The sequence below is a fragment of the Cheilinus undulatus genome, linkage group 7 (genome assembly GCF_018320785.1).
Source record: "Cheilinus undulatus linkage group 7, ASM1832078v1, whole genome shotgun sequence".
NCBI lineage: Eukaryota > Metazoa > Chordata > Actinopteri > Labriformes > Labridae > Cheilinus > Cheilinus undulatus.
The window spans coordinates 40,474,607-41,051,322 of NC_054871.1; the positions used below are offsets into that span (position 1 = coordinate 40,474,607).

Sequence of the window (576,716 nt, forward strand, 5' to 3'; positions counted from 1 at the left end):
AATTTTTCTAAAGAAATATGTTGCATTGTGTTTCAATATATGATGTGACGTTACTGAATAATATGCCATGTTACATTAGGTTACATCATGTTGAATCATTGTAATGTAATTATGTGCGGTTGCCGCACATCCTGATTACATATATCAGGGCAGTCTATTTGATATCATATTACTTTGAGTCATTTCCTATTAAGTCATGTAATGCTATATTATGTTGTGTTATGTTACATTATGTAATTTTTTTTCTTTATGTTATGTAATGTTATGTCGTGTCACCTTACGTATTGTGAAGTCGGGTGTCGGGTGTTGGCACATGTTAGACTGTGTGCATTGTGTCATATTCTGTTATGTCCTGCCACATAATCCCATGATATGTTATGCCATGTTATGCCATGTTAGGTTTCCTTATGCCATGTTATATTATGTTGCGTTACGTTATGTTACGTTATGTTACGTTATGCCATGTTACATTATTCTATGTCACGTTATGCCATGTCACGTTATGCCAGGTCATGTTATGCCATGTTATGCCACGTTACACCATGCCATGTTACATTATGCCACGTTACGTTATGCCACATTACATTACGCCATGTTATGTTATGACACATTACGTTATGTCACATTACATTATGCCATGTTACATTATTCCATGTTACGTGAAGTCATGTTGTTATGCCATGTTATGTTGTGCCATTTTACGTTAAGTCATGTCAAGTTATGCCATGCTACTTTATGCCATGTTACATTAAGTCATATTTCATGAAGTCATGTTTCATTAAGTTATGTTATGTTTTCATGCTTTTATGTATCGCTACATTGTGTCATGCTACCTAATGTATTTTTATATTGTCATGCCACCTAATTTACTGTTATGCAATGTTATTCAATGTCATTTTATGGTAGGTTTTGCCACGCTACTGTATGGCATGCCACATTATGCTTGTTATGTTAAGCCATTTTATGATAACCATTCAACATTATATCATGTTATGTAAAGCCATCTTACATTATGTTACATTGTCATGATACATATAGTGTTGTTACACTGTTTCATGTAACATTATGTCATGTCTAGTTATGTCATGTTAAGTTATGTCATGTCTAGTTATGTCATAGTACCTTGTTTTACTTTATGTTATGCCATGGGGCATTATGTTATGTTACATTATGCCATGTTACCTTATTTCATGTTGTTATGCCATGTTATCCTCACATGTAATGTATTGTTACAGTGTGTCATGCTACATAATGTATTGTTTTATTGTGTCATATTACATTATTTCACGTTACATTATGCCATATTATGTTATGCCATGTTGCGTTAATTCATGTTACATTATTTCATAACAAGTAATGTACCGTTTCATTTTGACATGCTTTATAATGTATTGTTACATGGTGTCATGTTATATTGTCATGTTACATTTCATCATGTGACATTATGTCATGTTTTATCACATCATGTTTTATCACTCTAAGTTATATCATGTTATGGTGTTGCATTTAATGTTTTATGATGTTATGTTATTTCATGTTCGGTTATTTCATGTTGGGATATTTTCAATTTATATTATATCCTGTTATGTTATATCATGCTAGGATGAATCAGGTTAGGTTTGTCAAGGTAAGCTGTGTCATGTTACATTTTGTCATGTTATCTTATGTATTGTTACATTGTGTAGTGTTATGTCATAGTACATTTAGTCATGTTATCTTATGTATTGTTACATTGTGCAGTGTTAAGTTATTTCATGTTACATTTTGTCATGTTATCTTATGTATTGTTACATTGTGCAGTGTTAAGTTTTTTCATGTTACATTTTGTCATGTTATCTTATGTATTGTTACATTGTGCAGTGTTAAGTTTTTTCATGTTACATTTTGTCATGTTATCTTATGTATTGTTACATTGTGCAGTGTTAAGTTTTTTCATGTTACATTTTGTCATGTTATCTTATGTATTGTTACATTATGTAGAGTTAAGTTATGTCATGTTACATTTTGTCATGTTATCTGATGTATTGTTATATTGTGTCTTGTTACATTTCATGTTAGGTCATGTCATATTATTTTTGTGTCACTTCACATCACTTAGTCTCATCATGTCACATAATTAGGGCCCGAGCACCGACCTCGGAGCGAGGCCCCTATTGTATCTGTAGCCATTCTTCATTATTATTATCCTGAGTGCAAAATCGCTAATTTGGGGGCCTTAACATGCTCAAAATCTCACCAAACTTCACCCAAAATTGTCCCCCAGGGGAAATAACAACCTTTTGGTGGAACCGTCCAAATCCATCCAGCAGTCACCACCGGGCGGGGCCAAAAGTGATATAGGGCCATGGGTAACACCTACATGCACCAAAATTTGTACACATATGTATCATGATGAGACGGACAAAAAATTACATTATGACCATCCTCTAAAATGTACAGGAAATGTACTACAAACCATTTTCCGTCAAATTTTGGCATTTTCAGAAAACTGCACATTTTGCATTTGAACGAACTCGTGCTAGGGATTTCAACTGATGGACTCCAGAATTTTTTAGCATAAACTAGACCCCCTGGAGATGAAAAGTTATCAAAAGCTTGAGTTTTCACCGGGGGGGGGGGCATAATAGGGGCCTGATTTTGCCCTATTTTTTATGTGTTTTTTACAATAAAATTTTACACAAAAAGGCCTTATAGCTTTTTAGTGTTTATGTCAATCATCACCAAACTTCACATGGATAATCACACATTGGTCCTGAATACAACCATGTATCAATATTAGCACTTTGCCACAGCACCCCCTTCTGCCAGGTGAACATTTATACCCTTAATTTTTTTATGTGTGATTTATGGGTTGGCACAAAAAATTCACCTAAAATACACCATTGATCCTAGGATTATGATTGTTGCTGTGCATGTGGATCATCATCAGAGCTACAAAAGAGCAATTTGGACCCATGCCAAAATCCCAGAAGGTAGTCCACCTGCTCCGCCCAAAATTCAATATACCTCAATTTTTTTGGACAATTATACACTGAAAACTTATCATTCTATGGCCTTCAGTGTGTTATGGCAACATATCAGTATCACACTGAACACGCCCACATGAAAACGGCTCATCCTGGTGCCCTCCTCTGCCAACAGGAAGTGATGCAAATGGGTCATTTCTGCATTTTTCTTACTGTGTTGAACCTTTAATGCTCTGATTTACACATAAAGTCCTCAATATCTCTCCCTACATTGACATGTTTAATTAACAGACACCCCAGTGGCCATGTCGGCCATTTTGATCCTTCGCTGTTGGACAGGAAATGGGTCATTTCTGTGTTAATAGTACTGTTTTTTAACATATTATGCTCTTATTTTGACCTGAATTCCTCAATATCTGTCCTAATATTGACATCACTCATTAACAGATGCCCAAGTGGCCATGATGGCCATCTTGATCCTTCGCCATCTGACAGGAAGTGGGTGTAACTCTCAAATGACACATCCGATTGCCTTCAAATTTCACATGTATGATCAGGGTCTACCTCTCTACAAATTCCAAGGTTTATTTCTTGGATTTGCTGTATCGCCCCCTATTGGATGATGCCATTAGCACCTCCATTAGTCCTCCACCTCCGACTTATCTCCTGGACTCCAGACTGTTATTTCCTGAAACTAGACAAGATGGAGATCTCAGCTTGTGCTCTGCAGGAGACACCCAAGTGGCCATGGGGGCCATTTTGATCCCCATTTCATCTGACAGGAAGTGTGTGTAACTCTTATATGAAACATCAGATTGCCTTCAAATTTCACATGAATGATCAGGGTCTGTCTCTCTACAAATTCCAAGGTTAATTTCAGGTTTAGCCATAGCGCCACCTACTTTAAGATGCAATTACACTTCAAATATAACATTTCCAATCTTTTTTCAATTTTACATGATAAATACTCCATCCCTCATCACTCCAACATATTGACATCAGACATCCAAGCGACCATGTCGACCATTTTGATCCTTCGCCATCTGACAGGAAGTGGGTGTAACTCTGATATGAAACATCAGATTGCCTTCAAATTTCACATGTATGATCTGGGTCTGTCTCTCTACAAATTCCAAGGTTAATTTCAGGTTTAGCTGTAGCGCCCCCTACTGTAAGATGCAGTTACCCTTCAAATATAACATTTCCAATCTTTTTTCAATTTTACATGATAAATAGTCCTTCCCTCATCACCTCTACATATAAACATCCACCTCTGACTTAATGCCATCTACTGTTGAGGGGGCAGTACTACCTCATAAACAAAGTGCACCGTGCTGATTTTTTTTAACGTAATGATGCTCAGAGGACGATCACCCTGGTCTCCTTGCCGTGCAGCAGCACACTGCAGGGGTTTGCATACACCCCACTGTTGCCACACACTGGCGGTTGCGTGATGCCCCAACCTGCGTCGGGGTGCGAGGGCCCTTCAGTGCTGCTTGCAGCCCTAGTTTCATATTATAACACATAACGTCACGTCATGTCAAATTATGATATAATTTTTTCATGTTTCATCATGCCAGGCTATGTCAATCACATCACATCACAATATGTCACGCTACCTCACTAAAAGAAGATTTACAAAACAATAAAATCTTGCATTTATGATTTTGCTTCTCCTTCTCAATGATGGACACAGATAGATTTTTAAATATGCAGTTTAATGTCCTGTAAGTTTAAAACAGCTCATTTTCTATCAATTAACTGAGAATGCAGTTCACCAAAAGATCTGCACCAAAGACACTCTGACATGTCAGACTGGTATCACACAGATGTAAATATTACCATTAACAATGATTCAAATCCATTTGGCTGTCAGGGCTCTCAGGGACACATGAACACAATTGAACTATGGTTAATGTTATCAGTGACAGCTTTGATTTTCCCACTCTGGATGGTCAATATGTCTGCTGTGAAACCAGCCCATCAGTAGTAAGTACTCTGGCTGTACACTGTGAATGAATTAGGACACAGTTGTTACTGTGCTGCTGGATTCAATGTGAATGGGCCTTTTAACTATACATTGTATTTCAAATGTTAATATACCTTTTCTGGGTTATGACGGTAGAAAATGACTGCAGTAGCTAGTCCATCCGTGGTGACCTTTGTGTTTCTGTGCATGTATTTTCTTGCCGGCTAACAATAAATCCAGAATTATTGTTTTACTGTTAAAATATTTTGTTATCAGTATCTACTTTAAATCAAAATAGCCTAAATCTCAGATTATAATAAGCAAATGAGTCACATCTTGAGGGTAAAGTGGAAACACCGGAAAGCGTCAACTCTGTCACAGTTCCACAAGACAAACAGAGCATGACGTTGTATGATAACACAGCAGCATGTCACACACTGTGTATGCATTTCACTTTAAAATACTGCATACGGTAATTCACACCTCATCGGATGAGTGATCTATCTTTGCTGAGCTGCTTCCTTTTTTACCAGCACCCTGAAATTTCAAAGCTCTTTGTTCATTTATCATGTTTTCTCAGCAGGATAAATTTAAAAAGTCAACGTTTCTTAATACAAAAAGAAACCTGGTTTATTAAGATGTATGATACAAGTACAAAGAGAGAAAATGCAAAACAAAAGGCACCTTTTCTGAATGAAATTTGTCACCTTTTACTGCATTAAATGGCATTTATTATGGTTCAAAGTGTGGTTTATCATTTCAAGGACACTGATCTATACAGTCTGAAAACAATGGGGCCTGTGAGCGGCCTAAAGTACTTGACACACAGCAATTTTAGCATGTTTTGCTGTCTTGACAGTGCACAATCCAGCCATCAACTCTGACACAATGCAAAGAAGTTTTATAAAGTGGCTTGATTTTACATGGGTGTGTTTAAGGTTGGCATGCATCAAAACAATCAAGCATCAGCTCCCATTCCCTTAAAGATCTGATATGTGTCTGCTGGCTGGCACTACAGTTTTTTAACTGCTGATTTTAGTTTATAATCTCTGACAGGCTGAACTCTGAACATTGTATAATGTAAATGGAGGATGGAGGATTTTGTATGTCACTCAAGCATTCACAGTATTAGAAACAACCAAAAAGATGCTGTGAAATTTCCACATAAGGAACCAAAGTGTTACTTCTCTCATTATCAAAATTTAAAGAACGGCACTATTAATTAATACTCACTTAAGCACCACCTTGATGTTAAAGTCTAGAAACCAGCCACAACACTCACATCCTCATCATGCATGCTGTAACCAACCTTGTCATTAGATGCTCAATGCAATAAGGCCAGTTTGCATGGGAAGGGGTGTTTTTTTCTACCCAAATAACTGCATAATGTCTCAGCGTCTCTGCGTGCCTGTACATATTGCCAGTGATTCACCTACAGCACAATAGGGATAGCAGTAAAGAAGTGCCTTTTGGCCTATTTACAAAGTTTGAGAGAGTGCAACTTTATTGTGTAGCTTTAACAAAATTTCACACTGTTTGCGTGCACAGAGCCAGACACAGAGTGCTTATTTTAATCAGGGATCTGGAGGGAGCAGGTGTATCATCACCTCTGCTTGTGCCAAATACATTTCCTTATGGGTGTGTTTCAACAAAGTTGTTTTCCAGCTCTGCCACTTTCTTTCTCAGTTATATAAAAAAAGCTAGACTCATGTGCCCGCTGTGTGTTTAAGAGAAAAAGCGTCTCCTCTTTGGCATTGTGGTGCTGGTATCACAAATTACTCAGTCCTGCAGACCTCTTAGCATCATAGCTGGAATCAAGAGTCTTGAGGAGTCTTGTACTGAGCTAAGAGACTAGGTGGGCCTCTTTAGCACATAAAAAATACAAACATGCTTTTAATTGAAACGATGATTGACTGAATAAACCCTGTGAGGCAAACGACCAAGTGATGATGTGCCATCCAAGAGTGAGCCTGTGCTATGAAACTGCTCTTAAATTTGAGCTACAGTAAGCAGCTCCAATTTGAGTGCCAGATTCCTTTCCTCTGTCCTTTGTCTTTATTTAAACCACATTTAAAAAGCCAAACTATTACCAAATGAAGAGCTGTTTGAGAGCCAAACAACTAGCTTCAGAGAGCTGAGCCAAATAATCTGGATCTCTTAAATGATGAATTTTCCATAACAAAAAGAGAGACCGGCGGGTTATCAGCTGAAGAAACACAGGCAAAACTGTACTTAACCAGACAGCTTTTTGTATAGGGACCGTACACGACAGGCTGGTCCAGGCTTCAGATCGGGGCTTTGTTTTTGTAACTATATGAATTCCGAATTGTCATGCTCTGCATTGATTGTATTTCTTGTTTTTTTTTTCTGTATTTTTTCCTTTTTTGTTCATCTGAGCAATAAAATAAATGAAATAAAAAACAAATTAAAGGTAAATTGAAATTATGAGACAAAAAGTTACAATTATGAGAAGAGTCCAAATAAAGATTTTTTCCTTATAATTAACTTGTCCAAAATATGTGATGTACTGTCAGAATTTCGACTCGTCTCATAATTTTGACTTTCTTTCATGTAGTTTTGACTATTTTTCTCTTAATTTTGACTTTTGTTATCTCATAAAAGATTTTTATCTCATAATGACTTACTCATATTTCACAATTAATACTTACCTCATATTTGACTTTTCATCTTATACTTTTGACTTTTAGCTTAACTTAACTTTTAACTTGACTTTCTTTTCATCATTTTGCTTTTTTTTCCTGATTTCAGCTTTCAATTTCATCATTTTGACTTTTATCTCATACTAAACTCTATTCCTTACTTACTAATACAAGATAATTTGACTTTTATTTCATAATGTTGCAATGCATCGATTAATCGATATTTTTACCCACTCCTAGCAGTACTAGGCTTCAATAAAATTCTGAGATTTACAAAAATGTAAACTGATTGACAGCCCTAATATTTATATTTCGAATGGGGGTTTATCCTGTAGTTTCCTGGCCTGTGACCTGAAACATGCTCAAAATATTTTCTTCGCTCCCTATGATTGCTTGGAGCTAAATGGAGAGGATCCTCCTATCAGTCTTTGCATGGGGCCTCCAAATAACTAACTCCGCCCCTGCATGTAGCCTCTGGTATAGGGAATTTTAAGACTCTTTCTTTCATTTAATTTGTTTTCTTGACCTCGCAGTATACTGTAGAGCATTTCTGTTATGCATTAATCAGTGATTTGCTCCTCAGTGGATGACAAGCCTTGCATTGTGGTGTGATAACTGCATGTCTATTAATTTGAACAGGACACTTTATATGAAAAACAGGAAATATAATTCGTGATAGTACGCCTAATAAAGAAATGAATTAACAATCTTGTTCTCAGTGAAAGGGTCATAGGGTTTACATTGAAAAATAAAAAACTTCCTCCATATATTTTCTCCAGCTTTTTCTCCTTGCCCCATACATTATTGTGTCATATCTAAACATTTCCTCGGTGAGTATTTGGGTGCGGGCTGTTGTGGCTGGGTGACACCGCTGGCCTGCTGCCTTACATGGGCAAACCTCTGAACTCACTCAGACGGCTGGAATTTCACAGCGTGACGTCACTGCCTACAACTCTCCCAGAATTTGGATCAAGAAGTTTCACTTTTTTGGTTGGGATATCGACCTCTGGTTATATTTCCTAGAAAGCGAGGTAAGCGAAACTATCGAGTTCTCTTCTGTCGCTTTAACCTCTCTGTGACTATCGGCTGTTTGAATTGCAGAAGTTAAAGTAGGGATGATTTTCTCAGCGGTGGAGCAGCTCGTCTTCAATTTGTTCGGCCTTGTTGGGCTATAATATGATTTTTACTGTAGCTCAGACCGAGTTCACTATGAGGGCGTGGACTACGCGATAGCCGTGGCTGGCACTAATGTTACATGAGGATACTAACAAAGCTAACTTGTCGCTATCCGGAGCTGAGCTTGGCTCAGTCATGCGTTGAAAATATGAGACATTGTGAACAAGTTTTGCCAAGAGGGACTCTGGGCGTCTCTGCTGTTTCTGTTTTTAGCCGAGTGGTCTGCTGCTGAGCAATGCGGAAGACAGCCTGTCACCGAGAAACATGAGAGCCCCCATCTGCACAGAAATATGTCGCTGCATGTCATTTTAGCATACAAATAAACCCCCGTTCACCGAAGTGTCCCGTTACAGGAGTAACTGCTAGCTTAGAGCATGTTTGCTAGGTGTAAAGTAGCCGTGAAAAGTTGAAACGTTAGCTTCATAACATAATAAGACTGGCTTGTTAACGATAGTGAAGATCCACCACGGCGTTTAACTAGTTTCAAATCCACCTTTGGCTGTTAAATTAGAGAAAAGTATGATTTTAAGTGTGTTAAAGTACATTCAAAGCAAATTTAAGAGCTAATGCAAAGTATTGCAACACTCTATGCCTTCTCTATGGGCTAACATTAAAGCAGAGGCCCTAAAGTGTACTTTTACCCCAACTTAAGATTAAAGGATAAAGCAGGAAACCCTCACTGCTTTGATATGTGACAGAAAAATGCACAGCCAAGCCCCACCCAAGAGTTACACCAAACCTAGATCAGAAAGTCAAGGAATTTGTGTTTGGTATATTACTTCTTTGTTGTAACAATGCTTCTGGGTAATATATCATTGGAAAATAAGCCTATTTATTTTCCTGTTAAATGGTGACATATTTGTTAGGAACATGCATTTGTGGGATGAGCAGCAGAGCTGAGTATGTGGGTTACATCAATCAGGTGTCAGGTGTTCTATGCTAATGCCATACAGCTTATTCTGCCATTCACTCTTGTTTGGGATTGTGTGATTAATTCACTGGACAAACAGGAGCCTCAGTCGTGTGTTTGAAGACCCGTACACAGCCACAACAGCCTCCTCATGCTGGACACCAGCCTGGTCACACACTGCTGTGGGAACGCACCCCATTATTGATCTAGCACAGTGGTTCTTGGCCTTTTCAGCCCAGGACCCCAAAATATTAAGGTGCAAGAGACCAGGGACCCCCATGGTACCTGAAGGTGGTTGAACACAGCCATGCACAATCTAGAACAGTCATGTGCAGACAAGGCCGTCCATTAGGGGGGTAAAGGGAGAGCTTTAACCTGAAAAATAACCCCTGTTACCAAAGAAGCAAGTATATTTTTTATTCATTTGTGTGTCAGATACCCTTCTTAAAAATGGTTTCAAATCCCTTTTGTTAGAAACAAAATAAAATGGTTTGAAATGGCTAGAATAGGTTAATAACAGGAAAAAAATGGTGGAAAAGGTGGTAAAATTGGATTTTAAAAGTGGCAGAAATTGGTTACATGTGGCAAAAATGTGATAACATTTGCAAAAACTAAGCAAAAAGTGGACAAAATTGGCATAGATAGTGGTAAGCGGAATTATGAAGTGGCTAAAATGACTTTAAATTAGCATAAATGAGTGGAAAATTTGATGAAATGGGATGGAAAATTGATAAAAACAGGCATAAAGGGTTAACTGAGACAGAAAATTGGGCAGACATTGGTAGAAATGGGTTACACAAGCAAAAATGAGCATATAAACTAGTGAAATGTGGTTGAAATGGGCATAAAATGTGGTAAAAAATTGGTTAATAGAGGCAATAATGGGTCAACAGAGACAACAATAGGTGTTATTGGTTTAGAAGTGGCAAAAACAGAAAGAAAAAAGTGTTGGTAAGGGTTTGAAACGGGAAAAGTCAGTCAACAGTCAAACATAGGGATGGTAGTGTGATGGTCTGGGGGCTGCTTTGCCGCTTCAGGACAAATATGCAGAAAAAAAGAAATCAGGAAGGGGAGAAACACTTTCACAGCAACGTACATCAATGCTGTGAGCAATCGAATGCTAAAAGTACAAGCAAAAGAGCTGAGAAGATGTCAGTGCGACAAAAAGCATATAATGCAGTGTCATTATGTGATAACACCGGTCATGTTCCGGCTGATAAACGCCATCATCCGGTTCCTTCTTGCTTTCTGTGAATTTTCCCTGGGCTCACTCTGAATACACCCCAAAATAGCACTTGTGGCCTAGCAGGAAAAAGTCTGGATAAAGTTTGAGTGAAAAAATTATGTGTTTTCTTCACACATGCTGCTCATCCCAAAGAGCTTGGGAAATTCCAGGAGTTTTGTGCATTTGTGGACAGGGATTTATCACCCAAAGGTGATGATTTCCAAGGAGCACCCTATCTCCAAGTTGCCCTTTACTGTCCTGAAGCATGATTGTCCCCCTTCCTCAGTCTCCTGCTGGCAGGCACTCACATTGCTCCAATTCCAACCAGGCCTGAGCGCTGATCCATCATCATGTTGTTATACTGCACATGCAGTTGGGCAGCTCCCCAACACTGCCATTGTTAGGGAAATGAGATTAGTTGCAATATTGATTATTTAGGCTACATGTTGTGCACCAGTGCCTATGTGCATGCATGGACAACCGTACCGTGCTGAAGCACACCTCTTTCACCTGTGCTGGGGCTAAGGAAGTGCACAGCATGGCACAGAACATTGACATCAGTCAAACAGCGCTCGGACAAAGTATGGATTGCAGAGACTCATCCAGGCCCACCCACAGATTTGTCTGGGCCCCTGACAAACCCAGAGAATGGGCCGTCCCTGTGATTTATTGATGATATCAATGTATTTGTGTTGGATCAGTAGCTTTGGCGCTAGCTTCCTGGCTAACAATTCCTTCATTTTGGAGCTGAAAAGTGTGTCAAACTCTATTGTTAGGTTCTGATGTTAAAATTATGTATGGTACTACTTTAACCTCTTAAAACAATTTTTTTCCAGCCCATTTTTGCCACTTTATTGGCCTCTATTCATCATTTTTACACACTTTTTTACCAAATGTGGCTCTTTTTTCCAGTTTTTGCCCCATTTTACCCCTTTTCATCACTTTTCACATCCATTATTGCCATTTTTCACCCCCTTTTCTGCAGGTTTTGCCACTTTTGACCCATTTTTTTTTGCCTCAGTGGACTATTTTTTTGACACTGTCTTCCATTTCTTGCCTGTTAATCCTTTTCTTCACTTGTGAACATTTCTTGAAAATTTCAGCCAAACCTTTTTCACCAATTTTTCTGCCCATTTTGTGTATTAACCCATTTTCTGACATTTTCCGCCTTCTGTTGCCTCTGTTATCCTATTTTGCCATAATTAACCCCTTTTATGCCAATTTTTGCTGAGTTTAACCACATTTCACTCTTTGTTATGCTCATTTTGCCACTTGTAGCCCCTCTCCACCAGTTTTTCTTACAATTTTCAAGCCATTTTTGAGATTTTCCACCTACTTTCTGTTTCTGTTAACCCATTTTTGCCGCATTTCACCCATTTTTATTCTGATTAACAGTTTGAAGAAAGCCAAATACTATGGTATACATAGATAAATTAATGATTTGTTGCTTTGATAAGAGGTTGTTATTTCAGGTAAAGAAAAACTTATGACAGCTTATCTTTACAATGGATCATGATTTTGCTGACCTCCAGGGTGCCCCTGAAAGCTCTCCCCTTTATCCCCCATTATGGGTGGCCTTGGTCCCATCCACCATGGAATAAGTAAGTTAATAAATGGTGATATTTATCGATGAAAATTGAACCTTTACCCATGCTATACATATTACACCATTAAATACTGCCAGTGTGAAAAATTAGTGAGACTTCTTCTCTAAAAGACAGAATTCAAACTTTGACTTGTGTTGGGTGTCAAATCAATAACAGCTTCCTCCCCTGAGAGTGCTGCCATCAAACTGAATACATCTGCGTCGCTGCGACACATTTTTCACAACATTAAACGGAAATGTCTTTAAAATCTCTGCTTAAAAAGAACTCATTTGACAGCGTTGATGATGTTAAAGTTAAAAGATGAGTGCCTCTGCTGCCTTTGAGCTCAGACCCCCCGGTAGGCTCAGTAGTCGTGTTATTCCACTGTTTGTGTTTCTTGGCGTATATTTTAATGAGGATGTCCCTCTCTGAAAAGGACAGCAGCAATTTCACAAATTCAAAGTGTGCAGTTTAAAAGTACAGCCTGATGTCAAGACGGTTTGCTTTCAAAAAGTGTCACCTGAGTAAGGTTGAACACAACTAAGAGCTAGTGTGCATCGTTATAATCAAAGCAGGTATTGAGTAGTAGTATCACTTAAGATTTACTAAGCATCCTGTGTTGCCAAAGCAAAAATATCTGGCAAACTTTAAGCTCATATGGAGGTAGAATCTGTAGCGATTCCTCTACCTATCTGGATTAGGAAATATTCCATCTGGACAAAGGTTAAAAAAAAATATTTAACTATGGTTAAATCTTATTTCCTAATGCAAGTAAAATACAAGATTGGGCGGATATTTTTAACTACATTTGCTACAATGGCACCAGAGCAACAAAAATGATTAACAGATATATACATAGAAATAGTTGTATTGAATGTTTCCATTAATTTACATTTTGACAAAAGCTGACTGAACTTAAAAAAGTCCACCTGTCATTTTTTTAGATATCCTGTTTTAAAGTTGCATAATTTATGGTAATATTGAAGTCAGGGTGAGTGTGATATCCAAGTTGCAGACACTAAATGGCCTTGTGCATTTAGTAAAATTTAAATGTTTTCAATGCCTCCAAATCTTTTTAAAATGTCACGTTATAATCATTTTTACTATTTTTATGCTTTAAATAAAAGTTGTGAAGCAACATTGAATAGGGATGTACCAGTACCACATTTTTACAGACCAAGTACAAGGACTTACATTCAGGTACTCACTGATTCTGAACACAAATATGGATACTTAATAAAACCATAACTGTTCTTTGAATTATTTCGAAAGTTCCTTTTCTCTTCTTCACAATTAAACAGAGCTTATAGTTTTCATTCTCTACTTTTGTCATCCTCGTTTATAGGGATGCAGCGTCTCACAGAAGTCTTGGTTTGGTTCATGCTTCGGTATTTAGGTCGCAGTTTGCTACTAGTTCAGTTCATTGGTAAACATGAAACAAGTCCCCCATTTAGTTATAGGCCCAAGTCTAGGTTTCCCTCATTTATTACTCTTAAACTTGACAGTCATGTAGCTAACACTTTAATCCTTTTAGTATGAGAATTACCTGTGACAGTTCATACAACCTGTGGTGTATGAACCATGAAAAAGAAAGAAAAACATAAAATATGAGAAATTAAAAGGAACATAATATGGATGATCTAATTTCTTCTTCAAATTCTGAAATTAATGAAATGTATGATGAAAATGAAGTTTGTGTATTTCAGAGCCTTTGTAAGGTATCATATTGAGGATTTATTTGGTGTGCCGGGACGCTGTCACATAGCTGTTATGAAACCGCACATTAAAGACTATACACAGATCTGCAGAGGTAGAGTACACTGGCTACAGTGTGTTTTACTTGTGCAAAATCATCACTCGTGTTTGTCAGTGAGAGATCGCAGAGTAGCTCATGTAAACAAAGGATGGTTTTATTAAAGAGTCTTCGCAGAGATCCTAAATACACACTTGCAGCCGCTGTTCTCTACTTCTGCATATCCAAATATGGCATCTAAAATCAGTTAGCATTGATGAAGTTCTTGAACCTCTCTGCTTTTACATCCAGAGGCTTTTTAAAACAGAAGTTGGCAAGAGGAGGAAAAGCCAGTGGATATCTGGATGGATTTTCTTCTATGTGTGTTTTGTTTTGTCTGCTTCTTCTTTGCTGGTTGCTTAAAAGAAGTTAGCATTACTGTCACCTCTGTTGGCGGGTAAATACTGACATCTGTGCTTGCCATTCTTCTCCATTCAGACAATGAGTACAAGTACAAACGTTTAAAAAAAGGCAGCACATCTCAAAATCCTAGTTATTCAGGACAAAACTCCAACATTTCACAAGTTTATTTGGCTCAAATCACACATGATGATGTGCGGCTTCTATATTCGTCTGTTTTTAAGAAACTGCTTTCAGTCATTACATACCATTTAGCAAAACAACAAAAGTTTTGATGTAATGAGCATTTGTCAGAAACACAGTATTTACCAGTGCTAGTCTGTGATGTCTACTCTATGAATACTACTATTAGCTTATTAACTCATTGAGTACCATTGAAGTATACTTAAAGGGCTGGCACTCAATGAGTTAAGCCAGATGGATTTGTTTCACACATCATCTGGTAAAGCTTCAATACTGAGAGACTGGAAAAGGGCAGAGGACAGGGTTGCCAGGTCCGTGGTTTTACTGTGGAATTGGGCTACTTTTAACGTACTTCTGCGGGTAGATTTTATTGTCTGTGGGTTGAGCAGACCCATTTTTTATGTCTTGTCAGTGGCGCAAAAAGTGGGTATGCGCTATATGCGGCGCATAGGAGCGCCAAAGTGATGGGGGTAAAATTATTTCGAGTCAGCATTTTCTGTATTTAACAGCTGTTTGTGCATGTGTAAACGATATGATCAATAACAGAGGCACTTCTCTGATTAGGCGCCCCTCCGCTCCTTCACCCCCCCCCCCCCACACACACACACACACACACCCACACCCACACACACACACTATAGGCGCTCCAGTGCGCTCCCTCGAGCACGCGGGTGCTTTCATTTGTATCGTGGCTCTAATAAGGCTTACTTTTCAAAAAAAATTCTCCCAAAATCCTCCATAAAGGTGAAAACTGTCAGCAGCAGCCTGAAGACTGCAACAAGTCATATCAATAAATCTAAGTCCACACAAAGAAGACAGACTTTAACTGCCAAATTCAAATGAAAACTTGGTTATTAATTCTGTCGGGTGCGCCCAGGACAGAGGAATGTGTGTAAAAGAGCGCAGAGGACATCCGCTGATGGCACGTCTCTTCAGTAAGTCCATAATAGCTTCATAAAGGTGTGCTGTGTTGTGTTGAAGCTTCTAATGCCCTCGTTTTAACACAGTTCTTCAGTCATTTCCTGCTGATGCTCTCCCATACTCATATTTTATGATGACTTTTGTGATGTGCATCATCATCAAAGAGCCAAACACACCGGATCACATCTTAAAATAATGTAAAATTAAGTAAAACTTGTCCAAACGTGGGTGGTTTATTTGATCTTGAACGTACTAATGATAAATACTGTCAAAAGGACAGAAACAGAAAAAGGAAAGCAACAAACTGGCAGAACGATTTGTGAGGGGGAGCTGCAGGTGTGAGGCAGGGCCGGTTTAAGCCATTTGGAGGCCCAGGGCAAAGAAAAAACATGGGGACCCTCCCCCTTTAGCTAAAAGTGTCAAAAATTAGAGGAAAAAAATAGAAAGCATCCCTTTAAGTTAACAGAGTCACAGAACAACAGTAAATGTCCAAATATAAATAAATAAATTGCGCCCCTGTGTCTTGTGTATGAGTATTTAATATCTGTAGCAGAGAAACTACTCTATTTGCACTCAAGTACAACTAAAACAACCTGCAGAGAGGCAGGAAAACATGGAACATGGCACACAGACATACACGCCACCCACAGAAAAGCAGAATGTCTGCGGGCACTCAAGCAATATATGCAGTATGGTAGAGGTTTCACTGTATTATTTTGAATTTCAGCATTGGGCTTGTTTTTGGGCTAGTTTTCATCGGCCATTGGGCTGGTTTTGTCACACAGACCTGGCAACCCTGGCAGAGGATTTGAAGAGAACTTGGAGTGTGATTGGATGAATGTTCTGTATGTCACATCTCTAAGGGCCAATCAGAGCAACAAAACACGTGACGTTACTGCTATCGAGCTGCGCATGAGCAGCTACCAATGAATAACGCGAAACATGGTGACTATAGACATGTCAGTACACGACTTTTGTCGTTTTTGAAAAGAAAACAACTCACTGCTGTTCTTTGTTCTTCTTTTAGCAAAGGAATGTTGTCAAGTTCTGATAAAACTGGCGCTCTAGCAGCATCCACGGTAAGCTCTTCTTCCATAAGTGCACCAGCCTGTTGCTGCTGCTTATTTACATCACGACTCTGCCGCGCCTGAAAGCACTGCCCCTCGTCGCTGATTGGTCCTGTCACGTTTGGTCCTGTCTAACCGGGCCCAAACGTTTCAGAACGGAGCTTAACAAGATGGATTTGCCAGTGAGAAACAAGAAAATGGGCGTATCCATCTGCTATGCACGATTATAAAATAACATTATTCATGAAAAATATGTGGTGAGCGGTTAACGACATCTAATATGGAAAATCTAAGTAAACTTAATATCATGGATTAAGGTACCTTTATCAGTGGCTAATGTTTTTAACCCAAAACTCTCTGCTGCTGTCACAATCAGCAGGCAACACCAGTTACTACTGTAGTTATGGGGGCACGCCAAGATAACAGCACCTACAAATCCCAGGACTGTACATTAAAAAGTCTTGTTAACAGTAAAATTGTTCTTGTTGTAAGTAAGTTAGACTATTGCAATTAGTTTAATGCAAATACTCATGGAGAAACAATGCTATAATGAGATTTATTGTGTCACCCTACTCTGTTCCATAACTGGATAAGAAGATGAAGGCACATCTTGTTGAACTGGTTTAAACTATTTCAACTTGCAACAGAGAGAATACTTTCATAGTAAGATGTCAGGATGGGTTGTGTAAGACTTTCAAAGATTATGCAGCATTTGCATATTGCACCACTGGATCCTTATCTCTGCGACTTGAATCATATAGTAGTACATGAGAGACACAGACTGTGGCAACAAATGCTCAAAGGAAATGTGTACATTATCTCCATCTCTCAAATACATTGATGCTTTATCTCTCCATTGACAGGGAAACAGCATTTAAGGTGCTCAGGACAGATCCAAAATCTCCTTAAAGCATTAGAAAGAGATTTTATCATCTTAAATGTATGTTCTTTTTCATATATAGAAGGAAGAAGGATGTGGCGTTATCATGTAAGAGGAAAACAACAAAATAGTTCATTTTGACAGATAGTCACAAAAACATGCATGACACAACATCCAGAGTATATCATGGACCTGTCAGTGCCTGCCTGCTCCGTGCTGACATGTATTAAGCTTTGCTGCTCAGGGATCCCGTTGTCTGTCTTGTGCATTGAAGAACAGTTTATTACTCTTTACAGTACCAGGATAATTCTGACATAATTATCCATTAGGAGGAGTGTACGAGTGACTGAAATATATAAAGTTGGTTCAGGGTCTTGACTTTAGAGCCTGACTTGATGCAAGTTTGTGTCCTCACACTTCTTTCTTTATTTTTGTGCTGTGTTACTCTCAATATCAACTATTCATGCAGCTTGTCCCTTTCCACTAGCCACTGAGAAGCTGTTAAAGAAAACATGGAAATAAAAACTTGTATAGTCTTATGCAATTTGTTTGCATGTTTATTGCACCAGTATGCTCTATGTGTTTCTTTTAAAAGGCTTTTGCTGTTGCGTCAGAAAAAAAAAGAAACTACCATCTACTATCTTCAAGCTCCATAGAAGAACTTGGGGTTTTTAAATAATGAGAGAGGAAGCATATGCACATCTTCTCCAAATTCTGCAGAGCGGGTGCTGGGAAAACAAAATGTAATAGAGATAAGTGTTGTCTCGCAGAGTATTCTTCAGTCTGAAGTTTTCATTGTCCAGAAGACTCTTCTACTGGAGCTTGTGTGAATGAATATGCAGATGGGATTTTTTCAGCAACTAAGTGATTGGTACAAAGGATGCAGGATATTGGATTGTTGCCAATATCTGGTATGTCAATATTTCCAAACTCATTTTAGCCAATACTAATACACTGCCTGGCCAAAAAAAAGTCGCCACCTGGATTTAACTATGCAAATAGGTACGAGCCTCCTATTGGATAATTACTGCATGGGCGATTATCTTTCAGCTGGCAACAAGTTATTTAACCCCACCTGATGCAATGAGTAACTTCTCATTTCTTAAACAACCATGTCGAAAGACACATCCTGTGGTTGTGGAAAAGATGTTAGTCTGTTTAAGAAGGGTCAAATCATTGGCATGCATCAATCAGAGAAAACATCTAAAACATCTAAGGAGATTGCAGAAACTGCTAAAATTGGGTTAAGAACTGTCCAACGCATTATTAAAAACTGGGAGGATAGTGGGGAACCGTCTTCCAGGAAGAAATGTAGTTGGAAAACAATCCTGAATGATCGTGATTGGCAATCACTTAAACGTTTGGCCAAATCAAATCGAAGAAAAACAACAGTAGAACTCAGGGGTATGTTTAATAGAAAGTAAGAGCATTTCCACACGCACAATGCGAAGGGAACTCAAGGAATTGGGATTGAACAGCTGTGTAGCCTTAAGAAATTTGAGCCGGCTTACTGGGCTTCTCTGAGAAGTCGGAAATGAATCAAGCATAACATTCAAGCACTAAAACTCATTTTTCTCTTCAGGACTGCAAGTAAATAACTATAATTTGACATATTAATCAAGAAATATTAATGTGCTTTACTATTTTTTCAGTTCTTTTGTAAATCAGTAAATTTGAAAATTCATGGATAACAATATATTTTAGCATTAAAATATCATTTTGGTTAAAGAGCTTCGACATATTGGTGTATTAACCATTGCAAAAACATAAAAAATGACTTTGGTAATTACCAATGCTGTTAATTTAGGGCAGCTGTGGCATAAACCTTACTTTGGATGGTGGTCTAATACATTTGTTAAGCACTGTATATTGATTTCAACAAAAATATATTTGAGTCACAAAACTTGTTTCAAATTAATCAAGTATCATTCACTGGGGAAATGCTGTCTGTTGTGTTATTTATTTGTACCAGTTTTATTGAACATCACAGGTTGAGGCAGGTGAGAAGGAAAAAGTCAAAGTTAAAACTAGGATTTATGAGAGTCCTCTCAAGGTTAATCTCTTTACCAAACGACTAAGGCATGGAAAAATATGCATGAGTTAATGTATCATGCTGGTGTGATCCAATGAAACCAATGTGAGTAATACAGAGATCTCTCTGTTTCTCAATTCCAGCAGATTTCAACAGAGTGAAGGGCTATACTTCAACAGTCTTCCAGATATCCATCACATCTAGAGAGGAGGAAAGGTAAGAGGACTTCAGTTTTTTGTGTCTGTGCTTCATTACAATTACCAGGCTTGGTTTTCTCCAGTGTTGCTTGGTGATGTTGTTCAAACATGATCTTTTAGAAAGAATTTTCCATTGATTTGTTGTTTCTGTAACATCTGTGCCAACTTCTCAAAGCTGGTGTAGTGTTACATCTGTGTTACACAGGTCAGAAGACAAAGCTGGGCCCACTATGCTGACAAAGTTTTATCAGACCTTTTGTAGCTCCAGGGGTCTCAAAATGTCTCGTAGAATGCCTCATATGGTTTCACTGCAGTCAACATTGGTTTTGGTTTAATAAAGGAGGAAGTGAACGCTGTAGCCCACTCTGCATCTCTGCTTATGGCGAGCAACTTAAGGCTACCATAGCAGCTACTAGCGTTACATAAAAAACCTTGATGACCTGCCAGTCATTGATTTGCATTGTGGGTAATGTAAACGTTATTTTTGAATGTTTTAGCCCTCTGAGTCAGGATGAGGAAAATATCTATATAACAGAGCATTTTTATGTTATATTTTGTGATGCTACTTTAGATGTTTTCATTAGTTCCTTTTGTTTTGTGATTAAACTTGTGAGAACTAGTTAGCAGTGTCAGTGTAATCCACTTTTAGCTCCTTTCTCTGCGGCATAACAAAGAAAATTTTCACACAAAATAATCAGACATCTGGTTACAGTGACATTTCGTTCATGTATTTACTCTCACTTACCCCTATATCTGACTCTTGCAGTGCAAAAAGCCAGTGCCAGTGCAAAATTATAATTTAGTTGAGTATGCGTCTCTTCAAGCTTTCCTGTATGGAATCAGACCTGATGAAATTACCAAGAAATTTTAACACGTTATGTCATCATGGAAAGTCTTGTTTGTTTACATCAAGTAATTTTTTCTTATTTATCACAGTACATTCAGATTCTCACAACATTTTAATGTGAAATAATTTTGATAAATCCCGTAGGCCTATTTTAGAGTATTGCGATGTATTGAATAGCCTATGTGTTATGGCATGAATCTCCGTAGTATTGCCAGCACAGAGCTGTTATTGTGAGTCTGTTGTGGGGTTCTTTCTCAGGGCCAAATTCTTTGTTGGACTGTTTATTCTGCGTACTTAGATAGCCTTTAATTCAATTTCAGCCTCAATTTAATGTCCTGAACTGACTCTTCTAAAGGACATAACCCCTCAATTCTCCATCAGGAGTGTGCTAGTCTTAGCAGTAGGGTCACTGCTATTAAACTTCATTATACACCTTTATCTTCTAGGTTCCCTTGCAGCTTGTGCAACTACACAATCATCAAGCTTTGTTTTGGGTGCTAACACTTTATTTCTTCTATTGTAGTTTATTTTTATTTTCCAATTTGTCATTAAAGGAAAGGGACACAATCATTTTAAAGTGGGGGTATTATACTTTTCCGATTTTTAAAACATAAATATAAAGTCACAATGTTAGGTGTCCATACTCCACGTATGCAAATTTTCAAATGAGATACAAACAAGATAGACATATGCGTGTAAACTGATGAAAACAGTTCTTTGGAAATCTTGCTGAGATTCTCCTGAGACGAGATTTCGATGGACCAAACTGATGAGGTCATCACAATAGGATCTCCTGACTGGTATGTGGTTCGTCTATGCTGCCGGCAAAGGAGAACAGACCGCCCCCACAAAGCCTTTTAGCCATTAGCCACTAAGCAACAGAGTAATTAAACACTTACCAAATAGATACGTCCTGCTCTATCCTTCGCTGCTGCTGCTCCCACCCCAAAAACTATCAGGATCAGACTCTGAGTCTAACACGTACGGGCGTATATCAAAATTTGCCATATTTTACTCATTTGGACTGGTTCATTCACAACTACTAGCGTAACAACATTAGCCACATTGGAGGGGCGGGCACACAACATTGAGTCCTGCCGCCGGCCAGCCTCCGGAAAATCGGCCAATTGGAGGAAAGCAGGTCCATGGAGCCAGGGGAGTTAAAGAGACAGCAGCAAAAATGAAGCGTTTCAGACGGAGGTTGAAATAAGGGTTTTTCAGGACGCCAGTGTGAGAAACATGAGGAGTTTTTTGAGCTGTAAACCATGTAATGCTACTGCGTGGGTGTTGGAGAGATGGTGTAAAGCCTTGAAAAAGGCACAATACCCCCACTTTAACATCCTCTACTTTGTGCATGCGTATAATATTTTACATTATAGCAAGAATAAAGTTCCATCATTCACACAGTGGTCTGAGGATGTCTGAACGGTGAACCTTAAGATTACAGGATCATGGTCTATTTCTCATAGCGTGTTCACTTTTAATTTTTGCACATTTTTGTTTGTGAATTAATCCACCATAAAATATGACCTTTTAAGACCATCCACTGACATGGAGAACACATTTTAAGGGATAAAGCTGCTTCTGTGACCTGTTGAATCCTATATGATGATGAACTTTGACCTATTTAGTCTCAGTTAATGTCTGTGGCAATAAGGTGTTTCTATTTAATTGGTGTCAATTTATTATCAATATGTCTTACAAAATTATTTGGTATGCTGACACTTTTTGAAAAATACACTGCAATCAAGACATCAGTCGCCGAGTTTTAAATAATTTATAATTAAATGTATGACGTGCGCTCGCCGAAGAACGAGAGAGAGAGAGAGAGAGAGAGAGAGAGGAAAAGCCCCAAAACAGGACTTGAATCGTGATGCCTGACGGTGTTCTGTGAAACCGTCGGGTCAATCAGAGAAGTTTATGAAATGCCCTGAAGTCTGCAGACACAAACGGAGCACTGTCTCACTTCAGCGAGTCATACAGGCAAGTCCAACTCGGGGAAATAATAACGTATAATTATGCAACATTACGACACATGAAGCAAATACTCTGAACTATTTCTTGAGTAAACCACTGTGCGGAGTGACACAATACAGCAGCCATGTCTGGAGTGTAGTTCCGGCTTTGCATTTAGCTTTAAAACTTCTCCGTCTCGTAATGTTCCATGATTATTTCATAGTGTGGTGAATGTACAGGTCACAACTTGTCCACGAGAGCGTTTTGGAGTTGTTGGATTGTGTACTTGATGAGTTTGATGAGGGAAAGCCGGAATACCATCTGCTTACATTGAGTTGGCACAGCAGGTCTGAACTCAGCAGTGCTGATCTAGAAACTTACTAAGAATATAGGAATTATGGCAATGAGCCAATTTGCCAAAATGTTGAAGTATCCCTTTAACAAATTTGTTCCAAGTTCTTGTAAAAAATAAATCCTTGTATGTATTTAAAAGCCACTGACAAGTCCAGAATTATTTGAATATCTGAAAATGAGATGTTTGTCTAGATTTGTCAGGTGAATGAGGCCTAAAGTAAGTGTTCAGGGGTATTTCTGACTAGAAATAAGATGGACTGATGTCTGAGTTTTTGCAGGTGTAGCTATTTGTTGTTTTAGCAAGTGCTTCTCCTTATCATCACATTAATGAAGTCGAAGAATAGCAGATCAGTGCTGGTCTGAACCGGTCTTGATGGAAAATCTGAGACAGAGACAATACCGAGTAAAAATGCTCTCGAGTCCGAGACAAGACCAAGACATTCAAAATCTAGAATTGAGACCAGCCTCAAGACCAAGACCATACTAGTGTACCATAATACTAATGCTTAGCATACATGTCGGGCTAGGCTTCCTCTTACCCTGAGATTGTAGGATCCACAGTGAGTCTTAAAACCTAACTTTTGGGAAAAACAGGATGGGCTGAGTAACTCATGGCTCTACAGAGAAAAGAGATTGGAAGGTCACAAAGTGAGATGAATATCGGCAAAGAAAATCTAGGTGACTTTGCAGATGCTTGATCAGAATTACTGGTATGTTGTGACAGCTAGGGATGCACTGATCCACTTTTTTTCAGTTCCGATCCGATTCCGATAAATATGTGCTGATACTGATACTGATTCCGATATATATATAAACTAATTACCTATCATTTTTTTATGAACACGTGCTTGAAATCCCTGTCTATAATGCTCTTTTGAACTGTAACGGACCTCCCGCAACTAGAGACTGCTGTAGCTTCAGTTAATGGCCACAGCCTTCCTCTCCGACCCTTCACCCGATGTCAACAATCAGTAGCTTGTTGGTGGCTAATGTCTAACGGCAGTTAGTGACAGTTTTCCAAAGGAGTAAATGGAAATAAAGTGGTATGTGGGCTGTCGAGGGTTGGGCTCATGTATGACTACTCATCCGAAGTGAAAAGAGGCGAAATATCAAAGCACGGTATTAATCTGCAAAGAGGAATGAAGGCGCTAGCGGCACCGCCGTTATCAGGCTAACGTCACACCCACTCTTCTTTGTGTTCTCTCATCTTCAGACTTGTTTTGACTATTCTAAATATAGATTTACGTTTAATCTACTAGGTAATTATACCGCTAAGAACATCCTAATACTAGCTCAGTTACAGACTGTCTCGTGTTAGACTGCGGTGCGTTCATGGTCTACCGCAAACTGTAGGATGGATTTGGATCTGTCACTTGGATCAGCGCCGTCAGTCAGATATCCGATCTATTAAGTACGTCCATATCGGACCCAATACCGATATTGGATTGGATCAGTCCCATCCCTAGTGACAGCTAGTCAGGTTAGTGTTTCTGAAATTGAAGTGTTGTCATTGAAATTCTCAAAGTTATTAAAGATATGGAGTTAGATATCTGAGTCTTATGTTAAGGTTTTACAAGGGTTTCAGTGGGTCTCAGTCTCAGGTTATTTTCAGGTTTTGCATGGGGCTGCAGCATAGCCCGGTTACCCTATGACCATCAGAACTCACCACCAGATTCTGAACTTGAGGAATCTAGGAAAGAACACAAAGTATTTAAATGTCAATACATTGAATATCTATGAACATGAGTTTGAGCCCGCTGAAGACTGTGACCCTTTGGGATTTGTAATGAAGTGCTCTCAAGCCAAATTGCTCTCCAGCATAATTCCCGTCCACGCAGGGTGGGGTAATGTTCTCTTAAAGTCTCTTAATATGCTCATGATCTCTTCTGACCTCTGCCACTCATGAGGAGTAATCAGACTTTAATTATACCTTCTTAATCACTTGAGGACAATCTGTAAGACAGCCTCTCACGATAAACCGGCTGTCTTTACCTTTAAATTAAGGGACAATCTTTATCAAAGGTAAACCAATAGTAAATGGTTTAATTTTACCTGCTTTTTTGTTAAAATGTGTGTTAAATTTTAAGCTGATTGTTCTTCTCTTTGGCTATTAAAACCAGAGCTTCCAGTGCAGGCCTGCAGTGTTACCCATCTTAGGTCAGACTGAACCCAAAGCAGTTGTGAAAAGTCCTCTGCAACCATCATTATTATTATTCCCAGTGAAAGGTATGCACCACAGAGCTGGCTGCGTGGAGAGACTCAGGCTCTCAGAGTTTGGCATTCCAAGTTAAAAAGCAAACCAAACTGATATTGCCCCTCAATACTGGCTTCATATTTTCTCCATATTTGGGAATGTTTACCTCCTCATGATGGTTGACAGAGGTTGGAAGAGGGGATGTGAGTCATTTCAGCTGCATAAGGCTTTCTTAGGGTGAGAGTAGTCTTCTAAAAGACAGCCATTAAGTGAAGCTAGCAGTTTTCTGTGCTTTAATGATCTAAAGAGGAATTGTGAGTGTCATTCTGCAGAAAAAGGTTTGTTTTTTAATTCTGCTTTGATGAGAGCATGTGGTTCTACAGCGGGAGCGAGCTTCTCTTATTGTTACATAATAATATGATGGGGCAAATGAATACTAGATTGTTTGCTTTTTAATTTATAATTTTACAAAGATTGTACGTGATGAGGGAATGTATGTCATTGTACGTATGTCCATGTCTGCACAATCTCCTGCAGCATCTCTGACATTATAGAAAAGGAGAAGCTGTTGTTGAATGTTTGCCAGGTTTCTGGATATTTAGAAAAGTTTTTTATAAGTTTGGAAAAGTTTGGACACTCTTGACTGCGGTTGGAGTAAATTTATATGCAGCTGTCTATCTGTGATATGATCAGGCTTGAGATGAGACGAAAAGTGAAGAAGTTTGCAATGAGTGACCAAAGTACAAAGATAAATGCAAGTGTGGTTGGTGATTTGTCTGTGTGTGTGCATGTGTAAAACTCAGTTTGTTGAGAAATTTCTAGTTTTTGTTGGACTGATCTACAATTCAACAGGTCTTCCCTTCAGGCTTTTATGTCAGACTTCAAACATGAACCTGCTGCTGTCTTGTATTATCAAAGGGAAGAAGATCTTGATTTTACTGAGTTTTAAGGGCAGCTGCTGCTGATGTTAGTGATTGTCTGATTACCTTTGTCTGTAAATGAAGCGATGGCTATAACAGTGTTCAACATCAGAATGTAGCACACCACTGTGGACACGCAAAGCATCTTTCTTTTTACTTCAGACTTCAGACTTTAGGCTTTATACAGGTCTTTTATGTTTTCTGTCTGCAAAATGGGAGCCAATAAACCTGAGTGCATGGAAAAAATAATTAGACACTTAGAACTAATGTAGCTTAAAAAGAAGAAAGTGTGAATATTTGGGAAGTGATATAAAGTTTTCCAGTTTAAAAAAGCAGCCAAGTGAGACTAAGATTATGATTTAAATGATAGCCTAATAGATCTCTATCCATGTGTAGACTAAGAATATGTTTAACATTTCAATCATGATGCAAATAAGGCCTGAAATTAATACATTAATAAAATCAAGTTTCAGTCAGGAACGCTCTTGTCATACATTTAACCATTTTATTGAAAAATGTTTTTATACAGTTTTACCTGGTGGAGAAGGCTCTGCTCAAAGATTCTCCCTGGGTTAGTCAAGCAGCATGCCTTGATTTTGCAGGGACTCAATAGCTAGAAACCCCATATGGATAGATACTTTTATGACAACACGCATTGGATAAAATAAAATAAGTTCAAAAGCAATGAATCCATAGTAGCAGGAATCTGAATGAGGGTGCGGCAAGCTTTATGCTATAAAGGAGGAAGCTGGGGTGGAGGAGGTTAAGCTTTGCCAGCAGCAGCGTGGTGCATCAGCATTAATGAAGGCAGGGATTAGTGAGAAGTGTGTCATATTTAAATACACCGCTGTGCTGAGAAGAAGAAGTGTGATTGGCTGTGGGAGTTGGGGGTCAATAATTAGGATCAGCTGGCTGTCAGGCTAGCGTGGCTGGGCGTATGATGACTGTCTTGCATGAGCTAACACCAGGCTTCATTTCTCACTTTCCAGGGGCTTCTTTATCTCAGTTCAATCCCCAGCCCATGCAGTCATACGCCAGTGTGTCAAGGCCCCTAATCTCAGTTTGCTTCTGTTGTTGTGCCAGAGGCATGTGTATTATGGGGTTAACCAATTATTGGCCTGGCCGATATTTGGCATTTAGCCAGTTATCAGTAGCAGCATTTTATTTTGCCGATAATCAGCTAAGATCAATTAGGTGTGCTACTTTGGCTCCAAGATGTGGCTTGCCTCTGTTTTTGTTTTCACTTTCCATAGTCTTACCAAATGTCCTGCGTATAACATCACCTGATTGGCTAGATGTCACATGAGTACCTGCCAATCAACCGTCTAGCTTGGGTGACACTGACACAATGAGTGTATTGAATCACTGCCTGTTTTCCTGCTGCTACTGTGTTGCTCTTGACCATTTCTCATGCTGAGAAAGAGCTACGGCTAAATTGTTTATTTTGTCTTCCATTTTTTTTAACATTCAGTTTTACTTTTGCCACATTAAGTACATTTTGTACATCATAACAAATGCACTGTTTATCAGTTCCAAATATTGGCTAACGGTCTCATGAATTACTAATAATTGGTATCAGCCCTGGAAAAACAAAACAATATTGGTTGAACTTTAGTGTGAATTTGTATGAATGGAATTATTTGATACTGATAGCCACTCTACATAGCAGCCTTCACCATCAGGGTATGAATGTGGATTGAATGGGTGTGAATGGCACCTGAGTTAAAGCACTTTTAGTAGTCAGACGACTAAAAAAGAGCTATACAAGTTCAAGTCTGTTTACCATTTACCCCATTTACCATAGGCCACTGTAACAAGCAGCAGCTGGACACTTAACATAGTGTCTCTTACTTTCTCAGTGATGAAAATTATACACCACTTTGCCTTTAAATGTCTCTTTTCACTTTGAAAGAATCAGACAACTCAAACCTTGTCATGTCAAGCGTTTCACTTCTTTACAGTTCCCTTTAGCTATTTTCTACTTTGCTATCCACAGCAAGTTCTTTTTTTCCTTGGTTTTAAAATGTTTGATCTACCAGAACTTCCTTGTTTTCTTTAAAAATAAAAGCAGGGACAGCACACAGACAGGACAAATAACAAAGAAAAAGCACAAAAAAGAACCAGCAGTTCCTGAGAAAGTCTAATCTTTAACCTTTTTTGGTCACAGATAAAGCAACGTAACTTAAACTCCTTAAAAGTGGAAGTGCTGTCACATTAATTCGATCTTAGGGAGTCATTTTGTACATACACTCCTGCATATTTCTTGATGCATAATAGTTTTACAGTGTATTAACATGAACTTAGAAGCTGTCTCCTAAATCTAAGCCATGGTTTCCGACCACACTGGTGCACTGCAACACTCATTTCAATAGTAAATCTGGAATTTAGCATCATAAATTACATGTGACTTTATTTGAGTCAAATACTCAATTAAATCTGTGTTTTGAAACAAAGTGATGGAAATTTAAATGTGATTTTTTTTTGCGTAAACTATTTAAATTCGGCATTTGGTTGCAATTAACATTAACAACAGCCCTGTTGTTTTATTTTATTATTAAACTTTTATTAGGTCAGGCTATTTTGCTTAAGATCAGAGAGTTTTGTAGAAATGGTTGTCAGTGTCACCACTCAACTAAAGATTTCTGGTTCACACACACACTCAGCAATGGATGTAAAGGAAATGCTTTTTTAAAATTAATCAACTAAACTATAAATGTAAGAAAGGTCAATTAAAGATTTACAATTGCATGTAAATTTAATGAGGAAATTTGTTTTTGTTTTGAATTAAAGCACAAACCTCAACTGATGTCAGAATAAGTTTACTTAAATCTTAAGACAGCCACAAACGTCCTTTTTCAATTAAAAACATATTTTTTACAAAATGTTTCAACAGTTAGTGAGCTGCTGAAGCTTTGGGAACACACATCTGCTGGGCAGAAACAAAGAGACAGTCATTTGGGGATGCATTGGATGCTGCCATGGAATCTGTGTCTGTGTGGCGAGAGACTAGAAGGTGTAGAGCAGTCCACCTACCTCTGCAGTGTAATCCATCGATATGCTGACTGCAAGGCTGAGATCAACCACAGACTTAGTCTTGCGCACAGAGCAGTGGGTTCTGTGAGCAAGACAGTGTTGCATTCCCAGTTTCTGATCATGTGGACAAAAGTCAGGGTCTTTCGTTCCCTGGTCTTTCTGGTCTGGCTATACCCTTGTGAGGCCTGGACGTTGACTCATGTCCTGAGGCGCCAAAGACTCATTTGTGACAATTTGTCTTTGGCGCATGTATCTTTTGCTCAGGAGAGCAGGGATGGGAAGGGTCGGCTGTCTGATACAGGAGCTCCTACGGGCACCTAGTGTGCTTTCCCAGACCTGATCTAGCTCATTGCATACTAGGTGCCCTGGACCCAGTGGGCCGGTCCAGACACTGGGAGCGAATGCGTGCATTGTGAAGGGGGCAGCTGGGAGGATAACTTGAGAGATGGGGCAGGGGCCTGGTGCAGGCCTGGAGGATGTCCATCAAGAGGCCAGAGCAGTACAGGAAGTGGTGAACCAGCATATACCCCCACACCTGACCTGATCTAGTGAGTTGCTAGCATGATCTCGATATTTACCTTAAAAGCAAATGATTTCAATTCAAACAGCAAGTGACTGGATGCTTGGTCATAAACATGATTATCAGAGGAGTAATCACCTTTGCACCTTGCTCTCTACTTTGCACCTGATGACTCTTGTGCCTCATACATCCTGTATAGCAGCGCCTACAGTAAAGATTGTTTGAACAAAGCTCCTGGAGTGCTTTTATGGCGTGATTGTTTGTTAAGGAGTGATTAAAGTGAGCCATGCATGAACACATTTTGCTACACACTGTCTAAGACATCGATTATATATTTTAAGGTTTTAACATCCAAGATGAATATAAAGTTTTTCAGTTCTTGATCACTGTTGATCACTACCAGCTTTATTTAAACTCCCAGCTTTGTTGTTTTGTATAGCTGCCCAACAAACAGACTATCAGTAAGAGTGTTTTGAGAGTACTTTCCTGGTTTAACTTGCATTCAATGACACTGATTATTGGTTACATCAGTCACTTAATCTGGTCTCATTCTACTTTGCAGTTCTTAATTTCAAGATGTTGGCATCCTCAGATTGGGAGAGATTGTATGTTTTCAGGACAAGAAGTCCAAATGAATCTTGTCAACAAATTAAGGCCTGATTAACAAGAGCAATTACAGCGAGGATCTCACTGAGCTGAGGAGAATCAAGCTAAAGTGGAGGAGATTATCTCTCTTATTAAGGAGAATCACTTTAAGGGTTTGATTACTTTCTGTTTTTGTGTTTAACTCCTGATTACTCTGCAACAGGATGCTTATAAACAGCTGGTGTGAGTTTAAGGGTTCGATTTGAACACAGAGACTCTGAAAATGTGCAGCGCATGGAAAATGCTGCTTAAACTGTGTCAACATTGATGGAACAAAATTTTTTGAGTGTTTACAAGATTTTGCAGGTTGATTTCTATTTAGATGCAGAAGTAATATTTTGGATTTATATTGGACTTAATGTGATTTCTGCTGAGCAGCATATTTGGTTTTGTATTATTTCAGTGTGAGCTCAGTTTCTCTAAAATTTGGGATTTTCCATTAAAACCCTCTGAGCCCTGTGCTATTTTTTGTAACCATTGTGACTTGCCTGGACTTGTGGTCTTAAAAAGCCAGTCAAACATCAACTAGGGGCGGACTGGGACAACAGTTCAGGCCAGGAATTTGATACCATCCCAGGCCACCACTACCCGATTAACGCGAAACACCAAGAGTGAGTTAGGTTGGGCGCCTACTGATGTAAGGGTGTAAAATAATAAAACAAAGGCTCTGCATGTGCCCACACACAGCTTTTTCTTTCTTTTCCCTACAAAATAAATGTTTCTGTTGTGTTGCAGTAACCCGGCCACAGTAGCCTGTGAACTTCTGCGAAATAAAGTTGCAGCGAAACTGACTAACGTCCCACCATCTGCGTAATGAGGGAACTTACAGTGGAACTATGGGTGCGGGAGGAGGGGGGCAGGGGCGCAACTTGGTGTGTGTCTGCCTTCACTCTGCAGTAGAGAGCCTCAGAAAAAGAGAGGATGGAGTGTGTTTGTGCCCTACGTTGCTGCTCAATCTGTGTGAGCTTCATTGAGGCAGATACCCTGAGCCGCATGATGGATTGTTTATTAAAAAAATCATGTGGACCCAATCCGAACCTTTGGTCCCGACTCCCGGCAATCGCTGAGCAGGCCAGTTTGGCGCCCAGGCCACCGGGAAATGTCACGGTGCTCTCAATGGCCAGTCCATCACTGACATCAACCCTGTGGTTTACATTCAAGCTCTAAACCTCCTGTTTTCAGGACAACCTGGACTTTGAGAGTATGTGTGCTGCAGTAATGTCACTCAAATTTTAAAAATGTTATGGGACTATAAAGACAAAAGAAAAACCAAAACAGAAACAAAACAAAGATTTTTATGTGTTATATACAGTGAACAGTATTGACTAAGACTTATTGTTTGCACAAACGCGTTCTCCCATCTCTTGTGGACCAAAAAGTTAAAAAATAATCATTCTGTGACAAAAAGTCTTCAAAAATATTCACATTTTTACAAAAAATCCCTTGTGCTTGTTGGAATTTGCTTGATTTAAGTCATTTTTTTAAATCAGTTCCTGTCTGCAGTGACACAGAGGGACACATCACAGCCTTACTGTGTCTTTTTCTCTCTATTATGAGCCATTCAAGCGCTCTCCTCCAGTTTCAAAGTGTTTACACATGCCCTGTATGGCAAAGCATGACGTGATGATGAAATAGTCTGCCATTGGTTGTCATGGCCCCTCACGATGCATTGTGGGAAATTGATATTGTGGCTAAGGCTAAAGCTAGAGGTAGGAATGGTCAAAATGGATTATAAAGTGGATAAAAAAATGTTTAATATTGGAGTTTGTGATGTGAATTTAATCTTTAAAGACTCTGGAAAGTCAATCAAGGTCCAGGTTTGCTAGAAAATACTGTAAGAGCTACGAGGGTGTGGATTAGAACAACATGACCGAGGGTTTTCAGAGGAAAAAATTAAGTGTGTAAGTGCCATTGTATCAAAGAATACTGAGATAGACTACCTGGCTTCTTGTAAGCCGATGGCTGGTGTGTGAACGTGTGCTGCAAAGCTGAATGTTTGAAAGAGCCGCAGCCTGCTGCTGAAGTTACATAGTGCTGAAAGCAGATAACTGGGGCACTCTGTTGTAACTGGATGGACTCAACACTTCCTACTAAGAGTTACCGTCTGTCAGATCATCTTTAAAACCACCATTTTAAGTTGGAAATATACAGTACTCAACAAATTTATTAGATAACCACTTAAAGTAAGGTTTATGCCACAGCTGCCCTAAATTAACAGCATTGGTAATTACCAAAATCATTTTTTATGTTTCTGCAATAGTTAATACACCAATATGTAGAAGCTCTTTAACTGAAATGATATTTTTAACACTAAAATATAATTATTATTGTTATCCATGAATTTTCAAATTTGCTGATTTAAGAAAAAACTGAAAAAATAGTAAAGCACTTTATTATTTCTTGATTAATATGTCAAATTATAGTTATTTATTTGCATTCCTGAACAGAAAAATGAGTTTTAGTGCTTGAATGTTATGCTTGATTCATTTCTGACTTCTCAGAGAAGCCCAGTGAGCCAGCTCAAATTTGGTTAGAAAAAGGTGAATTCAGTTTGAAATCCCTCATTCCTGTTCAAAATGGTAAAACGTGGAGAGCTCACTGAAAATGAAGGAGTTCGCATTAAAGCCCTTCATGATGCTGGATGGTTTGAGACAAATATGACAGGTGGTCTAATAAATTTGTTAAGCACTGTACATATTGTGTTCTTTTCATATTGAACCTGCTCAGTTTGGCTCAGATGATCAGTTTTAGTGAAACTTTAAGGTCTTTGACTATATATAAAGGCTTCTGTAAGGAGTTTTAACCTGCTTGTGAAACAGTCTGAAATGAATACTTGTGTCTCTCTGAGCTACCAGAACAAACAAGCACGTCAGCAACAAGAACATCATTTCTTATTTTAAATGCTTGTGGGTAAATGTCAGACAGAGTGAGTTACAGCATGCTGCAAAAAAAGCCTTTGTCGACATTTACACAAAAAAAAATGTACAGTGAGTGATACAGTTCTACCTTTATTACCTGTTCTACCTTTGGCTGATTCCCTTACTTTAATGGTGATTTTGCCTACATGCTGGTTGACAGCATTGAATAGATATGACCTCGGTGAAGGAAGCTCCCTTTGCCTGCATTTATTGTTTCCTTTTCCTATACAAAGAAATCAACTACACAGGTGTTATGATGCCAAGACTGTAAATTTCAGTTAAATATGGACTGGGTGTCCCAAAACATTGGATAAATATGCCTCTAGTAGATTATTGGTTCTTTCTAACAACAAACATGATTTCTTTAGTCATGTTATGTGTCATATTTGTGTTAAAAAGTAAATCAGACAGCTCCAAAACATTGGCAACAGCCACGTAGGATGACCATTTTTTGGTTTTCAGCAACTTTTTTTTTTTTTTTTTTTTTCATTTCTTGCATGTTCTTTGTTTTTCCCAAGTGATGAAGTAAATCTACTTTAAAGTGCATGGATATCAGAGGATGTGGGACTTTTGAGAGGCATGAACATGTGCTAAGAGGCCAAAAGTATAAATGTATGCTTTCTGACTCCAGTGATCAGAAACAGCTCACATTACCAGAATAATTGCTCTGTGTCATCCTTTTAAACTCTTTGGTGATGAATGCAATTCTGACTCCCCTCCTCTGTTGCACTTTGTTTGGTAAATGATTGTTCATCTACACTTTCGTGACCAGTAAACATCAGTAATCTTTAACATTGTTCTAATGACAGTGGAGTGATTGTGTGCCAGAAGTGACATTTTACTCTGTGCCCCTATCATTTAGGATCAGATGCCACTAACTGATTAATCTGAGATTAGGCAGGAGCTGGAGGCTAATGGGACACTTTAGTCAAAGTGACTGATACACTTGCTTGGCATGCAGCGACAGATGCCAGCCTCTAAAGACACTCAAATTACTGAAGCATGTTGTCGGCAAAACACAGAGCCATTAATGATGTGCCAAAACACATAAACAGACAGCGCATAATTCAGATTAGAATGACAACAAGATGGATGTCAGAGGACGGAGTTTGTGTTACAACTTCAAATATGGGTTTACTCTTTGGGGACAACAAGTTACAAAGCAATAAAAGATGATGTATTTATCACAATCACTGGAAATTTAAGAGGCTTCCTCTAATAACGTTTAATCATTTAGATCAATTTTCCTTCTTGCACTAATGGTTTATATCTGATTCACCCTGAGGTATTGAACGTCCTTTGTTAGTGTAACATTCTATTTATGTAAATAAATTGTATTATTGTAAATTTTTAAACTTAGTTCTGTGGCTACTTGAGAAATGAGTGCAGTGGGTGATTTTCATGTTGTGTTCTGGCCACCTCTAGACAGGGCACAACAATCAGACTTGTTTTTGCTTTTTTTTTTGTTTGTTTGTTTGTTTGTTTGTTTTTTTTACTCAAAAACTTTAAATAATGGCAGCAAATCTCTTAAATATAAGGCATTTTCTTTGGTCATGAAAACTAATGAATAAAAATAAATACCAAAATATAATTAAAAATAGCATTGGTGTAACTGTACTAACTGTTATGAAGATGTTGCTGTGTGATGAGCACTTGTTTATAATGGATGTCTGAAGAGTGTGTGTCCTTTTCCAGCAGCACTGCGTGGGTGTGAAGATGCTGTAAAAGTGATGACAGAACTCCTGTTAATGATGTTATCAAACAGCAAACCTGTAATAAGGACTCGCACTCATTTATACTCACAAGCCACGGTGACATACATGGCACCGCTTTATGGTTGACTCTAGAGTAGGGGTGTAGATCACTTGTTTCATAACGATATGCAATTTAATTGCATGAAATGTAGTTTTTAAATTGAGCGCCCCTGGTTGCCTTTAAACTAGAAACATAAAAATGGACGTTTGTGCTAAAACATTTTGATTTTATAACAGCAAACAGTTTAAATACCAGTGTTTTTGTTTCTTTAGGTACTCCGACCATTTCAAAGCACCACTATGTGCTTTTACCTCTATATGTGTCTTTTTTTGCAGGCAATGATTTTAGCAATGCTGTAGGAAAATGTCTGCCAACATTGATCCTTTTTGGAGTTGCCAGTTTGAAAAATTGGACTTTTCCTCATAAAACAGGTGTAATATACTCATTTTCTGGTCTGTTGTTATCAACTTTAAACCTGAACTAGCTAATATCCCAGCTACAGTCATCTGCAGGCTTCTGTTTCACAATACAAATTCACAAAGGAAAATATTTTGTGTTTTTGTTGTATTACTCAATACCAGTAGCAGCTACAGTGAGTCACACAGTCTGGAAGAAACTTTAGAGTGTTACTGTTCTTAAGCCACCTTGTTTGCACCTGTGCTCCAAATGGTTCAAACACAGCATTCAGTTTAATCGGGTTATTCCTGGTTAGGCCTTTTTGACTAATGCTCCCCAGAATCCTCAGGGGCTTCTTAAAGCCTTTTTTACTGGTTTGTAAAAACAGAGAATTTTTATTCTGGATTTGTTCACACCCTTCATCATAAAGCACTGCCTTTTTACCAATTCTGTGAGTTTCAAGAAGCTTTCCAGTCCCTCGTTGGTTCATTAGATAAAAATGTTTATGATTTTATTTCGACTAAAACTATGGGGAAAAAAAGCTGCCAGAATTAGCTCTGCAGTGAAACAGGCTTGACATTGTTGCTCAATCTAAAAATAGATAATATTTATGGACTATCTGTATCTGTTTAAAAGCACATGAAATATTACTTCACCAGTCTGATGATAGTTTTGGATTTTATTCTCATATTTATGATGACTTAGGGTTGTATTTATGGGAATATGTCTGATAAATTTTGGGAAGAATTAACGGTATTAATAAAAAATGGATACCTCACAGTCCTTAAAAATTCCAATTAAAACATATTTATATTCAACAGTGAAAAGTTGAATATAAATATATAAATACATGAAAAAACATATTTTTATGTTTGTTTTATTTTCCTATTTAATGAAGTTTTCATCCTGTGCTCCTTTATATCAGTACAATTGCTTCTTTATTGTTAAACTAATTAATGTGTTTTTGGATGACATGTCATAGTTGAAGATATTAGGATGTTAAATCAGAGCTTGATTAAGTAATAGCTCTTTTTATAATCTTATGTCACTCCAGCTGTGAGTCACTGGCGTCAGCAGCAGTAATGATCCACCATCCCTCTTTGAAAGAGCCACACTAACAGAGCAGCTCTTCTCAGACTTCTGGCACACTGTACGTGTGCATACTTCATGAGGCTCATTGGCAGGATTAATTGCTAACAGGTCTCCTGTGGTCCAGGAGCAATTACCTACTGACCCAGATCACTGTGCTGGCTCGAAGTCTGACTTCTGATGGAGACACACCCGGGACTGAGTCTTCACATCACCCCACACTCTCCCCTCCATCCACCCTAACATCCAGGAACTCTATCATTTTGTAAGAATGATGGGTTATTTAATAATGACGAGGTAACTTTGCTCCGTGTGAGTTATGTTCAGCATTTGAAGAAATTCAGTGTCATTCTGGTTTTACCTCCTGAGTTGGGGTTGATCTTTGTGATGCTCTCTTTGCAGGAGTTCATGTAGTTATTATCTTTAGAGAACGTAATTTTTCTTTAAAGATGCACCGTTGTGAAAGTTAGGATAAAATGAAATCACAATTTAGTCGATCGCTGGTACCAGTTTTTTTTTTCATTACTTCTTTTAGTGCAAGACTCCCAACAAAGCCATTATTTTCTCCTGTGTTTGACCATGAAAACAAATCAGAGCTTGTATAACAGGTGATGTCTCTTCTTTGACTCAGCAGTTAGCAGAACCAGATGCTTGAGAAGTCTGGAGATTACAGACAAAACTAGACCCACAGACATGGTAGACAATGTGTGACCTCTTCACTGATAGTGATTCCCAAAGTGGGGGACACGACACACTCAAGGGGGGGTAAATGAGATGCTGTCCAAAACTCTAACAAAAACTTCAAATTATTTTAAACATAGAATGTTTTTAAGGCTGTTGTGATCTTTTGCGTTGTTGTGTTGGGAAAGTCCCAGTGAAAAGTCCTGTCTCTGGTGCTGCTATTTTGGAGGTTCCAGGCTGAAAAATTTGGGAACTTGTGCTCTATGACGCACTACGTGGTAGTAGTAGGCCTTAAACCGGTATCAATACCATCATGGGTAAAATTTCTGCAAAGGAATGGATTTTGGCAACATCGTCATCAGCAGTTTAAAAGCATGAATTATTCCATAGTGGACATCAGAGCCCCATCATCACCTGTTCCACCAGGTAACAGGCCAAACATCACCTGTTTGTCCCAATGTAATTAACGTGACGCACAGCAATGAGGTAAATGTGTGATCTTTCAATTCAATTCAATTTATGTAATTTATTGAAGGATAGCCCCTTGAGATGCAGCATCTTGTTTTCAAGGGGGTCCGAACACAGAAACATAGAACAATACAAACCACAATACATGACAAACACAATCAAACAAAAACTGGCAAATACAGACAGCTCTCCCACTTCCCCAGCCCCTCCACCCCATCCCCAGCTCCCAGATACATACATACGTATACACACATGTACATACATGTACATACATACAGATATACACTGTTCATATATCTTCCTCTCCAAGTTGAATGTGTGTAATAACAGCGACATACAGCAAGGCTGCTTGCACTGATGAGCGTCTCTGTCAGTCTGTTTGGGGTTTAACACAACCTGTGAGCTGCAATGGATCAACACAGTTTGACTTTAGCCTAGCACTGTAGTGATTAGGGTTGTCCCGATCAGCATTTTTGGCCTCCGATCCCGATCCAGTTTTTTAATATTTAATATCTACCAAGTCCTGATCCGATACTCATAATTACCTAGATTAGAGTTTCAGTTGTTACTACTAGATATCTCAAACGTATTCCATTTAACTCCGTAAAGCCAATATTGTTGTAATAAAACAGAAAATCACATTTCTGCTCAGAATGGTGTAATAGCTCTGTTTCACTTTTATTATCTGTCAAAAAATAAATTTACATATTCACTAAGTGCAGTGTTTAGTATTCAGTCAGACAATCAAAATCCACAAGTGGTCAGCTGAATGACCTGAGCAGTCAAAAGTGAACTCATATAACCTCAGTTTCACTAGAGTCAATAGTTACAATAACATATGAATTCAATAAATGAATTTTAAATATTATAATTCCACTTAAAAGTTAACTTGGCTCTATTAGTCACAACAAAAAACTGAACTCAAAAATGAATTAAAAACATCCTAACTCCGCTTTAAAGTGGTGTAAACAGTTTAACTTAAATAGGATCAAAAACATATGAATCATACAGATTCAAAAGAACAATCCTTATCAAAATGTAGCAGCTTGAGCTGAGACATGAACCAAAACATTAACAGTATAATAAAACTAGGGGTGCACCGATTGCAATTTTCTGGCCAATCACCGGTTCTGATTTTGGCCCATACCGATTTTTTTTTATAACTGACAGCATACACTTTCAATGTTCCAATCTTATTTTATTGAATAACATTGAACAATACCCGTGAAACAATACAAACTTGTTGTTTTAACTGCACATGAGGTAGTTCTCTCAAATATAAATGAAAAGTTTAAAACATTGCTGTCCAAACTACTAAATTATATCAGTTCCTTTAGTCTTTCATTTTTCACATTTTAGTAGGTAGAGGCATATGAAACCGATCTTATCCACCAATCTTATTTACAAGGATCGGCCGATTGCCAACCTCCTAAAATTAAGGAAATCGGCGCCAATACCGATTTTGGCCGATCAATCGGTGCACCCCTAAATAAAACCCAAATATCAAATACAAGCACTCTTTTTATTTCAGTGCAATTACTAAAGTGTAACTAGATCTGCTACACTACTTCCCCTCCATCACTTTTATTTCTTTACCCTCTGTTACTTTGAAATGAAACTGGCCTACATGTGACACTGTGCGCTTTAACTCGAAGGTGGAGGACTCAATCCAGTGTGCAGTGAGACTCAGCAGTGACATGGGGCAAACATCTGAGCTCCAAATGTCTGTAGTGAAGCTACACGGCAGTGAAGTTGCTTTTTAAATTCTCTAGTATGCTGTAGCGTACTTTGTTGTACAGCTTCGGTAAAGCAGTGTCAGTAATGTAATGTTGAGACGGCAGGGCATAGCATGGGTCTAAAAGCGCAAGAAGACGCTAAAAGCCCAAATTCTCCACCACAGAGATGGGCTGGTTGTCCAGCGCGATGAATTTGACCACTTCTTCTGTTATCTTTTTTGCTTTGTCGCTCTCTTAAAGGTATTTGTCTTTCCTCTTAAAGTCCAGCGGTTGTTGCTTCAGTGAAGCCGACTGTTGCTCTTGTAAAGTCAACATATTCCACCGCATGTTTTGATTGGAGATGACGGATCAAATTTGTAGAGTTAATCGCAGCTCTGCTGCTACCACCTGGTGAAACGGTCGTGTTACAGATGCTGCAAGTGGCCGGTGGACTGTTTTCGCTCTCACGTTTTAAGCATTTCCACACCCCTGACATTTTAACACATGAAAGATAATGCTACTGCAGCTTTGTTGTGTTACTGCCGTGTTTATGGCCTGTCATTAATTGTGCTCCATTTACGGCAACTTACGTGAATGATTGGCTGGGCTGATCAGATCAAATTGCCGATCACTGATCAATTAAAAATGCTTAGTATCGGTTCCGATCCGATACATGTGATCAGGATTGGGACATATGCATAAATGCTTTATCTACTTTAATGTTGTAATACCCCAATATAATACTGTTTGTGCAAAGGGCAAAATGAATAAATAAGTACAGTGATTTGAGGCCATACTTCTCAGCCCGACTTTACAGAATCAAACAGATTGATTTTCAGGGCCGCTAGATTGAACTTTAATTGCACCTGGCGTGACATTGAGATATTTCTGTTCCTGTCTCCAAAGTTACTAGTTAGAATATAAAAAGATGGTAACACACTGAAAAGGATGCTTTACTGGAAGTTTCTTCACAGCCTGCTTCCCCAAAAGCTAAGAAATTTTGCTTTAATGTTCCGTGTGATGATTTATTCTTTGTCCAACTGACCATTAACACTGGAAAATGGTTAATATAAGAGCTATTTTCTACCAACTTTTTGGTAGCACATAACCATCCTTGACATTCTTTTCAGAATTCATGACATTATGTCAAGACAGCCCAAAACATAGAGCGGGTTCACCGATGTCTTTTGGTTCTTTGACTCTTGGCTCCTCCATTGCCTTAAATTTCTCGGGCAAGATGTGAGACCTCAAACTGCTCTCACAGGCTGTGCCTTTGGCTGAAGTTTATGTGTAAATGAGTGTTATGATATATCAAGAATAGCAGAGTGGTTTCCTGTATTGATGCTTCTGTGGATGTCTACGTGAAAGGGATGAATAGGATGTAAGGTAAAGCAATGTAAGTGATCAGAAGTTCATTTAAAGTAGAAAGTGTTGAGTTGACATTTGCTGTTGAATAGCCTTCATCACCTCATGACTTCTCTCTCCTTCATCATTTTGTCTGTGTTGCTCATACTGATTGAATTTAATTGGATTGATATGAGGCTATAGAGACAGTCAAACAAATTTTAAAAGCCAAGGTTTAATAAATATAGATGCTTCTGTAAAGAGCACTAATACTGTAAGAATCCAAGCATTGTTAATACAAGTCTAAAGAGGTGCAGAGGACTTCTACACACTGTTGGGTTGTCACAGCATGAAGAGTAAAGCCTCTTTGTGTTTTGCATTTACTATCATTGTTCTCGTGTTATATCTGAATACATTAGAGGTTAAAGGTTGTGATTTGGCTTTAAGTGACTTGCCCCAGAATCTGCTTCATTAAAGGATTATCCAATTGTACAGGATGTGGCGTGCGCTGTGGATCATGTATAGTGCAGCCACTCTAAGCACAGACGCTGCATGTAATCTATACATTGCCTGCTTGTTATTTGAGCTCCCATCATGCTTTTTTAGGTTGCAGACTGGGTAAAAGGGACCTTACGTGTCAGGTTTGAGGTCACTTGTGTTAATATCAGACAGATTCAGTACATTAAAGTGCTGCTAATCTCTTAAATCCTTCCACTCGCCAAACTTTCATTTGTTAGAGGGGCACAAAATTAGTAGGAAGCAATCAAAACAAGCTCTGGATTTGTTTTGCCATCTTTTAGGGATTGCATTTGTTTTAATGCATTTGCTAAATGCTCTTTTAGTAAATACTATAAGCATTGAGAAGCATGCTCCGGGCATTTTTCTTTCACTTATGTAACTCTATCTTCATCAAACACACATATTAAGTTGTGGTTTTGTTACATGCTATTATGAGACAATAATATTCATTTACAGTAACATTTTCTGCTATAAAAAGGGCAGATGATTGCTTTTGCTCATAAAAACTTTGAGTGAGGTGTATGATTTCTAACAAATTATCTTTGTTTTCAAGTCCATCAGGAGATAAAAATCACACAATGATTTCTCAGATCTTTCTGCTGCTGCTTTCCTGGGTTTCTTTAAAAATTAAGTCCTTGCTTTGGTTGTCAGTGTTTTTTTAGAATATTGAGGGACATTTATTTAAAATAAACCTAACATGACCCAAATTAAACATGAAGCTTTTTTTTTTACACTTGACACGTTAATTTAAAGTCTATCTTATAATTTATGAAGAATTTCTTATTACCACAAAAGAAGAGAAATCACTCAGTCTATTAGGGCTGGACGATATGGCCTAAAATTTATACTGTGATATATTTTTGCCATACTGCAATACACGATATATATCGCAAGATCTTGAAATGTCCTCTGAGAAGCTGTATAATTCAGCCCTAAGTGACACCAGTTTGGTGATTAAAATAGACTGTTATGTTGGATTTTTCTTTTAAAATGTATGCAGAAGGAGTAAAATTTAGCACACTGTTTTATTTTGAAAAAGATTTCATTCAAGCTTCTACTGATAAATAAGAAAGATACATGTCGTGAAACATTCTGACTTTTATAGGGCATGAAAACTTCTGAAATGTTTTCTGTGTTATGTTTACTGTTGCTGATGATAAAATGATTATTTTCCTCATTAAGGGTGCAGCAAACCTGCACTAAACTCACCAATCCTGCATGCAGCCGAAGGACAAACCCCTGCAGTCTAGTCCACCATTCAGGCTCACAGCTTTAATTACATTAGTCTGTTATCTGTGCTGATGTACGCTGGACCAGTTTCTGACAAGTTCATGACATGAGAACGTCTTCAGACCTTATTCAAGAAACTCTCCTGTGTGATCATGGGGGAAAAAAGCTGGTTTGGAGGCACAGACTTTTTAACTCTTCATTGTCGGTGTTTTGAACTGTTAGGCTGAGATAAGTCTCCGTTGTTGTGGAGAAGTGAAACACATTTGTCCGCTGCTTGGCCGTTTTCTGTCTGACATGTACGGCTCAAACAGGGAGTTTTCAGCAAAATGTTCACACCCAAGCAAATCACATATTCTGGGTGGAGTGTCTTTATGAGATGTTTAAATCCTGGCCTTTCAACGACACTGGGGTCATGTCTTTACCGATGTGTTGTGTTACTGATGCCGTTATCTCGGCATCATCTTGCAGCATATTTTAATGATTACCACGTTTAGTTTGACCTCTTCCTGTCTAAATCTGAACCACTGCCAGGTGACAGATCCAGCGCTGTTTCTTGTTGTCAAACTCTGAACGCTGCTAACTCACCGCCAACTCACCGTGCCGCTCTGTTTACTTCCTTTACGCCCCTGCTTTTCCTCTGCTGATGTAAAAATGGGCATGCACGGAGGAGTGCTTCCTGGATGGGCGGGGTAGTGAGCGCTCTGCTGGAAGAGAGATACGTTCAGGGACAATGGGAGAAGCAAAACTTCAGCAAGAAATGCACGCTGACAGCTCAAAACTGCTACATAATTTATACCTAATGTTGTAATCATCAAGATTAAAACAAAAAGTCTTTAAATATTTCAGGAAAAACAAACAAAAATGAGGGAAGTAGGATTTTTATAAACTTTAAAAAATAACACTTAAATATTTAGATGTTCTGTAGAGCACAACATCTTTGTTGCAAAAAAACATTTAAACTGGTATTTTGACACATTTCAGGTTAAAGAAATATTGCAGCCGCTGCAATTTGAAAATTGCATTAGGCCATGTTGTGATTTCATCTAAATCCTGAATAATTGCCCAGCCCATATATTAAAGAAGATAGGCACGGGATGAACCTGAGGCTCAATGACCTTGACCTTTGACCTCAAACACCTGATTATTTCCCTGTGAGTCAGCATGGACATTTGTGCAAATTTCCCACTACAATTTTTAAAAATATTCGTTCACAAACAATAGATGAACATGAGGCCTGATGACTGTGACTTTTGAACTTTGACCTCCAAACTCTAATTTGTTCTTCCTTGAGTTGGACTGGACATTGCTGGGAAGTTTAACAAATATCTCTGTAAGTCTTTTGTGCATCTTGCGCCTGTAACCAAGTTATGAACATGAGGCCCAATTACCTTGACCTCTAACAACCCCCCCACCCCCCAAAAAGAAGAAGAAAAAAATAAACAAAAGAAAATCATTCCAGCTTTTCCTTGTGTCTGTCAGGACATTTGTGCTAAAAAAAACAAAACAAAAAAAACTCAAAGCCTTTTTGAGATATTCCATTCACAAACAAGGGATGTACACGCAGCCTGATGATCTTGACCTTTGACGTATGCCCTTTCATCCTTGGGTTAGAGTGGACATCGGTGAGAAATTTAAAGAAAATCCCTCAAAGAATTTGAAAAGACAAAAATGTATGCCTGAGCATAAAAAGACACCAACCATGTCATTCTGATGCCACAACCTTATGTGCACAGTGAGGCTATTTTATCTATACTACAGCAACTTTCATCTTGTGCCCATTTTAATGCCGACCACACAGTTCCACAATCTGAGCTGGACTACTTTTCTATTGTTGGATGTGACCTTACACAGCTGCACTCAATTAACCACGCTCCTCCTGCAGACAGGGCATGTATTTACATCAGATTAAATGTGTTAAATAGGTTTTTCATAAAGATCTGCTGTCAAACCGCAGACCCTCTGAAACGTTCAGGTCTATTTCTCTGACGGTCAAATAAAATGAGCCCATTTCTTTCAATGCCAAACCCATTATGATAACTTAGGTTAAATAATTTCCAGCCTTTAAGAGCAGGAGAAAAACACACAATGAGCTAAATACTCTAATTATCAAAGCCATTTAACATTCAGATGGAGTCATTTGCTATCAAACACAAGAGATCATCCAAGTACATTAGACCATTAAAACATTTCTAAAGACCCACAATCTGTCAAAGAAATGTAATTTAGGCCCTGAAAAGGTCTTTATTTGCAGGTTATGATGGACGGCTTCAGAGAGACTAAAAACAAGTGAACATGCGTCATGCTCTTTTTTTCTAATGCTCATCTTCGTCTTCTTGCACTTGGACCCAGTGCCCCTCAGCTCTGTGGGTCCATTTCCTCTGTGGACACATGCTTTCTAAGTGCTCCTACAATGGACGCCTTGATTGGGCCTTAATGTTTACAACCTGAAAAGGCAGTCCAGAGGAATGAAAAATACATATCCCTGAAAACACCTTGGCCTTTTACCTGAGCTTTATGGTGTATTTATAACCACTTCTTTACAGTGCGGCAGCAAAGTGAAAGGCATGTTGGAATTAAATTAGAGCATGTTACCTTTTTCTGAACCAGGTACATTACAGAAGCACCAAGCTTACAGGAATGTGCCTGAGGGCAGACTAGAGTGCAGGAAATACCCTTGATAGGAAGCATGTGGCTCATTTGATTTATACCTGACCTGCAAACCATTCATGAGAGCTTCACCTGGACCGGGAGCTCTCAGAGGATGAAGGCAGAAGAGTGGCGGGAAAGACCCTGCATGAATGTTTGATTCATGTAAGTTAAACATCAAAAGAAAGGGGCATTTTCATTGTAAAAATATTAATGATAATGTTCAGAACAAGAAGCACTTGACCCAGATAGCATCTATAAAATTAGAGTTTGGCCCATGAAGCAAAGAGCAGATATTTTAAAAAATGTAATTTGGGGACGTCACGGCAGTTGTGCTCACATCATCATGGTAAAAACAAAAAGCAGAAGCAAATCGAGATAAAGATGGAGAAAAGCAGTATTTCTCACCCTCTCAGGATGTTCCCAGGCATCTATTTCCCCATTTAGCTAACTGCTCATTTAAACTGTGTTTAAATGACTAATCTAAAGAGGAGAAAATACTTCCTGACAGGGTTACTGTGTCAGCGGTTCTGCTGTGAGCCTGGCACACACTGTAGAGCGTGGCTAACATTAGCAGCTAGCTCTGCCAGCTTTTGTTCTTCTTTTGCAGATTAATATCGTGCTTTGATAAGTGGCCTCTTTCCACTTTGGTTGAGTAGTTAAACGTGAGTTCAACCCTCGACAGCCTACATATCACCTTATTTCAATTTTCTACTTAAACTGTCACACCGCGCTGTTCCTACATGCTAACTGCTAAGCTTCTCATATTTACATCGAGAGAGCTCTGACAGGAAGGCAGCAGTCATTAACTCATCAACCCTTTCTATCCATCCATGCATGTTCTTCCGCTTATCCAGGGTAAGGTCACAGTGGCAGCAGGCTAAACAAGTCAGCCTAGACAACCCTAGCCCCAGTAATGTTTTCCAGTTCCTCCTGAGGGATTCCAAGGTGCTCACAGACCAGATGGGATATATAATCCCTCCAGCAAGTTCTGGGTCTGCCCTGGGGTCTCCTCCCAGTTGGTCCTACCTGGAACACTTACACAGGTCAGTTGAGGTGGCCTGGGCATCCTGATCAGAACCACCTCAACTGGCTCCCCTAACCCTAACCCTTTCGATGCGAAGGAGCAGCGGCTCTACTTCAAGATCCCTCCAGATGTTGACGCTCTCTGACCGGTCTTTATGGCTGTTCCAGCTCAGCTAACTCTTCATCACAACGGCGCAGCGCCTGCAGAACTGCTGATGCTGCACCAATCCACTTGTCAATGTCACAGTCCGTTCTACCCTTGCTTACAACCTTTTCTAACAGCATTCAAAGGTCCTGTGACAAAAGTGCTGGGACGTAACTCAGCGTCTGCCTTAGACGTCTAATGGTGTAGTGACAGCAGCAGTGTCACCTGCAGCTCGAGTAAGAAGACTCACAGACTCCCCTGCACAGACCTCATTTCTCTGACTTCTGATGATGATATCAGGCAGACTTTGATGCACAACTGCCATGGAAATGAGATAACCCGTAATTTTGGCTAAAGCAGTTGCATGATGTGCACCAGGTCTTGCTTTGTGACTATTGCGCATGTGCACACAGCCATTGTGATAGACATATTTTAATTAGCCCCACTTCTAACACAATGAAAATGAGTTGCACTAGCCCAGCCTTAGTTCACCATCAGTATACAAAGAGAGGGAAGTGATGAAAGGGTTCTGGATGAAAAAGAAAGTATACAAAGTTTTAAAACCACCAGGATGTTAGTTATTGCAGTCTGATTTTTTTTATTAGAATCTGCAGCCGCAGTAGCATATGTGACCTAAAAGGTTCTTGGTGACTGATTGCTATAGTAAGAAATTCTTCTCAGACTCATTTTTTATTCAGATTGGAGTACAAAGATATTACTAACATGTTAAGGTTTTATGAAACAGGTTGGTACAATATCACAACTGCATACCAAGTAAGTTTTGGGTTTTGCTAGCAAATACTCACAGTGGTTTTAAAAAGGGCTTTTTATTTAATTATGGTGGTTCTGTGGCTGCAGAAAGTCCTAAAGAAAACTTCTTTGCTATTTGTGAAATAAATAGGGTTGCCGAAAATAATATTTTGGCTCAGTGTATCAACCTGGGGTGCATAAAGTTATGAATAAAATATCCAGACTGCATGGCGATGTTGCACACTTCTAGTAGAGGGAAAGAAAAGCAAAAAGGAAGTGAGGCATATTTTTCCTTTACACTTAATAATCTTTGTTACTTTGTTACTTTTTCAGTTAACTTTGTTTGGGTAGATTGCAGAAGAGTTCTTGTGTACACAGCTGAAGTTTGGCCTTGGTGGTGGGACTCACTGGAGGAGGCTGATGAGAGTTTAACTGGAGAATGGACTTCTTTATCTGGTTTCAATCTTGGGTGAAAAACAAATCTTAAAAGTAACAGATGAGCTGAGAAAGTATTTGGATAGCATTCACCCATACCTGCACCAGATAAAAACGTAGCTGTCCACATCTTTCAGTCAAAGTCAGATATGGGCTCATTCGGCCTACACCTTGACACTGATGATGACTATACAGATGCTCTTAACTGACTTCAAACACTGATCAAATAATGATTTCTTTAGATTAATTTTATATGATCAGATAATCTGTACATCTATTATACCGTCACATAGTGTACTAACTGAACTAAAAGTTGGTTTGATATGCTTTGTTTCCCTTACATTTATGTTTTCATCAACCGTTCAAGTTTATTAACAGCTGCAGAAATATAATCACCAATGATTGATGTGATGATGGCACGATCAACCATTGAGAGCTCATAACAAAGAGAGTGAATGAGCTGTAATGTTAATGTGAAAACAGTGAACAACACAAAGCCACCAATAGCCCAACAGATGCAAAGACTCAAACAAGTCTAAACAATCTACACCCAGTACCCCATAAAGAAAAGACATGAAAATTAGAAAATGTAAATATCTCAATGACTGATTTAGCCGTTGCTGAAGGGCAGCTAACTAGGACTTTAGTGTTTCTTGGGACCATGATTCCTCATCAAGCCGAGCGTGGCAACTGAGCCTGCCTCTCACCCATATCCTCACCAGAGACACAGGTGATGATGTCAAACTCAGTCAATCATGTGGTAGTTCAATATAGCATGACATAAATTTTTTTACTTTCATCAATTATATTTACAAACCAAACATAATGCTTATATTATTAATTTATGAAGATTATCTTTTACAAAACAAAACTCCAAAAACCCACTGAGACATCCCATAGGCTCACTGCAGAGGGAACCCATGATGCTAACCTCTGGGTTTTGCCTATCATGCCATCACTGCACCAGTGTTAATTTTGACAGCTAGACTGCTTTAGTCTGGTTTTGTTGATTAAAAATTTTGGTCTACTTTTAGTCCATATAAAGTCCTCACATTTTAGTCCAAACTTTAAGTCCAAGCATTTATTCTCTTTCCTAAATCTGGTAACAAAACATAGTTGTGTGTTTTATGCACCCTGTGAAATCTGGAGTCCTTGCTTTCTACAGCTGAAAGGCAGAAGAGCCTCTCAGAGCCCAAAACTAAATTACATTTCAGTTTTGTTTCCGACATCTTGACGATAACTAAACTTAGTTTTAGTCAGTAATAAGCAGCAAGAAAACAGACGAGCAGCATCTGTCTGCATCTATTATGGCCTGCCTCTGCATCGATGCAAAATCATCCACATCCACATCACGATGCATCCTGGGAAGTACTTTTTTAACACCACTACTCTCCACTGATCGGTTCTTATGGCAGAGTGGCTAGACGGAAGTCTCTCAGTGCAAAACACATGAAAGCCTGCTTGGAGTTTGCAAAATCTCTACATGAAAGCCATGCACGCCTCTTAAAATGATTAGAAGGGTGCATCAAAATTCACCTCGAAATTATCTGCATTTTCTTGCCATTTATTCATGTCGTCCTTGATGTGCATAGGCTTTAAGATCAAGACTAGAATAAAAAATAGCTGTCAAAATGAACACTGTTAAATGTTAGTATTGGCAGAAAATTTAATCTCTGCCAATACTAATATTTAACTTTTTTTAGCTAAACCTGCCAACACTGATATGCTGATAATGCTGTGCATCCTAAAGAAAAGCAAAACTTCTTTTGACTTAAGTCTTTTTCATTTATGTGTTTTCATTTAAATAGATAAGAAAACTGATTAAGGTCATAAACCAGGTTAAGTTTGGAAAAAAAGGCAGATTTTATTTGAAGGCCATATTACACAGCCCAACAGCAGGCCTTGATTTGGCTTTTTATATCCTGAAATTTATTTATATATTTATTTATTTTTTGGAGTTTTTAAGTGAGTGTGACTAAAATTATGAGTAAAAGTGGTTATTTTTTGCCCAGAGGCACTTAAATTTGGACTTTTGCTGTGCCTTTACATTTTATTTATTAATTGTAGGGCAAAGTGCACATTAATGAACATGGACATCTAAATTTGCCAGATTGCAGCCACTTGGGTGATATTTTTTAAAACATGGTAAAATGCAAACTCTCCATTCTGTTTCTGAGAAAGTAAAAATGTACATATTGTTACCTTTATTTTAAAGGGTAACAGGTTTATTGAGTGATTTTTTTTGGGCCAATGAAAAAACTCTATTGTAGATAGTATGAGAGCCTGGTTATGAACCATTTCTTCATGGTATCTTGTCCACGGCATCCCTTCTCTCTGTGCCCATTTTCACGGCTGCTCGCTGTTGTTGGGAAAGAGCGCTTCAGTTTCAACTCAGAACACTACTTCAAGCTATAGTTGTTCCTTAACATTAGCACAGCGCAAAGAAACTAACGTGAAGTTTAGAAAACACTCAGTTGTCAGTTGCATGTTCTCAAAACATTTTTTTTATACTTGGGGAAAAAAAAAGTGTGCAGGAGGCCTGGATAACAATCCCAAACCAGCGCCCACCAGTAATTATGATGTGGGTACAAAGGGAATTTTGCCATTCTAGAGGGAGAAGGGGAGTGTAGGTGTATTAATTCCTATTCCTTCCTGCTTCCTCGACTTGGAAGTTCAGATTTAGAAAAATAGACCCCCCCTCCCTCAAAAGAAAAGAAAAAACAACTGTCACATTGACTGACGCCGATCGTATGGAGCATCTGTGTTCCCACCTCTGTTCCCCATAGTATAAGCCACACAGAGCCAATGTGCGAAACTGACAATGTCAATTTATCAGAACAAAAGAATTCCTCAGCAAGAGGAATACACATCTTTGGGCCCTGGAGACAAAAAATCATTCCACCCCCACCCTTACCTGTATCTAAACAGAATGTAGGACATTCACAACACCAGAAATAGAAAATTCACTCACAATTATCATTTTTGAATGTATCCCCTGCAGTCAAAAGTTAGGATTTCACTTTAAGAGTTAGAGCTGCACTTTAATGCCAACTTTATGAAAGTAAACAATCGAATAAGAAAGACGAACTGAACAACCAAACAGCTGCCTCTGCAGCCAGGATCGGACAATTATAGTCAGATCCGCTCCTAAATGATTGCACCTTTTTAAAGCCAATTTCTCATTTCTGGTGCTCTAATTTTCAGGCTGTTTAATAATTTTCTTTCTCTTTTCAGGTGTCAGAGATCCTGAAGTCCCCGCCATCACGTAGAGTTCATATTTGGGTAAGTGCTCGACCTAAATTTCCCTTCTTTCACGGCATTCAGACACTGTATAATCACAGATAGAGCGACCTCCATAAACACCGCTTCACTTTCTGCCTGTGTGACTTTATACGTTTCATTTTATTTGCTTAATTTGATCTATTTTTTTTTGTTTATATGGTGCAAAATCACACAACATATTTGGCTTACATGGCTTTACAGCCTGTCTGGCTTTGTTTTAGACTCACTCCTTGAAACACATTTAATTCTTTCTTCCTTCTAATAATAGATATTTTTATTGAAAGCATTGACCATTTTTGCTATATTTCTAACATCACCCATACAATATAGTCTAGATTGTTGAAAAAACACCAGATGTTTTGAACAACATTGAATTTCTTTATTCAACTTCTTGCTTTAATTATCTGTGTCTCAGAAAATAAAAAAAACAGTCTTAAATTAAGGAAAATCCACCGAATACTGCGCTAAAACAGTCAGAGTTCACACACACTTTACGAGGGTGTAAAGCCTCAGTACAGTCAGACTATGTTGGCGGTGAGCAGGATTAAAAAGCTTGACAAAAGGATGTCCTATTTATTTAAACTAAACGTACCTGCATCTGACAAAACTAGCTCTGTAAATGTCTTGTTTGTGTAAATACTAACAAGTTTAAGAATATTAAACTTCAATATTTTATAATATTTTAATATTAATACTTTTATACATTGCTTTAAGCTTTCCATAAAATATAAAAGCCTCTTTATTTTGCATAATTTAATCAAATACTTTTAGTAATTTTTGCATCTAGATTTTGGCAGGGAGACAGATTTCTATTTTAATCTGTTGTTTATTTAATATATACCACACATGTAAAGCTAGTTGTCATGTAATCGTGAATCAATTTCCTTAGTAAGTCATTGACATCTCTGTTTTAGCATCCATGTTTTTTAAGATTCCTCTGCCTGCATCACAGAAAATTTCCATAGTGCAGTAACCTGCACTGATCATGTACAGTACACATCCTCATGATTCATGATTGAATTACACTGTTAAACCTGATCAGGAGAAAAACAAAATAACACATGAATTAAGCAACACCCACGCTCTTTTCAGGCAGATTTCTGCAGCTCCACAGAAATGAGGCTCCCTCCACCATAATGAACTTAAGGCCATGGGCCTAGCTGCTAAATCTGATGAGTAATGAGTAATAATTTTGATCATATGTGTGGAGAATTGTTTCAAATACAAGTATACCTCAAGAAAAAATAGCTTTTTATGGCATAACCCAAAAATCATCATGCATGTCATGCAGATATTGCAATACCAACAGGGGCGTCATGCAAGCATAAAGTCTGGTGGGCTAATTAGAGCAGGGGTCATCAACAGCGTTTGTACAAGGCCCAGATTTCGTCTTGCGCTTTGTGGGTTAAACTTTCAGATTAACTAAAGTAAAATGAATATTTTGCTCCAATTACCAATTTATTGTATTTGTATTGAAACATTTTAGCTGCATTTTTCTAGGACTGCCATGTTGGCCATCACTAGGTTTGATCTGCTGCATCGTATTTGATGAAAAAAACAAAAAAAAAAGAAAGAAAGAAAGAAAGAAACATGTTTTTCATTTGATTCTCAGGTGGGAAAATCACACTCTCCAAGAGTATGGAGTGAAGTTGACACAGAAAACTGTAGATTTAATCAGGACTAGACTGATATGTGCATGTTGATTAGCATCATATTTACTTACAATAACTGACTGGTGGATTTCTGCAGAAAACAGCTGTATAAACTTAAAGACAAAAGATACCCTGAAAACCGCAACATCTTTTTTTACCTTCTGAATTAATTATCTTTTGGGGGCCAGATGGGAGCTTAGGAGGGCCTGATATATACAAATTGGATTTGTTTTCAAACAGCAGTAAACACACAGCGATTCAGATGTGGTGTATTATTGTCACAGTAGCTATATGTGCAGATAATAGCTCCAAAAATTAATTAGCACCATTAGGAGATAATGATATTTGAGACAATTTTCCTGGCCAAGGTATCGGCTGTACATATCGGAAGAATATACTAAGAATATACAAATGAGTTTTGCAGTGTAAATCAGAATTCACAAACCTATCTCAGTTGTTTTTTGGAGTTTGGTTTGACTACAAAAAAAAATCAACTTTCTAATGTAATTGATTTTATACATAGATTTTTTTTCAAAAGTCTGGATTCAGCAAAATGAAAATCTATATTTTCTCTGCTGCAGTTGGGTCTGGAGCGGCTAATCTTGAGAACTGTGAGAATTCCCGATGAGTCGGGCTGATTTTAAGGCCAGGAGGGCTGATGTACGGTGGCAGGAGTGTTCATTGTTTGAGTTGCGTTTCCTGTCTCTGTCTCTTTCTCTCTCTTTCTCTTGCTTAGTCAGGCGGGGATGGCTGTCCACGTCTGTCTGACTGGAAACACTACCATTACACTGGTGTGTTCTTTGTCACTGGTTAATCCCTCCGACCCAAGACGGTCAGATAAACCGAGAGAAAGATGAATAATCACTAAAGCAAAGTTGGTGAAAAGGTTAGACTAGAAAGCTTTAGAAGCTTATGAAGCCTGATACGCATATGTATTTTGTTATTTCAAGCTCACAGCTCAATGCACCAGGTGGAGATGACACAGGTAATGCAGCAGAGCCAGATGCACGACACGAAACATACAACCACTGTCCAAGTCTATAGTCGATAGAACAACATATACAGATAAGCTCTTTGCAAGTAGTGGCTCTGTTTGAATAAGAACAAAGTGTCAAACATCACCTCTGCAGCAGCAGCAGCCCCAAGAAACAGCTTGCTTCTGACTGAGTGAGGAAGAGCAGTTGAGAGAGGGCAGGTAGGATTCAGTCAATGTTACTGTGACAAAGAGTACGGTATAGACATGTTCAAACAAAATGTGCTCAGAAATAAACCCTAATTAATCAGGAATATGTAAATAAAAATTACTTGACTTACAAATGACTGGAAGTATTTATTTTTTGGTTTTATGGTGGAAGACTTTTAAAACTAAAAAGACTTGTGGCATAGTAGGTCATTACAATGGAATAGTCAGAATCCTGAAATAAAAACGTAGGTTTTTATTCTTCTTTTGATAGTGGAAGCTGGCTTTCACTGACTAAAGAAACAAATCTTAAATTTTTAACTTGATTTTTGTGGCAGTAATAGTGCCAGGCCCCAGTATTGAACCCGGTAGATTTATTGCCTCTTAGTAACACACAAGGCAACACTGTCCTACAGCGTGTGAACAACTGAACATGATAAAAATGGTTCAAGAATGTCTGAACCTGCATGCGGTAAGATCTTTACTTTACTCTTTACTCCAGTAAAAGTACAGTTACTTTGCTTAAAATTTACTGAAGTAAAAGTAAAAGTACGGACCAATAAATCTACTTTGGTAAAAGTATTTGATTTAAAGTTGACATAAAATACTAAGTACTGAGTAGCGACTGAGGAGTTGTATCATAAAATTTGATCTTTCCTTTTTGGCAAGAACAACCTCTACACACACCTCTATAATAAACTAAAATATACAGCAGAATTGACAGTTTCAGTGAAACTCATAGAGTTACATTTAACACGTTAAAAGTGTCTGTTTTGGTCGACATTACATGTGGTTAAACTATTCGTTTGAGAGGGTTAAATGTTTTACAGTGTGAAAGCGCTGCAGTAACTCTTGAAAATCTGTGGCAAGGTGAACCTCCTCTGGCAGGAACAAAGTAGAAAGTCAACCCCGTAGCAAAGCAATTCATACTGAAGAAGAATATGCACCATTTGTCCTTTAGAAGCACCTGAAGTCACAGGCAAGAATCCTAACTCAGTGGATAACGTCTCTCATGGTGCAGAGGTGTGAAGTTTTGGATTGTGATTCTCTACGTTCAGTCAACAGAGATGGAAAAAGTTTAAGACTTTGGATAAGTGAAAGTACTGATTTCAAAATGTACCAAAAACAAGTCCAAGTCCCCCCCCCCATAAAAAAAAACTAGTCAATAACAGTAATTCGAGTATAAATAATTAGTCACTAATAAATATTATAATGAATATTCCTAATTCCTTGTTATATATCTTCAGTTAAAGGGTCATGAACTGAACTGGTGTGAGCCATGAAACTCCAGGGCTGAAAATGAGTCCCACTCTGGCCCTGGCTGCTGTAACACCAAAAGTCAAGCTGCTTCCAGAAACTCTAATTTAGTGTTGGTTATGGCGCTCTCTGTAAACAAAATGATGCATCTTATTTTGTTACCAAAGTTCTCAGACTGAAAGAAAAACATCCTTCTGATGTCGGTAGTCAGTCACAACACTCGCTCTGTTTCATAGAAATCATTAACACATTTTTGGCTCAACTGCATGAAATTTTCATGTGAGGCTGATCAAGTGGAAAAGATGACAAGGAATTAAATACAAATAGAGAAATAATAGTCTGTTGATGGTGTTGATAGCTTATATAGAGACATCATCATTAGTTTTGGTCTGTTTCTAAAGCCAATCAAAACGTCTGTTTGATAAAACCTATAAACTGTGAAAGTAAGAGTAAAGAAATCTCAATACAGGAGAGACTTGGTGTTCTTTAAACACACAAACAGTAAGAGAATAAATGTGATCATTCACTGTCTGCCTTTGTGTTGTATTTACTGTCATCTGCTTCTGATATATGGAAGAAAAATCAAACAAGTCTCTAACAACCTTGTAATTTCAAAACAAAACTATGCTTGTAGACTTTCTTGCTGCATATTACAGAAGCCTTTTTATACATTAGTTCAGCCCTCAGTGAGTCTTTGTTTTTATCACCAGATTAGCTCACTCTTTGCCGGCTTTATTTCTGATAAGCTGCTGAGAACTCCCTTAACAACCACATCAAAATAATGTTTGCATGTCCCGATAACACTAATGGTCCTTGCTTTAATTGATTTCAGATAAAAGTTCATCAGTGCTGCAGTCAGGCTTGTGTCTTTAATTCTAATGGAGAAGAAAAAAGAGAGCTTTTTTTAAATGTTGTCATTTGTTACAACACTAACTCCTCTCACTTTTGAGTTTTTATCATTACATTTAAGTAGCTTTCCTTTGATTTAACACATAGAGAAATAAATTAATAGTATGCTGTGTAAACTGAGTGCACACAGAAATTAGGGAGCTCTGAGGTGTCTGTGTTTAGCAAAGCGTGCACCGTGCCTGAATACCAAACTTTGATATATTTTTGAAACAGATGGGAAGGTGCTCATAAGGGAACCTGAGCTCTTCTTCACTGAATATGAAAATGTTGAACAGGTGGTCAGAGAAGCTTTCTTCCTGCTCCGGCCTTCATTAACACTTTTATTCTTCTAGTAATAATTATAAGTTATGTGTGCCCGCTGAGATATGAAGCAGACGAAAAGCAGCTTCATTCTTAAAGGTAACAACTGGAAAACTGTGGAATTTCCTGATTTTCCACCCAGAACCAGATACACAGCCTCACAGTAGAAGTGCTTTAGATCTGATAGGTCTAAAATCAGGATTTTTTTAGTGCACATGTGCAAGGATTTAGTCTATACAGGTGCATTAAAAAAAACAAAATATGAAAAAGTAAATTTTTCCTGTGATTTAATTCAAGAAGTGAAACTTCCATGTATTTTAGATTCATGTCATACAAAGTGAAACATTTGAAGACTTTTTTAACAGCTCACAAAAATCAAATATCCACCATCTTAGAATATTGGAATATCACAAAAACATCAGTCCACAAAAGGATTTATAATACAGAATTACTGACCTGAAATTATGAACCTTAGTGCACACAGTACTTTGTTAGAGCTCCTTTTGCACAAATTACTGCATCTTTGCAACATGGTATGAAGGCAATCAGTGTGTGGCACTGCTGGGATGGTATGAAGCTCAGGTTGCGCTGATAGCAGCCTTCAGTTCGTCTGTATGTTGACTCTGGTGTCTCTCATCTTCCTCTTTCTATGGGGTTCAGATCAGACCAGTTGGCTGGCCAATCAAAGACAGTAACACCAGCGTCAGCAAACCAGTTTCTGATAGTTTTGGCTTCACTCTGGGCAGGTGCCAAGCCCTGCTTGAAAGATAATTAGTGTCTCCATAAAATTTCTCAGCAGATGGAAACATGAAGGTCTGTAAAATCTCCAGGTAGATGGCTGACAGCAATGATGCTGGACTATAAAGCACAGTGGACCAATGTCCACTGAACCATCACTGACTGTGAGAACCCAAAACACTGGATTCCAAGCACCCTGGAGTCTATGCCTCTCTGATCTTCCTCCAGACTCCTTGATTTCCAAATGAAATGTTGAATTTAGTTTCATCTGAAAACAGCTCTCTGCACCACAGAGCAACAGTCCAGTTCTTCTTCTCCTTAGCCCATTGTCTGTGGTTCAGGTTTGGCTTGACACCAAAAGCACAATGCTTGTAGCCTTTTTCCTGGTCACGTCTGTGTGTGGTGGTTCTTGATCCACGGACTCCAGCCTCGGTCCACTCCTTATGAAGTTCCCCTAAGTTCTCGAATCTGCTTTATTTGACAATCCTCTGAAGGTTGAGCTCATCCCTGTTGCTTGCCCACATTGTTTTTTTACCACGCTTCTCTCTTCCTGTCAACTTTCCATGAATCTGCTGCAGCCTGCCCTTTCAGCAGTGACCCTCTGGGGCATACCCTCCTAGTGGAGGGTGACAGTGATTGTCCTCTGGACAGCTGTGAGTCAGCAGTCTTCCCCATGATTGCAGTTGTGTGTGCTAAAATAGAGTAAGAAATTTGACTTTTACACAATATTCAAATATTTTGAGATTGTGGATTTTTGATGTATGTGAGTTTCAAGCTGTAATCATCAAGATTAAAACAAAAAGGTCTTGAAATATTTCACTTTGTGTGAAATTTATCTACAATATATGGCTGTTTCACTTCTTAAATTAAATTACTGGAGAAAAATAACTTTTACATAATATCCCAGTTTTTGAGATGCACCCATATAAATGAATTTAGAAACAAACACTCACTGATCACTCTATAAGGGACACCATATTGATTGCACATTTATGCAGATATCTAATATATATTTAAATATATAATTCAAATGTATTTTGCATGTACAGTAAAGGTATTTTGATTTTAATCCCACAAAAAGAAGAAAAGATCACCCCTACAGTTGGAAAAAGGAAACCGAACATCCGAGGTAATCTCATCCAAACCTTATTTAAAATAAGGCCACAAGATTAAAGCAGTCTCTCAATGAAAGATGGACATTAAAGGGTTAAATCAGTGATGAACATATCCAGCAATTTGTGCCCGTCTTGAATAGATGCCCTCATTTCTCAATATTGATGTTCTTTAAAAGAGCCCCTGGTGTTGTTTTCTTTTACTTCCTGTTGTGTTGGAGTAAACCGCCATGGAAGCTGCTGACTTATGTTGTCAGGAAGAATATGTGTCACGGTCATCTGTGATGGTAAAATCTCTTTGTCTTTTTTTACAATCAAAGAGTTCTGTGATCTTTCAAGGCTTTCTGAAATCTTTCTCCTTGGCTTTTTCTCAATGGAAGCACCGCAGTGTTTTAAAGAGTGACTTTAATGTTATGGGAAGTAGAGTATTGAGTAGGTTTATTAAAATGTTATTATGACATATCTGTCCATTGAAGGCCAACAGATATTTTCACAAAATTATACCATCACAATGCAGAGCTCAGGGGCTTTGTAACAAATTCAATTTAAACTTTATGACGGACGCAAGGTCCAGATTTAAACCAGATATTAAGATTTCACAGAAAGAGCGGTGATGTAGCTCAATATTTCTTCATTTAAAGCAAAATCATTTATCAACAGGCACCGGGCAAAATCATGTTAAAGAGGATGCAAAAAACAATCATCAGGAATCATTACAAAGGTTTCCCTCTTTAAAGATGAGACAGATTTTAGCAGGTACACGAGAATGACTCCACTGGCGTTTGTATTTTTACTGAACAGGATTGGGTGGTGTTCATTTTTTATTAACATCAAACCTTCCCTGGGTGTTTAAAAACCCCATTGTACAGGCACTATTGGTGTGCACACAGAAGCACTGCAAGCAGAGCACAAGCCTCTGCAGGCGCTTCATTCATTCTTTTCACAAAATGCTTCAGCTCAAAGTAGCCCAACGTTTGTAAGGCGATGTTTACCAGAGCGCTGGAGTGTTTTTAGACTTGCAGCATTTCCCTCGCTTCCTCTTAGAGGTGAAATGAGAAAAAAATATTCAAAACTGTTATCAGAGGATCTTGGAATGTGAAGTAATGTTTTGACTGCTTTATAACAGATAACCAATATTTATTTTTGCATTGTGCATCAATGGTGAGCTCCGTCCAGTTGTGAGTTAGCTCTACAGGAAGCTTATAAAGTTACAGACTACTTTAAAATAACCAACAAGCACTGATTAACTTTATCTATCTTATCACATTAAAGGGATGAGTTTAAACTATTTTAAAACGTTTTAATAGTTTGAATAGTGCCTTGTTGCTTTTGCAACACATAGCTGATATGGTTATTTAGCAACATTATCATTTCTCATCACTAATCTACCCCAGAAAGAAGAATTAAAATCTTTTTATCTGATATTCCCGTGGATCACATTACAATCAGCAGTGGCTTTGGAGAGGGCCAGAGCACTGCACCAGCGCCGTGCTGTGCCTTGGTGCACAAGCATATATATAGGCGCTGGTTTACAGCATATGTTCACATGTGTGGTTTGCCACATTGGCCCAACACCACTAACAGAAGTTCAGTCATCACTTTTCAGGCATCTTCACACACAGGCAGTTGTGCTGCTAAACTTACATACTAAAGGAATTTATTACAAATATGGGCTCATTACAGAGCGCCATCTTCAAGTTGGTAATTAAAGCAATATCATTGTTATTTTTAATACCCTGATCTACAGTTTTACCATATTTCCAGTTCTTAATGTGTCCAGTGATTCAGGATTACAAATACAGCATCATCACTTCCCCAGGTGTCCATTCACCATAGCTTCTTTAAATAGGAAAATACAAACATTTTAGACGTTTTGAAGTTAAGATTACATCATGTATCCCTATGTCGTTTAAGGCTGATATTAAAGTGCTCAACGAAAATGTAGTGAAATGAAATTTAAAATTCAATGCTATTGTCTTTCTAGTCTAAGTGATAAAATAAATCATTAAGCTGTCTCTCTTCAGTGGTCTCAATAAAGGTAAAAAGCTCAAAAAATAACCTTTAAAGTGGCCGTCTTGGTTACTGCTGCAAACTACTCACAAAGCCTTCTGGGACTGCCTGTAGTATTAATCATGAAGGTCACTTTTAACAGCTTTTCTCCATCATTATGAGATACACTGATGAAACCAAAACATGCCAGTCTTTAGCACTGTAGAGCTTCCTTGCTCTGCCTTTAAAGGGATACTTCAACATTTTGGCAAATTTGCCCATTGCTATAATCCCTATAGTCCTAGTAATAGGTTCGTTACCTTCAGTTATCGATGCAAGCTATTTTTAGATTGGCAGGGCTGAGATGCCAGCTACTCTGCCAATGTTACGGAGACATATGGTATTTCCAGCTTTCCCTCATCAAACTCATCAAATACACAATCTAACAACTCCAAAACGCTAAAGGTAGCAAACCTATTACTAAGACTATAGAGATTATGGCGATAGGCGAATTTGCCAAAATGTTGAAGTATCCCTTTAAAGATGTAACACAGACTGAAATCTCTTACGGCTATTATTGCTACTATCATGAAGTACCTTATACAACCTAGCTTCAAAGATACTGGAGTATCCTTTTAACACAGCTGGATGCAAACCTCTATGCTGTAACACGTACTGTAAATGCAACCTCTAATTAGTGAGCTAAATAAACAACTCAAGCATGCAGGCACATATTTTGTGGTGAATCCATAGAAAATCCTTCATGTTTGAGTTGTGACTCAGATCCATATGGATTCATCTAAACAGTGATGACACTGAGATTCAAACACATTTTTTTTAGTTCAGCAGCAGAACAACACCCCACGCTCTGACGCTTTTTTCCATTTCTCAGTCAGCACTAAATTGAAGCAGGGACGTGGACTGATGCAGACCACCTCGCATGCTCGGGCCACAGCGATGCTGCACACAAACTTGCCAAAGATGCTTCTTGGTTTCTGAGACTGTTTGTTTAGATTCCTGGCTCACAGTCACTCTGTTTGGGCCAGGTTCTTGAAGCACACATCAAATCGACGGATGAGTAGCGAGGGGCGGCTGCCAGCTGAATTTCAAGAACAGTTTAGCTTCACTGTAGAATTTAAAAGGCTTAACTCTTTGTTGGGAGAGCTATAGATGTTTTAACGGCTTTCCTTGATGCATTTTATATAGATTAAAAATCCTTCCCTGGTTACTGAACTCTTAGGAACATCATATAAAGCCCCATTTTCTTTTTTTTTCAGGAAATCTTCTAGTGTCTTTTATTCAGAAACCATACATTTATTCCTACCTCATACCTGAACACAGCTCAGAAGGTAAACATCTTTTTGAGTCAAAGATATTTCTCTGATTCAGTTATCTTCACAGTTTCTTCTAAGCTTTTCCAACCTGATAATCTGAACAGCATTTTTTTAGACAGTTTAAAGACTAAAAGTTTAATTATTGTGGATACTTCTTTATATTTATGTTATTTTATTTTGCTTGCATTGAAACATGCTGCCTGAAATTCTCTATTTGGCTTCTTTCACAGGGAAAAAGTGCATTTATGTTAAGCTAGTTTTTGACTACTGCACTATCTGGTGTTGTGTCTCCTGGATTCATATATAAATGTCTAGATGTCAATAAGTTTGTCATAGGGATGTAAATCAGTTTCATCAGGATACAATACTATTCCGATTCTTTGGACGATGTGATATTATACAACAATACAATTTTAATGAGGCTAATGTTTTTTTTAATTGCTTAAAATTAAGGGCCCATTTGTGTTACATTTTTGTGTTTAAATATGTTGACCTTAAAATAGCAAATATCTTGAGTAACTAGGAACACTTTTTAATTCCGTCCATGTTTTTTCTGATTTCTCCAGGGCAATGTGTACCTTTTGTAAAATGCTCATAACCATGATTGAGTGTTTTGACCTCTTTATTTCCTACTGTAAAATGATCTTGACCACATTTACACATGTGGACTTAAATAATTCTTTCTGCTTAATATCGGCACTTTACTATGTTTATGTAACATAGTTCATGTATAGTTTTGAAAGGCATCATTAGGTTTTGATGAGACTAAATCTGTGACACATGATGTTGCAGTAAACAGTTTACATTACTTTAATTAACTGCAATCATGATTTTAATAAGTGGAGGAGTTAGGACAAAGTTTTAATGAATGATCTCTCTTGTTATTAGCGACCTCATAAAAAGTGCACGAGAGGACACAAGATCACAGGAGACCCACGAGCTCATGTGGGAATACCATCTAAACAACAGATTAATCTGGCCTTTCTTGGGTTGACATGTCATTTAATTTGATACTGTTAATTCATTTTTTTTCTTTTTTTGTTTCTGGCGTGGTTGAGTACATTAGGAAAATTTATGTTTTCCACAGACCTTATCACTGATCCTGTGTGTGATTTTCATGGACAGGATCTCAAGGTGCAGCTGGGGGGAGGAGGGTTTCCTGTTTGGGGACCTCAGAATTCCTTTGCTTTTTGCAGATGATGTGGCTCTGTTGGCTTCCTCAGCTGTGGACCTCCAGCAGGCACTGGGACGGTTTGCAGCTGAATGCAAAGCAGTTGGGATGAGTGCCAGCACCTCCAAGTCTGGAAAACGGTGGATTGCTCCTAGTGGGTGGGGAATGAGTCTCTGCCTTAGGTGAGGGAGTTCAGGTATCTTGGGGTCTTGTTCATGAGTGAGGGTAAAAAGGAGCGTGAGGTTGACAGGCGGATTGGTGCAGTGTCAACAGTACTGCAGGTGTTGTGCCAGACTGTTGTGGAGAAAAGGTGAGGTCGTTCGGGGATCTGATCAGGATGCCTCCTTGGCGCCTCCCTTTGGAGGTCTTTTGGGCACATCCGGTGGGAAGGAGACCTTTGGGAAGACCCAAAATGCACCGGAGGGATTATATATCCTGTCTGGTCTGGGAACGCCCCAGGATCCCCCAGAAGGAGTTGGAAAGTGTGAGGAGAGAGATGTCTGGGCTGACTTGCTCAGATCCGGCACTAGAAGAAGATGAATTGATGGATGGATGTTTGCTACATGGATGTGTCGTTTCATTAAAAGTTATGTCGTTTTCCAAGTGTTTAACTTTTCTTTGTCAATGCTGCTTTAGTCGCTCTGTGACCTGCTGACCTCCTCATGACCTGTTGGTCATGCAAAATGATGAGATGTTACATGAGTGATGTAGTTGATGTAGTGCGTTGTGTTGTATTGTGTTGACTGGATCCTTTGTATCTTTTTCCGGCTGTTTGGATTGATCTGCTCTCCATTGATTGATGCATTTTGGCGGTCTGAATATAGACCTGGCGTGTATCTCCAGCAGAGCGGAGCGGCGCTTCTGGGACATGCCAGAGACAGACCAGAGCGTGTGCAGCTGAACTGCTCAGGTTCAAAAGATTGAAAAGAGAGGGAGTGATGGGGAGTGAGTTTGTAGAAATTGGAGGTAAGCCTGGACAAAGAAGTTCAGATAAAGGGTTTTGTTTTTGATGCAAGCAGCTACCAAGGGCCAAAAATTGCTGGAAAAGTCCTGTACACTGTATAAATTGCACAGATATGTTGGTTGTTAAACATCCTTGAAGTTTTTCACCAAATTTGACTTTGCTGTCTGTCACTCAGATTTTGATTTTTAAAAAATGATTGATTTGATGTTGTTTTAATGTTTTTGTGCTTGATACCATCAATCATGAAAATAACAGTAATTGAATCCTTTAAAAACACATTATAAATAATATTAATCAAACATTTTGACAACCCGGGCATCAAAAACTTCTACTTTGCATGTCCAGCATTTCTTTCTGTGAGCTCCATGCTGTCTTCTTCTGTGACTCTGAAACTATAGCATTACTGGTTAAAAAAATCTGCCCATGTGATGTAATATGAAAAGACAAAGTGAAGCTCTTTATTTTCTGCCATGTAGGACAATGAGCAGGCAAGCTACCAGTGGCTGAAGCACCATATGTCCTGTTCCTCTTCAACTTCTGATGATATGGAAATCTTTTTTTTGGGGGGGGTGAAGTGTTTACATTCACTGCATGCTTTGAACGACGATGAGATAGAAACATAAAGGAGCTCTTTTGGTGACTTAAGTCAGCCCAAAAATTTCCCTCATCCCTAATTTCATCATGTCTTTTGTGTATCAGTATATAGCAAATTTTTGCCAGCACTAACTTAACCATCTACTTACACAAATTTTAAAGCAACACCACTCAGGTAAATATTAAATCACCATTTTTTTTTAATAGAGCATTGTTCTTTTCTTTGTCAGTTGAACAAACTGCAAATTGTTTGGCTCATGGAAAAAAAATCCACAAAAGTGAAAATGAAAAAAAAAAAAATTACTAAATATTTTTTGGGAATAAATCTGATTTTTTTTTTTAATATCTTTGTCATCATGATCATGCATAGCTGCTAAATGATTCCTGCATATGGGGGATTCATCACTCATTTCCTTCAATAAAGATGCTGAATGCATACTTGTCATCCACTAGTAGTATGGCTGTTTCATGAAAACAAAAATGCATTGTTTGTTCAGTTTTGTTATCACAAAGATAGCTCTGTCAGGTTGTATGAGGATCAGTGTGAATTAACCCTTATCAAATCCAGCCTCAGATTCTCTATTTGATTGAGGCCTGTGCCAGGCCCATGCCCCATTTCTCCAGGTATCCCCCCAGCTGCCCCCTCCATGAAGCAAGCTGTCAGAGGTGCCTTGACCAGGCCATTGGGTTCTAGACACCTAGTATCCGGTGAGCTGGATCAGACCCTGGAAAGCATGCCAGGTAAAAGTGCAGCTGCTATTCCCATATCAAGGAGGGGACTCCTCCCATCTTTGCTCTCCACAGCAAGCCGGTATTCGATGCACAGTTTTGCCAACGATGCCCTAAGTTGTGCCAAAGAAAAGTTGTCACAAAGGAATTCAGTCAGTGCCTCTGGCCATCAGTGCTGATCCTGAGGATGACCTGATCTCTGCAGATTTGTGGCATATTCCTTCCACATCTTTTGGCCAAATTGTAGAAAGAATCACTAAAACATTCACCATGCACAACAAAACTTGTCAACAAAAGAAGCAAAACACAGCATGTGGCAGTTATTGTTTAATCTCCATTGTCTTCTATCATGATCATAAGAAGCCAAAATTGTATCAGAAAATAACACTTTTTGAACTGACCAGCACTAATATGCAGGTCTAATCTTTTCCCAGTTGTCTGCAGTTAATTTCTAACTTACTTTAAGCCATAGTGTGAATTTAGTCTAAGGACTGTCATACTAGCAGTGTAGATATTTGAAATGCAAACACTATGAGCATGAATCTGTTGAAGTGAATCAATGCTGCTACTCTGTAGTGGGAGGGGCCACATGCCTTAACAATGGAAAATAATGGTGTATTGAACCAGCATATGATAGAGTGATTGTTCCCTTTGTTCTCAGCTCTGCAGATATGTTTGAAGCTCTATCAAGCTGCATGTTTACACACCGAGGATGGACGCCTGCTCTTCAACAATAACTATAGCCCTCAATGAGATGGCATTCAGTGGAGCTGCAATCACTTTCAGCACGGAAAGTGAAGAACACAAAACAAGTAAATAAGTTGTGCTTAAGATGAGGAGATTAAGACTCCCTCAGAGTGATTAAGAGAGCTGACATAGATACCCCGGCTGGATTCTTAGCTGGACCAGTGAGCGGTGTTAGGATTTAAGCAACAGGGACACACAAACAGCAACAGCCATCAGTCAATTAAGTTTAAAGCCTTCCAAAAACAACTAGTTTAACTTTGCTTTTCAATTAATCCTCTCTGGGTGTCACCGAGGGTCGGAGCGCTGCCGAGTGAGCAGTGAAGTAACAGATTAAATAAGAGTCCAAACAAGCAGGCACAGAGGACTGAGGGTCAAAGCATTTAACCCAGCCCACTGATGCTGCACAGATGCTTGTGGATAGGCAGGATTTCAGCACTTTGTTTTTCCTCCAGGAGCTCCACAAAGATCTGATTTATTTGAACAAGTGATCCATGGATAAATCATGGAAAAACAAACCTTGTCCAATTTTAAGATTTACACAATCGCCTACATTTTTCTCTTCCACAAAGGACTTTTATAAAAATGTTCTTACAAAAAAACACACATCTGCGGTGTGGTGTGTTTTTAAGAAGCTGAAATCCTTATCTGCACAGGGATGGAGGATCTAAATCGTCAAATCACTTTGTTTACCGAACAAATGAAACAAATCTCACTTACTTTTTCAGGTTTTTAACAACAAGGAGGAAGTGATCTGCCTGTTATTTTGGTATTTAACTTAATGCTTTAACAAAAATAGGGAATGTTTTCACATTTTGGTTGAACATGTGATGTTTGTGATCACCCTGCACCTACATTACAGTAAATATACACAGGTTGTAGCACATAATGTGCAAAATTAAAGGTGAACTCAGCAAATTTGTACTTGGTTCCCATTTTTGCATTTTTAGGTAGTATTTCCCACTCTTCAACAACACTTGGAAGGGCCACCTAGGTGTATTTGCTGACCCTTTTTTTTTTTCTTTCACCTTACATGAACGAAACAGAGCTCTCCACTTGTATGTCCCCCTGTAAATGCGTTTAAAGGCTGACATCTCATGTCAACAAATTAGGTCCTTGCACTGTTGTTTTAAGTTTATTATTATTCTTTTTTTGCAGTTGCTTGTAGTGATTTTCCTTAAAATATGCAACCTCATCAAACTCCACACAAGCAGCCCTCCTGCAATAATTACAGAATATAATGTGAAGCATTTTAAAGTTCAGTGATGCTTTTGAGCATCTTAATACAGAGTACTGCTGATGAATGCCTTTAAAAGAACAATGACACGATGAAATAAATCTACAAAAATAAGCAGGTGGGATGGCTCCCCTCCATAATCATTATTACCCAAGTATAGTATAATTTTGTGTATGAGACACAGCTAGGGGTCAAAAGGACTATCACTTACAAGAAGTTTTTGATCTGCACAGTAGATTACCTTCGCCGGTAGCCACCGAGTGGACTGTGGTGGCTGCAGCTTAATCTTTCATTGTAAATACCCCCCATTGAAAGTGCTTGTTTTTCCCACTGACATGTCTTTAACCACATTACAGAAAGGATAAGTTCTGTAACCATATTAAGCAGCAGCTCCATTGTCTTAATCAAAGCCAGAAGACCACTGACAAAACATTCAGTATGTTTACACGCAGGCAGCAGTGGTTTTAGAGATTTTGAGGCCCCAGGCAACAGCCAACACTGGATCAGGAGCTTCATGGAATGGGTTTCCATGGCTGAGCAGCTGCATGCAAGCCACACATCACCAAGTCGCCAAGCGTTGGATGGAGTGGCGTACAGCACACTGACACTGGACTGTGGAGAGGTGGAAATGTGTGTTGTGGAGACAAATCACACTTCTCTGTTTGGCAGTCAGATGGGCGAGGCAGGGTTTGATGGATGCCGGGAGAATGTTACCTGTCTTACTGGTAACTGTGGCGTTTTGTGGGGGAGGGATAATGGTATGGGGCTGTTTTTCAGAATTTGGGCTAGACCCCTTGTCTCCAATAAAGGTCAGTTTTATTGCTGCAGCATACCAAGACATTTTGGACAATGCTATGCTTCCGACTTTATGGCAGAAGTTTGGGGAAGGGCCTGTTCTATTCCAACATGACTGAGCCCCTGTGTTCAAAGCAAGGACTATAAAGACATGGTTTGACGTGTTTGGTGTTCATGAACTTGACCTGCCCACACAGAGCCCTGACCTCAACCCAATCAAGCACCTTTGGGATAAACTGGAACAGAGATTGTTAGCCAGGCCATATCATCTAACATCAGTGCCTAACCTCATAAATGCTCTACAGACTGAATGGGCACAAATTCCCACAGAAACACTCCAAAATCTGGTGGAAAGCCTTCCAAGAAGAGTGGAGGCTGTTATAGCTGCAAAAAGGAGGCCAGCTCCATATTAAAGTACATTTATTCAAAAACAATGTCATTACAGCCCCTGTTGGTGTAATAATCAGGCAGCTGAAGACTTTTGTTCATATAGTGTACAATACATACATATAAGCCAGCCCTAATTTATGGCTGTGATCACCTAATCTGACTCACTGATCATAATACCAGGCAAAAAGATTATACAGACTGACACTGCTATTAGACAGTGTCACTTCCTCTGCTCTGTGTCTGCTTGTAGAACATAAATGTAATTTTCACATCTCTATTAGCTGCGAAAATATTGACTTCCATATTCTGAACTATTTTTAATGTAGCCCAGAAATCTGGATGATCAACTTCTAATCAGCCTTAAAGCTCCTGAAACTCTGCTCTTTTGAACAGAAGTCTTGTAGTGAGCTTTAGCAGCGGTATTGTGAGAGTTAAAGAGAGCATGAGGAAACCCCGGCTCAGTGTGACATGATGAAGCTGTGGACCTAAAGCTCCTCATTGTTATGTATCTGTGGTCCTGCACCTCAGCTCCACAGAAAACATGAAGGAAACCGCTCAGTGGCTGCCAACCCACCGGCCTTTTCTCTGATCCTCAGAAAAGAGAGGACAATTGAAGCCATACCTTTAAGTCAAGAAAAGGGGTAAAGCAGCATGGCTTTTTGTCTGCCTCTTTCATCGGGGCCAAACCAAATGATTCGCACACAATTGTGATGTGAAATCTGTGTCTGCTGCAATTGCTTAAATGGTAGCTCAAGTGTTTAAAAAAGCTGAGATGAAATTGTGATGAGCTTACTCTCATTCATGTCTTTATATCCAGCGCTGAGCTAAGGGGATTCCTGAGCAAAGTCATCTGTATTCTGTAAACAAAGTGTTATTGATGACTTGATTCTATGTGGCTTTGCCAGTGAGCGAGCCGGGGAAGGGATTACGTCCCCGAGCCAAAACCCGATACAAGTTTGAATAAGGGGATAGAAGTGCCGTGCTCAATGAAGCAGAGAGGATAAGCTGTGTTCAACATTAAATAACAGCTCAATACCTGCAAAATGAAAAGGGTTGGAAATCTCAAACTCCCTTAAAGTGGGACAGAAATATGGAAGTTTTTTTCAGGAGATGCTACAAAGTGCAGCAGTTTCTCTTGATGTTTGTGTTGATAACAGCTCACAGAAGGTCAGTTATTGAGGGAGGGTTTTTTTGCAGACCTTCGACGAGCTTTAATTTACTGAAAGATGAAACCGCTGAGTGAGACTGTAGAGGTGTAGCTGCAGCAGCATACGGCCGTGACTGTGAGGAATCCAGAAATCTGCTAATCCACCATCCATATAGTACAGGGATTAAACATTCAGTGACTACTTCTGATTGTACGTGTTGCTTTCCATTCATCTGTGCAGATCCGTTCCAGGCAGTCAGTGCTTAATGTTGTATCTGGACAGCGAGTGTTTTGCAAAAGAAACATCTCATTTCACCACTATGGAGTATTCTTTCTCTGAGCTCTATGATTTTATGTGTGTACATGTTTTTCAGCATTTAAACAGTAAAGCTCTCCTCAGATAACCTGTATAGACTTTAGATGACAGTCTTATTTTAGTCTAATGGTGGGAATCTTTCAATATGTCACCATTTGATTCCAGTTTGAAGTCATAGTTTAATGCAGGGGGGTCAAACTCAAGGCCCAGGGGCCAGATCTGGCCTGGGGAATGATTATACACGGCCCGCAAGATCATATCATATTTCTGTTATAACCAGCCTACCAGTATGAGATCTGCAGATTTACTCCAGTATGAAAATGTAAACTTAACGTGGATTATTGAAAATATCCTTAAGCAGTAAAAATCCAAAAAAGTAAAAAGTAAGAAAATTTGATAAGTCAGAATTTTGCATCTCAAAATTATGACTCAAACTTATGATTTTTGGTTTTTATTTCAAACTTTGACTTTTTCAACTTATAATTTGGACTTTATATGTTATATTTTTATCTTTTAGTTTTACAATTTTTGATTTTAAGTCATATATTTACCTTTTCAACTCATTATTTTGGCTTTTTAATCCCGTATTTTGTCCTTTTAAACTCATGATTTCAAATTTTTCTCATATTTTGACATTTTAAATCTGGAATTTTGACTTTTTATATCATATTTTGACCTTTTAGATGCATAATTTTAAATTAAAGTCATATTTTAACTTTTTAATTAATATTTTGGAACTTTTACCCATATTTTCACAATTTCAACCTCTAACTTTGGCTTTTTAATCCCATAGTTTGACCTGTCAGACTCAAAATTTTAAATTCTATGTCATATTTGACTTTTAATCTTATGATTTAAAATATTATCTAATATTTTGACATTCCAAACTTAAATTTCAACTTTCTACTCATATATTTGCTCTTTAAAAGCATTGTTTTTCTGTTTTTAATATAGTGTTCTGACCTTTAGAACTAAAAAATTGTACTTTTTGTGTCAGATTTTGAGCTTTTAAACTTATCACTTTTACTTTTTTGAATTTCTAAATGATTTATCAGGTGTGTTGTTTTTTTTTTTTTGTTTTTTGTTTTTTCATATTTTATAAATGGTGAAAATAAGGTTGACAGTTTGTGGTTAGTGTTGACCCTAGTAGGCTCTCAGGTTAGACCGAAATCCAGAATCTGGCCCCTGCTGTGATTGAGTTTGACACCCCTGGTTTAATGCAACTCATGAATAAATCAGAAATTTCAGAGTAAATGTAAAAAATATGTAAAACCAATGACTTTTTCATTAAACTTTTTCTCCAAATCTTTCACCTTGCTGCCTCTCTCTTTATCACTGCCTCAGTGATTCCTATTTGCAGATGTGAAGAGTTTTCAGCATGTTTTTATATCTATGTATTATCAATATAAATATATTACATTTACTGCAAAGTGATACGTCTGACTGTTGCTCAGTCTTTTAAATCACACACTCAGAGGCTGAGGTTCTGTCATTTAAGGTAGGGATGTTCCTATTAGGGGTCGACCGATAATCAGTGTGGCCGATTATCTAACCAATATGATTAATTAATTAAAAAGTCTGCTACTTTGGCTCTGCTGCGTCTGTTTCTTCCCCCTTTGGCTCAGCTCTGCCTCATGCTGTCTCATTTTATGTCCCGCCCATAAGACGATCTGATAGGCTAATGCAGGACTATTCAATTATGAATTCAACCAGGCCAGAAATGTAGCTGGGCCAGACATGTTCAGCACCCAGTAAGCAGCTGGAAATGTCAAATTTCGAGCCAATGCTGATCAATTTGATGAAAATTATGCACTTATTGTTCATAGTCTCCCTTTTGAATTTGGCAACATGAGAAAAGCACATCAAAAAGTACATAAAAACACAACAACAGAGCTGCATTTGAACATAACCTGAGGTAATAGAAATGGGTTTTTTTTTCACTTGAATAAAAATAAAATACAATCAAAAAATACAAAGAAATTCTGTAAATAATAATTTTGGTCACATCTTACCCAGGCATATCTTAAAGTGCATAAAAACTAAATTTGCACATTTGTAGCTACAGTTGGAAAGGACATGTTTCCCTTACAGCTCCATAGAAAGTACAGGCAGTACATTAATGTGTTGGACACAATCATACATTACAAGGCTAATAGCTAGCACTGACTAATGAGCCAGGACCAGGACTTGACTCTCTGTTGTTGACCTTCACTATCTATTTCAGAACTTTAATATTTTCCAAATGATGAAATATTGATTTTTAGCTATCTTTTATTAAGTGATTCATTCATTTTACATGTATGATATAACATTATAGCACTGTGGAGTCTGTTCATGTGACTCTTTTTCCCTAAAAAATAAAGATGGCAGCACATTTGAGCCTTTCGGGGCTTTCTATTATAACATTAGCTTTAATTATTCACAAATAAGCTCAGGCAGCTTTTACCTCAGACTCTTTTAAAGAAAAAAAGAAAAAAAAATAAAGCGAGTAAAAGTACTTCGAAGGCTTTTAGATGTGAGATAATAAAAGTGACATCAATTCTCTGTCACTTCTTCTACTAAGTCAGATAAAGTGTGACCTTAAAAGTTTGATGCACCCAAATCAGGAAGTTTCTTTATTCTTTGAAGTTCTATATTTCAAATATTTCCGTTCTCAACGGGAATCTGTCTTTTTCTGAGCCACTTCCTTTTTGGTGAAAGCGTTTGCTTATTTCAGTTGTATTCCAGCAATGAGATGAAAAATGCACTGTAATGTATCTTAAAGGAATACCAGCTTCAAATGTCTTATTTCCTTTTTAAATGAATTTTCTACCTCACAACAACCACTGGTCATGAATTTTCAACCATTTTTTGATATGTATCACTCATTAGTCCCTAATGTATGCTTGGTGCAGCAAGAGCATCTTGGTCCACAGTGCAGGCTACTTCCCCCAATTTTCTACCAGATGCATTTGTCATTTTTACACCCAGCCATGGGTAGCAGATGGACCCTCAGACTCAGAAGTCTGAGGGTTTTGGCTCATTGTGGTCCTTATCAGACTTAGATGCTCAACAGCCTGCCTTCTTTGCTGCTTAATATCAGTTCATCTCCTGATACATTCAAACTGAATTTTTAATTGAGGGCTGGAAGACTGACTCCCAGCTCTCCTCTGTGCACACCCCCTTCACTGGACACCACAGAAAAGCAAAAACTCTCAAGCACTGAAGATTTGGATTGATATTAATTTGTATAAACAACTGTATGCCACTGACAACATGGCCCACAGATATTAGCACAAACAGTCCAGTTCTGTATGCATCCAAAAGAGAGTAGTAGAAAAAATGAGTAAATAAATTAGGGCTGCAGCAATCAATTATTTTTGTAATTGAGTGCTCTATCGATTCTTCTGCCGATTAATCGGGTACTCTAATAAGAAATATTGCTTTTTTTTAATCAGTCACTTTTGCTTTTTTCAAGAGAATTAGTACTAGACAAATGAGAAAATAAGCTGGGCCCCTTAAATGAACTACTTCTATATTAAAAATGGTATTAACAGATTCTCTAAAGGAAATGTATTTTACAAAGTGCGATAAAGTTCTGATGGCGACATTCCATAAAGTCACAAGAGAAGGAAGTTAAATAATTACATTAGATTGTGCCTTTTTTGGGGTTTAGAGCTCCTCCCCCAGGAAACTCTTGGTTCCAACACTCTATTTCTTCTATTTTAGTATATTTTTATTCTCCAATTTGTCATTGAAGTAAAGAGACACTTATCATTTAACATTCTCTACTCTGCATGAATGTAATGTTTTACATTATAGCAAGAATAAAGCTCCATCATTCACACAGTGGTCTGATGATGTCTGAAAGCTGAACCTTTAGATTACAGGAATATGGTCTACTTTTTAAAGGGTGTTCACTTTTAAGTTTTGCACATTTTTATTTGTGAGTTCATCCACCATAAAATCTGACCTTTTAAGACCTGGACATGGAGAACACATTTTTAGGGATAAAGCTGCTTCTGTGGTCTGTTGAATCCTGACTGTATGATGATGAACTGTTTAGTCTCAGTCACTGTCTGTGGCAATAGTGTGTTTCTATTTAACTGATGTCAAGTCATTATCAATACAAGTCTTCAATATCAATATAACTCTAAATGATTCAGGAAGCTGGAACTTTTTGTCATATGGTATTACTTGCGATTAATTGATTACAAAGCCTATAACTAGTTAGTTTTCTTTATCAACTGAAAGCACTAATACAAATCAAATTCAAAGAGAATGGGGGACCTCTGATAATGATGGAGGAGAATCCAATCTGACTTGTCTTTTCATAGGTACATTTTCTAGGTCTATAGCTGCTGTCTAAAGTGGGACAGGATTCCTTTATGGTGTTTTGATTTTTTCCTGGTGATGTCGCCTCGAAAAAATGAAATATGACGGACATGGAGCCATTCAAAAACATACTACAGAGGAAGACAAAAGTCAGATAACAGCAATGAATTTTAGTGAGAAATGCTCTGAAACTGAGGTGATGAGTGCTGCAAGTCCTAAAAGTGCCAGGCCTGAATGAAATTACACTTTTCCCCTCAAGTGTTTTGTAGATTGATTGATTGATTAAATTTTATTATTGTGTCATGCATAAACAATATGCCTAGCCCTTTTAAATGGGCTTACAAGACACCATTATCTTTATAGAAAGACCAGAAACCAAAAGTGGAACTTTTTTTTTACAGTTTCTGATGTTGTGGGAAAACTTCAGTGAAATGCTCTGAAATTTGCCATCAAAATGAGTCACACCATGTTCTGTGTGTTTAGTGGCAAATGGAAGGAAGTTTAAGAAGCTTGCAGGAGTTGTCTCTTAATAAGTAAAAAAAAAAAAGTACCAACGCACCAGCCTGCAGGTGAGCCTACCTCGCAAAGGAAATTACAGCTTACATTCTGATTGGCTTAATTGATCTTCCCATAAAACTAGCTTTATTGTCAAGTGACCTTACCCATCCTCTTTGTGCTCTGTACCTGGCTTGGCACTTGGATTACTAGCGAATGTAGACACAACAGTCCAAGTCATTTGTGTCAAATGTTTTGGAAAGCACACTAAATGCTGTCTAAACAAGAGCCATAGTCTTGAAAGAATACTATCACCACTTTCATGTTTTTGCAAACAAACCTTTGTTTTGTTCTTTACTTTTCAACAGTCCTCATTAAAAACACAAAAAAGTCCCAAAACATGGAACATTATATTGCATATTCCCCGTAGTAAATATTTAAAGTTAAACTGAAAAGTTGCCACCTTATCAAAAGTTTTTTTTCTGATCCTCTCTGTCGGTTTGGTTTGGCTTAAAACAGAGTTAGGTGATGGGACTCAATCAGATTTACATTCAAAGATTGCTAAATTACATCTTGTGCAAAGTGTCATATCTAAGCTTTCAAAGTTTTCAACTATGTAGTTCAGTAAAAGGTGACTCTTTCTGAGAACGTGCCGTCTTCATGAATACAGTTCTTGGCAAACATCCTCTTAAATTGAATGAAAATTTTTAATTTTGAGATGTTTCTTTTGTTCCAAAATGCTGTTTTATTTCTATAAATGTAGAAACTAATATGAGAGCTGACACATTTTTGTTACCTCCTCGAAACACAACAAAAGCCGAGCTGACACAGTCAGAAAAGAGAAGTGGAGTCTACACTCACTCACAGTAAAAGACAATTTATTAAAAGCATTTCTCTCACAATTTCAGAGCAATCTCCCACACATTCCCTTTGAGCTTTGTGTTAATTCACTCTGACTTCTAAAGATCTCACAGTGTTTGGGATGTTGGAGAGATTACACTTTGACATCAAAGTTAAGATTTCAGAGCTTTATTGTGTTACACAGATGGAATTTCTCCACTTGTAACTAAACCGCTGATGATGTTTATCTCCTTTTCATTTTATTGATCACACTTGTTTTAAGAGTGGCTGATATAATTTGACTGTACATGGGCATTAACGAGTAACACAGGATGATTGTAACTGGCACATTCATAAAGTTGAAGGAGATTCAAGAGTATAGAGAGGCCCTTTTTATTGGAATGAAAGTCATAGGCGTCCTGCAAGCCAAAATACAAGAGAAGGGTGCAGTTACAGTAGTGAAGATTTAGATTCTTTAAGTTTTAGATAAGGTCACAAAATCAGTCAGCTATCCCTTATTATATCCTAGAGCCAGCTGTTGATCATGGTGTTAAAAAAAATGTTAGAGGCTGTTTGTTGGGCTGAATGATTTGCGCAAATAATCTGATTGCAATTTTTCCCCTCAATGTTGTGATTTGATATGCGATTATTTTAAGGTTCCTCATCTTATGTGTTAGTCGACAATACAAGCAAGAAATCCTTCTATATGTATTATAAACACCACAGTATTAGGTAAGTTAAACTTGGGATGAAATATTTACAAAAAAAAACCTATTGCTATTTAGGCTCCTATAGCAAATTTGATATCAGTTGCTATACTGAAGGGGATGTTTTTTTCATATTCTTATTTTGATGAAGAAAATTAAAAACATGAACAAGAAAAGTAGGATTTTTGTAACGGAAATAAAAATAAACAGACATTTGAATGTTTGAATAATGTGTAGAACATGAAATAGGAAAAAAAGATTGTATCAAACTGGTATTTTGACACATTAGTATTTGCTCAGCCCTGGCTGTTAGCAAAAGATTTGATGGAGATTCCTTCATCCCTACCTTATTAGATTCTGGTATAAGGACTAGTTTTGTTATTTGCTGTTTTGGTGAGAACGTTAAAGTACGCAAGCATAGCTTGGCACAGCTGATGATCATGCTTGCCACCAAAGCTTGGTTTAGCCACCGGGTTTCTTCACGTCCTGGATAAGAGCTGAAACAGACTGAGCTGCAACAAGACAGAGATGCTTATCTGTGTAGAGAAAAACATGCACCTCAACAGGGCTAGGGCTGGGAGTTAAACCACAATCTACAAAATGTTATTTAAAAATGGGTGTTGGCATTGGCCCTGTTTTTTTAACAATTGGTGCATCACTATATGAAACAGTCTAACTGGCTTGTTAGGTTACTAAATCATGGATTCAGACCACACTGGTGTACAACAGTAATCAAAACTATTAATCTTCAAGTCACGTCTTAATATACATCTCTTTGACTTTATTTGATTCCCAAATCAAGACACTAGAATTTTCAATACAGACTTTAAAAATAGGGTTAAAAATGATCCTTCAACAGCTCCAATGACTAAATTAATTTACATATTGTAGCAATATCAAAGCTGCATGTTCTGCCCAGGCACTCTCAAGCACCTAAACTAAATGGAACATTTCTTGTACTTGCAAACGCATCTCACTCAGACAGCCTCCTTCTGTGTGCACTAAATGTGTGAAAAGGCAGGTCAGGACAATGTCAGGAGTGTCTGGAGCGATATTGGACACAACTCTACCACACAACTCTTCCTTACTCCATAAGGAAAGTGTTTGGTTTTCATGCTATGACTGATAATATGAGAAAGCTATGTTCATATTGTAACATGAATAGTTAAAACTACATTTAGGAAACATATAAAGGAATTATGATAAAGTCTAGATATCAGAATCATCGTGGTGACCAGTCTGATTAGGCCTGGGATCTCTGATGTACGTGTCCACTCTAGTTTATTTCATTTTTTCCGTCTCTGCTTAGTCTCGAATCGATAGTAAAATTGTCTTTCATCTTGCAGGATTTGCCCAGCTGTCATGAGACCCAAACAAAGTCAGCCTCTTATGGGCTTATTTTTATTACAAAGTCTAGACTCTTTAAATAAAGATCGGATTACATCTAAACCTGATAAAAACTGCAGTGAAATATCTTTATCCATCCCAATCACCATTGGTTTTAAAACAACATGTATTCAAAAGTGATTTACAACTTCTTCACCACACACAGAACATTACAAAGATACACACAACTGACAGTTTGAGCCCCTAAATTACATGCTTGGCACCTTTTTATCATAATTCATCTCCTCATTCTCCTCCAGCAGGTGCGGTTACACTCGTACGGCCAGTCGCTCCACTTGTTTGTGAGTTCAGGATCATAATTAACTCTATACAACGCTAAAATGTGACCTCTGTGAGTTCATCTTTTTCTCATGAGACCAGGATTCCAGCCTGTCTGGGTTTCATAAATTACTTTTCAGAAAGTTTTTAGAGAGTCTTTGTGTTGACTTAATTATCACCTAGCTGTGCATCAGTCTGTCCATGAAACGCCCTGCTATAATGTATTTTTCCAACAATCCAAGTCCATTTGAGTTTATTATAAATCCATAAAACTGCTGCTTCCTTCACAGAGAAGAGGACGAGTCCAGTCAAGAGTCACTTTTTTTAACATCAAGTGCTCATTTTGAAATGAAAGGCAGCAATTAACACATCAAGGTTGAAGATGGAACCACACATTAATTTTTTTTTGCAGGTAGCTCCAGCAGAAAGTCTCTCAGTAGTTTGATAAGCGTTTCCTGTGCTGTGATAAGAGGCCCTGGGATAATGCCTGTCAGATGAGGCCAATTAATGATGGCTCCATGTGATGTTTTATCGGTTCAAGGCAAGTCTGCAGCTCCTCTCGCTCATTGTTGTTTCCCTCCCAGATAAGCTTTACTTTGTTGACTTTGCCCCGATCCGCTCCGACACCAAAGGCTCTTATTAGCTACCTATCCGAGAGTGACATGTGTAGCTAAAGGCCAGCGTTGGATAACGGCCCCTCATTGTCACAGCTCCAGTTACTGGATTAACACTTTGATTTAATTTTGAGCCATCATAATGCGCTGTTTGACATTTTAGGAGGCAAGGACCAGTGTGCTCCCTTAAGCTGCTCAGGAGGGAAGTCTGGATGTTCAGTCATGCATCACATGTTTTATATTTGATGTGCAAAGAAGTGAAAAATTCTCCATGAAGTTTGGTCATTAAAAAGGGGATTCGAAAGAGTTAAACTGAAACAATGTAATGTTAAGACTTTACTAAAGGACTCCCAGACTTTGCATTATTTGTGTTGTTGTCACAGATACCAGGTAGATATTATATACGACAACATTTAAGCATCTTTAGTTTCAAATATTAATAGTTGAGTCATTATTAAGTAGGGTTGTAAGATATTCTTGGCCATGGTCCGTAAATTAGCCACAGAAGATGCTGGTCAGCGTGATCACTTTAAAGAGAGAACAACATGACAGAAGCAGGGTTAAAACTAAAAACCACGTTGGGGCAAAGATATGCTACATTAAAAAACTTCACACAATGTTAATTTCCTACCAGCAAGCTCCTTTGATTTGATACTACCTTAGCACACAACATATGTGCCTCTCTGCCTGGAACACAAAGATCAAATGTTTGGGTCTGCCGGTATTCAAAAGTACCAAAAATGTTCCACCCAGTGCATTTCCACTAAGTGGTCCAGTTTATGGTTTGATACAGTAAACCCTGATATTGACTGCCTTTCCACTAGAGATGCATGCAAATAGCTGGGAATGGTAAGATCCAGATCCCCTTGTCATCAACACCAGAATTACAAGCCAGCTAAACTACTAATTAACACTTTTTATTATTTCAGGCCCACAGTTCTGGTCAAACACTCCGTCTAAACTGTAATGTTGCCACCCACCACTAATAGCCACTGTAGTTGTATTCTATATAGAGCAGTGGTTCCCAGCCTTTTTTCCATTGAGCCCCCCCTTCACATATCTAAATGGACATTGACAAAAAGTGACATATTGTTGTCAAAAATAAACAGACATTTGAATTGTTTCAATTATTTAAAGCCAAACACAATAGCCCAAATTACAAGTATGAATGGTATGAGCCATTTATATGGGTTTTATCATGATTTGAAATCTCTGGCGCCCCCTCAAGGGCAAACCCCAGTTTGGGAACCAAGGATATAGAGAACTGAAAGCATGTCTTTGGAAAAGTACAGAATAGCTCTATTTTGATCTAGAAAATGGGGATGGAGTTTTCCAGAGGCTTTGTAAAGTTATACTCACATATAATCGAAGAAATGAGTGATGATATTCAGCTTGGCCGTTAACCTGCAAAAACTGTCAAAGGCTGGCGGTGCTAGCGCTGCTAACTAGGACTACACAGGCACGCTGGTAGACGAGTGGTTAAGGCGCGCACCATGTAAGCGGGCAGCCCGGGTTCAAATCCAGCCTGAGACCCTTTGACACATGCCACTTCCCCACTTTCATCCCTGTGTCCAATCTATCCACTGTCCTCCAATAAAGGCATGAAAAAGCCCAAAAACAAATCTTAAAAAAAACCCCTAAGCCAGCTAAACATTTAATTGGGATGCAAATTAGACAGCACAAAATTTACAATTCGGTTTAACTAATTGTTCGTAAGTCTTATAACTACAGGTCTGAAATCCCAGTCAAATGCTCTTTTAAAACTAGAGATGTTCCAATACCATTTTTTCCTTCCTGATACCAGAGCACTGGGTAGACTGGAAGACAAGCACATTATTTCATAGGAACAGCCCAACATGGCAGTGTTTTGAGCTAGAAAAGTGAAATAAAGTTGTACGTAGGCTGTTGAGGGTTATGTTTAACCACTCAACTGAAGTTATGTGTAAACCACGATACATAAGTACGAGATTAATCTGCAAGGAGGAACAAAGGCCTGTGGAGCTAGCTGCTAACTTTAGCCACTCTATTTGGCACAGCAGCCTCACATCAAATACCCACTGACACAACGACCCTAAGATGAATCTGATTGCTTTCAGAGCATTTTCTCCACTTTAGACTCAAGCATAATTTAAATGTGTGTTATGCTGAATAGGAAAAAATTATGACCCGGGAAAATCCTCACTGCTGATGTCAGCATAATTCTGCAAACCATTTTGCACAATTACAGCGTGGCGTGTTTTTGCCCCTGGAGTGGGAAGTTGGTTTATGGAACGCATTTTTCTGACTTTAGACCAGTCAGCTAAATGCAATTATATTTTGCGTAGGAACATCAATAACCTGGACTATTAAAGGAGGGGCTGCCCTTTTTTCAATATTATCAGCATAATATCCATTTCTACAGATAAAAGCTATTAATTATCGGGATTAACAGATATGAAAATTTTTCCCAGTATATATATGGTGTTTTAAGGACTGAAGTTTAAGGTCTAGACTACATTCATATATCAGTATTGATGTCGGTTTTGTAAGGTATTGACATATTTGATAAGGGCATAAATCCAAAATCATGCACCCTGCTTGCTTGTTAAGGGTGGCCTTGACTCTGTCTGTAATGTGGGGCCCAGCTGCTAAGTTGCTGCCAACCCTTATTTAATGTTTTACTGTACATTTGATAAATTCAGGACAAAACAAAATCAACATACTCTACTTTTAAAATTTTACATTTTCATTTTAAAAAAATTGTCTTTAAATGATCAAACCGTTAGTCTTCTGTCTGACAAAGAGTTTTAGATGCTTCATATTAAAAACAAAGATAAGCATGTTTTTTTCTGCATTCAGTTATTCATTTGAACAGACAGTCTTATGTTAGTCTTTATATCTACTACTTTTTGACAGTTATTGAAAATGAACTGAAATTGCATCAGGGTTGATTGTCATTTATGCCATCAGCCTGTTTATGCTTCAGAAACCCGTTACAATCAGGTGAAGGTGGATCATCTTCTGTCATCTGCTATTGATTTGCTGAAAATGTGAAATCTGAACATCCTCTCTTTGTTTATTGATGCAAATCTATTTTTTAAAGTGCGCTATCTACCACAGAGGTATGTGGGAGATGGTTAAGGTTGTGTTGTGATATATTTACAGCTGTCACTCACTAGCCTCCTGAGACTCAGATAAGATAAACTCCTGAGACGTCGCTTCTTACCACTTGCAGTATCAAGGAGCACATACTCCAGTCATGCAAGCCATCCGATTCTATTTGATACATCCCAAGCCAATACAAGCTGTCAGTCAGCATTAAAGTCACATTCACGTATTTACAGAAAAGTTATGCTGCTGTCATTAGGGAGCAAAGGCCAACAACTCAAGTAAACTACTCAACAGCCGTGCTGAGAAGTCATGCAAATCTTGTTAGGAAGTTTGGAGGTGTTATTTTAACAAACATCGTTATTATCTGGTGAGATAAGTGGGGTATTTTATACCCAGGTGACAAAGGAATCTAGTTCTTGTTTTTGCTTGAATTCTTGAACTCTGCAGATGAATGAAGACATATTTAAGCGCAAAAGAAGCATTGAGAGAACAGTGAAATTGTACTGAAGTATTTTAACCCTTTGAGTGTGTGTGTTCACTATATCAACCAGGATTTAAAAAAAAGACAGACAGACAAAAAGGTGAAGTAGATATTGAAAAGAGAGGTTTTGTGAGACTACTTTATAGAATCCCCATCAGAAACGACTCGAAATTAGTGAACTGTAATTACTTTTGTGTGATTATCCTGGTAAAGACCCCTCAGCTCAGATTCTGGGACAAATAATGATCTCTGCTCTTTCAAATGCAGGCTCTCACAATACCAAGAAATACAATTTGAAGTGGTGTTTTTTCATCCTGCATCAACAGTGTTTTTTGGATTATTTTTTGGGTGTTTTGCCTTTATTTTGATTGGACAGCTGAAGAGAGACAGGAGAGAGGGTGGGGAGAGAGAGTGGGGAGACATGCACCAAACAGCGCAGAGACCGGAAATTGAGGAGTACAGACTCCTGTACCAACTGAGCTAAAGTGTCACCCCTGCATTAACAACTTAAGACTCTTAATTACCATGTCAATGTAGCACATGGATCATCTGACAAAGGTATAACAATAGATAGTTAATAGTATAGCTCCAAACTCTGGCTGGGTCTTGATGGATGATTTTTCCTTTTCTGACCTGCTGATACTGATTTTTTTTTTTGCAAGCAACAATTTTCTTTCTTTGAAGCACTATTATTGACAGCAAAAGTAATTTATTTTTGGAATTTCTCTTTAGTGAAAATTAATGTTATGCTTCTGATAAGATAATGACTCTTTATCAGCTGTTTATTAAGAAAAACTGCAGCAGCTAACATGAACTTCCTTAATTCTCAGTGAGAGAAATCTGAAAATCTAAAGTGTCAAATCTCTTATTTCCTGTATTCTCCTTAAAACTTGCACCATCATTTATGGTGCGAGTGTCTCCATATGTGTAAATTAAAGTTTTAAAATCCATGAAAATATCAGAATAATAACTTATGTCTGCTGCTTTAAGTTAAATTCAGAAAATATTGAAACCCTCAGACCACTTTATTTTCAGATGAAAATCTGGGTATTTGGGGATGTAGCAGCACTATTAATCAGTTCTTCACTTGAGCACAGTTTTTAAATTCTACATTTTCTGTTGTACAAAGACACTGCCCTTCACAGAGTGTATCCATCTGCTGCAACTGATTAAAAAAAATCTACTGATTGATTTGGTGCTTACTGATGTATGTGGTGCCATCCTATACACCGCAGAGCTCAACAGTTATCGCCTACTTTTCTCATGAACGTTAACTTCACTTTTATCAGCTGACAGGTCCACCAATCAGAGACATCGCTGTCACACTCTAGGATTGTTGATAACGTATGCTGTTGACCAAAATTACGAATAAACCCTGTTTTTCTTTAAACTCCTGGATTGTGTCTTCTACAGTACCATGTATCATCATTCCCTTGTTTTAAATGTCTTTTGCTGAAAAAAAAGAAAAGTGAAAATCATGCAAAAGTTTTGGGGGTAGAGGCAGGATCAACCGAACAGAGATGCTGCTGTGACTCTCTAGGACTGTGGGTAATGTGGTGCTATCACCCGAGATCGTGACTAAACCATATTTTTGTCAAACTTTAGGTTGATAACATACAAACTTGTGTATTCTATATTATGGATGACAATCAAAAACCTCAGCTGAAATCAAAACAATTTAAGTTTAAGTCACTGTATTAGATGTATGGCCTCTAAAAAACAAAAATTAAAAAAGATATATTTAAAAAGATATATAGCATGTCAAAATCTGAAGAAGTTGTCATTTCAAGAGTTAGAAAACTTAAACGTACAATAAAAGTGGTGGAATTAAATGTACTGAGCTGAAAATGATTATTTCTTTGTAGTCAGAGACTGTGAGGAATTCTAAAGCAGTACAAATTAAACATACAAAGATTAATAAGTGAGTAAAAGTCAAGGTAAATGCAGAAAAAACAATTATATAAATAGACAATATTTCCGTGTTCAACAGCCCCACTGTAAAATATTGAATGAACACAATTAAAAGGAGAACTAAATTACATGCACGGTTTTGGTTTTTTTTTGCAGAAGATACAAGGAGAGTTTTCTTCCTTTTGACATAAAATGCTGAATATATGAAAAGATTTCCAGCACCAGTCCTTTATAGTATAGAGCACTGTACCCCATGTGTAAAACTAACTTTAATATAAAATTCAAATGATCGTATTTCTTGTTATTGACCTTCTGACATCAAACAAAAACTGGGAAAAATTGCTTAAAAATTGCGCTGTACACACAAATGCAACATGTGGCTTTGTTTTCATGAAACACTATATTGCCAAAAGTATTCGCTCACCTGCCTTGACTCGCATGTGAACTTAAGTGATATCCTGTTCTTAATCCATAGGGTTTAATATGACGTTGGTCCACCCACTGCAGCTGTAACAGCTTCGACTCTTCTGGGAAGGCTTTCCACAAGGTTTAGGAGTGTGTTTATGGGAATTTTTGACCATTTTTCCAGAAGCGTATTTGTGAGGTCACACACTGGATGTTGGACATGAAGGCCTGGCTCTCAGTCTCCGCTCTAATTCATCCCAAAGGTGTTCTATCGGGTTGAGGTCAGGACTCTGTGCAGGCCAGTCAAGTTCATCTACATCAAACTCTCTCATCCATGTCTTTATGGACCTTACTTTGTGCACTGGTGCACAGTCATGTTGGAACAGGAAGGGGCCATCCCAAAACTGTTCCCACAAAGTTGGGAGCGTGGGATTATCGAAAATCTCTTGGTATGCTGATTCATTCAGAGTTCCTTTCACTGGAACTAATGGGCCAGGCCCAGCTCCTGAAAAACAACCCCACACCATAATCCCCCCTCCACCAAACTTTACACTTGGCACAATGCAGTCAGACAAGTACTGTTCTCCTGGCAAGCGCCAAACCCAGATTCATCCATCAGATTGCCAGATGGAGAAGCACGATTTGTCACTCCAGAGAACATGTCTTCACTGCTCTAGAGTCCAGTGGCGGCGTGCTTTACACCACTGCATCCGACGCTTTGCATTGCACTTGGTGATGTATGGCTTGGATGCAGCTGCTCTGCCATGGAAACCCATTCCATGAAGCTCTCTATGCTCTGTTCTTGAGCTAATCCGAAGGCCACATGAAGTTTGGAGGTCTGTAGCGATTGACTCTGCAGAAAGTTGGTGACCTCTGCGCACTATGCACCTCAGCATTCGCTGACCCCGCTCTGTCATTTTATGTGGCCGTCCACTTCGTGGCGGAGTTGCTGTCGTTCCCATTGGATTCCACTTTGTTAAAATACCACCGACAGTTGACTGTGGAATATTTAGGAGTGAGGAAATTTCACCACTGGACTTGTTGCATAGATGGCATCCTATCACAGTACCACGCTGGAATTCACTGAGCTCCGGAGAGCGACCCATTCTTCCCAAATATTTGTAGAAACAGTCTGCATGCCTAGATGCTTGATTTTATACACCTGTGACCATGGACGTGATTGGAACACCTGATTTCAATTATTTGGATGGTTGAGTGAATACGTTTGGCAATGTAGTGTACTTTGTGAGTACAGTAGTGTATGATGACATCACAATGGTGTGATCGGGCACTCCTAAGGTTTAAGTAGGGATGCACAATATTATTAGCATGATATGGGTATCAACAGAGAAGAACATTTCTGCTCTTATTTACAGCAGGTATACTGACCATACATACCTGCAGTATAAGTCATATGTCAGCTTTTAATATTTGTAAAATATACAACTGTGCCATCAGATATAGGTGGTTGCCATGGGTACCACACACTCAAGGGGGCCCACTGTGATCCCTGCACATTTTGTTTGACGCTCCAAACATAAGATGACTACCAGACTGTCTACTCTTGTGTCTTTTAGCACTGTTTGACTCAGTCTCACTTTGCAATGGGTGCACTTGGTGTTTTTTTCTCTTTTTTCAATTAGTAAAATTTGTATTGGTAAATGAGTTTGGAAACGGCAACATATTGGATATCTGCATAAATCCACAAAGGTCCAATTTTGCAATCCTGCATTCGCCCGCTCCCATAGAGCTTAGAACTGAGACCTGACTCGTTACCCATAATTTACCCTTTTTAATACCTAACGTAGCCCGTGATTTAACATAATGTATACCTACAGCCACTCACTTCTGTTTAAAGTGCTTTGTTTTTTAGCTGTAGCGCAATCAGTATGACTTGTGCACATTATGCACACAGATAAACAGTGGTGAATAAGTCTACCATGTACCTTTACCTCCTCTCTCACATGTAAATACACAGTTGCACATGCCTACATACATTATTCTGTTAAAACAACTGCACACGTACTGTATATGGCATAACCAATGACTGCAAAAGAGATGAATAAAACTGAAAACTTACTGCCTTGCAAGACATAGAGACTTTGAGAGTATTCCCTTAGTCTTCTCCACTGCATTTGCTAACTAATTGTGAACTAATTGTTGACAGTATTCACTTATTTAGATGGAAAAATAATGGTAATCATTGTCATGTAGCTTTTATTTTCTATTTTTTTATTGCCACCTGCCAACACTTTGTTTATTTTTACCCGTGCTCATACCGGTGAAATTATACAATTATGTTTTCTACCTGTAGCTGAACATTTTGCGGGTACCTGACCCGGTGCAGGACTCTGTGGTGCATCCTTTATTTTGAGTGCGTATGCTGCCCTTACTTTATCCTTGCCAAAAATAAGAACAAGCGCTCCAAACATTAAATCAGACATAAAGTGACATTCTTAAAGGTTGTCTCAGTTTTTTTATCAGAGATTTAGAAACCTGAAATTGGCCCATTAAATATCTGCAGTTTTAATTTGACGAGGCCTCTTTCATAAATCTCCAGATGTAATGTAGCAGAGTTTTTTCACCCCTTGAAGCTATTTTCAACTTAGGAGTACATCTCACCTGACTTCTGAACAGTTAAATGAAAGCAGCGCTGATACCTTTTTCATTCCTCACCCGTTCTTCTGTTTTTTTTTTCTTGGCTTTGTTCAGCGAGGTGGAGCTGGGTGGCGGTGGAGGTGGTGGTGGGGTTTGTACTCTTTGTAGTAGTCACAGCTCTAAATCTCATTTGTAATGGTTATCAACTGGTTTGGGTCTTCACAATAGCTAATGGGGAAAACAAATCGGTGTTTGACATGTTTATCATCTGATTAACCTTCGTATTATCCCTCTGTGTAATTAGCCTAATTATGAGAGGCTTTACAGCCGCTGTCTGATGCTGCTTTGTACAAACAGGGTGGAAATTTTCAGGCCTTTAAAAATGAGCTCTACTTACAATTAGAAAAACCAAAACAGAATCTGAGTAGGGTTGGGAAAGACAGACCAAAAATTCAGTCTCAGTATTTTATAGCTGAGTGGAAGTACACTTTGTATGTATATATACAGTGCTTAACACATTTATTAGACCACCTGTGATAAAAATGATAAAACATAAATATTTTAGAAATCTTTCAAAAACTTGTTTGAAACTAAAAATGTTATTTTTTATTTGGGAAATAACAAACTGAAACAACTAAATAGTCCTTTTTCACACATAATAACCAAAAAACTTAATATTTTGTATGGCCTCCTTTGGCCTTGATAACAGCTTGCATTCTTGCTGGCGTTGTTTTTATGTACTTTTCCACAGTTTCTTTTGTTATTGAGTTCCAAATAGTTTCTAGCTGTTCCCACAGACTTGCTTTAGATGAAACTTTTGTGCCATCAATCTTTGAATATACTAAATCCCATATTTGTTCAATAGGATTTAAATCCGGACTTTGACTTGGCCAGTCCATCAGTTCCAGTACTCCAGATTCCTTTTTCTTGGTCAAATAGTCTCTGCACAGCTTTGAAGTATGCTTGTGGTCATTGTCTTGTTGGTATATGAACCCACAACCAATCAGATTCAGTCCAGAAGGGATTCCATGATGCACTAAGATGGTGTGGTAGACGTTCTTGCTCATGATAGCGTCAAGTTTCGCTAATTTGTCCACGCTGTATCCCCAAATGGAACCCCATACCATAATGGAATCTCCACCGTGTTTCACTGTGGGTGTAATGCATCTGTGGACATAAACACGACGATGCTGACCAAAGAGTTCAAACTTGGACTGGTTTGTCCAGAGTACCTTCTTCCAGTCATCAACAGTCCAGCGTCTGTGCTCCCTGACAAATCTGAGGCATTTCTGGATGTTTGCAGGCCTCAATAATGGCCTATGGAATATGGAGACTAGTGACAGAAGCTGCCAAGACACCAATGACTACTCTGAAGGAGTTACAAGCTTCAGCAGCTGCGGTGGGAGAGACTCATACAAGAACTATTCCCTGTGTTCCTCACAAGTCGATTTATGGGAGAGTGGTACGTTGAAGAAAACTCATATTACTTGACTTAAGTTCACCACGGTGGTGGCAGCATCATGCTGTGGGGATGCTTCTCAGCTGCTGACCCTGGAAGGCTCTAAGGAAAATCCTGGAGGATAATCATATTCAGTCTGCAGGGAACTACAGCTTTGAAGATTAATAATTAAGCAATGACTGAAAGCATACAGCGAAAACTACACAGACAAAGACAACAAGGTGAATGTTCTGGAGTGGCCGAGTCAAAGCCCGGACCTCAGTACAATAGAGAATTTGTGGCTGGACTTAGAATAACATATTTTTATTTAATTGATGTTACTTTATGGAAATCTGTTTTTACTTTGACATTCAAGAGTTTTTTTGTTTAACAAAAGTCAAAAAAGCCAAATAATTGTTATTTATAAAACAAATAAAATGGTCAAACATCCAAGGGGGTGAATACTTTTTTTATAGACATGGTTTCTTACCATTTATTTAGATTGAAAATTTTGTTTATCAATATATCTTGAAACCTTGATACATAACCTAGCCCTGGCCTGAGTCTGGTAGCTATTTGCAGTTAAAACAAACTCATTAGTGACAGTTAAAAGCTCTGTATCCTGACAGACGACATTTAAGAACATTAAAATATATTAATCAAATCGATTATATTGGCTGCTTTGGTTGCTTCCTGTAAAACAAAGAGCACAGTATTGCAGCAGTGATACAGAAGTCGGTGAGTAATCGTTGATGTCTGTTGCTCTAACCTTCCCAACAAGTTTTCTCTCACCTCTGTGGGCGAGCACATCGACTTCTGTCACACTCGCAGTCAGCCCCTTCTCACCAGCTCACCGTCTGGGTGCAGACACGATGAGTTGTGATCGAGACCCTCTTTCTCTGTGAGCTCTGAGCACACCTGCTTTGACACAACAAAAAGGTGATTTTGCCTGCTAGCCTGTTGTCACGGCTGCTTTGTGTGAAGTGGCCGAGGCTGGTGTGAAGACTGACGAACAGCAGGTCACTCGCAGACAGAGGTGTTGAAACCACACCGATTGTTGTCGGTATCAGAGGTGAAGTCCCTTCACTGTAGTGTAACAGGAACACAGGAGACCTTTTTTTCTTCCCTAGGCAGTTTGGTCACTTGTTCAACTTCTTTGGGAAAACTTGTTGTTCCCTTGATAAGATGTTCTGACCTACTTTTTAAAATTTAATTTACTTTAACCAGGAAAGACATTAAAACCTCATGTCTAAAACAATAAACAGCTACACATACCAATATCATGTAAGAGACTTGAGTCTATCAATTTAAAACGGCAAACTAATATTAAAAGTGAAACCAGAAAAAGTTTATTGAAATTGATGACAGTCATACATTTATCAGGCACAACATCTCCAGAAAGATGTTCCTGCCTCCAGGTCATTTAAAATCAGCTGTGGGCTAAACTAGGCCAGAGAAATAAAACACAGATGCACAAATGAATTCTCATTCAGCTGAGACGATCAGTATTCTTTGGGATCTATGAAAAGAAAACATAAAAAGGTGTATTCTAAGAAAGTCCCCAAGCAATGTTAATTTCGTCAACTGAAACTATGACAAAAAACCTTACTCAGTGACCTTCTTCAATGAGGAAGATGAGACTTAGACTAGTAAAAAATAGATCTGTGAAGATGAAACTCAGACAAAAAGTAGGTTAGTTACTGGATGCTTCAGTGTCCATGGTATTTCTCTACTGTGGATATTATCAGTAGAACACAGGAGAGATGGCAATATTTGCTTCCATATATTTTAGAGCAGTTCAAGTGTTGATAAGACATTGATATGAGTATTTTACATTTATATTAGTTTTACTATATTGCTAGTAAAATTAGTTAAAAGAAAATAACTGTTTAGCTAAAAGTAAAGACTAAAATGTAGAAAAAAATATAGTGGCTACAACAGGGCTGTGTAAAATGTTATGGAGTTTTTGTCAATTAAAAAAACTGCAAAATACAAGACATTTTAATCTAAAGACTAAAACTAAATTCAAAATAACTGCCAAAATTTACACTGTTAAATCTGCACCCATCTGAGCCTAGCTGATAAAATATGGTTTGATATGATGTGATATATGTTTTATTTTCTACACAAAATGATTTATTTTTATACAATATATCAAACAGAAAGATTTTATTTGGTTTGATATGATAGAATAAGACAGGTGTTCATAGATTGTTATTGAATAATCATTAATAAATTGTGATTCAAAATGATTTGCTTTTATTTAATGTGATAGGAGACAATTTAATTTGACAGTACAGTTTAGTTGATACAGTGTTGTTCAATACAAACTAGTATGAAAGGATGTTAAGAGAAAGGGTATAAAAGATAATAGGATGTGATACTGTTACATTTGGGGCTTGACATTAACTTTTTTGCTCACCAGCCGCAGTGGCTGGTAGTTTTGTAAAGTTACTAGCTACTCAACATTTCCACCAGCCAAAAATGGGAAACAATGTGTTATGTGCCAGACTGGGTATGTCTGGTGTGAAATGAAGCTAGCCCAATTTTTCCCTCAAAAACTAATCAATATAAGCTCTTCCCTTTCTCCTATCATTCAGAAAGTATTCAGACCCCCTTCACTTTTTTCAATATTGCTGTTGCAGCCGTAAAAACATTTTTTCTCATTAATCCACACCCGGTACCCCATCGTGTCAAAGTGAAAATAGAATTTTAGAAATGTTTGCAAATGTATTTAAATACAAAACTGAAATATTACATTGACCTAGGTGTTCAGACACTTTGCAAAATCACATGAGATTTAGCTCTGGTGCCTCCTTTTCCCTTTATTGCTGCTGAGATGGTTCTACACATTGACTGGAGTCCACCTGTGGTACATTAAACTGATTGGATATGACTTGGAAAGGGGCTACACAGCGGCACAGGGGTTAGCACTGTTGCGTCACAGTACGGAGGTCCCTGGTTTGCTTCCCGATCAAGGCCTTTCTGTGTGGAGTTTGCATGTTCTCCCTGTGCATACAAAGGCACACACCTCTCTATAGAAGGCTTCACAGCTGAAGATACATATCAGAGTAAACTCCAACCCATGAGGTCAAAGGAACTTCCTGCAGAGCACGTCTCATTTGATAGACAGATAGCTTTACAGGTAGAGGAACCAAAATGCTAGCTAGCTTAGCTGACAGGAAGTCAAGCTCAGTGGATGGGCTCTTGTCTGCCGTTAGGTTGTGAGACAAAGTGAGACAGCAATCTCAATATGGAAGCCACCACAGATTTGGCTTAAAAAGCTGTTTGAGTCCACCTGTTGTAATCCAACAGCTGATGTTGCACAGGCTTTGTCTAATTCTTTTTACAGTATGTGCAAAACACAGGCAAGCCCACTTGGCTTTCATATGGAGTTCTTTGCAAACGACATGCGTAATCTTAAAGGCAGGACACGATACAGATGTGATGCAATGCTGTAACAATATGATATGTGATATTATACAATTTTTTTAAATTATTATATTCTAGTAAAAATCAAAGTAACTGGTTACCAATTTGATACAGCAAAATCAATACCAATATCCTTGAGCCACCATATTATGTAGTGTCTCTTTTTTTAATTACCAAAAATTGGAGTCACACCTTCATATTGTTTAAATTGCATAACATTCACAATGTATGGTGCCTTAAGGTTGCAACTCTGACAACAACACTGCATGGCTGATGACAGCTTTTAGCTGAAAAGTGGATTGAATAACTGTACCTTCATTATTACAATAACAGGATGTTAAAAAAATGTATATTGAATAGTAAGTATGTATGCCTTAAGCTTTAGTCGCAATACAGGATGAAGATACTTGTTTATTTTCATGATGGGGTAATTCTTTTTCCCTTTAATCTAAGGTTAAAAAATGTCATTATGTCTCATAGTCTCTTTTATAAGTCCATCTCTTCCCACAGTCACACATCTCCTCAGCTGTATACCCACTCAAACTTGTCGACAACAGTGGGCTGGCCTATTTGTGATATAATGTGACCACAAAGAGCTTTATGTGCCCACAACCCTGAGGCCATGCTTCATGTCTAACCCTGTGAGAGTTTGGATACAATGCTCAACCTTGGTGGTCTCCAACAATCAGATCCTACATAAGGACAGTGCTAACACGTAACAGCCCTTCACAAAACTCTTTCATAATAATTCAACATTTAAATTTGTCAGCATATCCCACATGGCCGTCACTATGGGTTTCACTTGTCACCCCCCTTGTCTTTCACAGATTTTATTAGGCATGATGAAATGACCTCACTTTTTTAACCCCCTGGTGACACGCTGAGACTATCACTGTGTCGTAACTGTTGTACTTCTCTTAATCCAAACTCTACATGCTTTATAAGGATAAATCTGATAATAAGTGTCACACATTCACATGCATTTAATCCCTGTCTTAGAGGGATAAAGAAGTAAATTCCTACTTACTTTTTAAAAATGAACATGCACCTTAATGCTAAACTGGATTATTTTTAGGTCACTGTGTGATAAAGCAGAGCCGACAGTGTAGAGATCATTAAGCAAGGGGCCACTTCTGCAGCAGTCCATGTGTTAAAAATCGCTCTGACACTAATAACCAGAAATTGTACATTTAATATATTTTCTAATGCCTGGTACTCAATGATGCTTGTAGAAAGAATAAATAAAGGCCTGTGAATTGATTGTAAATGCCTCTAATGTGGCTGAATCAGTATTAAAATCCCTTCCTCTGGTCCTGTGCTGGCATGAAGAAGATCCTGTCATGTTACCATGCTGTTTGCAGTGGCTATGTTTCAGAACATGATGTTAGACTTGCCCAGCCCTCTGATGCCCTGACACTGCTATTGCACTTCCACTATTAAACTTTTAACACTTGAAAGAGGTCCAAAACAGCTTTTTGCTTTTATTAATATGTCAACATAGGCATGGTGTCAGACTTCCTGCACTTTCAAATATTTACCCTTTTGCACAAAACATTTCCAGATCCATATAATGACCACTTGAACTCTTTGCTCTCTCCTGTTTCCAAACAGTGGGACGTGGGGAGCGAGCTCTTGTTTGTGTAATGTCGCATTAACCTGTTCAGCCATTCAACCAGGCCTCTAAAGCAGAGCGAGTCCAACGCTGGGAAGACTCGGCAGCAGCCTCTTGCAGATGGGAACCTTTAATTTTTAAAGCGTTTTCATCCGCATGGCTGGTCCTCCGCACGTTGCGTCACGAAGCGTGAGTGCTAATCCCTGTTGCCTACCACCCCTCTGTTTGGTATGAAAAATCTGCCAGCCAAAGTGTATCTCCATCTTCATCTCTGCACTGTCTTTTTGAAGTGATGTTTTGATCGGTGCCCACTGAACCAAGGCCTGTGTAGTTTTAACTGAACTCTACTCATGGGACTGAGCACAAGGTGGGAAAAAAAGCTACATAATTGCCCTTTAAATGTCAGTTTACTCTTTCATGCCAACCTAAAGATATATAGGGACACGTCCAGGATTATTGGCAGATGCTGACACTATTTAAAATGTATTAAACATGATGATTTGAAGAGTTTTTCACATTTGCTTAGTATCAATTGCAGATTCCACCTTAAACTAAGTATACTGTCATCACACTTGGATGTCATGAGTAATGTAAAATGTGTAATTATTGGCAGTGTTTGACTGTGATTGTCTTAGTACTAGATATAAAACTTTATTCAGGGAGGCTGGCCAAGACTCATTTATTTTAGCATAGCAAATTATAACGTCTTTTACTGTAGAGCATATTAGAAGCTCTAGCATTTGTGATGAATGACATTTTCAGTATGGTGTTTTTTAATCCAAACACATTCACATGCCACTGACTCAGCAATGAGGGCAGTTTAAGGTTACGTGTCTTGCCAAAGAATACATTGACATGTGGCTGCAGGAGCTGGGGGTTGAATATTCCAGTCAAGAGACGATTCTACCACTGATCCACTGTCCCCCAGTGTGCTTGAATCAAAAGTAAACATTGTCTGGTTAATCCAAGAGAGTCTGGCAGCAGCCTGTTCAGTTCTGACAGCCACTCTAACGACATCTGAGACACCGTATATCTCAGAACGGAAATACACACTAAAACGTCCTAAAAACATCAAATTAAACTTTCATTTAGAGTTAAGGTTAAGGTTAAGGTAATGGTTAGGATACAAAGAGTTAAAAGTAAAAACCCTGACCTGCAAAACCTGATTTCAAAATGTTTGATAAAGCAAAGTAAACAGTCTGATTACAGGAAAAAAGTTTGTCCTCCTTGAACACATTCTAATGCAGCAAGCGTAGCTTCGTTAGCCTTATAAGCTACACAGATAGCATAGCTAAAGCTAAACTCACAGAAAAGCTGCGTAAGCTACATTTCTACTTTATCCGCATAGCTAAGAAATCTTAAGTTTGCTTTAGCTTATGTTACTAAAGCTAATCTAGCTATAGATGACAAAGCTATGTAGCCATGTAGCTAACTTAGCTATCCAGTTCTTCATCAAAAGGGCAGCTGGACTTGCTTGAGGTTCTTGAAGACGTTTCGACTCTCCTACAAAAGGCTTTCTCAGTTCTGAAGCTTCTGGAGTCCAGCTGTCTGGATGAACGAGAACCTACTAAGACTAATTTAGCCATGTAGATAACGTAAAGTTAATGTAGGTATGTCATCTATGTAGCTATGTTACTTTAGCTATGTTTTCTAACACATGCTCCCAAAGCTAACTTAGCTACATTGGCTTATGTCGTAACGTTAATTACGTAGTTAGCCTAGCAATGTTAGCTTTAGCTAAAGCTAAAAAAGCTAAAGTGCGCCACCATTTGTGTAACCACTTCTAAAAGGATCTATGCGTAGTTTAATCCAGGATAAGATCTCTGACCTTTACTCTGTTTTATTTGTTTTCTCTTCTTTGGTTATTTCTTGAATACAACTGCCAGACTTTGTTTATGAATACAGTTGATTTTTTTAATCTAACACTGAAATTTTTTTTGTATTGGGATGTTATGTCACTTCCTTTCTGAGATATACAGTGTCTCAGATGGTCTATGTGAGTGGCTGTCAGACATGAAGAGCCTGCAGCTAGATCCCTCTCAGTTCATCAATTAACATGAGGATACTTTGCTACAATAAGGAGACGTATTCTTTCTTTCTTTAGTTTTTAGATTTTTCCATTTGCTATCATGTTGTATTTACGGCATATTTCTGCCTTCTATTCATATTTCTATTAAATCCTTAATTTGTACTGCTATTAGAATGAAAGCAGCTGCAGCAACCACCACAAACCAGGAATCAATAAACTATAACTGATTTCCAATGTCCTCAGGACTGTTGTTTAACGAAAAATGGATCTTAGAAGGGAATTCTGACATTTTAAGTTGCATTCACCAAGTTACTGATATCTACCAGCAACACTGACACTTCCTTCTATGAGTTCTTTTTAGGTTTTGACTTTACCATGTTTGCAACAGCAGCTTTTGAGGTTTTACAATTTCTGTCAATCATTTTGAGGGGACCTGAGCAAGAGCAATAGCTCCTTTTTTACATGACTGGGGTTAAAGTTAACCACACAAATTTATCCGGTGGCGTTCAAGCTAAAACTAAATTACAGCGCTGCTTTTTAGCTCTTCTGAGATAGCATTGTAGTATGATTAGAGTTAAGTGGCCTGCAGCAGTTTGAAAGGAAGTTGGTAGTCAAAAGGGGTCATGGAGAAAACAAACCCTGCCCTTAACCTTAAGTCTATACAATGTTTGGAATTGAATAGGTTTATTTATATGTACTTAAAATACATGGACAAATTCTATGAAAAGACCAAATTTCACCATGAAATGATCCCTCTGGAATTGCCTCTCTAACTGAATCCTGATATCTTTGATTTGCTCTGAGTCTCTGAGCTCCAGTCAAAACATGAAAAGACTCATTGTTGTACTGGATGGCACGTTCCAGGTGAAAACTCTCTAGAGCATAACATTTGTATTAATCCGCAGCTGAAAAGAGCACCTTAAATTCACATTTTCTTCTATTCTTGTAACATTCGTTAAAGACTACATATCCCGTTGGATGCATGGACTATTGCAAGCTTCTTAGCTTTTACCTAACCTTGGCTAAGTTGTTCATCTTTTACTTGCCTTCAAATTTTCAGAGCAAACAAAACACTTATGAAGGTAAAAGACACTGGAGTCTGCAGCAGACGCAGGAGTGTGTCGCTCATAGATGTCTGTGTATTTATCTATGTTTAGAAAGGCAAAAGAAAGAGACTATTGAAGCTACTACAGCCTTTTAGAAGATCCTAAACACTGCCACATCAAGTTCTGCGGTTTTGTGTATGTCTTCAACATGCGATTCAGTCTCTCAGCCACAAAAGAAGATTTGCTAGACAGCATGTCACACCAAAACAAAAATCTGTGAACCCCCGCCATTTTACGTCTGAGTTCTGTAGTCTCTGTGGTCCTCTTTGGATGGGTTTGTTTGATAGTTTCCTTGGTGGATATGAAAGATTAATGTGGCAGAAACACCTGCAGCAGTTCCTCAATGACAGCTGTAAAAGTGCAGTGGAACAGCTGTGAGAAGACAGCTCGACTGGCGTGCCCCCATAAAGCGAACTGTTAAAACACGGTGTCACAGCTTTGTGAGTCATCGTGTAACTGCCCCAGCAATCACAATCGACTTTTCCTTTCATGAGGCTTCAATACGGACGCAGCCTTTTCTTCTTATTGCGTGTAACTTTTGGCCTGTGCCATATGCTCTCTCTTCTACTGAGTTTATGTGTGGGTGTGCATTTCTGCATGTCTTCCTGTGGTGTGTCTCAAGGGAGGGACTTGTAGTTTTTGGTACAGGCTAGGGCTGGGCAACCAAAAATCACATCTCAGCATTTATTTGGTGAATAGCAAGAACACAATATCTTCATGTTCTTTTCTGAAATCATATTAGCTGAATAGTCAACTTGGATATGATTCTGATAAAAATCATCCCTAAAACTTTCTTGATATCATGTCAGCAGTGACAGAAGTTTCCCAATATTGTGCATTTTTTGTTTTTTTTTAATGGACAAATTGCGGACTGACTCCTACTAGTGATTGTAATTCTTGTTCTTAAGTGATCCAGATCATTCTCAGGTAATTATTTTCTTAAATGCCCCATCTCCCTAAAATGCTTTGCGGGCTGGGTGAAACCTGCTTACTGGCTGGGCCGTATGACACGCCTGGTATAAAACATTATTGTTTTTCCATCGAGTCCTCAGTGCATGGTGTGCCTGTGGTAGAACATTGTGCAGATCATCATTCTGTTAATCAGATAACAACAGCAATAATGAAACAGCGATATGGTTTAAAATTAAAATCAATACTGCTGTATTTTCAGGCTATTCGTGATACAGGGTATATAACGATATTTTGAAATCACCTCCAAATTACTGTATCAGTTTGTAATTCAGGACTGTGGCACGGAGTTTAGTGCTGTTGCCTCACAGCAAGGAGGTTCCTGGTTGACATCCTGGTCAGGGCCTTTCTGTGCAGGGTGTGTATGTTCTCCCCGTGCATCCATGGGTTCTCTCTGCCACCTTGTAGGTGCTGGTTAGGATAGTTGGGGACCCGAAATTGACCGTAGGTGTGAGCGTGAGCGTGCCAGGTTGTCTGTCTCCATACGTCAGCCCTGTGGTTGACTGGCAGGGTGATCCCTGCCTCTTGCCTAAGGACAGCAGATAACGCAGTCAGAGATCAATTTACTGTTCCATGTATCATCTCAATTGGACCGGACTAGACTTGGCATTCTGCACATACTCTACAGATTTCAACCGGAAGTGGATAAGAGTAAATACTGAGTAAAATATAGAAAAGGTCCTGTTGTCATCTGCCTTCAGATAACACCATTAACCAGAGGGTTAGCTTGCAGTAAAGAGTATAGAAAGTATGGAACAGGGCTGGACTGGGAAGAAAATTCAGGGTGGAGTAAATGAATCTTTAGGAGACATGATTGGACCAGTTACCTGTCATTATAAAGAGAACAACCAATAGGCTACTGCACCTGCTCCCTGGGCTGCTGATCAGTGGAAACAATTATAAATAAATTGTACCAGCTCCACAATGCGTCAACCCACTGGGAGAATACTCAGTTTGCCAGTCTACCCCTAAACAGATCCAAACCAAGCCATGCTAGTTTACTTTTCCATCACCTGTTTGGCTAACCTGGAATGGTTCTGCTCTGGAGCAGGGCCCAAGTGCACCTGCCCGGCCTCCAAGCATGCCACCATGACTTAACAGCAGTTCATCATCATTCAGGGATGCCTCGCAGTCGTGTTTAAGAAGCAACCGCTGCACCAAACTCTAAAAACCTGCCAGATTACCAATAGAAGAAGAAAAAAAACTCTTCTTCTGGTGGAACAAGCCAATGCTTACTGAACATCATTGACCCAAAATGTTGCGTCATCAGCTCTCGATGCACCCTAAAATGGGTCGCTCGACTGTGGTGGAAAAAAAATCCCTGTTGCATTGGGCTAATCTGACATGCCAGATGGATTTGTTTCACACATCCATCTGGGAAAACTTAAATAGGAAATGTTTGGGAAAAGGCAGAGGCTTTAAAAACACTCGGAGTATGATTGGGTGAACGTTCTGTCTGTCACATCTCTATTGGCCAATCAGAGCAACAAAACACGTGACGTAGCAGCTATCAAGCTGTGCGTACGCAGCTACTGTGGAATAAAGCGAAACATGGCGACTGTAGACATGTAAGTTCTCGACTTTTGTCGTTTTTGAGAAGAAAACAACTCACTGCTGTTCTTTGTTCTTCTTTTAACGAAGGAACGTCATCAAGTTCTGATAAAACTGGCGCTTTAGCAGCATCCATGCTAATCTCTTCCTCCATAACTGCACCAGCTCTTGCTGCTGCTTGTTTACGCCACGACTCTGCTGCACATGAAAGTACTGCCCCTCATTGCTGATTGGTCCTGTCACTTTCTAACCGGGCCCAAACAGTTCAGATGGGAGCTTCGCAAGATGGATTCGCCAGTGAGAAACAAGGAAACGGGCGTATCCATCTGCTTTGCAAGGTTAGTGATGGGCTGCTTTGCTGAGTCAAACCAAGTACAGCCAAGCCACTCAGTGTAATGGTTAGGCCCCACAAGTTGTTTGGGTTTTAAGGATAAAAGGCTGGGAACTACTGCTGTCACTCAGCTTTACTATGCATATAAACATTGTAACTAAGTTATTTAAAAAATACAAAAACGTGGCAGCATTTCCATATATTAATATAGTCATAATTTTCTATAGTCTAATAATAAGTTTCAATGATAAAATCTCCATTATTTTCATGATCAGCAAAATCAAAAACGGTTGTCACACATATATTCAACCAACAGGGAGAGAGTAGTGTCTAAATCGCAAAAATATGACAGGAATTTATTTGTGTTATTTTAACAGTGTGCAGGAGTTGCCTCCTTTTCATTTCATTAAATAAAACAATAGATTAACCAACATTTGGAGTCTTGAACTTTTATTTTTATATGCTGCAATATAAGAAAGTTATTGAAATCAGTAACTAATAATATATATTACTAAATAAATTAACAAAATGAAGGAAAATGAGACCAGACACTTCCAGTGGAATATCTTGTGGCCAATAAACATCAATGTAAACAGCATCATCTCACTTTTCATCTCTTTTGAAAATATTCTGACACATTTAAAATAAACTCAGTATATTGCTCAGTCCTATTGCACACAAAAGGAATAAACAAATAAATGAATTAGCTTATGAAATTTCAGGAGATCACAGCAAACTAAGTAATAATCAGATAAAAAGTAAAGAGTGTGCACTTTATTAAATCATCACATTTTTACACACAATCTAAATCTGTTCCCTTGCAATCAGTCAAACTTTATGTAGCACATTTCAGACAAATTCAATTGCATTTTAGAGTGCTTAATAATAGAGACTGATGCAAAATTATCACAATGAAATGATTCAGAGACTAATGAATGCCGATATGAATTTAACAAGATAGCTTTAAAACAAATGATGAATGACTGAAATGATCAGAGACAGAACAATAAAATTCTAAATTAATCAAAACAGGAAGCGTGTCCACACATGTTGAGTCATATCATGGTTTTGTACACGCTGCATCTATTCTGTCACATATATATCTGTGTGGGTTTCCTCTGGGCGCTCTGGTTTCCTCCCACAGTCCTGAGAGCGCAGGGTGAAATGGAAACTCCCATGTCAGTGAACGTGCTCATCTGCCGGTGATAGATGGGTGATGACTGTCTGAGGAATACACTGTCACTGCTGAGTGTTTGCTTAATCTCCAATCATGAAGAATAGAAAACAGATGCAGCCAGGACTGTCAGGACTCAATGTGTACTCAGCTTCCCTAAAGAGTTACACTTGACTGTAAAGAGATGCTCTTACATTATTTTCTCCCCTGTTCACAGTCGGATCTTGAACATGTGTATCAGCAGTATGAGAGTACCAGCCTGTTTCCAGTGCAGTAAATAATCAGCTGCAGGCAGATGCTATGAACCCTGCATGGCAACATAAACAGTAAAACCAAGGCCTTACATACTAAACACATCAGTATTTAACTCAGGGGGATTTCCCAGCATAAAAATGACATTGTCACATTTTACAAACTCCTTTCATTGTTCGCACCACAGTTTTGTTGTCACCTATTGTCATGTAGTGGTTTACCAAAGCTCTGTTCTTCTTTACCACTTAGAAACAATTGTGAGCAGTAGAAAATGAAATGAATTCATGATGTTAGTAAAGTGCTGCTTCTTCAGCAGGTCACTGTTGTTTTTAAAGTGGAATCAAAGAATTTGTCTGTTGTAAAATAGGTTGATGTTCTGCCCAGTAATATTCCTAGACTTATAATTTAAAATCCATTTAACCCTTTGAGCCAAAATGTTTTTTTTTTTTCAACCATGTTGTTTCTCCTGGACTTTTTCTCTTAAAACTCCTGTAAAACATCAACCTCTGTGATGCACAGTTAAGCTTCAAACATCCTTTTTTTTCAGGACAACCTGGGTTTTAAGAATATGTGTGTTGCAGTGATGTCACTTGAAGTTAAAAACAATGTTACAGGGCTGTAACGATGAAAGAAAATAAGGAAGCTGAAATTAAAACGCAAAGATTTGTATGTGTTACACACAGTAAACAATTATGACTAAGGGTTTTTTTTTGCACTAACTTGTTCTCCTATCTCTTTGGGGCCAAAAACTAAAGAAGTAATCATTCTGTGACAAAGACTATTAGAAATATTCACACTTTTACTAAAAAGTCCTTGCACTTTGGGGAATTTGAGTCATTATTCAAAGCAGGTCCTGTCTGCAGTGACATGGAGGGACACATCAAAACCTCTCTGTGGCTCTTTCTCTCTATTAGGGGCCATTCAGTCTCACTTTTCCAGTTTCTAAGTCTAAACATGCGCTGTTTGGTGAAGCATGGCGTGGCCATGGAACAGCCTGCCATTGGTTGTTGTAGCCCAGTCACGATCATTGTGGGGTACAAACAGACAATATGACACTGGCATTAGGAGCTAGTGTCAGGCGATCAATACATGTATTATAAAATAGTTAAAAAGTCATTCCGAATTGGAGTTACTGGTGTGGATTAAATCTTTAAAGACCCAGGGAAGTCAGCCAAGTTCCAGGCTCGCTAGAAAATATCCTGTAAAAGCTACAAAGGCTAGGATAGTGCCATTAGAACAACCCAGCAGAGGGCTTTCAGAGGACAGAAGTGGCTATGATTTCTGGTTCACAATATTCAACTTTGAGTAACACATGCCTTTTTTTATTATGTACATCAACACCAGACTCAGGGGTTAGATGTAAATTATAATTGCATTTAGTTGACCAGTCTAAAGTCAAGAAAACACATTCCTGAAACCAACTTCACACATCCCAATGCTGCAAGGCTGGTTCATATTAGCCTTCACCTTGTTGTGCAGATGGACTCTCTGAGGATGATGTTGTCATATACGACAAGAACAGACACATAATATTCAAAGTTAAATAACTATTGAAATGTAAGTCATTGCCACTTACTTGTTTTTCCCTCTGAAAGCCCTCTGTTGTGCCATTCTAATGACGCTATCCACACCTTAATAGCTCTTCCAGAATGTTTTCTTGCGAGCCTGGAACTTGGCTAACACTTTTTATGATTCGGGTGTTTGAAGTTCGATTGTACATCACAGGGTTAATGTGTTAATGTTTTTAAGACAAGAAGTCCAGGTGAGTCAAAATTGTAAAAAGAAAAAATAATCTTAGCACATGAATGGTTATATGGTATTGTCACTTCTCGTATAAATTTCTGCTGATATTTATAGCAGATGTCTAGGCCGTACATATCGGCAATATAAATATCAGTCTTGAATATCAGCAAAAAGTACAAATGTACCATAAGGTAAAGGTAGTTGGTGCCACACTTTGAAGGAGGCCCACCGTGAGCCCTGATCACTTTGAATGAAGCCCTAAATATAAAACAGCTAGGAGACCGTCTATTTATCAACTGCTAGCTGTGATCCGGTTGTCAAAAAAAATTGGAATTAGCGTTCAATGAACAATTACAAGCCTGTGCACACCAGACAAGTCTTTTTCTTGTGATTAATTCACATGTAATATCTCTTTTTTCAAACCTGTAATCATTCAGCAATGTTATTTTGACGGGCAAAATTGCATCTTCAATGTTTGTCTCTTGCCAGTGCTAATTTATTTTTTGATCTTTGATATGATATTTTATTGCCTAGTGAAAGATCAAGACTGAAAACAGACATATGAATGGGCCAATATGCTATATGACAGCTGGGACTGTTGGGAATTTACTCCAATGATACATTAAACCACAAAGTCTACTCAGACACAAAGCTAACCGCTGCTCGGGATCAATCGGCTGCCTGAAATTTCTCCTCGGCCCAGTCCTGTGAAGCAAACATGGCATCCCCCTCATAGCTTATCTTGAGTGGACCCTAATTATTTTGATTAATAATACTATATAATCAATCTATAATGAGTAAACCTAACCTCACTGAAGAGAGGGGGCAATGCTGACAGGCAGACCATTTTAGTTCATATCTCAGTTTACTATTGAAAAGTGTAACACTGCAGACATCCATGGTGCGACTGTTTTTTGAAAGACTGTAACAGAATTTATTTGGAAAATCATGTTGCTCCTGATGTGAGCAGGAAGGCGCAACAAAATACACTTCCTTTATTTGCAATTTCACGCCCTTTATATGTCACCCTTGGTGTGTTAAGGCCTTTGCTTTTCTAGATTCTTAAAGAGATGATCAGTATTTTATCTTTGCATTTGTACAATTCTTAGTCATATTAAAGAGGCTATGAATTAGATGTGATTTAGGCATGATTTCATCTATGAAGTCAAAGGAAGGATAGCAAACAACAACATGTCCATCCAAACAAGGCCACGTGTCATGAGCAGCTACCAAAGAGGTCCAGAAGAAACGAGACGTTAGACATGAAAATATCATTATATTTTATTGGAAGAAATGAAAGACAGCAGACAAAGAATTAGGATATTTCTGACCTGTTCTGAATGCCAAACAGGAAATCAGTCAGATGATCATACATACTGTAACCCTTTAGAAAAAAACATGACAGTGTCTTGAACTACTTACGTTAATCACAATTAAAATGCTCCAGCACTTGTGTAAGTCATTGAAGTCAGAGTTTATCCAATTTCTTTAGGCTGAAAATAGAGGAAATAAACAGGGTTTTATCACACACCAAAAAGATTTGGATAGTTGTACTTCCTGTTCTAAAAATGGGTCAGTTTGAGGCACTCTTTGGATATGGATACACATATTCATTAAAACCCAGGAAATCTCCAGGACACTCCCCTGTTTCAACCTTTAAAAATGCATCTATTGTCATGACATGGTCACGCTCGACCATAAAACACGCTCTGACCCACAGAGAGTTCAAAACCCGTCACTTTCCTCACACTTCTATTGTCAGAGAAGATGCAGAGGGAGAAAACCTTTGAAGGATTTTGGGAAGCTTCCCATTTAGCAGTTTCTTTCAGGAAACCTCGCATTCTTCAGTCTGAAAAAAATCACATTTTCTTCTGAGCCCTTTGGTTTATGAGATTGAGCTGGTATTAAATGTTATTTAAAATTGTAAAGAATTGCACTTACACTATAAAGATTGAAGTCTGAGTGGGGTTCAGGGCTATACAGACCTACAGTGTAGGCTGCGGCATTGCATCAATGCAGAATAAGGTTAGATTCTCATCTGCTTTCATAAAAGGAGAATTCTTTTGCAACTGATTTAAGTCACCCTATCATTGGCTCACTTCTTCTGGTCTTTATAAACCAAAGAATCTTTATAATTTAGAGCTTTGTTTTGTCCTTCAGTATTGTCTTTATTTAGAGAGAATGGCAAAGTTGAAAATTAGGGAAGAGAAGGAGAATAACATGAGGGAGAAGAGTTGAGGGTCAAAGTCAGACCTGAGCTGTCTGCTTTGAGGATTACCGCCTCTGAACACTGGACCAGATTTTTCTTAAATCTGTTCTTCAGAATCAGAATCGAGTTTTATTGCCAAGGACATTTTCACTTAAAGGAATTTTACTTTGTGTTTTGGTACAGAAGAAAAAGAAGAAAATATTAAGAGGACAATAAAATATTTAGCGACTAGAAACTAAGTAGATTATTTTAGAAAAACAGAGTAGCAAACTTAGAAATTCTAAAAACAATCTAAACATCACAAAGTATGTAAAAAGTTGCAAAAAGGAGATACCGTACAGATGTGGAAGTTTCCTGGTGATTAGGATATTGTGCTTTCATTTCAAAGGAATATAACACACACAGTGTGCGGTTGAAAAAAGAAGCAATTAATATAAAGTACAGTCTGTATAAACTTGCATTATTTTTGTCTGCTGGTTCTGGGGTTTAGTGAGAGTAAGGTGAGAGGGCCGGAGTACTGTTCATTAGACTGACAGCAGAGGAGAAGAACTGTTCTTGTGGCAGGAGGTTGTGGTCCTGATAAACCTCAGCAGCCTACCAAGGGGAGGGCCTCAGAAAGTTAACATTTTATCTCTCTTTTCAGCACTCAAATGTTTGTAACAGTGCTCTGGTGTGGTCTTAAATTTTGTTCTTAGCTAAGAAAAAATCACAGATAAGGAGACTTAAAAACTGAGTAAAAGGGTTTCAAGAATACATTTCTTCTTAGGAATGATTTGTAAATGAGGCCCACTGAGCATGGGAACAACTAACAAGCATCCCAGAGCTTTTATTTTTAATGGAAGTTGTATTTAATTGTGTTTTATGTCAATTCATACTCCTAATATTGTGACATTTTGTATCGTTAAAATGGACAAAACAATGAGTAATAAATCACTGATGTGGTTAAACACTGAGATTATTGTAGTTTGTGTTTGAAAAGATGACACATAAATGACACGTTCTACAGAAAGTTTATCTCTAAATAAGAAAATCTAGTTGTTGTGGGTTTATTGTGCACTTCAGGTCCCTGTGTGCATAAAGTGACATCCCACTGGGAAATATTTGCCATCATCAAAGGATGTAACTGCATCCTGAAACAGAAATTTCCCATTCAGCACGCCGTGTATGGAGTCTTCCTCACACACGCTAAGATCATTTTTCCTTTTTTTCCCCTCCTCCTTTTAATTCATCTTGTATTTTGTTAGCCATTTGAGCGTCGACAAATGAAAGCATTTGCATTGAAAGGACAGGTGGGTGTGAGACACCAGCGCGCGTCTGAATCGCAGCATTAAGAGCAGGCAGAAGAATATCAAAAGTAGGAAGCATTCAGACGGCAGGAGGAGCAGGGATTTGAGCAGATATTAAAAGATGATTGTGCGTGGGCTTTTCTACAGTGCTCCAGAGAAAGAATGTAAACCCCGTATCAGTCAGACGGAGGATAATAAACAGCCAAAAACATCAGAACACAGCACAACAAACACAAACAAAAAGAAGGACGGGAAGAAGCGCGGCATATAAATAGTTCAAATATTTCAAGTGATTTCAGAATGCGATGGTGAAACACTGGATGTTTGTGTCCTCATCCTTAGCGAGTTGTTTTACTCTTGTACTGTTCTTTTCACTGTAACTGTATGGAGGTCAGAAAAGTCCACTAAATAAACATCACTAAAGCTGTTCTATCTTATTGTCTATCTATATCAGCTGAATCAAAATATAATAACAACATACCACACTCTCAGTATCCTTCATAAAAATGACAGATTTAGAAAAAGTGGTTTCAAAATGAGGTTATACATCTTCATCTCTACTTTCACTGATCAGATTTTCTGACAGCTGCCTCAACACTGAAATTATTGCAACACTTTTCTGTTATTAAGTCCTTTTGTTGTAAAAACACTTTGTTGTTTTCGATGCTCTTTGTCTCAAACATCACTGTTTTGATTTGCTATTCTGACACGTTGCAAGACAAGACGAGCGTCAGAAATGTTTAGGATCTCCAAGAGATTTTCTTTCACCTTTGACGCCTTCTTACTTTATTAAATAGGAAACATGAAGTCATGTCAGAACACAGCAGGAGTTACCTTCTCTTTTATTTTACAAAATAATATAACCAACTGCCAGAGTGGATTGTGTAATGGTATGTAATAGTCTGACTGTACGATTGAATCTAACACACTTCTGATTACTGTGACTGAAGAGGTGCACAACAAGACAGTGAGCTGCCACCACCATCATCATGAAGATTTGTAGAAACTGCAGGAGTCTGTGTGACAAATTCAAGGTTTTTAAAATTGATCTTACAAATGTATTTGTTGGGCTTTTTTGCCCTCATTCAGAGAGGATGGTGTAGGAAATCAGGGGGACAACACTGGGGACAACCGAACCACCAGGCCATCTCTGTCCTATATTTAAGGTTTTTAAGAATAATGCCTGCTTTGATTTCCAGGGAGTGCATGGCTAGAATACCCCATATGGATAGATACATATGACAATGCGTATACAATTAGTTCAAAAGCAAGCTAATCCACAGTAGCATGAATCTGAATATTATAGCTTTATGCTAAAAAGGAAGAGGCTGGGGTGGAGGAGGTTAAGCTTTGCCAGCAGCAGCAGCAGTGTGGTGCATCAGCATCAATGCAAGCAGGGAATAGTGAGAAGTACGTCATATTTGAATACAATGCTGTGTTGAGAGAAAGAGCTGTGATTGGCTGTGGGAGATTGATCATGGCTGGTCATAAGACTACCGTGTCCTGCATGAACTAACGCTAAGCTTCATGAGTGTGACAAACACCAAATAATGTAGAGCCTGTTGAATCAGGATTGAAAGTGGTGTCATCACTATAACAAATTAAATATGTTTTACCCTTTATAGGGCAAGGAACTTTATATGGTCACTTCAGTCGACTTACTTCGTGGCCTTCTTCCAACTCTCTGTGATACAGTTGAACGAGTGTGAATTTTCAGTGGAGCTCTGTCAATGTCACAGAAAGTGACTTTACAGTGAGCAGTCCAGAGTATCACTAACTTCCTGTTTTCTCCAGAACTCCTAAAAGGCAGTTTTGATAAAACTAATATATATATACTAAGGAACCTTAGTGCTGTATGTCATGATAGGTTTTGCTATCTACACCTGCTTTTATTGTTAAATCAAAGATTTTAACACGAACCTTACTGTGTGAAAAAGAATTTGTTATGGATCGAAAATGAAATAAGAGAACATTAAAAAGGTTCAGATGATTAATGTCCACTGAGCTAATTGTTTTTGAAGTAAAATGAGACATTAAGGAGCAGTGGTGGACTTATTTACCTTAACCAAAGTGTGTTGAAAGGGGCAATAAAGGATGTGATTAATCGTGATAATAAAAAAAGTATATTGTTAAAAAATCTTTGGATGTCCAAGAATAATATTCGAGGGTTTAAATCGTCAAGTTCCTGAGTATTTGAGTGAGTGCCCTCTAAAGGGTTAATAGTTGTTTTTGTCTGATTAATCTGTTGTTTTGCCCTTTTTGTTTTATTTTATTGGTGCCTCCCAGTAAGACTGTTCCTGATCTGAATCAGGAACCCTCTTAATGAAATCACAACAGAGCGTTTGCATGTTTTACTCATGCGTGCTGGTACTCCGGCTTCCCTCCGTCTGAAACAATACGTTTAGTTGTCCTTAATTGTGATTGTGCCTGATTGTTTGATGTGCTTGATTTTCAATTTTAATATAATAATTTTGACTTTCAACGATCATGTAAACAAGGTAATCGTGATTTAATTATTGTTGGGCTGCATGACATGTGCTTGTTTTGTTCATGGGTAGTAATCGTGTCAGTGTTTCTTTTCTATCTTTGCAATGAGAGTTCATCACCAGTCTTTTAAACATGGTTGGTTTGTTTCCTTTTTTTTAATATACATTTTTATGATAAAATTTCTAATTTTTACATGTTCTTTTTCATATATTGAATGTTTGTTTTTTAATGAACCCCACCTTGATACACTGAACCACTGCTGCCTCATAATTTTACACACAAATTTCTTAATTAGCTGGCTAGCTAATGTAGGAGTTTAATTTTTAGGGCGTCTAGTTGGAGGACAGTTAGTCTTAATCATGACTTGTCAGTGTCAGGCTCTGTGAGTCTGAAATTAATCATTTTTAGCCTCATTGTGGGTCCTACACGCTAAGTGCTGAGCATGGGGTTTCTTTGAAAAATTCAATGTGAATCTAATTTTTTTGCTCATATAACTACAAATACAATCATTACTGTCTCTCCTCTCAGTTTCTCTTTTGACATATTGACCTTTCAAACCCTCTGGAGCGATTTTCAAGAGCTAGAACTACAACAGTAGCGAAGTGATCACTTGGAGTGTGTTGATGGTGTTGCTGGTTTGACCTCAAAGTGGCTTTGAGGTTTTTAAATAATATGCAAAGGTCTTTCAGGTTTTGAAATCTCACATAAGGATTCAGCAACTTTTACCCTGATTCAGCAACTTTTCTGTGTAAGTGAGGTAAGCGACTGATGCCCAAGTCATGTCTACTGACAGTAAACTCCTCACAGCTTCAGTTTAAAAAAGCGGTATCAGTCTTAATATTTGGGTAAAGTTCTGTTTATTATAGCCTTTTTCTATCAGTTAAAGGGGATTTCAGACCTTGTTTGGACATTAAACAAAAAAACAAACTTTAAAAATCTGCAAACAACTATCACCACTTTAGACTGCTGGCTAACCTTGAACTTGTAAGTAAGTATGACATCTATTAATGCCCAACTATGGTTTATGCTCCTGAAAATAAATATCAGAAATCTATGAAGTAATTATCTTTAAAAAAGCTACACTTCACTGTGTGCTGTAACTACTCTGTGTTCGATTTGCTTCCTTACAATAAACACAACCACAACACCCACAGGTGCTACCTGCCTCTGCAGCAATGTCATATCACCGGTGGGATGGAAACTTCCTTTAGCATTCAGCTTTTCAGTTTCCATTTCTTACCATCAATTTTGATGCACAACATTTTTATTGTTGTTCAAGGGATTATGATGTTAGTCAGGGGATCCTGTTTTCTAAGCAAGACTATTTTTATGCTGCTGCTGCCCTTTGAATTTTTTATAATTTCTGCCAATGATTAAATTCTTCAAGTCCATGGCAATGTTTTGTCCTATTACGGTAGAAGTCTAGTTTCTTCTGTTTTATTGATTTAATTTATCAGGGATGACCAGTGTTTTAAAATACATGTCTATTTCATAGGACAAGTGCACAGGAGAAGAATAGATTCATCAAACATTGCAAGCAATGTTCTATTCATGTTCTAAATAGGGCAAATACATTGATAACATCTAGGTACTGAGAGCTACAAATTCATCTTAACAAGATTATGCAGATAGAGCATTCTTACTGCTCTAAACATGAACACATACAAACAAAAGTCCTTTGCTTCAACCCACAGTGGAGATACATCATGGTTTTTGACTGTTTAGCAGACCAGCACTAATATTTTATTTTTGTCTCTAAAGAAAATTTAGCATATTTTTCCATCAGTTCAAAGATCAATTTTTCCATATTTGACAAAAAATGTTAACATATTTTTTAAAATAGAATGATCACAGTATCAAAATTTGAAATTCTGGCATCTCCTAACTGACTAGCTGTTGTTCTCAAATGCACGGTTTCAATAATGTTGGTTTCCTCTTTTTCAGAACCATGTGGAACCCAGCAAACAGTACCGAGCAGACGGGACAGGTGGCAGCCAGGATGGAGACCACTCCGTCCCTGGGAAGTGCAAGCATTTCCGTCTCCCAGCAGCAAGCACCCAAGAAGTTCGCACCTGTGGTCGCACCCAAGCCCAAGTTCAACCCTTACAAACAGATGGGAGAAGCCCTCCACTCTGAGCCTGCAGGTAAAAACACAGGACAACATCCAGAAGCAAAAACCATCTCTCTGGACATGGACAGTCTCTTTATTTCTTCAGTACAAATGTCAGACTTGACAGAAATCAAACTTAAAACATTTTCATTTCCCCATTAAGTGAATATACAGTTCACAAAGCCACAACAACAATAGAAACACACCCACAGAATGAGTAGAGTATCCATAAACATGCATTAAATACCACTCTCTTCATTTGTCTACACCCAACTTTCATCTTTTACCAGCATAAAGTTCATCAAGTGGATCATTTAGTTCATGCAAATCAAGTTTATTCCCCAGAGACATTGTTGTCCATCTGTACTCCAGTACAGGAGAGGAAGTAACAAAAACAAACTTACTGATTTATAGAGAAATCAATTCATACATTATAAACAAAGAAGAAATAAGCACTTGTAAAACCTTTCCGGTTGTTTTCAAGTATAGTCACTGCTCCTTTCAATGGCTGTTGTTTTTTACATAATTGAATAATAAAAGTTCATTTCTCTAAAGTTAAAGTGAAGGAAGAGACTTAGAGTAATAATAGTTAACAAAGCCTCTAAAGTACAACTGAGGAGGAAATCCAGCTTTGTGGACACCACATCCTTTCTGTGTAGATCTACATACAGGGCCATAGACTGATCTTTTTACACTGTCAACACCCACATCCTGAGTTTCAGAGCGCTTCTCATTGGCACTAATTGTTGCTAGGTTGTTTAAGTTAACTTCTGCTAATAATAAGGTCTGTTTAGCTTTGTGTGTTTAATATTTCCCAAGAAAACAAAAACTATAAAGTCATCTTATTTACCTTAGAAACAAGTAAATCTAACCCTCAAATTCCACATGCTCTGTCTGCACAGCAATCTGGACACAAAGTGCACTCTGGAACAAATCCCTCCTTTTTGGTCTTTGAAGTTCCATAGCATGCACTCTGCTCTGTCAAAGCACAGACTCCTGACTGCAAATATCTTCACCACATCAACATAACATCACCAGTCAGACGGATTGAGGATTTTATATATGGCACGATGCATCCTTTCTAGAAAGCATAAATCTTTAAAATTTTCCAATGTAATTACCCATGATAGAAGCAAAAAAGTCATGAAATGAAATCAAATTGAACATAAAAATTGAAGACAAAGTAATCTGTTGTTTCATGCTTCTTCCACATGAGACTGGGCTGTTATTGTGTGATCTCATATTTCACATGTGAGCTTGTTCTCTCATGGTTTTCTGAACTCTCATCTCCACTTGCTAAGGGCTTTGCTGCACTTCAAACAGTGTTAATTTGGTTGACTTAAACTTGACTATGGGTCAAGGGTTAGGGTTTAAAGAGGAGGACAGTGGATAGGGATGAAAGAGTTGGGCCACAGGCCCAACTTGAAACCGAGTTACCTGTGTACATGGGGCGACCTAACCACTAGGCCATCTGCTCCCAGAGGTTAAACATTTAAGAGGTAAATTTAACTCCCAAAGTGTAATTTTAACTCCATTCTGAGTTAAACGGCCTTCAGTGGAGTTATTTCACAGTGCTGATAAACTAGTGTTAGTCCACCTCTGTAGAGTCAATTGATGTAAGCTCTGCCAGTGCAGATCAAGGGGGTATGTGTGGGTGGAGTTTCCCACCATGCCCTTGGGCAGGGTACTTAGGTATGTTTTATGTGTGTTTAGTTGTCTCTGGATGTCACCTGTTGTACTGTGATCCCAGCTCGGGTTCTTTTGCTCATTTTTTGGCTGGATTGTTGTTGTGATGCGAGACACATTAGCACTACTGGTGAAGTTATCCACTGAGTTAGAATGTGCACTTGAGACTTTAGGTCCCAAAAGGCGCACTGGGTGTAGTCTTCAATCAGTATGCATTGCCTTGTTTTGAGGTTGACTCTCTGTTTTATTCTTAACAGTGCAGACCCAACTTACCACAGGTTTTCAAGAGTCACTGCAGCTCTTTTAAATTGTAAAATATTTAACACTTGTAACAACTGTATGTAGGAGGGACCAGTATAGATACTGTCAAGTCAAGTCAAAACACATTGTATCTAGCTCTTCTGCCTCTCAGCTGTAGAAAACAGGGATTCCAGGTTTTGCAGAGTACATGGAACACATAAATAGGATTTAGCACCGGATTCAGACAAAAAGAATTAAACTCAGCGTTAGTTCATGCAGGACTCAGTGGTTATACACTTCGCCGTAATCAGCTGATGGCAATATGATCCAAATTATCGCCTCCCAGCTCTAACAGCCAATCACAGCTTTTTCTCTCAACACAGCAGTGTATTTAAATAGGACTTGCTTGCTTTTATAAATGCAACCACTGAAATGCTGCTGCTGGCAAAGTTTTGCCTCCTCCACCCCAGCCTCCTCCTTTATAGCATAAAGCTTGTTGCACCCTAGTTCAGATTCATGCTACTAAAGACTCATTGCTTTTGTACAAATCTGTTGTATTCAATTTGCATTGTCATAAATGTAGCTATTGTTTTCTGGCCAATGCGCTCCCTGGAAGGTCAAAGCATGCTGCTGGACTAACCCAGGGAGCCTCTTTTGAGCAGAGCCTTCTCAGCCATGTAAAACTGTAGATCTGTTGTACAACAAAATGGTAAGATGTATGGCAAGAGTGTTTCTGAGTAAAATGTTAAAAGTTTGGACTAAAATGACAATAAAAACTAGACTTAAACTATAAAGGGTTCAAATTATTAAAATAGGACTAAAACTAATGAACATTTTATCCTTAAGACTAAGGATAAAATTAACAATAGCTGTCAAAATTAACACTGCCTCAGAAACAAATTAAGTGGGTGGGGGAATGCTCCATTGCCCGCTTTTTTAGTCAGTCTTAGTGCTTACACAGTTTGCAATGCAGGCTGTCTGCAGCGCATGCTAGAAGTGCCGCCTTGGTTTGCTCAAGTGAGTGTGAACAGAGCAGATCAACCAACCTACAGAGCATCTGGTCAATTTCACATAAACACTAGGTACAGACTGCAGATAATTTAGCCCATCATAACATCAACAGAGCTTCAAAACAGAATGCAAATTAACGACAAAACTACCTCGGACAAACAAAGTACAATGCTGTTTCTATGCTCCAGTTTGCACTCTGCTTCAGACACCAAGCCCATGAGTGAAGGCATCGTCACTGGTTGGAGCAGTACTGTGGACTGAATGCTGAGTAGACAGACTATTGTGGGTTAGTTCAACAGCTTAAAATTTACTGATTTACAATCAGCACAAAAGTCAAACTTTAACTGTATTATACTTTAAATTTACAAATGAACCAAATCAATATGCTTTTGTAAAATTCATGACAAAAACATAAAAAGTACTACATATGCACCCTTTTTTACAGACAGCTGTGCTTTTAGTGTTGGTTTCTTTAGGAAGAGTCTTAAATAATCCTATTGTCCGTAAATATTTGTGTAAATATGGTTTCACCACATAACTTTGTCTAGCTGCTACACTAAATAAGATTTTAGAAGACGCTGTAAAGATAAGACAGAAACTGCATGTCTTGGTTGTTAAAGCTCTTGATGTTATCATTGACAGAGGCCATGGTGCATGTCTAATTTCTAATAAACATACAGTGTTAATACTTTGGTTTTCCATCATGTGTGCACTCAGGAAGCCCACTGTTGTCTTTATCTTTAGGTCCCCTGAGAGCTCTTTAAATTAATATACAGTAGGGTTTTAAAGACTTCCATCTGTATATTTAACTTACTTAAAAGTCTTTGTTTCATTGCACTGGCGTAATGGTCTTGAGAGTTCCATTGCAGTGATGCAAAGATGATTGAAACAGAAGTTGAAATAAGTTGAGCAAACACAGAAGAGAGGCTTTGCTCCACAGAGCAGAACTGTGGCTGTTTTACATGAAACCGAAATGACTGCACTGTGCAAAAAAAAAAAGAAAAAAAAAAACATCTTTTATAATCATCTTTGATGAGTCATATCCAGACAGAGAAAGGCTCGTGTAGAAGATGTAGTATTTAGTTACCTAAAAGCACTTTGACTGAAGACAGACTCCTGCTTAAGAAACATTCTCCAACAGAGTATGAGATATTTTTGATCTTCACATTTATACGCTTTTATTTAAGTGTCTGGAAAAAAAACACCCATGAGACTTTATGACTTACAGAAACACTGTAATAGGATTTTTCATGCAGATGAAGGGACATCACATACTGATGCTTTTCAGAATAATGTGGGAATAATGTCTTTTAAATCTTTAGGAACCACCAGTGAGAAAAAAAACAAAAAAAAAAAAAAAAACAGGCAGTATCACTTAAACACACTGTGAACAATAACTTAAGATGATAATCCCACCTTCTCTACTTACTCCCTTTTACCAACTAAGGACACTATTCAGTAACAAGGTGCAAGGTGTGTCTGCAAAACGGTAAAACACTTTTTCATTTCATGGATGAAGTTTACACAGTGAGGGAGAAAAGCTGTTAAAGGTGGCCTGCCTAGTTAATGCTGCAAACTACATGAAAGGCATTCTGGGATTGCTGACAGTGCTAAGTTGTTGATGGTGCTACGCTGAACACCGTTTATCTCTCTCAGTTTGTGAAATTCATCCATGAAACCAAAACAGTTTTTGTTGAAACAGCTCCTCAGTTTATCAGTAATAAGTAAGCACTGTAGGTTGGTGGAGCTGAGCAGCGTGTCTCCACTTGACCTGGAAATGTACCTCGTATCAGTAGACAGTGAGGCCTTCTTCAATCCTTCTTGAATCTTAGAAATGTTTAGTCAGGCTACACTGTCATTAGGGTTGGGATGTAGAGTATGATGTGTGATACTATCAGTATCAGATAAATGCTAAAATGTGTCAGCAGATAGTAGCTTTTCTGACAATACTTCCAGGCAATTTATTGAACGTGCATGTTGGCAGAAAGTACAAATAAGTCGTTCAGTGTAAATCCGAACTCAAAGAACCTATCTCAGCTTTGTTTCTAAGTTTGGTTTGACTCTTACTGTTAGAGGTACATTTACTCATGATGCAATAAAAGTGATTTCTTTGTCGTTACTTAATGTCTATAGTTGACAAAGATTGCATTTATCATTTATGGTGGAATGAAATGTTTGTCTTTTATGTCTGTTTTAAAACAGACTGCCACAAAAAGAGTGAAGAAGTAAATTCCAGAGCAGGAAAGTTTTTTTTATTGTTAATTACACCAGCTGTCTAAGGTGAAAAAAGGGGCCGCTGAAAGAGGAGGAGTGAGGCAGACAGTCTGGTGGTTGTTTTATATTTTGGGCTTCATTCAAAATGTTCAAGGATCATTGTGAGTGTGTGGAACCAAAGGCAACCACCGATACTGGACAGCATACATTTTCATGTCTGCCAATATTGTATTCAACATATTAAGCTCGCTGCCAACAGTACTGCGCAGCCCGACAGGAGATTTTGTGTTCTTTACGATGCAAAAAAAGTGTGCGTCAATACTGGTATCAGCTAATGGTGTTTCCCACAGGATTTTATTAAACAATAGCTGCGTTTCCACTACACTTAGAAATGTGCAAAATCTAAATAGCGCCGTAAAAACTAGTAATGGAAACACCTGAATTTTGAAAAAACACTCAAATATCACTCAAAAGTTTTTATGCTCTCATAAGGAGGTTTTTCAGATGTTTTTTGATATAGAAATATATTGCAGAAGTGTAATGGAAACACTTCTCCGCGTTTACACATCACAGGGCATAATGTATGGTGTCACATGACACTCCAAGACAACATGGCGTGGTACGTTTGATAAGAAGAGGAGACGGAACTTTTCTTAACATCATACTTATACCACAACAGGTTTTGAACGTCCTGCTTCCTTGCAGCGGAGTCTCGCGAGATGAGATTTTATCAGAATTGAGATTCTCATGCCCAAAACTCCCAGTGGAAACACATTCAAGAGGCTCATGCCCAAAACGCCCTTCAGTAGGCACATTCAAAGTGCAATTGTACTTAGTCAAAATTTAAGATATATCGCTTTTATTTTGTGAAAAACAGTAATGGAAACGCACCTTATGTTCAGGGCATCATTTTGAAGTTAAATACATTAATTTTGTGCACTTTGAGAGCAAACTTAAGAGGCTTTATCTATGTTTTTTTGTGCACTTTAAACAATTGTGTGCGCTTGTAATCATTAAATCGGAGATATACTGATTGTAATTTCTTTGGTGGATTCGATTTTATTTTTTTTCATCGTCCGACCTGACGGCTGTAACATTTTTTCAGATGAGATGCAGATGTTCTTTCCTTAACAAATCTGTTATTGACATCAAAAGATTACCTTTGACCTCGTCTTTAAAGGATTTTGAATGTATACTAAGTTTGCGTTCTAGAGAGCAATAATTGGTCCTTATTAACACTCTGTTCATCCCTTCTTAGAAACGTAACGAAGAATTAATAGAGATTTTTAGAGCAGCTATATTCTCCTGAAGGAATTGTGAATTATCCAACAAATAACTCAAATCAGTGACAGTTTCACTCAGTTAAAACTGAAAATCTTATACCTGATAACGTCTGTCCTTCTCGCTGCCTTAAATGTGGGTACTGAGATTATGATTTTTTTTTACATGTTTTATATACACTATAAATACTGTTATTATTTCTGGTACATTGATATGTCTGACTGAAGCTCAGTCTTCTAAATCACAAACTCACACGTTTTCTCACTTAAAATGAGAATACTACTGAAATATGTATTAAATTATTCATTTACACACTGTACAACCCCGTCTGTGCACGTGTGAGAGACAAATAGATGGTGGAAGTGCAGATGCACAAAGAACAAGTACAGGTAAAGTTCTGTGTTTTACCTGTAATTTTTCAAAACTTTGTCTCCACAGGCTCCTGTGTCGCTCAAACATACAGTGCAGAGCTCTGCAGCTGTTCACTGTGCATGTATGGGTTCACTGATGAGCAAGATTGATGCGATGTCGGCTTTATGAAAATCCCATGTTGGTGTTACTGATCTTGGTAATTAATTGGAAACTGCCTAAATTGAGGCTGGAAATATCGGATACTGTTAAAAGTCCAATGCCATGCATCTTTAGTTAGGGTTGGGTATCGTTTTGTTTTCTTTCTTAAATCGAAGCTTAATCCCCCTTTATTTCTATCGATTCTTAGCCAAATCAGGATATATCCTTACATCCCTACCCATGATCCTTAGTGCAGACTTACGCATTACAGAGAGAGCTTGGGTGACAGAACGTGCAGCCAATGGCGGAAAATATGATCAACATTTGGCGAGGGAACAGCGGCTTCCAGTAGCATTCCCTTATCCAGCAGTCTTCAATGTAACATCCCGTGTTTCTAAAGCAACGATAATCATGTCCTGTCTCATCTTGGTAGAACGCTCTCCATTACAACTATAAAAATTATGAATTTCTCTGGCTTTTATAACTGTTGAAAATATTTAAGGTAGGACTTCTACAAAATACATAACACAGATAAGTCATTATTAATTCATTTAGACATTCAGTGCAAAAATTCCACACATTGTGAATTTATTTTATGGGTACAAAAGCAGCAAAACATATTTCTTAAATATTCTTCATAGTAAGTTGTCATGTGTAAGCTCACATTCTCCCCATCAACCTTGTTTTTCATCAGCATGAATATCAGCTTCTTATTGCATATTCATAGACCTTTTGCAGACACGTGACTTCTATGAAGTTATTCACCGTAATGAGCGATAGAGGTGCCAGTATTGACACTGGGCCGCTATGCATTTCAGTCGACAACTATGCTCTGTTTTGCCATCTGGTTGGGGGTGGGGCCGGATGGGATACACTGTGCGATGTCAAATGCAAAAGGTCAACAAATTATGATGACGCACTAATCTATGCTTTTTCTGCATGACTGTAACTGACAACTATTCAGCTGTCAACTCAAATCAAAATAACCTCAGCTTATTGATGGGAAATAAGGAAGTTGTTTTGCATGAATTAACCCATTATATATATTTGATCAGTATGGGCTTAAAGGGGACATGGCACAGAGGAAGGCATCCTTAATTTTTATTTAATTACAACAAATTTCTCACTTTCTTATAACGCAGTATTCAGGAAATTATTCATGTAAAAAGTTGATATCATGGCCTCGTAATCTTAGGATCTGGTCTTGCAGAATAAACCTTTGTAATGTCCTACAAAGACTTAATTCTCTGCAACTTTATGCAGTTTTCTACCAAAACTATCTCCATAACTAAAGAGTGCACAGCTACTGTGGAGGAAGTCTTTAGTTTGGAAGTTCCTCTACAGTAAAGGTAAACCATGGCACTGAGAGCACATCATCCACCCATATATCTCCCACCTCCCCATCTGCTGTGTTTGTTGTAATGTGAGCATCACTCTGCCCTCAAACCCCCCAGAGAGCCCTCCATTTTCAAAACATGGGAAACGGTTATGAAATCCAGCAAGTGAGCAAGCGAGCGAGTGGTGAGCGCACTGTTTGGTTAAAAAACACAGCTGCCTGTTGGGGTTTGTGGTTTGAGTTGTGGACCTGTCTGCTATTCCAGATGTTAGTTTTGTTAAAAAATGTTCTTAGATTGCTTCTGTTTGAGCTCGGCCCACTGCTGAGACAGAAACAACAACATCACCAGTGATGAGTTTTAGTTCTCTGTGGTGTGTTGTGTCCAAATAATGTATTTTGGTGTAAATAAAACACTAACGCCTATTTCTGCCTCTCTGTTTTACCCGCCCACCCACAGATGCAGAGAGAGGCAGAGATAAATTGTGAGTAATTGCAGAATCCGTAATCACATTTAATCACAGATGTTAAAATTCAATTATTTTTCATTTCAAACCAGCTCTACCACTGAAAAAAATCTTGCCAGTGATAGAAAAATAAATCAAAAAGGTTAAAGTGAATGGTATAAAGGATAAATGCTTGTACTTACTATATAGACAAAAGTATTTGGCCACACCTGTGCTAATTTTTGAATTCAGGTGTTTCAATCAGACCTGTAGCCACAGGTGTATAAAATCAAGCGCCTTGCCATGCGTTTTCTGTTTGCAATCATTTGTGATCCTAACTGTGTCACTCTGAGCTCAGTGACTTCAAGCGTGGTACTGTGATGGATGCCACCTTTGCAATGACAGGATTTGTGAAATTTTATCCCTGCAGGATATTCCACAGTCAACTGCAGGTGATGTTATATGAAAGTGGAAGAGTTTAGGAGCAACAGCCAGTCAGCCATGAAAGTGAAGACCATGCCAAATCACAGAGAGGTGCATTGATACGATATTGTATCCTAAGCTACCAACGCTATGCTAATACCATAGCTTAGGTAGGCCTGTGCGATATATCGTCTTTTCTTTCGATAAATTAGAATTTTTTGTTTGGGACAAATTAAAAAATAAAAATATAGATTTTCTGAAATTCCTCCACGCTCCTCTTTCTCTCCCCCCTGGGGCTCCCGTAGTTTACACCCTCCCCCCTGTTTCACCACAGAGACGCACACACAACAGCATGGCTACGGCACAGATCCTGAGTTTCGTCGCATAAGAATTGTATATTTTCGTCAGCTGTTTGGACCTGGTTCAGGTTTGCAGCTTCAGACCATGAACAAACCACAGCACACTGCAATATTTGTTTAAAAGCTGTGGCAACTAAAGGAAGCAGCACGGCTTACCTGTGTGTAGTGTGTCTCGCTACAGAATTGACAAGACCACTACATCCCTTAAATGTGTTTAAAATCCTGACTCGCTTAATAAGTCCATGTTCAGTGCTAGAAGCGAGCTGTGGCGTTAAATGAGACAGAGATGTATGTAGAGCTGCAGCTGTAAACGCTGCACTTAGAGAAAGTTGCTGGTACCGCTGCTGCAGCTGAGTTGAACAATGATAAAAATGCTACTTCCGACAATCCCTTCACAATAAAAGTTTATAGCTGTTAATATTTATTGAGGGCTTTTATTGTGAATGCCCCCAATGGGAAATAAGGTGTAGTCAATTGCAGGGTTAGAAGTTACAGAAGTAAAACCCCAAAATATAGGAGGAGTAACACAATATTTAACATACAGAGATTAAAAAAAGAAAAAGTTTTTTTCATGTTATGCTCAGACATGAATTCTGTATGCCATCACAGGTTTCTGCAAATAATTGCAGCCTTCTGTGTTAATGTAAACTCTCCTTGCAGTAAAAAAGTGCATTCTTTGAGACCAAATTACAGCTTGCTCTTACCCTAGAGGAAAATTCAGTTGGTATTTGCTACATTTAGTTCATAAAATAAAACATGCTTTTATTTTATTTCTGTCATTTGTGTGTTTTTTAAAACAAGGATAAGGAAAAAATCGTATAAAATTGTAAATCAAAAATTTTAAAGAAAATCAGGGATTTGATTTTCAGGCCATATCGCCCAGGCCTAAGCTTAGGAGTTCCAAACTGTGGCTGGCATTAATATAAGCACAAAAACTGTGTTACAGAGCTTCATGGAATGGATTTACATGGCCGATTAGCTGCATACAAGCCTCACATCACCAAGTCCAATGCTTTGCATTGGATGGAGTGGTGGAAAGCACATGGACACTGGACAGTGGAACAGTGGAAACATGTTTTGTGGAGTGACGCTTCTTTGTTTGGCAGTCAGATGGGCGAGTCTGGGTTTGGTGGGTGCTGGGAAAACATCACCTGCCCGACTGCATTGTGCCAACTGTGAAGTTTGATGAGGGAGGGATAATGGGATGGGGCTGTTTTTCAGGGTTTGGGCTAGGCCCCTTATCTCCTGAAGGTCAGGTGAAAGTCTTGGTATGCTTCAGCATTTAAGACAATGCTATGCCTCCAACTTTGTGGCAACAATCTGGGGAAGGCCCTTTTCTATTCCAACATGACTGTGCCCAGTGCACAAAGCAAGGACTATAAAGACGTGGTTTGATGAGTTTGGTGTCAAAGAACTTGACTGGCCTGCGTAGAGCCCTGACCCCAACCCCATCGAGCACTTTTGCTCTGCAGAATGAATGGGCATGAACTCCCAAAGAAACACTCCAAGATCTTGCAGAAAGTCTTCCAAGGAGAGCTGTAATTTCTGCATTAGAGCAGCAGGGGTACAATAAATACATATTAGACAATAAAACAATACATACATAGTGAACTGTTTTTTTTTTTGGAGGGGTGAGAGTCAGCCAAGAATTTATTTATAACATGGTAACCTAATTGAACTAACACAGTTTCTTGTTGTCTGAAAAGAGGAACCTTGGATAATGATGTATTAACTCTAACTTTTGCGCAAACTCAAATTTTAAAACTGTGTTAGCCTCATATTTCAAAGAAAAAATTTAAATATAGCTTTCTGACTTCTGACCTGGTGTTTTATTACAGTGAGATGCCTGGAGCGCCTGTCCTTAGAAACTATTCCTAATTTCTTTCAGTGAGTCCTGATGGCTTTGTACAAGCGACTGAATTTAATGTTTTACATAAGGAGTAAAGAACCTTGGATATTGCTGTATTAATATTTACCTCCCTCAAAGTCACAGTTCTTTAATCCTTGTTCACCTTGTTTTTCCATAAAGAGATTTTCCTGAAAAATATTGAATGAGGACTTATTGCCACCTTCTTAAATTCCATTATTAACCGTTGTCTGGGCGTTAAGAGGATTAAAGAAACAATATGAAGAGGGTGGGGAAGCATTTGTAGATGATATAGCTGTGCTAATATCATACTTCTTAGTGTAAAATGTTTAATTCTTATGAATTCAGTCCCAAAAATGGTAGCTTTGTTAAATCTTATGACCTCAACATGCCAATAAACCCTCCTTTTTTTTAATTTTTTTTTTTTTTTATCTCTAACACTGTTTCCACTGACTGTGACAGTAATTACAGAAATCATGTCATGCTTGGAATATTTCCTTTTTGTAAGGTTTAGCTGAGGTCAACTTGTCTGCTGATTGAAATGTAAAATAGTAATTATAAAATGTTTTAAAGTCCTTGTATTCTGGTATTGTTCATGTCTTACAGGTTACACAGCTGAAAACTGAAGTAGTAAAATGTTCAGACTTGAACACTGCAGCAATATTATTTTTAAATCAAATCTTAATAAAGACACTTATGACTGCTTGTTGTCAACACTATGAACGAGCACATATGTAAAGCTGTCATCAGACATCTCCACTTGTCAAAAGATAAGACGTCTTTATGAGCAGATTATCTGGGTCTCACTGTATTTATTTATTTAATATCTTTTATATCAAATGTGGGGAGCGTCTGATGTAAAATTGAGGATTAGCATAAAAATTAGGGGCGAGTCAGTTTGGCACCGTGCCTCGCTGTCCCTTTGTCTGGAGGAGGCCAGCAGCAGGGCTGCACTTAGCGGTCCGAGGACGTGTTTATTGTGCGGACAAAAGAGCCAGAGCAGACGGGGCGGTGCACAATCAAAGAGGTCTGAACTCTGATTTTCTTTTAACTTGTTCTGATTAAAGCCCCAGCAGGAGGAAGTCAAAGACATATAGGACTCAGACAGTGACCCCTCACTATGAGATCTTTACAACAGATCAGACTTCAGGCTTTAAGTTGATCTCTTACGGTACATGTACTGTAGGAAAGCCAGCATGATTACTTTATGAACATGGATGTTAACATGTAGAGCAGCTGGTGGTCCAGTTCTCTTAAGCAGGTTCTTTGCTGCTACAGTAGAACTTAAAGATTTGTTCAGCACTTTGTTAGTTTTGGGGATTTAAAAGGTCCCAGATATGTAAAGAATAGTTGGAAAAAATGGGACAACAAGAACAATTTTATTAATTACTTCCAGTTAAGAAAGTGTTTACTTAGTAATAATGTATTAATTATCAACTAATTACTTGTGAAATTGTGGCATTTGTCTGGTAATAAGGTGGAAATCTGGAAAAAGTATTAGAAATTTATTCAGGAAGGACTCACTTCAATTTTATGGTAACAAAAAAATACCAGGGAATTATCAAGCATAAAGAAAATTATCTTCTTATTTCTATCTAGGATTAGGGTTAGGATAAAATACCACCTAAATAACAGAATTGCACCATTATTTCAAAGGTTAGGCTTAGGGTTAGAGGTTGAAGGTTAGGGTAAACAGCAGTATTACAAGGGTAAGAGGGTAAGGTGTTAGGGTAAAATACTACCTAATTTCCAGAGAATTGCCACAATAATACAAAGGTTTAGGGTTTGAGGGTTAGGCTTAGGGTTAAATATCACCTATTTACCAGAGAACTGCTGCAATAATACAAAGGTTAGGGTAAGGGTTATCACCTATTTACCAGAGAATTAGTGCAATATTACAAGGGTTAGGGTTAAATTTAGAGGGTTAGTGCTAAATATCACCTATTTACCCAAGAATTGCTGCAATATTACAAGGGTTAAGGTTAGATTTAGAGGGTTAGGGCTAAATATCAACTATTTACCAGAGAATTGCTGCACTATTACAAGAGTTAGGTTTAGATTTAGAGGGTTAGGGGTAAATATCAACTATTTTGAGAGAATTGCTGTCCTATTACAAGGGTAAGGGTTAGATTTAGAGGGTTAGGGTTAAATATCACCTATTTACCAGAGAAATGCTGAAAAATTACTAGGGTAAGGGTTAGATTTAGAGGGTTAGGGCTAAATATCACCTATTTACCCGAGTATTGCTGCAATATTACAAGGGTTAGGGTTAGATTTAGAGGGTTAGTGCTAAATATCACCTATTTACCAGAGAATTGCTGCAATATTACAAGGGTTAGGGTTAGGGTTAGAGGGTTAGTGCTAAGTATCTCTTATTTACCAAAAAATTGCTGCAATGATACATCATTACCTAGTAAAACTTACAGAATATTACCAAGTTATTTCAAAGTAAAATGCTTTCTTATCACTGGGTAAATATCACCTTTTGCTAAAAAAAAACAACATAATTACCACTTATTACTATAAAATTATTAATAAATGAGGGCGTAGTAAAATAAAATAACGACAAAAATTTCTACGTACTTTTCCCTACCCTTTACAAGAAGGTGATTTTTCCCACAGGTTAAACATTTTACCTGGCATGAAGGTGATCTATTTAGTCCTGCAGACAAAGGGGGACAACTCTTGAGGAGTCTTGTACTGGGCTAAGAGGATAGCTGTGCCTCTTTAACAGATTTTCTCCCTCATTTTGTCACAAATGTGCTTTTAATGAAAGTAGTTTTTTACTTTGAACCAAATTAACCTTTTTGGATAAGCAAATGTGTCATTCTGAAAAAGCCGAAACAGCTCTTTTTATGTGAGTCACAGGAGCTGGCTTCTGGCTTCCATTTTTGTCATTACTGGACCCACATCTAAAAAGCTGAGTAGCAAATGAGTTGTTTTGTGACCTAAAAGACAAAAGTTTGTTTTGAATTTTCTTTATTTGAACAGTTGGCATTTCCAAAACTTTGGCATTTTGATAGCACTTGCAGAAATCACTTCCTGCCTCCAATCGAGAGGTTTTCACTGTAAACCTAACGCCGGCACAGAGGTACTGTATGATAAAATCTTAAACTGATTATCATTTATAAAACTTCAAGACTTTTTGTTTGATTAAACCAACAGCAGCTCTACAACTCATTGTGGGAGAGATGGACCAAATATTGTGAATAAGTGCGCGAGGTCATGCAATCCAGTGCAATAGTTCTGCAACAACAATAAGGTTTTTGAAGCATGTGAGATTCAGTTTTGTGAAAACAATGACAGCAATCTGTCTTTTGCTTCATACTTCTATATTTCAAAAACATTAAAAAACCTTCATGTTCAGATATTGTCAGATGTAGTACATAACCGCATCTGCCAGCTTTCTCTTTTGACTGTCTTTGAGGTGAGATTTAAAATGAAAAAAAGGATGTTTTGTACACGTGCGATTACATCAAGAGCAGCTGTCTTTATAAATCAACAGATACAGATGATGAGTTCAGGTCTGCTCACAGTGAGGGATTTCTCTATTTCATCTACACGTGAGAATGTGGGTTGAACATGACGTTGAGGACAAAGGTCATCTTCATGCAACTGACTGGAAATGCAGTTTCTATTGAGTCTGATGAGTCATATTTGTTTGATTTCATGCCTTTTGATTTAGTATTAGCTTTTTAAACGAATGTACATGACTTACTAATCCACACTTTGGAATTTCTTGAAGTCTTTATTGTTTCATTTACTCCTTTTTTAAATGATTCATAAAACAGCTTCAAATATTTGTTTGGATTGATTTTAGTCGAGTGATGAAATGGGGATTTTTTTACCATATGAAGTTAACATAAACATCCAAAGAGCGTCTGGCTTTGATGAAATGGTTCACATTGGAATGAGTCACCACAGCAGTATCAATATTCTAATATAAAATGTTTAAAAACTAAAGCATCATTTGTTGAAATAAAACCAAAAGCACTTGACTAAACACTGAAGTAAGCCAGGGTTTCATTGCTCACATCTGGCTGCTGATTATGAAAGTGAACAAGGTTTTTGTTGTGAGATAATCACATTGAAAGTTCCAAACATCCGAGAAGTGCTGTTTTCTTTACAAACTTTTCACACTGAAGTTACCAGAAACGTGCTAATTGTTTGCTCAGAGCAGTTCAAAAGTGTCGAACATGTGCATAAAGTGTTTTTTTTATCCTTCCCTGCTTGACTGGCCAGAAGCAAACTGACTACCGGTTGTTATGTCAGAGTCCCTCATGGGTGTCACCAGGAGAATTTACAGGAAATGTAGCAGCGAGCGTGTCAGTGTCCCCATAGAAACCACAGGCTCCTGCTCTGAGCGTACACAAAGGCCACTTTTATCTAAGTAGAGCACATACCTCCACTTCACTTGTTGTATTTTGTTTGCAGTTTATGCAAAGTCTACATCAGTGAACTCTCCGCTTTGTTTCTTCTCTGCTTCAAAGTTTTTCCTCTTTGTTCTCACGATGTTTTTTTTTTTTTTTTTTTAAACGTTTTGTTAAAGATATAATCTGATGCTTTTCACTTCTCTAAATCTTACCACTGTCCTTAAAGGGTCAGAGCATTATGAAAATATTTTTCTTCACATCCTGTCTGGTATTTCAAAGTACTGTCCGTGTAGTGAACGGAAGTTTAAATGCTGAGTTAGGTTTTGATAAATGTTTGTTATAAAAGGATCTTCCTCTTTTTAAAACCATCAACACAAAGTTGCTCACATTTTTTATAAATTATACATATTTTTTTGTGAACCCTTTAACAGAAATGTTCAGCTTTGATTTAAAACAAGTTTCCATGAAGGAAACTTTAATATAAGTCTTCGAGGTTATTAACACATGGTGTATAAATATGACTGCTATGATTCAGGATTTCATTTGTTTGTCATGCTGCTTTCACAGCCTTCAGTAGTGTTACAGAGCTGAACTAGTTCAAATTTATAAAGGGCTTTATTGGCATGGATGGTAACAACCGTTGTTGCCAAAGCAAAATTAATCAAAACAATCAACAAGAAGTATTTCAAAGTATGCAATAGTTATTTAAGAAATTAATATGAACATATGCATACGATCACATGCATATTTAAGATAGATTCAATGAAATAAATAGATTTGGATTTTTTTTTAATGCTGTGCAATAATATGAAACAATAATATAGATATGTAAAAATAATTAAAAAACCTCCAATGAAAATAATATCAGTTTAGAAAAAAAAAATCAGTTTAGATTAAAGAATAAGTAGAGTGGCAGCATATATATATATATATATATATATATATATATATATATATATATATATATATGAAAAATCCTGGTTAAAGTTAGTACCTGTAAATCTGATTTTACCCCCCCTTTGAAATCTCTGTCACCATCTGGGGTCCCACTTACTTGCGATAGGTCATGATAGCTCAAGCTCCATCGTAAAATCCCTCACCCCATTTTGGCCCCACTTGGTATTTCCAGGTTGATTTTTTCTTTCTTTCTTTATTCGGATTAGCGCTAGCACTAGCATCAGCTGTTCTTCCTGGGGTCCAGTACACATAAGGTCATACACACCTACACACAATACAACATAATCAAACAAACAAACATAATCAACACACAAAAGAGCTCCTCTCACCATGATTAAAAGCCCTTGCTGTTAATTGATTAAAAGAGATAATCAAGTTAATCACACTACTATGCTGTAATTAATCATGATTAGTCACACTCTGAAAATACTACCACTTACTTGCATTTTGGTTTGAGATAAAAGAAGTACAAGTATGGTGTTTGAATAAAGACATATAAAACAAACTATAGTTTTTTTTACTTTAACATCTCAGCTTAGTTATAATTGTTTGTAAATTGCAATATCTAAATTCAGTGAGCAATAATATTTAGAAACTGATCAGCAGCAGACAAACATTAAATAACTTCTGCTGTAAAGTGAATGATTAAGTGTGCTGTTAGCCTGAGACAGTTATGGTTGCTGACTGATGTCCAATCGTCTCCCGTCAGTGCAATAAATGTTGCTTGGTTGAGCTGCTCCTCTTTTGTTGCCTTGTCACTGCCGTACAGTTCATGGGTTCTTGGGACGGCAGTTCTCCTTGTAGGTGTTTGGTAGGATGAGCCACCTGGGGGATCCATGATGATGGTCTGCAGTCTTTGGCGACCTCCAGCCCCAGGCACGTAAACATCCATGCTGGAGGACTACGAGAGGAAGTTGTGATCAAATTTGATCATGTGATTAATTTGCCTTAAATTTCAAAACACATTAAGGTTTAGAGATGAATCATTAGCATGAATGTGTTAGCATTAACAGCCTTAATAATATAGATATGGAAAAATCAACTGAACCCCACCATAAAAACAACCCTACTAAAAATATACTAATTTATCACATATATATATATTTTTTTAAATCAAGTAATTGCAAATATTGAGCAGCATGTTGCTGAATTTTTGCACTGCAATTTAAATGCCTACTTTTACACACACAAATACAAACATAACTGTATGTTAATGTAACCAGCTGGAATTTGAAGAGCTGATAGTCTGAAAATGAATGATGAGGGTCGTGAAAAAGGTCTGAAAAATCATTGAATTTAATGTCCGATTTTCAGTGTGCAAGTACAAGCTGACCAAGCTGAATGTCGGTTTTAGCTTATATATTACTGAAATGAAATGAGTGGTCTAACTCTTCTTATTTTATAGGTATTTAAAGACATCTCTGTCTCTCCACCTAACAAGCCCATTGGAAGTGCTCTCCATCACATTTCTTAGGACAGCTCATAAATTATATTAAGTATCCATTAAATGGTAATTATGGTTAAATGTCACGTTCAAATTTGCACTGTTGAAGTCTCCTAGTTAGCACTGGAACACCCTCATAAGTATGTCATTTCAAACTGTCATGGAGCCACATGACGTAGGTTTAAAGATGATGTACGGCCAGTCTCCTCACATACCCTCTGACACGTGTTGTAAAGAAGAACTGAGTGTACGTTTACAGTAGATTCTCAGACTGGCAGAGGCTGCTTGGAAAGGTTTGTGTTATGAAAGTGTTGTGGAGTTTTCGCAGCAGTGACTGACTGTCTGCTGCCGTGACATTTGACTGGCTTCATTTACTCTCTCTCCCATTTGTTTAGAAGAAACGACAGCAGTGCTCTCCTCTCGTCCCCGCCTTTGATGAATCACACTTTCACTCATCAGCAAACCTCGCTAACATCACTCTAATTCTTTAATGCCTTCACTGCTTCAACTTAAAGTAAAAAAGACCAACTGTGACTTCAGACGTTTCACCTTTTTACTGAATTTGTTTCTCTGCTTTAACGCAAAACCATAATCCGCCTTTTGTTCCTGATCTGGATTTCTCCTTCCATGTGAATTCTTTTTCAGTAGCCACTTTTGGTCTGCTCCTTCACACTTAGAAGTCAATCTCCAAAGACCTCAAATCCCTTTTCTGCATCTCTAAAACCAAATGAAGTCATAAATCAGTCTTCTATACATATCATGCTAATTAAGAGCAGGGCTCAGCAGCTCGTCTCCAGCGGAAGAAGGAATAAAACAGCCCATAATTATGTCAAAACAATGTGCACAGACCTCCGTCCCAGCACATTTGGCACAAGGCCTGTTGAAATAAAACAGTCAGGATCACACCCAGGACTCCGACTCTTTCTCAGGAAAGGATCAAAGATTTTGAATAAAGTAAAGCAACTTCTCCGAATTAGTTTCCTCTTTGAATATGGACTTCTTAAAGTCTGCATAGAAATAAAAGCAGAGGAAGTTCAGTTTTAAGGGTACAGATGCACTGCTTTAGAAGTAGATGTAGTATAAGAGCTGTCACAGGGGCATCTCTAAAGTTTTAGGGTCCCATGAAAAGATATCACATGATCCAAATCCTGCAGTTTCAAGGGTTGCAAAATGCTCGTCTTTATAATCAAGATCAATTCCTGGATTATGATAATCATGAATAATCACATTTTTAAAAACATTTTTTAAATTATTTTGCATTTCAAAATAAAGTTTTATGTCCACATTTACAGTGTGGAGCGATTCTTGTCAGTTTTTTGACTTGTGATCCAACTGACGTCAAAAAGATATATTTTATGATCTTTATTTAAAAGGGTGCTGCATTGCTACACCAGTGTGGTTCGAAATCATGACTTAGAGGTAGCAGACAACTTTAAAGTGCCTATTCAGTGAAATATACTTTTAAACACAGCTATACATTAGGAGATATGCAGGAGTGCATGCACAAATGACTCAATTATGTCCAGTGGTTAATGTGACAGCATTCACAGTTTTCAGGAGGTAATGTTTAGTTGCTTTACTTGTATAAGCAACCCAGTTATGGTTTGATTTTCTCAACAATCTTTCCATTGTCAGGATTTTACTTTGTACTGTCTTAAATGAAGGGTAATTTACTTCCTGTCTGGTTAACAACCTGCTTTTATTTTCAAGGACATAATAATAATTTCTGGTGATTGGAAGTAAGAACATAGCTTTACCATGGAAAAAAAAGAACTTGCTATGGATTGGAAAACAATGAAAACTGCCTGAGAGAATGGCTAAAAAGTGAAATGCTTGATGTCACAAGGTACAGATTAACTCTGGCTTGTCCAACAAGCTGTCTGAGTACACAGTCAATACACAGGTGAGTACAGAGTACTTTTGAAATCTCAGTGTTAAACATTTCAGAGGAGATTTTAACTCCCAACTGTTACTGAGTTAAATGTACCACACTTGAAGTTATTAGGGGTGGGAATCACTAGTGGCCTCACGATACGATATTATAATGATACTTGGGTAACGATTCGATATTATTGTGATTTTAAACATTTTGCAGTACAGTGAATATTGGGATACTATATATTGTGATATATTGCGATCTGTACCATATTTGCAGCTGTTTAGCTGATTTAGCAGTAGTCCTGCCCTCATGTTTATTGTAATTCTGCAGTATTTTATTTTTATGTAGCACTTCTTGCAAACCTCACGTGTCATGTCCGTGGCATTCGTGCTCTGCTTGCATTCCCAATGTCCTTCTCCTGGTGCCGCCATGTACAGTGCTTAACAAATTTATTAGACCACCTGTCATATTTGTCTCAGAGACCATCCTGCATCATGAAGTGCTTTAGTGTGGATGGACTCTTTCATTTTTAATGATCTCTTGATGTTTTACCATTTTGAACAGGAATGAGGGATTTCAAACTGAATTTACCCAAATTTGAGCCAGCTCACTGGGCTTCTCTGAGAAGTCAGAAATGAATCAAGCATAACATTCAAGCACTAAAACTCATTTTTCTCTTCAGGAATGCAAGTAAATATTTATAATTTGACATATTAATCAAGAAATATTAATGTGATTTACTATTTTTTCAGTTTTTTTGTAAATCAGTAAATTTGGAAATTCATAGATAACAATAATAATTATGTTTTAGCATTAAAAATATCATTTGGGTTATAGATTTTCTACATATTGGTATATTAACCATTGCAGAAACATAAAAAATGATTTTGGTAATTACCAATGCTGTTAATTTAGGGCAGCTGTGGCATAAACCTGACTTTGGTTAGGGTTAGGGTGGTCTAATACATTTGTAAAGCACTGTATGTTAAACTAACTTTCTCCTGCTGTATGACCGTCACCTCTGCTGACCTCACTGGACAGACAATTTATTGCTGCATTTATCACTGCACTACTCCATCCTTCCAAGAATACTGTGTTTTACCACAAATCTTCTACTGGAGATAACAGTCAATAAATACTTAAAATTAACACCCAAAGTAAAAGAAAATGACACATTGTTGTGTTTAAATTACAATGTGTAAAAAGATGTGTTAAAAATGAATACTGTAAAAGAGCTTAAATATCAACACTATCCAAAATGGAAATTTAACCTGTGAAAATTATTTCAGTTACTTTATATAGCCTCAGAGACGCTGTTAAACTAAACACTATGGGATTTGAATTAACACTGATGATTAAGGAACTTTAGGAAGACGCACAGGTGAGTGTATCCAAGTGCCCTGCTAACTTAACAAGGTAGCACCCAAATGGACAAGATAACACATGATAAATGTCATTGGAAATATAGAATGCATTCATTTGATTTACTTTAAAGCTATAAAATATGGTCGTCCAAATGTCCGTGTTCATTCCTTTTTAATTCCACGCTTTTTAAAGAGAAACTCTTAACTCTAAAGGCAGACACAGTCCATTTGAAAGTATATCGTTTCATTATTTAATGATTTAATTATAAATTAGGACACGTTTCGCAGAGACTATGACAAAGCTTCAATAAAGTTGCATAAAAGTAAAAAAGAGTGAAATATATGTTGTGCATTTTGTGGATTTGAATCCTTTCCACGCATATTGAAAGTGTTCCTGTTATTCTTCAGTTATAGTGTGTAAAGCCAATAACATCTTTGTATTTTATATTTGGAGCACTGGGTACAACTGTGAATGTGTAGTTTCTTTGAAAAACTATTCAATTCTTTACAATGTATTAACTGTAGAATTTGCAGCCTAATCCCGGTAACCTGTCTACATTGTATCAATATGTTTGTAATATTTTGGAACCTGCAGTTTGTTGTTATTCAAAACGTTTTTCAACTGAAATTGGCTGCCTAAGACATTAAATTTTGTTGCTATAGAATTTGACATTTGTTTCAAAGTCTAAATCCTGACTTTGTATTTCACCCTCAAAGTCTCAAAAAATTTAAAGCAAATGATTTTTGACAACATTTAAACCACATTTAAGCATCCATAAAGAGACTGTGAGATTTGACTTTGTTTTTAGAGTTGCAGATCATACTCATTTTATTCTGCCATTTTTCCCTTTCCTTTTTCTTTGACAGAGAGAAAAAAAGCAAGAAAATCTGTGTCTTAATTTTAGTCTAAATAAAGGCATCTTTCTCCAGTGTGGCTCTGTCGGCCCTGCATTCCCCCCACTACAGCGAACATGCACAGACCCAGGCTCTCCTCCCTCCCCTCCTCTTATTTTGGCTCACGCTGCATGTGTGAACGCTAACAGACACCAGCAACTCAAGCTTTCAGCAGTAAATCAAGTTCAGATTTATGTTCTGTGCAGGAAAATATGTGATTTTTTTATAGTGATGGGAAATTACTCTTCCCTCCCAGAGTTTCTTTAGTTTCCTCTCGTCTGCTCTCACTTAAGCAAACACTTTTCCTTCACTTAAATATTGAATGCATTATGGGAAAAAAAGACAATTGTGGGGCTTTGTCCTAAGTCCCTAAAGACCAGATGGCCGACGCTAACCCACGTGTAACTCTGATAATAGTGTACATATGTAAATCTGTAAACATATGTTCAACCTTCAGCCCCCACAGAAGGTACTAATCCGTACCGCAGAGCAGAACTACTTAAAAAAGACTCATCTGCAACCTGCAGAGGGGTTTTTTCTCTGACAAAAATACAGCTCTCTATGCTGGTATTTCTCTTTTTTTAATTAGACTGCAACAAAATGCACAGATTTAAGAAAATCCTGAAGTTTCAAGTAGAGTTGTCATGATACCAGACACTTAAATTTCATTTTGATTCCACTGGATTTCAAACACTATCAGTATCACAAAAACAAATAGTCCAATGTTGTTTACGTTCTTCATTTAATTTCCCAGGATGTTTCAGGCACACTCCTGCACAGTGTCTGAACTGTGCCAAAAACATTGGTAAAGTTTTGTTACTACAGTGTAGCCAGACAGTGGGAAGGAGTTTGCCTGCAGTTTTTGAGGGATTCTTTCCTCTTCTAACACTTCTGACACCTCTGTATGATATCAGTTATCTTACTGCTATAATAGGAGAGCTCTGTCTGGATGTCTCAATTTGCTAACCTCCCTGTTGCTCCAGTTGTCATTCAAACCTCTCAGAGGGTTTCTTGGGTATACTGGTTTGAGACTGGAACCATAAAAACTTCATTATTATGTCTAGATTTTGTATAAAACTCAAAGATTATTGGTTTTCACGTCCCCATCCACCATATGGCTGATGTGCTGATATACAGTCAGCATGTTGCATCACTTCCTCTTTGTCAGGTTTGTTGTTTTTTTAATGATGTTGAACAAACTCCTGTTCAGTTTTTTAGTCTTTGTACTTCAAATCAAAACTGCGTGTGCTTGCTCATACGTATAGTTAAGAACACACACCCTTGTGGTTTAGCTGCTTTTCTCTTAGCCTCCCTTCCTGTTTTTAACACAACTTGATTGTCCACATGGAGATGAAAACGTTATATTTCCGATTCGTTTTGAAAATGTTTTCTGTAAATACGAGGTCGTTTCAGGAAATGTCCGCGTAAGCACGGAACCACTGAAAACAGCTGAAAACGCTGTAGTATATATGCCAAACCTGTAAGTGGCACTGTAGTGCTGCCACAGAAATGCACCAAAAGAGAGAAGAAGATCACAGAAAACTGCCGCAAACTTTGCCCTTCTGGTTGTCCTCAGCGTTGGCTTTAAGAACATCTGGTGTATGTTGTTCACTGTGGTGATAAAGGAGCATCAGATTTTGCTGTGAAAGCCATAATAAGCTCAAGAACACAACCCTGTAATCCGCCATTGTTGTTTTGGTTTGACATGCACATGCGGCGTAAGTGTGCTACGCTATGTGTGACGTAATCGTTTCAAGAAAGATGCATTTACAGATTTGTTCACCCTGGGACCCAGTTTCAATAAAGTCGCATTTATGGCCTCCCTAAAAGCAGTTTCAGTGTGGATGAAACGCACATACGACAAAAAATGTTTGCGTATACTCCTGAATTCATCTCCGTGTGGACGGGGCCTTTGCCTGAGCTGCTCTGCCTCTCCTCGGTGTGTGTCCCCATCCTACTATCCAGGTAATGGTAAGTGTCCTTATACAGATAAGGATAGCCTGAGGCTGGGAAAGAAGCAGCAAAAGACCAGAGCAGAAGAGGCATCAGTGACAACACAATGACACTGATTAAGTCAGAAGCAGAATGAAGGAGGAGCTGGGCTGGAGGAGGGTTGCAAGAGCAGCTTCCAGAGAGAGTGGCAGAACATAACCAGGTATGAGCAGTTTAAATAAGGCATCTGAGAGTGATTAGCCAATAGCGTGCTTAGAGCTAATGGTATAAGCTCAATTTGTGAGCGCTACCAGTTCTAAAGTTGCTTGCTGTAAACAAAGGTCCTAAATAATTAACGCAGGTGACATAAGGTTAAAGTATAACATGTTTATGGGCAGCTCAGAAAAATGACTTTTCGGGAAAGGTAAATTAAACACCAATTTAATGTGTTCAGACTTAACTTCAGGAAAAGGAAGTTTAGAATTGGCAAGAAACTTTAATAATTACATTTTGGTGGGGAAATTTCTTTGTTGTTTTTTTTAGCTACATAGAATAATTTAATCTGAGTTAATAAGAGCTGATTGCTCTTTTGGAGGTTTTTGTACTGCTCTGTTGACCTAAAGAATGTTGTTGGTTGAATAAGGATGACTTTTGCGCTCTTTTTATTAGGTTGCTGCCACCTGCAGAAAGTGACAGTACACTGCAAAGCTAAGTTGATCGACCAATGGTTTAACTAGCTGATGAATAAAAACATTAAATGTGATCAGTATTGGTGTAGACAGCAATAAAAAAGTCATTATGGGGGCATCCTTTGTACAGAACATTTTGAAAGCCTTAGATTTACACAGATATATTCACCTAAAAGATGATCCTAGTTGCCTTAGATTAGTCTCAAACAGTGTCTAAAGTGTTTATTCTTCCACCACTTTAAAAAACAAAGTTTAATATTACATCCCACTGTCACAGCTGGATCCATCTCCTCTCTTTTATCTCCTCTTTAACAATACTCAGCTTCCCGATAACCAATTACACCTCTTATAGGCTCTCAAATAACTTTAATCACTGATTAGGATTCCTTGTTCACAAAGAAGCTACTTAAAAGTAATTGCTCAATAAAGAGAGGGGAAGTTGTCGTATTAAGTAGGTCTTCCTGCTGCTTCTCTCATTAGCGCTCACTTGGAGCTTTCAACTCCCCATTGTCACAAATGGAGCCAGCTTCATTCACAGCACAGAGAGCCACTCTCACTCCGACTGTGTTCACACTGATTTAAAGCATGACAGCAGAAGCTGCACACAAACGTTCCGCACAGCTCAAACTCGTGTCTATTTTAGACGGATTAATAAGAGAAATATTGTTTGTGCGGGTGACACAGAGGGGAGGAGTTCAAGGGACAGCAGAGGACTGTAGACCTCCAGATTTGGTGCCTCTGGTTTGATTTGATTTTCATCATCACAGTGTAGTTAGGTTAAATGCAGGGCTATCATGAGACCAGACTTTTAATCTTTGATATGTTTCTAGTAGAAATCAAACAATATTGATTCCTGTTTGATACCACAGCAACAAAGATAGAAGTCTTTTCACCCAGTGTTTGTTTATTTCCTGTTTACAAGGTCTTGCCAGCAAAGACTAGCATACTCTCCAAGTTGCACAAAAACGATCCAGAACTTTGGTAACAGTTTTAAAAAAGCATTTATTTTGGTGCTTTATGACCTTATTTTTTGGAGGACAGGGGATAGATTCAGGGAAGGAGTGAGAAGTGAAATACATGCAGGAAAGACGCCACACGTCAGATTTAAACTTCAGACGTCCGTTTTGAGGACCTCAGCTTCCCACATGAGTAGTGCGAACTAATCACAAGGCCACCAGTGCCCTGTTGGTAACGCAGTTATGCAGTTTAGGCAGTGTGCAGGTGTTTTCTTTCAGTTTTTTACACCTGTTTAGTACAATAGATGTCCTTCATTACAATAATGGAGATTGCATCTTTTGAAACACACAAAAAATTTAAGTATAGACACATTTTTTTTTACCTACAGTCATGGACGAAAATATTGGCACCCCTGGAATTTTTCCAGAAAATACACCATTTCTCCCAGAAATTGTTGCAATCAACAAATGTTTTTGGTATACATGGGTTTATTGCCTTTATGTGCATTGGAACAACACAAAAATCTGAAGAAAATTGACATAATTTTACACAAAACTCAAAAAATGGGCCGGACAAAGTTATTGGCACCCTCAACTTAATATTTGGTTGCACAACCTCGGAAAAAAATAACTGAAACCAATCGCTTCCTATAACCATTGACAAGCTTCATTTACCTCTGAACTGGAATTTTGGACCACTCTTCTTTTGCAAACTGCTCCAGGTCTCCCAGATTTGAAGGGTGCTTCTTGCAACAGCAGTTTTGAGATCTCTTCATAGGTGTTCAATGGGATTTAGATCCAGACTCATTGCTGGCCACTTCAGAACTCTCCAGCGCTTTGTTTCCAACCATTTCCTGGTGCTTTTTGAGGTATGTTTCGGGTCATTGTCCTGTTGGAACACCCATGACCTCTGACCTAGACCCAGCTTTCTGACACTAGGCCCCACATTGCAGCCCAAAATTTTTTGATAGTCTCAGATTTCATGATTCCTTGCACACAGTCAAGGCACCCAGTGCCAGAGGCAGCAAAATAACCCCAAAACATCCTTGAACCCCCACCATGTTTGACTGTAGGTACTGTGTTCTTTTCTTTGTAGGCCTCATTCTGTTTTCTGTAAACAGTAGAATGACCTGCTTTTCCAAAAAGCTCTACCTTAGTCACATCTGTCTACAAAATGTTCTCCCAAAAAGATTTAGGCTTACTCAGATACATTTTTGCAAACTCCAGTCTGGCTTTTTTATGTCTCTTTGTCAGCAGCGGGGTTCCCCTCGGTCTCCTGCCATAGCGCTTCATCTCATTCAGATTACGACGTATGGTCCGAGCTGACACTTTTGCGCCCTGAGTCTGCAGGACAGCCTGAATTTGTGTGGAGGTTGACTGAGGATGTTTATCCACCATTCCAACTATCCTGGGTTGCATTCATTTGTCAGTTTTTCTCTTCCATCCACATTCAGGGAGATTAGCCACAGTTCCATGGGTTATAAACTTCTTGATTATATTACGCACAGTGGACAAAGGAATTTCAAGATCTCTGGAGATGGTCTTGAAACCTTGAGATTTTTCATATTTTTACACAATTTTGCTTCTTAAGTCCTCAGACAATTCTCAGCTCCTCTTTCTCTTCTCCATGCTTGGTGTGACACACACAGGCACACGACACAAAGGTTGAGTCAATGTTTAGACATTCTAACTGGCCTCAGGTGTGATTTCTAGATTGCCAGCACCTGTTACTGCCACAGTTGAGTTTAAATGAGCATCACATGCTTGAAATAAAATGATTTACCCACAGTTTTAAAAGGGTGCCAATAATTTTGTCCAGCCCATTTTTTTAGTTCTGTGTAGATTTATGTCAATTTTGTCTTTTTTCTTCGGATTTTTTGTGTTATTCCAATGCACATGAAGGAAATAAACATGTGGATACCAAAAACATTTGTAATTGCAACAATTTCTTGGAGAAATGGTGTATTTTCTGGAAAAATTCCAGGGGTACCAATATTTTCGTCCATGACTATATATTTTGGGAAGCTAATGAGAGATCTTGCAGCAATCAACACTGTTTGTTCTTTCAGAAACTGAGGAAAGAATGATAGAGTCAAGTTTTCGAAAGTTGGGTTTCATTTTCTAATGAAGGAGTTGGGGGCGGGTCCTTAGGCAATACCAGTAGAGTACCACTGCGCTGGAGTCACAGACTCTACCTGTGTTATAAATACACACCACTGTCACAACACACCTCCACTCATTCCATTGCAACAGATATTCAGTTTCCCTCCTCTTTTTAAAACTTAAGATGTCTGTACTTAATTTTTTTCTTTATTTCAAAATGATGAAAGAAGTTTAAAAAAATAGGACTTTAGTTTCACACGTATCTTATCCCGGTTAAATGTGAAATATCCCTCACTGTCTCTTACTGTTTACTGTAAGAGAGCTCACTGCGGTAAAATGCCTCACCTCATATGGACACATTTGCACAAATTACTCTGTTCACTGTAACTCAGATACTGTAATGAAGCTCACTGCCGTAGAATGTCTCACCTCATATGCACATATCCACTAATAACGTAATTTACTGTAGTTCAAATACTGTGACAGAGCTCACTCTAGCCAAATGCCTCACCTCATATGCACATTTCCACTAATTGCTCTATTTACTATAACTCCATTACTGTAAGAAAGCTCACTGCAGTAAAATGCCTCACCTCAAATACACATTTTCACAAATTACTCTGTTCACTGTAACTCAAATACTGTAAGAGAGTTCACTGTGGTAAAATACCTCACTTCAAAAGCACACCTTTGTTCTAATTACTCTATTTACTGTAACTCAAGTACTGTAATGAAGCTCACTGTGGTAAAATGCCTCACCTCATATTTGCACAAATTACTCTATTCACTGTAGCTCAAATACTGTGAGAGAGCTCACTCTAGCCAAATGCCTCACCTCATATGCACATTTCCACTAATTGCTCTATTTACTATAACTCCATTACTGTAAGAGAGCTCACTGCAGTAAAATTCCTCACCTCAAATACACATTTGCATAAAATGATCTTATATACTATCTCATATATAATTAATTTTCTAAAATGATCATTGTTACGTCATGTTAGTGTGACCACATCCTTGCATATTTTATTCTTCTGATCATATCTAGTCAGCACTGTACCGTTACATCCTGTAACCATGCTATCAAGGCCCCCTTTCTTGTATTAACTAAGAAAAACACCTAGCATGGGCTTATACATATTTAAATCCTATTTTTGATACTTTTGATTTATTAGTTTAATTCATTTTTACATTTAATGTTTTAGTCCTGTCCATTCCTAAGAAGAAATGTTAAGGATGTTCGAAGTCATTGTCGAATGATTTTTTTTAATGTTATTGTATTTTAAAAAGTTTCATAATACTGAGTGATGGTTCATAGTTTCTACTCATCTTTTGATCTCGCAGATAAGACTGAGGTATTTTCCAGTTTCACTGCTGGTTGTGAGGAAACACTCCTCTATTTGAAGATTTAGGAAATTCTTTTTTTTAAATGGAGGAAGTGAAAACTGGTTAGCACAGATGATATATTATTTAAAGTTCATGTGTTTGCAAGACAAGTGGTTTTCTCATGGAGAGATAAAGTATTTCTAATATATAGATTTTTTCAGTCCGATTTTTTTCACCTGTTTCAACAACAACCATGGTCTGGAAAGTTGTTTATTTTGCTTTTAGAACCACATTTAAACTATTATGAAATCAGTTCAGTTTCTTTCCTGTTGCCTATCGCACTTGCTCTTTAACACAGTAGTTTTCCTGTTTGCTGTTGTTTGTAAATGTATGTATGGTCTGGGTAAACTGCAAAACTGAAATGTTTAAGACTCTTTTTAATGTAAAAACATACTTTTTATGCCTAGTTGTGTCATTGATTTTTGCTTTGTTCAGGGTTTATTTTCAGTCTGAATTAATGTTGAATTTGTTTGTGTTGCTGCAAACTGCACCCTGACAGTGTTAGTGCGTATTGCATTAAGTAAATCTGTGACTGTTGAGGGGTCTTTAGAGACACTTAAGGGGAATTCAGTCATCAGAGTAACTCTGTGACTGTTGGGTGATCATCAGAGTTATGCCAGGGTAACACTGTGACTGTCGGACAGTGAGAGTTGCTCTGTGATTGTTGGGTGACCATTAAAGTAACTCTGTGATTGTTGGGGGGCCATCAGAGTAAATTTGTTATTGTTGGGTGGCCATCAGAGTAACTGTGTGATGGTTTGGTGACCATCAGAGTAACTGTGTGATTGTTGGGTGGCCATCAGAATAACCCTGTTATTGTTGGGTGGCCATCAGAGTAGCTGTGTGTTTGTTGGGTGGCCATCAGAGTAACTCTGTGATTGTTGGGTGGCTATCAGAGTAACTCTGTTATTGTTGAGTGGCCATCAGAGTAGCTGTGTGATTGTTGGGTGACCATCAGAGTAACTTTGTGATTGTTGGGTGACCATCAGAGTTACTGTGTGATGGTTGGGTGACCATCAGAGTAACTGTGTGATGGTTGGGTGACCATCAGAGTAACTTTGTGATTGTTGGGTGACCATCAGAGTTACTGTGTGATGGTTGGGTGACCATCAGAGTAACTGTGTGATGGTTGGGTGACCATCAGAGTAACTTTGTGATTGTTGGGTGGCCATCAGAGTAACTGTGTGATTGTTGGGTGACCATCAGAGTAACTGTGTGATTGTTGGGTGGCCATCAGAGTAACTCTGTTATTGTTGGGGGGCCATCAGAGTAACTGTGTGATTGTTGGGTGGCCATCAGAGTAACTCTGTTATTGTTGGGTGACCATCAGAGTAACTTTGTGACTGTTGGGTGACCATCAGAGTAACTTTGTGATTGTTGGGTGACCATCAGAGTTACTGTGTGATGGTTGGGTGACCATCAGAGTAACTTTGTGATTGTTGGGTGACCATCAGAGTAACTGTGTGATTGTTGGGGGATCATCAGAGTAACTCTGTTATTGTTGGGTGAGCATCAGAGAAACCTCATGACTGTTGATCTCTACACATCATACAGATTATTCAGAGGTAGGTCACTGTGTTGTTGATAGATGATTTCTTCTATTATTTGCTGTCCACTATTTTAGTCTTTGTGTGTGTGTGTGTGTGTGTGTGTTTGTGTGGGTTTGTGAAACAGTGTGTGTGAGTGGGTGCACATGTAACTGTTGTCTGTTGGGTGGTTGATAGTGGAATAGGGTGGTTGCGGGTGTGTGGGTGTGAGGGAATGACTCTAATTGTCTATGTTAAGCAAAAGGTGGGGGTGGGTGGGTTTGAGGGAATGTTTTGATTTTGTCTGTGTAAAGCACTTTGAGTTACATGTTATGTATGAAAAGTGCTTTATAAATAAAGTTTGATTGATTGATTGATTGATTGATCTCTACACATCATACAGATTATTAAGAGGTAGGTCACTGTGTTGTTGATAGATGATTTCTTCTATAATTTGCTGATAAAGAGGTTAGAGATGGGCCTGTAGTTTGTAGTTGTTGAACAATCAAGCTTGTTGTTTTATAAAAATATCTGCCTACATGTGGACTCAGCCATAGAGTAATGTTTTACCATCTGTGTGGCTGCAGGTGCACAGGTCTGAGTAGACAGGTGACATCATGCAGGTTTCTTCTGCTGGTAAAAAAATAATGTATATTATCAATAAATATTCGGGGGTGATGTGGTTAAAAGAAAAATATAATACGGTCCAACAGCAGTGAAGAAAAAGACTGCAGGCTATAAAACATGGATGTAAAACTGCTGCACTTAAAATATTCAAAATATCTTCCTTGCCAGTGTTTTATGAGGAAGGAAATTCATTCAGCATGTTTGTCAGACCCTGAGGATACACGCAGTATGTTTTGGTCAAATAAAGAAAAAAGATCTCCACAGGGCGCCTGTCAGTCGCAGCTTTAATTTTTTGTTGCTGTGTGATAATTGTGTCAGCCACAGCTATTTAAAATGTGTTCATATAATGAGTTATTGTGTTGAAAGGGTGTGTCTAACAATTCTTTGGCTGCAGCACTTTGAGTTCCTGCAGCACCGTAGACACAGGTTCCACTAAAGTCAATATCACAGTATTTGATTAAATGCTGCCTTTTAATTGGCAAAGATAAAGATCTTGTAAATGTAAGTTTTGTATTTTCAAAGTCAGATAATTTTTTTTATCGCAGGAAAAAGCTATAACTTTACACGGCATTTAATTAAAAAGATCCTCTATTTGTTTCTTAGTTGCCCCTGATTCAGCTGCAACCAACTTCAAGGTTGAGAGCACGTTTTATGAGAGAAAATAGTTTGACTTGGAAGGATTACAGGTTACAAAAGCACTACAAGTGATTGTGTTTAACATCAACACATTAACACTTTTCAATCTTTAATGACTGGCACGATGTCAGCTACTAGAAAATAAGGTCAAGGGGGAAATAACCAGAAAGATCCTTTCAGTAAAGACATTTAATAACCCCCGTTTCTGCTCCAAGTCTTGCTTTCCACTGAATGCTCCACATTCTAAGACCTCTTCAATAAAACATGGCCCTCTGAAACATTTACAACTCTTGTGTTTCCTGAAATGATAAATCCAAAACATCTTTGATGTTCGAGAGAAACGTACATGAAACTTAATGTTTTAATTCTCTGTAAGCCACAAGTTACAAGTGACTTATATTCAGGCAAAAAGGATCCGTGCTGGAGCGCAAGAAGGGGGGGGGGGGGGGGGGTGCTTGTTGTTGGAGCAGCATATTTTATTTTCTCTCCCAGAGGTTTAGTGAAGCTGTTACACTCTGGAGTTTTAGCGGAGGTCACAAGGTTATTATATAAACAATTCACATGGAGGCCCTCGAGCACCCAGAGGGGAATGTTTAATGCAATGCTCACAATTTTTGAAATGTTGTAATGCTCAAGACGCAGACATGTGTACAATTTTAACCATGCTGCATTATATCTCTGTCTTCCCTTTTTTTCTTTAGTCTTTTCAGCTGTTTTGTCGGGGGGCAGCGGAAACCAAGCTTAATTAATTTGGTCAGCTGCCTTGGATAAACTACATTGATGACATCAATTAGATCCTAATGAAAACAGATAAAAGCCATGGAAAGCAAATGGAATTTCTGAACAGGACTCATCAAAGTCTTAGCATTGGAACAAATTCCCATTACGTCTCATAAAAGCCTTTAATTTGCAAAGCTCATGTCTGGTTTGGTACTTAGAAGTACATGGTCAAATGATTCAGTCTTAAGTCCTGTGCCAAGAGAGGCCAAACCAGAATTTAATTTGGCATGTAACTCCTTATCCTGTCTGAAACATGTGGATGGATGCAATCCTTGGATTAACGTGGACTTCAGAGCTACACATTTGGCTTGTTTCTCCTCCTCTGGCAGAAAAAACACCTCATCTAACCCATTTGTAACACAGCTTTTACATTTCCAATCTCAGTGAGGAAAAAAAAAACACATGCTTACTTCAGATTAGTACTTCTTAGTTAACCAAATTGCTGTAATTATGTGTGTCAGTCTGTTGACGTGGAATGACAAGACTTCAATTCTTTCTCATTTTCTCTCTTTTGTAATAACTGCATCGCCTCTTTCGAATGTTTCATCTGATTTTACTTTTCAAGACAAAATTTCAACAATAATCCAATCTTCCCACTATTTTCATGACTTTTTTTTTTTGGGGGGGGGGGTACACTGTGTTCAGTATATTTTATGCATGATCTTCTTTCTTTGCAATGTTTGACCTTTTAAAGAAACTTGTTATATCTATGTAAATGTCTTGAGTCAATGTTTAAAATAGACTCATCATAACTGAATGATTCACAATTCATTTAAATTCATATGCCTCATTTTAAAGGATCCAGGAACAATTTTGAAAATTTAATTTAATAAACTTAATATTTGTTATATAGATATAAAAAAAATCAAAATTATGTGATGAATGCATGTCTGGGTGCACTGCAGCTGCTGTTGTGGGTGTTCTACAGCATTGCAGAAAGGCCAGAGGGCAAGACTGATATTTACTGTGTAAAATTCAAAGATGTGCAAGGTGTTACTGTCTTCTCACAGTAGGTGGTACAACAGAAAAAACATTAAATTAACATTTGAATGTGTAGAGGAATAGACCGTGAACATACATGTTAAATTTGAAAGAAATCTGATGTTTAAAATGAGCGTTACAGTGACTTCCTGTCCAGTTGGCGAGATATGAAACTGGTAGCCAATGCCAGGGAGTTGTCATTTAATGAAACATGTTGGAGGCCTATCTTAAAAAAAAGGAGGTTGATAGGTTCAGGACAGTGAGAGGAGTGAAGAAATGCCCCAATATTCTGCTGCCAGTGGAGGGCGCTACGATGAGAAGTTTACATGTGGGCGTGTTCAGTGCTACTGCTGTGTTGGCAAAAATCTTTGAAGACCACAGAACAGTGTGTACAAAAGTTACAACAGGTTAAAGTCATTTATCATTATCCAAAAAAGCCTTATATATAGAAATTGAGATAAAGCTGGTGGACTTCCTGTTGGGATTTTTGAATCCAGTAAGCTTTTTTGTAGGTGGAGTCATGGTGCATATGCAAATAGAAAATAGGCCTCTGAGAAATTACATCAATGGGCTGAATTAAAAATAAAATCATGGTGTAGGTCAGTAAATCAAAAAGCATACAAAGTCAGCATGTTGTCCACAGAGGGCACTGTGATGAGAAGGAAGATTTTGATGCATGAATTTAAAGTTTGGTGACGATTGACCTAAGCTCTGTAGAGTTATATGGAATTATTGTACAGAAAACAGTGTAAAAAGTAGTAAAAAAAAAAATGCTGCCTAAAAAAAGTTTAAGCCCTGGTCATGCCCCTGCCAAATGGCAAAATCACAATTTTTTTTTAAAACTTTTGATCTCCATCTTGTTTAATATGATGATGAAAATTCTGGAGTCAATTACATTAAATCCCTCTGACTATTTTGTTGAAATGTGCAACCTGTCCATCGCAGAAAACTACAAAATATTTAGTAGTAGTGCATTTCCCTGACAATTAGAGCCACTGTTTTTTTTTAAAATATATTTACAGTGCTTAAAAAAATGTATTAGGCCACCTGTCGTATTTGTGTCAAAGACCCTCCAGCATCATGAAGTGCTTTAATGCGGACTCTTTCATTTTTAGTGAGCTCTCCACGTTTTACCATTTTGAACAGGAATGAGGGATTTCAAACTGAATTCACCCAAATTTGAGCCAGCTCACTGGGCTTCTCTGAGAAGTCAGAAATGAATCAAGCATAACATTCAAGCACTAAAACTCATTTTTCTGTTCAGGAATGCAAGTAAATAACTATAATTTCACATATTAATCAAGAAATATTAATGTGCTTTACTATTTTTTTTTAGTTTTTTTGTAAATCAGTAAATTTGAAAATTCATAGATAACAATAATAATTATATTGTGGCATTAAAAATATCATTTGGGTTAAAGAGCATCTTCATATTGGTGTATTAACCATTGCAGAAACATAAAAAATGATTTTGGTAATTACCAATGCTGTTAATTTAGGGCAGCTGTGGCATAAACCTTACTTTGGTTAGAGTTAGGGTGATCTAATAAATTTTGTTAAGCCCTGTATGTGTACCAATTTTCATGCCTGTAGCTCTTATCCAACCCCCTTTTTCATGTTTGGGGCCACCATTGGCCCCCCGTGTAATGGACTTGCATGATTCTATCAAAATATGAACATTTGCACTGAGGGACAATTTTGGAAAAATTCAAGGCACTTCTCTTTCAAGCAATACAGCTCAACTTCCTTGTTAACAAAAACAATATGTTGCTTTTATTAAACATAGAAAACAGTTTAATATACCTACACAGTTAAAACAGCACTGTACATGTTTATGATAGGCTGGAATGATATTAAACTATCCATATAGGTCAAGACACTGTGCATTATCAAACCAGAGCCAGGCCACTCTGGGCAGCTTTAAAAGATTCCGAACAAGAAATGTTTTTGAAATTTGAATCCAAATTTGTTTTAAATCCAATATTAAGTCCACATTTTAGTTTCTGTCAACTGAAGCTAAAAGGAAATTTCAGCACCAGTTTCTTATTTCCTTTCAAAATGGTACCAGATTCTAATTCGAGCAGGAAGTGAAATACTTTTAGCTTAAGACCGTACAAATGTAGCAAAAAAAACAAAAACAAAAACAAAATGGTTCTTGAGAAAATCTCCTAGCTTAACTGTTAACCTTAACTGGGTTACTTACACAGAGGAAAAAAACTAAACAAGAACTCCTGAAAAGTGTAAACCACTGGGTAATTAGACATAAGTGAGTCATTTTGTACATGCTCTCCTACATATTTCTTGATGTTTAACAGTGTTTAACAGTGTATTAGACAAAAGAATCACTTTGACGCTGCCTCCCATGTTTACGTCATAGTTTTAGATCACACTGGTGCTACGCTCATTTGAATAATCACTCTAAAAAGTCAGGATCATAAAAAAAAAGCTCTTTGACGTCATTTGGTTCACAAATAAAGACAGAGGAGAAATGCTTCACATTGTCAACATGGGCATTACATTTTGTGATGAATGCAAAATAATTGAATGAAAATGTGGGATTAAAATAATCACAATTGACTATTCAATCCAGCAACTAACCATGATTTAAAAATAATCATTTTCCAGCCCTTTTTAAAGACATTCATAATTGCCTTAGAAATGTGTAGGGCTTTTAAATTCAAGCATTAACAGACATAACTCCATATATAGCTTTGATGAGCTTTACCTTTTTTCTTCATGAGTCACAGTTTCCACATTATAGCGCCCACCATTTACAGTAAACTGCTTCATATTGCATGTTTTTTTTTTTCTCACTGAATGGACAGATATGGTTTCACAAGGACGTGGGAGCACAACGTTCTCCTCACATCAGCTCAGCCGTATCCATTCATTCATTTATACACAGTCATCTCAGGGACCAGACTGTGTAATCTACTTCCAACCCTGACCATGCAGACTATCATGTGAAGTCTTTACTGTCTGGATCAGTGTCTTTTATTGTGCTTGACCTTTATTAACCCCTTACCAAATTTGTTTGCTATTATTTTTGTACATTCTTTGCCCTTTTTGCTGTTTTCTGCTTAAGATGTGGACAAAATGCTTAAATTATAGTGCTGTGAAAAAATATTTACAACTCCGATTTTTTATTTTTTTCTTTATGTTACACTTTGTTCCAGATTATCAAACAAATTTTACTTTTCAACAAGATAGCTTAAGTTAATACAAACTGCCTTTTTTAAATAATTTTTACATTTATTAAGGGGATAAAGCCACCCAAACATATATGGCTTTATGGGAAATGGATATACCCCCTTGTTAAATCATGAATTACTTGTGAGTTCAATTTCACCAGCCACACCCAGGACTGATTATTCCCAGACCTGTTATATCAAGAAGTCCCTTAAACAGAACCTGTCTGATAAAGTGAAGTAGGATAAAAGATCTCATAAATCAACACATCATGCTGCCATCTGAAGAAATTCAACAACAGATGAGAAACAAAGTCATTTACATCTATCAGTCTGAAAAGGGTTACAAAGCCATTTCCAAGGCTTTAGGACTTCAGCAAACAACAGTGAGTGCCATTACCCACAAATGGGGAAAACTTGGAACAGTGATGAACCTGCCCAGGAGAGGCCAGCCTACCAAAATTCCTCCAAGAGGGCATTAACCTCATCCAGGAGGTCACAAAAACACCTACAGTCAAACATGGTGGGCGTAGTGTGAAGGTTTGGGACTGCTTTGCTTCTTCAGGATCTGGTTGTCCTGCCATAATTAATAGAAGTATGATTTCTACTCTCTAGAAAATCCTGCCATCAGCTCATGACCTCAAGCTCAAGCACACTTGGGTTATGCAGCAGGACAATGATCCAGAACACACCAGAAAGTCCACCTCTGAATGGCTTAAAAACAAAACAAAGAAGGTTTTGGAGCGGCCTAGTCAAACTCTGGACTTAAATCCGATTGAGATGCTGTGACATGACCTTTAACAGGCCGTTCATGCACAAACCCTCCAATATGGCTGAATTAAAACAATTCTACTGAGAAGAGTGTGCCAAAATTCCTCCACAGGAATGTGAAAGATTTATTGACAGCTTTCACAAATGCTTTCTTACAGTTATTGCAGCCAAGGGTGGCACAATCAGTTTTCAGGTTTAGGGGAAAATTATGTTTTCACATAAAGCCAAGTAGGTATGGAGGCTTTTTCCCTTGAGAGATGAATTCAGCATTTAAATCTTGATCTTATCTTTGTCTAATGATAAAATTTGTGTGATGATGTGAAACATTCAAGTGTGACAAATATCCTAAAAACAAGAAAACAGGAAGGGTGCAAATACTTTTTCACAGCACTGTATGATATTTATTATGTTCAGTGTTGTAGGGTGTCTTTTAGGTTTATGACGGTTTTAAAAATAAGAAGAAAGGGACGTTTTTGACGAGCCATTTTTGTTTCTCTTTGTGTGCCTGTGTTTATGCGGGTGTGTGTCCATTCCAGCAGACTACCCTCCCCCTCCACCACCAGCGGAGGATTCAGCCGGTCTCCCTCCGTCCTCGGGCTCCTTCCCTCCTCCTCCACCGATGAACTCGTACGATTATCAGGTGAGAGAAAAGTGTTGTTGTTTTCAATTTTCTTGCTTGTCAGAAACTCTCGAAGAGTCAGCGCAGAAAAGCAAAGACAGCCCCGAGCTCTGCACTGAGTTCATGTACCGAGTCCAGCAAAACTGTCTGTCCATTTGAGCTGCAGCCAACTGCAGAGACGTCCAGCTGCAGAAGCTGCCTGGAGCCAGACACCCTATAACTCAGGGACCCACACACCATCTTCACTCTGCAGCAGGGATAGAAGGCTGACACCTATTGGTGAAGTCTGGTCACTTGTCTTTGCTTTGCTGGTCATAATACCCACAGGCATGCGTCCCTGCGGGGATATCTAGCCTCTGCGCTCTGACTGACACTCTCAGCACTTGACCTCTGCTGTGAAACTCTTCGATTGCTTCACATTCTTTTGTTCACTGATAGAGGGGAAATAAATCTCCCCCTAGAGCCCCTCTTTTGATCTGAAAAGTTTTCTCTCCTAAAAGAATGCTATCTTTGCAAGTTTAAATGTTATATAATGTAAATAAGTTATGCAATGTGTGTAAATTCACCCCTCTTCCCACTCAAACTGTCAGTAGGGAGCAGCATGATGTTAAAGTGATGTTATGACCTTCATCTAAGCTATGAAGTTCACAACTACATTACATGCAGCAATATCATAATACTTATTTTTCATTCTTTTTTGACTCAATTCTTTTTTTAAAACATTAAGCTTACACCTTTCACTAATTAGTTTGTCATTCACAGCCAATTAGAAATTCCTTTTATTCAACTAAACTACATTATTTTTTTTGCATCTATGCAAAAGAATAAAAACTAAATGCTCGTAAATATTTTTTTCATGGTTGAGCATCACATGTAAAATTATACATTCAGTTACCAAATTATGTCAGACATACTGTACATGCAAAATGCTGTAGATATCTGTAAATTATTATAAAAAGAGTTTTTGTGTTATCTACCACAGTAATTTAGCTGCCAGGTAAGAGTTATAGACTTTATAATCATATTTGGAAGCATTTAAAGTATATATTGAGTTCTTCCTCAGCACAACTAGGCCTTAGAGCCTACAGTGAAGTGGTACAGAGGATCTTTATATGTATTTTTCAATATATTCAAGCGGATTTGTAGTTGCAGAATTTCTATAGGAAAATGAGATCAATTTCCCTTTTTGCTGCATTTTAAGGTCCCACTGTTTGCATTAAAAACTGTTTTTGTTTTATTTTGGACTGATGTAAACTAAGGTTATTTAATCTCCTGTTTGGATACAGACCTGGTTTTATTTTGAAGCTCATGATATGAACATAACCAAGGAAAAAAAGAACTTGTTATGGACTGAAAAGAAATTGAAGGGATGGTAAAATGGTAAATGTCTGATAACACAATGTGCAGAGGAATTTTGACTTATTTTAGAAAATATCTCACATTTATGAAAAAAAAAAACCTTAAATATTGCATTGTTTTTCGTATTCAGACCCTGTGCAAAAAAAAACACTTCAAATTTAGCTCAGGTTCTGACCATTTCTCTTTATTGTTGCTGAGATGTTTCTACACCTTGATCTGAGTCCACCTGTGGTATTTTGAATTGACCCGACATGATTTAGAGAGGCACACAGCTCTCTATAGAAGGCCTCACATTATGGCAATGCATATCGGAGCAAAAACCAATCCATGAGGTCAATGAAACTGCCCCCAGAGTTCAGAGACAGGATTGTTGTCAGGCACAGATCTGGGGAAGGCTACAAAAGAAGGACAAAGGTCCAGAAGGACAAACATCAGTGCAGCCCTTCACCGATCTTGTCTTTATGGCAGAGTGGTAGCCTAGATGGAAGCCTCTCCTCAGTGCAAATATATTAAAGCCTACTTGGAGTTTGCAAAAAAGCACCTGAAGGACTCTCAGACTGTGAGAAACAAGATTCTCCGGTCTGAAGAAACCAAGAAGGAACTGTTTGGCCTCAATTCTAAATGTTATGTTAAGAGCAAACCAAGCACCACACATCATCATCACAGTATCATCCCAACTGTGAAGCAAAGTGGTGGCAGCATCATGCTGTGGGGGTATTTTTCAGCAGCAGGGACAGGGAGACTGGTCAGGGTCGAGGGAAAGCTGAATGGGGCAAAGTACAGAGATATCCTCAATGAAAACCTGTTCTGCTCAGGACCTCAGAGTGAGCCAAAGGTTCACCCTCCAACATGACATTGGCCCTAAGCACAAAGCCAACAACACAGGAGTGGCTTATGGACAACTCTGGGAGTGTCCTAGAGTGACCCAGCCAGAGCCCTGACATGAACCCTATCGAACTTCTCAGGAGGGACCTGAAAATGACTGACAGTCCCCATCCAACCTGACAGAGCTTAAGTGTGCAATCCAGGTGTGCAAGCTTGTTTCATCATAAAAAAGACACTTGTCTATAATGCTGCTAAAGGTGCTTTAACTAAGTACCAAGTACAGGGTCTGAATACTTATGTCAGTGTGATATTTCAGTTTTTCTTTCTTAATTGATTTGCAAAAACATCTAAAATTCTGTTTTCACTGTTTAATGATGGTATACTGAGTGTAGATTAATGAGAGAAAAACATAAATTTTAACGACTGTCGCATCAGGCTGCAACATAACAAAACTAAAAAAAAGCATAAGGGTCTGAGCACTTTCTAAATAAATGGGATTTTATGACACTGAGGCTGCAGGGAGATGTTGCGGTGTTTTAACCATACCTGATGTCTACTGTTGCCTCTGAGTTAGTCATCATCACATTAACTCCATACCTCATTCATGTGTGAGTGCACGCTCGTGTGGATGTGAGAACAGGATAGAGGAGAGAGCATCACGCTGGCCTGATCACATATTTCCCAAATTGATATCCTTATTCAGCTTAATAGCCAACACCAAATGATCAGGCTCCTCTTGTTTTTGCCTTTGTGTGCACATGCCTGCCTAATGCAATTTAAGGGAGACAGATCCACAGTCCTTATTGTCCTTTAAAAAGGGCCTTTTCCAAACATGAAGAAGGAATGTTTGACTATAAAGAATGTACTTATGGTAGATATTGATCTGATTTTTCTCAGAATGTGGAGCCTCATGTGAGACTCAGCTGAACAAATTTTTGCACAAAACAGTGACTGTGAATTTGCCCCAGAATTGCTTAGATTTAAAGCAAAAAAAATAAAGAGAGCTTTCATTGTGCGAATGAAAGGGGCAGTTTTCCACAGCTAAAAAATGCTTTGATTGTTTTAAGTGACCCAGAAATTTAAGTAGTTTAATCAAACATGCTGTGAAGATGTTTAGAGGGGTAATAGGATTAAATTTGATACTGATGCCTCTTTATGAATTTCAAATGAAGTTTCTGCATCTTTATCGATCGCAATGCCTGTTAAAGTTGACTCCTCGTCAGATTTTAAACCAAGGTATCACTGTGAGCCTTTGGTTTACTTCATCTGAAATAGATACACATTAGCTATCACATGAACCTGTTAAAGGAAGCAACTTTTAGTTGAGTAATAAGAAAAACTACTCTATCAACGAAGGTCAAAGCAGAAGGTTAGAGTCCTGCACTGGGTTTAGTATTCGCCGGTACCCAATGGGCAAACCCGCAAAATCTTTCAGCTTTAAAAAGCCGTTTTACTTTTTTTTTTATTTTATAAAACAATGATGGTCAATATAATTTGGCTGTTTTAATAAAAAGAAATTCCAAAAACTCTTTAATGTTAATGTAAAAGTTATGTTAAATAAATGAAGATAAAGGGTACAATAAGTGGCTGCATAAATATTCACCCCCTTTAAAATGACTTACACTATATTGCCAAAAGTATTCGCTCACCTGCCTTGACTTGCATATGAACTTAAGTGACATCCCATTCTTAATCCATAGGGTTTAATATGAAGTCGGTCCACCCTTTGCAGCTATAACAGCTTCAGCTCTTCTGGGAAGGCTTTCCACAAGGTTTAAGAGTGTGCTTATGGGAATTTTTGACCATTCTTCCAGAAGTGCATTTGTGAGGTCACTCACTGATGTTGGATGAGAAGGCCTGGCTCTCAGTTTCCACTCTAATTCATCCCAAAGGTGTTCTATCGGGTTGAGGTCAGGACTCTGTGCAGGCCAGTCAAGTTCGTCCACACCAAAATCTCTCATCCATGTCTTTATGGACCTTGCTTTGTGCACTGGTGCACAGTCATGTTGGAACAGGAAGGGGCCATCCCCAAACTGTTCCCACAAAGTTGGGAGCATGGAATTGTCCAAAATCTCTTGGTATGCTGAAGCATTCAGAGTTCCTTTCACTGGAACTAATGGGCCAGGCCCAGTTCCTGACAAACATCACCATAATCTCCCCTCCACCAAACTTTACACTTGGCACAATGCAGTCAGACAAGTACCGCCAAACCCAGACTTGTCCATGAGATTGCCAGATGGAGAAGAGCGATTTGTCACTCCAGAGAACTCTACAGCTAATACTGCGGGCATCATAATGGAGACGGCCTCAATAGCTCATAATTAAGAGAGACAGCCTGTAATGTTGCCCTCTGTGTCACTGCAGACAGGAACTAATAATGGCACAAAAAGAGGAAACACAAAGAAATACAAGGACTTTTTTGTGAATGTGTGAATATTTAGACTTTTTGTCACATAATGACTATTTTTTTGCTTTTTGGTCCCAAAGAGATGGGAGAACAATTTCGCACAAAAAAGCCCTTGTCATTATTGTGTACTGTGTTTTACATAAGAAATCTTCAAGTTTTAATCCCCATTTAAATTAGTAAATTGTCTTTATAGTCCCATCAATTTTTTAAATTCAAGTGATTCAAGTGCCTGCAGCAGGCACACCCTTAACCTTCTAATATTGTCGTGTACAAGAACTAGTGACGCAGGCTACAAGAAGTTAAATAACTTTGAACCATAAATCGTAGCCACTTGCTTTTGTCCCTTTTGAAGCCTTCCATTCTGCCATTATAATGACACTACCCATGCTTGTGTAGCCCTTATAGAGCTTTTCCTATCCAGCCTGGAACTTAGGGGGCCTTTTGGGGTACCAAACCATTAGATCCACACCAGTAACTCTGATATTGACATCTTTTTATCCATTTAAATCCATTTTTTGATCATTTCTGCTGCTAGCAGCTGATGCTATCCGCGATATTGTTTTGCCACATGTGCTTTGACAACCAATGGCAGTTGTTCGGATGTCACATCATGCTTTGCTAATCTGCACATGTCTTTGCTCTCAGATCATGCAGGAGATGCCCTGAACAGATCAATTGAGAGAAAGAGAGACAGAGAGCCTGTGACGTCCTCCCCTGTGTCTCTGCAGACAGGAACTGGTTTAAATAATACACCAGTAGAGCCAATACAAAGAAGTGCAAGGACATTTTTGAAAAAATATGTGAAGACTTTTTGTCAGAGAATGATTAAAATTTCACTTTTTGATCCCCGAGAGATGGAAGAACAAGTTTGTGCAAAAAAAAAAAAAAGCACAATTTTATGTGTGTCAAATAAAAATCTTTGACTTTTGATTTCCATGTAGTTTTTTCTTTTGACTTTATAGTACCTTAACTTTTTTGAAAATTTAAGTGATATTACTTCAGCACACATGTTCTTACAGCCAGGTTGTCCTGAAAAAAGGATGTTTGGAGCTTGACTGTGCACCACAGTGTTAAGTTTTACAAGCTTTTGGTCCACCTCTGTTCAGTCAATCCATCTAAATGCTGTTATCAGGTTACAGTGCCCCCTGCAGGAGGTCCAATGCTAGACCAAGCTAGGTAGACTGACCAATGGCTGTATCAATACGTAGAATATGACTATCAGCTGTGGGCAGGCTGATATCACTCATAGACAAATGTCATCAGAGCATCCTTAGTTTTAACAGAGAAAATCAGGCAAAAGTTAGTTATTACAGCTGTCTTTTCTGTCATTTGTCCTTTTCTTCTCAACTTTACCAGCAGCCATCTGAGGTCTGGAGTTACATAAGAAGTCCACCACAGTTTTTATCTCTAACTTTTTTGCTGTGGAGTAACATAATTCCTTAATCCCACTGTGGTATCTTAAGTATGTGTCCTGTAGTCGGAGCAGGACTCTGTAAATGTTCAGAAGAAGGTCTGAATATCAGTCAAAATGTCTTTATGTCTTCTTCTCTGTGCCTCGGGGGAGAACATTAGCATACTAAATGACTAAATCCGTGATGAAATGGTATTTCCTCTGAAGAGAGCAGAAACTTTCTCTTGTCTTTATCACTCAGTCTGAGAGAAATGTCTGCTTTCTGATGCGTTAATGCAGAAACCTTTTGCACAAGCAGCTAGTTCTCACCGCTTTATGAAGCAACCACCACAAAGTCTGCAACGTTTCCTTTCATCCTCCTCGTTATCACCGTTGAACAAGTTTGCCTGTTTTTCTCTGTGTTGATTTGAGACAAGCCATTAGTGTTTTGCTTTGTTTACCCCCCACTCGTGATTGCTTTAGATGTTTTTAAGCAGCGGCTCGGCTCCAAATGGAGGCAAGCCCTGCCTGTAATAGATTGTGACAGGTAATCCAAACACATAACATTAGAATAAGAAGCAGTCACTGATCCAGCCAACTCAAAAAGCCCCCGCAGGCAAATTGCAAGAAGTCTTCTTGCAGTTGCAGCATAGTTCAGAAGACTAAAAATATATCTGTCATTCCATGGAGAAATTCCCGGGAATTTTTGCCAAAAATGAAGTGTCACTAATGGTCAAATCATTTTAACTACTTTCCAGATTTTTGTGCAACAGTTTTCTTCTTTATCTTCTAAGATTTTCTGTCTTTTTTGAAAGATTTTGAAGATGTGTTTTCTCAGAGGTGAAAGTTAAAAAAAGTGGATGAATAAATCAGTGAGGGCTCAGAGTGCTGAAGTGATCCTGTTACTGACGCTTTCAAGCCTCCTCTGACAATAAACTCGTTAAATAAAAATCGCAGCAATGCTTATCATCTTTTATGGAGCACATTTTTCAAATGTGGAATGAAAAATATCTGACTTTAATTTTAAAAAATTGACCTTTTTGTTTGAAATGCTGCTGAAAGAGATTGTGATGAATAATGCATGAAGAATGAGATACTGTAAATCCAAGTGCACTGAAAAGCAGGAGGTGAATAGTGCACTGCGTTATGAAAGTTGTCTCTCAGACAATACATCGCTTCTTCTTTCTCAGAGCATTTCTTGCACACAGAAGTCTCTGCTATTGATGTGTGGCTTTCAAAAGGATTGTCTGAGGTCAAGGTGAAACGTGAACTCAGAAACTGTAATCCAAAGTGTAAGAAGTGTTACAAAAAAAAAAGCAGAAGAGAATGTCTCAGAGTTGCACACAGTCAGAAATACTTGTCATTGATGATTATCTGTCCTTAACTTTTGAGTGCAACAAGAACAAGTAAGTCAACTCAAAGTGTCATCACAGGCTGCTTTTGGTGTGTTCACTGGCTCCTCTGCTATCTGCGTGTCACAGAGTAAAGGATCGGAGAAGACTCTGGAGGAGAGACGCTCCAGTCTGGATGCAGAGATTGACTCCCTCACCAGTATCCTGGCGGACCTGGAGAGCAGCTCGCCCTACAAGCCGCGGAGCACACAAGTATGAGACAAACACACCAACATGAGCTTTTAGGATGTTTCAGCATCTTTTCAAACAGGATAAAGGCATCATCTTTGTTAATATGTTGATTAAAAATCATAGATGCCAGGCCTAAAGACTATTTACAGTAAGAACCACTCCAGTCAGGATTCCTGCAGACCCTTGAAAAGTCTTAAATACTCTTTAATTGCACATTCGAAATTTAAGGCCATAAAAAGTCTTTTAAAAAATCAGATTTTTACCAGTGAGAAGTCTTAAATTTTAGAAGGCACATTGACTAAGACTTGTCATTATCCAATTTTTGTTTTCAAGCCAGCCTTATACAATTTTAATCATCTTACCCCTCAAATTGTTCCAAAAATATTCTTCATAATTCAGGGGATTCAGTGTTGGATGTTCTAAATTTCTAATTTCCCCTCTCTGATTTTATCTGATTTACTGACGAAATAAACTCTGTACTGTTGTGAAACACTAAACCACATCTCTGACATCTGGGCGACCAGGTTATCCACTTTAAAATTCTTACAGCCTACCTCAACAGGTCTTCCCTGACAAAAAGTATTATTCTGCTTTTTAATGGTTCAGCTGTTTAGAATCAGCTCAGCACACCTGCAAAAATGTATTGTGATAAATATCACCATACAACTTATTAACAGAATAGAGGCATTAAATGTACCTGAAATCATCAAATAGGGTGTTCATGACCAAAAGATTTATTTTGGTCTATACCATTGGACATTTCATAATCAGAAAATGTAGCCCTGTTCCAATTTACCAAGCAATCTCATCGCTTTCATTTTTTTTTTTTTTTTTTTAACTGTTTACCATATAAAAAAAGCTGTATTAACTTTTCTCACTTTAGGTCTTAAAAACTCTTTATTTTAGTTTTTAAAATTAGATAGGAACTCTATGAGTAATAGGCCACAAAACAATCTATTTGACATGTTTTGTCTTAATTGGGGATTCTATTTTTATTTATCTTACTATAGTTGGTGTGTCTGTCTGTCTGTCCATCTGTGTCGATTTGTACGCCACACCGTTGCTCCAATTGTCCTTGATACCTCTCAGAAGACTTTTTGGGTGTCCTGGTTCAAAATTGGTCCCATGATAAAATGATAAATCTTTACAGATTATCTATAAAATCCCAAAATGTTGTGTGGAGTCATGATTAGGGGACGTCTGCTGTGTTCCTTTTACCTCGGTGGTCAGAGCTAGGAGCGGTGTTACACCCAAGTTGAATGTATTCCATTTGCTACAAGCTCATAAGAGGCAGTGACAGAGCTGGAAAAGAAATGGACAAGGAAACATATTCGAGTGAAATGAAATACCTGCTCCCTGATTCCTAATCATAATAAGGTCTCTTTGAAGCACCTCTCTGGCAGGTGGGCTGTGCGGTGGTTTGTTAAAGCTCCACAAAAAAGTGTGTGCACTTAAACTTTGTAAATAGGTCAAAAGGCACAGCTTTAATGCTCTTTCCTATTGTGTTGTTGGCCTATCACAGCACATATACAGGCCTGCACGTGGAGCACTGAGCTAATATGCAGTTATTAGGGGGAAAAAAAAACACCCCTTTCAATACAAATTGGCCTTATTGTATTAAGCATCTAATGATGAGGATAGTAGTAGTGGGACATAAATAAAGTTAAGATTAGTCTACTGTGAGCTGTCTGTGAGCTGATGGAAGCGTGCTGCAGTTTTTATGACGCACAAACTTTCCAGAGATCAGAAAACAATTTCCCTTCAGTGTGATGAAAAATGATGTGTAAATACGATCGGTGAGTATTACTTTGAAATTGCTATTACTAACCTATAAGCAGGAGATAAATCAGTCTGAGACTCCCAGCTACTTTCTTTTTCTTTTCTATGTTCTTTTTGATGCCACTGATCATTAAAATAATGGAGATTTTATCATTCTGAAACAGGAAAATCTGTGGGCCCACCAGCGAGAAGGCCAAGTTGGGTTTTTTTTTGTATTTTACCATTCATTTGGTTAATGGTTTGAAATAATCTTGAAGATGCAAAACCATGCAGCACTTCCCTTTATAGATAGAGATGTAAGTAAGTAAGATGGAAAGTAAGTGCCCCTTTTTAGGGGCAGCTAACCCCTTGAGCGGGAAGTACAGGACCAACAGTATGTAAACTATTCAAACAACTTCCACCTCCACCAAAACAACAACATAAAAATATTATAGACTCAAATGTCTTTCTTTTTCCCCTAAAATTAATACTTTTACTGTTGATATCTTTAGCACACAGTTCATAAAAGCCTAAAAACAGTGCACTCTGGTGTGTAAAAGTCATTCTGAATGAAGACCATTGAGCTAAACATTTCCTTTAAATCATAGCAGTGTAGAATAATTTTATATGGCCGATCCCTGATGATTTGTGGCAGAAAATGAGGTTTCTGCGTGAAAACAGACCCAGATGTTACATCAATAAAAGCTGTTTTGCAGTGAAGACAAAATGAGTCGTGACCTATATCATTAGTTGATATTAAACCATATTAAGAGCAGCTTCTAAAAGTCAAAGCCTTGGGCAGTTCACTAAATTGTTTGACACACAATAAATGTAGGACAGGCAGATAAAAAAACCCAACCAATTGTGTTTGGAGTGCAGAAGCTCAGAAAAGCTTTTAACAGCACACAGATCAGATCTCTAGTGAGAGATTCGAGAAATAATGTTTTACCTGAAAGGTTGTTCTCTCTGAGGAAATCAGAGGGAATTAAACTTCCTAAAGGTATAATTCTCGAGTTATTTACTGTGTAGAAGTCGTGTCTACATGTTGTCTGTTTTATTTATTTATTCACTGATGCATATGTAAGACTGAAAACAGGGTTAAGATGATAAATTATTGACAAACTGTTCATTTAGCTACAGATGAGGGTTTGTGCCCTCTTACATACATACACATTTACATCTGTTATGACCTATTATGCCAGCGTGGTGTTGGTGGTGGTGGTGTGGGGAGGGGCTTCTTTCTTTTATTGCATATCTGCTGTATCCTCTCTTTTTCCAGATGAAACATTTGTGGAACAAAAGACTCCTGAAACATGGTATTTTGGTGGAAGTGTGCAGCATGAAGCAGCTGCCTCCTTTGGTTTGGTGTCTCCTGGCGCTCTGGTTAGAGGGAGTAAAATGGGTGTTCTCCACACTAAGTGAGAATTATTGCACCACACAGGGGAAACACGGCGGATACCGGCTGAAAAGAAGGGAACCATGTGGTTTTTTAATGATAGACTTTAAAGAACCGGGACAGAAATGTGACGGGATGATTTCTAGCATGTGTATTGTTGCGGTGAGTTGGTGTGTTCATGGCTGCTGACGTTAAATGTGATACTGTGATAACAAAACATTATGTGCCCATAAACTATGATGAAATCCCTCTTTTTCCCACTCAAGTAGACAGTTTGTAGTAAAATGAATTGATATAGAGCCATCATACACTGTGCACCAGTTAGGGGCCCACATAAGGATGTAAAGGGTCAACACTGATTAAAGGACTGGATCATATATTCATGGCCCCATATAATTCATTGAAGTTAAGTAAAAGAAAAAAAAAGGTTTCCTCATGGTAACAATCCACCACTCCTACACCACTCTCTTTAAATGACACAGCTCTAAATGGACTGAGCCGTGGGATAAAGTTGCACATTCACTCTGCATTCAGTTTATGGACTGATATTAATGTGATCAGTTAAACAGTATGTAAAATTTCTCGGGCTGTAGTCAACCAAAGAAAAACTTGGTCGACTAAAATCGCACAAGATCATCAATTAATCGATTGGTCATGGGACGGACCAAAACAAAACAAAACAAAACAAACAAACAAACAAAAAAACACCTTTATGTTATTTCTACATCAAACTTATCACTGACAGTTTAGTCAGTGCATCTAGGTGGCAATTAAAATTCCAAATGAACCCAAAATGAAGTAAATTAAGTAAATTCTATTTGAATAGTAATATTCATAGTTTTTTTTGTTTTTTGTGAATTAATTTTTGTAACACTAGATAACTGAAAAAATAAAAACACATGACGTCTCCCTTGTCACCCCTGCAAAAAATGTACTTTTCCAAGTAAAGTAGCACGTGCAATTGTTCGACCAATTGGATTTTAGTAGAACATGAGGTCATCGACAAATTAATCAACCAATCGACTTGAGGCTGTCAGCCCTAAAAATTTCACCACCAGGGGGGCTCTCAGCACAGCATGACAAATACAAACCAGCTCCATCCATCCCAGGTGTTTATTTCTAGTTTTAAAATGAGGCTTCTGTTCGATAAAAACCTTATAAAGTGTATTTACAAGGGTGTACCAGTATTTGTTTTTATCCTGAACCGTGACCCAAAAAAACAAAATACACACCAAGCCATGACCTCTGTGAACGTTTCATCCTCTAATATTTACTAAACAGAATATTGGCCTTTTTTTTCATTCATATATTTCTCATGAGGCAAAAATTTGCTTAAAAAGGTGCCTTGAGTTCATGCGGGAAGTGGTCCCAGAATGTACTGTACTTGTGTGCATGTGCATTCTGGGACCATGTCCAGCACGAATTTGGAAGTGCCTTTTTTAGTGCATTCTCCCCCATTATAAGAAATGAAAGAAAACAAAATGCTGTTTTTCTGTTTAGTAAATACGTCTTATGAGGTGCCGTTTTTATTGAACAGAGTCCTCAATTTCACAATTTCACAAAAGCTATGCAGCGGGAGATTCGTGGAATGGGTTTCCATGGCTGAGCAGCAGCCACCAAGTCCAGTGCCATGTGTCCGTTGGAGTCACACTTTTTACACTTCTCTGTCAGATGGGCGAGTCTAGGTTTGGCGTATGCTGGGAGAATGTTACCTGCCTGACTGTGTTGTGCCAACTGAAGTTTGGTGGTGGAGGGAGAATGGCATGGGGCTGTTTTTCAGGGTTTGGGCCAGACCCCTTAAGCTTGACGCTTAATGCTTAACCCTCAGGCATCACTTTAATTAACTACCCTTTTAAGTCATTAAGGACAAGAATGTCCACTTAAAGAAACTGCTATAAAAACTTGACAAATTGTTTTTTTTCTGCTTTTTTTTGCATAAGTCTCTTAAAAAACTTAAGCTGTGCTCAAAACTAGAAGCATTCAATCATTTTGAGCATTTTAACCCTTTAAATGCCAGTTTAATTACTTAAAGTCAACGTTGTTTTTTTATGAAAAAAGCACAAACATTATCTTCCTTATACCAAATGGTGGACAGCTGGGGCATTATTTTTAAACCCAGCTTGGATATGTCAACGAGTAGCCAAAATATTGACTTTGATGCATAATTAAATTTTGTGTAGTATCAGATTTAAAATGTACTATCCTTTTGAGTCATTAAGGACAAAAAGTCCACTTCCAAAAACTGCAATAAAAATAGTATACATAAAAAAAAAAAAAAATCTGCTTTTTTGAGTCAAATCTTCTGTTCCACTTCAGTTCTGATCAAAACAATCAAATATTGAATAATTATCAGGGTTTTAACCTTTTAAATGCTAGTTTGATTACAAGATGGTAATATTTTTTCTGAAAAACATACAAAAAATTAATTATTTTCTAGATAACAGATGTTTGGTGTGTCAAAGATTAGCAAGAATATTGACTTTGATGCATCATTGGTTTTTGTGTCTCATCTGATTTAAACTGTACTATCCTATCGAGTCACTTTTGGACAAAAAAGCCCCATTGACTCCCATTTAAACCACATTTTTTCATCTCATTGCCATTGCATGATATATTTATGCATTCTGTAATGTTATGGCTTCATTTTTGAGAAAAATAGTTAAAAATAAACCCTAGTGATGCCTGGGGGTTAATGGTCTTAATACGTGATAATACCAATATATTTTGCACAGTGCTATGCTTCCAACTTTGTGGCAGCAGTTTGGGGTGAGCCCTTTAACATTCCAGCATGACGGTGCCCCAGTGCACAATGCAAGGACTATAAAGGCATGGTTTGATGAATTCAGTGTGTAGTAACATGACCGGCGCTCACAGAGCCCTTACCTCAACTCCATCAAGCACCTTTGGGATGACCTGGAACAGAGCTTGTTAGCCAGGCCTTCTTGTCCAACATCAGTGCCTGACTTCATAAATTCTGCAGGCTGTCATAGCTGCAAAAGGGGGGCCATCTCCATGCTGAAGTACATGTATTTGAATACAATGACATTACAGTCACAGAAATGAGTGAGAGAATTAGTCTTCAGTATAGAAGCTTGCCTTCTCCACAAGGCATATTAAGATGTCTATCTACTTTGACCCGCTGAGATGACAGTGAATACAGCGAAGGAAACCACAGCCTATTGCTTAAGGTTAGCTTGTCACTGTAAGACAAGCTGCCTTCTGCTGCCAAACAATTTATATAATTGGAGAGGGCATCCCAATGCTCCAGAATATTCTGATGTGGACAAGTTTACTCTCTGCCACCAGTTTGGCTTCATCCACAAAACAATCATCACTGTGAAAAACAGAAAAATGATCTATAACAGCATCCCTGTTTTTGTTTTTTAGTTTTAAGTGTTTTATGTAAACAGAAATGACAGAAACACACACAAACAGGTAAACATCCTGAAAAGCTCACACACCCTCATGGTATAAATACACAAACATGTTTCCAGGATGTGTAGCACTGAGCTGCTGAATCACATGGCCTGTCCTCTCTCTATACTGTACCTTTGTTGGTATAAAAACATGTGCAGTGTATATTAGAGCAGCTGTATGAAAGCTTTTGTCAACATGGCTTAAAAAATTGATGTGTATGCACCTGTACAGCTGTGAGAGAGCCCAGCAGTCATACTAAGTAATGTATGGCTGTGCTGGAGCTTTTACCTGTCAGGGTCAGAGCCGCTGTGTGTTTATTTTTATCTCAACCTGCCCTAAGCTTTTGGACCTATGGCCGAGGAGCCACAGCACCTGTGTCTCAGCAGAGTACACATACATGCTCAGACATGTATAAATCATGAAGTGTTATGTATCAGACATTTTGTTGACTTAACCCTGTTTCTGCTGTGTAAGGCTGCTTCTCTGCCATTATGATGCCCTTTTATCACCATTCCTTCTTCTCGCTGAGTTTTTTTTTACAGATTTTCTTTGTATGTAATAGCTTTTAGGCAATACTGAGTGTACAGTGTTGTGAAAAAGCATTTGTCACCTCTTCTTTTTTCTGTCGCACTTAAATGTTGCAGATCATCAAACAAATTTTAACACTGGACAAAGACAAGCCAAGTAAATCCAAAATGCTTCTTAAATGCTTGTTAAATCAATAAACCACTTAAATAGAACTAGTCTGACAAAAGAAGTCAGCTAAAAGATCTCAAAAAGCAACACATCATGCCACAATCGAAAGAAATTCAAGAACAGATGAGAAAAAAAGTCACTGACATCTGTCAGTATGGAAAGGCGAACCATGGTGAGAGCCATTACCCACAAGTGAGGAAAACCTGGACTAGTGGTGAACCTTACCAGGAAAGGCCGGCCCACCAATATGATGAAAGCTCTTTGGGGACTCATCCAAGGGTCACAAAAGAACCTAGAAAACAGCTAAAGACCTGCAGGCCTCCCCTGACCCAGTTAAGGTCAGTGTTCATGATTCGACAATAAGATAGAGACTGGGCAAAAATGGCATCCATGGGAGAGTTCCAAGGCCAAAACCACTGCTGACACAATGGTTCGGCTCACATTTGATTAAAAAAACATGATTATCCCCAGGATGTTTGGGAAAGTATCATGTGAATCTGATAAGACAAAAGTTGAACTTTTTGGGAGGTGTGTTTACTGTACATCTGGCGTAATAAGAACAACAACCAACTGTCAAACATGATGGTGGCAGTGCAGTGGTCTGGGGCTGCTTTGCTGCATCAGGACTTCGACGACTTGAAATTGCTGGAACCATGAATTCTGCTCTCTACCAGAAAATTCTGGAGAAAAAAGGAATCAATTCATGACCTCAAGCTTAATCGCACTTGGGTTATGCAGCAGGACAGTGATCTGAAAAACACCAGCAAGTCCACCAAAAAAGTTAATGAAGGTTTTTGAGCAGCCTAGTCAAGGTCTGGCCTTTAATTTGATTGAGATGCTGTGGTGTAACCTTCCAATGTGGCTGAATTAAAACAATCTTGCAAAGTGAGTGGGCCAACATTCCTCTGCAGCGATGTGAAAGACTCATTGACAGTTATTGCACATGTGAGTAACAAGCACTTATTGGTTTAGAGGGCAATGACTTTTTCACACAGGGCCAGGTAGGTTTGGAGGACTTTGGATGATCTTAAACATTTAAGTGTGACAAATATGAAAAAAGAAAAGATCAGGAAGGGGGCAAATACTTTTTCACAGCACTGAATGCAAACACGTTGTTATTCTGTCCTCATCCAACGCTGATTCTTGCTGATTAACTCAGGTTGACCTTTATCCCCCACCCAGCTGCTCCTGTCAGTCCGTGTTCAGCCTCTTTCAATGCTGTATTCTACAACACAAAACCGTCCTGTGTCCTGGGACAGGTTTCTTACTCCACCTTTGGCACAGTAATCTTCCGCTTGTATAAGCAAAGAGTAACCAGCAGTTTAGATTTACAGCTTTCTGCTCTCAAGCAATTACATAGCCGAGTCTCCAAAATCAATAGGCCACCCCACGCTCTCTCTCCGCAAGCTTCTGGGAGAGGATTTGTCCTCCCCAAGTCAAATTTGGATCAGCAAAGGGAACGTATATGTGCTTTGCCTTCCAGATTAAAACTGAAATGGTCGTTGCTGTTCATTCATAAAAATCTAAGTAGTGTTTCTGCAAACGTAGAGCCAGCACCGTTGCCTCACAGACATCAAAACAATTGTGTTTGCTTTGGTTGGTATTCTCTGTGGCATAAAGGTGGGTAATGAAATGTGGTCATTATATAATTCCCATTTGTTCTCTCTCTACTTGTAGCTTGCATGCCATTTGCTATTTGACACAGTCAGCTGTGTTACACTTTGTCAGCTTCATCCTGCAACAGCAACAATTAAGCCACACCTGATAACAACATGATGCTCTTTATTCTTTTATAAGGCTTCTTGTCATATCAAATTTGGGTCAAAAATCTTGGAATATTTTGTAAAGCAAACTTTGAATGTGATTTAATTACTTGTATCACATTTGCCTGATGATAAAGTACAAATTTGGCCTGTTTTCTTTCTTCTAGACCAGTGGTTCTTAGCTGGTCTAGCCTTAGGGACCCACTACCACCTCTTTAATGGGGAATTTCCCCAGAAAAATTAATTCACTCAAATTTATTTATCATAAATTGTTGCAGTTTAGATCTTAGTGCAGACATGATTGAACAAAGAGACTGGGCAAAACAAGCATGTTTAAAAGCACATTGGTACAAAAGCTGGTGTGGTGTGGTAGCATTGTAACTTGTTGTTTTTCAGAGATCTTGTGTAATTAATACATAACCATGGGGAAAATAGCTTTATCATCCCAAGATATACAGTGCCCTAAAAATGTATCCCCCACCTTGGATGTTTTACCCATTTATTGATTTTATAAATCAATCATGGTCAATATAATTTGGATTTTCTGACAAAAAAAATACAAAATGACAAAATAATGTCAGTTAAAAAAATATGTAATGTAATATAAGTGACAAATATTAACCCCCCTTAAAGTGACTAACCTGATTCAACACAGGTCCAGCCAGTTGGTCCTAGTAGTCTCATAGTTAGTGAAATTGGAATCACCTGAGTGCAGTGAATGTGTCTCAGGTAACTGTAGTATAAAGACACCTATGTCTTCAAGGTCAGGTCACTGTTTAATCGGTATTCCTGGCTACCATTACACCTAGAAGACAAAAGAAGACTCTAAGCAACTCATTAAAAAGGTTTTTTAAAAGTATAAGTCAGGGGATGGATCAAAATAAAAATCCAGAGTACCAAACGTTTCCCCAGGGTTCAGTTAGATCAATCGTCCAAGATGGCAGGAATATGGTGTGAACATGTGTAAATCTGCCTAGATCAGGCCGTCCTCACAATCTCAGTGACCGTGCAAGGAGACTAGTGAGAGACCACCAAGACACCTTTGACTACTCATTATCTCATCATTTGGGAGACTCCATGATCAAGTGGAACAAAGTCCTTTGGTCTGATGAGACCAAAATGGTGCTTCTTGGAGATCACACACAACACTATGTTTGGCAGACACCAAACACTGCACATCACCACAAACACAACATCCCTGTTGTGGAGCAAAGTGGCAGCATCACGCTGTGAGGATGCTTCTCAGCAGCTGGCCCTGGAAGGCTTGTAAAAATAAGGGTGAAATAAATGCAGTAAAATATAGGAAAATCCTGGCGGAGAATCTGCAAGAGAACTATGGCTTGGGAGATTGATTTTAAAGCAAGACAATGACCCAAAGCATACAGAAAAAGCTACACAGAAATGGTTTACAGACAACAAGGTGAATGTTCTGGAGTAGCTGAGTTCAAGCCCAGACCTCAATCCAATAGAGAATTTGAGGCTGGACTTGAAAAGGGCTGTTCACCCTCGATCCCTGAGCAGCCTGACAGAGCTTGAGCAGCTTTTGCCTTATTGAGACCTATCCACATAGACTCTACATCTACTACATACTGATTTGAAGGGGGTAAATATTTATGCCGTCACTTATTTCACATTACATATTTTTTGTTTTATTGACATTACTCCGTTTTCACTTTGGTATTTAAGAGGTTTGTATTCTGTAATTCACGGGGTGAATACTTTTCATAGGCACTGTATATTCACACTTGAAGCTTATGTTGTAAGCTGCTGCTTTAATGAGGAGCTAGATGGGCAAGTTTTGGCTGCTAAGATATTCATTGGCCCTGCCTCAGCACCCTGCTTTGTCTGCCTCTCATTTGTCGGGAGTTGGTTTGAGTTAGTCTTGCCCATATGGCGACCACTGTTGTCAGCTTCATAACACCAATTTGGTGTTCATAACACAAAGATGGATAAAAATTTTGGAAGTACTAGTTAAAAAGCCTCTGCATCAGTTATTTGCTGTAATTGCTGCTTAACATTTATGAAAAAGCATAGTTGAAAACTATCTGGAGAACTGCTAGGGCCATCAAAATGTTGTCCATCATCGCTCACCATTTAAGATCCTGGTTTAGGATCTCAAACATATTTTTGCTTGTCCTCAGTTCATAGTCTGGCTCTGTTATTGGAGGGAACACAAGAGAGCATGTTCATGCTAAATCCTTCAAGTGAACTGCAGTGCAATCTGAGCCCAACCAGCCCCGCTAACATGCAGCGTAGGCCTGTCTAAGCACATCAGATCTGTTGTGGGGGAGTTAACAAGGAAGCCCAGATGAGTGTCAAAATAGCGCTCACATCAAGCGCTCGAGCAGCCGCGCTGCATGGTGGAGGCCAGAGAGGCTTCGACCACCGTGACCTCTAATTCACACTGACCACTGCTTTATTTCTAGTGATCAAACACATCACAGGCTCTCAAACAAGATTAACAGTAAAACAACATTAGGTTCACGCTGGAGTATTTAACATGATCAAAACAAGTTAAAGGTCAGGGGAACTCTTTAGTTTGACACATTAAATATGTGCCTTTAAGTCATTATTAGCAGCTTGAAAACTTGGTTCCCACATCACAGTCCATCAGTATATCATTACAAGGAAATACTATAAGAATTCTGCTTTTGAATGTGTCACAATATTTAAATCCTCATAGTCTTTGACATCAGTTTAGTTTTTTATTTTCTTCAAAGCATTTATAGTTTATTTTTAACCTCCTTCAAAATCATAGGATGATATTTTTCAGGTCTTTTCTTTAGTAAATTTGACTACTCCTGTTTAAGTGATTCAACTGAAAGGTACGACATGTAAAAACTTGGCACTGAAAAGTCTTGATTTATGTAAAAATATATGTATTTTAGTAGCACTTTATTTTAGTGGGCTCAACTGCGTGGTAATTTTATAGTAATAAGTGTAATTACCTAGTTATTTCTCAAGAGTAAGGTAGTAATTATGTAGTAATAAGTTGGCATTTTACCAAGTAATAACAGTAATATTAAGGAAGTATTTACCTTGTATGTGCTGTACCAAATTATCAAGTAATTTTTGATAATATTGAGGTAAATATCTGATAACTAGGTGGTATTTTCCCCTAACCCCTTACCCTTAACCCTCACACTAAAAATAACCATAACCCTAGTAGTATTGTGGCAATTTTCTGGTTATAAGGTGTTTTGAGGTGTTTTAAGGTGTTTATGAGGTGTGATTTGGGTGTCATTTTAGCTATGTCAGTAGAACAGGCGCCCATTGACAAAACCAAAACCAGAATCATGAGACTTGCTTGACAGCAAAACTGTGAAATAAATAGAATTAAAAGAGATTTAATATCAGCTTGAATTGAAGGCCACTGAACAGATTTTGGTCTTAAGCTGTGACTGAAAAATATCAAGTAAAAATGAGAAGGCTGCTCTATGACTTAAGAGCAGCCACTCTAATGGCCTGATCTCAGTTTTTTAGTCATGATTCTTATATTTCTAAGAGCAAAGATCACTTAGACTGTTGAGGACATTATATCATGTAGTTTATTTGTTGAGAAATGTTCTCAGTTTGGATTAAATGAGCCTGTTACTGGCTGTAAAATCAATTAGGTAGCCAAGTTTCAACATTAAGCAGAGACAGTTTTGTCCTAATTAAGCTCTAATGCACTTCCTCGGTTAAAGCAGCGCCTCATTCTGATCCGATTCAATCTGCTGTGATAGAAATCTGTGCTGAAATTAAAAAGCTCTTCCTGTCTGATTCATCCACACGCTGCGAAACGATAATGTGCAGCATAATAAATAAAATATTGAAAGCCTCAGCTCCGTACTTGACATACACTTACCACCACGATTAACTTCCCCAGTTGAACTGCACTTCATCAAGAGGTGTGTTAGTGTGTGTTTTGGCAGGACTACTGGGACCTGAGACGTGAGACTCACTTACAGTCATGGTTCCACTTCAATTAACAGTCAGGCAGTGAAGTGCACCGAAGCTCTCTTTGTTTGTGTTCATGGTGGGAACTGGAGTGTATGTCTATTTTCACCCTCTAGAAAAATTTACATGAAGGAACTGTTTTAATGTTTGCTTCCTCTGAGGAGGTAAAATAATGTGAACTTATGACATGACATGTGGAGTCATGTGTACATTATTTAAATCTGGTGGCAAACATATGTTTTTGGGATGCAAAGGCTTAGGGTCTTAACTCTCCTCTAAATGAGTCCTGGCTTTGATTTTATAAAGTTGGTAAGGACTCTGTTCTGTGTCGTGCCAGGTCTCACAGAGGTGTGCCAGTTTTCCTTTTTTAATGAAATACCTCAAGAAACTTTGAAGCCAGAGATCTAACCTCTGGAAATATACCAGCAACAACAAGGGCATACTGAAACCTGAAATAATTGTTGTTCTGTCTTGTTAGAACTTTGTACACTTTAATAATTTTAGCTTTTTTAAATTGAATTTCTTCCTATGAGATTCTAACAAAGCTCTGCCACCTTTGTGTTTTTACACCATCATAATGACGCCTCAGTGAGTTTTGATGACGTGTTCAAGCATTGTGAGAGCAAAAGAAACAAAGCATGTCAAAAAATTAGAATATCATGAAAATGTTCATTTTCTATTGATTTCAAACATTTACATGAAGGAGCTGTATTACACTGGACTTTCAGACGTTCCTCCAGAGTCTTGGACCTTGACTTCCAAACCAAAGTTCAAAATCCACCTTGATATGCAAACAGGACTTTGGACCACTGAGCAACGGTCCAGTCATTTTTCCCCTTAGCCCAGGTGAGATGCTGATGACATCTGAGGTTCAGGTTTTGCTTGACACTAGAACACAACACTTGCTGCCCATTCCCTTGACTCCTCTGTGTCTGGTGGCTCTTGATCCATTGACTCCAGACTCAGCCCACTCATTGTGAAGCTCCCTTAAGTTCTTGAATCTGCTTTGTTTGACAATCCACTGAAGGCTGAGCTCATCTCTGTACCTTATGTACCTTTCCAGCTAACTTTCCATGAATATGTTTGATACAGTCTCTGAGAACAGCCTGCCCTCTCAGCAGTGAACTCCTGTGGCCTACCCTCCTTGTGGACGGTGTCAGTGTGAGAGAACAAAGGAGCCAGAAACCTTTGCAAATTGGACTTTTCCACCATATTGTGATATTTTGAGGTAGTGGATTTTTTTTCCATGTGAGCTGTAGGCAGTAATCACCAAAATTAAAGTAAAAAAGTCCTGAAATGTGTCACTTTATATGAGATGAATCTAGAATATATGGAAGTTTCTTTTCTTGAATTAAATAACAGAAAAATGAACTTTTTCATGACACTGTATTTGTGTGAGATGCATCTGTTTATGTTTAATTGTAACATCAAGGAAATGAAAATGGATGTTATGTCAAGGAGCTTGAATAAGTATTTATTTAATCTGGTGCACTGGTATTTTACATCATAACACCTCTCTTGCGTGCACTAATATTCCTCCTATTTTGCCCCTTTACCTTGCAGAGCAAAGGATGGCCAGATTCCATGTCTGTCAACAGGCAGATCTTACAAAGCTCAGAGCTGAAACCTTTGGTCCCGTTTGGGGAGAATGAGACAGTAGCTACTGGTGTCCTGCTTTGTTGTCATGAAAGCCTGTAAGCAGTGGCGCCTAATGTAGCGATTAGCTCGGATGTAAGAAAACAGTATCGGGGCTGATACCGATTATTAGTAGTTTAAGAGACCAATTACCAATATTTAAAACTGATATGTGTTTATTATGACATACAAAATGCACTTAATGTCCATCCATCCATCCATCCATTTTCTATACCGCTTATCTCATTGGGGGGCTGGAGCCTATCCCAGCTGTCACTGGGCGAGAGGTGGGGTACACCCTGGACTAGCTGCCAGTCAATCACAGGGCTGACATATAGAGACAGACAACCAGGCACACTTACATTCACACCTACAGGCAATTAGATGGCTTTCACACTAGGGGCCCGGGCCCACTTGGGGAGGTTGCCTCAGGCAAACAAGTGGACTCAAGTGGACTCTGGCATGGTTTGGAAGAAATGTGAATGCAGTGCCTGGATACAGGACAGAGCAACGTATCAGCTTTATGATGTCATTGTAAAAACTAAACTTCTTTCCACAGCACGGCAGTTTGTTCACAATTTTCCTCAATAAAGGGCGGAAATTATCAGAATCCAGTCAACAAGTCAATCCAGTCGACAAGTTGAAGTCAGTGAGAGGAGGTGCAAAGGCAATTAAAGTCTCCTGTCACCCCAAAAAACCGCTGTACCTGCACAGCGTGAGCCCATTTAATCCACTGAGCTGCACATAGATGTGTAAGTACGAAGAGCAAAGTAGCTGGCTTCTTAAAAAGGGATTTTAGATCATCCATGGCTGCAGGATGGACTTTTTTGCTGGGTTAAAACAAAAACAGTCTTTGCTCAGGTCGTGACCCTAGTGGTTTCTATGGTAGCTTCTTCTTCTTTCTCCTCCTTGGTGAGGTTATAAACCAGCTACATGCATACCGCCACCTGCTGTTTCAGACTGAGTACATACGCAAGTGGGCCCAGGCACAGACTGATGTTGCTAGTGTGAAAGCAAACCAGCGGGGGGAAGAGGGAGGGGGAGAAATCATGCCGCGGTGCAGTTTGAAACAACTGGGCTTAGTGTGAAAGCATCCTTAGAGTCACCAGTTAACCGAACGAGCATGTCTTTGGTTGTGGGAGGAAGCTGGAGTACCCGGAGAGAACCCATGCGCGCACGGGAAGAACATGCAAAGGCTGCACAGAAAGGCCCTGACTGGGAAACAAGCCAGTGACCTCGTTGCAATCTTCAGATTGTGTTGTATACAGGACAGTTGGTGACATTGTGCAGAGTGAAAATAAAGCCAGAAGGTAAGAAGTACTGTGCAGTGCAGTTTTTTATTAATGAATTTTACAGATTACAGCCAAATGCCAAATATTGGCATCAATATTTGGCCAGGCCAGTCTACCCCTAGAAAGAACCACATTGAAAGCTTTAGTGGATATAAAAAATGCGTTTGCTCTTCTTCACAATCATGTATTGTCATGACAACAACTTTCTGTTAAACTCACATTAGGCAGTTTCCTACTCTGTCATATGATTTGTCGCTCTGATAGACTTCTAATGAATACTGACAGATCATTCATCCAATCATCCTCTGAGTTCTTTTCTAAGGTTCTGCTCTTAGCAAATCTTTGTCTGTTGCATGTTGCCAACATGGACGTGAAATATATTCCATGCCATGGACATGTGAAACAGTTCATTTGTTGTGAAAGGCTATGAACCCCCAACCTTAAAGTTTAAACTACCCATGCTCCTTGAGTTTATAAAAGCCGTTGGAAGCAAATTGATTCCTTTACATATTTTATAGTTATAAATGAGTGAAAACAGAGTCTAGTCCCATCTGTTTGTGGTGAGATATTGGAACAAACAGCAGAGAAATGTAGGCAGTCGTGTTTACTTCCTAAATATTTTTAATGCAAATCCAGTCTGCTTGTTTTCTTGGACTGTCCCAACACAGCATGAGTGTTTGCATTTAAGTCAGGAGCGCCTCACACTGTATAAAATAGAGAGGAGAGGGGCATCATGTTACTGTCACTTCATGGCTACGTCAGCAGACGAGTCGCAGCATCGCACACATCGCTCTGTTTGTATTTTTACTCCGTGTCAAATAGCTCGATGTCTGTGTTATAAATTGTCATGTCCGTTCAGAACAGATGGGCATTATTGAAGTCTGCTGACAGTTTAGCTGAAGCCAAGTGCTTGAAATGCTGCTGAGATGGATCCTTCCACATGAGTGCCCTAAGGAGGCCTCACTTCACACTGTGCCAGTCAAGCCATGCCGTGACACTCCCGTCTCTCAACAGGCAGAGCATTGCAGATGGCACTTGCTGTCACAACATGGCAGAATGATAGGCCCTCGCTGCTCGCTCCCAAGCCTCCCACTGATCACGGTGTCTGCTGAGCCATCACAGAGAGCGCAGACTCCAGACCACCCTGGTGGTGTCTCTGCTCCCTGAGAGCATGATCGGGGTCTGTGACCTTCTCTCTGCTCCTCCTGTGAGGCTCAGCCTCCGGAGGCATCTCAAGGGGCAGGAGCACCATTTTTATTCATCATGCCTTCAGGATCATCATAGCTTACACCTGAACTCTGTGATTCTGAGGTCGAGTAGTTGGCAAATGTATTCATGCTTGGATTGTCTCGTATAATCATTTCACAATTTTTTTAGATTTAAGATGCACATTGCACACACAATCACCAAGGCGCCTAACTATCAACATAATGTACACAACAGTAGGTTGGCGAACCTGGAAAACAAATCCACATGATGTTGTTAATGAGTTGTGGAGGGCCATTGGCTCTCACCCACACTTAATTTACTCAAGTTTCAATTAAGGAGGTTGAGGATGAGGTAGAAATGAATAAATTAGACATAAACCATACTGTTTGGAATGTAAACAAAGATCTTTGTTCTGATGATCTCCAAAAAAACACTTTTTTTTGGCATTGACTTAGCATATAATGAGAAAAAAACATAAACAAGTTGCAAAGCAAGGTGGGTGTAAAACTTGGAAACGGTCTAATTTAATTGACTCTGTCCTTTAGTTGGTACAGGCTGCAGTTAGGACTGTTTGTAGCCAACTGTCTCTCACATCTAGGGGAGTTTTTTAAGAAACGCCACTGAGAGAGCCTGCTTTAAATATGGCACCTGTTTCAGAAAACTTTCCCCTTGTGATTTTAGATGAGACAATTTAATAATTGGGGTACTGGCAAAAGTATCATGCTGAAGTTTTGTTCAGTTAGCTTGGGATAATGACCAGAAACATTTGGAAACGGGTACCTTTACATAGACTTGATTATCCTGGTTGTGAACTTTACTCTGGTTTTAAAACCTGTTTTTTCACATCCCTGTATACATAATAAATCCCTGTATCCAGTATGCTAGTTTCTGATTTCTGCATCTTATTTGTGCAGTGCATTGGTGTTTTTTTACTTTAACAACACATTTTGTTGCTATTTATGAAATCTGAGTAAAATGAATCGACTGACAGCACAGCAAATGCCAACATCTTCTTGCAGATATGGTTTATTTAACTTATTACTAGCAACAGAAGTAGAGAGCAACAGCAAAAATTAAAACCTCTTACTGATGTCAGCCTGTCACGGCCATCACATGGACAAGGGAGCAATGGGTGAAGATATACCGCTGTCAATATTTTGATCTTCCTCCCATCTAAACCTCTGATTATTTTCACTTCTTTTATTACTAAAATACAAAACACATTTTTTGCCACACCACAGGTACTTGTGAAGGATTCACCCTCCTTTACTCAGGCCTCTCTTAGCAGTGGTTCTCAACCAGTGGGTCTGGACCCAAAAGTGGGTCGCAGAGCTGTCTTTAGTGGGTCATGAAGGTGTGTATGGAAAAAAACTGTGGCAGGTCTAAGTAGATGGTGCATGTATACAGATACATTTTTTCCCATGCTAAATATATTTGGTTGAAAACAACCCAAAATCTATGCCTTACTATGAGGAATGGAATAAAATACACTGTATTAATACATGTCAGTTTAGTGTTTCTATAATGACATGCTTTTCAGGAATTTGGGTTGTGATTGTGCATTCAAGTGGTGGTGTTGGGTCCTAAGACTGGACCAGTTAAGAGCCCCTGATCCAAAGCACTCATTCCCAAAGTCTGGGTAGGGACCCACAGATGGGTTGTGGGAGAATTTTTTGGGTCATCAATGGTTTACAGAATTTCTTTGCAACAGAATGTAACATTTATGCTTGCAGTCCACATTAAAGCCTCATGAGGGGCTCCACCCTCTAAAACTCAGCCTCTCCATCATACAAAAACACAAATCAAGGCTCTACGAGCCAATGGATGGCTATTGAATAAAGAAATGCATTGTTCCAGACCAGCCAACCACTGAAGGCCCAAGGGGTCAAGCATAAGAAGAAAGGCTATGAGACAGAGATGGAGTGGCTTCTTCCAGGCTTGTAAAACAGAAAACACCAGGTCAGGACCAGGTTGAGTCCAGAATTAATGTTATTCAAGCTAGCAGGGAGGCATCTGAGTGCAGACCTCTATGGTTGGCCGTTTTTGGTTAATCTGTTGCAGACCTATACAATGGGGCAACCTGGACCGTGGGGCGGGTAGTATTGAGTTTTACATCAGCTTGTGGTTTGTTATTTTTAATTTTCCTTACCCTAACCTAACCTTTAGTGTGCAGTGCCTAGCTCTAACCCTCAGGGCTTTCCTTATTTTGTGGTTTGTTAAACTATAATGTAACCCCCTTTGTACATTTTCATATTTCATTCCTAAAATTCTGCTGTTGTGAAACATATCCCCTCACCGTAACCTCTGACAGCAAGTAAAAAAAGATATGTCATTCAGTACATTTTTTCATCCATCCATGGTTGAGGTCGGCCCATAGTAGAGGTCTGCAACAGATGAGCCCAAAACGTCCCTCCATAGAGGTCTGCAGCCAGAACCTCCTAAGCTAGAACCAGCCGTCAGCTGAACCAGCCACATAAGGCAGACTTAATCTGCCAGATATGACAAGAACTGTCACCTGGAAAAAAAAAAACAAAAACAAAAAACATTTCGAAACACTGATCCAGTGCGTCCTTTCATAACAAAATTCCAGATCCATCATTCAAACCAATTCAGACAAGCTGGTGAATCATCACATGGCTAGATTGCACACTTTTGAATGTAAGTGACTGGTTTCAACAACTACCAAAACAAACTTTCTAAGAAACTTCACAATATTGTTTGATCATAGGTAATGTATGTGAGTTGTGTTATTGTGCTTTGTTGCAGCTGTCAAAGTTGATTGATGACACAGGTGGCAGCTAAAAACGGCTGACACCTGGTTTAAACTTCTACTGTAAGTTGCATCTATAGCTCGCCATAGCCATAGCTCCGCCCATTGTGGCCTGTACCATCCAGAGTACTACTTACCTGTGCATTGGTCCACCTAAACGTTACTGAAGTGCTTTTTTTAGTGTCTGGTCATGCCACCAGAAAATGAGCCTATCATGTTGGAGTTGGTAAAATAGCAGAGGTGGGAGAAAGTCATTGTTTTGCAAGTCTCAATTAAGTCTCAAGTCTTTAATCCCAAGTCTTGAGTCAAGTCTCAAGTAAAGACGTGCAAGTCCAGGTCAAGTCTCAAGTAAAGACAGGTCGAGTGAAGTCCAAAGTCTTAGGCTTGAAATTTTTGAGTCCTTACAAGTCATAAGCACTGTTTACCAGATAAAATGCCATTTTGACAATGTAACAATCTATTAAATTTGACAAATACAATGAATGCATTTTGAATTGTTTTATTTTTTAAATAAAATACGACCAGTGTGACAGAACTTAGTCACACAGAGAAAGAGTGCTGACATAGCATTTAGGATATAATCAGTGCTAAGCGGTGCAACAACAAATGAACTTCTGAAGATGTTGTACAGTCATTTTAACTAATCTAATGTGAGTGTGTGTGTGTGTGTCTGTGTGGTGAGTGTGTGTATATGTATAGGTGTGTATAGTATGTATAGGTGTGTATATATGTATAAGTTATAAGACCTCAAGTTGTGTGAACACAATGACTGCCTCCTAGTGAATAAACAAAAAAAAAGAGCTGATGAATCATGGGTGTCTGTTTGGGTATTTATATTTAATATTTTGACATTTACTGTAATTCTGTGACTGTTAACTTAAAGTTATGCTTTCTATTTTTGTTCTCTCATTATTATTGCTTTTAGCTAAAGGGGGAGGGTCCCCATATTGGTCTTTGCCCTGGGCCTCCAAATGGCTTAAACTGGCCCTGCCTCACACCTGCAGCTCCCCCTCACAAATTATTTTGCCCTGCCAGTTTGTTGCTTTCGTTTTTCTGTTTTATGCCCTTTTGACAGTATTTATCATTAGTACGTTTATGATCAAATAAAACACCCACGTTTGGACAAGTTTTACTCAGTTTTACATTATTTCAAAGTGGGATCTGTGTGTGTTTGGCTCATTGATGATGATGCGCATCATAAAAGTCATCATCAAATACGAGTATGGGAGACCATCGGCAGGGAGAGACTGAAGAAATGTGTTAAAACGAGGGCATTAGAAGCTTTAACTTGAGTACAAGACAGCACACCTCTATGAATTAACTTAATGAAGACACGCGCCACCAGTGGACTTCCTCTGCGCTCTTTTATGCACGTTCCTCGGTCCAGCGCGCATCCATTGGTAATAATATACAAGTTTTCATTTGAATTTGGAAGTTAAAGTCTGTCTTCTTTCTGTGGACTTATATTTATAGAGGATTTCTGGAGGATTTTTTAAAGTAAGCCTTAAAAGAACCGCAACTGGTCACTAAAGAGCCACATGCGGCTAAGAGCCGCGGGTTGAGTATCACTGCGTTAGTTTGAATGGGGGCACATTTTACTCAACACACTCACTGAAAATATCAAGTATTTTCAAGTCGTCAGACTAAAGTCTGAGTCAAGTCCCGAGTCACTGATGTCAAAGTCCAAGTCGAGTTGCAAGTCTTTAATGATATTGTCAAGTCAAGTCCAAGTCATCAAAATTGTGACTCAAGTCTGACTCAAGTCCAAGTCGTGTGACTCGAGTCCACACCTCTGTAAAATAGAGATGCAGCTGATTTTATGGACATTTTTGCCAACGAATAAAAGGTAGAGATAGCGAAGCAGTTGGAAAGTATGGCCACTGAATCAGCGTATAGGTGACATTTTTTGCACTTGTTTAGCCACAGAAAGACATTTGGATGAAAAAATCCTTTTCAGATGCCTGCAAGTAGATCTAACCAGTTATATCAACGTCTTGTTTCAACATGTAGTTTGATTTTTCAGGTAGATCAGGGCTACACTGACCAGCAGAAATGCTTCGTATTATGTTCAAGCATGGATGAAAGAGGTGGGCTTCAGGATGGTAGGATTGCATTCCTCTCACCAATCATTTCAAAAATTGACAGTTTTAGAGAGCCATATCTGCCCAAAACAAAATAAAATAAGCAACAGGTCATTGTGCTGTCTTGTGTGACATGATGATGTATTTATGCTCAGGCCCAGTAGTGTGATCGTACCCTCAAATCAAAGAGACAAAGACCTCCTCCAAGCTGTGCCACCTTTGATATAAGGCAGAACTGGGATGATATTTTACATCTAGGTTCAGGTAATTTTTGTAAAACAAGTCCAACTCAGTTTGTTTTGATAGTAAGGAAGATCATTTCAGTTATTAACTTCACTGTGACATGGCATGTCCTCTTTTTCAGTGTATCTCTTTCCACTGTTTCCATGTGTGCTTATGTTGCTGTCCTGCCTGAATGTCAGGAACGTCCTTCATGTGTTTGTGCTGTCACAACACTGAGACATTTTGATTTAAGCTTCTCTTCAGGCTAAATGTTTTTGCATCAGTCAGGGGGGATATGTAATAAGGTGGATGTAGTGACGCATTACGCTTCACTTATCACCGGTGCTTTGTCGTACACAAAGGTCAGTCATAAGGACCATGAACCGACAGATAATGCCATCTTTGTTTTGATACGTTTCAACGAAACAAAGGTGACTTTAATTTCGTGAAGTCTACAAGTGTGGGAAAAACGCTTTGTCTTTATTTATGACAGATGAGGAATTTTGGCTTCACTTGTTTCCAGTTATTGCCGCTGTCACATGCATGACACCAGCCAGCCTCGTTTATAAAAGGTCAAAGCCATAGGCAGCTATTTGTTGCAATGGATATTCTGCTCTTCAGGGCTCTGACGCTACGACTGTGTTTCAGCCACTTATCTCCAACAGCTGCCTGAAACTGCATCAGTATGACACTCCAGCTCTGTAATTACAGGGCTAGCTGGTGTTTAACTTTCTCCTCTCTGTTTGTTTTATAAGCTGCGAGTCTCTTTGATTGCTTTGTTGCTGCGCGGAGCAGAGATGCTGCCACTGTGCCGGTGGCGCCCGTTGACCTTAAGGTCAATCTGGCAGCAGGTTTGGAGTTTTGACAGGAGCAGCCAACTGTGGAGAGAGGAGCACGCCTTCGGGCGCTCAATGTGTTCCGTCAATGTTTGTTAGTCAAATAAACTCCAATCAGCCCTTTGTCTTTTATTAACAGGGTGAACCAATGACAAATTTAGTCGAGCCAGGGAGCTGTGACTGCCAATGTAAGCCGCCTCTTTACATCACAAAGTCCTGGTAACAACGCTAAAAGGCTCACAATCAGCTGCTGTCATTGCATGTTATCCATCTTATCAATAACATGTTCAAGCTTACAGAGTGTATAACACAGGCACAGTGTTTGGCACTGACAGCCCTGCAAATAGCAATGCTAAAGAGAAGCTAAACCCCGGAGTTTCAGCTAAGGTGCCTCTACCTTAAAAATAAAAAACGCCTTTAGAGCATCATGGACAGGGCTGCGGGCTAAGCTAGACCTACCATGAGGTCCCTGAATGTGCAATGATGGGTTATGCTCCTGTAAAAGACTCAATATCAACCTTGTTTTAGGAAAATATTTTGGTTTATTGGCATTGTTCAGGAAATGACCTACTGTACCCACAATCCTAGAATATTACAGCAATTCCTCTGATTTTAGGTGCACACTATTAACAGCAAACTTTAGCTGTCTGCTCCTGCTACTGAAGTGAATGGTCATTTTTTACGACAGAGGTTTTGAACAGGGAAAAGTTCTCCAAAAATCAGTATACACAACAGTATGTTATACAACAGTATAGTACGATAATATTTCTCCTTTCACGTTGACGTTTTATAGAGCTTTTATCAGGTCTAAACTGCTGCCTTCTGTGTGATGCCTATGTTATAGGAAGGCAGCCTTGCCTGTGAGCCTGTGCTGAGGGCAACAAACCCAATCCTTACGCTTACAGATGTGAGTACACTTTTGCAGATAGTGCGGAAAAAGTCGTGTGTATGACAGCCAACTGAGAGGCAGATTTCCTTTGTAACTGATGGCTTGTGAGGATTTTGACAACCTGAAGCAAAAAAAGAGTGAGTTTTCTTAACCAAAATGAACTAAGTCCACAATTATACATTGGTCTACATATTTGCAGATTAGTGCACACATTTGTGGATCTTTGTACACATGTGCAAATCTTTGCACACATGCAGATCTTTACATGCATTTGTAGATCTTTGCACACATGTGCAAATCTTTTCACACATTTGCAGATCTGTACACATACTTGCAGATCTGTGAATGCATTTGCAGATCTTTACAGACATTTGTGGATTTTTTCACGCATTTGCAAATCTACCTATGCATTTGCAGATTTGTGTACCGGTCTTTGTAAGCATTTGCAAATAGTTTTGCAACAATAATAGCTCTATACTTGACAGATAATTAAAACATCAGAGTTATAAAACATTACAGAGAAAGTCTAACTGAATATGACAAACATAAACAGACAAAACAACAAATTTGTTTGGTATAAAACAATAAAATTGACAACAGCAACATCAAATATAACAACGTGTAAATAGAGGATTATATGAAGAGATAGACACATGAGTTGAAATGAATAAGCTTATACGTAGCTCAGTTAGGCAATTGAAGTGGACCATGCTCCTTGTCCAGGTGTACATACACAGCAGAAGAATGGATTTATCCACAGGAATGTGTCTGCTGCCACCACAGTAGAAGGAAAAAATTTGCCCCCATCAGGTAGTTACTATGGACCTTCCTCATGTTGAACATGCTTTCAAGTTAGATTCAGCTTACTGGTTTTATGTCAGATGGTGATATCAAGGCCACATCTTACAGCTCCCAGTATTTTGTACGTACTCTGAGTTTTAGCACAAATGCAAAGCGGCTGTCCCTCTGGGCTACACTTATAGCCATATCCATAGGCAGATGACAGACAAAAACCAACATGGAAACTATGGAGCTTGCACAGAATGACTAGTCTAGTTTGGGTCTGATTGGGGTGTTTACATATAGGATTAAATTGTTCTCCAACCACATTATCTAGGTGTGTCAGTCTAACTGCAAAAGAATTCAATCATTCAATATTAGTCAAAACTAACAGGATAACATTTATTTAAAAGTCTGTATTTAATTGGACTTACAAAATATGTAGACTTTTTTTTAAACTGCGGGTTAACACACTGACTGCACACCCACACACAAACACACAATCACATAGATCTTCAGAGGAACACTTACAGTTTCATGTCTGTTTGATTGATGACATCCGCAGACTGTAAGCGCTGGACATTTTCAGCCATGCTGTATTTCACCCGCTCATTCAGGAGCCGGTCACAGCTACATGAAAAGCTCATTACAGCGATGAGTCAGGGGTGTGTGTGCTGAGAGACCGGCCTTTAGTACAGCAGGAGGTGAATGAAACAATTAGTTTCTGCTGCGTGAGAGCGACAAAACACACATTTCCCTCTTTTTGTACAGATAGCCTGCAGAAGTGCCACGATCGCTGACTCTCGGGGACTTTTTCTGTTTTTGCACAGCAGCCCAGAAAAAGGGTTTTTTAGTTGCATCAGTGAGTAATACGCCCTACTTTATATGATGTTGTTACATCATACAAGAAATATTACATACTTTTTTCTGAAATCCTTTTTTTAAGGGGATTACATAACAATGAATGTTGAAACATGGACTTAATGTTCAACTGCATTGTCTTCGGGTCATCTTGGTGTGAGAGCCAAAGAGCGTGTATATAAGAGTGCTTCCCAACTTATCATGTCTCTTTCTGCATTTAAAGTACATCTGTATCAGCTATACATACAGGCTGAGTGTACAGGAGTCGAAAAGAAAAGAGACCAATACATTTTCAGTCTTAACATATAAGGACTTCAGTTTTACAAGAAATCTGTTAATTTAGTGCTTTCAAGCTGTACATGACTTCAATAACACAGCAGGTTCTTTACAAATAGTAGCTGCTGCGTTTCAACATCACCTTCATCATTTTAAGTTAACATAAGCTACTCTCCGTTACAGGATTTTCTAATTGTTTGCTTGAAATACGTCAACTGATCCTGTTAGTTCTCCATTTACATTGCAAGTTCTTATCAAATTTTAGCTAGATATATAATTAATAATGTGAGTCAATGCCTCACTTCATATGCACATTTGCATTAATTAATGTATTTACTGTACTAAAAAAACTTCGATAGAGCTCACTGTGGTAAAATACCTCACCTGATATGCACATTTGCATAAATTAATTAATTTAATGTACATAAATACTGTAAGATTACTCAGTGTAGTACAATGTCACACCTCATATGCACATTTTCATTAATTAATCTGTTAACTGTACTCAAATACCGTAAGAAAGCTCACTGTCAAAAAATGCATCAGCCCGTACACACATTGTATGAATTAATTTAATTACTGTGTACAAATACTGTTAGATTGCTCACTGCAGTATAATTTCCCACCTAGTATTGCTATTTGCAGCATATAATCTAATGGATATATTAGGGCTGTAGTCAACCAAAGAAAAACTTGGTCGACTAAAATCGCACCAGATCATCAATTAATCGGTTGGTCATGGGACGGACCCATACCCCCCCCCCCAAAAAAAATAAAACAGCTTCATGTTATTTCTACATCAAACTTATCACTGACAGTGTAGTCAGTGCATCTAGGTGGTAATTAAAATTCCAAATGAACCCAAAATGAAGTAAATTATATTTGAATAGTAATATGCACAGTTTTTTTTTTTTTTTTTGTGAATTGTATTTTGTAACACTAGATAACTGAAAAAAATAAAAACACATGACATCTCCCTTGTCACCCCTGCAAAAAATGTACTCTTCCAATTAAAGTAGTACGTGCAATTGTTCGTCAAATTGGATTTTGGTCGAACATGAGGTCATCGACCAATTAATCAACCAATCGACATGAGGCTGTCAGCCCTAGAATGTATTTAGCTACTGTAAGAAAGCTTACTGTGGTAAAATGCATCACCTCATATGCACATTTGCACTAATAAATCTATTAACTGTCCTCAACTACTGTAAGAAAGCTCACTGTAGTAAAATGCCTCACCTCATATGCATGTTTGCATTAATTAATCAATTTACTGTGCACAAATACGTAAAGATTTTTCACTGTGGTACAATGTCACACCTCACATATATTTTTATTATTCATTCTGTTTACTGTACTCAAATACTCTAAGAAAGCTCACTGTGGCAAAATGCCACCACTGATATGTACATTTTCATTAGTTAAATAATTTGTTGAACCCAAATACTAAAAGAAAACTCACTGTGGTAAAATGCATCACCACTTACACACATTTGCATTAATTAATCAATTTACTCTACACAGATGCTGTAAGATTACTTACTTTGGTAAAATGCCTCACCTCATATGCACTTTTGCACCAATTAATGTATAAATTGTACTCAACTACTGTAAGAAAGCTCACTGTGGTAAAATGCCTTACCTCATATGCATGTTTGAACTTTTTTTTTTCTATTTACCTAACACAAATACTGTAAGAAAGCTCACTGTGGTAAAATGCACTTTGCACTCGTGATTGGAAACTATCTTACATGATATTATCCATCTCATGTAGATAAGATATCAGCCAGCTTTCTTGCATATTTTGTATTCCTGATCATGTCTAACAGCATTCTGGCTCCCTCTGCACATCTTGCAACCACATCAATGCACACAGATGTCTGTATACTAGAAAACTACATTACAAGAGCTTGTGCATATCTAAGTCTAATTTTTTTTCTACATTTTCCAGATTTATTTATTTTTAAAATTCAGTGTTGATTCCTGTAAATTGAGCAAGATGAACTGGAGTCAAATTCCTTGTTGCGTTAGCATACTTTGCCAATAAAGTTGATCCTGATTCTGATTTCTGACTGCTGCTAGTTATCATCTATGTGGGGAAATTTTCATAACAAATCACTCAAATTCTTCCTAAATGTCAGGACATGTTTAATGAACTGTGTTTCTCTTTGGTTACATCAACTTTGCTGTATTAGCCAACAGTAAAAGAGTTTTCAGTAGTAAGTTACTATCCTCAATTAACAGCACTTACACTACATTTTTTATTGTACGAATTGAAAGGTGTATGGTATAAAGTGGATGAAAATGCTGGTTCTAACAGTGCATTTTAGTGCATTATAAGGATAATGTTGGAATGTTTTAGCTGATGTATTGTCAGTAGTTGTACTTGCTTTGTTATTCTAAATGTATATTATTTGAATACAGAAAAAGAATCTTTTAATCCATAATACTTAGATATTTCAATGTTGGTACTGTCACAGTTGTGGCATACAGCCAATGTGATAACAGTGCGCTCATTAAATATTTGCTCAAATTCATAATGGCGTGGGTGAAAACATTGCTGAAATCTTCATTTGTCATGCAGCTATCACTTGAAGGAGCCCAAAAAGAATCAGATATGCAAATATAAGATACGCAGACTAAAAAGCTCCCAATATGTGCAAAACACACATTTTATCTGCAAACGGAGAGATAGTTGAAAACAGCTAGAGGTCTCGCCATGTTCCGCAGTGACATTGTTTAATCATACTGAATGTGCCTTATCTCAAACTATTTTAGGAAGGAAATTGATACCCTCAATGGTAGGATTGTATGAAGGCAGAGAGATTGTCGAATGCGACTTTTGTGCCTGATTGCAGAGAAGAAAGATGAGTAAAAGTGGAGGAAAGATTAGTGAATGCTGAAGTGTTGACTGGGAATTCTTCCATGGTCATTGTGGAAGTGCTGAAGCAGACGGATGCAAATGGACAGTGGAGCCGACAGTCGTGAGCTTTGTTTGAATAAAGAGCAGGAGAAAGTTAAGTGAAAAATATCCAAGGTCTTAGATGAGTCTGAAAAGATGCAGAACTTCTCTCTCTTTAGGGGTTTTCCCCAAGCTTGCTTTAAAAAAAAAAAAATCCCCCCACCCTCGTGGTTTGAAATGCAAAGTTAACAGTTTTACTCAGACCCCCAAGGCCTGTATAGTCTCTCCTAATCTTTTTTAATGTGTCAAAAGGCTTTCTTGAGAGTCTCTGTGAAATTTCACACTTAAGTCGTTTGCAAAGTCAGTCTGAATTACGGTGCAGAGTGAGGGTTAACTTTTCTGAAGGCGTGAGGAAAAACTTTTTGAAAACTGTGTGTGTTTTGTTTGTGTGTTGAGGGGGTGTATGAGAAAGCAGCACAGTGTGCACTCAAACTGATGTTATATGGAAGGTCGGACTTCTAGATTTCACACTCTGCCCGACACAAGCAGGTCAGATATACAAAAAGATCTTTGGTAGGGCGCTTCTATTCTTTAGTTTTATTTTGCACTAAATTTTGTAGTTCATATCAGCCTAAAAGTACAAACTGGAAACCTCAGAGATAGATTTTCTTAAAGTATGTATGAAGAGTTGTCTCTACTTAGCCAAACAGTGGGAATAAGTTTTTACATTAAACATCAAATACAGTATTTTATGTAGAAATTCCACACACTGATGTTTTTTAGTAAACAGATGAAAATAATGTGACAGTATGTTGACATATGTGACTGACAAGAGGAGAAAGATAAGACGGAAAAACCCATAGAAAACAAGTGTAGTAAAATATCATGAATTCCAGATGCCCAACACCTGGTTAAGCTGTAATGATTCATTGTGGGTTTAATGTTTATTTAAAGGCTAATGAATTCTGTATTGTGCATGTATATAGTGCATGGCAGTAGAGTGGTTAGCACTGTTGCATCCCTGTGCATGTGTAGCTTCTCTCTGGGTACCCCAAAGACATGCTCATCAGGCTAACCTGTTGCTCTAAATTACCCACAGGTGTTAGTGTCTGCTTGTTTGTCTCTGTAAGCCAGCTCTGTGATTGGCAGGTGACCAGTCCATGGTGTAGCCCGCCTTTTGCGCAGTGACAGCCGGGATCAGCTCCAGCCCCACCATGACACTGGGAGGAGTAACAAGGGGATATGTGGTGTAGATAATGCAGGGTGTCCACAGGGTCTTATGAAATGTTCAAAGTTGATAAATCAATGTAGCCGAATGAAGACTTTTAAAAATATTTAAAAGTCTTAAAAGCAAGAATATGAGGTATTTTAATGTTTATATTAAAGTGGTTACAGTCTGCACTGACATGTGGAAATAAGATATTAAAATTATAACAACTCAAATAAAGTGAGCGATGGCTAATCAGCTGCAGCAGTGAAGTGATCACTGACACATCAGTGCTTCCAAATCAGGAAAAAAAAGAGTGTTATAAGTAACCTGAAATGGGCATTTCTGACTTTTTTTTTTCCTTAAAACCTTAATGAATTAAAAATTGTGTCATTAATGTATGCTGTTCTATTTTTAATTGCAGTGCAGAACTTGTAGATAAATACTGGATTGTGGTATAACTACTTTTAGGCCATTAAAGTAAAAAATAAGACATGACATTCAGATTCTTATGGTGTCAGTTTTTTTTCAGTTGAATCTCAGAAGTGCTCCAGTGCTCCACCTAATTTGCATACTACAATAAGAAATGAGAAACAATACAAAAAAATACCACCACTTTCTTTCTTGTCACATTTTTGTCTCATTATTGGCACTGAACCCATAACAGGTGAGAAAATGAAGATCCAGTAGAGCAACCTTTTTCTAACCAAGGCACACCTCAAAGCACACCATGAAATATCAACCCAAAATAATCACCTTTAACACGTCTTTAGTTATTCTATAGTTATAGTTACTGACTGTAGAAAGAATTGGACGAACCCTGTGTGACGTCAGCCGTCTGCTTACAATAGGCAGACTCAAACTGCTCTTGAAGCCAATCTGCGGCGGCTTCCATATTGAAATCACGATCTCAGCCGAACTTTGGATTAACCTAATGGCTCGCCCACTAAGCGGGACTTCCTGTCAGCTAGCTAGCTAGCATTCTGGTTGACAGAAACGTAGCCTCTGCCTGTCAAGCTATCTGTCAATTAAATGAGATGCGCCAATCAGTCCGGAGTGAGGTTTTTCCTAAATATAATCAAAACCATTGTGGTACAAAAAAATCACCCCCCGTACAGTGAGAGCACAATAAGACACTAGCTAATGAGACACGTTTTTTTTTTTTTAACCAGGCTGTAAACCAGTTTCTTTCCAGTGTTAAAACTGGCTGTTTCACATGTGTTCAGATGGGACTTCTGGTGTTCCTGCTGCCAGCCTCAAGTGGACACTCGGGGTATTGCAGTTTTTTGCACTTCCGCATTGGCTTCATTTGTCAGGACCAGAGGTTGCCGCTTAGGCTTTCCAGATGAAGCGGAAGTGACAGTGACTCCCCTTGCCAGAAAGTGACAGAGTCCCTCAGCACTGCTGCCTCAGAGTGATCTTTTGAGGTGGAGGAATTTTCCCCTCCAGAGTCCCCTAAAGCAGGCTGTAGAGTGGTGGCGCACCGTGGTGGTCCTGAGCAGTACCTGTTTGCACCGGACACTCCAGTACCAGCGTTACTAAAACCAGAAGCTCTCTGAGCCAAAGCGGTGCAGGTGCAGGAGAGGATGGGAGTGGTCTCTGAATGGTAAAGTCAGTTAGAGGCGGTAACATTCTACCTTTATAAAGAGTTTATTATAGAGTTTGTGACGTAGAAACCGTCCGATGGTGGGTTTCTACATCACATAAGCCCCGCCTTCTCAGAAAAGATTTTTCAAAGCAGATGTCCATTTTAGCTAGTTAAAAGTTGTAAAATGCAGATTTTTATCAGTTTGATTGACGTGTTTTATCATAGTTCAATCAGATACCTCAGTTTACAGATGAAAAACAATAGTTGAAGTGTTCATTACTTCTTTAATGTCAGTTTTTTCGTGTAAATACCCTGTAGTGTTTGGATGGACTGATGCTAATATGACATACATTTACAAAAATACACAAGAAATACTAAATTTTAGGGTGTAGGCAAAACATTTATGCAATTAAGGACACTTTGTTACTTTTTTAATACCATGAAATTATTAAACACTAAAATATATGTTATTTTTGTGTTTGATTGTATCAAAAGTACAAACTTCTTAGAGGAAAAACATCAGATTTGACAGTCATGATTTCAACCCAAAGCAGTTGCAAGAAGAGAATGAAAGAGAGAGAGAGAGATTGCACAACGGGCAATCAAAATAGAGCCAGTGCTACTCTGTGTCTGATTACAGTGGGTCTTCTGTGACTCTTTCTAAAGTGTACATTGGAAAAATATCTTAATTAAGCAGTTCTGGTGTCCAGGAGATATTTTTGTTGCTGTGACACTGATACAGATGTCAGTACCATTTAGTTTTTAATAGTATTGTATCAAATTTTAAAATTCTGGTATTGTGACAACTCGTGAAAAGGTGGCCAAAGTGCTGCTTGAAAACAGATTTCGAAAACAACAAAAAATAGAAAAAACACTTTTTTATATAACGTTTCACAGAACAGGGTCCCAAGTGCTTCACAATAATAAGAATAGAATAACAACAAATCACAGCGGTTACTGCAAACTGTGTGGCTGAGAACAACCGCAGACTTGGACTTTAGCATTGGTTGATGATCTCGCTGGGCAAGGTTGGAGGGCACTCATGTTATTCAAGCATGCAGATGAAAGTTAGAGTCTTTGGTCCTTGGTCTTCTGGTCTTAATACTTGTGAGGCCTAGACTCTGTGACTTCTCTTTGGTGCATTTTTGGGTATCGTGGGCAAAACCATTTGTTAACAAACTCCCCACATACTGAGTGCCCAGGCCCTAACAGCTGGACCAGACATTGGGGGAAGCCGCCTTGGAGGAGAGGTTCAGCTGGGAAGATACCTGAAGAGATAGGGTATGGGCCTGGCACAGGTCTGGATGACGGCCATCGACAGGCCAGAGCAGTACAGGACCGAGGTTGACACGGCAAAGTGCTGGACCAGCATATGCTCCAATACCTGACCTGACAAAAGAATCAAAGCACAGAAAAAAATGCAAATGTATTAATCGGTGTTTAGATATTCAAAAGCCAATCTGAACCTGATGTGTCTTAGAGACAAATTTGTCCCAAGAAAAATGAAATAGAAAGGACCAATAGGGAAGGAAAAGGTTAAAGAGCCTATTTTTCATCACTAAACATGCTTTGGTAATTGAACTTAGAACCAGTGTCAGAGAGCAGTTGTGCTCCATCACAGGTAAGTTGCTTTAAATATGACCACTGAAGAAAGATGCACAGTGATGGCACTAAAAGCAGTGCCTTAATAACAAATCTCAGCATCTCGCTTCCTGATACCGTCTCAGGCTGCTCATTAACATTAAGAGGTCAAACAGGAGCAGCTGCGTGTACTGCAGCTTAGTTAGAGTGAAAATCCCCTCTGTTACACAGACATTTTGGTTCAGATTGTTCGCATTTGATTAGTTTCATCTTCCCAAAAAAAGGCTGAATCCATTCTCTTTATGTAATTTGTGGAAAATGTACCATGACAGTGTAATTATTTAGAGGGGGCCAATTTGCATTTCCCCTGCTCTGCTAGCTAAATGCTACTGTAGGTTCTAAGGCCTTAAAGATAAATTAATAATCTAGAGTATTTAAAACCCATGAAACATTTAAATTAAGTAATTTCACTTCCTAAAGGGCATGGTGGAGACTTCTCCATACATATGCAGACAGACACACTTTTTAAATAAACATCGGCACTAATCACTGAGACAGAAATCAGACTAGAGCAAAAAATATCTGCTGGAGCTTTTAATGGTTCCTCAAGGGCTCCCCTCTGACTCAGATTAGATAGGATTTAGACAAAGTTGATGCATGCACCTCTTTTACTAAAACTTGGAATTCTTTTTTATCCAACTACATTATATGGATCAGTGAGCAAATTTCAGTGTGTACTTTTTCACTGATCGAATTACACCATGTGTTTTTTGTTGGAATTGAAGCAAAGATCACAAAGATGAGTAGCAGGAAAAGCAGCTATTTGGGGCATTTGTGCGCAGCAGCTTTGATCAACTTTTAAAGAAAATCGATTGGAATTGTTGCTCTGCCCCAATTTAGAAGACTTCTCATCAAACTGAGTTACAAAGGGTCTAAAGTCTACAAGTGTTCATTTTTGTTCCTTTAGTGCTGCAAATTTAGTAATTGACTCTGATTCTTGGCCTCAGGCAGTAACCTAATAAGGCCATCCAAGGTTAATGATAGACCCTTTTTAGACTGGCTGAACGTCTGACACCGATATGTAGTGGTAGTGAAAAACAATTATTACTTACATGAGACACACTCGGGGCAGAAGCCTCTGACATATGAATGAGAGGATGTTATTCTCTGTGTTAAACAATGCTAAATGTGTCTTAGTTTGGCCTGTGCATCAAATAAAACAGTTGTTCAGATGCTGTTATCCCCCAGCAGTGTTTTTGTGTTGCTGCTCTGCAGTCGTCTCTTCCCAGGAACACCATCACTACAAATCTCAGTGATTTAACATCCTTCCCGTCCAAACAGCCGCAGTCAGCACAAGTGTCATGTGCCATTGCCAATCTGCTGTCATGGCGTCCTCTGCCAAACAATTTATAGCTTCCCCGCCTGCTTTATTAGCCATAGATTATGGCTGCTCGTGGACAGCGTAGAGCCTCTGCTGTCGAGGTAGCCTGGTAATTGACTCTGGGGAGGCAGGCTGGATAATCATTTGAGCGTAAAGCACAGTGTCAGTAAATAGCTGTTGAATACATCTGATCCATTTCTACCATTCAGCAGGATTTAATTGATCAAAGTTTTCAGTTTTTCTTGATACTGTGACTTGCTAATTGTAATGCTTTTAGCCATGCCTATGCATTTCTGTCCCTACTGCTCATTCTGTTACATTATTTTACACACATACACGGCCTCAGTAGAGCCATATGTGATCTACTTTGGATGGTTGATAAGTTTTGATTTCAAATAGGATTTTGGCTTCAAAAAGCTCATGCAGGATGTGCTGCATTCAGCTGAATTGATTACTGTCTCCCAGCTGATCACAGCCAATCACAGCCAATCATAGCGCACTCTTTCAATGAGGCGGTTTATTTGAATATGACATCCTTTTCACTGATCCCTGCTTCATCAATGCTAATCACACCACATTGCTTCTTCCAAGCTTCACCTCCACCACCCCAGCCACCTCCTTTCTAGCCTAAAGCTTTTGTTGTACCCCCATATTCACTTTTATGTTACTAAGGAGTGGAATGCCTATAACTGTATCGTTCTACTTGGTGGTTTAAAGCAAAAATCCCCCAGGGGAATGAAAAACATGCTGTTTAGCTAACCAAGGGAGCCACCTTGCAAGACAGTTAAATCTCTAAGAGGAATGTTCCTAACTAAACTAATATTATCAAAACAAGATCATAAAAATTACACAATTGCAATGCATCATGCTGTGTTTTAACCTTGCAAAGCAGATGGATTTGCTTCAGCATGAGTTTGTGAGAGTTACAGGGGGGGAGGGTGAAGGAGAGGGTTAATTGTTGTGTGAGTGGTTGTAAACAATGGCTGCTGGTGGAGTGATACCCTCGGATGTAGCCACAGCGGCAGTTTTTTCAGAACTGGACAACAGTTCTTTTTCAAAACAAGGGCAGAGAGCAACACTGAAAGTTTTTCATGATGAAAAAAATTTTTTTTTCTCCTGTTCTGGTCTGTTTTGGCATGGGTTTGCATACTTTACCATTTGGGGTATGAATCCAATGGCTGCTGCTGCAGTAGGTGAAAGTTCTGACCTAGCTGTAGGAAAGCGGCAGTTTAATTGTAACTGGTCCACATTCCTTTTTAAACAAGCAAAGAGGCACACTGAAGGCTTGTCTTGGCAGTGAAGATGTTTTTTCATGTCTCCGAACTGACTTTGGCATCAATTTTACACACCAATGAGCTCCACCATTAACAGTCTGTGGTACTGGTAGCCTGTCAGCTGAAGAAAAGTGCATGAGCTCAATATCATTCTAACTTGTTGCTCTGATTGGCCTGTCATGTGCCCCTCTGACTAAAACAGCTCTCACTGTAATTTAAGTGAGGAGTATGGGGAGCAGCTGCTGTACTTCAGTTAGTTTAAAAGCAAGAAAGCAAGAGCGTTAACAAAAAATGGGAAGAACTTCAGTCATGAAGAACCACTCTGGTTTGGAGAAGTTGGAACTGAAACGATGTGAAGTAACTTGCAGAATTTGTCACATTGTTTTGGTTGCTTCTCAAGGCAACAAGATTTATTTTACGGGAACAAAATCCTTTCCCCATCTTTTAAAGCAGTCCCTTGTGAATTCAATAAAATGACTATGCTATGGTTTGGTTCCAAATAATATGTCCAATTATGATATGGCTAAAGCCATATCTATAAAAGGCGAGAAAGCAGCTCATCTCATGTCACAGTGGGCTTAGATTCCATGAAGACAGTTAGAGTTCATGTTTTCAGATAAAGACAGACAAAAAACAAAGAACTGAAAAATCTTTTCAAATTTGTTGGTTGGTTGAAACTGCACTGGTTTTTATGATATGTCCTCTTCAATCTTTGTAAATTCACACAGGTACTATTGTTGTCAAATCAAGTGTTAAATTATAGTGATATCAGTGTCATTCAAAATGATCATGAATACTACTGGAATACTCGAGCAGCCCTAAGTTTACATGCCAGTTTTAAGATTTGAATGAATTGTCTTCAAGCTAATGGTCTTCCTTAAGGGATTTCACTTTTGCAGGAAAAAATGAAATATCATGAGGAAATCGTAAGACTTTATATGGAGCTTTGGCCTGCTTATCTTATCTCAATCATTTGGGTTTTGGTGGTCATGAAATCTACTACAATCTGACAGAAGTCTTTATTTTCTTGTCTGAGCATTCTGGTACAAATGTTCTGATGAGTTTTATTGTAACTTTTTGTTCAGTATCAAGCAATTCAATAGGTAAGTAAGCTCTCTCAACCATCAAACTGAAAGCACTACACTGTGTTAACAGTAAAGACAGAGAAGATTCTAGGGAGGTGTTAGCCACTGGCACATAAGATGGCAACTGTAGCAGTAAAATATGTCCTGTAGAATTGAAAAATACTCAACGGGCTCAAAATTGTGATCCTAGTAACCGTCTTTGCAATACAATATTCATCTTACTGTGTAACTTATACGTCCAGATGTGGGAATTTGTTAGATTTAAGTATTTTAATTATCCTTTTATGCTATTTCAATGTCCTTGAATTGTTATTGAGCCTCTTGGTTTACAAAACCCTATTTTGCTGTAGATGGGACGTTCAAATACAAATAAAATCAGAATAAATGTATTTGCAAATCCTTTTGAAACCTATATTCAAATAAATACAGTACAATGACAAGATAATATTTAAAGTGATTAACTTCATTGTTTAATACCCACACTTTCTGAATTTGATGGCTGTAATATGCTTCAAAAAAGTTGGGACAGGGGACAGAAAAGACTAAAAGTTGTTGAATGCTCACAAAGCACCTAAAATATTCCACTGGTAAGAAAGTCCATTGGCAACAGTTGTACCATGACTGGGTATAAAAGAAACACTCCTGAAAGACTCTCTCATTCACTATCAAACATGGCGACTTTTTCAAAGACTGCAAGGGCAAATAGTCCAACAGTTTTTGAACAACTTCCCTCAACAGAACGTTACAAGGAATTTAGAGATTTCAACATCTGCCGTCCATAATATCAACAAAAGATTCAGAGAATCTGGAGAATCTCTGCATGTAAGCGGGAAGGCTGAAATTGAATGCCCATGACCTTTGATTCCTCAGGTGACAATAAATTAAAAACTAACCTCATTCTAATCTGGACATTACAACGTGGTCCTGGAAACATGTCAGAAAACCAGTTAACACAGTACACTACTGCATCTTAAAATGGAAGTTGAGACTTACCATGCAAAGTGAAAGCTATATAACATGCAATGTAACACAGTCGTAAACACACACCTCTCCCAGCTTTTTTGGAAGGGGTTGCAGGATGTCTGTATATTCAGAAATACACTAAAGTTGATCAGTTTAAACATGAAATATGTTGTCTTTGTGCTGAATTTATTTTTTTTTCAAATCACTTTGTTCTGTTTTTATTCACATTTAAACACTGTCCCATCTTTTTTGGTTTTCGGGTTTATTTTTGGTATTAGGGTTTGTTGTTTTTACCTTGTGCTTGATTTTGCATTTTCAACTTTTGTTCTGATTTGGCTCAGCTGATTTTTTTGTCTATTTTTTTTTTTTTTTTTTTTTGGCTGAATCCAACTCTTCTGCTTTTTTTTTAGAACTCTGGATCCACAGCAGCCTCCACCCCCAGCGCTCCAGTGACTGGCTACAAGCGTATGGTCATTCCAACCCAGCCACCTTTGACTGCCACCAAAAAATCTATGCCCAAACCTCAGGCTCCCGGGGGAGTCTCGTCCATCCCACCATCTTCTGCTAGCCCTGTAGCCAAGCCTCAGAGCCACACGGCTCCTCAGCCTGTCCCAGCCTCCTATGCTACAGCCTCAACCCCGAGCCAGCCCACCTTTAATGTCCAGGTGAGGTCAGCCCAGCCTGGTCCCCAGCACCAAGCCCCACCTGGGCAACAATTTGGCCAGCAGCCCATTCGCAGTCCTGCACAGGTGCAGTACATGCCGGCCCAGCCTAAAGGTCCTGACTTTGCCTATGGACCTCCACAGCCAGGCTTCTCTCCGATGGCTCAGGGTGGGTATCAGGAGCAGCACCATCCAGGAGCAGCTCAAGTCGGCGGGTCAAGGAGACCTGATCCAGTGCCTGTCCAAGCATACCAACCACCAGGCCCCAAGAAGACCTACATTACAGATGTTCCACCAAGCTTGGCCCCATACACACCTGGACCCACCATACCACCAAAGGTAGGAACGTTTTCATCATATAAACCCGAGTCATTCAAGGTTGGAAAACCTATTAATAATGTAATAGAAACAATCCAGCCAATTTTTCATCCACCCTGCCATACTTCTACCATTTTTTACATTCTGCCAACCTTCCTACTTTGGATGGGGCATGGGCAGAGCAAACTGGCCCATCCATTTCCCGAGCTTTGTCTCTCTGGTCCCTGTGGAGACTACTGACGTGATCCCAGGTCAGCTGGGATCTCTAATCCCTCCAGTGAGTTCTAGGTCTGCCCTGGGTCTTCCTCCTGTTAGATATCCCTGGAATACCTCCGCAGGGAAGAGACTGTGAGGTTTCCTGATTGGATGCTTGAACTAACTCCACTCACTCATGCCAAAAAAAGAGAAAAATCCTTCCTCAAACCTCTTTGGGGTGATAAAGCTCCTGTGTCTCAAGACTGAGTTTGACTCAGAGTGAAGTAAAACCTTTTTTATTCAATGCTTGTTCCTTTTAGTAGCTTCTCAAATTCCTTTACAATGATTAAGATATTAAAATTGTAGAATTAAGAATCAAATAAATACATTTGTTTGACTGAAATAGCTTAAACCTTAAGTCGTTAGAAGCCAACCTCAAGTTTGTCATCATAAACAAAATTCTAAGGTTTCACCCTTGGCAATGGACCTCCCATCAGCAGCATCATGGGAGATCTGTGTTTGAACTATTTCATTGATTTTAGGATCAGCATGTCCATCTTCATATATTGAAAACATTATAATATATTTATTTCTTTATGCTAAAATTTCAATGGCCTGTTAAATATAGGATTTACTGACAAACTTGTATACTGTTTGGACTTGGTTTATACAAGTTTTTGGATGGAGAGATTTTGAAATCGCTTTGAGAAATGACATCATTCGAACAAAAATACCAAAGAATGCACTGGTGGGCCATTTCTGTCCTTAAGTTGAAAGGGTTAAGCTCGTTCATGTGGGTCAGCGACCTACGACCAGCAGTCACAGCTTCAGGTGAAGTGCTGAATGTTTTCTCTTGAGCAGAATGATGCTGTCTGTGTGGTGTTTGGCTCACTCATTCCTCATCAGGTGATTTAATTTAAGGTATTTTTTTTAGTTATGCTACAAAAAGAAATGATGAACTATTTGGAGTGTTTGGTTTCTCCAGGAATGGAAGTGTGTGCTCCAGTATGTGTGTTTCCTCTATGTTTTTGTGCACATGACATCAGTAAGAATAGATTTTCAGCATCAAATGGTAATGCAGTAGGGATCTGGTTGCCATCTTTCATTGAAAGCTCAGTACAAACAGTTGTTTTAACCTTTATGAATTTTTGAAACATCTTCTCTGTGGGGGGTTTACACCATCTGATTCCATTTGTCTCATAAATCAGACCTTATATTCATGTATATGTATGCACATAGTGTGCATTTTATATCAAAGGAGAAAAAGCTTTATTTTAATAGTTACTGTAACGATACACTGTCTTTTTAATTGTCTGAGAAAGAAGCAATATAGGCCACTGGTTCAGCTCAGCAGGGAGAGCAGGCCTCCATGCACTGGTCGTAGCATCCGAGGCCAATTCCAGCGCTGTTTGTTGTCCCACCCTCTCTCTTCCTGTATATCCTGTCTCTCGTCAGCTGTCTTTACAAAATAAAGGAAAAAAAAACTCCCAAAACAAATCGTATCAGTGCAAAAGTTGAAATTATTGGCGTTCTTTTACAGTCCTTAGCAGATGTCTTATTACAACACAGCTTCAACTTTAAATTTCCTCATCCTGAAATCAAAACAAAGGGACAATAGTATAAGAAATGGACTAAAAAATGTGTTCATCTGTTTAAGTTTAGATCTTAAGCATGTCTGGTTATCTCAGTCAGCTGACAGCCTGCAGAAGTAGCTCAATGTGACCTCCAAGTTCAAGGACCATTTTACAAGCTTGCTACTTTAGTCTATGAAGGTTACAGGTTATGTCAAAGAAGCCCTGCCTTCTCACCAGTAGCTTATTGACTGTGCACTGTTACCTCAATGTGTGAAAGCCCATCTTGGATGCTTGGAATTTATGGTACCATTAACGGGACGATTTAAGACATGACTTCAAACTGCCAAAACTGCTGGTTGTCCTCAGCTCCAGCATAAGGATTTTTAGACCAAGACAAACAGATGAATAGTCTATTATCATATGCACGCATGTATGTCACAGTCATATTCATACTGCAAGAAGAAAGAGATTCAGGAGACATGTGATAGCCAGTGGTAGTAGCTTGATTTTCTTGTTGAATATTACTGATTTACCCTTGGTTTTTAACTTTGTAAGGAGAACACTTGTCTGGAAAATTACAAATAAATTTGATTAAGCTAAGCTCTTTTTAAACTAATGTTCAGTCTTTCTTTTATTCGTTCAACTTTAGTTATAATCCAGAGATCACTGAGATACAGCCTATTTCAATGACATTGAGTCATTACAGAATCAATTAAAAGTCAGAAATCATTAAAAGAGCCAAAACACAGATGATAGGCCATTAAAATCACCAGACTGGAGGATTTCTAAAAAGATAACAAAATCATGAGTATTTAGAAACAAGAGTGTTATATAAGGGCTAGAATGTGCTAAATAATGAAGTAAGCATGTTACGTTAAAAATCAAATATGCGTGTAACGTGCTGTGCAATGTTTAAAAGATTGATAGGCATAGCTTATTCTTAATCGTATTGTGGTTACAGCATTAATCATTCTAGATCTGCACAATAAATCACCATTTAAAGTCCCTGTAGAGTCATGAAAAAATCTTTATCTTAGGTTTGTTGTATGACAGGCCACTGTGTTATGAACCACCAGGCCAAATTTCAGTGATGAAAAACATTTCTAAGTTTATAGAATTAAGCTTCAAAATCATAAAAAATGAGGTAGTAAAATCTGCTCTAGGATGGTGTAGGTGTGTCAGTAGAATGAGCTGAAGCCTCGCCCACTCTTGAGAAAAACGATCCTCTCAAATGAAAAGAAAAACGCTTCTGATCTTTCTGATCAGAGACAGAGTCAGAGACAGAAGTTGGGGATTAAATTTTCTGTTTTCTGGTACAAACACCTTTGTTATGATACTTTTAATGACCCATGGCCACCATGGCTGATAGATTTAGGCAGTTTTCCTTACAATGAACAAATACACAGCATGTGACTGTTAACTTTCAATGAAGGCAGACACATCAGCTACTAACAGACTGAACTGAGGTGAACTGCTGGGTGATTTTATATCATTGTAGCGTTAGGGGGGGCAGGGTAAATCCCCATCATCAGACTAGTGATGTTATGGGCCCCTTTATTTGCTCTGCTCAAATGAAACCAAGCCAGGAACATGGCAATATTAGGCAGGAAAGAACCTAGTTTGGTTTGAAATCAAACATTGGTTTTATTTTTAGGCCAGCCATAGCTCAGCCCTAAATTGCACGCCAGTGTTAATTTTGTCGACTAAAATTGATTTAACTATTCATCGACAGCCTTTTTTCCATGACAAAAACTAGACTAACAAAAATAGATCTTTGATGACTAAAACTGACTAAAAGTAGTTTAGTTTTCTTCAAGAAAAAGACCAAAACCAGACTAAAATGTAGTGTAGTTTTAGTTGGACATTCAAAATCCATGATATTTCTACACGGTGTAAATCTGTCAAAAAACAATGCAGCTGTATCTCTTCTGCCTCTCAGCTGTAGAAAGCAGGGACCCCAGGTTTGGCAGAGTGCAGCCATGATTTAGTACCAGATTTAGGCAAGAGAATAAATGCTTGGACTAAAAGTAAAGACTACAATGTGAGGACTTTTTATAGACTAACACTAGACTAAAATGTTTATGAGTTTTCGTCGACTAAAACTGAAATGACTAGAAATGACTAAAATGAGACCAAAACCTTAAAGACATTTCATCTAAAGACTATGACTAAAATTAAAAATAGCTGCTGAAATAAACACTGCTGCATGCATAAGAATGAAAAACTGACACATACATTAGACACATATATGCATAAAAAATGTAAGACAAAGCCTCGCATTTAATCTTGGAAAGAGTGATCTGAGATGATAAGGCCTGGCCACATGCCTTGAAAAACATCAGAGGATGTTGGCTCCAGTTTTAGACCTTTTTATAGAAGTGAACATGACTGAGGAGAAGAACAAGAAAACACAGTCTTGTCTTAGCAGAGTGTAGTCAATGCCACAGAGACAGCTATTCTAATCTTAATATATCCAGCAGTCGACAATCTCTGGAAAGTGAAAGGCCCTTGAGTTTTCCTTAATTCAAGGATTTTATGCTGGTTCAAAATACAAACTGGGCCTCTCAGCCTCTGGGAATAGCTCATCAAGGACTGTACTTTACTAAATACAAATTAGGTTCAACGTAGCAGAGAGTATCTCAAAAATAAGTCTAATTATATTTGTTCTGAACAAAAGTCTACATATTGCTTGAAAAGCCGGCTTTGGTCCCAGTTTGATGCATTATTAAAAAACAAAAGGTGGCGTTTAATAGATTTGTGAGCTTCTCTTTGATTTCAGATAAAAGCAAATCACTAATTTTACAGAGATAGCATGTACGCTGTATATATTTGTCTTCTTTCCCAAGGATATACTGTAGCAGGATAATGGGCTCTGTGCCCGCCTCCCTCCCTCCTTCCTCCATGTGCTTTATTTGTCTGTTTTGAATCATATCGGTGAACTTAATGCTCCATATGAACACATTCAGCAACATGATGTGTGCTAAATGACTCTGTGGTGTCACATCATGTTTGACCCAGCCCTCCATTAAAGCGTTTGTATCCAAACCTTAGCTTTAATCTGAATTTTGTTTGTTTATGTCGAGTACAGCAGATATTTAAATCCAAAATAAACTAGAGGCACTATTAAAGCAAGATTAGACTGAAAGCAGATTCTCTGCCTTTATGATCATCAGTCCGCTTGACCCCATGTCGTGACATGTTCATAACCTTCTACAAATGGCAGTAAATCGCCTCAAAAGAAGTGTGTTCTTCCCTTTAATATGCTGGATAAATACACCAAAACATCGTCAATTAAAGGGACTATTTACATGTTTGTCATGATTATCAAACATTATCTCCACGCACTAAGAGTTCATGGATATTTTATGTAATACCCGGGTCTCAGTAGGGGGTCCGTGACTTTGATTGAGGACTTTATTCCAGAGATCATGAGGGTATTCATAGAAGGTCAGTTTCATTAGAAGTCTAAGATGAACTCCTTGGATGAAACTCTGTGATCTAGACTTCCTCCGATTAACTTGCCTGCTCTGCTGGCTGCTTCACCCTCAGTCAACCCCGGCTGCCACCCAGCACCCAATCCCCCCAGTGTGCTCTTCTCACACGTTACGTGAAGGTGTAAGAACAGCTTTTGCACATCAACAGGCTCCAAGGACGCTTAATTACCCAAATCCACCACCGTTTGATCTCCATTGTAGTCCGAAAAATTAACAGATTTCATGGCTGCCGGTTAACATCCCAATTTCCACGAGTCTCTGCGTCTTTCCCGAAATTGGAGGAAAGCTAAGCTGGATGATGACTTGTGTTATTGCTGAGCTTGAGTGACGTTTGACAGGGGAGGATTATTTTGAACCGCTCGATCCCTGCAGCCAGTTAAAGCCCCCTCGAAGGTCAATGATGGTTTCAACTGTCACACATGTTAAAATATCTGACATTTCTCTGCCTTCTGGTCCCAGCCACTTTGCCTTTTGACCTGCATGACAACATTTACATATGGTGCCATCATGACATGTCCAAAAGATGGTTTTTATAGCTGATTGGCAGGAGCCTTCATTAATCTCTCAAAATATGTCTGGAAAAGTCAAACCACCAATAGGAAGTCATGAAAACTTACTGAAGTAAACAATTCAGAGTGAGAAAGGCAGTACTTGAGAAATATCTTTGGCAGTACATGAACAAAATATCTATGCTGTTTTTAAGCCTTTTTTTAGTTTTGCTAACATATTGAACTAGAATGCAAAATCAACAGGAGGGACGGCTGATCAAATATTTAAATTTCTTAACCATTAATCCCTTGACAAAGGTGCTAAAATCAACAGTTTATATGTTAATAATTACCTGAAGTACATGTTAATGCTTACTGATATTATTAAATAACAACAGAAAATTCAGACTTTGACAGTGTTAACAGATTTGCTTTGAAGAACCTTTAGTTTATAGAAGTTATTTGAAATATCACCACCATCCCACACTCTAGCACTTATCTGGACGTGCATAACTTTATGTGAGGCCAGCAGAATTTCACAATAAACGCACTTCTTGCAGATATGGGCATTGTTGCTCACTGTTTAATAAACTCTTTTAACTACAGGAGGCGGTATGCTCTGATTCAGCTTGTCAGAAGTCCATCTTATCATATATGGCAGGGTTCGGATCGCTCCTCTTTCTCAGGTAAACATACTGTGGATACACGTTCACTTTTGCACCAGCAACATAAACTCAAGTCAGTGGCTTAGTGTTGCTGCATGGTGGCAGGGGTTGCTCCATTCAGGCAGAGAAAAAATAATAATGATTTGTATAGACATGACAATTATTCTACATACCACATTGTGTGCATAAAACAAAATTAAGCATTAGTTCATGCAAGAGACAAAAGTCATACACCAATTAGCTGATTGACAGCTGATTTAATAATTGTCAATCAGTTCTTGCAGCCAGTCCCAGCTCATTTTCACAAATACAGCAGCCCAGTCAAATATGACGTCCCTCCCACTGATCCCTGCTTCATCTGTGCCGATCACATTGTGCTGCTGCTGCCTTTTTTTACACCTTCATATTCACTTTTTTGCTACCAGGGAGTACATTGCTGCCAAATATAATTTCATTTTACTGATATGCATTGTCATAAATGTATGTATTCATATGGGTGTTTCTAGGAATTCACTCCCTGTAGAGTCAGAGCAGGCTGAGCAAAGCCTTCATCACCAAGTAAGACCATATTTCTTAAATAAACATGGTTAAAAAAAGTAAAGACATTTAGATTATTTGTCTTGGCAGCAAATCTATAATGTTGGAACACCTGTTTATTCCCCTTTTAAATGGTGCTACATCTGTAAGGAGCAATCAGAGCTCAGAGCTAATCAGAGCGGTTTCTCCCTCTGCTCCTCACTTAAAATAGAATAAGAGCTATTTTGATGTGATGTGTAAAGGAATTGAGGGTGCATTCCATTTACCACACAATATGAAACCACAGTAATCGTTTCAGTTTCAATCATCTTGTTTTCGTGATTGTGGAAAGTCAAAATCATTACTGAAATTGAAATTTGATCATTTTAACATCATTCACAGACTCCCTGTCTCTCCCTTCCATAGCTGGAAAACTAAAGTAAGCAAAGTAAAGAACATGCATATAAAATAAAACAAGTCTGCTGAACCAAAGTCAACTAAAATAAATTCCCTGTGGATCACAGGCTTTTAGTGTGACATCATTAGATAGGGCACCCAGACCAGATCACAGACCATCAATAATGCAAACACTGGGACCAGGAGGGGTAATTATTGCTTCTCTGATTTGGAGTCATATAAGTGCAAAATTATTCAAAAGGGGTCTGGTTGCTAGGGTTGGTATACAGAATCGTCTCGTATTTGACTGTTACATGTAGTGTCCTATTTTCAATATGGGACACAGTTCTTTCCATACTTTCATCCATCACGTCCTACTCTGCCACTGATTGGTTAATTCTTGTAGCATTTGTCAGTTGGATTGGTCAGATAAAACAGAGAGCCATTCAGAGGCATTGCTATTTCAAGTTACGATTTAAAGGGAAGGAAAAACAATATACTCAAGTGAAAGTTTTACAGAGAATTTGAAGAAGAGGAATATCTATTGAGGGGCAGATCTCTGGGCCAAAATTCTTGCTGATGGCCAATAGAAAGGCAACAACAACTTACATAAGCACTCGTTACAGCTAAGCTATGCAAAAGAGCATCCCTGAATGCACAGTAAGTCCAACCTTGAACCAGATGAGCAGCAGCAGAAAGCTACAATTCACAGAGGCTCATCAAAACTGGACTGTTGCCCGGTCTGCAACATTCAGATAGTAGGGTCAAGATTTGGCGTAATAACACAAGACCACCAACTATCAAGGCACATTCAAAGTCACTTAAATCACCTTTCTTCCCTGCTATATGATGGATTTGAACTTCAGCTGATCCTTTAGGCCATATCTGCATGTCTAGATAAACTGAATGCTGCCATGTGATTGGCTGATTAGATATTTGTGTCAAAGAGCAGCTGAATAGGTTTACCCATTAAAGTAAATGTTGAGTGTACATGCCTGGAAAGATGATCAGGTTGAACATTTGTTGCGTTTACATCATGTGTGATGGTCTCTCCTCAGGTGATTGACCTCAGCTACCCTCTTCTCAAGAACTTGAAGCCGCTCTTAAAAAAGCACGTCGCCTGAGTGCAGGGTTACCAGCTCAGCTGCAGATAACCACAGAGCATTCTTCTCAGTGCAGGGTGACCATATGTAACTACAAAGTGAAAGCCCAAGGCTTTGACAACATGAAGTCATGTTATCTGCAGCCTTGTGATCTTTTCTGTGCATGCAGAATTGCATCTTAAAATAAATTGCACTTTGTTCTAAACCAAGTCAACAAACTAGTTAGTTCTAATGATAGACAAATAGTTCCATATTTTCTATGTATGGATATAAAGAAGCAACCTTTTTGAGGAAAAGCAGGATGTAGCAACTGATATAATAATCTTCACTTTTTCTGTTCAGTGTTATTTTAGTGACATTGAAGCATCAGATTGAGAGCGTGTACATGAATATGAGCATGTTTTTGCTCCAGTCTTATGTACAGAACTTCCCTCTGGCTAGACGAATAAGACATGAATACTTCCTCAGAATGTCTTTTTCCTGCTTTCTCTTTCAATAAACCACACAGTGTTGACTAAAGCAGCCTTAAATTCTCACTTTGTATATATACACATGTTTTTGCTATTCACATGCCACCATGTTTGAAGGACGAAATCATGAGTTCTATTTCTGTACAGCAATTTCTGCCAAATAAATGTAGAGTGGAGCTTTTTGAAAAATAACACCACTTAAATAAGCTTCCGTGTGTGTGGGTGCATTTTTGTGCATGTGTATGATTGTATTTGATGCATGCAATTTAGGTGAAAGGTACGAGTAATGAAGCTGGAAATATAATTAGAACATTTTCCAGCAGTTTCTCAGACCGCAATATTGTCTTTACAGCACAATTAAACACAAAAATGAGTCATAAATTTGAAAAGCACACCCACTCATGTGAGTATAAATACTCCAATTACATGTGTGAGACGCTCTGGCCTTTAAACAATTTACTTCTTCTCAATCTGTCTGACGAATCAAGAACACACGAGGAGGCACAGATAAACACTGCTTTGCACTGTGCTAAAGAGAGATTTACTCTCTTATAGAACAATATTTAACTTCTATGAACTTTTCTAGTCTGTGCTAAACAAATGTCACCACATTAATAGAGCGTTTTGATTGTGATTATAGCAGATTACAAAGTTTATACCGGTTCTAGGAGGTGATGCCAATGTATCTGTTCTTCCTCAAAATGGAGCTAGGGAGGTTGAAATTTTTATGTGCAGATTGTTATTGCGTGATTTTATGAGCATTGTTAGTTTTTTTTGTGAAAAATATGACAAAAAAACTTTTCTGAAGGATAGAATATAAAAAGCTAACGATATTTGTTGATAAAAACTCTTAGAAAAAATAACTATTTTTGGTTAAGGAGACTAGATGAGACTTAAATGTTAGGAGTGGGCTGTCGGGCTGTCAGACATTCAAACTGCGATGTGCATGTGCCACATCGCAGTTTGTGCACTGTTAGTCATGTGACCTGAACCACACCTTGCTGCCATTTCTGGGGTTTAATGCAATCCCAAACATGATTTTTACTAAGTGTTTACACGAGAATGGTCTTGAGAACACATTTTGAATGTCTTGGCCTTGTCTCAGAATCAAGATCAGTTTTATTTGGTCTTGTCTCATTCTCAGACTGGACTCGGGATTTTCCATCAAGACCGCAACTGATGTGTCAGTCTTTGACGTCATTAATGTGACAATAAGGAAAAGCCCTAAATAAAACAACAAATAGCTATATTTCATGTGTTAGACCCTGGCAGTTTTTGGTTTAAGTAAAAAAAGGTTTTGTTTATGTGTGCAAAGTAAAATAATGTAAGCATCCAGAATAAAACTAGGATGTGTTGACAAGTCCTTGCTTTCTTTTAACAGCACAGGGAAATACTTTTAAAAGAGGGACATTTTCACATGGGCAGCTAATTATTTTGTCCTCATCTGTAACTTTAAACAACCGTAGTAAAAGCCCTCAGGCTTTACATATTGTTGAAGCCTCAGGTATAAAATAGGAAAGATGATGCTTGGTGCCAGATAGGGCTCATCGACTAAATTTGAAACGGCTGCCAACATTTTTACTCCAGGTGAGGTCTTTTTTTGATGGGGAATATCATGTCATTCAAGTGATTTCACTCAGAGAACTCTTCAGCATATGTTTGCTGATCTTCTAGTGCAAAGGAGTTTTGATTGTTGACCTAATAGAGATCCAGGGCATACATTTGTATTTTAGCTTCTGTTATGTAATTTCTTGGATATCTTCTAATGCTGCATACCAGGAATGCCTGTACATTGTAAAGGTTATGTAAGTCCCGCTATTGTTATTGTGGTTTTTATTTTATATCAATTTAGAAAAGATTATGCAAGCTAAGATCTCCCGCTGCTCGACCGCAAGAGCATAAAAAGAAATGCAATGAGGTCATCAGCAGATGAACAATGCCATGACTCAAAAGATGGAAGTCTTCCACTGAAAATAGAATTGAAACTCTTGGTAATGTAGATTTTTTTTTAGATTGATTTAAACAGGTTTAGGGTTAAAAAAGATCACCAGCAGCCGTCAGCAGAAGATATATTTTCATTTGGTTAAAGGGGCACTGTAGAGTAGTTTTGGTTCTTTGTATCACCAGTGAGTACATCCTTGAGGTTCTAGTATTGTATCTGTCATTTGAAAAGCATTTTCAAATAGTTTTAATTATTAAGCAGTTTTTTATTTGTTTTTTTTTTTATTTTTAAGTTTTTATTTTTACATATGAGTCGTCTTCTTTGCCTTTTTTTTTTTTTTTGAGCTGTGAAGACAAAAAAAAATCTTGATACTTACATGAAATGATAATGGATGCAATTAGGGATGGGGATCGTAAGGTTTGATGTTATACCGACGACACAATAGGATAAGATACATTCAATGTGTGGTCCATTAACGTCCACACATTAATCTCATTTATTTTACCAAAGAGAGTCATGAAATAGGGACATAATGAGATTAAACGGCAGAAAAGTTGTATAGACTGCCATATATTTAAAAAAAATAAACAATATTTGTCTCAAGCAATTTGATTTCTGAATTACATTACAATACAGTATGTACAGTATTTGCACCACTTTACATACCATAAAATCATAGTGTTAATTATAACTGTTCATAACCTATTCATACCTGGCATAATAGATATTCATGTAGACACATACTATATTTTTATTTTTATATATAATTCAAATCTCTAGCACTCTGTATATACTGTATCATATGTTATTTATTACTGCTTCTGCACTTCTGGTTGGATGCAAACTGCATTTCGTTGCTTTGTACCTGTGACATGCGCAATGAAAATAAAGTTGAAATCTAATCTAATCTAATCTAAAATACATTTCAAAGAGAATAGACATTTTTAGAAGACACTTCTATCTCTTTTAGACTGACGTAGAAGTTCTAATTTTCTTTAACAAGTATGGTGTACATTTAAGGATGTCCTCAGGTCTTGGATAAAGGTGTCAGGTGTCATATGAAAAAGCATCAGGTCACAGGAAAAAAAGGCGTCAGTTCTAAGAAAAAAGATGTCAGGGAAAAAGGCTTCAGGAAAAAGGCATCAGGTCTCGGGAATAAAGGCGCCAGGAAAAAAGGCATCAGGTCTCAGGTGAAAAAGGAGTTAGGAAGAAAGGCATCAGGTCTCAGGAAAAAAGGCATCAGATCTTGGGAAGAAAGGCGCCAGGTCTCAGGAAAAAAGGCATCAGATCTTGGGAAGAAAGGTGTCAGGACTCAGGAAAAAAAAGGCATCTGGAATAGAAGTGTCAGGTTTTTTCCTGACGGCTTTTTTCCTGACGTCCTTTTTCGAATGCCTTTTTCCTGAAACGTTTTTTCCTTCGGCCTGATGCTTTCTCATATGACACTTGTCACCTCACCCCAAGACCAGAGGAAGTCCTAAAATGTGCACCGTAAGCCATATAGAACAAGATCAGACAATCAGAACATGGCACATAATAGCTCACCCCACAAATCTCATACAAAGAACATGTTTCACCTTGATCAGAGTACTTATCAGTCAGTGTGAGCACACTTATATAACACATGCTGACACACACTTATGGAAGCAGGAATATGGCACAGAATGTTAAAAACTGATAAATGATAATGTCTTCATACTAAAGTACTTTCACACGAGCAATTTACAAGTAAATGATGTCAAAAACGGTCAGTGACACTCAGGTTTTTTGCCTTTCTCTGTCATGATAGCATCAGAAGTCCATGACAGATATGGAAAAGCAACCTGTGAAGATGGCAATTTCTTTTAAACATGAGTATGTGTCATTGGCAGGGATTTCTTTAAAAAGGAAGAAGAGTATCCCCTTGTTCATGTACTGGATTCCCCAGCAGCAGGTCATTCAGATTGATTCTTCTTTTAGATATGACTGTCTCAAAAGCACAGTTTTCAATAAACACCATAGATATGTTTTCTACTGAAAGCTGCCAAAAGGAGCTTCAGGTAGCAAGGTGCATGTCAATTTCTTTTTGATGTTTATAACATGGCTGAGCACTGTGTAAGGTTTCAGAATATCAAAAGTGAGTCTGGGGATATATTAAAGGGGCAGAATGTGTGAGATCGAGGCTTAGAGAGACGGGACAGAAAAACATCTATAATGTAATGCAAACACTGTTACACACAAACACACTTCGTGCTATTAATAAAAGAAGCCTGCTGTTTTTAAATAAGTCCGATAAGAAAATATTACAACAATATTAGTGTAAAAACTAAAGAATAAATTATCACACAGCTACTATGAGGAGTTATAAGCCCGTTATGAGGCTGTGAGTCATTTTGTACATGCACTCCTTTATGTTTCTTAAAGGGGACATATTTTATCCATTTAAGACAAGTTTATATTGTTCTCAGAGGTCCCCAAAACATGCCTGTGAAGTTTATTGCTAAAAAAAAAAAAAACACTCCAGTATTGAGGCTGGCTGCAGGAAGACTGGAAATCCCATCTGGACACATGTTAAACAGCCGTGCTTGACACTAGAAATAAACTGGTTTACTGCCTGGTTCAAAACACCAAACGTGTCTCATTAACTAGTGTCTTATTGTGCTCCCACTGTAGGGGGGGTGAATTTTTTTATACCACAATTGTTTGGATTATATTTAGGATGAAAGCTGAATGGCGCTTCTCATTTGATTGACAGATAGCTCGGCAGGCAGAGGCTCCGATTCTGTCAACCGGAATGCTAGCTTGCAGGCTGACAGGAAGTTGCGCTTAGTGGGCGGGCCATTAGGTTGATCCAGAGTTCGGTTGAGACCGCGATTTCAATATGGAAGCCTCCACGGATTGGCTTCAAGAGCTGTTTGAGTCCGCCTATTGTAAGCAGATGACTGACGCCACACGGGCTTTGTCCAGTTCTTTCTACAGTCTATGGGTTTGAACCATCAATCTCCCAGACTGTAGTCAGCAGGGTAACCCACTGAGCTATCCAGCATCTCAGCTGGTAGCTGAGGGGATCAGTAGAGGAGGATGGAACTTTCCTCCAAGTGGGGGAGGACTAACCAAACCTCCGGGAGGGTGCTTAGGCCCCTGGTGAGGTCACTAGATGTTAAATCTGAGAACGGCTTGTTTCAGCACACATTTTTTTTAAGGTGGAAAAAGAGAGAGGGAGAGGGATTGGATTTTTCTGGTACCTGAGGGGACTGTGGACAGGCCAGGGACATATATTTGTGTTACAAAAGCCTGAAAAAGTGATTTTTGCATAATATGTCCCCTTTAATCGTTAAACTGTGTTTGACAGACTAAGCACTGTCATTGTTTCAGACCACACTGGTGAAGCTGTGCAGCATTCATTTAAGTAAGAAATCTAAATGTTAACATCATAAAATCCTACAGTACATCTCCCTGCATACAACTGATTCACCTCAAGACACTTTTTAAGGATTGTCTTGATATTGTCGAGATGGACTTGATGTTTGTGTTTTGAAATGCTAAATACCCGAATTTTAAACATGCAATTAAAAATAATTTGTCACAGTTAACTATTGAAATTCAGGAATTTATTCTGATGAACAAATTGATCAGTAGAAAGTCCTACTGGCTACATGTAAGGACAAAATCAGCAAATGGGGCGCCAAAACTGACACGATCTCACAGAAGCTTTAATTGCACACAGAAATCCTGTCAACTGGGACAGAAGAATGACATATAGGACAAATAAATCAGCTCACCCTTGCTGCTTATGTAAGTTAGAAATATATAGTCCTTTGTCCCGTATCAGTTGACCGACTTATACCTTACAAGCGGGCAGCACACATTCTGGTCAGAAGTCACGGTTGCTCTTATGCAGGTCAGACTGAGGGACAGAGATCAGTGGGATTCCTCTAACATTGCACACGTTACAAGCCACTGTGTATAATTAGCTCTGTGCTTACACTCATGTTGTTGGATGACATGGTGTTCAGAGGTGGTCCACACAGGCTCTGGTTACCGAATGCTTCATGGACTAAAGGTCAGCCTGCAAGACCTGATCCTTAAGGTTAGAGATTGAAAGTGGGGCTCCTCATGTTTAATGGTTTCATGCCAACACTTCAGAAAGCTTCCTTCCAGTAGCTGCTAAGGCGCTCAACAAGGCTGTAACAAATCTCAAATGCAGATTTAGCCACAGGCGACAACAAAAACAAATGAGGTCCATTAAGCCTAACAGGGCCAGGACTGGTATTGATAAATATGTATGTCACAATAAAGAGATTAATGGTCAAAGCCAAGGATGTTTTTAGTCCTTTGTAAATGTGTAATAATTGGTTAAAAAGTATGTTGGTGTGAATATACTAATGATCCGCTAAATTCTGCCTTAATGTATGGAGTATTGTTTAACAGAATACTCAGAAAAGCCCATTTTGACCCATGTTTAAGGAGACTTTTTAAACCATCTTGAGCCCTTCTTAATGAATGAACCACTGAATTTCTAAATAATTGATCATTTTAATTATTTACCGGCATTAATGACAAACTCATGAACTGGACTTAGATCTGACTGTACTGAATTCTCAGAGGATAAATGAAACCAAGTTGAACCTCAAAGGCTGGTAAATTAAGCAATCATTCAGAACTGCAGAACCCTGCATGACCACCAGAGGGTGGCTCCATAAATGAAACATTTCCCATTTCCTATGTTAAAATGACCAATTTTTATAGTCTTCTGCATAGAAAAGAAATGCTTTAGTCAGTACCGGCAAACTTATAAACATACCATACCGAGGCCAAGAGTTATACATACCAACTCCTAACTAGTTTCTGCTTTTACTATGGGAGTCATAGAACTTATCCACATAACTGTGTTTGATGTTGGATGAGGTGAAGTTTTATGCTAGTGTTGAATAATTGCTATGGTTCGCTGTGCACTTATCTAACACACTGTCAGTCTTGGAAATAGACTGGGGGTTGTTTGAGGATAATGTCACATCACAGTGAAGACCCCCAGGTGGAGGGCAGGAAGTGATATCTACATAGAAAAGCGTGATGAAAATGCCAAAGGTTTGTGCAGTTAACAGCTCTGCCAACCATTCAAATTGGGGGAAAAAAAGATTTTGAGCTACTTTTGAGTAGGGTTGGGTTTTTCGGATACTGGTGCTAAAGCAATACTTTTTAAAAAGTGCTGTGCGTTAACAGTGCCTGAATCTATACTTTTAAGTGAGAAAGGGGGTGTTAAAAGTCAGCAGCTGGATAAAAGCTGCCCTAGTGTTGTGAGTCATAAATAAGATGCTCATAGAATACTGAAGTAAAGGAAACAAGCATAACTTCTTGAAGCACCTATATTTTTGGTCAATTGACCAAGGTTGGTCACTTAAGAAAGCATGGGCCCAAATTCTAAACTTAAAAACACAAAGAAAACACAAACCAACGGGTAAAGTCTAAATGTCTTTTTCACAAACAGAAACATATAAGAAAGAAGCAGAAGCCTCCTGTCAAAAAGACTTAAGCCTATGCAAAGATACAAAGATACAAATATGAATCTATTATTATCTGATGCCAGGCAGTGACTTGTTCAGCAGGCCAATGTTTAAATGCTCAGTAGAATCACATATTGTAGCTACACATCGTAGTTTTTTGGGAGGCCTAAGGCCCATCTCAACACTTTCTCTTTGTTGCTTTAATAATAGCATGAAGATGAAACAGTATTTCTAATATGGCGACCACCATCACAGGGCCTCAAATCTCCTCTTCAGGAATCAAGTGTGATGTCACTGAGACTACGTCCACATTTTGTCTAGTCTGTGACAAAAACCAGCAGTTAGAAAACCACACTACCTTTCTTATAGTCATGCTCATGAATTTCACAGTGGGTTCCTGTTTTGTGTCCATATTATGACATTTTTGTGTTGGTGATTTGCCAAAAAGTGTTGTAGAAAAAGTCCAGGTAAGAGATAAAACAATTTTAATAGATGGATTAGTTTCAGGTAGCTTTAATCTTGTCAGTAATGTCATGTTCTCACCACACCTCCCTCCTTAATTTCGCCCGTTTTACAATCCTGAGTGGAAAATGGGCTGGAACCATATGTGCTGAATTACCAAAGGCCTTAATCTCACTGAGGACATTTTGATCTACACAGTTCTAGCAAATGATGTTATGTAATGTCTGCAAGTATAAGGACCTCTACAACATGTATGCTGTGTGTATCCTGGTATGCTTCCTTATGCAATGAATTGGATCAGAGCCATTACTAATGTTATTAGTAACATCTGTTCTTCCCTTTTCACTGCGAACAGGCCTGCACATTTATTCACTGGATTTTTAATATATATGTACGATGATAAAGCTATACTTTTTATTAAACAGGACACACTTAGCCTCAGATTAAAAAGCTGACAAAGTAATACACTGAAGAGAGGGCTTTATGGTTTTATTGTAATCTTTTTGGGGGGATTACTGTGCTTTACAGCCATGAATAAGGTTTTATGCATTGAAGAATAATAGTTTTTTTCTGTTATATTTTTCATTATTGTGAGTTTGCATCATATTGGATAATGTTTCATTAAATTGTGCCATTGAGCATAAGCATGCATCTCTGGATAGGCAGAGATTTAACAGGAAACACCAAAAATACACAATGTCCAGCCTGTGTTGGTTATTTACAGAATTTGAGATTAAATATAACCTTTATGCAAAAAGTTTGAATGAAACACCAATATGATAAAAGTCCCACATTTATTCCAGAAAGGATTACACTGCAATCTTGTTATAATTACGAAGCATATTGCTGCCACTCTGAGTAAGTCTAAATAAGGTTAAATTTATTGTTATAACATATGTTATTACATGATAATTTACATTTTTACACAATTTATAACACAGTGGGGGGACTCCACACTGTCTGGGGGGACTGAGGACATGCTACCCTGGGAGGATTTTAAGTTTTAAGTTAAAGGCATCAATCTTGTGCTCTTTGAGAATGAAATAAGGAGGTCTACTGATAGTAATTTGATTGGCTGATTCCAAATTTTTTTTTCTAGTCTGACCTGAGGATAAATACAGATTTTCTTTCCTTAAAAATCACTTATTGACATAATTAAGATTAATTTTTGCATTGTTTTAATGGGGGGCTTCACAGTGGCGCAGGGGTTAGCGCTGTTGCCTCACAGCAAGAAGGTTCCTGGTTCGCTTCGTCGGGGCCTTTCTGTGCAGAGTTTGCATGTTCTCCCCATGCATGCGTGGGTTCTCTCCAGGTACTCCGGCTTTCCCCCACCACCAAAAACATACTCACTAGGTTGACTAATCACTATAGATTGACTAAATTGTGAGTGTATGTGTACCTAGTTGTCTGTATATGTCAGCCATGTGATTGACCGGCGACCAGTCCAGGGTGTACCCCGCCTCTTTCCCAATGATAGCTGGGAAAGGCTCCAGCTCCTCTGCAACCCCCAACGAGATAAGCAGTATAGAAATGGATTTTTATGATCATAATACATAAAACATATACATATACACAGCAGTACACACGTACATATACTTTGACTATCAGCGTTTCATTAAAAAAAATCTTCTTAAAAACCCTTTTGACCCTCTGAAACAGGAAGTGAATATCTAAAACCACTAAAACTCTCAATGAGGTAAATATACCAGTTGGTAAAAGTGAACAGCATGATTTCAAGTTATGAGTCATTTATATGAAGAAAGCTTTGGGACATTCAACATTTAATATCATTAAATTTAACAGCCTCCCATCACAGCCTTCCGTTGTTATATATTACTCTAATAGCCAATCATTGTGAGAGATTTTTTGGTTAGCCAGTAAGCCTGGTCAGCCATGGGTACCTTTGGGTCTGCCCCTGGTCAGGATGAGAGCAATGCTGCGTGCAGTAGAGAGGGTCTCTAACGGCTCATCCCTCTTCACACTGCAGCACTGCCTAATGGTAAAAATGCTCCAAAGGCTGCTTTTGGCCCATGGACCCTAGTTTGGACACCCCTTTTTTACACAGTTAAAAACAGCAGCGAGGCTTCTTTGGCCACCAGGTCTCAGCTGAAGATATCTGTGTGTCATCTGCATAACAATGGAAGGATAGACTGGGTTGCTGAATAATGTTACCAAGAGGGAACATAAAGGTAAAAAATTAAAGGGGGTGGCAGTAGCTCAGTCTGTAAGGACTTGCTGGAAATCGGAGGGTAGCCGGTTCAAGTCTGGGTCGGACCATATCTGGACTTTGGCCTGGTAACTGGAGAGGTGCCAGATAACTTCCTGAGTACTGTCGAAGTGCCCTTGAGCAAGGCACTGAACCCCCAACTGAACAGCTACCGGCAGCACTTCAACAAGAACAGCAAGGCCATCACTCTGACATCTCTCCATTAGAGTGTGTCCATGGGGATTCTGTGTCCATGTGTATTTGCATGTAAGTCATTCTGTGTGTGTGTAGCATGTTCAACAATAAGAGTGTAAATTTCCCTTCATGGATTAATTATGTCTTAACTTAACATTGGACCTTGTCAGTACACCACCTGTAAAAGAAGACAGGGCATTAAAGCCTTCCTGACAAGATTTTGGGGGACAAATCAGGATATTTCCAGCATTTATTCATAACATATATTTTCATGCCACAGTTGCAATCGCACCATATTTTAAGTATAATAAAAGTAAACTCATAAATTACACTAGAGCTATAAAGCTTCCATTTGTAGATCGAAACCCCTATTATCTGAAAAACCCCAAAAGAAACCACTGATGTGAAATGTAGGTCACTATTTGGAGTAAGTAATGCTGTTTCTCAAACATTAAATTGTTGTTTTATTTTGAAATAAAGGTCTGTATTGTGTTTGGGTTTCAGTAAGTGTGTTGATTGGCTGGTTCATTGGGTCAGTGGTGTTCCCCTCAGTAGATCAGAAGTGTTTGTCACAGGAGTGTTCATAAATAAAAGCCTCTGCCACCCTCGTCTCCTCTGCTCTCCTCTGAAAGGAACAGCTCGGCTGGTAAATAACCGGCCCGATCGATAGCTGTCATTGCAGTTCAGTGAGCCTCGGCGATCTAAAATGTCTGAGCTGTTTGTTTATTTTCTTGTTTTTTTCCCCACCCTTTCCTCTCTGGCCTAGAGTAAAAAGATGCACATGTTTCCCTGCAGCACAAAGATTACTCTGCAGATTTAAACATGGTCACACAGGATTCTGTGGCGTGCAGGAGATGTTGGTTACATAACAGCATCCACGTATATGGTGGCTGCAGCTTGAACTGTTGCAAACACATTTAAAACGGTAAATTAAGTCTATTTTAGATTAAATGCAACACTTTTAACTTATGTTTGGTACCTTTCATTGCTCGAACTGGATTACGATGGCTGCGACACAGACAAGTGCCTTCCATATAAATAGACTGAATAACGGTAAAGTTCTATCATTAATGTTGTGTGGAACACAAAAAACAAGAAAAAACAGAGAGAATATGACAAAATAGATCTACCACCTGATGGGTATATGCCTTTGTGAGGTATTTTAATTGTGTGGGACAGTGAATGTACAGTGGTGGGTCAAGAAGAATGGCTGGCATATGTTTTTGGGTTATTTTTTTTGAAATCTTAAAGCAAGGAAAGGCATCTCTGAGTCAGAGTGGATATTTGTGCAAAGTTTGAAGAAAATCCCTCGAAAGGTTTTTGATTTGATTGATTCACAAGAACAGCCTAAAGGACTTACAACCCAAAAACACAATGCCCCGGCCTTGGCTGCCGCTGGCCCGGAGGCTTGTGATGAAAATGTGATTATCATACTTTAAACCCTTTCAATGAAAAGGAAAAAGGTGAAGGTTAAATGAAATACATGAATGCACAACAGAATAAAATTAAACTTTTGAATACCAGTTTTCAGAAAGGTTAAAAATTAAAAAGAGCATGGCGTGTGTTAAATTCGGTATACCAGGATAACATATTTGAAAGAAAGTGGAGCCAAGTTGACCAGATCTTTAAAAAGCCTTTTGCTGGAGGTGATTGCAAAAAGTAAGGTAATTAGTGTTTGGTAGATTATTTCTTTGTTGTAACAATGCTTCTTGGCAAAAAATATTATGCTGTTGGAAAGCCAGTGTATTCTCTTTTAAATGGTACTACATTTGCAAGGAGCATGCATGTGTGGGATGAGTAGCAGAGCTGAGTATGGGGGTTGTGCCCATGAAAAATTTGCCAAATCTTCTCTCCAAATGTCCACCAGCTTTTTCTACCTGATAGCACTTGTTATGTGTAGCTATGAATCCAGATTCTGCCTACAGCAGTTGGATTGTAGGGTCACAGTGTGGAGAAGTTGTTGACAATGATGATTGTTGGACCAACAGAGTAGCATCTTTTAGTGGAGGCAGTGTGATGTTGTGGGGTGGCATCTCCCTCACGGGAAAAATAAGGCTTGTCATTATTGGAGGCAATCTCAATGCAGTGAGATATCAAGATGAGTTTCTGCAAGAAGTGGCTTCTCCACCTTCTTGGATTGAACTCTGTCGTCCAGGATGGCAACGCTCACCCCCACAGAGCAGTGTTTATCAAAGACTACCTCCAGAATTTGGGAGTGGAGAGGATGGAATGGCCTGCCAGCAGTCCTGACCTCAACCCCATCAGACACTTGAGGGATCAGCTTGGGTGTGCTGTTCCTACCAGAGTGACCAACACAACCACACTGGCTGACATGCGACAAATGCTGGTGGAAGTTCAAGATTTTGGGATGTAAGGCTTGCATGCAGCTGCTCAGCCATGGAAAGCCGTTCCATGAAGCTGGTGCAGCAGTGCGATTTATTTTAGCCGGCCTCTAAAGATGCATCACAAAATTATTCAGGAAATAACAGCAAAAAGTGGAAGAAGAAAAAAATACTTTTTATATTTTTTACAAAAAAAAAAACATGGCAAATAAAGTTCTTCAGTAACTTAGAATCTCGAAAGGCAACAAGTCAAACTGGTAGTTATCTTCTCTGTAATCCAGGATCAACTGAACTGACAAGGCCATGGCAGCCTTCTTTTGAAGCAGAAGCCCCTCGTCACTAACCTGACATGTTAGATGGGTTTGTTTCATACATCCTTCTGGTAACCCTCTAATACACAGTGTTTGGAAAAGGGCAGAGCCTTTGGAAAAAAAAAACTTGGAGTGTGGTTGGATGGGCCAATCAGAGCAACAAAACACGTGATGTGGCCGCTAGCGAGGTGCGACCCTATCGAGGAGTAAACTCCATAGAGAACTGCATAACATAAACCATGGCGACTGTAGACATGTCAGTACATGACTTTTGTCGTTTTTGAAAAGAAAACAACTCACTGCTGTTCTTTATTCTTCTTAACAAAGAAATGTCGTCAAGCTCTAATAAAACTGGTGCTTTAGCAGCATCCATGCTAATGTCTTCTGCCATAATTGCACCAGCCTCTTGTTGCTGTTTGCTTACATCACGACTCCGTCACAACCGAAAGTACTGCCCCTCAACGCGGAGTGGTCTTGTCACTTTCTAACCGGGCCCAAACGGTTCAGACGGGAGCTTTGCAAGATGGATTCACCAGTAAGAAACACGGAAACAGTCGTATCCATGTGCTTTGCAAGGTTAACTTCTCACATAATTTCCCCCCCAAAAAATACATTTCCTCATAGTGAAGACATCTATAAGATTTTAACAACCATCAATTGTTTCATCAACATTTTAACAAATTTAATCAATTTGATTTACTCCACAACACAAAATAACTGAGATTCAAACAGAAGACAAACAAAAACACTGAGTATGTAAATCATGTGACCCAAGAAGTGTGCAAAATTTAGCGATATAAAATACAGAAATTACGTGCTCTGTTTCCACATTTACGCTTGGAAATGGGACATGGCGAAACTCAAATGCAAACGGCCTCCAGGTAAGGGGGTTTTAAAGTGTGTAAATGTATGTAATTGAAGGCAGGAGCACCCAAGTGTGCACCCTTGGATGCGCTATGAAACAATAAAAGAGGGGAAAAGATGATGGTGAGTTTAACTGGGCACATAGAAATGCCGTTGCTCCTAAACGCTTCCACTTTCTAATAATTTCACTTACAGTTGACAGTGGAAATCCAGCAGGGATGAAAGTTCATGAACTGTCTTATTGCAAAGGTGACATCCATTACAGTACCCCGTTTGAAGTCAGTGAGCTCTCCAGAACAACCCATTTCGTATCACAAATGTTTGCAGATGGAGACTGCGTGGCTAGGTGCTTGATTTTATACGCCTGTGGCAACAGGTCTGATTTAAACACCTGAATTCACAAATTAACAGGTGTGGCTGAATACTTTTGTCCATATATTGTATCTGCTAAATCAAGGTGGCTTACTCTTTTATTTTCCTGTCTGAAAGCCCTCACTCAACATGCACTCTGAAATAAAAATCCAGCCATGACACATCCGCTACACAGCCACCACTCACCCAGTCTGAAACAGCCATGTTAGTGACCTTATAGCCATATTATACTGGCCATATTATACTTAGATGCATTTTACAAGTTTGGGATCATCTTAAACTGGTTCATAATGCTCACACACTTTTTAAATATATATTCTTTGGCATTTTGAGGAACACTCCAAATATTTAAATACAAGCTGAGAAGCCGCTTCTTCAACAGCCCTGCAAAATGGGATAGTCCACCCTAAATTACCAGGACAATTTATTCACGCACACACTGTAAGTACAAGAGATATTTTTAGAATTACATTTGAAGTATTTATAAGTTAATATTTATACCAACATTGGCTGTTAGTCATGATTATGAAAAACAGAAATTGTGCGCCCTCATAGCTAGAGAAGAATGAAGCCGGTGTGCAACTGTCAAATATTCACTATTCGAAGAAACATAAAGATTCTTTTGAAGGGAATATTTTGCAAACTTGCTTAAAATGTCCAAAAGCTTTCTTTTTTATTTAGAAATGAAGTGCATATATATTCTCCTGTTAATAAAAATCACACTGCAACAGTAAAAGAGACAGCGTGAATGCACTAGTGTATCAATCAAAGCACTTTGAAGCACAGCCTCCATAAAGGTTTGAAGTCGTCCCGGTTTGTTCACACACCAGGCTGATAAACCACCTGCACAAACAGTGGCCCCTGCTGGCTCCTCCTGTACATGATCTCTGTCCTGTCTGAATTAACACCTCCATCTCTGCACATAAACAAGTTTTCTCCTTTTTCCCTGACTGAACCTAGATTCCTCTCCTCTGTCCACAAGCAGCCTCTCATCCATCCCTGGCTCTGACTCTGTGAAACGTGTGCACTTTCGAAACATTTTTTCTCAGCATCCCAGAGCGGATCGGGCTTTGTGTATTGTTGGCTGCAGCCATTTAGTGTTTGGTCATTTCATGTGCTTGAGGGTGTCATTCAGATAAACCATGTGGTTGTAAAGGTGGAGAGCAGGCGGATATATTATGGTTTGTTTAGGAGGGGAAATTACACAGGAGATGGACACTTTGTATGTTACAAAAGGGAAGTGCAGGTTGCCAGTAACATCGATTTAACACATAACCTGTCTAAATCCTCATTATGTCCACCACATGGGTTTAAATTTAGATATGAGCCACCACATGAGGGAAATACTTTGAGCTTTGACCAAAACCAGGGAAACCTGCATCCTGTGTAATATAGTGTTTGCTCCATTCACAGGATTGTAATGGCACACAAAGAGACGCCAAATGAGTTTTATCTCCATCCCGACAATTTGTGCAGTCATTTGTTGTTGTTGTTTTTTTCACATTGCTTGTGGCTCCCCTCTCTACACACTCAGATTTTCAAATATCTGTTTGCAGGGGGATGTGTCAGTTCCCAACAGATGACCTAGTTTTTACACACGCACAATCTTGCAAACATTGAAAGGCCTCCCTCTACATACATTACATGTCTGTGAGCAAGCTGAAATTCATCCCTTTATACGTGTTCAGTTTACAGCAAAAATTGGAGTGGCTGTGGAAAATGTCAATTACAGAATCTGTTAATTTTTAATTATGTTGGCTGCTCAGTACACAGCTGCTCTACAGTTGACTGTTATTTTTTTCTCAGTATTTAATTGGAGCTGAAACAGCATGACCTATTTTGTTTGGAGAGAATGTATACTTTATCTGTGCCTCCTCAGAAGGTGGCCTTGAGCTCAATATTCAGCGCTGAGATGGTTCCTCTTCTCAAAAGTGTGATGCATTTCAGATTCATCAGAACCTGTTTTAACATCGCAAGCGGCTAATTCATCGACACAGAGCCACTGAGATGTCACTCCTTCACTGACTTCACTAAGTCTTCAATTAATATGCAGCTGCCAGAAAAATGACAAAGAAATTCTCTTTATTCATTTTACGGAGGGAGTGAAACAATATGTGAAACTAAACATTCATACTCCTGATGAGACAAAAGGCTTGCTTTGCATATATCTGTCTTTCCAAATAAATCCAAACACAAACAGCTGCAGAGCTGAGAGCAGTGTGAATGACAACACAATACAACATTTTACATCTATATTTTGCTAATGTTTTCTCCTCAGTGCAAACTGAAGATTTTTCATTTACAATGAATCTACGCCAGAATCAGAATCAGCTTTGTTGGCCAAGTATGCTTACGCAACAAGGAATATGACTGGTTAGCTTTGCTCTGAGTGTACAGGAAACAAGCATTAAATATAAAATAAATAAACCGATTAAAGTATTTAAAAAAAATAAGATTTAAATACGTGGAAGCTCTTGTAGTTATTATTTCTAGTATATACAAGTCTGTGTGCATTTATAGTATGGCTGCAAGGTGTGCAACGGAATAGAGGATGCTGAACAGACATGATCAGGGTATAAAATATGCAAGGACATGGGCAGATTTACATGAGGTAGATAAGATAAATTAATAATAAATTAAAGATAGTTGTTTAGTGCAATGTGCATATGAGGAAAGGCATTTTACCACAGTGAGTGTTCTAACAGTATTGAAGTTGCAGTGAAGGGATAGGTTACTTGCAGCATTTGAGTACAATAAATAGATTAAGCAAGTTATTAGTACCGTAAATAGATGAATTAGTGCAATTATGCATAAGAGGTGACATATTTTACCACAGAGAACCTTCTTGCAGCATTTGAGTACCGTAAATAGATTAAATTAGTTATTAGAATGGTAAATAGATTAATCAGTGCAAATGTTCATATGAGATGATGCCTTTAGCACAGTGAGCTTACTTAAAATATTTGAGATACAATAAAAGCACTAAGTACATGAAATTTTACACTAAGCAGGGCTAAGGTGCTTGTAAAAAGAAAGTTCTATTTTCTGACACTCTGTGACTGCTGAGTGTTCATCAGAGTAATCAGAATAGCTCATAATGGAGAGAAAGAGAGTCTGTGATGTTTCTCTCTGTGACTCTGCAGACAGGAACTGCTTTGGATAATGGCACAAATAGAGCCAATACAAAGAAGTACAAGGACTTTATTGTAAATATTATATTTTAACTTTTTGCCACGGAATGATTTTTTTGTTTTCATTTTTTGTCACCAAGAGATGGGGAACAAGTTTTTGTAATTAAAAAAATATTTTCATGATTGTTATTGTGTATAATGCGTATACATCTTGCTTTGGACAGATGAACAAAAATTGAACTTTTTGGAGTAAATGCAAGGCGCTATGTGTGGCGGAAAAATAACACTACACATCACCCTGAATTACCATCCCCACTGTGAAACGGGGGGGTGGCAGCATCATGCTGTGGGGATGCTTCAGCCAGGACAGGGAAGCTGGTCAGAAAAATTTCAGTCTCTAAATGTGCAAAGTTGTTAGAGACATACCCCAAAGGACTAGCAACTGTAATTGCAGCAAAAGGTGGCTTTACAAAGGAGTGACTCCAGGGGCTGATTACTTTGGCACAGCACACTTTTCAGATTTTTATTTGTAAAAGAATTTAAAAACCTTGTATAATTTGTATTATGTGCCACTTTATGTTGCTCTATCAAATGAAATCCCAGTAGAATATATTTACATTTGTGGTTATAACATGAAGAAATGTGGAAAAGTTCAAGGGGTATAATTACTTTTTCAAGCTTCTGTTTTCCTAAAGCCCAGGTTGTCCTGAAAAATGATGTTTAGAGCTTGACTGTGCACCACAGAATTGATGTTTTAAGCCCAGGCAAGACAAAAAACCTGAACTGAACCAAACCAGACCACTTGGTGGAAACAGACTATATGTGAGTGTTGTCTGACTCCTGCTACTCCAGGCTTTAGCCAGAGGCTTTTAGTCTGCTGCCATTTCACAAGTAGCTCAAGATTGCCCCCCCAGTTTGAACAGTTGTCACAGCTGTAAGCGACACAAAACTCTGGTACTTTGATACTGCTTCTCTGTGCAGAAATCACTTCTTGGCCCCCATCTGGAATTTTCCACTGTGGGATGATCTGCAGTGAATCTAGAGTGCACCTGACCTAACTTTTAGGCCAGTTGGCACCCCATGCTTTGGCTATTTTTGTGCTTATAGCATTGATTAATGTAGATATGTTTACAGGATATTATGCTTTTCACGCACACTGTGTACCTGGCACCTTAGGGTGGTAAGATGTGCAATTACTGGATGGAAAGCTCTGGTAGCAATTTGAAAAAATGTAACTTTTGCATCGAGAAGAGCTTTAAAAGGAGCTCTACAGAGTCCCTGAGGGCTACAGTAAGACATGGCTGCTGCTTACCTACAAGGGTGCAGTTTGACTGTGGGTTAAATTCTTATTTGAGTATTTCATTGCCTTCATCTCACGCATATTGATTTATCAGTTTTTTTCTTGCCACTCCAACATACAAACCATTTTTAAAATCAGAATATCCACTGTGGGCTTCCTCTGCTCACTGTGGCTTCTTGACATCACCTGTGTAATGAAAACAGAGCTTCTCTTTGTATTACGGTGAATCTAACTGTGTCTGGTCAGACTTAACGTGTGAATCACAGTAATGAGCCGCTCTCTGTGGTTTCTATTGAAGTGATCTTCAGTCTTACAAACAATCTGTGGCTTTTTCAGAAAACGGCTCTCTGCTGCGTGGAGTCAAATAAAGCCGTCCATTATAAAGTGATGGCTTTTAAAACACACATTTATGTTAAAAAAGCATCTTTAAGTGTTTAACCCATATGCTTGATTCTAGACACACGACATGCTGTGGTAGCCCCCATCCCCTTTAAAACACCCACCATCTCTCACGCTCACATACACACAAACACACATTAACTGAGTGGAAGGATAGTGTGACTGATCCAGCAATCCTTTCATTGTTTCGCTAAAACAGAGTCGTCTAAGCTGCTATAATCACTCGTTTAGTGTTGCAGCGACAAACGTTTTTTTTAGATTTTCCAATCCAATAAAAAAACACACCAATCCCTCATGAACCTGAACTAATGGAGAGGTCCATTTCCTCTTGTTGTTGTTAATATTGCCATTATTTTAATAAGCCATTTCCCTTTCAGAGGCTCAATGTCCATTTCCAATAATTCCATTGTGATTCAGTGAGACAAAAGCCAGGATGTCAGATTGAAAGCTGGCTAAAGCTCTTCTTCTAAAAGCCGGACTTAAAGCTGCAGCTGCATTGACACTAAAGAGCATTTGTATAGTAAAGTCCATCATCATTTAATCTGTGGATAAATATGTCTGTGAGTGATTACGTCCTGCTGATCGTGCGGGAAATGTTGAGCTATTGTAAGAGGAAAAACAATCGCTTTCGGTTTAAGGTGTCATTTTCACAGGAAGTAAAACAGAAGCTGTGTAACTGCAGGTTTAGAGACTCAGATTAGTGTTGTTTAGCACTTGGCTCTTTTTATGCTGTTTATACTTTTTCCCTTCTGGTTATCACTCTCAGCTCAGCGGTTTCTACTGTGTATGCCGCGGTTCTCAAGCTCATTGTCTTTTTGCACATTGCTTTTCAGCAGTGCAAAATAAGTGCCAGCCTGAAAACGAACAAACAGCTCATGATTCCTCAAAAGTTGAACTGAAATTTAAAGTCTGCTCAATTTTTCAGTGAGAATATAACCCTAGCTGTGGTACATGGTCCAATTGTTCAAAAGAGGAAAAAGTACCAATGCATGACATTTGATCATTGCACAATGATAAAATGAAACAAAACACACAATTTTACAACACATTTTTGCTGATAGTCACAGCCTATACTCATAGAAAGAACAGAAAGTCCCCCCTGTGGTGCAATCAATGTGATACCTGCTCTTATTGTGAAGGCTCATCAGCAGATGCAGGTAGAAAGGAGTGATTCTAAAACAATGCAGCTTTACAGGGCAAAATAAGAAACTACACAGTCTTGGACTTGAACTTCAACCACATTGTTGAATTTTGCAGTGGGTCCTTTGTTTCTTCTTCTCTGCTCCAAAAACGGTACCTCTTGCATGCAGTGCTTTCCGGCAGCAAAGAAGAATTGATTTCCAGTTCATAGCGCTAACATTTAGCATGGCTTAACGAAGCAAAATATAAAGCTAAACCAGACTGTATCAAGTTGGTGCATAAACTCGTGTACTCGCCGATACCAATACCTGCAGTATTGGACGTATTTCTGATACTGGTATTGGAATGGGAACAACCCTACTTTGAAGTAGATGTATGCTGACCTACAGCTGTCTTGGCTGTAAAATGAAGGCATTTAAAACCCCAAAATGAGCTAAATAGTACCCTGTTTGCTTTTTCTCCATCCTTTTAAAAGTCTTAAAATCTGTCTGAATATAGAGGACCAGCACATCTACCGGAGCACAAAGATAAAAATCTCTCTGATAATTATAGATTTGGCACAGATTTGACATATTGTTCTGCTTTCTTTTGTTGCTACTTATTATGAGTCAATACAAGTACACAAGTTCAACAACACCACGAAGAGTACATGCACTGATTTTGGAAAAATGCAAATGGAGATGAGTGAAACTGAAATATTCTTATTTAAAATAAAGAGAAGTTTTGTTTATAGCTGTCAGCTGTCTGTTCGTCTGTATCCAGACACCAGGAGGAATACATCCACAGACTATTTGTGTCCTTCTTGAGTTAATGTATAACTTCAGTGATGTTGCATCATTATTGTAACAAGGCAGAGTTCAACCACAGGTTGTGCTGCCACTCGATATCTTGGAGATCTGTACAGTAAGTTCCCTCTGTGCTGCACCAAAGCAGGTGACGATATGTAAACAGTTCCTGCTTCCTGTTCTCCTGCTCGTCTTTGTTCCAGCGGTACTAACAAAGGTTCACAGCTGATCCCTGAGAACAGTTGTCTCTGTCGTTCCCTCTCTATCACTGCAGCGGGAGCAGGAGGCACAGAGCCTGAGGTTTGGCTCTTAGCGGGACACGGTGCTGTCAGGGCATCAGGTGAGAGCACGTATGGAGCCCCCTCTGCCCACCACCCCTCAGATCCACTCTCCTCACTTAATCAGTCCTGACACAATGCCAATTCCACAGTGGGAGGCCGCTCAGCTTTATTCATAGACATGGCAGTCAGGTAGTGATCAGCTCCAAGACTCTGCTCACCTTTCACTGTCATGCTCTATCATGTAGCACGCAACAATCAGTGTTTACACGCTATCGTTTTTCTCAGTGTAAGCCGTCTATCATTCAAGCACACACTAAAAATCATTTAGCTAGAGGACTGATGCTTTCCAATAAGCTACACAAATGTTAGCAGGTCTTCCCACAGAATTAGCTGGGTTCCTAAAAAACCCAGAGAATGGGCCTTTAGCAGTTGTAATTTATTGGTCATGTCAATGCATGTGTGTTGGATCAGCAGCATTGATGCTAGCTTCCTGGCTATCAGTTACCTCATTTTGAAGCTGAAAAGTTTGTCAACTGTTACTGTGTTCTTTTTTAGGCTATATTTGGGGCTTTTTACGCCTTTATGCAGAGTGGAGGACAGTGGATAGAGCTGTTAACGGGGATGAGAACAGGGAGAAACATGCTGGAAAGGAGACTCAGGCTGCCTTTACACAGAGCGCCACCTAACTAACAGGTTATCTGTGCCCCATCGTTTTGGCAAGTTTGCCCCATTTTTGCTGTTTGTCGACCTTATTTATTAGGTTTTTTTGGACACTTTCACCTGTTTTTGCCACTGTTCTGTCACTTTTAAAGCCCAGTTTTGCTTTTTTTTTTTTTTTTTTTTTTTTTTTTACCTTTTTGTGACGCTTTACCAAATATACCACTTCATGCCTATTTTTGTCAATTTTGGGGATTTTTAGCCCATTTTTCCCACTTTCCATACATTTGACCACTTTTTTTTTGCCTTTTTAACCAATTTTGTTCCTTTTCACCCATTTTTGTTGCTTTTCATCCATGGTTTTTGCCAGTTTTAACCCATTTTTAGCACTTTTTGTTGCCCCTCTAAACCTGTTATTTTGCCTCTTATCACAATATGTAATTCTTTTCCATGAAAGTTGTCTCAGTTTCATCTACTTTTTTTCTGTCATTCTAACATGTTTGTACTTTATGGCCTGGCTATGAAGTCTGACATTACTCTCTGAATAGTTTAGTTCAAATGTGCCCATCAGCATTGTTATCATTACCAATAAAAAGGTAATTCTGGGGTTATGCTTGGGTTAGGGTTAGGGATGCGCGGTTAAACGGTAAAACAGTTAAATTCGTTTATCAAATTAGCCAGCGCAGGATCTACAAGTTGGTTAAACTAAATACCTGTCATTTTTTATAATCACAGGCTTGAAATAGCAGTCTATAATCTTCTTTTAAACTGTAATGAACCTCCTGCCACTAGAGGCCGCTGTAGCTTCAGTAATGGCTGCTGCCTTCCTGTGTTGCACCTCACTGGATGTAAATATGAGAAGTGGCTTAGCGGTTAGCATGTAGCATAAACAGCAAGGTATGACAGTTTGTTTAAATAGTAAATGGAAATAAAGTGGTTGTAAGCTGTAGAGGGTTAATTCACGTGAACCAAAGTGAAAAGAAGCCACACATCAAAGCATGACATTAATCTGCAAAGAGGATCAAAGGCTGTGTGCGCTAGCTGCTAATGTTAGCCACGCTGTAGAGAATATATCAGGCTAACATCACACCTGCTGACACAAAGACCCTGTGAGGAATTTGACTGTTTTCTAGGGATTTTCTCCTCTTTAGACTAGTCAGTTTAACAGATTTAAATGAGCGTTTAGCCAAATGTGGAAATAGATGATTCGGATCATTCTAAGTTAGAGTAAACTGTCTACTTCCCCAATCCTCTTAGCTCCCCTTTTTCAGAAAATGTTTTATTTTTTACAATCAAAAAACGGCACGGTAAGTATCAATGTCTGCTAAAATGCATTCGTAATCCAATAGTGTATCCCTCGTTATTTGGTATGAAAGAGCAACTTACTCCAAGCTAGTTATCCAGGGAATATATGATTAAATGAATGCTGTTTATCCTACAGAAAAACTGGCAGTTTGAATGTAATGAAATAGTAATGAATTTGTAGTAAACCAGGGATCAAACAGCTACTTGTGAACTGGGGCATAGTTTTTTAGAAATGAATGAGCAACTAGCTGCTTTTTAACCAGGTACTGGCTGCTAGCTAATCTCTACTAAAAGTGTCGTATTTTCTAGTTAATGAATGTGAGACTAAGTGCTAGTTAAAGTATACTAAAATTACTACGAGGTTACTAATTAGTAACTAATTACCATTGTAAACCAAGGAGAAATTACCACTAGTTAACAACTGGTTAACATGTAGATGGTGATTCAGTACTTCAATATTTCTCAAAAGACAGTAACCATAAGGTTCTCAAAGTTGTGTGTGGTTATTACAGAATAAATGAGTGGCTATTTTTCCTCTGGTTAGTAGAAGACAGTGAGTAACTAGAAAAGCACTCGGAGAGCACAGACCTCCACCGTTAGCCCTATCTCCCAATAGTACAGAATCCTTTAGAAAATTTCTGGATCCAGGTGGTGATCTGGATCAGTCCCAAAATCAATCAGTTCTTCCTTATGCCATTTCTGACATTTCCTGAAAATTTCATGAAAATCCGTCCACAACTTTTTGAGTTATGTTGCTAACAAACAAACAAACTAATGAACAGACTAACTACACTAACTAACTACACTAACTAACAAACTAACTAACAAACTAACAAACTAACAAACTAACAAACAAACTAACAAACTAACAAACAAACTAACAAACTAACAAACAAACTAACAAACAAACTAATGAACAGACTAACTACACTAACTAACAAACAAACTAACAAACTAACAAACTAACAAACTAACAAACAAACTAACAAACAAACTAACAAACAAACTAACAAACTAACAAACAAACTAACAAACTAACAAACTAATGAACAGACTAACTACACTAACTAACAAACTAACTAACAAACAAACTAACAAACTAACAAACTAACAAACAAACTAACAAACAAACTAATGAACAGACTAACTAAACTAACTTACAAACTAACTAACAAACTAACAAACAAACTAACAAACAAACTAACAAACCCTGCCGATCACATAACCTCCTTGGCGAAGGTAACTATTAACTCATCAGATTTGATAAATAATATCACTTTCAGTTGATCACCATACTGGGGAGTTAATACAGAGTCAATAATGATTTCCTTTTCATAAGTCATTCATTTGGGGCCCCTATTGTAAAATGGAGCATTTCAGTATCTAATCATTGCCCCTTCATTACATTCTCATTCAGCACCAGTTAGTAACCCACTGTGTCTAGTAACGGTGCTGATTCTTCCGTACCTTCTTGTAAAGTGTAACTGTTGTATTTGATGCTTCTCCATGGGTTCTAACTGATAGGATTTCATCCATTAAAAAGCAGATAGCTCATGACCTGAAACCATAAAATAGGAGCTGCTTTTAACCCAGTCACTGCTGAATTTAAGCGCTAACTTCAATGAAAGTGCGACTGAGTGTCCCGAGGGCATAGGCAAACAATTTACTGAATTGAACCAGACATAACTGAAAAATCATGTCTGCGGCACGTATAGCTGCTGTATGGTTTCTATTGTTGCCTCTGAAAAGCTGACAAGGAACTGCGAAGCAATCATAAAGCATGCAGGGAAGCAATTTCTTTCTCTTATTCAAGTGAAAAATTATTCCGTGCTGTCACAAAAGACTCCCTAACAAGGTGCTTTAAACTCTCTGGCAGAGCATTGCTGCAGGGTGTCAAAGAGTGGATAAGGTATAAATGAAGCTTAAACTCAAAAGTCTGTTTCTGGTAATAGCAGCATTTCGTTCCCTCTCCAGCTTGCTTTTGATGTGGAGCTAAGATTAACAGTGTTAAATCGTTTTCTTCACTGTCTCAAAGTAACAACACAGCTATAATGAGCCCAGTGTTGACAACAAGGGCACTCCTTTGAGTCTCAAAATATAAACCAGCTGATTATTTACTCTTTTATGCAGATATTTGAATAAGAATTCAACCCACTTGACATTTACTTCCACTTATCATGATGTTTATTTATAAAAAGTCATACAATTCCAGCTGACAAAAGAAGAACTACTGGGAAATGTTCACCTGGCTCTGATACTCTATAATATGATCCCAGCTGTTTATGGTCCAGTAGAAGAGATCATACAAGGTGCCAAGAATTCACAGAGCTCTGACCCGGCTGCTCTCCTCAGAGCGATCCAGCGTGCCTGAAAAATTTACACATGGAACGTGTCGATCCCTCAGAGTTAACGAGGCCTACTGTTTGGACTTTCATTATCCGCCGGCTATATCCTCAGCTGGGCTTAGCACAAGTCATGCCTCATAAAGTTTCAGGCTCTTTTTGAGGCATTGTGGACAGCAGTCAACGCTCAGCTTTGTTGAAGTGTGGGTCCAATGCTAATTTATTCTCAGGCCACACAGGTCACCAAGCTCAGTATGCATGGAAAACCTAGCTTACTCCCTGATAGACAGTGTATGGCTTTGGGACCTTTTTTTCAGTAATAACAATAAAGCCGTGGGTTTTCAGGTAAAGCAAAGTTCAGACCAAAGGTTTGCAACCCGACAAGACTTGCGGTGGACAGTTGCAGGTGTGTGAACTGAGCTGTCGCAGCTTGAATCAGACTGGCTGACGGTGTTGCCTGCAATTTAATTTGTCAATTTGCTAATGAAATGAGAAATGGAAATCTTATTTAAAAGGCTATAAATGCTTACAAATATGTGTTCAAAGCTGAATATTTGGCTTTGAACAAATACTTACCCGGCTAAATTTGCCAGTGGAAATAATATATTGTGTCAGCAGATATCTGTGTCAGCTGTTAAAATTTCATTGCCACACCACAATGGTGACGACAAGGGGAATTATCACACTAATGCAAACAGCCTGGTGTTACACAATATCAAGACAATAGAAAAAAGCACATTTACAGTACTGTCTTTCTTGCAGAGACTGATTTAGTGTACAACAAAATAGAAAATAAATGTCTTTATTTGGAGTGACTGAGATTCATTGTTATTGTCTCTCCCAAGGGTCAGGGCTGAGCTGAGAAAAAAAGGCCTTTAAAGGTCACATATTTTGCCCCTTTAAGACAAATATATTGGTCTCAGAAGTCCCCAAAACATGCCTGTGAAGTTGGTTAGTAAGTGTTCATGAGCTTTCTGACTCCGCCCCTCTCAGGAAATGGATGTGGCTTAATGGACGTGAGGAGGGTGCAACTTTCTTCCAAGTGGAGAGGGCGAACTGAACCTGGGGGCAGTTCCAACCCCCCACATGACACCATGAGGGGAAAAATCTGAGAATGGCTTTTTCAGCACACATTTTCTGAAAGTGGGTGGAGGGAATGGTCTCTCTGATTCTTCTGCGGATTATTAGGCAGGCCAGGGGCATATATTTTTGCTAGAAAAGCCTGAAAAAGTGTATTTTGCATTATATCTGACTTTTAAATTCATTGCTCCCTTGGCCTGGGATGGTTTACAGGTAGACCTTAAATGTTGGATTAAATGATGTATTTCTCTTGAAGTTAACCTTAACATTACTTGCTGGTTTACGTGTAATTGCTTGTATTTCAGTGTGCTAATGTGTTTTAATCTATATGTTTGGCTGCTTATTGTTTGTCTCTAACTTTGTACTTTAACTCTGCTGCTGCCTGTATTGGCCAGGACACTCTTTAAGAAGAGATTTATCTCAATAAGTTTGTTCTCCAGAGGAAAAATATATTTACAGGTGAATCTCCGAGAAACAGAATATTGTTTGATTTTTTTTTTTTTTCCATGGTTGACTTCAGACAGTTAAACTTCCATATGTTCTAGAGTCATCTCATACAAAGTGATATATTTCAATACTTGCTTTTGATGTGGAGCTAAGATTAACAGTGTTAAATCGTCCTCTTCACTGTCTCAAAGTAACAACACAGCTATAATGAGCCCAGTGTTGACAACAAGGGCACTCCTTTGAGTCTCAAAATATAAACCAGCTGATTATTTACTCTTTTATGCAGATATTTGAATAAGAATTCAACCCACTTGACATTTACTTCCACTTATCATGATGTTTATTTATAAAAAGTCATACAATTCCAGCTGACAAAAGAAGAACTACTGGGAAATGTTCACCTGGCTCTGATACTCTATAATATGATCCCAGCTGTTTATGGTCCAGTAGAAGAGATCATACAAGGTGCCAAGAATTCACAGAGCTCTGACCCGGCTGCTCTCCTCAGAGCGATCCAGCGTGCCTGAAAAATTTACACATGGAACGTGTCGATCCCTCAGAGTTAACGAGGCCTACTGTTTGGACTTTCATTATCCGCCGGCTATATCCTCAGCTGGGCTTAGCACAAGTCATGCCTCATAAAGTTTCAGGCTCTTTTTGAGGCATTGTGGACAGCAGTCAACGCTCAGCTTTGTTGAAGTGTGGGTCCAATGCTAATTTATTCTCAGGCCACACAGGTCACCAAGCTCAGTATGCATGGAAAACCTAGCTTACTCCCTGATAGACAGTGTATGGCTTTGGGACCTTTTTTTCAGTAATTACAATAAAGCCGTGGGTTTTCAGGTAAAGCAAAGTTCAGACCAAAGGTTTGCAACCCGACAAGACTTGCGGTGGACAGTTGCAGGTGTGTGAACTGAGCTGTCGCAGCTTGAATCAGACTGGCTGACGGTGTTGCCTGCAATTTAATTTGTCAATTTGCTAATGAAATGAGAAATGGAAATCTTATTTAAAAGGCTATAAATGCTTACAAATATGTGTTCAAAGCTGAATATTTGGCTTTGAACAAATACTTACCCGGCTAAATTTGCCAGTGGAAATAATATATTGTGTCAGCAGATATCTGTGTCAGCTGTTAAAATTTCATTGCCACACCACAATGGTGACGACAAGGGGAATTATCACACTAATGCAAACAGCCTGGTGTTACACAATATCAAGACAATAGAAAAAAGCACATTTACAGTACTGTCTTTCTTGCAGAGACTGATTTAGTGTACAACAAAATAGAAAATAAATGTCTTTATTTGGAGTGACTGAGATTCATTGTTATTGTCTCTCCCAAGGGTCAGGGCTGAGCTGAGAAAAAAAGGCCTTTAAAGGTCACATATTTTGCCCCTTTAAGACAAATATATTGGTCTCAGAAGTCCCCAAAACATGCCTGTGAAGTTGGTTAGTAAGTGTTCATGAGCTTTCTGACTCCGCCCCTCTCAGGAAATGGATGTGGCTTAATGGACGTGAGGAGGGTGCAACTTTCTTCCAAGTGGAGAGGGCGAACTGAACCTGGGGGCAGTTCCAACCCCCCACATGACACCATGAGGGGAAAAATCTGAGAATGGCTTTTTCAGCACACATTTTCTGAAAGTGGGTGGAGGGAATGGTCTCTCTGATTCTTCTGCGGATTGTGGGCAGGCCAGGGGCACATATTTTTGCTAGAAAAGCCTGAAAAAGTGTATTTTGCATTATATCTGACTTTTAAATTCATTGCTCCCTTGGCCTGGGATGGTTTACAGGTAGACCTTAAATGTTGGATTAAATGATGTATTTCTCTTGAAGTTAACCTTAACATTACTTGCTGGTTTACGTGTAATTGCTTGTATTTAAGTGTGCTAATGTGTTTTAATCTATATGTTTTGCTGCTTATTGTTTGTCTCTAACTTTGTACTTTAACTCTGCTGCTGCCTGTATTGGCCAGGACACTCTTTAAGAAGAGATTTATCTCAATAAGTTTGTTCTCCAGAGGAAAAATATATTTACAGGTGAATCTCCGAGAAACAGAATATTGTTTGATTTTTTTTTTTTTTCCATGGTTGACTTCAGACAGTTAAACTTCCATATGTTCTAGAGTCATCTCATACAAAGTGATATATTTCAATACTTTTTTTAATCTTGATGATTACTGCTTACAGCTCACAAAAATCTAAAATCTATTATCTCAAAATATTAGAATATTACAGAAAGGTTCATTTTTAAAGGTTTCCTGAGCCTTCACTCTCTCACTCTGGTTCAGTACACACAACCACAGTCATGGGAAAAACTACTGACTTGTCAAGATGCTTGAAGTTGAGTGTTTTCAATTTCCACAGTCAGTCATGGTTTAGGGTGCCATGTCATCTGCTGCTGTTGGTCCTCTGTGCTTTATCAAGTCCAGAGTCAACACTGTCAGTCATCTACCAGGGGATTTTAAAGCACCTCCTGCTTCTGATGAGAAGTTTTATGGAGGTACTGATTTCCTTTTCCAGTAGGACTTGGCACCTGCCCACAGCCAAAACGACCAGAAACTGGTTTACTGACCATGGTGTTACTGTGTTTGATTGACCAGCCACCTGGTCTGACCTGAACCCCACAGAAAATCTCTGGGGACATGTGAAGAGGAAGATGAGAGACATCAGACTCAACAATACAGATGAGCTGAAGGCTGCTTTCAGAGCAACCTGGGCTTCATAACACCCCAGCAGTGCCACGGACTGATTGGCTCCGTGCAGTGTAGCATTGATGAAGTAATTTGTGCAAAAGGAGCTCTAAGCAATAGACTAATATTTTTAGATAAACCTGCAAATATATGGAAATGATACATTGTCTCCACCAATTGCAGTGGTGTGAACTGAATGTCGCAGTGCAGCCCATCACAAGCAGGTGTGGATTTTAACTCGTCTTGTCGCAAATCTTTGGTCTGAATCAGCCGTAGGACTTCCTTTTCTGTTCATCTGCAGCGCTAATGCTGTCAATTATTAGTTCATAACATCCTGTAGTGGTATACATTCATCGTAAAAATCTCTGTTCAACAATCAGATATAAGGGTGGTTTCACTTTAGGGACCTTGGCCCAACAAGGTCCAGTTCTTTTGACAGCTGTGAACAGAGACATACTTGACTGAGGCACTGTGGCCAAGTCTGCTTGAAGAGGTGGTCTATACCAACATTTCTCAACTGTTTTCAGTGGGTTTTTTTCTGTCAAGGCACCCCTTGAAAAATTTTAAGTCACCCCATTTCAAATGTATCAATAAAAAAACATTTTTAATCACTATGACTGCTGGAATCATGTAGAAATGGATTTAACAAGATAATACAATAACTATACAATAAAACTGACTAAACAGTAAAGAATATTAAATATCGAGCAGTAAAACACAGTAGAAGTGAAATTCATATGTGAAAACCTTGACTGACACATGCTATCAGTCAAATTAATGAAAATCAGAGGCATACAAATACAGTCATTAATGGTATAAGAGGGCTGTGTGTCACGTTCTGTAATTACTCTTTCCTTCTGAATACAAAAACATTCAACACTCAATCTTCTATTGACTGATCTGATTCCTCTCTGTGACACAGTAAACCTCAGATAAATCATGACAAAACCGAGCCGGTCACTAACATTCACCCAGCTCCCTGATGTCACAATTAGGAACGCCTCAAAGGTCAGCTCAGACCTTGGCCCGTGTTACAATATTGAAAATCAAATCTACTGTAAAGATCCAGACGGCTCCGGATCTAGGGAAGGTCATCCAAGAGTCACTGATTTTCTAAAAAAGCTCCATGGAGCGGTACAAAAAAAGTGTCAAGTTCAGGCCTCCAGGGTGTCTGCAAAGGACGCGCACACCTGTGATGGGATTGGCTGTGAGATGGGGGATTGGAAGACGGGGGGATAGGGATGATTGGCAGAAAATGTCAGGCTCAACACGTCAGCGGCGTACAGACACACAGCAGGCAGGTGTCAGAGACTGCATGATAAGAGGGAGGGCACGCTCACAAGGAAAGGAGGGAAGTGGCATCTTCAGAGAGTTATGTCATCCTGCAGAAATCTCTCACGGATTAGACCGCAACACGAAACACCACTGAAGTCTTTTGTTCAGAGTACAACTAAACAGCCATCTCCTGACCTATTCCCCCTAATGTGCAAGACTTAAAAAACTGCTTTCTTCTAATGTTTTCCTTCTGCTATCATCTAAAAAAAATACAAGGATTAGTCAGGGTCACGGCTTTTTTCACATGCTTGTGTTGAACAGAAGGATATGCACAACCTTCTGAGCTGCAGCACCACCGGGGCCTGAGCCAGGGTCAGAGATCTCAGAGGGGAAACCAGACTCAAGACCATCCGCTGCATGTTGATTATAGTGCATGTGTTTTTATGTGACCTTCAGACAGCGCTTCATCCTGACATGTCTTACTAGAAAATTACTTAACCTGTTCTTTATTTTTAGTTGGGGCACACATTACTTCAGATATTTCAAACAGTTTTAAAGCCAGAGAAATTATTTATTTCGATAGCTGTAAGAGGACGTGTTTTTTCATGGCTGTTGCCATGATGTATTTAAGTAAAACAATCTTATTTACATAAAAAGCATGTACATAACTGACATTAAGGCACACAGTTAATAATCTGGCAGTCTAGACAGGCTTCTATAGTTCACATCCATCTGGGCAACAGCACACACACTGTCTGGGAAGGGAAGAAAAAAGGAGAAAAGAAAGAAAAAGAAACTAAACTAAGAGGCCCTGTGTTGGGCACCCAGGCCTCAATGATAGTTGGCTGGTAGTTGTGTAACAACAAGCCAGTCAGATCATGTTATGGGCACATATGCAATATCATAGTTGTATGCAGCCCTACACATGACATGGTCAAAAAAAAATTAAATTGTGGCCACGATATAGCTATAGCATGCGCACGAAATACTAATGTGTAGCCATGAAATACTAATTCATGGCCACAATTTAATTACTTTTTTTTTTTTTTTTTTACCATGTCATGTCTGGGGCTCCGTATAGTTGAGATTGTAGAGAGTGAAAACAAAACCAGAGCGGAAGACAAGCCTTGGAGTGAAGCCGAAGTAGCAAACCGTTGAATAAATTGACTTTGGCTGATTATCTGTAAAATACACAGCAAAACCTGCATACTCAAATTAACACTGTCAGAGTTAATACAAACACTTCTACAGTGTAAGGGTCCACACCACAGTGTGTTGATGTCACTCTTTTTGGAGAGTTGGTACCTTTACACTTGTTAATTGTCATTATTGACCCTTTCTGGAGTCAAACATAGACTCTTCTTAACACTAACCAGTGTTACTGTGGCTCAACACTCCTTTGTAGTGTTAGAAATTTACTCTGTCAGTAGCTGGGTTTCATTTACACTTGGAAATGCACAAAATCGAAATAGCGCAATAAAAAACTGGCAATGGAAACACCTGAATTTCGAAAAAACCCTAAAATATCGCTAAAAAGTTTTTACGCTTTCATGAGGAGGTTTTTCAGGTGTTTCAACATAGAAATATATTGCAAAAGTTCAATGGAAACACTTTTTCTGCATTTACAAGTCACAGGATGTAACATACGGTGTCACATGACCAGTCACTCCAAGACAACATGGCGCGGTACGTGTAGACAGAAGAAGAGACGAGACTTTTCTTAACATCATACTTCTACCCTTATACGTGGCTTTTGCCATACATACGGACTTTAGCTCTGAACTGTCATCCGTTGCCTTCGTCTTTTGTTCAAAATTATCAAGGCAACCGCTGTAGATGTAACCAAAACCGTACCAACACACAGCAGGCTTTGAGTGTCAAGCCTCCCTGCAGCGGATTCCCACGAGATGAGATTTTACGAGAATTGCAAGGCCTATGCCCAAAACTCCCTTCAATGGAAATGCATTCAAAGTGCAATTGTACTTAATCGAAATTTAAGAAATATCGCTTTTATTTTGTGAAAAACTGTAATGGAAACCCAGCTAGTGTTGCATTTCTGGAAGATTTCCTTTCATTTTCTGTGTAGATTCTAAATCATTACAATTTTTAATTACTTTTAATATTGCATGATATTTGTGATAATCACTAAAACTTGCCATTTGATATTGGAAATATGTGGCATAATCAGATGTTTTCTGGTAACGATGGGGCAAGGAGTCTTATGCAGAATTAGGTGACATCTATTTAAAAATGTCAGTTCAACATCATCTTACTACATATCAACCCCTGTCACATGTGGGAAGTCTATAACCCAATAGACATTGTCACTCATGGTGCAGATGTGTCTAACATAGAAAAAAATCACAATAATCCACCAGAAACACAAGCAAATGAATCCCAGCAGGGGTAACAATACAACAGGCAGCATATAAACACATAAATACATCCAAACACACAAATTCATCATGGGGAAACTGTGCTTCCCAGATTTGAAGTGGCAGTGTGCAGAGCTTGGATCAGTTGACTCTCTCCAGAGTTGAATTAACACTGAATGCATTAACACTGTCAACTAACTCCAGCACTGATGGCCATTTCACTCAGAATGGAGTTAAAATTACACGTACGGGCTTCAGATCAACTTGAAAATGCTTAAACCTGAGATTTCAACACTCCAGGTTTTGCTGTGTAGAATTGCAATATTGCTAATCAGCTAAATGCCAGATAGCATCATCAATAATCAGCCAGGCTGATTATCAGTCTACCCCTAATAACTGTCTTGTCTGTACACATGAGAATAGAGCAATTTGTTACTTTTCAGTGATTAAATAAGTTTTGTCCTGTAGGTCAATTTTAATGCTTCTAAAATGTACAGCAACCGTTGAAACGATCTACCTGATTGCTTAAATTTTTCTTGCATATCAAGTTGACCAAATGTCCAAGATTGATTGTGATATTTGTTTTAAGTCTTGTTGATGTTTTCGCTGTGTACATCCAAGCTATTCTTCTGAACTGGATATCTCAAGAACTCTTGAATGAATTGTCTTTAAACTTGCCAAAATGTCAACTAACTACTGCCAAGTGGTAGTTCGAGTTTTTTTATGCTTGTGGGAAGGTCACAATGAAAATATAAAACAAATCTAATGGGGCTGTAATGAGATTCTTTCAAGAATATATGTCTGTGAAATTTAAAAAAGTCAGACATATTACCTGTATTGTCTTTGTTCATTGGCTGGCTCTAACACCCAGTTTCTTTACAGTATATCACAGCTATGTTTCTCTCATGCTTTTCAGGGCAGCGCTCCCATGGCTCACCCTGAAGATGAGCTGGAGCGCCTGACCAAGAAGATGCTGTTCGACATGGACAACCCGCCATCTGAGGAGTATTTTGGTAAATAAAATAAATCAATTCACACAAATATTGTAAAGAAATAATCACATCTTGACATGTAATAAGAGGGTAACCAACAGTAGTCAAAGGGTCATAAATTCCAGGAACAACAGTGGTCTTTTTAGGAAATGTCAAACTACACCATATGGACAAAAGTATTTGGCCACACCTTTTTATTATTGCATTCAGGTGTTTCAATCAGGCCTGCTGCCACAAGTGTATAAAACCAAGCACTCAGCCATGCAGTCTTCATTTGTAAACATTTGTGATATAAATAGGTTGTTCAACAACAGCGACATGAAAGTCATCAAGGCTCAGTTGATTCCATAGCTGTGGAGTTCTGATCACCACTGGCATTAATGTAAGCACAAAAACTGTGCAGAGGAAGCTTCATGGAATAGGTTTCCATGCTTGAGCAGCTGCTTGCAAGCCTCACATCACCAAGTCCAATGCCAAGCGGCAGATGGAGTGGTGTAAATCACATCAACATTGGACTGTGGAGTGTTCTGTGAAGTGACGAATTTCTGTTTGGCTGGTTGAGTCTGGGTTTGGCGGACGCCAGGAGAACATTACCTGCCTGACTTCATTGTGCCAACTGTGAAGTTTTGTGGAGGAGGGATAGTGGTAGTGGGCTGTTTTCAGGGTTTGGAATAGGCCTCTTATCTCCAGTGAAGGTATCTTAATGCTTCAACATACCAATACTTTTTGGACAATGCTATGCTTCCATTTTTGTGGCAACAGTTTGGTTAAAGCCCTCTTCTATTCCAGCATGACTGTGCCCCGGTGCACAAAGCAAGGATTATGAAAACACGGTTTGATGATGATAATGGTGTGGAAGAACTTGAGCTCTGACCTCAAACCATACAGAGCACTTTTGGGATGAACTGGAATGGATATTGCAAGTATTATTGCTGCAAAAGGGGGACCAACTCAATGTTAAAGTGCATGTATTTGAATCCAATGCTGGTGTAATGGTTAGATGGACAAGTGCTTTTGTACATACAGTATAGTGCAAGTGCCATGACAACACTTAAAGCCTTATAGATAAAAAAGTTCAGTTTTCTGTTTTCATTCACTTCTTAACTTTTGAAGGTGATGAGGCTGGAAAGCTGTTGTAGCTTTTAGTAATTTTAGCAACATTTTATCCTCTTTTTCATTTTTTAAGAAAATATTTTGGTATTAAATAACGCTGCATTATGTCAGGGTCTTTATTCTTGCTAAAGCCTGATTTTTGCGCCCTTAACGCGATGCAGTCATTGACCATTTGAAGTTCTGTGTCGAGGGAACGCGTCGCTCTGCAATTCACTGCCATGCCGCTAGGGTGGTGTGGCAGTGATGCAGTCAGCAACCTCCAGCCCTGTGTTCCTGGAAATTTCTCACCAGGAATTATTTGCCATTTGGCAGTCCTTGTAGTGCGTCGAGGAGGAGTTGTAAAGGTGGTCGTATTTCCTAACCTCCTTGAGTATTCTCTCTTTAACTTGATCCATCGTTGAAACACTTGAACCGCTCCACAAAAACTTTAAAAATGGCGATGTTGCAGGAAGGAAGACCAGAAACAGCAACTGTCGGAAATGACGTTTTGGTCGGACCAATCACAGCCCTTGCCGTCCATGTCACCGCGACGCACAGTTAGGATTTTTTGAAGGTGCGCATCAGGCTACAGCGTAGGGGTCTGCGTCAATGCAGAGGGCTGCGCATAGCTACGCCGTCGACGCGACGCAGAAGCATAAATCAGGCTTAAGAGACATAGTATCAAAATAAAGGCTGTCAAATAACTTAAATTTTAAATTGCATTAATCTCAGAATTTCTGCAGTTGATCACAATCACAAATAATCACATCCCAATTTTTAAAAATTATATTAATTCCACTATTTTGCATTCACAATTGTTTTGGTGTCATTTTGGATTTTTCTACTCCTTTAATTGGGGTAATTGACTTCCTGTTTGGATACAGCTTTGCTAAATTGAAGATTTAACATGACCTCAACCACAGAAAAAGGAATTAGTTAAGGTTTGAAAAGGAAAAAGAGGAACAGTAGTGTTGACTTTTGAGTTTTTTCTAAGGGAAATGAGACATTAAGGAGCAGTGGTGGACTTAATTTACATCATTGTGGCTGCAGGACGATGCTGAACAAACATGTGCTTAATGGGACAATGAATCATTTGATTAAACATGATTTTGAAATATTAGTTTACTAATTGTGGATATTTATTGATTGCAATAAATGCGATTAATCTTGACAGTCCTATTCAAAATATAACTAAAACACACGAAGCTACTAACTTGTTAGGGATAGAAAAAGGTCATAAATCCTGTCATATCCTAAAAGGCCTGTTGCATATTTTGAGCATTGCAGCATTCTGCTATCCCCTTTTAGCTATCTTATCACAGATGTCAAGAAGCAAAAGCCTCTTTGACAATAGACAAAAATGAGTACTGTCCTGTTTTTCACATTTACGTTGACATCTCAGCAGAAGTCTCCTCATATACAGAACTTTTTCACAAAATTTCCATCCAAGTTAAGGCTCAGCTTTGTCAACACGATCTCATGAGATGATATCATAAACACACACACACAAAGTGAAAGTGTAATCTTAGAAAGGTGGGCTCCAGTTTATTTTAACTTCATGTAATTGTACCACTTTTCTTGTGTATGTTAAATGACTGTGTGCTCTGTCTTTCCAAGGTGAGGGTGGTGGGGGTTGTTTTCTGAATTCTTTACTTTGTTCGAGAGTATGTTCATCACTCAGCTCTCCTATAAGCATATAATCATTTGTGCTACATGTGGTGTTATATACTGTGCTGTAGGAGTGTCAGTGACACGACACCAGTCACCTCACATTGTAGCATCCATAGGTGAGAGAAGCGAAGGGGTGAAAATTAGCATGTGAGTCACTGTTTGATTCACATGTAACTCTTATCCTGAGGAAGGCTTTGCAATACATGAATTTCCTTTTTATACACTTCTGAGCACATCATTAAAGGACACGCTGTCACCTTTCAGGAGCTTTAATTACATGGACAGATCTGGTCAAAAAGTGCCAAGATGGGATAAAAACACACATTATAAAAAAACAGTGTATGAATAAGAGGTACTCGAAGAATCAAGTGGTGGAAGAGTCTCATCCTGTTGTTTATGAAGCAAAGAAGCCACTCTTAGTCATCTTTTCAGGCTAGTCTGCTACAGTCGCCGTATTTAAAATGCTGTCTCAAAGTAACCTTTGGTCTACCAAGAGGCAGAAAAAGAGGAAGCTCTTAAGCCTCTTGACAAACAACAATATTGTACTTACTTCTTGTCTTACTTCCATGCCCCTAATTATGCATAATTCATATCTTTCTTAAAACTAAAATAGACGAGAATAAAAAAAATACACCCCTGTACAGTTTGTGCCAGTGGAGAAATAACCTATTCTGACCAAAATCCTTTTTGAACCCGGCTGCAAACATGTTTTTTTCTGATGTAAAAACAGGTATTTTAACCTGCAGGTGCAGGTGACAAGGGTTATATGATATATATAACAATACATGTTGATTTTGGTCAACAAACAAGTCCTATTGCAAAGGCAAAGTTTTAAGACATTAACACTTCCAAACACTTATTTTTACATCCACAGAGGTCCAAGAAGTCATTTAGAATATTCTATGCATAACCACTGTGCTATTGATAATTGCATATACTATAGTATTTAACTTTTCAAACTTAAAACGTCCCGCACTGTTGTCTCTTAAGCTGTTGTTTTTCATATTATAACATTCTGGTTCCTGCAAGAATGTCTTTCAGGCACCACAGTTTCAGCAGTACATTCACATGTGGGGATTAAACAGTATAACTCCTTTAAAAAGCACCTGCCTGTAGTCTTTGTTATCAGCTACACTGTATGGTTCAAGCTTTTACAAATAAAGCATTTAAGTGCTGCTTGATGCCATTTAAAATTTGAGAGAAATTCTAAATTTACCACATTCTGTGCTAGATGTTGCAGCTCAAACCAGCTCAATGTAAAAACCCTAGCTTTTGTTGCTAACTGCTAACTAGCCGGGTGTCTTGTTGTGTTGCTGCAGTATTTTAACTCATTATTGCATAGCTTTTGCATTGCATGGCTCATGCCCTACCACTGACTTTCAGGTGTTTGAAGAAACTGGAAATAATCCAGTATCTTTGCTTTCAGTCTCTCTTGTAGACTTTCTCATCATATTGCTGACAGTTTGTTTTGATCTGAGGCTTACGCTACATCATGGAGTTAAGTGTCCACCATTGCTGTTGGCTTTTCTTCAACTGTACCATTGGCAATGTGTATTTTCAGACTACCATCACAGCATTGATCCATTCTGTTACATCTGTGCTGATACATGCATCAGCAAGGGGTATGTGATGATTTGTTGCCATATGGATTTTTGTGACTACAGGCCAATTTGTGACTATGGTGCTTCTGCAGCTTGAATCAAGTGGACACTTGAGGATCTACAGTTTTTTTTTTTGTTTTTTTTTGTTTACTTTTCAACACAGGAGGTTGCAGCTTGGTTTACAAAGCTCTTCACTCTTATTTGCCAATTCCTGATGTGAAGGAACAAATCAAGGAGGGCAGAGAATCGATCAAATATGTTTGACTTTCTGTTTGTAGGATGTGAGGCATCCCACATGTGGCTTTGATTATCTTTTACTTGTGATGGATGGTAAACCGGACAGAATATTGTAACTGGTCAAATGGATTTTTGCAACGCCACAAACACTAATGTAACAATGTAAAGGGTGAAAATGTACTAGACTATAAATTTTAGGCCATATCCCCCAGCACTATCTTTCCCTATAATACAATGCACTGGTTAAAATAGACTATCCCGGCTGGATTAGCCAGATCAGGCTATAATCATGCTTATAATGTGTCGTCTTACCTAGGGAAGAAACAAACAGGCTTCTCAAACTGTACTGACTGTAGTGCAAAATCAAACAAGTGTGACCTTAACACTGATAAAGGCTGATTAAAACAATGTGGACCAGTGGGTTAATGAAACAAAACTCTTAAGGTTTCCTAGATTAGCCTACCCAGTGACCCACAAAAAAACTTTTTTCCATCCCATGAACATTGTTTTTGTCAAACGGTCTGGAGGCTGTGGAGTACAGTGCAGGTGTGAGTGTTAGAGACGAGCTTAACCTTGGATTCTTGGTGCTTCTTATCGGTTTATATTCGAATGTAGACACAGCAGCGTATCTTCCCGTCTGGGAAACAGTCCTCAAGGTAGAGTCTCAAAAATATATATCAGTGTGATCAAAGGATAAGGCACGACTCTTGCTCAGGAAATAATGAGAGGGAGAGATAAAGGCTTCGGACAGATGAAACAGTCAGATTCTGATAAAACTGTTTCTGCTTTGATTGTCCAGTGGTGTTTTTTACTGTATTCCTCTGAAGCGCCTGATATTTAATTTTTCTCTCTCTTGAAAAAAAAAATTATATATATAACTGCCAGGATTAAACAAAATACCAATTTTTAATACTATTTCACAAAATAGGATTTAAAAGGCAAGGATGCTGTGCATTTATATTTCATTTCTATTTTTCCGCCCTCTCTACCCTCTGCTGCCAGCGAGTGCCATCCGCTCTGCTGTTGTCTCTCCTCTAGCCTTTAATCCCCTTTGCCCTGGAATTAGTTCCCATGCCCATTAGATACCTCACTCAATACATTCAATGGCGCTCTGGCGCTGCCTTTATATCTGCGCATAATCACACAGCACACCCCGATAGCATGTGTAGGTGTATTATAGCTGCAGGGACATGTATTTAACTGGTATTAAGGGATATTCAGCTTCACGTTTTTGCACACTGATGTAAAAGTCTTTAATTGGTTCACATTAGACATAGGTCAAATGGATCTGCTGGCTTAAGCAAAGAGTAGTCATTTTACAGAGACGGCCCTCAAAGCCGGGTTGGCCTCATTTTTCGGTGAATGCGTTCGCGATGCAAACCTGGCATGAACTCTGTGTGCTGCTATACCATGCGTGCACCTCCTGCTATTTGCAAACTATACAGCCGGTTGGCAGAATGCTGGTAAAACAAGGACATGGGAGTTGGGAAATGGGTCATATGTGAGCCGAGGTAGCCAGGACAAGTTAGGGATAGCGTGTGCGTCCCCAGCTGACAGCGGCTGGCTGTTCATGGAGCGGTGTGCAGGAGGGGGGAGGGAGGGAAGGGGGAGAGGAAGGAGGGTCATCTTGTGGTTAAACAAGGCGACAGCTGAATTAACTGAGAGATAGAGAGAGGATGAGGGCAGGGGCCTCAACTGAGGTGACTGCAGGGACTCATTAGGAGAGAGTTCAAGCGCAGGCACACGCCGCTGTGCAAATCCACAGAGCCCCGCCATCCTCCCCCGCTGAATAATGTACATATAGACACCACACTAATGTTAAAACCGCCTTTAGTCCAGCTTGTTCCTCTCTCTATATCCAGCGGATGTGGGAGAATCAGTCCCAGAGCAAAAGACTTTTGTAATTACAAAGAATCTAATGGAGCACAAGTCTCCCTTTTTGTTGGGTTACGGAGGGGAAGAGGGCTAGTCGTGTTGGAGACCCTAGGGCTAGTAATTAACAAGATTAATCAAAGTGGGGCTGCGATCTGTAGTGCACTACTGGACTGGATCATTGTCTTCCTATAGCAAACTTTTATTGGTGTCACTAATGTCTTTGATGAGCTTCTAATCTGAAACAGCTATAGAGAGTTTTCATTGGTCCAGAGGGGTTTAATTGAATTGAATTAACATTACACTCTGACTCTGTTATGTCACAGGAAAACTTTTCATTACATTCAACGGCTTCTTAGGCTGGATACACACCTGACAACTGTCAAATGTTAACCAAGACTGTGAGACAGACTCCACCTATTTTACATAATAATCCTCTCAATTAGATGATTCAGGCAGACCATGACACCACACATCTGCTGACTGTAGTGGTAACATGACACAGTGGTGATTCCAGAGATGTCAGATCTCACTGAAACTCACATGAACAAATGTGACCTCTTGAGAAAACAGCTGTGGAGGATGATCAACTTCATTGTCCTTATTGTAAAGTATCTTGTATGACACATTATAAAGGCAATGATGTCATACTTTCAAAATCTCATGCCTCAATGACCTGGCTGTTGGGTCGCTCCCCAGCCTGGTCTTCCAGATGAATGGTCCAGGTTTGGACTACCTGGGTCTCTTTTTCCAAGGGTCATTCCCCACTCACGTTTGCTGATTTCCTGCTCCCTCACTGTTTTGAGGGACCCGATACCGATCCAATATCGGTATCGGGTCCGATATGGGCGTAATTAATTGATGGTATATCTGACTGACGATGCCAATCCAAGTGACCAATCCAAATCCATCCTACAGTTTGCGGTAGACCATGAACACGAGACTGTCTGTGTGTAACTGAGCTAGTATTAGTTAGGGATGTTCTTAGCGGTATAATTACCTAGTCGATTAAACGTAAATCTATATTCAGAATAGTCAAAACTAGTCTAAAGATGAGAGAACACAAAGAAGAGTGGGTGTGACGTTAGCCTGATAATACTAGCATGGCTAGCATTGAAAGCTAGCACCGCCCGCCTTCGTTCGTCGTTGCAGATTAATATCATGCTTTGATATTTGGCCTTTTTTCACTTCGGGTGAGTAGTCATACGTGAGCTTAACCCTCGACAGCCCACATACCACTTTATTTCCATTTACTACTTTGGAAAACTGTCGTACAGCGGTCTTCCTACTATACACTAATAGCTTAGCCACCGCCGACATTTTCATTGTTTACATCCAGTGAAGGGTCAGAGAGGAAGGCTGCAGCCATTAACTGAAGCTACAGTGGTCTCTAGTGGCAGGAGGTTCATTACAGTTTAAAAGAGCATTATAGACAGGGATTTTAAGCCCGTTTTTTGGATAATTTATTTTCTAGTAGTAGTTCAAATGAATTTGTTTGGAATACATTTGACTTCAATTCATTTTTTTTAAATTTGCTTTTAATAAAAGAAGGTGGTTTTCTACTGCCTCATGTAACCTCACACATTATACCAGCAACGATAATAACAATAATAATTGTTGGAAAAAAAAACATATATACATGTATACATATATATATATATATATATATATATATATATATATATATATATATATATATAGAAATCAGTATCGGTATCGGCACATATTTATTGGAATCGGATCAGAACTGAAAAAAAGTGGATCAGTGCATCCCTAGTTTTTAACCTGTAAGTATGAAACAGTTGGTGGTGCTTCCTAGTTTGCTTGTTCTCTTTGGTTGTTGTTGGTATTAAGGCTGGGCAATAATCGCAAATTAGATTAAATCACAATATGGCCTGCTGCAATTTTCAAATCGCAGAAGTGGCAGTATTTCTTTAACTTGAAATGTGTCAAAATAAATGTTTAATACAGTCATTTTTTGCAACGGCAGAGATTTTATGCACGTTATGAAAAGATTTGAGTGTCAATTTTTTATAATGGTTTACAAAAATCCTCATTTTGGTGTTTTATGTATGTTTTTCTTAATCAAAATGAGTGATACAATGGTAAAGCCCTTAGACAAAGCAATGACATCACATTTGCAATACGAGCAAAAATAGTTATCTCATTCAATCTAAAACTGATGAAGCCTAGCGTTACACCACAAAAGTCATATCCCAGCTGAGATCAGCTGGTCTTATTTATGGAATTATTTTTGCTTGAATTTGTCGAAAAATCCATACAATTACCCCAAGAATAATTGCATATTAAATTGCCATCGCAATATTTGGGAAAAAAATCGCAATTAGATTATTTTTGCAAATCGTTCAGCCCTGGTTGGTATTGTCTCACAGGCAGCCCAGCTTGGAATCTTAAATATCAACAGTGTTGGGTTACTCATTAAATCATTTAAATACTTTCTGTTTTAATGAGTAACTTAAAAGATTAGTTTTGCACTTGACCATACTCGGCCATACATATGGGCCAGTATAAGATGTATATTTACAAGAAAGTTGCTATTTGAGCATCTTTGACAAGAAAATTTAAGATTCTTAGATATGGACTATAATATGGAGAACTTTCGGTCATGTTTGGGCCAGAAATTGAGGCTGAAGTAAGGCATAGATGTGGCCAGTGAGTTGTCTGAGGGCGGGAAAGAGGATTGACACAACCCCTGTCGTGCTCTGGATGTCTTTGCATATTACCAGGATCATGGGAAAATGTAACCTGACACACCAAATGGATTTGTTTCACACATCCATCTGGGAAAGCTTCAATAGCAAACATTTGAGAAAAGGCAGAGGGTTTGAAAAGAACTCGGAGTTTGATTGGATGAACGTTCTGTCTGACACATCTCTATGGGCCAATCAGAGCAACAAAACGTAGCTGCTATCGAGCTCCGCATGCGCAGCTAGTGAGGAATAACGCGAAACATGGCGACTATAGACATATAAGTACTCGACTTTTGTCGTTTTTGAGAAGAAAACAACTCACTGCTGTTCTTTGTTCTTCTTTTAACAAAGAAATGTCAAGTTCTGATAAAACTGGGGCTTTAGCTGCATCCACGCTAATCTCTTCCTCCATAACTGCACCAGCTCTTGCTGCTTCTTGTTTACGTAACGACACTGCCATGCCTGAAAGTACTGCCCCTTGTCGCTGATTGGTCCTGTCACTGTCTAACCGGGCCCAAACGGTCCAGACGGGAGCTTAACAAGATGGATGAGAAACAAGGAAACGGGCATATCCATCTGCTTTGCAAGGTTAGGGAAAATGATCTGTGGAAAAAAATAACAAAGCCCACATGTTCTGGGTGGGAGCAAGGTGTGGATGTGGCGAGTATGCATGGCCAAGGGCACAGTCCGGGCAAGTAGTAGGGTGGCCACAAGACCCTGGTGATGCTGTGGATGTCCCAAATTCCCAAAAATGGCGGGTGAGATTTGATCTTGGCTGCAGAACAGCACACGTGTGTCAACATTTGTCAAGCTTGACTCTCCAGCCTTGGATTGTGGTAATACGGGCCGCGTGGTAGAGGGCTGCATTGGGAGCCGGACCCAACACTAATCTCATGAGAGTGGGTTGACATCACTGCAGGTCCTAGAATATCAATTTTTGTAATGAAAAGAAAGTTTTTGTTATATTGAACTCTCAGCTGGTATATAAGTTGCCCAGATACTCAAGCCTCAGCCAACTTTCCAGAAAACGGGGAATAAAGTGTGGTTTATGTGCTAGATTTTACAGTAATCTTATTTAAACCACATACTTATGGATTATATGGCCAAATAATCAGCTGTAAGAAGCCTTGAATCAGGGCACTCCTCTTAATGATTTGGGGGTAAATCAGGCCTGAAGTCACCCAGTGTGAAACCAGCTTTGTTTATACAACACTATTTTATAACAACCCCAGTCCTGCAGTTACACCAGTCACATCTTGTCAGTCTTCTTTGGAGCGCATGAAAAGCAGCCGTTCTCAAATGTAAACTGTAAAAAACCTGAAAATGATGCACTATAAAAGAACAGCTTTTCTTGTGAGAAACCCACTTTGCGAGCCAGAAATTCCTCCCATGATTGAAGCTTCTTTGAAAAGCAACTGATTAGTCCTGATTTAGAGTTCCAGATTAGATTTGAGTAATCTGAAAGAGCCTTTTCTCCAAATGTCATCATCCGTCATATTTAATCCACTTAGGTTGTGCGTAGGTGTACTGTGTTTGTGGAAATCTAATAAGACACAGCTACTCAGCTTGCAGTACAGATGCCTCGGCATTTGTGCATCACAGGAACTTACAATATTTTGTCATCACTACATTTCTGTCACCCAAAACCAGGACATAAAGCTGAATAATTGAACGGATGAGATGCTCTGCATTATTTACAATTAGCAACGATGATACGTATGCAGTGTAGTTCATTCTGCCGCAGAGAATCTCTTTTTATTTCCTCTTTAATACCAGAATGACAAGTTGAGAATTCCTCTGTGATCTGAGACTATCATACTGTATAGAATTAAGAAAAATGTGCAATTTTAATATGCAATCAATATTTATACAGAGTGATTTTCCGGAGGGGGTTTTGGAGCAGTGGCATAAATGTGTTTGTAATGTCATAATCAGATGTAAGAGGGAGAGAAAGTGATTGGAAATAATGTGAGTGATTCATCAGGGCATACTGTACTCCACACAGGACGCGGAGCTGTCGGGAAAGCCTCTCCTCCTGGTTTGAGTTAGCCTTTGTGTTTGTGATAAGAGCCTGAGAAGAAAAGGCAGGCTTTGCCATTTTTTCCTCATAATGTCAGCTGGAGAAGCTCTCATAATTTATAAGACACCTCGCATGAAATGTTCATGAGGAATCTTGGAAGAGACACAAATGACAGTGTAGCTCCAGTAACAGCAGGCCAGAGGAGTCAGAGCAGATCAGCTAAGGTAATTGGGTCAGCGAAAAGTTTCGATTCACACAGAGCTGCTTCTGTTTCTTTGTACTACGAGCGAGCATCATAACTTAATGTGTTAAGCTTCCAGTTTAGACAGCTTTGTGCATTGTCTAAGATACTCTGTGGAAATCATTTGCATATTACTGAGGTCGCCCTCAGCAACCTCTCAGGAGTTTGCTTTTAGATGTGTCTCTGCATGTCATAACAAGTGGGATGTGTGTCAGAGTTAAACCTTTCAGCTGGCTTAAAAACACACCCCCACCCGACTGCGCCTCCACTCCACCTCCACTCCTCAACCCCATTTCCCCTCCAACATCTCCAAATGCCTTTGGCCAAGCGTCTCCCCTAATAGATAGCATTTTTTCTATTAAGTGTATGAAGATGTATTGTTAAAGCTGTCTTCTTTTAGTATTCATACAGAGAGGAAACAAAAACTCTTGTCAGAGTGCAGGTATGTGCGATAATTCACATGGAAAATATTCTCATAAATTCTTAAGTGGATTTCCCCAAACTCCACTTGATGTCCAGACTTCTGATTACTGTTATCTGCCTCAAACAAGACTATTCTAATGTCTTTAAGCCAATCACAGTGTTTTACACCATCTATTATGACTACGATAAATCCACATGGCCTTTCCAAAGAGTGTGTCTGATTTAAGGCTAGAGGGAAGTACAGGGCGTGTTTATTCTGTTACTAATGTTGTTAAAGGGTGTAATTTTTGTTTAGACAGTGTTTAAACAGAGCTCCCAGTGTAATGTATTGATAGCAATAAGATTAAGGTCTAAGATAAATAAATTAAATTGTTCTAATGGTTCTTGATGTTTTAGCCACGCGTGTCTGAGGTACTGTAGCGGAGCAGGAGATGGTACCACTCATTATAGCATGTTCCTGCTCTAAGTGCAATGGAAAACAAGGAAACCACTGCTCTTTTGAATAGGAGGACCTGTTCACCTTTGAAGGTTTATACAAGGTAGCAATGTTAAAATTCATCTTAGGTAACAGGGTAATATTTAAAATCAAACATCCCACAGTGATTTCAGAGTATTAAAAGCTTTCTCTGGCATAAATCAGCACTCCCCCTCCTTTACCTGATATTCTATCATTCCTAAAGCACGGGTACCCCAGAATATTTACCATAATTGTTGAAGTCTTACTGTCTAACCAGTTCTAGCTCAGAGAGAGAGCTACGCCCAGCCTATGATACCAGATGTAACATAAAAGTCACCTCTCCTCTCTCACTCCCAAGATTACCAAGCACAAAAGAAACAGGAAATAGGCTTGCAGTCCATAAAACCAAATTTAATTATTCTTTTCTTTAACCAGATGCAAACAAAATTACCTCAGGTAGATATAGCAAAGATAATAAGCAAAACACTCTTATAAATCAAATAGCTTAGCTATGTTTAAACAAAGAAAATATTACAAATCTACATTTGCTCCCTAAATGAAACAACAGGAAAAACAATTATCAATTAGCTACTCCCCCCTACTTATCAGGACTGATTTTCCTATTTAAGTTATAGAGTTTTACAAATTACTTAATTCATAATTCACAATGTTCAATCACAGGATCATGAGGTGCTCTGTGTCGAATGTTGGGAGTAAGGTAGGCATGTCGGTGTCTCCGCTCCCACAGTCTCTTCAAAATGTCAGCTGTCAGCTCCCAGCCAATCGTCAGCCATGACGCCAAAGATCTCCTCCAGTCAGCGGCTGCTGCGTGCAATCACCTCCCCTCCAATCAGGACCCACCGCACCTGCACACAGCGGAAAGGAGAGGACGCAGAGAGAGAGGGAGGAGGAAAAAGCAGCACCATTCCTCTACACAATAACAATACAACAAATAAACAACACAAAAAAATGACTCACAGTCATAACAGAGAGGAAATCCAAATTAGAGTTCATCAGGAGATGCTGAACCTGATCAAGCTTCGGTAAAACGCTTTAAATATTTAAATGACCCCCAAGAATTACTTTTGGCTCGGACTCTCTTCTTGGGAAAGCTGTTGCAGAGGGGGTGATGTATGTCAGCGGATGCATGTTTTAAATTGTGTCCAGAGTAAACAAAGCCGAGTTATTTCCCTGGTCTGTCAGGCTGGGAGTAGTTTCTGACATCCCAGGTAAGCCAGTGTGAAAGTTGTTTACAGTGTAGTCAGAGTCGTATCTCTCCCCAGTGTCGAGTATTGGTTAGTCAAAGCACCTGACAGGTTTGATGTTAAACTTAAAGGCAACCTGCCTGGACCTGGATTCAGACGTATATCTCCACTTAGCAGTATTAAGAATGTGAGTATCCTTAAAACAAAGCTTTTGCCATCTCTTTTGGTAAGACGGCCTCCAGTCTTCGTGCCATGCCGATTTTCTTTGTGCCGATAAGTTGGATAAAGAGGATTGTGATGGTTGATCCTCTCTCTTGTAGAGGCATTTTGCAGATGGAATAAACAATAGCCAGAAGCAAAGGAGCCATTTACCAGCATGCACATTTCCTCTTTGTCTGAAGCTTTCCTAGGAGGTTGAACAAACACATAAACTAAGCTAGACAGAGTTTGCAAGAAGAGCAGAAAGAGGGAATCTGTTTGCTGCCATCTTGGCCAAAAAAATTGGTCAAGATAACTTTAGATTAGAAGTCATTTTGTGTCTTAACAGGAAGTAAAGCATACAGATTTTTGAGATCTTAACTGAATTTAAGGCCATCAGAAGGTTAAAATTGTATTTTCTGTTGCTGTTGCCTATCTCGATTTAACTCCCTTTTTGTTGCATCCCACTATTTTGCTTTTAAACTATTTTGGTTCAGTTTGGATTTTTCTGCTGTCTAAAACTAAGGTCAGATGACTTTCTGTTTGGACCCTGTCATGCTTTTAATTTGAAAGAAAATCAGGAACTAAGATCAAAGATTTAACATCAACTTAAGCAGAAAAGAAACTTGTTATGAATTAAAAAAGAAATAAGGGAACAGTAGAAAGGTAAATGTTCGATAACCCAAGGTGCATGCAGACATAACCACAATACAGTAAAGCAGCTGTCTAATCATTGCACTCTGGTTCATATTTTTCTTGGTCCGGTGATGCTTCGGTGCAGGCTCCATCATGTCAACAACATATCTGTCCTTCTTGGCAGCAGTCTGTTTTTATCAGAGCGGTTGAGGCGTGTATTTGAGTCCTCCCTGAATAAAGGCATAAAATAAGTATACTTGAAAATAATAATGATAATACTTAAAACATATTTACTACCTCAAACAAAGATCTGCTGGTAAAAATGATGTTTGTAGATATTTTTTCTTTGGATTAAATTAATGAAAAAACTTTTGTTGATTAGGGAGGCTCTAAGGGTAAAAGGTTGGAGACTACTGGACCAGAGGGCTGGAGCTAATGCTACGGATCCAATGTGCATGTGTTGATATTATTAGATAGCATCTGGGGAGGTCCCATTTACTCACCTTTAAGAAGCCCAGCCAATTCTCTGGGCGGGTCTGTGTAGGTTCTGTTGGTGCCTTCAGGCCCTTTTTGTCTGTGCAGTGAGTCTCGCAGGAGTGAAAAGCTCAGTTTCCCCTCAAGATTAAAAATAAAACAAAATGAAAGCTAAAACATTCCTCTTGCCTGCCTTTGCTCCAAGGATTCTTGAATTACATGCCATTCAGATTAATGATGATGTGTCAGAGTTACAGCTGACGTTAACCCAATATTTCCTGCTGCAGCTGCTTCAAATTAAGAGCATTGGAGTGGTGAGAAACAGGGTGGCTTCTGCTGGGAAATCATCACAGACATGAGAGCTCACACAGCTTGTTAGATTCAACAAATCACAGCAAAGGCCCATGCTGCATGAAATCAGATCATAGTTCGATTTTCTCAGACTGACTTATTAATACATCAACGGTTAGTTTGGCAGTGTAAACATGTCTCTGCTGGAGTGGCTTTCCATGAAAGCTTTATTTGTGGAGACTAACGTTGCCAGACAAATTCAAACATGGTGTCTGCAATCACTCTGTTAATTTTGATTTCCATGGAGTATTATCAGCATTCACTGATTAGAGGCCTTTGGAAGCAGCAAATAAACATACTGGGACATACTAATAGGAGGGAACAGATTGAGTGGCTTGTTTTGGCATTTAAAGCAACATTATTTAGGTACTGTTGTAAGAAAGCCTTATTATACCTTGACATAAGCTTGCTACCATTTGTGTTTGCACCATTTCTTTGCATTTAATTCTTTTATTTCTTATGCCACTTACATGGATCTCCTGCCTTAATAGTGTTTTTTGTGCCACAATTTTGAAGCATACTTATTTCTTTTGGGATCAGTTTAGTCCTGTCTTATCATAATAAGGTTGGGAAATGCAGGGTTAATCACGTTATGATACGATAATATCACAATACAGCAATCTATGATGACAGACATTTTATATGACAATCACATAATAATACATGACGGTATCTGATTAACTTAAAGTGCCCCCAGTAAGTCAAAGAATAATATTTATTATGTGGTAGTGATGCTGGGAGACAAACTGGTAGGGAAGTCTGTCCAGAATGCTGTATTTATTTATTTATTTATTTATTTATTAGTTATTTTATTTATTATTAATTTAGTACCAGATAGAAATACTGTATATCACAAGTCAGGATGATGATTTTTATACTGTAAGATATTTTGGTATTTGTACTAAAAGTGAACAGTGCTCTCAGACCCAGGGTCGTGTTTTTAGATTGTACAATCTAACCTAGTTAGTAGGTGTGCTGGCCAGATTCCATGGCTGTCATAAAACCGATACATCTTGCAAAGATTCAAACTAATGCGCTTGTTACCAGTCAGAGAATGACCCAGTCAGCATCATTTGTGGAGGAAGAGTTGCTAACTACTGGAGCAGTTTAATCGAAGCAGCTGCAAGCCTGTAAACAATGGCAGCTGGTGAAGAGGTGGAGAAAGCAGCAGGCACACAGAACTGGGCCACGTTTCTTTATTGAAAGAAGAACAAAGAACCATACCAAAAGCTTTTCTTGGTGCATAAGATTTTTTTGCTCCTCTCCCTTCTGACTGGTGAGTTTAATTTACCAGCTGGCTCCACTGACAGTGAACCATGACAACTGCTGGGTGTCAAGTTCAGGTTATGTACGGGTGCATCTCAATAAATAAGAATATTGTGTAAAAGTTGATTTGTTTCAGCAGTTCAATTCAGAAAGTGAAATTCGTAAAAAAAGATGTCTTTATGTTTTTTACTTGTGATGATTGTAACTTTCAGTTGGTGAAAACCCCAACTTCAATATCTAAAAAAATTAAATATTATGTAAGGCCGATAAAAAAGGACTTTTAACACAGTCATATTGGCTTTCTGAAAAGTTTATTTACTTAAGTATTTACTACTTGGCTGAGGCTCCTTTTGCATGGAATACTGCATCAATGAGGCGTGGCATCGAGGCAATCAGTCTGTGGCACTGCTGCTCTGATAGCAGCCTTTGGCTGCTTCCTCTTTAGTGTTTCTGTTTCTATCTTCCAGGTCTTGAGATAAATTACTGGATAGCGATACACAACAATATTGCAAATGTACATTCCACCTCAATAATTCCACTGCCTTTTTCCACATATATTAGAAAACCATTGGTTTTAGTGTTTAGTCTTATGCTTAAATGTGTCCACTGTTTGTTTCAGTCTCAAATGCTTCATTTTTCCCCCGACAGTAATCTACTCATTGGCCTTTTAGCTCGAAGGGTCTGTTTCCTGGTTCACTATCAGAGGATTTCCTCCAATCACAGGCGTTAAGTGTCGCCTCTTTGTGGAGCTACGCTTTACTCTGTGTTTATGTGTATGTTGCTGCAATCTCTATGAGGCATAAGAGCATAATGCTGTGGAAGCAGGTCAGCTACCACCCAGGGGCGGAGGGGGGGTGGGGGGCATCATATGAGGCAGTCTGGTGACATGGCAACTAGTCTAAAGCCCGTGCATCACCATACCACCTACAGAGGATTATAATGTACGACTGCAAAAGACTAGATTATACGACACAATGGCCAAGGATGATCCGTTATAGCTGCCTTTTATAAGCAAAATGCTGTTTGTGTGTCAGTGTGAGGCTGCGGATTTGACTTCCAAGACCCTTTTTCACATGCAAATAATGTTAAAATACAAATTTGTCATATTGATGAAATTCTAACCAGAGCCTGCAGCTTGAAGTGTAAACTGTCTATAAATCTGTTCTTTTATGAATGAGATCTGAGCAGGTTTTCTGCGATGTCATCATCTTGCTTGTAAATGGTCAGGTGGTGTTTTCAGGACTTAACTATATTTGTTTCTTTCCAAAGCAGTGAGGGAAGTTTCATGAGGCATGAAGTAGTTTTTTTCTTGGCTTAGTTTATGGGTCCATCTTTGCCTTTTTTCCTCTCATTATCTTGTCCCAGCACTGCCGCTGACCTCGCTATGCTGCTTTCTAGTTTCTCAGCTGATGCAGAGTGCCAGCATGGGGCTTCTCTTCCCCGCGACAGAAGCCCGCTTTTTGGCAGCAGTTCACGTGAGGTGACCAGCCCCCTCCCCCTCCCCTCCACTCTCTCTCCCTCCCCTCCCCTTCCTCCCCCGCCAGGCTCGGCGCTTGCTATCCTGCCTCGTTGAGACAGCTCCACTGAGGCTTGCAAGATCAGCTGCCGTGCGAGCCCAGCTGAGGCTTCCGGGCACTCACGTTGCTAGATTTCATTTGTGAGTGAGCGTTTGACCTCAGGAATGAGTAGACATCCGCATGCTCATGCACGCAAACGCAGACATAGTTGCAAGCACACGGGTGCGCACGGATAAACAGAATACCAACGCTCCGACATCTTTGAACACAGAGTCTGCTGTGCACACATTCACCTGTTCCCCCGTCTTTGTCCCTCTCTCTTTCACCCCATTCTGCGGCCCTCGCTCGCTCTCTGGCACCCCTCCATGTCGCTCCTGCCAACCTGCTTCTAAAACATGTAACCTACACTCAGAGCCCCCTCGGCCGCCGCGGGCCCTGACAGGCCGAGCTGTAATGCTTAGTGGCACGGGCTCGCCTCTCCTCCATCCTCCACCATCGCCGCAGCAGTTCTGCAGATTGCTATTTGCTGACATTGGGAATGAGATTAAAGGCAGGGGTTAGGAAAGAGGCATTCAGAGATTGAAATGCAGCGATGACAGCTATTTCTCCCGTCATCCTAAGGCAACCGAAGGCCACAGCATTGTCAGGCTGCACGGAGGGCAATCTGAAGCAACAAAGTAGATTAACCTAAAGGGGGAGAGATGAAACAGCGCACAAATCGTGGCCTCTGGGTGCTGAGTTGCTGGCAGTAACACTCCTAATGTGTTCGACAGACTTATTTTCTGCTGTTAACCAGTCGTTGACCTATTGTTTATGTCTTTAATTAAGTGTGAAGAACTCAACTCCATCGCCTCTGTTTTTCCCACCTTTTTAAGGCTATCACAGGATATATAATACATGATGGAAACATAAATACCTTAAAACTTCAAATAAAAGACCGTCTCCAATATAAGGCCCAGACCTTTTTTTTTTTGACAAAAAAATTACCAAAAAAACCCTCTTTGATGTCAAAATGAAAACAGATTTCTGCAAAGTTATGTCAATTAAATAAAAACATGTGATGCAAAAAAAAAAAAAAATACTGTAGAAATATTCACCCTCTTTTAAAGTGACTGACCTACTTCAACAGAGGTCAAGCCAAATGGTGCTAGTAGTCTCACAGTTAGTGAAATGGGGATCACCTGAGTGCAGTGAATGTATCTCAAGGGATCGTAGTATAAAGACACCTGTGTCTAGAAGGTCCAGTCACTGGTTAAACAGTATTCCTGGCTACCATTACGCTATGAAGACAAAAGAACACTCCAAACAACTCAGAGAAAAGCTTATTGAAATTTATAAGTCAGGAGATGAAAACAAAAAATGTCCAAGGTACTGAACATCCCCCAGAGTTCAGTTAAATTCATTATCAAGAATTGGAAGGAATATGGCACATGTGTAAATCTGCCTTGATCAGGCCAGCCTCACAATCTCAGTGACCATGCAAGAAGGAGAATAGAGAGAGAGGCCACCAAGACACCTATGATTACTCTGAAGGAGTTACAAGCTTCAGCAGCTGAGATAGGAGGGACTCTGCATACAACAACTGTTGCCTGGGTTCTTCACCAGTCAAAGCTTTATAGGAGAGTGGCAAAGAGAAGACACTGATGAAGAAAACTCATTAAATATGGACTAGAGTTCGCCAAAAGGCATGTGGGAGACTCCATAGTCAAGTGGAAGAAAGGTCTTTGGTCTGATGAGACCAAAATGATACTTTTGGACCGTTGGACAAGATGCTATGTTTGGTTGGCACAAAATACTGCACACCACCCCAAACACACCATCCCCACTGTGAAGCACTGTGGTGACAGCATCATGCTGTGGAGAAGCTTCTCAGCAGCCAACCCTGGAAGGCTTGGAAAAAAGTTTATTTTCCAGTAAGACAATGACCAAAGCATGCAGCCAAAGCTACACAGAGATGATTTAAAGACAACAAGGTGAATGTTTTGGAGTGGTCATGTCAAAGCCCAGACCCCAATCCAATAGAGAACTTGTGGCTGGACGTAAAAAGGGCTGTTCACACCTGATCCCTGTGCAACCTGACAGAGCTTGAGCAGTTTTGCAAAGAAGAATGGAGTAAAGGTGCAGTGTCCAGATGTGTAACCCTGATTGAGACCTATCCACACAGACTCAGTGCTGTGATAGCAGCCAATGAAGTATCTACTTAATACTGAATTGAGGAGGGTGAATATTCATGCAGTCACTTATTTTGTTTTCAGTAAGTGTTGCAATCTAGATCTGACTGTTGTAGCTAAGCTTACACTGTACCTGTAACCCATTGGTTCCAAAAGTGAGGGTTGGGGTTATAAGAAATCCAGTCAGGGGTTGTTAGATACCCTCCACAAAATGATATCTCAGTTTAAAATAAAAATCATGGTCATCAGATGAGATTTATACTGAAATTACAGTTATTACACGAATCCCTGAAATGGAAGTTTGCACAACTGAGGGATCTGCTGCTCTTTTAAGAAGCACACAAGCATCACCTCTGCATCACTAATTTAGTTTGTTCACTCAGTGCTAAAACCAGTATGCGGAGGTTGCATGTGTTCTGTTTCTAGCCTTTCTTAGAAAATACCACAATACAAATAAAAGTGTTTTTTAAGCTGTTGTGTTATTTTTATGTTTGAATGCCAGTTATGGGAGCCTATTAGTGTGTCTGAGTGGCTGTGTGCTTTAACCAACACCAGTGTGAGTGGGGGACTCCAGTCTCTGGCACTGTTATATTAGAGGTGTGGGCTGAAAAGTTTGGAAACCTCTGTTTTACACAACTAAAGACATTGCCACATACTCGATGATGTACTGATCTGATACCTGGACTTTGTAAATCTGCCATTACCGCTTCAATCCAACACCAGTGTGAAATTAATAATATTTATTCCTCATTGTGACAATGACACAGAAAATTATGAAAGAGTAAGGAGCTGAAGCTGAGCGTTCTTTGTTGTCCATGGCTTTTTCATGTTGCTAGCATTGTCTCTCAACATGTTATGCACTCCAGCTAAGTGGCAATGCGTTTCCTAATTGTCAGCCAAAGCAGAGTTGCTGGGATGTGATCTGTGAAGGTTTTCAGTCTGTAGTACTGCACTGTGTGGTAGCATCATAGTTCAAGGGCCCTCCAGTGAAGCTGATAGCTTTTACAACCATTAACTCTGCATATAAATATTCACACAAGTTCCTGGAAAGGTCAGGCTTCATGGGGACTAACTCTACTATGGTTTACAAGTGTTTTGTTGCTCTTAAACCATGACTGAAAGATTCTCTCTCAGTTGCAGTGGACCTGACAAACTAAACTAGTTGACCGTTTTTTTTTTTACATTTTGTTTTGTTTGCTATGTTTTCACTTGTGGTCAACCCACCCCACCTTGAACAGAAGCTTGACTGAGCTGTGCTTAAATTTCTTGAAGTTGTGGAACCATGTGGGCGTTACATCTGTGAAATACCTCCAGACTTCCTTAGCCACTGTTGTTAGCTTTGAATGCTATACACAAGGACAACCTGAGGACAGTAGAAGCACATGCATCCTGTAAAAACAGAATAATGCACAACTGAGCTGTGTTGGTTGTTTACAATCATGTTGTCCTAAATTTCCATTGGGGGTCAGGTAGAAGGGACAGCCTGTAGGAATGAATGGAAACAGAGGAAAGTTAGTGCTTAAAACGGACCTGGAGGCTGCAATGAACATCAGAAAATTTCTGCTACATCAAAGACAATTCCTACACTTTACCAAAAGTGACCTGGTGTGGATGTGATCAATGTCACAAAATATCAGTCCTGATTGCCTCTTAGCATCTAGCATTGTCTTGTCAGATAAAGGGAGACGAGTCATGTACTGAGCTAAGAGGCCAGCTGAGAACTACAAACCTGCTTTTAATTGAAACAGTGATGTACTATCAAACCAAACAACCTTGTGGGGTAAAAGACCTAGTGATGATGAGCTGTTCATCAAAGAGCCAGCGCTACGAAATGACTCTTAAATGTAAGCCACAGTAGCTAGTTCTTATTTGAGTGCCAGTTTCTTTTCCTTTCCTCCATCCTTTGTCCCTATTTAATCCACATTTCGAAGGCCAAACTGGAACCAAATGAAGAGCCGTTTGGGAGCCAGATACCAACTCCACTGAGCTGGGCCGAATGTTATGGAATCCTTAAATGAGGTAGATTTCCCGTCACAACCAGGACAGTTGGTGAGGCAGACCTCAGCCCACAAAACACGGTGACGACCAGAGCTTGTTGAGGGAGATGATGGCAAAACTGTACTGAGCCGACTTTGGCCGCTTTGTGGAAACAGACCATGCATGCCCAGGCTTAGACAGAGGCTTTTTAAATTTCTGCCCACTGCCGTATCTTTGTGAGTTTTTGTTTTATTACTGTTTTTTTTTCTTTGCCTGAATATTTGACTACCTCTGGGACACAAAAGTAGCTGAAGAATTAAGAATGTTTCTATGACACTTGGAACGTTAGGCATAGTCATGAAACATTCAAAACATGGCCTTTTTGTGGCATTTTTCTATGTAAGAATCATCAATTGCCTCCTAAGGGGTGCTCTCTGCTGCTGTGTGATGTCATCTTCAAAGAACCTATAGTTTCACGCCACAGCGGAGAACTCCAGACGGGGGGCAGGTAGTGATTCCTGCAGAGATGCTATTATGCCAAAGTTTTGTGCTTTTTATGACTGTGTCGACAATTCGATTTGTGAACAAAACCATCCTTAAGCTACTTTTGTGACACATTCATGCAAAAATAAAAAAGATTAAGTATTTACTATGGTTTAGCACAGCTGATGTCCACACAGTCTCTCCTGTTGTGATGGAAAATCTCTCTTTTACGAGATCATTTGGCTTAACTCAGTCTTAAGAACCGGTCTTTTGGATCTTAAACGGCTTTTCATTTGGTACCATTTGATATTTTAAAATATGGATTAAATAATGACAAAAAATGGTGGAAAGGAAAGGAAGCTACTGTGGTTCACATTTAAGAGTCATTTCATAGAACAGGCTTGTTCATGAACTGTACATCAATACTCAGTCACTTACCCCACAAAAATTGATTTGCTTAACAGTGTGTGAGCGTTTCAGTTAAAGCATGTTTGTGACAAAATAAGGATGACAAGCTTTTAAAGGGGCACAACTAGTTTCTTTGCACAGTACAAGACTCCTGAAGACTCTTGTCTCCTTTCATTTGGCTAGACAATGCTAGATACTAGGAGGTCCGCAGGACTGTGGAATTTGACATTGATCACCTCCCAGTGATCGGTTAAACTGTGGGAATAGATCACGTCTTTTTCAGGTTTAGGGATTGTTCTCAGTATATGTAGAAATTTTCTGATGATAATTACAGCGTAGAGGTTCATTTAGAAGTATCTTAAGGTCTTGTTCACATGTGAGGGTAAAAGGGAGCGTGAGATTGTCAGGCAGAGTGGTGCAGTGGCAGCAGTACTGCAGGCGTTGTGCCGGACCATTGTAGTGAAGAGGGAGCTGGGCCAAAAGGCAAAGCTTTCAATTCACCAGTTGATCTTTGTTCCAGCCTTCACCTACAGTCATGAACTCTGGGTAATGACCTAAAGAATGATATTGCGGATACAAGCAGCTGAATTTTTTTTTTTTTGGAGGGTGGCTGGGCTCGGCCTTAGAGATAGGGTGAGGAGTTCAGACATCCGGAGGGAACTAAGAGTAGAGCCGCTGCTCCTTCACAATAAAAGGAGCCAGTTGAGGTAGTTTAAGCATCTGATCAGGTTGCCTCCTGGGTGCCTTGGGATCCCCCAGAAGGAGTCGGAAAGTGTCACTTGGGAGAGGGATGCCAGGGTTGACCTGCGCAGCCTGCTACCACCACAACCTTACCCTGGATAAGCACAATATGATGGGCAGACAGAAGGACAGACTTCCTAATGGCTGTTCTTCACTTCCTGGCCCCTGCCTGGCTTTCATGTGTCATCGTAATCACATGACTGCAAGCAACCAATAGATCGGCCTTGTGTGCCAACTCATGCATCGATCCATTGTCACAATACCCAATTTAGCTATTTGAGTCAGCATCAGAAACCTCTAAAATAAGTAATTAAAGACACATCTTACGATGACATCTGTCCCAAATAATGGACGTCATTTTATAGACTGATGTAAATAAATGCTATTAATTGAGATTTTAGGCAAATTCCTGTTAATTTAGCTTTGCTGCACTGTTAATATCTTAAATCAATATATCCTGTAGTTCTATGTGTTTTTGTGCTTTTACCCCCATTCCCATCAGATATTTAAATCCAGGCACGAAACTTTAGTGGAAGTCCCAAAATGGATTTTGTGCTTCTTTTATTAGTTTTGGATTCGAGCTACAGTTGCCGGCTTTGCCTTTGGGCTTTTGCAAGGGTTGCACCAGCAGAATTGTATTCTTTAGTAACATAGTGTGAAAAGTTTGGTCTCCCACTAAAAAAAGTTCCTTCCGATCCTTCTTTACATGCACGATCTTTGATTTCTGACGATGTAAGATCAAATTGAGCTGCAAGTGTGCTCCCTCTCTGCCTTTCATGCTGCTTCAATATCACGGCGTGAAAAAACAAAGAAGGCAAAGACTGAGGGAAATCTGAAGCGTTCTGCCACTCAACATCCCCCATTCCCAAACAACGGCGTCTCACTGCCACTACAAATACATTAGAAATCAATTATTTATGGAACAGAGTCAGGGCCTCTTTAATCTTTTCCTTTTATCCAATTAAATTGTCTAACCATTGGAAGCCTCTATAGCTCACAGGGAATGTGCTTCTTTAAAAACAGAAAAGAAGAAAAGATTCTCTCTTCAGTCCTCCTTTTGACTTTCCATGTAACAGAGAAGAGACACTTCTGAGGGTTGAGGAATGAAAGGAAAGAAAGTGAGTAAAGTGTAAATGAACTCCCCCTCCCGCCCCGTCACCATTGCATTGGTTCTACAGGAACTATTTGAAGTTTTGATATTAAGACTCTGGTTCCATTCCCCACGCAAAGGGACGCTGGGGAGCAGTGAGGCCTTTCATGATTCCTTTATGCCCAGCTGAAATAGTTCGAAAGTATTTGCGATCATCTCCACAGGGGTAAATACGATGTTGCTTCAATTGCTGTCCTGTATTATTCAAGAAGTCAATTGAAGTAGTGTCTCAAAATTGAAAATGCTCACTTCTGACGCAGGCGTGTGAAATAATAGATGTGAAGCGTTGTAAAACACTTCATACTTCTCTCGATTATCATACAGTAAGACTGTTAGGGAAGAAAAGTTACAGACGCACTGAAAGGATTCTCATTTTTACACTTTGTGGAATCATTTCCATGCCCCACAAAAAAAAATCATTAAAGAAAAAGAATGCTTTAAGCATAAATGTATAGTAGTCTTTAAAATCAATCCCAAGGACTCAATGAGAATATTTGGTTCAGTCAGAGTGGGAAAGAGTGAATCTTTAGCTGTTACTTTGATTTTAGAATTGAAGCGATTTGTAAAAATACCTGATAACAATCACTTATAGATGATAGATCATCAAGTATTCATGACACAGAAAGTGCTTAACTTTTTCTGATTTCATGTTTTCAAATCAGACAGTTTGCTACCTTTTTATGTTTTATACAGTGCAGTGAAAAAGTATGTGCCCCCTCCTGATTTCTTTTTTTTTTTTTGGGGGGGGAGTTTCACATTTAAATGTTTCAGATTGGCAAACCAATTTTAAATTTAGACAAAGATAATCTGAGGAGTTTTTAAATGATAATTTCATTTATCAAGGGAAAAATGCCTTTCATGCTTACCTGCCCTCCCACCCACACCTGAAAAAAAGCAACACAACCTGCCACCATCTAAAGAAATTCAAGAACATGTGGGAAACAATCTCATTGACATTTATCTGTCTGGAAAGGGTTACAAAGCCATTTCTCAGGCTTTGGGAATCCAGCAAACCACTTTGAGAGCCATTAACCACAAATGGAGAAAACTTGGAACAATGGTGAACCTTCACAGGAGTGGTCTGCCTACCATAATCACTCCAAGAGTGCATTGATGACTCATCCAGGAGGTCACAAAAGAACCCAGAACAATATCTAGAGAATTGCAGGTCCCCCTTGACTCATTTCAGGTCAGTGTTCATGACTCAACAATCAGAAAGAGACTAGGCAAAAACAACATCCATTTGAGAGTTCCATGGCCAAAACCACTGCTGACAAAAAAAAACACAAAGTCTCATCTCACATTTGACAAAAAACATCTTGATGATCCCCAAGACTTCTGGGAAAATATTCTGTGGACTGACGAGAAAAAGGTCGAACTTATTGGAAGGGTATGGATGTATTATGGTATCAGCCCGATATCAGTATTGGCAGATATTTGCTCCAAAAGGCAAACATCTGTATTGGCAGACAGAACAATTTCAGCTGATATTTACATCAAATATTTTGGCTGTGAATATCAGCATATATTTGCTGTAATAAATATTTACTTAAAAGTTAGAGGAGATATAGACTCGACCAATAGACCTATCTCAGTTGAGGTCTTTTTCTTTATTTGTCCTCATTTTTTAAAGTTTAAAATTGGTTTTCAGGAACTTTTTTTCTGTACATCCTTAAACCTTAAAGTGTGTTCAAAGGATTAAAGTATGAATCTGCAAATATTGGCACATCGGATACTGGTAAAAATCCAATATCGTCTGGATCTAGATGCCTTGCCCTTATTAATGGGACCATGATTTCTTTGTTATAACCTAATAACCGATTTAAAAATATGCTTAAAATATGCTTTAAAAACATTATCTTGAAAAGATTCGATTAAGCTTTTTAATATTGAATAATAATTTACAGCTGCTTAGTAAACAGCAGACTGGAGCTGATGCTTAAATAATCACCTCAAAAAGGGAATTTGTTGTGAATCAGGACTCGGTTTGAAACAAAAAATCAGTTCTGAATCAAATCATGACCTGCAAAATCTGAATCTATTCTAGTCGTGAGATATTTAAGGATTCACATCTCTATTCAGCAGTAACCTTGCAAAGCAGATGGATACGCCCATTTCTTTGTTTTTCACTGGTGAATCCATCTTGCAAAGCTCCCATCTGAACCGTTTGGGCCCGGTTAGAAAGTGACAGGACCAATCAGCGATGAGGGGCAGTACTTTCAGACGCAGCAGAGTCGTGACGTAAACAAGCAGCAGCAAGAGCTGGTGCAGTTATGGAGGAAGAGATTAGCGCGGATGCTGCTAAAGCGCCAGTTTTATCAGAACTTGACAACATTTCTTCGTTAAAGGAAGAATAAGAACAGCAGTGAGTTGTTTTCTTTTTAAAAATGACAAAAGTCAAGTACTTACATGTCTACAGTCACCATTGTTCGAGTTATTCCTCACTAGCGGCTAAGTCGCGTGTTTTGTTGCTCTGATTGGCCCGTAGAGATGTGACAGACAGATCACGCTACGAGTTCTTTTCAAATCCTCTGCCTTTTCTCAGACTTTTCCTATTGAAGCTTTCCCTGATGGTTGTGTGAAACAGATCCATCTGGCGTGCCAGGTTAATTCAGCAGGCTGTTTATGCTCAAAAACCCTCCAATAGATGAATTTAAACAACTCTGCAAAGAATTGAAGAGTGGGCCAAAATTCTTCCACACAATGTAAAAGCCTCAGCAGTTACCAGCAGCACAACCAGTTATAGGTTTGGATGGCTTTTTTCCTTTGATAAATTAAATAATTTAAAAACTGCATTTTGTATTTCATTTTATCTTTGTCTAATATTAAAATTTAGTTGATGATGCGAAACATTTAATTATGACAAAAATGCAACCACAGCACTGATGCGCTCTTGGAGTAAACTTGGTAGGCCGACCACTCCTGGAAAGGTTCACCACTGTTCTAAGTTTTCTGCATTAGTGGTTAATGGCTCTCACTGTAGTTCACTGGAGTCCCAAAGCCTTTGAAGTGGCTTTTTAACCCTTTCCAGACTGATGTCAATGAGTTTTTCTTTAATTTCTTTAGATCATAATGTGTTGCTTTCAGAGATCTTGTAGTCCATTTCACTTTGTCAGACAGGTTGTATTTAAGGGAGTTCTTCATTCAGCAGGTCTGGCAGTAATCTGGCCTGAGTGTGGCTAGTGAAAGTGAGTGCAGGCTTCCAAAAAATGGGATCAATTACAGTTAATTCATGATTAAACAAGGGGTGCAATTACTTTTTCACATAGGGACAGGTAGGTTTGGATGGCTTTTTTCCCTAAATACATTAAATCCTTTAAAAACTGCATTTTTTATTTCATCTTATTTTTGTCTAATATCAAAATTTGGTTGATAATCTGAAACCCTTTAGTGTGATAAATATGCAAAATAAATTTTAAAAAATCATTAATGGGGCAACAGTACTGTTCATTGGATCACTATTTAGGCTCATGGAAATATATATATGAAATAAGTCTTTACATCCTGGATTCTATAAGGATCATATAGGGGTCTAAAGGCAGCCTGTAGACCTGCTCAGCTCTGCTGCTCTTTGTTTCCTGATGATGTGAGCTCATGTGTGGGCTGCTGATGTGTGTGAGCAGTGTGCCATGACATGTCTCTGAGAATGCATACAGTATGTGATACATGTGTCTGTGTTTGTATATGTTCTCGTCTACATGTGTGGCATGTCTGCGTCTGACGCAAAGAGATTTATTTTTCATTGTGTATGCACCTCTCCGCGTTGGTGTGTGTGCGGCGTACACACAGTCGTGCACAAATAGCTCCTGAGGGCCCTTGCGATCACAGACTGCCAAAAGGAAAAGGATTTCCGAGAGGTTTCCTTCTCGCTATTTAAAGTGGGAGCCCTGTGGGACATGTTTGGCATTCTCATCCACTCACTGAAGATGGCCTGTGATCTGAAGCCACTAACAGGCTCGGCATGCTCCGTCTCTGTCTCTCACCCGCTCTCTCTCTCCCTTTCTCTTTCCCTCTGGCTCTCTGAAGTGATTACCCTGCTTGTGATTCCACTGACACCCACATGTCCCCCCGAGACGTGCCTTCACTAGTTTGTTTAATCTGCCTCCCTGTACAGTAGGTAACGCAGCCATAATTGAGGTGTGGATAGAGCTGTGGGAACACATGAAAACCAATAGCAGGTTTTATGAAAACCTGTCTGCTACAAGTCGCTTTGGATGACAGCAGCCGCTAAATTAGTGAACAAAACGTTGTCATGTAATCGTCTTTAACTGCAATCTGACAGACGTTTGTTCCTTAATGTGTCCCCAGTTGATACACAATGATTCCTGCACTGAAAGACTCACAAATGTTTTTGTTTTCTTACTGATTTTGACACGTTTCTGGAAAAGTTGTACATCCAGTCATTTGTTAAACAACTTTCCTCAGTTTCCACCAAGGCTGACTGTAAGATAATGAGTTATCTAAGATTAGAAAACCATTAATGGGGCCTCGCAGCCGAGCAGATATTTGATGTCAACAACATATGACTTCCAAAAGTTGTTTCTGATACCTGAGACAGATTCTGCTTTACACTCTGTTTGAATTTTTTGATATGAAAACAGAAAGTGGAACTGTGAAAATGCAAGCATCAGATACTCTATCTCCCCGCGGTTAGTGTCTCGCCTCTGTCTGTAACACGCCTGAACCGCTCTGTTCAGAAACACACACGGTGTCAATCAAAGCCCAAATCAGCCGTTAGATGAAGCACAAAAAAAGGAACAAAAAAACCATCCATACAACTGAACTTGAATTAATTAAATATCCTGTATCACACTTCCTCTGTGAGATTGCATCTGTCCTCAGATGTGTAAAAAATAAAACATTCTCAGATATCTTTTTAAAGCCTATTATTGTAAGATACCAGTAATTAAATTGACAGTGTTATTAATTGGGTTGAAGATAAGTTGCATTGAGTCGAGGACATCTTAAACTCAATTAAAGATATCTCTGAGTCAATTAAAGATATTCAAATGCCATGTCCCGCAGTATGCAATCAGGCTCTTTCTGGCGCAATAATATCAGTTCACTCGTGCCCCTTTTACAAAGACTTAGTTGTTCTTCTAAAGTTTTCTTTTTATCACTTAAAGCCTGATTTTTTGAAATAGATGTCGTCCATGTCACACTTTAGTGATGTCTATAGCTTCTTTAATGTCGCATAATTATAGTATTTAATCCTCCCTTATCCTGTGTTTGAAAAAGAAGTGAAGATTAGCCACTTCTGACAGCAGGAAACGGAGCTTTAAAGGGACAACTCGACAATTTTGAGACTAAGTTGAACCATGGACAACAGCGCTGGGTGCTGGTGCTGCTGCTTGAAAGAACCCTGGCAAACCAGGGACCTTCAAAGACTCAAATGATCAGATACATATCATTAAAGTATCTTAAATTTAAACAAAACAGCATCAACCCACATTTAAATTAATGCTCTATGTTTTTTTTTTTATTCTGGATTCTTGTACAATAATTTGAAAGCACATTTGAGTATGTTTTTTTAAGCCTTGTTTATCAAACATTTACAATTTGAACCATCAGATCTCTTCTTTGGTATTTCTAAATTAATTTGGGTTTTAAACAGCTAATCAGAGAAACAATTAGATATTTTGAAGAAGGTACTAGATGGTGATCTGCATCAAAATGTTCATTATTTGAACACAACTTGCAAACTTTTGGGGATACTGTGGCAGAGTCAGATGTCTCGCAATTGGATGGTTGTGCGTCGATCCCCAGCTCCTGCAGTCACATGTTGATGTGTCCTTGGGCGAGACACTTAACCCCAGTTTTCTCCCACTGCTTCATCAGTGGCATGTAAATGTAGATGTCTTTGAATAGGATTTGCTAATACTGATGGCAAATTCTCAAAACAACCTCTCCCATCAGCGTGTGAATGAGGAGGGAATGATGGGAATGGGTAGGCTTGGCCTGCATTTTTAAAGCGCTTTGAGTTGTCAGATAAAGAGAAAAGTGCTACACAAGCTCAAGTCCATTTACCATAATTGACCAACCCTGTATCACGGTTACTCTATGCTAACAGTATCACTATAGTGTTTAGATTTAATCTCCGTTACATGTGAATTATTCTGGAGCAATGATGATGACAGGATGGAATGGTTGTTTACTTTTAATATTTATAACTTGGCCTCTTTTGTTGCAAAAGCCTGGAAGAAGCATCAGGATGGTTTGTTTAACTAGTCTACTATAGTATTGAGTGTCTACTTTTGGTTTCTGGTCTTTCTGTAAAGATAACGGTGTCTTGTAAGCTTATTTGGGCTAGGCATATTGTTTATGTATGAGACAATAATACAATTTAATCAATCAATCATGTTCTTTGTTGGTTGTTTTTTTTTTTTTTTTAATGTTAATAGTTTGGCAAGTGTTAGTTTAAAAAAGGAAAATAGGGCCGGTCCCCAGAAATGCCCCATTCATTTTATGATCCCAGGCCAGCACTGTTTGAATGTGACTCCAGCTGTGAATAAGCATTGTCCTTTTCATCTTTGGAACACCAACACTTACCTCTGCACAACAAATTCACCTTTCAGGTAAAGATTCCTTAATCTTTAAACTTGAACCTTGCTGCATTCTCAGATTAGCTCCACCAAAGTTAATGTGGAAAAATTCTCCTTGAAACACGCAGAGGAAAACTCTGTAAAGTCTGGGTGAAATATTGAGCTGTTTGTGCTTGTACATGCAGCTTACTCTGTACATTTTGGGGAAATTTTCAGGAGTTTTGTGTATGTTTATGAAAGCACTATAAGGAATGATTTTCAAGCATATTTTTGTGTACTATTTTTGCCCCATAGCTCTTGGTACATTTGGGTTTGAGGTGTTATACGGCTGTCCTAAAAGGCTGTGACAGATTCACTGCACACGGTAGGATGTTTCCTATAAAGTCAGTCTGTTTACATCATCAGAGAATCCGCAGGTACAAGCAAACAGTCACTCAGCTCTCTTATATAACTGCATACATGATCTGATTTCCATCTCTACGTTCTGTTTTCATTGACTGTTTCCAGATGAACATGATGTAATTTTTAATATCTGTGCTTATATGATGATTGTGTTTACCCTCCCATCCTCTTCCTCTCCTCAGGGCGCTGTGCCAGCTGTGGAGAGAACGTAGTGGGTGAAGGCACCGGCTGCACCGCCATGGACCAGGTCTTCCATGTCGACTGCTTTGTCTGCATGACCTGCAGCACCAAGCTGCGTGGCAAGCCTTTCTTTGCTGTGGAGAAGAAGGCGTACTGTGAGCCTTGCTATATTGTGAGTAACTTCTTTTTTTTTTTTTTTTTTTTTCCTCTCCATCAAATCATCTTGCCTCATCGCCTGGTCTTGGCTCACTCTGGTTATTTATGTGTCCATGTTTCATAAGTGCACATAATGATATCAGGGGTGGATACGCTGGCCGCCCTGTGCCAGGAATGTTCATATATTTTCCCTTCAGGCAACAACATTTCATTTCTTCAAAACCCGGCGTGCTGCCACCACTCACCATACACATTCATTTCCTCTTTTTGTCTTTGGTTTGTTCTGTTTTTGGTCATCACATGAAACCATCTTTATTGGAAGTTGTTTCTTGGAGTTACACAGAAACAGGTTACCTACATCCACCTTTTTACATGACTTGCTCTGACCTCGTTCTCAGAGCGAGTAGCTAGAATACTGTTACACTGGTTTACACTGGTTTGTTGCTGTTTTACAGGCTGTTAGTGTGTATTTTTCATCAGTACAGGAAGAAAACTTTTCAAGCACTACTCTCTCTCATGGTGTTAAGTGTTGGATAAAGTATGGGCAATGTAACCTGTTTGATTACTGAAGCCAAAAATATTTGATGATATGACCTGTTGTCATCAATATCTATACCTCTCAACAGATCAGTTACTAAAAAGGTCAAGGTGTGCAGTCATGTGATTCTGATGATGCACAAATGTCCATTTGGGGTCAGGAAGTGGGGTCCATTAAGAATACATTTACAGCTATAAAAGGACCTCTGTGCTGCAATTACCATAATAATTGTTACATACATTGAGTCTGATTCCTACACTACAAAAAAGTGATTTTTTTTCCCCCCTCAGTTTAACCAATTTACCTGGTGTTGAGGTGATCTATATCACAAATTACTCAGTTCTGCAGACCTCTTAGTGTCATCTAGCCAAATGAAGGGAGACAGGAGTCTTGGACTAAGAGCTAAGAGGCTAGCTGAGCCTCTTTAACATTTTGTCATTAACAAGCTATTAATTTAAACAGTGATACACTGTCAACAGAATAAAACTTTTGGGGTAAGAGACCAAGAGAAGATGTGCCATTTACAAATGAGCCTGTTCTACACAACATCTTTAATGTGAGCCACAGTAGCTAGCTTCTGTTTGAGTGACAGTTTCCTGTCCTCCATCCTTTGTTATCATTGAATTCACATTTCAAAAGCCAAATGGCTAAAAAACAAAGAGTCGTTTGGGAGCCAAGTAACCAGCTCTACTGAGCTGAAAAAAAAGATCTGGATCTCCTAAAAGAGATGGATTTCCCTACACAGTGAGAGAGGCTGGACCAACATCAGCTGAGGAAATGCTGGTAAGGTTAGAGCTGAATGTGCTAAACCATGACAAAACTGTACTGAACTGTACCGGACTGCTTTATGGAAACAAACCATACATGAGCATTGTGTGACATTGCTTATCTTTTGAAATTCCTGCCTACCGCTGTTTCTGTGTTCGTTTTTTTTAAAGGTGTGGTTGTTTGCTTGAATATTTCACAAATTTCAGGACGCAAAATTAGCTTTAGAATAAATGTTTTTTTCCACACTTGGAACACCTGGCAAAGTCATACAAAAGTTCAAAACATGGTCTTTAGTGTTTCTTTATGAAGAAATCACTACTTGCCCCCCAAGGGATTTTCTCCACCACTGTGTGGCATCATCTGCAAAAAAATACAGAATCAACCCAGTAAGGCAATATTTACTAATAAAGAAAGGTACTTAATAAGCCATTAACTACATCAAGACAGCAGCTAGCATTGACATTTAAACAGTTCAGAATTAATACAAGCATTAAGATTTGCAAGCGAGACGTCGTCATCTGTATTATATTAAACAGTAGTATTTGTGTGGAAGTGGCTTTGAAGTAACCCAGTACGTTGTTTATCTTCAAACACGGCCTCAAGCTCTTTCTTTTCTGTTACTTTTCATTCAGAGTAAGTTAAATAACAATCTGTAGATTTTATAATATAGATATTGATATAGAGAAAGTTGAACACAATAGTAAGACAAAATATTATAACAGCATTTGAGCTCCTCACACTTAGCGTATTACAGTGAAATTTTTATAATTACTTGACTTTGCCACCTCACGTTAAACACCTGTGACAAGGTAGTGGAAGGACTAATAAAAAGCCAGGTAATGCTCTGTTTAAACGTGTGGAATTCAAAAGATGGGAAGTGACTAACTCAGCGAATAACTTCACGCATGGTGCAAAAGCATCTAACATAAAATATAAACTACGGTCAATCAAAAACACAAGCAAAGTCCCTGAATTTGAAATGGCAGTGTGCAGCGCTTAGATCAGTTGACTTGTAATAGAGTTGGACTAACACTAATAGATCAACACTGTCAAATAAATCCAACACTGAGGACAGTTGTGGTAAAAATTACACATTGAGAGTTAAAAATGGACTGAAATGTTTAAAACTAAAATATTAAAACTCTAGTTTTTTCCTATGTAAGCAGTTAACCGTGGTAATGTTAGCTGTGGCTAACAACTACTCAATCTTAGAACACAAGGCAGCTAAAGACCTTTTGCACTTGACATCTGTGTAGTGCACATTTTGTTCATGGAAAGTCTGGAAGCTTGTAATGTCAGTCTTCAAATGCTTCCAAATCATTTTGTAAAACACAGTTTTTCATGGCACTGTCATACTTGAAATAGAAACACTGAATAGGCTAGGCCTTGCAAACATGAATATTTTATTTTAAAATGTCGGCTTGTTTACTGGAGACTCAACTGAATTACAGGTATGACAACATACTCGCAAAGCCTTATAGAACATAGAGGTATTCGTGATGACAGCTTTGTTAGCGACAGTGTTTGTGTGCTTTAAATGAAATGAATTACTGTTCTTCATTTGACAGTGACTGGCATTTGTGTGAAATAGGCTAATTCTTTTATGTTACTCTGTCTTTCGTTTGTGGCTTCCAAATACACCTAGAACCATGTCAACTAAAACGCATAGCAGCCTGATCTCAACACCAGTGTCATAGTAGTCATGCATTTAGCTTTTACTTCTTCCACTTGAATTATAATATTTCAAATAAAGGTGATTTTGGACTTTGAAAATTAAGAATGAAGGCTAAATTATCTGCTGTATGCCATTCTGAATTAGGTGAACCTTTCCTTGCCCTGGACATTCAGTCATCTGACCCCATATAATAATGATATTATTGATCAATATTTCCTGAGGATTATCAGATATTTCGTCCCCAGCGATGGTGTTAAACAGAATAAGGAGTCAGATATGGTCTAAATACTTTTGAGTATTAAATGAGTGTTAAAATCATGTTTTGATGCTTTGTGTTGACAGGAAAATCAGAGAAAGTTTTTTCTGTGCTGTGTTTCCTCATTTTTGCCTCTTTTTTTAATAATTCCCCTGAACAGAGGTTGACCAGATTTTAAAAATGACTGACAGCAAGATACCCTAGAAGTTATTTTTAATGTCTTTTATTCTGTTCTTGTTTCTTCTTTAAAACTTTGACTGCTTTTCCAGTCACTCTGTTGTGCAACACATATGAAAGTATTTCCTTGCACAATATTGTTCCAGAAAGACACGTCACCTTCCGAGACCATACGGAAATCATTTTGCAGAAGTATTTCCCTCATTCAGTTTCATTTGAAAGTAGTTCAGAGCTGCCCTGTCCCTGGATATGACTGGGCCAGGTTTCATATTGTCAGCGAATACCCAGGTTGGTTTTGTAGATCATTCATGGAAACTGAGACAGAAGGTAGGTATGGAACTCAGAGTGCAAAGATGTCGGGAATCCTTGGGAAAATTTTAGACTGCTGGGTTCAGTTTGTTTAGGGCCAAGCTCATCCATGCCCTAATAAAGCCTGGAAGAAAAACATCAGTGTAAAGGTGGCATTCCACAGACTCCACATTCATCACAGTAGTGTGAGGTTCTCCAATGGTGTAAAAGACTGCATAGGCAAATAGTTCAGCAATTTATGAACGATGTTAATCAATGTGCATGGCAAGAAGTTCAGAGATATTTCCTCATCTACAATAATATCATTGAAATATTCAGAGAATTTGGAGAAATCTCTGCATGTACAGGGCAAGACTGAAAACCAACACTGAATGCCTGTGACCTTTGACTGCTCAGGTTGCACTGCATTAAAAACCGGCATCATTCTGTGAAAACTTTTGTCAGTTAACACAGTATGTAACTACATCTACTAATGTAAGTTTAAACTCTGCTATGCAAAGCAAAAGCCATGTATAAATGGCATCCAGGAGTGCTGAGAAACTTCTCTGGGCCCGGTGTCATCTGAGATGGACTGACCTAAAGTGGAAAACTGAGCTGTGGTCTGATGAGTCCACATTTCAAATTGTTTTGGAAGTAATGTCCTTCAAGTCCTCTGGGCTAAAGAGGAAAAGAAACATCCAGATTTAAACATCCAGGGGACCAGACCTTGATGACAGTGCCCTCCCTCGGTGACCTTACAAGCCTCGTCTTCTGCTCCCACGAGCTGCCAGCTCAGTCTAGTTTATTTCGTTCTGGTTTTGTTTTTGGTGGAGAGAGGGTGAAGGAAGGTGGCGCTGTGGTATAGAGTTTAAAAAGCACCGTAGTGCTAAACTGATGCAGCTAAAATGAGCACTGTAGTGCAGTAACACAACACCGTTACAGTGCCGCTGGCCTTGCCAGTGAGATGTAAGAGCAGATCATCCCTCACAGTGTGTCAGTCACAGCTCTTCAGTGGCTGCGGATACTCACAGTCTATACTGGTGAATCCAAACTGCAGGTCTTTACAAACAAATGGACAGAAAGTGCCATCTCCCCATAGCGACCTGTGGTACTGGGAGTTTTAGTTCTTTGTTTCCAAGGCTTCACCCAGCATACAATAAAACACAGTTGCAACATCTCAGTTTACAGCCAGCTCATAGTTTCAAAGGGAGAGAAAAGAAAGGCCCTAAAACTATCCGTAACACTGTCAACAAAAAGTTCCAAAGCCAGCATCTATGTTGGTGTTGGGGGTGTTTTAGTGTCCATGGCATGGGTAACGTACATGTCTGTGAGTGCACATCAATACTGAGATTCACATACAGGTTTTAGAGCAACATATGCTTCAATCCAGATGATGTCTTCTTCAGACACAAAGTACAGTATTTTACAGATATAGTACAGTACGTTCTAAGTTACCCAGTTAGCTATTGAGTTCAAAGATATTCTCAGGAAACAGTATTTTGTTATGATTTTTAACATTTCTGACAACGACTTTAGCCAGGGTTACTTCACTGCCTGGATAATAACAGACTTTTATTTTGAAAGAGGAGAAACAAACTCAGATGAAAGTTGTGGCAGTGTCTTAGCTACAAAAAGATTAGCTTGCACAAAGTTATGAAGTGAATGTCAAAATAGGGATGCCCATAGTTAAGGGGTTAAATTCTTCTATCAAATTAGCCTGGGCAAAAATTTACAAGTCAGTTAAACTAATTTCCTACCATTTTTTATAACCACGGGCCTGAAATCCCGGTCACTAGTATGCGCTGTAGCTTCAGTCAATGGCCACTGCCTTTCTTTCAGAGCTTTCCTCCGGCACTTTACTGGCGTAAATATGAGAAGCTGAGCAGTTAGCATGTCATAGGAACAGCGTGATATGACAGCTTTTTGACATAGAAAATGGAAATAGAGTGGTGTGTATGCTGTTGAAGGTTAAGATCTTTACACACTGACTCAGTTATTTTTAAATGCTTTTTTTCAGATCCCTGATACAAAAAAAACTCAAACCTTGCACACCATAATGAGTCCATCATGTTTTAATCGTTTTCACTGCAAATACTTGTAGGATGTGGCAAATTGTTTCATACTGCAACAAAAATAAGCAGTGAGGATGAGTCTGTGTCTCTGTTACTCCTTTGAATCTCTGGATCCATCTATCCTCACAGAGAGCTCATATGTCACAGCTGTGCCAAGTTGGAGAGATGGAGAGTAACTTTAATTTCCTTTATCACTTATATTTCCATGGTTGATATCCCCAGAATACAACGGGCAAATCATGTTGTTTAAACTGAGGTGTCGGTTTAATAGAGGGAGAGAGAAAGGGAGGGGGTGACCGATCGAGAGAGAAGAAAGCAGCAGGTACTGATTTGAATAATCAATCACCCATGATTTGGTCTGATAAAAAAATTTGTCAAATTTAACCTGTTCCGAAAAAATAATGACGGACAAAAGTTTCAGCATCAGTGTGAAAACATGCACGAAATGTTAGGGCGAAAAACACAGAGTTAGGATATAATGCAGGAGAGGGGGAGAGAAAGGGAAGGGACTGAGGGAACGAGAGAGAAGGAAGCAGCAGCTGCTGCTCTGATGAGTCAGTCACTTATCTAAAGGACTTGGACTGATGTGAAAAAATGCAAGAAAAGCTGTTCAGAAAAAAATAATGATAGATGAGAATAGAATTTGGCATTAGTGAGCAAACATGGTTAGAACAACATTAGATCTATTTTTTTAATGTGCAGCCTTCATACTCGTGTATTTACTCAAAAGTGGCCACATACTAGAGCAAGATATTAATCTGTAAAGAGGAGTAAAGGCTGGCAGAGCTAGCTGCTAATTTTAGCCATGCTCCATACAGTATATCAGGCTCACATCATACCTGCAAACACAATGGCCCTGTGATGACTTAACTGTATTTTAAGTGTTTTCTCCTGTTTAGATTGAGTGTAATTTATTCTTCTTCCTCTTCTTCTTCTGGACCCATCTTTAGTTAAAAGCAAAAAGGAACAGTCAGTAGTCAAAGTTTTTCATGTTTAGTTGTCCCAGAAGAGGCGTTAAGCTCTTACGATGACTACAGCAGTTATGTAGATTTTTGGGGGGAGAATTTCTGCTTTGAAAAAACACAAATTTGTAAAATAACCAGTGAACAAGTCGACTAATGCTTCATTTGGTTACTCACTTTTTCTTCTGAGAACCGAAACTCATAAAACACATTGATCCTTCTCCTCTGCATATCCTAAAGCTACACAAAGCCAACATTTGTGAACTCTTCCTTATTTTTTTGTTTTGACATCATGGACAATGCAATTCTTAGTGTTATTCAGAGTCAGGTACTTCTCACTACCTCTTATTGTGCAGTCACGCCAGGGAGCACATGCAGCTGTCACCGGGGTCACATGAAAATGAGGGAGGGGAGATGGAGTGAGAGTGAAGACTCCTCACACTGCATGTGAAGCAAAAAGACATTTTACTATGACAACCAAAAAGAAAACTGGCTTGGGTCACAACCCTGGTTAAGGGAGGGCCTACCTATAGAACCAGCACCTGTTTTTATAACGCTGATTTATCCATACAGTGTTTTACACCTCATGAGGAAAATTCTGATTCTTTGAAACAGCACATTCTAACAAGTATTAACGTGAACATTTTGTACATTTTTCCTTCACATGATTTACAGGAAAAGTCTTATTATGCACTTACCAGTATAGTCTCAAGGCCAAACTACATTACAGTTAAACTAGTGGCAGGCCATCTCCTAAATCACCCTTTTCAGAGGCACTCACTGTGATTGTAGTTGTCTTGTCTGGAAGTTCTCCAACTCTGATACATGCGCTAAAGAGAGACGGGATAATTTAAGAACTTTATTTATGCATTTCATCAGCATAAATGTTCTTCTGGCACAAGATCAAAAGGATGGGGGAAATCTGAATTTCTTAATGAAAGTAATTTCTTCTTCTTTTATTCCCATCCTCAGGGTCATACGCCTCTGTACGATTAGAGAATGAACGTGAGAGTTGAGTCTCTGAGGAGAAATGTCATCTCCCTGAGAAAGAGAGAAAAACTTCAAGTTAGCCTTCAAGTCAGTGAGTCTAGGAATCACTGAGAGCGAATGAGCATTAATCATACAGTAGGAATATGTTTTCTGACTTCACATTCATGCACTGTTTCCCAAAACCTAACCTTGTTATAGTAGCAGCCAATTAAACTCTTAACTTTAAAGGGCCATTCCAGCTAAATAAATTTAAAGAACTAAGCAGAAATGTATGTATAAACAGTGTCAGTGCAGTGATAAAATAGAGCTTAAATGATGATGGTGCAGGTTATTTCTCTTTGCTCTTTACCTAAAGTTGGATCAGTAGATTGACCCCAGGCTCAGATTTCTATACTTGATTATGAGCTAAAGCATCAGTTTGCTTAGCTTAGCTTAGCATTAAAGCTAGAAATAATGGATTACAGCTAGCCTTGCTCCAGCCACAATTTAAGACTTCTTTCCACAAAACTTTAAAGAACTCTTGTACCGTTTATGGGAGCTTGAAATTAAATTTGAATGGTGAGACTTGACAAGATTTCCACTTTGAATTATGCTTTTGGAACATAAAGGACCAATTTAATATGAGTACATTTATGTGACACTGAAAAAGAAGCCTGCTAGCTGCCAACTCAAGGCCAGGGTAGGAAAGTAGATAATTACATTTACTTACTGTAATTGAGTAGTGTTTTCAGGTACTTGTTGTTTTATTTAGTACATTTTGAAACCAGTACTTTTACTTTACTTTTTTACCAGAGAAAGTCTACTTTCACTGAAGTACAGTTAAGAGTTCATTTGCACCATGAGTGAAGTTAATCATTGAGTTTGGGTTCCCGTCATTGACTTTAGGTTCTCCTAAAGGACATGGTGTGTATTTTTCATTAGTAAGCATTGTCTTACTATGAGGTTGACTCTCTGCCTTGTTGTTGCCAGAGGAGACCCACCTTATCACAAATTTTCAACAGTTACCGTAGCTCTGCCATACTGTAAAATACCCAACACTTTCTAAAGTGTATTTTAACTATATGTAGTGTTGATAAAGGTCAACACTTTTACAGTGTTAAACTAACTATAGTGCCTATATAAAAGTATTCTCTGCCTTAGATATTTTACTCTATCATTGACTTTATAAATCAGTCATAGTCAATATGATTTGGCTGTTTGAAAAAAAAAAAATACAATATTGAAATAAATGACTGCATAAACATCCTCCCTTTTCAAGTCAGTATTTAGTATATGCACTTTGGGCTGCAATCACAGCACTGAGTCTGTGTGGATAGGTCTTAATCAGGCTTGCACATCAATTTGACTCCATTCTTCTTTGCAAAACTGCTCAAGCCCTGATGGTTGCACAAGGATCAGGCATGAACATTTTCATGCCCAGCCACTACTTCTCTGTTGGATCTGACTGGGCCTCTCCAGAAGAGCGACATGGTTTGATAAGTTTGGTGTGGAAGAACTTCACTGGCCTGTACAGAGTCCTGGCCTCATCCCAATCGAGCACTTTTGAATGAACTGGAGCAGAGATTGGGAGTCAGTTCTTCTCGTCCTGCATCAGTACCTGACCTCATAAATGCTCTACAGAATGAATTGGCACAAATTGCTGCAAAAATGCTCCAAAATTTTGTGGAAACCAAAGAAGAGTGGAAGCGGTTATATCTGTCAAAGGGGGCTAAAGTGCATGTATTTGAATGCAGTGATATTATTAAGCTTAACGTTATTATGTAGCTCTTTTCATACATAAAAGCATGTAGCCCAAAGAGCTTTACAAAGAACTGACAGGAAAGAATACAAAAATTGACAAGAGATGAAATGTTAAACGACAGTAATAGACTGTAAAGTAATGAAATAATGAAAACCTAAAATAAAAAATAAAATGAGTGGATTAAAAATGAAAAGAATAAAAATATTCAGGTTTGGGTAGATTTATACAACAGTCATTTTACTTCTGTGTAAGTCAATTTCAACCAAGGTTACTCTCCTTTTTGTTGAGTGTAAAAGTCTTTCAACTTCTGATAACTATATGAAAAGAATATTAAGAATCAAAGCTGGATGAAGGAGACTTTCTGTTCAGTCAAGGCCCAGGTGGCAAAATTTTTCGAACTGAAAAAAAAAGATACAAGTCAGACTTATTACACAGAAACTACATTTTTAGTTAAAAGGAACCCTGCATAATCAGACAAGTTCATCTTGTTGGATAGATATTTGTATCTCTCATATACATATTGAACTAACAAACTCACAAGATATCTGCATTTTGAATTATCTGAGTTTATAAATTCACCAGGAAACCGCCATGTTTTGGTCCGCACTGGCGCTGTGACATCACAGTTCTGCGATGATCCTCACCATTACTCTGATGTAACCTGTTTCAGACTGGCAGCCAGTGTTAGGGCTGCATCTCATAAACGCAGCACATCTCACACACAGAGAATTCTAAAATTTGAGGTCTTTTCTATTTTATATTTGCACCATGAGCAGTTATCTGTCCGTCTAGACAGGAAAATGATAAATACAGAGCCATATGTACCTTGTTGTAGCAAATATGTACGTCCACATGTGTAGAAAATGTTTGACATCTGTTTCTTGATGAACCGGATGAAGGCCACGAGCTAAGATGCGTCTGTTTAATAAAGTTGTTCCCCGAACTTCTCTTCTTTATGAGGCTTTCTGTTTCCACACGGTTCCAGTAAGATAAACATAATACAAAAGGACTTCTGGTTTGCGCCTTTCAAAGTAAAGTCCACTTTAGCATTTCCTTGGAGAAACTCCGTTCGTATGTACATAATACTTTTATTTTGAAAAGCTCCCGGCACGCTTCCACTATACACTGTATCCAGTCACTTGTAGGAGGTTTACTGACGTAAAACTTAAGAGGAATGACAGAGCTTTGACAGCGGGGAGACAAAACCAACATGCAGCAAATTCAACAACAACAGCTGCAAGCAGAAAAACCGTCTGAAAAACGGTTACTGCTTAGCACCGGAGAGGAGTGCTACGGAACTGTTACGTCACACTATCAGTGTGGATCAAAACATGGCGGATTCCTGCTGAGTTTATGAGCTGAAATGTACTAAAAATGCAGATATGTGGGATATTTGGTGAGTTTAGTTTAATATACATTTGAGAGATACAAATATCTATCCAACAAGATGAACTTGTCTGATCATGCAGGGTTCCTTTTAAAAGACTTGAAGGATTAACTTTGTTGAAACTCCTTTTGTCTTTCCACCCCATGTGTTTTTTTTCCCGTGAGTGTGAAATAGATTTTTCTGACACCCTGTGGCAGTGTATTACATTTGATGCAGAATACCTTACAGGTAAAACAGCTGCCAGAGGAAGCTCACAGTGTGTAGAATCTGTGTAACCGTATGCAAAAATCCATTTATCCCTTTGCCAGGAATTGCAGGAATACATTTTGCATGCCACGCTGATTGCCATCCAATAAAGTTTTCTTCCATGTATCAAAGTAGGCGATCAGCAGCCGTCTTATCAGTCTGAGATTTTACATACTCAGTGGAACAATGCTGCCATTTGCATTGGTAACATCTATCTTCCGCTGGCTGATTTGCCTGGTTCTCTGTTTGTCTAGATACCGTTAATTCCTTTTAGTAATGTGCAGGAACTCACCCACATCTGTTATCCTCGCCTGTCAACTTCCTGATTTTACAAGCTGCTATCTCTCCATCTAACCCACCTCAGTCACACCACCGGCCCGCAAACTGCAGTGCAGCAATCAGCCGTTGTCCTCCCCATGCTTCCCTCCACACACGGCTAATCAGTGCTTATTTGAATACACAATCGTGTTGGTAAACTCCACAGATGCACAATTAAAGCCTCGTTTTGCATGGAGTGCCTGTAATTGTGTTAATGCGACAACACTGGATCGCCATTGTCTTGTTCTCACAGGCGGAGGGTTTCCCACAGCTTCATGTTTTCACACATGATGAGACTGAGAGAAGTGTGAGTGTGTTTGCAAACACCGCCCAGCAGGCCGTCCGTCACTGTTACACAGAAACAGCAGTTTAGAGTTTTACTGCCACAAAGTGTTTTCTAAGAATGCTTTCGTGTGAAACATTTTCCCACAGTTTTAAAGTGTTGCTGACTCTTCTGCAAAGTGGTACAAATTAATCACAGAGCATCTAAATGTACAAATATGAGAGAAATCTACTGTGGCTAGACAATAAGACAACCAAAGTTCCATTCAAATTCAATTATGAAGCTCAATGGATGAGGAAATCAACATTATGTGTTCATTTATTCACCAAAGACATATAGACCTGGGTCAATTCTAGGGCTGTTAGATTAATGCATTATTTTTTTATTGCATTAATAACTCGCTGTTTGTCATTCTAGTCACACAATAGTTAAGCTACCATAGCAGGGCAGCAGCTAGAAACTACCACTCTCACAAAGATGGATGGAAAATGCACTTTTAATGTCTTCAATGTCTACTTTACCATCAGTAGCAATTTCCTTTTTTCTGTGGTTAAGCTAATGTCATAACTGTAGATATACCAAAGCTTCCTTGTTTCTCCTTTCAAAATAAAAGCAGGTTTTTATCTGAAAAAGAAGTTATCTTAGCTCCAGACAGTACAAATAAAAAGTAAGTTTCTCTGTTACGTGGGATATGTGGGATGATCCACTGAGTGATGGAACCTTCTAGGATTTTAAGTGGTTTCCCTCCTTCTTCAGTGTTAGCTGATAAGCCCGCAGCATCTCCAGAGGGTTTAGCAGTGGATCCTGGCATCCCAGACCCACCACTTAGATGCCATCTATTCCTGAACTCATCCCCTTGCATCTTGTGCCAAGGTGGTATAATTTTTATACCTCCGAATCCATTTCCAGCATTTTTCTGTAGCAACAAGACCAGTGTCTTTAAGCCTTATTTACCAGCCATTCTTAAGAAGAAATTTGTTCTTAAAACCCTCTGATGTGGTTTTAAAGAGGATTCTGATATTCTCCTATGTTTTTTTTTTTTTTAATCTGTGATTTGTTCTTTGCTAAGGACAAAGTTTAAGAACGCTCTAGAGCACTCCTAAGCCCAAAACACTCCAGCGCCACACCGATGCTTCATGCCATTTGAAGCCCTTTAATTGCTGTACTTAACAAACACAGACAGCAGTGCTGCAACAGTTAAACTCCCCACCTGCATGGCCAGGTGCTTGATACCAGAGCTGAAAGCCTGCTTGGGGATCGCCTCCCCAGGTAGGTGAATAAACACTGGGGTGTCTGTTCTTCATCACAGTAAGCGGTGGCACTAAATATCTTTTTCTGTGCCTTCCAACCGCCCCAAACAGCACTGCTCCTATGGCAGCCAACATGGACAAAACCCTCCCTATTCCCTAAATAAGACATTGGTAAGATTTGCCTCACACTTTAATTATGGACTTGAAAAATTGTTTTGGAATGCAAAATGATTGAATTTTAGTCATGCAACTAAAGCTATAATGAATCATTCAAACTAGCTCTTCCTGACATAATTTATTTCATTTTTTCATTATACCATCTGCATAAAAATCACCTAAAGGTTTGGCTTTTTAAGCTCTTTATTCGCGTGCAGAATGATTACTGTAGGCAGTCTTTGACAGCGAGTCAACCAAGGGAAAAAGTTGTAAAAAGTGCAACAGGAAATATAACATTTCATTGCCTTCTATTAAAACATAATGAAGATATTTTTGAAGGTTGAAGATCTAAGTCTTTCTTACAGTCTTGAAATGTGATCTCAAACAGAGCAGAGATGTGAGAGTTAACACGTTTAAGAAGAGCACTCCACTTGAGAGGAGGGCTGTCATTTCACAGTCCAGGAGCAAACTGAGTGTCAGCCTTGTGCTAACACAAGAGCTACAGACAGCATCGTATGTGCTGAATATGTACTGGTATGTGAGAAAAAGAGGAATGCTCTATTGGCATTGTCACTTGCACCTTCTTCTCTGGTTTCTCCGTATGTGGTCATGATGGGGAAAAAGTCAAGACCAAAACCTTGTTTGACACTTTAAATCCTCTACAATTTTTCATCAATAACCATTTAATGCAAAGTCATTTTGAATCTCTGAATGTTGTACTTTTTACTGTAACTGGTAAAGCCAGCCATTCTCCTACTGGATTTTTGGTGGTATCAAGACGGATTCCATTTATTCCAAAAACCACAGCACTTTAAACCGGGCATACACTGTGTGATTTCAAGCCGACCATGCGACAGTTGTGGCAGAATGTCAACTCATACTGTGCGTCTGAACCATCATACATGATTTATGTGTTCACGCTGTACGGTCTGATGGTTTTTGCCCGACCTGAGTGCTCACACTTTACAAGTGAAGTTGGGACGGACTGTGATAGAAATCTGTGGAGTTTCCTTTCTAAAAAACTCACACTGACGGTGAAGTGTTCCCAGTCATATTCTCTCTCTCTCTCTCTCTCTCTCTCTCTCTCTCTCTCTCTCTCTCTCTCTCTCTCTCTTTCCCCCACTCTCTCTCTCTGTCCCACACACAAACAGTATCACCATCCGTGTCAGCCGCAGGTCTGCGGGTAGGAATATTTGGGAGGAGCACTCTGTCATGACAAGCCAATCAGAGAGACAAGACAAAACGAGGTGGCAGACATGTGCAGCTCTAGTGCTTACCTAAGCTACACAGGCTAGCGCTAACTTAGCGTTTGAATGACTTTGGCATAAAAATTCATGCTGAAGTCTATCAGAAATGAGCAAAAACATTAACTCTGCTAAGAGAAGCTCTCTATTTGGCTCTTAGCTATTGTTTTTAGAAAAGAAATTTGGTCAAGGTCCAATTAAGCTGTTGCTTTTCTGCCGCTACATCCAATCTAACTGCTAACAGTACAACTCCATCCCACCTGTAACATAAGCAAACAGATGCGCTAAAACATCTTTTACTTCATTAAAAGCTACCTACGTTGCTACTGTCTTGTTCTCCTCAAATGATGGTTTTGGTTTGGCACAAATGTTGTGAATCGGAGCTTTTCAAGACGGATTTTCCTAATGACAGTCTGGTAAATTCATCTGCTTTGCAAGGTTAAGAAGTTGCTGCTGGTACATGAACTTGGCCTAAGTAATGTTGCCAATTGGTTCCTAGAAAAGGTGGAAAGTGGAAACTGTGTCTCTACATAACTATGGATCAGTTTTGTCTGATCTATACAGGCAAAGAGGTGGAGCTGAGAGGTCCTGACGCTTCATGGTAAATAGCCACCATAAGTTAGTCGACTCAACTGCCAATAATCATGCAATTATGGAGAACTCATTGTGTTACAACAACGGATGTGTTGAACAATTTTCTGGAGACAAGTTTAGCCTCCCCCAGTCTGTACTGGACTGTGCACATATATTTCTGCTGCAAAAATGGGCATTTTAAATCATGAATCATCACCTGGTTGGATTTTTTCACTTCTACATTGGCACTAAATATCAGTTCAGTCTCATTTAAAAACAACAGACCCTGCTGAATAACTGAAGAATAAACACATTTTCTTATTTGCTTTAAATTAGGGGAATTAAACTGCTGAAAAACATCATAATGCAGATTTGTAAATGTAGAAAGCCAAGCTTTGTGTCTAGAGAAGGAGAAGAAGACTTTTAAAAAATATTTTTTGTTGAATGGAGGTCAGATCAATCATTTTAGATGTGTTTCAGGTTACAGGAAATCTAAACTCTGATTGGCTTTAACAACACAGCTTTGTGAAGATTTGTAGCACATGTAAAGTGTTGTTAGCTGTACTTACAAGACATCTGTTTATGGAGATCAATAAACCACCGTCAGGCTACTGCTGATGGTTTATCATTAACATGGATAACATCCCACCACAGTGTTCTGCTGTGTACACCAAAACCTGCCGCTATGTAAGTGGTCTGTCAGACTGCAGATGTAATTCTATGTGGAATCTGCAAATCCAGATTGCTGCTTGGTTGGAAAACAGATCCTCATTAAAAATAAAAAATTGTCATACCTGATATAGCACAGTCTTAACCTCTGGAGTTCCCCGGACAAATTGCTGCCATTCAGAGTGATTCAGTTTTCATATCCTTCCTGCTGATGCCTCAGATGCTCTTAAACACTTCATTCTGGCTCCTTTAACTCACCACACAGAACCATTTAGACATCTTTGAGTTTGCCAACAGACAGAAATGAAGAGGCAGCTTCACATAAAACAAAGACAATGGAGGGCAACGAATTGTCTTTGCAGTCCTGTGTGGGCAGGACTTAATTACGCTCTGTTTCCACCCTCTAAAAATACTTTGTATACACTATTGAGCATTTCTATTTGTTTCTATCAGTGTCACTATAAGCTGCTCATTTCAAAAACCATGTTAGGTATGTATAAGATATCCTGACACACCAAGTAGACAGTTTCACATATCCATTGCATGGGATATACATGTGCATCTCAAAATATGAGAATATAATGAAAAATTTATTTAATTATTTATTTATTTAGATAAAATTGTTTTTATGGGCTTTTTGCTTTTATTCTGATAGGACAGCTTAAGAGAGACAGGAGATATTGGGGAGAAATTGGGTCAAGACAAGCACCAATCCATGCCAGGATAAGGAATTGATCCTGCAACCAGTGCGTCGAGGATTGTAGCCTACATATGGGCGCGAGTCAAACTTGCATAAATTCAAGATTTATTCCACACAAAGTGAATAGATACGTTTTTTTGTTTTGTTTTAATCTCGATGATTACACTTTAAAATCATCAACAATCCACTATCTCAGTGTATGAAAATATTGTGTAAAAGTCCAGTTTCTTGTCAGTTATTCAGTCCTGAAAAGAGCTCCAATTAGCTACGCCTGCAACGGTTTCCTGAGCTTACGTTCTCTAACTCTGGTTCAGTACACACATCTGCAATCATGGGGAAGACTGCTGAATTGACAGTTGTCCAGAAGACAATCACTGGCATCCTCTACCAGGAGGGTAAGCCACAGAGGGTCACTGTTGAAAGGGCAGGCTGTTCTCGGAGGCTATGTCAAAGCATGTTAATGGAAAGTTCACTGGAAGGGAAAGTGTGATAAGAAAACATGCACAGGCGACAGGGATGAGCTCAACTGTCAGAGCATTATCAAACAAAGTAGATTCAAGAATTTTGCTTAACAAGGAGTTGACTGAGGCAGGAGTCAGTGTGCCAAGAGCCACCACGCACACAGGAAACAAGTGTTGTTGTCCTAGTGTCGAGCCACTCATAAACCACGGACAGTGTCATAAGCATATCACCTGAGCTGGGGAGAAAAAGAACCGGGCCGTTGCTGAATGGTCCAAAGTCCTGTTTACAGATGAAAGCACTTAATTTGGAAGTCAAGGTCCCAGTATGGAGGATGATCAGAGAGGTACAGAATTCAAGGTACTTAAATCCAGTGTTTTCAGTTTCCACAGTTAGTGAGGGTGCTGTTGGTCCACTGTGCTTTATCAGGTCCAGAGTCAACCCTGTCAGCCATCTACCAGGAGAATTTAGAGCACTTCCTGCTTCCATCTGCTGAGAAGCTTTATGGAGATACTAATGTCTTTTTCCATCATGACTTGCCTACAGGGAAACCAAAACTACCAGAAACTGGTTTGCTGACCATGTTGTTACTCTTTTTGTTAGCGGGATGGATCTGCCTGATAACAGACATGTGATCTGGCTAATCCATTGGCACAACCTGCTAATAAAAATGAATACTTTTATTTCTGCTGCGGTCTGAACAGGAGCAACGAAAACTGACTCTAATTTCCTCTTAAGTTGAAGTCATGGAGAAAGTAGGGCCTTCTTTTTGTCTGTCAGCATAATGAATTGAAGGTACTTTAGCAGTAACTAGACTCTGATTGAGGTTTTGATTTTGAGCATTTTCAAAACTTCACATCAGTGAGTCTTGATGTTTTGGTGGGCGTTAAACCTCCTAGAGAGTTCAAGCTCAAATGTTCTTGGTCAGTTGTATTGAGGAAGCCTCATATCTGTTCCAAATGACACCTTTAAATGAATGAAAAAAAGTAATTTTCTGCCTTCTTTCAGTTTAACTTATTAGTTAACAGAGCTGAGAGCAATGAGACCCTGCTGATCTTTGAAGAAGTTCATGCGAGGAGCTCAGTGTCACAAAGGTTAATTGCTTACACAGAGTACCATGTCTACTGTTCTTAAGTCTATTCTATGTTGTTATTAGTTCAAATGCAAATTCCCATAGACAGGTTTGTGCCCAGGTAATTTACTCTAAAAAGGCTCCTTTGCTGCCCTTTGCTTCAGGCTCTATGACGGTAAGCAGACCCATTCAGTCTCTTAAACTGACATCGGTGAATGGTTGAACGAGACAATGCTAAGTTCCCTGTTTGAGGTAGAATCACATCCCCACTTCAGTGTTTATACCACCACTTCCCATGAATATAGATCATTCAGAGTGCAGCCAGTTTCAGTGTACTGTAATGAGACTGATGTAAGTAACACAAGGTCAATCCAGGAGCACAGCTTCGTATTGAAAGAGCAGTAATAAAGAGATAGGGATTTGCCCACACAAAAACCTTAATCTATTTCTGCCTCTTTTGACAGAATTTCAGAGACCACCAAGGTCACGGACGCACAGTTGCTTGAATGTAATTACGTTCATTATCTGCTGTTGTACTTGGGCTCTGTTATTTAAAATAAATGGGCTTTGGTCTCACTGGCTTCACTCTCCCAAAGATTTCCTACTCGCCTTTTGTAAAGGAGGAAGTTCACACAGCAGCCCTGACCTGCCAGTCACCATGAAACGCTCATGATTGACTGATGAGCTTTTACCCTCCAAGGCGGTTTGTCTGTCTTGGAAAGTGGTGATGTCAGCTGGGCTGGTCACCCATTCATGTCACCCGTTTTGTGCTTTAACTAGCAGGTTGCTGCTTTCAGGTGCAATTATTTTTCACATGCAGACTCGAGGTTGAATTGCAGCCACAAACTCTTCAAATGAATCCTCAGCTAGACTCTTGGAAACAAAACCACCTTTTCTGTTGGACTGAGTTTGCTAATTCACATGGAGAGTTTCAGTGAAATGTTTTGGGTCTGGATCAGGGGGATGTTATTAAAAAAAAGTGAATAAAACTCAAAATAATTCTGAAAAATTAACACAACCTGTGTGTTTATTACAGTAAATGAGTGCCTGAACACAAAATAGATACAGAAATAATACGTGCTATAGACAGAATATGTGTCTGATTGTGTTTGTTGTTTTCTTCTTTATGGCTAAGCTGACATGCCTCATATGTGTGGTTGTAAGAAGAACAGTTCCAGGGTCCTGTTGCAATTTAATTCAGCCTCTGGGCCATTCATACTCACTATGTTGACATGCAGTTAGTTAAAGTTTATTTATTTTGCTAGTCAGACTGAAACTGGACTTTTAAAATATGCATGTTAGTTCAACTGAATCAAATTTCTCCAACACACCTGCAGAATCAGATCAATTTAAACTTGCACATATACACCTCAGTCAGACCGTAGCTACTTTTAACAACAACTTGATTAATGCTGAGTGAAGAAATTGTGAATTATTGAGTGCTATCTGAACTAGTTAATTCATCACATTATACTTATTTACTTTAATTATCTAAGATACATACCAAGTGAACATATAGATTTAAGTCAAGCCAACATTTTCTGGGGTAATTTTTTGGTACAAGTACTTTAGTTGAGTCAAGCGAAACCTTTATTTTTTTTGGAGAAGTTTTCTAGCAGATTGAGATTTTTAGTTACAGCATGCAGGGCTGGACTGCAAATCACATTTGGCCCTGGATTTTTGCTCAAACCAGCCCCTCACAACAGGTTGAATATGACATAACTCTATAAACTATTCCTTTGCCCTCTTTGCCCCCCTCCCCAAAGACCTACAATTTTTCCCCAAAAAACTTTTGCATAGCTCAGGATTTAGTGTTACAGATTCATCTAATGGTTAATAATCACTCTGATTTGATGAACTATTATGGTCAGAGGTGAGTATGGTGGACACATCATCACAACTGAAGAAGTACATTAAAAACAAGCAATTACTAAAAAAAAAATCTGCTCAAATTAATAATAGTTTCAAATTTGAAAGGCCTAAGTTTGATGTTAATGCTTAGAATAAAGAAATAACAAATCAATTAAATAAATTTAAATTAACACTTGATGGTGCTCTGTTTTTCTACTCCAATACGTTACTCTCTCAATAATTACTGCCATACTTTTAAAATATATATCAGCTGTTTTTCTAAATTTATGAATGCGTGTAAAACAAAAAGAAATGAAAAATGAAAATAAGCTAAATAGGTCAACATATTAATGCAGCTGTGAAATATGTGAAATAGCAATCTACTCACAGGTTACATTTTACTCTAATATTAAGAGTAATCCAACTCAATATTTTTGAAGGCCTACTTTTATACTTTTATATATAAAGGATTACTTTAATGTTATTGTAGTGGACTCAAACAACCATTTCTTCATTCTGTAGATCACATAAGAGTTACAGATTTAATCTGAAACTGTTTTAGTTCTTCTTAATGAGTAAAGAGGACCCACATTTGCATTATGTTTATTAGCCTAAATTATGACTAACCACGTACTAAGGTACTAACCATGTACCTCTGTCTTGCTGTCACCCTTGAATCTCCTTGTCCCCTCCTCCTCCTGCTGCAGAGTCTTTACAACTTTTGCAGCATTTGATTTAGGAGACGTGATTGGACCAGAAAACTGTCATCATAAAGAAAACAACGAGTGGGCAGCTGCCTGTGCTTTATGTAGCTGGTGCTTAGCGGAAGTCATGCTGGCCCCAAAAATTATTTAATTGGGCCACTCAACTAAGAAATGCTGTGAAACTTGTTACGTAACTATTTGACATTGGGCCTTCATTTATTTTACAGTGAACATAAATGCTAACTATAGCAGAAGTCACTGTGTTGACTGCCTTTGGCCATCACCAGAAGCAGAAGGTAAATGGTAAATGAACCTGAGCTTGTATCATGCTTTTCTAGTCATCTGACTTCTCGAATCACATTTTTAACGATCATTTATGCTCTCTGTTTAGGGATACAGACAAAGACAGACCTTTCTGTCCATTTTTTGTCTATTCTCTCGAAACTTTCAACCTATCGCCTGTCATGGGGCACTGTTGAGCAATGCAGCTCAACCCAAAGTAGCAAAACACAACAAAGAAGGATAATTTGAAAAATTAATCCAGTTTTCTTAGGAAATACTGCTGAAAATGCTGCTGGAAACTGCCTCTTTCAGCACATCTGAGGTGTTTGATCCAACTACCCACACTACTGTCACAGTCAGCAGGCAGCAGGATGCTGATTATCTATGGCAGTCGTAGTTCCCATCACAAAATGGCAGTGCTCACACTTCCACCAAAAGTTGGATCATTTACGTATATATTAAATATTTCGAGTCTATGAGACAAACATGCAGGTATTAAAGTATTGTTCAGCTATTGGAAAAATAAAAGATGCAACTGGTGTAACAGATTCATAGAGGCAAATGTGCTCCATTATAATACATCTGATTAAAGTGCATGTTTTCAGCACTCAAAGGGAATTGATTTAGAGCTTAGGTTTTTTGAGAAAGATCATTGAAACGCAGTCTATACATACAGACCTTTTTAATAAGAAGCAAGTCTTTTAAAAAAAACCAGCCACAGCTGTTATGTTGCTCTCATCAAAGCCACCACACCCCCATAAACAAAAAACAGCTGTTTTACTTTGCATTACACGACAGATTCTTTTGGCTGATTCTGCTGGCCAAATGAGTTTGTGTTTTTAATGTGTGTTATGCAATTGTTGTGTTGGATCTGAGCTAACTGTTTCACAGAGAAGTCACACAATAGTTCAGAAAATTAACAACTGTAGGCAGCTTAAACTAGACACTCCTTTGTTCTCCAACATATGATTTCTGTTACTTTCATGGAGTCTGGAAGTTTTGGAGAGAGTAAATCTTTATTTCTCTCAAATAATTGGACAAACATGAAACAGTTTGCTTAATGAAATCGATGATTTGTTGACAGATCCAGTCCTTGATGTTGGATAGCATCTAGGATTTCAAACCTTATCAAACCAACCTGAATAATGCCAAGTGAGATTAATATTGGAGGTAATGAAGGTGTAATGATACAAAATCTCCATCTTGAAGTAAAAGTTAGGTAAAGTTCAGGACAGTAAGTGTATAAATAAACACATGCTTTCTAGGAACTTAAAACTTCCTGCACACTCTCAGACTTGCAATAAAAGTTATTTATTGATAGCGTTTTCAGAATTGACCTTCATCAGACATGTTGGACATGTTGCCCTCCAACGCACCTGTCTTTAGTAAGTAGATATGCAGAGCATCAAAAGTTCAGATTCTAAGGTCAAATTAGGCTTTTTTCAAATATATAATGATTAATATTAAAATAAACATAATTTTAAAAATAGAATAATACTACACCCTACTAGTCAAACGGTCAGTAAATAAAATGCTCTGGAAAAAATAGACAAAATATAAATGACAGAAGCCTGGGATCATAGTGAGCCCAACATGGAAGCATGTATTACAGATGTGCCTCATTATTGTCTAAAGAGCGGTGAGGATTAGGAGCTGACGCACAGACATAACAGTGCTCTGAATAAGTAGGCTTTATGGGAATCATTGGTCTATTAACAGACTTCTTCACTGGTAAAGTGAGTCACATTAAAACTGAAGACCAAATGAAGATTTTACTTTTGTTTCCTCCTGTACATAATTCCACATTCTACATTCTCCTCCACTGCACTATTTTACTATGTGCCCCCAAGATAAGCGGGCCAAAAGGGCCATTTTTTAACCGCTTTTCTCCCTCAGTATGTTAGAGACATACATTTAAAGAGAACAGTGATATGTTGTTTAGTGAATAAACTGCTTGGGCTGTAGGTTTTTATTGAAGGCTCATTAAATCACAGTATTCTGAAGTAGATTAAGTTGCTCTAAAGCAGAAAACTAAGAACAACAAAAGAAGGAAAAAAAGACAAAAACTCAGAAATTTCAAGTAAAATACAGTCATGTGGCCATGTCCAACAGACTCCTCCACCCAACCCAGTACTGGTGGCCTGACCTGGTCCTGGTTCTGGGCCGGTCTAGAGATCAAGCAGAGAATGCAGTGTTAATATTTGCAGCATTTTAAAAAATGTAATCTTAGTCTTAAGATCAAATGGCTTTTGGTTTTAGTCACATTTTACTCATTTTCACTCTTTAAAGTTTGTCGATGAAAACTGAGATATTTAAGTCAATAAAATGTCCTTACACCTAGTCGAGACATTTATTTTCATTGAGCTTATTTTGTTAGTCATGCTTTAAAATTAAAATGCAGGTGCATCTAAAAAATTAAGTCATTTTTTCCCATGATTTACTTTAGAAATTACATTTCCATATATTCTAGATTTGTATCTTACAAAGTGAATTATTTCAAGAATTTTTTTGTTTTAATATCATTATCACAGCTTTCAATTTTTTAAGTGCACCTGTACATGTAAAACTCTACAATTAATGCACTTTAAATACTTAGATCACTTTAAAACATAGTGAAGAAAATACTAACATACCTAAAATGCTCTCTACCCAGTCTCTCCTTGATTTTTTTTACTGATTATATGCATAGTGGAGAAATATCATAGATTTTGAATGTCCAGCATCAACATTTTTGTCGCGTTTTAGTCTTTATGACCAAAACTTACTTTTCATGATACTTATCATCATCAAAGATATTTTTTAGCTAGTCTTAGTCTCGTCTTCCTCATGGGAAAAGAATAGTCAGTAAACCTTTTTAGTCATAGTTGTATTCAACAAGATTGACACTGCTCTGACATACCTTTACACCTCTAGTAAGTAAATCTGCTCTCTGGAGTGCTGGAGTTATGTCCTGATGTGGGATGTGGATGAATGGGTCTCTCTGGTAGGGACATAGGGACACTTGAGGCAGTAGTGGTTGTTCTCCTCTGTTGTATGTGTACTCTAAATTTTTGAGTTGAGTACCCATATGATCCAGTTATCAAAGGGAAGTTTCCCAGGGTGGCACAGCCCCCAGAGGCGACAGGCATGTTTCCAGCTGTATTGGAGCTCTTGGTGATGAATGTCCTCGTACACAAAATCCTCTCTCACCTAACAATCGGGATATCCCCGAGTTCTCCCCTGAAGCCTCTGCTGTCATTGACAGAGGGGATTTATGAAACAATACATCCAATCACAGCCTGATCTGCTCTCTCATGCACTCACATGGATGTAAACACAACAGCGGAGTTTGTATTGTTTTCTCTCTGACAGTAATACAGCTCTAATTAGAAATGACTGCACACCACCCACACACCTGTCACTCCGCTGTGATGGATATGCAGGTAGTCAGATCAGATGCAGAGGCTTGCAGCCAGCGTGGTGAGTTCAGGGCCCTCCTTGTGTGCTCGCGGTTGTGTTGCTGCAGCTTGCTGTTGGCGGCGCTGCATGTCTGCGAGCGGCTGCACAGCTGAGGCTCACGCTGAGGGAGCTGCCACGCACACAGTGAACAGCGACGGCAGGTAAACACACTTCCCGTTTCTGTGTTTGTCGTCTGAGGCACGCTCACCAACACGGAGCAGCTTTCTGCTGACTGCGTCATCAAATATTCATGGCTGTCTGCATTAGCTCGCAGAGTTCTAATTGAGTTCTGTATATTCAGACGTGATTAACTCGGTCTAATTCCTCAAAGGAGCGAGCCAATTAGATAGCACTTGCATGAATAGGATTTCACATCTTAGTACGTCTCCAGACTTGCCAAGACAATTATAAATGTGTGTATAACTGGGTGTGAGCTCGCTAAACTCAAGCAGGTCATTATTTCTTCTTACTGATCCCCACTACAGGAAATGCAGCCGTCCTCTCCATTACTTACACCTAAATGAAAAGCAGGAGTGTTGTTATTAGAATACGCTGTTTGGACAAGAGAGGAGCGAGCGATTCCAAACACCAGGCCCTCTAAACCACCCTCATGTTTTTTGTCTAAGCACATTTCCTCCCCCCCAGGAGCGAGCAGGAGAAAAATATCCGTGACCCAGTGCTGACCCACCACAATGTCACTCTAACTCATGGCATGAGAGAACTACTGCCGGGGTCTTTGTCAGTTTCTCTCTGTAACCAGAGCAGGAGACATTGCCCAAAGTCCAGAGGGGTCACATTCTGCTGCGGAGCTGAATTTAAGGCAGAGAGGCAGACAGGCAGGCCGGCCACTTTGCCCAAGCCGGGGAGAGGGATCAGGGCCCCCGCTGCCACCTTTTATTCTTTAAAGAAAAGCCTGAGCGAGGCATGATCTGTGCGACTCCTGTCCCTTCACGTTGGCTCCAGCCTGATATCATCGTCACTCGGCTAAAATAAGAAACATGCGTGAACAAATAAGGCTGCGCAGTTGAGTGTACTAGAATGTATGAATATTTAAATCTCATTTGACGGGTGCGCTTTTTGTTGTTTTGTCAGAACTCATGTTCTGGAGTGAAAGGAGTGAAACCTGCACAGTTTCTGGCAGCTTTAACTTTGATAGCTACTTTAGATTTAGTGGTAGTCTTTAGACAATAATGCTCACTAGTTTTAGTCACATTTTTGTCTTTTCTCTACCCTTTTTAAAGTTTTGTTCCAGATTTAGGGTGTTTCACAGTGTGCACAACCGTTTCTATTATGTCCAAGTACACATGAGTATGGATTCTGTTTAGGGATGAGTATACAAATCTGGTATCACCATGGTTCCAGTGTCGATGCATCCGATACCTACTGTACCAAATCACAGGTTTTTGTACCTCATTTCAGTACCCCGCCAAGCTTACCTGGCCCACCACCACTCCAAACGAAAGGCACTATATATGATTTTTGTGCAATTAGTTTATTTCAGCAGAGCAAATTTTAATTATTTTGCTGAGTACTGAGCCCTAGTGGCTTTCTAGGGCACAATTGACAGTGAGCAGAGTTAAAAACACAATTCCAAACCTCTGCTATTTCCTAAAAACAGTCAGATCCATGCAGCACAGGCCGATTTTTTTCCTCTGAGTTGTAAGGTGGATGTAGAAGTAGGAAGACGGTCATCATTGGCATCTTAAAGATAACAAAAATCTATGTCTATGTAGGTTCTAATTCATCCAGGTCACGGTTATCCAAATTTGGTGCAAAAATGGGCAACTGGATTCAATCGAGGTTCTTGAAAGCACCTAAGACCTCAAGATTTGGATTACAGAAATTCATAGTAGCCTGCAGGATGGCCTCCAATATCAACACAGAGAAGAAATAAATGTTGACATGAGTGGCTGCCATAGCGGCTACTTCTTCTTTCTTCTTCTTGGTGTAAACTAACTATGCATAGACCACCACCTACTGTGTCAGATTGTGTACTTATGCATGTGTGCTTGGGCACATAGAAATGTTACTGATGTCAAACAAGACTCGTGGAAGAAGGAAGGAGGGAGCAATCACACTCAGTTATAGAAACAGTCATGCCCAATGTGAAATCATCATTGTTGGAACCTCTACAACATTGTAATAGAGTTTAAGTCTACAAAAGGGCCTTACATTTTAGCCCTTACTTTGGGTCAGAACTTTCTGTCTCAGTAAAGTAATGTTGTGAGCCAAATTGTTAGTCAATTTGATTTCATTTACCTTTTTTAATGCTTTAATTTAGAACAGTCAGATGAAGATGCTGACGAATGATTGACTTTTATGTATAGTAGAGAATGTCACAGCAGGGATGGGACACTAGGTGGCAGTATAACAAAGCTAAATGCTAATATTTAGCTTTGATCAGTGCTGGGCTGATAGTTTTGTTATATAAAATTCCAAGAAGATTGGACATTTTATGTTGGATGTGTTATTGGCATCTCACAGTAGGTGGCGATATAGCAAAATCATGAAATTAACCTTTGAATGTGTAGAGGGGCAGACCTTGATCATACATGTGAAATTTAAATTCAGTCTGATGTTTCTCATGAGAATTGCACCAACATCCTGCAAAATTGGCAAAATATCAAAACTCCCACCATTGCCATTGAGGTGTCTATGAATGACACCTCACTGTTGTCAGTAGAGGGTGCTATGATGAAATGACTTGCATATGGAAGTGTACGGTGTGATACTGATATACTGGCAGAAACTGTGGAAGAAAATAATAATGCATACAAAAGTTACTACAAGTTAAAATTATGTTGCGCCATAAAAAACACCTTATTTTGAAAGTGAGATGGAGCTTGTGGACTTTCTGTTGTGATTTAGGCATGGGAACATAAGTCTAGGCTGAATGGTGTGCGGGGGCTGGGAAATGGGAATGGGGAAATCCCAAATCAGAGGAAGTACAGTTCAATTGGTAGAAGGGGGCGCTGTGACAAAGTCATGATTGTGATGCACAAATGTATTTAGGATTAATGTGTAGTCATTCTGGGAAGTTTGATGGCGATCAACATAATGACAAGAAAGTAAAATGGCATTATTGCTGAATTTTAACTGCAAAAAATGTACAAAAAATAGTGCAAGTTTGTGCCCTGGTCACAAGCCAACCCTGTGGTGATAACTCAAATTTTTCATAACTTCAGATCTCCATCTTTTCTAGAATGACCATAAAAATTCTGGAGTCAATCGGATAAAATCCCTCAGACAAGTACGTCAAAATGTGCAACTTGTTCAGCTGTGAAAACGCTAAAATATCATCTTTATCTGTTTGTAGTTTCCTGTTTATTTCAGAGCACGGTCCTTAGAGAGTTTTTTTTTTCTTTTTTTGTCTAGATCTGATACATATGTGCAGCAATTTTCATGCCTGTTTCTTTTACCAAGTCCCCTATTTCATGTTTGGGGCCACGGTGGGGCCCCTGTGCAATGGACTTGCAGGATTCCACCAAAATAGGAAAAGTTCCACTGAAGGGGCAAATTTTGGGAAAGTTTGGTGAGTTTTTGATTATATTGAAGCCACAAATAGCAATTCTTCTGATGGAATAATAGGGTCCTTGCTCCAAGGTTGGTGCTAAGGCCGTAATTATTCAGTTTGCCCCTGAAAACGTGAATTTTACTTACCTTTGCTTATTTTATTGAGTCGACCTTGCTCGCATCAGAGTATTGCCCTGTATCATCTTGTTTAAAGAGATAAGTATCAACAGATTTCAAATATGACATTGATTTTTAAATGACTGGATTTGATACAAGTTTTGGAACGTCTACGACTGATTGAAATGGATGAGGAGGTTGACTGTCTTGCAGCAGCCAGTATGATATGTGTGCATGTCACAGCTGCAGCTGGAGTTGATGGACTTTTTCTAACCCAAAGACAGATAAAGGTGCAGCTTGGTTTAATTAGATGCATTTTGCTGATATGCTTCTTGGCTGGAAACTCAGGTTTTTTTTAATGTTTAGCATCCCACTTCTAACATTTCATCTCATCTCTTTGACAAATACAGAACATATGTTTGTCTCAGAGATTTTATTATTAGTGATGTATTTTTAGCTCTTTGTCAGTAAAAAAAATGGTTATGAGGAACATTTTCACATATTTTGCATTGAGGAAATTAACACTAGTCTGTGGTGAGGATCTCAGGGCCAACAATGCTCATAAAGCATTCAGGCAAAGATTTAAAGTACACACAAGAGAAAAAAAGTCCAGATAGGAGGCTCTGGAAGAAAGCCATCCCATTCCTGCATGCGCTGGTCATCCATAACACAGAGTGGATTTATTACAGAGACAGACTGAGCTGAGCCGGGTAGACCTGATCTCAGAGGCCGTTCCAGGTCAGAGACACTGAAACCTTCGCTGCACTCGGCCTGACTGACTGTCGTGGGCACAGATGAGTGTCACAAATGCTCCGTCTGTGAATTACACAGCTGATAGTTTCAAGGTCACTGATCCTCACGAGTTACAAAACCATTAGGAGAATCACTTTGCACTGCGTGACATGCTCGCTCACACCCACACGTAAACAACAACAACAAAAAAAAAAAAAAAAACACGCACACCTCAGTCATCTGCATCCAGGCAGCAGAAAAGATACGAGTGGGTGATTTACATAACACGCTTATAAATGACAGGATTTTGTAAAGGAGTCAAGCCGTGTTAATAAATCTTCATATGCTCACAGTGCGGCTCTGATGCTTCCAGACGGGCAGAGTGAAGATGTCAGGGAAACCACTGATAGATAAAATTCAATTAGAGTTTGGTGTGAGGGGCTGACGATGGGATCATGTCACAGGGTGACCACAGGGTGCTGCTCACTTGTTAACCGGCACAGGAGGAGGTGGGAGACACATTCTTGATCACTGAACCCACCCAGCTGAAACAAAACTCCACACACACACACACACACACACACACACACCCACACAAACATGCACACACAGTTTAACACAGACCTCTCCTTCTCTGCAGGCTGAATACACCACAGATGAGGGAAGGGGGCTGCTCCTGTAGAATATGCAAAATAAATACCTCAATCTGAGTCTGTAATTACTGTCATAGTGCCTTTTTATAATGAAGTCAGTTGATAAAAAGAATATTTTCTCCATGACATTAACTTTAAAGTAAAACATTATTTTAAATGATGAACATAAATGTGAACTATTTCATTTTATGCTTTGTGAACCGAACTTTGAGCTTGTTCATTACCTCTGCCAAGGATGTTATGTGATCAGCAGGGTTTGTTATTTAGTTTGTTAGTTTGTTTGTTAGCAACATAACTCAAAAAGTTATGGAAAGATTTTGATCAGATTTTCAGGAAATGTCAGAAATGGTATAAGGAAGAACTGATTAGATTTTGGGAGTGATCTGGATCACCGTCTGGATCCAGGAACTTTTTAAAGGGTTCTTTACTATTGGGAGATAGGGCTAATGGCGGAGGTCTGCGCTCTCCGAGTGCTTTTCTAGTTTTAAATGTGAACTTTTACAACACTGAATAAGGGTATCTAAATTTACAATGCCTATAGAAAGTGGTCATCCCATTTGATGTTTTACCCTTTTATTGATTTTTAGAAATCAATCAAGGTCAGTATCATTTCGCTTTTTTGACTTCTTAAATGTCCAAGTGAAAACAGATTTCTTTAAAGTAATGTCAACTGCACTAAAACATATAAGGTAAAATACGTGACTGCATAAATATTCCCCCCTTTAAGTGACAGACTGAATTTGACAGAGGTCCAGCCAGTCGGTGCTAATAGTCTCACAGTTAGTGATAAAGGGATCACCTGAAGACAGTGAATGTGTCTAAAGTGACTGTAGTATCAAGACACCTGTGTCTGGATGGTTCAGTTAATCCATATTCCTGGCTACCATTACACAACTCAGAGAAAAGTGTTATTGAAAAGTATTTAATAAGTATTAAATATTGAAAATCTGCGAAGATCAGAATGTCCTCAAAAACTGGGTGACTGTTTAAGAAGGAGACTAGTGAGAGAGACCAAGACACCTATGACAACTCTGAAGGAGTTACAAACTTCAGCAGCTGAGATGGAAGAGACTCTGACTACAACAACTGTTCTCCAGGTTCTTCTCCAGTCGAAGCTTTGTGGGAGAGTGGCAAAGAGAAAGCTCATTAAATCTGGACTAGAGTTCACCAGAAGGCATGTGGGAGACTCCATGGTGAAGTGGAAGAAAGTTTTTTCTTTCTTGGCCATCAAACAAACTCATCAGTTCATATGAGCACTCTCAATTAACACGCTCATTTAGTGCACTTACATACAACACTGTCTAGATTTTCTTTTTCTTTATTTGATATTTGACCACAGCATGATGATGTTTTGTTTTCCTTTGCCACTTTACTTGATAGTTATTTCACCCAGCTGACCTTGAACACATCATAATGTACCCATATGCCACTCTGTTTAGTGGGCTATCTAATAATCTTGCTGATTTCCTCATCAGATTACCATTTTTAACAAATGGGACTTGTTATGAAATTCCAGTGATCTTTCCCCGGCTGCTTTGAGTGGATGAAGAGGACAAGTGTCCAACAGCACTAGCAGCCATTATTATATATCTTAATGCAGCAGCAGCTGTATATTAAGGACTGTTTTTCAATCCGTAGATTTTTAAAGGCTCTACATTTTAGGTACAGTTCGTGGTGCTCTCCATCACGCTGCTACACACACAAACATGCACTCAGACCTCTCCACCTCTGCAGACCTCAGATCAGAGGAGGGTGCTGCTCCCTTAATCCCCTCACTGTTTGAAAAGATTTAAATGAGCTCCTTCAACCAAAGCAGATTTCTTGAATGTTCTGCAGGTCAGGCCTTCATAGTTTTCTTAAGAATGTGAAAAACAAGTTTGTTTCACCTCAAAGCCACTGATCCAAATCCACAATAGCCTTCCAACTATGTAATCAATGGTTCTTAATAGAAAGCATCTCAGTAAGATTAGTAATAAGCCTTCATCCAAAAGCAAAACATTGTCACATTGTTAAGTTTCTGTAAACTTTCCAGTGATCTTTAGTTTTAATGAGGTGTTATTGTACTCTGATTTCTATGACAAACACTATGATTATTTCTGCAAAGTCAATCAAAGGAACACTCACATGGCAGCTCATTGTTTCTTAGATTTTATGTATTTTTCCTTGGTTCTGCAGTGCTTTGGGGCTGCTGCTTTTAAATATGCTTTAAAAATAATCCTGACTTTTTGGATAGTAACAGTACAGGATGTGAAAGACATTTTTAAAGGCCTTGGTTGGTTGGTATCCAAGCTATTTTAGGGGTTTCCTTTCTTCTTTTTCTTTCTTTTATGAAACTTTAGTTTTTATTTAACTTGCTTGACTTCTGAATTTTAGAGTTCAGTTCTAGCAGATCATAAATAAAACCAGTATAAACATGGAAAAAGTCGTGTGATGCTGCAGAGTGGTTACTGAAGAGGCCTTCATATGACCCAACAATGGCAGTGGCTTTATACTGGACTCCAACATCTGTCTTATGTAGAAAGAGATAGAGCTGAGGATGGCCAAATTAATCTTAGTGACTGTAACATGGCCATCTAGCTGGCCCACGTAGCTCATCATCTACATATTTCAGATGATGAAAACGACACCAACAAACCCAACACTTAGAGGTCAGTAGCAAGATTTAGTTAAATTGAAATCAAGCCTTCTGGCTACCAACTAAATAATCAACTTGGGCTCTCTCCTTAATTGTGTGACAACGTTAGCCTTAATATACTCAAAAGCAATCAGTTATTTAGGAAAAATCATACAGCTATTACAAGTAAAGATATGTAAGACAGAAGCCCTTCATTCTGCTGTTAACATTGGTATTTTAATATGATGACATATTTGGCCTTTGGAGCTAGCTTACTTGTTTTTGAGCATTTTTCAGATACATAACGTTTGTATTGTCTGAGGGAAACCTGCACACTCAGTCATTCATCACTGCAAAAAAGGAAGTACATCTGAAAGGCCAACCAGTTGAAATCCCTCTGACTAGTTCATTAAAATGTTCAGCCTGCCCATCGGTGAAAATGGCAAAATTTGACAAAAAGTTATTTGGTTCCCGTACATTTTAGAGGATGGCCCAAGGGATTTCCTTTTCCTCTTCTGATGATACATGTGTCCCAATTTTTGTGCCTGTAGCTCTTGCCCAGTCCCCCATCTAGCCCTCAAACAACTAATATAGACCAAAAATCATATCACGGTATGTTCTATGACTGAATAGTCATTCATATATATATATATATATATATATATTAAAACAAACTCCTCCCTCTCCCACCTAGGCTGTATTGTGTCTCCTTCAAGCTCGAGTCCTCTACCAGAGGCCTGGGAGCCTGAGGGTTCTACACAGGATCTTACCTGTTCCTAGGACTGCGCATTTCTAGACAGAGATCTCAGATGTTGTTTCTGATATCTGCTGGAGCCATCCACCCAGCTTGCAGGTTACAGCCCCCAGTGCCCCAATCACTACTGGCATCAGTGTTGCCTTCGTACCCCACATCTTCTCTAGCTCTTTCTTCAGACCTTGGTATTTCTCCAGCTGGTTGTGTTCCTTCTCCCTGATGTTGCTATCGCTCGGTATTGCTACATCTATCACTACCGCTGTCCACCGATATTTATCGACCAGCACTCAGGCTGATTAGCCATCACCATCTTGTCAGTCTGGATCTGGAAGTCCCTAGGGATCTTTGCTTGCTTGTTCTCAACCGCCTTAGGAGGCGTCTTCCATCTTGACCCTGGGACCTCCAGTCCATTCTCGGCACAGATGTTCCTGAACACTATGCCAGCTACCTGGTTATGCTGTTCCATGTATGCCTTACCTGCATCCATATTTCACCCTGCTGTGATGTGCTGCACTGTCTCACGGGCTTTTTTTGCACAGTCTGTATCTTGGGTCCTGCCTGGTGTGGTAGACCCCAGCCTTTATTGATCTTGTGTTGAGGGCCTGTTCTTGTGCAGCCATGATTAACGCCTCTGTGCATAGTCAACAGATCTCAATCCAATAGGGCATTTATTTATCTGCCTTTGTGTTTTTGGAGACATAAATGACCATATTTGGACAAGAGAGTGGAGCAGGAGTGGAGCACGGCTTGAGTAATTGTCTTGCTTTCAGCTAGTTATAGTGTTTGCTTTGATAACAAGGCGCTTTTTTCTTTAAAGATATATTTTGGGGCTTTTTTGCCTTTATTCATAGAAGAAGACAGTGAATTAAGTCAGAAACAGGGATAAGAGAGTGGAAGAGAGACATGCATTAAAGTAACAACATGCCAGACTTGAATCTGGGCCGCCAGCATACATGGGGCATGCCTTACACCACTAGGTCCTCTTTACTCCAGCAGGGTCCTCTTTAGAGATTTAGTCCCGAAAAACTTCCCAGAGCATAAGAAGGCTGCTATGTAATACACCTATCATTGTGTGATTGTAAGGTCATTGGTCTGTCTGCTGAATAGAAGCTAGCCCATGCTAGTTATTAGCATCTCAGTTTGCAGAGAACTCCTGGAGTCTTGGCTGGATGCCTCATAAGACTTAACAGTCGAGGTTTACAGTGTTATTGATAAAGGGTTTGTGCTGGTATTTTACTTCCATAGGTCAGAGCAGGTGGACTTGTTTTCAGCTGTTTTCAGACTTGATGCTAAGCTAATCAAACTCACTGTTGCATGTGAACGTTTGACAGAAACAAGAGCGATGTCAATCATCTCATCCAGCCCTTGACAAGAAAGTGAAAAGCATATTTTCCAAAATGTCAAAACTATTCCTTTAAACACAGTGACAAGGTAAACACAGCACGGAAAGACTCAACAGCAGTTTCAACAAGAACAAAAGCTCATGAACTTTACAAAGGTTGTATATATGTTAGGGCTGTTTATGTGGCTGTGTTTTATTTTAAGGTGTTTTCTGTGCTAGTTTGTGAGAAAACTCTTCTACACCTGCTGCTCGCTGACAATTGAGAAGAGTACTTAAGACGCGCTCAGCTCCACTTAACCTCCATTAAGATACCTGAATTACACGAGAGGTGTTTGACTTGTTTCCAATGTCATTCTCTTATTTACAAGATCTCATTTCATTAAGAACTATCTTTGAAATCAGCATAAGAGAATCTGAATTGCTCCACAGTAAACCACAGAGGTAAAGGTCATTTCTAAAAAGCTCTTAACAGTCTTGAGTTTTTTTGTGAGTTTTCTATTAATTGAAAGATTTTCTGCATGCAGGGTTACCTCAGTCACACTTGAGTAGCTGGCACCTGCTTCTGTTCATGCATATTTAAAGAGACGATTTGGCAAAAGTGTCCTCATGTCAGTGTTTACAGAAGTTGATGCTGTGATTTGAATCCTGATTATTTAGTGAGTCAAGGAAAAAATCAGTAAATCTTTTATATTTTTACTAATCAAAGCCTCTGTGAGGAGTTTTTAGCTGGTAATGAAACAGTGTTAAATAAATACTGATAAATCTTTATGGGAAACAAAAGCCAAGGAGATCATCAGTGAGAAAATGAGTTATTTCTGTGTAGTTATGATGTATGTCTGTTACCACTGCTGCAGGGTAGGTGTCAAATAAGACAACAAATGATAATAGTATGTAACAGGGATGAGCTATGATTTTTAAATATTCAAAACAATCAAAAATTTCTTAAAATATACAAGATTTCATGAAACGGTCTCATCTTTAATCACTTTACTTCCTCATTCGGATGCTCAGTTTGAACCTCGGCACATCGCTTTGTCTCTGTCTACATGCTTTGATTGCTGCCATGTAATTGGCTGATATTTGCATTATTGAGACATTGAACAGGTGTACATATTAATGTGATTGGTGAGTATATTCACTCCATTATTTTCACCAGCACCTTGTTGTGACGGTACTTCTGTCAGATGGTGTCTCGAGCCGCATGTGGCGCTTTAGTGACCAGTTGTGGCTCTTTTAAGGATAACTTGAAAAAAAAAAACCTAACAATCTTTATGAAGGTAAACACTGTCATCAGTAAAGATTCAATGTAAGTTACATCAGTAAATCTGTTACTCACACAAAGAAGACAGGCTTTAACTACCAAATTTAAATGAAAAATTTTTTTGTTTTAAAATGAGGTGTGCTGTCTTGTGTTCAAATTGGAGCTTCTTATGCCCTCCTTTTTACGATGTTTGCCAGCCATGTCCTGCCGATCTTCTCTCACACTCGTATTTTATGATGATTATCTGTTACGTGTCATCAACGAGCCCATCACACACGGATCACATGTTGAGATAACGTAATATCTCGTGAAACTTGTATAAATTCAGTAGTTTTATTTGATCATTAATGTACTACTGATAATACTGTCAAAAAAGCAGAAATATAAAACCAGAGCTTCAGAATGAGGCAGGGCGAAATGATGTGTCTGAGAGAGCTGCAGGTGTGAGGCAGGACTGGTTTTAGTCATTTGGAGGCCCATGGCAAAAAACACTATGAGGCCCCTCCCCCTTTACCTAAAAGCATTAATAATGATTGGAAAAAAATTAGAAAGCCTCTCTTTTATGTTAATAAAGCCACAGAACTATAGTAAATGCCCCAGTGTGAGATATAATACCCAAATAGTCAACCATAATTCATCAGCTCTTTGAAAGCATCTCATATCTCAAACTCAGCACATTCTCATATCTTAAAGAATCTTTGGCCAGGTGAAACTCTGGTGTCGGGCCAAAGACTCATATCTGCAAAATCACCACTCTTTAGGGATTGAAAAAAAAACATAATTTAACATTTTTTATTGCTTTTAAATTGGTTAAAACCCACTGACATGTAAAGGGTGGCCAGTAGCACTGATTTATAAAAAAAGCAAATTAAAATCATGAAAAATTGAGATACAAGGTTTTGGCCCGACGTCAGCTATAAATAAAATAAATATATGCTCATTATCAGTGACATATTGTTTCTTCTGATTCTATACAGACATTTTTATGCAGCCTATTGCATCCCATTTAAGCTCACAGGTCTCCATCAATTCACTGTTTTACTGTATTTCATTTCAACCATGGATCAACTGATCAATGATCTACCTTAACATCCCTGGTTTGGATTGTGGATCTCACTAAAGTATTTTTAAGACAGTATGGCTCTTTGGTAGAATCAGGTTGAGTACCACTGATGTCCAGCATCTGAAAGCTGTTTTCAAACCACAATTAGACAATTACAGAAGAAGAACGCAGTAATGTCCATGACAGAGCTGCAGTGTTACTGACAGTCAGAAATTGACTTTGCTTCACCTAACTTGAGTGAATGATCTTTTTTACTTATTTTTGTCAAATGAAACAGATTGTTTCTTACCTTAAATTACCACAGAGCTATACGAAAACTGTAAGCCCATTATGAGTTAGGTTAGGAGTGATTAGGGCCTGAGCACCGGCCTTGGAGCGAGGACTCTATTGTATCTTCAATCATTATATTATACTTTTAGAAGAATCACTAATTTGGGGGCTTTAACATGCTCAAAAACTTACCAAATTTCTCCTAAAATTGTCCCCCAAATTTTTCATGTTTGCTGGAATCATGCAAGTCCATAATGCAGGGGCCCCAAACGTGAGATGGGGGACTGGGTAAGAGCTACAGGCACGAAAATTGTACCTATGTGTACCTATGTACCTATGTGCACTGTCTGCTTGATGAAAAAGAACCCAAGACTGTAGGAGTAGCACGCACTGGCTGGCTTTAGCCGGTCCCTCTGCTCAGAAAGTCCATGAAAACACTCTCAAACTTTGGAGCTGCTCCCACAACTTAAAAATATTGATCCAATATTAAAATCTGCATAAAAATCTGCAGAGTAAAAGTTAATTGGCTTACTGCTGACTGGCAGTTATATTATGATGCAATCAAGGACAGGAAAAAAAATACCCAAATAGAATGTTATATTTCCATATTGAAATTAAAAAATAAATAAATAAAATCCAGTTTTTGATGAGAAAGTTAAATAAATCCACTTATGTGGATGATAAGTGTTTGCTTTCTCAGCATTACAAACTAGATGTAAAAGATGTAATTATAACCTTCATAACCATAACACTCTCACTCAAAATCTACTCATCTTGTATCCCTGCAGTAAAAATCTGGTTTTTGTTTGTCTTTCCACCAAACAACAGAAAAATTTCAATAGTGGTATAGATAAGGACTCAGATTGATGAGAAGCTTTGGGTTGAAATGATGACTTGTATATCTGTATTTCTCTGGTAACTTTCTGTCCTATCAAACTAAAAAATAAAGGATAACAATAATAATGGATTATGCATTAAGTCCTAGTTTTGTCAGCAAAAATAACACTGTTATGATGCTACACTATATTGCCAAAAGTATTCACTCACCCATCCAAAAAATTGAAATCAGGTGTTCCAATCACTTCCATGGCCACAGGTGTATAAAATTGAACACCTAGGCATGCAGACTGTTTCTACAAACATTTGTGAAAGAATGGGTCGCTCTCAGGAGCTCAGTGTTATGTGATGTTAAGTGTTGTGTCATGTTAATGAGGTCACGCCCACCACAGGTACGGGTGGCTTTATGTTGGTTTAAATATATGAATGCTTTACTATTCCAGCGTGGTACTGTGATAGGATGCCACCTGTGCAACAAGTCCAGTTGTGAAATTTACTCTCTCCTAAATTTTCCACAGTCAACTGTCAGTGGTATTATAACAAAGTGGAAGCCACTGGGAATGACGGCAACTCAGCCACAAAGTGGTAGGCCACGTTAAATGACGGAGCAGGGTCAGCGGATGCTGAGGCGCATAGTGCGCAGAGTTCGCCAACCTTCTGCGGGGTCAATCGCTGCAGACCTCCAAACTTCATGTGGCCTTCAGATTAACTCAAGAACAGTGCGTAGAGAGATTCATGGAATGGGTTTCCTTGGCCAAGCAGCTGCATCCAAGCCATACATCACAAAGTATAATGCAATGTGTCAGATGCAGTGGTGTAAAGCACGCCGCCACTGGACTCTGGAGCAGTGGAAACACGTTATCTGGAGTGACAAATCGTGCTTCTCCATCTGGCAATCTGATGGATGAGTCTGGGTTTGATGGTTGACAGGAGAACAGTACTTGTCTGGCTGCATTGTGCCAAATGTAAAGTTTGGTGGAGGGGGGATTATGGTGTGTTGTTTTTCGGAAGCTTGGCTTGGCCCCTTAGTTCCAGTGAAAGGAACTCTGAATGCTTCAGCATACCAAGAGATTTTGGACAATTCTATGCGCCCAACTTTGTGGGAACAGTTTGGGGATGGGCCCTTCCTGTTCCAACATGACTGTTCACCAGTCCACAAAGCAAGGTCCACAAAGAGATGGATGAGAGAGTTTGGTGTGGATGAACTTGACTGGCCTGCACAGAGTCCTGACCTCAACCGGATAGAACACCTTTGGGATGAATTAGAGCGGAGACGGAGAGCCAGGCCTTCCTGTCCAACATCAGTGTGTGACCTCACAAATGTGCTTCTGGAAGAATGGTCAAAAATTCCCATAAACACACTCCTAAACCTTGTGGAAAGCCTTCCCAGAAGAGTTGAAGCTGTTATAGCTGCAAAGGGTGGACCGACGTCATATTAAACCCTGTGTACAAAGAATGGGATGTCGCTTAAATTCACATGCGAGTCAAGGCAGGTGAGCAAATACTTTTGGCAATATAGTGCATCTGCCATATAGAATAATGAGATTACATTTATTGAAAGGTGTTATCAAAACTAGACAACCTTACTACAGATGCCATCCCTGAGCGCTGTATTCTCCTCTCCTTAATAATGTCATGTCACAGACATGAGTGTCGTCTGTCCTCCTCCTCCTATTTGGCTGGAATAAACACATTTCCCCTTAAAAGCCCCTTTAAAGCAGTAGTTTGTTTTGGATAGTTTCTGTTGACCCATGCAGTTTGTAACTTTCTCTCTCTTTACTGTGAGTCATAGTTTTCTCTGTTTCCTAACTGGAGCTTCTTTTATTTGGTAACACCTCCTGCTGTAAAACATCTACTTGAGTGCATGTCTGTGCATTACACATCATTTGTCTTTGCCCCGTCTGATTGAGCCATTTTAGGCAATAAAAGGGAGAGAGGCTGCTTGTCGAGGTTCATTAAGTCAGCCGACACCTTCCCCGGGGACGGAGGAGGGTCGCTCATTTGACTCATAGTTCACGACCGAGTCAGCGTCTCCTCCTCTCCGCGGACCAAACCAAACCTTTTCTTTCCAACCAGTCCTCATCTGAGCCACCTCCAGCAGGGTGTAGTTAATTCACTCAGCGTGGCCTGGCACCAACCTGCACATTCTGAGAGGCTCTGGACTCACACTTGCACATAAACACACGCTCCCTGAATCAGATCATCTGTGAATTTGGCCCACTCTGAGTTCAGCGTGCCAGGTCATAAATCGCGTGCAGTCTCACTGAACTCCAGCCTGCCTCCTGACAGCCTGACGTGGTCATGTGAGAAAAGAAGTGATAGGTGTAAAATTTGTGTTGATACGGTCTGAAGAGATGGTAAACAGCTTAAAGTTAGCGCTACACCGCGGCACAATTACAAAGGATTTCTCTGCAGACACAAAAACATCTTTGTTTCTCCTATTTTTAAACCTGTGGCTTTGTGAACCATTATGTCATGGATTTATTTATAACATTCTAGCTGTGAAGAGCCTTTAACCCCTTATTGTGCATACCAGGGATAATGATTTGCGTCACTATGTTTTAAATAATGAAGCAGTTGGAATAGTTAAGTCTGCAGCAGAATTAAACATGCTGACACTCTCAATCAAAACGATAAAAAATAGGGGTGGGGAAAATTTTTTTTGCTCCTTATTAATTTGAGTCCTTTTTAATTTCACTATTGAAACTTTCCTATGATTTGACAGAATGAAAAAACTGTCAATTTTGAACAGAAGTGGTAAAGGCTGAGTAGAGCTTGACTCAAAAGCATTTATTTCCCTGAAAAGACAAATTTTGTCACACTCACAACTGCAATTGGTGAAGATTCTCAGCAAAAACTTAATTTCCTTTGTGCTGTCAAAGGATCATATTTTGTGTCATTTAGGTTCTGTAGTTAATCCTGATTAATCTCACTGTTTTTAAATCCCTCTATTTTGTATTCAAAACCTATTTTTGCTTTATTTTAGAGTTTTTGGTGATTGGATTTCTGAGGGTCGATGTGTCAATGAGCATCTCTGTCATGTACTGACTTTTATTTATTATTGTCTCTGTTTGCTGTTTGTGGTTGTATGCATGGTTAGGGTAGACTGCAAAAACTGAATTGCCCTTTGGGATAAATAAAGTTGTCTGAATCTGAATCTGAATCTGAGATTGAATCTGAATGGCTTTAGACTTGCTTTTATTTTGAAAGACAATCAGGAACTTCAGTAGATGTCGACAAGACTATGACAAAGACTAAATCAAGGAAAAAATAACTTGTTATGGATATGAAAAGATTAAGGTAACAGTAAAGAGATAAGGTGCAGATGACTTATGAGTCGTCCACGGGGCAGGAATGTAGTGCCATTTTTAACAACTTTTCCTCCTCATTATGTGAAATTGATAAATAAAACAACAATTGTGGATTTCTGTTTATGTGTGTACACCTTATAGGGGGCTGTTTTTTATTGATCAGAAGCCCTTATTCAAAACAGGAAGTAAGCAGCAGTGGGAGGGGAGCTGAGCAGCATGTCTACACATGGCATGGAAATGTCTAGCGGGGCCACCACAACAAATATAGCACACATAAATAACATTGAAGTTTGCAATAAATTTCAACATTTCTGTGCAAAAATTCTACATATTGTTCCTTTAAGGGTGACAGTCACTCTGTATTATTCCTGCATAAACTGACGTTTGCTCTGTTCTGCTTCTGTTTATTTTTACGGGAAAAATCCCCAAGACGAATTCATTATATGTGTAAACTCAGCAATAAACCCTTGAAATGTTCTTTTGATTATGTAGCAAGAATTTAATTTTTTTTTTGTTCCAGCTCCTAAAGTGTGACAATGGGACATTTCCCTTTTTTTTTTTTTTTTTTTTTTTTTTTAAACTGTAAATCATGTGTAACTTAAAATCATGAAACACCATGTGCTCTGGAGCTGATCCATTAACTGAGACATCAGTCTGAAGATGAACTAAATTGAATGGTTGGTTTAAATCTAAGTGGATCACTGAGTCTTGTTGGTTTCTGCCATTAATCCTCAAACAATCAAGATGTTTGACATACAGAGTAGGGCTGGGAAATATCGACCAAAAACCATATCTCAATATGTTTTATAGCCTAATGGTGATTCATGTTATAAAGTACTATGCAGAACTTTTAGGCTTGTTTGGATCAAAAACTGAGGCTGAATTAAGGTGTGTAGTAGCGAGTAAGCTCTCCTGAGGGTACCATTGGGCAGGTAGGAGGATTGACACAGCCCAGGTGTTGCTCTGAATGACCTTGCATATTACCAGGGGTATGTGAGAATAATCTGCTGAAAAAATAAACTCCACACATTTAAGGTGGAACATGCGGCGAGTAAGCACAGTGTTGTCGGGGTGGGTAGTAGGGTTTAGAGCTCCTTGTCATGCTGTGGATGTCCCAAGGGCCCGAAAACTGCCAGTGGTCTATACCAGGTATAAAAAAGGCCCAGACCAAAGAAATGCTGTCAAGCCTGACCTTGGCTGCTGAGTGACACACAAGTGTCAACATGCATTGTTGAGCTTGACTCTGCCCCCAGCTTGTGTCACATCGGGCCCCACAATGAATCTTTAGTGCCTTACATGCCTAAAACTTTTACACATGACTGTATATCTTGATATTTCTTTTCTATCAAGAAGCATCAAAAACAAAGTCAGTTCTAAGTCAAGTCCACATGAACCAAAAGTATAATGGGTACATTAATCAACAGCCACTAGCACAATGTCAACATTTACATGAAAATGTATATTTTAATATATATTTTAATGTATATAAATTATCTTTGTGGAAGGAAAAAAAAAGTTCCTGAAAACAAATAAAGTCAAGAAAATGAGAACTCCACATAAACTTAACATTACAAATTTATTATCTTGTGCTCAGTAACCATTAGGCCTGTTTTTTTAATTTTATTTCAACATCAATAGAAACTGTATCAATGTAAATGAAACTGTCTTACCCATCACTCATACTCACATAGTAATATTTCCTAATTGAAATGACATTATAAACAGAGCTATAAATACTTTATTTATATAACAGTAAAACATTCATAAGTAATGAACTCATCCTCTTTTATGTAATCTTATAAACAGAGCTGTAAATGCTTTATGTTTGCTTGTAGTAAAGTTCCATTACATTAATTCTTTATTGATGCATTACTGAAACATTTACATCTGTGTTAATGGAGGACATAAACTGATCAATAAGGCTTTACAGATGTTGACTTCAGCTGCACTTATGCATCATTTCGGCATAAAATGCCATGTTTATAAATGACATATAGATAATTGAATGCTTAATAGATGTAGACTTAAGATAGTGCTTTGCTAATGTTAAAAGTGGTTTTATTATAAAATGTCACTGAAAAATCCACAAAATGCCCAGCCCTAACATGGAGTACCTTGGGTTTCCAGTTCCCCTGTTATAAATCATCTAAATCACAGCCAATATGCTTATGATTTATGGTAAGATTTTTTCTTAAATCCGATATTTTGACAGCCTCTTTTTACAATGTATTTTTTTAGCTTTTCATCTTTATTTGATAGAACAGCTGAATAAAGACAGGAAATATGAAGAGAGAGTGGGGGAAGCTGTGCACCAGTTCCAGGATTGATTTTTGGTCCTGAAAGCAGTGCGTTCAGGACTGTTGCCTCTTTATGTGGGCATCTGTATTACCAACTGAGTCAAACTGGTACCCATTGAATAGTTAATCTTTATTTATGAATGTATTTTCCAAACTGTTGATGCTGCATCCATGTTCATCTTATTTAGAGCCCTGCTCGACCTCCACAGTGTTTCTATCTCACATTAGAAATCATTTTCAATTATGACAGCTTACAAATAAAACAAATAAAAGCCCACCCCAGTTTAAGGCCTAACTCCTTTTATCAGCCTGGTGTTGTGGCATGTTTTTGACACATAAAGGCAGGCCTCAGTATATATTTAGTGTTCAGCTTTATTTGTGAATTAAAAATAAGGAGAAGGAGCAGAAACCCCCTTGGGAAATTCAAACCTCAGTGAGTGACAACAAGGACGGGAAAATCTCTGCTGCTTGCGCTGCTTTTAGAGATGAAATGTTGAAAGCACGGCAAGAAGGCTTTTTTTCCAACTTTCATGAGAAAATTAATTCTCCAACAAATGCTTTATACCAGTAGTTCTCAACTGGTCCAGCATCAGGACCCACCACCACCTCCATAATGAGTATTCGCAACCCTAGTTAATTCTATTTTTTAGTCCTAACCAAACATTTTAATGAGTAAAGGGGCCGAGATGGAGCATTAGATATGGAACAGAGAGTGGAAACAAATCCTTGAAAAATAAAAGCGCACTATAGACACTGATTTTTCCAGACTTCCTGACCCACCAGTCCAGAACCAAGGCTGTGATTACAATAAAGACATTCCCATGTGGTCCCACTCGTTGGCACGTGTGGGCTATCTTATATTGATCAGATATGTGATTTGTAGTCTGATTTTTTTCACACTGTTACTTCTCTTCATGGTGTAAATAATAAATCCCAAAGTCTGCACTGTTCATGAGTTTTGTTTGAAAATAATTAAAGGCCTGTCTCTCTTAAACACCTGTCTCAAATACAGGCAGGCATAGACTGAAGTAAATAAAAACATTTTCCTCCATCAGAACGAATGTATGCAAATAAGTGTGTACTCCACTGAGTTGACATCTGTAGAATCAGGACCCACAACAAACAGGAACTTGATGCAAAAAGTCCTGTCTATAAACAGAACTTTTTTGACCAATATGCTTGTAAATGTGATGTTTTTGTCTGGGTTTGCACTAGACTTTACCAGGTTTTTGTTTGGAAAGCAATTTTAGTGATTAATTCATATTTACAGTTGAGGAACGTTTTAAACATGTGAATCCAGATTTTTCCCTCCCTCTCTTCTCATGGAGAGGTGGAGGGGAAATATGTTCATGGAAAGTTTGTTCCCAAAAATTCAGCTTTTAATGTAATTTGGGGAAACAAAACATACCGACTCTGATCATTTTTAAATGACAGTTATAAAATAATTTTGGTGTCCTTGAGCCATTCACCTTTATGTGTAACACATAATTTTTAATGGGTAATTCTCTAGATAAAATCAAAGCAGCAAAAGTGATCCTATCTATAAAAACTTTGTGAAGAGACTTGATGCCTTTTTTTATTGAATGATCACCGGTATGGGTTTGGGAGTTCTTCAACATCATTAGCTGTGATTGAATCTGTAGGAAATACAGCAACAGCTTTAGAAAATAAGCAGTACACGGTAGGGGAGTTTGCTGATTTCCGGGAAATGTTTGATTCAATTGATCACACTTTAATTCTGCAGAAATGGGAACAGTATGGAATAAGAAGTGTAGCACAACTTGGGTTAAGAAGTTATTAAATAACAGGTTTCAGTATGTGGAAATGGATTATACTTAATTTCCTCTTAAAAGAGTAACCTGTGGATTTCCAAAAGGTTCAGTATTGGAGCGTATGCTATTCATATTGAATGATAGTTGTACAGTAACCAATACATTAAGATTTGTCATGTTTGCAGATGACACTAATGCATTTTGTTTATTTGGAAACATGAAAAAAAAGGTTTAAAACAATTTAAATAGAGCTGATAAAGGTAAATGAATGGTTAACTTATAATAAACTATCACTGAATGAAAATAAAAACACATTTATGTTGTTTGATGGGAAAAAGGCTGGCCGGCGTGAAAATGAATTTAAACAATGTTGAAATTGAAAGGTTTTGGGAGAAGTTCTAGATGATAAACTTTGTTTAAAGCTAATAACATACAACTTCTAAAAACGTCTAAAACATAAATCACCCAAGCCTATTTCTATTTATCACAAAACAAGGGATTGACTGAAAAAAAGTCGCTGAACAACTTGGGACAATAATCGAATTGAGATTTTTTTCTTCAATTTTTTTTTTTTTTTTACGATTGTTTCAACTCATTGCGAAATCGGTATGAATTGTTGTATTAAATAGATTTTTGCAAACTTTTAAAAGAAAAATTGACCCAAATTTTTGCAAGATGTGTAGAGCATAACATCTACTGCTTAAATTGTTTTAACCTGGTATTCTGAAACATAATTCAGGTCAAAGATGTTAACCCTTCTCTAATTTGAAAATTGCAGTAGGACATATTGCTATTTAATCTAAATTTCTATGAATTGCCCAGCCCTAGTAAGAGCAGCCTTTGTATACTGTACTGTTCACTTGTTATGCCTTATGGCATACTCTGCTGAGATTTGGGGAAATACACTTAAAACATATTTAGATCCAATTATTGAACAGCAGAAAAGAGATTTTAGGATAATGAATAAAGTTGGGGCCGTGAATCCACCAATTAGTTTATATAGGATCATCCACATTTAGATTACTGGACAACACAATGTCTAGTGTGATGAATTAGAACCAGTTTGAATATACTAAAACTCTGACTTAAAAAGTTCATTGACACACTTTTTTACCGTGAGAAAGACAAAAATAGATCTTTGATGGCCAAAACTGACAAAAAGTAAGTTTACTTTTCATCAAAATGAGTAAAACTAGACTAAAGTTGAATTTAGTTCTCGTCAGACATTCAAAATCCATGAAATGTCTCCACTGTGGGTAAATCTGTCAGATTACAACGCATCTGTATCTCTGCTGCCTCTCAGCTGTAGAGAGCAGGGACCCCAGGTTTGGCAGGGTGCAATGGGACATTCAGTTGGTGTTTTTGTTTTTCAATTTTATTGATAATGACAAAAGCCAGTCTTGTCATTTCTTAGTCATTTGTTCAGTCAGAAAAGAAAAGTTTGGGAATATTTAAATATGAATTGCACATGTGCTCCAACTTCACCTCTGTTATTCTACATGCAACATTTGAGCAGTGATGAGATCTTTAACCCAGATTTTTGGGTCAACAGATGAATCGTAGGATTTATATGTTCTAAAATAAACCTTTAAAATCCTTAAAATTAATAAATGAAGGCGATTGATAATTTTGATCTCATTGTTGATCGTGCATCCCTGCTACAGTAAAATAAAGCATCTGTGAATCATGACAGGAACTCTAGATCTGGTGTCTGTCAGTACACAGTGTCATAGTAAGGGTTTTAAACAAACCTGATGAATAGAGTAGTTATTCTTTGGAGTGTTTCTCACATCTCTAATTTGTTGCACTGAAGTTTGGTAGCAGCATCGTTTGATTCAACAGAGTTCTAAATTGCAAGAAACAAGTTAATTTATGCAACTAATTTTAAGTACAAGCCTCCAGTCGACACAAAAAACGGATTCTCTTTGCATTGTTTGATAATTCATGTCCGTGTCTGTGCTCCTCTCTCTGTCAGGCCTGCATCTCCTGCTCTCTGCACAGCACATGGGACCTCTTAACTCGCAGTCACATGCTTTGTTTGCCATCTAACTCTTCATTCCTGCAGACAGCTGTGTCAAATGCTGTTTAGGAGCATGTTGCTAAATAGTGGGAATCTGGAGCTGGACTGTGTGGGCATCAGTGTGCTCGGTGTGAGACCTCTGATAGCGCTTTATAGCAAAAAAATTTGTCTAACAATGAGAAAAAAAGGGGCCACAATTGACTTTAACGCACTCCACTCACCCTTCGGTTCAGCAAGAGGCTGTCTGACCTAAATTCACTTTACCTCATCTGCCTAGACATTTGTTTAGCCTTCTGGGCAAACACTTAGAGAAATGTATGAGGGAGAGGGAAAAAAGAATACATATGCTTGAATACATCACATTTAGTCAAGGGAAAAGCAGAACCCGGACATCTGCAGACGTATACAGCCCTCTAGTGGCAAACTGCAATGGACAAAGTGCACGTCTGACAAAGAGGGCATGATGTGATTTAAGCAGAATTTCCTCAAACCATCTGTGGAGGTTGAACACGAAAAACAGCAAAAGTCATGCACATCCTCTGTTTTGACACCACGCAGTGAAATATGTTACCTAATCCCAAATAAAAGGAGTCACGAGTGAGTAAAAAAACAACAGAGGCTGAGCAGAATGAATGAATCGAGGTCAGAGAATCTCACCATCAGAGAGAAATTTTGTCTTTTGAGTACTGTACTCATTACAATGGCCCCGAGGAACTGTGTGCTGTGAAATCATATGCTCTAGTTAAGCTAAACAAGGGCAAGGTATTCCCACATGAAGGGCAGATGAGAATAAGTAAGTGGAGATGCAGACAGATGAGTAAGAGTTGAGGATGGTTTAGAGCTGTTTGGCCGCCGTATCTCACTCACATTCTCAGGTTGCAAATATATCCTCCCTCCCTCTCCCTCTCTCTACCTCTCCGTCTCTGTGTCTCTGTGTGCGTGCGTGAGGCAAACCTCAAGGGCTCAGAGCAGCGAGCTCATTAAAGGCTTCATTCCACTTCCAGGATGGAGCAGGATTGCAATATGGACATTGTTTATACACAAATGTTGCCGTGGGAATTATGTTTATTTCTATTACCGTCTTGCAGAAAAAAGGAAGGAGGGGGGAGACAAATAAGAATGCAAAGCTTGTCTACACACATTGCTTTTCATGAAATAAAGCCTCTCCAGGAGTGCTTTGAAGAAACGGCCATTTTTTAAACCACCTCTTTACTGCCTCGAGATGTACATCAGCAGCTCTCATCTCTGACCATGCAGCGACACATGATGAAGGTTTGAGGAGGCCAGAGAGGTAAAGTCAGCTCACTCAATCACAGAGGGAGGTTTTAACATCGAATTTGACTGATTTTCATCCTCTGAATCTGCTCTGGTCGTTAGCATGTCGTCTATAAATGTCAGTGCATGTGCTTCATGGCCAGAGAGAGGATGGTCAGGCATAGGGCTGGGCAGTATGGACCAAAAGTCAGACTGACATTTTTACCTGAATGGTGATACACAATATACAGATCCTATAAAAAGTGTTCACCCCCTTGGATGTTTTACCCTTTCATTAATTTTATATATTAATCATGGTCAATGTATTTTAGCTTTTTTGACAACAGATTTTTACAAAGTAATATTAAATAAATAAAAATATACGATGTAAGATAAGTGACTGCATAAATATTCACCAACTTCAAGTCAGTATTTAGTAGCCTCACCTTTGGCTGCAATCAAAACTCTGCTTCTGTGTGTTTGACTTGGTCACCTTGTTGGCTTTAACCATTTCTGTGAAGCTTTCACTGTATGCTTCGGGTCATTGTCAAAATAAATCTTCTTCCAAGCCGTATTTCTCTTGTACACTGAATAAGATCGTCTTCCAGGATCTTCCTATATTTTGCTGCATTCGTTTTACTCTCTAACTTTACAAGCCTTCCAGGGCGGGCAGCTGAGAAGCATCCCCACACCTTGATGCTGCAACCATAGCGGTGTAGCTCTGCAATAAAGCCCCATTTGTGTCTCATCAGACCAAAGAACTTTCTTCCGCTTGACCATGAAGTCTCCCACATGCCTTTTGGTAAACTCTACTCAAGATGTAATAAGTTTATTTCAACCGTTTCTTTCTCTTTGCCACTTTCCCATAAAGCCTTGACTGGTGAAGAACCCAAGCACATCTCAGCTGCTGAAGTTTGTAACTCCTTCAGAGTAGTCATAGGTGTCTTGGTGGCCTCTCACTAGTCTCCTTCTTGCACGGTCACTCAGTTTGTGAGGACGGCCTGATCCAGGCAGATTTACACAGGTGCCATAGTCCTTCCATTTCTTGATGATGAATTTAACTGAGGTCTGGGGAATGTTCAGATCCTGGGAAAACAAATGTGTCCATCCCCTGACTTATAATTTTAATGACCTTTTGTCTGAGTCGTTTTGAGTGTTTTTTTTGTCTTCATGGTGTAAAGGTATCAGCATGATTAACATGCAGTCATAAGCCATGTATCATGCATGACAGTGCTCTTCCTTATCTGCTTAGATCAGTGCTGGAAAGTACTCCCAAACATTATAATAAGTCCTGTAAGTTAAAAATTTTAATCCAGCGTAGAAATCTGTGGTGAGATGAAAAAAAACTCATGTTAGAAGCATTCAGGTCAGCCCAGAAAAATTAGACAAAAGTGAATGAAGGTCATGATGTGTTCACATGTCATATCAAGAAAATAAAAATCCAGATCTTGATAAAAATTTCAGAAATAAATTTCTGAAGATGGGGAATGTGTTTTTTATTTCAGGGATATAAAATCAGTAGAATAGATGGAATTGTAACTTTTTAACTTAAGTTCTATTCAGCTTAAACTGTCTCTGTTTCTTGTTTTGTTTTTTTTTATTTTTTTGTTTTTCCAGCAGACAGAAGAAAAGGATTGTTAAGGGTGGAGTATTGATAAGGCTGTCATTAATAATATAAATCTTACAAATTTGTGTATTAATCATGAAAAAGTCTTGTTTTATGATTTTTTCTGTAACTGACACCAATGCCAGGACAGTCTGTGGAGAAGGGGCAGCAAGCTATGGATACTGATAGTAATCCATGTTTATTTCTATTCTGAGGTCGCGTTGAGATTCTGTCAGATCCTGTGTTTGGAGAATCTTTACTGTGAGGTTGTTGGCAGTACAGCTGAACAATTTAGGGAAATAATCTAATGGCGATTTTATTTTCTCGATATTGTAATTACAATTTAATATGCAAAGAGTTTTAATGTCTTTATCTCACGTATTTCTCACCAAAGAAGCAATAATTAATTCTATATTATATATATTATATATATGATATTATATTATACTATATTATAATATTTGGTAGATAAATGAGGCTGAACGATTTCGAAAAAAATCTTAACTGTTATTATTTGGACTCATTGCAAGTTTGATGTGAGTTATTGTATTGAAGTGAATGATCATTTTAAGTCTTTCTAATTCCTAGTAAGACAGACATATACAAAGTAGGAGTTTTTGCAAACTATTCTGAAAAGAAATTACACTTTAATGTTTGAATTATTTGTAGAGCACAACATCTCTTCCTCAGCAAATGTATTAAACTGGTATTCTTTAGTCAGGTTAAAGAAGTACTGCACCTTCTGTGATTTGCGGTAGGACGTATTGTGATTTAAATTTCCCAGCCCTTGTTGGCAAGGCCAGCAGGTATGTGGTCTCCAGTGGTCTGAGGGTCAGGTTGAGTTGTCTGGTGCATGCACTCAGAGGATTATAAAATGAACAATCATTTGAAATTGTCTTTATGTCTGTGGTCTCCCACTCTTTGAAATCCGTTCGGATTCCAGAATTGTCTGGAGTGTGGCCAGCTTCAGTCTCATCTTTTTCATGGGAAAAAGTTAGTCCACAATCATTTTAGTCATAATGTAGTCAACAAAATAAAACTATATTAACACCTGTTTGATACCACAGCAACAAAATAGAAGTCCTCGACTCTAATCCTGGGAAATTTTAATGACCAAAAATTGCACTCAAACATCTGAAAATAAAGCACTAACAACATTTTCTAATGTTAATGTTGTCAAAGTTTCTATAGTCTTTCAGTACCACTAAAAACAAGAAAATACCCAGTATTGGGTGTTAGGACTTCACTTTTTGTTGCCCTGGTATCTAAAAATATAATTTGAGTTTTACTAATAATTAAGGCTTTCAAATTATTAGTTTTCTAATCCTAACTAACATCAGAATTTCTATGGTTATTACAATTAATCTCACATTTTTGTGGCGCTTTTATATTCCACAGTTTTTTGTATCATTTTGGATTCAATGCTGTCTTTACCTGAGGGGTAAATGACTTCCTGTATGGATACAGATGCTTTTATTTTGAAAGAAATGAAGAAAACTTTTTTATTATTTTAATTATGACTTCATTTACATCACTGTGGATGGAGGGAGATGTTGCAATGGCTTGGTCAAAGGGTGCTGAAAGAGACGATAAAACATATGATTCATACAATTATAACAAAATTAATGCTCTAATTATGAATCTGAATCGTATCACAATTAATGCATTAGTGCTGACAGCCCTTCTTACTATAAATTTTTTATGTAATCAGCATCAATTATGCTGATATGTGTGACGTTGTCTTGCCCCATAGCTCATTCTAATATAAATTTATATATCTTAGAAACCAGATATGTTTCCCAGCCCTAGTCAAGAGTTTACCTCGGCTGAACGGTCACAGAAGTGTCATTTTAAGCAGCAGGGCCCGGCGGTGCGTCTGGGAGGCAGCCGATGACGCAGCGCAGTGTTGCTACACACCCCAAGCTGTGTTTGGAAACACTGAGGCAGCTTGCTACTACAGTGAGAGCCAATGGGAGCAGCTGAACCGTGCACTCTTTAGCCCAGCCAAGCAGAGAAAGGAGGGGGTGAACAGAGACACACAGAGATCCAGGAAATGCCTGAGCGCCAGGCAGCAACAGCGAGGGCCCATCAGCCCGCACATCAGGCCGCACATTGATCACCCTCACATGATATATCCACCCCCCTGTAATTGCATTGCTGTTTAGAGAGGCGGTCGTTATTTATGAAATATTGAAATAACAAATGGTGTCTCCCGGCAGATATTAAGAAGAGAGATGCCACAGATCAGTCAGAGGCAGGCGGCCGCCACGTCCCCCCGTGGGCCGCCTGCCCAGTCGCCTGGCTGCAGAAAACCTGCAGTCATCACAAAGTGGAAATATTTACTGCTCACACTTGTACATATGGGAGGATGGAGTGTGGGAGAGGGCAGCTGAAAAATGACTGTGTTTGTGTTTGGAGAGGAGCGCTAATCAGATTCCTTCAGCTTCAGAGGCATTCGAGGACAGTCGAGCTAAAGGTCCTCACTGTGGATTTATTTGTTGCACAGGCACAGATGGAAGTGAAACACTGGCAAAAGGATGTTCAGAATCACAAACGGCAGGAAAAGTTTTCTAAATTTGTCACGCTGATTAGAATTTGTCAGCAGACAAGTGCTAATTGTAAACAAGTGCTCAAAGGGCCTTTGGGAGTGAATCATCAGCATCCCTATGTTCATCATCAGGTTTGTTGTGTAATCATGTGGGTGTCTGTGGTTTGTGTGTTTGTGTCTGCAGAACACCCTGGAGACCTGCACCATCTGCAGTAAGCCCATCATGGAGCGCATCCTGAGGGCCACGGGGAAAGCCTACCACCCTCACTGCTTCACCTGCGTGGTGTGCCACCGCAGCCTGGACGGCATCCCATTCACCGTGGACGCCTCCAACCACATCCACTGCATCGAGGATTTCCACAAGTATGTGCTGAAATTTCTACCATGATTTACATTTTTTTTTTATCATGGTATTTTTCAAAAGTAGGGCTGTTGAAACATAAAAAAATTAAATCAGAATTAATTTCAGATTTTTTAGTTTAATCACAGTTAACTGGAGAAATTCCACTGTTTTCTATTCAAAACTGGTTTGTATAATTTTAGACTTTTCTACTGTCATAACCCTTAGAGCTCCAGCGGCACGGATCTGTGCCAGAGGCACACTCCTTTGTAAATTGCTTGGTAACTTCTGAACTGTAAGTCACTGTAGGCACTAACTTGTTTTTTCCTGTGAAAGCTCTGTGTTGTGCCTTTCTATATACAGTTGAAACCAGAAGTTTACATACACTATATAAAAAGGCACATAAACTTTTTTTTCTCACCGTAAATCAGACTTTTCCTGTTTTTGGTCAATTAGGATTACCAAAATTATTTCTGTTTGCTAAATGCCAGAATAATGAGAGAGATAATTTTTTAGACATTTTTTTATTATTTTCTTGAGAGTCAGAAGTTTACATACGTTTCATTTGTATTTGGTAGCATTGCCTTTAAACTGTATGACTTGGGTCAAATGTTTTGGATATGCTTCCACAAGCTTCTCACAATAGTTTGCAGGAATTTTGGCCCATTCCTTCTGGCAGAACTGGTGTAACTGAGCCAAGTTTGTAGGCCGCCTTGCTCGCACGTGCCTTTTCAGCTCTGCCCATAAATTTTCAATGGGATTGAGATCAGGGCATTGTGATGGCCACTCCAAAACATTGACTTTGTTATCCTTAAGCCACTTTGTAACCAGTTTGGCAGTATGCTTAGGGTCATTGTCCATTTGGAAAACCCATTTGCGCCCAAGCTTTAACTTCCTGGCTGATGTCTTGAGATGTTGCTTCAGTATTTTCACATAATGTTCTTTCCTCATGATGCCATCTATTTTGTGAAGTGCACCAGTCCCTCCTGCAGCATAACAACCCCACAACATGATGCTGCCACCCCCATGTTTCACAGTTGGGATGGTGTTCTCAGGCTTGCGAGCTTCCCCCTTTTTTTTTCTAAATGTAACGATGGTCACTATGGCCAAAAAGTTCAATTTTAGTTTCGTCAGACCACAGAACATGTCTCCAAAAGTTAAGGTCCCTTTGTGCATTTGCAAACTGTAATCTGGCTTTTTTATGTTTCTTTTGGAGTAATGGCTTCTTCCTGGGAGAGTGGCCTTTCAGCCCATGTCGGTACAGGACTCGTTTGACAGTTGATAATGACACACTCTTACCAGCTTCAGCCAGCATCTTCACAAGGTGTTTTGCTTTTGTTCTTGGGTTGAGATGCACTTTTCAGACCAAAAAACGTTCATCTCTGGGACACAGAACCCATCTCCTTCCTGAGCGGTATGATGGCTGGACATTCCCAAGGATGAACCAGACTTGTGCAAGTCCACAATTCTCTTCCTGATATCTTGGCTGATTTCTTTTGATTTTCCCATGATGTTACACAAAGAAGCAGTGTGTTTCAGGTGTGCCTTAAAATACATCCACAGGTGTGCCTCTAATTAACTCAAATGTTGTCAATAAACCTAACGGAGGCTTCCAAAGACATGACATCATCATCTGGGCTTTCCCAAATTGTTTAAAGGCATAGTAGTCTTAGTGTATGTAAACTTCTGACTTTGAAGAAAGTAATAAAAATTGTCTAAAAAAAACTTTTCTCATTATTCTGGCATTTAGCAAATAGAAATAGTTTTGGTAATCCTAACTGACCAAAAACAGGAAAAGTTTAATCTGATTTAATGTTAGACGGTGAGAAAAAAAAGTTTTTGTGCCTTTTTATATAGTGTATGTAAACTTCTGGTTTCAACTGTATGTCCTTCATGCATTTGTAGCTCTTATAGAACATTTTCTAGTAAGCCCAGAACTTGGCTGACTTCTGGGGTCTCTGAGGACAGGGTTGTCAAGAAGCGACACAGTTTAGAAAACGTTAATAATAACTTTTGAACCATACGTCGTAGACACTCTTTTTTGTCTTCTGAAAGCGGACCATTTTTCTGTTCGTTTGCTACCCTTGATGTCTCCCTTAAGGACGCCGTTGTAGTGAGCCCGGAACTTCTGTGACTTTTCAGGGTCTTTAAATATTAAATCCATGGCGTTAGATCCGATAATAAGCATGCAAGCATTTTGTCCATTTTTAATTGCTTTTTCAATCATGCACTTTGGCTTTCTTCGGTGGGCAGCACCATGTTTGTTGAGGGCAACTTTCAGATGCAAGCATTGTGGGAGTTGTAGTCGACCAGTTGCTTCTCTATTGCTCAAAGGAATGGCACAAATGAATCTAACTGCAAAAAAGTGCGTGGACTTTTTTTGTATATATGTATATATTTTGAAAACCGTTTGTCACAGAATGTTTATTTTTCACTGTTTTGTCCCCGAGATAGGAGAACAAGTCTATGCAAAGAAAATGCTTTGTCACTATTGTTTACTGTGTTATAAATGAAAATCTTTAAGTTTAAAATTCCAATTTGTTTTCTTAATTGTCTTTAAAGCCTTATAGCTTTTTCATAATTCAAGTAACATTACTGTAGTAGATATATTCTTAAAGCCCAGGTTGTCCTGAAAAAAACAGCTTGACTGTGCACCACAGGGTCCATGTTTTACAAGCTTTTTAAGACAAAAAGTCCAGGCGAGACATGATGGTGAAAAATAGTTGTGAGCTCTCAGGGTTAAACTAAGGGTAAGAGTCTTACAGCTTGGATACAGGCCTGCTTTTACAGGTAGATTAAAGATTCTAACATAAAATATACTGTGTAAAAAAGAAGTTGTTATGGACTGAATAGGAAATATGTGAATAGTTATGAGGTAAATGTTTGATAACAAAAGGCACAGATGACTTTTGGCCGGTCCACTAGACTGCTTTGAGTTTTTTCAAAGTGAAATGAGACATTAAGCAGCATGTGGTGGGCTTATTTTACATCACAGTGGCTGCAGGGAGATGCTGGCTTAACCAAAGTTTTTGGAGAGCTACAATAAAGCTTGCGATTAATCGCGATTTTAAAAAATTAGTGCACTAATTGTGGATCGTAGAGATTAATCTTGACAGCCCTAATTAAACTGTATTAAATTGGGTTGCAGATGGCCTATAGAAGGGGTCATGAACTACATTTGTATTTAGACCAAGCAGACTCATAGGGGTCGACTTTAAATTTTGGTCTAATTAACATATTATTGTATTAGTTTTTGTATTTTCTTTTAAAATGTTAGTAATTTTAGTCTAAATCAGTACCTACTGCCTATACTGTGGTCAGCTTAAATAGGAGATATAAATATTTCAGCTACATACTATATTTCTGGGGCTGAATCTTCCATCACTGGGTTTGATGCTGCATCCTGATTGGAAAAAAACACATTTAGGAAACTGATCTCCTGTTTTGAGTCTCAGGCATGAAAATTGTACTTTGCAAGAGCCCAATGTGGAAAGCTGACACAGAAAACTGCATTTAGTCAGGTCTGGACTGAGAAGTATATGTTTTTCATGCATCATTTTTAGTAATAACGGCTTATAGGTGGAGTTCTGTACAAAAGACAGGTCAAATATGAAGCCATTCCTGGTAAAACTGGTGCCCATTTCATAAAGCAGGTGTAGTGCAAATCTTGAATCTGTTGACCCTGAAACAAAGCAAACCCATGGATTTCCATTTCAGAGGAGGAAAGCCAAACCAAAGAATGAGGGCTAAGTCAAGCCTGTTTTACAAAAAGAGGAAAGTTAAAGTCTGAGTAAGTTAATTTTGTAACTGAGTCTGTGAAGCTAGCCTGCTCAGGAGGAGGTTTTCTTTAATAAGCCCCAAGTTTCTCTGGTCTCCTCCCTCTGACAGAGCCGGAAACCTTGTTTCATTTCTGCATTCTTTCATTAATTCTTTCAGTTTTTTTCATGTGCATTATTCACATTTACTCAGAATAAAAATCTATGTTACTTTATGTGAATACAAAGACACTTGTCAAGAAACACATGCTTTGCAGCTATGAATATTTCTTTATTAGCAAATGTTAATTAGCACTTATTGCTCTTATTTATATTTTGCAGGATGGCTGTTATGGGTTTCCCATGCCCTTCCACAACCCTATGTGGAAATCAGGAACAGCACACGCTCCTGCTCTCTCTATGTCAATAAGGAAAGCATAAGGCAGGGAGAAAAGCAGCAAAAAAACAAGACAGAAGCAGAATGAAGGAGGAGCTGGGGTGGAGGAGGGTTACAAGAGCAGCTTGCAGAGAGAGAAGCAAGAGCAGTTTGAATGAGGCAGCGTGAGAGTGACTAGCCAATAGTGTCCTAAGCTTTATGTAACATAGCTTTAATCATTTATAATTAATTTAGACATTTTGGTACAACATTCAACACATTTTACCTTAAAAATTAGGGATGCAGGATATTATCAGCATGATATCAGGATCAACAAGTGTTAGCTAAGTGAAATATCAGTACTGGCAGATAGGATCTTTTTGCAGATATTTACAACCAATATTTTGGTGATAAAAATCAGCCTGTATCAGATTTATATATTAGCAGGAGTTTTCGGCTAAACCAACAGAACTATGTTAGATGAAGTCTTTTTCTTTATTCATCATCGTTCCTTACATTTAAAGTGTTTTAAGAACTGAAATATTTCATTTGTACATCTGCAAACTTTAAATGGTGTGTTTAAAGGGATATTTCGGGGTTTTTGAATTTGGGTCGTATGAGGTACTTGGTTATAGTAGTGGCATTAGCCTCCAGTGATTTCTGTGAAAGTTGCACCTGTGGTTGTAAAGAGCTCAGGGAGATCGGGGACATAATGGCTATAGATGGGAACGTTTTATTTGCGTAGTTTAACCAGTTTTGCGTAAAAATGGGCCAAGAAAATATGTTGGCTCGCCTGTTCACTGTGTCAAAAACATACAAAGCACTTCATTTCTCCCCAAAGCGCCCTCTGTTTCAGGCACTAATTTACGATGCAGCTTTTGGCATTTTGTCTCCTTCCACCTCTGTGCACTGATGCTCTGACCAGCTGTGTGAGTCTGTGGGTTTCTACAGGAATAATAACACCACACCAAGCTAAAACAAAGATATTAGCAATTTCGACTTACCTGGTGGTGTAGGTGTGGAAAACGCAAACCCATACTCGGGATCTCTCCTGCTCAAAAATTTCAAATGAAGTTTCTCTGCTCTCTCTTTCAGCCTGCTGACTCTCCATCTGTATAAGTTCTTCTTCAGTGTACTCCAGTTCATACAGATATCCTCTCGTATCCACAGTAAACAGCACATCATCATCACTCGAGTTGAAATGAGCTCTTTATAACCACAGGAGCAACTTTCACAGACATCTCTGGAGGCTAATGCCACTACTTAAGCCAAGTACCTCATATGACCCAATCCTGAAATATCCCTTTAAGGACTGAAATTTTGGGTCAGAACTACAGAAGGGGGTTCAACTGGAAAAGAAATAATTGACTCTAATAAATTTAACTGTATAAATCTGGAGAGTGTGTTTAAGAGCTGACAATACAAAAAACACAAAATATTCATTTTCTTTAGATAAGATCAGTCGCCATGTCTGCAGAATTGAGTTGTCAGTCTAATCTGCTGTGCTTTGTGCGTCATCCATGGACGACCGGCTAAAGGCTGTAAAGGACAGGACCTCATCCAGCACTGTAAAATATAAGAAATAATTGATAGTTTGGATTAAAGCTGTTCAGATTATATATATTAATCATAACAAACACTTCATTTGTTTCATGGCTACTGCACATTTCAGATTTTCTTTCATCTCTTTGAGTTTATCTCTGCGATAAACTGGAATATCACCGTCTACCCCCCCCACCACTTAAAAAAAAGCCTCTGTTAATAATAAGAATACCTCAAGTATCACAGCCACTCTCTTCTCCATCTAGGAAGTTTCAGGCTAGCCTTCTCTTGTTTACCTGCTGCTTCTTTCGATTGCCAAAACATGATTTTTGTTGTTATCTTAAAAGCTGACTACGTTTTCTTAAAACCTGAAAGTAAATAATATTGATTATGTTATGATCTGAACAGAAAGCACTGTGACAATACCATGTAGAAGTTATATATCACAGATGTAGGCTTATGAATTCAATACTGTCTTATTAGCCTAGTCCAGTTGTCTGCAACAACACTTTAAACCTCACTATTGATTTCCTTCCTTACATGGTGCTTTTGATTCACTTTAACGGCACTTCTAGGCTAAGAAATTAACAAATATTTCATTTCTTTTACTTCTCTGACCTAGAGACTGAAACCATAATAACAGGAACAGGTGCCACACATCTATGTTGTAAAATCTGAAGCCGAGGCCGGGGCGTGTAATTTAAATGACGATTGTTTTCAGGTGCCGTATTTATCAGTCATACACAGTTATTGGCCAGATACACACATTTCATAAATCACACACTGACCATTTTGTAAGATGATTTCTACACACAGTTCTGTGCTGGTTTCAAATTTTCTAAATGAGGGCCATGTACATACTTGAACTCCATGAACAGATTTATTAAATCTACTTTCCAGCATCAGAAGTGTATTTACTCATCCACTTCTCTCAGTGACTGAACAAGAGCATAAAATATCCCCAACACTCCAGCTTCTCCAGTGTCTTCTTTATTTTCTTTGCAATTCTTTAAATTAAATCAACTGCTGCTCTATATTTATCATCTCCAAGTCCAACATAATATGCTCTATTTCAGTTCTTGTACACTCAAAAGCAAAACAAAAGTGTCAGCAAGACGGGAAAGTAACAATATAACAAGCATCGAAACTGCACTGCCATCTAGTGTGTAGGCAGAGTATTGCAAAGCTACGCAGACAAACTGACGCACAAGTATGTAGTTCTTATGATGATGTACAGGCAAATCAGGCTCTACAATCTCCACTGCTGTGAGATTGGCAGCCATTTCTCTTTGACTCAGTCATTAAACTAGGTTTGGCACATTTAAGCTCATTCTTTCAAAGGTTTTCATTTAACTTCCTTCCAGCAGGCTGCTAACCTGAAACGCCAGATGAATGTGTGACACACATCCATCTGGTAATGCTTCCATAGACAGCATTTGGGAAAGGGCAGAGCCTTTGAAAAAAATATTTGAGGGTGATTGGATGAACGTTGTCTGTCATCTTTACAGGCCAATCAGAGCAACAACACACGTGACGTAGCCGCTACCAAGGAGTAAATCCATAGAGAACTGCTAAACATGAACCATGGTGATTGTAGACATGTCAGCACATGACTTCTGTCCTTTTTGAAAAGAAAACAACTCACTGCTGTTTTTTGTTCTTTTTTAAATGAAGAAATTTCGTCAAGTTCTAATAAAAACAGGCGCTTTAGCAGCATCCACGCTAAGCTCTTACGCCATAATTGCACCGGCCTCTTGTTGCTGCTTGCTTACGTCTCGACTCCGCCATGCCCAAATGTACTGCCACTCGTCACTGATTGGTCCTGTCACTTTCTAACCCAGACTGAACTGTTCTGACAGGAGCTTTGCAAGATGGATTCGCCAGTGAGAAACATGGAAACGGGCATATCCATCTGCTTTGCAAGGTTAGCAATTTACAGCAAATTAAAAGCTCTAATGAACCCAATTGGTGAGCAATATTCAAACAAACAAAGCTAGCGAGTAACATTTTGACAGGAGCTTAGGAAACAAAAACTAGTTCCTTAAAGTATGACCCCTGGAAATGGTCCAAAACACCCCAACTTTAGGTACTGTAGTTTAAATGTCTGATGTCCTGTTGGAGTCCGTCTGGGTAAAACTGGCTTTCAGCAGTGGTCCATTAAATCACAAAGAGTGGCGCCATAGTGCTAATTCACTGTGTACATTTCGGAAACCCTCATCAACCTAGTCAAAGTTTAAGGCGTGTGCCTATTTTTATTTAAATCGGTACAGGTCTGATGGGTAAAAGTGCAAACAAAATGCCTACCATTAAATCAGGGCTCTCATTGCTCAGGCTGTAATCAGTACTTTTGTCACTCCATGCTTGTTGGAGGTCTAAATATGTAACAGTTTGCGTGTGACTCAGCCATAACAAGTGTAGAGGCTGATTTTATGTAAGTGTTGTGTTTACAATGTGTCCCTCTGTTCTTCCAGGGGCTAAAATCACTGCTCTGAAATCTTCAACTGACCTTAGAAATGCAGCTTTTATTTAAAACTCATCAATACGGTAACTCAGTTCTTCCCCTTTCAGTAAACTACTCCAGCCAAATACCACAAGCCCAATGACCTTCTGAGATGTGTCTGTAGACTTGCATTAAAGAGTAAATTCCTGTCACTGTGTCACAATCCAGTGATTGCATAACGGCCACCTTACCAGAAATGTTCCTCTGCTCAGTGACCAGAAGAGGAACAGAAGTAAACAGCTGGCTCTCTTTGTGCGAACGCTCAGCTTTCACTTTGTGGAGTCGCAGCGCTCGGCCGATGTTTAATTCCACATGACAAGTGTGACCTCAACAGCGCAGCCCTTTGTGTCGAGGAATAGTCACGCCTAGGCCTGAGCTGTTTCTCTGAGAATAACTGTACGACAACAAACCCCCACCGCGCTTCACTTCTCTTCATTTCTCCACTCCCACTGTGGCCCCCGCTCAACTAACACAACCTGAAGTCTCATTAGGGTTTTCAGATCCTCATTGATCCTATTGTTAGATAGACCTCTTCCTACTGAAGGCATTTCCAGAATAACTGATTCCCCTTACTTACAATACTCACTTCTGATATTTGTAAAAGTCCTGCTATGTTTAGCTGTTCGTCAGATATTCTATTTATGTGAAATATTTCAGAGAAGGGCAGATTTAGTCTCGGTGGTTGAGCAGATAAATAATTAAACAGGAACCAGGAAAATTCACAAGCCTCTTCCTTTCTTAGACTAACAGTTTCATAATGTAAAACCACTATTGTTCTTAATAATGTTTACTATTTTTACACTCTTGAGAACCATGCCATGGTGGACATTTGTGGATGCACTGCAAACAAAAAATTATATTGACCATGATTGATTTATAGAATCAATAAAAGGGTGAAACATCTAAGGGTGTGTATCGTTTTATATGCACTTTAGTTTTAAGTAGATCCCTTAAAGGGGTTTTGAGATACTGTGTTCATAAAAATGGCCCGCATGGACTTCTGCATGGAGAGGCAACATAATGCCTCTGGCCTTCACCATTGTTAGCAGAGAGGAATTAGATAACAGCCAGAAAGAAATGACACAATATCTCATCTCTGCTTCGAGTTGTCAGTTCATAAGTTAAATACAAGCTATTTATATATTTTTTATTTTATACATAAGGCATTTATTAAGCAGAAATGATACCTCTTCATGTATTTCTGCTCCTTAGCTGTAAGGGTTTTTTTTAACTACATCTCTCTGAGTTTTATAAGTCAAGGCGTTTTCTGGCATTTCAAAACTAAAAGATCATAAGATCTATTAAGATGGTGACATGGGGTTCCCCCGGTCATAGAAAGCCCTGAAATGTAAAATTAGTAAATATCCTCTTTTGCCCTGAATGGAAAAGAAATTGATTTGATAAAAATCATGGTATTGTGTTTTGCAGGATGTGATGAATTTCCACAGTAATGCTTTATAGACAACAGTCTTCCTTAATAAATATGATGGAGCATTATTTTCCAAAGCAGGTTATGTAACAGATTAATAAAAGTGTCTTTTTAAAAGGGATAAAGGAATTATTCAGATCATCTTCCTATGTAGATTTGCTTTAACAAGTCCGTAGAAATACTCCATAAATATGAGGATGCAGCAGAGCTGCACTCTTTCATAAAAACAGCAACTTACAGTTTCATTCTTGAAAAGTCCACCTATTTTTTTTAATTCATTGATCGATTGTAATGTTTTTTTTTTTAAACATCTTGAAGCAGTGCTGCTGATGTCATAAACAAATTAAAAGACACACCAGTCAAGATAATGTCATATAAAGTTGTTTTATAAGAGCACAAAGACTTTGCCTATCTAAAACCATCTGGCAGGGAAATCCAAAGTTTAGGGGCCCAAACAGCAAGACTTCATCCTCCTTCATTACAAGGGAAAAGTGGAGAACATTAAAAAGTTCCCTCCAGGAGGGAAATCCAAAGTTTAGAGAGCCAGTTGTGTATGCCCTATCACCTTACATATCAAGGCACGATTACAGAACAGTAAGGAAGTTCCCTCCAGAGGATCTCAAACAAATTGTTGTTTGCAACATTTAAAAATGTAATCTAGCCAATTTACAACGTATTTTACCTGAAAATGTTACAAATAATGATGTCGTAACAATAGATATATACAGTGCTTATAAAAAAGTATTCACCCCTTTTATGTTTTAACCTTTTATCGATTTTGTAAAACAATCATGGTCAATATAATTTGACTTTTTTGACCAAAAAAAAAAAAAAAACTCCAGGATTTTCCTGTTTTTTACTGCATGTTTTTGACCCTCTTCTTTAACAAGCCTTTCAGACCAGCTGCTGAGAAGCATCCCCACAGCATGATGCTGCCACTGTGCTTCACAGTGGGGATGGTGTGTTTGTGGTGATGTGCGGTGTTTGGTGTCCACCAAACAAAGCGTCTTATCCGATGGACAAAAAGCACCATGTTGGTCTCATCAGACCAAAGACCTCTCCCCCACTTGGCCATGGAGTCTCCCACATTCCTTTTGGTGAACTGTAGTTGATATTTAATGGGTTTGTTAGCAGTCTTCGCAATATGAGTCACTGCTGCTGTAGTAATTCTGCCAATGATTTTGACAAAAAGAATTCACTGACATGCGTTTTCTCATGACTTAAATGAGACTGCACAATTAGTAAACATATTGACAACCAGAGTAATAACATCTCAATTCATGATGCCCAGTGAATAAAACAAATGGATTATTGTTGCAAAAAGAACCAAAAATCACACTCATTTGCTCCACTGACTGCCCTATTTGCATGTGATCTCTGCTGGGCTGCTGACTAGGGGCTGATCCAGTGATGGCCAAGGCCCACTTGGGCCCCCATGAGTTATGATTGGCCACCACAGAGTCATCAACAATGATTGGTTGTTTGACTTGTCAGCCAATAATACAAATCTGAGATATAGACTATATTTTCTGTATGCATGTTTAATCACTAAGCATATCTTGACCTACAAAGGACTAAAGGGAGGTGTACCAAAGTGGCCCTGTCATCTATATACAACCCCAAAAAAAGTTGGTGGGCTGAGTAAAATGTAAATAAAAACAGAATGCAATGATTAATGGAGCTCATAAACCCATGTTTTATCCACAATAGAACATAAACAACATATTAGATTTAACTTAACTGAGACATTTTAACATTTCACACAATTTCATGAAAAATATTAGCTCATTTTGAATTTGATGGTGGCAAAACATCTTTAAAAGTAGGGACAGGGCCCTGTTTACCATTGTGAAGCATCCCCTCTTCTTTTAACAGCAGTCTGTCAATGTACGGGAAGTGAGGAGACCAGCTGCTAGAGATTTGGGAGAGGAACGTTGTCCCATTCTTGTCTGATGTGCCCTCAGTAGAAAGAGTGTGGACACCCCTGTTCTAACCTAATAAAAATTGTTTTTTTAAACTAAATGAGTGAAAAGCCAAGCATCGGTATTATGGACTTAGCGCAGCTTATGAATGCTTCTCTTAATGATACCAAAGTAATTTACTCATTTTGACTGGATAATGAAGTAGAGCAGAATGAGTGGATGTAAGACCGCCTAGGGGTTCTGTACATTTTAATTTGTTTGTCTTCAGTCTCAAAAAGCATCACTGTTGCACATGATGGATAAGGATCCCCTTATGTTTTTAAAATTGCATCAGTGTGAGTTTCCTGCAGTTCCTGGTTCATCTCTGTTATTCTCTGCTGTTTGTTGCAGGAAGTTTGCTCCACGCTGCTGTGTGTGCTCTGAGCCGATAATGCCGGCGCCGGGTCAGGAGGAGACCGTCCGTATTGTGGCCCTGGACCGGGATTTCCATGTGCAGTGTTACCGCTGTGAGGTATGTTCTCTATGTGTTTATCTCATCTGGTATGTGAGCTCTTTATAATTAGCTGTATGTATGTACCGCTCTGCACAGCTCCAGGTGACAAGTCAGTTACTACACAAGAAGGTTTTAGAAATAAAGTCCATGTCGTCCCCGGAGTCACCTTTCCATCCCTCTTCATCATCCCTCTCTCACCTGCCTGAAAATAGCTCTCCATCTCTCCTTCTGCAAAGTTCACAGACTTACATAGTAGCCCATCTGTCAGCCGCCGCTTGCCGCCTGATAAGCGACGCAGACATTACGTGCCCGGCTAAAAGAGAAGTAATGTGTCACATTGTCGAGGAGCCGAGGCAGTGTGAGTACACAGAGTGTTTGGCAGACATAAAGGTCAAAGGAAAGCAGAGCAGATTAGTTCAGCTGAAAAAGAGCTCAACAAGAGGAGGATATTGTCACCAGGGAGACGAGAAGATGGAGACGCTGTTCTTGTGTGTGTGTGTGTGTGTGTGTGTGTGTGTAGAGAGGGATGTTTTCAGTGTGGCACACCATAAGAAATAATGCAAAAGAAATGTTTTTGCATGTATGTTATTAACCTGTGGAAAGGGTGAGAACACACCACCTGGACAAGTGGTTCCCAACTCTGGATCCAGGCACCCCTGGGGGGTTGTGCAGAGGCTGGTCTGCTCTGAGGTTATCAAAACTAGATGTACATAAAGAAAAACTCTTAAATCATGACTAGAAACATACAGCGTATTAGAGACACCCTAAAAGATAAAAAATAAAGAGGATTATCTATTAGAAACAAGTTGAAATTTTGCGATTATAAAGTTGTAAATTTACAGGAAACCAAACTAAGAAAGTCTGAAATTTTGACATTATGAAATTAAATCACGGTTTTAAAGTCTTAGATTTACAACAGTGTACATCTTCTAAAGCAAAAAAAATTAAAAATAAAATGAACCACGCTTTTTCCTTTAATATTTACAACTTTTTAGAGTTGGAAAATTTAGAGGCCTTGAAAATAAATAGACCCTCTTTATTTTTTTGAGTGACCTTTATATGCCATTGTAATAATGGATAATTCCCACATAGATCATTAGGCAACAACCTTAAGTAAGTAGGCCTGTTATGTTGAGGATTAAATGAAAACAATTAAAATTGATGTTTAAGTTTTTTTCAAATAGGTACTGGGGGGCTTAGCTTTTCTTAGTTGGGAGAAGGGGGGCCCCTTGGGTTGGGAACCATTGGCCTAGACATTTCAACCATAAAAGTACAAGATCAAAAATAATCTGAAGGCTGCAGTCAGGAAAAGGATCCAAAAACTGTGTTATCACAGAGATATTTAGATTTAGAGATCGTCTTTAAGCATTTCAAGATAAAAACAATGAAAAAGAGCAGATAGATTAAACTCTTCATGTACGATTAAAACTGTGGTATTTGTGACCCTCATGATCTGCAGAGTTTACACTTCCCAGGGTTGTCAGAGTTATTGTCTTGCTACTAACGCAATTTAGGTCCAAACTCATTAAACTTCCATTAACCACATGCCATACTGTTGTTTTAGCAGAACCGTAGCTACGCCACCATAGATGGGCATCAGATGGATACTACTGACCTTAGCCTCTTTCTACTTACATCATGATGCAAAGTGGACACCCTTGCACCTTTAAATGTCTGATCTAACTTTAAAAACCCAGCTCAGTGGACATCACTAAGTGATATCAAATATTTTTCTTTTTCCCTTTCATCTTTTTTAATTTACTTTTTTATCTTTAGCAAGTCATTTTTTCTGTGGTTAAGCTGAAGTCAGAACTTTTGACCCACCAGAACTGTTAAAAAAATAAATTGATATTTTTTTTATCAGAACAGGAAGAACCCTAAGCTTAAGGCAATGTAAATTCAAGGCAAAAGCATCACAAAGAAAGTTACAAAAAAAACGTGCTGCTTAATTTTTTTAAACTTAACTGGGTTACTTACTTTAAGAACGCAACTTCATGTGAACTGAAAAGTGTGAATGCTGTCCTATTAAGCAGGGATCATTTATCATCAGTGAGTCATTTTGTACATGCACTCCTGCATATTTCTTAATGTGTAGCAATGTTAAACACTGTATTTGACATAATCAGCACTTTGAAGCAGTCTCCTACCTCTAAAGCCAGGCATACACTGAGTGAATTTAATCCAATCCAGACATGAATTTTGAGTCCCACGACTCGCTTGGAAGTCGTGCCATCATTTGGTTGGATCGTGCGTCATTTGTCGTGCAGTGTGCACGCCTGAAAGTAGACAGCTGACCATGACCAGACTATAACCTGACCAGCTGCTCCTGAATTGTTGGATTTCTGACATGTTTGATGATCTGCTTATACGAATGCACATACACATGGAATTAGAGCAGAATCCTCAACTTTAAGGCAATTTGTCCATTGTAACTTGGAAGACAATGTCCTAAATCATCATGTAAACAGCAAGTAAAAGAATAAAGGAAATAAACAGGCAGGAAATATGCCTACCCACCGACCACCAGCTGGCACGGATGGCAGTGCCGTTTTGTGTGTGATGGAGAGAGAGAGAGAGAGAGAGAGAGAGAATGACTATGAATGACTGCAGCCTTAGTGTGTGAAGCTTTTTCAGAGTAAACTCCACAGGTTTTGTCGCGGTTCGCTTCGACTTCACTCATACAGTGTGAGCACATAAAGTGTGCACAATGGTACTGTGTCATAAACAATTCAGTCGCACAGCAGTATGAGCCCTCTTCCCATCACAACTGTAAGTCGGCTTGAAACCACACAGTGTATGCCCTGCTTGAGTCATATAAGTGAAGGCATGACATAGAAAACCACAGCCTCCAAAACTAAACCTCAGCAGCACACTGACCACACAGATAAATTCTCTAAGTAATGATAATAATGCTGTTTATTGTTTATTAATGCTGCTTTATAAATGCTCTAAGTAAAAATGTTTGTGTCCAGTACAAAATAAAGACTGGGCATAGTTACTGGACAAGTCTGAGTGACTTTACCTGTTTGATTACTGAGATCGTCTTTTTATGCCAATCTGCAGGGACTGTCATATTGAAAAACTTTAGTCTAATAAAGTTTCTGTTACTTAGCCAACAAACAAAGTGATCAGACTGCAGAAGACCTTGAGCCTTTTTTGCATCTAGCCTTCTCCAAAAAGTTAAAGGCTTTGAAACTGTTTTTGTTAAGAAAATTGCTTTGGTTTCTTTGATATATATATATATTTCTTTCTTTTCTTTTTTTTTTTTTTTTTTACTTCTGTCCTTCGCCAAAGAGTACTGTCATTTTTACCAATACTGTTATTTTCAAGGAGCACAGAATAGGGCAGACAGTGTTAGGATAAGAGGAAGGGCTATGGTGTTATTTGTAGAAATCTCAAAAACTAGGGGTGAACAATGGGCCCAACAACCTTGACCTTTGACCTCCAAAATCTTAGATTTTCATCCTTGGGCAAGAGTGAACATTGGTGCCAAGTTTGAAGAAAATCTCTAAGCATTTTTGAGATATCACATTTATAAGCCAAGGGTAAGCTTGAGGCCTAATGACCTTAAGCCTCTGACCTCTAACCTGTATGGTCCTGGGTCAGAGCAGACAGTTCTGCAAAGTTTGAAAAAAATACCTTGAAACAGTCTTGAGTTATCGCCTTCACAAGAACAGCACAGACAGATGGACAACCTGTAAAGTAATGCGTCTGGCCGTGGCTATCGCCGATGGGGAGGCATAAAAATACAGTTTGAAGAGAAGGGGACATTTTTATCCTGTAATAACCATTTGTTGTCTCTGTAGCTTGTGAAGAACCTGATCACCGTTTTCAGCCTCAAGGATTGTCTGCAGAAAACCTCCTGCAGCCTGACATTCACTGTCTGAGTTCTTAAACAGCAGAAAATGTCTCATTCAGGCTCTGAGCACAGTGAGAGTATGAATGTGTCTGATCGGTGAGCGTGGAGAATTGCTCTGTTTGTGTTGTGTGGACTCACTGAGTATCTGTGTCCTGCAGGACTGTGGCTCTCTGCTCTCAGAGGGGGATAACCAGGGCTGCTACCCTCTGGATGGACACGTCCTCTGCAAAAACTGTAACACCAGCCGCATCCAGGCCCTCACCGCCAAGGCCACCACTGACCTCTGAACAACCCGCTGCCCGGTCATCTCCACTGTGATAAACACAACGCTCACTCTCTCTCTTCATATCTCCCCCATTTTTTTTTCTTTTGCAAACATACCCATACACACAAGCTTGCATTTCTCAGCATATACAGTATATCTTACATCATATATTCAACTGCAATAACAGAACAAACACCACATGTTCACCTGCATACATCTATCTGTAGACTTGGTACAATCACAGCAGGAGAGGCTGTGTAGTTTTAATTATGATGTGAAAACAATTAATCAGCATTTTAGGAAAGAGAAAGCTGATGCGCTTTTAATTTTAAGAAATGGTTAAAATAAACCTACAGTTAATGACAAGCTGGCTTTGCTGCATAAAAACTATTCCATTCCTGTCCAAAGTTGGGAAGAAATCCCACCTGACTGTACCCTTTCAGCTCTAGGATTAACATATTTTAAATATTAAATAATCTAGTACTTCTCTTCTAATTTATTTTATTAGAAACAAGATATATAATGTGGGGAAAGGAATCCCTGAGTGGACATGCATCCGTACATTTTATTTTTATTCATTGTTCAGTGTTAAGAAATTTCCTCAGATTAAAATTTAAAATTTAGGCCAACTTAAGTGACAATAACTTAAAGGTGCACACTGAACCAGGAAGTCCTCTTCCATCAGTATACCAGTCATATTATGTTGTGGTTGGTCCCCACAGTCGGGACTTTACTGAGTGGGTAACTTCACTCATGGTGCAAAAGTGTCTAAGAGTGAAAGACTGAAAGGTGTACTTTGATCCAGAATTTGCACTTCTGCAGAGTTTAGAATGTTATCCTTGTTATGTCGAGGAGCTCCCCCACAGGTGGGACTTCTCTAACTGAGTGGGTAACTTCACTCATGGTGCAAAAGTGCCTAATGCCCAAAGACATTCTGGAAAAACTCTGCAGATTGAGGGGTAACTGCCAAAAATTTGAGTACAATGACAAAAAATACTTACCTTGATTGAGTACTATTGACTTAAAACTAGAATTTTTTTCTATTAACTCGGAAAAATTGAGTTGAAATAGCTATTTTGGATTTTTAAGTCAACACAACTCATGTTTTAACAACTTTCAACTGTTCGGTCTTACAGTGTATGATAAGGAGTTGGTATCTATAGAAAATGACCAACATGTAATCACTGTGAAAAGAAAACAAGCATTGACATCACAGGAAATTCATATAAAAGGGTTGAAATCTTACTAGTTATCACAGGGAATAAACTAAAATATAAAATGTATGGAAGCATGTCCGTATATACTCAACGCTTTTGAGCGTTTGAGCAGTGGTTCTCAACTGGTGGGTAGGACCCAAAACGGCATTCTTTAAAAGCATGCTTGTATTGTCCTGTTTCTTTCTTTTTTTTTTTCATCTTTTGTTCTGTCTGAGGTTCAAGCCCTACTATTTTTATGACGTAAATCTGACTAACCAAAAACAATCCAAAATTTGAGTCACAGTTCCCCTTGAGGAGTCAATGGTGGGTCCTGGGGCTTGACCAGTTGAGAACCGCTGCGTTAGACGAGCTGGTACTTATAGTTTTCCATCTTTGGACAGAATAGCACCCTTTTCATGCTAAGCTAAGCCTAAAGGTGTGGTATGTGTAGCTGAACAAAGATTGTTGTTGAAACTTTTTACAACAATAGCATGTACAATCATAGAATATGCTATAATGAACAAAGACATGGCAAGTGTTGTAACCAGCTAACGTGAGTAACCAAGGTTACACTGCTGAGCTGTCACACATAGAGGAGGAGAAGCCCTAAGCATCAACTTCAGAAAGTGTTGCTCACAATGCTTCTGCTACTAAAGATGTTTTTAGAGTGGGCTTCAGAGAAAGAGGGCAATCTGAATGGCGATTGTTGTGGTTAAATTTGACAGCACCTGTTGGGTGTGGTTCACTTACCCCATCTATAAGGTTTAGCTCAGTGCTGCATCAGTGTTTCTATACATTTCTTATAACTTCTCAACAGGAAGGGGATAAAGACTGTCTTTAGGTTTGAATATTGCTTAACTCACTCTCCAGTTAATAGTACAAATATAAATCCTCCCTCAGTGTTATTATCTCACATCACAGTCATCCTGTACCAGTATTTTGTAGCCAGGGCGCTCATGCACACAAGCCGAAATATTTCTCCCCGACTGGCTCTGATCTAAAATGGAGTCCATAAAAATGTTTGACACATCTGCCCTGCAGGTGAACGCATAAAGGATAAGTGTGTATGAGCAGTATTTAGAAAATCAAGATCATTGAACATTTTGTTTACTCTTCAGTGTTTCTCAAAATGAGCTGACGGTACAGATACGTGGATAAAACGACACCATAGAGCTCATTATCACAAAACATCTCTGCCTAACTGAGCACCAAAGATTTAGATTTAAACTGCCACATTTACTGTGTGCTTATTTTTTATGCAACTAAAGAAAATGTAACATTTATTAGGACCACAGGAGCTACAAATGCACAGCTGTTGGATGCAATTCCCTCAGAACAACCCGCTTTCTTTGTACTTTCCATTCGATTTTGTTATTATGCACACAAAACTTTGTTTTTTATTGCTTGACTGGCACAATCATTCCATTCACACAGCCTCATAGGTGAGTTCAATGATATCTTATTGAGCAGATAAACGTGTATATCTTTGTCTCTCTTATACAATCACATAGATTAGATTAGTGAACATACTTTAAGCAGTTTGGTAGAGATTTCAGATGGCTATGCAATTTTTAATGTCAATTGCATCGACACTTTATGAGAAATTTTATGAATAAGGAAATATTTTACCTGTACAGATTCGACATAAGTGTCCTTAGAGTTCTTCTTTAATCAGAACGATGCTGTTGGTACTGTGTGACTGTGCTGTTTGTCAGTATTGATTGTACCATCCACATTTGTCTGCTAGTTTTAGTGTTTGTTTGAAGATTGATGGGCCAAGAGGGGACCAGGAGAGATTCCCCCAAAAATAAGTGATTTTTTTTTATCTGTTCCATCCAAGAGTCTTTTACCAGTAGTTTGATATTTTTTTTAATAGTTCTTTATGTAATAGAAAGAGTGATGATAGATTCTTAGGTTGGGGGATTAAAGGTACCTTGTGGAGTTTGAACACTAGAGCTGTGAAACAATGTGTTTTTTATGAGTGGGCGTCCTTTTGTTTCAGATTTGCTCATGGATATACAAAGGACTGGACCTCATTGTTCCCATCAGATAAGAAAAAGGTCATGTTAGACCACCCAAAGGAGGAGAACTATCAAAGAGGGTAATCCAAATTTATCACAAAATATCTGAAGTTCTTCTTCCATGAAGAAATTGCAGTTAGACTGCAAAATGATCAAATACTTTCACAAGACACAGACAATGACCACAACTGCATGGAAAACCTCTAAATTCATGTCAAAAAGAACAAAGAGAGGTGCAGAAGTATTGCAAAGGAATCCAAATATGCTCCCCACAGGCAAAAATGACACAAAACCAGCACAGTGTAAGGCATAAAGGCTACAAAATGATATTTTCTATCATCCTAAGAGGTGCAAAACCACCACAATGTCATGCTTAATAATACAAAGACACAAAAAATGACCACAAAAGTATGAAGGGGAAAAAACTAAATCCATGGCAAAAATGAATAAAAAAGATGCAGGAATCCAAATATTCTCAGTGAAGACAAAAAACGAGCAGAAATGACCCTAAACCAGCACAATTTGAGGAAAAAGGACCACTATGTGACTACGTGACTACGTGACTACGTGACATGTCTTTGTGAGAGCCACAAAGCCACTACAACATGATGCTAAATACTGTGAAGATACAAACAGACCATAACATGGCTGTAAAGATACACAAATCAAAAACAGATGCAAGTCAAATATGATTACTATTCCTCTACTTTAAATGCCCATTTCAGTGGGATCGTTTTGTTCTTTTTAAATGTCTATTAAATGTTTTATCAAAGTCTGACCATGGTTGTAAAGAAAACCGCACGGCAATAAATATGGACATAAACAACTTACAGCATCCAGGAATCAGGCTAGGAATCAACCTTGCTTTTATTTTATGAGAAAGAAACTGAACTTAAAGTCCCTGTAAAGTGAAATCTAAAATTTGTGTCTTAACACTCCAGATGTGTTGGAATAAGGTTGCTGTCTCTCCAAGCAGCAACAGTTCAATTCCTGTCTGTTAGCATCCCAATGCTAAAGTTTAGTATACCTGCTAAATGTGTCACAATAAAAGCCTCCATCATCATTGAAGACTTTTATTTTGAAGAGCAACATCAGAAAATGCAACTTAACAACAAAAACGTCTCATGAACTGGAGAGAGACATTACTTTGAATAACTCAGAAAATGAGATTTAAGGAATAGAAGCGTTAGATAGAAGAGGAGAAAATGAAACTGAGGCTTTTTTTTTTAGCTGTACTGCTGCTGACATAAATCTGATTGTTTCTCTGCTGGCTTAACCCTTTATAACCTGCCATACAACAACTCCGCCAGAGCGTATCTTTACATTTTTACATGCTGTAGTGCCAATTTTTGGAGTATTTGAATTTGCTATACATCAATACGACCCTTAGAACCCAAAATTTAATGACATGTAATGTGATAAGTCTATAGTAACAAATTAAATTGCTCAAAAGTGCAAAAAACCCACAAGAAAAATGAAAAGCGTTCTTTTTTTGTACACATTTTCTTATATACAGAGATGTCGTAGCTGTATCCCTCAAAATCCTGATTGTAAAAAAGTTGCACAGTATCATTACAACACCCCCAAAAATTATTTCCAGTATGGTCATAACTTAATTTTTTAAAATACACTCATCTTTATGAGCTGTGGCAAAACTGAAAATAAAATGACATTGTGCTCAATATGCAAAAAGACAGCATCTTTGTAAAAAATGAAATATTTACAGTAGTGCAATCAAATCTCTAAGTGTGCCAGATATTTTTGAGCATACATGTGTTTGCAAAAGACCATGTTAAAACAATAACACATGTGACTCGTGACCTGCAAGAAAACAACACGATTATAGCCCGGATAATATTATATTATATTGTTTTTGATGTGTGCGCTTTTTACTGCATTTCTGCAAAAGAAGGAAGGATATTTCAAGAAGGAAACAGTACTCTGGAACACATTGAATTAGTGATATTTTATTGTTACTCCTCCAGTTTTATATGCAAAAATAATTATTGCTGTATCTCATTTGGTCACAGTTCTACCCTCATTTAAATAGATATGCAAATGGTAGCGCTGGTGATCCCGTAGGTTTTAAAGGGTTAAAAAAGAGACTTATCACAGCAGCGTAGCAGACAGAGGTTTCCTCCATTCAGGTTGAAGCATTTTTTTAATTTTATGAGGATCGTATTTCTCATGAGTGGGCGTGGCTTCAGCTCATTCAACCGAGCTCAAACCATCCTAGAGCAGATATTACTGCCTCATTTTTCATCATTATAAATCTTAATTTGATAAACTTAGAGATGTTTATCATGACTGACATTTGGCATGGTGGTTCATAACACAGTGGTCTGTCATACAATAAACCTAAAATACAGATTTTTTTAAATCCCTTTACAGGGACTTTAACATGTTTGCATTAAAGGGAAAAATAAGCATGTAAACCCATTTAAGTGCTTGAAAGAAAACTCCACAGGGTACCTTTAAATGACAACATAAGCAGTTTATTTCTGCCTTTTTATTAGTTGAATCAGTTCACTTTCATCCACAGACTAAGATCTAGTGTTTCCCAAGCCTTCATAGCCAACATCTTTTACATGATTATTATTTTATACACAAAGAAGTAACTATCCTTCACAAAGAACTTTCTTTTCTGTTTCCTCACATATTAAGACACCAGAAAATGATCATGTTAACAGTACCCTCTCTATTGTGTATTGTCTGTCTTCAGTTTGTTTGGTAACAGCTCTTTATGTTGAGGTTTAATGTTTTCAAACCATGGTGACACTCTAAGAAACTCTGCTAATAAGCCAAAAGGAGTTCTGATTGTTAATATTTAGCATGTTTGATGTTTTCAATCTCCAGTCAGAGCGAGTCCAGTCATCTTCTGAGCAGAACCACATCCTACAAGTCCTGCAGCACCTGTAGAAATTAAGGATTTCTCTGGCTTTGAAAGCTTTTGGGTGTATTTGGGGTGAAAATATACATGACAAAGGTAAAGGCATTTTTATTAGCGTAGATGTTTTAGTCTTTCCAGGCCTCTTTAATTAGCTGTAGATTATCAGATAAATGTTAAAATAGCTCAAGTTGCAGGAGACAAAAGCAGTTAAAGTGGCACTTCTCTCCAGTTTGAGATGACGTCTCTCTTCCTTGTTTTTCTACTTTTTTAAATCACATACATCCAATCACAGCAGCTGTGTTTGGTCTATAATTGGATCTAGGAACACGACTGTTTGACTCAGTGAGTCATCAGATTGTTGCTGGTTGTGAGGCGACAGCGCTCACCTTATATATCATTAAGTGTCGCTAGGTTTCTACTCACAGCGATGTTGCTAAATTTCTAGTATAGGTTAGCTTCTCATGTCTGCCTGTTAAAGGTCAATACTCCACTTTTGACATGTTTTTAAAAACAGACAGTAAAGTCAAACCTGCAAGTGAAAGCAGGGAATTATCCTTCAACAGTTAAAGCAGGCAAAGAGCTACATTTGAAATAGTCTGAGAATAAAAACAGTAGATCTATGCTCATTTAAGATTATAGTTGCTTCACTTTTTCATCACAGATCATCTCTAAAGACAACACGAACGTACGAGAGGTGAAAGTTGTTGTGCAGACCTTTGTGTTTGTTGTTTTCTTCAGTAGTCCACAAGTTTTTCTGAAGCCAAAACGGTATCCATTATTCACATCCGCCTCTGGTTCTCGCTCTACAGGAAAACATTTCATTGCAATACTGCAGCAATATGTAGCAGGAACGTTTGCTGTGCTGTGAGGCGTGAACTCTGCAGCTGAATCATTCCTCCGCTGCGTTCGACTGAATTAGTGACAGAGAGGAAGAAGAGTACAGTCCATGTGAGGCACAAACATCAGCATGGACGTGAAATGTGTTCATAACATTAGAGAGAGGATGCTCACTGCTGACTTCTGTCAAATCAGACACTATGTAGGCTGATATGGAACAAGCATGAGTAAAAATCACATATTTATTTCTGTTATATAACGTTGCACAGCCATCACATTAAAAACCATTTATGTATGTCAAACAATGAGCAGGCCTGAGAGGATAAACTGACTTTATACAACTAAACAAACAATATATTTACTGATTATTTTACTGAAAAAAACATTTTCGGCAAATCTGAGTTCATTTGAGGCTGTACAAAACATAGACACAGTCTATCTAAAGTCATCCACTGGTTTCTGAAGCAGAGTTTTGAAGCCAAACGATTGGTCTTTAGCTTCTTGTACCAACCTGCCAGTCAACAAGGCCACACCCCTAATTATGCATACCTCTTACGCCTCGTTTCAACTCACTTATGTTTAATGGTGACGTATCAAAATCTCATTTGACTTTAATACCTCTGTAACACGTCCACGGTACGGTATTTATTGCAGTATCAAAAAAGAATAAGAAAACTTGGAAAAAGTGACATCAGTATTTATTAAACAGCATTCAGATTAGAAATATCTACTTTGGCTTCAGCGTGTTTACTAGCCCTCTAAAACATACGTAGTCACCCCTGAAAATGGCTGCACATCTTTGGGGATATATTCACCGTTACATCTTGTGATCTGTTGAGCCCTCGCGCTGTTGTAGGGAAGTGAAAGCTTCCTTAAGAAGCCTTTGGCCTGCTCCTCTCTGCGAATCTTTTCAGGTTGATGATTTGCCAAGTGGCTCCTCGTGGTACTCGCACTCTCCATCAAGTGTGTCACAGCAGTCGGGCAGTGTCTGCATATTGTTTTTTATTTGTCCGCCACCTTTTCTCCTACCCCAGGAAACCAAAATGCTTTTTCATTTTAGATTTAAAAGTCGTTTGAGTTTCCACAATCTCAAAAACTTTGTCATTCGGTTCTCTCTTGCCACTAATAGCATAGCGAACTCCACTAAAGAAAACTGCACTTTTTCCCTGAAAATCTTTTATTTCACATGTCCACAGCAACACTGGGACACTTTTGTCATCCTTTTGCATTTTTGCCGCTTTTTATCGTCTTTTTATCAAAGTTTCAAATGATGACGTGGAAGAGATGCACAGCAAACACAGTTTATAGCAATTACCAACTTCCAACTATTGTTGCCTGTTCAGCTTTTCAGTAAATGATGCATACAATGTACCATTGGTTCCCAACCTGGGGTCTGGGACCCCCCAGGGGAGGCGCCAAGATCCTAGAGGGGGGCACAAGGTTTTATCTGCTCTAATGCTGCCAAAATAGATTTATAAATATTGTCTAAAACCATGATAAAGTAGTTATTTAGTAGTTTATACAAAGGTCTTTTGACTCGAAAAACATGCATAGGCCTTTTTTTAGGGTTTTATCAGTGAAACAATTGAAATCCATGTTGATTTTTGATGGCAGTGTGTCTCTTTTTCTTCTCTCTTCAGTCCTGGGGCAGCTCCACTTTTGTTAGGTACATATGGGGGGCTCCTAGGAAAAATAGGAAACATTGCATTATACTACATTAACAATAACACAAAACCACGTCACGTTTTTTGGAACAAATACACATTAAATAAAGCATTATATAAAGAAACATAATTCTTTTAAAATATTATAAATAAAGAAAATTAAAATGCAAAATCAAAAAATGAGCACAGCACTGTTTCGCTTTTAACTAACAAGACTTTTAGTCCTGGATTAATTGAATTCATTTTACACAGACAGTTTAACGTCTTGTAGAAGAACAGTGCTACAGAAACATTTTTTACTGAATGTGTCATTTTACAACCAGCTCATATGTTGGTGTAGCTGACTGGTTAATATTTCACATCAGCCCAAATTAAACATCCAGTGAAGAGCCATTGAGGAGTTTTGTGGTGGTAGATCTGATATTTTCACTCTTTAATGGAGTACAAACAGTAAAGCTGTGATTCTCTGCTCGCTGCCTTAGAGCTCGCCCTAAGGGCGGCTGTCAGGAAGCTTTTACACCCAGGAGTACATGAAACCAGGCTGAGTGCTTCATGTTCAAGTCCAAAACTCTTTTTTTTAATCCAAACTTAACTAACACAGTGGCTTGTTAATTGTCATTTGTGGCTCCAGAACATTAAATCAGAAATTCTGTTTATGTGATAAAATAAATACTGTGGGTCTCATGTTTTGGTTGTGTGAGGCTGAGGTACTTTGAAACATGTTCTTCCAGTTGTGCTCCTGATAAATCTTTATAGTGTGGTATTTTCTTACTGAATGGCTTATTAGCATGTTTTTCGAGCGCACCATGGTTTAATCGATGAACACAGAGTTAATCCTCTGCAGTTGTATGTTGATAATGTGCCATAAATCTGTATTAATCTCCCCTGTTTACATTTTCTTTATGGACAATCTGTGACAACATCACACATCTTTGTCGAGGCTTATCCGACATGAATCTTCACAAAGATTTGGATGCTACACGTCTAAAGAAAAGACGGTTTAATGATTTTGTATTTGCTCAGTGTATTTGTGTTGTCTACTGTCTTTTTTCTGCCAATGTTTGTAAAGTGCCTTTGTTGGAGCAGTATTGAATCACTTTACTGTTGCTATGTTTCATGTTCACTGTGCCTCTCGTTTACTCGTCTTTACCAAAGTAAATCAAGTCGATCCTTTTGTCTGGGCCCATTCTGACTCCATCAGCAGCGGCCTCTTAAACGGCGCTGAGTGTGAAACCTTAAAGCCTTAAAAAAGCTTAACCTTGTGTCATTGAGGCAAAGTATCTCATCTGTTCTTGATCTTTGGAAGGGGCATGTAGTCAACTGTTGTTTCCTTCTCTTCAATAAAAGCTTTGCAGTAGCATCACGTCTCCGTGTCTTTGTTTGCTTTTATTCACTGAACTATGAAAGAAAATATTAAGTTTCTGTTTCAGGTCATTGCTTCCTGCGTGCGTGCAGCTCCGTCAGCCTTCCGCTGGTTACCTCGCGCTCTTTGGCTTTAGGTCAGTCGCAGAGGCGGCGCAGTGACCTCTTTCTCTCCAGCTTCTCCTCATGCTACCCTGAAACCCCTCTGTGACCTCCTGAGAGGCGTACCAGTTTAACCCAGGGCTGCTTCACTCCCTTTAAGAGTCATTTAAAAGCCCTTCAGTGGCAGCGAACGCCCCGTGCTTACACAGCTCCGATTCATTTCCTCCTGTCTCATGCTGCGAGTCCCCGGCCGCTCCTTAGACGAATTGGAATCACCTGCTTAATAGAAATCCTGCGCTTGCAATTGACTTCTGAGTGTACATCTGGGACAACGGTTTAATTACAGAGATACAGAGAGCAGGATCATTTTTTTTCTTCCTGTGGCCACGATCAGCAATGCAGTCTGCTTACTGCAGGGATCAGCTTGATGGAGATGTTAGAATAATTTAAAGCCCTGAAAATCTTTTTCTTTTTTTACAGTCGCCTTCCAAAGACCCGAGTGATTTAATCCTTTCCATTTGTCATCTTTACTTGTGTGCAGCGTATCAGCAGCAGTAAGTCACTGAGCACTTCATTTCTCTACAGCAGATGAATCAGCAGCAACACCCCAGCAACACATCCCTGATACCCGCAGACTGTATAAAACATGGACGTAGTCTAAGTGATGTCACCCACTGGTCTCAGCAGAGGGACGATGAAGCCTAATGTTGGCAGACTGAGTACTGAAATTATGCTTTCAACTTAATGAGAGACAAGCAAAGAGGAGTTAAGGTAGGATGAATCAATATTTAGGTTGCTAAAACTCGCCCTTCTACCTCATAATTCAGGGAGAACTCTCACTGTGCGGCCGGTTACCCTGCACTGTGCAGAAGCAGGCTTGATCCCCCTTCCTAGTCCCATGCTGACCCGCACTCACACTGCTCCATTCTCAACCGGGCTTGAGCTACGATACGTCTTAACATGACACACAGTTCCAAGATGCATGGTTTCACTGAGACAAAGATAACCATACGCCGGGTGGGGATAGAGTCTATGACCCTAGTGAAGGAGTTCAAGTATCTCTGGGTCTTGTTCACAAGTGAGGGTAGAATGGACTCTGAGATTGACAGGCGGATTGGTGCAGCATCAGTACTGGCCTGTTGTGGTGAAGAAGGAGCTGAGCCACACGGCAAAGCTTTGAATTTACCAGTTGATCTACTGTATGTTCCAACCCTCATCTATGGTCATGAACTCTTGGTAATGACTGAAAGAAATCAATCTCGGGTTCTGATCTAAGGTGTTTTAGCTCAGTCTTAAGAGACTGGGTGAGGAGCTCTGACACGCAGAGGGATCTTAAAGTAGAGCTGCTACTCCTTCACATTGAAAGGAGCCAGATGAGGTGGTTCAGGCATCTGATCAGGATGCCTCCTTGTTGCCTCCCTGTGGAGGTCTTGCAGGCATGTCCAACTGGGAAGAGACCTTTAGGCAGACCCAGAACTTAGTGGATGGATTATATAGCCAATCTGTCCTGGGAGCGCCTCGAAATCCCCCAGGAAGAACCCGAAAATGATGTTTCACACATAGACCTTCTAACACTGCTACTATTTGCAAAGACCTTATTGGGTTGCATACTTATACAGTACATACATTGTTATATGGGCCATAAAGTCATAAAATTCATCTACTTGTGTCATAATCTTGGACGGTGGTTGCACAGTTCATGTTTATGTTGTCTTAAGTCATCTCCATCTGGTTTGTTTACATGGAGCTTGTAATAAAATAAATCTGCAAATTTGCACAACTGCATCAGCTTCTAAAGCTTTCTGTTTTTTAGTCTAACTTTTTTACCAACTTTGATCTAGCTATTATCCATCTTTCTCCCTGGTTTATTAGCTTTATTACCCTGACTGTCTTGGGTCTGAGGATAAACCACTAACGCAGGTTGCAAGTGCAGCCTGTCTAATACCACTGCCCCTCGTGGCCCTAAAATCAGCCAGGCCCTCCAGGAATTCTCCAGGATCTCCAGATTAGTCGTTAAAAAGATCCCAAATGTTAGTCATAAAGGCCACACCCTTCATCAGGCAATATATCAAATGTTCTTTCCCTCTGAATTTAAGCAGGGAGTCCCATTTAGATTATTAACCTGTTTTACGAGAGAGACCTGGCCAAGAAGGAGCCCTTCAAAATCACAAAAGTAAATAAAAAACAACTTAAAACACTCAGGAACAACTCCTATAAATAACTGTCATATGAAGCAGCCAGGATAGATTTATATCAAAAAAATTCAACCCCTACACAATTTATTTTCCAGTCAACACGTTTCTTCCCCAGAAAGCTTTAAATGTCATTGAACATAATTCTTAAACCAATGACTTCCTGGTTTACTCACAGTCTTATTTGTTGATCTGAGAAAGAAGAAGAATCAAAACCCTCCTCTGACCTGCTAAGATGGACGGCCTGAGTGAGAGTGTACGTCCTCCTGTACTAGAGCAGTGGTTCTCAGCTGGTCTGGCCTCAGGACCCAACACCAACTCCATGAAAAGTAGGGATCCAAAATTCTGATGTCTTTCAACCAATTAGATTTTAAGGATAAAATTCTGCTGTTGGACCTCAGGAAGTTCAGAACACGACTGAAAAAAAGAACAAAAAATATTTGGAGCCCTTTTAACACATTTTTTTTCTAGGCGTATATTCATGATCCACGAAAGCACCTCAGTGACCCACTGTTGGGTCCTGTCCCACCAGTTTAGAACCACTGCTCCAGAGAGCTTAATGGGTTACCAGCCAAATGCTCGTCCCTGCTTCAGGCACTTTTATTGTTAGCTGCTGCTTGACCTACATGAATTGACATTAAATTTAACTTTGGTTAATTAGGAACAGCATTAACTGAATAACTGCTATGAAAGTTAACGTCCTTGTTAACAGATTACCAGTTAATGAAGTTATTTTTATATTTATCATGCTCACATCTGTTCACTGCATTGATTTATCTTAGTTTGAAGCCTTTCTTTTTTATTTTTACCTATGATTTTGTGTAAAACAGTTGAAATTCTCCTTGCTGCTTGTGAATGTCTTTTACTCTGAGGCTCTGAGGCTAAACAGCTGATACATGTGGAATCTAATTTAAAAGAACAGAAATGAGTAAAGCTCTCAAAGCTACAGGAACACATGGACTCTGACAGTGATGCTAGTGGACAGGCTGCTTTCTGATATTTTTAGTTTCATTGTATAAGAATGTCTTTCTGACTGTAGATGCTCACAGAGAATCTTATTTATCAGAAACAAAGTTAATTTTGCATAAAGTGAATTTCTCTTAACTTTCATTTGTGTTGTGCATGAAAAGATTCTTAACTTACACTTTGAAATTGAAAACCTCCTTTATGTCTTTAGTCTGGGTCTTTATGGTTCACTTTTATCATTATGGCTTGCAACAGCTTGTATTTAATGCTGCTTACTTTCCCCCCTAAAGCCCAAACCTGTGAAATTTTCACATCAGCAAAAAAAAAAAAAAACCTGCAATAATACTTGATATGATATTACCAGTTATTTAGATAACCCTTCTGCTAATGCAGAGTAAAAGTAAAGAAACAAAGTCTGGCAAATTTACACTTTACAGGAAATTAGAAAGCTCTTGAATCTTGCCAACAAGGATTTCGATTTTTCATTCCCTTTTGAACAATTTTAGTACCGTCAACAGAAGGGACAATTCTGGGAAAAGTAAAATGAATAGAAGACAAGTCTTTTAGAAATGTTTCAATATTTTAAATTCTATGTTTTCAGAAGGGTTAAGGCATTAGGAGGAAAGGAGGACTGACACAACCCCAGTTGTGCTCTGGATGTCCTTGCATATTACCCGGAGCATGGGGACATAATCTGTGACAAAATAACAAACTCCACATTTTTAGAGAGGAGTAAGTTGGGATGTGGTGAGTTCCAGCCCCTGCTGCTGAAAAACACCCCCACAGCATGATGCTGCCACCACCACGCTTCACTGTTGGGATGGTATTGTGGCATTGTTGGGTTGCAGTGATAACTCTCCATTTTTCATAAATTTGGGTGTAAACGGGATACTGAGTGCAGACTGTTGCATCAGGCTACAACATGACAAAAGTGAAAAAAGTGAAGGGGGTCCGAATACTCTCTGAATGCACTGTCTATAAAACACAAAAGAAGGCATGTGTTACTAATAAGATGAAAAATATGGCCAATAGGACAAGGGAAAGTAACTTGTGTGTCTTAAATGTGCCTTAAATAAATGAAATGTGATATTTTGATTAGAAATAATGAGGTGAGAATAATTTCCAAAGCTAAAAACACAAAGAAGCAGTTTTCATAGACATGCAGTATGCTCAGGCGCACTTGTTTTCTCTCCTTTCTCTGTCAGTAAACTGTAGATTTAGGAATGGCAGCAACGTGGAGATTTCCTGGTAATTTCTTCCTTAATATACTGCAGGCAATACTGCATGTGTGTGTGTGTGTGTGTGGGGGTGTGTGTGTGTGTGTGTGTGTTTCTGCCTGCATGAGTGTGTGTCACACTGAGAGAGAGAAGGCCTGCAGCAGTTTAGCCGAGGACTTGCTTTACTGCGCATAAATCTGGTGTTTACAAACAAATTGATGAGTGATGGGCCCTCCAGCCAACATGATGTACCCTCCAATTTCTTCCTCTGCATAAAACTCCAGCGCTGAGTCTCCGGGGGCCTTCCTCGGCATTTTTGAATGTCTTCTTCTTCTAATACGCAGAATTATGGCCTGAATTATTTACCGGGAAGCAGAGATAAGCACGAGGGAGCAAAATGGGCCACTATCATGCATAATCTTGCGCACTCCGATTTTAAATGAAGCTGTCATATGGTCAGATTTGCATAACATTACAATGTGGGCCGACATCGCAGTGCTCTGAGCTTAATGTTATTAGCTTTAAAGTGAATTCCCACTGTGCATTTGCATCAAGAGCATTGATTTTGTGCGTCCTTGACTTGGCTGAAGGCAGTGATGTAACCACTAAGTCAGTGTTGCTCTCGGAAGAACTTAGATCACTGTGAGACACAAATCCATGCATTCCCATTGTACACGTTGTAGGAAACCGTTATCAGCGCCGTTTCTTGTTCTACAACCGCCTGTGAGCGTCCAAGGACCGGCCAAGGTGCCTACAGAGTTCAAGCATGTCAGACATCTTTATCACTCACTTTTACTAAATGATCTTTCTGACTTTATAAAGAAACTTCCTCTACTCTAACAGACTTTATCAGAGCTGCAGACGTTGTCACAGGTTGCTAAGTAGTCAAACTTTTGCATCTGTTAATGTGCGTCTATTCCATGGCTGACTAATGCAGAAGTCTGAATGTTGCATGAGTCATTCACAAATGAACAATAAATATTGTAAGTGCCATTATCCAAGCAGCAGAGTCTCTCAAACAACAGCAATCACGTAAAAAAAAAAGAATTTCTCCTCTGGCGGTCACTTGTTCAAACCTCTCTCAGTCTGGTTCAGGCTGGTTTGTGTTTCTCTTTATTCTGCATTTGAACTCTATGTTGTTTTCCTTTTATTGATCCTTTAACATATAATGATAAGCATGGGTGGTTTAACCATTAGGCAAAGGAAACCTGTTGGCTGGGGCCTCACGCTCTAAGTAATCTTAAAGGTCACATATTTTACCCTTTAAAGACAAGTTTATATTGGTCTCAGAGGTCCGATAAACATGCCTGTCAAGTTTGTTGCTGAAAAAACACTTCAGTATTGGATCTTTGCATGTCTAAAAAGCCCTCTGTTTCAGCTCTCAAAAAGCTGTTTCTGTGTCTGTGGCTTTAAATGTTACTGAGCTGTCTGACTCCACCCCTCTTAGGAAATGGATGTGGCTTAATGGAGCTGAGGGGAGGATCAGGAGAGGAGGGCGGAACTTTCTTCCAAGTAGGGAGGGCCAACCAAACCTGGGGGCGGGGCTTACTCCCAACATGACATCGTGAGGGGAAAATCTGAGAATGGCTTGTTTCAGCACACATTTTGATTTTATGGGGGATTGTGGACAGGCCAGGGGCACATATTTTTGTTAGACAAGCCTGAAAAAGGTTTTTTTTCCTTTCTTTTTTTGCATCGTTCACAACCTTTAAAAAAACGTCCCGCTTTTATTTTGGATGCTTACATTATTTTACTGTGCACACAGGAACAAAATTATTTCACAGAAAGTCCCTTAGCAGCCAAGGTCAAGCTCAACAGCACTGGAATTGAAGTTGGGGCTGTGCAGGCCAGTCAACAATGTTTACCTTGGTCTTCTGGAGCCACATATGTTTGGAGTGCAACGACACAGACCCAGTTTTGCTGCTGACTGCTTGAGGTTTTCTTTCAAAATCTTCACGTCTTTCTTTTATCATGATTCCTTCTGCCTGTGTGAGATCCCCAGTTCCAGATTTACCAAAGTATCCCCAATGCATAATCCTCCCACCACCATGTTTTACTGTGAGGCAGTGTGGGAAATTAGCACCTGCCATCAGCCAAATGTGGGTATTTCTGAGCAGTATCAGGTGAATTTGTTCAACTTACCAGCCACTGGGGCAGGTAAATAAAAGTAGCCTAAATTAACAGAGGGATTTTGTTACAGTAAACAACATAAATCACGCCCCTTTTTTCTGCTTGTTCATACCAACTTTATGAGTAACACCAAGGAGGCCTACACACTTGTTCACTTAAACAAAACCTGCCTCCTCGTCCCTGAGTCAGAGCTGGTGTCAAACATTCACAGACAGCTGTGTGCTGGGACGGTTTGACTCAATATAATACAGGAGTAGTTCTCTAATACAACTGGTCTATCTGCTAAAGGTGGGTTTGAACAAATGTCTTGTTTGTTGCAAGTCCAAGATAGCCAAACAAAGCCTGAATTTTGGAGCAAGACTGCTGGAATTGTGCTCAAAATTGAAATTCTAGCAAATCTGACACTCATAATGCAGAAAAATGTGTATTTATTTACTATGTTCCCATAAGAAAAGCAAACTTTTGCCTGGTCAAATGATGTCATTTAAAATGTGCAACAATTTGGATTATTTGTGCACCAACTCTCTCTTTATAAATATCTTATAACTTGAATACTAAAAGCCTTGATACTAACTTTATACCTCACTAAATAATGTTGCTTGTTAATAAAGAGTGACCAGTAAAACATGTTTGGGGCTGGTAGATTTTTGAATTAACCAGCCACAGTGGCAGGTAGAGTTAAAAGTTAAATGCCAACCCTGCTATGCATACAGAAACAAAATGATTTCACAAAAACTACCCGGGCCCAAACTATGAGCACCCCTGGTATTAATGGACAACTGCAGTATAACAGCCTGCAGTTGTTTGTTGTACTTTTCAACAAGTCTCAGGTGCGTGTCCTGAGGAATCCCAGCCCATTCTTCTTTGGCCAATCTCTCAGGGTCCACCAGATTTGATAGTCTTCTGGCATGGACTCCATAGTCATGGTCTTCAAAACACTCCATTTTCAATGGCATTTAAGGAAAGCCTTCGTGAAGGCCAGTCAATAACATTAATTTTGGTCTTCTTGAGGTTGTTCTTCATGTACAGTAGGTCGCCCAGTTTTGCTGCTGACTACTTGCGGTTTTCTTTAAAATTCTTCACGTCCTTCTTTCGTCATGATTTCTTCCACCTTGACAAGGTTCACAGTTCCAGATGCACTGAAGCATTCCCTCAGCATAATATTCCCACCACCATGTTTCACTGTAGGGACGGTGTTCTTTGGGTGATACACCTCTTTCTTTCTCCAAACATAAACGTCTTCATGGCCAAAGAGCTCTAGTCTGGTCTTATCTGACCAAAGGACATGCTTCCAGTATTCATAATCCTTCTCCAGGTTGTCCTTAGCATACTTCAGTCTGGATTGAAGGTGTCTCATCTGCAGAAGTGGACTTTTCTTGATCTGCAACCTCTCAGTCCAGTCCTGTGCAGGGCTCTAGTGATGGTCTTCCCTGAGTCTACAATTCCTGACTTGACTAAGTCCTTCACTAGTGTCTTGGCAGTTGTTCTGGGGTCTTCAGACACATCACTCACTAGTTTTTTTTCCAGAGTCTTTGAAATCTTTCTCTTCCTACCTCTGCTGGGCTTGTTCTGCAATGCTTGGCTCTCTTTGAATTTCTTGATTAGACTTCTCACCAGTTCTTGAAACTCTGAAACACTGTGATAACTTTATATATCCTCCTGCTCTGTGAGCATCAACAATTATTTTTCTCAAACCAAAACTGATTCCTTTTGTTTTTGCTGTGGTGCTTTCTCAGTGACAGCTCAAAGTTTGTATACTTTAATGGAAGATAACCCTCAGTTTAACTTGATTTTACATGCTTTGAGCATCACAAAGTTAATGCACATCAATTACAACAGTGGTTTGTGCTATGGCTCAATAAAAGGTCAGTTCTAAAGGGGGCTAATCATTCTGATTCTGGTAGTTTGAAATTTGAAAAAGCTGTGTTAAGAATCCTTTGTTCTGTTCAACAGCACTTGCGAAATATATATGAACTAGATTTTAATCATCCAAAAAGTCCATACCAAAAGACAAATACAGTAAGCAGTAAACAGTCCTGCATTCCAGTGTATTGCCTTCTTCTGCGAACATTTAATCTTTAAACTTCTGGAAACTTCTTTGTACAGTCAAAATAGACCAGGGCACACATGTAGCCCATTACATCAACTAAACTGGACACCCATGAGAAAAAGTATGACCTATTTCCCAGAGGAACAAACGTCCTTCCTGTCTGCCTTTGATTTGAATTTGCTGATCCAGTAGGATATTTCCAATCACATTTTTCAGTCAAATTACCATTTTATGCAGCGGAACAATAAACTTAATTTTCCCATGACAACTTCCAGCCTCCTGACCTTTAAAAGCCTAAAGACAGTGCAATGACCTCTTTTAAAACTATATAAAAAAAAGGGTTGTTTCCTGGGACAAGATTTTAAGAGACTTAGCATCAGGCCATCACACTGGGTGTGGTAACCAACAACAGCTGGTCAGAGCAAAGTTGAATATTGTGAAGGCAAAAGGGGAGGATACAGCCTAATGACAGCGGAAGGCAACAAAAAAGTGAAAAGAAAGTCATAACACAAAAATATCAGATCAGAATTTTTGGCCTCCAGGCCTCCAGCCATTCTTGTGAACATATCTTTAAGAATGCTTTGATGGATTTTCTTCAGATTTTGCACAAACGTCATGACTCAGTGATGCACTGACTAGATTTTGGAAGATAAATGCCCAGGCAACTGAGTTGTGTATCAACTATTTATACATTTTAATTAGATCTGTGTTTGCTAGCTGCCACAAATGAATGTTGTGTTTGATAAAGGATTAGCCTATGTTTAGATTTCCTATTCCTTTATTATAGCGATAGGACAGTGTACAGAGTTGGAAACAGGGATGAGAGCTTGGGGAATGGCATACAGGAAAGGGGTCACAGATTGGATTGAAGCCCAGGCCACTCATGTGCATGTGTGGTGACCTAACTGCTTAGCCATCTGCACCCCTTATACAAATATTTTTAACTAGCTATATTCAGACTACATAGGTAATTATGTTGCTGCACAGTGAAAGTAAAATTGGCGGTCAAAAAGGTGTAGCTGGCTGGTCAGGTATGGGAGCAATGCTGGCTCAGCACTTTGCCGCCTCCTGATTGCTATCATCCAGGCCTGCACATGGCCCATGCCCCATCTTTCCAGGTATCTTTCCAACCAACCCCCAGCATCTGGACCAGCCAACTTGGTCCTGGGCACCCTACATGTGATGAGCTGGAACATGTGCCAGGTGCCTGTAAAAGCGAAGCTGCCATACTGTACTACCTAGATGACCTTTCCCTCCCTACTCTACTGAGCACGTCTGCATTTGACACACAGTCTTCCCAACAATACCCAAAGATGTGCTGAAAAAGAAGTTGTAACAGAGGAGTCCAGCTGGTACCTCTAGCCATCAGTCAACATCCAGGCCTCACAAGAGTATAGTAAGACAGGAGGACCAAAGACTGAAGGACTGACTTTCATCTGCATGCTCAGATACCAGGAATGCCACTGTCTTGCTCAGCAAACCCATCGCCCCATGCACAAGTCCAAATCTGCGGTTGATCACAGCCTTACAGTCAACACATTGACTGATTACGCTGCCAAGGTAGCTAAACTGCTCTGTAACCTCCACCTGCCCGGATATTTGTTTTTGCCCAGGAGACATGCATTCCCAGTGCTTCAGCTTCCTCACTTAGCAGGTTCAGAGCCCCCACAGAGACATCTAAAGTCTCTGCAACAATCACAGCATCATCAGCAAAGAGTAGCTGTGGGGTCACTATAACTCAGTCCCTATAAAGTGATTACAAAAATCTGTATTTTGAGTTTGTTGTATGACAGGCAGCTGTGTTATAAAGCTGAAACCAATCCCACTCAAGAGAAATACGATCCTCTCAAAAAAAAAGAAAAAAAAAAAAAATGCTACAACCTGAATGGAGGAATCAGGATTCCCCTCTACTGGTTACAGCTTTATCTGAACCACCAAAATAACAATCACAATTATATCATGGCAGGCAGACAGTAGAAAGGCTGCATTTAATACTTCAGGAATTCCTAATATTTCATTTTATTTCAGTGAAGTCTAAAGTTATACCTCTCTCCTGTTTACTAGAAGTCTTTGTTGTGAAGTTGCTACTAGAAACACTGAGTTTCCTGATGGTGCTCTTCAAAATAAAAGTCTTCAATGATGATTAGAATTGGAGGCTTTTATTGTGACAGACTTGGCATGAATAGAACATGTTTGTTGTTTTTGGCATGACTGTGCGAACAGACAGGAGGGATTGAACTCTTGCTGCTTTGAGAGAGACAAAGCCACAGTCTGATTCTTATAATCATCCAGGACTAAAGAAAAGTGAAATATGGACTCAAACTGTTTTACAGCCTGATCTACATTTATATATATTGGTATTAATCATTGCATTAATTAAAATTAACTTTCAAAAAAAATAAAATAAAAATAAAAAATAAATATATATATATATATACATATATATATATATATATATATATATATATATATATATATATATGCAATATCCAGTATCATGCATCCTTATTTAAGGCCATGATGACTTTGACACTGAGCCTCCTTCTTGTATATTCAGTTCATCCTTGTGTCAGATTGGACTTTCATACATAGTGGGAAGAAAATCCTTCAAAGTATTCTTGAAAGATCACATTCAACTTTGACCTAAAATCTAACCCGTCCCTCCTCAAGTCAGAGTGGACATTTGCAGGAAGTTTGAAGAAAATCTCTTTAATTTATCCTGCGACACTGCTTTCACAAGTAAAGCGGGGTACACACATAAGGATTTTCTAAATCGTAAGAGATTTTTTATCTGTTAGAGACCCCACACATGAAGATAAAAAATCAGGCATTGAACAGTTTTGATCGTACTATGTGTGGTGTGCTCCGATAATCTCAACACAGCACACCACACACATCACGATTCTGTACCACCACCGATCTAGAATCTCCTCCAAGCCAGAAATCTTGCGTGATCACACGTGATCCGACAAAAACGACGAAGAAGAAACATAGCAACAACCGAACAACAACCGGAAAACACAGCACGCAACATGGAAGAGAATATACAAGAAGAGGAATGATGGTGTTCTTGGGACTATTTTTAACAGAAAAATCACAAACTAAAGAAAAAAAAAAAAACGAGAAGACTATGGAGAAAATCCTGGAGACAGCGCAAATACAGACTTTATAGTCTACTGGGCGAGCTAGAGGTGAGTTGTCTGTCAGCTCGCTTCTTGATTGGCTACATTCTGTTCCACGTCACAATTCATGGAGTCATGACTCGGGAGTTGTTGGCTTGCCCCACACACATTAAGATTTTTGGTCATAGATATTGAACAAGTGTAACATTTACAATTGTTGGCCCGACCGTTTTGGGAGCCAATTATCGGTACAAATTTACTCTTAACACACCTCAGACCACAGGATAATCTTATAGGATAATCTTATAAGACGTAAGATAATCGGGCGTTTTCCGTCTTTGATCAGGAAGGGGGAAAATGGGAACAAAAACAACCCGATTATCTTTATGTGTGTACCCTGCTTAAGGGATGAACATGGAGCACAATGAATTGACCTTTGACCTATGACCACCAAAGCCTGATCAGTTCTCCCTTCAGTCTAAGTGGATTTTTTTCACAAACATGGCCTGGGCAGACGGACTATTGCCCGCATACAGGTGCAAAATGTATTTTCCTCTGAGATGAAGTGCTTTAGAAAAAGCACTGAACATGAACATAAGAAAATATTTTTACCTCAAGTTTCTACATGAATATTTAAATTCAGCTCAGTTCATAATTCCCCCCACCCCCCAAAAGAAGTACAACCATTTATAGCTATTTAAAATGCCAAGACAGACGGGAAACAAAAAAACCCCAAGGGCTTGGAAAAGAAACCGATCTAACACTGATTTTAAGAGCATCTTAAAAGTCCTGACTTTAATTTCTGAGCAGATTTTGGTACAGTTATATTCTTTAAATACATGTACACTTGTTACTGTCCTCCTCTGCATAGAGGTAACAGCTGATTCACACTACAGGCTGAATTAGTGTTAGCATTATTTCCATTAAAACCAGCTGTAACTGTACAGACACATTAGTCACACTAACACACTGTAAATTATCTCAGAGAGAGGCAGACTGCACTATCTACAGTCTGTCAGAGATTAATAAATGAATGATAATTGATTTATTACGGAGCGTGTGAGCCGAGCTGAGAACACGTGTTAGACTGGCGGTGACAGTAAAGGCCTCTGCTTAGGAGTAGAGAACAAATGAGTACAACAGAGCTTTTAACTTTTTAACTTCATTTGTTATGAAGGCAGAATTACTTTTAAAAATCCGTCATAGTTTTCTTATTGGAAGGACAAAGATAACATTTCTTTGATTTGCTTTGCTTTGTCAAAGGCTGTCTTCTTTAATGACAAAGACTCGTCACAGATGCTTCAGGATCAGTTTCTTAGTTACTGATGCTAAAAAAGAAATCTCTCCCCATATTGTTGTTTCATTCAAACACTCCCACACAGAGAGAGACAATAGCAGCAGAAAAAACACATTGATTCATTCTTCTTTGTCAGATTACTGTCATTGTGCAAATGTTGGCTGTTTTTGCCTCTGTTTCCAGTTAGACGCTTTAAAAACCAAAGGAGTGAATAGTCCAGAGGGTCACCTGGAGTCTAATGGAGCTAAAAAAAGACCAAAATACAAATATTTCATTTAATAGAAGTATTTATGGCTCTCAGAGCACATCAGTAAACCTGAAAGATAAATACTACACAACATGGTTATGATATTCTACAATAGAATTACTATACGATACGACACAACATTTTTACAACACGGTTACGACAAAATTATGATATGACACAATGACAATACAGTATGATTATGATGTTATATGATACGATACAACACGACAGCCAATATAATAAAATAAACACAATTATGGTACATATGATTATGAAAGCACACGATCACAATAGGACACAGCATACAAACAATATGATATATGGTTCAATACCACTTGGTTCTGACATGATTATGGTACGATTACAATACGACATGACTGGGGTGAAACAAAACACAATTACAGTACGGTGGATTATGTCACTTTATTCTACAACAGGATTACCATAAACATATTAATATCACATTATTATTATACAATAATACGATACGGTTACAATACAATATGATTATAGTACCACACAATTACCATGCAATTGCAATATGATTATGATATGATACAGTACAATTACAGTATGATACCATTAAGATCCGACTATACGATTGCAATATGTTACAATAACAATCTGACACAATTATGACATGATTACCATACCACACCATTACAATACAACACAACACAATGTTACCGTACAATTACAGTGGCGTGAAATGACACAACATGATCATGACACAACATAGTTATGATAAAATACAATACAATTACGATACTACACTATTATGATACAATTATGATTAAAAAAACATTAAAATACATACAAATACATGACATGATTAATATACAGCATGATGAAGACATGATTTGTTACAATATGATAAATTAACAGTATGATATGATACAACAAGGAACAACAGGATTAAGATACAATATAAGAACGACAGGCTAGCAATACAATACAATTACAATTTGACGAGATTATGATGCAGTTTCAAAAAACAAGAGTTAAAACACAATAATACATGACACAATAACAACACAACATGATTACAATACAACACAATTAAGACAGATCCATTATCATACAACTACAGTATGATAGGATATGATACAATATGATAAGGCAATTAAGATACATGATTGATATGATAAAACATGATACAATTACAATCTGACATGATATGATATGATTACGATAAAACAGGGGGCGGCACGGCAGCGCAGGGGTTAGCGCTGTTGCCTCACAGCAAGAAGGTTGCTGGTCCGCTTCCCGGTCAGGGCCAGGGCCTTTCTGTGCGGAGTTTGCATGTTCTCCCCGTGCACGTGTGGGTTCTCTCCGGGTACTCCGGACATGCTCATTAGTTAACTGGTGACTCTAAATTGCCCGTAGGTGTGAATGTCTCTATATGTCAGCCCTATGTACCCCGCTTCTCGCCAGATGTCAGCTGGGCAAGGCTCCACAGAGTGCACTTTGCATGTAGATCACTATGGGAGGGGCCAAATACTATCTGAGTACTGACTGGACACTTTCAAATCGTGGCTTTTCTTGAAATGCCCATCCCTAGTTTCTTCAGTTGTAGTTGCCTCACCCCTGCTGTCATTTCTTGTTTTAGCCTAAAAAAAAGTGTTTCTTTTTCCACAGTCATCATCCAGGGAACATGGCTGTAAACAGAGCAGAGGGAACAAAGACATCTGGCCTGAGATCTAGTTTGACCTTACTGATTGGGTTTTAAATTCCTACATATCAGAGGTTTAAACGTGTGCATGTTAACTCCACAGAGACAAAAGAAGAGAAGCTGCCCTCTGCCTCTCCCCACGTCCCACCCATCGCTCACCCATCTTCCCCTGGTCTGACAATCAGGCTCACACAGCACCCACAGAGTCAGACCCAATGATGGCTGATTTATATGCAACACAGAGAAGAGTTGAGATCCACATAAATCCACAGACTTTACTGACTTAGTGTAGGTGCGTCTCTGCGGCTGCACTGAAAGGTAAAGCAGTTCTCATGATTTAAGGCGCTCTTTGAGCTGTCACCTCTTGACCTTAGGGTAAGAGGCAGAGAGTCGTCCGTGGATTTAATGCAAAACCTTGTGTCTCGCTGTGAACTCTCATTCTCACACTAAAGCAGCCGGCTGATTAAGCCAGCCGAGGGTATCTGAATGCTAGAACAGTGGGCGCAAAATGAACGCAGCTCTCTCGTTTCCTTGACAGTCGATTGGATTGTCGAGTGCGACCGAGAACACCTGAACCTCCACAGAGTGGTTTTAATAGGTATAGAGCCAAGTGTTTCCATGTGAACCGCTCTGCTTTCTATAAACAGGAGCACTTTATATCAGAAAGCAAGCAAGAACAATAAAAGGAAGATTCAGCCACTGTGTTTGTCTGATGTACCAGCAGGAGATAAATGAGCTTTCTCAAGCAGCTCTCAGCACAGACTAAAGTGGACCAACACTATTAGAGGTAGTATTGTCATTACTTGACATCTGTTGATGAAGTGTTTCACATAAGCCTCTTTTTCACCTGTATAATGTTCTAGTCCCCTGACATAACTCACTTCCTGCACAATACGAGCAGAAATACTATTCCATAATCACTGGAAACTATGTGACCGGTATTTAAAGTGTTGGTCTGCTGCCTTTATAACAAGAGTTTGTCATTTTTAGCTCACATGTTGGAGGAAACAAGAGGTAACAAAGCTAAAACAACACTAAAACGAGCCATTTTGACTCGAGTGACGCTGGCGTACCATTTACTGTGGAAATGAGGGAATACTTTTATGAGCCAGAGTACACAGATGAATCTCTACAGATGGAGACTCAGTAGAAAAAGAAAGAGGCAGAGAAACTTTAGCTTACCTTGTAGTGCGGAAACTATGAGCCCATGTCCATGAGAGTTACTGCTGTCATGAGTGGGACTTGTCAACATGTCTTTAGGACATTTCTTATCAAGGATAGTGGCTCACAGATGCCTGCAGCCTGCATCACTCCCCACTCAGAGTTCCCTGTCTTACTGAATGTCAGTGTTTTATGGACCTCCTTTAACATTCAAGACGTAAATTGGAGAAAGTGACTCTGACCCGAAGAGCTGAATGGAAGTTTGTCATCCATGTAAGTTTATGGCTATTTCTTAATTTCTCTGATGGCTGATAATTAGGCAAGCTTCATTCGGGATGAAGGTTGTTATAGTTAACTAAAACTAGTCTAAAACACCCAAACTAAATTGTGGAAATCATTTTAGTTAACTAAAACTAAATAAAAACTAAGCTTGACCAAAACTAACTAAAACTGTATAGGGCACTTACAAAACTAACTAAAATATTATACAAATAGAGACAAAATATCTGCAGTTTTAGTCTTTTTCACAGCCATACTGACTGGCACCTACACCTGAGTCTGGGGAGAGTAAAATGGCCTGGTTTGATTGGTTAAGACTTCAACTGATGGTAGTTTTATGTCTGTAGTTATATTCCTACATCATCTTTAAATAAATAAATATATAAATAAATGAAAAGTGAAGAGTTGCCTGTTTGAATATGTTTTTAAAAATGTATAATGTTCACTGAGCCCTGACACGTATCCAAAAAGAAAACCTCCTAACACTACAACTAATAAAAACTAAACTAAAACGAAGCCTTTTTTTTTTTTTTAAAATATAAACTAAACTAAACTTACAAACTAGCATTAACAAAAACTAAACTGAAATAGAACACAGAAAGTGAAAACAAAATAAAAATAAAAATCTCATGAAAAATGCCAAACTGTTATAACCTTGGTCAGGACAATATGTTAACCTTCTGAAAACATTGTCTCAGCTGAGGCTTTCCAGGTGAAAAATGAACGCTTCACAATCTTCAGATGTGTACCAGTGGGGCTACATTGTTTATTGGCCCATTTTTCCTCTTAAAATCCTGCATGTATGTAAGAAGACATTTACAAATACAGTATGGCTTTTCATACATATATATACAACATAAAAACAATTTCTGCTATTAGAATTTTGGAGATAATTGTCCAGAATGTCCACTGAAGTTTCAGTAATCTGCTTGAAATGTTGAGGGAATTTGCTATGAAGTGTCAGGAATTTGTTGAAAATTTTAGGGAATTAATTTGGACATATTTGAGAGTTTAAAGATTTTTCAGTATTTGCTTTAAATTGTTTTTGGAAATGTCATTAAAGTTTGGAAAACTGGATATTTGGGGGAACTTGAAAAATTCAGGTATTTTCATGAAGTTTGGGAAATTGATTTGTAATATTCTGGGAATTTTGGAGGAGGGTTTCCTTTGAAGCATTTAGGAATTTCAGGGAACCCTCGGGAAATTTTGGGGGGAATTTTGAGGAATGTAGTTGTAAATTTTTGAGAATTGACAAAGAAATTTAGAGGAAATTTCCTTTGAATTTTTGGGGAATTTGCACAAAAACTTTATTTAGCTTTATGCTAAAGTTTCAACATTTAGGGAATATTAAAAGAAATTTTGGGATTCTTTATGGGATACCTTTGGAAATGGGGACATAGTATGCAAAAATCACCTTTTCAGGCTTTTCTAACAAAAATATGTGCCTGTCCATAATCTCCTCAAGTACCAGAAAAATCCATTCCCTCCCCCTCATTTCTCCACCTTTCAGAAAATGTGTGCTGAAACAAGCCGTTCTCAGATTTTGCCCTCCTGATGTCATGCAGGGAGTTAGCATGGCCCCAGTTTGGTTTCCCACTTGGAAGAAAGTTCCGCCCTCCTTTCCTGATCCACCTGTCAGCTGACAGATCAGGAGAGCAACATCCATTACGCCACATTCATTTCCTGAGAGGGGCGGGGTCAGGGGTGGAGTCAAACAGCTCAATAAGATTTAAAGCCACTGACACAGAAACAGCTTGCTCTGAGCAGGACTGGAGTGTTTTTTCAGACTTCACAGGCAGCGTTGTGTGAACAAGTTCAAATGAGTTCAAATGAGTGCATTCAATGACTGCGCTCATATTTTTGGTGAACGATGAACTCCACTGTTGTGTTCAAACGCGTTCAAATGACTGCGTTCAACAAACACGCTCTTTTTCTTGTTGAATGGTAAACTGTACCGTTCAATTTTCAATTCATGAACTCAGACGTGAGCGCAGTTCACTTCGGAAGCAAAGCAACCGCTTATATTCTGAAGGGTACCAAGAATTTCAGAGGTCTTTGTTTTTTACAAAGGCTTAAGTGTGATTTCCGGTAGCCGAAGTTATTTACAGCAGTCGAGTCAGATTTACGGCACGCACCATGCGCCAGGTATGGCTAATGTGGCTAACAGAGTAGCTTGTGACATCGGCAGTAGATCATCCAGTCCGACAGAAGGCCGAAACTACGAACACTTAAAAGACTTCTACGAGCAAATCACCACAGATCCCGACGGAAAAAAACGTCACATTCTTGCGCAAATTATACCCTGATTCCATTCCTGACTGTCTGATGACCCCCAGCAATTGACCAATATCTGCTCTTAAACCAATCCAGTGCTGAATTTTGTGAAGAAACAGAACCTTTGGGAGATTTGTGGACATCATTTTGGTAAAAAGTACTTCCTGTTCTGAGACAAGAATCAGGCCCTACTAATGCCAAATGAATATGTGAGAAACTAAAAATGCGTTCTAAATAAAAGCTCAGGTCTCAGGAGGTTGAACTCGTTAAAGTACATGGAGCAGTTGTACCCGTCTGTAGCCTGTAGACTAGCTTTCCCAAGGAACAATGCATACTTAAGTCTTTACTGCCAAGTTGCTTATACAACCCAACTTCAAAAAGCAGACAGCCTCAAGTGGACACTTAAGGAACTACAGTTTTCATTACTTCCTAACCAGCTTCATTTTCCAACATGAAAGGCAGCCTCTTGTATTTTTTTAAGTTGAATCCTAATTTGTAGGTCTTCCAAAAGGTCTCCATTTTTCCACTTAGCCCATGGCAACTTCCTAATACCATGTGGTCTGTCATCATCTTCCCCCTCATTAAAAGGATGATAAAAACAGATGGTTCCTTCTTATCAGGCGATGAGTTGAGTCTTTATCATGCAGTTCTTATGTTTATTGATGTAAATTGATTCTTCACAATGATGTCAAAGCTCAAGACAGATCTGGAAATAACTCCGTTTTAATCAAGTGTTTGCTCTTTTTTTCAGCCGAGGAGGTCGTATAATTGAAATTTCGCCTCGGGGAAAATGCCACAGAAGTTACCCTTTCCCTTTTTGCCAGCATTCATCCATCCAGCGTTCGTCCTCTTAGCTCATGAGCTTTTAATGAATGCATGTTTGAGGAGCCTGAATCCTCTCAGAAGCGCAGAATTCAAAACGTGTTTAAAAAACTTCAGACATGGCAGAGTTCAACTGTTAACCCCAGATGATGAAATGAGACGCCTCTTGATCACTTGGGCTTCATGTTTGTATTTGAATTTCTCTCTTAACATATCACCCGTGTGATAATTACTCTTAAACAAGATAGCATCAATTTGCAAAGTTATCTCAAACAGCAGCTCCCAGGCTGAGGTCTTTTTCTCTTTGAACTGTGGAAAACCTCACTTCTATCTTTGTGTTAAACTTCTGCAGCCGCTGTCATTGTTGCATTTAAATGGGGTTTAAAGTATAATATATAAAAAGACGGTGCATGAAGATTGCATAAGGATGGATTAGCATATCTTGCTTGGACTCAGCTCCGTTTCAACAAAGGAATCTTATGAGACGGATTAAGAATTAACTTGTTGTGCTGGATCCATATGTTGTTTCCAGGTCGGTTTAATAATGTGAACTTTTACTAAAGTAAATGTTTGAATCAATAAATGATTGAACAACTTTGAGGGTGTGCAGTCATTGTAATACCACAGACACTGTGTGTGTTTTGCAGTATTTAAATGTGAGGGTGAAGGGGAGAGAGAGACGGGCTTTACCCATGTGGCCTCAATTACTTACATTGCTGGAAAAAAAGAGAAAGAATACTTATTTTTTTAATCCCAGGACTGAGAATTATTTGATCACACATAATAAGTCCAGCCACAAATGCTATTAAAACTTAAAACCCGGATCCTTTGGACCTAGAACAAAGAGAGTGGAAACATCAGTGATAAATTATTCACATCAGACGTGTCCCCCCCTCCCCCCCCCCCCCTTCCCCATCACTGTTTTGCCCAGACGCTCCAAACTAATCCAACTCCGCCTCTTTGGCTGGAATTACTGGAGAAGATACTTCAGATGCCTGAACTTCTGCACCTCCGCTCTGTCGTAAAGTTCACAAGCTGTTCTCTCTGCGCTTTTGTTGGACTGATGTTAATAATCTCTTCGATGTGTTGCACACTTTGTATTCATGTTTTTGCTTTTTCTGGATGAAACAAGTTTACAGTTTGTCTCATCTGTGCAGGTTTAAATGGGTTGTTTTTTGGCCTTTTAGCCAGGTCATGACTTTAGTCAAGACTGAATAGCTCCACAAATATTTAAAGAATCGCCACAAAACTTGGTCCATATATAAATGATGTCTAAAAGACTCAATCAAAGACCACTTCATTAGGTATGCCTCTTCAGCTGTTGCAAGTATCTAATCAGCCAATCATGTGGCAACAACCAATGCATTTAGGCATGCACAGATGGACCAGACCAGCCATTCTCTACCATAGAGGTAAACCTCTGAGATGGTTGTGAGGTTGTTTCTGCAAGATTGTCTAGCAAGATTGTCTGCGCTCTCTGAGTGCTTTTCTAGTTAACATTACAACAAGACTACTTCTTAAAGATCATGAGCATCCAATACTGACCTTTGGCCTTGCTCCATGTGGACAGAAATTTCTTCAGAAGTTTAATGAGGAACATTTTTCTGAAATTGTTACACAAATTTAGACAGTTATTTTTGCAGATTGGTGAACATCTATCCTTCTTTACTTCTGAGACTATGCCTCTCTGAAATGCTCCTTTTATCCCCAGTCGTGTTTCTGACCTGTTGCCAATTAACCTAGTTAGTTGCACCCTTTTGTTGCCCTGTCCCTAATTTTTTAAATGTGTTGATGCCATCAAATTCAAAATGAGCTAATACTTTTCATGAAGTGGTAAAATGTCTCATCTTCAACATCTGATTTGTTTTTTATGTTCTATTGTGAATGAAATATGGGTTTATGAGATTTACAAATCATGGCATTCTGTTTTTATTGACATTTTACACAGTGTCCTAACTTTTGTTGGAATTGGGGTTGTAGATAAGCGTTGATGGTAGTACTAATTAAGACTGTAGAAATATTTTGTCGCTGAGTAAAGTCAGGTTAAGTACCACTGAAGTCGAACACTTGACAGTAAAACAGCGTCAAATTAACCCCTCTGCCATCGTCCTGCCCCTCGTTCGTGCCTCCAGTTTATCAAAGACTCCTGAGTGAGTGATTTAGACCGCGCTGCGTTCAGGATCAACCAGCTGTGATTAAGGGGATTTGGGGGGGATTTTATGGATTACCCACTCCAGCATTTGTGTATCAACAGCTGAGTGTCACAGGTTGTGTGTACTATCATGACCGAGTCCTTTCACTGCACCGAGTGGATTAAATGATCAACACATCGCCTCAGAAAACACGGCTCTGCTTTCATATCTCTAATTGAATTTTTATACATGTCTCTTCTCTGTTGAGTGCTCTTTCACTGGAGCGGCTGAAAAGCCTTTCCAGGGATGGTAAAGAGGAATAAAATCAATGACAGAGACAGCATGACTGTTTTTAGTGTTTTATACCACACTATACATATACTTGTGTTCTTCTCTTTTTGAAGCAGTGATTCTCAATTAGTGGGTTGGAATCTTTTTGCAACATTTGTATTAAACACACTTACTAGAAGTAGTAAGTTTTGGAAATTTGTGTCGTGATTTCTCATAAAGGTAGTGGTGAGGGCTCATGAGGCTCCACCAGCTGAGAACTGCTGTTAGGAAGCATGAATAGAAGCTGTTGTTTATTTAAATGGTCTCTTTGTTTCTCTAAAGATTCTTACTCAGTGGTGCTGTTTTCTTCCTCTTCCTGTTCTTAGTTAAAGTTATTAAAGTTAAAGTTATTGTATTGTATTGTTCTTCTGTTTATGGCAAAATCAACATTATTGATCACATCTCCAAGGCCGTGTGCTGAGGCTGTGCTGTGAATTCACTATCTTTAGAGCCAAACTCATCGTTACCTTACCCACTGAATGGTTTACTCTGGATAATCAAGTGACACTATCTGTCAAAGATCATTTGCTCACATTTTTAAATAGTTTGACATAGGAGAGACTCTGCATACAACAACTGTTGCTCGGGTTCGTCACCAGTCAAAGCTGTATGGGAGAGTGGCAAAAAGAAAGCCTCTGTTGAAGAGAACTCAGATTAAATCTTGACTACAGTTCACCAAAAGGCATGTGGGAGACTCCATGCTCAAGTGGAAGAAAGGTCTTTGGTCTGATGACACCTAAATGGTAGTTTGTGGCCACCAGACAAGATGCTATGTTTGGCACACACCAAACACTGCACATCCCAACAAACACATCATTCCCACTGTGAAGCATGGTGGTGGCAGCATCATGCTGTTGGGATGCTTCTCAGCAGCCGGCCCTGGAAGACTCATAAAGGTGAGGATAAAATGGATGTGGCAAAATATAGGAAAATCCTGGAGGACAATCTTTTTCAGTCTGCATGAGAACTACAGCTTGGGAGAAGATTTATTTTCCAGCAAGACAATGACCTGAAGCATACAGAGAAAGCTGCACAGGAATGGTTTAAAAACAACAAGGTGAATGTTCTGGAGTGGATGACTCAAAGCCCAGACCTCAATCTAATAGAGAATCTGTGGCTGGACTTGAAAAGGGCAGATCACGCTTGATCCCCGTGCAACCTGACAGAGCTTGAGCAGTTTTAAAATTGTGGATAATTGCAGTGTTCTAATGTGCAAGCCTGATTGAGACCTATCCACTCAGACTCAGTACTGATTGTAGCCAAAGATGTATCTGCTAAATACTGACTAGAGGAGGGTGAATATTTATGCACTTATTTTACATAACATATTTTTATTTAAGTAAAATTACTTTATAGAATTCTGTTTTGACTTTGACATTAAAGGTTTTTTTGGTCCAAAAAGGGAATTATATTGACCATGATTGATTAATTAAATCAATAAAAGAGTAAAATATCTAAGTGGGTGAACCATTTTAATAGGCACTATAATACCAGTAGCTTTTGAATCATAGTTTTAGTTGAAATGCACATCCCTAGTCGTTTTTCTACACTTATTGATCATGTTTCATTGGCATAAGGACACTGGTTTTCCTGTAATAAGAATAAAAGTCTTGAAAAACAGTAGAAATTGACTTGTATTGCAGGAAATTAGGGTAAAATTAAATGTGTAATTGCAATGCCCCTTGGGGCTTCTTTCAGTGGGAGATTTTGGGTAGTTAGTTTTGTCATAAATAAGTAGATCAATAACACAGCAACCAAGTTTAACACAGCAACAGTGAGAATAGGAACTGTGCCCTTTTCAAAGTAATGTGAATCATAAAATAGTAAAAGTTCTTTGCACACACTGTGATTTTGTGATCACCACAACTGGTCAAATAATAGTAACTGATCTGATCATTTTGTGCGTTTCAAGGAAGGCTGGATACGTTTCCTACATAAAAATAAAGTTATGTAGCACTTTGTTTTCTGTGTTCAACCCATGTTAAACAGCTGTACATGGTGAAATATACGTACAGATTTTTTCCTGGAAGCTGCAGAACGCCGATGTAGAAGAAAAAGGTGTCTGTATTCATGCTAGCAAAATGGCTGTCAGTTTTTCTGCCCAACATCAATCACCTGAGAAGATGCCATGTGAAATATTTAGACCAGTTGTCAGCGAAGAATCAAAGTGACACCCTCACAGCTGCAACACCACTGTCTTAAAAATTAAATCCTGCTTGTCTGGCTCTTCATCACTCCATCGAGAAATCCATGAGAGAGTGTGAAGCAAAGTTTACTCCCTTCTTCTCACATGAACACGGCGGTTCCACCGGGCGGCCCTGCGGCTCTGCTCTCACAGCAGCGTGTCTCTCACATCTCTACGTGTCACCGAGACGGATAAATGACCTGATTTGAATACACAATCGTACCAAATATGACCAGACTTTCACACTGTGGACCGCCGCACATGAGTGACTCATGTGTGAAGCACGTCTGCACGCACTCAGGATAGACGGCCTGAGCAGACGGCGGGTGAAAGGGAAGTGTCACCCTCGCACAAGTCAAGTCCTTTAAGTGAACAAAAGGAGACAGCTGCCAGTCTAGAGCCAATGTCCTTTCTGTTTATTAAATCCAATCAATGTGTCAGTTAATCTAGTTAATAAATATTAACAACATTCTACAGTTTAACTTTATAAATAGTATGCACAAACACATAAGCAAGCCAATAGCAGATAGAACTATGCATGGTAAGACTGTGTGTTGCATATGCCCCCCTCTCTGGACCTCTCTTCATGCACACATTTGGATGGACCCCTGAATGACAGCATAGCATGGGTCCTCCCAAGCTGTGATTTATTGATCATATCAATGCATGTGTGTTTGATGAGTAGCATTGGTGCTAGCGTATTGGCTAACAGTTCCCTCATTTTGGAGCAATTTTGCCTTTCTTACCCCAATTTTACAACTGTTATCCCCTTTTCTGGCAATTTTTGCTACTTTGTGACTACTTTTCACCAATTTATGCCATTTTAACCTACACTGTCATTGTTTAAACCCTTTTAACAACTGTAAATGCCCATTTTTGTGACTTTTCTGCCATTTTTACCCCATTACTGTCACATTTTTGCCTCTGCAACCCATTGTTGCCACTTTTAACCACTTTTCACCATGTTGTCTCCCCATTTTGCCTCTTGCATTTTAACCTACTTTTGTTACTTCTCAACCCTTCTTACAACTTTAGATGCCCATTTTTGCAACTTACTTGACACTTTAGTCCATTATTGTCACTGTTTGTGCATTTTTAACTTTGTAACCCACTGTTGCCACTTTTTAACTGCTTTTACCATTTTTTCTACCCATTGTAGCCTTTCTTAGCCTATTTTTGTTGCTGTTATCCCCTTTTTTCTGGCAATCTTTTGCCCTTTTTTTTTTTTAACCAATTTTTTTCTATTTTGTGACTACTTTCTCCATTTTTTGCCATTTCAACCAGCTGTTACTTTTCAACCTCTTTTTACATCAGACTTTTTTGCCACTTTTAATTCATTTTCTTATTTACATGGTATCCACTTTTTACTGCCCATTCTTGCCCTTTGTAACCCATTTTTGCCACATTGTAACTACTTTTAGCCAATTTTGCCACTTTTTGCAATCATTAAATTTATTTTCTTTTGAAGTTATTTCAGTTTCTTTCTCTGTATTCTCAGAATTGAGAATTTGTGCATGTGAAGCAATCAAAGGTCAAAATGGTTAAATCTGAGTATACCTTTCAAAATCAAGAAGACATTGTACTGGATGAGAAGTTTTCTATGAGCCAACAGGACACAATGAGTGTGTCTGAATGCTGGATGTTGATGGAAACTCTCTGGTCTCTTTTGTGGTGTGCAGCAGTGGTCAGTGTGTCTTGCATTCATGAAATTTAAGCCAGTATTTATGGAGCTTCTAACATAATCAGTAAGTGAAATCCAATGCACTAGAGTCAACACAGTGTGGCATTTGGTTTACAGCATGAGTCATGGCGAATGGAGTGCTATGACCTGCAGAACAAACTTTGGCTTAATGATTCTGCTTCACTGATTCTCCTCCTTTTATGAATGGAGGTGTATTGTTTTACTGATCGCTATGGTGATGTTATGATGTTACCTTTTTTTTAAATCACTCATGCATGTCATGAAAAATATGAGTCGTCATTCTCACCATGTTCTCTGCTAAAGGTTAGCTTTAATGCCTTCCTCGGACTCTTTCTGACACAGTCTCCTAGCAACCTGTCGTTCTTTGACAGTTCTCATCGGGGGTAATTACACAGGACAGGGTGTCGTTTCCCCCATCAAGTAGGGCTCTTTGAATTAGAAGACATCTCTCACAGTTTGTAAAGCAGATCGGAAGTGCTTTAATAGACTGACATCTGTGGTGGAAATCACCAGATTAACTCTTTGCATTGATTCGCAGGTTATTCCCTAAAACAGCTTGTCCCATACATCTGTTGACTTTACTCTAAATGTCAGTGTTGGAGGCTCCACTGAGATTTTAGGGAAAAAAATGGAATTATCATCTGAAAGAGCTGTTATCAGGGAAATTTAACGCCGGTTTACCAGCTGGGGCTATTTTATCTGTTTACACCCACAAGTTTATTTTCTTTCATAGAAACCTTTAATGTCTGAATTAAATAATAAACTTGAAATTTTACAAAACAGAATTTTAGCTATACTTGTGTCATCAGTGTCTGATGAAATTGTTTGAAAATCCTTTTTTACCCTCCATATATCATACTCATATGCTGCATTTACCATGTTTCCGGTTGCAACTTTATTCATGCACAGATATACTAGAACAGAATAAACCAGATTAAATTAATAGCATGCACTGAATTGTCAGATTATTTGGCGAAGCAAGGTGTGAAAATTCAATTTTTCTTAATCCAATAACAACTTTTATCTGAAAAAGAAATTCTCAACTTATTATTATTATATACTGTATGACTGTGCGTGTAAATGCATTCAGTTATAGAAGAGATCAATGCATCAACACTGGTAAGACACCCGTGAGGCGGGGGTGTGTGTCCTGATGTTTTCAAATTGATATGTGCATGTATTTTTTTCTAATTCATGACTGGAAGAATAGTGTACCATGAAGGCCATCCTAAAGAATAAATACCTAGATTTATGACAAGCTATTTTTCTTTTGCAAAAAAATAAAAAACTTACAATTTTGGATTAACCGAACCACAACCAAACTCAGAACTACTGAGTTTAGAATATCATAACACTGTAAGGTTGTCAATTTACAACATTGTAAAGTCATTCATTTACAACATTGTAAAGTCATTCATTTTGAACATTGTAAAGTCAAAAATCAACATTGAACAATACAACATGTACAACATTAAAAGGTTGTCGATTTAAAAGATTGTATAGTCGTCAGTTTAAAAGATTATAAATCACTCATTTACAACATTTTAGAATCATCAATTTACAATATTGTAAAATCAATTTACAACACTGTAAAGTCATCAGTTTACAACACTGTAAAGTCCTCACTTTACAACTTTAAGTCGTCAATTTACAACATTGTAAAATCATCAATTTACAACACTGTAAAGTCATCAGTTTACAACACTGTAAAGTCCTCACTTTACAACTTTAAGTCGTCAATTTACAACATTGTAAAATCATCCATTTTGAACATTTTAAAGTCAAAAATCAACATTGCATGATTCAGAATTTACAACACTGTATGGCTGTTAATTTAAAAGATTGTAAAGTCGTCACTTTACAACATTGTGAAATCTTCAATTTGCACCATTGTAAAATCATCTTTTTTTAAACAATGTGAAGTTATCAATTCACAACATTGTAAAGTCTTCAATTCAAAATACTGTAAAGTTATCAATTTGCAACTCTGTAAATTCATCAGTTCACAACAATGTTAAATCATCAATTAAGAACAATGTAAAGTCATCAATTACAGCAATCAAAAGTTGTCAATTTAAAACAATGTTAAGTCATCAATTAAGAACATTGTAAAGTCATCAATTTACAACATTGTGAAATCATCCATTTTCAACAATGTATATTCATCAATTTAAAAAAAATATAGTCATTATTCACATCAAAGTCAAATCATCAGTTTAAAACATTAAGTCATTAATGCACAACATTGTAAAGTCATCATTGTAAAGTCACCAGTTTACAACATTGTAAAGTCATCAGTTTACAACATCGTAAAGTCATCAGTTTAAAACACTGTAAAGTCACCAGTTTACAACATTGTAAAGTCATCAGTTTACAACAATGTAAAGTCATCATTTTACAACATTGTAAAGTCACCAGTTTACAACAATGTAAAGTCATCAGTTTACAACATTGTAAAGTCATCAGTTTACAGCATTGTTAAGTTACCAGTTTACAACAATGTAAAGTCACCATTTTACAACATTGTAAAGTCACCAGTATACAACATTGTAAAGTCACCAGTTAACAACATTGTAAAGTCACCAGTTTACGACATTGTAAAGTCATCAGTTTATAACATTGTAAAGTCACCAGTTTACAACATTGTAAAGTCACCAGTCAACAACATTGTAAAGTCACCAGTTTACAACATTGTAAAGTCATCAGTTCACAACAATGCAGAGTGGGGGTTTTATACAGATGAAGGAATAAACTAACCTGACTCGCCAGATGGATTTGTTCCACACATCCATCTGGGAATGCTTCAATAGGAAACGTTTGACAAAAGGCAAAGGCTTTGAAAAAAAGTCAGAGTGTGACTGGGTGAATGTTCTGTCACATCTCTATGGGCCAATCAGTGCAACAAAACACATGACGCAGTTACTGAGAATAACGCGAAACATGGCGACTAGAGACATGTAAGTAGTCGACTTTTGTCGTTTTTGAAAAGAAATAAAACTCACTGCTGTTCTTTGTTCTTCTTTTAACAAAGAAATGTCATCAAGTTCCATCAAGCTCTTGCTGCTGCTTGTTTATGTCACGACTGTTGCGCCTTGTTGCTGATTGGTCTTGTCACTTTCTAACCGGGCCCAAACGGTTCAGATGGGAGCTTTGCAAGATGGATTCGCCAGTGAGAAACAAGGAAAGGGGCATATCCATCTGCTTTGCAAGGTTAGGAACGAACATCACATAATTAGATTACAATTTAAAAAAAAAAACACTTAGAATGATTGCTGTTTCATTAAAACTAAAATGTTTCAATCAACTCTGAGCTGAAATGTCTGTTTGGGATTTTTTAAGTTGACACAACTAATGTTTTTTTGAACAACCCTATACTGTTCAGTCAGTATGGGATTAAATCCAAAGAACTTCCTGATTTCTCAGTTACAGTAAAAAGCATAATTTCATCAGACTTGCTAATATTCGTTTTTGGTACGAGAATAAACATATCTTTATTACCTCCGCCAAGGAGGTTATGTGATCGGGTGGGTTTGTTTATTTGTTTGTTCATTTGTTAGCAACATAACTCAAAAAGTCATGGATGGATTTTGAGGAAATTTTCAGGAAATGTCAGAAATGGCATAAGAAAGAACTGATTAGATTTTTGGAGTGATCCTGGCCACTGTCTGGATCCGGGAATTTTTTAAAGGATTCTTTACTATTGGGAGATAGGACTAATGGCGGAGGACTGCGCTGTTACCACTTTACACCAGGAGATGGTGGACATGAGTAACTTCAATCCCAGCAGCATGTTTTTGGTGTGTTTCTATTCGAAGTTTGGAGTTTATAGAGTTTGAAAGACGCACGCCCAGTCGAGGAGACAAGTTGGAGCATAACAGAGAGAAAGACAGTGAATTGTAGCGAGAATACTCACAAAGCTGGGAGGAATAAAGGAATATTCACCCTCTGCCATGACTTTCAGTCATCCGGTGAGGCCATGGGTGCTTCCGCCATGACAGTCCACACATGGCGAAGCCAATGCTTTGCCTCATCGTGTCTCCACCCCACCAAGGAGGGAGTAATCGGCGAATTCGATTTTGGGAGTGATCTGAATCACCGTCTGGATCCAGGAATGTTTTTAAAGGATTCTTCACTATTGGGAGATAGGGCTGATGGCGGAGGTCTGTGCTCTCTGAGTGCTTTTCTAGTTTGAGGGGAAATCCCTTCTATCCATAGAAATTGGCCTCTTTTCATAAAGCGTTTCATTTGCGGACAAGGACAGGGACAGGAAGCAAACAGAGTAAAATCAAACTCTCTGTAGGAGCTGACTGGAGTACGCTGCGCTTTTTGGCACTCACAAACAATGATCAGAAAAATAGGCTGTTTATCATCATCTTTATTTCTTTAGAGCGGCCCTTATATGTCACCATACTTTAGACAACTGAATGATTTTTTCTGATTAATTTGCCCACATTTGGCTGGGAATGAGGAGAATCTCTTTTCCACCTTTTTGCCCTGCAATAAGAGTAAAAGAAACACGTAAGACAAATTAAAATGTTGGAAACTATAAAGACATTGGGAGCCTGAGTGCTTTTGGGCAGACATTTGAGTCTAGATTCTTGACAAGTGGCCTACATGTGGCGTGTATTTTAGAGCATCTGATGACATTCAGCAGGTTGTTGTGAATAATTTCTTGTGATGTATCATCTGAACAGAAGCCCTCCCCTCCTCCACCTCCTGTTAAATTTTAATAAGCCCTTTTGAGGGGAACCATGCTTTCCGTGTTTTTAGCATTAGCCTCCTCATTGCTCAGCGGCCACGCGTGTTTGGCATGCTCTCCATCTCTCTGGTAAATGATTCAAAACTACACGATCAAAGTCATTTTGAAGATCTGGTCTGTGGTTCAGGTTTGCATGGTAGACGGCACACTCTCATGCTCCTGGCACGCTCTCCCAATCTCATAATATCCACGCACACACCGCCAGCGGAAACCTAATTTGTGGATTAACCTCGGATTTACATCTTGGAATGTGGCACCTTCGGAGGGAAAGTGTGAGCGATACCGCCTCGCATTTGAAGAAATCATTAACAATTAAGGGCAGGAGTAAGGGATGACTCCAAATGGTTGCAGAGCAGCACGGAAGCAGCATTGCCAGCTGAAATAGTAATGTGTTTTCCTGTGTAGCTGTCAGCTCTCTTATCTCATGTCCTTTGAGTGGCGAAGACTTGACGTGGAATTCCAGCAATGCGGATAATGTTCTGTTCCTACTCTCAGGAGCTGTTAATGGGAAAAATCCATCCTAACGTGGATTTCACAAATGTTGTTCTTGTGTTATTCCACATTTAGATCTACATTTTTCAAAGATGTTCAGAGTTCATGTGTATCTGTTGACAGAATTTACATTAAGTAGGTCTGCTGCGTGATTCCAAGGTTCTCTAACATAGACCTTCATCATTTAGGGTAAACTGAACCTAGTCGACAGATATCTCTGATTTTAAATATTTCATTGCAGCTTCAAATCATTTGGTTAAAAGGTCAAGGGGTCATAAATCTGACATAGACTTTATATTTAGTCTTTTCTCAGAGGCAGCGCTCAGCGTTCGCCTCGCTCTCCCAATCTGCTCATGTTTTAAACATGTCGCCTTTCACACTGCGTCTTCATCTTGCGTGTTCCCCAGGCATACATTGAAAAATCCAGATCTATGTTTTGTTTCTGTCAAATGTTTTTCTCCCAGGCAGAGTTTGGGCAGCCTGATGATTTAGGATGTGAGGAGGAGAGACGTCGGGTCCTTGAGCACACTTAATAGTGTCTCCACAGGCCCGTGGTGATGCTGCAGAGGAGATGCGTTGAGTCTTAGACCTGCCAGGAACTCTACAGTTACTCAACTGCTGCAGCTTTTGAATATGATTTGTTGTCTGGCTGAAGAATAAAAGACTTTAATGACTTTGCAGTGATTTGTTCAGCTTTTATTCAAAATTCAGTTAAATGTCAGAGAGCTTAAAATAGTGTTAAGTAAACCGCCAAACAGTCATGAATTATTTTTGTTTCATCGAGAGGAAGATGCAAATTCATAAAACAATAGATAGCAAGCACCATGAATCGAATTCAAACACTGCCTCATCATTGTGATAGATATTATGGCACAAACAGGATCTTTGCCTTTGTTATGCGTCTGATTTTAGAGATTATCTGTCAGCATCTCTGCTCTCTAGGGCTTCCTGGGTTCAATTCCTCTCCCACATAGATGATCCTCTCAGAGTGTTAAGTAAAACTTTTAGTTTTGGTTCCATTGTCCATGACAAACCTTATTTCCAATACGAAGTTGTGAAAATTCTCACTGATTTTAAAGTTTAACTCCCTTTGTTACAACTAAAGCTCTAAAAATGTTCACCACCGACTGACAAAGTCACTGAGAAAATGTCTTTATATGTCAAAAAAAAAAAAAATCTAATTTTACTGAAAAGTGAATGACTTGATGTGAATGACACACTGAATTTTATTATTTTTTTATTTTATTTTTTATTCTTTATTTTCATTTCTATTATTTTTTAGTCTTATTGTTTTATCTAATTGATCAGATTTACTTCATTACACATTGATTATTTGTGGAATTATTTAATATGCAAATTTATATTAGAAATATTTAATACTTTTTTTTACACTGCTTTTACAGGAACTGATCTGTTAAGGCCAAAAAAAGCAAATTGAAATTGACTTAACATTAAAAGCAGACGACAATGCCATTCCTCTATTGTCTAAACTTAGTTGCTCAGTTAACTTAATATTAACCATGAATTTCTGACTACTAATGCATCTCAATAAATTAGAATATCATGAAAAGTTTTTTTTTTTTTCTGGTAATTAAGTTTCAAAAGTGAAACTTCTGTATACTCTTGAATCATCACAAAGTTGATCATTTCAAAGGGTTTTTCTGTTTTAGTCTTGATGATCATGGTTCTAGGCCGGCTCAAACTATGCGATTTTTTAGGCACGTTCACAACGGCACCATGTCAGACTATGTGGCTCAAAAAAACTTGTCACAGTTGTACACCTTAGTTCTCTGGAGGAACAAAGAGCAAAGGAGGGATTCTTGTAAAATGATGATGCAAAGAAAAGGAGCCACGTCATTGACGTCAGGCCAGGGTGTCAAACTAGGCGCCAGTCTAAGAAAAATTCTGACATGCTAGTCATGTTGAGTCATGGATGCGCCATTAAAGAAGTCGGTGTTGCCAGATTAGGCGGTGTCCCGGCAACTTATGCAGGTAAAAAACGGCTCGGGCGGGTTGATATAATTTGGGCTGGTTTTCCTTAAACATGGCAAATTTAGTTGTTTTTGGCATTGGCTACGGCTCACAGTAGCCTGCACTGAGTTAGCAAAAGCTTATACAAAGCTGGAAAACATCCTGTTGTTAGCAACAGTGGGGGTCCTGATAAAATAAACAAAAAGTCAAACACTTCATTATTATACATTATAGCTAGCAAAACATGCTGGTGAGAGGAGTTATGAATTAGCCTCATGTTATTGTATTACACACCCAGCCGCCACATACACTGATGTAGACAGCTGTTATGATCAGATGTTTCTGTGCTCTTCATCGGTGTGTTAAAGGAGCAACCCCCAGCATCTAAAGGTAAGATAATACAATCATGTCTGTCTCCTGTAAATTATAATAATTGTGATAAGTCTATTTATCTCTCTGAAAGTGGAGTGTGTGTATAACCTTTACCAGTTGCTGTATCAATTATATGAAGTATACAGATTAATTCTGTTATGTTGTTGAGCTTCGTAAGATCTGCTGTTTTTTGAGGAATAGAGATGCAGGTGGTGGTCATGCACCTGAAATCAATATATGTGATGGTTGGCTGTTGTTGCTTGTCACTATAGGAGTTATTTTTGGAGTTTTGTACATTCATCAAAAGAAAAAGCTCTAAATATTGATTATTGGGTGGTTTTTGTGCATTCTGGTGGTTTTTGGACAAGTTTTGGGCCGGAAACTATCAGCTATATCTGGCAACACTGAAAGAAGTAGTAAACACTTCTAACATTTTTTTCAGCTAAACACTGAGGTGTCTGACTGAATTAAGATAAAACACATAAATATTATATTTGACATTTGCACCAAACTGATAACCTTGCAAAGCGAATCTTGCAAAGCTTCTGTCTGAACAGTTTGGGCCCGGTTATAAAGTGACAAGACCAAACAGCGACGAGGGGCAGTACTTTCAGGCGCTGCAGAGTCGTGACGTAAACAAGCAGCAGCAAGAGCTGGTGCAATTATGGAGGAAGAGATTAGTGTGGATGCTGCTAAAGCACCAGTTTTATCAGAACTTGACAACATTTCTCTGTTAAAAGAAGAACAAAGAACAGCAGTGAGTTGTTTTCTTTTCAAAAACGACAAAAGTTGAGTACTTACATGTCTCTAGCTGCCATGTTTCGCATTATTCTCAGTAGCTGTGCACGCACAGCTCATTGACATGTTGCCGTTGTCATGTTTGTGAATGTGTGTCCAAGCTATGACTGCAGCGGAGGCCGTTAGGTAAACATAACAACAGCTGAATCGCGGAAACCAGTTATCGTGGAAACCAGTAGGGCGATAACACCTGTACTGGAGCAAACGGCCCAAACAGGTAGTGCCCAGGACCACCATGGTCCACCACCACACTATAGCCTGCTTCAGGAAACTCTAGAGGGGAAAATTTCTCCACCTCAAAATCTGGCTGGATTTGTGTAGTCTGAGCCGGCCTTTACAGCTCACGAAAAAAAGTATCTCATAATATTACGATATTACATTAAAGTCCAGTCTCTTGTTAGTTACTGCAGACCTGAAAAGAGCTCTAATCAGTTAATCAACACAAGATACCTGCAAATGTTTCCTGAGCCTTCATTCTCCCACTCTGGTTCAGTACACTCATCCACAATCATGGGGAAGATGGATGACTTGACAGATTTTGAGAAGAAACATCACATGCTTTGCCTTTAACACTGCAAGGCAGCACCTAGTCTGAATGGACTTGAAGCACTTTGTGGCACTTGCGGATGTTGTTTCATACTGTCTAGATCTTTGCTTGTGTTTTACTTAGGGTTAAAAATTCTGAACTGAATGAGTATTTGACCTACAGTGCTAAACAAATTTATTAGACCACCACCCAAAGTAAGGTTTATGCCACAGCTGCCCTAAATTAACAGCATTGGTAATTACCAAAATCATTTTTTATGTTTCTGCAATGGTTAATACACCAATATGTAGAAGCTCTTTAACCCAAATGATAATTTTAATGCTAAAATATAATTGTTATTGTTATCCATGAATTTTCACATTTACTGATTTACAAAAAAAAAAAAAAAAAGAAAAAATAGTAAAGCACAGTATTATTTCTTGATTAATATGTCAAATTATAGTTATTTACTTGCATTCCTGAACAGAAAAATTAGTTTGAGTGGTTGATTGTTATGCTTAATTAATTTCTGACTTCTCAGAGAAGCCCAGTGAGCCGGCTCAAATTTGGGTATAAAAAGGTGAATTCAGGTTGAAATTCCTCATTCCTGTTCAAAATGGTAAAACATGGAGAGCTGACTGAAAATGAAAGAGTCCACATTAAAGCACTTCATGATGCTGGATGGTCTCTGAGACAAATACAGAAAGACATAAAGTGTTCTCACAGTGTGGTCAAGTATGCTTTGGAGTCAATTGCTGAGACTGGTACTTACAAAATGCACCAAGGAAGAGGCAGGAAACCAAAGTTAACTGAAGCAGATGTCAGACACCTCAATATTTAAAGTACTAGAGACAGAAGGAAGACCACTGCTGATCTTCAGGCAGAGATGAATGCTTCTAGATCAGAGTCTGAGAAAGTCTCCAGAATGACCATAAGCAGACGACTGACGGGCTTAAAGGGAAGAATAGTTGCTAAGAAGCCATTATTGAAGCCTGCAAACATCCAGAATCGCCTCAGATTTGCCTGGGAGCACAAACACTGGACTGTTGATGACTGGAAGAAGGTACTCTGGACGGACCAATCCAAGTTTGAACTCTTCGGTCAGCATCATCCTGTTTACGTCCGCAAAAAAGCTGGTGAACGTTTTGATGCCAGATGCATTACACCCACAGTATAACACGACGGAGATTTCGTTATAGTATAGGGTTCCATTTGTGGATACAGCGTGGGCAAATGAGTGAAATAGACGGTATCATGAACAAGAACGTCTAACACACCATCTTAGTGCATCATAGAATCCCTTCTGGACTGAATCTGATTGGTCGTGGGTTCATATACCAACAAGACAATGACCCCAAGCATACTTCAAAGCTGTGCAGAGACTATTTGACCAAGAAAAAGGAATCTGGAGTACTGGAACTGATGGACTGGCCAAGTCAAAGTCCGGATTTGAATCCTATTGAACAAATTTGGGATTTAGTAGATTCAAAGATTGATGGCACAAAAGTTTCATCTAAAGCAAGTCTGTGGGAACAGCTAGAAACTATTTGGAACTCAAAAACAAAAGAAACTGTTGAAAAGTACATAAAAACAATGCCAGCAAGAATGCAAGCTGTTATCAAGGCCAAAGGAGGCCATACAAAATATTAAGTTTTTTGGTTATTATGTGTGAAAAAGGACTATTTAGTTGTTTCAGTTTGTTATTTGCCAAATAAACAATAACATTTTTAGTTTTAAACAAGTTTTGAAAGATTCCTGAAATATTTCTGTTTTCTCATTTTTTATGACAGGTGGTCTAATAAATTTGTTAAGCACTGTATATGATTAGGGAAAACCCAACAAGGGTTAGTATGTCACTTCCTGCCCCATGGTTGAGGTCATCCCATTGTAGAGGTCTGAAACAGATGAGCCACCTGGAGCCCTCTGCAGCAGATACATAGGACTTCTGGTTTTTGCCAGATGCTGAAAACCTGTAACCTTGCAAAGCAGATGGATATGCCTGTTTCCGTGTTTCTCACTGGCAAATCTATCTTGGAAAGCTCCCGTCTGAACCATTTGGGCCCAGTTAGAAAGTGACAGGACCAATCAGCGGTACTTTCAGGCGTGGCAGAGTCGTGACGTAAGCAAGCAGCAACAAGAAGCCGGTGCAGATATGGCGGAAGACATTAGCACGGATGCTGCTAAAGTGCCAGTTTTTTCAGAACTTGATGACATTTTTTTCGTAAAAAGAAGAATAAGAACAGCAGTGAGTTGTTTTCTTTTCAAAAATGACAAAGTCGTGTACTGACATGTCTATAATCGCCATGATTCGCATTATGCAGTTCTATATGGAACTTAATCCTCGAAAGGGGCCCACCTCGCTAGCATCCACATCCCGTGTTTTGTTGCTCTGATTGGCCCGTAAAGATGTGACTGACAGAATGTTCATCCAACCACACCAAGTTTTTTTTCAAAGGCTCTGCCCTCTCCCAAGTGCTGTGTTTTAGAGGTTTTCCAGATGGATGTATGAAACAAATCCATCTGGCTTGTCAGGTTAGAAAACTTGCACATTGAGATCAGGCGGGGGAGGAAACCAAAACCAAATTAAAATATCTGTTTAAATTTCAGAATAAAATACTCAGTGTTGTCACCAGACAACTGCCGGATCGGTTTTCACTTTTCCGTCAACAAAACCTCATAATGGGGAGTATCCGGGCCAGGGGTCGACAGGTCAGAGGGCCAAGAGGAACACATTTATTTATAAAAAGGTTACTTAACCATGGTAGAAACACAAAATCCAAATGAAAGGACAAAAAAGAGAGAAATCCTCACAAGTTCGCCCACCTCAACTCCTGCAGTTCAAAATAAAAGCTTGATATGTGTTTATGTTTTTATGGCACTTCAGTAGGATCTCTCTTGCACAGCTGGGAACTCCTCTGCTTCTTCATCATTAAATTACAACAATTTTCATCAAATCAATCTCAAATAAATCAAATCAGTTCATAACTTCATCGCGTCATTATTCGATTAACATGAGTTTTTATCACCTCCACTTTTAGCACCCTTTCTACGAGGGTGGATCAGTTGTGAAAGCTTCACTCTGATCACCAGGGGTGGTGCAACTTCTACTCACCCCTTTAGTATTTAAATGCATGCTTTAGTTTGAATATACTGGATTGTAAACAACACAAAGGAAGATTTATTGCCTTACAATGCTGCAGTGCTTCTTTGCCTCCACGGATATCCTAATCTGATCCTCTCCTGCACAGATTGCACTGCATCCTTTACTATTATGACCATGGTAATGTGAAGCTATGCTGGAAGTCCAGCAGTAACTGCATGCCAATGTTTGCCACTACAATCTCTTTTCAGCATAAAACAAGTTTTTACATCAGAGGAATTTTAATAGTGTATTTTTTATTGACACTCAGAATGCCATTTATCTCTTTTCAATCCTGATTTGCATCTTCAAAACACACACTGTGGAAATTCTTTTATACTGTAGGCAGCCTCAAAATTGAATATTACCATTTGGCTGTTGTTTTTGGCTGCGTGTGCATGCGCTTCCAAAACCATCAGCCCCCAGGCCGGGATCCCAGAGGAGATAAGGGATGAAGAATAGATGGCATTCTGAGCTCTCAAGCCTCACGCACATGTTTTTATTTTTACCTCCAGACTTCTCAGGAGCCATCTGTTCAAACATTTAAAGAATACCTCACTCTCGCCAGTCACAGCTTGACCAGCAAACATTAGGAGTGTGCTGTCGAGTAAATGCAGCTCCCAGGATAGAAGGGCAAAGAGATTTGTTTGAGACTGAACCAGGAAATAAAAGCAGACAGCTATAAGGAATTTATCCGACACTGTGGAGCAACAACAGTGGATGTGGGGGATTGCTCAAGAGCCAGGCTGCAGTTTGTTTTATGTGTGTTCACTGGAGCAGCTGGGTTAACTTATTGCTGATTTAGGTATTGATCAACCTCCTGTTATTTTTTTCACAGAAAAGCCCCCCTCCTGCACATATTTGTGGGCTGCTCAGAATGATTCATTCTTTGCTTTCTGTCTCAAGATCAGCCAAAGATTGTGGGATAGATCCCGGGTCATGTTCTCTTAAAGCCTTCAGAAATGTGGCTTCAATGCAAATATGCTAAGAGGCCTTAAAGTCATAAGACAGCTTCTGAAACCTGAGTAGAAATAAATGTTTCTATTGATATCGAATTAAAAAATGTACTCTCATTGAAGCATGACAGACTAAATTTATATTGACATCTGTCTTACTCATCTTAAAAGTGATGGCTAATGTGAAAACCAGTGTTTGAACTCTTTGACTTGTCGGGGTTTGAATGGGAAGGGGGCTGCCATGAGAGCATTCTTTATTTCAATTGTTTTTAAATAGAAAGATTCAGGTGTTTAGGTTCAAGAAAACATTGTCAAGCCGACAGAAACAGAAAAATACCTTTGGTTGAAGCTCCATATGTGAACTCAGAGGGAAGGGGGAACTTTCTTGAAACCACCTTGGAAGTGCCCTGGATGCTCCTAAGGAAGATAAACATGATTCACTTAGGAGACACTAAATACAAGTTTAACAATGATTTATTTTACAAGTTTGGAATCTTTTAAATGTGAAATTTCCTTGGCAAAAAAACTCCATTGTGATGTCTTTATGTACTTGAAGTGGTAGTGAGGATGACATCAGGCTAGGATACCCACTATGAAGCCTAGACACTGGTGTTGGTGATGGAAGAAGTAGAATAAGATAAGTAAGAGGCTTCAGAAGAGCAGGATGCACAGAGGAGCTTGACCTGGATGCCGATTAGATGTAATGGAGGTGGCTGGGGAGGAGGAGGGTTGCTGAAACAGCATACTAATGTCATGTTATTACCTCTGCCAAGCAGGTTATGTGATCGGCAGGGTTTGTTTGTAAGTTTGTTAGTTAGCTTGTTCGCAACATAACTCAAAAAGTTATGAACAGATTTTGATTCAATTTTCAGGAAATGTCAGAAATGGCATAAGGAAAGAGCTGATTAGATTTTGGGAATGATCCGGATCACCGTCTGGATCCAGGAATTTTTTTAAGGATTCTTTACTATTGGGAGATAGGGCTAAGGGCGGAGGTCTGAGGTCTCTGAGTGCTTCTCTAGTTCTGTATGAAAATATACATGCATGCAAATAAAGTTGAGTTTTCGACAGGCAGAGTCTCTCTGCAGTAAAGATGGGCAGACATTTACCAAACTGCCAAAAATGCTGCAGCCAAAATGTATGGATCAATTTCAGAAAAACATCCCCCAATGTAAAATTGTGAAGACTTTGAAAGAGAAATTTCTATGCACAGGGGACAAGGCTGATGGTCAATGCTGGATGTTCATGATCTCTGGGCCTTGGACAGCATTGCATTAAAAACAGGCAAGATTCTTGTCTCTCAACACAGTTGGTCTTATTTTTATTGTTGTGTACCTATTTTGTGTCTATTACTTCAATTTAGAACAATGTAGCTTGTTGACTTACAGTGGGAACTGTCTTTGTTCACTTTGTAAAAACAAAAAAAAAGGTTGTGTTAAAATGGAAAGCTGCCCCAACTTTTTTGGAAATGTGGTGAAGAAACCCTTCTACAATATTTATATCAGGGACACAGGATTATTTAATTATGTAAACATGTTTAAACATGCAGAGTTCTTGTGCAATGACTGTCTATCCTAAGACTACACGGTCTACTGTTAAAGACAGTTTAACCATTCAAATTCACTTTTGTAAAATATTTTGGTTTTGTTATTTTTCATTTGTGTTAAGCAGGAAGGAAGATATATTAAAATCTTTAATTGGGTTTGTTGTGAAAAAAACCCAGATTTTATTATGAGGCCTTAAAGGAACCTAAATGACAAGACTTCGTACGAATTGAGACTAATTTTTCTACACCGTTTAAATGACACAGGTTATGAATACAATACTTGAAATTACTCAGTCTTTTGTAGATTTTGGTCTTTGCCAGCTTTTATACTTCTCTCTAAATTACACAGCACTTAATAAATGTTTAATGTATTCTGTGTAAAAGGGCAGAGATGTAAAGGTGAAGTAGAATAAGAGCTCCACAGTCATTTATCTGTTTCATTCAGATACGAGCGAACATCATTGAAGCTCATTTTCTGAAGAATGTTATCAGGTTGAAACTTTAAAGACACTTTTCTGCTCTCCTGTCTCTCTCTTCATAATTGGCTTTTTTTAAGCAGATGACAGTTTTTGTAAGGAAAAAAGACAAATTTTGACACTGAGTGCTTCCCTCAAGACTTGCACGCCATTTTCTGAGAGAGCCTTTGAATAGATCCCGACAAGCCATTACTGTTCCTCACTTCCGCCTGTTTATTTCTATTTACAGCAGTCAATACAATTATTCCCAGTCGTGACCTATTTAAGCAGTGCATGCTACGAGCCATTAGCATTCAGCGAGTCTACAAAGTTACCACATTGATGGATTTGTGAAAGGAGGTTGTGTTTTTTAGTGAGCGCGTAGGTGGAGGTTCAGAGGCCTCCTGTTTGTCTTCATTTAACTGATTTTCTGTTGCCATAGGAGCAGGCCTCTTTTTTTCTTGCATGAAAGTGCAGCACTTCAGAGCACGCCGTCTGGATTCAGATCTACAAGAAGGTGTCAGGGGAGTTGTCCAGGATTTTACACTTATCACCGCTTCCATTAGATGACTTGCAGCTCACTTTGGAGAAAATGTTTAGTCTAAAATGTCTTTATTAAAGCAGAAATGTTCAAGCGTACATACTGATGTGGATTTAACAGATCTTTAAAAACAGCACATATGCTCACTGAGGCATGCAGGGTAGAAAAAGAAGATTCTGTGATTGTTTTAATGTCCACATGTTAGATGCGTTTGGCCTTGGTTTTCTGATCCTCATGCCTTGATATCTTTTGGATGATTTGCTAAGCTGCCTTTTGTTGCTTTTGAATTATTACCCGTCCTGAAAGCAGTTCAAAGACTTCACAGTGAATCAAAGAGAAAAGTCAGCAGACCGTCCTGGATACAAGCCATCACTCCTCAAAGCTAGTCAACCAAACAGATCACACAGGTCCCTGAAGATCCCTGCAGGTTTGTGCTTCCCAACCTTTTTTACCTTCTGCATCCTGCTGTCTTTCATGAGGACACAAGACTCCTTCTTTTTCTCACCTGACTGCATGTTATTTTAAATGTTTGAGGTATGCTACAATTAGATAAAGTAGAGTTTAAACCACAGATAATGAATAATGTTGCCTTTTCTTCCTTCAGTTCAGTGCTCATTGTTTAGCTTGAGGCTGCATGGCTGCACAGAGGTTAGCACTGTTGCCCCCTCAAACAAGAGGGTTCCTGGTTCAAAACCTGTCCTTGTGGAGTTTGCATGCACATGTGGGTTCTGTCTGGGTACTCTAGCTTCCTCCCACAGTACATAAACATGTTCATTTGGTTAGCTGGTGACTCTAAAGTAAGCATAGGTGTGAGTGTGCCTGGTTATCTGACTCTATGTGTCAGCCCTGAGATTGACTGGCGACCAGTCCAGGGTGTACTCCGCTTCTCCAGCCCCCCTGCAATCCCTAATGGGATAAATGGTGTAAATGATGGATGGATATTTTGCTTTTTAAACCAAGTTCGCTCACCTATCACAAACATTTGGTCATTTAAAAAGCCGATGGATTATCCAGATTCCATGTCTGACCTCAGGCTGATCTATCTTGCAGAGCTTCAACCAAAAGTGGGTTGCAAAGGTGTGACAAGAAAAAAAAACTGGAAAAAAGTCTTTGATGTTCAAATGCATCAAGCGGACACAAAGCACGTCCATACATGTTTAGGTTTTCCTGTGATGATGAGCAAATTTATGATCATTTTGTCAAAATTCCAACTTATCCATCTCCTTTTCCTCTGATAGAGAAGCTGGTTTTCCCAAGATAATTTGTGTTTTCCTCAAGAAATTACCAAATTTCCATGCTGTCTGGAGAAAAGAAGTAAAATTAGATGTTTGCGTGCAAGTCTTTTTTTTAAAGATTTATTTTGGGGCATTTATCAGATAGAGAAGGACAGTGGATAGAGTCAGAAACAGGGTCAAGAGTGGGGGAGAGACATACAGTGAAGGGCCTCAGGCCGGATTCGATCCCGGGCTGCCTGCGTACATGGGGAGTGCCTTTAACCACTAGGCCACCTGCTCCCCAATGTGCTAGTCATTTTATGCTGGTGTCGCTTGTTAATTTTTTTTGTCCTGTCTCTGTGTTCTATTTAAAATCCAATCTGTTAAATTTTTCATGAAATGAATTTGAGCGGTAGAACATTTTTAAAACTTTGGGTCGCGATTTCTCATTATGAGGTGGTGACGGGTCCTGATGCCAGACCAGTTGAGAACCGCTGCAATATTAGGGCCATGCTATAAAATAAAATACAACCTTCATTCAGCAGTTTCAATCAGTCATTTAATCAATTAATCAATTCATAACCAAAGTTATCTCAAGACGCTTTACAAAGAGGACAGGTCTAGACTGTACCCTCAGTTGTGGCCTATTATAATAGACCAGTCTTTATCATTAATATCATAAAGACTATACCTTACCGTAATAAAGACCAATGTTAATCACCATGAGCACAGTACTAGCAGTGTTTAGCCCCGTTACAGCGGTAACAGCCCCTGTCCTAACTATAGGGCAGGACTGTTGGGCAGACCAGCATGTTGACATGTGCGACCCATATGCCTCCTCAAAGTTTACAATTACCAGACAGTGAAATTAAAATTGTGGATAAAAAAGACAGGAGGTGGTGGTCTGTGGTTGTCTTATTTATTGAAACCTTACAAGCAAAGAATCAACATAAAACCCAGTGTGTCACAACTGAACCAGAAAATAGGACCCAAAAGCACAACAGTCTGTCAGAAACTGAATCAAAGTCCTTTTAATGATTAGAAGTTCTATACACAGAAATCAATCAAAAATCAGACAGAGGTATCCAAATCATGACGTTAAAGGCAAGATCTGATTACAAAAAACTGGTCAGAAACTACTGGGAAAAAAATGAAGGGAAAAAAGGCTGGAACGCTCAACACTGGGTTGAAGACGACCTGGTACGTGAGGAAGGGACTGGGAAGTTTGAATACACTAGGAAGAGGGAGACAATGAGACACAGGTGAAACACAGGGCAATCACAGAGATGCGAAACTCACACACGAGGGAAGGGCAGGAAACAGACCTGAAACAAAGAGACAAAAGGTAAGTCACCAAAATAAAACAGGAAACACAAGACAAAACATGAGGAAGAAATAAAATGTAACAACTATCCTGGTGCTGTGAGACAATGACCCTCACTACTCAAATCTAATTAGTTCATTCTGACTCAGAGTGGATGAATGTGAAGATTTTGAAGAAAATCCTTTGTTTTCTTGGGATATCATGTTCACAATCAAGGGATTTAGGCTGACAAACAATGTATTTCTGTTTTGATTTGAAAACATTTTCTGTAAACACAGGATCGTTTCAGGAAATGTCCATGTAGGCACGGAACCACTGAAAAAGACTGAAAACGCTGTAGTAAATATGCCAAGCCTGTAAGTGGTGCTATAACGGAAATGCCCCAAAAAGAGAGAAGATTACAGAGCGTGTGTTTGAAGTAGTGAACACTTAACATTTTTTTCAGCTGTACACTTAAGTATCTGACAGAACTATGATAAAACACATCAATGCTGCTGTTATTTCGGACATTTGCGCCAAACTGATAAAAATCTGCATTCTACGTCTTTTAATTAGCTCAAACGGACATCTGCCTTGAAAAATCTTTTCTGAAAATGTGGGGCTTATGTGACGTAGAAACCTACCATCGGCATATAAACGGTAGAGCATTACCGCCTCTGACTTTTCATTCAAAACCCTGTCCTTAAAAAAAAGTCCCTTTTCCCTCCCTCCTCTCAGTGCCAAACTGCCCACTTTCTGTGCATTTTTTGAAATCCTGAAGTGGGCAGAGTAAGCTTTGAGCTGGGGGTTCACTTACACTTTAAAGATACAAGAACAAGTGGACCTAAGAACATCTGGTGTATGCTGTTCTCCATGACCATTTGTTGTTCATGGTGGTGGTAAAGGAGAATCATTGTTGGTTTGGCTAGACCCATACATGTGGTTTAGTGAGCTATGCTATGTATGACGTAATCATTTCAAGAAAAAAGAGGTTGGCTGTCCACACGGAGACAAAACAGTAGGCGTATACAGAGCTGTTCACTCTGGGTCACGGTTTCAAAAATTAGCGTTTACAGCCTCCCAAAATGCAGTTTGCGTGTGGGCACACTATACGACAAAAAACGTTTGTGAATACTCCTGAATTCGTCTCCGTATGGACAGGGCCTTTGATGAGGCTTACTGACACTAACCTTTGCCCTGTGTTCACAAAACCGAATCATTTGATCCTTGAGTGAGAGTGGATGTTTATGCTAAGTTTGAAGAATATCCCTCAAAGTGTTCTTGAGATTTTGCGCTGACATGAATGATCTAGACCAGAGGTTCTCAGCTGGTGGGTCAGGACCCAAAGGTGTGTTGTGAAGCCCTTTTCAGTGGGTTGCGGATGTATGCCTAGGAAAAAAATTGCGCCAAATTGTCTATGAGACTCTATAAAACATGCATTTTTTTCATCATTGTTGTTTTGTTACACCTTTTGCTCTGTCTTACCCCAAATTTCCATTTACAGCATGCGCGCTGCGGAATGCCAGCGAATCGAACTGTGGAGCACTTCGCTCCCTCGCTAGTCTATCAGAGCATTTCTATAACAGGCGCTCCAGACCGGCAGTGGCGCGTGCCTGGAGTGCCACTCCGCTCCGCTTCGTTTCAAATACGCTGCAGGTCTATTTTAGCGCCGGCCTCTGCCAACCCTCATAAATTCACTGTCATTCAGAAAGCACCAACCATGGAAGTCACAAGTGCAGAACATCTGATTCTTTCAAATAAAACACAATTTATGGACTCCCGATTGTAAATCATCACTTTATCAACACTACATCTCATCCTGCAGTGAGTGCAAAGGGTCACCAAGAGGTCAATGGGTCACAGAACTACAATGGCACCATTGACTAGGAAAAGTTAAGTTTTAGGGATATTAAGCCAAAGAATTTAGTATTAAACCACAGATCCGTTAAGCAAACATTAACCTTTTAACTTCCTAATGTACTCACTCAATGGAGGACGCAATAATATCACGGACTTATACTGGAAAGGATGATAAATTAACCCCAAAGGTAAAATAGTCCGCTGTTGACATGCTATTCCTGCGCAAACCCGCGGCACTTCGGTGCGCAGCACACACGCTGTAAATGGAAATTCGGGGTTAGGCTCAAGCTCTACTATTTTTATTAAATACACATGATTTACCGGTAAGATCTCCAAAATTTGAGTGGCAATTCTCCTTTAGGAGTTGATGGTGGGTCCCCTGACTTAACCAGTTGAGAACCACTGATCTAGACAGTTGGACAACACAACAAGAAATGCTACCAGCCCTGTGCAATTTTCCATTTTCAAAGTTTTAGCTGAAAAGGGTTTTAGGTGCTCTGCACCTTTCGCTAGGCACCATCTTCATACTGTATTTAAACTGCAGAAAGTACTGCTCCTGAATGGTGCTAAATTAATGGTGAAAAGTCTGAAGTCTACGCTGTCTGTATGCAGTGGTTTTAGCTGATCTTTGATTGCATTGTACTTATTGTTCATAGATAACTTTGCACGTTTTAGAGGCTTTTATTTTCTGTGCATTGCTGCCATTCTTGGTCAGGTCTCCCTTAGTAAAAAAAAAATCTATAATGTCATTGGGACTAACCTGGCAAAATAAAGGTTGAAAAAAAATTACCAACAGGGAATTTCTCCTGTTGATTTTACTCCACATTAACTTAGTCTCTCTTTTCACAGGCTCCTTATGTAGCTCTTATTTTGCAGAAAATCACTGGTCCTTCAGTTTACCTGCCAGGGATGAATGTTTTCTAATACAAAGACAGACAATAAATGAATCTTATCATGGCTTCCTAGTGCTGGTTATGGTTCTTTCAGTGGAGGTCATGATCGTGTTCAAACAGATTATTGACTGTAGAAAACACATTAATGCACGGCCTTCACAGCAAACTGACTGAGGCCAGAGAGTGGCCTTGTCGAGCGTTTAAATAGAGAAAAACACGTCATATGAAATTTCATCGAAACCTCCGGATTCCTCTGAAGACATGCTGACTGAAGTTTGTGTTAAAGGTCTTGTGTGATGTGATCTATCCCTTTTAACAATGCCAGTGAGTCCTTTTGAAAAAGTGGGTCAATGGAGCTATTTTTAGTAGCCACTCGCACTCTTTTTACAAACAAGCAAAGGCACAAATTCAGGATGAAACGCCACGCAGCAGCATTGAACAAATATTCCTGGGAAATGAAGGCGTTTGGCTTCCCGGTAAATGGGGTGAATGATTTATCTGGTTTCAAACTTCACCTCTCGGCGCAGATGAGAAGCTGCGTGAGGGCATGAAATGACTGAAGGGGGGGCGGGGGCTCTGCCTCCTGGATTGGCTTTGATAAACTGGGGACTTGTAAGATTAGTAGGGCTCTGTGTTCTAAAGTGGGCTTCTGTTTCATCATCTCGGGGTCCCGGCTGCCTTGCGTGGCTACCTTGTTGTAATTCCTCCTCATTTTCTGGGTTTTTCTCTCACGTCGCCTTTCATTCCCAAAGAAATCACATAAAAAGGAAGTGTTTGCAGCCGTCTCCTCTGTTAGAAGTGACACTGTGGGCGGTGATGTGATGGAGGCGTACCACAGACAACATCCTCACATGCACCTTACCGGTTTAATGTTCCGCAATTGCACACAAAAGTTTGTCAACTAAACAGAGCGTAAAGTGGCATATGTGCAAACAACAATCCGAGCCGCGCAGAGAAACAATTTATTCAGGGAGAAATGAAGGGGGTAAACAACAAAAATTAGGCCTGTTTCAGGATTACACACGGTTAATGACGGAGGGGGAAGCAGTGAATTTAGGCTCGTCTTGCAATCAAGCCCAATAAATCACATGAGGCTGTGCACCGCCCCAACAAACGGGCGAGAGAGTGTCAGTGGAGCAGAAGGCGATTTTGCGGCAGAGCAGAAAATGCACTGTATTCCTACAGGCATTGCATGACAAATCTGTGAACTTCTACTAAGTAGAGGTGGAGCATTGTTTGTAGGAATTCCTGAATGGCTGTTTCACCTCAGGCAAACCGGAGACAGAGGAAACATAAGCATCATGAATTATGGCTCATTTTGCCCTTCAACTGAAGTTCTACTTTGACACCGAATTAAGGTGAGATGTTGCTGAGGCTTTAAGAAAGTGTGGCACTTTGCTTTTTTAGAAGAGGCAGCGTGTGATTCCCAGAGGACCTGACATACACGCCAGTCACAATTTAGCACTGCACTGCAAAAAACAGCTTCACATTCTGATGAAATATCCCAAAACACTGCAAAATACAAAAAGTTATGTCTGATTTTTAGAAACTAGGCCATTTTATACAACCTTGATGACCTGAATTAGATTTCATAACTATGATTTTTCTTTCTGCTACTTAGTAACTGAATGTTTCAAGTCAATTTAGTACAATCACAAATCAACTTTTATCAACACTGATCAGTACAGACATGCAATTTCTTAATTCAAACATTTTAATCTCTTCCCAGAATAAGAACAAATGATAGTCACATGGAATTGTCTGTTTAATTGCCAATCTTAAACCACAGTCATGCATGTATACAGCATTAAATACAGAGATAACATTTGAAATATATAGGAAATTAACTAAAAGAAGTTTAAATTGTCCTACAATCTTCCCATACTGGACGTTTTTTTTTTTTAAACTTTATTTTAAGTATGACAAAGAAAGGCTTTCACTGGGTTTATTTCTTAACTCAAGCAAGACAGTCTTATCTTTTGTGCAAGCAAAATGCATGCAATTATGTATTTTTCAGCTCAGCCCGTCATCTCTGGGAATTAAAAGCTATACAGTGCTTATAAAAGATGTTTTATGCTTTCATTAATTTCATAAGTCAGTTGTGGTCAATATAATTTGGCTTTTGACCCCCAAAAATTCCAAAAACATCATTAATGTCAAAGTGAAAACAGATTTCCACAAAGTAATGTCAAACAAAAATATGTAATGTAAAATAAATGACTACATAAATATTCACCCTCTTTAAGTATAAAGAAACCTGTGTCTGAAAGACCAGTCACTGGTTAATCAGTATTCATGGTTACCATTACACCAGAAGACAAAATCACACTCCAAGCAACTCAGGAGAAAACTTTTACTGAAAACTCAGGGAATGAAAGTCAGGGGATGGATACGAAAATTTTCCAAGGCACTGAACATCTCCTGGAGTTCAGTTAAATCCATCATCAAGAAATGGAAGGAATATGGCACATGTGTAAATCTGCCTAGATCAGACTGTCCTCACAAACTTAGTGACCGTGCAAGAAGGAGACTAGTGAGAGAGGCCACCAAGACATCTATGACTACTCTGAAGGAGTTACAAGCTTCAGCGGCTGAGATAGGAGAAACTCTGCAGACAACATCTGTTGCCCAGGTTCGTCACCAGTAAAGGCTTTATGGGAGAGTGGCAAAGAGAAAGCCACTGTTGAAGAAAACTCAAATTAAATCTTAACTAGAGTTAGCCAAAAGGCATTTGGGAGACTCCACGTTCAAGTTGAAGAAATGGTCTTTGGTCTGATGACTCCTAAATGGTGCTTTTTGGCCATCAGACAAGACGCTATGTTAGGTGGACTCCAAACACTGCACATCACCACAAACACACCATCCCCACTGTGAAGCACGCTGGTGGCAGCATAATGCTGTGGGAAAGCTTGTTGGCAGCCGGTCCCTGAAGGCTTGTAAAGGTATAGGGTGAAATGAATGGGGCAAAATACAGAAAAATCCTGGAGGACAATCTTATTCAGTCTGCAAGAGAACTATAGCTTGGGAGAAGATTTATTTTCCAGCAAGACAATGACCTGCATGGTGAAGCATGTTGAATATGTATGCAGTCACTTATTGTACATTACATATTGTTTTAGAGCACAGAGGGGGAACACAAACTGTTATTCCCAAAGAAGAAGCGCTGCTCTCATTAGTTGCTATCAAGATTTGGTTCTTGATCCATATCACCCAGTAAAGCCGCCCATAAGGGGGAACAAAGGGGGGACCTTTCTGGGGCCCAGCAAAATGAGGGGCCCATGGAGGTCAGCAAAATCATGGTTCATTGTAAAGTTAAGCTGTGATTACTATGTTATTTTTGATCCTGAATAATAACCACTCTTAAGAAATCAGCAACTTTTTAAATTTATTTATTCATATTGTAATAAGTAACCACCTTCAAAATTGTAAAACCCTTTCCTTAAACAGGGGTAAAAGTTGCAAAAAAAAATTGGTTAAATTGGCAAACAAATAAGACGTCTTGGAAAGGGTTTGTAAAGTGGCAAAATGTGGTTTAAAGAGGTAAAAATGGGTCAGAAAGGTGGCCAAATAGGATTTCAAAGTGGCAAAAATGATTTTTTTTCATGCCAAAATGGGTTAAAAGTGTAGAAATGGGTTAACAGAGGCAAAAAATAAGCAGAGCTTGGCAAAATCTGGTAGAACCAGTGATGAAAAGGGGTTAAAAATGGGCAAAAGAAGCAAACTGGTTTAAAAGTGCACCTCAAATATGAGTTATAGCTATCAAACAATGAAACTGCGCTTATCAGGATAAAACCACGTGGTTCACAGTCCCACTGAGTGTTATATATTAAAGGTTGTGTATTCTTGAATAAGTGCTCTACTGCAAGCTACTGATTTGCACATGTGTTTGGCTAAGGCGACAGAAAACGATTAGCTTCAAAGTTGAGAAACGCATTAACCTGAAAGTTTTGTTGAAATTGAACAAAACAGCAGCGTACATTAACTGAGGTTTATGAGAAACACTGCATGTCAAGTGCATGTGTGCTTGAGTGGCACAAATAAGAGGGCAGAGGGGATTCCAAGATGTTCCAGGCACCCATGCACATTAAAAACTTTTAAAAACATTTAACAAATCGATCGAAATGATCAATGACTCGGTATACGCATGATGGCAGAAATGGTCTCCATTGATAAAGAGACAGTTTGAATGAAAATTAAAGAATGGCAAAAGTGTGTGCCAAAGTTATCCCAAAACTTCTGACTCTGACTCCTGATCAAAAGGAAAAATGTGAACAAATTATTTGAGACATTTTGGACCAAATTTAAAGGAAACAAAATTATTTAGAAGTCCACACTCAAGGCCATGTTGATTGTTTTCTCTGACATTAAGGGTATCATTTTGAAGGAGTGGGTTCCAGATGGGTCAACGGTGCATCAACAGTATTACAAACAGGTTCTAGAAAAAGTGCAAGAAGTCTAGAAAAGAAAGAGACCACAGTTGTGGAGAAGCATTTCATTCTTCATCGAGACAACGCATCAGCTCGAACTTGGTTAAAGAGTTTCTGGCCCAAAAATCAAATCCCAGTGCTTAATCACCCTCCCTGTTCACCTGATCTAGCACCGTGGGACTTCTCCTTTATCCTAAGATCAAATCTGTGCTCAGAGGTTTTGAGTCTGTGTCAGAAGTTAAGAAAAGAACCACAGAGGTTCTGAGACAACTGTCTTAAGACCTACGACGACCTGAGTGCAGCAGTGTGTTGATGCAGAAGGGGACTATATCGAAAAAAGTTAACGTTCAATAAAACTGTATTACAACATTTGTCCTGTTTTTTTTTGTTTGTTTTTTTTATAGCCATACCTCGTATGTTATCCATGTCAGAGATCAGCACCATGTGAGAAATGGACAAGCCTGTAGTCTGTCTGTCAGAGGTACACTGAAGCTCAAAGTACAATTACATCATACATCCATCCATGTGCATTCTGTTCCCTTCAATATAAATACCTGTTGCTGTTTGTTAAGTTCACCTGTAATGCAGACCTTCTCTTATCATTGGATGCTATTAATTGCCTTTTATTAATTAAAAAACCTGTTTTTAACTTAATTATTGTTCCAAATTATTGACAGTACCAGTATGCATCGCTTTTTTTCTTATGTGGAGTGTACATAAGGTAAAAAGACTTGGGGTCCATTATAATTTTATTTTGCTTGTATGTTAATTGCTCATATTAAGCCCTGTAGAAGCTCAGTGCATTTATATGGGGTAACTTCCTGTCATTTTTCAAACGGCAGAAAGAAAATAATATCTAACTTGTTTAAAAAAATCCCACTGCAAGGGGCATTTTCTTGTTGTTTGGGACACAATTCTGCACATCTATAGTGCTGTTTTCTCCATTTAATGCCTTTTATTTTGTTTTTGAGAGCATGCTTTTTGAAGTAAAAGATGTAAAAGCATTAGTGACCAAAAGGAGAACCATGAGAGGAGCGGTGAGCAAACCCTCAGCAGTGTAAAACCTTCATCCCTGCAGTCATAGTAACAGAGGTCGCATGTTTCCAGGAAACCCTGCTAATATTACTCACCTCCAGTGAAACTCATGATGTAATAACCAGGAAACCTCAGGATTCATGAGAAGAAGTTTCACTTTACTGTTGTAACATGGGCTGCAGCAGATTAAAAAAAATGCTGATGCCAGTTTTGCAGAAATGGACATCAGTAAACAAATTTGTGTTTGGTTAAATGACTTGATTTAACATCAAACGAGCACGGCAGGAAGCTGACAAAGCTTAAAATATACTGCCTTGCTCAAAGGCAGCAGTTAAGAATAAATGTGTTACTTGCCACCCTTAATTCATCAGCTCCGATTTGGCTTTCATCCTCCTGGTACTCGCACATATCAAAGCAATCATTTCCTGGCTAATTTTCAGCGCCAGTCGCACTCGAGCTCAGGGCTAAAGTGCCACAAACATGAGTCAGAAACATCCAGAAATGTTCTAATGAACTCTGCGATACATGAGATATGGGATTTGGGCCTCCTGCTGCTCGGATTGGCCGTGTGGGAGCAGTCAGTGAGTCCAGAGTGACACAGTATGTCACAGGGAAACTGTTTGGATTGGTAATGACATCTGCCAGGAGCGCTTGTCTGCTTTACAGTCAGAGGTGATGTGAGAAAGATGAGACAGAATCAGGATGGCAAGAGAGGAAGAAAGAGAGCAAAGCACGCTGACATGAGTGCTTTTATTCCACTGTTCTGGGATGGTAGGATCTATATTAATCATATTCTCTGTCAGTTAATAAGCAAACACTGGCTGATGAGCTAATACATGTTAAACATGCTGTAGTCACACATGGCGAACATGAACACGCTCCCTCTGCTGCCGCTCTCCATGCTCTACTGCTGCTGTATCATCACTGGAACAACACTGCCCCTCAGTGGACGCTTCATCTCCCTCTGGACAAAAAGAGGGAGGAAAAAAAAATCATCGCAAGGTTGGCTTAAGTGCACTCACACAGCTCTTAGCCCTGTGTGATATTTGCACCATAACTGAACTCATGAGGATCACTTGAGGTTTAGTCCCTGTGGGGGGAAACACTTTGCATGCTTAAATGTGGGGCATGGGGAAGGAATTTGGGGTGAAAGTCTTGTTTGAACTGCTCCTATCCCCTCTTCTGCTGTTATGATTTAATACCATGCTATCTATTATTACCCAAGTGGTATTTACACAATCTTTTAGTGTTACTTTTAAACTTTGCATGCTTAACTGGAGCTAGGTTCCTGCCTCAGGAGCTATGTAAACATTTTAATATTCTCTTCTGCATCTCATTGCCTTAGCTCTGACACTGAAACCCCGTCTTTAACACTACTGTGCGCCTTAAATACTGAGAGATTTTATTGCTTTTGCATTGTGCATCTGCCATGCATAATGCAAAAGTGACAATGACTGTAAGCTGCAGGGAGCAGGTACCCTCCTCAAGGCAGAAAATCTAGAATAAAGGCAGGCCGAAAACATAAAAAACCTTTATATGTTAGTGCACTGTTGCTGTATTACTTTTTGCAGCTATCTTAAATCTAGTCTGAGTCTTTAGAGTCAAATGTTTACTACTTTTAGTCACATTTTGGTCATTTTAACCCTTTAAACAACCTCAATTCCAAAAAAGTTGGGGCGCTCTGTAAAATGTAAACAACATATCAGATGTTGAAACTGAGACATTTTGTCATTTCATGAAAAATAATAGCTCTTTTTAAATTTGATGGCAGCAGCACATCTCAAAAAAGTAGGGACAGGGCAACAAACGCCAAGAAAAGTAAGTGGTACTAATGAAAAACAGCTGGAGGAGCATTTTGCAACTAATAATGTTAACTGGCAACAGGTCAGGGTATAAAAAGAGCATTTAAGAGGAACAGAGTCAGGTTAAAGATGGGAAGACCAGTTAGCAATCTGCAAAAAGCTGTGTCTGAAAACTGTTGAATTATTACGGAAAAATGTTCCTCAATGTAAAACTGGGAAGGCTTTGAAAATCCAATCATCTGCAGTACATAGTATCATCAAACGATCCAGAGAATCTGGATAAATCTCTGTGTGCAGGGAACAAGGCTGAAGCTCAGTATTGGATGCTCACGATTTTCAGGCCTTCAGGTGACCCTACATTAAAACAGTTATGATTCTGTACTGGAAATGACTGCATGGATAAGGAAACAGAAATTATTGTTTGTTACCGCAGTTCGCCTTACCATACAAAAAAAGAAGCCAAATGAGAACACAATCCAGAAATACCACTTTGGGCCATAATTGATTTAAGCAAAATGGAAAACTGTCCTGTGGTCAGATTAAACAAAATTTGAATTTGGTCTGGAAACCACAGGCGCCATGTCCTGCAGACTAAAAAGGAAAGGGACCATCCAGCTTGTTGTCAGGGCACAGTTCAAGAGCCAGCATCTTTGATGGTATGGGGTTGCATTAGTTTCTATGGCGTGGGCTGCTTACACATCTGGAAAGGCACTATCAATGCTGAAGCTTTTAGAGCAACATATGCTCCCATCCAGACAATGTCCTTACTGATTTTAGCACGACAAAGCTGAACCACATACCCCATCCATCACAACAGCATGGCTTCACGGGGGAAGAGTCCGGTTGCTGAACTGGCCTGCCTGCAGTCCAGACTTTTCACCAATAAAAAAACATTTGGTGCATGATTAAACAAAAAATCTGGCAAAACTGTTGAGCAGCTTGGATCCAACACCAGACAAGAATGGGACAACATTCATCTCCCAGAACTGCAGCAACTAGTCTCTTCACTTGTCAGTCGTCTACAGACTGTTGTTAAAAAGGGGATGCTAAACAATAGTAAACATGACCCTGTCCCTACTTTTTTGAGATGTGCTGCTACCATAAAATTCAAATGGTAAAATGTCTCCATTTCAACATCTGATATGTTGTTTATGTTCTATTGTGAATAAAATATGGGTTTGAGAGATTTGCAAATCATTGTAATCTGTTTTTCATTTCCATGTTAAACAGCACCCAGACTTAGACAGAAACATTTTAGTTCTGTTTCAGTCAGTACGAAGTGATTACATTTACAGTCATGGACGAAAGTATTAACACCCCTGGAACTTTTCCAGAAAATACACCATTTCTCCCAGAAATTGTTGCAACTACGAATGTTTTTGGTATACACGTTTATTTCATTTATGTGCATTGGAACAACACAAAAAAGCTGAAGAAAAGAGACAAAATTGACAGAATTTTACACAAAACTAAAAAAACGGGCTGGACAAAATTATTGGCACCCTCAACTTAATATTTTCTTGAACACCCTTGGGAAAAAATAACTGAAACCAGTCGCTTCCTATAACCATCAACAAGCTTCTTACACCTCTCAACGAATTTTGGACCACTCCTCTGTTGCAAACTGCTCCAGGTCTCTCAGATTTGAAGGGTGCCTTCTTGCAACAGGAATTTTGAGATCTCTCCATAGGTGTTCAATGGGATTTAGATCCGGACTCATTGCTGGCCACTTCAGAACTCTCCAGCACTTTGTCTCCAACCTTTCCTTGGTGCTTTTTGAGGTGTGTTTGGGGTCATTGTCCTGCTGGAACACCCATGACCTCTGACCTAGACCCAGCTTTCTGACACTAGGCCCTACATTGCGGCCCAAAATCTTTTGATAGTCTCCAGATTTCATGATTCCTTGCACACAGTCAAGGCACCCAGTGCCGGAGGCAGTAAAAAACAACCCCAAAACATCTTTGATCCTCAACCATGTTTGACTGTAGGTGCTGTGTTGTTTTCTTTGTAGGCCTCATTCTGTTTTCTGTAAACAGTAGAATGACGTGCTTTTCCACAAAGCTCTACCTTAGTCACATCTGTCCAGACTGTAAGTCTCCACTGTCAGTTAAACAGCATATTCTATTTGAAGTGACTTAATAACCAAACTGTTAAAACAATATAAATGTGAAACCCTCTTATTACTGCACTAACAATGCTGTGATTTGTAACAGAGTGATGAAAGCGCTGACATAGACAGAATGAAGGACTTTTATGTGTCGTGTAGTACTTTCACAGCAGGGATGCAATCAGTTAGTTAACTTTTAATACTGATATTTTTATTTATACTTCTTAACAATCCAATTCTTGATAATATCATGACTTTGTATTATTTGGTGTAGAGATGAGGCAACCAACCTGTTTTATAGTGCTGGAAAAGCAAGCACATTTATTCTCCAAACAACCAAATTCATTCAAGTTTCTCACCAAAATCAGAGGTTTCTTTCCTTAAATGGTCATTTGAACATTTTATTTAATTTGACCTGACAGTAACTTTACTCTATGCATCATAAAATATAACATGTAACCTTATTTAATAAGGTAATTAAGTTTTATTCTGGTGGTTTTAACACTGATTTCAACATTTTTAACTCACAGAACTTAGATACAAAGTTTGGGCTTGTTTACTGTGACTACTTTGAGATGACGAAGAGAACTGTTCTGCAGCTGCAGCTAATAGCCTTCTATGAATGGTCAAAAAAGCTTGAGCTGAGCTTTTTCAGCCAGGTATATCCCTGACGTACACAGAGGAGTGACAGATTCAACCAACACAGTGGTGTAATAGTTCAAGCATTAGTGGGTCTAAATCTTTTAGTAACCATCCAGCAAAGGATAAACAGCCTGTATTACAGACTGCTCTTGTGTAACCCTAAAAATGAGCTTTTCGTATTTGCACATTGACCACCAACTTCAGCTGCTCGACTTCAGGTAATACAGATCAATTATCAAATCATGACGTGAGAAGCAAGTAAATAAAAAATAGTGCACCAGCTCTGTTTGTGTCACTAGATATCCCACTGAACTGTAAAATCCTGGTGCATCAAAGAAATAAGAATATCATGAAAAAGTTTATTGTTTGCTGTTGCTTGATTTAAAAAACATAATGACCATAGATTCTAGATTCATCTCTTACAAACTAAAATATTTCATGATGTTTTTGTTTGTTTGTTTTTTTAATCTTGATGATTGCTGCTTATAGCTCACAAAAGTAAAACAAAAAAAACAAAAAAAAAAAAAACAAAAACAAAAACAATCAACTATTCCAAAATGTTAGAATATTGTGGAAAAAGTCAGATTTCTTGTCAGTCATTTTCCTCAATCTGGTTCAGTACATACATCCATAATCATGGGGAAGACAATCATTGACACCCTTCACAAGGAGGGTAAGCCACAGAAGTCAGTGCTGAACGGCCAGGCTGTTCTGCTGTATCAAAGCATATTCATGGAAAGCTGACTGGAAGAGAAAAGTGTGGTAAGGAAAGGTGCACAATAGGCATGAATGTAGCGGAGCTTCACAAGGAGTGGACTGAGGCTGGAGTCAGTGGAAGAGCCATCACATACAGATGGGTCCAGGAAATGGGCTACAAGTGTTGTGTCAAACCACTCCTGAACCATAGACATCATTATGAGTGTCTCACCTGGGCTGAGGAGGAAAAGAATTGGAGCGTTGCTCAGTGGTCCAAAGCCCTGAAAAACTTTCTCATGATATTCTAATGCATCTGTGTAACCCCAGACTACATACCTAACCCTACTCTGCCTCAGACTGGTTTTCATGAATCCCACCCAACTGTTAAAAAAAAAAGATTGCTTTTATTTTGAAATGAAAATGAGGCTCTTTCTGTTGATGACAGCTTTGATACAAATATTTTCTCATCCATGTTGGCACGAGTCATAGTACACTGTTTCTGACATGGATATATTATCAGTTCATGACTATCTCCACTTTGTAAAGTAAGTTAACAAGATCTGTGGAGTGAGGAAATAAAATTAAGGAAATATTCCTGGTCGACACTCCTAATGCCTTGTCGTCTCCCTCTTTCCTTGTTCCTCATCCATCTTACTGTGATTGGCAGACAGAGAAGAGCTGATTTTGTCACTGGTGTGGAGAAATATCATGGATTTTGAATGTCCAAGTGTGCAGTGCTAAGAGTTTTTATTATCAAGGATCTGTTTTTAGCTTGTTGTTTTACAGTCTTCTTCCTGGAAAAAGGTTGTTGATGAACGTTTATAAAGTCATATTTCAGTCAGCAAAAATTAACCCTGACATGTTGTAACTTTGAGAAAACATTTGGCAGGCAAATCAGGGTTCTCAGGAGATCAGTATGATTCCTGACTGTCTCAGGTAATAGGGTGTTATCCACTTTCCTGCTTTACAATTCAAATCCCTACTGTCCTCCAGTAGATCTGCATGTTTTTTTCAATTCCAATTCAATAAAAATCAAAAAGCTCAACATTTTGGAAATAATAAAAGATAATATGTTGCCTGGTCAATTCAGAAAGGTCATATAAGTTAGATATCCGAGCATAAAGGTAAAGCCAGGCAGTGAGTTTAGTTGAAAAGAGATACACGGGTGGTTTTAGTAATGTGGAAGCCCCAGGCAGACAAGAATATTAGGTCCTCCCTCATTTAGCTGACAGCAATCACAGACAGACTGTATAAGATATTTTCAAACATCTCTTTCTGGTAACAAAGCCAGAGAACTACAGGGCATGCTGAAATCTAAAAGCCCAACAGTACTTTCTCAGCTCTTAGAAAAACATCATAGCTCAAGTTATAATATCCTAATACTGCAACATACAAAGGCCAAGTGGGACTTAAAAAAATGTATAAATGCTTTCTATTGGTGCAATATCCATTCTTCTTCCACAATTTTTTTTATTTAATGATGCAAATTTACCAAAGTGTAAGCAATTTAATCATTGTTTCAATAGCTCTATAGGAATCTACCTCACTATCATTTGCTTGACAAGAACACCTTTTGAGGCTTTTTAATAGGCTGGGACCTTGCTGTTGGGGTCAGGAATCCTCCCCAAGGACTTTCTGTATGACATAAAATCTATTTTGATACTTTTTGAATTCACTTTTAGTGGCTTTTTTACATTCAAAATATACATCTCAATCATTTAAAGTCATTTCAGATGTATATTAAATATTTGATGTGAATCTGTGATGACAGTATTTGAGGCCCCTTGGTGGAATGAAGCCGCTAGCTATCACCTGTCTTTGCCTAATTGTAAAACTGCCTTTGAGGTACAAGAAAAGTTCAGAGTAACAAAATATATGTAGGTTGCTACAGATGAGTCTTATGCTGTTTTTAAGCAGCATTCACAAAATACTACATCTCCAGAGTGATGACATGCACTATGTAGGCCTATCCAATAGGAAACATGAAAGGCATTCATTCACACAAAAAATATATTTACTCATAGAAAACGTTGGAGTTGAACTGAAATAATGCACCCAGGAAGTAGGGAAAGCAAGTTTGTGTTTTATGGTTAGGACATTTAAGAATGAAAATGATAATCAGCTTATGTGATCAAGCCAGATAAGCTGCCAGGTTTTCATTATTATTTGGATGGTCTTGAATATAAGCATTGACCCTTAGACAGCCTGGGCCTGGTGTTGATTTTGGGAGGTACACAGTTAAAGGTTTGAAAATCTGGACGCAATCTGCTGATCTTCTTGTAACAGATACAGTACACATCATAATATGATTCCAACTGCTATAAAATTAGACAAAAAAAGTCTCTTGTGGTGTGCCGCATGATAAAAGTTAATGACCCGCGGTTAATCGCTAAAAGGGTTAAAGTTGTTTATCAAATTAATCGGCGCGGGATTTACAAGTCGGTTAAACAAATTACACACCATTTTGGGATTGAAATCCCAGTCTATGATGCTCTTTTAAACAGAAACAAACCTCTCACCACTAGAGGCCGCTGTAGGAACAAAGGCTGGCAGTGCTAGCTTAGCCTTGCTGTAGAGAGTATATGAGGCTAACGTCACACCTGCTGACACTATGACCCTGTGAGGAATCTGTCTTTGTCTAAGGATTTTCTCCTCTTTGGACTAGTCAGTTAAACGAAATTTAAATGTGCGTTTAGCGCTTAGCAACATCCTTAGTAAAAATATTTATCAGGTTAAACTGTGTAGTAAAAGCAGTGTATAATCAAGTGTACCAATGTAGATGTTGAATGTAATTTAGATTTACCAAAAGGTCCCTGTGTACTATAAGCTATAAGCTTATAGTACACAGGGGTTGGTTGTTGTGTGAGCTGTTGTGCACAGTGGTTGCTAGTGGAGTGATTAGCTTGGATGTAGCCACAGTGGCAGTTTAGTCAGAAATGGACAACATTTCTTTATTAAAACAAGAATAAAGAGCCACACTGAAAGCTTTTCATGACAGACAAGATGTTTTTGCTCTTCTCCAGGTCTTCTTTGGCATAGGTTTGAGATCGTCATGGGTGGGGTTTTCCAGTGTGGATCACATTTTCCTTTAAAACAAGTAAGAGTTACACCAAAAGCTTGTCTTGACAGAGAAGACGTTTCTGCCCGTCTCCAGACCGGCCTTGGCATCAATTTTATATGCCGTGAATCTGCTGTATCCGCTGCAGCGGTAGCCTGTCGGCTCAGGAGAAGCGCACACGTAGATCCTCATTTTGTCGTGATGCTGGTTGGCTGTCATGAATGTGACAGACAGAACATTCAACCAATCGCCTTCTGAAGATTTTTTGAAACATCCTGCCCTTCCCAAATGCTTTCTATGGGAGCTTTCCCAGATGGATGTGAAATATATTCATGCAATGGAGATATCTAGCGTGTCAGGTTAAAGCTTGCTAGCTTGTTTTAGAGATAAGAGTGGAGATTGTTGTGCATTTTTAATATCAAAATCCTTGTTGAAATGTTACACTCTACAGAGGCAAAACCACACAGCTTGAATCTGTCAACAGCTTGTCAATACAAACACCACATACGTACTTAATCACAATTAGAATAAAATCAGTAGATGTCATATGTGTTTACAAGGAGAATCTGAAATTGACATGGCAGCAAACCAAATATTATGTAGAGTCTGGACAGCAAGCGTGCAATTCTGCATACAGCTAGGATACATTGCGAGGTCAGTCAAGCTATGTCTATCTGTTTTCACTCCGTCAGGGACATGATAGCGGGGTTTGCATATTTCCCAAAGTGTATAAAAAGTCCTGTAAGCAAAATAACTTTTAAACTATTTTTATTTTCCTACTTGCTGCCTTTAGATCATCCACTACCAGTTGCGCTCAGCTGTGTTTTACAAGCCATCTCTTAGCCCTGAATGTGAGCCAATGAATCACAAACCATTCATGCGACATTTTGTTGAGATCCGGATGTTAAAGGTCAGGGCCTTGATCCTTTTATCTTTGAGAAATAACAGCCACATGTCACTGAGATTTATGTGTTTATTATGACTTTCAGGCTCAGCAGGCATCAAACAGACTCTGCTCTAACTCTCCATCATTGACCTAAAATGTCCCCGTGAACCGTACCTGACAGGTCAGGTCTCGTCCTGCGCGTCGTAACGGCCAAGGTCAAGGGAAACAGTTGTCTGCAGTCATCTGGAAGTGGAGCCTGTGGGCTGTAAACAGTGTGGTCAGCTCGCGGTCAATACGTGCAGCTCTCCCACGCCACATCATTGTCAAGTCAAGACAACATGCAGGGGTCCTTGGATGCAAATCACTGTCTGAAAAGATTAAGGGAAGTTCTACTGACATGCAAAAGTTAACTCTGGGTAAAAACTATGAAAATGTCTTTAACAGAGCCAAAATACTTAACAATTTGACCCTTTTTCTAGTGAATAGTTGAAAGAGGAAGTTTGAATTCTCTCCCTGTCTTGTAACCTGACAGAGCTTTGCATAATATTTAAATTATGTAACACACACTGATGCCCTGACAACACTGCACCTTTGTTTTTCTATCATCTGCTAATAAATGTTCAGAAATGAAAGAAGGCCTTGACATGGACTCAGGCTGTTTTCCATGCTGGGTTAAATTAAAGTCCTCTGTGGAGCTTTTTGCTGGGCTAAAACATTGAAGGTTAGGAGTTTTCCGGCTCATCAGGCTTCAGCTGAGTTAATGAACCCTCATGGCCCAGCCCCCGCGCTCTGGTCTGAGCATTACTCACGGGCTAAGCAGGGGAAAAAGGAGCTGCCAGTGTTGCTATGCCTCAGCGAGCCACTGCACAGACACGGATCATGACTGTGGAAGTTGCAGGGTCACAGAGGTCTGCACAACATCTGCTGATCCCGTGTGATATCTCAGGAGAGTTAAATCGGGCTGTGCCGCAATATGGATAAACAAACACAAACATGCTGGGACATAATTGAATTACTTCCATCCACCAAGAACATCGGAGATGAAGGGTGGATGCCCCTGGACATGTTTGTGTGTTTGTTTGTGCTGTAAAGTCAACCGATGTCATCTCACAGAGAGGATCTTCTGGCCCAGATTCAACCAGCTCACTTTGACTCAAGTGTAAAACACACCCATCAGAGTGATATTTTAATTTGGAGATTATTTCTTTTTTTCTTAAATGACTCTCCCTCTCTCTTTTCATTTGTATAATTGACCAATTTACATAAAAACAGAGAATATAGAACATTTTTACTGTCAATATCTCCCTGCCAACCATACTCCCATGACTTCATGCTAAAGGTGGAAAGCTCAAATGTTATGACTATGCCCATCAATGTTAACATTTTTGCAACTCTTTTCATTTGATCCCTCCCTGATTGAAAAGCAGAGACTGTAGATGCTCTTGTTGGGTCTCTTAACTTGCTGAGTGAGGAGGCTGAAGCGTTGGGAATGCACGTCTCAAGGGCCAAAACAAAGATCCAGGTATTTGGTTGTGCCTTGGATGCTGGCGCTCTGTGTCGATGAATGGTAAGAGTGTGGAAGTTGTGGAGCATTTCACCTACCTTAGCAGCCTTGGACTCGTGCACAGGGCGATGGGTTCACTGAGCAAGACAGTGTGGCATTCCAGGTATCTGAGCATGCAGACAAAAGTCAGTCTTTCTGTCCTTGGTCCTTCTGGTGTTACTATACTCTTGTGAGGCTTTGGGCGATGAATGATGGCCAGAGTTGCGGCCTGGACTCCTTTGTGGAGACTTCTCTTTGACACATTTTTTTGTATCATTTGCAAGACTGTGTGTCAGGAGAGCAGGGATGTAAAGGGTCAGCAGCTTGAAATGCTTTTATGGGCACCTGGTATGCTTTCATGGGCCTGATCCAGCTCACAACATACTGGGTGCCCTAAACCCAGGGGGCTGAACCAGATGCTGGGGGTAGCTGCGTGTGCCATGGACTAGTCAGCTGGGAAGATGCCTGGATAGATGGGGCCTGGGCTTGGCACAGGCCTGGATGATGACCATCAGGAGGCCAGAGCAGTACAAGACCAAGGTTGACATGACAAATTTCCAAACCGGCAAATGCTTCAACTTCATGCTTCCATCTGCTGAGAAATTTCTGGAGATAATGATTTCCTTTTTAACAGGACTGCCCACAGTAAAGCCAAAACTACCAGAAACTGGTTTAGGGACCATGGTATTACTGTTTTTGTTTGATTGGCCAGCCAACTGGTCTGACTTGAACCTCTTTCTATGACTTGCCAAAGAGAATCTCTGGGGAAAATGTCAAGAGGAAGATGAGAGACACTAGACTCAACAATACAGATAAGCTGAAGGCTGCTATCAGAGCAACCTGGGCTTCATAACACCCCAGCAGTGCCACGGACTGATTGGCTCCTTGCCACATTGCATAGATGCAGCAGTAAACAAAGTTTGTTAGCCTGCTTTCAAGGAGGCCTGCAGAAAAAAGTTTGTGTAAATCAGGGTGAAAAAATCTGACTGTTTTGATTCACACATGTCACTCATATAGAGAAATTTGGGACATTTTCAAGAGTTCTGTTAACATGCAAATAAGGTTACTGCTTTGTGCTGAGCAGGTAAAGCACAGTCAGTTTAAGCCCCTTTTCTCCAGAAAATAGTAGCCTGCACCAGAGAACACCCCTTGGGGGACAAGAAGTGATTTCTACATAGTGAAACGCTACCAAAAAGGCCAAGCGTTCAAAGTGCGAAAACATAAACATTCTTAATTCTTACGCTACGTTTGAGTCCCAAAAGTAGTGAAATATTCAGGGGAAAAAACATTTTTACAGTATAAAAACTCAGTGAATTGGCAGCAGTCAAGAATTAAAAAACCCTGGACAAGCAGTGTCACACAACACTCTGTATGGTCCAGATTGGTTCGGTACAGTTTTGTTATGGTTCAGCACATGTAACTCTGATCTTACCCGTGTTTCCTTGTTTTTTCTGCATTGAGTGACAGTTTTGCTTTTAAAATGTGGATTAAATAACGACAAACGATGGAGGAAAGGAAACTGGCACTCAAATGGGAGCTAGCTAGCGGCTAACATATGAGAGCCATTTCATATCAGGCTCGTGTGTGAATGGCTCATCATTTCTTTGTCACTTAGTCCACAAGGTTTTTCAGTTGATGGTTTATCACAGTTTGAATTAAATGCATGTTTGTGACAAAGCAGTGATTTTTTTTTTTTTTTTTGATGTGTAAAGAGGCTCAGCTAGATTCTCAGGGACCTGTAGACTGTTGATTCTCCCATCTGACTAGACAACACAAGACGCTAGGTCTGCAGGACTGAGTATTTGTGATACTTACTGTCTCCACGCCAGGTAAATCAGTTTAACTGTGGTAAAAATCACCTTTTTTAAGTTTAGGGATTGTATTCAATGTATACTTTCTGATGATAACTGCAGCATAGAGATTTAAAACTGTTAAATACCAGCTTTCCACGGTTCCCATCTCTTTCTAATGGCTGACCCCCACTTCCTGCCCCCCAACATACATTCAGGATCACATGATTGCAAACAACATATAAGCAATCCTTTTCACTGACTACATGTATTCACCCAAAGAAAAAAGGGTCATAGCTGTCATTTAATATTATGACTATTGAGCATGAGCTTTATTAGGGGGTTAATGTGAAATAGTCTTGAGCTGCTTTATAATGAAGAAAATACATAAAACTTTTTAAGTAACACTTAAAATATGCTAAATAAAGTGAACTTACTGATGCACATTACCAGCATTTATCTACAAAGGAGAACCCATGCTGCCGTACTCACCATGTAATTATAGAGCACTACATTCAGCACTGTTTCATCTCAAACATCTGTCTGAATTATGGCATGTATTATTTAACTTATTATTAATTTATGGTAAACTCCATCTGTCATAAATACATGTCTCTGAAAAGCACCAAAAAAGCATGTAAGGATGAAGCATACATTTTAGGAGATACAGTACAGACTGAAATGCTTACAGCTTGGCAACAGAGAGCTTTTCCAGTTATGCAGTGTTGATTACTTGGCCTAGATACAACAATATGGATTATTCTTATCCTCGCTTGTGATGCATCATGGGGCAAAGGGTTTTTAAGTTCACTGGTTTACATAAAGCATTCAGCATCAGAAATCCAATGTTATGCTGCCATCATGTTGAGATATTTCCATAAAGCTACTGTAATTCAATTAAAATCTGGTTTTAAGTTAGTTGTTATAGAGTAGGAGAGGGAAACAACTGCAAGGAGATTTATAGATTTTATGTAGATTGTGAAAATCGCAGCTTCCTGCGCCAGTGTTTCCGTTTGAGCAGAAGAAAATACAGAAATTTCATTATTAACCCATCACTGAAGCAAAGAAGCTCTGTTTGATTAGAAGTAATTACTTGACCGCAGACCAAAAAAAGCCCTAAATGGGATTTGGACTGAAAGCCACTGGCCATTCACACAACACTAAAGAGCATGTAAATCTCCGCCTGCGGTCCGTGGGAGTAGCAAAAGCAGCCGTGCAGAAAAGAACGCCTTTAGAAATCCGTCTTCATTTCTTTGACGGCTGCAGATTACAATTGGATTGGTTTTTAACTTCCAACAAGGCGCTAGAAGAGCTCTCTGACAGAGTTTGGTTTGGGAATGAGTGGCCTTACAGTACGCTATGTCAGAAAACATTAGCTTACATGCAGACTGATGTTTAAATGGTGATGCTATTCAAGGATTTGTGGGTGGAAAGAGTCTTATTCGCTTTCAACGATCTGGTTCATCCAACAATTGCTTGATTGTGTTATTGTCCGGCTGAATCATGAATGCCATTCACTGGTATTTTAGGAAAGATGTAAAGGCAAAACATAAGCCTTGAAAGATGAAATCAAAGACAGCTCCATCTTTCATAAAAACTGTGAATAGTGTGGCACAAATCTGTAAGGTTAATCAAGGCAGCAGCTTACTGAGCGGTGATTGACATACACTATACTTATAGGCTACAGTCATGTTCAGATGAGAGTGAAGGGCAGGCTCATAACGCTGAGACTGTTGCCATGTTATTTGACATTTGCGTGCATTTTGTGGCTCTAAATTCAATTCAGATTTATGATTTTACCCTTTGTAGAGAAAACCTGCTCCATGCTTCACAGTCAGTACTTATTTTACAGAATTAGCATAATTCCTACAAACAAAATGCAAAATTTGAATGTGTAGAAAATGGGATTTCTGTGGGGCATTATGGCCTAGCAGTGAGGTTTCACCCATGTATGGAGGCTTTAGTCCTTGGAGCAGGTGGCCCATATTCTTGTCCAACTTGTTGCTCCTTTCCCACATGTCCTTCCTCACTCTCCACAGTGTCCTTTCACTCCATCCACAATCCTATCCAGATGGTGATAAAACCCTGACACACCTTAATTAGTTAACTGAGGTCAGGTGTTCTTGTGTATTTCAGTTATATTTGTCCTGCTTTATTTTTGACCCATGTCACTTGGCGCATCTCAAGTCTCTCAAATGATGTGTCCTCGGTCCTTGGGTGAATTGTAACTACTTCCTGGCCCACCATGTTTAAGACTGTCCCACATCTCTTAAACTGCTCACAGGACAGAAGAGTGGGGGGGGGGGTTTGAGGACTGATGAGTGTGGAAACTCCTGTCTTTCTTGTGTACAATGCTGTAAAGAAGTCTTTCCCCCCTTCCTGATTTCTTTTCTTTTTTTTCACACTTAAAAGTTTCAGATAATCAAACAAATTGTAATATGAGACAAAGACAACCCGAGTTAATGAAGTTTTAAGTGATGATTTCATTTATTAAGGGAAAAAAAGCCATCTAAACCTAACTGGCCCAATGTGGAAAAGTAACTGCCCCCTCTTGTTAAATCATGAATTAACCACCTTTTAGGAAATCTGAATTCAGTTTCACTAGCTAAAGGCCTGATTACTGCCAGACCTGTTATCAAGAAATCACTTAAATAGAACCTGTCAGACGAAGTGAAGTGGGCTAAAAGACCTCAAAAAGCAACATATGCTGCAATATAAAGAAATCAAAAAAACAAAGCCGTTGACACCTATCAGTCTGGGAAGGGTAATAAAGTAATTTCTTTGGCTTTGGGACTCCAGTGAACCATGGTGAGAGCCATTTTTTCCAAGAACATTAAATTACATTTTAATTGAACTAGTGCTGTTAAAATTTTTAATTGCAATTAATCTCAGAACTTCTGCAGATAAAGGAACATGAAAATGAAATAAGAGAACATCAAAAAGGTTCAGATGACTTTGACTTCCACTGAGTCTGTCTGTACAAATTTTTTAAGTAAAATGAGACATTAGGGAGCAGTGGTGGACTTATTTTACATCACTGTGGGTGCATGGAGATGCTGACGTGCCTTAACTAAACTGTGTTGGAAGGGAAAAGCATGCAATTCAAAAAAAAATATTGCACTTATGGTGAACTTTGATTAATCGCAAACTCTATGTTTTTTGACACCCCTAAAATTAACCCCTTAAAGCCTGAAAACACAAATTATAGCCAGAAAATTCTTTTTTTTTTTTTTGAAATGAAAAGTTTATTTCACTTTCTACTGAAATAAAAAAAATAAATAAAAATAAAATTTTCCATAAAATTTAACATATATATTTTTTGTGTCTCATTTGATACATTAGATGTTTTTAGTAACTGATAATTCACTTGAGGGCATTTTTTAAAATCATTTTTCAGATTGTATTCAGAAGTTTTTTGAGTAATTTACAGATCATATTGATTAGTTAGAGGTATCATAAAAGCATGTTTTCAATATGCGACAACAGGCTTTAAGGGGTTAAAAATAAAATTTAGATCTAATGAAAAATGCAGAAATGTTAATATTTGATACATTATTTATGTGTTTTTATACCAAAATGCACGTATGAGCTCTCAGACAATAAAAAATTCGATTTTTTTCAGTTTTGCAAGGAGAATGAAATTTTCATGTGGTAATCAGCAGGATCCATTTATCCTTTTTTTTTGCATGGATCTATCATAAGACTCAGCAGTAGCATGCTTCATTCCTACCTGAAAGATTCAGGGCTATTGAGAGAACTTTAGTAGCTAAAGCCCTGCAAGCCACCCCCTGGCTCAGCCTGTGGGTGAAAGTCATAAAAGAGCAAAGAAATACCTTACTATCATCAACATCCTCTTCCTGATGGTCTTGGTTTCCTTTAAGGTCCTAAAGAGGCATTTAAGCATGAAAGTCAGCCTTTTTGAGCAGCTAAAACATATTTTTTATTTTATTTTTTCCAAACAAAAAATATATATATATCAGCAAACATGCACAAAGCCAAAAAGCTGGGTGGTTGGGGGCGGGGGACATTTTTGCCCCAAGGCCTCTTAACAGGTTCAAACGCCCATGCACCCTCATTAGGAAGCAGTCAACATCCACACAATTAAGATCTGGGGAAAATGAGCACTATACACAAGGATAAAGCCTTTATCTTGCTTTAAAGCAGCTGTGTTTACAGGTAATTGAAAGTTATTTCTTTTGTTTGGGAGATGGTTGTGTGGTATTTCCTGGCTCGCTGTAAAACAAGCCTTAGGAGAAAATAATAGCCCAGCCTTAATCCTCGACAGAGCAAACCAGTTCAGTGTTATGACAGGAACTATCTGCCTTGCTGAGAATGATGTAGATTCTTCCTCACTGCTGCAAACTACGCCCTTGACAACAAACGAAACATACGGAAGAAGGAAGTTATGCACTTGTTGCTGCTGCTGCTGCTACCCATCAACAAATTTTGCTGCCTGTGAAATTTATTGGTAAGTGTATCCTTTTTAGTCGCCAGCACTTTTAATGCATATCAGATTATATATATGTGAACCGATTTACGCCTAGATGCTAAAAAAGAGATGAAAGAAAGATTGGCAGGTGTTACGTTTTAAAGAGTGGCCATGTTAACTGGTGACTCTTAGCCAAAAGCGCCTGTGTTTGTCGGAGTTACAACTTTTGTTGATCTTACAGTGTCCTTAACACTGCATCTTTGTGGTGTTTTTATTATAGAGGTAAAACATACTCATCAGAGGTGTATTTGACAAGTGTCAGTGTTATGTGTTAACAAACAGGACTCTTTATGCCATGAAGGTCTGTTTTAACTACGACAATCACCGTATTCCACTCAAAGCCACCGGTTAACATGGTCACTGTTTAAACCGCAACATCGGTCGAGTTAAATATCCTTAAATGAGTTTTTCTTTCACTTAATAAACGTCCACATGTCAATGTTTTTGTGAAGCCCCATCATGGCAGAAGTGAAAGAGGAAGCAGTCCCAGGTGAGGAGCAGCAGAAGCAGCTCAGCCACACCTCCGAAAGAGCGGAAGATACCCAACCTGCTGCCCGCTCAGAAGACGCAGAGGAGCGGCCACCGGAGGTCACAGCGGCCCCCTCCATTCCCCAGAATGATGCCAGCTCTGTGGTGTCGCCTGTGAACCAGTTTAGGATGAAGAGGTTCTTCGTGCTCAGGGTAAACACTTTGACATTAACTCTTGACAACGGGGACATTTTAAAGAAGTTGTTGGTGTAACTTGTGACATTAGCTGGTTTGAAACTCAAAGTTGATCCAGTGGTAGAGAATTTAAGCTAGCTACTTGAGTGCTTCATTTAACGACACTTTGATCTTGTGATGATTTTCTGTCTCCTCTCTGCTGTATTTAACTGGCAATCATATTCAGATTTATGTACACATTTACAAGTTTAACTTTTATTTAAGAGACACACTTTTATCCTCCTGTGAGGAGTTACTGCTTGTGAAATAGAGAGAAATTAATAATGATGACTGTTATTAACCATTAAAAGCATAAAAAACATAAGCAACAAGAAGGACTATACCTAGAAATAGCTTAAAATGTTCGTGACTCTCGTCAAATCAGATTAAAGATAATAAAGATTTCAGAAACAGCCTTTGTTAACAGTTCCCTGTCTTAAATTCACATTAAAGATGATTAAAGTCCCTCTAAAGTGATAAAAAAAACATCTTTATTTTAGGTTTGTTGTATGACAGGCAGCTGTGTTAGGAACCACCAGGCCAAATATCAGTCATGAAAAACATCTTTAAGGTTATAAAATTAAGCTCCAAAACCTTAAAAACTGAGGCAGTAAGATCTGCTCTAGGAAAGTGTGGGCGTGTTGGTTGAATGAACCTAAGCCACACCCCGTTATGAGAAATACAAGCCCCTCAAATTTAAAAAAAACTCTACGACCTTAATGGAGGAATCATCTCTCTTCTACGCTGCTATGTTACAACTGCCTTTTTTTAAGCCCCCAGAGAAACTATCACATATATAAAAGGCAGGCAGTTTGCGACAGACTTGGCAGGAATAGGCCGAGTCTATCATTGGATACTTTACTAAACTTTAGCATCATGATGCTAACAAACAGGAGGGATTTAACTGTTTCTGCTTGTAGAGAGACAGTCACAGTCTGCTTCTTTTAATCATCCAGGATTAAAGACAAGTGAGATATGGATTAAAACACACCTTTAGCAGGTAAGATGTGTGTTCCTGCTGCTGGTTCAAATAAAAAATAGCCAAAGGCCGGCCATACACTAGAAGATTTTTTAATCTGAAACGATTTTAAAACCGTGGGAGACCACAGACTTCAGGCCAGTTTCCAAAGATTCTTCATCTTTAATCCTCTGAACACACACACTAGACAACTCAGCCAGATTGTCAGATCACTGCAGACCACACACCTGCCGACCTGCCTACGACCTCGCGTGATCACGTGACTTCAGAAAAAAACAAAAAACACGGATGTCTGTGGATACCGTCTTGTTGTCTTTCTACAACAGGCTGTCCTGGCACGCATTACAGGTGCAGCAAAAATCATAAAACAAGGGAAAGACTCAGGACGAAATCCTGGCTAGAATTAAGTTAAATTTGTGTTTATGGTGAGAGGTGAAAGGATGTATGATCCAGCTGTGATGCTCTCACTGGTTGTTGTGGGCACTCCATCAGAGGCACTACGTCCTAGAACCGTAAATATCGATTCAGGATTTTGGAGGCTACGATGCAATTTGGTGTAGTAAAACAATCGTGTTGACTCCACACACATGAGGATTATTCAGGCAAACAGTGGTTTGCAAAGAGGCTCCTCTCGGGATATGCCCCCACGATCGTCAGGGGAGGCAAACCTTGCCCCAAATCGGGCTTAAAATCCTGAAGTGTGTGGCCGGCCAAACGCTCCAGCAATTAGCCTGCCCCATGACATTACCCTGAACTCTGATGAAAGATGGAAGTTGAGGATTAAATCTTACTTTTTTCAGGCACTAATCTCTCTGTTACGATACTTTTAATAACTTGTAGGACACCATGGCTGATAAATTTGGGATATTTACCACACAATGAACAAAAACAGCATGTTAACTTTTAAAGAAGGCAGTGACATCAGCTAACAACAGACTGTATTGAGATGAACTGCTCTGTGATTTTATATCGTTGTAGCATAAGGGACAAGTGTGCCAATTTCACATGGAGTCTCTTGACACTGGTAGCTTGTTTTACATTTTTAGATGTTACGTTTTTTGTTGTTTTTTTTTTTTCTAACACATTTCTATTGAAATGTTTCTCCAACACACTCCAAATGCAGTTCTGTTTAAATTTAGTATGGCATTAAAGATCTCTGACAATATAAGATACAGTTGGCCAAGCATTTTAGTAAACCAAGAGCTAATTTGTCCTACAGACTTATGGCAGGCCACTTTTACAGCTCATTAAGTGCTTGCCTGCTTAAACAAGGCACAAAACACCTAGAATACTTACATGTTTCTTTAATGTTTTGTTTTTCAGTACATTTTTTCACTCGGCTGCTTTCAGATGATGCATGTCCGAAGATAACTGCAGATGGGAGGAGGGAAGAGATTCATGTTGAAAAGCACTTTTAAAATACAGAAGTTTTGTTTTGCTACTTTGGAATCCTGACAGAAGTGACACATTCAGGCAAAAAAAAAAAAAAAAAAAGTTTGAAAATCTCATGGAGGAAAGGCAGCAGGCCAAAGCTGCTGTCTAAAGCCTGGGCAAGCAAAGTCACACACCATCTGATATGGTCCATATCCATATAGAAATCCAGCTTGGTTCTGCACAGTTTGCTTTGGTTAAGTACATTAACTCCTGAACTTACCTGTGTTTCCACATCTGATGCCATCCGTTTATGTAGTAAATAGTATATTACTGTTTCCACTCAAAGTGTGTGTTTGACTAAACAAGGATGTCAAAACTGTTTGAGACGCACGCCTTGCCTTTTGGCAGATTACAAGACTCCTTATAAATTTTGTCTCCCTTCATCTAGTTAGACGATGCTAGACTATAGGAGGTCTGCAGGACTGCGTCATTTGTAAAAACGATCGCCTCCATGCCAAGTATATTGGCTAAACCGCTGGAAGAATCACTGGTTTGGATCTAACTTGATGCATGTAAGAATTTTCTGATGGCAACTGCAGCGTACATGTCCATTTATTGCTTTAACTTTTCTCCTTAATTCGCTCCTAATGGCTGTTCTTCATTTTCTGCCTCCTATCTGACATTCTTGCATCATCAGTATCACGTGACTGCAGACAACCCATACTTTACAGCATCGAGCCAAAGTTAGCTTAAAATTCATCAATTTCCAGCCTGCATAAGCAATGTCCACTTCAGAGGTGTTCTGTCCTTATACCGATTAAGTTGGCACTTTTGTCATAATGGGCTACAATAAGAAGTATACTGTATGTTTTTTTTTTTAATCTAATTTATGGGATCATGCATTGAATCATTTAATTTCTTGTTGCATATTGCAAATTTACCAACAGCTTAAAAAGCAGGTGGCTATTTGGAAAAGCCTTTTTTTAGATACTTGGCCTGATAACATGCTTTTTTAAAGACCTGAATAAAAAAAACACAGTTCTTATATAAGTAAGTTCATGAAATGTAATACATGGTAATTTATTTAACAGTATGTAAGCTTTTAAAAAGCTCCTCTTGGACCAACAGCTACATTAAAACCCTGCTGACATGATTTCTGCTTTCTGAATTATGTAGAGAACAGTGTTAGCAATTAAATAGCTACACTGCATAATGATTTATTTTGATAACACAAATTTGATTTGCTCTTATTACATCTTCACCCACTTTAGGAGCATTTAAATTTTACGAGTTTTGCTTGTAGGAGACCATGGTGCTCTTTTACTATTGTTACTCATGACATTTCTAAATTCTCTCTCCAGCTTAGGAAGTGTTGAATGGGGTTGTAACAATGCTATAAATATTAACTTGGATGTAATTCTGATAAATAATAAAGCAAGATTAATACCTGTTTTGAATTTGAGTCCTAGGCACAAAATATTGCTTTTATTATTACCAAGAAATGCAAACAGTTTAAAAAGAATTGCAAGTGACCTCCTGTACACTAACTAAATTGCACAAATACACAGATAATGTTTCAGTAACAAAACACTGTCAATGTAAAGTTTAATTTAGACGGTATGTACAAGGTCATTCTTCTCCTAGGATGTGATGTATGTTGTGTGGTGAGTTTAGTATGTAAATGATTGTGCAAACAATTTGATAATTGTTCAAATCTGGGGGAAAATAAATCCCCAGAGACTCAAATTCAACAGTAAAGAAATTATATCAGCATCTCAAAGGTAGCATTTATTGGATTGCAGTAAGAAGTCAGTCATACTTCCCATGTTGCACGGTGGCTTAGCATAAAGTTCAGATACTGTAAGTCTGTCAGGAGCCCTCACTATGAACTCCTAATCTTTTTAAGTTCTTCAGCTTGGCTTTGAAATAATAAAACACAGAGAAAAGAGTAGAATCGCTGTCACATGTTGTAAATGTAACTGAATTGGAAAACTGAGATGCTTATAGCTGACATATTGGATGTTTGGAGAGTATTTATTATGCACTGATTTCTTCAAATACCTGACTTTTTCCAGATTTAAACACAGAAGCTGCATGCTCAGCCCTCTCCATTTTCAATTATTTATTTTAATATGCTGAGGCTTCATGTTTTTCGTTATTGTTATTTTGTTTGACACACAATGGCACTGACATTTTGTTGGAGTACCAGTCTCAGCTGCACATCTGCCTCAGAGATTACCCCTTAAGCTCTCTGTGCACACATTGTGATTGTCACAATGGAAAATTAGAAAGTGACACCCGTGCATTTCTGTCTCCTCAGCCTGGCACTCTGAATCAGGCCCTCAAAGACATTGAAGCTCTGGTGGATAAAGAAGTCGATGGCAGCATTCACAGCATTTGGCTGATGGCAGAGTGAGTTCATGATACCATGTTCTGTTACACGACTTCATGTTCATTGTGACTATATATTTGTTTATCGTCTATAGTGAAACCCTCATAACACCTAACTCCTATGTCCCATTTCTAAGTAGTACTGAGACACTTGATAAATGGTTTCTATTACAAAATGATAAGTACTTCTTTTACAGTTACGCTAGCAATAATATCTGTGAAGGCACTGTAACTGCTGTCACTGTAAATGAAAGTCATTATTGATTACACAGTGAGTCACAGTAAGAACCTTTAGTTTGCCTCAAATCTTCATTGAGAGTTCAGTCTTTCAGTACTTGTAAACTTTGGTATGATACTAATGAAGACCAAATTCTACTTGTTATGAAACTAAGGATGTTTCTAAGCATCTATTTCCGTATTTGGCTAAACACTTGTTTAAATTTCGATTACCCGACTAGTCCAAAGAGGAGAAAATCCTTAGAAAACAGTCAGATTCCTCACAGGATCATAGTGTCAGCGGGTGTGATGTTAGCCTCATATACTCTCTACAGCAAGGCTAACATTACAAGCTAGCGTCGCCAGCCTTCGTTCCTCTTTGTAGATTAATATCATGCTTTGATATGTGGCCTCTTTCCACTTCGGGTGGAAGTTGTACTTGAGTTCGACCCTCGACAGCCTACATACCATTTAATTTCCATTTACTACTTTCAAAAACTGATACCATGCTGTTCCTACTACACGCTAACTGCTAAGCTACCACTGAGCTTCTCGTATTTACATGCATGAAGTGGCAGACAGGAAGGCAGCGGCCATGAACTGAATGTACAGCGGCCTCTAGTGGCTGTTTCTGTTTCTAGTGGTTCATTTCTGTTTAAAAGAGCATAATAGACCGGGATTATAAGCCTGTGTTTATAAAAATGATGATATAAAAAATCCTCTGCTTAACCGACTTGTAAATCCTGTGCCGGTTAATTTGATAAATGAATTTAACCGTTTTAGTGATTAACCGCGTGCATCCCTATATGATATCACAGCAACACAAGTAGAAGTCCAACATACCCCATATTACGTAGTTTGTTTTTCCAATTACTAAAAAAATTAAAACAGCTTTCAGAAAATATTAAAGTATTGCACAGAAACATTAGCTTTTTTCATGCCCAAATGTTGACATTGTCTTTGTGCAATTTATACAGTGCAGTGGTTAGCCTGATTTTTTGCATTCCTCTCTTAAGCACCTTTCTCACTGTCAGTGCTAGCACTACCAGTCTTCAGTCTTCTTTGTAGGTCAGTGACTACATGCTTATGTTGTTAACACAAGCATTACTAACACAATGTTGGTTAAGCTTTGCTGTGCTTGATAGGCCAGTTTAACCTGATTCAGCCAGCATTCAACTTTATCTCTGTAATCTACACTGAAATACTGCCAACCTGCTCTGCACCTGCAAGATGTTCACTGCGCTTGTTTTTAACCAGGTGGTAGAGTGTCATGATAGTCTAGAAGTAGCTACAGCCCCCACTCTCATCAGGTGGTAGTTCACCACAACATTTGGCCAGGATTACAGCTATGAATTTCTACAAATATTTTTAAGTTGTAGGTGCCAAGTGGCAATGGTTAATCACTTAGTTTATGCACATTCCTAATCAAAATACTGAAATAATTAGGTTGGACAAAAACTAATGGCATTGTTCTAGTATGTTCCTTTTACTACCAGAGAGACAACAACAAATGTTTATGTTATTCTACTAAAAAGAAAGACACTTGCAGCTGCAGTCACAATATTTTGACTTGAGTGTAAAGATGTGAGAGTATATATAGATGTAGTTTACTGTATCATGTAACGCTCATTCATAATCCATATTTAACATATGTACTGTTGGAACTTCAAGTGACCTGCTGCCCTTGGGAAGAAAGTTTTAAAATCTAAACATGATATGTAATGATAAAGGCTCTTGGTACATTGCATGCAAACATTCTCATTAAAATAGATATCAATGTTCTTACAAACCCCAAACTCCAAAGACAATCACATTTAAGTCGAAGCACAGGAAGTGATTTAAGTGCTGGAACACGCAGCAAAATGAAGTGACTGCAGGACATTTACCGAGTGCACTTGCAGATGTCAGGTTATATCAGTCCTGCAAAAAGCTTTCAGGAAACATTTAAAAGGCTGGCCATGTGAGGATGAATAATACATCCCATTTATGCAGCTCTGTCCAACACACGTTAACGTTTGTCCTACATTTGGCCTGGATGTTGGATTTCTTGCAACAGAAAGAATGCATTATATGGTAATCCAGTGACGCTGCTGCCTTCCCCAAAGGGGAGAAAGTGACTAATGTTAGAAAAGCATGAGAAATTCCTCAAATGTGGCTTTACTGAGGAGCATTTTAACTAAATCTAACAAAGTGTAAGATGATCTAATGCAGTAGTTCTCAAACTTTGTTCTGCCCAAGGCACACCCAGTATCAAGTCAGAACTCAAGACACACCGAATACATATCCATGCCAAATAGCCCCTTTAACGCATGTAACACTACCTTTGGTTGTTGTTTAGTTGTATGGTTGAACAAATTCACACAGCACACCTTGACTTTCCTCAAGGTACACCAGTGGGCCTGGATACATCATTTGAGAGCCACTGAATGAATGAATGAGTGAAAGAAATGTATTTTGGTTCACTTGCAACAAATAAAACAATTTACAAATTCAAAGTGAAATTTCTGAATTTCTAAGGAAACCAAAAGGATATAGGCTGAAGCCAAAGCTTATTTAAAACCTACACCTCATATTTTACAAAAACATGACATTCACAGAAATAAGTGCATAGCAAGAACAACACTGATGCATTGTTGTTAACGTTCATTTGCAATAAATGCAGAATAACATATTCATAATAACTTAAATTTTCCATGGTGTAAGCCTATTTCAAAACCAATTGATTCTTATACAGTCTTTTGAGCCTTACCAATTCACTGCTTTTACATTTTCAGGAGAAGAATTCCACAAATTTACCTCTCTAACTGACAGACAATGAAATTTGACATTTGTTTGTGTCTTTGGTTTTTGAAAAATGAATGTTCCTCTTAGACTGTATCAACTGTCTCTCATTATAAACAACTTCTGGATACTTTGTGGTAATTGTCCAGTTTTAGCTTTATACATTGTTTGTATTGTATTGTATTCAACTAAGTCTGTAAACTTAAGTATATTTAGTTGCAAAAATAGAGGATTAGTTGGTTCACGATAGTTTTATTTACTTATAATTTGTATGGCTTTTTTGTAACAGAAAATAGAGTTTGTATTTGTTTTTTAAGTGTTTCCCCAAACCTCTCCAATGAGTGAGTGATAGTGTACAAAGATTTCTGATTTAAGAAATCTTGAGCTTTATACAGAATTGTGATGGATCTAGACATTTTGGCTCTGACATAGTTTGAACCATCTAAATCACGCTGCATCTCAGTGGTGAAGGGAGTGCTTGCTGACTTGAAGTTCTTCATTGGAGATGATCCAATCCCCACAGTATCAGAACAGCCCATCAAAAGTCTCAGAAGGTGCTATGATGCAAGCCTGAAGGACAGAGACCAGGTGAAACACCTGAGCACATCAACACTGGCCTACAATCCATTGACAACACCCAACTACAGGAAAGTTAAAGACCTAGTGCCTTCAATTTGGTCTCCTATCCTGGGTGTTGTGGCCCCTTGCAGTCTATGAAGTACCTTTCTCAACAGTAGAGAAACTAGAGAGCAGAGTCACAGCCCACATCAAGAAGTGGGTCAGAGTTCCAAGATGCCTCACCACCATAGGCCTCTACAGAGATGGTGTCCTCACTAGTCTCACAGAGGAGTTCAAGTGCAACATCTCATTCTGTGTTTTTTGGAATCCGTTTATATGAGATTTCCAATTTAGTTTATATTTTACACACAATGTTTCATTTACTTCAGTTATTCTAATCTTATAGCCAAGGTTGATGCCTGGTTTCCAAAAATTATGCATTTTGTTTCACCAAGGTGAAGGGATAATTTATTAGCATCAAACCATTTTTTAAGTATATTACGTTCCCTCTCCACTGTATCCAGAAGTTGTTTTAGATGTTTCCCAATACAAAAAATTGTTGTATCATTAGCAAATAAAATACACATAAGTGGCCGAGAAACACAACATAAATCATTAATAAACAATACGAGCATCAATGGTCCAAGTACTGAACCCTGCGGGACTCCACATGTACATTTTTTCTTGAATCCATATTGTTGTTCACAAAGTATGTTATGTTTGGAAAAGAAGTCATTAAGCCTTTTTACAAATATTTTTTCTAAAATTTTTGAAAATTGTGATAACAGAGAAATGAGTCTATAACTTGAAAACCTAGACCTGGACCACTGATCTAATGTCACGTTTTTTATTTTGGTAGCTCTTTTGTTTTGGTTGTGTGCCCTTGACTTTAAGACTTTCCTAAGACAATTGTTTTTGTTCAGGCATAATCTGAGATGTAGTTTACCGTTCATTAATTTTAAACTATTTGATGACTTAAAACACTTAATGCTTTAGCTCTGTTGACACTTTTTAGGGGGTTTCATGCATATATATGAGTATAATTCGTCTTCTTCTCAGTATGTTGAGACGTTATGTTTTCATGCTGTTCATCTGTCTGGACTAGTCTTGTCAACTTGATATCTTAAGAACACTTTGAGAAAATTTCTTTAAACGTTGCACTATTATCTAGCTGACTCAAGGATAAACTAATTGTATGTGGAGGTCATAGTTGAAAGGTTAAGGTCATTTGGCCTCATGTTTATTGCTACATCAGGGCTTCAAGTACTCCAGCACTGTGCTTGACCTCAGATGTGATGCTGTAAGGGGGAAATGTTAGGCAGCAGGGTTGATACTGGCCAGTACCAATGTTAAACTGATGCAGAGGTGCATGTGGCCTAATTATGACCTCTCTAACATCTTACTTATGCTGAGGCAAGGTTCATCACTTCATTAGCACAGTCAAAGATCTTCACCAGTACTTTTCCCATGATTCCTTGGGTAGCGATCCGGAGTGTTTCATTTGGATGTGGACACATGAACAGGACCAAAGAAAGATATCAGCTCTCTGAGAATACCTCCTGCCATTAATAAGTTGTGTGCAGAGTGTTGAGGAGCAAGATTATATATTTGGCTTTAATTAATAAGACTGACATTTTTCCACACAAAGGCTTCTTTTTGTTTCTTTAAAGGTGCTTTAGTTAATTGTAATTTTCTTGACATTTTCTTTTTAGTGGGGAAAATTTAGTAACTAAGAAATGCTTGCATGCATATTGTATGATCTTTGCCAAGGGCATCTTTGGAAATTGTCAGGCTTTTACAGTACATTATTGAGCAGCTCTGCTTTACATGTTTTTTTGTATTAACTTGAATTAACCTCCTGCAGAATAATAACAGCAGAGCTGCTCCTCCTGACACAAAAACAGTGAGAAACAAAGGAAAAAAATCACTCTTTACAAGAGGTTCATAACACAGAGCTGGCACAAAAGCAGTCAAAACAAATGAGGAGGTCTTAAGTTCAGCCAGTCCTCATCCTTTTTCTTTTTTAGAATAAGTCAGAGTTTTCATACAGTGCCTTCTGAGGGGTTTTATATTATTGAGGACTTGACTTGTGACCAGATAAGTGTACTCAAAGAGTTTCTTCATATATTTTTAATAGAAGGTAAAAGCAGAAAAAAGAGGCTTTTCTTGGATGGAAGTCATCCTGGCACCTGTTCTTGCCAGGAAGTCGACTGGCACATATCCTGAACAAAACAAACACAGTATGAATTCTTAAGAAGGATTTAAAGGTGCCACACATAGGATCCTATCTTACACTGGGTTCAAAGCATCTTGGTGTGCAGCTTGGGTGTCTTTCCTTTTTTTCACTTAACACAATTGTCATATTTACACCCTGCACTCACATTGTTGAAATAGAGATTGAACCTGTGCTCCCGTTAGCGTCCTAGGGCTATACTTGTCCAAAAATAAAGGGTGGTCAGGTACAAAGTTGTTGCATTCTTACCTTGAGGACGTAGACAATGACTGTGCCTAAGACCACCTAAAACCTGGTTTGTAGTATAAAGTATGTGGTGCTTACAAGCAGAATTTGGGGAGCAGGATAAAACCTATACCCTACCTCTTCCTGCACTCTCATATATCCAAACCAGACAATCTCCTTTAGTTCTCGCACCCCACACCCCACTATCCTACCTCTTTCTCTTTATTTAGCCTTCCCCCAGCCTGTAGGGCCCTCTGGGGCTCATCATGCCTGGTAGCTACAGTGGAACCCTAAAGTCAGTGGTTCTCAACTGGTGGGTCGAGACCCAAAATTGGGTTGCAGAGCCCTTTTCAGTGGGTCATGAATGTGTCCTGGCAGCAAAAATTGAGCCAAAAGGTCCATGAAACTCTTTTAAAATAGGCTTGTTTTCCCATCTATTTGATTTGTCATGTTTGTACCGTAGGAGGTCAAAACTGTGCTGTTTTTCAATAAATGAATCAGATTAGTCAAAAAATATCAGACATTTGAGTTGTATTTTCTCTTTGAGGAGTTGATTGTAGGGTCCTGAGGCTTGTGAACCACTGCCTTAAGCTTCCCCTAAACCATATCAGCAAATGTTTTATATCACTGACTCAAAAGACTCAGTTTAAGATCATTAATAGATAAATAATTGTCATCTTGCATCCTGTTTTTATTGTCTTTGTAAATGAAACCAGATTTTTTAAAAACCGTAATCCCTATATTGATTCTAGTGCTGCATGATTTAGCAGTAATGGATGATTATGACATCCTGGATGATATTGCAATTTGTGACTGTAATTAAAACATAATACAAAATGGTATCATGAGTCTACATGCTTGGTTTTCAAGGAAAATGTACTACTAAATGTGAAGTTTTTTTGTAATGCTTTCAAATTGACATTTTCCAAAGAATAAAAGTTTTTCCTTTTTTGGAAAATGAAGTTACTTCTACAAAATGCAGTAGTGGCACTGTAAACTAAAAGGCCTTTCTGTAGGCATTTTTGTGAATCTTTCAACTGCTATTTAATACAAAATAATTGCGGCCTTAGCACCCAAAATTATGTAACTTTTCGTTTTTCACCAAAGGTGCAGTCAAACTCCTGTACATTGTCTAACTGACCCTGTTTACAGTGAACAAGTTGACATTTGGCTTCTTCTAAAATTTCCTGTGATTTGACAAACTTTTATTTAAATTTGATGTATATAATTCTTCACTGAACTTGGACTAAGTGAAAGAAGAATAAAAGCTGCAGTAAAAGTGAAGTGTGTTATGATAACTTGAAATTTTAAAAAGCTTGCTGAAAATAATTTTTTCCAATGTCAATGTTTCCAATGTCTGATGCTAATGCTCTCATGTCTGCTAACGTTAGCTCTCCACTGCACATCAACAAAGTGCTTGTTTTGTAAGTGTGATGCACATTCCTACCTGTCTTACTAGAGCAGCAGAAATGTTAAGTAATAAGTCATATATACATAAATGTTGCTTGAAGTTGAATAAGACTATATTGAGTTTGGACCAAATGTTTTCTCCATACATTGTGTAACATACTCCCTTTCCTCTCTCAGGGTGGACCACTGGAACAATGAGAAAGAGCGCCTGGTTCTCATCACAGACAGCTCTCTCCTGGTCTGCAAGTACGACTTTGTCATGTTCAACTGTGAACAAGTGCAGAGAATACCTCTGAACTTTGTGGATCGCATCTCCTACGGCTCCTTCAGCTTCCCAAAGCACTCTATTCTTCAGTAAGTGTGTCCTCATTAGCCCTTTATTAGTCCTTCAACAGGAAACTTCAAATACACTCTGTCCAAAAACTTGCAGCTTTGAGAAATGATAACCAGGAACTTTCTAACTAAATAAGAGAAATATTGAATGTCAATTGGGCAGTGTGCAAAACTGGATTGTTCTTGGGAGAAAGCCTTGGATCTCTAATGCCCAGAGTCATTTTTAGTAATTTTCAGTAAGTCTACTTAAGAACAGCTCTTTGTATCATTTAGCTGCTAATTAAAAATAAAGCCTTAGTTTGAGAATTACAAATATTAGCCTTTGTTATCTGCTCTGTGCTCCAATTTTCTTCATAAATAGGAGACTTATTGTAAAAAATCCTTTTTAGCACTGGATTAGAAGTTTAGTTGTAGCCCAAAACATAACTCACTTTCAAAGGGGAGAATGTAATCATTTCATAACGCAAAATAATGTGTTTTATCTTACAAGACATCCTCTAGTTTTGTGAGTTTTTTGATCAAGTAATGAAAAATGAAACATGCAGCCTTTTCAACCGATTTCAAAGGTTGCAAGGGTATGCATGATTTACTAAAAAGTCTCAAATTTGACAGTGTACGGAGTGAGACGATGCAGAGGGCAGCTTTAGACAGCAATGTGGTGGATGGGGAAGACATACAGACAATCGTGCAGGGAGCAACTAGGGACACATAGAAGAGCCGAGCTGAAACAGACATGGCAGGCAGACGAGTGTGTGGAGAGTTTTTAAGGGCTAAGGAGTGCAGAGCTGTCACTTGGAGCTGTCGCTTAACTGATTAGTGGCAAAATTAATGTAGTCCTTTCATCTAAACCTTTTAAAGACGGCTCAGGGGATACCAAACCAACTAAAACTAATTTGATGAATAAAACGTAATGTGCTGTGAAGAGCTTAGAGAGCGCTGCCTTTATTGGAGGCTTTATCTCTGCACATTACGTTAAATTATACATAAAACGCTCTTGAAAGCCACCCGGGAGTCCAACAGTAAAGACACAGATTCAAATGAGAGAGACTCGGGCCTCAAACAGTTCCTCTTTCTGTCCTCATCTTCATCGCTTCCCTCCTTTTCCTCCTTGTCTTCCTCTCTGTCTCTCCCCCAGGAAGTGTCTTCATTTTGTCTAGGTCATTCTGTCTTATTTTTGGCAGAAACTGATCCACAGTAGAGTTCATGTATGTCTGAAAAATAATCCTCCCCAAACCTGTGATAGTATGCAAAACTTTGTTTCCACATCACAAAATCACTGTAAGAAGAATGCAACAAATATCTAGTTGTAAAGATTATTTAGACAAGTAAACCCCCTTTTTTTGGTATAGCTGTATTTTAAACTTTAAAATTTTTAATAAACAAGAAACTAGCACATTTGCAGCTATAAAGCTGATGTGTTGAATTTCACAAACTGTGACCTGTTAGCACATCTGCAAGGAAAACCAGGAGGGGATTACAGCAAGGTATTTCCTACAGTTACAGATAACATACATATGACAAAGCACTGTGATTTGGGATAAATAGACATGTTCAGTCCTACACTGAATTCACTAGAGCAACTTGACTTTAGTGGATGATAGCAGAAAAGGTGTAGTTTTTAAAGATCTTACACTATAAACTCTTCAGATCCTTAGATTTAGATTTAGATCCTAGAGACCCACCATGCTGCCAGAGCTTGTTGTTGGATAAAACTCGTGGTGAGACTGGTAGGTAGAAGTGCAAAACCCTCTTCTCCACCAAGAAAAGCTTTTGGTGCAGTTCTTTGCAGTTTTTAAATCAAAATTTGGTCAAGTTTTGAAATTTTGGTGGGTGCTGATACATACCTCCAGTACATTCACAGTAGTTGCATGTCCTGTTGAAATAGAAGCCTTTATTTCAATAATTTTCTGCAGCTGCTCACAACCCTGTGCTTATATAATTGCTGTGATGTGGATCACCATAAACACGTATCCACACACACAAATCATATATGATAAAACGATATTGAATGAAACATATCAAACCTGGGCATGTATGTCGCCTGAACATCTTTTAAGTAGGTTGCTACTAAAATGATTGTTTTAAGGGCAGAAATACACAACAGAACAAAGCTACAGAATGAGGTGGGGTGTGACAAGAGGCTGTATAGATTATGAGAATGAAAAGAATAAAAGGAGTAATAAACATTTTAAACACCACCACTCAGGTGCAGGTACAGGCTTTAGCTTTTCTGTAAATAATTTCCTGTGTTTCAAATTATTTCTGCATTTTATTGTCTTAAAAGACAGATTTATTAAAACACAGTGGGCTAAATTTTAGTCGTCAGAAGATTGTTAAAGACAGCATTATTTTGGTAAAAAAAATCATCCAGACGTCAGTGAACATTTACATAAAAAAAAAAAAATCAAAGTATAATCACAGAAAACATCACTCATGTCATAGAAGTAATTAAAAAAGAAGTATACAGTTCCCCACGTCAGCAGATATTTATAAAAATTTAGCTTAGGTTTTTGTTCAGCTGCCAGATAACAACACTATTTCACCAGTGTTTTCATTCCAGTGTTGTGAGCACTCTCCTGAGCCGACTGTTGTGACTGTTGTGATCTGACCACTTGATGTCAGTGTAAATCCTCGGTACAGACAGTTCATGCCGGAGCGTGCCACATCACATTTTTTCATCTATTTGATGTTGTCATGCTTGATTCTGTGACTGCGTGTGTGTATGTGTTACTAAAAAGTCCATCTCATGAATACGCTGCATCAAATTCGACACCTTCAGAGTTGCATCAGAAAAGCAATTCCCCTCCTCCTGAAATAATCATAAATGGACAAGAGGCTGGAGGATGTTCAGCATGTTAAAGATTCAGTCGTGATTGTTTATTAAAGTCAAGCCTTCAAAAACACATTTCAAGAATTTAAAGAGACAAAAAAGCACAATGTTGTTTCTTTTTGATTTATAAGAAATCAGTGGGAACAGAAACACTGTTCATGAAGGAGCAAGTACAACCTAATCTGTAATGTTATACAACCTTGTGCTCGCAAATTGTTAATTTAAACACCCACTTGAAGCCCGGTAGAGCAAGCTTACAATATGTATACCATGGATGGATGGATGGACTGTCATTGCAGTTTAGTTGAATTGTGAGATTTTTTTTTTTACATTTTTTTTGTTTTCAGATTTTGGATTCTAATCAGAGATCTTTGAAAATCTAAGCATAAAAAATTATATTTGTCAAATACTACTACGACTTGTAGTAATTATAATAATAATTACTAGTAGTAATAATAATGATAATAATAATAATAGTAGTAAAATAATCATAATAATAAAATAATGTTAAAAATCTTTGTTTATAGACCACTTTTCCAAATAAAGTTACAAAGAGCTGTCCTGGCAGCAAAGACAACAAAGCAGTTAAAACACAAGTAAAATCAGGTAGCAGGGTGGGTACAGGTAGAAAAGATCAAAGCATGTTTAATTCGAATAACAGCAGGTAAATAACGGCTGGTAAAACTCAGGTAAAATCAGCTAAATAACGGCTGGTAAAAGTCAGGTAAATAACGGCTAGTAAAACTCAAGTAAAATCAGGTAAACAAGGACTGGAAAACCACAAGTAAAATCAAGTAAACAAGGACTGGAAAAACAAAAGTAAAATCAGGTAAATAACAGCTGGCAAAACTCAAGTAAAATCAGGTAAATAACATCTGGAAAAACAGAAGTAAAATCAGGTAAATGACAGCTGGTAAAACTCAAGTAAAATCAGGTAAATAATGGCTGGAAAAACAGAAGTAAAATCAAGTAAATGACAGCTGGCAAAACTCAAGTACAATCATGTAAATGACAGCTGGTAAATTCAAGTAAAATCAGGTAAATAACGGCTGGTGAAACTCGAGTAAAATCGGGTAAATAACGGCTAGTAAAACTCAAGTAAAATCAGGTAAATAACGGCTGGTAAAACTCAAGTAAAATCAGGTAAATAATGGCTGGAAAAACAGAAGTAAAATCAAGTAAATGACAGCTGGCAAAACTCAAGTACAATCATGTAAATGACAGCTGGTAAATTCAAGTAAAATCAGGTAAATAACGGCTGGTGAAACTCGAGTAAAATCGGGTAAATAACGGCTAGTAAAACTCAAGTAAAATCAGGTAAATAACGGCTGGTAAAACTCAAGTAAAATCAGGTAAATAACGGCTGCTAAAACTCAAGTAAAATCAGGTAAATTACAGCTGGTAAAACTCAAGTAAAATCATGTATATAACGGCTGCTAAAACTCAAGTAAAATCAGGTAAATAACGGCTAGTAAAACTCAAGTAAAATCATGTAAATGACAGCTGGTAAATTCAAGTAAAATCATGTACATAACGGCTGCTAAAACTCGAGTAAAATCGGGTAAATAACGGCTAGTAAAACTCAAGTAAAATCAGGTAAATGACAGCTGGTAAATTCAAGTAAAATCATGTACATAACGGCTGCTAAAACTCAAGTAAAATCAGGTAAATAACGGCTAGTAAAACTCAAGTAAAATCAGGTAAATAACGGCTAGTAAAACTCAAGTAAAATCAGGTAAATAACAGCTGCTAAAACTCAAGTAAAATCAGCTAAATAGAAAAAGGTAAAACAAAAGTGAAATCAGGCAAATAAAAGCAGGTAAAACTCAAGTAAATTTGAGTAAATTAAAGCAGTGAAATCGTAAGTAATATCAGGAAAACAACAGCAGGTAATATTTTATTATTTGCACTTTTTTGATAGCACGTTAATTTCTTGAGAGCTGGACATAACTTTCTTATTATCTTGGGGAAGCAAAGCTGTTTTCCCATGATAATATGGTATTATTTTAAATTTTGACTTTTTAATCCCCTTTTCTCAGGAAAACAGCTGTTTCTGCTGCAATCACATTTTGATTGAATTATCTCAATTTCTTGGGATACTGAAGCTTGTTTTTTAACAGTGAGTTGTTAACTTCTTCAGATCTCAACTTAATCGTATTATTATTTTGGGATAACAATGCTAGTTTTGCTACAATAACATGTTAATTTCATGAGATAGTAAATGGAATGAAAAACAATTAAAATCAGCATATATTGGGAAACCAGAAATAGAGCTAGTGGGCTGCTTGATCGCTTGTTAGCAAAGTCAAATTGAGGCAAGTCCATCAGTGCCTTGCTTAAAGGGGGCATATCACCACCTACTGTAGCAGAGTTGGGCATACTTTCAGCAATACATGCATTCTCCCCCAGTAATTGTATACTAGGATGAAGTCAGTAGCCTAGTTAAATATCCTAATTTTGTCATAAATGAAGCCTAGTGTAGGTTCTAGTAGCTGAGATCAGCTGATGGCCAGCCGATCCTCATTAGTGCCTCCCAGCTTCCACAGCCAATCACAACTCTTTCTCTCAACACAGCGGTGCATTTCGATATGACGTACTTCTCACTAAGCCCTGCTTGCATTGATGCTGATGCATCATGCTGCTGGTGCTGCTGGCAAAGCTTCACCTCCTCCACCCCAGCCTCCTCCTTTATAGCATGAAGCTTGTTGCACTCTCATTTTCAGATTTATGCTACTATGGATCAGTTGCTTTTGAACTAACTTCATCGTATTCAGTATAAATTGCCGTGAATGTATACCAATCCATATGGGGGTTTCTAGCCATGCACTCCCTGGGAAGTAAAAGCACGCTGCTTGACAAACTCAGGGAGCAACTTTTGTAAGTAAAACTGCAAGTAAAACTGTTTAACCATTTTGCAATAAAATGGTCACACGTATGACGAGACTGTTTCTGACTGGAACACTCAACTTTAGTCAGCATGTAAAAGCACTGACCGCCCTGCATTTCAGAGCATTTCTTCCCAAATTTACTACAAAAATGGTGAACACCTCCATCATATCTGATTTTCTCTGTTTTTTATGCTCTGTACTGTTCAACTACGCTTTCTTTTCAACATTTAATAGAATTAAAAGAATTTAACTTAAATCATGAATTGAGACTAATGTCACTTTCATGAACATTTCACCCCTGTGTTCCCAGACCATCCACTTCAAAACAAAGAATATCAACCTCCCTCTGTGCAGTGTCTTGTTTGGCGTCTGTGCGTGATCATCCTCCCCTAAATCCTTGATGATGCCAACAGAAAGTGTAGAGGGAGTGTCAGTATTTTTAGTCCTGATGATTTTGTTTTCATCGCACATTCTCCAGGTGCACCCATGAAGAAAAAGCTCAGTATATTCTGCATCTGTTGGGAAAGATGTGTTTTAAGTGCCTTCTTTCCAAACTGTCTAGACAAACTAATTACCCAGCACATCATCTATTTTTTTATTCCTGTCTGAAAGCATTGGGTGTGGAGATTTAAAGAAACCCCACTAGAGGTTGCTTCAGTAACCGTTGTAGGAAATATATATATTTATAGAGGTTGGAAATAATCCCAGGCCTGCTTTTCCTCTTCCTCTCATATCAGATGAAGTTTTTCTCTTTTTCTGAATCAGGCTTCAGAGGTAGTGATGCCTTACTTAGCTTCTGTCTTCAACTTCTTTAAGTTTTCAAGTTTTATCAAGCAGAATATCATCTTTATGTTGTTTAGACCCACGCGTATAGACCAATCCTGACTTTTTTCATGTAAAGATCAATTAATCTTTAATTTCACAGTGTTGGCAGTAGTTTTCACAGTTCTGCTCTAAATATTCTCATTCTGCTGTCTGCCTGACCACACCTTTACCAACTAAAGCAGCTTACACATTCAGACAGCAGAGGGCAGTCAGCTCATTTTAGCTTTTTAAGATATCATCAGCATAATGTGCAGTGGCAGACCTCATTAGAGGATAATTCAGTCAAAGCAATGCATGCTAAGATGTAAGCTGAGGAGCTGGATGTTAAGATTGTAAAGGAGAACCTTTTATGCACACATTCTCTACACATAAACTCTGGTATTTAGACATGAAGATATTACAATGCAAAGCCTGGTGGTTATATGCCTCCACCAGGTATACAGTCATAGGACAATGAAAGTACAGTAGAAGGTCTAGAAGAAGGGCTGACTTTGTTTCTGTGCTGTGATTTGTAGAAATCTTTATGAAATCAAGCATTAGTTGTTAGCAGGACATAGAAGTCATAGACCCAGCTACAATCAGCCAGCTGATTCAAATATTGTCTCCCATCACTTTAAAACAGCCCGGTCTTGTTTGATGAATCTCTTGAGCTTCTCCATATTTGATGGTCTTCTGGTATGGACCTTGGTCTTCAGTTCTCCCCACATATTTTAAATTGAATTCAAGTCAGGGCTTAGTGCAGGACAGTCAGTAATGCTCACTTTGGTCTTCTGGAAGTAGTTCTTCACCAGGTGAAGATGTTTGACCCATATTTGCTGCTGACTGCTTGAGGTTTTCTTTTTAAATCTTCACATATCCTTCTTTCTTCATGATTCCTACCACCTTTATGAGATTCACAGTTCCAAACGTAGCGAAACATCCATACAGGAAACGCTGCTGTTTTTCCATGTGGGGATAGTGTTCCTTTGGTTATACACCTCTCTCTTCTTTCTCCAACTTCTCTGTGGTCAAATGGATCTAGTCTGGTCTTATTTGACCAAAGGACATGCTTTAGGTTTGCATAATTTTTCTCCAGATTGTCCTTAGCATATTTAAGTCTAGTTTGAAGGTGTTTTTCTTGGTCTGCAACCTCTCAGTCCCATCCTGATCATTGCTCTAGTGATGGTCTTCTTTGAGACTACAATTCCTGACTTGGCTAAGTCCTTCACTAGAGTCTTGGCAGTGGTTCTGGGGTTTTTAGACACATCTCTCACTAGTTTTCTTTCCAGAGTCTTTGAAATCTTTCTCTTCCTACTTCTGCCAAGCTTGCTCTGTACTGTGTGGCTCTCTTTAATTTTCTTAATGATGCTTCTCCCTCCAGTTCCTGGTACTAAGAAATGCTGTGATAACTTTGTATATCGGTCTCCTGCTTTGTGAGCATCAGCATTTCTTTTTCTTGATTCTAAACTGATTTCTTTTGTTTTTGCCATGATGCTTTCTCAAGTGACCGCTCAAACCCTTACTGAAGTTTTTATACTATGTGTAAATTGGAACATCTGCCTCAGTATTAACTTGATTTTTAAAGCTTTGACCATTTCAAAGTTACATCACAACAGTGGTTTGTGCTATTGTTCAATGAAAAGGTCAGTTATAAAGGGGGCTAATAATTTAGACCCTGGTAGTTTTTTTTTTAAATGATTTACTTTCTGTGTGCAAAGTAAAATAATGTAAGTATCCAAAATTAAACTAGGATTTTTGGAAAAGCTGTGTTAAAAATTCTGTGCTTTATTTTACAGCACTTGGGAAATATAATGGAAAAACAGACATTTTCATAGGTATCACCCAGATATTCTGAGACTGATTCCAACTATAAATGTTAATCTTTTTACAGCCCTCTTAACAATGCATTCTGGTTTCTTATAGCTTATTCACACTAGCGCCAGCTGTCCCTTGCCATGCTGAAGCACACTTGCCCCCCAGTCCTCAATCCTCTGCTGGCCTGCCTTTACACTGTTCCAAGCCCAACTTGGCCTGAGCACAGATGTCATCATGTTATGATATAACAGAGGCAGTTTAAAAGAAGCAAGGAAATATTCCAACAACATGACTATAACTTTACTCAATTTGCAGCTTATTTTGAGTTGTTTTGGTCAGGTAGGGCCCTCTGTCACTCTGGTGTTATTTAAAATGACGTTGAGAGAAAACAGTCATGAAAAAGGATAGACATGATATATCGATGTCCACACTTACGCACCTGTGCTTGTAGGCGTGCATGAGCAATCCTACCGTGCCAAAGCACACCTCTTCCATCTGTGAAAGCACCAAGGAAGCATATAATGACTGATTGCGATATAAAGCACCCAGATTAGTCAGACAAACTGGACCCTGGTGCTCAAGCATGCTTGGGCATGGTGAATTAGCCCTTACTCATCCATCTGAAATGAACACTTTCATTGTTTGAAAATAATATTAAAATCATTGATCTTTACAGTTTGCACAAGCCAAAACCTGGACACACAATATGTAAATTCCACCACCAGGAGGCTCTCAATCAAAATAATAACAGAAGAGAGGAATCCAACTCCAACTTCTGATGAAAATGAGAGATACCTCACCAGAACTGCAGCTTACAGTAACAGTTCCTGCTTCCATATGTAGCAGCGTTTGACTCAACATCTGGTGTTTTCTTTGCAACAACAAACATGTCCTGTCTGTCATAGTGGACAACTAGAAAGTACTTAAAGCTTTGACTGGTGAAGAACTTTGAGTTGTTGTGTGCAGAGTCTCTCCCACCTCAGCTGTTGAAGCTTGTAACTCCTTCAGGATAGGCGTAGGTGTTTTGAAAAACTGAAGAAATCATCAACTCAATCGTTGAACATTGGTGTTGGTGTTGCTCTTATTTTCATAATCATTGCATCTTTTGTTACTGTTAGATGTTCCATCAGGTGTTTACTTCTTTAGTTGTTGTATTTTTTGTTATGTTATTTGAAACTTGTTGCGGGCATCAAATTCCAAAGGTTCTCCATAAACAATGAAGTCAGTGTTTGACAAGTTGTTGCTTTTTTCAGTTTAGTTTTGGTTTCAGTGTTTTGTAAGTTAAAGTAGACATGGATCCTTTTTTTAATACTAAACAGAATAAACCAACCCTAAAAAAAGCACAGATGAGGTTCAGTGTCTGCACCTCTGGCATGCACAGTATAAATTGATAAGCACCAATACTTGTGTGATGTTTTAGGTTGGCTTTTTTAAATCTGCACACCTTTGGAGCTGTTTTCAGCTTTTTAGCCTTTGCTTTTTTCAAGGTGGAACTATCTTTGCCAACACCCTGCAGCTACATTATCACAGCTTTTGCATCATGACATCTGCAGCAACATGGCTGTACGTTCTGAGCTTCAGTGTCTGCAGGAGCAGTTTTATCATGAATAATGTCAACATCTTTTTAAAGCTTGATTGTAACAGGCAGGTTCTCTTCTTTGTGTTTTCCTTTGTTTTTCTAGTCACTACTCCACCCTTTCCCTCTCCTTTAGTCCTTTCACATGTTGAATGAAACCTTGTTGGATGGATACATGTATGGATGGCTGACAAACCTGCAGGCTCTGTTGAGCAATCGGACCAGATTTGTTTGTTCGCGCCAAGACAATGTGGGACACTTGCCATGTCAACTGGAGCTGGGCTTGATATTTATCTTGTGTGTTGACTTATGAAGCTGTTGCACTTGAAAGCCTGGGGAGGAATTTTTCATCACTTGACTTCAAGCTCAGAATTCAGTGTTTCTCTTAGGCATGTGTGTGTTTTTGTTTAAACAATATGGATAAGGTAGAAGGTCAGTAGATGGTGGTTGTCATCAGTGTGGACCCTCTTTAGGTATTAGAAAGTGTGCAATCTTTTGAGAAATGGGACAAAGTAAAAGGGATAGGGCTGGGTGATACGGACCAGAAATCATATCTTCATAAATATCTTGATTTTTTCTGTAAAGAAAAAGAAATGGTTTTCACAGTATCAGGATGATAAACTTCAATATGATTCTAGTTAAAAACAAAAATGTAGCATGTTTGATACCACAGTAACAAAAACAGAAGTCCTTGATACCCAATTTTTTGCTTTAAATTATCAAAAATTTCAGACAAATTCCTACACTACTTGTAAATACATGCGTGCAACATTTCTGTGTATTTAGGTTATCACAGTTTTCTACACTCTGAAATGCAGTGTGTTTCAAAATGATAAAATACCATTATTTCAGTGATGAATGGTATCAAAAAGTACATAGAATTAATGATCTTCATACTTTTTTAAAAAAAGACAGAGAGCAATGTCTAATTTGCACAAATATGTTGACAACATCTTAGACGGAATTTGAATTGAGGACTTGGTTCAATAAAAATGGCACCTCAAAAGACATTTCAGTCAAGAACATCTCTTCAAGAAACACATATGATTTGCGACTATAGATATTTATTTTTTTTAGCAGTTATTAATTAGCACTTATTGCTGTCATTTATGTTTGGTGATGTGGCTGTTCTGGGATCCCCCATGAATCTACATGGAAAGCATTAAGCAGGAACAGCACACATTCCTGGTCTTCCTATGCCGATAAGGAAAGCATAAGGCAGGGAGAGAAGCAGCAAAAGCGAGAGCAGAGCAGGCATCAATGACAACAGAACAACACTGATTAAGTCAGAAGCCGAATAAAGGAGGAGCTGGGGTGGAGGAGGGTTGCAAGAGCAGCTTGCTGAGAGAGCAGCAGAGCATAGCCAGGCAGGAGCAGTTTAAATAAAGGCGTATGAGAGCAATTAGCCAATAGTGTGCTTAGAGTAAATCAGCTGGCCGTCAACGGATGAGGGTTTGCCTGAGATCAGCTGATCTCAATTATGGCAGCACTTGACTTTGTTGCCCGTCTTGAACTAATGCTATACACTTGATATTTACTGAACAGAAAACCATTGTGTTCCCAGTCATGAAATTCTCAAAATGAGTGAGAAAAGCACTTATATGTCCTCTTCAGCATTCATGCTGAAACGACCCTTGGATTCCAGAGCACGTGCATTCTGGGATAGCTTCCAGCGGGAATGTCGAAGTGCACTTTTAAGCGTATATCTCCCTAATTAAGATAAGAAATTGTGAATGAAAATAAAATTAGGATTTCTGTTCAGTACACATGCCTTGTGAGGTACTGTTTTTTTTTTTTTTTTTTTTTTTACAGGGTCCTCAGTTCAAAACACCGGAGATGGGCGGAGCTGAACAGCGCTTGACTGTGCTATTCTTTTGGTTGAGAGCCCTCTGGTGCTGGAATTCTACATGTGTGTTTAAAATATTGTGAACTGGTCTATAGTGTGTACGAGTTGACCTGCAATTTGTGATCATTTAAACCTATAAGTTACCCAGTATTTAGTGTTGAGGACTTTTTGTTTCAATGGGATCGGGCAGGTGTCAGAATTGTTAGATTTTTACTCCAAATAAAAATGCACTTAGATCAAATTAAATGAATAAAACATGATTCCAAATGTAGACTCAACTTTCAAAAATAGGGCTGTACAGTGCCATAGTCAACAGCGCTGTTGCCTCACAGCAAGATGGCTCCTGGTTTTACCCCCAGTGTTCTGAGTGGAGCATCCATGTTCTCTCTTGTGCATGCACACTCTGGGAACTCTGCTTTCCCCGACGGACCAAAAACATGCTGTCAGGTTCTTGGTCACCCTAAATTGTCAGTAGGTGTGAGTGGGAGTGATAGTGTGAGTATGGCTGGTTTTCTGTCAGCCCTGTGGCTGACTAGCAATCAGTCCATTGACAGCAGGGATTGGCTTCAGCCTCCACTGACCCTGAACAAGGTGAGTGGTGTAGAAAACGGATGATTTCAAAAACATTGTCTTGTGCTTAATTTCAAGCAAATTACTGTTAAAGACCCTGACCACAAGCAGTCTTTTTACCGAGCATTAGGTCTGGCATCTACTTTTTCAAGTCAACATCAATGTAAACTATATTTCAATATAAACTTTTGGACTATCAGTATATTGATACATATTTAACACTTGATGTATTACCTTGCATCACAAAGGCTTGGCCTGCTTTCACCGTCTCTGTACTTTGTGACTTTTTCAGCATGAGGCACAGTGAAAGTCCAAACCCCAGCTCTCCCACATAAACACAGTGAGGACTTCCAAGGCCTCTGGCTGCAAAGCCCAGCCCTGCTCTGCCTGTTTGGGCTGGTCCCTCTCCCAGTGATAGCTTACCTGTGGAATTTACCAAAGCTTTTTTATATCCCCATTTATACTAAGGCAATGGCTGTGCGCTCTTACAAAGAGCAATGTGTACAAATGTAAACCCACCATCCTCATTCGCCTCTGCTGAAATATAATCAGTCTTTTAACCCGGGCTTTGCTTTTGTACATTTTTTTTTCTTTCCTCCCCCTTTCCTCTGTGCTCTACATTTGCTCTGGAGGAGGCACAAAATGTTCAGCAGCAGCAGCATTGTCATTTTGAAAGCACTTGTGTAAACAGGGCTGGATGATTGCATTATGATGCAGCCCCTCCCTGGGACGGGGACATATCAACAGCTCCACTGCTATTGTTTAGCCTCAGGTGTTTAATTCTGTTTGGCAGGAAGTGTTCTTGCACAAGGCATGTGGTGAAATCAGAATGACAGATCATTAAGAAAATCAGAACACTGTTGGGAAATCGCCTGCTTGCTCATTTATGTTTCTTCTTTTACTTTTTTTATGCAAAACAGCATAGGTACATTATAGATGAGAGTGTTGTTGCACAAACTTGCAGACCTCTAATACCACCAACAGTAGTTACAGCTGTTGACAGAATCACAATAACACCAAAACAGGATGTTTGATTGCCATAACAAGCTCGTCTTTTTAACGTTTATGTTAGAAAGTGCTAACAAGTTACTTCTTGAAGACTGTCTGTAAAGTCTTCTCACAGTTTTGAAGTCTAAATAAAGCCTAGTGATTTTACATCTGTTCAAAGAGGCAGTAGGGACTGATTAGTGGGTTTAGTGTCAAAACTACAAAAAATAGTTTGTGGTAATTCTCAGTAGGGCTACATCAGTAACCTTGCAAAGCAGATGGATTCCCCCGTTTCCGTGTTTCTCACTGGTGAATCTATCCTGCAAAGCTCCCATCTGAACAGATTGGGCCCTGTAAGAGAGTGACAGGACTAGTCACCATTGTTTGAGGAGAAAGAGGCAGTACTTTCGGGTGCAGTGGAGTCGTAGTAAGTCGCCATGGTTTACGTTATGCCGTTCTGTATGGAGTTTACTCCTTCGGTAGCAGCGCACACCTACGATGTCACATGTTTTGTTGCTCTGATTGGCCTGTAAAGATGTGACTCACACAACGTTCATCCAATCACCCTTTGAGCTTTTTTTTTTTTTTTTTTTTTTTTCAAAGGCCCTGCCAAACACCGTCTATTGGAGGTTTTCTAGATAGATGTGTGAAACAAATCCATCTTGCATGTCAGGTTACTACATCAGTGGTTCTCTGCATTCCTTAAATGCACGGTAGGTAAATTTCACAGTCAGTTGGCTCTCAATGAAAACTTTACCAGATGGTGATGTTGGGGGTAGTGGGAATCATGGCACTGACTTCTCACCACTCCACCCTCAACCCCTGACATAAACCAACTCTGAGTCAATCAAAGTCAAGACAAACAGACCTAAGGAAGAAAGTTTAGGAGACAGAAGGCACAGCCAGTGGCAGAGAATAATCAAGCCCTACAACCAGTAAGCAGTAAAAAAACCATGAATGAGAAACAGCAACAGAATAGCAGCTGTCAGCGAAGGTTCATGCTTCTTTAAGTAGCAGTCTTTATGCCGTGTGTTTATATTTTCTTCCGTCTTCATGGTGTTTATGGCAGTCGACAAAAATACTTCTGCACATTACCTCTGTCAACTGTTATGAAATGACAATTGGAAACTATAAAAGCAAAACTTTTACTAACAAAGAAAAACTAAATTAATAAACCAGGTCATTTCTCACGGTGGCTGCTATGATAAGACATGTCCCGATAGTTATTTGAAAATAAAGCTTTCTCTGGCTTTAAAAATGGTTGAAATACTAGCTGTCATGTAAGTACTCTGTAAGACAGGTTTACATATTGTTAATGTAATGATACATTGCCACCAAAGGTCTGATATTTTGAAAACAGTCAGATTTATTTGATGAAAAATAATGCTGTTTGGACCTCAGATGGCACAAAGAGACTGACTAAAACAAGCCCATTTAGAAAGCACTTCATAGACTTTTACACCATGTTCTATCCACACATTCGTGACCTACTGAGAAGGATATCACAACCAACTCCATCTTCCACAACCAGTGGGGGGGAGGGATGTTCCTGCAGTATATGGTATTACTGCCATCTAGTAGGAATGAGTATTGAAATCCACTACTGGTACCCGTTCCAACATGTCCGATACCTCATGGACCAAATTACAACACAGATCTCGGTACTTCATTTCAATACCTAACCAACCCTAATGAAAGGGAAGAAATATATTTTGTAATTTGTGTGACTTATGTGTCAAATTATGGTTTCCTTTTTTTTATCCCATCTTAGACTGACATCCATTAAAGATATTTCTGCCAATTATTTACAATATCCAGACAGCTTTTATTCTCCCGCTGACTTTCAACACACTTTTTTCTCTCAAAAGTTTCGATTCAGGTACAGTTAAGGCAACGGCGCCCTGTAAAAAGTATCAATTTAACACCAGTATCAGAAAAAACTCTTAACATTACCCAACCCTACCTCCAGGTGCTTAAAAAACACATTATACAAGAAGCAGGTCAGACCAAGCACTTGCCAGCTTGCACACGCATGGACAGCAAGCAGAGTCAGTGCCTCTGCAGTCATTTCATTTCATCAAAACAATGAAAATGTTTATTGCGGGGCACTGGAAGTGATGTATAGTTTTCACATTACACTGGTGAACTCAGGTTACATCAGGCCACGGGATCAAATTAAGTTTAAGTTTTTTCCTCCCTCTTCCCTTTGTCCCTCCTAGAGGAAATATGAGAAATAATATTGAAAAACTACTATCAGACAGGATCTGAGAAAGTGAAGTAACATTTTTTTAACAGATAAACATGGGCCATGAATGTGATTTATTTTCACATTGCTTAATTGTTGTCCCTGCAGGAAATGCATGAAAGTTATACTACTTTAGACACCAAAATAGCCATGAAGTACCATTAACTACATCTACATATCCTATAAAAAGTGCTTAACATACGTGTGAACGTTTTTAAAAACTGTTGATGGTTTTCATTTTGCCTGATGTTCGTACTGTTATTAACAGTAAACTTTAGATCATTTCCCATCACTGATTTGCCCAAGAAAGAAAAAAATTAGAGAAAACCATAGCCCTGTGCTGCCGACACAGCACATGCATGTTCTCCTCCTGGAGCGTACCAATACACCTCACTTAAAATGAAAGAAGTATCCCCTTAAGGTAGGGCAGCACAATTCCAATCTGTTGACTGCTCTGACATTTTCTGCTTTGTAATAAATGCCAAACCACTTTTAACCAGACCTAATAACTTGTGCTGCTGTCAGGGCATTTTGGATGTTTTTACTGGCTTTAATAACTTGATATGAAAAGGTAGCACACTTTATATGAACAGCCCTATTTACACGTGTAAACAAATAAACCACCATTGTCTAGTAGTGTGAACACAACACTGGTCAACCCAACATTACAGCAGTGATGAGGTTCATGTTAAACTGAGTTTATCTGCCTTGTACTTGTGTTGTACTGCTCAAACTTCTGGAAAATGTCTGGATCATGTGTGAAACGGAATCATGTGTGAAAAGGCAATATACTGTATTTGATAGATGGCAGTCAGCCTTCTGTGATGACTAACAGTGTTGAAAATGGATCATCTATTTCCCAGTTGTACTGTAAGTCTGCAGCACAGAAACTTTTGAACATTGCTGGGAGCTTGATGACAGATGAAACCTTGACATGAATCTCTGGTCCTGAACCAGCTTTTATAAACATAGGTGTGGCTTTATCTTCTTTATACCAGCAAATGTATTGTCTAATTCCAAGAAAATGGCTTAAAATATTAAAATGCTGCATTGAATTAAACCCGTCTATGCAATAGTAGTGCATCTATTTTAGATAAAATCTCTCAATGAACACATTTGTGTTCAAATTAAACCAGAGTGATAGAGTTTATTGTATCAGTTATTTCCACCCAACTTCATCTATCTTTTAGGTAATTAAGCTACTGTAACAGTATACTTTGTGTTTTATTGTGAGTGTCATTATGTTGGATAAGAAGTCAAACCTGTCACTGCAGGTTTTTCTTGCTACTGTTTTGACTCAGGGTTTATCAAGGAGATGTTTATTTTTTCAAATCACGCTCAGTGCTCAATGCAGGGTTGTACACAGGCATACACAGTACACAGTCTTTTTCAGTCTTCAGTATTTTTCAGCCATAGAAACACTACTACAGTGCAGTTGGAAAGTATCCAGACCCTGTTAATGTTTTTAGTTTTGTTATGTTGCAGCCTAGTGCTACAGTCAATTAAATTTGTTTTTATTTTCATTTATCTACACTCGATATCCCATAATAACAAAGTAAAAACACAATTTTAGACATTTTTGCAAACACATGAAAAAATAGAAAAAACTGAAGTATCTCACTGACATAAGTATTCAGATCATTTACAACACTTGAAATTTAGCTCAGGTGCCCATTTCTCTGGATTGTTAGTGAGATGTTTATCTTTATTGGAGTCCACCTGTGGTTGATTGAAACTGAATAGTCATGATTTGGAAAGGTATACACTTCTTTATTGAAAGCCTCACAGCTGACAATGCATATCAAAGCAAAAACCAAGCCACGAGGTCAAATGAACTGCCTGCAGAGACAGGATTGTTGCAAGGCACAGCTCTGGAGAAGGCTACAAAAAAATCTACTGCACTTAAGGTTCTCAAGAGCCCAGTGGCCTCCATAATTCTCAAATGGAGAAGAGTGGCACAACCAGGTGTCTTCCAAAAGCTGGTTGCCCAGCCAAACAGAGCAATCGGGGGGACGAGGCTTAGTAAGACAGGTGACCAAGAACCCGATGGTCACTCTGACTTGGTTCTAGAGATCCTGTGTGGAGATGGGACAAAGTTCCAGAAGGACAACCATCACTGCAGCCCTCCACCAATCTGGGCTTTATAGCAGAGCAGCTAGTCAGAAGCTTCTGCAAACACTGAAGCCCTCTTGGCTGTCATGTTGAGTTGTTTGCAAACTCCCAAGTTGGCTTTCATGTGTTTTGCACTGAGGAGATGCTTCCATCTAGCCACTCTGCACTGTATACCCATTTTTAAATCCCCCTTATGCACATTATTCATTACTTTACTGCAATTCTAGTACTCATAGATGACTTAACTGTTTGGTTGGGTAAGAATATAACCACTTCATAATGACCTTTAGTACCTGAATTCAAGCAGCAGAGGTTGAGTGTTAATGTGCAATTACTAAAGAGATATTTGTAGGTGTTCTCAATATGTGAGAGCAGTCTATAACACAGGCTGTTAATGCTTTGTTGGATTGGATATGAACAAAATGTGGAGCAAAAATGAAAAGTATACCCACTACACCATTTGCACCTCTACTGTTTGGCTTTGATGAAAATGATGCACATGTCAAAGTGATAGTCTTTTGTGCCCAAATACATTTGCCTCATGTTACTCATGCCCCTTGTCTCTGGATTTTACCATCAAGACATGTTATACACACACATGTATTTCTGTTTTTTAGTAATATTCAAAGTTGCTCATTGAACTTCCACAGATTTAGTTTAGATTTATGTAAAATATTCTTTAGGAAGGTTGAAAAGAAATTCAGAGGAGGGTGCTGAACTCTCTATGACCTAATACTTTTTGAACAGTAACAGATATATACTGTATGGCCTCCAGACCTTACAGTCCTGAAGCTATGAGAGCCCAGATTAAAGCTGATGGGCCAACAGTAAATAAGGAGTTGTAAGGATCTTCACAGCATGTAGATCAACACCAACATTATTTCAAAGACGGGATCAGTGAGTGTTTGGTGGTGTGTTTGCTCTCAGCCTTCTGAGGTTTCACTCAACTGAGGAAAGATATTTCCCCGGGGCATTTTCATTAAACCTACAGTATTTACTTTAAAATATCTCAAAAAAGGTAAAAAGAGAAGAAAGAATGAGATGAACACTCTGTAGATTACCTCTAAGCCTGGTAAACATCAGATTGCTCTTACATTAAATATCTTCCCTGAGGACAGATTAGTGTCGTTTCTTTTTTAATATTCTGACATTGTTTCATGGATCTATCACGTCGGCTGGTTCACATTGGGGAAATAATGTGAGCTGATGTTGAATTTAAATAATAGTCTGTGGAGGTGCAGACATTTTAATGTATACATACACTAACTCTCACTGTAATGCCTTTACACGGCTCTGAACTTTTGACACAACTCTGAACCCTCATTTACACAATGTATGAAGGATATCAATCCTACTCCTGTATCCACTTTGTGGCACTAAAGAACCTACACAAACACATAATAAACATGCACCATACTGATGTTCAACACTTGTATTTACCATACGTTTAAAACTAGTGTAAATAGGCTGATGTCCATAGATATTTTAACTAGGGATGTGTGTGGCTGAACGATTAAATGCCCAGTCCATCTGTTGTCCGCACTAGATGTACTAGTTGGTCAATTGAATTTTGATATTTTTAACAAGTTCAGGCCAACAATCCTGGTCAGACAATATATCTAAACTATGATTTAGTGGCAGTCCTCTCGTAGCCACTCTAGCTCAATTTAATGACTTGTGCCTTGCTGCCACAATGCAGCAATCAACCCAAATGTATGCATTTGGATAATGCATTAGTTTAAGTGACACTTCTCCTGGACAACCTCTTTGTTGTCAGTGTGAAAACAGATTTCTATACAGTAATGTCAATAAAATATGACTACTTATGTAAAATAAGTGACTGCATAAATATTTAACCCCTTAAGTCATTATTCAGTAGATGCTCTTTTGGCTGCAATCACAGCACTGAGTCTGTGTGGATAGATCTCAATCAGGCTTGCACATCCGGACACTTGTACTCTGTTCTTCTTTGCAAAACTACCCAAGCTCTGTCAGGTTGCACAGGGATTGGGCAGCAACAGCCCTTTTAGAATCCAGTCACAAATTCTCTGTTTGATTGAGGTCTGGGTTTTGACTTGGCCACTTCAGAATATTCACCTTGTTGTCTTTCTTTCTGGAAAATAAATCTTCTTTCAAGCCGTAGTTCTCTTGCAAACTGAATATGATTGTCCTCCTGGATTTTCCTGTATTTTGCTGCATTCATTTTACCCTCTACCTTTATAAGCCTTTTCAGGGCTGGCTGCCGAGAAGCATCCCCACAGCATGATGCTGCCACTACCATGCTTCACAGAGGAGATGGTGTGTACGTGGTGAGGTGCAGTGTGTGGTGTCCACCAAACATAGCATGTTGTCTGATGGCCAGAAAGTACCATTTTGGTCTCAGACAAAAGAACCTTCCTCCTTTGACAGTGGAGTCTCCCACATGCTTTTTGGCAAACTCTAGTTTGAATTAAATGAAATTTTTCTTAAACGCTGGCTTTCTCTGTACCACTCTTCCATAAAGCTTTGACTGGTGAAGAACTTGAGCAACAGTTGTTGTATGCAGAGTCTCTTCCATCTCAGCTGCTGAAGCTTGCAACTGCTCCAGAGTAGTCATAGGTGTCTTGGTGGCCTCTCTTACTTGTCTGCTCCTTGCATGGTCACCCAGTTTGTGAGGATGGTCTGATCTAAGCAGATTTACACAAGTGCAATATTCCTTCTATTTCTTGATGATAGATTAAACTGAATGCTAGGGGTTATTCAGTGCCTTGGATTTTTTTCCGTATCCATGCCCTGACTTATACTTTTCAATCAGCTTTTTTCTGAGTTGCTTGGAGTGTTATTTTGTCTTCATGGTGTAATGGTAGCCAGGAATACTGATTAACTAGTGACTGGACCTTCCAGACACAGGTGTCTTTATACTACAATCGCTGCACTCAGGTGATCCCCATTTGAGTAATTGTGAAACTACTAACACCGATAAAATACTAAAACATCCAAAGGGGTGTTTGTTTTTTTATAGGCAGTGTATCTAACATGCATAATGCTGCTGGTCAACACTTGTGTTAACTGCACAGTCTAAAATTGATTTGCTGATTGATAACTGGTTTGGAAAATGGCTTTTGGACAACTTATAGAAATATAAGACTTGGGGAAAAAACAACAACAAAAAACACTTAATTTTGCAATGTCTTAATACACTCATTTATCCAAAGACAGCATTTGTATGCCATAACTTGTTCTGGAGTTTCTGTGTTTGGCCAAAGGCAGACGAAGATTTCTGTTAGTTAATTTGTATATTATACAGGTTATAAACAACACAATAGCATGTTTTGTAACAGTGATAGTTGCTATTGAAGTGGTGACAACATGAACTATGGAAATTGAGGTTTTGTCACACAGATGAGTCAAACGTTTGAGCGATACTTTGTTATTGTGTTTTTGTTTAGGAGAGAGGGGGAGGGGGTACGAGTCTTCTGGGACCGGCTGAGAGAGCCGTCCTTCACCTCCAGGTGGAACCCCTTTGCCACCGACTTCCCGTTCATCACCTTCACCTACCATCCTGTGAGAAACATCAATGACAAGTTTACTTCCCTCTGTGACGTAAGTAGATAGACAGACAGACAGACAGATAGTATCTTCATCAGTCCATGACAGCAGTGGGTGGCTTTTAAAGAGCCAGTTCACTCAAATCAGACAAAAACATTTCCTCTCTTTCTTCACAACTAGCTCAATCATAACTTTGCTTTCTCCTCTGCCTTTACCATAGGCACTTTCATCTAAAGACTTAACCTTCCATTTAGTGTTTTTGAAGCAACATCTGAGCATGAAAGATAGTTCTTAAAAAATATATCTGTTATTTTGCAAATGTGAGAATTGCTGTATACAGATGAGGATGAAATAATTAGCCACCCCCATAAACATTTCATCTTGAAAAAACTGTGCTACCAATTCCTTGCTCTGTTTAACAGCACTTAGGAAATACTTAAAGAAAATGACATTTTCACAGGGGGTTGATAATTCCGGCATCATCTACAGTAGCTACGATGAAACACTACAGGATAAGAAAAGACAGAAAATGTTGTCCAAGATGACAATATCAAAAAACAGTTATTCAATGACAATTTATTGAAAATATGTAAAATTCTGCCATCAGGGGCTTTCAATCAAAACAATTTCACAATATGATGAGTACGCACCAGCGCTGCTCAGCTCGGCCCATTGTCATTGTTTTCTTTTTCTTTTGATTGGAGGACTCTTTTTTTTTTTTTTTTTATAAAAGCAGCACCTCATAAGGCATATCTACTAAACATATAACTAATGTTTTTTTTTTCATTCATAAATCTCTGAAAATTGCACTGACTTCTATGTTTTGTTTTTTTTTTGCTGGAAACATTCCCAGAATACACATGTGCTCTGGGATCCAAGGATGCGCATGCGCTCTGACCCAACATGGCTAGCAGCCCAGAACAGGGTCAGACCAAAATCCCTTACCCTCCCTCAGGCCTTGGCTGGTTTAGGCTGTCCTGTCAGACATTGCAGCATAACTATATTTTACCCTGGATTTTTGATTTTTTGTATATTTCTTGTATGATTAATTCCATGACCTACTGTGCAAATTACTAGATGCACTGCCCATGTCTGCTGGTCATGTTTCTTGAATGAAGAATTGAAAAAAAAAAAAAAAACACTTTAAGTGGTTTAGTTCCTAAACATTAGATCAGTAGCTATTAGGGCTGGGCAATTAATCGAAAATTAGATTAAATCACAATATGCCCTGCTGCAATTTTCAAATCGCAGAAGGTGCAATAATTCCTTAACCGGAAATTTGTGTCAAAATAACAGTTTACATTTTTTTTTTTTTTTTTGCAGCAGCAGCAGCAGAGACATTACGCATTACATACCATGCAATTATTCAGGTGCCATTTTTTAGAATAGTTTACAAAAAAGCCAACTTTCTTCATTTTTGTACTTTTTTCTTATAAATGACATCAAAAATCACTCCCTTTCAGACAACAATTCATATTCAATTTGCAGTAAGGGTCAAAAATATCATATATAGATCTTTTTATTCAAAATTGATCAGCCCTTGTTTAATCTAATATAGTGTTGGTTATAATATAGAGTTATTTATTGCTTTTGTTTAATAGCAAACACATAAAATGAGGAACTTCAGACATAATTGCATAGCAAATCGCAGTTGCAATATTGGGGGGGGGGGGTGCAATTAGATTATTTTGCCAAATCGTTAAGCCCTAGTAGCTATGTTTACATTGAGCTCTTATAATCAGAATAAATGCCTGATCTGAATAAAAATACTTCATATAAACACTCCATTAGTAATATAATCCTCCGATCCAGCTCATTCTGAAAGACATTTCATTCCGATAAGGAGGGGTGGTTTATGCTGATAGTCGTTCGGATCAGCATCCATGAAAACACTCGACCTGATCATCTCTGCCTGTTTGGGGTGATTTTTGTCTTTGCCCCATGGACGGAACAGACAGAAACGTGACAAAAACAAAACAAAACTGATCTGTTGAGGAGAAAACTTTATCTGCTTGAAACTTTAAAAGAGCTCAGAATTGTTAATCAGATAATATAAAGTACAGACTCAAACAATCTGATATTTCGCGCAAGGAGTTGAAAAAAAAAAAGATTGTATGCCAGTGGTTTATTTACAACGAAGGGGAAGAAGAATTTCTTCTTCTACTGCAAATTTTTAGTAGATTGGGGAGGGACGATTGTCAGCGCAGTTTTATTCAGATCAAATATATGATTTATGAGCACACACATCTGAATTAGAGCACGTTTTATCGTTCATATGAACAGAGAAGTTTATATCTCCCATCAGAATAAATTTAATCAGACTGTGAAAAACGCTCATGTAATCCCAGCTGCTGTTGTAATGAGGGAGAAAAGCTGTTAAAAAGTTGTGCTGCAAGCCTGCTTCACTCTGCAAGTGCACAGTGAAAGATTAGGTAGGGTCTGTGAGAACTTTTGGACCCAACTTAAGCTCTACTGTCCAGGGCAGAGCTTCAGATTCTCAAGTGAGTTCCATCAGCATTGACAAATTAAACCTTGATTTATGGGAGATTATGTGATAAGACATTGCCACTTTCTTAAAATATTTGGCCCCAGAGCATGCAGCCCAATTTAGGTGGCAATCTGTGTACCCAAAGTGCTTTGGTAAGCTTATTCCCAGTTTTACCCTAAGGATATGAACCAAGATTTATGATGATTGTAAAAATTGTTTCAGTTATGAGGCTTTTCCCTGGCCCACTCAAAGTTATTAGTCAGTAACTATAAAGCAAGACAAGATATAAACAAGCCTCTTTTATTAAGCCTTGTTGTAGTAATCAGACCTACAGTTTAGGTCTAAAATGTGTTTTCTCTTGTTTTTGAGAGCTGACGTTTTACAGCGTTACACTCACCACTGATAACATTGAAACTGCTTCCAGTGAAATTTGTCATAACCATGAGCTTCATTTATCTTTGCAAATCTTTGCACATAAATCTCAAACAGTGAACCAGCTGCAGGTGTTTGTATTGCCAGGAGAAAGTTTGTTATCAGGGTGAGCTGAACTCTGAACTCATCAGAGTATAACTGTTGAAATATGTGATTTGATTTGATTGTTTAGTGACTAATCCAGGTGGAGGTGTGTACTGTGAGAATCATCCAGGCACTTAAACATGTGGTCAGATGAGTCATCACACAGAACAGACTTACTGGAATCAAGCCTTAGATAATATTTGTAATAATCTGTCAGAGTGGAAACACACAGAACATAAACACATCTGTATCCTTAGACTACATGATTATCAGATATGATTAATAATAATAATAATAATAAACAACTATCCAGCAATCAAACTGCTTTTCTAAGTTTTGGTGTGGACTAACTGTGCTGACACATTAATGGGATGGGTTTGCAAAACTTTTAAAGAACTTTCAACATAACAGAGATGTTCATGAGCAGATGACTCAGCATGTGGAGAAAAGAACTGAACAGTCATGTACTTTCTTAATCCGAAGGTGTCATATATTTTGTAATGTTTCTAACAGTTCATACATGCTGCTCCTTCCATATGAAAAGTGAGATAAAATCTGTAATTATTGCACATTTCAATGACTGCACACAAACACTGATGGGCACCTGAGCCTCCAACATGTGTGCAAAGAGCTGGAAAAACATTTACAAAGAATGCAAAGTGATTATGACGTGACACTGTGGATGGGCCTCATGCAAGAATAAGCTAAATGCAGACAATTCAGTGATGACTGCAGATGAGTAATTTAGTTTTATTGCTAAAATTATGGTAGAAAGTCTTCAGCACCAACCTGATCCGCTGGTACTTTAAATATTAGTACCCAAAGCAGAAATGATGCTGAATTTTCTCATGGTAAACTGAAAAAACTGCAGATCAGGTAAGCAGGAAAATTTCTCTTAACTATCAGGAAAAGAAGCCTACAGAGACATGTCAATATGGCAATATATAGTCACTTCTTGCTGATACAGATGTTACAGAGTCGATATGGCTGCAGATCCTGTGATTGCAGTTTTAAAATACACATGCCCTAAGGTTTAACAAAAAGCCAACAGGCGGTAGCAGATGCTGAACTACATGATGCAGTGCAAGCTTAAAAACAGCAGTTCAAAACAAACTACTGGTTTATGTGGATGAGAAAGTCTTTCTTCTGCCAGCAAGACTGAAGGCAAAGATTTATGTCATGAGTGGACATAAGTCATGCAGTATGCAAAAAAGGTAAAACACTGCAGCAACACTAATCTTCATTGACACAGGATAAGACATCAGGATAATTAGCAGTTAGCAACAACAGCGAGGCTCGCTACACCACTCGCTTTGTACCATCACATCCAGCACTTAATGATGCTGTAAAATCAAAATTTAACTCAACTTCTAAACAGGATCAGAAGATCTCAAGTAGCTTTTTCTAGGCTTTATTTGTTTTTTTAGACTTCAGGCATACAGCACAGCTGATAACAAAGGCTGAAGGCAAGCTGCTTTTTAAGTGTATAACTGTTTACATCCAGTTTGTCGGTCCATTACAGAAACTGTGTTGCCATTTTATGTCGATGTAAAAGAAAACGACATTTTTGCACGTACAAATAGAGTTATAGTTAAGTGAAACCAGACTAGCTTCTAAGCTCAGTACAAGACTCCTGTAGTCTCTATTCTCCCTTCATCTGGCTGGATGATGCTAGATGATGTTAGGAGGTCTGCAAGACTGAGTAATTTATGATATTGATTGCCTCCACACCAGGTACATCAGTTAAACTATGGTTAAAAAAAAAAAAAAAAAGTGTAGGGATCGTATTCAATTTATGTAGAAATTTTCTGAAGTCAATTTAGAACTGTAAAGCACTAACTTTCCTTTAATCCCATTCATTTCTAATGGGTGTCCCCCACTTCCTGACCCAACAGACACTGGGGATCACGTGATTGCAAACAACCTAATGCTAACCAATTAGAGCAACAAAACATATGACCAGTTGGTTCAAGCAAAGTCTTTGTGCTGATAGGGAGAAAGGCAAAAACATCTTTTCCACCAATTAAACCTTTTAGTGTGGTTCATTCTCTTCTTTTTAACAAAGACATGTTGTCCATGTTCTTATACAAGTACTGCCAAAGCTACATTCATGCCTATCTCTTCACTGGCCACAAACCTTAGAAATTCGGGGTGTAGCTGGGATGTAAAATTCAGACATGTATGTTAGCACATACAGCTCACTTGGATAATTTCACTGTAATTTTCAGGAGTTTTTTGCACAGGTGTTGGAAGGATATTTTCCCATTTTGCTCTTCCCCTTGCATGCTCTATCTAGGCACCTAACCATCTCAGCAGTATATTTAGAGTCATAAGAGCTCTTCTTCTTCTGTCTGCCAAAAAAAGACTTCCTGCTGTGAGGTACATGTGTGAAAGCTAGATCTTGAATTTTTCAGGACCTGACTACTTTGATTATCTAAATAATGCCAAGAGTTATTTTGTGAATTTGACTTTTAATTCATAGCAAAAGATGGTGAACAGTTTTTTTTTTGCTTGTTTCCTGATTGATTTCTAATCCCCCTAACCTTCATGTTCACAGATCCAGAAGTTTCGAGAGCAGCTCAAAGAAGCAGCACAGAAAGTGCACGCCATGAAGCCTGTTCCTGGGAAAGCTAACGGCGTCCTGGTTCTGAATCAGAATATCCACATCGAGGCCTATGTGGGCCTCATGTCTTTCCTCGGGAACCAGAACAAGCTGGGATACTGCATGGCTCGAGGAAACATCGGCTTCTAGCTCCTCTGCATTTATATTATAGTTTAGTTTTAGCTCAGGGTCTTGAATTCATGTTTTGAAGATTGTTTACAGAGTTTATTTAAATTCTAAAAGGGTTGACCAAAGATTCCTCCTTATTCAGGTTTGTGTCATTGCAGCCTGGATCTCAGGATGTTCTGTGAGAGCTTTAAACAAGTGTGTGATCTCCCACGCTGCTTATTACCAGTGTGTGGTGTCTGAGCACTCAGAAATATCCACATTTCAACATGGCTCTTCACTGAATGACGGATCCCCCGCTGCTCTCAAGGAGCTTTGTATTTGCTCCTCAGTGATATGGTAATTCAACTCTTTCGCAATGGGACTCCTTTCTTCCTCCCCCGTTCCTCTGCTAAAAGCTCATTCCCATGCCGTTCAGCTCCTCAGAGATTCACTGGAGCATGGGGGCACATTTGTCAGTTTAGTTTTATCACTGCTCGTGTATTTTTACAGTGTGTACAGTGATGGAATTTCCCCTTGATTTGTGTGTTTACTGCATGTCACTCTGCCTTGTTTTGGTATCGTCTGTTTGTCTTGTGAGCCTGTCATAGACGAGAAGCTAAACCCTCACAGATTTGGTTATTTTTTCCTTTTTAGCTGCATGAAATACATGCACTCTTCCTGACAGTTAAACTCTGACCTTATTAAGGGTATCACTCATGACTGAGATTAACTGAAAAATTAACCAAGTGGCCAAAGTTGCATTCAAACCACGTTGCAACTGGCAAAAATCGTAACATTTTCACATTATTGTAAAGAGAATATGTTTTGTTGAAAGGTTTGTTTTGGAAAACCCTTGGTAAGAAACATAGTTAAATGCATCACCAGTAGAGCGACATTAATATTTAACAATTCAACAGATCATTTTTATTTTTAGAAATTCTGGTGGAACAGCTTTAAAATGAGGAATTATGCACTAGCAGTTAGCTCTTCCTTCATGACTCTACTCAGCTCTCCAGAAGTCCTAACCTCTCAGAAAAGTCAAATATACAAATCTGAGTTTTAACATCGCTGCAGGTGACTTCTGAGGCCCCTTATTACATTGAGTCTCTGCTTTAGTGTTGTATTTTTAAATCACAGCCCACAACAGTGTGATAAAGACCATATTCCCCTGATAGCCATGTTCCTGTGACCTCATGTCAAGGATGGGATACTCAGCTGTTGTTCTCAGATTATTGTTTTCAAGCTTGTTTGTCATAAAATGCTGAGATTCTGACAGCTGTTTTAATTTCAGTCCCTCCTGATTGAAAAGCTACGGTGCAATCTGACACTCCAAAGACACCGGACCAAGTTCCTGCAGATTCTTAAAAGTCCTAAATTGGACATCTGAAATTTAAGGCCTTAAAATTTTTTTTTTTGTTTGTTTGTTTGTTTTTTGTTTTGTTTTTTACCTGTGAGATTCTAGAAGGTGCATTGACTAAGAGGTGCTTGTATCCAGTTTTTGTTTTCTAGCCATTATAACATTCTGATCATTGTTTTTGTGTGTAACTATTAGCAGTTTACAGCCATGCAGCCTGAACATGACCTTCCAATCTGTCTGTGTTAGCTTCGCCCCCTCTGTGTGATTGGGGATCAGAGAGGATCATTTAGTGTCAAGAGATGTTGGCAAAATTATTTAAGAAAAGAAGAAGAAATGTCTTCAACTATACAAGACCAATCATTATGAAAGGCTGACAAAGAAAGGATCAGAAAAACTGTAACAATACATGATGGCTGTAAAGTAAGCATCAAGAGGTCTCCACTTTTTGACTGTTCAAAAAGTGGTGTTATTTTTTCTCAGTTCGGTTCTTAAAAAATTTGATTTCCAAAAGTTTGTAGAAACCCAGTTTTATGTGAAAAACAGGTTTGATAACCCATCACCTTCCATCAGATCAGGGCAAATGTTCGCATTCAGCCACTTACAAGTTACCACTTCCATTTCTAGGAGCCATCTCTTTCATGTAAGCAGGATATTGCTCCTGTCTGAGAGACGGTTTCTTTATTCCATTCTTGTTTGTTTATTCATTTTTTACCAAATGAAGAGCTGTCTGTGAGTTGAAGCACTGACTCTTATGAATGCCAAATGATCTGGATGTCATAAAAGTTAGTATTCCCATCACTACAGGGTGAACGTGGGTGTGGAAACACAAGCAAGATGAGAGTTTACTGTACCAAACTGTACTCAGCCAAACCAACCTGCTGGATAGAAATGCAACTTAGAATGGAGAAAAGCGTGCAGAGTAAGAGCTTCGTCCCAGAACTCAATAACATCCTATTTTAGCCTTCTACTGTGCAGTATGTTGCATGTTTACTGTCTTCATGTACGGGCCCATCTTTATGTGATGTATTGTCTCTATGTGTCTGTACAGACTAAAAATATATTCCCTATGTATTCCCTATGGGACAATAAATGGCTGACTATCCAGTTATCATCTCTAATAACTAAGTATGCATTAATGTACAAACTGAATAGTAAAACTTTCAAAGAACTTAAAATGTCTTACTGGGGTTGCATGCATCAATTTCTTGGAATCACACTCTCATAAAAGAAAGCTAAATCCTGACCAGAGAAGTTGAATCCCACCAGAAAACATTAAAACAAAGAAATGAAAGGTGAATAGAAATGACATACTCTGAGTGGATATTGCTAAACATTATATCCACTGATGGTGCAAGAATAGTGTTGAAATAATATGATAACATCTTCAAAAGAAAATGGATATGGGCAGTGTTATATTTTTATGTTTTGTTAAAAGACAGGAGTTTCGTGTGCTTCAGTCTCTCCAGAGGTCGAGGTCTGTGCTCTCATAAAAGAACCAGAGACAATTACAAGATGATTCAACGGACACCTTCTTACAGTGAAATCCAATGAAAATACTGGAGGTAAAAGCCAATCAGATTAATAAGAAGGGCGTAGACCATGAAGAGCTTTATAAACCAATAAGATATTCTTAAAATAAGTACTAAAACTAGCAGGTTGTCAAAGCAGAGACTAACACTTCTGGTCTGTGTCAGCATTTGTGCAGGCAGGTTTTGGAGCAGCTGCAGCTGTGAAATATTCTTTTAGGGAGTTTAGGGAGACCAGAAAAAAAAGCATCACCTTAGTCGATTTTATAACTAGAAAAGCAGACCTCCGCCATTGGCCCTATTTCCTAATAGTACAGAATCCTTTAAAAAATTCCTGGATCCAGCTGGTGATCTGGATCCCTCCCAAAATCTATCCAGTTCTTCCTTATACCATTTCTGACATTTCCTGAAGATTTCATCAAAATAACTTTTTGAGTTATGTTGCTAAGAAACAAACAAACACTCCCAATCATAACCTCCTTGGCAGAGGTAATAAAAGCATGAATCAATGTGTTTGCATCAGCCAAGAAACAGAAGAAATTGCTACTACTGCTGCATACGTGACGTGAATGTGCATGTACTCACCTCCACTGGATTTTTTACTCTTTAATTGATTTTATAACTCAATTATAGCCAATATAATTTTGCTTGTTTTTTTTTTTTTACCAAAAAACGCTTACATTTTAAAGTGGAAACAGATTTCTTTAAAGTAATGTCAATTAAATAAAAACATGTAATGTAAAAAAAAAATGACTATAAATATTGACCCACTTGAAGGCCGTATTTAATAGATGCACCTTTGGCTGCAACCACAGCACTGAGTCAGTGTGGATAGGTCTCTGCTACTTGATGTCTACTTTCATTGCTGTGTAGCTTTAACTGTATGCTTCAGGTCATTGTCTTTGCTGGAAAATAAATCTTCTAAGCCATAGTTTTCTAGCAGACTGAATAAGACTGTCCTCCAGGATTTTCCTATATTTTGCTGCTTTCATTTTACCCTTTTGTTAAGCCTTCTAGGGCTGGCTGCTGAGAAGCAGCCCCACAGCATGATGCTGCCACCAAAGTGCTTTAAATTGGGGATGGTGTGTTTGTGCAGTTTTTGGTGTCCACAAAATACAGCATCTTGTCTGATGGCAAAAAAAAAAAACACCAATTTGGTCTCATCAGACTAAATAACTTTCTTCCACTTGATCATGGAGACTTTGCCTTTTGGCGAACTCTATTCCAGATTTATTTTGAGTTTTCTTCAACAGTGGCTTTCTCTTTGCCACTCTCCAATAAAGCTTTGACTGATGAAGAACATGGGTAACAGTTGTTGTCTGCAGAGTCTCTCCAAACTCAGCTGCTGGAGCTTGCAACTCCTTCAGAGTAGTCATAGGTGTCTTGGTGGCCTCTCTCATTGGTCTCCTTGCACAGTCACTCAGGTTGCGAGGACGGCCTGACCTAGGCAGATTCACACGTGCCATATTCCTTCCATTTCTTAATGATGGATTTAACTGAACTCAAGGGGGTGTTCAGGGCCTTAGATTTTTTTTGTATCCAACCCCTGAGTTATACTTTTCAATAACAGTTTCTCTGAGATGCTTGGAGTGTTCTTTTGTCTTCATGGTTTAATGGTAGCCAGGAATACTGCTCAACCAGTAACTGGTTAATTCATTTAGTTAAAATGTCTGGAATTTGTTAGTGGTGTATATTCAAAGAGCCTCCCTTCTGAGTTTCTTGAACGTGTCACTGTGTACTTTATAGGTGCAGGACACGTTTACAAGAGTAAACAGGATGTAAACATGCTCGAACAAAAGCACTAATTTAGATCTGTAGGCCCTCTTCAGGCCAAAAAACAGAAATTAAAAGATAAAACACCCCAAAAGAAAAGATAGTTTTGCTGTCAGATTACACATCAACTACTAAGTGACAAATTCAAGAGACTGCAGTCAAACTAAGCCTCCAGTTTTCAGCCACTTCTCAGGTTTTCTCTTCAGGAAACAAGGTTAAGTGTCTCAGCAATACTCGCAGCTGTTATTCCACCAGGTAAAGTATATGTTTAAGTTCAGCACCTTTAGTATCATGTGTCATAACCTTGGGCTGTGAAGGGGTTAACATGTTTCCTCCTCAGAATGAGGACGTGTCTCTAATCCTGGATCAAGCTCTGCTCCTGCCTGGAGCAAAGCACCTCATCCATATTTTAGCTCTTCAGGTCGTAAAAGATGTTCAGAAAAGAGGATTAACGGCCAAATAAACCCACATTCATAAAGTTATCAGTCAGGAGAAGTTGTGTAGTTTTACTTAAAGGCCAGCTGGTTACTGGGCATTTTCCAGCTGTGTGTTTATTTTGATTTAGTTTCCATGAGTTACATTTGTACCTATAATTATTTTATTCTTTGATTAATGTGATGTTACCTGAGCTGTAGGTGAAGCAGATTCCCAAAACATGGAGCTGTAGCATGAAAATGAAGGGTTTAAAGGCTGTCATGTCACAAATGATTGGAATAATGAAGAGCTTCCTCATGTGTAATGTTTGTTTTATGTTGTTTTCTGGTTGAGTGACACTGATTACATGTTCTGTCATGCTTTACGTGAACTCATATCAAACTTTTTCTCCTGTTTTCTCTGACATTTTTCACGTATTCTTCCAGTAACAGCATCACTTCACTTAACTGGCATGTAAATGTGATGTGACTTTAACTTAAAGCAGACATACAGTATAAATGAAGGCTGGTCTTATTTGCAGATGTGCGTGCAGGCGAGTAGAGTAAGTGTGGGTGTGTTGTTGTGTACGCTCCAGCGTTGTCCTCAGATGATCTTTTGCAGCATTACAGATCATTATGTTCAGCCCTGGAGGTGCTTCATCTGAATTAGAGCTCTGATTTGCTCTGAATGTTGCACGTACAGTCTGTACCACTCAAGATTGACTTCAGAGGCAGGAATGACATGTGCACATAATGTTAGAGTGGTTATTATGCAGTTATTAGACATAATTGTAGGATTTGTGGAGGATCACTTTCTTAATCTCAGAATCTTTTCGTAGATTTTTGTTGGATGAAATAGTCCACAACTGTACATTTTTTCTTCTATTGATTTAATTTCAGCTGGTTAAAGTCTTCCACACATGCACGAAACCTCCTGAAACTATCCAGGTGAGCTTAATGAGCAGTTGAGATTTTCTCCCTAAGCTTCTCTGGGCTTTTCTAGCCAATATGTGAACACAGCAGGATATATTCACGAAACTTCTCAGTGAATGAGCAAACTGAGTGGAGAGGATGATATTTAAATCATGCAAACAGGGAGCTAACAATTGCAGTTGTGCATGTCCTGAAGCTACTCTTTATTGTTGTGTTCACACCAGATACAAGTAAAATTATCCACATTGATAATTCCATGTAAAGTCTATGTTAAGACGCGAGTGGACGCAAGTTTGCCTTTGGTGGTGCAAACGAGCAAACAGTTCTTGCCAATGAGGTGAATTTGCTCCACGTATAACTCTCAAGAGGTTAATTTACCGAGAGGATAAACTTGAGGCATCTGTCTGTGGCTACCTGGAGCCTTATGACTAGGGGTGTAACGGTAAAAATTTCAGTTTGGTATGTACCTTGGTTTTGAAGTCACGGCTCTACTTTTTCAGTATGGTAATTAAAGCAAATAATTTTTTTTATTTTTTAAATTGTATTAAAATAAATAGGCTAAATAAATTATATTCGAATTACTAATAACGGTGCAGCCTTCTTCCAAAATGTCTTTAATTAATAAAGATATTAATAAAGAAATATATTTTTGAATTACTAGGTTATTTTAATTGATATATTGACATATTTATACCCATTCTTTAAACACTAAAATTTCCCAGCTAACTTGAATGCATTATCATACAACCATGAGCTAGCTTGTTAAGTATGCTAATAAACGTCTATCTCACTGATTTCAATACGGACTTCAACACTGGATTACTTTTTTAACCAGTGGGACCTACTACAAAGTTTGGGAGAACTTTTCACAGCCCATTTTGGCGGATAAAGAGGTTAGAGCCGTGTGAAATCTGAGGATAACTTTACCAATGACGCAGCTGCAGACATGTGGAGTCCTCTCTCCCCGTCCTCCAAGGCTGACAGTTGAAGGTACTGTGTTTAGGATTTATTTGATCCACAAAACCAGAGCACCATCGGAGTGCAGATGGTCAAGTGGTTTAAGGCGCTACCCATGTGCGCGGACGGCCCGGGTTCGGATCTGGCCTGTGGCCCTTTACCGCATGTCTCTCCTGCTCTCTTCCCTGTTTCCGAATCTATCCACTGTCCTTCCTCTGTCAAATAAAGGCATGAAAAAGCCCAAAAATAAATCTTAAAAAAAAAAAAAAGAGAGCACCGTTGTTACAATAAAAAGACCTTAAATCGTGGGAAATTCATAACTGGCTGGTGAGGCTTTTTGTTGTTCCTCCTTGTTATAGTGACGTTCTTGTTTGGGTGATGCCTTTTCAAATGCTTTGCTTGATCCGCTGGATGACATGCTGTCAGCGACACACCTGCTGAATAGTATCAGCACTACTGTTGTTGTCTTTGTCCACTGTTGTAATTTACTGGGAAACAAAGTGTTCCTAAACAGGACACTTTTATCTGGGAATATTCAGGCTGTTGCTGTTGTTAGCTGTGGTTGTGTGGTTGCCAGGAAAATGTGACAGTGAGTTCTTTGGTTTTTCGTCTGTGTGTGAGCTTCGTTCCACATGTATCCGTTTGTACAGTCTGTACCGTACCAAGAGGCCGCCCGTACCGAACAGATACAGTACGAATACACATACCTTTACACCCCTTCTTACGACACAACATGCCTGTTCTACCGGCACAGGAAAAACAGGGAGTTCGCTTGGAGGAAAGTGAGTGAAGAAGTCAAATTGCCCGGTAAGTTCTGAAAACTTCTCTCACTTGATATCAGCCAACAGCTACCAAGTTAGCACTTAGCACTCTCAGTACAGTCAAGCTCAGCAATGTTTGTTGACAACTGACTGAAATGCTGGATGTGGAAGAAGGAAGCCCCTGCCCTCTAGCGTTTTGTGGGCACTGGCATACACCCTTTTTGACACAAATGAGAAGCAAATAATTCAAACTTTTTTTTTCCCCTCAAAATTAAGGGTGTAAACTCCCTAAGTTTGTGTGTTCAGATATGTGGAGTAGGTGATTGTTTGTGTCCAGAGTGAACACATTACTGTTTTCTGCTTACAATTGTTTTTCCTCCACTCTTTTGTCTTTATTGATAATACATCCAACACTTATAATTTTGATGGTTATGGCTTACAGTTAATTAAAACTCAAAATTCAGAATCTCAAAAAAAAAAAAAAAAAGAATATTACATATGAGCAAAAAAAAAAAAGACTTTTAATACAGAAATGTTGGCCTTCTGCGCAGTACTTTGATTTATTTACACTCAAAACTTTGTTGAGGCTCCTTTTGCATGATTTACTGCATCAATTTGGTGTGGCACAAAGGCAATCAGTCTGTGGCACTGCTGAGGTGTTATGAAGCCCGGCTTGCTCTGATAGCAGCCCTCAGTTTGTCTGTGTTTTTGGGTCTGGTGTCTCATCTTTCTCTTTACTCACCTCATACATTCTCAATGGGGTTCAGGTCTGGTGAGTTTGCTGGGTACAGCACTCTGAGAGCAGCCTGCCCTTTCAGCAAAAACCTTTTGTGGCTTACCCTCTTTGTGCAGGGTGTCAGTGATTGTCTTCTGGACATCTGTGAATTAAGCAGTCTCCCCCATGATTGTGTGGCATACTGAACAAGACAGACCAATTAAAGGCTCAGGAAACCTTTGCAGGTGTTTTGAGTTAATTAGCTGATTTTTCTGACATACTGACATACTGAATTTTGGGTTATTAGCTGTAAGCCACAATTGTCAAAATGAAAAGAAAAAGACTTTAAATATTTCCCTCTGTTTATAATGAATCTATATGATATATGAGTGTCACTCTTTGAATTGAATTATTGAAACAAATTAACTTTTCCACAATATACTTAATCATTGAAATGCACCTGTAATATTCTGAATGCCTTTGAGAAAAAAGTCACTGGGGTAAGTCATGCGGTTAGTTTGCACACCCTCTGTTCAGATGTTACAGTCCAGGTGACCCAGGGTTGGATCCAACCTGTGGCTCCTTTACTGCATGACACTCTACACTCTCTGATTTCCAAAACCCCTTTGTAAACCCCTTCTCTTGTCATTTATAACACTTCCTGTTCAGAGTTTCAGGGGGGCTGAAGAGCCGATCGACGCTTTGCTCCAAAAGTGTTGGAACACCGAGGCCAGTTCCTTTAATTTTTTGCTGTAGACTGAAAACTTTTGGGTTTGACATCAAATATGAACATGAGACAAGAGAGGAACAGTTCAGCTTTTATTGGCAAGTAAAATGAACTCAGGAGTCTACAGAAACATTTTGTCTGCCAATTAAGTAAAAGATGCAACCAAACTGATTGGGAGGTCCTTCATCATGCAGCAAGATAATGACCCAAAACACACTGCCAAAACAACAAAGGAGTTCATCAGGGCAAGAAGTGGACGGTTGTAGACTGGCCGAGTCAATCTCCAGATTTAAACCCCATAGAGCATTTTACCTGCTAAAGAGGAGACTGAAGGGAGTAACCCCCCCCCCCCCAAAAAAAAAAAACAACTGACAGAGGCTGCAGTGAAAGCCTGGAAAAGCATCACAAAAGAAGAACGTAAAAGTTTGGGGATGTCAGTGGGTCACAGGCTTGATGCAGTTACTGCAATCAAAGGATTTTCAGCTGTTAGAAAGTCATTCCTGCTGTTATCATGATGATGCAAGATATCATCTAATAGTTTACAAAGGAAAAAATGCCTCAGAGTTTATGCTTTTACTCAGGGCTCTGCTTTTACAGTACGTCAGAAACATCAAACATGCATGCAATCTGTCTGACCGGTTGTGAGCAGCTGGTTTGGCCTAGTCAGGTCGTGATTGGCCATCGTGTCCCCTTTCACAACATGATACATGTTTTGACTGAAAGTTGTGCAATTCAAAATTTGTGTCTTTGTCGTATAAAATTTGCACTAATAGACAAACTGGTTTCAATCATCACTTCACCTATGTGACACCAATTTACCTCTGCCTCCAGAATGGGTCACAGATTGCTTACAGGTTTGCACATTTTTCTGTCAGGTCTGCTTTTTGCAGATCAAATATTTTGTGTGTGAAGTGATGCATGCCATCTTTAGGCCCCGTTATGTGCGTAAACAACGTTTATAACTGAGACAAAACGAAGCATTATTTGCATGCATTTGAACTGTGGGAGGAAGTTTAGAGCCAATGCAGGCACAGGAAACGGCTCCACACAAAACCGTGCAGTCCAGCTAGGGATTTGAACCATGAACTTTCTTGCTGTGAGGTGACAGTGCTAACCGCAGTTCCAGCATGCAGCTCTATATCCACTGTCCTCCCCAGTTGTATATTTAGACTCCATCAGAACTCCACTGATTGTACTACAGTGAAAACTTGTGGGTAAAAACACTTGACTCTGTGTTTGGTATAAGGCCTCAAATAGATAAATGTATTATCATGAATAAATGAATGAAAATTATGAACTTTCTACTGTTGTTTCACTGTTTTTCATCCCTTTTCATTCTCATCTCACAGCTCAGCGTACTGTCAGTGTGTATCACAGCTTTGTCAGAAAGAAGCACATGGACTCAGAAGATAAATGGCTTTCAAAGCTAATGATTGCATTCCTTTCTCTAAAGGTAAGTTAGCGCCTCGGGCTAGATAATATGGCTTCACTTCACTCCAATTATTTTCCACCAGCAGAACATCAAACTGATCATCTGGCAGTTTGCGGCAATGGACTGACACTAGAGTGTACTTCTGACAGGGAAAAGCAGCTTCAGTGAAAGGCTTAATCCTGGGGGAAAAAAAGGTTACTAAATGAGTTTTTTTAATATTTTTGAACTTTATTTTGAACTACAATCAGTCTTAAATGATTATAAAATCATCATTATTTATATATCCAAATATCCAGTGTTCCATTTTTTTAAAGAATTTGGCTGTCAATTACAGAAAAGGTGTGACTCCATTTGAAAAAGGGCACGTCAGTAAATACACAAACACAAAGTTTAACCAAAAGTTTGCGATATCCAGACAAGTTGAAGCTTGTAGCTGATAGCAATGGGATGCTCTGCAACAGTCTAAAAGCTCTGTGACTAGAGGAGATGATGCATCATTTCTGTAGCAACAACGCTCACAGTCACTAAAGTGACTGGCCTAATTCAACAGAGGTCCAGACAATCTGCACTAGTAGTCTTACATTAGTGAAATGAGGATCACCTGAGTGCAGTGAATGTGTCTCAAGTGATTGTATTATAAAGACACAGGTGTTTGGAAGGTCCAGTCACTGGTTAATCAGTATTCCTGACAACCATTACACCATGAAGACAAAAGAACACTCCAAGCAACTAAGAGAAAATGTTGAAAAATGTAAGTTAGGGAATAGATACAAAAAACATCTTCAAAGCACTGAACTTCCCCCAGAGTTCAGTTAAATCCATCATTAAGAAATGGAAAGAATATGGCACATGTAAATCTGCCTAGATCAGGCCGCCTTTATAAACTGAGAGACAGTGAGAGAAGAAGACTAGTGAGAGAGGCCACCAAGACACCCATGACTACTCTGAAAGAGTTCCAAGCCCCAGCAGCTGAGATGGGAGAGACTGCATACAAGTGTTGCCCGGGTTCTTCGCCAGTCAAAGCTTTATGGGAGAGTGGCAAAGAGAAAGCCACTGTTGAAGAAAACTCAACTGGAACGTCATGTGGGAGACACCATGCTTAAATGGTAGAAAGTTCTTTGGTCTGATGAGATGAAATTGTTGCTTTGTGGCCATCAGACAAGGCACTATGTTCTCTCAAACACTACAAACACATCATACCCATAGTAAAGCATGGTGGTGGCAGCATCATGCAGTGGGGATGCTAGGCCCTGGAAGGTTGGAAAGGTAGAGGGTAAAATAATGCAGCAAAATGTAGGAAAATCCTGGAGGACAATCTTACTCAGTCTACAAGAGAAGCGCAGCTTTGAAGATTTATTTTCCAGCAAGACAATGACCCCATGCATACAGTGAAGTTACACAGAAATGGTTTAAGCACACCAAGGTGAATCTTCCGGAGTGGCAGAGATAAAGCCCAGACCTGAATCCAATAGAGAAGTAGCAGCTGGACTGGAAACTGCCTGTTCACGCCCTATCCCCATGCAACCTGATAGAAGTAGAGCAGTTTTGCAAAGAAGAATGGAGAGACATAGCAGTGTCCAGATGTGCATGCCTGTTAAGACCTTTTTACATAGATTTTTTTTTGTGTGTGTGTCAAAAAAGCCACATTATATTGAACATGATTGATTCATAAAACCAATAAAAGGGTTAAACATCCAAAGGGGAATCCTTTTATAGGCAATGTACAAGGGGTGATTCGTCACAAAATCCACCTTGTCACCACCATCATACAGTGGCACGATATTCAACGGTACACATAAACACAAAAATGTTTTGATAGCTCAGTCTAATTATAACAAAGATATCTGCTGAGAATAATTAATTTGCCACTGACAAATTTAGCTCTTCCCGCTCAGAATTTGTAATGTATTTGATCATAAGTTGAAAGCTGAGTTTAAAAAAAAAAAAAAAAAAAGAAAGACTGAGGTAAAATGAGATTTCTGTTTCCCATTTCACATTGATCTTTTTGCAATGTCCTGAATCCAGCTGTGTGCAACTTGCCCACTTGAATAGCAGGCAACATCATCAGACGGCCTGATTCAAGATTTCTTACTTCCTGGTAGATTTTAGATCTAAATTTTGGGACAGAAGAACTACAGTCAGTATGAAAGCTGAGTTAGTTAATGTAAGGCCAGCTATAGAGACAGCCTGGTACAAGTTTTTGTTGGGGTCAAGGTCACAAAAAGTCCCATCGGAAGTCTTCTTTATGTCCGTCTTGACAGGTCCAAGTGCTTCTTTTTGCTTGATTGTGATGTGAGATGATTTTGCCCCGCAGTGGAATGTGATCAGGAAAGTGAGAGGCTTAAAAACTGCCCATCAGCGGCGGTGACCCCGCACGGCCCCGGCTAACAACCAGAGCTGCCTGGGATGCTCGGGGCGAGTAACATAAGACAAATTCTGCTAGACACTCTTGCAATCCTGGTGTGGCACGCAGTCTTCTCGTCTCTCTGAAATACCTTCAAAGCCCTCATAGATATGCCAGCTCAGATACCAGCGTCTTTTCACAGGTCATGCAACCTCCAGTGGTCGTTTTCATTTCCCTGACATGTGTGTTGCTTGTTTGTTTGGTAAACATGTTACACCTGTCAGAGGAATGCTGGTTGCTAACGGGCCAAGTCCAGCAGCATTTATTCTATCCTGCGGACGCTTTCCCCTTCTTCTCGCCTCGCTGCTGTTTCCATCTGTTGCCCTCGCAGCCGTGAATACAGTAAGTGTGAAACAGTGAACGTGTGAGGAAAGGGTGCATGTGTGTGTGGAAGTGTTAGCAAACACACAGAGACAGGCTACTGGGTTGTTGTCTGGATTTCTGTCTTGTAATGGAGATAGAGACACTGTTTTTATTTATCCCTCCCCCAGCTGTCACTGTTGTGTCTGCAGCGACTTCGCTGAACTCTGGCCGGTGGGACACTTGGAGAACTGTCAAATCCACTAACACTCCAAACTATGCAGAATGTTGCAGCCAAGAACACACCCTGTTTTCTTAGAACGGGAAATAAAAAGGGACGTTGAAGAAATGTGCGACCTTTATCTGACTCTCCTACAAGATTTTTATTTAGCAAGAGAGGACAAGCAACAAGGATATGATTTTTTGTAATTACTCAAAGAACACAAAATCAAGTAACTTCTCATAAGATTTAATCCTCCTTTAAACCTCAAAACTCACTATCAAACGCAATAAACCTAATGTACAACAGTTCAAGGGTTATCAGATTTAATATTCAGTAGTAAAACACAAAACAGGGGTTTTTTTCCATCAGTCTTTTTATATCAGCAGAAACATAAACCAATCCATGCCCTGAAAACTTGATTTATACTTCTGTTTCAAATCTATGCAGTAGCCCTGTATGCTATACAAGGCCTTCACATGCAGCAGATGTTCACCCCCTTAAAAATGTAACCATGCCAAGAAAGTCTGGCTGCAAACTGCAGATCTCTTATGTCCCCTCTTGCAGACCACTACAGTGAGACAGCACATCAAAAATGCATGCTTAAACGTTCAAGATAAAATCAGCTTAAACTTCTGGTTAGGTTTAGGGCTAGGGTCACGGTAAGGGTTAGGATACTAAAAGTTAAAAACCTGACATATCTCTTACAGCCACTCTCACAGACAGTTAATCTGAGATGCTGTCTCTTTCAGAACGGATATACACGCTGAAATTTTAGTAATAAAATCAGATTAAACCTCTGGTTAGGGTTAGGTTAAGAGTTAAGGTAAGTGCTAGGATTGCAGCCAATGTGCACCCCCTAAAATGTAACCATGCCAAGACAGTCTGGCTGCAGACTGCAGATCCCTTATGCCCCCCCTTGCAGAGCACTACAGAGAGACTGCATCTGTCAGAACAGAAATAGACGCTAACCCTTTAAAAACAAAACAGATTAAACTTCTGGTGAGGGTTAAGGTAAGAGTTAAGGTAAGGGCAAGGACAGAAAGTTTAATATCAAAAACCTGACCTTCAAAACGTTAAGTACAAAATGTTAGGTAAAACCGAATAAACAGTCTGCTTGCAGGGAAAAGACTTGTTTTCCATGAAAGCATTGTAATACAGCAAATGTAGCTAAGGATAAAGCTAATGAAGCTTCGGTAGATCCGTTGATATAAAAGGGCAGATCCACTTAGCCGAGCAAACAGTGCTCTGTCCCACTTACATGTATGTAAACGAGGAGTAGCATTCAGATTAATCAAATTTGCCCCACTCATTTGCAAATCAGCCTCATTACAAATAATCCAGTAAGGCCAGTGCTGCAACAAGTAGTAAAAGGGGTGCAACTTAATGCTAAATGAAACAAGTTATTAAACTGGTGATAATTCTCTCCTTTCCCAACTTTCTTTTATCCTCTTTCCATCTCAGTCATTACTGTTTCCTTAGATAAACTTTTATCAGCAACAAAGCGCTGTGGAACCGAAATCGAAATTAACTGCTTTAGAATAAAAAATGTTTAAAAAATGAAATACATTGGTTAATGAAATATATATCTTCCTTTGCTGCTTTATCCATCGTCTCCTATCTGAAAGCAATGCTATAAATATAAAAATATAAAAAACCTGTGAGCTGAAGTTTTTGAGGAGCAGTGGTGAGTTTGAAATGGTCTATGATAGTTTACTGAAAAAGTTAAACTTCAGAGTTACATGTTGCGATATCGGACAACTTTAAATAAATCAGCTGATAAAAACAAAGTTTGCATACAGGCTCATCGCTTTACATTGTATATGGAGGAAGTTTATTTTATGATGTGTAATTTTTTTTAGCTGTTTAGTAAAACTAAATAAATGTTTCTGCTTCTGTTAAATGAAAACTCCACCATGTTCTCAATGCACCAATCACAGTGCAGTACAGTATTTGTATTGTTTTATTTATTACCTCTGCCAAGGAGGTTATGTGATTGGCAGGGTTTTTTAGTTTGTTAGCAACATAACTCAAAAAGTTATGGATGGATTTTGATGAAATTTTCAGGAAACGTCAGAAATGGCATGAGGAAGAACTGATAAGATTTTGGGAGTGATCTGGATCACCGTATGGATCCAGGATTTTTAAAGGATTCTTTATTATTGGGAGATAGGGCTAATGGCAGAGGTCTGCGCTTTCCGAGTGCTTTTCTAGTTTTTCTTTTGAAAGGGACAGAGCAAATACATATGGATGAGGGAGAGATTGTCTTTACACACAGTGATCAGGTTAAAAAAAGAAACACAAAACTGGTTCTGAAATAAGTTGCTTTAACTGTAGAAGAGTGTAAAGAACACTGAAGAACCTAATAATAGACTGGTGCTGTCATATAAACAGATATGATGTACATAATTGTCAGTAATATCCACCCGCCAACGTGTCCTCCTTATTCCCCGTTATAAAGAAACTAGGAATAATACCAAAAAAAGCTTGTACTTATCTAAACCTTAATTTTGATACTTCGCAGGATTATGTATTTAATGTGTCATTCCTGTACATTAAGAGTCAAAGTCACATTTGGACAATGGACAGAACTGGCAATGAACAAGGCAAATATGTTGGCAAAATTTGGAAGGGGGGTTGGATGTGGTCAAACTAAAGGCTTTCAAATGTCGCTCATGCACTAGTGCAATTTAGACAGTGTTCAGGAATTTGCCTAACCTTGCAAAGCAGATGGATATGCCCGTTTCCTTGTTTTTTACTGGTGAATCCATCTTGCAAAGCTCACATCTGAACCGTTTGGGCTCGGTTAGAAAGTGGCAGGACCAATCCGTGATGAGGGGCAGTGCTTTCAGGCGCAGCAGAGTCATGACGTAAACAAGCAGCAGCAAGAGCTGGTGCAGTTATGGAGGAAGAGATTAGCTTGGATGCTGCTAAAGTGCCAGTTTTATCAGAACTTGACGACATTTCTTCGTTAAAAGAAGAACAAAGAACAGCAGTGAGTTTTTTTCTTTTCAAAAACGACAAAAGTGGAGTACTTACATGTCTATAGTCGACATGTTTCGCGTTATTCGTCAGTAACTGCGCAGGCGCAGCTTGATAGCGGCTACGTCACATGTTTTTTTTGCTCTGATTGGCCCTTAAAGATGTGACAGACAGAAACGTTTACCCAATCATAATCCGAATTTTTTTTCAAATCCTCTGCCTTTTCTCAAATATTTCCTATTGAAGCTTTCCTAGATGGATGTGTGAACCAAATCCATCTGGCGTGTCAGGTTAGAGTTTGCCAGCAGTTTTTGGGATTCAGAATGAAACATTGAGTAACATCTAGTTTGAAAAGATATTGTTTCTTTTAAAAAAACAGGATAAATTACCCAGTTTTACCTATAGTGACAACATCTTGAGGCCACTTAGAGAATTAGGCCCCAGGTAATTGCAGACCTACGCCTAATAGTAAAACCACCTATAAGTTCAATGGACCATTCTATCATACTGATTTCTAGATGCACACATTTTAGTACAGAGCACTGCGATGTGTCCAGGACATTAATCACTGATATTTGTCAGATATTTTGTGGATTAAGAACCACCTAGCCAGTATTCATCGCACATGTACAACTACTGCAATGTAATCATGATGTCTGCTCCAGCTTTTAGTTGTTTTCAGGTTACTTTTTTAAACTTTTTGGGACATATCCACTTTTATTAGACAGTGACAGCTGAGTCAAGTCAGGCAAAGGCCACTGTTTTAATCACTGAAAGAATTACCATATGTCCTGAAATTTTAGAGTGTTCCTGGAATAGAGACTGCAGGACTGACACAAGTTCTACATATTTAAGGAGGATGCTTGTTAACATTTTGTTAAGACACAAATAAGATTGTGTAACATGATATTATTTGTCTTTAAAGCGGCTGCAGGGACAAATGTGAAGGCTCATTTGCAAATTGCTTGTGTTAGGCCCAGGGGGATGGCTGCTTGTTTAAGAAGGCTGGTGTTAACAATTCAATTTAAAAAGGATGCTAACAGTAGTTTATTAGATTAATTTTCATTTGAGGCCCTGGAAGAAGAAAAGTCAGTTTATGTTACTGTAAAATATGAAATCATTTAAATACTTCTTCATTTAAGACTCCTTCTATTACCAAAACTTAAATAAACCTCAGCAATGCAACAGTTAGATTATAGAGTGTGAAAGTTTTCTGCCAGTCCGTACACGCTGCTTGTGTAACTAATAAAAATCACCACACTGGCATGTGTTCAACATTAGACAGATCTGTTCTCTGCCTCTATGGTGATCGCTCTGGCTGCCATATTTCACATGTCAGACAGTCAATGAGAGTGAGTCTGTGTTTTCATGTCAGTCATCCAGCTCCTTGTTTTCAGATGCTGCCACAGACGCTGGGCAGACGGTCAGCAGCCCAGACACTAAGCACTGATGACAAGCTGCTGGAAAGGCTGCAGACCTGCGCTCATATAGTGATACCACATTCATATTGAAATCCTCATACACATACACATCATAGCTGTCTGCAATCTGATGCTCATGGTGGTATTTTATGACTGCGAGGGAAAGCACCTGATTGATTTATGTTGGAATTATGATTTACAAAGTAAGACGATAACTTAAACCAACTTTAAATTCCATTTACTTAAGTTTAAGGTTTACCATTTAACATTCTACCTTCCTGCCAGCATACCATCTTCTGCAGACAACATATGCAGCCATAGGAAAATACATTATTCACACATAAGACATGTATATTGGTTTATTACACGTCCCTTTAAATGACTGCTAAAAGCCTAAAAGAGCCTTTTTGCATAAAACTGCTACTGAAGTGACTTTTTAAGCAAGATATTAAAAAAACATTTTGACTTTACTTTTACTAAAATTGAGGGTATTTTATAGTAGTAAAAGAAGAAAATTGGTAAAGTAACAGGAGAGCATGCCCATGCACATACACCTCTTATCTAAAGTCCCCTCCATCAGTAATGTTGCTAAACTTTTATTTTTCATTTTATTTGAGAAAGCTGGCCGCAGACTGTTGATCTCTGTCAGCTACTCTCACAGACTGTTCATCTGTGACGCCATATATCTCAGAAAGGAAGTACCGTAGTTTGCCGGTACAACAAATTTCCAGTTTTAGATTAAAAAAAAATGTTATTCAGCATTATTGCTAAACAAAGTTTGGTGGTTGCATTCATGAAATAACCCCCTCACAAACTTTACAGACTGAGCAAAAGTTCATAGATACAATAGAGAAAAGGGTCAGAGTTGTAAACCAGGATTAAATTATGTATAGAACTGTTTTAGAAGTAGTAACATGAATAGTGGTTCGCTTTAGCTTGGAAAGCTACCTTAGCTGTGCTAGCAACATGATTAATGTTTCTACATAAGTCAATGTGGCTAAATGCTTTAGCACCATGAGGTTTAACAAACATAGCCCAAGCTAACATAGTTACTTAGATAACATATCAGTACATAGCTGCTTTGTAGCTGCGTTAGATATGTAGCTGCATTGTGAGCTTAGCTTTAGCTATGTTATCTACAGCAAAGTTAACTTTAGCAATGTAAGCCTTAGAAACATAGCTAAAATTAATGTAGCTCTGTGATAACCTAATTATGTAGTTTACATAGCTGCTTTGTGAGCTAAGCTTTAGCTACATTGCCTATGTAGCTATGTTAACTGAGTAACTGTTTTCTATAACTAAGTTAGCTTTAGCAACAAACCATAGTAACGTCAGCTTAAGAAAATGTAGCTAAAGCTAAGTCATTTTTATTTACATAGCCCTATCATGAGCCCAGCTTTAGATACCTAGCTATGTTAGCTATGTAGACAAATTTGTGAGCTTAGCTTTAGCTACATAGCTGCATTGTCTATGTAGCTCTTATATCTATAGCTAAGTTAGCTTTTGCAATGTGAGCTTCAGCAACAGTAGCTAAGATTAACTTAGCTCTGTAGATAACCTAATTAAGTAACTTATATAGCTGCTTAGCTACATTAACTACGTAGCTATGTTAACTAAGTAGCTGTTATCTACAGCTAAGTTAGCTTTAGCAACATTAACTTTAGCGATGTGAGCTTTAGCAAACGTAGCTTAAGCTAACTTAACTACATAGATAACATATCAACATAGCTTACATGGCTGCATCATGAGCTCAGCTTTAGCTATGTAGCTATGTAGCCAAATAGCTGCTTTGTGAGCTTAGATACATAGCTACATAGCTATGTTACCTACATAGATCCATCGTCTATAGCTTACTCAGCTTTAGCAACCTGAGCTTTAGCAAATGTAGCTAATTTCCGTGTGAATGCTTCCTTTTCAAAGACGTTCATGTTACCAGGAAAATGTATGTGGATTCACAAGTGCAGTTAAGTTCGTTTCAATCAGGCATCAAAAAGTCATTAAGACTTACTTTTCTACAATAATCCCATTCATTCATGTGCTTCATGACTCTGCAAACTCTTTCCTGGAAGTTTTACTGTCTCTGAAGGGAAGATGAATTTATATAATCAGTTATAAAATCAATGTTTAACAAAGTGTCGCTCATTAATTCAACACCAGTTAAAACATCAGACTGGTTCTGTTCACATGACTTGGTCAATGACCTGTTGGGCCCCTCCTGTAGTATCTCCAGGGTCCACCAGGGCTTGGCAAGCACTGTGTTAGACCACTGGTATGTCACCACATAGACATTTAAGCACCACATAGCAAGGACCCACTATCAACAGGATGAAATGTGCCAATTATTCATTAATGATACTGGAATGATGATTCTGAATTAGTTGATGTTTGGCATCCTGCTGACATCGATATGAAGGAGCTACTTTTGGCATCCACTGTAGCTCCTATGCCCTCAGGGCCCTATGGACAGGAAGAAGGAGGGAAATAAAGAAAAGGGAGTGGGAGAGAGGGGTGCAAATGCACAAATGAAAGAGAGAAGATGGTCACGTGTGAATTTATGGAAACTCTGGGAGAGGCACTATTGAGGTGTGTTAATGATCCTAAAACTTTGGGCACAATGTCACCAAGAAAAAATCACCATCCATAGAATGGATATGCCAATATGCACTCCCAGATTACTTTGGAAAATATTTTTTTTAATTCCTTAAGTGTCTTTTGTCACATTTTCATACTTTTGTAGTATTTAGAACTTGATACTTCCACCAGTACTGATTAATACTGATTTGATTAGGCTTAGTCTGTTGAATAGACCATAAAGTTTCACTTTAGTTTCACTTTTTTAACAAACCTTTGCTGAATAACAGTCGATCAGCTTGAAAACATACCACACATGAGCCATATGTCAAAATAGTGTTATTATCCTCTAAGAATGTTAATCACACTGGTCTGAGCGGTGGCCATTTCTGCCTGAAGGGCCCGTTTCCTCAGCAAGCGGAGCAGTTTATGAGCGAGGTTAAGATGTCACTGTGAGCGCTGCTTAAAGACAGCGCTCCTCTAACCGTCCCCCAGCCTGACCTCCAGCACAGGACGCAGGAATGTGATGGCTTGACGCTAAGTGAGCACCCCTGCTCTCCCTTTACTCTGACCCTCTCCGCCCAGCAGTGTGGCCCCCAGGGCTTCTTGTGTCAGCCACCGTGTCCCCAGCAACCTCTCCGTGGTTTGAAAATATTTCCTTGATATGGTTGGCATGTGGTACGCACATGTCCCTGTGGTGGGAGATAAATTTGAGAGCAAGGAGATGTCAGGCTGGCGACAGCTGTGGGCTTCGGTTTCACCAGATGTCCGTCGTTGCTAACCTTCAGTAGACGTGAGCTGGCCGCCCCCTGGACGTACTTTACATGCACAGTAAATAGTTTTTCAACATGGAGCTCGTACAAGGCGCAAACCAGAATTCGTTTGTCACGGCTCGTATGCCTGGAACCTTCTGAGGTCTGATTTATAAGATCAGGAGGCACGTACCAATGAGACGCAGCCTGTGTTTGACTTAAAGAGAAGCGCAGCTGGAGCCCTGATGGACGGTGACGGAGAAATAAGAGGACGTCTACGTGCTCTACTGCTCATTGGATGATCAGATTAGGGTGCTCCTACTATAGACATTATATAGCATATGGATATAGCCTCATGGCATTACCCACTGGTTAGTAGAACACCATTTTTCTAAAACTTGGCTTTGGTGTTTTCGTCCTCACCAGAAGTGATCCAGATCAGAGTTGGCAAGAATGAACCCCTGGCAAAAAAAAAGTTCAACAATCAAGGCGTTTTTGGACCTATAAATCATACCAGCTGATATTACTGGGTCAGTTTGAGTTTCTAGGGATGATACAATACAGACTGTTATTAAACACAAGACTGATAATCAATATTTGGCCAATATGCATTTTCAGTTAAAAAATAAATAAATAAATAAATAATGCCGTTATTAAGTTGCAGTCATTTCATTTGTTAGGCTTACAACTTTTGCATCTTCTACAGTTCATTGATGTTTGAACCAAGAGTGAGCTGACTATCATTGAAGTAATAGTAAAGATACCATGATGCATGTCAGAGTAACATGCCATGCAAAGCTGGCCTTCACCAGCTACAGGCTGCAAACGATGGCTTTGAATAACAGAGTGGAGCCGCCTCTCTGATTCAGAAACCTCGCCTCCCATGCAAGGACTAATCTAGATTTAATACATGTACAAATATCACTAAGGAAGAATAAAGGAGAGGCAGGAGAGGGAGAGGCAAAAATGAGAGAAACTAACTGCCAAGATAAGCAGTTGTTAAATAGAGCTTTTTTTGTAGCTTCTGTGTTGAATTGGTTTTAATCAGACTTATATCCGGTCAGAAAGTGTTATGAGGACATGAGACTGTGGAGAGTGAAAACTAAACCAAGAAAACACACAACTCAAAGTGGAGCTTAAGTGGCACATTTTTTTAGTTAATTTTTTGACATGAGTCCTGATTGGCCCAATTCCACATATCCAATCCAATAATCAGTCAACCCCCTGTAATGAGCAAAAATGTCCAGAGAAAACACACTGCAGAAAACAATGCTTAAAGTAATGTCATAATGTCATCATGTAGTTTTTCCAGCAGAGTACGCTGCAGCTCCAGAGTCCACAATCCTGTCAGTACTGTCTGCAGAACGTGCAGCAAAGCTTCACAGGTGAGTAGATTGTAGTCTGCACTCAAGTTGTTAAATGAATGTTTGCTTAAGGAGGCAGCTTTTTGAAGTAATTTTTGCATGGTCATATTAGTGCACTACTTACATTTAAAATCTTTTTTCGTTAGAGCTAATACCAGAATGGTATATTTTTTTAGAAGTTAAATTTTTATTTTACCAAAACTTGTGATTGCAATTCATCTAAATACCTTAAAATGTTGATTACATTCAATTTAATACTATGACTTCTCTGATTGTTGCAGGGATATCGGAAAGTATCTGGATGTTGAAGGCAACACATCAGGCTGAAAACATATAAACATATCGTCTTAGCTTCATTTTTACTGACAAGACAGTCCAGCTGCAGCCCATGTATTCTGCAACCACTCTCACAGACCATTCATCTCAGACACCATCTATTTCAGAACAGAAGTGCCTTAATTTGCCAGTAGGACATATTTTCAGTTTTAGATTTTTTTTTAATTCAACTTTATAAATAAACAAAGTCTGGCAGTTATACTCATGAAATAACCATTTTTCAAACATTAAAAAGTAAGAAACTTTTCATAGGTAAATTAAAACAGAGAAAAAGATCAGAGGTCTAAACAGGGATTAAATTATGTCTGGAGCTATTTTAGAAATAGTTACATTGATGGTGGTTTGCTTTAGCTGCGATAGCCCCCCAAAAAATGGTTGAAGAATGACTGGCTATGTGCTTTGCCTCTAAAAAATCATACAGGCAGTCAGAGTTTTAAATTTAAGAGTGATCATGGCTGCTAGTGTCCATGGCCACCCTTTGGTACCCCCTGCAGACACTGTTGATGTTAAGGGAGTGGGGATTCATGGAAATGATTCCTCATTACTACACCCCACCCTATTGTTGAAAACAAGCACAGGGTAATAATTGTGGTCCATCATAGGAAAGCAGCACAAAATATGAATGATACACAGCAACAGAACAGCAGCTTTCAGTAGCAGTTCCCACTTCTTTGCAAGGCTGCCCACAGAAATGGCAGGGCCCCGGTGAACAGGCCCTTCCTAGATGTAATTCATTGATATCAATCCATGTTTTGGGTCAGTAGCATTGGTGCTAGCCTTTTGGCTTTCATCCACCCCATTTTGGTGCTGATAAATAACTAAACAAGTCACTATTTGGTTCCATGGTTCCTTAGTAAAGCTTTTCTAAGTTATTTCATCAGCCATGACATTACTTGTCAGACCATTTTAAGAAAGGGGGTTTATGTACTGACTTTTTTTTTAATTGGTAAGAATTAGTGAGCATTCAGGTTCAAAATAATATGTGGTTATCAGAGCCTACCTTTACAATGGACCATGTTTTTGCTGACCTCTGTGAGCCCTACCCCGATGCGACTGGGCCCTAGAAAGTAGTGGTGGAAGTATTGATACTAAAATATCGATATTTACCAAGTACTCTTTTGGTATCGATCCCTTTAGCAAAGTATCGATACCAAATGAGTACTATAAAATACGTCTCACCACCGCTTCTCCGCTGAGCCTCCCTGCCTCTCTCTCTTCCAGACTGTTTTGGCTTTACCGCCAGTCCGTGTCACGTGGCTTTAAGGACCAATCGGTCGTGTCGATCCTGTCCTACCATGTGACTTTGAGGACCAATCATTAATGAGTAACAGATGTCAGCAACTCCACTCGCTCGCATATGAAGTCATTTTATAGTCTGTGATGTGAACCTGGCTGTCTTTCTCGCTCAATGTGGTCCCCAAGTAAGTTTCAAAATTGTAAGATAACGTAAAAAATACTGACACCACATGCCAATACCATAAAATGTATAAAGACCAAATTGTAGAAACATAACAAGACAAATATTTCTATGAAATCTTTGATGACTTGTATTTTTTTTTTTTTTTTTTTTTCAAATTAGAGGGTATAGATGGCTAACCCTTCTATCTGAATCTTAAAAAAAAGAAAAGAAACCGGTTATGTTGTGGATATTTTAATTATATATACAAGTTTGTGCTATGATTATAGTTTATTTATTTTATCTTTTTACCTGCTTAAACATTTTAATTTAATTGAAGTTTCCCCCTATATTAATTTCTGAATGACCTGCATACACATTATTAACTGCCTGAAATGTGTAAATTTTGAAAGTTTGCGAGCCCAATATTTTTTTCATTTTTCAAAAGTATCGCTATCGGTATCAGTATCGATAAAGTTTCATTAAAAAGTATAGGTATCGTATCGAATTAAAAAACATTGGCATTGCCCATCTCTACTAGAAAGCTTTCCCCTTTTTTCCCCTATGTGCAGCCTTGCTTCCTGTGATAAACAATGATAGACATGTAGTGTGATGTCATGTATCATCCCGTTTCAACACTACAAACATTTCTCAAGCTTTGAAAACAGTTAAAAATATTTGAGGAAGTATCAGGTATGCAGCTAAAAATTTAATATAGGGTTAGCTATCTTTGAATTAATTTATTTTAGAATTGGGACATTTTGGTGCATATATTCAACATATTTAATCCACAATTAATGGTTGCAAAAAGTCCCCCTCCGATGGTTATTTGAAAAAGTGCAGGTTTTAGACACTTCCACCCACTTTACATCACAGCGACTACGTTCACTTCTTATATTTAGTAAGACATAAGGAGTTTGTCTCAGGCCAGATTTCTTTGTCTTTTGTTTCAGACTCCTTCCTGTCGGTCAGACGGCGCTGACGGGTGTGAAGTCTGAGTGTGGGGACAGTTTACATTCCAGCGGCAATGCCACGAGACACAAGGTGCCACCGACATGTCTGTGGCATTTCCTGCTGTGCTATAGTGCATACAGTTCTGACTGGAGCAAAGAGTCCTGATTGGTCACAGACACTCCCTGGTCACTTCAGCGTGATTTGAACCGAGCCAAAAGACATCAGCTGCATTTCTGCGCTTGCTGGCGTGGCTGAAATCTATTCAAGGCTTTTAAAAATTGTTTTGATAAGAGGGATAGTGTGGTGTTTTGAAAAGGCCTTGCATGGTGAAAGATAAGCCTCTTTTCTTTGTGTGATGACTCCCAGTGACTAATACTGACAAGGGGAGAAGAGGTGTGAGGATACCTCTGTGGTTGTGTCTCTCCATGTGTATTTATGCGCGTATGTGGCATTCAATAGCAATGCCTTCAGAGAATCACTTTACAGTAAATTTGGCACTTGAACTATTTGTCCGAGTTCACCCTACAGTTAATCTCTTTCCCATCCTGCGTTTCAGTGCAGACCACCTGAGGGTGCGAGAGCAGCTTGCATGTGGGGGTGTGTATGTTTTGTGTATGTGTGTTGCAACCAAGTGCTTGGCTGTGGCAGGCTGGGGTGGGGCTGAAAAGGAGCAATTTTACATGGAAAAGCTGACTGATGCCATATTCATCAGATTTTCCACTCATCCGTGTATTTTCCCAAACAAAACTGGGGAATAACGGATGCTTAAAGTCTGACAATGAATATCACGCTCCAATGGTTGGATATGCATTCATTTCATCTCACTGCTGACTTGATTTGTTTGCTTTAGGAGTGAATGTTCAGAGATTTGTCATCAGCTTTTTCTACAGAAAAGCAAGAGCGTAATGGAGCTGATGGTTGTCTCTATGGCTGGCTACATAACAAGTGATTTTGAGCTCAATTTTGGGCCCATTTGCCTCCCCAATAATCAGGTGGTGTAGCCCAATAGAAGGTTTGTCACAAGCATGTTTGATATGAATCCAAATGTGACTGCCTCATACCTGACTACCATCGATGATGGCGAGCAGACTGAGAATCGTAACCAACCAGATGTTGAATACATTTAGTCCAGAAGTATACTTGCTGTTAACTACGTGCATGCATGGCTGTGACTGACATATTTTCGCTACATATTTCTGGTAATGTCATGCTGTCTATCACTGGTTTTAAAGCTAATATGCTGTGTCCTGATTGGTGAAAACTGTACAGGACATGTTGTTTTGATTCTTAGGGGAAATTATCAGGGTCTGTACAATTAAATGTAATATTTTTGAGACCCTTTTCAAGACCCTCTAGATCAGTGGTTCTCAAATAGTGTGGCAAGGCACACTAGTGTGCCTCGAGCCGAGTCTTGGTGTGCCTTGGGAATTTGCACTTTTTGCCACTTGTAACCTATTTTTGCCACCGTTTTGACACTTTCAACATATTTTTCCAAATCTAAACCCATTTTTGTCACCTTTTTAAACCTTTTTGCCCACTTTTGCTATTGTCAATTTTTATTACTTTTAACCAATTTGTGCCACATTTTTGTCCATTTTTGCCCAGTTTTCCTGTTGTTGTTGTTTTGCCACAATTTGCCACTATCAAAAAATAATATTTTTTACTATTTTTACCATTCTGTTTTTATGGGATAACATTTTTAAGAAGGCTATATCTTACAAAAACATAAATAAAGTAAACTTATTATTGTTGCTTTGATTAGAATATTTATTATTTGGGCCAAATATATTGGTAATCACAGTTTAACTTAACAATGGATTATGTTTATGCTGACCCCTTGATCCTCAGTTGGCTGGGCCCCAGAAAGCTCCCCCTATTATCCCCCTTATGGGTAGCCTTGACTGTAACATTACTGTAAGAGTCTATTTCGTATCAGTATGAAAATAGTTTGCCTTGAGATTTTGGCTTAACCTTAGGTGTGCTTTGGGCAAAAAAAGTTTGAAAACCACTGCCCTAGATATATACTATACTGATAAAAGTATTTGGCCACACCTGTTAATCATTGAATTCAGGTGTTTCAATCAGACCACAGGTGTATAAATCAAGTGTCTAGCCATGCAGTCTCCATTTACAGACATGGAAGACCATGTAAAGTCACAGAGCAGGGTCATTCACATCTAAAACTCATGGTGCGTAAAAGTCACCAACGCTCTGCTGATTCCATAGCTGAAGAGTTTACAGACTTCTGCTGGCATTAATGCACGCACAAAAACTGTGCGGCGGGAGCTTCATGAATGGATTTCCATGGCTGAGCAGCCTCACATCACCAAGTACAATGCCAGGCATCAGATAGGATGGTATAAAGCAGCAGTTCTCAAGTGGTCCTGCCTCAGGACCCACTAACAACTCCCTAATGAGCAATCATGACCCATATTTCTGATGATTTTTTCAGCCAGATTTTTTAAAGAACCATAGTGCTGTTTGGAACTCAAACAGGACAGAATTTGATAAAACAAAGACTGAAGAAAAACACAGACGTGTCTGGAGAAGTATCATAGAAGATTTCCCCATTTTGAGACATGTTTCCTGTAAATTTACAAAAAAGTTTCCTGGAAGGTTGCCAAAAAAACACCTGATGTTTCCTGAGAAAATTCCTGAGATATTCCTGGAAACCTCCCAGAAAAGACTTCTGAAATGTTCTGTGAAAAGTTACTGAGGACAATCCCAGAGTTCCTGTATCCTTGTGTTTTTTTAAGATTTACAGGAAAGGTGTACAGAATATCACCAAAGGTACCTGGAAAATGCCCACAGAAAATTTTAAACCATTGAGGGGGACATTAATTTATGTGTCCTAAAAGGTTTATGGGAAAGCTTTTCATAAAATCTTTGTCCTTTTTGTCCCTAGGCACACATTGGCGACCCACTGGAGACAGCTGCACCCACTTTTGGGTCCTGAACCATCTGTTGAGAACCACTGGTATAAAGCACACCAACACTTGACTGTGGAGCAGTGCAAATGTGTGCTGTGGAGTGATGAATAATACGTATCTGATGGCAGTCAGATGGGCGAGTCCGGGTTCAGCAGATGCTGGGAGAATATTAACCGCTGACTGCATTGTGCCAACTGTGAAGTTTGGTGGAGGCAGGTTAATGGTATGGGGCTGTTTGTCAGGGTTTGGGCTAGACCCCTTATCTTAGTGAAGGGCAATCTTAATGCTTCAGCATCCAAAGACATTACTATGCTTCCAACTTTGTGGCCACAGTTTCAGGAAGGCCCTTACATACAATGTCATCACAGCCTTAAGACCCCATTGCATTTTCAGTTTCTAACCAGGTACAATGGTGACAGTAATGTGCATTTTTGTGCAGACTATAAATTAAAAATGTGGCAACATAGTCATGAATATGCAGTTAGTATTTAGTGCAGTATGCAAACAGAGCTTTCTTTGAGATGCTCGCAGTGCTAACAGACTCTGCTAATATTATAACAGGCACAAACTTGACTGCTAACCTGCTTTTTATTTGCAAAATCTCGTTTGTCTACAGATTCTTCTTATCAAAATGTTTGTTTCCAGAGTTAGCACAGCAAAGTGCAATACAGTCAAACACATGCTTCATGTTTTAATGTGGCCATATTTCCTGTTTATTTTCAGAGTTTGCAGCAGGTGAATTAAAAATGGAGAATGTGCCACATTTGGCCTGTGGGTTGAAGTTTGGACACCCCGGTCTAGGATGTACATTTGGAGGAATATAATACAAAATATTGCTTTAATCTGTCTTTATTCCTGTTGTCTCTAACATAATTTGAAAATCATTTAGTGTGCAACCAACCTAAGGAATACCCAGATCTCAAATGTTTGTTACTTATATAGAAGTAAAGTGCTGAAGTCTAAGAGCTGAGAGTGAGTAAAGAGCAAGAGCTGATTGGGATCCTCGGGCCCCTGAGGCTCAACAAACCTGTCCTGCAACCTTCCCAGCCCGCCCGCCCGCTGGAGTCTTAAGAACGGATTTGTTTTTCAGCCCTGTTATTTTCCTGCTTGGTTAATACCGACTTCTTGTATTACAAAGAAAAAACAAACACTGATGGCAACAACAGTGTGTGTCACACAGACGCAGCAACGTATTTCTGTTAATCTGATAAGCTTTGATTTTTCAGGCTTTTTGTCACTTTATGATTAATTATAAGATCAGATTTAAGAGGAACATTTTCCCAGGAAGTACAACAGTGACTTTACTCAGTCTAACTTCTCTGGTTTACCTCCACTGGTTCTGAATTACCTAGACATAAAGCACAATGGTTTTGATTTGTGAGTTTGTTTAAGAGTGTTTACCCATTTACTTCTTATCTTTTTATTGGTTTTTCTTATTTGCTCGATGCTATCAGCAAATAAAGATATCACTGATTCAACAAGTGGCTTCTGTTAGGTATCAGTATGCCAAAAATCCACATTTATGTGTTCTCTTGTGTTTTAAATTTCTGAACAGTTTTGGCTTTGCAGTGTTAATCACCTGGATCATGACCTCAGCTATGCAACAAAAGTAAACACACGTAAACATCTGATGCAGAAACATAGGCTGCCATAAATCAGGTTGGTTAACTGTCTTCATTATGAAACCTCTTCAAAAATAGGTTAGGCTTTGTTTTTGATGCTTGTTTACTTCCTTGTCTGGAGTTCAGTTTAAAGCAGTACTATTTTTTGAGTGGTGTTAAGTGTCCTATTTTTGAACTGAATCCAAACAAAACTTTTAAGTTGTTACTAAGGCTAAAACTGACATTTTCTAGGAGAATGAAGCAAATATGCTGCTCATATTGCGCTGCCTAGAAGTAAGAGAATTAGAAATGATAAGGAAATGTTAGAAGTATGCAAACATGGTGAATACTTTTATAGCTATATATTTTCTCAGTGCTAAAATATATGATGATTTTAAGATGTTGGACAACAGTTGGCCATGAGTTAGCTTTTAGCTTGAATGGTATGATTGCTGAAATATTTCAAAATGATCCAAATCCACAAGTAACATGTTGCTTTATCCTGTGGCTCACTGGTAGCCTATTTACTTATATCAAGCTAGCTAGCAGCCAGATAGCTTGGCAAAGGAAGAAGCAGCGAGCCATATTCTTTATGTTTAAAAAGTTAAGTGAAGTGCTCCTCTTGCTCAAGAATTGACCAGATGTGTTTTGTTTTTAACAGGGAATAGCGAAAAAAGGACAGTTTATTTTGTCAACTTATGATGAGCTAAAAAATATGCTAGTTTGGCTAATTTGTTTGGTCTAGCCTACAATGCTCTCTGCCTCTGCTTCCTGTATTTTGCTAGGCTAAGCTAAGCTGTTTCTTGCCATAAATATGCTCTCAAGAAACCTTTTTACTCTTATCACGCTAGCGCTAGCTTGGCAAAAGGATATGCAGCTAGTCAGATTTTTTTATTTTAAAAAGTTGAGTGACCTGCTCCTCTAGCTATAACATGAAGGAACCACACCCTGTAGGCTAGTTCACAAACTGACAAGATTTTTGTTAAATATTAAAGTACAAAATATTTTAAATAAAGTAAGCTTATTTGGTAAGCTAAAAAGGTGCTAGTTTAGCCCATGCTAAGTAAGCTCTTTACCTCTGCTTGCTGTAGTTTACTAGGCTAAGCTAAGTTAGTTGTCCTGTTTGTAGCTACATAGCTTTCAGAGAGGGTGCATGTTGTCATTTCTTCACGTCATTCTCAGAAAGAAAGCAAAGTGTCTTCCAAGGATTAAGCTGCCTTTTATCACATGACTGACAGGTAATTAATGAGTTGTTTTCCTAATTCAAACTTCATCCTACATTATTTGGTACTACCACATAACAATAGGAGTTATATCAAAGCTTATGTTTAGAAACAAACTGATGTATTAATCCTTTCATCTACAAAATACTGTGAAAGAATAAACATTTCAACCTCATAGGTTGCATTAATACTGTTAAAAGTGGTAGCCTAATGCTACTTAGGCCTATGTGGTTCATAGTTGGTGACCTGCAGGGGTTAATGAAGGTGTTTGAACTCTGTGTCAGTGCTGAGCCAGGTGTCACTCAGACAGCCTGCCTAGTGACTCACGCTCCACTTTAGCTATGTGACGTAAAGGTGAAGTGAGGATGAAGCTGACACCAGCGCTTATGAACTTAACAGATGCAGATTTGCAGTGTGATCAAATTTGACCTCAAATCTAAACTAACAAGATCTGAGTTTAAAAAATGAGGATAGTTTAGTTTTTTTTCTAACATTTTAAGTTATGTTCAGGTTATAACATGCCTGCAAAAGAAAGAACCAGAAATATCAATCATGTTTTCTAGTAGTTATATAGAAGCATGATTAAAGGATGGTATTTTATTTTGAATAGTGATATGATAGACTCAACCATCTCCTTTTTTCCTTTTGTGTGAACACCAACATTATATAATACATGAAATTAAAGAAGATAAGATGAAATAATTTTTAAAAGATATGTCCAGATCATAACATCTGTCCCACATTAAAATATTTAAGGCATTATTATTAAGAAAACCTGTCTTGGAAGTAATCTTGACTTAATCTTTTTTCTTTTTTCCCCCTTTTTGCCCATTTTTGTTGGGGACATGAAAATATAGGGCCAACAGTTGATCTGCACCAAAAGTCACAACAACAAAAACAAAGAAATGAAAATATGATGGGTTATAGCTCACCCTTGGTTCCACCTGTAAAATGGTGAATAATAAGTGGAGAGCCCTACTCCTTTTGCCATAACCGATGTTTGAGTATGGAAGCCCATTTCCTCCACTACAACAAAACAAAGTTCATTATTACAAAAAGAAAATCTTAATCAAAATGTTGAGAAAGTAAGTCATGATCATGAGAAAAATGGTATAAGTTATGAGATTAAAAAGTCATACTTATCAGATAAAAAGTCAAAATTATGTTAAAAAAAAGCGTTAAAATGAAACAACCAAAAATATGAGACATTATGTCATAATTGTAAGACAGAAAGTCAAAATTATGAGATAGAAAGTCATAGTTATGACATAGAAGTAGAAATTATGGAATTGAAGTCTTTCTTATCAGATAAAAACTCAACAATATAAGATTAGAATTTAAAATTATGACATAAGTCGAAATTGTGAGACATTTAATTGTAATTGTTTGATAAAACATCCAAATTATGAGATAAATTAAAATTATTACCCCAATAAATCAAAATTATAAAATAAATAGCCAAAACTTTGAGACATTAGGTCAACATTAAGTGAAACGTATGATATTTAAATGGTAATTATGAGATAAAAGTCAAAATAATGAGAAAAAAGTTGAAATTCTGAGATAAAAAGTCAAAACTCGGATATAAAAGTAATAATTATGAGATAAAGTCAGAATTATGACATTAAAGTAGTAATATTAGGATAAAAATTAACATTTATAACTGGCAACCACAACCCAAAATCAAGCTGGAAGCCCAATCCATCAAAGTAGTAATTATTAAGTAAAAAAATCAACATTATGAAACCGGATCATTCGCAAAATCTAATCCGCCAATTACTCCTTCCCTGGTGGGGTGGAGTCAAGGTGAAGCAAAGCATTGACTTCACTATGTGTAGTCTGTCATGGTGCAAGCATTGCCTGCTGGTGCCAACAGATGCACTGACAGTCTCACCTATGGTCTCATGGGACGACTGAAAGTCATTGCAGAGGGTGAATAGTCCTCTATTCCTCCAAGCATCATGAGTATTCTCGCTAAAATAAGCTGTCTTTCTCTCTGTTACGCTCCAACTCGTATCCTCGACTGGGCGTACGTCTTTCAAACTCTATAAACTCCAAAACTTTGAATAGAAAGACACCAAAAACATGCTGCTGGGTTTGAAGTTACTCATGTCCACCATCTCCTGGTGTGAAGAGGTAACAGCGCAGACCTCGGCCATTAGCCCTATCTCCCAATAGTAAAGAATCCTTTAAAAAAATTCCTGGATCCAGACGGTGATCCAGATCAGTCCCAAAATCTAATCAGTTCTTCCTTATGCCATTTCTGAAGTTTCCTGAAAATTTCATGAAAATCCGTCCATGACTTTTTGAGTTATATTACTAACAAACTAACTAACAAAATAAACTAACAAACAAACAAACCCACCTGATCACATAACCTCCTTGGCAGAGATAATAAATATAAATATATATAAATTATGAGACAGTAAGTAATAATTATGGATATAAAATTTGATGAGATAAAAACATATACAGTAATTATGAGCTATGACGTAAAAATTTTGAGATGTTCAGTGAATAATGAGAAATGTCAGAATTCTCAGCTGTATTTAACAATCATAATTCTGAATTACTTTCTCATAATTTTGGCTTTTAATTGATAATAAATGCTTGGACAGGGGGCTTCCTGTGTGCAGACTTCTTTGCTTGGTTGTTCACATTCATTTTTCCAGGCTCATATTTAGTGATGTGTGTGTCTTATATTGTTTTTTTTCTCTCTGCCAGCAGAAAAAGTTTGGGAACCACTTTTTTTTTTTTTAAGTTTGTCAAATCCCAAGGCATTGTCAGTTGTTTCTACTAGGAAGGAGCCAGTGGGACAAGAGATCTTTGGTCCCCTCCTGAATGGGTGGAGAGGAGACCATATGAACCCCTTCTCGTGATTTTCACATCAAAAGTTTTCTGAAACTTCAAGACTTCCCCACATGAATTCCTAATTTCAGGAGTTGCTCTTGAAGGCAGCAAACATAGTAACAGGAACCAAGGGGGTGGGGCTTCATCAAGGGTCAGTTGTGCCCTTCCCCAGTAAATCATCTATAAAATGAGAATAAATATGATGAATATCCTTGTTCAGCATCTGTGTCCTGAAAACAAATCACCTGCTGCTATGTAGGCCATCCGCAGCCCCTGGCATTATTTGGCTCCAGATAGAGATATCATGTATGGTTAAAGTAAAATGAGAAGAGCAGAACTGGCCTTCAGAGTTACCATGTCTGTTTCACACAAGCTCACACAGCTGCACTGGCAGCTAAACAGATGCCGATCACACATCATTAACAGAGATTGACGTGTGACGTTATGCTGCAGGAACATATCCTACCTGACACTGCAAACATTCCTGTCCTGCTGCCCCTGGATCAACTTTCATATGTCGTCATTGCAATGTAAATTCTCTAAGCCTTCCAATTACTGAAAAGGATTACGTTGAGCTGACGTCACCTCCTTTACATTTAAAATAGGCTGTTGTAAAAAGATCCACAAAGGCCATAAAATCAAGGTCCCTGGTGAATATGAAGGGTCGCAGTGGTTCTTTGACTACTGCTAATTTTAGAACTTTAAAGGTAGATTCAGCTTTCTTCAATTATTTAAAAAAACATAATGGTAAATTTACATTATGCTTCTCCAAAAACAATGCTGGAAACCTGATATCAATCATATTTACTTCTTACATCTCTTGACTCATATTTCAATTACTGTATGTTGACTAGTCAAAATAGCTTTTGGAAAGTATGTAGCAAATAAATACTGTCATGTACGAATATTAACTGATATACAGAGTCTATTGAAAGTATTCACACCTTGGATGTTTTCACATTTTATTGATTTAATAAATCAATCCTGGTCAATATAATTTGGCTTTTTGACAAAAAAAGAACTAAAAAAAACCTTTTTAATGTCAAAGTGAAAACAGATTTCTACAAAATAATGTCAATTAAAATAAAAAGTAACATAAAATAAGTGACTGCATAAATATTCCCCCTTTAAAGTGACTGACCTAATTCAACAGAGGTCCAGCCAACTGGTGCTATTCGTCTCACAGCTAGTGGGATGGGAATCAGTGAATGTGTCTTTAGTGATTGTAGTATAAAAAACAACTGTTCCTGGAAGGCCCAGTCACTGGTTAATCAGTATTCCTGGCTACCATTACACCATGAAGACAAAAGAACTCTTCAAGCTATTCAGAGAAAAGGTTATTGAAAAGTATAAGTCAGGGATGGATACAAAAAACTCCAAAGCACTGAACATCCCCTGGAGTTCAGTTAAATATATCATCAAGACATAGAAGGAATATGGCACATGAGTAAATCTGCCTAGATCAGACCATCCTATAAACTAAACGAACGTACAAGAAGGAGGCTAGTAAGAAAGACCATCAAGACATTTATGACTTCTCTGAAGGATTTACAAGCTTCAGCAGCTGAGAGGGGAGAGACTCTTCACCAGTCAAGCCACTGGTAATAAAAGTTATTTCATCTGATGATGGCAAAATGGTGTTTTTTTTTGTCCATCAGACAAGATGCTGTGTTTGGCTGACACCAAACACTGCACATCACCTCTAACACACCATCTCCACTGTGAAGCACACTGGTGGCAGCATCACACTGTAGGGATGCTTCTTGGCAGCTGGCCATGTAAAACTGGCTATAGAAGAGGGTAAAATGAATGACCAAAAATCTCTTTTTTTTCTTTTTTGTTTTTTTTGCTTTTTTTTTAGATAAGGTCATGGTACACTCTTAGAAATAAGGGTTCCAAAAGGGTTCTTCTTGAAGGGCAGAAGTTCTACCCAGAACCATTTGCTTCTGAAAAACGTTTTTTTGAAGAAAGGGTTCTTCAACGGTTCTTTGTAAGACTAAGGGTTCCTGTAAGAACCGTTTCAATACAGAGAACCCTTTTTGGAAGAAGGAGTTCTTTGAGGGCTGTTGAAAACATGGGTATTAGAGGACTGTCATCCTCAAATATTCATTTTTGCATTGTACTCAAAAAGGCTTTTTAAGTAAAGAACAATTGCACTTCAGTTCAAATAAGTAAAATTCCTTTGTGTAGAGTACTTAGGTAAGGAAGTTATTAGTGTTCAAGGTTTAGTACAGACTACACTGTAAACCCGGATTTTGTTGCTACTTCAACTTTTTAGCGATCATTCCTTATTCTTTTATGTTTTGTCAAAAAACGTTGACATTACTAAATCACATTAGTTGTTTGTACTATTCAGCTGAAAGATGCAATGCAATGATCATGTTAAGCTGAGATAATTTAGTATGTTTAGTTCTTTAAGGGGAGGAACTATTTCAAAATTTTCAAAAAAACCATGGGTGAGACTGTCAGTGCATCTGTTAGCACAGGCAGGCAATGCTACTATTAAGACTTCCACATGTGGCAAAGCCAATGCTTTACCTCACTGTGTCTCCACCCCATTAGGGAGGGAGTAACAGGCTGATCCGGATCAGGAATGTTTTTAAAGGATGCTTCTCTACTGGGAGATAGGGCCAATGGTGGAAGTCTGCATTCTCTGGGTGCTTTCTACTTTCATATTGTGGTGAGCAGTGATGAGGAATGGCTCCCAGACAACTTGAATGACTCTGACAAACTCACACATGAAGCACGAGCATGTATTTTTTATTCTGAAACACAGATACAGTTACATACAAACAGGGTGGTCTGCAACATTGACCCCCTCACTCATGGTGACTCCAAAAAACACTTCTCACTAAAGACACAAACTAATAAACTAAACATGCATCATTTTTAATAATCTTCATGTTCATTGCAAAGTTGTTATTATGCATGTTTAGTCTATTAGTTGATGTTTTTGCCTGATCTGTAGAATACAATATGGTTCTTCATATAACCATTAGAAGACAAGAGGGTTATTGGTGAAACCCTTAGAAAGTGGTCCCTGTGTTGGTTCTGGATGAAACCCTTGAAATATAAAAGGGTTCTCAGTGGAACTCCTGTGTGGGATCTAGATGAAACCCTTAGAGGGTGAAAGGGTTCTGGATTGAACCCTCAGTAAGGGTTATCAATGAAACCACTACACCATTGCAGGGTTCTTTGTATAAAGTTTTTTTTTTTTTTTAGATATTATACAGACTGCTACGTGAGGAAGTGTGAACTGCTACTGTAAGCTGCTGTTCTGTTGTTGTATTGTCTTCATGTTTTGTGTTACCTACCTGCATGGGCTTAGCACAGAGGGGAGAAAGGATACTGGTTACCCACAGTAGGGAGAGGCCATTGAGAAGCCAGCAATGAAATGTGTGTTTTTATTTACTTTTTCTTAGTAATTAGGGCCATTATTGAGTCAAACTGAACTAAATGAATCAGTCAGCAGACTGAAATTTGTATCAAATGGAGTAAAATGCAATACTGGGGGCCCCTGCTCCACCTTTAGAAATGTCCAAATGGTGTAGTCCAGTGCTGCAAGATGATGCAAGTAAACATATTTTATCCCTTTAAGACAAGTCTATATTGTTCTCAGAGGTCCCCAAAACATGCCTGTGAAGTTTGTTGCTGAAAAAACACTCTAGTATAGGATTTTTGCATGTCTAAAAACCCCTCTGTTCCAGCGTTTCTCAGAACAAGCTGTTTCTGTCTGTAGCTTTAAATGTTAATGAGGTGTCTGACTCTGCCCCTGACCACACCCCTTTCAGGAAATGGATGTGGCACTCCTTATGTTACAATGTTACAAACACTTTTATCCAAAGTTAAGGACCTGACTAGGATTCCAACCATCAACCTCCCAGACCAAAGTGAGCAGGGTAACCCACTGAGCTATCCAGCATCTCAGCTGGTATTTGAGGGGATTTTGGACAGGCCAGGGGCACATATTTCACATATTTTTGTTAGAAAAGCCTGAAAAAGTGATTTTTGCATATGTCCCCTTTAATTCAACTAAAATGTTTCTCGTAAATGGTGAAATTATTGTTAAAAAATAAATTAAAATGCATAGATATTTTTAAAAATGTCGTAACATTTTTTGCTTGGCTTGCCAGTTAAGGGGGGCCCTGCGTAATATTCTTGCTGGGGTCCCAAAATCCCCAGCTACGCCCCTGCCTACCTGTGATGGGACAGGATTCACATATTGGCTCAAAAATCTGCCAAGAAGAAAGAAGAGACTACCATGGCAGTGACTCAGACCGACATTTGTTTATGCTCTGTGCTGAAATAGGAGTCCAGCATGAAGCTCATTATGGATGTCTTATTACAACTCCTATTCCAAAAAAGCTGGGGCGCTGTGTAAAAGGTGAATAAAAACAGAATGCAATGATTTGCAAATCTCATGAACCCAAATCTTATTCACAATAGAACTTAAATAACATATCAGGGGTTGAAACTGAGCTCTCTTTTCATGATTAATATGAGAAAGTACAACCAGAGTTATTAGGATGTATGGCCATGTTGGCATATCAATTAATGTTGACTAAAGTTGACTTCTTGAATTGAAATTATAAATGTTTATCTGAGGGCGATAACTGAAATGTATAATTGCTATTGCCTCTAAAATTCAAGAAAAGGTTGGCAAATAAACAATGAAATTAAAAATCAAAGTCACTGTTTGAGGAGTTTGTGCTGTTTTGTTCGACGTGACTCATAATAGAAACTGAAGAGTGAATTCAGCTTTAAAATCCCCCACTCCTAATGTTGGGCCAGCAGAACCAAGGCTTATGAAGTGTTTTTCTTCCATATAAAAGGGAAAATGTCTCGGTTTCATGGTATTTGGGGATTTTTTTGTTCTGGCTTCGTGATGCACAGCATGTCAGACATGTAATTGTTAGACGGCTTTGGTATGTTACAGATGAACTATATCCATCTAGTCATCAGGGACTCTGAGAAATGCCTCTGAAATATCCACTTTCATTCAAGCATCCCTGAACATCGACAGGGTGTTTTATTTTTAAAGCGTATCCAGTGACAAAGGACACTTCAACCCCTCGCTTAGATTACATGTAGACGAGTGTAAGCTCATGGATGGGGGGTAATGTGTCTTTGAGCCGCCCCCAGGCATCATCATGTCCTACGCATACATGCTTTTAATGGGTTGAGGGGCAGACCAATCACACTTGTCAACCTGTTGCTGGGATACGTGCGGTGTGGTGCTAAACACCGGTCCACAACTTTTACATCATGGACTATATTTCTGAAAGTTAGAATATGAAAGATTGTATTACCTTACAGAAGTGCTGAAGCAGGTCCTGGGAACACCTGCTCTTTCAGTGTAAAATATCATCACCCCTGCTCCTGAGTGCGGACAATTTCCTCATCTAATGCCTGCCCTCAATTGAGAGGATGAACACCATCTAATCCAAATAAATAGTTTGCCTAGAAACTATCTCCCATGTATACACAGCAGACATTTTACTCTGGTATCACAGTCAGAGTGGGAGGTACAAATAGTGTTATACTGCCAAAGGCTGGTGTATATTCAGGCTTAGCTTCCAGGTCCAAGCTACTGAAAAGCATGGAAGGCCTTGGACTATACTCAAGTCAGAGCAACACTATTTAATACCCATACCTTTCCATGAGACGTCAGCAGTGTTTAGTAACTTTCCAGCTCACTTCAAGTTGTGAAGTGGCTGTTAAAGCAACTATAGAGATTGTAATTCTAGACTTGTTGTTGGTTGTAATGTTACCTAGGTGTGGTTAAATGCTAACAGTACAGTTTAACAGTCTAATTTAATGTGATAGGATAGGCGTAACAACCTACTTAATAATGTTGTTTACAAGACAGCTAGGAGTCTAATGCTATCAGTCTGATTGTGTTTATTTATAGTATATGATCAAAACCTGGTGAAGGGTAATGTTAGCTAGAAATAAACTCAGCCAATCAATCTGTGTTTGAATAATGCCAACCTAAGTCACGTCAAGACACTTCTTAAAGAGGAAAGGTCCAAACCATACCCTATTATTATATAGACCCAACGCTAATCACCATGATCTCAGCACTAGCAACATCAAGCATTGCTACAGTGGCGAGGAGCAGCTTCCCTCTAATGGACAGGCACCTTGAGCAGAACCAGACTCATATTGACAGTCATCTGCCAATTCCACGCTGAGGTTGGAAACAGATGGGGGGTAGGTGGATGGAGGAGAAGCAGGGCAAGAGAAGAGGGGGATGCAGAAAGAGGGACAAGAGAAACAACGAAACAACAGATGGAAGACATATTGTGACCCCCATGGCCATAAACTTAGCTTCCATTTTGTAGGATATGTCTACAATATAAATAATGATGGTAACAATATGTGAAGAATTTGCAATAACAATCATGGTTGACAGAGAACAGAACACTGCAATATTAGCATTAGCTGCTACGGTGATAATGAAATGTAGTGGACTGGCAACTGCATGCTAATGCTACAGCTTGATAGTTTAATACAAGAAAAAAGGCTTAAGAACTGTAGCAAGTGGTCATGTTAGTTATGAAGTGGTTTAATATAAACACCAAGTAATAGTGTTATTACCTTAAGTGATAGAGTAATCATCATCATGTTTACAAGGAAGGTTAACTATGGGTTGTACCAGTTGTGCGGAAGTCCAAACATAGCCTAGTTAGAACAGGTGTTCTTGCATATGGCTGGGTTTATGCTCTACTGACATTTAAGGTGTTTCACCAGCTGAGATAGTTTCAATGTAAGCTGAAGTTATAACTTAAATCTTTGACATACCTCTTGCTAGGTGTAAAAGGTCTTAGTAATTGGCTGTCATGGTGATAGCTTTGAGAGGTGGGACAACTTGGATGATGACAAGAAGGTGAGGATTTTACCAGAAATTTGGTTTCAGCCATAATCAATAACACTGTTGTTTTACCATGTGCAGAGATACAGCTAATAGTCAGAATATATGGGTGAATGCTTACTAGTGCAAGACAGTAGGTGTTCCAGTATGTGCAAAGTGCATTTACACTGAGAAGAATTTGAAAATGCAGAGTTCCACTGGCACTCTCAAAATCGTTCAAGAAATGAGCATGGAAAAATGGTCACTTTGCAACTTCAGCGAACATCATATTGATGATGTACGCTAGGATGTTAGCTTATGTCAGCATCTTCTAGCTAGCTAAAATGCTACTAGCAACGGCAGCACATTTCAATCAAGCATAATACATGCTACTGCAATTAAGCATAATAAATGCTATCGTGTTAGCTTACATTAGTATCTGCTAGATACTTCATATGCTACTATTGCAATTTGGATCACACTAAGATGTTGACTACTTAAAAAATAGCTTATGGTGATCTTATCCAGGAATTATTTGATAACATTATCATTTGATTGGTTTATCAATCAAAACAAAACAGGCATGAAAACCTAGCTAATAGACTAGCTAAGTAGCTGAACTCTACACCGCTTTCCACATTATTATGCAAAGGATATTTTTCTATTATTTTCCTAAATATTAATGCAAATGACAGAATATTTTTCAAGTCATCAGCCATTAGAGCAAAATTCAAATGTTTTTGAACAAACTTCATAATGATAACCATTATTTAAAAAAAAAAACTCAAAATGAACTGTTCTGCATTATTATGCAAAACAGAATTTTAAAAGATTTTATAGGTTGTAAAGAACTGAAAATGGTCATTCATTGAATTTGCAGCATTAGGAGGGCATATTTAATGAAATCAAAAGCTATTTCAATCAAAAACATCTTAACAGGCCAAGCTCCATGTTGACATAGAAGACATTTGTGGCTGATTCAGAGCACAGACGGGTTCATGCAGATAAAGACATAATAAGGAATGTTTCTGACAGACAAATACATCAGATTAAGAGAGCAGATGCTAAAATGCCATTACAAAGCAGCAAACAGGTATCTGAAGCTGCTGGTGCCTCTGGAGTCCCACTAACCTCAAGGTATAGGATCCACCAGAGGCTTGCAGTTGTGTATAAACCTACTCTTCAGCCACCCATAACCAATGCTTACAAGCAGAAATGGTTGCAGTGGGTCTAGAAATACATGAAGACTCATTTTCAAACAGTCTTTTTTACTGATGAGTGCCATGCAACCCTGGATGGTCCAGATGGAGGAGTAGTGGATGGTTGGTGGATGGCCACCATGTCCCAATAAGGCTGTGACATCAGCAAGGAGGTGGCGGAGTCATGTTCTGGGCCGGATTTATGAGGAGAGAGCTGATAGGCCCCTTTAGGGTCCCTGAAGGTGTGAAAATGACCTCGGCAAAGTATATAGAGTTTCTGACTGACCACTTTCTTCTATGGTACAAAAAGTGACTGACCACTTTCTTCCATGGTAAAAAAAAAAGAAGAGCAGTGCCTTCTGTAGAAAAATTTTCTTCATGCATGACAGTGCACCATCTCATGCTGCAAAGAATAGCTCTGTGTCATTGGCTGCTATGGGCATAAAAGGAGAGAAACTCATGGTGTGGCCCCCATCCTCCCCTGACCTCAACCCTACTGAGAACCTTTGGAGCATCCTCAAGCTAAAGATCTGCAAATTCAAGCAGAAACTCTCCAAAAACTTGCAAGTTCAATGGATGCAAGAATAGTGAAGGTGATATCAGAGAAGGGCTCCTATGTTAACATGGAACCTGGCCTGTTAAGATGTTTTTGATTTAAATAACTTTGATTTCAGTAAATATGACCTCCTAATGCTGCAAATTTAATGAATGACCATTTTCAGTTCTTTACAACCTATAACTCTTTTGCATAATATGTTTTGCATAATATTGTGGAACAGTGCATTTTGAGGTTTTTATTTTTCAATAAGTAATGGTTATCATTATGAAGTTTGCTCAAAAACATTTGAATTATGCTCTAATGGCTGATGACTTCAAAAATATTCTGTCATTTGCATTAATATTTAGGAAAATAATAGAAAAATGTCATTTGCATAAAAATGTGGAAAGCGGTGTGATGTTAGCCTTCTGTTTGGAAGCAATGTTTTTGATGCGATGAAAAAACCTTTGTAATGAAGGTGTTAGTTGAGAGGTGGTTTAGTCTTTAAATTAACTTTTAATTGGGGAACTGCAAGGATAATAGAAAAAAAGAAAAGCTGAAATTAATGCTAGCCAAGAAGTGTAAATATTAGTTGTTGTCTGATGGCAGCTAACAGTTTGACCATGACCATCTTCAGTACTGTGAATGAGTAAGAGACAGGAACATGTTCAGTACATATTAAGCCTCATAATTTATCTCTGATTATAATGGCTCAGTTACATTTTATCTTTAGCTTTCAAATGGTTGATAATAGTTAATTAGACAGGTAAAAAAGTCCACTTAAATACAACATTGAGCACTGACTTATGCCTAAATAATAAGTTTAAAAGTCTCTCTTTCTCTCAAATGGGAATCTGAATTTCCACTGCGCTACGCTGACACCGTGCCATGAGTGATGTTGACTGACATCAAAAGACAGCAAAGACAGGTTTAGTGTTGGATTACAGTGATTGATGGTGCGTGGTTCACTGGTTGTCTGCCTCTCAGATCTGGGACTGGTTGGTGGGAAGCTTTGATTGTGTTTACTAAAAGTGCTCTGCTCTAGTCAGTGGTGGGATTTCGGTGCCCTTGGGAAGAAAAACAAAGTGATTCCAGTAGTACTCGTTTGAACCGGAGCAGTTTTTAATCCACAGTTCCATGCTTTGTTTAGTCTTCAGTCCCTCGTGGCCAGTCAGTCATCCAAATCTGTGATAGGTACAGAAGAACAGATATTTTTTCAAGGAACTTTTTCTGTGCACTCTGATTGCAGCTCTCCCCTTTATGCTGGTTTTTGATAGTCCTCTGCATGGACCTCTAATCCCTTTGTATACTGTAAGTGCAGCATGCTTTAAGACTCTTGGAACTTTTACTTTTCTGGTTTGAATGAAGAAGTAGTGACCATTTGATAAACCTCCAAGTCACTTATTTTTGGTTCTGATAACAGATAAAACAGACAATTAGCACCAAATGGTTGTGAGGGCCCTGTTGTAATTGCAGGCCTTATGTTTTTCTCCCACTCTTGCATAAGACATGCACCAATTTGTTTCAAAATTGGCACACACCTAAAACCCTGAAAAAATGTGGGTTTGATATACAGCAGGTTTCATAAATGGCCCTCAAGACCTGTCTCAATAGCGCCACCTTTCGTGCTTTTACAGAACGCTGTCAAACAGCAGTAGATATTAAGGATGACGTGATTTCAAACAACCTATACCTATTACAGTGATCCCTAAATAATAAATTGAAATTTCCAAACATCCCTCATTCCCTCAAGTTGAATTTATTTTAGACTTGTCAATCAGATTTACTGGACTTAGTAACAGTGTGTCATCTTCAAGTTAACATAACAGTTATTTCTGGCTCAAAAAAGTCCTTGTAATTTTTTTTCAGTGGTTTTATTATTCACCAATTTTAGCATAACAAATCGTTACTCATTACTTATCTATAATCATAACAGCTCATGTCGTCTTTTAACACCTAAGAAAATTAATGTGGTTCCCACTGAAGCTCATTCTACAGGGGTGTTCTTCAATTTTGGCACACAGCCTTTGTGTTGCTGCAGGCGAGATTGATTTTCCCAACGTCACAACGACCTAATATCAGGTGTAAAAGTCACTGTGACAAAAGACACACACAAAAAGTTGAATCACACCGTGGGAAAGCATCAATAATTGTCTGGGAGTCTGGATATTACCGCAAAGAGTGAATCAGTGAATGGATGTTCAGGTTTTACTGGTCACATGTGACAGCTCATGTTGGCGCTTTTTCCTTTGCACAGCTATGGAAGACGGGTTGTATGAGACATGCAGTGCCTGAAAGCAGTATTACCCTCTAGGATCTTTTAACCTTTTAAGGATTTTATAAATTAATGATGATTCATATAATTTGGCTTTTTTGACACAAACAGCTCTTTAATGTCAAATGAAAACAGATTTCAACAAGGAAATGTCAGCCAAATAATATGTAATGTGTAAAGTAAACTAAGTGACTGCATAAATATTCACCCCCTCCAAGTCAGTATTTATTAGATGCACCTTTGGCCACAATCTCAGCACTGAGTGTGTGTGGGTCTCAGTCAGGCTTGCACATCTGGACACTGGGATTTTACTCCATTCTATTTTGCAAAACTGCTCAAGCTCTGTCAGGTTGCACGTGGATCGGGCGTGAACAGCCCTTTTCAAGTCTAGCCACAAATTCTCTTTTGGATTGAGGTCCAGGCTTTGACTCAGCCACTCCAGAACATTCACCTTGTTGTCTTTAAACCATTTCTGTGTAGCTTTCACTGTATGCTTTGGATCTTTGTCTTGCTGAAAAATAAATCTTCTCCCAAGCTGTAGTTCTCCTGCAGGCTGAATGATATTGTCCTACAGGATTTTTTATATTTTGCCTCATTCATTTTGCCCTCTACCTTTACAAGCCTACTAGGGTCGACTGCTGAGAAGCATCCCCACAGTATGATGCTGCCACCGCTCTGCTTCACAGTGAGGATGGTGTGTCTGTGGCGATGTGCAGTCTTTGGTGTCAACCAAACATAGTGTTTTGTCCGATGGCCACAAAGTACCATTTTGGTCTCGTCAGATCAAAGGACTGAATTTCTTTTTAACCCTCTCCCACATCCCATAAAGCTTTGACTGATCAAGAAACCCAAGCAAAAGTTAAACTTATTTTAACTTGACCATGGAGTCTCCCACATGCCTTTGGTGAACCCTGGCTAAGATTTAATGAGTTTTCTTCAACAGTGGCTTTCTCCCATAAAGCTTGACTGGTAAAGAAACCTGGGCAACAGTTGTTCAGTGCAGAGTCTCTCCCATCTCAGCTGCTGAAGCTTGTAACTCCTTCAGAGTAGTCATAGGTGTCTTGGTGGCCTCTCTCACTAGTCTCCTTGCACAGTCACTCAGTTTGTGTGGACAGCCTGATCTAGACAGATTTACGCGTCATATTCCTTCCATTTCTTGATGATAGGTTAAACTGAATTCCAGGGGATGTTTAATGCCTTGAAAATTGTTTTCGACTCATCCCCTGACTTATACTTTTCAATAACCTTATCTCTGAGTTGCTTGCAGTATTCTTTTGTTTTCATGGTGTAATGGTAGCCAGAAATACCGATTAACCACTGACTGGACCATCCAGACACAGGTGTCTGTTTTCACTTTGAAAAGAGCTTTTGCAGTTTTCCCGTTTTTATGCAAAGTTTTTTTTTTTTTTTTTTTTTAATAAAAAGGACAAATTATATTGACCATGGTTGATTTATAAAATCAATAAAAGGATAAAACATCAAAGGGGATTACAATTTTGGAGGGGGAACTGTATATTACACTCACAAAGAACTAAATTAATCTAAAAGTTTCTTAAATATTAGTGATTTTTTTGTTTGGTTTATGAGCAGTGGACTAATCTTGTTTATCCTTTGATTAAAGTCCACTGTAGTGTCAATGAAAATAGAGTTGTCTCTATAGGGATGTTATGAACAATGCCAAGTTGCTGGGCAGTTTAGTGCATAGGCTGTAAATTAGCACCTCTCAGACATTGCAACGGACACTGGTAGTTTTGACTCATCTGGATTTCCCCTGCATTAGTCACCAACTGGAATATACACTCAGAGGCACACAAGTATGCCCACATAACCCCCTCTCAGTGCGAGAGTGATTGGCTGCAGTGTGGTGTCTGTGACTGACACTGATAATACGCCTCTTCATGGTGCTGCAAACGTGGGAGCTACTTCATCAGCTGCTCCAACAACTGCTCTCTGGCATCCCGTATGTAAACTCTTGGCATTAATAAGGCTGTGTGAATAGGACTTCATAGTGCTGTCAGGAATCAGGACAATGAGCACACCACAGTAAATGAAGGAGATATCGGGCTGTACAGTCAAACCGGCTGCTTGCCATCTTTGGTTTTGACTGCAGATACAACTGTAGATTAAAGCCAGCTTAGCACACTCAAATCGGAGCCTTGCGAGGATAATAACCACATTAGACATATGCGCACTCCTACTGATGACAGTGCCAGAGATGTCACTGACGTAGCTGTCAACTCATAAACACACACATACATCTCAAGTGAAGTAATAGGGGTTTGGTGACTGGTTCCCAACGCCTGGGCCTTAGTGTAATTAATGATGTAAGGGTTTCAGGTGTCGTCGTAAATATCAGATTTAATGACTTCTTGAGGTCAGTTTGTCCTTGTTATGTCCAGCAGTGGACACAGATAAAACTATGGTGAGTAAAAAGCTTTATTGGAGGGAAATTGCTGCAATAACATAACAATCATGCTAAACCTTCACAAGTGAGTAATTGTGTTAGACCTTCATCCTCCATCTGGGAGTTTATTAATGAGATCATGAGCTGATTAACAGCAACTGTTGTGACCTTGGGGAGTAGTTACTTAGACAGTCTGACAGGCAGAGAGCAACAGCATTTATTGGGGTTCATTTGACAACGTATTTTGTCTTCATGTAATAAAAATAACCGTGAGAATATCTGATTAACTAGAACTTCTGCCTGAAAGATCTATGCCTATGTGAGGCATGTAAGTGCCAAACAGTGGGTCAACAAGAAGGGCCTGGGTGATTTTTGACTTTGATGTTGTACCTTCAAAGTGTATTCAGCCTATCCCAGCCTATCAGAGTGGACATTTGTGGTGTTTAAAAAAAAAAAACAAGGGTTGAGGCCCAATAACCTTGACCTTTGACTTCTGTTATGCAGTCAGTTCATCCCTGAGTCAGAGTAGACATTTGTGCAAAGTTTGAAGAAAAGACGTCAAAGCATTTTAGAGATAATACTTATTAATGTTATTGGTTCACAGGCAAAGGATGACAGTTACGGGCAAAGGACCTTGACCTTTAATTGTTGACATCCAAAATTAAATCAATTTATCATTGAATCAGAGTGGACATTTGTGCAAATTTCAAGGAAAAAACCTCAGTGTTGTTGAGATATAGCGGTCGTAAGCAAGGGGTGAACATGAGGCCAAATGACCTTAACTTATGACCTACTGCATCCAAAATCTGATCATTTCATTCTTCAGTCAGTGTTGACATTTTGAAAAAAATTTGAGGAAAATCCATCAAAGTGTTATTGAGGTATCAGTTACCAAACAAGGGATGACTAAGAAGCCCATTGGTACTGACCTGTGACCTCCAAATTGCAAATTGCAAATTGCATTCCCTTTTGTGAGAGTGGACATTTCTGCAAAGTTTGAAGGAAAGACCTCAAAGTATTCTCAAGATTATATGTTCAATAGTTAGGGATTAAGATGAGGCCCAGAGACCTTGACTTCTGACCTGTGAACTCCAAAATGTAATTATCTCATTCTTTAGTCAGAGTGGATATCAGGGTAAAGGTTGAAGAAAATACCTTAAAGTGTTTTTGAGTTATTTGTAATATGCAAGGGATGAACCTTAGGACCAGGGGCATTGACCTTTGACCTACAACCTCTGAAATGTGATCAATTAATCTCCTGGTCAGGGTGGACATTTCTCCAAAGATTTAAGAAAATACCTCAAATCTTTCTTTAGATTATACGTCCACTAGGAAAGGATGAACCGGAGGACCAGGGACAATGACCTTTGACCTACAACCTCTGAAATGTGATCAATTTCTCCTCGGGTCAGGGTGGACATTTCTGCCTCCAAAATGAAGTCAGCTCATCCTAAAATTGGAGTTGATGTTTCTGCAAAGTTTGGAAAATACCTCAAAGTGTTCTTGAGTTACTGGTTTACATGCAAAGGGATGGACATGAGGCCAAATGACCTTAAAGTTTGATCTAAAGCATCCAAAATTTGATTGGTTCATCCTTCAGTCAGTGTTGACATCTATGGAAAGTTTGAGGAAAATCCATCAAAGTGTTTTTGAGGTATCAGTTACCAAACAAGGGATGACTATGAAGCCCACTGGTACTGACCTGTGACCTCCAAATTGCAAACATTTCACCCTTTAGTGAGAGTGGACATCTCTGCTGAAGTTTGAAGAAAAGACCTCAAAGTGTTTCAAGCTTAAATGTTCAATAGTTAGGGATTAAGATGAGGCCCAGAGAGCTTGACTTCTGACCTGTGAACTCCAAAATGTAGTCATCTCATCCTTGAGTCAGAGTGGACACCAGTATAAAATTTGAAGAGAAAAACTTTTAAAGTGTTCTTGAGTTATGGTTCACAAGCAAAGGATGGCCATAGGACATTTGTGCAAATGTAATGAAAATTCCTCATTGTATTCTTAAGTGTTCACAAGAGGTTAACATGAGGCCCAGTGACCTTTACTTTTGACCTATTGCATCCAAAATCTAATCACGTCATCTTTCAGTCAGTGTAGGCATCCATGAAATGTTTGAGGGAAATACTTTAAAGCTTTCTTGACATGTAAGATTCAAAAGCAAGGGATGAACATGTGGTCCAATGAGTTTGACCTTTGACCTACAAGCACCAAACTATATTTCGATCATCAGAGGAGAATGGACAATTGGGCAACCATAAAAATGAGCTAATATTACATCTTCAGATACCTGTGTTAAAATATACACTACCGCTCAAAAAGTTTAGGATCACTGGCAAATTTCTTTGTTTTCCAAAGAAAAACATTTTCATGCTGCTCACAAACAGTTATCAGCAACTGTCAGTCCTCTGCATCAATCTCCAAGTATGGCTGCTAATTCAAGTTAATCATGTTGCTCAGCTAAAAAACACTTCACTGATAAGGGAGCAAAAAGACTGGACACTGGAAGACCGGAAGAAGGTGTTGTGCACGGATGAGTCCAAGTTTGAGGTCTTTGGATCAAACAGAAGACATTTTGTGAGTCACAGAACAAATGAAAAGATGCAAGAACAGAGCTTAAAACCATCAGTCAAGTGAGGTGGAGGCAGTGTGATGGTCTGGGGAGCGTTGGAGGTGGCAGAATAGGAGCTTTGTAAAGAGTGGAAGGGACCTTGAGGAAAGAAAGCTATCATAAGATTTTGCAATGCCATGCCATACCCTGTGGACAGCACTTGCTTGTGGCCAATTTCATCCTACAACAGGATAATGACCAAAACACACCTCCAAAATGTCTATGAAATAACTATAGAATAAGCAGTAAGCCAGAATTCTGACTGTAATGGAGTGGCCAGCACAGTCTTTGGATATGAACCCTGCTGAGCTGTTGTGAGAGCAGCGTAACTGTATGGTACGAAGGAAAACTCCATCAAGCCGATCCATCTTGTAGGAGATGCTCCAGAAAGCATGGGGTGAAATCTCATCAGATTACCTTGAAAAAACTGACAGCTAGGATACCTAAGGTCTGCACTGCTGTAATTGCTGCAAAAGGTATGAAGGCAAAGTGTCAAAGTGTTTCAAAATGTCATCTGAATACAGATTTGTTTTTATAATGTCTCAGAGTCATTAGAATAGCTTGCCTGGTGAATACAACAAAATGGTTTTAGGAGGAATGGTTGCAAATTGAAACTCCATACAGTACTGTGGAGATGCAGTAATACAATTCTGTAATTAGCTGAGTCTGACAATCTTAATATGGAATCTGGTTTGATATCAAATACCTGAACTTGTGTACTTTTTAAATATAACAGTTGTGTGAACACACAGTCACGTCACCCTGTTGGCCCACAGTGTGCCCGTCTGCTGTATCACTGCGGTCTCTCTCATAGGTGCGACCGCAGTCAGTCAGCGCAGAGAGAGCGGCAGTATGTCTTTATTAAAAGTACAAGAGAGCAGCTTAGAGGTTTGTGTTCCCTGGATACACCACATCTATTTATTATCATTCCCCTGCCTGTGACCCTGCCTTTTATTTTAAACCTGTGATTCATCAACGGTTCATCTCTGAAAACCACACAAGACCTATAGGTTTACAGTGTCATAGTACTCAGATGAGAGGAAGAGTCGGATATTGAATTGGAAGTATGTGCTAAGATGTTAGCGGGATATAAGTGCGTGCTGAGATAAGAGTTTGCATGAGCTACTGTAAAGTATTTTCAAAGGGTTATATTTTTGTTCTGTGTAACTTTACATCAATATATTACCTTTCACTAACATCATGTGTGACATCTAAGATCTTATTCCCCATCCTTAAAATCTAATATCTGGGTAATAATGTTGAATCTTTTGCTGAATCGGCACATTATGAACCATCCCAGGCATTCAGAGAGTATTTATAGTAATATCAGGCATGCTTAAAGCTTCCTGGGCCTTGATTATGAACCATGATGCAACAGATGTGCCTTCAACCATGAAACCCAGTGGGGATTCTGGGTGGAAATATCAGAAGTGTCCAGAGAAACACAGAGCTAAGCTTTACAGCTTAGTGGCCAGCTAGCTGTGTTTGTTGTGTGGGTGGGTGGGTGGGATAGGGAGGTGCAGGGTCAAATGTAGTTGCTTGATATCTATATCCTAGCAACTGAGAGTGAGTGATATCCTGTACAACTGTAGCTGGGGATTGGTCAGAGAGCTGGCACAAGCCCCGCCTATTTGTAGGCTAGCCTCAGAAAAAATACCTAAATTCAAAACATCTTTCAAACTTTGCCCACTCTGCACTGTACCCTCAGGCACTTTAATCCAGGCCTTTGTTTATTTATGTTAGAAATATTTGTGATTTTTGCCGATAGTTTTCATGGGTATTGATGTCCAGCTGATAATTTGAAGATCTCAGCAAAGTGAAGTCTGGCGTGACAACATGAATTCACCTTACACAGCCGTGCAGTATTATCCAGAGTTTGCCTTTCATCGGTAAGTACATATATGATACAGAAACTGATCATTTAAAGGTTAATATCACTATCTGAAGCAAAATGATCTTACATGTTAATGTCTTTGTGTGATAAAAAAATCCCTATGTCAAAATACAAAGCGTATACTAAGTGTGAAATGTGTATTCAGCTGTTATAGTGAGGCTTTAAATGGAGCAAACTGAGACTACTGAACTTATTAAATGTGCTGGGAATCTCCCTCCTCTCTCTTTGACCCGTATGAACTCAGACTGAAAGTGTGTGAAGGTCCAAAGTGACCCGAGAACAGTTGTGTCTGCCTGGATCCTCAGCTGCTGCTCCGTCCTCATGTATTTATAAATGAGGCTCACTTATGGCAACAATGCATGCGTAAAGGGCCATCAGGGCCGAGGTGGCAGACACATGACATGGCATCATAAGGGCTCGCTTTTATTTATGTTGTCCAGGACTTAAGGCACTCTAAACACTTTTTTCATACATGTTTTTATGTAAAGATCCAAGCTGATTACATGTTACCACATTATCAGAAGCATCTCTTTCATTAGCAGAGATCTTGCTTGTACCGAAGCAAATAAACCCTCTATACATCCAAGTCATGATGAGAACATTGAATAGCATTAAATGCTTCTTCAGCCTCCAAGACAATATACTGTATGTATTTTAAGATAGTTCAGTTAATTATCAATGATGGTAATATGACAAAGAATTAATACATACGTTAGAGTGTTGATATAAGAAGTGGTGATGAAATTGGAGAGAGGCCAGAGTAGGTAGCTCATGAATAGAAAGATAAATCCTCTCTGATTATGTCTAATTATTAGTGACAGATGATTTGTTGATCATTTATGATCAGAACAGTGAGTTGATCAGAAAATCATTTACTGTCCATCCCTTACATTCTTACTGGTTCTTGAAAAGAAAGATGGAAAAATGTACAATAACAGCATGTTTGTTTGTTTTTTTAAATAATATCAAATGCATTTTCATAATACAAGTCAAAAGTACATTTCAAGACAGGGCTTAGGGCTCTGAGAAATGATGTGTAAGGTAAAAGCTATTTTTCTGTCTTTTAATGCCTCTAAGAACACTAAGATGAAAACAAGGACAATTTCAAAATTCAAAACAACTGCATATGTTTACACATGCATATGTCTTGTCTGATGGCCAAAAACACCCTTTTGGTCTCATCAGACCAAAGAATTTATTTCAGCTTGACCATAGAGTCTCCCACATGCCTTTTGGTCCAGAATCTGAGTTTTTGAGTGTCTTTCTCTTTGCCACTCTCAGGTGAAGAACCTAGGCAACAGATGTTTTATCCATCTCAACTGCTGAAGCTTGTAACTCCTTCAGAGTAGTCATAGGTGTCTTAGTGGCCTCTCTCACTAGTCTCCTTCCTGTACGTTCACTCAGTTTGTGAGGACGGTCTGATCTAGGTAGATTAACACATGAGCAATATTCCTTCCATTTCTTGATCATGAATTTAATTGAACTTCGGGTATACTCAGCACCTTGGAAGTTTTCATATCCATCCCTGACTTATACTTTTCAGTATCCTTTTCTTTGAGTTGTTTGGAGTGTTCTTTTGTCTTCATGGTGTAATGGTAGCCAGGAATTCTTATTAACCAGTGACTGGACCTTCCAGACACATTTTTTCTTTATACTACAATCACTTGAGACACATTCACTGCGCTCAGGTGATCCCCATTTCACTGTTTGTGGAACTACTAGCACCAGTTGGCTGGACCTCTGTTGATTAGGTCAGTCACTTTAAGGGGGGGTGAATATTTATGCAGTCACTTAAAATCATTAAAAGGGTAAAACATCCGATTTGTTACATACTTTTAATAGACACTCATGTTAGTCTGCCTGTCTGTGTTTAGTCAGCATGCCACTGTATCATTGCTGATTTTTGTTATTTACTGTTTGGTTCATCAGTAAAAAGACGAATATTTAAGAGAAAATATAAAATGTACCTAATAGTTTTAAAAATACAACAATTAAATGTTTTCTATGAATAAATACACACAGCGGTAGTTTTTCACAAAATACCTGCACCATGCTGTTATAAGTAGCAGATTCCATCAAAACTAGTTAAAATAGTTAAATCAATACATATCAGTGCTGCTTAGTCAAGGCTGCATGGTGGTGCAGGGGTTAGCGCTGTTGCCTCAGGTTCATCGTTCCTTATCCTGTCCTGGTCAGACGGGGCCTTTCTGTGTGGAGTTTGCATGTTCTTACTGTGCATACGTGGATTTTCTGCAGGTGCTCTAGCTTTCTCCCACAGCCCGAAGACATGCTCATTTGGTTCACTGGTGACTCTAAATTAACTGCCTGCTGGTGTAAGCATGAGTGTAGCTGTTTTTTCTCTGTAAGTCAGTCCAGTCATTGACTTGTAAACCACCTCAACCAGTCCTTAAATCATGCGCGTAATTTGGTGCGTCATCACACACCTTGTTCTTCTTTATGCATTTTTGTTCAGAGCCGTTGTGTTCGTTGTTCCATTTCAAACTTTGAGTTAAGTTTGAAAAAGAACAAAGAACATCTACAAAGCAAAATCTGACACCTTGACAACACTTTGAGTGACTTCCAGTGATGTCAAATTTGAGTTGTAGGTGTGTTTGACAGCTGTGTTTTTATTTTCATCTTTAGAGCACATTCAATTTAGTTCTTTGATCAGACACAAAGTTTGGTCTCTGTGGCTTCCATAAATTATTTTCCGGACCTTGATAAATACACTTTTCTGGTTTAAAGAGTGTTATAAGATGCTTTATAAAAATCAAGGTGGTGCTGTGATCTATCATTGATCAAGGGCAGTGTGGATAGCATTAATATGTTATGGTTTTTAGATTGTTCTGAGCTCTAAAGGTATCGTTTTGGTCCACTAATTCTCCTCCTCTCTTGTTTTCTTTGCATTCCAAACCTCACAGGAATTTGTGCCTTTCCTTTTGCCCCAGAGGATTTGACTTCAGACTGTTTCACTTCTATAAAAGTTAGGGGGATAAGAGGGGGACAAACTTTGGGGCTTTCTATTGTTTTGCAGTCATGTCCCTCTTCCAGCCAGGGCTGACAGATGAGGGGGAGAGGGTCTTAGGCCTTTGAACAAGTGATTAATAAGGACACAGGAGAAGGGCCCCGATCGGCTGGGCTGTTTGTTTTGATTGCATTTTCATCGGTCGGTGTGCCCAACCTGCCAAGAGACAATGGCCATCCCTGTTTAGTGCTGACCTTTGCCCCAGTCTCGTCTGGAGGCGCTGCAGCGTTTTTAAGTGGATGCTGAACAGCCTTCGCCTCGGGCTAACTGAAAACTCAGTAACCAGACACCAGAAAGCAGACAAACAACAGCCAGTGCAGGAATAAACCCATTCATCTCAGCAGCTAATGAAATAAAACACCCTAGTATTTCTTTGTACAATGCCAGTCAGTATTAGGACTTTATTTTATTTAATCATTTCAGACTTTCCACCGTCCATTATGCTGCTGAATGACCCTAATCTTCTGAAATCTTTGCATGAAATATCATTAGTCTAATTCATTAAGGTTAAATGCACTATATGTGAAATTTTCACATTAAAATGCTTAGATTAATTAAATAATGACTAAACCTATGAATCCTGACATAAGTCAGAGAAGCCAGAAAATCCTTAAATCACATTGTTATATTGTCTTTTATGGCATGACTGATACAATTTGTTTATTGTTGCTGTTGTGGAAACAGTGTATGCTACTGGAAGCTGCTGTTCTGTTGCTGTATCTCAGTCATGTTTTGCGCTGCTTACTTGTGATAGACCACAATTATTCTCAGCCATGATATCTGCATTCTGTTGCCCAACCATTACAATCAGTGTCACACTCAAATACAACTTCAAACTAGCTTCACATTTAGTTATCAATGACACCCTCTATCAAACACAGTGGCACAGTTAAAGAAAAATAGACAAATACTCAAATTAGAAAACTGCAATTGTGAGAAAACCTCCTCACCTGTAATCACTGATGCAGCTGTTGTCGTGGTTGACCACATCATTCAGTCTGCAGAATGTCCAGACAGAGGGGAAGTAGAATAGGACAATATTCTGATCCGTGACAGGATACATTTAAAGACATGAGATGCTGGGACAAAAAGAGATTTGATTCCATTTGATCTGACCCAATTCTATCCAATTTGATTGAAATGAATTGATTCAAATCACAACTTGATTTAACTGAAGGTCAAAGGTTTCTTCAGCAATCACTGTCATCAAAATGGAAATTCTGAAATATATTAAGATGGCAAAAAGAGAAATGTTTCATTCAAGTGTTTTTAAATAAGAATTCAAGAGGACCAAGTCAATTATTATAGCTAATGTCTGTGGGAAATATTATAAGGTAAAGCCAGGGATTAAGAGTTTACTGGTACAAAGCTACTCTAACATAGTTATTTGTTGGATTTGATATGTCTTTGGAATTGTATTTATTTTCAACTAAAAGTAACATTAATCAAGTAACCCAAATATATCCAGTCATCAAGGTAAACCGATTTGTTAGATATGTAAAAAATGTATATATTTATCAAAATAGTGCATCGGTGAACTCATGATTATATTCAGCTGAAAGAATTCAGATAAAAATGAGAAAAACTCTAAAATCATTAGCATTAACATTAAGGCTGACACCTTTCTCTCACTTGTTTGATATGCTCTCATCCAACCAAGATTTTCTGTGGTTGACTACAGCCCTTACCTTGCAAAGCAGATGGATACGCCCATTTCTGTGTTTCTCACTGGCGAATCCATCTTGCAAAGCTCCCATCTGAACAGTTTGGGCCCGGTTAGAAAGTGACAGGACCAATCAGCGACGAGGGGCAGCACTCTCAGGCGCGGCGGAGTTGTGAGGTATGCACGCAGCAACAAGAGGCCAGTGCAGTTATGGCGGAAGAGCTTAGCGTGGATGCTGCTAAAGCGCCAGTTTTATCAGAACTTGACCACATTTCTTCGTTAAAAGAAGAACAAAGAACAGCAGTGAGCTTTTTTCTTTTCAAAAACAGCAAAAGTTGTGTACTGACATGTCTATAGTCGCCATGTTTTGCGTTATTCCTCGGTGGCTGCGCACCTCGATCACGGCTACATCTCATGTTTTGTAACTCTGATTGGCCCGTAAAGATGTGACAGACACAACATTCATCCAATCACACTATGAGTTTTTTTCAAACCCTTTGCCCTTTCCCAAACACTTAGTATTGAAGGTTTTCCAGATGGATGTGTGAAACAAATCCATCTGGCGTGTCAGAAACTACAGCCCTACTTATTATGGGGAAATATTACCTTACAAGGCTACTAAGCCAAGCACATGGTATTCATGAATTCCATGTGCCTGGCTTATCAATTATATCTACTTTTAATAGAAACACTGTGTAAATATATATAACACATGAACTATCAAATGGAGTCAGGGCTAACAGATGTGCACAGTTATTTATTTGCATTTTGATAGTTGGTAATAGATTTCTGCTTACCTGTCTTGCACATGTGGGCCGTGCTGATTGGTGACTCGTTACTGCCACCTTCTGCTCCGGAGTAAGTGGTAAAAAAGACTTGCTATTATTTGCTATTGTTTTGGTGTTACCATGACTCAACATAAATGAATAGTTTAAATTTGAAGTTCTCGCATTTTATGCAAAATTAACATGATATAATCATGGTCAACCTTAAAACATTAATCGTTCATGTAGACTACATGATGCCATCTTGTAAATGTAGCAAAGTTACTTTGTTTTTTGAGTGCAAGAGCCCCCCTTTTGTGTTGGTTATTCAGAGTCCATTTTCATCAGGGTTGGACGGGAGAAGTAGCTGGAAATCCCTTCCATGATTCCCTGCTCTGCTGTCTTGTCATTTTCTGTTATTGTTTTTATTGACAGCCCCTAATAAAGAGGCCCCTGCATGCAGACATCCTTAAATGCATATTCAATTCAAAACAATTCAACTTTATTTATATAGCACATTTAAAACAACCACACAGATAACACAGCTGTAAGTGCATGCGCAACTGACTTCTGTTAGCGCATCCACCACTTTAAGCAATGGCATCTGGAAGAAGAACAATAGAAAGAGATTAAAAAGTTTTTAAAAGAAAGAAAGAGACTGATATAAGTGGAGGAAGCAAGAAGGAGGCCTTGCTAGCCATAACTCTGAGATTTATTCGTGAATGATAACGTCAGTTGTTTAATAACTCAAACAAAACCTGGAAAAAAGAAAATGAATTTATTGGCAAGGTTTAAAAGACAATGGAAGAAGTAAGCTGAAATAAGTCATTTTAAAGATTAACCTATTATTTTTCTGTTGTAAATATCAGAATGGATCGAAATGTTTAATCCATAAATTTAAACTCTGAAAATCAAAGCTTCACTTTAAAATTACACTAAAACAGCTTTTTATCATTTAGTCCTCTTAATTTTTCTGATCAAAAACTGAGACCTGAATCCACATATGTTTACTGATGTCTACAGCCAGGTTCAACCTGGGCCCTGACCATAGAATTAACTGTGTATTTAAAGAGAATATGTTATGCTGTGTAATTTCTTCATTCACCTTGCAGAATGGGAACTCTTTCCTTAAACTTAAATTAAGAGAGAATAAAAACATTAACTTAAAATAGTATATAAGGCTGACAATAGGAGCACATGGCATCATTAAATGCAGATCACATTTTAACTGTAATAATACTGAAATAAGCTGGCATGGCAGTTCATGCTGAACTTGGTTCACAAGTTTTTTTTTATTATGTTCTGCATCCTATCTCAGCAAACAACACTGTGAGTTAAAGCACCAAAGCCTTTTGGTTCAATAGGTGACAGTTAAACAGGCCGAACAGCCTTATTTAGAGCAAATTTCAAGCCAAAATCAAATATAGTCTTATTGAAGTAGAGCCAGCAGAGAAACCACACCTAATACTTCTCCTCTTCTGAAGAAATGAAACACACCTGTTCATGCTGTTGTCTACTATTCTTTCTATTAATCCACTTTGTTGTGCTGTTTTTTCAGCACAGGCCTGTGAGCCAATTGTCTATACTGTTAAAAACAAACCAGCCATGAAACTGATCTAAACTAACTCCTCCTGAAGGTCTGCTCTCTTATATCTGTACAAGTTTAAAATTTTTCAGGCTGAAATAAATAAATAGTTTTAGTCATAGTGTTTTGATTTCAAAGTTGCATACAGGATGCCTAATACACAACTTTTTTTTTTTTTTTTTAAAGTTTATCACCTTTTTTTCTTATTTGAGGTTCTTAAAAAGGATGTTGGCTAGACAAAATATTTTACCAGTTCTTTTAATTCTTCTTCAACCTTTCTGTAAAATGGAAAACAAGGAATTTTTCTTAGTCTTAATTCTAATTTCCATGTAGTTTTTAATTTAATTTAATTTTACTTTGATGATGCTAGTGATGAGCTACCACTTTTAATCTTAACTATGTTCCCGCGAGACTTGGCGAGATGTGAGTTTGGGCACAGGACAAGGATGAGACAAACGTCCAAAGACAGAAAATTATTGTCAAATTTGCTGCAGAGAAGGTAACGTGTTCTTATGGCTACATTTTCAACGCGGTTTGTATGCTAAATAAAGTCTAGTCGGGGCAAGCAGTGAAACGGTAGAGATGCAAAACAAAGGCTTTTAAAGGTGGGAAATATAAAAATTAGCCAAGCTAGCTGAAGATCTTTTAGCTAATATGGCCGTTGGACGTTTGGCTAACGTTACCGAATAGGCTTCAATTTTAACAACTGTAGGCGTTGCTTTATTTAAGCTTGTCCTCAGCTTTAATTACCAACCAAACGAAATTCAAAAAGCTGGTACGTGTATCTATTCTTCCGACATATATATATACTCAAATGTCATAATTGCAGATTATTAATTTTCAATTTGACCATACTAGCTCATAATGGTAGCTTGCAACCATAGTTAGACTCTCTGAGTCATACCTTTACTTCAGATAAAGTTTAATCACCTTTTAGAGCTGAATTCATAATAGCTATTTAAAAAAAGAAAAAAAAGATTACTGATCTACAGAAATTTTTAGGTTTTGTCTTTTATTTTTTTATTTTTGAGCGTGCTTAACATATGAATATTTGAATATTATGTTTTAAAAATCAGTCAGACTGTATGACACACCAATCATAAATAAAGCCCTGGACGGATTTGAAAGAAACCTGACATTGGCAATAATCTTTACTTCCTGCATTTGATTATTAAAAAATGAGAAAAACACAGGAAGTGTTTTTTTCCCCCCAAATAAATGCAATGGGTTTGTACAGGGTTAAATATAGGCAATAGACATTAACATTTTTCTATTGTTTTTTTTTTATTATTATTATTATTTTGGACATAAGGTCCATTTTTGTTGTCATATTCACTCTATAGAAGGTAAAGTTCTCATGTAGAATACTATTTTTCAACACTGTGACAATGATATTAAGTATGATGACTAAATTATTGTGAAATATTTCATATAAATTTAAGCATTAGGTATTTCTTTGACACTAAAGTGGGAAAAGTTCTTCAGAGAGTTTCTTATGTGAAGCTTGGTTTCATCTGATGCTGTGAGATTGTTTGAAATGTTGACATACTGATTGCGTCTTTGCAAAATTATATATTTATTCATTTTTTCAATAAATTCAAACTTTTTTGAAGTTTTTTTTTTTTTTCAATGCTTACTTTGTATTAATGAGAAAGTTGTGATATATTGTGCCACCCCAACAGGAACTTAAAAACCAAGATAATGCTCATGGCTTTGCAGTGAGGAAACCCCGGGAGGAATTAAAATACTAAAATTCAAGATTGAAAAGTCTGTCATATCATGGAGGAAATATATCATATTATTTTCCAGACTATTGAAATAGAGTAACATTATAAACTGCAAATGAAACCACAGAATTAAAGAAAATAAGATAGCGACAAAATAAATGCAATCCATAAAACAGGAACTGGAGAAGATGATTAAAAACATACTAGAAAAATATAATCAAATAGTATTACCTTTTTGACTGTTTTAATGGATGATGTTTGACCTGCTTTGATAAACTGTTCTAGCTACGTGTTCAGTTTCCAGCACACATTTAGTTTAAATGAAACTCATGTCTATAACTCCTGCTGTTTATGCATCATTGCTTATCTTTGGCAGCAGGTCTCCACATTAGGCTGTTATTGCTTAACCATCTGAACCAACATCTTCATTTGATTTGGTCCAGTCTGAGCCATGTCTTGACCTAATCTGCATTTTACAATTTTTTTTACAATTTAAGAACTCTTTACTCTCAGTGCAGCACTCTCTCATATCTGTACAAGTTAAATGATTTGCTTCATTAGATACACTTGTGGTTTGTAAGTCAGGTATTAATATCATTCATCACACAGAGCTGGGGAATTCCAAAACCTAAAATAGTGCCAGCTTCAGATTATACCCCCCGTCTCCACCACCTTCCCCCCAATCCGTCCAGCTGTACACATACCAAAAGTTGCAGCAGTGCTATCATATAGTCTGTGGGGGGAATTCCGCCTGTCTCAGACTCCTGCGTGCGCCACTTCAGCAGGAACAATGGTAGGCTGAGCTCTGAAGCAGGTGTAATGTTTCAGGGGAGCAGGTCAAAGTGCCTCTGTCTGAATGGTGCATAATCACCATTATGTGTAGTACAAATATTCAGTATTATGCAGGTTGACTTCTTCACAATGGAAGTGCCCTTCATGAATGGCTGCCAGCAGGACTCCTCCTCCTTCACCTCCTCCTCCTCCTTTTCCCCACTGGCTGGGTGGCCTAATCTCAGCCCTGCACATCCACAAATGTTTAATGTTTGCTGACATTGCAGCTGTGAAAACTGCACTATAAAATTGTTGTGCCTTATTTTGAAAATTCTATCAGTAAATTGAAATATGAGTAGCGAAATGGCAATAATTGTGTTTGGTTTTAACCTCCCTGCAGACTCAGGGACCCCTCTTCCCGCTCCTGGAGAGAGAGCTCATTCCTCTCAGCCATGTCACAAACTCAGCCAGCTCAGACATCTGACTTCTTCAGCCAAGATGTATTCAACCAACTGTTTGATATGCTGGACCAGTAAGTGAAAGACATTACAGCATTAAAAACAGACATCATATGAAAACACTCAGTCTTGAGATAAAATCCGTACATCTGCCTTGTCTCCTTTGTATCAGGTCTGCTATTCATTCTGTCCAACCCATTGAGCTCAACTTCACAGACCATCCAAGTGATGGGTCAGCAGGAAACACCATTCAGATCAGTATGGACTGCATAACCATGCATGAACCAGATGAGACCCTTTCTGTAAGTATGTAGGTTTGCTGTTAAAGAAAAACACAATTTTTAGTTTTTGTTGCTGTGTTCTCCTTACAGCAAGTAGACATCACTGTGTCGTAGAGCTGAGTAATTAATTGAAATTTCATCATTGCAATATGAGCATTTGCAATAAACACATTGCAAAAGTCTGACTTAATTCTAATACATCTGAAAAATTGTGTAATGGTTTATTGGATGGAGGCTGGAGTATAATGACCTGCTTTTGCACCATTTTTATGGTATTAAACTTTAAGATAATGCTGTCAGCTAGATTAAAGATTAATTGATGCCAGTGTAGTGCAGAAATGCTTTCTGAATTCAGGAGGGACATGCTCCAAAATATCCTGACACACCAGATAGACTGTTACATATATTCATCCCATTGGATATATTTCACATTTATCTGGGAAATCTCCTACACGACGCATTTGGGAAGGGCAGGACTTCTCGAAAAACTCTCGGGAGGTGATTAGATGAATGTTCTGTCTGTCACATTCATTACGAGCTATTCAGTGCGACAAGACAAGATGAGGTAGTCGACATACACAGCTGTATTTGCATCCTGAGCTTGACAGACTGGCACTGCCGTTGTTTATGAACAGTGGAGCTTGTTTGTGGATAAAACTCATGCCGGAGAAGTGGAAAAACATTATCTCTGACAAGAAAAGCTTTCAATGAGTTTATTTGCTCTTGCTTAAATAAAGAAATTTGGCCCAGCTCTGATAAAACTGTTGTTATACTACAGCTTCAACCGAGCTAATCGCTACACTGGTGGCAGCCATTGTACATCCTAGCTTACAGTACAACTAAACCCTGCTCTTAACCGCCGCCACGTTCTCCTCAAATAACACACAGTGTTTTGGTCTGTTCCCAGACAAAGCCAATTGTTATAGGTAGGAACTTTTCAAGATGGATCTGTCTGATGACAGACATGGAATCTGGCCAATCCATATGCCTTGCAGGGTTAGAATTAGGCATGGTGTTACAAGACTCTGAGAGGGGACGTGTGTGTCAATGTGTATAGAAAGGAAAAATTAAAACAAAGATAATTTACAGATAGTTTTTAAAACAAATGAAAATACATCCTTAATCTGATCACTGCACTGCAGAAAAGTTGGTTGTGAGGCAAAAAGTAAATTCTGAACGAAATTGACTTGAAACATGATTTTCAGCGCATAATCACAGTCATTCAGTTTTTTACAAGTGAAAAGACTTCCCCATACAAGTATGTAAGAAGCATATACAAATGAAGTGGGACTGGATGTAGTCAGTTTATTTTAGTTTTTGTTCAACAGATAAAAGAGCTAATCATGTAAACCTGCATATCAGATAAAATAGCATATAAACCTTAAAACTATCAAATGTTGCATATTTAAGTTTGTCGTAATTGTGCACTTAGGTGTGTTTGACTTGTAACTGACACTACTTTCATTCTAAGTTGTTGGGACTTCCAGCTGTGAATTCCTTTAGGTTTCACAATACAGAGTGTGCTGTACTTTCAATTCAATTCTTTTATTATCAATGGAATTTCCCTGAGACGGTTAAATGTGAAAATTCAGAGCTGAGCACTTTGACAGGGTTATCTGGGTATCTGTTTTTTTATTGAGATGTTGTCTTTAAGGGGATGATATTATCTCATTCAGCCTGAGTTGTGCTTGACCTGGGTGGCCTCTTGTGAGACAAAAGGCTCTCAGAGTCTGTTGATGGTAGAATTCAGACAATCACATGCCAGATGGTGCATTCTATCTAATGAACATTTGAGTTTCTAAAGGTTTTTGTGGACAGAATGATTTAGCACATGACACAGTAGTTAGTTTGAGTTTGTTATTTGTGATAACTTGGGATGGACACTTGCATATTAACCAGTTTAAGCGCTGCAGAAACTTTTTGGTGATATTTGTAATTCTCTTTGTCAGCTCCCTTCACTCTGACCTGCAGTTAGGGGCAAATCTCTGCCAGCTCTGCTGCTGAGAGATGATGTGCATGCTCCCCTCCCAGTGCAGGAATGCTGTTGTCCAGCCAGGGTGGAAAAAAATAGCAAATAAAAATTGTGCTCAGGGAGCTGAGTAATGTTAGCCTGTGTATCCCCCAAGGGGGCCTGTGCTCTCTTGAACTGGTGATTAATAGTCCCACAACCACCCACTTTCCTCCCCACCAAAGAGGGGCGTGGTACACTGATTGGCACGCCAGCAACTCAGGCAGCATCCATGTGGGGCTTAGACCGCGCTGCAGTGGCAGCTAGCCAGTCACCAAGCCCTGATCGTTATTACCAAGTCAAGTGTCTGTTTTGATGAAAAGAGATGGTGGGCAAAACCATCCTCACCCCACCTCACCCCTCCTCCTCCACCCATGTGGAGGTGTGCCTCTTTCATGAGTCATTAGAATGCAGCTCACTGTTTAGTGCCCTGGGGGACTTATTTGTATTGTGTAGGGTTTATGTTTAATCTGAAATTCCTTTTTCGGCTGGATTTTTTTTTTTCTGTAGCTGCAGGGCAACAATTTAACGCAGCACCTGCCTCTGTAGCAGAGGTCCCAACTCTCATCTATCAGTACGTGTCTCTTCTATGTGAAGGTGGGGGGTGGACACGAAAGGGAAGAGCAGCAAGCAGAGGGTAGAATAACATGAAGGAATGTAGCAGAAATAGTGGCAGGAGAAAGGCTATATCCTACCCCAAACAGCTGATTTTACACACAGATAAAGCTCTGATCAGCTGTGCGTGGAGCAGAGCGACACAGGTTGTTTCAGGCACAGGAAAGAGTTTAAATAACTTCACAGCAGAGAGTAGCTCCATCAACACACGGCTTCACTGGATCTAATTACATGTTTGTGTTTGGATTCTGCGTTTTTTCACCACAGCTCGTGTGTCTCTCTGTGTCTGATGGTCCCCTGGTTAAATGACCAAGAAGCTGATCAGTTTACTATTTCCAGGGAGATGCATATGATCAGCATGTAACTGAAACTGACAGATAATTGCTTAAGAATTTAATCACTGTTACAAGCAGATGTTAAATTTTGGTGATAGTGCTGGGCCGTACACAGCAGCAACAACAAAAAGATTAAGTTTTTCTCTTTTTTTTTTCATCCTCATTTCTTATCATTTAAAATGGATTCTAAAACTTCATTAATGCTCTTCATTCAAAACATTGTTGTATATGGAGATTTCTGTCAGTACTTTGTTCATTACCTCCGTCAAGGAGGTTATGTGATCGGCAGGCTTTGTTAGTTTGTTTATTAGCAACATAACTCAAAAAGTTATGGATGGATTTTGATGAAATTTTCAGGAAATGTCAGAAATGGCATAGGGAAGAACTGATTAGATTTGGGAGTGATCTAGATCCTTGGTTCCCAACCTGGGGTCCGGGACCCCCCGGGGGGGCGCCAGAGATCTTAGGGGGGGCACAAGGCTTTGTCTGCTCTGAGACTGCCAAAAATAGGTTTGCAAATATTGACTAAAACCATGATAAAGCAGTTATAAAGTAGTTCATACAGAGGAAAAATGGTTGGGAAACACTGATCTAGTTTTCTCACTCTCTGAGTGCTTCTCTGATTTTGTTCATATTTCTGCAAATTTTCTCAAAATTTGTGGATTTGAACCAAACATTACAATATCACTGGTAATCCTGAGCACTGAGTCAACAGTTCTCTCTTAATGGCTGATCACCTTTTTTTAAAACCCAAATGCAAATAACTGTGTTTATGTTATGACTTGACTCTAAAGAAGTATGATTGTATTATATGGTTTACAAGTTAAATGCACAGATGAAAAAATTAAATACTCTGACATTGACTGGAGTTCAGTGATCTGCACCAGTTCTGTTGTGGTTATACAGCAGTGATTTCCTTTCAGACATGGCATTTTTGATTCCCTTTAATGCATCTTTTCAGGCTGACAAACACAATTTGACTGCTTTTTCTTCCTTGACCTGAAGATTGACACCATACCAGGAAGAGCGTGCTTTTTTGTTGTATTACTCACCTCAATGTTGTAAACTCTCGGGGCAAGACTGGCTGAACTGTTAATATATAGGGGCGTGTGATTGAAATGGTGATAGTTTTCAGATGCTGCATTTGTCAACACCTGCTTATTTGTACGCTGTGATTAGCCAGACATGTTTCGTAAATTGCACCTGGACCTGGTGTTAAGATGGTTTTTAAACCAAAATCTGTGCTGGTTTTTAAACCAGATTGATAGATGAGGGCCAATAAGAGAAACAGGTAAATTCTTGTACAAAAGTTTTGTGTTCTCTACAATTTAATAAAAAAGCGCAAGCTTATCAATGCCGACTTAAAGGAATTTGGAAATTGGATATTAAGAGAAACAATCCAGTGTCATGCATTTTTTAAATCCATCACAATAATAAGAATCAGATTTGATACAGTAGTATCCTAACCTGACGTGCCAGATGGATTTGTTTCACACATCCATCTGGGAAAGCTTCAATAGGAAACGTTTTAGAAAAGGCAGAGGCTTTGAAAAAAACTCGGAGTGTGATTGGGTGAACGTTCTGTCTGTCACATCTCTACAGGCAAATCAGAGCAACAAAACACGTCTCGAGCTGCGCGTGCATAGCTACTGAGGAAAAACGCGAAACATGGCAACGATAGACATGTAAGTACTCGATTTCTGTCGTTTTTGAAAAGAAAACAACTCACTGCTGTTCTTTGTTCTTCTTTTAACAAAGAAATGTCGTCAAGTTCTGATAAAACTGGCGCTTTAGCAGCATCCACGCTAATCTCTTCTTCCATAACTGCACCAGCTCTTGCTGCTGCTTGTTTATGTCACGAGTCTGCTGGGCCTGAAAGTACTGCCCCTCGTCACTGATTGGTCCTGTCACTTTCTAACCGGGCCCAAACTGTTCAGATGGAAGCTTTGCAAGATGGATTCGCCAGTGAGAAACAAGTAAACGGGTGTATCCATCTGCTTTGCAAGGTTAGTAGTATCCATTATCGTGGCATCAAATTAGGGGTGCACCGATCGATCGGCCAAAATCGGTATCAGTGCTGATTTCCTTAATTTTAGGAGACTGGCGATCGGCCGATCCTTGTAAACAAGATCGGTGGATAAGATCGGTTTTATATGCCTCTACCTACTAAAATGTGAAAAATGAAAGACCAAAGAAACTGATATAATTTAGTAGTTTGGACAGCAATGCTTTAAACTTTTCATTTATATTTGAGAGAACTACCTTATGTGCAGTTAAAACAACAAGTTTGTATTGTTTCACGGGTATTGTTCGGTGTTATTCAGTAAAATAAGATTGGAACATTGAAGGTGTATGCTGTCAGTTATAAAAAAAAAACGGTATCGGCCAAAATCGGAATCGGCAGGTCAGGCTTTTTAAGGATCGGTGATCGGCCAGAAAATTGCAATTGGTGCACCCCTACATCAAATACTTCCTTTCATGTTGCTGCATCCATCCACCCAGTGGGAAAAAAGTATATTAACAATAAGCAGATCTCACTCTTAACTTCTCGTTTTACATAGCCTTAACTCTCACACTACAACACTTGTTTTACTTTTTGTTCTAAAGTTGAGATACAAGAAGCACAACCTTAATCTCAACTTGACTTATTATTTAGAGACTTGTAGTGTTTTTTGAGTCTGAGGTAAGCAATCATATGAAGCTCTTCTTTTATGTGTTCATGCTCCACCAGTTTGCCTCCAGCATGTTAAGAAGTCTTTTTAAAGGTGTAGCACCCAGGAGCGACTGCTTTCCACGGTCCGCTTGAAAGGCTGTTGAGTCAGTGAGTCAGTGCAAGACCTTATCTGACTCTGGATGTGGGGATGCTGCAGAAGAAGCCCCCATTGCCCTCATCTCTCATATTTTTCTTTCTTACAGCTCACACCAGACTTAGCCATACTTTGATACAGCAGTTTTATATCCCACCAGATTCAACTGAAAAACGTGTAGGTCACACCCTTTGAGAAAGTCTGTGAATAAATCCTCCTGCAGTTATCCCATGAATGTCTTTGTAAAAGATCAGTCATCCACATTGATTTCTTTATAATATCACATTTGAATTCAGTACTTTTCAGCATGCCTGATAGTTCAACTACACTGATGTGGATTCAGTTTCAGAAAGACTAAAAAGGTCTTCAAGGTTTTGAAGTGTTAGCTGTTTTGTTTTTGAATAAGTAAAATATTGTTTTATGAGGGATTAATAATTTTCTCTGATATCTGAAATGACCTTAAAATTAGAACTACTCCCTGACCAAATAAGCATTATTCAGGATGTTACTGTACAACAAATAAACAACCCCAGAACTAAACTCAGAAACTAAATAATACAGTAAACGTTCCAATTATGCTTTAGTGTTTGCACTTTCTCTGAATGTAAAAACCTATGGTAATTTCAGACCAATAACAGAAAAAACAATCACGCCTCTTGTTTTTTTCTTTTAGGGGTACAAGACAACAGCACAGAGGTTTTTGAAACTGTTGCGTGACTGATGTTTGAATAGATCTTGGCAAGCAGAAAGGTAGAGCGGGTGAGAAACCAGAAAGAAAACAAACCTGTTTCCACTTTCTTTCAGCTAAGGTTAAAACAAAAACTAAACTAAACAAAAGGAACTTTTTATTATATTTTTGACTGGCTCTGGAAGTCATCTTTATATCTGTTATACAAACATCAATGTTGAGCAAAGGTGTCATTCCTAAAGTCATAAAATGATGATACTACATGCAGCCTTTCCTGCTGTCCAAGGAAAATTGAACACATCATATAGGCGCCTTGTGTATAAAATGGAAAAACAGATTTACAATCATTACGACAGCTTTGTGTAATTATTTAAGTGTGTACTTGACACACCATTTTTATTTTTTCAGTGATGGCATGTTTTGAGGACAAATCAACCAGTCAGTCAAATGTATTTATAAAGCACATTAAAAACGTTGACAGAAGTCCAAGGTTGGGCTGTACTCATTGTCAGTTCAGTGGGTCAACTATCCAACTACATGGCTAAAATATCAGTGGACAGACGTCTTTGTAAACTGTGGAGAAACCCAGCATCTAGACTTAAAAGGCATACTAATCTCTGTACTCATGCAGTGTGGTATTTTGTAGTCATATCTTTGCTGGAAGGTTTCGTGTATTAAGAACTGGCAGGCTTTCTAGCCAGCAAGGACATCAGAAAGCAAGACGATACAAGGGCTATCATAAACAAGTCAACCACTACATGTTAACGGTGATTTGCACTTCAGTGGCTGAAATAGTATCATTTAGTGGTAGGTGGTAAATCGGTATTAATCCCATCACTGGTAAAATTTCTGCCACAGAATGGATTTTTGCAACACCTTCATCACCAGTTTAAATATGTCTGTTGTCATGTAGTGTACACGTGAGGCTTAAATGATGCTACCACCAGTGTAGCAAACTGACAGAAAACAGCCCACTCTGAGTCAGTCCAAGGCTATTATAGTTAAGAAACTAACTAAATAACTCACATTAAAATGTAAAAATTATTTTAGTTAACTGAAACTAAATAAACACAAAGCTTTACAAAAAAGCTAAAAACTAACCAAAACTTAATTCTGTGCTGACCAAAAAGACTAAAATAAAATTAGAGACAAAATCTCTAGTTGTAGGCTTTGATGGCAGCAGACTTACTGACATGGACACCCAAGCCTACTTTATACAGTAGAAATTTTGGGTCTTGAGTTGTACACAGACATAGAAATTGAATAAACAAAGAGAAAAGTGAAGAGATCTCTTGGTCCTAGGCCCCTGACAAGTTCCCCAAATTGCCAATAAAACTAAAACTAACACTAAAAGTAATAAAAACTTAACTAATACGAAGGATTTTTACAAAATTAAACTACACTAAACTAGCAAACCAGAAGAAAAAACAAATGAAAACTATACTGAAATATCCAAAACTATTATAACCTTGGTCTAGTCAAAAGAATGTTTTGCACATGACAAGCAGCTGAGTAACTCACCAAAACTAACCCAGCGCTGCAGTGATGCGGGATTAAAAACCGATAAAAAGTGCATTCAAACTTGTGAGTCTGCTGATGAAGTCCATGTCCAGTCCAGCTGTAAATGCATATTAGCATTGTTTAAATTGTCCAGTAGGTAAATGAGTTTTACACAAAGCAGCTTATTTCTTTTTTTAAAAGGATCGTTTCAGGATTTGTGGGCTTTGGTTTATTGCTGGGGGTTTTAACCGTTACCACCCAGGTGATGCTCTGTTTCCATTGACTGCCTGCGTCTGTCAGTGTGGATGGGAGCCTTTTCTGTTTTCAGGGCAGGTGTCTGTGCCCCCGTAGCTACTGCAGCCCGACACCTGATACTAAACTAATCTAGCTGACTTAAGAAACAGACCCTTTAAAGGAAAAACTTTAGTAAAGCCTCTTTTGTCTGAGCCCCTGGATCTGCAAATCTCTAGCCGCTGCCTGGTCTGACTCTCTACTTAGTTTCTCACCACTGTTGCATCTGAGGTGATGAAGTTAACAGAGATAACTGCTCTCTCTGAGGTTACTTCTAAACTCTTTTAGTGTTTAAGGTGACATTTGAGAGAATGATTACATGCAATAAATGGACCTTGTGTTACAATTGGTTCTACAGTATTATGAACTTCTCTGATCATTTCTTTTACAAAATAGTGTATGCTGTTTCAAAAACAACTGAAGATATTTGTTGATTTTCAAGCCTATTGTAGTTTAAACGTCTGCCTTTAAATACATGGGCAGGCTCCAATAAAGTGCATCTTGTTCTGCTTGATTACAGTCACCGTTTTATATTTCTCACTCGAGCCTCACCCCTACACTGAGTGCTCTAACTTCTTTTCAGATGCCAATGTTGTTTTAACATAATTAGAAGTTTGTTTAGCTAAACTAATTATCACACTCAGGGGGCTTGGCTAGGTCTTCGCTGACGCCTCTGTCCCTTGGGAGGCAATTGAATGGGGGCCCTTTAAAGTGTTGATTTGCCTTTGTGGCAGGCTGACCTGTAGGCTTGTAGCCCCAGGGCCTGAACTGGGTGTGTCTGCTGATTGGAGACACTGACTTTAGGTCATAGTTTAAGTTTTCAGACAGCTTTCAAATCATTCTGACCACAGGGCAGGAGTGTTAGCCCTCCGGCTCTGTGGTAACAGAAGTGATTTGCACCCCTTTTTACCAGGCGGTCTCCTGCCTGTCATGCTCATGTTTACATCTGCATGGTTTCTCCCCTCCATATTTTTCTTGGAGTGGATGAAATGGTAAAATACAGGTTTACTTTCACTTTCAAATAATGAATAAACAAACCTGCAGGAAGGAGTGGCAGCATAGGGTTTCCTACATAAGAACTCCAGTTTTTTTGGGGAACTGAAAGGATTACTTGATGCTAAGGACACATGATTTTGAATTTTTGTGGCTATCCTATGTACAGATATTTCCTAACCCTTTAAACCATTTACTGCTATCTCTTAACTCCTTTTTTCATTGTTAAGAACACTAAGTCTGAACTGGAACTGAACTGTTACTCTTAATGTGACAGTCTATTTTTTAGGTATAGACACAAAACAACAAAAACATTTGAGTCTGCAACAAATGAAAAAAAAAAAATCCCATTGTACTGTGGTTTATTGAATAAACTCAGCTTTATGTGCCTTTTTGAGGGCTACAAACCGCACTGTAAGAACCTGATGATAGACAGTGAACTCCAACGAGCTCACAAAATGTGTTCCCCTTTTTATGGAGCTTATGACTCAAATTTTAAAAATGGCTAATTAAAGAACTGGTTTACAGGGTGTTTTCCTGAGACAATCTAGAGGCTTGAAACAACATACAAAACATGAAAAATACATTCGTATGGGCAAAAAAAGATAAAATAAAACTGTAATTAGGACTTCAAACTAGAACTCTGTAGAATCACTTTAAAGTTTAAGGAATAAGGATGACAAAAGAAGAAAAAAGGTTCAGCTGAGATAGTGTTACTGGTTCTAGGTCTACTGGTTCATTCACCTTCCAAAGTAGAGCCTTAAAGCAGTGGTTCCCAAACTGTTTTTCCTCTGAGCCCCCACTACTTGTATCTAAGAAAAGATGAGTCCCCCATGACCCACACAAAAAAGGCTAGATTCTTGTCAGACATTAACATCGATTTGAACTGTTTTCATTGATAGAGCTGTAATAAAATAGGCCTGCTCGCAGTTATTTTTATTTTTTTTTTGCTTTTTTTTTTTTTTAGATCTGTGTATAAACCATGCTTTGTTATAACTATTTAGCTTAATATATGTGTTGGTCTAATTATGAGCTGTCTAAGCCAACAGAGCCTAACACCCAACCCCAGTGCATTATCGTACATGCTGATACTGATATGGTTCCAATAATGCAGCCCTTGTTCTGCTTAAAAATTAGCAATGTTCCTAGCTGTAAGGATACACGATAACAATGATAACATAGGCCTGTGAAGTGAAATATGCTGTATGTATCAGCAGATATGAAATTTTTAAAGATACACACACACACACACACACACCCACACACACACCCACACACACACACACACCCAGACAGACACACACACCACACCCACCACACCCACACACACCCACACACACACTTTGACTATAAAAATATATCAAATACAGTACAAGTACATTGGTGGGGTTTAAGGCTGGACCAACAGACTTTTGTCAGCTGAAGACTTCTTCTTCACTCATTATCATTTCCTAAACTTTAAGGTCAGTTTTAAAGACTGGAATTTGTTAATTTTTTGATCCTCAAATTTTATATTGTGTGTTTTAAGGACTTAACTTTTAAGTGTGAACTAGGGCTGGGCAATTAATCGAAAATTAGATTAAACTGCAATATGGCCTGCTGCAGTTTTCAAATTGCAGCAATTGCTATATTTCTTTAACCTGAAATTTGTGTCAAAATACTGGTTTAAAACTTATCTTTGCAGCAGAGATGTTATGCATTACATATCATGCAGTCATTCAAGTGACATTTTTTAGTAAACAAAAAATCCTTTCTTCATTTTTGTAAATTTTTTGATTAAATATGAAGATGACATAAAAAAATCATCACTCCCTTCAATACAACAGTTCATATCCAATTTGCAATATGAGTCAAAATCATTAAAACTAGTTATTTTTAGAATATGTACAACCCTAGTTTTATCTAATATTGTGTTGGTTATAATATAGAATGATTTACTGCTTGTGTGTGTTGGAAAATACTGAAGATGAGGAACTTAATGAATAATCACTTATCCAGTCGGAACTGCATATTGGGGGAAAAAATCCCAGTTAGATTATTTGTGGTAAATCGTTCAGCCCTAGTGTGAACTACATTTAAATATCTGTTATCTGCAAAAAATAAATATTGTGCATCCCTATTAGACTTCCTGTGTAACTTTTCATCCGATTAAACGCAAAATGTAATTCTATTTGGTTGACTAAAGTAAGATAAATACATTTTTAAGTTCACACAGCAATAGTAAACCAACGTCACAATATAAGGATGCAAAGTTTGAAGAGTGTAGCTAACGTTAGCAGTGCTAGTGCCACAGGCCTTCATCCTCTTTTGCAGGTTAATGTCCACATTCCTGTGCTGAATGTCACACTCAATGCCATGGTTATGTGAATATAACCTGGCACAGCCTCTGGAAAACTTATCCACATTTCTAGATCAAAATAGTGCTAAAATGCCCTGTTTCTACAAGAGATCATAAATGTTTTTGTAGTTAGGGGTTGTTTTTATCAGATTAAAGAGCATAGCAGCAAAGCAGGATTTATTAAGAATAAAACTGTTCATGAATAAATTGATTATAGGTTATTACTGAACTCTTCTAAGGCTTTTTGCTTTATGGGGGAAGATATCCAATAGCTGTGTGAAGCTATCAGGACTTCATAGAGTCTTAAGTTGTTGCAGAATGTTCACAACTGGTTTATACCTTTTGTGGAGTTGGAGTAAATCTATTTTGCACTTGCCAGGGGAAGGAAATAAGTGGCATCTAATGCGTCCAATGTGGAGAAATAACACACCAGCCTCTGTGATATAGCCGTTTTTTTTCTTCAGTTCATTCATCACTATTGTAAATTTGATTGTTTTTCTTTGCAACATCTACTGGGCTGAAGTTTCCTCTACCGTGCTGAAATAGGGAAAATAATCATATGGATTTTTTTTTTTTTTTCCTGAAGTGAGCGGTTTATTGGAGCTTTGGTGTTTTGGGGGCGGCAGCTGGCTGATGTTAGCACAATTAACAGTGCCTGAGCCACAACACATGTATCTCAAACAGATCTACACCAGTCATCTCTGATAGATACAAGCCATCTACAGGAGTCACATTGTGTTCTTGGGGGGATCTCTATTCAGATAGCTTAGGGGATGCAGAGGGGAGTGATTGTTATGCTAACTAGTTACTGTAGGATTACTCCAAACCCCAGACTCTGCTTCTCACTCTGGACCTTGCAGGCCTTATGGATTTTCTCTGCATGCATGTATTTTTGATCTCTCTTGTTGTCATCCACATTGATGGAATTTTTCCATTTTTAGGTTTTGTATTATCTTCACAAGATGCGTGAAATGTCTTTTGAGGTTTTTACCTTACAGACGATCTTACAGGTTGCGATGATACTGTAGTCAGTGGCATCATTGGCATAAAATATCTTAAAGAAGACAATCATTTAAAGTTAGATAATTTTTTTTTGTTTTTTTTAACTTTATGTGGACTTTGATTTTTTGTGTTGTTAGACAAAGTTGAGAAAATGCTACATTTGTGATTTAAGCATCTCTAATTTTTGTTGAGCTTTATTCGTTGCACGGCTAACAACACAAAATAGTAATTCTCTGCTTAAGTCATACCTCAGAGGAATCCTGCAGAGCTTCAAAGGCAGCGGAGTAAGGAGAGGTAGCTTCTTCAGGAGATGGGTGTGGACTTAGGATTTGGACAGGTAGTTTAGACCCCTCCCCTCCCTTCCTGGTATATATGACATCCCATAGATTCCTATAGAAGCTTCTTGTTGTCCACTTTGTGTCTGTCGTCCACATCACTCCTTCAGAGTGGGAAAAAGAGATTTGTGGAACCCTGGAGCCAGTGGAGCAAACAGCAGCAGCTCTGCTCAATCTCAGCGCAAACATGTTGTACCTGGAGACGGGGACCACCACATCTTACAACGAGGTAAGACCAACGGTGGGCACCGCTAATGGGGCATCAGCCATCGTGCCCATTCCTAGAGTTACATCCTCACGGCTTCATGGAAGTAAAGAAATTTCACTAAAGAGTTTAAGGCCTTAGTTCTGGGGTTCAGTTATAAGTGTAGATTCTAATGGCTCTAATGTGTAATGAATTTAAAGTAATAAGAAGTATAACAGAATATAATTTCTGTTTTAATTTCGTCACATTTACCATGAAAAACCTCTCAAAGGAGATCGTTTTGTATTTGTCGTTGTGTGTTGGCATGCACATCTGTGTGCATGTGACAGACCTGAGAGCAGGGGAATGTAAACACCTGGAGAATTTCTTTAGAATACTGTTTGTCTTTCTTGTAAAATGGCTGCTTTGTGGTCGGCCTGAAGATTGTCAGTTGATGTAATTTTACGTTTGACTGTGATTGTTGAATACTTGTTTTGCTTGACAGAATCTGATTTCCACAAGGCTTTGGACGGCTTTGATTTCCTCCTTAGCAATATTTTCTTTCATTTTATTAGAAAGATAACAAACAGAATAGAAATTTAAAGGAAACATATCTTAAGGGATCACCATTTTCTAGTTGTAATTATTAAAAACTGTTCTCTTATTATTTTGTACACCATTTGGTGATACCTTTTTGACATGGATGCCTTAACAAGATTTGTTATTCACTTTCTCGACAAACCATTTTTTTTCTCTCCTCTCATTTTCTAAAGAAAAAACAAAGAATTTGAAAAAGCATCAATCTACAGTAGAAGTTTAGAAAATACAGAGCTCTTTTCCTTGTTTCTCACAATGAAAGTGCAAGCGTCATGAGTAATGGATCTGTGTTTGCTGAGCTTGATGAACCTGATAAACTCTTTAAAGGTGTTTCAAAGTAAATTAATATGATAAAGGGTTTGTAATATCACCTTCAAGTACATTTTCATCAATAAACATGTACTTGTACAATCTTTTGTTAAATAAGTTTAACTATTAACTATTCAACTTTGACAGTACTGTTAGTTTAACAAATCCTAGCTGGCTTCTGTCTGTAAATATAACTGGTGCAGAGATTTTGCTTTAGTTTAAGAAAAGCAGTTTGATTCCTTAACATAAGCCCTCCTTTTTAAAACAACTTTACTGCGAGACCAATAAGTCCAAGACAGTACAAAACATGAAAAGGGAGGAGATTATTTTGCTGTAACTCAGACAGCAGGAATTACACAAAATCGCAAAGGCATCACAAAAAGACAAAAAAAAAAAGCAGATGGATGGAAAGAAATGGCAAAGAAGGAAAAAAGCAAGAAAGCTTTTCAATTTGATGGCCTTCAAGAAGGTGACTAGTTCTGTCTTTGTGGTCTGATACTGAGGTCTGAGCTGTGCTTGTGTTTGGTTCACCCTGAATTCCTGCATTCAAACTTCGAGGCGAGCAAGTGAGCGGTGATAGATTGTCAGATTGCAGGTTGCAGATAGCAGGTGTGTCAGGTCACTGTCTTTTAAGTTGTTGTGCAGGGGGTCTTTAAGTGGTGTCCGGCTCAGTCCCTCCCATGTGTGAGGTATCGAGTTCCCCCGTCCCCCAGTCTTCTGGGAGCCGCAGCCGCCATTAGAATGCGGCCTCTGCTGCGGTTGTTTAGTCCAGGATCGTAATTGCTTTAATGGTGTGTTGATGTAGATACAATCACCTGCTCTGCCCAACCCAGCAGGTATAAGGGTGTAGATAGACCCCCACCCAGCCCCACCTCAGCCCCCCCACCCAAACCTTCTTGAGCCTTTAATGCCTCCCTCCCCTGTGGTCACTCATCACAGTCCCCAAGATGCTTTTATATGCTGGCCCTGGGTACACAGAGCAGGTCATCAGAGAGCCTGGAATGGGAGTTATTCCCCCCTCAGGCCGGGGTCTGCTGTGGTTCCTGTCATCTAGTGGCCGTCCAAGCTCTGGTGTTATCACTGCTTACTAATGTGACCACCTCAAGGTGCAGCAACAGCAGAGTCTGGATGTTAAGATTTAAATTATAGAGGGCATTTTTCTTTTACAGAAATTATAATGAGGCTCATCTTTGGCTGTGATTCTGTCTTTAACACAGAGGGATGTCTTCCTAAGTAAAATGATTAATGTGAATTTCTTTTGCTGGTTTACTATGATAATCTTGAATTTTACTTAAGCATGGTGACCTGTTATAGTTCAATAAATTAGCAAAAAAGAGACTTTGTTGAAGAGAAACCTTCAAATATAGCTGTTTTTAACACTTAATGCACTGGCATTTAATGTGCATGTTGCAAAAGTAAAATTAGCAGCAAATTTATGATTCAGTTTTTCTTAGGGCTGTCAAATGATCAAAATTTGCAGTCATAATTGATATCAGAATTTCGCCAGTTAATTGCATCCTTTTCTGTTTTACATTGAAAACTGTTTTAGTGTCATTTTGTATTTCTACTTTCTTAAACTGAGGATAATTCACTTCCTGTTTGGATACAGACCTGCTTTTATAGGTACATCCACAGTGGATGTACAGCAGACAAAGGAACGTGTTACAGATTGAAAAGGGAATAATGGAACAGTAAAAAGATGTGGGATTTTTTTTTTTCAACACATTGTGTAAATGACTTCTGACTTGTCCACTGAGCTGTCTGAGTTTTTTAAGTGAAATGGAACATTAAGGAGCGGTAGTGGGTCTATTTTACATCACTGTGACTTCAGAGAGAAGCTGCAGTGGCTTTAGAGTTTGTTGAGAGGGACAAAAAAAACGTGGGATTAATGGCGTTATAGAAATTTTATGCACTAAATATGGATCTTAGTTAATCTCAATTGATATGATGGATCTCGACCACCCTAGTTTTTGTTATTCCTTCAGTAACTCTAATTAAATTTACAGAAGTAAAAGTAAAATCACTGGTCTGTAAACCTACTCAGGTAAAATAAGTTTATTTAAAGTTTTTTCAAGTGCTGAGTATTTTCTTTGACATCTGAGGGGGTTGGGTTTAAAAGAAAATATGATCATTACTTTGTGTGCAATGCAAAACCAGCAAGGTAAAATGAATTCAGATTGTTAAATTAAAGGAAAGCCTTTCAAATAAAATGTGTTTCAACAGCAGATTTTGTGGAATGAGTCTAATGTTACTGTCAAGTAGCACTGTAGGCCAAACGCTTGAAAGTTTGACATAGCTGACAGAAAGCCTGGACCTTCTTTTAGTCATTTGGATTCAATTTCTAACTCATGTAAAATGTAGTGATCTACAGTGCTTCCCACAAAATATACTTTAATACATTTAAATTACTGAATTTTGAAACCACTCAAAAAAGTACAAGCTCACAAAAAAGCCAATCAGTCACAGTAACTCAAGTAAATAGTAAATGTCCATCGTTGCTGTTATATCTGCAGCAGGGCAGCATTTCTGCAGTCTTTGACTCCCTGGCTTGGCACAATTTAACAAAAACTCATGCTCTTTCTTTTTTGCAGGATTTTATTGTTGTTTAAGCTTCAGAAAGCTGCACATACTTTGGATTTAAATTTAAAAGGTTCTAATATTTGTTAAACCTACTGATAAGACATAATAGCCTCAGATGAATTTATCATCCTGTTGGACTAACTATAACTGCAGGACCAGAAGTATTTTGAAAGCGCAAATGTCATCCCAAATGCCAAGCTGTTGGCATCAGCTATAACTTTTGAATTAGTGCTGCCATATGCATTTGAACCATCTGTGATATGTGATCTACAGGCTATCACTCTTAACGTCAACGGCCTCCTTTTCCTGTTGGCCAGAACTGCTTACCCCAGCATTTATCTCAGACAAAGAAAAGGGCTCGAAGGCTTCAACCAGACGGTGAAACCTTTCCAAAACTTTATTAAAGGCTGTTGAGGATGTCAAGGCTGCTGATTTACCGTGTTCCTGCTTAGCAGCCTGACATCCCAAAGGCCTAAACACAGCCTTGGCTATAAACAGGAGGAATTTTTAAGAGCAGCTAAAGTGGTTATTAAATGGTAGCTGTATTATAGTGGAATAAGATCTGATGAAAGGAAATGAGGAGAAGGACCTTAAACTCCCACACACAAGGCTGATGTACGACTTCCAGGCAATTTAACATTAAAACATGATAAGTTTAAGGTCACACTATCTGGGCCTCACTATCTGGCTTTATCCTTGATTTAGACCAAGGGAAGCATTATCCACAACCCTGTATTTATATTAAAGTGCTCCTTCCTTTTATCTGTTTTTGGTCTCTAGCCAGAATCTCCTTTTTCTTTAGAATAAAGATTTAACTTTGATAATTAGTGCCTGTCACATCCACATTTACAGCTGCCTGCATCACGGGTAGGCTGTGTCATCCCTGAATGGTTGAGTTGCTCAGTGACGCTGCAGTCAATTACAACACAGTTCAAAAGAACAGCTATGATATCATGATGACGACTCCTCAGGTACAGGAAAACTCTGACTTAACAGGAAATTGAGTCAGTCTGTAAATTACATAAAATAAAGGGATTTTCTTCCCTTTACCATTTCATATTGATGCAGGTTAGATGGATTAACCCATAACTCTTTAAAGAGCTGACTTCCTGAGGCAAAACATTTTAGAAGCATCAGTTTGTTGATATCTTGGGACACAGATACTATTATAAGAAATGCCTCCAATACAGTTTTATATGCAGGATTAGGTTTATGTTGGTTTACAAGATTGTCTAGTACTGTACTGACTCAATAATTCATTTAAGTTTTCAAAAAGCTGCTTCTTCTCCTGCTTCATCATTTTAAAGTGGAAGATAGTTTTTAAAATATCTAATGTGATTATTTTGGCTCTCAAATTTCATTTGAATTGTTGTTTTGAATGGAATGATCGTTTTTATGGCATTCTCATTTTAAGCATGGAAAACATACAAACTATAGGAAGGAATTTCACTGGTATTTTGACACACATTTCAGGTTAAAGAAATATTGCACGTTCTGCAATTTAAAAGTTGCAGTAGGCCATATTGTGATTTAATCTTAATTTCAATTATTGCTCAGCCTTAATTTAAAACAAGTCATGCTGTGCTGACAGCTCAGAACTTTTGCTACCATGTTGAATGTATCATTGCTGTTAACAGCTGTTTCAGAGCTGTGCAGAAAAAAACTTGTGGCATCATTTTTTTAATCAGGGAATATAGTATTTTTTCAAACCAGGTGCAAGTACTAACACTCAAATGACAGTACAATACAAAATATGAATGTTTGATAATACCAATACCGATCTAAAGATTTTTCAAAGGTTTTGCTTTCATCAGATGCTCCTCACCCCTTCTCTTGACAAATTAGCAGAGCATAGTTTGCATTCTACTCTACTTTTGGCAGTCTCTTTTATGTTAAAATAACATCAAATTGCAGAGAAGGCTTCAACTTTGCCTGTCTGTTCAAATTATGCCAGCCCTATGAGGGATGCACAAGAGTGGATTTTGTAGATACTTCCAAACTCATGACATAAACACCTTTTTATAAATTGTAAAAGCACGAAGTGTCTCTATAGCAAAGATAGGCTGAGTCAAGTAGAGCTGAGAGAGGAACAGAGAAGAATACAGTCTGGTTGTTATTTTACGCTTGGGGCTCCTTTCAAAATGTTCAGGGCTCATTGAGTGTGAGGCATTCTAGACAACAAGCTATACCTGGGGGTACACTTGTGCATTTTGCTGATATTTACAGCCAATGTGGCTGCTATAAATACTGGCAAAAATGTCCATATCTACATTACTTATATTTAACTTCTGAAAGTATTATCTGCCATTACAGATGTCATGTCGCTTAAAATCGGGCATCCTAAGGCTTTCACTATGCACTATAATGGTATCAAGTACAGATTTGACTACTTTTATGATGAGGAGGAGTACTTAAACTTGTTATCATCACTTTTGCCGATACCCTGTAGCATGTAGAGATGCAGCAATCTTAAAAATTAGACACCAATGTTTGAAATAGTACATTAGCCGATGGAAACATGTCTGAAGGGGCTGTAAGCTGAGCTGCAGCTCAGCAGCTTGTTTGTTTTAAAGGTATACATTTCCTCCAGGGTTATTCCAAACCACATTGCCGCAAGATTAATATGGTTAAAAATACTGAATAGAGCCATTTTACACTGAAAAAAAGATGTTAGTCCTGTGCATCTTGATGGGAACACTAGAAACAGACGTGTTGAAAAACATACCTAAAGTGAATCGTTATTAACTCTTACATGAATCAAAATACTTTATTAATTCCAGCTGGTAAATTCAGACATGTATTAATCGTGCCCTTGTTTTACATTGGTCTTAGTGTCTTGCTTGGTCATAAAATTAAGTTTTTTCTTATGCTTTCCCTTTATGCATTTGTTCATGTTTCTTATGCTTTCTCTTTATGCATTTGTTTATGTTTCTTATGCTTTCTCTTTATGCATTTGTTCATGTGTTTAAAATGGATATACCTGAGCCAGGCCTTTAAATGAAATGTATGCAGATGTTATTTACTGCATAAACAGGTGCTGTCAGAATCAGTATCTCTTTGTTTCTCAGGGCTGCAACATCCTCCTGTTTTTCTCCTACTTGGTCACATTTGTATGACCACGTTTCAGCCAATTGACTATAAACCTTTTTAATAGTGTGTGTAATTAGGCTATTGTGAGGAGTGTGTTTGGGGAAGCCTCTCTCTGCTAAAGGCTGGAGGGTCTCCATCAGAGTGGAGTTTTCTTTCCTTCTGAGTGTGTTTTCCATTCACAAAGCACTTGTCTCCTAACACCTGCATGCCCAACATCATTGTTCTCCAGACAAGCTCAGTAAGCTCTGGTGTCATTGTTTCCGGAGGGTTAAGCAGCAGGCTTGCGCCGCACACACACTGACCCTCATCCAGGCAGTGAGCTTCCCTGTGGCACTGTTTCACAAGTATGCTGAGGTTGACTCGAATGACCTCTCTCAGGTGTGTCTGTCTGACTGCGTTTGTCTGTGTGAGTGTGTGAGTTATCTGTGTGAAATAAAGTAGCCACATTGCTTCACAAGTGACTACCTTGATGCATAGGTACAGAGCATATTTAGTCTGTGTGTTGTTGGTCATCGCTGCTAACACCTGGCAGCAGTCTGGGTGTGAGCTGGACAGCTGTGGTCAGCCGTGCTTGGAATAAACAAGAGGCCCTGGAGAGATTAATGACTGTCTAAAGAGCGAGAGCCATGGCACCTCGTCCAGGAATGTGCCGTTTATAAATGGAAAGGAATGGGGTGAATGGCAAGCAGAGCGAGCAGGAAGGGGCTGGCTATGGCCCAGGTGTATTCTCCATCTTGTTTAAAGAGGAATTGATATTCTAATTCCTTTCCTCTTGACTGAATAGTAGTGGCTGTGGAAAGAGGATAAAATGGGCAGATGGTTAAACTTGTTGCATATATATTAACCAAAAATTAAGGCTCCCCTAGTCTTTGGAGTCATTTTTTTGTTCTGGTTCTCTCTATTTACCATAAAACATCTCTGAGAGCGCTGATCTCAGGCGTGTTGACATGCTATTTCAGAAAGGAGACAGACCATAAACACATCACACGTAAAGATGGTTTATATTACTCTGCTGTACTTTTTTTTTTTTATCAGGAAACAAGATCTCTTCTTCCTGTTGCATGCTTTATTCAAGTCCTGTGAGCATTCGACACTTTCAGTCATCACTTGACATGCAGTAACCTGTAAATAGATTTGTGTGTTCTTATGACAAATCTATTTTTTCAACAAGTTTTTAGAGCTCATGACAGGGATTTTTAACTAGAACATTTGAAGAGTCTTGTTTGAGAGGTTTGTCACAATTTCATTTGATACCCTTTGACATAATGGGGTATTAAACAAACTATGTTCTGAATCTGAATGTTTAATAGAGGTAAATTTGACATTTGATTTATGTGCATTAGAAATCAAGGTTTCACATGGCTATTCCTCATTTGTATGACTGTGATTCTTAATTTTCAACTGTATTATTCCTGTCGCATTTAAGAGCTTTTAGATTCCCAAATAATAACTTATATTTCCTCATTTCTTCTCTAGTCTCAGTACACAAACCTGGGGCTCCTGAACAGCATGGATCAGAATGGCGGCTCAACCTCCACCAGCCCCTACAACAACGACCATGCGCAGAACAGTGTGACAGCCCCATCACCCTACGCCCAGCCCAGCTCCACCTTTGATGCCCTTTCACCTTCCCCAGCCATCCCCTCCAATACAGATTATGCCGGGCCCCACAGCTTTGATGTTTCCTTCCAGCAGTCAAGTACAGCAAAGTCTGCCACCTGGACGGTAAGACGATGACCCATCAGAGTAGTTTGTAGAGTGTAGTTAATGTAATAGTAGCTCATGGTCAAACCTTATTTCCCAAAATGATTTTAAAAATCACTGCATGCTGAGTAGAATAATACCTGTTTCTAGTTATGTAACATCATCATTTTTAATTTATTGTTCTCTTTAGAGTGGAGGAGTTGATAAGAAGGTATTTTTCTCTGAAAGTCTGAAAAATTTTGAGGGATTTTCTTCACACATGCTCACATAAGTTACCTCCTTCAGTTGTTAGAAAGTAGAGCTTCAACAATTTTTTTTAGGGATACATAAATCTTCAGGAAGGCAGTATTTCCTTTTCTAACATATCTAACTTTTACAAGGGTAACTTACAAGATGAAACTTACTAACCTGACAACCCAGACAGACTGTTTCATATATGCACTGTATGGATATATTTTACATTCATCTGCAAAAGCTCCCATAGAGAGCTTTTGGGAAGGCCAGTACTTTTCAGAAATTTCTCAGAAGGTGTTTGGAGGAATGCTCTGTCTGTCACATTCATGACGGGCCAATCAGAGGGACAAGACAAAGTAAGCTAGTACGCATGTGCAGCTCTAGGAATATAGTGAACCGGACAGGCATCGATGAGCAGAGGAACATGATGTGAATAAAACTTAGGCCAATCAGGAGAAGAATATTGGCTGTGAAAACTTCTTGTCCACCAAGGGGAGCTTACAGTTTGGCTCTTTGCTCTTGGTATAATAAAGAAATGTGGTGTGATGAAACTGGTGCTATTATACAGCTAGATCCAAGCTAAAGGCTACCATTGAGTTTTAGAAACTTTGCATGACCTGCATTTTTTAAGCGACTTGAAAAATCATATACTTCACATGCATCCATTTAAGTTGATGGCACAAACTGATTATTCAGCTTGTTGTAGTTACTACAGGTTTTGGAAAACCTTTTGTTGGAAACTAACCTAACTTTTTTCTTTACTTGCCACATTGATATTTAGTTCTAGGTCAGAAGTGGTGGTGTCACAGTACCACAATAACCCATGTAAAAGAGTTTTTTCTGCTTTTAAACATGGTTCTATAATATTTAATATAGTTATGATGAAACCAACTTAGATTTTAAAAAGTGTTTAATTTTACTATCAAAGTAAGAAAAGAAGACGAATAACCTAAGGATGCCCATTAAAAAAAATAATGCTAAAGCAAGTAAGCAATTGTCTTAGTTCACACTGAAGATATGTTATAAAATCTTGTGTGTATCATGGCCCAACTCAAAGATGGCCATTAAAGAAACCTCAGTGTTGTTTGTGTAAACCTTTCATCAGCAAAACGGCAAAAAAAAAAAATAAAAAAAAAAAAAATGGTGGAGCAGCGGGCTGAAGCTGAGGTCATTAGTTTGTTATGTTCTTTTTGCATGTTGTTGCCATTTTTCAGGGTCAGTTTCTTTTACAATTTTCCAACAAAAGTTGAGCTTATTCTGTGAAATACTGTATTTGTTTTATTTTTTAAGGATAGAGTTGTTTCACATTAAAACACATGAAGGATTGCATGTACAAAATGACTTACTTAAGCCCAGTGATCCCCAGTTAATGCAACAGCATTTCACTTCACAGGAGATCCAATTTAGTCTCTTTCTCTCTGTATATAACCCAGTAGAAGTCAATGTTTGAACAAAAAGATTTTCCTCAAGAAACTGTCCTGTTAGGCTTTTACTTTCTGTATTGCCTTAAGATAAGGGTACTGTACATTCTCATCTGATTAAAAAAACTGCTTATATTTTGAAAGAAAATTACTAAATTCTGGTAGTTTAAAAGTAATGACATCTGCTTAACCGTGATGTAAAAGAGCTTACGATGGATCAAAATGTAAATGAAAATCACTAAATGAAAAAATGTATATGTTTGATATCACAAGGGGCAGCTTACATTTGGCTTGCTGAGTTCTCTGCAAGTTTCTTGAAGTGAAATGAGGCATTCAAAGGTAGAGCTGTGTTCTTATTTGACATCACTGTGGGAGCAGGAAATGCTATGTGAGCTGCTGTCCCACTATGATAGCTTAGAAAATGCCTAAAACAAAAACTTAGCACACAATGAATGCGATCAAAATAATTCAGTTGCATTAATGTTGGACCATAATGTGTTAATGCTCAGTGCCCTACTGAAAGTACTACCTCATTACTATAAAGAAGATTTTAAAAACAGTAAAACAATTCTTCATGAGTCTTGGAAGGTAGGATTCCATCATGCTCTTGTAGGACAGTGTCAGATTAGTCAGTTCCTAGCAACAGTATGTTTTTATGAGACCTTCAGGTTTATTCTATGTCAACAGTATCTCCTAATGAATGATTAAATCTACTGTCATTTGCCACAGTCTGTTTCATATGTATCCGATAAGCAGGTGAAAAGCTTGTTATGATAAATATTGACCCACAGAGACACATTTATGCTCTGGTTGTCATCAAAACGGGTCATCATATGAATTAGTGATTTGTCTGTCAGAGTAGAGGTTAAGGAGAAACATCTTCCATGAACTCCTTATCTGACAATCTGTGCTCAGGGCAGACTGAGGAGCACTTTATTTGAAAGTCCTGCGTTGCACAACTACATCTGGCAGGGAGGAATGTCACTTGAGATGTATGGCTTCAAATCATGACTAAACCCCAGGCACTCCTCGCTGAGGCATCACTTGATGAAAGAAGTGAAGCTAAAGGGAATGAGCTCACTACACAGACTGTCACCAGAAGAGAAATTCACTTCAACCACATTTTCTTATCTTTCAAATGTATTCCTTGTTTAAAAAAAATCTAATTTATACTCCTCAAATATACCTTCACTTATAGCTGGCGGTGACACATTCACGTTAATTATCTTCAAACTCCGCTGACTCACAACTTTGCCAAAGTTCACTGGTACTTTGTTGATGACAGAGGTAAACAGCTTTAACAGTTGGTCCAGGTGTGGTGATGTCCTGAGCAGCTCCACATTACTGTGTGATGCTCTGTAAACCTACACAACCAGCTCCTCCTGCTCTGTCATTACACACGACGGGGCTGAGGGACAGCTGTTGCATCAGAGCCCCACCTGCTCGCTTGTTTATGTGTCTGATCTGCCCTGCTGTGTGCTGACACTGTAACCACAAACCACACAAGTTCAGTGTATTAATGCTCCCTAGTGGACACCGTAGGTGACAGACATGTCACCCAGTTTAGTGACAAACCAGTTATGTCTCTGTGATGACTTATTTAAGGTCATGTTTTGAGTTCCTGATCAGAGTGTAAGATACCAGAGTTATTTTGCTGTCTTAGGTCATGCATGCAGCTAACCAATAACTCACATACTAATAAAATCCTTTACTGGTAATGTATTTCTCACAATTCCCTTAAAAAAAGGCTTATTAAAGACAGAAATAATGCAGATAAGGGAGACAAATTCCCTTTTTTAATAGGAACAGATCATGATAAAATGCACACAAACAGTTAATAAAATCTGTTTAGGCACAAGATTGATAATTAACGATCCTCGCAAGTCATTCCTGTAAAATGTGTCTGATGTGACCGTTGTAAAACCTGCCTGGCTTAATGCAGTGACTTAAACGCTCCCAGCAAACAGGCTGAACTCGGGGAGTGCTGGGCCATTTCTCACCTTATTCCTTGGCCACGCCGACTGTGGGACTGTGACATTTACCCAATTCCCACAGTGCCTCACTCATCCCTCTCATTTTCACAGTTCCAAAAAACAAAAGTGTTTGTCTGCTGTGCAACTGTGAAGAGGTTAAGAGTATGGTTTTGGGAGAGGCACGCCCCATTAGGACACATCCCCGTCATAGGCATACATGTAGTGTAACAGACTGTGTGTTCCAGTCATAACACATGACGCAAGATTGGTTTGATTGGTCTGACTTAACGTTTAAACGTAGTGGATGGCTACCTATTATCTTGCCCTGATGCTCAAACTTTATATTTACCATTCTAAGTCATAATTATCTAAAAATAAACAGAAAGGATGAGATTCTTTCTTAGTTTGCTGTCACTAATTTTCTCTTTTTCTGTGTGGCAAGTTTACCTGTGCCTTTTACGATGAAAAATAAAAAATGAACTATAAATAAGTTAATTTTGCAAGATTAAAAATTGAAATACCAAAACTATTAAATGTAATGTAAAAGTTTATAAAGTTTATAGAAATCAAAACAAAAAGGGATTAAAGTCAGGTCAAAACATGCTCATCATTCCTCCTTATAAATCAAGACAAATGATTGGTATTTCATTTCTTTTTACAACAACCTTTCAAAATAAAACTGAAGTTTGCTATAGACTGGGAAAAGGAGAGATCAGTCTGGTTTAGATATTGGCCAAAGCATTTGAGCCATGGCTGTTACTGTTAAAACATTTTAGATATTTCAAAAAAAAAAAAAAACTTTGGACAAACAAATCTTAATAGACCTTCTATATTAGGGGTGGGCAAATTGCAGCCTGGAGGCAATACATGGCCCCACTTCTCACTCAGTGAAGCCCACAAGTCAATTTAGAATATCAATAAAGTGTAAAAATATGAAAAAAGGAGGACAAACCTGCCAAGAGAACATGAAATATACAACGTTCACGGTAATAATCTTTGATTACTGGTATGTTTAGTTCTTTGCAAGAAATGGATAATATAATTGGCTGTATTTATTTCATTAAAATTCATTTTTATCCATAATTAAATGCATTTTTAAAAATTCATAGAACATTTAGTGAATAACCAGTAAATACTACATTCATGGCATTAAAAAGAAATCGGAAATTGGCTTAAATTCTGTGTTTAGCTTTTTTAAATAAAGCATTACTTTATGCAGCTGGGTTTAAAAACAGAAACATAGGTATATCGAATTCAGATGAAAGCTATACATTTGTTCCTTGTGTTATAAATATTTCTATTTGATAAATTAAGATTATCCAATCATTTGTATCCTCTGTCAGTGAGGATAAGATTTATTTAGCCCTCCTTACAATCTAAGTTGCCCATCCCCGTTCCATTTAGTAGCCTCGATGTTTTCCTTTTCATATTTTCAGCGTTTATTTATAAAAAAACATCTCAATACTGGCGAAAAGTTGTTTTCCAGTTGAATAACCAGGTAACATGGTTTGGCATCAGCACCTTGAGTGCAAAGCGCAGTTGATTAATCCACCTCAAAGTATTTGTAATTTCTTTTAATCAAAAATACCACATACTCAAATAAAAGTTGAATTTCAACATCATTTAAAAGGAATAACAATAAGTTGGCAGACTTCTAAAAAAATTAAAAAACAGTTTATGAGATAATATTTCCATCTGTTGACAAGGATACGAAACTTGGAAAAACATAGTAGCAGAAACAAATAAACAAGCCTCTATATTGTCTAAGTCTGTTTTACTAAAACTTTTCAAAGTAATGATAAAAAAGCAAACTAAATAAAGGACTGCTTTCACATTATTCATATAAAAATATGTGTCTCTTTCAATAATGCTAAACCTTTGAGTTACTTTCTTTTGTCATGACCTGGCTTCACTGATCTTTGTTTTGTTGAGCTGATCGTCCATAATGGCTGACAGAAGGAGAGAGAGAGGGTCATTCTCCAGCTGTGATTATAGTTTTTGTTCCCATCACTGAGGAGGCTCCCTAACCTGATCCCAGGAGATCTTTTATAAAGCTCCTATAATCTCAGCCCAATAGCTTGACTGCTGGACTGACGGACGGATGGCAGCGAGCCACTGAAGATGTCACCACGGCAGCTTTGCTCTGTGTAAAGATCTGCTAATGCCCTCCCCTTTTTGAAGGCCTGCGGGATCTTCCACGGGACTTAGAGGACTGTGTACTGTGCTTTTTGATGACTGTTCTTATGGAGACACACCTAATCCCTAACCCACACCTTAACCTCTTCCTGTCTAGGATAACTGTGACACACACAGACATTTCCCAGAACTGCTCCCACACAGTTTCCTTGTTGGCACTCCTGCAGTCTCCATGGTGTTCCCCCTTTTATTATGTTGTAAGAACAAAAACACTCAGCCGGGTCAAATCAATACACATGCTGGAGAGGTTTTATCTTCTTTGCTTTACTAAATTAATGGAGTGTTGCTAATGAGGCAGCCATTGTTGTCAACCGATGCAACCATTGTGAGGCTGAAGATTGGTCGTGTTTGCTGTGTGTATTAGCTGCCACCAGGTATAGCCGTCAAAAGGAGAGGAATGTCACGGTGTGGGCTATCAGTGGGACGTTGTAAGGCTCGGGGGGATTACAGTAATGGATTGAGGGCCTGTAGATAATACTTGTGTAAATACTGTGTGCCTCTTTCCTGAACCCTGTGCTCCTGGAGAGGGCTCCGTCTTTTTGAGAGTTAAGCTTGATGGTTGCATCTCACATTGCGCCGGAGGAGGAGGAGGAGGAGAGCCCTCCTGAATTCTCAAAGAGAAGAGTATTCTAGCGAAAGGCTGCAAGACGCAGCATGTCCCTGGAACATCTGCGGGCCCGTCCCACGCCTCACGAGATGGGGCCGAGACTTGTTTGTGTCAAGAAGCTTGTCACGACTCGCCCATCACAGAGAGACAAGCCCTGAGAGCTACAGATGGGAAAGGTGGAGGGGAATTTTTTTTTAAAGGCAAGAGTTGAAAAGGTTTTTTATGATATGGGCTATGGGATTTCTCCATAGACGCCATGGAAAGGCCCATTCTCTTACAGTTTAGATTAAAAGATTCCTTTTTTTTTTAACAAACAACACCGTAAAGAACCCCGCAGCTACAATTTACCTGAACAGAAAACAAGAGATGTGCCTTAGCCTTAAAAAAATGAGACATTTGTCTGTCATCAGTAGAAGAAAAGTTTTTCTTGGATCAGAACTTAAGAAATCCTCATGGAGTTCTTGGAAGCTTTTAAAAACACTCTCACACACACCCCTCATAAATAAAACATTGTGTAACTGAACTTCAGACATAGTTACATATCTGAAGCTTTAAAAATTCTTGGGGAAAAAAACTTGAATATATTTTATTTGTAATGATGTATTAGTTTAAAGATTGCAGGAATTTACTTTTTCCTCATGTCCCTTAAAAAGGTCCCATTTCTTGTGAAGTTTCCACGGTTAAGACAGGCCTTTTTGTACTAAAACTAGGAAAAGCATTGGAGAATGGAAAATTATTTTCTGCAAACATGCATCATTTTACAAGCATGTTGATGCATTCAGGGACAACTCAAGCTAGCTATCAAGTAACTTTCAAGGACTATTTCCAAATTTAGTGGTAAAAAAAAAATGCTTAATTTATTTTGAGTTTAGGCGAAACATGTTGCAAGTAGCTTTAGTTTATTTATCACATTTTAAATAATAATCGCAGTGTCATTTTTTTCTCATATTGCACAGATCATAAATGAAAATAGGCTCTATACAAAGTGAGAGTTAACACTGTAAGACTCAAATATTAATTTGCCCTATTTTAGCCAATAGAACCTCACTGATCCTGTATTTTTTCCATATTGCAATCAAAGTTGCAGAAAGAAAAGTTACCAGAATCTCAGTTAATGCCAGTTTTGTTCAGCTCTATTTCAAACTGGGCCTAAGACAAATATTTTTTTAAATAAAAAAGTTATGTGCAAATAGAAGCTAGAAAAAAAAGATTTTTTTTTTCTATGTTTTTTTTCTTTTGTAGCAGTATGGTCTTTTAGTAAATCAGACACTGTACAGTGCTGTGGTGTACCTTTTTCATTTGGCTATTATCTTTCATGGAGTTCTTAGCTTAAAAGTAAACTTTTTAAGGGGTTACATTATTAAAAAACATTTGTAAACCACTGGTTTTGACTGCCGGTGGAAATAAGGGTTTGTTGACTGACCCGGAGAGTGACAGACACTTATTTGACTCTTTCAGCACTGGCTACATAAACATGAAGCCACATGACAGTGTACACGTTTGCCTTGGGACAGTTGTCATCACTCAGATTTTGTGGATCAAACTGGGTGCTGAAGTCAAAAACATAACTATTTTTTAAGTAATGAAGCAAAGAGAAAGGTTCTCTAAAACTTCACATTTTCTTCCAAGAAGCAGGTGTTTCACTTCTGTCCCAGAGAAAAGAAGAGAGTGAAAAAAACTCCTCGCATTATTGGTGAATTAAACAGGTTCAGGAGAAGCTCTAGGCATGACATGACATGCCAGGTATGAAGAAGACAAGACCAGAGGCGCCAAACAGTGCTTGTTTAAGGCCTGATGTTTGTCAGGACTTGACTTCTGCATGCGCCCGCAGCGCCTGTCAGGGAGAAAAGAACGCTACAGCTGTGGGCCTGCCTCAACCTGCACTGCACGGGAAGTGTGTTTATGTGTGTGTGTTAGAAAGTAAATGAACACATGCTGTAGTGTGGAAGCATCTTAACAAATTGTATGTTGCATGCACTCAAATTATTATAAGAACATATTTTCATTATTACACCCGTTTACAAGCTGCAGGCGAATCAGTGTGTCTCTTTTATTTGTCCTGCAGCAGTCACAGTAGGTTATAAGCAGCCACTTTGAGTCATCCATTATTTTTTTGATGTATTGAAAGAAAATGTGTCAACTGTGTTTCTAGCTAACTTTTCTTTCAGACGATCATGATTAAGCGGCTCTGTATTGTGCTCTGTGTGTTCCTTGGCTGTGACCAATGAAAGGCTCATAATTACATGTTAACACCTGAACACCGCGCCCTGTGTGAGCCACTGAATCCCATCAGTCAACTGGCTGTCCTCCACCCTCAACACTGTTAGCTTTAGCAGGGTGCTGCTTTCAGCAGTCCGCGGCAGCAGCGTCCGCTCTCACTGCTGAGCAAACACGGCTCCAGCAGCACATAGTTGTGTGCGCAAAGTTTGTAGCTCCAGGGCAGGGATGGTTCCCTGGTGTTTACGTGGAAGGTTGAGATAGTGGATATGATCTAAACAAACTTTGGTTTTCTCTCTTAAACATCTCTGATTAGATCTTACAGCTCTGATTTTCCCCTTCAGCTACAAAACCAGCAGTATGTAATTATTCCAAACTCCACGTACTGACCCTTTACGCCGCTCATCTCTTTTTCTCTTTGCATCATAATCTGCTCTCTGTTGCTCTTTTACCTCCATCTCTCTGCTCAACTTCTCCACCTCATTTAGCAGATTGACAGAGGCGTACAGGGAGTATCAGGTTAGGAGCGAGGGGACAACCATTCATCTTTTTTCTTTTTCTGGAAAGCTGCTTTGATTTGCGGGAAGAATCAGTTCAGTTGTTGTGTTGATGTGCATGTCTCAGAGCTGGAATTGTGCTCTCCAGTCATGTTAACTAGATGTATTTATGCACAAATCAGAGAACTTGACATTTAATTTCATCTTTATAACCTCACTGTCTTCTTTAACTTTTAATGCCATGATAACTGTAGCTGTGAATATCAGCAGCACTATGTGTCAGTTCATCCTCTGCATGCACAATTTATAATGAGGTCACTTGAGGAAAGGAGCTGAGTATTTGGGTTATTATTAACTCTCCTTTCATGAGTGGATCTCTGGGTGAAATGTAGTTTGTGAGTGAGATTATGAGAAGGAGAGATGGGAAGGTGCTGTTTTAGGTTTGTCCTGATGAAAGAAGATGTTTTGCCTGGGGAGAAAAGCAGAAAATGTCCGTGCCAAAGCTTGTGTAATATTTAAAGTTAGCATAGACCGGCATTGGGAAGAGCTCCTTTTCTTTGGAAGCTTGCTTAATAGAGGTGGAACTTTTTTTTTTTATTGTATTGTTCTCCAAGAGAGCCTCGAGCGGGTTTTCACAATGTTCACTTTTCTTCACTCAAATGAATCTGACAGGAAAAATTTTCCCCTCCTACCCCCACCCAGCGTTTCCTGCACTGAGAGGGATTTGAAGCTGTGCTTACACAGCACTGATTTGAATGATTTGTTTGCACAGTTGGGTTATGCCTATTAGTAACAATTCAGTCTTTCTTAATGCTTACTGGTTATCATTTCTAACACTGCCAGGGATCAAGGAACATCCATTATTCATGACTCCTGGCTTTGCAAACTTGAAAATGTGCCAGCTTGTGTGAGCAACCATCACATTTTGGCACCAGATCTTTAGTACCTACCGTGATTACACCTTCATACCTGCTCTCAGAACTAAAGCAGAGCCATTTTCTTTTCTAATCTGCACTCAACTCTATGTAGCGTTAGCTTGCCAGCTCTCTTCAGAAGTTCAGTATGATGAGTGGCCATCAGATGCTTTAGCAGAACACCCCTCCCTTGAAGATGAAAGCCAGGCCCAGTTTAATTGCTGCTGGAGGGGTCCATTTTATGGCGCTCCTCGGAAGTCCCAGAGGCTCTCTGAGACATCTTTGAGGTTGCCCAATACACACTTGCAGCACCAAAACTAGTGTGTGTGTGTTTATTTAAGTAGGTCATAATCACAGTCTTGTCTGTAACCACTTTTTGCCTCAGGAGGAACCATAAGTGCAGAGTCCAGGCAACAGGTGTTACTTGCATCGATCTGTGCTTTTAAAAGTTGTTGAAGCCTCAAAACAATTGTTTTTCTCAAATGTTTTTATCTTGTATTTTGTGTCTTCCAGTACTCCACAGACCTGAAGAAGCTGTACTGCCAAATTGCCAAGACGTGTCCCATTCAGATCAAAGTCCTGACCACGCCACCCCAGGGTGCTGTTATCAGAGCAATGCCCGTTTATAAGAAAGCAGAACACGTTACTGAAGTGGTCAAACGCTGCCCGAACCACGAGCTCAGCCGCGAGTTCAACGATGGTCAGTTATTTGTACTTTATAACAATTTTTCCTTAATGTTACATTATGATAACAATAATCATTGACCTTTATTTAAACCTTGAAAATCATTGAGGTTTCACCCATGAATAGTGTAGTTGGGCTGCAAGATTAAAAATGTAAACTTACAAATATAAGTGCAAACAAAAAGTATTTACTTAGAGAGAAAACAATCACATATAGAGGTGAAATGATTTGAATTAACTATCTCAAATTGTCTCAGAAGAATAAGCCTGTCAATAAGAGTATGTTGTAAGAGATTCCACATGTACGGAGCATAAGAGCTAAAAGTGGATTTTCAAAATTCAGGGTAAACCTGTGGGACTTGAAGCAGAGTTTGGTAAGGTGTAGTAGACCAGTTCAGCATAGATTTTGTATGACATGGTGTACATCCAATGAGGGATTTATAGATAAAAAGATATAAAAGTTCATCACACCTCTATGAGAAGACAAACCAGAACACTATGATGGGTGTAAAATGATCTCCAGCTATAAACTTAGAGGCAAAAGGAGTGAAAAACTGAGTTATGGGATTTGGGAAGTGGAAGCATCACTGTAGTCCAACACTGACATAAAGACTGCTTCTATCACACATTTTCTACAGTTAAAAGTGAAGTTAGATCTCCATGCTGTCAACTCCCACTATACCCACACCCAAACTTTCTTTATCTTACCCACTCTGTGATACGGCCATCACAGCCCAAGGAACATCGCCACCTTCAACAAACAAAACAAAATGCCCTAATGGCTCTGGAAACCATAACCAAAATGCAGCTATCCCTGAAGTCAACATTATACCTTAGAAGAGGAAAAAAAAGATCAAACACAACGCAAGAGTAATAAGAGAAAAGGGAGTGGCCTTTTAAGGCTAGATCTCATCCCTGCAGGCTGCATGTACTACTTCCTTCTAGTTTCCTATTTTCATGAGGGAAGAAAGAAGAGAAAATACTAATGTTTAACGTTTTGCCATCTTCACTGCATGCTGCCAACATTTTATCAACCATGCTCATTTATCTTTCAGGTCAGATTGCTCCCCCCAGTCACTTGATCCGAGTGGAAGGAAACAACCACGCCCAGTATGTGGAGGACTCCATCACTGGAAGACAGAGCGTATTAGTACCTTATGAGCCGCCGCAGGTGAGCTGTCTGTCTTCACTGTGCTGAATGCCCTGTCAGCGATAGCTCAGCACCTCTGCCTGCACTGACTGATAGAGCAGTGACAAACCAAACCCTCTCAGAGTCTGGCCTCTCATGTCCAGCAACTTAGGCTTTCCCCCAGCAAATCTGTCCCCTAAAGACCCTCAGAAGGAGTTAGTTCTGTTTGTCAGTATTTGTTTTTCTGCTAGTTGGTAGATTTCATGCCAAATAATTAAAAACAAGAGAAACAGAGGAAAAGGGTTTTATTTAGTCAAACCACAAAGAACAAAAAGAGTGTTAAAAAATGTTTTGAAATGTGACATAGATATAGGTCAGTGGTCATCATCAACTGGTGCCAAGGGTCACATAAGGCCCCACCAAAGCTATCTGGCCCCCAGAAGATGATGGAGGAGAAAATATGATGTTGTATCTGGGGTATCTTTTTCTTTAAATACCTGCAGTGTTTAAATCAACCCCACACACAGCTGAGATTGATACAGTGTCGTCAGGAATCAGTTTATATTTGATTGGTTAATATTGATTACATCTGCAGTTTTCTGTGTCAGTTTTCCACCTCAAGTTTTTTGAGAGTGCAATTTTTCCTGTCTGATAATTAAAACAAAAATCTATTTCCTGAATGTAATTTCAGGAATCACAACAGCATGTCAGTGTCAAACCCAGTGATGCACATGACAGCCCCAGAAATATGAAGCTAAAATATATCAATTGTCCTTTTTTAGGATGGTTGCAGTATAAGCCATAGGGACTGATCTTTCTATTAAAGACTATAACTTACTTTTTTAAGAAAATAAAAATAGTGCATTGATAATATGTAAATTGGACCAATAATATCTGTTTTATTGAAGTTTATTTGGAAGTCCAGCTGGCACACAGATTCATTCAAGAAAAAACTGGTACTTGTACAAATGTAGTTGACGGTCCCTGGAATGGGTAATAATACTATAATTTAGTTGAAAACTACCTCAGAGTCAGTATTTCCTTATGACTGATGTTTTGTGAGGCCTGCATTTGATAATATATAAATTGGCCCTGTGCAATAGAAAAGACAAATTTCAGATCCATTTCATACCATCTCAACCATTTGGTTACTGACGCTTTTAAAGCCATTCCGTGGTAGTCGCCACATTGAAAACTCGGCCTCAAACTAACTCTTGGTCATCCTGAAGGAAAAGAAGTGGAGCAGAGGCAGGCCTTAAGCCACTTGACAAGCAGCTACAGCACGCTGGCTTGCAGTCAAATCGTCCATGTCCCTAATTATATATAGCTCACATCCCTCTTTAAACCAGTGGACACGTTATAGAAAACAAGTTATGAAAAAATTCCCCCTACCCTTCCCTCCATAGTGTGTGCCCATAGAGATGTGAACTACTCTGAACACACTCTTTTTTTAACCAAGCTGTAAGTACTGTAAAAATGGGCATTTTAACAGATCTTGTGCATGTGACTTATGGTGCTTCTGCAGCCATCTTTAAGAGGACACTTCAAGGAACTGCACTATTTTTCACTGCCATTATTTTTTAGTACTGGAGGTTGCTGCTTGTCTCTACTGTACGTGGCGAGACCTAGGTGCCCTTGTATCAAAAACGATTAAGTTTGATCAAAACTGAATTAGATCATAGAAACTGTACGCTAGCACTCTTTATGGTGGCTGGCTTTTCACTGGGCTAAAAACTCAGACGTCTGATATCTCAAGAGGTGCAGCAGCTTAATTTATAAACATTGATTTAGCATTGGAGAAGTCCGTCTTTTAAACTGATTTGACTCCCAGCAGGCTAAAAGTGAATAAAAATAGATCTTTGCCTATTTCTAGAATAAACCTGTTTTGTGTTCTTTATTTGCTACTCACCTGCTGTGTTTTTTCTCCTTCAGGTGGGCACAGAATTCACCACAATTTTGTACAACTTCATGTGCAACTCAAGCTGTGTTGGTGGGATGAATAGACGCCCAATTCTCATCATCGTCACTCTGGAAACCAGAGAGTAAGAGTCAGCATAGATTATCATACATTGTGTTTCTTTCTGTCATTGCATTGTTTTTTTTGTTTTTTTTAACCTGATTGTTTCTCCGTCTCCCCCTAGTGGTCAGGTATTAGGCCGCCGCTGCTTTGAGGCCAGGATCTGCGCCTGCCCGGGCCGAGACAGAAAGGCAGACGAGGACAGCATCCGCAAGCAGAATGTAACGGATGCCACAAAGAGCAGTGAGGGTACGAAACGCCGTAAGTAGGGCTGGGGCTGGTGATGGGCTGATGAGCTTTGGTCTTGGCTGACATGCTGCCCGAGTTGAGGACCCTCAACCTCTGCACTCTCTAACACCTAGAGCTCAGTGAATGCTACCAAACTTTCTGCAACCTTCCTCCTTTTCTGCTTGTTTATCCACATCTCCGTCTTAGGCTAACTGTGAGAAACAAAACCAGAATGCTCATACTTTTTTCTTTCTTTCAGCCTTCCGCCAAGTCTCCCACGGCATTCAGATGTCCGCCATTAAGAAGAGAAGATCTACAGATGAGGAGGTGTTTTGTTTGCCGGTAAGTTTCACTGAATTGTGTCAAGAGATTTTCTTTTTGTTAAATCAATGTAACTTTAGAAGCATTTCTGCCGCTGACTACACTCTACACACTTGTAACGGATTTTAAAATTTGGGAGACCTCAGACATAAGGCCAGTTTCAAGCAATTTTTTAATGTTATAAAACACTCAAACTAGATTATTTAACCAGGCAGTGAGACCACACACCTGCCGTTTGAAGCAATGATTTCATAGTGGATATGCAGACAAACAATGTCACAGAAACTGCCATGGTCAGATGTGGCTTCAGAAGAAAAACAAATACGGAGGATGATCAGCGTCATCAGCTGGCTGTATGACTCCTGGCCTGTGTTTTGTTTGCAGCAAAAGGACAAAGGCATAGGAGTTAAATCCTGGCTGAGAAGATGACATAGTTGTTTATTATGTCTACTGCCATATTTGTAGAAGTATGCAACATTTGGTTGGTTATGCTGCCAAGTCTGCTCACTATCATTAGTAATGGAAGGAGGCAGCCTGATGAAGAGTCGTAAATATCAAACAAATATCAAACAAAAAAAAAAAAAAACAAAAAAAAAAAACAAAAAAAAAACAACTACATAAACAACGTATATTTTAGGTACTCTGCCTTAAACTCTACACGGCAGCACTTGCGTCCAATTGGACCTGAAGCACTTGATGGCACTTACTGATGTTGTTTCTTCTTGTCTAGATCATTGCTTGTGTTGTTCTTGCTCTCAAATGTACGTTGCTTTGGAGAAAAGCGTCTGCTAAATGACATTGTAACATTGTAACATTGTAACTTGATATTTAACGGCTGAAGATCCGGGAGACTCTGACTTGATCAGTAGCAGTAAAATGACTGTATTGACAACTTGAAGATTATTTGGAGAAATAATTGGTTGTGACAAGCCTCGATTTGGGCCATGCCTTCTGAGAGTTCTGGGTCAAATTGAGCCTTAAAATTAAGTTTAAAACTGTCTAGTGTGCAGACAGTTTTGGGGATAAGTTCCTGCAGCTTAGTTGTGATTCTGATAGAAATTCATCACCATTTAGGGCTGTTAAATTATGAGATCTTGATTATCAACACGTTTACTCACCAATTTTACAACATGAGGATAACATGCATCTATTGAATCTAAACACTCAACACTTGAAAAAAAGGTGAAAATATCTAAAATGTTGGACACCATTATTTCCGACCACTGGGGTTGGCTTTTGAGCTTTTGATTTGGATAAAGGGAGACAAAAATATGTAGAAAACTCCAAAGTAGGATAAAATGCACAATGAAGTTAAGGATGTTTCCCTCTATGTTGCACAAGATGCCCTTGAAACAAGTCCCAGTTAGTTTTTCAGTTCCAACGTGACCTCGCTGTGACAATGAATACATTTTGTTTTAAAATGTGCATCTCAGCTTCTCACTAAATACTGCCTTCCCTTGTCTTTTTCTTTTACAGATAAAAGGTCGTGAAATTTATGAGATTTTAGTAAAAATCAAGGAATCTCTTGAGCTCATGCAGTTTCTGCCACAGCACACTATAGAGTCGTACAGACAGCAGCAGCAGAATCTCCTACAAAAACAGTGAGTACATGTTTACATCAATAAAACGGCCTTTTGTTCTCAGACTACCCTACATCACATGCAAGGTTCACCCTGAGATCAGCCTCTACCTTTGTGATCTGCTGGTTTGTTTTCACACAATCCTTTTAATTATTCTGTTGTGGTTCTGAATCAGCTGCAGTGATTTAGCTTTACATAACTGACTTGTTGCTGCTCAGATAAAGGCTTTGCATGAGATTTCTTGATTCTATTTATTGCAGTCATTGAGGCATTGCTGCCTTCAAATAAAAGCTGATAATAATTCCCTTAAAATGGCGGTTTAGTTTTTCCCAGCAGCCTTTGCTCAATGCTGCTACTCAGAGGGTGAGCCTTGCATCAAGTGGAGCTGTTTTTTTTTTTGTTTTTTTTTGCTTCTCATGGGATACGAGCCAGATCCGATGAATCGTGACAAATGTACCTGGCTACGTTTTGTTAAGGAGAAGTCTCAAAAAGATTGGTGGTAACGCCTTTGGGTGCTTTGCCAGAGGTTTGCACAACAAAATCCGTGCCTCGGCCTCATCTATTTATCTTGAGCGTAATTAAAAGTGTCTCAGACGCACATGTTCACACACTCTTTTCCTCATACACGCCCATTTCACTATAAGCAGTGGAAAAGAAAAGATGGGTGTAAATGATAGTTTGACAGCCCTGTGATGATAATTACTGCTTATGTTATGGTTTCCCATTAAGAGACTGGCAGACAGCCGCAGTGAGATAATGCTGCATTCGCTGCTTTTTGCTTTATTTCTGTTTTGTGCTGCAGACCTGTTGCTGTCAGGCCAAAATAATTATATTTAAAAAAGGTAAAACAAAGCTAAAAGTCATTGTGAAAACAGACATTTAACAAAGACAAGGTGCTTCAAAGGTTTAAGGTGATATTTAAACACTTCATATTCCACACTCTATATTTGAAGGAAGTTTTTCTTTAACATATTTGTGCCTTCTTTGGTTTTCATCATTAACTGAAGCCAGTGAATAGTTGCATTCTTTGTAAAGACCAGCAGGGGCCAATCCCACAGGTTACAGAAGCCAAATTCTAAGGAAATGTACCTTAAAGTGGCCCTGCTTCCAACTATAAAGTCTTAACTAAGTTTGTCAAAAATTTCATACTTAAATGATACCAAATTTTTTCAAAATGTAAAGCCTGTTTTTTTGTTACTATCAACGAGCAGCAAAATACAAAAAATTACATCTATTTCATAGATCCATAAAAAATGCAGGCAGTGCTTTAGAACTGAAACGTAACCACTGTTATTATGCAATTTGGAAACGTGTGTACTTTACTTTGGTTGAATTGGTAGGCAGGCATCAGCAAGGCTTGGTTCTTTCTAGTCTTACACAGTGCTTTGAAAAGCTGGTATTGTGATGACCCTAGTGTTCACTCAGGCCCTGTTCACACGACAACGTTTTCAGGTGAAAACGCAAAACTTTTGAAGTGGTATGGCTGTCCGTTTACACGAGAACAGCATTTTGATGCCTGAAAATGGAACGATTTGGAAATGGGCTCCAGAGTGAACATTTTTTAAAAACATCTCTGTCTCCATCTCCGTGTAAACCGGGAAAATGACACTTTCTGAAAACGCACGTGCTCTACAGCTGCAGTCTGTTGTCAAGCATGAGTGTCGCAGCACTCTGGATCGAGACCTGGCAGCTCGAGCCGGGCCGTCCGATTTAGAAAAGGGGAAACATTATTCTTGTTTGGAGGGCTATCAGTGCCAGTTTCTTAAGAAAAGTCATGGTATTAATTTTGGAATGATTACATCTACTCTTTTTTTTATCAATCATCATGATAATCACTATCACCGCCATCGTAGTGCGACAGAAATTTCACAGCTAGGGCTGTATATATTTATCTACAGTCCTATTCGAATGTCATTTATTATTTTTTACAGATTTCGAATTATATTCGAATATTTAGGCAAGTTTTTTATTAGTATGTATGTAAAATGTTTAGTTGCTTTAATCACGGTGTAGTTACATATTTGTCCACTAAAGGACCCTCAAATATTACATTACAGATTGCAATAAAGAAATAATGAGCTAAAAGCAAAGGTAGCTAATAATAATTTTAATATTACTTTCTTAGTGCAAACACATCCATCTGCACCATTTAGAGGCCTTTAACAGGTATTTTTGGTACTGATGGTCAACTTTAAAACGAACAAACGGGTTAGAAATTAAATGTCAAACAAAAATAAATTTAATTGCGCCCCTTACAGCGGTGTTGACATCATGTTTATAATGAACAAAACATTTTTTAAAAAGTTGGTACGATCTTGTTCCTACATGTTTTTACCTAAAAACACGAGGCGATCCTCGTCTTCTGAATCAAGAACAGAGCGTTTTTTGTTCACTGTAGTCCCAGCCATGGAGAAAACCCTCTCCGCCCTGACAGAGATGCCCGGGATGCACAGGTAACAGCATGCCAGCTGGGACAGGAGAGGATACCTGGACTGGAACATTTTGCACCACGACAGCGGGTTACTGTTGGTGGGCAGCGCGGTTTTACTCTCAGACATCAGCATCTCTTGATGTAGGGAAGCCTCACTTGCCAAATCACCACCAGCGTGTGCACCACCTTGGTGATAAACATTCCCAATGGCAGCCATTGCGGCGCCTCTGTGTTTTGGTGTGAAAACTTTATTGTTCATCATGTCACGTGTCATGTGACGAAACATTTGGTTCTTACACCTACATATGGGTGAAGTAGAGGCCAAGCAAAGACAGGAGAGACTCGAGAATGATTATAAACAGCAAAAATATTTGTAAAAAGACACATTGGAATAGTACCTTCAGCTTTCAAATATTAATGAGTTTTTGAATATTCGAATTAAATTCAAACCACGAAATTTGTTCCAATAGCCTTAATATTAATACAAAAAATGCTTTGCAAGATCAGTCTTGTTATAACATGGATATCCACTGAGAACGATTAATTTTCCACGGACGAATTCAGCTCTTAGCCTTTAATTTCTCATAGATTTTCCCATAAAGGGCAGTGCTGCTCATGAGAGCAGCTGGAACCTTTTCAGGATGATATTTCTATTTTCCCTTTTTTCAAATATATCTGCTTCTTGGAAATGATTTAGCCTTTATCTTTTTTCCTAAAGTTTTATTACAGAAACTTCAGCCCATTGACTCTCCTGTCTTCTCCTCCATCAGCTGCGAGACAGGATTGAAGCTTCTGTGTTAAGGTTGAAAAAGAGTTGTAATCACTTTCAGAAGTAGATAAAAATGAAAAGGGGGAAATAAACATGGAACTCTTTGAAAACAAAAACTGAAAACGAAGCAGAACGTTGTCGTGTAAACAAGGCCTCGGTTAACAAATCCCAATCATTTTATGCTCAAGATCACAAGTGATCAGTCTTCTTTTATTATTCTTCACCAGTATATTTTCTTTGTAAGTTACAGTCACATTTAAGGTGAAAAAGACAATAACGTGGGGCAGTGGTTCTCATCTAGTCAAGCCTCAGGACCCACCATCACGCCTTAAAGAAAAACTCCTCCCCAATTTCTGATATTTTTTGACCAATTCAAGTTATTTAATGAAAACTAATACAGCTTGGATCTCATGAAGTTACAGACAGGGGACAAATCAAGGAGACAGGAAAAAAAGCATGTTTAAAATAAGTTTCATAGATTATTCGTCAAAGCTTTTACTTCCAGGCTCACATGATCCACTGAAAAGGGCTCCACAACCCACTTTTGGGTCCCCAACACCTAAGAAAATTTTTGCCTCCTCAGGACTGACTCTCAAAATGAAAGTGATGCATAGTGATCAAAAATTACTATCAATTTTAATTATTTTATTGTTAAATCTAAACAAATTAGCCCTGAGAAAAAAAAAGTTCTTACCCAAAGACTTTTGTTGAAACTTTTTAAAGTATTTTTATCACAATTTAAGTTAGTTTCTGTAAATCTTACTCTAACAGCCTTAAAGCAAACAGTGGCTTGCACCCCCTAAAATCTTTGGCACTCCCCTTAGGAGTCCAAGGTTGGGAACCAAAGCTTTAAGGTTTGACTTCCTGTAATTGAACAGACATTTAGACATACTGGTGGTTATTTGCTCTTCTTTAAAACAGTCTGTGGTGTTGTGCATGTTTTCTTTGTAAAATCCTTCTGTTCTGTCACTAACTACTCCTTCAGCGTTTCCTCTCTGTCTCTGAAATAAAAGGTTCTGTCTGCCACAAATGTTTCAGGCTTTTTATTGTCCTCTGTGTAAATCTGAAATAACTCAAACCAGCTCTGATCTATGTTCCTAGAGTGCCATCTAGTGGACAAAGGCATTGTTGCACAACTTTGTTAAATCTTCAGTCCGACTTTGTTCATTCCCCTTGTGGGTCTCTGTTCTTCAGTGTATTTTTTAAACTTTACTTCCTGACCCTCTGGGCCTCCTCTGGGTCTCTCCTCCTCTTTCAGCGAGCCCTTATTTCTGCTCTCTCTTCTTTCTGGTTCCTCCCTCACAGTCTGATAAAAACCCGCCTGGGTAGCCAGCTCATGGAGCCAGCAGGAGAGCAGAGGCGGCGCTGGAGCTCCTCCTGAAACTCTGCTCCACATTCCTCCTCCTCCTCTTCCTCCTGAGCTACACGGACCTCCTCTCTGTCTTCTTTATCCACTTTGATTTTTCTCATCTCCTCGTTCTCTGCCTTTTCTGGCATTCTGGGGACTAGACACTGAGACTTTCTATTTTTGAGACCATCATGGAAAATGACTCATGCAGGCTGCAGCCCTACATGCAGGATTAAGACTTTTTAAACTCTTATTCATACCAGTGGCCATTAAGAGTCAGAGTTTATGAATTCATGACTGATTGCATGCTTTATTTTTGTCTATGATGATGATGTTTTACAGGGTTGCCTCATGTTTTGTCTAGGCCATCCCTGTTTTATTTCCTGTCTTTGTCAGTAATCTGCTGCATAGTCTGTTAAACGTTCTTTTTGTTCGGCCTCTTCTGACGGTTGAATTCAAATAGGAACCAAGTCTAAATGTTGACAAAGCTTTTAACATTGAATGTGTTTTGCAATTTGCATTGCAATGAGAGCTGGACTCATTAAATCTCTGTTTTAGGGTGTTTTGGTTAAGGGAAAAAAGACAATTATTACTGAAAGTTCTTTGCTAGTGCTGGTCATGTTTTATAAAATCACTGCAGGACAGTTTGTTTGAACTGCAGATGTGCACTCTGACATACCAAGCAGATCTGTTTGAAACAGATCATTTTGTTATTTTTGTGGCTATTGCACTGTCGTCTGTCAGATCACAATAAATGCTTTCTTTGTTCGAACTTTCATTAAATAGTCTGCTCTACCATTTCACTTTAGAAATGCATGCTCAGTTTTAGAGTCTGATGAAGGGTTCTTAAGACTGATAACTATTTCAGTTTTTTAAGGGTTGTATCAATGAAACAAAATCATTACACACAAGTAGGCGGGGGTCCAAGAACTAAAGGTTGGGAACTAATGGTGCAATGCCTTTGCGCTATTTCAGGGAGTGAAACTCTACCTTAATGATTCACACCTAAACTGCATCATAATCAAATTGCAAGACGAACACTCTTGTAATTCGGCGGTTTATTTAAGCTGCAAGATTTCTGGTCTCTTCCTCTGCTCTGGAACTGCAGAATCAGTACTGCGCCATCGCTTTCAATCCACCTCCACCCCAGCATCCACCTGTGGGCTCCAGCACAGGGTTTAAGATGGTATTTCATCACTACGACTTCATCACCCCTCCCAAATTTATTTGGGAGGGGTGATGAAGTCGTAGCCTGAGGCCAAACAAATGTAGTAGTGACATAATACATGTTTGAACAACTACAAATGTGAGTTGATTGAACTAACCTAACATAATGCATGTAGGCTAAAGGGGCGGAGTATACATTATAAAGTGAAATAATTAGCGTCAGTCATATTTCTTTGATTGTGGAAAGGCCTGTATTGTAATCACAATTAGAAGTCAATTAATTTTGCCACAATTTTAAATACTTGTACTGGAATGAAAACAGATCTTTAACCTGACATGTGCCAAATTGTCCTTCATTTAATTTATAAATTTACAGTTTATTTGTTAGGGAAGGACAGATACAATATACATTATCCATCCCATGCAAACATCATAGTGTTTATAACTAATGCTATCTTGCAATCAATTAGCAACCTCCAGTCCTAATAAATGAAGCCAGTGCGGAAGTGCAAAAAACTGCAATACAGTGAGTGTTCACTTGAGGCTGGCTGCAGGAACACTGGAAGTCTGGACATGTGGTAAAAGCTGTTTATACACTAGAAATAAACTGGTTTACAGCCTGGTTCAAAAAACAAAATGTGCCTATTAGCTAATGTCTTCATGAGCACACAACCCACTTTTGTAAATCCCATCAGGAATCATAAAAACAGCTGAGAATCTAAAGGGACAGCCACATGTAAAAGAATTTCAATTTCTTTTTTTAACAGTTTGACAAAACCCGTGAATTCTTTGGCAATCCCAAAATATATGTGTGTGAGATCCCCCATTTTTCTGCAATTTATCCAGCACAGTGTAATTATAGGTTCAACACACACAAAGAAATTATAGAAGGTGTGTTAAGATATCTCATTTTTAATTTCCAGTCAAACTCCTTTTATAATTGACTATTAGAAGGGCTTGTATTAATAACACAGAAGGCTGCTTCCTCGAACAGTCCTTGTGCAGATCACTTTCTGCATTGGTCAACTCAACACTATCGGGTTTTTAGATCTTAACTGATAAAAAAATGTGAGACAGCAATGACAAAAGGACTGACTCTACCAGTTTTTTTCTTTACCGGCAGAAGGACATGCTAGACTATTTGTCCAGAGAGTTTGGACAAGTCTGAGCCCCCTCTGCAGGAAAAAAAATGCTTAAATAATAGTTTCAATTTTGAATCAACCCAAGCATTGTTTGAAATTTTGTGTTGCTAACATTGTCATAAAAATCATCCTATTATAGATACTTTGATAATACCATGTAATGAATTTGCAGCTGTAAAAACTGTGTCCCAGAACATAAACATTAAACTAAAAACAAAGCTTTGTTTGATTTAGAAATTTCTTTTTCTCATTGTTTGTCCTGTAGAGCAGTCTGCCTTCATAGGCTACAACACTCTGCATCAAATGTAACACAGCATCACAGTCAAGCAGACATTACCATGACAAGAAATGTTTGATTTTCTTTAATGTAAAATATTCTTTATTAAAGATAAAGATCTGGGAAGTTATGTTGTCATCAATGCAACATAGTTGCAAAATCCATGTAGCATTGGTCTACATTTTTTCATGCTAAAAAAATCTATAATGGCTACCATCTATGTAAACAAACGTTTCTCCTCTTAATTATTATCAGTTTGATCTCTTCCTTTTTTCCTCTTTTTTAGTGGAGAAAAAATGTCATACTTTCAGAAACATTTCATACCATAATAGGCCTTTATAGGTTGGGAAATATCCAGAAACATTAATGAGTTAATGCCTTGTATGCATATGGAGGAGTGCCTTATATGTTTTGGCTTGAATAGACAAGTGTAGTGATAAAAATCCCCATAGGCTACTCCGTTTTGTTTACACTGATGATTTCATGAAGGTCAGTCCTGATCAGAAGTGTCTAAACCTCCTAAATGTCCCCTCCTCTCTCGCTCACCAGGACTTCGATGCAGTCTCAGCCCTCCTATGGCTCGAGCTCCCCAACCCATGGAAAAGTCAACAAGCTGCCCTCCGTCAGCCAGCTGATGAACCCCCAGCAGCGCAACACGCTCACCCCATCCAGCATGTCTGGAGGCCTGACTGACAGTAAGTGTGTCCCTTTGTTCTTCTTCCTGTCTAACTCAAACCGCCCATCCTCCTCCCTCCCCCTTCTCCACCCGTTGTCCCGTCCCTCCAGGGCTGATTGTAGTCATGTAGAGACGGCGTGTCCAGGCAGGCAGGAGGGGACCTGAACCCCCCCTCAGCCCCCCTACAGAAAGAATGTGATCCCTTTGAGACTGTCCTGCAGGAGCTGTTGTGATGCATCATGTGTCATGTTGAGAGTAACCTCTGCACGCCCCCTCCTCCCTCTGCGATGTGTTTTAGCTGACGTTACATAATCTTTAAATGTGGGAGCAGTCAGGGAAGCTCACAGCAGCTGCTTTTGTCTCTGCAGTGTCTCCTATGATGGGCACTCACATCCCTATGAACGCTGACATGAGTTCACTGAGCCCCACACACGCACTGCAGCCACAGCTCCCCCTGGTGCCTTCCTCCCACTGTACCCCCCCTCCTCCATACCCCATGGACAGCAGCATCTCAAGGTACCTCACCAATCCCCCACGGGACATTTCTACAGCTTTATCTTTCCTCTTACTTATAACAGAGTTTTAACAGTGTGTCGTTTACATGGACTTGGCTGTCCCGGTTATGAGCCTTTGATCGTATTTAGGATACACACACACAGAAATGTGGACATTCATATCCCTGAATGCATGATAAATCCCAGTCTCCTGGTTCCTGATTACCACATGTTGTTTGCACTGGCATTTGTGATGTTTATGTTTTACATCACAAACTGTGACTATTATAAAACTTTACAAAGTTAAAAGCTGGCATCCTGAAGTCTGCTCAGCAGGGAGTTGAATTCACAAGCATTTAGATGCTTTCTACTATGTAAGCTTCCAGCTACTGTAAATAAGTCTTAATTGAAGACAAAACTCAGTTTATTTTCTTCATTATAGGTGTAAGACCCTCAATGCTGCCAGGTAGTCTATCAGAAAACAACGTAAGGCAGATGCATATCACAGTATCCATGTTTTTTTTTTTTTTTTTTTTTTTCTGGAGTTGTCCAGGCAGCTTAAGCATGTTTCTCAAAATCAGGATACAGGCTTGTGCTGGTGTGTGACACGGGGATATGATGTTTGCATGCTCACACACAAAATGGGATACTTGAAAACCGGATCAAAATCTGGATAGTAAAGTCCATGTAAACACATGCAATACCAAAAAGTGATTCTAAATGTAAATCCCATTTACAGTAATACTGCCAAAAAAACACAAACACAACAAAGTACAACTCTAGATGGACTTGATGAGGCAACAATGAGTGAATGCAGAGCTTGTCAGATTTTCTTTGGAGATACCATTCAGGAAAGGAGGAACCCTTTACCTTGCCTCCTTCCAGCTAAGAAACGACCACATATTAACCCAGAAAAAAGTATAAAATTAAAAAAAACTCAACTGCCTGTTTAAAAAACAAAGTCGATGCTAAGAGGCTTCTCACTTGCTTTCTTTTAATTATTCTAATGGCTGACAAAAGATAACATAGGGCTGTGCAATGTGGACCAAAATTGCATCAGTATATTTTTTGCTGGACATTTTTTGTTAAAGCAACCCCCCCCCCCCAAAAAAGTCATTTCTGTGATAAAATGCAGAATGAAAGCTGAACAGTTTTTCTTGAATTGATCCATTCAACACTAAACTCATCAATGACCAGAGAAAGCTGAAGGATATTATCATATTGTTATTTTAATGCAGTATTGATATAAATGACAGTCTCCTACATCTCATTTGAGAAAAGTGCTGCATGATTTGGCAATAAAATGTGATTGTGATTAAACTGGACAAAAGTGCAATTTGCAATTATGATAAAATAATACATAAGTGGCATTATGAGTCTAACTGCTTGGTTATCAAGGAAAATGCAGAAAATAATGATAGTTTTGAAGGGTGTATTTCTAAACTGAATGCACAAAAATACTAAGCAACATTTAAAAAAAAAATACAAAACCGCTTTTGTAACTCAATATTTATTAAAAAAAATATTTTTTTCCTTTTTTTTAAATAAAGGTTCTTCTACAAAGTGCAATAGTTGCACTGTTGTAAACTTAAAGGCCTTTCTGTTGGCATTTTTGTAAACCTTTCAAGTACTTCTTAAAGGGATAGTTCAGTATTTTTGAAGGAGCAATGCTCGCTAAAATCACTGGAGGCGAATCCCACTACTACTGCTACGTAACTTATAAGACTCAACTTTAAAAATACTGAAATATCCCTTTAATACAAAATTAACTGCAGCGCATGATGTGATTATGTAATTGCACAGCCTGACTTTGAAATTGAGATTATATTATGCTGCACTGTTTGAAATACACTGGGTTGTCTTAGAAACTCAATATATTGCCCAGCCCTAGAGTAACATCCCTGTTTGCATCAAATAGGTCTAATAGTTTTGTCGTCTACAAGAGAATGATTCTTCTTTATTGATGGTTTTCCATGTGTTAAGTTTTAAAACAGCAGTACACATATGAACAGTTGATGTCAATAAATCTTAAAAGGAGTCTGTTCCCACGATGACTCAGGGTAAATTCACTGGATGCTTTTACATGTTTTCCTGAAGCCAAAAGCTACAATTATTTGGCACACCTGCAGGACTTAAACTAAACTAAAACCACAATTTACTTTTGTCTCTTTTGGTGTCTCTTTAAAAAACCCTTAGAAAATAATGATGCTTAGTATACCTAAGTTTTCCACTTGATCTTCTTGAACTACTACACAGTACGCTCCACTTAATTTCTAAAAGCCGTGCTGTGTTTTTGCAGCTTAGTGGTGTGTATATATTAATCATAAATCTACCGCTGTCAACCTGAGGAGAAATCTCACATATCGAGGGAGGAAAAGTGGTGATACCCTCTCCAAGCATTTTGGTAGCATGCAGCAGCACAAGGCCAAAAGGTGTTGCCACTTTTAAACACTTTTTCTCCCTCAGTATGTGGAATTCATCCATGAAAAAGTCAAACAGACTAAAATGGAGTTCAGTTCCTCAGGTCAAAATGAAAACAACAGCGCTGGGCAGAGCTGAGCCGTTGGTCACTGTGTGGCTTAAACGATTCAGTGGAGTCTCAAAGCTGAGACTTGGAAATCTTTTGTAAAATTCTGATGCTAATTGCACATTTCCACATTCACTTTGCACTGTGAATTCCCCTGTATGTTTGATGTAAACAGTGAACGTTGTCCTGACCCTCCTCTCTCCCTCCTCCCACAGCTTCCTCATTCGGCTGGGCTGCGCGGGGTGCTTGGATTACTTCACAGCACAGGGTCTAACCAACATCTACCAGATTGAGAACTATAACATGGAGGTGAGCCCTTGCCTATCCAACACGAGTCATTTGATGGGTTAGAGAGAAGAGTGGCTCCCTCTGCGAATACTAACGCTCCCCCCTGTGTAATGACCATTAGGACCTGTCCAGGCTGAAGATCCCTGCAGAGTTCCAGCACATCATCTGGAAGGGCATCATGGAGCACCGACAGGCCATGGATTTTTCCCCACCCCCCCACATAGTGCGCACCACCAGCGGGGCCTCCGCCGTCAGCGTGGGCTCCTCCGAAGCGCGAGGCGAGCGCGTCATTGACGCCGTTCGCTTCACGCTGCGCCAGACCATCTCCTTCCCGCCGCGCGACGAGTGGTCTGACTTCTCCTTCGACTTGGATTCTCGCCGCAACAAACAGCAGCGCATCAAGGAAGAAGGAGAGTGAGAACGCTGCAGCCCTTTTCCGCGTTTCTTTGTTCCAAACTTCACGCCTGCTGTATGAACATTTCATTTAAAAAACTTGGCATTAGTGCAAATACTGCTGAGAACGTATTTACATAGAAATGCACTTAATTTCATTGTGGTTCAAAGGTGCATTTTTTATGTTTGATTTCTTGAGAGCACTTAAGAAATGTAGACGATTTCATTTTCAAGTGTTCATGATTCATTCCTGCGGTAAAAGCATGACTGCAATCCAAACTTTGCATTACAGGGCTTATAAGGGCTTTTATTTGTGTTACAAAGTGTATTTGTTAATAATGTAAGACTTCTACGTTTCACCATTCTGGCTGTATTCTTGTTAGTCGAGTACACTGGTTTTTACTGGAGGCAGAAGTCAGCGTTGATTGTAAACATTTCAAACATTTCCTGTCAGAAGTATTACTGTATGTCAAGTGATGGGCAATTTGTTCTTCTGCTTTCATTTCTATATTTTGCTCTTTTTTTTAACGTCTGTTGAGACCAACGCAGCATTGTTTTTGTGTCAGGTTGTGAAGTATGTTTAAGTGACAGATGGTCGTTCATTTGATGTAGCCATATATAGGCCTAATGCTCTTGACCCAGTGTTTCACAGTAAATATAATGACTGATGTCCTTTTGTTGTGGTCGACTTCAGAGTGGTTGCCTTGTTTAAGTATTTTTTTTATCATAAACCATGTTTTGGAAGAGGTTTATTTCATTTGATGACTGGCCAGAACTTCTGATATAGTGTATATAAATTTGTATAGTTCTTTTATTTGAAAGTCTCCCTAAAGAAAATGCATGATTTCCATCCTGTTAGTAGCAAAGTGATGTGAATATTGTCTGGTAGAAGTACCAGTAAGAACAAAGTTTGTGTTCATTCAAAGGAGAACAGAAAGTCTGTTTGTTCACCCCACCAGCCCACTAAATCAAGTAGCCAGCATCGTTAGGAAGCAGAAGCAGTCTGCATTTTCATATTTTTGTACAATGTGTTGTAAATATGTTGCAATATATCGGGTATTTTGATATGAATCTGAAATAAATATCCATACTTGCTGTACTGCATGTCAACACTCCTTTGTGTCTCATTATTGAAGTCTGTCTCAGTGAAATTAATCCCAGCAATCACAAAACCATGGAGAGCCGACACCCCTCTACAAGAAACAGCTGTGCTGTAACAAAGATAACCAAACCTTTCTGACATATATGAATAAATCTTACTAAGGGAAATATTAAATAAACGCATTAAATTTGATGTTGAAGGAATCTGAGAAATTACTTGTTCTGATTATTAAATGTAATAGGGGGTCAAACGTTTTGAAGTTGAATGAATGTGGAGTTAATCACTCCCACAAATAACAAAGGCACAGTTAACACATTTTAGTCACCTGAAGCTACTACTGGGGGGTGGAGGGGTAAAGAGCTGACAGTCATGCTGACTTTGTGTTTGGGAGGTGGGAAATTTTAAAAAGGGTGGGAAGAACGAGAATATTTCTCTTAAGTAAAAGAACATTTATTTGAATAAAAAATAGAAGTAGGACTACTGTTTTATAAATCTACTTAAGGAAATGTAGTTTATTTAAAGTTTACTTAAGTACTGAGTAATTACATTTTATATCTTAAGAGGGCACTAATTTCCAAAGTCTGGGTCAGAACCCATGGATGGGCCACAGATATTGTTTTGGGGTTGCCAAATGAGTTTTCAGAATTTCTTTGCTTTAGCATTTATTGGGACATTAATTTCTGCAGAACACACTATAGCCACATGTGGGCGCTCCACCCTATAACACTCGCCTTGCCCTCCATAATAAAAAAACAAGGTTCTGCCACTGGATCAGGGCAAAAGAGCTAAAGTCACAGTCTCGGATGCTTGGCTGATATAAAAGAAACTGAATTCTTTGTAAACCATGGAAGCTGTGTACTTTGAACTTAACAAGAGAGGGACCATCCAGCTTGTTCTCAGCACACAGTTCAAAAGCCTTCATCTCTGGTGATATGGGGTTTCATTAGTGCCTATGGTGTGGGCAGCTTACACGTCTAGAAAGGCGCTATCAGTGCTGAGAAGTCCAGAATTCAAGACATCTCTTTCAGGGAATGCCATGTACATTTTATTTTATGTCAAGATAAAGAATAAGAAATAGAGGTTAATGAAACTCTACAAAAATCTGTCTACTGAGATTTGAAAGCTTCATGCATCCTTCTTTTCTCAAATAAGTTTTTATTAATACACTTGCCCCTGAACCTTTTTCCATAATTGTTCAAAGACAGGACATAAATTGTAGTAAACAAAATGTAGATCAACATTTGGACAGCCAGGTTTTCTATCAAAGACTGTAGACTCTTTAATTCATAACCAACTGGAATAAAACTGATCACAGATTTAAAATAGACTTCTCATTTGTACTGGTTTGTAGAATATGTATATTGTTGTTATGGGCTTTTAAATGTTGTACATTTTATGAACTAAACTTAGGGTAGTCATCTTCTTGGGCCACCCACTTCACGGCCGGTCTCTGACATTCCCTGTTACATGGAACTTGGCCTTCTGTTGGAGATGGTACTAGGGTTCACTCCAAACTATGCTGCAACTTGGTTTTGCAGAACACCAGCTTGAAGTTGCCGATTCTTGGAGCAGACACCTACTGACCACTGTAGCAGGGCCCACGCTCACAAGGTGCTGCCAATCAGGCACCTGACTGGCAGCACCTGGGGATACAAGAGGCTCAAAACAAGAGTCAATAGCAACAGCAGAAAAAGCTGTTTGGCATTGGCAGAGAAGATGTGGAAAATTTTTCATGGGCGCATCCCATATACTCAGCTCTGCTGCTCATCCCACAAATGCATGTTCCTTACAAATGTAGCACCACTTAAAAGGGAAATAAACAGTTTGCCTGCCTGTCTGATTTAAAAAAATCTGATATATGTCTGATTATTACGAGCTCTTCTTTCTTTCTTTTTTACTGAAAACATCAGAGAAATGGAAATATATTCACATTAAAACCTGTAAGATTTTAAAAACCAGGGTTGGGCAGTGCCCGTTATTTTTAGGCATCCTGAAAAGCAATTCAGTGGTGCTTTTGGTCTTGAATTGCCTTTGGGAGTAAAGCTGAAATCAAATGTTAACTTTTAACTATTATACAATCTTCTTTAAGCCCTGAAACTAAACCTGAAATAACAGAAAACCAAGTGTAATTATGAGCATTTTCCCTGCTTGGCACCAACTTTTATGGGTGGAGTGGACCAGTGATCCAATTTCGGAGTATTTTCTTCAGTTAATTAATAGATTTTGTTCCTTTTAGTTTTAGAAATAAATTACTAGAGGAGCTGACCACTGTTTCATCAGAATCATTTGAGCTTATAGTGCTTTTGTCTTTTTTTATTACAAAGACTTAAAAACAAGCAATAAATTGAAGAACTGACATGACCAGAGTGTTGTGTCTTCACTGCTACCTTTATTTCAATCCATCTTGTTCCTTTTTTTTCTATTTATTTACACAGAACATACAAATATGACACATGTGCCCAAACTTTCTTGCACACAGTTCATACTGTGCTGAAGCTTCACTGACTATATTTACATTCTCAGAAAAATAAATCATTCTTTTACACTTGGTTACATTTTATACAGACTGTGAGAAACATGTGGATCTGTTATTCCACCTCAGCCACATGAGCCACCTCTACCTCCATGGTCTGGATCACCTCGGGAGCTTCCTCCAGTTTGGCCCCAGAGAGCGCTTGCTGAGCGAGGACGTAGTTCACGACCTGCATTATGCCCTGGTCTGACAGCGTCGCCACCGAACCTTCACCCACTGCTTCTACAGCCTGCACGGCCTCCACCGCCTCCACCGTCTCCTCCGTGATCAGTACCGTCTCGATCTCCTCTGCGGGCGTCTGCTGGGCCGGACGGAGCTCAGGGGGCAGCTCTGAGGCCAGGATGCTGACAGCGTGCTCCACCTGCGTACCCTGATTGTGGAACTGCAGTGTGTCCTTCTCCAGCATGATCTTTCCAGGCAGGTTGTCCCCGTGGTATTTGGCCATGTGTTTACGGAGAGTCCGGGCATCGATGTGGGCTTCCTGACACATAGGACACACATACGGACGCTCTCCTGTGTGGGTGCGGACGTGACGTTTGAGAGAACGAGCGTCGGCCCAGGCAACGCCACAGGTCAGACACTCGAATGGCTTCACTCCTAGGAAACGAAATGCAAATCAATAAATTTTGATAAATATTAACATTATTTTTTCATGGATATAAAACTCAGATTTCTCTTGTCATGTTTGAAATGCAGCAAGTCTTCAGGAAGTACATGAAACCATAATCTCAAACAGTGTGAGTATGCCCTTCACTGCTGCACTGATGCTTTTCTTCTAGTTGCAAATATCTTAATGCTGTGACCACATGTATTAACAACAATGTTGCATTGTTTTGGGGATGTGAACACATCTCTAATGAGATTGACTGCAAACAAGTTCTCTGCAAATTTCAAATTGAGTAAATGCAACTAAAAGTACATAAATGTCATTGCCAAGGGGCTCTGAATTAAAACAATATCAAAACATGGCAAGTAGATACATGCGACTTAGCTACACCCATCTCTGCCATTTACTCCTTGTTTTAAACAAGGACAAGGATAAGGTGTATTTACTAAAAAGTCAGTCAGTATGTACAATGTAGAGATTTTCCGAAACCATTTTTCCCTTACCGATACGATTCCGATACCAAGGTGTTGATATCAGCTGATACTGAGTACTGATCCGATACCAGTGTGAACTTTCTGGACTGACTGTACAGACTAGCAAATTATTTTAGACCTGTATTTGACTCAGATCATGGCTCAGCAAACAGAATCATAATGTGCAGCATCTCTGTGACCCTAAAATTGTTTTCCTGCTGATTATTGAATTTTACAGCTAAACATTAAAATAATAACACAAGGGGCTGCGTCACAGGCTGACATGATTGAGGAATAGCCTGCCATTGTCTCACAAAGGGTAAACAGTATGACAGTCAGCATTCAAGCTAGCGGTTATGCATGATCGTAATTGGATTAAAATGGCTAAAAAGACGTTCAGTATCGGGTTTACTGGTGTGGATTTGATCGTTTCAGTCCCCAAATGTCACACAAGTTCCAGGCTTGCTGAAAATGCTGCCCATGGGATTCAAAGGCATCAATAGCGTCACTGGGAAGGCACAACAGCTAGCTTCAAGAGAAAAAAAACAAGTAACAGGCTACAATTTAAGGTTCGAAAGTTATTTAACTTTTGATAAACTGTGTCACTTCTTGTCATGCACAACAATGCCGATCTGAAACATATTTCAACGATCACATTCAGAGAAAAATTTTTACACATCATTCTTTGCTGCTACAGTGGGTCCTTAGGTTATTCTTTACTGCTCTAAAAATGGTAGCCCGTGCATGCAGTGTTTTTGGGCAGTGAAGAAGAATTGATTTTTGGTTTATAGCGCTAACATTTAGCATGGCTAAACGAAGGACAATAAAAAGTTAACCTTAATGGTATCGGATCGGTGCATAAACTTATTTACTCACCGGAGCAATACCTGTACTGTAAGCAGTATCTGATGCATTTCTGGTGTCGGAATTGGAACAACTCTAAAACAATGGTTGAGCGATTAGCTCGTAATTCATATGGGGCTATATGCGGCGCATCTCGGTTTGGGGCGACGACGTCACATATTATGTTGCTCTGATTAGCCCGTAAAGACGTGACAGACAGAAAGGTCATCCAATCACCCTCCAAGTGTCTTATCAAATCCTCTGCCCTTTCCCAAACACTGTCTATGGAAGGTTTACCGGATGGATGTGTGAAACAAATCCAATCGGGCGTGTCAGGTTACCACATTCCTTTATTAAAACAACATCACAGAGCCACATTGAAAGTTTTAATGATGGAAAATTTGTTTTTGCTTCTTCCTCATCTACCTCGGCATGAGCTTGCAATCGTTAGGGGTGGGTTGAGCTGTACTGTAAGCTGGTGTATATGGTGGCTGCTACCACTGAACTCAAATGCAGCTGTAGAAAAGCAGCTGTTTTACCAGGAATGCTCCACATTACTTTATTAAAGCCAGAGCAAAGAGTCACACTAAAAGCTTCTCTTGGCGAAGATGAAATTTTCACCTTTCTCCTGACTGGCCTTGGCATAAGTTTTATCCACTTTGTATCTACAACACTTTGTGTGGGAGCTTTCCCAGATGGATGTGAATATATCCATGCAGGTTAGCTTTGGATACCGTTGTTTCAACATTTTTCTGCAGCTTCTTATTGTTAATATTATCCTGTTCTTCTGCAGTCAGTGATAATGAGTGTGGTACAACTATCAGTAATGCCCTTCACACATGCAGCTTGCCAACTATGATTACAAGAGGACGAGTGTTGTTAGAGTGTGATCACACATCATACTACTGATGCATACTGTTGAAAGAGCAGAATCAAAACATTAAATGTTCAGCATGAGGCGGAGCAGATGACCATCCCTTCGGTCTAAGCACCATTCCCTAAGAAACACTGATGTTTTTCTTAAGTCTCACCCTGGTGGTTGTTGAGGTGGCGTCTGTACTCTCTGAGCTGAGTGAACTTCCTCCCACAGTGCTCGCACTCTCTCTCCAAGTTCTGCTTCACTCGCCCTTTCTTCCCATGCGTGGCTTTCTTCACGTGTCTCCTGAACAGAGCCTTCTCAAAGAACTCCTTCCCACAGACATTACACCTGAGGACACAGCAGAAACACAATGTTATTGTTTCCAAACAGAGATATTATGCTTACAGTCTTACTTTAAAGAGAGAAATTTCACTCCATCTGTAAAATGTTTTAACAAATGTACTCCTGAAAACTTCAGTTGGACTGTCTCTACAATCATCCTGGGTTGGTTTTTCACCAATGCACCTCTCAGTGAGAGACTATCCCTACATGTCAAAAACCTGCCTCCAGATGTAAAACTTGAACATTGGTAGATTGTAAAGATGAAGGTTCAAGGGACTGCAGAGCTAAATTAGCCACAAGTTAGAGCATTGTATGTATGTTACATAAAAACTGAAAGCACCAAGTAGACTGTAGTTCTGTTCAGACTTACTTAAAGGGCTCGGCTACACTGTGAGACTTGACGTGAGAGTACCAGTCCTTCTTCCAGCTGTAACACTTCCCACACACCTGACACTGGAACGGCTTCAGACCCATGTGTTTGTTCATGTGCTGCTGGAGGTCTTTAGCCTCAAAGAACCTCTTATCACAACTTCATGGGACAAGAGAGAAACACGCTTAGTAAACGCCTTGTAGCATGAATCTTTAAATCTTTTAAGAAGTGAAATCAGTGACTCACTGAGCGCAGGGGAAAGGACGGACGTCAGGCCGAGGCAGGTGCTTCTTCAGGTGTTTGCTCAGGGCTGAGGCTCGATGGAAAGTTGTTCCACACGTGTTGCACAGATACTTTGATTCACCTGTTGAAGGAATTTTGTTTTTTTGTAAAAAACGGTCAAAAACATCTGGTTTAATTTACTGTAAAATAATGTAGGTTGCA

General features: G+C 38.8%; 4 protein-coding genes across 12 annotated transcripts in view; 3 read left to right on the plus strand and 1 right to left on the minus strand.

Annotated features, from left to right (window-relative positions):
* The first annotated feature begins 8,508 nt into the window (after positions 1-8,508).
* On the plus strand, positions 8,509-348,986 carry LOC121512653 (LIM domain containing preferred translocation partner in lipoma). Of its 4 annotated transcripts, none has more exons than XM_041792030.1 (12): positions 8,509-8,626; positions 19,874-19,943; positions 50,745-50,792; positions 110,034-110,233; positions 148,592-148,695; positions 156,137-156,259; positions 194,450-195,040; positions 238,217-238,313; positions 270,321-270,490; positions 322,722-322,900; positions 334,792-334,912; positions 338,912-348,986. In XM_041792030.1, exons 4-12 carry the CDS (start codon positions 110,038-110,040, stop codon positions 339,038-339,040), a joined length of 1,710 nt encoding a protein of 569 aa, XP_041647964.1. In that variant the 5' UTR covers positions 8,509-8,626; positions 19,874-19,943; positions 50,745-50,792; positions 110,034-110,037; the 3' UTR covers positions 339,041-348,986. The 4 variants fall into 4 exon arrangements, with proteins under 4 accessions (XP_041647964.1, XP_041647963.1, XP_041647966.1 ...); XM_041792029.1 differs by having other exon boundaries at positions 8,523-8,626; positions 19,871-19,943; XM_041792032.1 differs by having other exon boundaries at positions 8,523-8,626; positions 19,871-19,943; positions 148,595-148,695.
* A 69,101-nt stretch (positions 348,987-418,087) lies between these two features.
* tprg1 (tumor protein p63 regulated 1) lies at positions 418,088-461,500 on the plus strand. Its single transcript, XM_041790735.1, has 6 exons — positions 418,088-418,147; positions 418,621-418,849; positions 423,544-423,635; positions 431,215-431,391; positions 452,472-452,625; positions 458,133-461,500. The coding sequence occupies exons 2-6, from the start codon at positions 418,628-418,630 to the stop codon at positions 458,325-458,327; spliced, it is 840 nt and encodes a 279-aa protein (XP_041646669.1). The 5' UTR covers positions 418,088-418,147; positions 418,621-418,627; the 3' UTR covers positions 458,328-461,500.
* Positions 461,501-509,820: 48,320 nt separating this feature from the next.
* On the plus strand, positions 509,821-570,247 carry tp63 (tumor protein p63). 6 transcript variants are annotated; one of them, XM_041791769.1, is made up of 14 exons: positions 509,821-509,958; positions 519,899-520,030; positions 520,129-520,258; positions 541,386-541,634; positions 552,186-552,372; positions 553,412-553,527; positions 555,418-555,527; positions 555,627-555,763; positions 555,990-556,072; positions 557,528-557,652; positions 565,315-565,460; positions 565,810-565,957; positions 568,678-568,771; positions 568,872-570,247. In XM_041791769.1, the coding sequence occupies exons 1-14, from the start codon at positions 509,906-509,908 to the stop codon at positions 569,166-569,168; spliced, it is 2,007 nt and encodes a 668-aa protein (XP_041647703.1). In that variant the 5' UTR covers positions 509,821-509,905; the 3' UTR covers positions 569,169-570,247. The 6 variants fall into 6 exon arrangements, with proteins under 6 accessions (XP_041647703.1, XP_041647705.1, XP_041647704.1 ...); XM_041791771.1 differs by having other exon boundaries at positions 555,627-555,751; XM_041791770.1 differs by lacking the exon at positions 509,821-509,958 and adding an exon at positions 517,413-517,499.
* Positions 570,248-572,622: 2,375 nt separating this feature from the next.
* zbtb11 (zinc finger and BTB domain containing 11) overlaps positions 572,623-576,716 on the minus strand; it is a 13,266-nt gene continuing 9,172 nt past the window's right edge. The window contains exons 7-10 of the mRNA XM_041791813.1: positions 576,519-576,636; positions 576,273-576,431; positions 575,733-575,908; positions 572,623-573,375 (exon numbers count right to left, since the gene is read on the minus strand). Coding sequence (XP_041647747.1) covers positions 572,834-573,375; positions 575,733-575,908; positions 576,273-576,431; positions 576,519-576,636 — 995 coding nt within the window. The 3' untranslated portion in view covers positions 572,623-572,833. The remainder of the gene's footprint in view (positions 573,376-575,732; positions 575,909-576,272; positions 576,432-576,518; positions 576,637-576,716) is intronic.

Excerpts from the sequence above, each read along its gene's own strand:
- tprg1 (XM_041790735.1), top strand. The coding sequence starts at position 418,628 with ATGGCAGAAGTGAAAGAGGAAGCAGTCCCAGGTGAGGAGCAGCAGAAG. Across the intron at positions 418,850-423,543 it reads AGAGGTTCTTCGTGCTCAGG|CCTGGCACTCTGAATCAGGC; the intron begins GTAAACACTTTG and ends CTGTCTCCTCAG. Across the intron at positions 431,392-452,471 it reads CCAAAGCACTCTATTCTTCA|GAGAGAGGGGGAGGGGGTAC; the intron begins GTAAGTGTGTCC and ends GTTTTTGTTTAG.
- LOC121512653 (XM_041792030.1), top strand. The coding sequence starts at position 110,038 with ATGTGGAACCCAGCAAACAGTACCGAGCAGACGGGACAGGTGGCAGCC. Across the intron at positions 148,696-156,136 it reads TGAACTCGTACGATTATCAG|AGTAAAGGATCGGAGAAGAC; the intron begins GTGAGAGAAAAG and ends TGCGTGTCACAG. Across the intron at positions 195,041-238,216 it reads GACCCACCATACCACCAAAG|GGCAGCGCTCCCATGGCTCA; the intron begins GTAGGAACGTTT and ends CATGCTTTTCAG.
- tp63 (XM_041791769.1), top strand. The coding sequence starts at position 509,906 with ATGAATTCACCTTACACAGCCGTGCAGTATTATCCAGAGTTTGCCTTT. Across the intron at positions 509,959-519,898 it reads CCAGAGTTTGCCTTTCATCG|ACTCAGGGACCCCTCTTCCC; the intron begins GTAAGTACATAT and ends ACCTCCCTGCAG. Across the intron at positions 520,031-520,128 it reads CTGTTTGATATGCTGGACCA|GTCTGCTATTCATTCTGTCC; the intron begins GTAAGTGAAAGA and ends CCTTTGTATCAG.